General features: G+C 42.5%; 18 protein-coding genes, 66 non-coding genes and 1 pseudogene across 85 annotated transcripts; 46 read left to right on the forward strand and 39 right to left on the reverse strand.

The window, feature by feature from the left end:
* Window positions 1–906: 906 nt before the first annotated feature.
* Window positions 907–978, reverse strand: TRNAW-CCA (transfer RNA tryptophan (anticodon CCA)). Its single transcript has one exon. It is a non-coding gene; the product is annotated as a tRNA-Trp (tRNA).
* Window positions 979–30,316: 29,338 nt separating this feature from the next.
* Window positions 30,317–53,776, forward strand: LOC128055519 (butyrophilin subfamily 3 member A3-like; annotated as a pseudogene).
* Window positions 53,777–56,963: 3,187 nt separating this feature from the next.
* Window positions 56,964–65,834, forward strand: LOC128055521 (butyrophilin subfamily 2 member A2-like). Its single transcript, XM_052648114.1, has 7 exons — window positions 56,964–57,048; window positions 57,851–58,198; window positions 61,173–61,454; window positions 62,731–62,952; window positions 63,353–63,373; window positions 63,473–63,499; window positions 65,218–65,834. The coding sequence occupies exons 1-7, from the start codon at window positions 56,964–56,966 to the stop codon at window positions 65,832–65,834; spliced, it is 1,602 nt and encodes a 533-aa protein (XP_052504074.1).
* A 13,969-nt stretch (window positions 65,835–79,803) lies between these two features.
* Window positions 79,804–85,146, forward strand: LOC128055165 (butyrophilin subfamily 1 member A1). Its single transcript, XM_052647577.1, has 7 exons — window positions 79,804–79,882; window positions 80,262–80,609; window positions 81,945–82,226; window positions 83,056–83,205; window positions 83,689–83,709; window positions 83,817–83,843; window positions 84,473–85,146. Exons 1-7 carry the CDS (start codon window positions 79,804–79,806, stop codon window positions 85,144–85,146), a joined length of 1,581 nt encoding a protein of 526 aa, XP_052503537.1.
* Window positions 85,147–88,670: 3,524 nt separating this feature from the next.
* Window positions 88,671–88,753, forward strand: TRNAL-CAG (transfer RNA leucine (anticodon CAG)). The gene has a single exon. It is a non-coding gene; the product is annotated as a tRNA-Leu (tRNA).
* A 4,848-nt stretch (window positions 88,754–93,601) lies between these two features.
* TRNAT-AGU (transfer RNA threonine (anticodon AGU)) lies at window positions 93,602–93,675 on the reverse strand. Its single transcript has one exon. It is a non-coding gene; the product is annotated as a tRNA-Thr (tRNA).
* A 3,595-nt stretch (window positions 93,676–97,270) lies between these two features.
* On the forward strand, window positions 97,271–97,343 carry TRNAR-ACG (transfer RNA arginine (anticodon ACG)). Its single transcript has one exon. It is a non-coding gene; the product is annotated as a tRNA-Arg (tRNA).
* Window positions 97,344–98,016: 673 nt separating this feature from the next.
* TRNAV-CAC (transfer RNA valine (anticodon CAC)) lies at window positions 98,017–98,089 on the forward strand. Its single transcript has one exon. It is a non-coding gene; the product is annotated as a tRNA-Val (tRNA).
* A 270-nt stretch (window positions 98,090–98,359) lies between these two features.
* HMGN4 (high mobility group nucleosomal binding domain 4) lies at window positions 98,360–105,770 on the forward strand. The gene is made up of 2 exons (XM_052647625.1): window positions 98,360–98,475; window positions 104,114–105,770. The coding sequence occupies exon 2, from the start codon at window positions 104,179–104,181 to the stop codon at window positions 104,449–104,451; it is 273 nt and encodes a 90-aa protein (XP_052503585.1). The 5' UTR covers window positions 98,360–98,475; window positions 104,114–104,178; the 3' UTR covers window positions 104,452–105,770.
* Window positions 105,771–111,287: 5,517 nt separating this feature from the next.
* On the reverse strand, window positions 111,288–111,360 carry TRNAK-UUU (transfer RNA lysine (anticodon UUU)). The gene has a single exon. It is a non-coding gene; the product is annotated as a tRNA-Lys (tRNA).
* An 806-nt stretch (window positions 111,361–112,166) lies between these two features.
* On the forward strand, window positions 112,167–112,238 carry TRNAA-CGC (transfer RNA alanine (anticodon CGC)). Its single transcript has one exon. It is a non-coding gene; the product is annotated as a tRNA-Ala (tRNA).
* A 456-nt stretch (window positions 112,239–112,694) lies between these two features.
* TRNAI-AAU (transfer RNA isoleucine (anticodon AAU)) lies at window positions 112,695–112,768 on the forward strand. Its single transcript has one exon. It is a non-coding gene; the product is annotated as a tRNA-Ile (tRNA).
* A 1,130-nt stretch (window positions 112,769–113,898) lies between these two features.
* Window positions 113,899–113,970, forward strand: TRNAP-AGG (transfer RNA proline (anticodon AGG)). The gene has a single exon. It is a non-coding gene; the product is annotated as a tRNA-Pro (tRNA).
* Window positions 113,971–115,200: 1,230 nt separating this feature from the next.
* Window positions 115,201–115,273, forward strand: TRNAK-CUU (transfer RNA lysine (anticodon CUU)). The gene has a single exon. It is a non-coding gene; the product is annotated as a tRNA-Lys (tRNA).
* Window positions 115,274–129,269: 13,996 nt separating this feature from the next.
* TRNAY-GUA (transfer RNA tyrosine (anticodon GUA)) lies at window positions 129,270–129,359 on the forward strand. The gene is given in 2 exon segments: window positions 129,270–129,306; window positions 129,324–129,359. It is a non-coding gene; the product is annotated as a tRNA-Tyr (tRNA).
* A 2,292-nt stretch (window positions 129,360–131,651) lies between these two features.
* TRNAA-AGC (transfer RNA alanine (anticodon AGC)) lies at window positions 131,652–131,724 on the reverse strand. Its single transcript has one exon. It is a non-coding gene; the product is annotated as a tRNA-Ala (tRNA).
* A 3,376-nt stretch (window positions 131,725–135,100) lies between these two features.
* Window positions 135,101–135,190, forward strand: TRNAY-GUA (transfer RNA tyrosine (anticodon GUA)). Its single transcript is given in 2 exon segments — window positions 135,101–135,137; window positions 135,155–135,190. It is a non-coding gene; the product is annotated as a tRNA-Tyr (tRNA).
* A 380-nt stretch (window positions 135,191–135,570) lies between these two features.
* On the forward strand, window positions 135,571–135,660 carry TRNAY-GUA (transfer RNA tyrosine (anticodon GUA)). Its single transcript is given in 2 exon segments — window positions 135,571–135,607; window positions 135,625–135,660. It is a non-coding gene; the product is annotated as a tRNA-Tyr (tRNA).
* An 11,512-nt stretch (window positions 135,661–147,172) lies between these two features.
* On the forward strand, window positions 147,173–150,098 carry ABT1 (activator of basal transcription 1). Its single transcript, XM_052647591.1, has 3 exons — window positions 147,173–147,429; window positions 148,080–148,285; window positions 148,441–150,098. The coding sequence occupies exons 1-3, from the start codon at window positions 147,189–147,191 to the stop codon at window positions 148,819–148,821; spliced, it is 828 nt and encodes a 275-aa protein (XP_052503551.1). The 5' UTR covers window positions 147,173–147,188; the 3' UTR covers window positions 148,822–150,098.
* An 18,111-nt stretch (window positions 150,099–168,209) lies between these two features.
* On the reverse strand, window positions 168,210–169,136 carry LOC128055177 (olfactory receptor 2M3-like). The gene has a single exon (XM_052647590.1). It carries the CDS (start codon window positions 169,134–169,136, stop codon window positions 168,210–168,212), a length of 927 nt encoding a protein of 308 aa, XP_052503550.1.
* Window positions 169,137–187,172: 18,036 nt separating this feature from the next.
* LOC128055174 (olfactory receptor 2M3-like) lies at window positions 187,173–188,120 on the reverse strand. Its single transcript, XM_052647587.1, has one exon. It carries the CDS (start codon window positions 188,118–188,120, stop codon window positions 187,173–187,175), a length of 948 nt encoding a protein of 315 aa, XP_052503547.1.
* Window positions 188,121–201,562: 13,442 nt separating this feature from the next.
* Window positions 201,563–215,924, reverse strand: ZNF322 (zinc finger protein 322). 2 transcript variants are annotated; one of them, XM_052647582.1, is made up of 3 exons: window positions 215,817–215,924; window positions 214,806–214,894; window positions 201,563–204,022 (listed from the first exon to the last, which is right to left on the reverse strand). In XM_052647582.1, the coding sequence occupies exon 3, from the start codon at window positions 203,838–203,840 to the stop codon at window positions 202,632–202,634; it is 1,209 nt and encodes a 402-aa protein (XP_052503542.1). In that variant the 5' UTR covers window positions 203,841–204,022; window positions 214,806–214,894; window positions 215,817–215,924; the 3' UTR covers window positions 201,563–202,631. The 2 variants fall into 2 exon arrangements, with proteins under 2 accessions (XP_052503542.1, XP_052503541.1); XM_052647581.1 differs by lacking the exon at window positions 215,817–215,924 and adding an exon at window positions 215,673–215,779.
* Window positions 215,925–222,644: 6,720 nt separating this feature from the next.
* On the forward strand, window positions 222,645–222,717 carry TRNAA-AGC (transfer RNA alanine (anticodon AGC)). Its single transcript has one exon. It is a non-coding gene; the product is annotated as a tRNA-Ala (tRNA).
* Window positions 222,718–228,983: 6,266 nt separating this feature from the next.
* TRNAM-CAU (transfer RNA methionine (anticodon CAU)) lies at window positions 228,984–229,056 on the forward strand. Its single transcript has one exon. It is a non-coding gene; the product is annotated as a tRNA-Met (tRNA).
* A 1,222-nt stretch (window positions 229,057–230,278) lies between these two features.
* Window positions 230,279–230,351, reverse strand: TRNAA-AGC (transfer RNA alanine (anticodon AGC)). The gene has a single exon. It is a non-coding gene; the product is annotated as a tRNA-Ala (tRNA).
* Window positions 230,352–230,804: 453 nt separating this feature from the next.
* TRNAV-AAC (transfer RNA valine (anticodon AAC)) lies at window positions 230,805–230,877 on the reverse strand. The gene has a single exon. It is a non-coding gene; the product is annotated as a tRNA-Val (tRNA).
* Window positions 230,878–232,357: 1,480 nt separating this feature from the next.
* Window positions 232,358–232,430, forward strand: TRNAM-CAU (transfer RNA methionine (anticodon CAU)). The gene has a single exon. It is a non-coding gene; the product is annotated as a tRNA-Met (tRNA).
* A 988-nt stretch (window positions 232,431–233,418) lies between these two features.
* TRNAM-CAU (transfer RNA methionine (anticodon CAU)) lies at window positions 233,419–233,491 on the reverse strand. Its single transcript has one exon. It is a non-coding gene; the product is annotated as a tRNA-Met (tRNA).
* Window positions 233,492–237,820: 4,329 nt separating this feature from the next.
* Window positions 237,821–237,893, reverse strand: TRNAM-CAU (transfer RNA methionine (anticodon CAU)). Its single transcript has one exon. It is a non-coding gene; the product is annotated as a tRNA-Met (tRNA).
* Window positions 237,894–243,256: 5,363 nt separating this feature from the next.
* Window positions 243,257–243,329, reverse strand: TRNAM-CAU (transfer RNA methionine (anticodon CAU)). Its single transcript has one exon. It is a non-coding gene; the product is annotated as a tRNA-Met (tRNA).
* Window positions 243,330–244,809: 1,480 nt separating this feature from the next.
* TRNAA-AGC (transfer RNA alanine (anticodon AGC)) lies at window positions 244,810–244,882 on the reverse strand. Its single transcript has one exon. It is a non-coding gene; the product is annotated as a tRNA-Ala (tRNA).
* Window positions 244,883–247,410: 2,528 nt separating this feature from the next.
* On the reverse strand, window positions 247,411–247,483 carry TRNAM-CAU (transfer RNA methionine (anticodon CAU)). Its single transcript has one exon. It is a non-coding gene; the product is annotated as a tRNA-Met (tRNA).
* Window positions 247,484–251,408: 3,925 nt separating this feature from the next.
* Window positions 251,409–251,481, reverse strand: TRNAR-ACG (transfer RNA arginine (anticodon ACG)). The gene has a single exon. It is a non-coding gene; the product is annotated as a tRNA-Arg (tRNA).
* An 11,088-nt stretch (window positions 251,482–262,569) lies between these two features.
* On the forward strand, window positions 262,570–262,663 carry TRNAI-UAU (transfer RNA isoleucine (anticodon UAU)). The gene is made up of 2 exons: window positions 262,570–262,607; window positions 262,628–262,663. It is a non-coding gene; the product is annotated as a tRNA-Ile (tRNA).
* Window positions 262,664–268,130: 5,467 nt separating this feature from the next.
* On the forward strand, window positions 268,131–268,212 carry TRNAS-GCU (transfer RNA serine (anticodon GCU)). The gene has a single exon. It is a non-coding gene; the product is annotated as a tRNA-Ser (tRNA).
* An 8,048-nt stretch (window positions 268,213–276,260) lies between these two features.
* On the forward strand, window positions 276,261–276,332 carry TRNAP-CGG (transfer RNA proline (anticodon CGG)). Its single transcript has one exon. It is a non-coding gene; the product is annotated as a tRNA-Pro (tRNA).
* Window positions 276,333–283,322: 6,990 nt separating this feature from the next.
* TRNAS-GCU (transfer RNA serine (anticodon GCU)) lies at window positions 283,323–283,404 on the forward strand. The gene has a single exon. It is a non-coding gene; the product is annotated as a tRNA-Ser (tRNA).
* Window positions 283,405–293,753: 10,349 nt separating this feature from the next.
* Window positions 293,754–294,134, reverse strand: LOC128055207 (histone H2B type 1-J). Its single transcript, XM_052647620.1, has one exon. It carries the CDS (start codon window positions 294,132–294,134, stop codon window positions 293,754–293,756), a length of 381 nt encoding a protein of 126 aa, XP_052503580.1.
* A 319-nt stretch (window positions 294,135–294,453) lies between these two features.
* Window positions 294,454–294,846, forward strand: LOC128055195 (histone H2A type 1). The gene has a single exon (XM_052647606.1). The coding sequence runs from the start codon at window positions 294,454–294,456 to the stop codon at window positions 294,844–294,846; it is 393 nt and encodes a 130-aa protein (XP_052503566.1).
* A 4,883-nt stretch (window positions 294,847–299,729) lies between these two features.
* On the forward strand, window positions 299,730–303,279 carry LOC128055537 (histone H4-like). Its single transcript, XM_052648144.1, has 2 exons — window positions 299,730–299,746; window positions 302,907–303,279. The coding sequence occupies exons 1-2, from the start codon at window positions 299,730–299,732 to the stop codon at window positions 303,277–303,279; spliced, it is 390 nt and encodes a 129-aa protein (XP_052504104.1).
* A 243-nt stretch (window positions 303,280–303,522) lies between these two features.
* LOC128055202 (histone H2B type 1-K-like) lies at window positions 303,523–309,966 on the reverse strand. Its single transcript, XM_052647614.1, has 3 exons — window positions 309,949–309,966; window positions 307,294–307,306; window positions 303,523–303,914 (listed from the first exon to the last, which is right to left on the reverse strand). Exons 1-3 carry the CDS (start codon window positions 309,964–309,966, stop codon window positions 303,523–303,525), a joined length of 423 nt encoding a protein of 140 aa, XP_052503574.1.
* On the forward strand, window positions 304,235–304,621 carry LOC128055201 (histone H2A type 1-H). Its single transcript, XM_052647613.1, has one exon. The coding sequence runs from the start codon at window positions 304,235–304,237 to the stop codon at window positions 304,619–304,621; it is 387 nt and encodes a 128-aa protein (XP_052503573.1).
* Window positions 309,967–310,198: 232 nt separating the features above from the next.
* Window positions 310,199–310,270, forward strand: TRNAH-GUG (transfer RNA histidin (anticodon GUG)). The gene has a single exon. It is a non-coding gene; the product is annotated as a tRNA-His (tRNA).
* Window positions 310,271–310,709: 439 nt separating this feature from the next.
* Window positions 310,710–310,782, reverse strand: TRNAV-UAC (transfer RNA valine (anticodon UAC)). The gene has a single exon. It is a non-coding gene; the product is annotated as a tRNA-Val (tRNA).
* Window positions 310,783–314,267: 3,485 nt separating this feature from the next.
* TRNAT-AGU (transfer RNA threonine (anticodon AGU)) lies at window positions 314,268–314,341 on the forward strand. Its single transcript has one exon. It is a non-coding gene; the product is annotated as a tRNA-Thr (tRNA).
* A 4,270-nt stretch (window positions 314,342–318,611) lies between these two features.
* TRNAI-AAU (transfer RNA isoleucine (anticodon AAU)) lies at window positions 318,612–318,685 on the reverse strand. Its single transcript has one exon. It is a non-coding gene; the product is annotated as a tRNA-Ile (tRNA).
* A 4,956-nt stretch (window positions 318,686–323,641) lies between these two features.
* On the forward strand, window positions 323,642–323,714 carry TRNAV-CAC (transfer RNA valine (anticodon CAC)). Its single transcript has one exon. It is a non-coding gene; the product is annotated as a tRNA-Val (tRNA).
* A 4,690-nt stretch (window positions 323,715–328,404) lies between these two features.
* Window positions 328,405–328,486, forward strand: TRNAS-CGA (transfer RNA serine (anticodon CGA)). The gene has a single exon. It is a non-coding gene; the product is annotated as a tRNA-Ser (tRNA).
* A 1,176-nt stretch (window positions 328,487–329,662) lies between these two features.
* Window positions 329,663–329,735, forward strand: TRNAR-ACG (transfer RNA arginine (anticodon ACG)). Its single transcript has one exon. It is a non-coding gene; the product is annotated as a tRNA-Arg (tRNA).
* A 6,001-nt stretch (window positions 329,736–335,736) lies between these two features.
* On the reverse strand, window positions 335,737–335,819 carry TRNAL-UAA (transfer RNA leucine (anticodon UAA)). The gene has a single exon. It is a non-coding gene; the product is annotated as a tRNA-Leu (tRNA).
* Window positions 335,820–340,896: 5,077 nt separating this feature from the next.
* Window positions 340,897–347,220, forward strand: PRSS16 (serine protease 16). The gene is made up of 12 exons (XM_052647579.1): window positions 340,897–340,966; window positions 341,049–341,209; window positions 342,054–342,153; window positions 342,295–342,424; window positions 343,973–344,096; window positions 344,347–344,424; window positions 344,538–344,585; window positions 345,026–345,328; window positions 346,170–346,311; window positions 346,630–346,809; window positions 346,889–347,034; window positions 347,152–347,220. The coding sequence occupies exons 1-12, from the start codon at window positions 340,897–340,899 to the stop codon at window positions 347,218–347,220; spliced, it is 1,551 nt and encodes a 516-aa protein (XP_052503539.1).
* A 2,185-nt stretch (window positions 347,221–349,405) lies between these two features.
* On the forward strand, window positions 349,406–349,479 carry TRNAI-AAU (transfer RNA isoleucine (anticodon AAU)). Its single transcript has one exon. It is a non-coding gene; the product is annotated as a tRNA-Ile (tRNA).
* A 3,098-nt stretch (window positions 349,480–352,577) lies between these two features.
* TRNAT-AGU (transfer RNA threonine (anticodon AGU)) lies at window positions 352,578–352,651 on the forward strand. The gene has a single exon. It is a non-coding gene; the product is annotated as a tRNA-Thr (tRNA).
* A 2,251-nt stretch (window positions 352,652–354,902) lies between these two features.
* TRNAV-UAC (transfer RNA valine (anticodon UAC)) lies at window positions 354,903–354,975 on the forward strand. The gene has a single exon. It is a non-coding gene; the product is annotated as a tRNA-Val (tRNA).
* Window positions 354,976–361,644: 6,669 nt separating this feature from the next.
* On the forward strand, window positions 361,645–361,717 carry TRNAR-ACG (transfer RNA arginine (anticodon ACG)). The gene has a single exon. It is a non-coding gene; the product is annotated as a tRNA-Arg (tRNA).
* Window positions 361,718–362,385: 668 nt separating this feature from the next.
* Window positions 362,386–362,459, reverse strand: TRNAI-AAU (transfer RNA isoleucine (anticodon AAU)). The gene has a single exon. It is a non-coding gene; the product is annotated as a tRNA-Ile (tRNA).
* A 1,054-nt stretch (window positions 362,460–363,513) lies between these two features.
* Window positions 363,514–363,586, forward strand: TRNAV-CAC (transfer RNA valine (anticodon CAC)). The gene has a single exon. It is a non-coding gene; the product is annotated as a tRNA-Val (tRNA).
* A 530-nt stretch (window positions 363,587–364,116) lies between these two features.
* On the forward strand, window positions 364,117–364,190 carry TRNAI-AAU (transfer RNA isoleucine (anticodon AAU)). The gene has a single exon. It is a non-coding gene; the product is annotated as a tRNA-Ile (tRNA).
* Window positions 364,191–367,545: 3,355 nt separating this feature from the next.
* On the forward strand, window positions 367,546–367,617 carry TRNAM-CAU (transfer RNA methionine (anticodon CAU)). The gene has a single exon. It is a non-coding gene; the product is annotated as a tRNA-Met (tRNA).
* A 547-nt stretch (window positions 367,618–368,164) lies between these two features.
* Window positions 368,165–368,246, forward strand: TRNAS-GCU (transfer RNA serine (anticodon GCU)). Its single transcript has one exon. It is a non-coding gene; the product is annotated as a tRNA-Ser (tRNA).
* Window positions 368,247–368,790: 544 nt separating this feature from the next.
* TRNAS-GCU (transfer RNA serine (anticodon GCU)) lies at window positions 368,791–368,872 on the forward strand. The gene has a single exon. It is a non-coding gene; the product is annotated as a tRNA-Ser (tRNA).
* Window positions 368,873–371,057: 2,185 nt separating this feature from the next.
* Window positions 371,058–371,139, reverse strand: TRNAS-GCU (transfer RNA serine (anticodon GCU)). Its single transcript has one exon. It is a non-coding gene; the product is annotated as a tRNA-Ser (tRNA).
* Window positions 371,140–371,683: 544 nt separating this feature from the next.
* On the reverse strand, window positions 371,684–371,765 carry TRNAS-GCU (transfer RNA serine (anticodon GCU)). Its single transcript has one exon. It is a non-coding gene; the product is annotated as a tRNA-Ser (tRNA).
* Window positions 371,766–372,312: 547 nt separating this feature from the next.
* TRNAM-CAU (transfer RNA methionine (anticodon CAU)) lies at window positions 372,313–372,384 on the reverse strand. The gene has a single exon. It is a non-coding gene; the product is annotated as a tRNA-Met (tRNA).
* A 3,355-nt stretch (window positions 372,385–375,739) lies between these two features.
* On the reverse strand, window positions 375,740–375,813 carry TRNAI-AAU (transfer RNA isoleucine (anticodon AAU)). The gene has a single exon. It is a non-coding gene; the product is annotated as a tRNA-Ile (tRNA).
* Window positions 375,814–376,343: 530 nt separating this feature from the next.
* TRNAV-CAC (transfer RNA valine (anticodon CAC)) lies at window positions 376,344–376,416 on the reverse strand. The gene has a single exon. It is a non-coding gene; the product is annotated as a tRNA-Val (tRNA).
* Window positions 376,417–377,470: 1,054 nt separating this feature from the next.
* Window positions 377,471–377,544, forward strand: TRNAI-AAU (transfer RNA isoleucine (anticodon AAU)). The gene has a single exon. It is a non-coding gene; the product is annotated as a tRNA-Ile (tRNA).
* Window positions 377,545–378,212: 668 nt separating this feature from the next.
* On the reverse strand, window positions 378,213–378,285 carry TRNAR-ACG (transfer RNA arginine (anticodon ACG)). Its single transcript has one exon. It is a non-coding gene; the product is annotated as a tRNA-Arg (tRNA).
* A 6,669-nt stretch (window positions 378,286–384,954) lies between these two features.
* Window positions 384,955–385,027, reverse strand: TRNAV-UAC (transfer RNA valine (anticodon UAC)). The gene has a single exon. It is a non-coding gene; the product is annotated as a tRNA-Val (tRNA).
* Window positions 385,028–387,277: 2,250 nt separating this feature from the next.
* Window positions 387,278–387,351, reverse strand: TRNAT-AGU (transfer RNA threonine (anticodon AGU)). The gene has a single exon. It is a non-coding gene; the product is annotated as a tRNA-Thr (tRNA).
* A 3,098-nt stretch (window positions 387,352–390,449) lies between these two features.
* On the reverse strand, window positions 390,450–390,523 carry TRNAI-AAU (transfer RNA isoleucine (anticodon AAU)). Its single transcript has one exon. It is a non-coding gene; the product is annotated as a tRNA-Ile (tRNA).
* Window positions 390,524–392,708: 2,185 nt separating this feature from the next.
* On the reverse strand, window positions 392,709–399,032 carry LOC128055166 (thymus-specific serine protease-like). Its single transcript, XM_052647578.1, has 12 exons — window positions 398,963–399,032; window positions 398,720–398,880; window positions 397,776–397,875; window positions 397,505–397,634; window positions 395,833–395,956; window positions 395,505–395,582; window positions 395,344–395,391; window positions 394,601–394,903; window positions 393,618–393,759; window positions 393,120–393,299; window positions 392,895–393,040; window positions 392,709–392,777 (listed from the first exon to the last, which is right to left on the reverse strand). The coding sequence occupies exons 1-12, from the start codon at window positions 399,030–399,032 to the stop codon at window positions 392,709–392,711; spliced, it is 1,551 nt and encodes a 516-aa protein (XP_052503538.1).
* Window positions 399,033–404,107: 5,075 nt separating this feature from the next.
* TRNAL-UAA (transfer RNA leucine (anticodon UAA)) lies at window positions 404,108–404,190 on the forward strand. The gene has a single exon. It is a non-coding gene; the product is annotated as a tRNA-Leu (tRNA).
* A 3,788-nt stretch (window positions 404,191–407,978) lies between these two features.
* Window positions 407,979–408,052, reverse strand: TRNAI-AAU (transfer RNA isoleucine (anticodon AAU)). Its single transcript has one exon. It is a non-coding gene; the product is annotated as a tRNA-Ile (tRNA).
* Window positions 408,053–410,248: 2,196 nt separating this feature from the next.
* LOC128055168 (thymus-specific serine protease-like) lies at window positions 410,249–416,572 on the reverse strand. Its single transcript, XM_052647580.1, has 12 exons — window positions 416,503–416,572; window positions 416,260–416,420; window positions 415,316–415,415; window positions 415,045–415,174; window positions 413,373–413,496; window positions 413,045–413,122; window positions 412,883–412,930; window positions 412,140–412,442; window positions 411,158–411,299; window positions 410,660–410,839; window positions 410,435–410,580; window positions 410,249–410,317 (listed from the first exon to the last, which is right to left on the reverse strand). The coding sequence occupies exons 1-12, from the start codon at window positions 416,570–416,572 to the stop codon at window positions 410,249–410,251; spliced, it is 1,551 nt and encodes a 516-aa protein (XP_052503540.1).
* Window positions 416,573–421,647: 5,075 nt separating this feature from the next.
* Window positions 421,648–421,730, forward strand: TRNAL-UAA (transfer RNA leucine (anticodon UAA)). Its single transcript has one exon. It is a non-coding gene; the product is annotated as a tRNA-Leu (tRNA).
* A 3,788-nt stretch (window positions 421,731–425,518) lies between these two features.
* TRNAI-AAU (transfer RNA isoleucine (anticodon AAU)) lies at window positions 425,519–425,592 on the reverse strand. Its single transcript has one exon. It is a non-coding gene; the product is annotated as a tRNA-Ile (tRNA).
* Window positions 425,593–429,797: 4,205 nt separating this feature from the next.
* On the forward strand, window positions 429,798–429,880 carry TRNAL-UAA (transfer RNA leucine (anticodon UAA)). Its single transcript has one exon. It is a non-coding gene; the product is annotated as a tRNA-Leu (tRNA).
* A 7,635-nt stretch (window positions 429,881–437,515) lies between these two features.
* TRNAI-AAU (transfer RNA isoleucine (anticodon AAU)) lies at window positions 437,516–437,589 on the reverse strand. The gene has a single exon. It is a non-coding gene; the product is annotated as a tRNA-Ile (tRNA).
* Window positions 437,590–439,793: 2,204 nt separating this feature from the next.
* On the reverse strand, window positions 439,794–442,886 carry POM121L2 (POM121 transmembrane nucleoporin like 2). Its single transcript, XM_052647576.1, has one exon. The coding sequence runs from the start codon at window positions 442,884–442,886 to the stop codon at window positions 439,794–439,796; it is 3,093 nt and encodes a 1,030-aa protein (XP_052503536.1).
* A 1,892-nt stretch (window positions 442,887–444,778) lies between these two features.
* Window positions 444,779–444,850, reverse strand: TRNAM-CAU (transfer RNA methionine (anticodon CAU)). Its single transcript has one exon. It is a non-coding gene; the product is annotated as a tRNA-Met (tRNA).
* A 4,155-nt stretch (window positions 444,851–449,005) lies between these two features.
* On the reverse strand, window positions 449,006–449,078 carry TRNAK-UUU (transfer RNA lysine (anticodon UUU)). The gene has a single exon. It is a non-coding gene; the product is annotated as a tRNA-Lys (tRNA).
* A 27,667-nt stretch (window positions 449,079–476,745) lies between these two features.
* Window positions 476,746–477,822, forward strand: ZNF391 (zinc finger protein 391). Its single transcript, XM_052647583.1, has one exon. It carries the CDS (start codon window positions 476,746–476,748, stop codon window positions 477,820–477,822), a length of 1,077 nt encoding a protein of 358 aa, XP_052503543.1.
* Window positions 477,823–489,982: 12,160 nt separating this feature from the next.
* ZNF184 (zinc finger protein 184) lies at window positions 489,983–499,802 on the reverse strand. Its single transcript, XM_052648161.1, has 5 exons — window positions 499,718–499,802; window positions 499,435–499,502; window positions 495,974–496,100; window positions 495,309–495,404; window positions 489,983–491,943 (listed from the first exon to the last, which is right to left on the reverse strand). Exons 1-5 carry the CDS (start codon window positions 499,800–499,802, stop codon window positions 489,983–489,985), a joined length of 2,337 nt encoding a protein of 778 aa, XP_052504121.1.
* Window positions 499,803–517,228: 17,426 nt separating this feature from the next.
* Window positions 517,229–517,310, forward strand: TRNAS-AGA (transfer RNA serine (anticodon AGA)). Its single transcript has one exon. It is a non-coding gene; the product is annotated as a tRNA-Ser (tRNA).
* The last annotated feature ends 5,850 nt before the right edge of the window (window positions 517,311–523,160 follow it).

Consider the following 523,160-nt stretch of genomic DNA (forward strand, 5'->3'; position numbering starts at 1 on the left):
AAGGGCCTAAACTAACTGCTAAGAAAAGTGTTAATAAGAAATAGAGAACGACTCTTTTGGATGCTCTTTCTCCATGCACAAAGGCAGGCTTAGATGCAATGTCTGTTCCCATGTGCTATGTGAACATGTACATTACATCTATAACAAAATATCTGCTGATATTCCATATGTCATGTTTTAAAGCCATTCTAAGTTATACAAAGTAACAGGTTCTGATGAAATAAGTGTGCTTTCCTTTTCTTCTGCACTGTAATGTAATGGTTCATAATCTGTTGGAGGGTGCTCGAGTCCCAGGTAAGAAAAAAAATACACAGTTCTGCACATTTTTAAAACAAGAGAGTTTTAAGGAGTTCTTAGAACTTCTAGCCCAGAGGACTACTTTTTCTGATGTAATGGTTCATTTCCTCTAGTCTCAATTTGGCAAACCAAACAAAAACTTATGTTCAGGTTTTCTGCATCTGGAAATGAACTGAATTCTTGCTTTGTTGGAGTAGGGGAATTGCAGAGAGCCAAGATTCTGCTTGCAGTGTAACCTTTCTGGCAAGGAAAAGCTGATCCAGGTGTGAAGCAGGAAATGTCAGAAGATGTGGGAAGCTTCTGACCATTGGAGAGAGAGATGTGGATAAGGAAATGGGTCAGGGAGCACAGAAGTGAGTGTGGAGAGACTGCTGGGAGTTGGCAAAGACTGAAATTCAGGACGTTTGCAGTAAAAGAAAAAATGTCTTTTGCAGAAAAGAATAAAAATGTCTTTATGGACCCAGAAATAAACCCCCCAAGCACAGTTATAGTGTACACCTGCCTATTTACCTACTTTGTAAAGGGCAGCGTTAAGGGCAGCTAGCATTGGAGAAAACATCTTTTTCCCCTCCAAGTTTCAGACCAGTGCATCCCAGACAGTAAAACAACTGACCCCGACGTGATTTGAACACGCAACCTTCTGATCTGGAGTCAGACGCGCTACCGTTGCGCCACGAGGTCCTGCGGGGGCCCCTGCCTCCTTTACTTGTCAACCTGATCTATGAAATTAGTTATCGGTATTCAGTGAAGACCATGCAGCTGGATACAAAATAATGCCTGGTGGTCTCCTGGATTAAAACAGCATTCCATTCAATCACTTACTGATTCTCTGCCTCCGAAAATGCTTCTATTTCCAATGCTTCCTATTCTATTTCCTTCCTATTCTATTTCCTTCCTTTTCTTACCTAATTTTCTCCATATACATCAAAAATAGACGTTCGGGGTTGTTTTGTTTTCGTTTCTGTCTTTTTAGAAATAATAGACATTCGGTTTAAAGTCGGGCGTTCTGAGTTTGAGTAAGAGTAACAAAGAGTGCCCTCCCTTCATCCCTTAGCCCTCCCCCTAATCAGGGACGCTGATCAGGGTTTTGGATTTGTTACCAAAGTTGATGGTAGTTGCTAACCACATACTAGTGTTTCGAGGAAACGAATTTCGGGGCCGGCCGGTTTAACTGTGCAGCTCCTATCTGCGAATTAATATCGTCTTCTTAAACCCATTCTTGTGCTTCGTTGAAATGATCAATTTCACATTGCAAGAGTTCTTCCGAATCTAAACACTGTATCTGAAACTGCCCCTAAGAAGGGCAAGAAACCTTGTGTTTTTTGTTTGTTTGTTTGTTTGTTTTGTCCGAGGAAACAAGTGGTTCTGGCACCGTGGTTAGGCTGGTTAAAGCACCTGTCTGAGAAACTGCAGTTGGGTGTCGAATCTCAATGAGATTATTTTCCAAGATCTAAATAGTAGAGAGGTCTCTTTGAACTCCTAGAAAAAGATATTCTGAAAAATGAATCTTGAGCTCTGGACTCATTTTTCAAGATTAAGAAAAGGAAACTTTAATTTTCAGTGTCCTTTTTATACTAGTGGGTCATTTTTCAGAATGTCCTGTCCAGGAGTCCCAAAATTGCATACCTCTGACTGTCTCTATCTCTTTTCCTTGTTTTTCCTAGGCTAGATGCTGCATACTATATATCAACATCTAGTATACCATATATTTTACTTATATATGTATTTACTACCTATTAAAATTAACTAGACTAAAAGCTAAGGTACAGCCTCTTCCGGGATCCGTCTGAGTGGTCAGCTTGCACTCCACTTAATATACCCCCTTTGGCTACCACATCCACCTCACCACCACCCCCCGGCTACTGCTACCCGCTAAGAACAAACACCAGAAAGTTTACCTGGGGGGTGGTATTGGCCTAAGAACTCAGGCTCTCAGAACTGATATATGTCCCTCCTTTTGGTTGTAGATCCTCTGTGATGCTGAATATAGGATAAATTATTGTAGCAGAGGCTGCTAGAGTAGTTACCAGTCTGTTTCTTTTTCTTATTGGGCATACAATTGTCTTTTTTCCTTTGGGATGCTATCACAAAAATATCATAGAGTAGGTTGCTTAAGCAAACAAAAAAAATTATTTTTCACGTTCTGGAGGGCTGCGAAGTCCAAGATCAAGGCATCAGCTGTTCAGTATGACTGTGTCTTTACATGGTGGAAGGAGCCAGGGAGTCTTCGGAGTTCTTTTTCATAAAGACACTAATCCCATTCATAAGGGCTCCAACTAATCACCTCCTAAGACCTCACCTCCAAATACCATCACATCGGGGATTAGGTTTCAACAGATGAATTTTAGGGGGACAGACACATTCAGTCTAAACTACATTTCCTAGCCTCCTTTGTGATTACTTTTGGCCCTGTGGCTGAGATCTGGACAATCAATGTAAAGAAAATTGTAATCAGCCAGTTTGCAACTTGGAAACAACCCAGGAAAACCTCTCATGGGAGGTTCCTCTTTTTTCTCTTTGCCTTTATATCTGTCAAATGCAGAGGACTCCATAGTCCTCGACTCCAAAGTCACTCAATAGTCTCTCAGCAACCATGTGAAGACCAACCAGAAAATCTGCATTAGACATTACCTGAGAGAAAAGCAAACATTTGTTGAGATGAAAAACTGAGATTTATGGGTTTTATATTTTTGTTTATGGCTTTTTATGGGTGTTATAAATCAATTAGTATCACTAATACAATAGAGTTTCACTGTCACTTGCTTATCAATGTCCCACATTTTAGTGCTTAACTCTAGATAGCATAATTATATCTACATTATATAATACACTAAGTGATAATGTAACGGAGAAGTCATTAGCACACAAATGCTACACATATGACATAAAATTCACAAATTTTTCCAAAATTCTAAAAATTGTTACCTCACTAACAATGTATAATTCTTTTGTAAACTAATTTATGATTCTTACTGCACTTCACTTCCTCACCTTATATCCTGTATCGAAGCTGGGCAGAAATATAAAGAAACGTCAACTAGAGAGCACATGCAGTGATGCATATTGGCCACCAGGGGACGGAAAAGCCTAAAGATTATCAACAGAAAAGGACTGAAAAGGGACTAGAGCCCAGGAGAGGAAGGAGGGAGGAGAGGGAGAAAGAAAGGGTCCGGCGAGCAGGGAGGAAGGGAAGGGAGGCTAAAGAGGCAGCAGAGGAGGGCTGGAAGGAGGAAAGAAAGGTAAAAAAAGCAGGAGAGACAAGTTATTGAAGGGAAGAAATTATTTTCTCAACAGCAGCTTTTGACATTTGTCAGGGACCTTTATATTTTATCAAGTGTTATAGATACTGTTACATTTTCTCCTCACACAACAATGCAGATAGATAATGATTCCTACCTACATTTTTAAAGATTCTTTTCAAGTACAGTTAATTTATGATGTTATATTAGTATCAAGAGTATAGAAAAATAATTCATAAATATATATACTTTTTCAGTTTCTTTTCTATTATATGTTATTACAAGATATCGAATATAGTTCCTTGAGCTACACAGTAAGTTTTTGTTGTTTATCTGTTTTTTATGGAGTAGTATGTATATGTTAATACCCATGTATTATTTTATTTCAACCTGAAATATTGAGAATCAAGAAAATAGAATGCATTATACATGACAAAATGAAGAGAAACATGCAGGAGTGGGGAATCAAAGAGTATTGAACTTTTACTATATTTTAGTTTTATTCATCTATTTCTGTACAGGTAATTCTGCAAAACCTGTCTCAGAAGAGTCCTCATGCCAAACCTCAGACACAGACAAAAGGGTAAGATAGCAGTACTCAAAACTCAACAAAAGTCTGCCCTCAGGGACTTGGCATGCTACAGAGAGGGAGAGAGAAAATAGGTAAGTAACATGCAATATGTCAGATAGTGATCTAAATATTATGGAGAAAAATTAATCACAGAAAAGAGAGAAAGAGAGACAGGGAGGAGGGAGTGGTCGGGTAAGGTTTTGAGCAGCCTCTTCATCTGTAAAATGGGGCCAGGAGCCCCCACCTCCCAAGGTTCAAGGAACAAATGTGTTATTATAGGCCTTAGCAAGTGCTGAGCAACTGTAAACAGTTTCCCTGCCCTCACTCTCTCTGTGCCTTGAATGACCTAGACGTTTACACCAGGCCCCCCTTCCATGTATAACCCATCTTTCTCATAAGCCCCAGGCCTGCCTCTCCATCTGAGGATGTTTCTGTCTAAATGACGCACAGGCACCTCTGACACAAGAGATACTGGGCTGCCATCGTCACCTGCTCAGCTCTTCCTTCTGGCTGTTCTGTCCCAGCAGGACTATTGCCCACTGCTGCTGCTGCTGTTGCTAAGTCACTTCAGTCGTGTCCAACTCTGTGCGACCCCATAAATGGCAGCCCACCAGGCTCCCCTGTCCCTGGGATTCTCCAGGCAAGAACACTGGAGTGGGTTGCCATTTCCTTCTCCAATGCAGGAAAGTGAAAAGTGAAAACAAAGTCGCTCAGTAGTGTCCGACTCTTAGCGACCCCATGGACTGCAGCCCACCAGGCTCCTCCGTCCATGGGGTTTTCCAGGCAAGAGTACTGGAGTGGGGTGTCATTGCCTTCTCTGACTATTGCCCACCCCAGTCACCAAACCATGACCTTGGAATAAGCCCAAAATTTCTCTCTACCCTACTTCCAGCAGATGCCATTTCTATACAGAGCTGAGCCTACAGACTTCGCAGGATATGATAAAAATGTGTGGTCCCTTTATTATTTATTAAAGTGGGGAAAGTGCTTTTAAAAATACTAAAATAGAAAGGTTTTCTCTTGAATCCTCCATAGCCTGTCTTTCCTTCTACTCATCATAGTGACTTTTATTTGCTAGTTGATACTTTGTAAGTAAAGAAAGATCAGACTTTTAATTCTTAACATGGATTTTACTGGACTCTACAATGTGCAATTTCAGTTTTAAACAAATATTAGCACATTTAACTCCCAAGTAAAATCACTAAAATTATGTTACAAGGAAGAACAAAATCTGACTACATGTTGGATTGGTTTCTTTTACTTTAACCTTTGCTTCTCATTGCTTTTGTTCACTAAAAGGATGATGTCTATACATCATCTGCCTGTCTCAGGGATCCCTGCCTCTATGCCTGGAAGTTAAAACAAAGTGCCTTTGTTCAGGAAAATATGCTGATCTTGTCCACCTGTAGATGGTTGCAAGAAAGAAAAAATGAAAACATCCCCTCCCTGAGGCTGGCCATTCATTCCAGGACATATTTGTGAGATTAATGGCCTTTTTAATTTACTTCCTCACCTCCTCACCCTCTCTATTCTGTTATAGAAACAGGCATCCAGATCCCAATAAGGTAGTTATTTTGAGACACTAGCCTGCTATCTGAGAAAATAGCCAGCTTTCCCAATACAGTTGCTGTTCCTTGTCTCAACATCTCATCTTTATTGGTATTGATTGGTTGATTGGTTTTGAGTGTTTATCAGTTTATTGGTGTTGCGTGGTGAGCAGAGAAAGCTTGGCATCAGAAACAATTACACCACTTAGACCCAGGAAGAGTTACACCATTTGTATCTCATAGCATGTACATACATTTCACTCTTACCAGAACAGTGGAGACTATGCAAAAAACTAACTCCATTGCCATTATTTCTCTTCTTCACTTATATACCTTCTATGACACATTCTGTGACTTAGTGGTAAATAAGGAAGAATGAGAGGAAAAGGAAGGATGTGTTGCCCTATCTTTTCCTGACTTTCTATGTCATCATTTTCAGCATAAGTGGCACTCAGTCGTGTCTGACTCTTTGTGACCCCACGGACTTCAGCCACCAGGCTCCTCTGTCCATGCAGTTCTCCAGGCAAGAATAATGGAGTGGGTTGCCATTTCCTTCTCCATTTTCAGCATAAGTGGTTGGCAAATACAAGGAAGTAACACATGAAGGGTACGATAGGACTGTGTTTCTTAGGACTTCATTAGCTTCTTTTCGCATGGGAAGCAAAGTTTGGTTCAAAAAGGAGGCATGGCCCCTAGGGCCTGTCAGCATCTCATTTTCTCAGTTGTATGTGCAACTTGCTGACCTCATACTCACTCTCAGTCTCGCTGAACTCCCCCACATTGTGGCCTCCCCGGAATTTTGTGCTCATAGGGCATCATAAATAACTCGAATGGAGCTGCCAAAACAGTGGTCACACTTACTGTTCACATACCCCTCCTCATGACCTTGCTCAGGTGGCCCATTGGACTTCACTTAAACTATATAAAGATAAAATTATTAAAAACTTCAAGATGGCAACAGCAGAGTCTTAAACCAAGAGTGGCGCCCTACTGAGTATGGATTCCGTGCCCCTGCACAGGTGACTCACCTCTGAAGTCACCCTGTTGGGACTACTATGGGAAGGGCAAGAGGAACTCCATCTTGAGGCCTGTCAGCCATCTTAAGGCAGGATGTGAACTGGGCCTGAACTTTGCCCAAGAATGAGGAAACCACTGTTAAAGAAAACCCAGGTCTCCTTGGAGACCTCCCTCCCCACAGATGGCAAACATGTCAAAAAACAAGATTGGAGTTAAGGTCAGGCTGCCCCAGTTAGACTAACAATGAAGATATCCCCCTTGAGACTTTCCTCACCCATCTCCACCAGTGGAAGAGGCTCCCTTCCCTCCTACTGCACCACTGAGTATGGTGGGAGCAACTGCACCAGCATTATACCCACTCCTCCCTGGTGTAGCAGAGGGGGAAAGGGAGAGCCAACTGTTCAGAGGCGGCTGATGTCTACAAAGGAGCCACGAGAGAGACATTTTGCAGGTGCCTCTCAGGGAGGTCCAAGCGGCACCGTAGATGGGGCTGGTGGAGCACATCCAACCTGGCCCCACTACCGTTTTCTACAGACCGTCTCCAGCGCAGATCTCTTGAACTGGCAAAGGCACACCCCTCCCTATTCTGAGAAGCCGCAAGGCACAATTCACCTAATAGAGACTATTTTAGGACCCACCATCTGGTGTGGGATGACATAGCCCAGCTTCTCCTCACCCCCTTCAGTATTTACCTGCTTGGACTTGAAAGATGGTTTCTTTTGTATAAGAGTGGCTCCAATTAGCCCAAAGATTTCTGCTTTCGAATGGGAGAACCCTGGGATGGGTCAAAAGACCCAGATGACTTGGACTCAGCTGCCACAAGGATCCAAACATTCTCCTACAATATTTGGGGAAGTCCTGACAACAGAGCTCCTCTCCTTCCCATCAGATGCTAAGTGCCAGACCCTGCAATATGTGGATGACCTACTTCTGATGGCAGAGACTCGTACTCAATGCTGGGAAGGAACTAAGACTCTCCTGGGCCTGCTATAACAGGCCGGATATAAGGTGTCATGGAAAAAGGCCTAAATCTGCCAGACTGAGGTAAAGTACCTGGGATTTGTTATAAAGGAGGGGAGGCAAGCCTTGAGCTTAGAACAGAAACAAGTGATCAATCAGATACGCCAGCCTATTATCAAAAGGCAAGTGAGAGAATTTTGGGGAGCCGTAGGGTTCTGCTAGACTTGGATACCTGGCTTTTCACAGATAGCTAAACCCTGGTATGCCGCCACTAAAGACCCGAGGAATGACTCTCTAATTTGGGGTCCAGAACAAAATCACGCTTTTGAACTATTAAAGAGAGCCGTAAAGGCCCCCACACTAGGCCTCCCTGATTTAACCAAACCTTCACTTTGTACATCCATGAGAAAGACCAAGTAGCACGGGAGTGCTGACACAAGCGATAGGTAGCAACCTGTGGCTTATTTATCCAAAAGGTTGGATCCTGTAGCCTCTGGGTGGCCCCCATGTCTGAAAGCAGTGGCAGCCGCCACCATTTTAATGAGAGAGGCTGACAAACTATGGGACAGGCTATTATAATAAGAGCGCCACACGCCACGGTCACTCTCCTGATGGGGCCTGGGGCAAGGTGGCGTTCCACCTCTCAGATGCTGCATTCCCAAGGACTTTTATACGAAAATCCCCACCTTAAGGGTGGAACCCTGTCAGGCTTTAAACCCAGCAACTTAGTTACTCATGAGCCAAGACACTCCCAGCCATAGCTGTGAGGAGATGCTAGAGGAAGTCTCTTCTAGCCAACCAGACCTCAGAGACATCCCCTTAAGTCAACCAGACTTACTACACAGACAGGACCGCCTACTTGGAACAAGGACACAAGAAAACTGGATACGCGGTAACAACAGACGCAGTAGTCGAAGAAGGCCGACTCCCCCTCATACTGGTCGGCTCAACGAGCAGAGCTCTGGGCGCTCATACGGGGCCCTGAAATTGGCTAAAGGTAAGAAGGTAAATATATACACTGACTCACGGTATGCCTTTGCTACCATACGTGTACACGGGGCCATATATAAAGAAAGGGGGCTATTGACTGCAACTGGCAAAGAGATAAAAAATAAAGAGGAAATTGTGTTACTGGTGGAAGCAGTGTGGAAACCTGCTGAAGTGGCAATAATGCACGGTAAGGGCCACCAGAGGGCAGACACACCACGGGCGAAAGGGAACTAACTGTTCGGCTGACCGAGGAGCAAAACAAGCAGCTGCCCAGGACAATATAGCAACCAAACTTACAGTGACGCCTGTGGTGTCTAGCCTACTAACTGCCCAAGCGGCCCCAGTCTATGACAAAGAAGAAACTACCTGGGTGCAAACTGAACAAGGAACAGTGCTGGAGGACAGATGATGGGAGCTCCCGGATGGGACATTCTTCGTCCCCTCTAGGCTGGCATTTCAACTAGTTACGGACTTCCATCAGTCCACCCATTTAGAAAAGACAAAAACTTGTGAAATTTTAGCCCGCTATGTTGTCATACCATGTCTAACAGCCTTGCCGATGCAAGCTGATGATGGATAACCTGTGCCAGGAATAACCCGGCTCCAAGGAGATAGCCCCTCCCGAAATACAATTAAAGGGGACCACACCATTTGAACACCTGGACTTCACTGAGGTAAAGCCATGCTGAGGATACAAATATTTACTGGTGATGGTATGTACCTTTATATCCCACCCGGACTGAGAAAGCAAAGGAAGTGGCCCGAGCCATGCTGAGAGACATTATTGCTAGGTTTGGGTTCCCTCTGAGTATAGGATCACATAATAGGCCCCCATTTGTGGCTGTTACTTCAATTGGTTTGCAAAGCAATGACTATCAAATGGAAACTACATGCAGCATATAGACCACAAAGTTCAGGAATGGTTGAGAAAATAAACCAGACCATCAAAGTAACTTTGGCAAAATGGATGCAAGAGACTGGGGCCCCCTAGATGGATATGCTGCCACTAGGGTTAATGAAGATCAGAATGACACCCCCTCCCCCAACCTGGGGTATTCCCCCTATAAGACAATGTTCAAGAGGCCTCCCCCTCTTATTCAGGAAGTAAAAGGCAATCTATTACAGAAAGGAGGGATGGAGGTGTCGCGGCAACGGAACAATTGGGAAAGGTGATCCATGACCTCACCCCTTATGTTCAAAATAGAATTCCATTTTCTCTAGACACTGCTGTACACCCACACTCACCGGGAGATTTAGTATGAGTAAAGGATTGGAAGCAACAGACTCTGTCCCCCACCTGGAAAGGGCCATACACAATTGTACTAACCACTTCCTCTGCAGTTAAAGTTTGCAGATATTACTCCCTAGATTCACCACACCCGGCTCAAGACAGCAGCAGAGGAAAAGCGACATTGGACCACCCATTCCAACCCAGAGGAGCCACTGAAGACCAGACTTGTCTTCCATTGGCGACCACAGATTCAGGATGGAGCTGCTGAGAATAATTCTGCTGTTCCTGATTGGCATGATGACCGTACCGGGATTGCAAACAGGATACTGTGTTCCTGTCCTGGGCCCGCTCATATGCAAACTTCCATAATACTTCTAACTGCTAGGTTTGTGGAGCCATGCCTTTGTCAGTGATGGATGGACTTCCTTGCTGGGTGTCTCCCGTATGCAGAGGGGACTTTTTAGCTCCCTCTGCTCATATTTGAGACAGCATTGAGAGGCATTTGCTTCTTTGGTAACTCACAACCTGCCACTTCTTACTTGGCATAACCTGGACTTTAACCAAATTGATCACGGCCATGGAGTAACATTTGAGGTAAATGCAAGCCTTACAAAAGTGGCCAAAGCCTATACTTTTTACTTAAAAAATAAAAAGAATGAGAATTCAATGGCCAGTAAGAAGGGCCAATCCATCAGGTAATTTGAACAATTTTACCAGATATGGGAAGAATATTTTTGGGTGACCCCATAAAAAAATCAACTGATTGTCCCTGCCCCTATCTGTTGGGAACAAAGGGAACAAAAAGCTGGATTTGCTGACCATTCCATGGATCAAAAAAATTGAAATATGTGGGATATTTGTCCTCTGAGAAATGTGAACAATATTAGAGGTCACTTATCACCCGGATTTACCAGCCCACTGGCCTGGCTCAGACTGGAAGTACAACCCTGGGATTAGATGGCACCCCTAACGGCACCCACAAAGGCATCCACCTTTGTGGATCAGACCTATGGCCATGGCTTCCAGTCAGTTGGGTAGGCCGCCTTACATTACGGTTTGCCTTTGCTCATGGACGTGTTAAGCCACACTTGCGACAAGCCCCAGTAAATTTGCCTTACTTACATGCGCGTTGGGTAAGGTCTGTGTTTCAATGCTATATCATCTATCAGTTCAATTCAGTCGCTCATTCATGTCCATCTCTTTGTGACCCCATGGACTGCAGCACGCCAGGCCTCCCTGTCCATCACCAACTCTCAGAGCTTACTCAAACTCATGTCCATCAAGTAGGTGATTCCATCCAACCATCTTATCCTCTGTCGTCCCCTGCTCCCTCCTTCAATCTTTCCCAGCAACAAGGTCTTTTCAAATGAGTCAGTTCTTCGTATCAGGTGGCCAAAGTATTGTAGTTTCAGCTTCAGCATTAGTCCTTCCAATGAATTTTCAGGACTGATTTCCTTTAGGATGGACTGGTTGGATCTCCTTGCTGTCCAACAGACTCTCAAGAGTCTTCTCCAACACCACAGTTCAAAAGCATCAATTCTTCAATGCTCAGCTTTCTTTATAGTCCAACTCTCACATCCATACATGACTACTGGAAAAAAACAAAGCTTTGACTAGATGGACCTTTCTTGGCAAAGTAGTTACTCTGCTTTTTAATATGCTGTCTAGGTTGGTCATATCTTTTCTTCCAAGGAGCAAGCATCTTTTATTTTCATGGCTGCAGTCACCATCTGCTGTGATTTTGGAGCCCCCCAAAATAAAAGTCTTTCACTGTTTTCATTGTTTCCCCATCTATTTGCCATGAAGTGATGGGACCAGATGTCATGATCTTAGTTTTCTGAATGTTGAGTTTTAAGCCAACTTTTTTCACTCTCCTCTTTCACTTTCATCAAGAGACTCTTAAGTTCTCTTTTGCTTTCTATCATGGGGGGGAGGGGTGTCATCTGCATATCTGAGGTTATTGATATTTCTCCCAGAAATCTTGACCCCAACTTGTGCTTCATTCAGTCCAGCATTTCTCATGATGTACTCTGCATATGTTAAATAAGCTGGGTGACAATATACAGCCTTGATGTACTCCTTTCCTGATTTGGAACCAGTCTATTGTTCATGTCCAATTCTAACTGTTGCTTCTTGACATGGCAAACAGATTTCTCAGGAGGCAGGTCAGGTGGTCTCGTATTCCCATCTCTTTAGGAATTTTCCAGAGTTTGTTGTGATCCACACAGTCAAAGGCTTTAGCATAATCAATAAAGCAGAAATAGATGTTTTTCTGGAACTCTGTTGCTTTTTCAATGATCCAGTGGATGTTGGCATTTGATCTCTGGTTCCTCTGCCTTTTCTAAATCCAGCTTGAACATCAGGAGGTACACTGTTCACATACTGTTGAAGCCTGGCTTGGAGAATTTTGAGCATTACTTTGTGTGAGATGAGTGCAATTGTGCGCTAGTTTGAACATTCTTTGGCCTTGCCTTTCTTTGGAATTGGAATGAAAACTGACCTTTTCCAGTCCTGTGGCCACTGCTGAGTTTTCCAAATTTGCTGGCATATTGAGTAGCACTTTAACAGCATCATCTCTTAGGATTTGAAATAGCTCAACTGGAATTCCATCACCTCCACTAGCTTTGTTCATAGTGATGCTTCCTGAGGCCCACTTGATTTCACACTTCAGGATATCTATCTCAGGTGAGTGATCACACCATCATGATTATCTGAGTCATGAAGATCTTTTTTGTACAGTTCTGTGTATTCTTGCCACCTCTTCTTAATATCTTCTGCTTCTGTTAGATCCATACCATTTCTGTCCTTTATTGAGCCCATCTTTGCATGAAATGTTCCATTGGTATCTCTAGTTTTCTTGAAGAGATCTCTAGTCTTTCCCATTCTATTGTTTTCCTCTATTTCTTTGCATTGATCACTGAGGAAGGCTTTTTTATCTCTTCTTGCTACTCTTTGGAACTCTGCATTCAAATGAGCATATTTTTCCTTTTCTCCTTTGCCTTTTACTTCTCTTGGAGTAGAAAAAAAATTCCTTTCATGTTATTCTTTAATAAACTTTGTCTGGGCAAGAAAAGGACCCACTGGGCTTGAGCCAAGGAACTATGCATTTGTGTGACACTTCTCAGCTGGGTGGAGCTTACTTTCCTGCTCTCATTGCCTGACTCACCAGCCTGCACAAAAGCCAACTGGCCCCCTAATCAGTCAGCCTGAGCTGAGGTCAGGGTCAGGGTCAGCACATGCAGCCTCTGCAACAGGGCAGGCCTGCTGCACAGCTAAACCGGTTCAGAAGTCAGGCTTTGCAGTAGACAGAGCAGGGTTCACTCTGGCATTGCTGCTTGCTGGCTGAGTGACTTTGCTCCATTATTCAACTTCTCTCATCCTCAATTGTTTCAGAAAATTGAGGTTTGGTGCAAGGACAGAGGAGCCTGACATGCTGCTGTCCATGGGGTCACAAAGAGTCGGACATGACTTAGCAACTGAACAACAAAGCAGAGATAGGAGGAAAGGATGGAGAAGAGAGAGACTTGAGATGGAAGCATTTTGAAAGGAGACTTTTAATGATGGGATGTAAAGGGTGCTGCCCACAGCAAGAAGTCACATCAGAAGTGAGCCAGCAACCCTGCCCTCCACCTTCTCCACCACTTCCTTTTCTCTCCAGGCCCTGCCTCTCTAGTCTATTCCAGTACATTTCTTTCCTGTACCTCGGTGTCACCTGCCTTTGTACCACCAGGAGCTGCTTTCATTTTCTATTTGTGTAATGATCCCTTCAGTGGAAGATCTTTTAGCCAGATGCAAAAGCAACATTACCAATTCCTGTCTCCAAATACCTGGGACCCAGGCTCTCTTCCCCGCTAGAAGTCCTCCAGATCAGATTCCCAGAATAAAACAGGAGTAGCATGGGGCCAGGGAAAGATCACTGGGCTAAAAATATGAAACCCAGTTATGTTATGACTTTGGATACATCCATTAAAGCATCTTAGCCAAGACTGTCTGCTGCAAAAGGATAAGGAGAAAGGGAGGGGAACTAAATGAGATTTGTGACATTATGAATTCTGAGAAAGCCTAGGCTCTAAAACGGTTGCATTGATAAGGGTAATGAAGTGCCAGAACCTCTCTCCTGACTTATAAAATGTTTTGAAAGTTCTTAGGAAGGAAATTTAGGAGGGAGATGCTATAAGGATCAAAGACTTTCATGGGTGAGGTGACATTTGAAGACACAAACAAATGACCCTGGTGTGCTGCAGTCCGTGGGATCACAAAGAGTCAGACACGTCTTAGCGACTGAACAACAACAAAGTCCCAAACCAGTCACAGTCCTGGCACAGTCCAGAATGGCAATTGAAGAGAGCTTAATGGGACCATTTGCAAAGGTCAGGGAAGAGACACCAGCAAGGAAGGGTGACATACTCTGAGGCCAGTGCAGCAACATCACTAGTGGGTCTGAAGGAGCAAAGGGAGAGTATTTTCCAAGGAGTATTTGTAGCCGCAGTAGTCTCCCAGCAGAGCTGTGACTCTAGAGCAGGGAGACAGCCACTGTCACCTGCTGCCCAGTTGGGACTGAGACCCTGGAGTCTCTGTTATCCCCTTTGGATTTTGCTGTCGTCCCCTCTGGGCAGGTCCCCTCCAGAAACCAGACTGCAAAGACTGCTGAATCTGCCCTCAGAGCTCAGCAGACTGGGAAAAAGTAAGGAGTAGATTGGGGTTGGGGGAGAGTGAGAGAAGTTCAAATAGAGATTAACCACCCAGACAGCTCTTCAAGGATTTGCCATCTAGAAGGATAGCTCAATGTTAATCGATGACCGCAGTGTTGAGTTGATTGGAGTGAGAGCTAATAGAGCCATAGCTAATATTTACCGAGACTTCTGTGCCAGGCACTGCACCAAGGCTTCACACACACGCCCGAGTTCCATCTTCACAGCCTTCCTACAAAGCCATCACTACAGTTCAACGTGTTTTGTAGAGGAAGCTAGAGAAATAAATAACACACCCAGGTTCACACAGCCAGCAAAACAAGTGGATTCAAACATGAATCCAGATGGCATAACCCTAGAAATACTTGCCCTTTTAGCCAAAATGCTGTGCTCCTAGGTCAAGAACACATTTACTACCCACATCTGGGTATAATCTGGGTTTGTGGGCCTTAAAAGCTGACTCAGCCAGAGAGAGGCTCAGATTTGGAAAGGACTTTTGCAGAGCATTTATCCCACTGAAGTTTACTGAGGGTATTAATACTGGGTGTCTCATTTGATCTGTGTCTTTCCCAGGTTCTAACTGCTCTAGAACATCATTTTTGTAATTTTACCCACTTTGCCTGCACGCCCTGAAAGTTGTCTCCTGATTTTAATAAGAAAATCACACATTCTCTGACTCCACCCCTACCTGACCTTTCTTCCTAGCACTAGCTCCTGTCCCTGTTGTCCTTTCATCATCTTACAAATCCCTATAGGACTAAAGAAGTGAAAAATGTTTATCAGATACATACTGCGTTGAGCTTTCTTTTTCGTTCTGTTTTAACATAAAATTATTTGCCTCCAGCTTGTTCTTCATTCCCAGGTGCCCCAGCCATGTCACTGCCCTATATCCAGTGACCCATGAAATATGGTCAACAAGCCGGCTGAGCTCAAAGGCCTCATGGCAGGTGATATGCGTTCCCAGTAGGCAGTGCTGTGGCGAAACGGACCAACTCGGGTGTGTGCAGGCTGATCTCTAGACTTCGCTTCTCTCCCTGAAAACATCGATATCTTACATCATAAATGTAGAGGAAAGGGGTTCACAGTCCAGAGTTCATCTCCATCATAGACAGTGTCACCATCGGGGCAGGGGCGCTGTGACCAGACACATCTACCTGGAGTACTCGGGGTACCCTGCCAAGGGCAGATCCAGCCTGTGAGTACTCCCCAGCCTCTGCCTGAGCTCCCGCCTGAGAGACCAGGCAGTGGACAATCTTGCCTGGAGCCTGGGTCCAGCCTAGTGTCTGAATCGCAAAGTGATTCAAAGACTGAGTCACCCCGAGGAGCAGAGAAATGTGAGTGCATGAGAATTGGCGGTGGGGAGACAGCCAGCAGGTGTGAGCCGCAGGATTCTGGGAGGCTCAGGCTCTCTGACTCCTCTCTCTACTCCTCTGCTCCTGCCTCCATGCTCAGCACAGGTCTGGCCCACAGCAAACAGTGCTCTCTGTTTAGAAACTCAAGCCAGCTTCCTTGCCTCCCAGGCCAGCTCCCTTCTGCCTGCTGCCTTGCTTGGATTCTCTGTTTCTCCCATTAAACCTCCAGGTAGAAAACTATATTCATTCATTCTGCAAAATGGTTGCTGAGAGTCTCCTGTGTTTAAAGTTCCCTGATTTAGCAAACTGTAATACAAGGTATTTTACCTAGTGATCCTACCAATATAGAGAGATGAAAACATTTTAAGAGTTATGGACAAAAATAAAGCAGGGACTCAGATGTATCTGTTCTCCCAGACTCCTGAGGGAGAGGTGTGACCCATCTTAAGCCTGGTCCAGTGTCCTTCCTTCATTCCTACCTGTCTCTTCCTCTTCTCGCTCTTACTGGTTGGGAAGCAGCTCATTTGGCAGGGCGCAACCCTTGGGGTGACTGACTTTGCAGCTGAGGTATGAAGGACAGTGAACTTCCTGGTTCCCTCTCCCCGCAAGTAAGGCAGGAGCCCATGGACATCCAACAGCAACAGAAGCAGTCCTCTCGGGTCATGAGCTTGGACAAGGATGGGACCCATCTGCACTGCAAAGGGCAGGCCTGTAGCTCTACCACTGGGAGATGCCAAGTCAGAGTCCCTGAGCACTCACCATTTGCCCAAGGCTGGGACTTCCGTGAAGCCACCGCTGCTGGGCAGAAGGATGCAGGTGAGGATGGTTTTTAAAGGGACAGAGGGCGGTACATGTGTGTAGTTCTCTTTCTTTTAGCCCCTTTGCAAATGGTCTGAATCATTTCTGGAAGCCCTCTTGGTCTGTTTTTTTTTTTTTTTTTTTTCCTTTTTTTTTTTTGCTCTTGGTTTTTTTAAAAGCACTACTTTGCATTATTTCTTAGGAAATTATTTGTTTAACAAATATTTGCTGCCTCTGCGTAAACCATCCCTGACTGCTTTGTGCTCAACACAAGGGGAAAGAAAGAATGGCCAAGAAAATTTGTGAAAGACTTTCACTGGTTAAAAAAGATGACTGTGTGTCTCTTCTAAGGAATACTAACCCTGTCTGGTAGTTCTCACATTAGGGATCTCTGATTCCATAGGACTAAGCCATTGCTTATTTTTCTAGATCATTTACAACTTTGTAGAGACAGATCATAATTTATAGAACACTGAGAGTAATACAAATTGTTCCTGTCCTTAGTGATGCAAATGACTTCTCTCTGATAGAGAATATAAGATTTTGCGAATCAAATCCTCATTTAAACCACTTTTGACATTTTTACTGGTTTTCTTATTAAATAATAAGTTAAATAAATTATTTGCACAGTCTTTTTTTATGTTTACCTTTTAAAAAATTATCCTTTATTAGGACATACAGAGTATTCATTGTAAAGCCATTACCAGTACAAAATAGCTAGGAAATGATACAAAACAGTCTACAATCTAGGGTTAAATTTTATGGAGAAAGGACAAATATATACAAATAAGGAAGTAGGTTTCTGTGAGAAGTAATGAGTAATCAGACAAAACACCATGACGCTTTAGTCTCAGGAAAAATTGCCAGAATCTATTTTGTCAATAAAAATTCTACGATATCAGGAAGGCTAACAACAACTGATTGTTCATTGTTTCTTTAACCCTCACAACAATGACATTCATCAGATACTGGGAGGAAATTTGCTTATGGTATTGGCCTTAGGCTGTTATATTTATGTCCAGTTATGACTATGTTCCGGCTTGTATGGGTGGTTTTTATTTTATTAATTTAACTTTTCCTGCACATAAAACGTGTCACTGAATTTGCAAAACCTCTTTGGAAAGGCTCTCTAGTTACAGGGACTCCTTTTGCTGATAGAGAAATAAAAGGTTTACACTCTCTCTCTTTTTTTTTTTTGACTCAGTGGTATTTATTGGGCTTCCTGGTGACTCAGTGGTAAAGAACCTACCTGCCAATGCAGGAGATGCAGGTGCCATCCATGGATGGGGAAGAGCCCCTGGAGGAGGAAATGACAGCCCACTCCAGTATTTTTGCCTAGGCAATCCCATGGACAGAGGAGCCTGGTGGGCTACAGCCCATCGGGTCTCAAAAGAGTCAGACATGACTTAGCGACTAGACAACAACTAAATGAATAGCGTGGCCTGGGTGCTAAGGGATATTTAAAAGAAACACATGCATAAAAGTTCACATAGATAGCCAAGTTCTCTTCTCGCAGCTTGCTTGTTGATCTGATGGTACTGACAGCACAAGTAATATTATTGAACTCTCCCCATTATAGTGGAGACATAGGGACACAGATGCTTGGCTGAAATTACAAGTAGAGTCTGCAGTGGAGGTGGGACTAGTACTCAGGGCTTCTAATTCCCAGCATCATCCACTTCCCTACCAAAATTATACTTCTATTAACAACTGCAAGTAAAGTCAGGGGCTCCCACATTCCTCCCACATTCAGGGTGATTTTTACTGGAAGGCATCTATTCTCACGATCTGAGGAAAAGGGGACAATTTCCATCCCTTCCTCCAGACCCCAGTTTTAGTTCCGTATTTCAGGAGTGATTTGAACCTCCTTGATTTAACACTTAAAGAATCTGCCTGAGGTGCAGGAGACCTGGGTTCGATCTCTGGGTTGGGAAGATCCCCTGGAAAAGGGAACTACCCACTACAGTATTCTTGCCTGGAGAATTCCATGGTAAGAGGAGCCTGGCGAGCTATAGTCCGTGGAGTTGCAAAGACACAGACATGACTGAGCAACTAACACACACACAAACACACACACCCAGAGCCTTTACACTTACTTGTTGTCGTTCCATGCTGACTCTTAAAGTATCTGGGTTTCCCGGCCATCCTGTGGGAGAGAATGGGGCAGAGCTGGAGTCACTCATTCTCCCAGCCAGGCCCCTCTGCTGCTGGTCTGGCCCAGGCATCTCAGGGAGTCCTGCAGCATCTTCTGTGTGCCCCAGCAACCCCAGGCCTTGGCCCTTTCCTGCTTTTTGCTGCAGGAATAATGCCCAGCACTTCCAGTTCAGCCACTGTCTTCCTGAAGGATTTTCCTTGGGTAACAGCTCAGACCTCGCTCCTGCTTCTTCTGGGACTTCTGCTGACTGCTCTTGGTTTCATCTGGAAACTTCGCCGAGAGAAAGATCGAGAATGCTGGATCAAAGGTAAAGGAATCAGAAGACTGAGGCAGTGAGGTCCAAAGAAGACTACGGAAAAGGGATTGGACAGAGGGGAAAGGGGAGGACCAGGACTAAGAGGGCCAAGGGGATTTGAAGTTGAGGTTTTTATATTAAGTCTTTCCTCCTTCAATACCAGAACTCCCACCTCTTTAATCCCCCGATCCTGGGACCCTGACTGTGCCTTGGCTTTTCTAGTTGGGGGACAGCTCACTGGACTCACTGCACACATAATGCAGGAAAGGGCCTCCCGCAGACCCTTTCCATGTAAACCTGGCCCTTCTCCTATGAACGGTACTGATTCATTTCTTGTCCTTTTGCAGAGCAACTCCAAAGAGAGCTCCGTAAGTTCCGTACTTCCTCCTCCTACGTGTACGATTTGAGACCCTCTCACGTATCATTGATCTCATGAAGTTTCTTTCTTCTACTTCAGGCTGGAGAAAAGCCCAGAAAGTGGATGGTGAGTAAATTGGAATTTTTGTTTTTCATCTAAGGCTTTATCTGTTTCATTTAATAAGTGCCTTTCTCCTTATTCTTTCCTCTGAAGCCTTGCTCATTCTTGCACCATCTGGACTTAAGCCTATAACCCCAATAGCTCTGTTGATATGTCATGGATGCCCCAAAGGTTTTTCAAACCTGTGGCCAACACTGAACTCCATTCTCTTTGCTGTCAATGTGCCCTTCCTCCTCCCCTCCCCTCACCATCCAATGCTACCACCACCCACCCAAGGGGGCTCCTTTCTCTCCTTCCCTCAGGGCAAGTCCTTTTACTGCTTAGCCCAGGACCCCTTCTCAGGCATAGAATACCTCCCTCAATCTTCCTTTCTTCTTTTGTCACAGATCCCTGGGAGTAGATTATCAAGACCCTTCTCTCAACAGCAAGCTGCTCTGTTCCCTCAAGAGCTACTGCTGCCCTTTTCCTTTTAAGACTTTTAATTTAAATAAATATTAGGAAACAGACAAAAAATCTTAAAAAACAACCAGCATAAACAAGACCTTGCCTGTGAAAAGTTTTCCATAGTTTAGAGTTTCAAAGTAAACTTGCTAAGATAGAAATCTGATTACATTCCTCTTAAGCCCCAAACCATCTGTGGTTCCCCATTGCCTTCTGCCATCTTACTGGGGTGGATATTTGTAAATTCTAAAAGGATTTTCAAATTCCTAAGGAAAATTGTCTTAATGTCAATTTTTGTCAAAACTAACACAACCTAAGCAGATTCTACATCACCTGCTTAATATCCTTTTTTTTCCTGTTAATCAATTATTGTGTGAATGGTTCTAGCTTCCAAGCTAACTGCTGTGTTCATAATTGCATTAGTGACAAAGGAACTGTCTAAAGACAGATTTTAACTTTCATTGCTACATTTTTTTAATTGGCTCCCTCAGGACTTTGAAGATTTATTTTCAGAGGAAATTAATTTGTGTCTAATCAAGGTTTTTACATAACTCAATTGAAGAAACACTACATTAAAAGGTAAAGTCCAATCTACAGTTTCTATCCCCGCAATGCAGTCAGCCTTAATGGTCCACTCCAGTTTCTGTTCCATCCCTGGACACTCCCTGACATGCGCCACCCCACACTGGACTGACCACACCACCAGCAGTGCCCCACATGTATCATTCATTTTCCCACTTCTGTGCCCAGTTCCTCTGTCTGCTCATCACATCTGTTGACCCTGTTTGTTCTACTCATTCAGACAAACTGGGATAGGCTCCTTAACCTCTTTGAAGTTCTACTTTTCCCACCTAGAAATTGATTTAATTGCAACTACTACTTTGAGCAGATGTTAGGAAATGAGATAAAAGTGAGGACACCCAAGTACATTTGTAGCATGTAGCTAAGTTCAGTGAACATTAGCTTTGACCCTTCATCACTACATCCTTTTCCCACACCTCTAAAGGTGATGCAACCCCACATCTCAGAGAAAAAAGAGAAGGGAGGGGGGCAAACTTCCTGCCCCGCCATGTGCACCTGCCCTTTCTGATCTCTAGGCTCCGACTTCAACAGAGCAGGCATCTTTTTCCCTTTCTGAGGCTATTCATTCTTGTCCTGAATCACTCACTCTCCAGGTTCCCTCATGGATTCTCTATTCATTTCATTCATTCATTCATCAGCTCAACAAAGATCCACAACTGTTAACTATGTTACTAGTAACTAATAACTAAGTTACTCTTCTAAGTGCCCTAGGTACAGAAATGAACACAACAGAAATATCCCATTCACAAAGAATCTAACTTCTAGTGGAAGAAGATAGAAAAAAAAATGAAATAGTATAATATACAGTTTGGCATATGATAATTAGCACTCAGGAGATAACAGAATATTGCATTGGAAGGTGCAGTTTAAAATAAGGTGGTGAATTGTACACCTGTAACAAAATATTGTACATCAACTATACTTCAATTTAAAAAATTATAAAATAGGGTGATGGTGAAGTAGAGGAGTAAGCCACAGGAATAGCTGAGGGAAAAGCATTCTAAGTAGAGAGAACCACAGTGCCAAAGCCCAGAGTCAGAAACACACTAGTTTGCTTGAAGAGTAGCAAAGGGGCCAGTGTTGCTAGAAGGCAGGGAGTGATCAGGAGAATCGGAGTGGGTAGAATCAGAGGTGTTTGGAGGGCCAGATCACACAGCCTTGAAAGTCATCCATGCCGGCTTTGGCTTTGCTTCTGAGAAAGGAGCCACGATGGGTTTTGAGCAGAAGGGGAGCTGAACCTGACTTATGTTTTGAGAAGTTACTTTAGATGCTACACTGAGACTGACTTGGTGGCACTAGAGGTAGAGAACGCCAATACAGGAGACATAAGAGACGCAGGTTCAATCCCTGGGTCAGGAAGATCCCTGGAGGAGGACATGGCAACCCACACCAGAATTTTGGCTTGGAGAATCCCATGGACAGAGAAGCCTGTCAGGCTATGGTCCATAGAATTGCAGAGAGCTGGACACGACTGGACCAGCTGGGAGCTACCGCAGACATCAAGGGGAGAGATGAGGATGGTTTTTACCAAGGGGGAGTGCTGGAAATGGTGAGAGGGGCCTCAGTGCTGGATTTATTTTTAAAACAGAGTAAAAATACCCTTGTTGATAGTGTACTGCAAAAGTAAAGGAGTGGATCAAGGATGACTCCACGGTTTTTAGGCCTCCATTCAGTTCAGTTCAGTCGCTCAGTCGTGTCTGACTCTTTGTGACCCCATGAATCGCAGCACGCCAGGCCTCCCTGTCCATCACCAACTCCCAGATTTCACTCAGACTCATGTCCATTGAGTCAGTGATGCCACCCAGCCATCTCATCCTCTGTCGTCCCCTTCTCCTCCTGCCCCCAATGCCTCCCAGCATCAGAGTCTTTTCCAATGAGTCAACTCTTCGCATGAGGTGGCCAAAGTACTGGAGTTTCAGCTTCAGCATCATTCCCTCCAAAGAAATCCCAGGGCTGATCTCCTTCAAGAAACTATAAAAATGGAATTGCCATTTTTCTGCAACGGGGAAGCCAAAAGAAAACCAGGTAGTCAGGGCAAGGGAGGGGGTAGCACAGAGTCAGAATGTTGAAGAGGGTGTTCGTGATCCAAGTGAAGATGCAGAGCATGCAGCTGGATAATCAGGTGTGCAGTCCATACAGGAGGTCAGGGCTAGAACTGGAAGCTATCCTTTCTTCTCCTCTGTATCTTTTTCTTTCTTCTTCTTCTTCTTTTTTTTTTTTTTTTTTTTTTTTTGGTGACCTTTCATAACTTAAAATGCCTTTTTTAGATTAAAAAATGTTATTAATTGGAGTGTAATATAGTTACAATTAGACTTCCCTGGTGGCTCAGATGGTAAAGCGTGTGCTTACAATGCGGGAGACCTGGGTTCAATCCCTGGGTTGGGAAGATCTCCTGGAGAGGGAAATGGCAACCCATTCCAGTATTCTTGCCTGGAAAATCCCATGGATGGTGGAACCTGGTAGGCTACAGTCAGACACGACTGAGCAACTTCACTTCACTCAAACTATGGTGGAAGTAATGAAGTTAATTGTGACCTCCCTCATAGTTATAATATTGTGTTAGTTTCAGGTGTTCAGCATGGTGATTCAGCATTTTTGCAGGTGTTAGTCTGTGTCCTCCCCCAGATAAATTAAGTAGCAAGTGTTAGTCTGATCGCCATCCTACAGATGTAGAAATGGAGACTGAATAGTTAATTAAACTGGCTTTGGGTTTCATGGTTAATGAGTTGTGGCCGATAACACATTGGGATCAAGGCAAGAGCTGTGAGCTAATAGTGGATACAGCACCCAGAGCACATGGGCAGCTCCCCCAGGTAAGGGTACAAAAATAAATAAATAAATAAGTGTGTGGGACTCCCTAATCACAGCAAAAGGTAGCATATTAACCATGAAAAAGACATGTTTCCTGTGGAGACTAGCTAAATAAGAGACAGATTTCCAGGCAGCAGCAGGAGCAGCAGCCGCAGCCACAGCCATCCTTACTCCATGCAGGGCAGTGTATGGAGGTCATGGAAAAGATGCAGGAGATGGGGTCAGGTGCCTGTTTGTGCAAATGACTAACACATGATCACAGTGAAGGAAGGAGTGAATCCCTCAGAGTTCTGTCCTTTGTCCAGGACCATGTCCCCTGTGATGGCAGCCTTCTCTTATTTGCATAAGCTGGTGCCTTTCAGCTACTGAAACACAAAGCCGTCCAGTATGGGGAATGCAGAGACATGAGTAAAGAGCTCCCGGTGGAGTTGTAATCCATGCTTAGGAACCAAGAAGGGGAAACAGAAGAGTACATTTTGTCTGGCCTCTTTGCTCCTAGACATTTTCTCTTAGGAATATGAGAGAAGGAGCCTAGACAAGCTCTGGAGATGAGTGATGAGGGTGCCAAGGAGGGAAGGAATAGCAACCAGAGCAGAGAAAGGGCCAAGAAATGTATGGCTCTTGCCAGGGAGCACTCACCTCTCTTTTTTCTATTGCAGATTGGAAAAAAGCTCGGTCCTATGCTGGTGAGTGACTGTCTAATTCTTACTGTCTCAGGCCCAGGACTCCATAGAAGAAGATCTTAGTGGTCTTTCTCCATCTTCCAGCTCCAAATAGTGGCCTGGCTGGGCAGGCAATGAATGGAGACTCAGGGAAGATACAAGTAACATCAAGATCAAATACTACCAAGTTTCATTTCAGCATCTGTATCTTTTTCCTTTCCAGAAGTTTATACTATTTTTTTTCTTTTCCTTCTTAAAGGGCTCCTCATCTACTTTCTCTCTTGAGTTTCTCTACTACTCATGGCAACCCACTCCAGTAATCTTGCCTGGAGAAGTCCATGGACAGAGGAGTCTGGCAGGCTACAGTCCATGGAGTTGCAAAGAGTCAGGCATGACTGAGCAACTATCACTCAATATCTTCAGCATCATGGACCTCAGGATACAACTAGAAAGGTTTCATTCAAATGACATTCAGTCTCTAGTGGGTTCTGTGCATCTTAGAGGAGATGTGGCAACTCTGTCCACCTAGCTTCTCTCCCCTCGGGGCATCTCATTAGGTAAACACAGCAACAGCGTATTACTCCATCTCTTCAGTGTTCAGGACAAATCAAATGGGGATGTGGGAGCTTTGCTAGATTTTGACCTAGGGCCTCACTCTACTCTACATTGAGCCAGCAAATGGCAGAAAAAGGAATGCAAATATTGTGTAAAGGTTTTCTTATTGGTGAGGCCTGGAAGCAGCCGACTCTTCTGCTGGATACCTAAGAGGGACTGGAAAATGTCATCTCGCTATGTACCCAGGAGGAAAAGGAACCAATGTTTGATGAACCCATAAAAGTTTCTCCCATATGACTCTTCTAACCTGTGAGATTCAGGGACAGTCTATTAAAGATGGGTATTCATTTGCTCAGATGTTTTACACAGTTGGCCAAAAATCTCTGGCCAGATAATTCTCCATGAAATGTCCTGGGGTTTCAGGTTGGTAGAGAGGTGTGGCCAGAGGCTGTCCAAGGACCTTCCCCAGCCCTTTATTCTGCCAACATTATCGAGCACCAATTGCGAGGCAGAGTCTGACAATGCTAGACAGTAAGAACACAAAGATGAACAAATATAGCCTTTACTTTTGGGGGTCCTGGTCTTGTAGAGGAGAGAAATATGAAATAAACAGTAATAGTGCAGTGACATGAGAGGGGGTTGTACAAAATGCTGTGGGGGATGAGAGGATGGGCGGGTGGTGGTTGTGATTAGCCACCCCTGCTCCCAGGGACTCAGAACCTCTGGATTATCTCCTCCTTGTAAGTCTCTGAACTCTCCTAATAGCTCTTTGAAATATGATTTTAAGGACATCCAGGGGAGATGCTTATCACTCCAGCTCTTTTGTGGAGGAAGGAAGGCAACTTCACGGATTAGGAATGGCTTCTTTTCTCCCCACTTCCCAGTCACTGAGGGCCCTGGGATACCGGAGTTGACAGGACATCTGTTCTCTCTCACTCTTTCCACAGCTCATGTGACTCTGGATCCAAATACTGCCTTCTTTGAACTCTTTCTGTCTGAAGATCACCGAAGTGTGAAGCGGAGAAACCTATGGCAGAATCTTCCTGAAAAACCTGAGAGGTTTTCTTTTGACCCTTGTGTGCTGGGCCACGGGTCCTTCTCTTCGGGGAGACATTACTGGGAGGTGGAAGTGGGCGACAGGACTTACTGGGAGCTGGGGGTTTGTGAGGAAAACGTGGATAGGGCTTGGGGGATTGCAGAGTCACCTCAGAATGGATTCTGGGCTGTGGAACTCTACGCTAATAAGTACCAGGCCCTCACCTCCCCTCGGACTGCTCTCCCACTGAGTGAGCCCCCCAGCCGGGTGGGGGTCTTCTTGGACTATGAAGCTGGGCATGTCTCCTTCTATAGTGTGGCTGATGGGTCCCACATCTACACTTTCCCCCAGGCCTCCTTCTCTGGGCCTCTTCGGCCTTTCTTCTGCCTCTGGTTCTACCATCCAACCCCTCTGACCATCTGCCACTGAACCCATCTGTTCCCATCCTTTCTCTCAGTTGAACATACAAGGATGAACCCATCATTGGGACTGAGAAGTCACATTTATGGGGACAATGCCCCCAAGGCTCCAGCTGAGCCAGCAGTAAAGGCTGAGCCCCTCTGACCTTTTCTGCAGATAAAGACTGGAGACAGTTTATAATTCTCCAGAGCTGAGTGGTACAGAGGCCAAAAAGGACAATGTAACCCCATAGAATGTTGTCAAGAAAGTCTGGTGTTGCCATCCTAGCTGGAAACTGAAAAAAGAACCCCTAGAGAAACCAGAGACAAGATACCGATGGAAAGACTACCTGGGTGGAGTGTGATCTCTGGTCTTGAACTCCTTGTCTTTAATGTCTGCCTAATAGAACAGCTGGAAGCTGAATCTGGATGGTGCTTGGCTGTTTTCACCCTCTTTTTATACAAAGACTTTATTTCATTTTGACCCATGTACAACCTGGGGAGAGACTAAATAAAGTTCACAGAGAAAAGTCACTTCTCCAGATCACTCTGTTGGTCTGGGACTTGATGGCACCTTCAACATTCTTACATCTAATGCCAATCATAGTGCCTCTAAGAGGCACTTGGAAATCATTCCTTATAAAGCAATTGCAATGACCCGTTCAATGACACTTTTCACCCCAGATCCAAGATTTACTTTTCCAGTTTGTGAATTTGTTTACTGCTCCTTTCCCTAATTATCTTCCTACCTTTAGACTATTTTACATCATCAACAGTTAAGTACATACTAATTTTTCTTCTATGCTTGTATAAACACACACACAGAGTTTTTCTAGTGAAAATTGGGCCTTGTTATATAATTGTCCCATGACATGCTTCTCTTACTTAATGCCAAGTCTTGGTGGCTCAGATGGTAAAGCATCTGCCTGCCATGCAGGAGATCTGGGGTTCAATTTCCGGGTTGGGAAGATCCCTTGGAGAATGGAATAGCAATCCACTCCAGTATTCTTGCCTGGAGAATCCCCATGGACAGAGGAGCCTGGCAGGCTACAGTCCATGGGGTCGCAAAGAGTCAGACAGGACTGAGTGACTAACACAAATCTTAAATACTAATCTTTCATTATTTGTAATCAAGATAGTTTTGTTTTTTCGCTATTACAAATAATGCTACTATAAATATCTTTGTATGTAAATCAGTAAAAGTATTCTCAATAAAAGTGTGTTAAATCAATGAATTCTTTCTTGCTCCATTTCATATGTTATTTCTCTCTCAAGACTTTATGTAAAGGTCTGGATAGCAAGTAGATCTGGAGCCTATTTCTCTAGACACTGTAAAGTTAAGAGGACAAAATGCTGTGCTTAGAAACCCCTTCTCTGAGGTTCAGCATCTATGCTGAAACTCAAGGCTGCTTCTCTGTGTCAGAGTAGTTTGGACCCCCCCAAACTAGAGGCCACTATTTCATTCTTACTGATATGATTTCCAGCAGGAAAGCTTTTTGATATATGATGAATTTTAAAAATGAAATTTCCCAGTGAGTCAGGAAGCAGGAAGCACTCTGAGAAAGTGGTTGATATGCCCCTTTGCAGTTGTTTTATGACCTTGGGAGAAACACTACTTCTTATTAACTGTCTGTTTTCCTAGCCTGATGACTTGGAGGGCAGATTTTTAAGTCCCTTGGACTCTCTTATCTATAAGAATGGACTCATTGTACTACTCCCCCAAACTGAGTTTGAATACTAAGAAGCAGGGACATTTTGCCTCATTGCAAATAAGAAAGCAAGAAGGGTCACCACAAGATCTACTGGAACCATCTGAGAAAATTTGTCGAAAGCTGTCTTGTTGTATCTGCTCAAACCCACACAGTCTGATCCAGAAATATTGCCTCAGTATGTCCCTCTAGTGTTCTATCAGGATGCAAGGTACGTAGGCTTCATTAAGCTGGACTCTGTGAATTTCCTTGAATGGGTCATCTAAGACATCATACCTTGTTGTAGCCACGTGTTCTGGGAAACAAACTCACTCAGAAGGACAATGCAGATAGTGGAGTGCAGTTTAATTACACTATTACACTGGCGGGCCCAAGGCAGAGTCTTCTCTTAGCCAAGGACCCTGACCAGCTTTTCTGAAAACCTTATATACCCTAAGTGTACATGCCAAACCCACCTCCCCAAATTCCCTGAAACTAGTCTGAACAAAGGAAAAGAAAGATACAACCAAAGTTAACCCATGATTCATATGACTTAAGCCTAGGTAGTTAACAGGGGACAATTATCAATAGGCCTGTGGTCATACCCCAATAAGTATAATTGAATTTATGATTCTATTCAGTTACACAAATAATTAGGGTAGTCTTTTAGGCAGCAGAGAGTCTGGGTACATGCCCTGAGGCTCTTCTGTCCAGGGGGCCTGGTTTTCCAGTTGGTAAGTCGTTTCCATAGATATTGGGCGTATAGCTCAAAGTCCACAGTCCGGCCCAAGATAGAGTCCTGCTTCCAAGATGGAGCCTGTTCTGTCTGTTTCCTCCTTCATTCCCCACTCTTGATGCTCTTAACTCATAGTATGAGCATCATTCATAGGGATATATTGCACCCTGACTCTCCGACCTCTAATTTGGGAGAATGATACCAACCTTTGGGTTACAGAGTTCATAATACATTGTAAAATAAAGGGTCCACAAAGCAGAACTATCAAGGCAACTATAACAATGGTAAATATAGTTTTTCACCCATCACCCTTCACGCAAGATAGGACTGAAGTCCAAAAAGGAAGATTATCATCAGATATAACTGACCTTTCATGTCATCTAGGGAAGCTGATATATAGCCAGATAAATCAGGAATATATACACAGCATTCAACTTTAATTATAGGACAAGTCCCTCTTTGTACTGAAACTATGGGTAGTCTCAAGATGACACCAGCAAGTCCTTGTAGCAGCAGTTGATTATAGAGCTTCATCTCTTTTTCTTCTTTAAGATGATCTTGGTTTCACAGGGATCAGTGGGGTCCTTTTGTATAGTGCACTCAGCGTCCTCCGGGTCTGCGTGGTATGCTCTCCTCACCCTCACGTGGTGGATCCAGGGAGTGACACCTCCAACTTTAACTGCAGTAGGGCTGGTTATAACAACAGTATATGGACCCTTCTAATGTGGGGCCAAGGAGTCGTGTTTGCAGTCTTTGACCGCACCTGATCCCTGGGTACAAATTCGTGAATCTGTTCCCCAAGGGGGAATGGCACCCTTTCTTGTACAAACTTAGTTACCTGATTTATTACCTTACCCAGTTGTTCCATCTGTTGTGAAATCTCATCTCCCCTTATCTGAGGCAAATTTGTTGACACCTGTTTTACTATGGGAGGGGGCCTCCCATGCACAATTTTGTACAGAGAAGAGCCATGGGACTGTGGGGTCATCCTGAGTCTGAGCAGAGCCATCGGAAACAAGTCCACCCAGGAACAGTCAGTCTCTAAGATCCACTTGGAGAGTGTCTCTTAAGTGTCCGGTTGGTTCCTTTCATGATCTTAGAACTCTGGGGCCTATACGTTGTATGTAATTTCCACTTGATGTTTAAAATTTTGCTTACTTGTTATACTAACTCAGCTACGAAAGCCGGGCCATTGTCCAATCCAATGTCGGTCAGTTTGGTTTAGTTCAGTCACTCAGTCATGTCCAACTCTTTGCAACCCCATGAATCATAGCACACCAGGGCCTTCCTGTCCATCACCAATTCCCAGAGTTCACTCAGACTCATGTCCGTCAAGTCGATGATGCCATCCAGCCATCTCATCCTCTGTCATCCCCTTCTCCTCCTGCCCCCAGTCCCTCCCAGCATCAAGGTCTTTTCTTTTCTTTTTTTTTTTTTCAAGGTCTTTTCCAATGAATCAACACTTTGCATGAGTTGCCCAAAGTATTGGAGTTTCAGCTTCAGCATCAGTCCTTCCAATGAACACCCAGTACTGATCTCCTTTACGATGGATTGGTTGGATCTCCCTGCAGTCCAAGGGACTCTCAAGAGTCTTCTCCAACACCACAGTTCAAAAGCATCATGTCTTCAGTGCTCAGCTTTCTTCACAGTCCAACTCTCACATCCTTACAAAAATCATAGCCTTGACTAGACGGAACTTTGTTGGCAAAGTAATATCTCTGCTTTTCAATATGCTGTCTAGGTTGGTCATAACTTTTCTTCCAAGGAGTAAGCGTCTTTTAATTTCATGGCTGCAATCACCATCTGCCTGAGGTCAGAGGTGGTGGCCCAGACGAGCTACCACATGCTCGAGGTCAAGGCGGCGGCCGAGAGTGCCAGGTTACGATGGCACAGGAGCGGCTGAGAGGACCTACCCCACACCCGAGGTCAGGGCGGCGGCCAAGAGGAGCTACCTCACATCCAAGGAGTGGCGGCTGCATGGGCGCAGGAGGGCCGAGAGGAGCTACTCCACGTTCCAGGTCAGGAGGGGTGGCTGTGAGGAGATACGCCTCGTCCAAGGTAAGGAGCAGTGGCTGCACTTTGCTCGGGCAGCTGTGAAGAGATACCCCACGTCCAAGGTAAGAGAAACCCAAGTAAGATGCTAGGTGCTGCAAGAGGGCATCAGAGGGCAGACACACTGAAACCAAAACTACAGAAAACTAGCCAGTCTGATCAAATGGACCACAACCTTGTCTAACTCAATGAAACTAAGCCATGCCCTGTGGGGCCATCCAAGATGGACAGGACATGATGAAGAGGTCTGACAGAATGTGGTCGACTGGAGAAGGGAATGGCAAACCACTTCAGTATTCTTGCCTTGAGAATCCCATGAACAGTATGAAAAGGCAAAATGATCGGATAGTGAAAGGGGAACTCCCTGGGTCAGCAGGTGCCCAATATGCTACTGGAGATCAGTGAAGAATAACTCCAGAAGGAATGAAGGGATGGAGCCAAAGCAAAAACAATACCCAGTTGTGGATGCGACTGGTGATAGAAGCAAGGTCCGACGCTGTAAAGAGCAATATTGCATAGGTACGTGGAATGTTAGTTCCATGAATCAAGGCAGATTGGAAGTGGTCAAACAAGAGATGGCAAGAGTGAACGTCGACATTCTAGGAATCAGCGAACTAAAATGGACTGGAATGGGTGAATTTAACTCAGATGACCATTATATCTACTACTGCGGGCAGGAATCCCTCGGAAGAAATGGAGTAGCCGTCATGGTCAACAAAAGAGTCCGAAATGCAGCACTTGGATGCAATCTCAAAAACGACAGAATGATCTCTGTTCGTCTCCAAGGCAAACCATTCAATATCACGGTAATCCAAGTCTGTGCCCCAACCAGTAATGCTGAAGAAGCTGAAGTTGAACGGTTTTATGAAGACCTACAAGACCTTTTAGAACTACCACCCAAAAAAGATGTCCTTTTCATTATAGGAGACTGGAATGCAAAAGTAGGAAGTCGAGAAACACCTGGAGTAACAGGCAAATTTGGCCTTGGAATACGGAATGAAGCAGGGCAAAGACTAATAGAGTTTTGCCAAGAAAATGCACTGGTCATAGCAAACACCCTCTTCCAACAACACAAGAGAAGACTCCACACATGGACATCACCAGATGGTCAACACCAAAATCAGATTGATTATATTCTTTGCAGCCAAAGATGGAGAAGCTCTATGCAGTCAACAAAAACAAGACCAGGAGCTGACTGTGGCTCAGATCATGAACTCCTTATTACCAAATTCAGGCTGAAACTGAAGAAAGTAGGGAAAACCGCTAGACCATTCAGGTATGACCTAAATCAAATCCCTTATGATTATACAGTGGAAGTGAGAAATAGATTTAAGGGACTAGATCTGATAGATAGACTGCCTGATGAACTATGGAATGAGATTCGTGACATTGTACAGAAGACAGGGATCAAGACCATCCCCATGGAAAAGAAATGCAAAAAAGCAAAATGGCTGTCTGAGGAGGCCTTACAAATAGCTGTGAAAAGAAATGAAGCAAAAAGCAAAGGAGAAAAAGAAAGATATAAGCATCTGAATGCAGAGTTCCAAAGAATAGCAAGAAGAGATAAGAAAGCCTTCTTCAGTGATCAATGCAAAGAAATAGAGGAAAACAAGAGAATGGGAAAGACTAGAGATCTCTTCAAGAAAATTAGAGATACCACGGGAACATTTCATGCAAAGATGGGCTCAATAAAGGACAGAAATGGTATGGACCTAACAGAAGCAGAAGATATTAAGAAGAAGTGGCAAGAATACACAGAACTGTACAAAAAAGATCTTCACCACCCAGATAATCACGATGGTGCGATCACTAATCTAGAGCCAGACAACCTGGAATGTGAAGTCAAGTGGGCCTTAGAAAGCATCACTATGAACAAAGCTAGCAGAGGTGATGGAATTCCTATTGAGCTATTTCAAATCCTGAAAGATGATGCTGTGAAAGTGCTGCACTCAATGTGCCAGCAAATTTGGAAAACTCAGCAGTGGCCACAGGACCGGAAAAGGTCTGTTTTCATTCCAATCCCAAAGAAAGCCAATGCCAAAGAATGCTCAAACTACTGCACAATTGCACTCATCTTACACACTAGTAAAGTAATGCTCAAAATTCTCCACGCCAGGCTTCAGCAATACATGAACTGTGAATTTCCTGATGTTCAGGCTGGTTTTAGAAAAGGCAGAAGAACCAGAGATCAAATTGCCAACATCTGCTGGATCATGGAAAAAGCAAGAGAGTTCCAGAAAAATGTCTATTTCTGCTTTATTGACTATGCCAAAGCCTTTGACTGTGTGGATCACGATAAGCTGTGGAAAATTCTGAGAGAGATGGGAATACCAGACCACCTGACCTGCCTCTTGAGAAATCTGTATGCAGGTCAGGAAGCAACAGTTAGAACTGGACATGGAACAACAGACTGGTTCCAAATAGGAAAAGGAGTACGTCAAGGCTGTATATTGTCACCCTGCTTCTTTAACTTCTATGCAGAGTACATCACGAGAAACGCTGGACTGGAAGAAACACAAGCTGGAATCAAGATTGCTGGGAGAAATATCAATAACCTCAGATATGCAGATGACACCACCCTTATGGCAGAAAGTGAAGAGGAACTAAAAAGCCTCTTGATGAAAGTGAAAGAGGAAAGTGAAAAAGTTGGCTTAAAGCTCAACATTCAGAAAATGAAGATCATGGCATCCGGTCCCATCACTTCATGGGAAATAGATGGGGAAACAGTGGAAACAGTGTCAGACTTCATTTTTTTGGGCTCCAAAATCACTGCAGATGGTGACTGCAGCCATGAAATTAAAAGACACTTACTCCTTGGAAGAAAAGTTATGACCAACCTAGATAGCATATTCAAAACAGAGACATTCCTTTGCCAACTAAGATCCATCTAGTCAAGGCTATGGTTTTTCCAGTAGTCGTGTATGGATGTGAGAGTTGGACTGTGAAGAAGGCTGAGTGCCGAAGAACTGATGCTTTTGAACTGTGGTGTTGAAGAATACTCTTGAGAGTCCCTTGGACTGCAAGGAGATCCAACCAGTCCATTCTAAAGAGATCAACCCTGGGATTTCTTTGGAAGGAATGATGCTAAAGCTGAAACTCCAGTACTTTGGCCACCTCATGTGAAGAGTTGACTCATTGGAAAAGGCTTTGATGCTGGGAGGTATTGGGGGCAGGAAGAGAAGGCTCCTGAGATAAGATGGCTAGATGGCATCACTGACTCGATGGACGTGAATCTGAGTGAATTCCGGGAGTTGGTGATGAACAGGGAGGCCTGGCGTGCTGCGATCCATTGGGTCGCAAAGAGTTGGACACGACTGAGCGACTGAACTGAACTGAGTGGAAATATCAGAAGTATATAGGGTACTGAGAACTTCGTAGACAGAACGAAAAGGAAAAGTAGAACAAAGTCCGAGAAGGTAAGCAAGATGTGAGGAAGTCAATCTAAGACAACTGTATTGGAGTGCATGATTAAAAATTTTAAGAAGGGATTAGGAGGAGACTATGGGGTGAAGATGAAGCCTAACCACCTTCACATACTCTTTGAGGTCGAATGGCCCCCTATGGGAGTAGGATGGCCACCAGAGAACACCATGAACTTAAAAATACTGGAACCAGTCTATACAGTAGGAGAACCGAGACACCTGGATCAATATCCATATATTGACTCATGGCTAGGGTTAGCTCAAGACCCTGCTACTTGGACAAGGTTCTGTATCCAGAAGGGAAAGGGAAAAATATTAATGGCACAAAAATTGACTGATGATAAAAAAGGAAATTCTACAGGATTTGGACGGGTCGACGTGACCCCTCCCCCATACTGGATAATGACGCTTCTGCCTCATGCTCCACCAGGATCAGAGGCCGCCTTAATGCCCAATCCAGGGCCAGGTGAAGTCCTGCAGCAGCCGCTGCTCCTCTGCCAGCTCTTCCCAAGGTCGTAGAGCCGCCACCTCAGCAGGCTCCGATCCCAGTGACAGAAGCCTCTGGCCAGCACTTCCAGGATCCAACTCTCCAGCCAAACTGCCCAAGCTATACCCCCCACCTCTCCCGGTGAGTACTGACAAGAAGGGGAGGGAGATGATGGAATTAAGCAGAGACTGCGCTCTGCCAGAGAGCCGGAGGGAATGATGTGCAATGCTAGCTGCTGCTCTGGGAAAGTCTATCTCGGGCCCTCCGGAAAACCTCCTCTGCCCCAGGGACAGGACAGTCCTTCATCTGATGCCCACAGAGGCCCTGGGCCCCGTTACAGCCAAACCAGTATGCCCAGTGCCGAGCTTTTGCACTGGAAGAATGAATGCCCTAAGGCAAGGAAGGAAGAGGAAGCTCTAGAAGTTGTGGGGCTTGCTGACTTGGAAATTAAATAGGGCTGCCGGGGCTCAGAGATATCAGGTCCCTGAGAGCCCGTGGTAACCTTAAAAGTGGGCGACCAAAACAGTGACTTCCTGGTGGATACAGGAGAAGAACTGTCGGTAGTAACAAAACCTGTGGCACCACTGTCCAAAAAGACTACCGCTGTACCTGGGGTATCGGGAGAAGAGATGATTAAATCATTTTGCCAGCCCAGAAAATGTCAGATGAGGGGGCACCAAGTGATTCATGAATTCCTCTACATTCCTGAGTGCCCAGTACCCCTGTTGGGAAGAGACTTGCTCTCCAAACTAGGAGCACAAATGACTTTCTCCCCTAAGGAGAGGCCCACCTTCCAGATGGACACTATGACTTATTTGCTCTCTCTTTCAATACCACCCCAAGATGAGTGGAGGTTGCATGAGCCTCCGAAGGAAGAATCAGGTGGGCCGGAAGAGCATGAGAGAGAGCTAACTCAATTATTCCCTGAGGTCTGGGCGAAAGACAAACCCCCTTCCCTCCAAGCTGGCTAGACATCAAGCCCCAGTGATAATAGAACTCAAACCAGGCACCATCCTGGTTAGAAAGCGCAAGTACCCACTACCCATAGAGGCCTGGGCCGGCATACTGCCCCACATGAATAGATTGAAACAAGCGGGCATTCTAGTAGAGTGCCAGTCGGCTTGGAATACACTGATCCTGCCAGTCAAAAAGGAAGAAGGACAGGACAATAGGCCTGTACAGGATCTCAGGCTAGTCAACCAGGCTACTGTGACTTTGTACCCCACTGTTCCAAACCCCTATATCTTACTTAGCCTCCTCCCGCCGAGGACTAAAGTTTATACTCGCCTAGATCTCAAGGATGTCTTCTTCTGCATATGCCTCGCCCCAGCGTCACAGCCCATCTTTGTCTTTGAATGGGAAGATCCAGTCGGGGGCACCAAGCAACAGCTCATCTGGACTCCCCCACAGGGTTTAAGAACTCCCCAGCCATCTTTGGGGAAGCCTTGGCTTCTGACCTGAACTCATTCCATCTGGAAGAGTATGGATGTTGGCTCCTACAATATGGGAATGACCTGCTGCTGGCCCCCGAGACCAAGGAAAAATGCTGGGAAGGGACAAAAGCGCTGCTCTAGCTGCTGATGGAAGCAGGTTACTGGGTGTCAAAGAAAAAGGCACAGATCTGCAAGGAGGAGGTAAGGTCTCTGGGGTTTGTTTTAAAGAAGGACACAAGGTTCCAGACTCTAGCTGGGTCCTATATACTGATGGCACTAGCCTGATAAAACAAGGACAATGGCTGTCAGGTTAGCCAAAGCGGAAGGGGCCATCAAGACTGAAAAGGGATGGTGGGAATTGCCAAGGGGCAAATTATAGGTACCAGAAGAGCTGGCACACAATCTGGTAAACCAAACACACCAAGCGACCCACCTAGGCCATGCTGCCTGCTCACAGGTTAATGCTCCCTCTCAGGTATTCAGACAAAAACCTCTGGGTATTTAGCGGAAAGGCACGCTGCCCTTTGAACACCTGGGAGTGGACTTCACTGAAATGAAACCTCACCGACACTACCGTTACCTGCTGATCCTGGTATGTACGTTCTCGGGATGGGTAGAAGCTTTTCCTACCTGGACTGAAAGTGCATCAGAAGTAGCCCGGAGCCTGCTTAGGAAAATAGTTCCCAGATTTGACTTCCTACCAGCATTGGTTCAGACAATGACCCGGCTTTTGTAGCTGATTTAGTATAACAAGTAAGCAAAACTTAAAACATCAAATGGAAACTGCACACTGCATATAGGTCCAGAGTTCTAAGATGGTGGAATGAACCAATCGGACATTAAAGAGACTCTCCAAGTGGATCATAGAGACTGACTGCTCCTGGGTGGACTTGCTTCCGACGGCTCTGCTCAGACTCAGGATGACCCCACAGTCCCAAGGCTATTCTCCATACAAAATTGTGAATGGGAGGCCCCCTCCCATTATAAAACAGGTGTCAACAAATTTGCCTCAGGTAAGAGAGAATAGGATTTCACAGCAGATGGAACTGAGTAAGGTAATAAATCGGGTAACTAAGTTCGTACAAGAAAAGTGTGCCGTTCCCGCTTGGGGAACAGATTCATGAGTTTACGCTTGGTGATCAAGTATGGGTCAAAGATTGGACACATGATTTGTGAAAGGGCCTTTATGTTATTCTAACTATCCATACTGCAGTTAAAGTTTCAGGTATTGTCCCTTGGATCCATCATCATTCAAGGGTGAAGAGAACATACCACGCAGACCCAAAAAACGCTGAGTGGGCTGCGCAGAGGAACCCTGCTGACCCTCGAGAGACTAAGACCATCCTTAAGAAGAAGGAAAAGAAGATCCTGGACGAGCCCCTTCAGAATGAAGCTGCACAATCAATTCCTGCTGCTTGGCCTCATCAACGTGATTTTGAATTTAACTTCCCTTTCAACTCAGGACAATGTTTTTATCTCATGGGGACATTCCTATGCAAACTTCCACAACACTCCCAGCTGCTGGGTATGTAGGGTTATGCCTCTGTCAGTGATGGAGGGACTTCCTTGGTGGGTGTTACCATTCTGCCAAGGAGATTTTAAACCACTCTGCTCTTTTCTGGGATGACAAAAAGAGACTTTCCTCTCTCTTGCCAATCATAACCTCTCCTTGCTCTCTTGGTGTAAGACCTACAGTCAATAGACTCGGGTCATGAAGTTACATTTGATATAAATGCCAGTGTAACAAAAGCCTAAACTACTTGTTGTAAATCTACCCCAGTAGCCCTGGTAAATCTACCTTATATACATGCTAGGTGGACAAGATCATGTTTCGATGGTATGAGTATATTGCTGCCTTATTCGTACCCTCTATAGGGACAACAGATATCATGATTAAAGCAGAGGCCTTGACTAATTTCACAAAACAGGCCCTCCTAGATAGAACAAAAGCCATCCAAGCCTTAAATGAAGAGCAAATCCAAATGGGAAAAGCAGTAATTCATAATAGAATGGCTTTGGACATACAGCTGCTCAAGGAGGGACCTGTGCTATAATTAAGGTTGAATGTTGTGCATACATTCCTGACTTGTCTGGCAATGTATCGACTGCTTTAGATGACATGAAAAATCAGGTAAAAGCAATGTGAAATGAAAACCTTCCTTTCTGGACTTTGGTTCTATCTTGGGTGAAGGGCGATTGGTAGAAAACTATATGTACCACTGTTGTAGTTGTCTTGATAGTTCTGCTTTGTGGAGGCTGAATTTTACAATGTATTATGAACTTTGTAACCCAAAGGTTGATGTCATTCTCCCAAACTGGCAGTCGGAGAGCCAGGGTGCAATATATCCCTATGAATGATGCTCATAATATGAGTTAAGAGCATCAAGAGGGGGAAATGAAGAAGGAATTCACAGGGCCTGGACTCCATCTTAGGCCTGTTCATGCTGATCATGCTCGGCCACCTTTCCAATGGACTCTGAACTCGGTGTTTAGTGCCTATGAAAACAACAACAGACGGATAAGACCCCCTCCAAACAGGGGAACCTTGAAGATCGTATCTAGGTTACTCATCGCCTGAGAGAAAACATACACTAATCACCCCTTCCTTCAGACAGGCCATAAATTTTTCTGTATCAATTGGAGTGTAACCTCAGGTTTATTGATTATGGGCTAATTGTTTGACTGTTTGAGCACATGAGCACATAGCACATGAATGATAGGGTTATTGGGACTGTATTTTCCTTGGTTTATGTAAGTCTCAAGGAATTTGGAGTGGTGGGTTCAGACACATACACATGGGGTATAGAAGATTTTCACAAATGCTGGTCGGGGTCCTTGGCTAAAAGAAGACTCTGCCTTGGGCCCACTGGTGTAATAAACTGCACTCCACTATCTGCATTGTCCTTCTGAGTGAGTTTGTTTCCTAGAACGCGTGGCTACAACACACAAATTTCCTTTCTAAGCCCTAACACACACGTTAACCTGTGTACCAAGCAATCGTTGCCACCTGCCTGTTCCAGGCTCCTGTGGGTCTGTGCCCCTTCTAATGCCTGCCAGGGGGGTGATCAGGCCCCCTCTTCCACCCTACCCGGTGTGTTCCTCCTCACCTGAGCGCTCAGTTCCCCTGCTGCCGTCCACTACCTGCTAACATGAAAGGTCCGGGCATTGAGAAGCAGAATTCTTCCAGAAGGGCGAGGTGCCTTCCCCCCAGGAAGATTCGAGCCGCAAGACACCGGAGTAGTCCCAAATGGGACTTGTCTCCTCAAAGTGAGGAGTTTCCCAGTCCATGCACCAAATGTTGTAGCCACGTGTTCTGGGAAACAAACTCACTCAGAAGGACAATGCAGATAGTGGAGTGCAGTTTGTTATACTATTACACCGGCGGGCCCAAGGCAGAGTCTCCTCTTAGCCAAGTACCCTGATCAGTTTTTCTGAAAACCTTATATACCCTAAGTGTACATGCCAAACCCACCTCCCCAAATTCCCTGAAACTAGTCTGAACAAAGGAAAAGAAAGATACAATCAAATTTGTATCTTTGATACAACAAAGGGGACAATAGGCCTGTGGTCATACCCCAGTAAGCATAATAGAATTTATGATTCTATTCGGTTACACAGATAATTAGGGTATTCTTTTAGGCAGCAGAGAGTCTAGGTACGAGCCCTGGGGCTCTTCCTTCCAGGGGGCCTGATTTTCCAGTTGGTATGTTGTTTCCATAGATATTGGGCACATAGCTCAAAGTCCACAGTCCGGTCCAAGATGGAGTCCTGCTTTCAAGATGGAGCCTGTTCTGGCTCTTTCCTCCTTCAGCCTTACCGCAGAAGGAATGCTAACTCTTTGTAAGTTTAAGAAAGAGAAAAAAGACAGAAAATGAAACTTGCACAAGCATCCAGCTATCTCTACCACAGAGCCTGAATTCAAACTTTTGTAATATTATTAAATTCCAAGAATTTCCTGGTGATCCAGTGATTGAGACTCATGCTTTCACTAATGTGGGCCCAGGTTAGATCCCTGCTTGGGGAAAGAAAAAAAAATAGATAGATAGATAGGCTTTCCTGTATAAAATATATTATATATATAGGCTTCCCTGGTTGCTTAGTGGTAAAGAGCCAATGCAGGAGATGCAAGAGATGAGGGTTCAATACCTGGGTTGGGAAGATCCCCTGGAGTAGGAAATAGCAACCCACTCCAGTATTCTAGCCTGGGAAATCCTTTGGACAGCAGAGACTGGTGGGCTACAGTCCATAATGTCACAAGGAGTCCGACAAGGCTGGACACACACACACGTATATATTATTGTTGTTGGTTGTTTAGTAACCAAGTTCTATCTGACTCTTTGTGACCCCATGGACTGTAGCCCACCAGTATCCTCTGTCCAGAGGATTTCCCAGGCAAGAATACTGGAATGGATTGCCATTTCCTTCTCCAGGGGATCCATCTTCCCAACCCAGGGACTGAACCGTGTCTCCTGCATTGACAGGCAGATTCTTTACTGCTGAGCCACCAGGGAAGCCCATATATGTGTATGTACACATATGTATGTGTGTATATATATATATACATAATTAAATTCCATCAGCAAAGCCATACTGAGGTCCCTTGAGCTTTAATCATTGTCCCAAGAGGCAAACAAATTGTCTTGGGAGGCTCTAGGCCACAGATAGGACCACTTTGTCCCAAAGACCGCTAACAGAAACAGTATCCACAGACCAGCCAGACTCTAACCTCGGGGAATAAGAATCCTGCTGGCAGAGGAGAAAGAAATACATATGAAATTAGCACAAATAAGGCTCAAAGAGTTCATGAGCCTTCTCAGCAACACCCCAAATAAGAATTTTTCTGAAAAAATGTAAAATATGCCAATCAGTCACCAGAACACTGCTCTGGAAAATGTGAAAATTATATTACTTGATAATGAATCTGAGACTTGAATTTCAGAGGTGCTAAAAAAGGTGGAGAGGGTCTGGTTTTCTGTTCATTTGCCTCTGTTGTAAAATATATTCCCTGCCACGTGTGCTATACATGCAAACAGACGTTAGTCAAAAACCGCAGAAATGTTTTAATTAATGCATGTCTTCCTCTCTTCACAAGTTCAAACCTTTTCTCTACTCAGTAAATCTTTTATGAGAAAAAAATAAGTCTATTATTATATATAAGACATAAAGCAGATATATATAATAAATACTGATTTATACATACATACATATGCATAAATGATTCAATTAGGGAAACACAGAGTGATACAAAGTGAGAATTAGGCTGGGATTTCTTTTTCACAATACAATATACTTTCAGTTTTCAAACCTCACTGGTTTCTGCCCAGCAACTGATGAGAACCTCCCCTCTGAGCCAATCCAAAACTAATTCTTCACAGACCGATTCTTACTCTTTCTCAGAGTAAGCATGCATCTCTCTTTTTCCTTTCTTCCAGAGAAAAGAGACTCTTATTTATAATGAGGAACTATTGATTATCTTTACTCTGTGGGCTGTAATTTTCAGATGGGATTGCCAAGAGGTAAGTGTGGGAAAATAGGTAAAATCCAGGGTGAGGAGCCTTGGAAGGAGGGAGGCTGAAGAGCTGAGAGAGGGCCTTGCCCAAAGAAAGTGATTGGGGCTCAGGTGTGCTGTAATAAGGGGATGAGGGGGTGGAGACAGCAGGGCAATGCAAAGGCTAAAGACCTGAATTTGAGCATTTGTGGGAGAGTTACAATGTGAATGAAAAAAGCGTGCTGATTGCATGTTCTTAGGAGATTACTGTGATCAGAAAGGAGCAAAGGACTCTTATCTCTCCTAGTCATCTCTGGGAATGTGTTCTAAGAGATTCTGAAAAAAAGATATGCCTTAAAGATTTGCATGTAAAGATGTTCATTACAGAATTATTTGTAATTTAAAAAATCTGAATCAGCATATGCAACAGTTGGAGAACGGATACAAACACATTGTCCAATCATGAAAGGGATTTTGGAATCATGTTTTTAATAAAGAGTTTTTATTTCTAATTGTAACAAAGCTGGATTTAATTTGGAGATTTAAATTGTATCTACATTTTGCTATTGAATCTTATTTATGATAAACAGCTTTAAACTTGAATGTTTGTGTTAATACAAAACATTAGGGATGAGGATGAGATGACTTTTTTTTTCTTTAAGAGTAGTTTCTACAAGTGGAATTTCTGGGTCAAATGATAATTTTGACAATTTTCAGGCATTTAGTATATATCTATGGTCAAAATACTTCCAGAAATCCTTATAGTCCCATGAAGCAAAGTATATGATTACTATCACAGATTATTTAAATTTTATTCCTTTATATTTTTCTCTGTTTTGATGTCGTCTTATTGTAGCCACGCGTTCTGGGAAACAAACTCACTCAGAAGGACAATGCAGATAGTGGAGTGCAGTTTATTACACCGGCGGGCCCAAGGCAGAGTCTCCTCTTAGCCAAGGACCCCGACCAGCATTTGTGAAAATCTTTTATACCCCATGTGTATGTGTCTGAACCCACCACTCCAAATTCCTTGAGACTTACATAAACCAAGGAAAATACAGTCCCAATAACCCCATCATTCACGTGCTATGTGCTCATGTGTTCAAACAGTCAAACAATTAGCCAATAATCAATAAACCCGAGGTTACACTCCGATAGACACAGAAAAATTTATGTCCTGTCTGGAGGAAGGGGTGATTAGTGTATGTTTTCTCTTAGGCGATGAGTAACCTAGATACGATCTTCAAGGTTCCCCTGTCTGGAGGGGATCTTATCCTTCTGTTATTGTTTTCATAAGCACTGAGAAACAGTGGAAACAGTGTCAGACTTTACTTTGGGGGGCTCCAAAATCACTGCAGATGGTGATTGCAGCCATGAAATTAAAAGACGCTTACTCCTTGGAAGAAAAGTTATGACTAACCTAGATAGCATATTCAAAAGCAGAGACATTACTTTGCCAACTAAGGTCCGTCTAGTCAAGGCTATGGTTTTTCCTGTGGTCATGTATAGATGTGAGAGTTGGACTGTGAAAAAGGCTGAGCGCTGAAGAATTGATGCTTTTGAACTGTGGTGTTGGAGAAGACTCTTGAGAGTCCCTTGGACTGCAAGGAGATCCAACCAGTCCATTCTGAAGGAGATCAGCCCTGGGGTTTCTTTGGAAGGAATGATGCTAAAGCTGAAACTCCAGTACTTTGCCCACCTCATGTGAAGAGTTGACTCATTGGAAAAGACTCTGATGCTGGGAGGGATTGGGGGCAGGAGGAGAAGGGGACGACTGAGGATGAGATGGCTGGATGGCATCACTGACTCGATGGACATGAGTCTGAGTGAACTCCGGGAGATGGTGATGCACAGGGAGGCGTGGTGTGCTGCGATTCATGGGGTCGCAAAGAGTCGGATGTGACTGAGCGACTGAACTGAACTGAACTGAAACACAGAGTTCAGAGTCCATTGGAAAGGTGGCCGAGCATGATCAGCATGAACAGGCCTAAGATGGAGTCCAGGCCCTATGAATTCCTTCTTCAGTCTATAATCAGGAATAAAAAAATAATAATAATATCCTCCCCAAATTAGTGAAAATATATTCCTCACTCTGAGGACAGCATTGAAATTGTTACCTATATAATGATGATGATAATAATAATAATAATATCCTCTCTCTAGCATCTTAGGTAGCAGTTTTGAAGAGCAGAAGATATGGTGAAAGGCAATCTTTTGTCTGAGGGTATGTCTGAGTTTCATGCAGGCTCCCCAGAAATCCCAGCTAGACAAATTTCTGCTTCCAGCTCCTCCTCAACCCACTCACCTCCCTCTGCTGGCCTCTTCTCAAAGGCAGTTCTTGGAACAGTTTTAAGAGTAGCAGGTACTGTGAATGCAGGGCTTATACTGGTTTGTTTACGGCGAATTAGTGTGAGGAGACTTTATTTATTTATTGACATGCAGTTGATTTACAGGAGTTGGTATTTTCTGAACAACTAATATGTTGCAGTCAGAGTAATTATTTGTAAAAAATTTTAATTGCTGAGTAAAACATGAAAACTTTTAAAACTGAAAACATCCAAATAATTTTCAAAGGTAGGAGGCAAAGCACAAAAGTGTCTCTCATTCAACCTTCAATTTTCAGTTTAGTATGATCTCTTTTAAGGTGATTTGGACAGTAGGCTCCTCCACCCATGCAGATTCTCCAGGTAAGATTACTGGAGTGGGTTGTCATGCCCTTATCCAGGGGATCTTACCAACCCAGGGATCAAACCCAGTCTCCTGCATTGCAGACAGATTTTTTACCATCTGAGCCACCAGAGAAATCCAAGGTATAAACATGTACATACAAATTAATAACTTAGGTTTTGGTTTTTTTAATATAATCATTAATTTTCTCTGCAGTGTGCTTTTTATTTATTTACTATATCTTGATTTTCTGGTTTAGTGACTATAAATTACTCTTAACTGCCACACTGAGTTCCCTCATACAGATCAGCCTTTATTTAACCAACCAGTCTTCTGTTAGTGGTTAGAGTGGCTGGTTAGCTTGTTTACCCTTTTTTTTTTTTTCACTTTTAAAAATAATGTTTCAGTGTCAGCCTTACACACAGTTCTCTCTGCACCCATGCAAGTGTTTTGCTAGACCAGATATCTGGAAGTGACGTTGCTAAGTCAATTGTGTACATTCTAAACTTCCTGTTTCATAATGTGTCATGAGTAACTGAAGTTCAAACAGATTTTTGAAATCACAGAGCTGCTGAATTGTAGTGCCATGACTTACCTCCCACACCCTTTTCATTTCCAACATCTAACATGTAGTGGGCCTGGCACACAGTGAGTGCTCGATAAACATTTGTTGAAGGAATGAAAATGCCTAGTTGAGACCTGGCCTTATTCTTAACTCTCCAATTCACTCGCCTTGGGGTTAAGAAGTGGTAGGTTCATGGGACTTCCCTGGAGGTCCAGTGGTTAGGATTAGGCACTTTCACTGGTAGTGGTCCAGATCCTGCAAGCCTCAAAGCTTGGCCAAAACTTTAAAAGAAAAAAAAGAAAAAAAAGTGGTAGTTTCAGCCTCTGATTGACCCAGGGAATCTGCCAGGATCTTGGACCAAAGTCTGATGGGAAAGTGATGTGAACTTTGTAACGGCCATGGGTTGGGCCTAGAGGAGACAGATGGGCACACCCTGAGTCATTTGTCAGCACACCATATCATGTGACATTTTCAGGAAAGAAAGAATACATGATGGGAGAAGGGAGAGGGCTCCATCTGGAGTTCTTAGTCTTGTCTTGGAATAATCGACTCTCAGGCTGTCCACTATATAGGGAGGAAGACAACTCTGGTATGGTTGGAGTGGAAGCCAAGTTAGAACTCCAGCTATAATCAAGCCTAGCTAACTGGCAAGGGCCCCACACTTCTCTTATCACACAAGGTGGAGGTGCTTTAATGGACCAAGATACATTTGGAAACACTGGGCTGGAACTGGGGTGTTGCAGAGGCCCTGCCTCTGAGCTGGAAGAACCCCAGCACTTCATATAGGCGTGAGCCTCGCTGGTCTGCTGTGCGTTTCGAAGTTGACTTGTTTGCCCTTCCGTGCAAGTGCCAACAATTACATCTCCACCCCTAAAAGGCACTTCCCTAGCAGTGCAAAGACCAAGATAGGTAAATTATCCATTGCTGGTGAGCCCAGAGGCAGGCCATCTGCCAAGGACCATTGATAAACACAGGAGGAAAGGGAAAAAAGAAAGTGAACCATTTCCTTTCCAGAGATGTTTCTCCCACTAAAGAACAAATGTTTCCCCCCAAAGAACTTTTTTTTTTTGGTCATGCATGAGATTAGTTCCTCAACCAGGGATCAAAGCTGGCAGTGAAAATGCAGAGTCCTAACCACTGGACCACCAGGGAATTCCCAGAACAGTTATGAAAAGGTTCGCTAAAGACTTACCAAGTTGCAACACTTGCATGTCCAGGATAGGCTTGCTCTTTGAAACCACTTTATTGAAAAATAAGAATAAATGCTTTAATACAACTAAGTCCCCAGTGGAAGCACAGGAGGCCAGGCTCTGCTCTCTAAGCCAGGCCAAAAGAGCATTATTATTATGCAGAAAAATGCTTATCTCCATAAACTCTCCACCTCCCCTCCTCTCATTCGTTGGATGACACCCAACTATTCTGATCATCTAAACTGAACTAAAATACTAGTGAGTATTGATGGTTTAATATGTAAGCCCTCATCCATTCACTAACTCAACAAATATTCACTGAGGGTTTCATGTGAACCACCACCGCAGGTATCTTACACATTAGGAAACAAAATAGACCAATATCATTGTTTTGTGGAACTTACATTCTAGCAGCTGGAGACAGACGATAAATGTATGATATGTTCACTGGAGAAAATGCAATGGGAAAAAGAGAGACGTTGAGGGGGATGGGAACAGTTTGCCACAATTCTGTGATCAGAGAGGGTCTCATAGAGGAACTGACTTTAAAGGATAGACTTGAAGGAGGTGAGAGAGTGAGCTTGTGGATGTATGGGGAAGAGGGTTCCAGGCAGAGAGAAGAGTCAAGGTCAAGGTCTTCTGTCGTGTTTTGTCCAAGGAACAGTAGGAAGGACAGTGTGCCTGGAGATGAAGTGAGGCATGCAGCTCCAGGAGGGCCAGGCCAGCCATTGGAAGGACTTCAGCATCTACTCAGAATGAAATAGGAGCCTGCAGAAGGTGCTGAGCAGAGGAGTGACAGGAAGTGACTCAAGGAATGTTCTGGATGTTGTATTGAGACTGTAGGGAACACAAGCAGAATCGGAGGACCCAGAGAGGAGAGTCCTATATTAATCAGGGTGTGATGGTGGAGGCTTGGACCTGACATAGCTGAGGAAGTGTGGGTGAGTATAGAGATTCTGAACATACTCAGTAGAGCCAAGGATTTCTTGATGGGCTAGGGTTACTGTCTGTACACTTAACATATATATTTTTATGGGAGATATTCCATGTAGGAACTCAAACGTGAAGAGACTCCCAAGCAGACATTTTGGCAGAGGAAGATTATGGGTCCTCACACTACTTATCCTGTGTTTCTCCCTGAGTCGGCCCTGGGGAGGCCGAGGTTCCCACACAGAATTCTCCATCTTCTTCCAGGTGGTATTTCTGTCTGACTCTTTCTGGCATCTCTCTGATTGCAGCACTGATGAAAATGGCTTTGTCCCTAGACTTTCTTCCATTTCACCTCCTTATCTGCTTCATCTCCGACCAGCTGCTCACTCCTTGCCCCGAATACACAACGTTAGAGCCTCTGACAGTGGAAACTAACTGTGTTATTTCCAAGATGGCAACTTCTATGAGAAAGCCTATTGGAGCTGAAGGTTTCAGGTGAGCCTTCAGGTTCGGTTCTGAGTGTGTTCCTCCTGGGACCTAGGAGCAGATGCAGAGTTTCTGCTCCAAATCCACCTCTCAGAGCTCTTGGCTGATCATTGGGAACTGCCTCCTCTGTCTTCTGACTTCGTTTCTCTGAGACCCTCAGGAAAGAAGCAGGTCTTCCTCCAGGAAGACCCCTTCCTGTACGCTCTCTTGTCAAGTAAAGAGCTCCCTCCTGCCAACTGCCAGGGTCTAAGCTGGGAATTGGAAGGTCAGGATGGGAAGGATAGGAAAACATCTCCTTGGAGATGGTGCATGGTTGTCTGGGTTCAGGTGGCTTCTGGGGGCCCCTCCAGGTACTCGCCTCCATGAGCCCTGGGAGGCTGACCTGTAAGGGCAGCATCTGTACTGTCACTTCTCCAAACCACACCCCCTAAGAGCACACTTGCAATTGAACCAGTTGACTTCAGTCCTTGTTGCAGGAGAAGCAGTGCATGCCCTGTGGGAGCATGGGGGTCTCAGGAAGAGGGTGATAGAGGAGACTAGGTATAGACTCTGGGCTTCTGGTAGGAGATTAAGGGCAAGCTTTATGGAAATGGGCTTTGCTCTGGATGGGATGCTGTCAGAGGAGAGGAGGTATATTTCTGTGGGTGGATAACTTCATAAACTTCATAAGACTAGAGTGAGGCTAATCTGGGACTGGTAAAGGAGTGGCGTCACTCAGTCAGGACAGGGGAATGTTTGGTCAAGGTTATGTTTGGGACAATGCTTGTATTATTCTCTGTCTTCAAACATGATTGTTGTTGGTCTTTTGTCTTCACCTGTCGTAGTGACAAAGGGCCTTTGATGCTGATATTCCATGAAATTGCTTGTGTTCCACAGGAGAACATCAAGACTAGACTCATATTCCATGTCAAGCGTTGCATATCTCTTTCTCAGGGCATATCTCTTTATCTTGCCATGTAGCTTCTGGCTGGGTTTGGTCCATGGGGAGCCATAGCAGAAGGTAGAAGGAGGAAGAGAGAAGGGTCAGGGTACTTATGCCCCTGTCTTATTCACTGCAGGACCACCTCTAGCTGGCTACATGCCCTTCCAGAAGATCACAGCTCCTCTTATGAAAGCTCTCTCTACATGACTCTCCCACTTTAGGTCTTCAAAACAGCTCCCTCTTCACTCCCCTTTGGGTTTAGGGGTGGGTGGCAACACTCCATTGTTCCTGGCCCTGGAGTACTGCTCTGTTCCACATAGTTTTCTCCTCATTATGACCATCCTTTTGCAAATAGCTTCTTAGAAAACTCGAGTTTAATTATCTGAGTGTGCCATCCAGTTCCTGTTGAGACCCTCACCGATACAGGATGCTCCCAAGAACAGAGGCTCATTCATCCTTTCTACAGCACTGGACTCTGACCTTCACATTCAAGTGATGGGCCATGAGAATGGGGGATCCACTGGGGATGCGAGTCCACCAGCTGGTATCCCCAGCCCCAGATTCAGTGGAGAGACGCTGAGGCCCAGAGCATGCCAGCTGTGACAGCACCTCTGGCTGCAGATGGAGCATGCCTGTATGCAGTCACATCATCTCTAATCATGAAAGGCGGCTCTGGAGAAGGGGTATCTTTTATCATCAGAAATCCCCTCCTCAACCAGGAAAAGACAGCCCGGATTTCCATCGCAGGTGAGTACCCTGCTTAGTTGCAGGTATTCTGTGAGGAGCCATGGCTGTTGGAAGAAAAAGGATGTGAACACCTGGAACTATTATAATATAAGTAAGTCAATTATACCCCAGATTTTAAAAATTCCTTAAAAGAGACATATGTAAAATTTAATCTATAGAAAATTAGACAAAATGACAATTTAAACATTAACCAATTAAACTCTAGTATAGCCATATTAAAAAAAGAAAAGTATAAAAACAAAAAAATTTTTAATAAATTAAAAAAAAACAGAAAAGAAATGAAAGGGGGATGTGTGCTTCTCTGTGGTATACAGTGAAAGTGAGTCATTGAGCTGAGTTCCAGAGACTTTAATGGAACTAGGTGTTTTTTTTTTTTTTTGGTTTTCCCCTGTTTATGTCACAAGGATTTACTGAGCATTTCCTGTGTGCCAAGAACGGTGACAGGCAATGGGAACTGGAGAGAAGTGATGAAGATCGGATCCCTAAGTAAAGACGAACGACAAAGTTGGGGGTGGGTGGGTCCGTGTACAACTTAAAATTTAGAGGAAAAGCTAATCCCATTAAAATATAGTACAAAACAGTAGAAAAAAGAGCAAAGCATGAATTATTAGTTCACAGAAAAGGAATAACACATGAAAGAGTGTCCAACCTCACTCACTAGAAAAATGTGTATTAAAACTTGTGTGAGTGGACAGGAGACTCGGATAATGTTTTATGTGCTTTTATTTGATAGTGGAACCATGTGGATGTAACCTATTATAAATTCTAAGTAGAAAAAAACTTGATTATGATGCTTAAGTAACAGATTTACATGTGAGAGACAGACATTTCAAGACAAGTTCTGACATTATGTTATTACTGTATCTATAAAACCTTAGCAGGGCTTGCCGAAGTCTTACCTAAAGGTCTCTGAGAACTTAGGAAGAGAAAGATTTTAATGTCAGGAGATGAATTCCATGAACCCTGTCCTGAGGATGAGAAGCTAAGACTGGATCCCATTGCAGACCCTTTCTTCAGGAGGGCCCAGCGCTGGATCATTGCCTTTGCAGGGACCCTGACGGTCTGTCTGCTGCTTCTCACTGGAGCTAGTTACTTCCTGTGGCTACAGAGGAAGGAAAAAGAGGCTCTATTCACAGAGAAAGAAATAGAAAAAAGGGAAAAAGAAACAGCTTGGGCAGAAAAGGAGCAAGAACAAAGAATAAAAGGTATCTGACCTGGAGAGGGAGTCTAAGGCCCATGCTTTGCAGGAGGGAGCTGGATCACCTCACCCCATCCCCACCTCTCGCACCCAACTCAGCACTTGGTCAACTTTAAGATTTATTTTCTAGAGGTCCTCCTCCTTCCACCCCGATAACAGTACTTTTTTTTTTTTTTTTTTTTTTTCTGCTTCTTTTCCAGAGATGCTTCAGTATGAGCTCAGTATGTTCTGATTCCCCCAGGGACCTATGCTCATCTTCTTATGACTTACCGCTTAATGACTCACCACTTTTCTTCCTTTGCAGAGTGGAGAAAGGTCCAGTACATGATTCATAAGTGGCTCTGACATCTTCTCTGAATTCACATAGAAGACTGTCTCTGCCCATATATTTTCCAGCTGGGTTCCTCAGCCCCCAACTCTGCCCTGGGAAGAAGGAATGTTCTGGATCCTTTTTCCCAGGAGAAGAAATATGGGTGACTGGAGAGGGGGAAGTAGTTTGTAGGGAGAATAGAGAGTGTTTCCTTTTTAATAGAGAAAGGGGCCTTCAATATCCTTCCCTAAAGAAGAGAGGGGAGATGAGAGTTGAACAGGCAGAGGCAGAAGGTAAGAAGGGTGGAGTGGTCAAAAAGAAGGCGAGATGAGGCAAAAGTAAAAAGAAAGGACTCAGAAATGACAGAGTTCAGATGATGTCTGTACCTTTCTTCCATTGTAGGTGGGGAGAAGTCTCAAACCTATCCAGATGAGTGACCTGGATGTTCTCTGAGTTTCCTGGCACAGGTAGATAAACATTTAAACCTTTTCCCTGCTGCGCGACCCACTGGCATTTGCAGTAGGAATACTCAGATCTAACCCCGAGGCTCATTTTCTGTGGGGAGTACCACCCCTGCTTTTCTACAGCCTCAGAGAGGACCTTCAGATATAGTGTCTGGGCAGTTTAACCACTTCCTGCCCTGCCGACATACATACCCACACACACACACACCCACACACACACACAGCCTAGTATAGCCTGGCCATGTCACCTGCAGCCCCAGCACAATAGAGTGAAGAAAATCCACCATTTTTGAGAGGTTTTATGCCTGATTTACCCAAGCTATAGATGAAAAAAGGGACACAGAAAAGGCTGAGTGAGGAGAATGGGTGAGGGAAAGATCAGAATTCATGAGCATTCCTTTTTGTGTCTCCTTTCTTTCAGAGTGGAAGAAGGTCCTCTTCCAAGCTGGTGAGTGAATCACTGTACATCCCCTAGGACGAAAACCCGAGGGACCATATTCCCGTTTTCTTTTCCACGTCTTGAGATGCTGGGACAGCAAGCTCCTGTGACCGGGGGAGTTCTGATTGGAGATCTCAGTCTCCAGCAGCCTTCCACTGCATGCCCAGAGAACTGGTGAGAATTGCTCTCCTGGGCTTCCACAGATCTTTATGGGAAGGAAGAGGCATCAATGGTGGAGGTGAGGGGAAGGACAGGCAGGGTGAACTAATATTGCAGCGAGAGTGCGGAAGCAACGTGACCAAGGAGAGAAAGCAATGCTCAAAGGTCATGTCCTTTCCCAAGGTCTATATGCCAGCTCTTGCCACTGTGTGTCCTCAAGTTATTTGATATTTTGAGCTTCAGTCTCCTCACTTGTAGACAATGATTGTAGTTCCTATTTATGTGAGAGTTGAGGTAAAGACTAAATGAGTTAATGAATGTGTACTTGGTCAAAAAGCCAGCAAAAAAGAGACATTTTATTCAAAATGGGTGGTTGAAGAGGGCTTCAAGAATCAACTATTTACAAAGGGGAGAAAGAGAGCAAAGGGAAATCGACAAAGAACTATTCAGTCCCCAAGGGTTCACAACACTTGGGTGCTGTCACCATGCTGAGCCTGAAGAGATGGGGAGGAGAGTGTTTGGCCCACAGGAAGCTGTAGCTCACAGAGAGGGCATCCTGAGATGAGTCATCCCCTTGGTCAAGCATCACTCCCTGAAGCTGGCAGAGAAGAAGTGGAGGAGGAAATAAATGTCTTGCCTCTGTTCTTGCTCCTTCCAATCTTCAGCTAGTGCCTCCCACTGACCAAACCCAACAGGTGACCAGAGGCAAGGGAGCCCAGTGTCACTGTCCAAAGAGGACAGATTCCAGGGTCCAGAAAAGGGTAGCAGAACATGGAGAGTGGGCCTGGGAGCACAGGAAGCCCTCAACATAATGCCCCTTAGCCCAGAAAAAGACTGGCAGCTATTAAAACATCAGGGACTTCCTCCATGCCTGGCCCTTAACCAAATACACAATGTGTGTTATCTTCTACCCTAAAGATTAGTATTTTTTAAGCCCCATTTTTCAGATAAGAAAATTGAGGCTTAAAATATTATACAGCTTGGGCCAATGGAAAAAAGAGAAAAGACATTCACTTCATGAGTGGTAGCACAAGGATTGAAATTTAAACCCGTATGCCTATGGAGCACGAGCTTCCCAGGTGGCACTAGTAGTAAAGAATCCACCTGCTAATACAGGAGATGTAAGAGAGGTGGGTTTGATCCCTGAGTCAGGAAGATTCCCAGCAAGAGGGTACGACAAACCACTCCAGTATTCTTACCTGGAGAATCCCATGGGGTACAGTCCACTGGGTCACAAAGAGTTGGACACTACTGAAGCAACTTAGCAAGCATCTATGCCTATGAAGTACAGGTGGGCAGAGTCACTTCAGGGAGAGAAACAGGAAAAATGTAGCTGGAAGGAGCCAGCTCTAGATGTTGGTTAAGCAGACTCTGACACTCATTACTTTCCCCTTTCCTACTGAACACAAGCCCCTTAGGGCTTTCCTCTGGTGTTGCTGAGAGGGTCACATTCAGGGCAGGCTGTGGGCACCCAGCCCTGGACTTGGGCTTCCTCAATCAGACCCAGGGCTTGAGGGCTAAGGCTCTGAGATCTAGGAACAATGGTTCACCCACCATTCAGCCCCCCAAAATTTCTGCAGAGGATGTGCTTTTGGATCCCAACACAGTGAACCCCATCCTGCTCGTGTCTGATGACCAGAGGAGCCTGCAGCGGGCAGAGGAATGCTGAAATCTGCCAGACAGCCCCAAGTGATGTGATTGGCACTACTGTGTGCTTGGCTGCAAGAGCTTCACGTCAGGGAGACGTTACTGGGAGGAGGAGATTGGGGACAGGAAACAGTGGCGTGTGGGGGTGTGCAAGGAGGACATGGAGAGAAAACGCTGGATTAAAATGAGCCCGGAGAATGACTTCTGAACTATAGGGCTGTCTGAGGAGAATGACTACCGGGCTCTCACTGAGCCCCGGACCAAACTGACAGTTGCCAGCCCTCCTGAAAAAGTGGGGGTTTTCCTGGACTATGAGACTGGTGAAGTCTCCTTCTACAACACTGTGGCTGGATCTCATATCTACACCTTCCCACACACCTCCTTCTCCAGGCCTCTGTGGCCCGTTTTCAGGATTTTGACCTTGGAGCCCACTGCCTTGACCATTTGCCCAGTGTCAACAGGAGGAGGGAGTCCTGGTGTTCCTGACCTAGTGCCTGACCTTTCTCTGGAAACCCCAGTGGTCCTGACCTCAGCTGAAGAGAATGGAGAGCCTCAGGCTGAAGTCATGTCCTTACTTCTCCCTGCCCAGCCTGCAGCTGAGGGTCTCTTCTCTAACAGCAGCGACAAATCGCAACCATAAAATGCTAAAGGCACATACAGTGTGAAGCACTCTACTAATATTAATACAGTTATTTATTTCATATGGACAGTTGAGTTTGATACTGCTTTATTGTCTCTCTTCCTAGAGGTCACTCAGCTAGTAAATGATGGCTGGGCATTGAATAATAAAACATTTACAGATGATTTACAATATACTGGGTGTTGTGCTAAAAGCTTTAAATGTTTCACTCCTCATAGCAACCCTATGTCACAGCCTCATTTCAGGAGTGTGGAAACTGAGGCAGGGCCAAGTTAAGCAAGTTATATAATTCATAATTCATCAAATAGTCAGTGCTGTTGGGGCTCCTCTCCCCTACCTACCCACCCTCTACCCCTAGCCTTTTTCCCAGCCCAATTGCCCCTGTGAGGGAGGGACCACGTGCAGCCCTGAGCATTCCTTTCCAGGGCACCCCAGGTTAAAGATCACTGTAAGTGCCTATGGAAGCCACACCCCACTTGGTTCCTTCAGGATCGATTGTCACAGCTATAGGTCCAGCACTTCATTGGGTTGGCTCGGCAGGGTGACTTGATCCAGAGAATGAATATACAGAAGTGCAAAAGGACTAAAGGCTAAAGTCTTAACTACTAAAGGGCATGTGTGCCCTGCTTCTCTCCTCCCCCTATCGATGTGATGTGCAATCCTGGAGCCAGAACCAATCCTCCTATGCTCAAGATGTCTAGAAAGCCTAACTTAATACTTAAAGATTGTCTGTAGAACAAGAATTTGGGAGGAATGAAACCAGATGAACTGTAGTGGTATTTTTAATCACACAATAGAGTCCATTTCTAGCAAAGGGATATTTCCACACCTGATCAGTTATTGATGTTAATGGATGTTCCTTTCAGCTGACAGGTACCAGGCAGAAGTTACTCTTCATCACCATCACTATTTTGTTCACCAATGTATCCCCTCTATCTGACATGTGGTTGTCAAGTTACATTTGTTAAATAAACGTGTTAATAATCCTCACTCTTTAACTGAATCTTTTCTAGGTTTTAAGCCCCTATAGTTAACTTACCACAAGTTTTACAATTCATCTCATAATATTTTCACAAAATCCTCCTTGTATTAGTTTTCTATTGTTGCCGTAATAAATTGCCACAAATTTTGTGACCTAAAACAAAAATAAATTTATTATCTCATATTTTTGTAGGCCAGAAGACCAGCATGGGTCTCATTGGGCTAAAATCAAGGTGGCTGCAGACTGTATGCCTTTCTGGAGGTGCTAGCAAAGAATCTGTTTCCTTGCTCATTCAAATTGTTGGCAGAATTTAGTTTCTTGCAGTTGTGGGACTGAGGTGGTCATTTCTTGCTGGCTGTCAGCCTAGGGCTCTTTCCTGCTTCTGGAGGATCCCACATTCGCTACCTCCTGGTCCTCTTCCTCCATCTTCAAAGTAGTAATGGCAGATTGAATCCCTCTCCATCTTGGAATCCACCCTGGATCTTCTTCCACTGAATCTCTTTGACTCTCCTGCTTCTTCCCACTTTTAAAGAATTTATGTAATTAAATTGTGTCCATCCAGATAATCCAAGATAATCTTCCTATGTATCCAGGATAATCTCTCTACTTTAAGAGGCATAACCTTAATTCCAACCTGTAAAGTCTCTTTTTGCCATGTAATGTGTCATAATCAGAGGCTATAAAGATTATGGTGTGAACTCTTCAGCCTAGCACACATAGCCATGGCCTTGCTCGCTCTTAAGGAGGCCTCTGTTCTGTATATGCTAAGGGCCTCCATGATTGGAGATTCATTCCTGTGACTCTCAACAGGAGTGACTCTTTTTGGAAATTTAATCTGTAGTTCTTCATTCAGTTACTAGACTCAGGTATGTATGTAAGTATCCCTTTGCAGAAAAGGTGATTTTCCCTGTTGATGATGTCTGGTGAAATTTCTACTGATCTCATCTCTTAGATCAGGTTCCCCCAAAGCTGACTCTGAGCCCAGAACTTTGCATCAGGTTGTCTGTTTGAGATGTAATCCCAGGAAATTGCAAGTTTGAAAATAAATAAGAAGAGAAAGCCAACTAAAAGAAAAATGACATAAAGGGTACATTAATCAGTTGGTTGTCATGTGGCAACAGGGCTCCATCCCATCTATCCAGCACTAAGAAGTATGTGAAATTGAGATGTGCTTTGCTGACATCATCACCTGCCCACACCCCAACCACTAAACACACACACACACATACACACACAAATGGGGAGGCCTCTTCTGGTGATTACAAGCAGTGCCAAAATCCTTGGGGAAATCTCAAGGCTTCAAAAGAAAAAGAAAAGTATCACGCTTCTGTACAAAAAGAAAAAGAAATTATTAAAAGGCTCTGCACAGCTGTAAGGTTTCAATTCCTGTACTGTTTCTGTGTGTTCTGCCCAGTAACTAGTGAGAAAGCAAGCTCAAGGATGCCATTGGCTGGCTGACCCACAGCCGGCTCTGAATAATTCATTGAAAATATTGTGACTTTGTGAACACCAGGTGGACCGGGACCCCGGGGCCCGCAAGCCCCACCCCGCCACTAACGGGAGGTGAAGAAATGTTTTTTTCTCCGCTTTCCGAAGGGTGGTGAATATGCCCCTGGACGGGTTTAGAGGGAAGAGGGACAGCCAGAAAATCATTATTTGAGCGGAGGGAGGAGAAAAGAAAACGCAGAAGTTCATTCTAGAAGGTAAAAAGGAGAGGGGATGCACGACCGCTCGGGGTGGGGCCGAGGGTGGGAGGCGGTAGATGGGAGGAACAAAACCCAGTAAGGGGAAAGGGGGGGACCCCGGGAAGGGAGGCTTCCGGGGGCGAGGGTGGACTTATCTTGGCCTCTAGCCTGAATCTCTGGAAGAAAACGGAGGGAGGGTTTGGAAGAGTATCAAGTGACATCTGAAGAAACTCAACTCTGGCTGGAAAAGTGAGCCGAGGAGAGGGGAAAACTGCCTTCCAGATCGCTGTATTGTTGACATTCCATGCAGTGTTTAAAGGATCAATCTATAGGGAAATACCTAAACCGGGAGTCGGAGGGGGCGGCCCAAGAGAGAAACTGGGGCGCTGATGATACCAACATGGGTTACAGGAAAGTATAACCTAGATCAGAACTATGGTGCCAAGTCTCCTTGGCTGATTCTCCATGTGTTTCTAGGTCTCCCGTCGCTGCCTCTCCGGGTGACTCTTCTTGGATGCTTATGGAGCCAGTTGCTTCTCTGTATTTTTCCCTGCCAGGCTTCCTTCTCTTCTCCCACCTGCTCAGCTCCTTTGCACCGGTCTCAGGTAGGGGTGTACGCCACTAACTCCTATCAACTCCTCAGAAAGGAAAATCAACACTTAAGTCTGCAAAGGGCTTGAAGAAGTCTGTAAAGAAGGGCTGCAGTTGCGCTCACTCACCCTTTCATTCTGCGCACAGTCATCAAATGGATCACAGTCATCAGATGGATCCCAGGCACACTCTAGTAGCAATCCAGTGAGAGCCAGAAAGCCACGCTGTATATATAACTTAAAAATCCTTAGTAGCTACATGTTAAAAAGGAAAAGGAAACCAACCGATGAAACAAACTTTCATGAAACATTTTAACTCCAAATAACCAAAGTATTATTATTTAAAATTTTAATTAATGTAAAATATGAACAATGAGATGTTTAACTTTCTTATTCAAAATTTTCAAAATTGTGTGTCTTTTACATTATAGCACATGCCAATTGGGACTAGCTAGTGGCGATCACACTGGATAGCTAGAGTTTATAACCTATACCGCAGGCACTGCACTGGTTTGGGAAACAGAAGAAAACCTCTGTGAGCTCAGGGTTCATGAGGGGTGATCAGCGTAGGCTTCTCAATGTGTTGTTCATGAAGCATTAGTACCACCTGCTAGACACTCCTACTAGGTGTTTTTTGTTTTGTTTTGTTTTGTTTACTACCGACCAGGCACATCCCTTGGCCCCCAAAATCCTCAGCCCAGGAAGTCCCTGTGCCCTTAGAGAGAACATGTCTGTCCCCTGGAACACCCAGTTCCTTTGCTGTCTCAGACAGTTGACGGCTGGTGCCCTTGTCTGATTCTACCGCTTTGTGTAACAGTCCAGTTTAATGTCCTGGGACCAGCTTATCCAGTCCTGGCTGTGGTGGGAGAAAACGTCATGTTACGCTGCCACCTGTCACCTGAGAAAAACGCTGAGGATATGGAGGTGCGGTGGTTCCGGGCGCAGTTTTCCCCTGCGGTGTTCGTGTACAAGGGCAGGCGGGAGAGAACAGACGAGCAGATGGAGCAATACCGGGGAAGAACAACTTTTGTGAGTGAAGCCATCAGCGAGGGGAGTGTGGGGCTGATCATACACAACGTCACCGCCCACGAAAACGGCTTCTACTGCTGTTATTTTCAAGAAGGCAGATCTTACGATGAGGCCATCGTGCACCTGATAGTGATAAGTGCGTGCTTTCATTTTGTGAGATTGCTTTTTCACAGCCTGACTCTTTGGGAAAGTTTTTCTCCTCACTCCAGGCCCCCTGCAGATCAGTGGAGTTTGCACCTAGAATTCCCTGTAAACAGGGAGGGTGGCTTTTCCCTCCTCAAGGACTCACTGAATGGGTTTGCTCTGCTACTGTGGGTATCGGCTCTTGAGACACACACAACTGTAATCTTGAGCAGGGGCGAATGCTTAGTCCCTACAGATTATCCTTATGCCTACTTCCGAGAAATCTCTAAGCATATTTCTCAGTAACATGTTTTAGAACTAGACATTTTTATTGTTAAATAGAATTTGTTGTTGTTTAGTCCCTGTGTTGTGTCCAACTCCCTGTGACCCCATGAACTGTAGTCCACCGGGTTTCTCTGTCCATGGGATTTCCAAGGCAAGAATACTGGAGTGGGTTGCCATTTCCTTCCCCAGGTTCCTTTCCCAACCCAGGGATCAAACCTGCGTCTCCTGAATTGCAGATAGATTCTTTATCACTGAACCACCTGGGAAGGCCCATTAAATAGAGTACTCGTGCAGAAAAACTTGTAGAACATTAATGTACAGATTACTGAATTATTATGAGCTACAACCACTCCTCATATCAATAGATAGGATGCTGCCTTCTACTGACAGTGTCAGTTTGCTAGGGCTGCCATGACAAAATGCCACGGACTGTGTGGCTTAAATAACAGAAATGTGTTTTCTCACAGTTCTGGAGGTTGTTAAGTCCAAGATCAAGCTGTCAGCAGGTTTGGTTTCTCCTGCAGCCTCTCTCCTTGGCCTGCAGGTGGCTACCTTCTTGCTGGGTCCTCACCTGGTCTTCTGTCTGGGTCCTAATGTGGCCTTTGCTCTATGGGTGTACATTTCTTGTATTTCTGAGTGTCCTAATCTTTTTATAAGGACTCTAGCAGATTGGATCAGGGCCCACCCTAACAGCCTCACATTGACTTAATTACTTCTTTAAAAGCCCTGTCCCCAAATACAGGCATGTTCTAAGGGACTGGAAATTAGGGATTCAGCATAAAAATTTTGCAGGGACACAGTTCAATCCATAACATGCCGTTTCTCAAAATCCCCAGCTGAGACAGGTTCCTAGGAGTAAAAGTGCTGTATAATGAGAAATATTTATCTTCATCATTAATAGATACTACACATTTGTTTTGCAAAGTGTTTGTAAGTCTTCCCAATATACACTCTCACAATCATATAGGATGCTCCACACCTTTTTCATTAAGTCCAAAGAGAAGTTTTTTACATGTGACTTCAATCTATTTTTTCCTTTCTAGTAAGTTATTTTCCATGACTGTGAGGATCAAACACCATTCTTGATGTTTTTCATTTCCTCTCCCTTCCCTGCTTTTTTTCTTGGGACATCTCACCATCTTACAGAATATGCATTTTACTTAATTATCCAAATTATTGTGTCTCTTCCACTAAAATGTAGTTTTCATAAAGGGTTGTTTTCTCTTTTGTTTTTGCTGTATCCACATCTTTAGAACTGAACCTGGAGCATAACAGATGCTCAGTAAATATTATTGATGGAATAAATGAATCTGCTCCATAAAGCTGTAAGTGGTCATCACATCATACCTGAGCTATCTCTATTCTAAGCCTGAGATCTATTTTATTTTTCACCTTTCCCCATGAGCCTCTTACCAGTCCATGCTTTTAATCATCTTTGACATATGCTTTAGTCAGGATTGTTGAGCTTATGCTCTTGTCTAAGCAGCCCTCAAATCTTAGTAGGTTAAATCAACAAAAAAATCTATTTCTGACACATGAAGTATATCCTTCATGAGTCTGGGGGGCTCTACTTCATACAGACCTGCTTGGAACTTTATGGTTCACCTTGGCAGAGGGAAAGAGAGCTTGGCAAATTATGGTGAACATGACCCTGGCCTGGGCTATCCCACTCTGAATTGAGTCATTGTACAATTTTTTTGTTGGCTTTACTGTTTTTTGGTTTGGTTAATTGGCTGGCTGGTTTTGTCCTTAGATCTGTTGTCTCATACTTGCCTTTACTGAACCCCCCTGAAACGTTTTGTAGGATTTCTTCCCAAGTTGTTGAGTTCTTTTAAATCTTATCCTGCTTCAGAGTTTCCGTGCCAGGCTTTCAATCTGCAACTAGTTGTTTTTATTTTCCATCTTGAAAAGATCAAATTGAGGAAGAATCAGTAAGACTTAAGTGAGGTTTAATTTTGTCTTTGGTATAATTTGTGGAAGGTAAATATCTCTGAATTGGGGCGTAAGGCCTGGCTTTGCATGCTAGCTCTGTCAATTCTCCTAAAAACCAACACCTCTTTTAGATTATCAGATAGCTGTGGTGATGTGAAGCCCTAAACCAGGAGAAGGGAGACAGTGTCTTGAAGTCAAAAAGCTTCTTAGAATTCTGCCAGCCTGGCAGGTTTCTGTCCTTATTATATTGAGCTTAAAACTTCAAGAAGCCAGAGCTGCTGAGAAGTCCTCTCAGGGCAGAAAGTGAAAGCCTAGACCTTTTTGTTTCTGATCAGAGTGGACACACCCACCCAGAAGGGAGAAAATTAAAATCTCTAGCTGAATGAATCAGTCAACAAACATTTATTAGGAGGCAGATAGATGCTTGCTCCTGTGATGGAGTCCGTAGGGAGAGCCCGAAGAAGAGTGCAATGTAAGCATTTCCCCTCAGAGATCTCACATTTTTTTTTGCACATGTTGGCCTCCTGGTATTCTCCAAAACCGAGGTTTTCTTCCTTCCTTTTCTCCTTACTGTCTTCTTCCTTCCTTCTTCCATCCCTCCCTGTTTCTCCCTTCACAGAAGAGAGTGCGTGGAATGTGCCTAATCGTATTTTCTGGACACCAGCCTCTTGCTCTCTTGCCTCTTCATCACTAAGAGCTGCTTTCCTAAGACACTTTGGCTAAGACACCATTCATTACCTCTGTCACTGAGCCCTGGTCTCTCTCCCCAGGCCTGGGCTCTAAACCCGTTATTGAAATGAAGGGCCTCGAGGATGGAGGCATCCGGCTGGAGTGTATATCTGCAGGGTGGTACCCAAAGCCCCAAGCTGTGTGGAGGGACCCTCATGGTGAGACCATGCCCCCCCTGGAAGAGTCTTACACTGTGAGTGCAGATGGGCTCTTTCTGGTCACCACGGCTGTGATCATCAGGGACCATTTGGTGAGGAACATGTCCTGCTCTGTCAGCAACACCCTGCTCAACCAGGAGAAGGAAACTGTGATTTTCATTCCAGGTTAGTTCCCTACTCTCTGAAGGCTCATTTCTTTCTTTCTTTCTTTTTTTTTCCAGAGGCTCAGTTCATGGAGGCAGGATGCTCAGCAGACAGATTGGGGCCCAGCAGGGGGATGAGGAGGTAGGGCCATGGGGTAGAAGGATCCTGAGCCCTGAAGATCTGGAAGCTACAGCTGAGCTGAGGCCTCTCCTTGTCATAAGAGGAAAATCAAATTGTCTCAAAACACAGGGGTAGGAAGCCTCTTTAAGGGTAAATCTGGTAGTTGTTTGATCATGGTCCTTATCCTGCAGCAATTTTCAAATATTTAGAACAGTCCTAAAACAATGGACGGTGGTGTGTATGGGTGGTGTCTGCTGAAGCCCTCCCTTCCTCCCCATGAGATTTCCCAAGGGACAGTGCTGAAGAAAGTCTGTCTATAGACATTCATGAATGCATTAAAGAAGTACTAAACAAGTATCTCATATGTTCAAGGTACTGTTCTCGAAATCGAAGATAAATCAGTGAACAAAATACAAGAAGATGCCTGCCCTTGTGGGTCTCACATTCTAGAACAGCAGAGGACAATAAGTGAAATCATTAATTAAAACAAGGAGTGAAGTAATTAAACTGTGGACTGTATGAGACAGTGATAAGTATTGTAGAAAAATATTATATTTAAACTCCTGAGGCGGGAGTTTATCTGGCAGTTTTCAAAGACCCCCTAAGACACAGATAAGATTGGAATGAATTGAGGCCAGGAAGAGTTGGAGGAGACGAATCCAGAGAGGCCATGGGTCTGGATCGTATGGGCCAGTGTAGGCCACAAATGAACTTTGGCTTTTAGTCTCAATAAGATAGGAAACATTGCAAGGTTTTGAACAAAGAAATAACATGATCTCACTTAGGCTGCTGTGCTGAGGACAGACAGCAGAAGGGCAGAAGGTATGGACAGAAGCAGGGAGGAGGGTATTGTAATGTTCCAGGCAAGAAGGGATGGTGGCTTATATCACACAGTGGCTGTGCTGATTCTGTATGGCTGGTTAGCTTTTAGTCAGCCTTGTCCCACTCATGGTGACTCAAGGTGTTACTTGCTTTTTTGTCTGCTGAGACCCCAATCCTGGCAATCACTGTGGGGTGAGCCCGTGCAAAGTCGAAGTTTCTTTCCCTAGCTGGGGTTTCTCAAAGAGAAGCTGGTAGAGCAGGGACCTGAGAGAGCTCTTTAGATCTGTGCCCTGAGGGGCTCTGATTCTGGAGCTTCTTTTTCTCACTAAATAGGATTTTGGCGCTCCCTTTTCAGAATCCTTTATTCCCAGAACATCTCCCTGGATGGTGGCCCTGGCAGTCATCCTGCCCACTCTGCCTCTCCTCATTGCTGGGAGCATCTATCTCATCAAGAAACTCCAGCTGGGAAAAAAGATTCTGTCCATGCAAAAAGAAGCTGATAATGAAGAGAAAGAAATTACACGTAAGGAACTGGGGAAAGAACGTGTGGAAAAAGAGAAAGAATGCCAAACAAAAGGTAAAAGAGTAGGAGGACAGTTCACTGTCACACAACTCGGCCAGCTAAAAGTCTGGGAAGCAGAGTGGGCATAAATAAGAGCAGCAGCAAGGGCTTGGAACTCTCACATCCTAGTAATGAATCCCTCAGACCTGACTTTCTTCCACTCTGCAAATGCTGCATCCATTCACCTGGCTACGTGTAACCCTATGTTGTTGGACAAAAGCAAATCTAAATAAGTACTGATAGTATCTAGCCACCTGATCATATATCATTTCTGGTATCTTGTCAGTTTCCTAGGCAGTGAGGGAGGAGGGTGGTGGTATTCACAGAAAAGATCAACTTTTCATTATTTAAGACAAACTCAGATTTTCTTAGTTCTTCTCTTAAAGACATTCATTTGTTTCTTTTTCCTTTTCAGAGCAACTTCAAGAAGAATTGCGTAAGTTTAGCATTTCCTGAACTACTCCCTGCATGATTTGTATTCTTCACTGTTAGCCATTATTTCATGAAGCTCATCTCTCTGCCTGTCCCATTGCAGGATGGAGAAGAAGCCTCTTACATGCGGGTGAGCGCCTCTAACATTCCCTGAGATCCTGAGCTTTCTCCCCACCAGGCAGCCAACACGACACATTAGAGGAGCAAGGGGGCCCAAAGCTGGCTGGGGAAGCAGGAGCCTGGGTTAGTGCACTAGCAGGATCCCACCCAGTGCTGGATTCTACCTCTGCTGTCAGAGACACTCCACAGGGCTTAACCAATTCTATAGTTTACTCCTGACCATCCTTTCTTTTTTAGAATAATTTAATCCATGATCCGGAGAAGGCAGTGGCACTCCACTCCAGTACCCTTGCCTGGAAAATCCCACGGACAGAGGAGTCTGGTGGCCTACAGTCCATGGGGTCGCTACAAGTCGGACACGACAGAGTGACTTCACTTTCACTTTTCACTTTCATGCACTGGAGAAGGAAATGGCAACCCACTCCAGTATTCTTGCTTGGAGAATTCCAGGGACAGAGGAGCCTAGTGGGCTGCCGTCTATGGGGTTGCACAGAGTCGAACACGACTGAAGCGACTTAGCAGCAGCAGCAGCAGCATCCACGATCACCAAAGGTCTACCATACATAGTGAGTGAGGGAAGTCACTCACTGGTATATAGACTACACAGTGGAAGAGCCATGTGTGGGAAAGGCAATGAAGTTCCCAGGCCTGGCTCAGGGGTGTGTAGAGGCCAGAAATACCTTCCTGCTCCAAGAGAGCACTGATATTCTGTGTATAGGGGAGGGGATGTGGGCAGGAGGGAAAGTACAGGGTCCAGTGACCTGGTCCTAGTAAGCACTTTTGAGTTTTATAATTTGTCACCTTCTGCTCAAGAGCATCAAAGAATTCAGCCTTTGCTGGATCCCACAGCACTCAGACGTTTCCTCTTTCAAATTTCAAAATCATCACCATCAGGCATATCAATTTGGAGAAAGAAGAAAATCATTTTAACACAGTTGTTTTGTATTAGATGTAGACTGACTAATAGTAATTGCCAAAAAGTAACTGCAGAGATGGCTGCAGAATGTTAGGGGTCTGAAACATTTCTTATATCCAGACAGGTCGTAACTGTAGTCAACACACCTATGTTATTAAAGCAAAATGGATGGATATAGTTTCCCCTACCTTTTGCCATACTTACTTCTCAGGCAGCAGGATGACTTTGGGGGAACTTATGTTCCTTTTTTAGCTTCTGAAGGGGGCTCGTTAGTCATTTAAATCAGTTGTCAGCGGGTTAAACCAGTAGGACACAGAGGACTGTGTAGGGACCCTTTATCACCCTTATCTGTATAGGGAAAAATCGGCCTTACTTGCTTAATTGGGGGAGGGGAAGAGGATGGATTCTCTTTGCTAGTTTAAGCCAACTGGGGAACTTTATTCTAACTTGAGCCCCAGAGATCATATATCTTGAATAGAAAAAGCTGACAGATCTGAGAACTTTGAGAGAAAGTGGGAGCCATTCATTTCAGCTCATTGGCTGAACTTTCTGTATTTCTTAGAGCCCCAGTCCTCCTCTACCTGAGGCAGCACTCCTGCCACTCAAGAGAGAGAAGTGCAGACTCAGTAATTTAATTCTATCTGTGAGCTACCTGGGATCTGGGGTCAGGGGGCTTTCATGGAAAAGGCTGTTACCCAAGGGATCCTCCCCATGCTTTCTGAGATCTCTCAGGGGACCCGGAGTCAGGTCCTGGTCTCAGGATCTCACAATCTTGTGAGATCTCAGGCCTAAACCTGAGATTTCCTCTGCAGCTGATGTGGTCCTGGACCCAGACACTGCTCATCCTGAGCTCTTCCTGTCAGAGGACCAGAGAAGTGTGAGAAGGGGCCCTTCCAGGCAGAGCGTGCCTGACAACCCGGAGAGATTCGACTGTTGGCCTTGTGTCCTGGGCCTGGAGAGCTACTCCTTAGGGAGACATTTCTGGGAGGTGGATGTCGAAAACGTGATGGTGTGGGCTGTGGGGGTTTGTAGAGACAATGTTGAGAGAAAAGGGGAGGCCCTCCTGGTTCCTCAGAATGGCTTCTGGACCCTGGAGATGTTTGAGAACCAATACCGTGCCCTCTCCTCCCCAGAGAAGATTCTCCCCCTGAAAGAGCGTCTTCACCGGGTGGGCGTCTTCCTGGACTGTGAAGCTGGAGATGTGTCCTTCTATAACATGAAGGACAGGTCACACATCTACACATGTCCCCGTTCACCCTTCTCTGGGCCCCTGAGGCCCTTCTTCAGGCTGGGATCCGATGACAGCCCCCTCTATATCTGTCCATCGTTTAGAGGGGCCCAGGGGGTCACAGTGCCTGAGGGGGGCCTGGTCCTTTACAGGGCAGAGACCCACCACACCCACCAATTCCCTGGTCTCAGAGCCAGGTAGGGAAACCCAGGCCCAGGCCACCTCTACTACAGCACCGCCTGGAGGAATACTATCCTCCTTCCTTCTGGTCACAGGAGAATCTCCCCCGGGGTTCCCCCGGACATGTCTTCACGCCCTGGAGCATGTGTCTCCCTCATTAGACTATTGCTTTAGTAACTTGCTGCATGTAACCATGGGGCAGGGGCCAGTCTCAGGAATACTAAGTGCTGCCACATGGCTCCCAACCAACAAGTAAGTGTGAGAAAGTGACAGGCAGAGAACCAGCTGCTTTAACATCGGATGACAAATTCAGCCCAAGACTGGAATTGACATCAGATACTGTGGATCTGGGGATTCCCTAATAGCTCAGTTGGTAAAGAATCCACCTGCAATCTGCTGGAGAAGGGATAGGCTACCCACTCCAGTATTCTTGGGCTTCCCTTGTAGCTCAGCTGGTAAAGAATCCACCCGCAATGTGGGAGACCTGGGTTTGATCCTGGGGTTGGGAAAATCCCCTGGAGAAGGGAAAGGCTCCCCACTCCAGTATTCTGGCCTGGAGAATTCTGTGGACTGTAAAGTCCATGGGGTCACAAAGAATCGAACACGACTGAGTGACTTGCACTTGCACTTTCACTGTGGATCTGGGGCAAGGACAACGGGGCATAATGAGAGGTAAGAGGGGCAGGGAGCCAGAAATGGAGGTCAGAGATGGAGGAAGTAAGACAGAAGGTCCGTTTCTAACCCACCCCCAGGATTTCCAGAGCATGCAGTAAAGCTCCACAGGCCTAGATTCAGGATGATCTAGGATGAAGGAGGATGAAGGACAAGGATGCATCTGGGCCTGGCCTGGCCTGGCTCAGGTGTCCCTACAATAAACAAGGCGTCAGTACTTTGTTATTGGGTGTGGCCTAAGGTTTAAGGTCCCAGAGGAGCAGATAAGCATTGGACCAAGTGGATCTCAAAGTTCAGGTTCAGTGAGGAGAGCAGTGCTTTCCAGCTTTTTGGACTTAGGATGCATTTAGACACATAATAATCATTGAGGACAGAAAAGTGCTTTTGCTTATCTGGGTTATATCTATCAATATGTGTGGCATTAGAGATTAAACTGAGAACTTTTTTTAAAGTATTTATTAACATATTTAAAAAGGAACAAGTCAATTATAGGTTAATATGAAAAACATGTTTCAGGAATGATCACTATCTGTTGTTTCCAATGTAAAATAAAGTTTATTGAGAAGTGTGGTATTTTTTCATGTTTTTGCAAATCTAATGTCTGGCTCCTAGAAGGTAGGTAGATCCTCACCATCTGCCTCTGTATTCAATGCTGGAATCACAGATCATGGAGGCTCTAGAAAGCATTATCTACACTACTGAGAGAATGAGAGGAAAAATGACAAATAATATCTTATTATGAAACAATATTAACTTTGTAGACTCAAAATGTAACAGAGATTGCCCCCCCAAAATCTGTAAAACATCCTTTGAGAACCAGGATAAAGGATCCTGGAACTGAGTCAGGCATTTAAAATTATGACATAAATGGTAGTATTTTGGACTTTATGTAATTCGGCCATCCAATTGTAAAACTTGGCTGAAAAATTTAAATGATACTTAAAAAGTTCAAAATTGTATTACTGCAGTTCCTACAGTAAACAAGGTGTCACGATGGACACGTTCTAGAAAAAATCTGAAACATTGAACTTGGTGATTTGCTGAGATGGAAAACTGGTTTATTAATGTGCATGTGTTTTATTTTTGGTGCTGTTGACATGATAACATTTGAGCAGTTTTAGCTAAAAGCACCAGACTGCGAGTCAGGAAACAAGTGCTACTAATACCTGCCTGTATTAATCTTAGAAAAATTACAGCTTTTCAGTGTTTTGGTATTCCAAAAAATAAGACTTTGAGTGGGTTTGCATATCTTTTATTATAGTTTGTAAAACACTTTTATTTATTCAGTATCCTTGCTTTCTCATAAGAAATATACTAATCCCCATTTCACAGTGAAATAGTGTGGTCTAGCAAGTTAAAGTGATTCTTGTTGTTGTTTAAGAAAAATAGAGTTTTCATTTATACTTTTTTAAAAAATTGTCTCATCTTTAAGGCAGCTTCTAAACATAAAATTTAGATGTTTTAAGTATTTATTGAAACTAAGTATGAACCCAATGCTCTGCTAATCACTATATAGAATAGCATAGAACTCAGCTCCCAGCTTCCTTTACTCAATCTTTCATTCATATATTTACTTATTCATTCATTCTCAAGAAATTTATCACCTTTAATGTGTTGATCATGTGCAGTCTGTTGTGCCATGAAGGAAATAAACAGGATGATATTATAGAGAGGAATGGGTGGGAGCTGAGGTGGGCTACTTTAGATAGAAAATTAGATGGTAAAGTTAAGGAAGGCTTCCTGAAGGAAGTGATGGGTCTTCTGAGACTCGAGGACTAAGAAAGATTCCCAAGCGGCAGGAATCTTGTGCCTACAAGCCCCAAAGCAGAAATAAACTAACTAGTTAAAGGACATAACCCCCTACTGTCAAAGCAAAGACTGAGAATGGGACAAACAAGTAGAAAGAAGACAGGCTATCTGGGGCCTCCATAGCAAAGTGCTGAGAATCAAACTGAAGCAGAATCTTACAGAAAACCAAAGCTCAAGTGAACAGAAAATGTCTGGAGTCACCCGAGGATTATTATTTCCTCTTCCTAAAAGGATTACTTTTTTTTTTTTTTTTTTTTTGGCCACACCGCACAGGTTGCAAAGCACAGAATCCTAACCACTGGACTACCAGGGAGGTCCCAGATTACTCATTCTTAACAGGATGGGGAATTAAATTTTCCAGAATTTCCTTCTTCTTGGATTTGGGGCCTGGGAGGGAGGTAGAGTACAGTATGGAGAAAAGGGGAATGGCCCCCAGGGACTTTCCCCCTTTGTTGAGTCGAGCCCAGTATAATGATTCTAGCACCCTCAGTGGCTGAGAGCCACAGTGTCTGTGACTCCCATTTGCCCTCTGGTCTCTGACTGTGACTTGGATTCAACCCAAAAATGTTGGGTGATTCCAGACATTTTCTGTTCAACTTCAAAGAATTCTGAATCAAGACCTTCTAGTGGAAGTTTTTCAGATTTTTGGTATCTTGGTTTAATTAAAGAGAGACTTTGAAAAAAATTAATATTGGAGTAATAGTTGATTAACATGTGATAGTTTCAGGTGTACAGCAAAGTGACTCAGTTATACATATCAAAGAGGGACTTTAATCTTTTACCTCAGATGGACTGGGAGTTATCATCAGTGATTATTGGGCAATAGTTTCTTCAGTGGTTAATCTTGTCCCCTTTGATCCCCATGTAGGGGAGAGTGGGCTAGGCCAAGGAGGGAGGTGAGGTGGGGAGATTGGAAGTTAGGTCTTCTTGGCACATCCTACCATTATTAGAAGTCTTCTCAGCTTAAGGGAAAGTGAAACTTACATATCTCTGGACTCATGGAGAGCTTTCCTTAATCACATAACTGTTTACACAGGCTTGATGGGAAACAGCCAGGCACATTGCTGCCAGGCTGGTTCACAGGATCATTCATTTTTCTCCCCAGTCTCCCTGATGCTTGGCTCTAAATCAACCCTTTCATACCATAAAACACAAGGTATGTATATAATTATCCAAGACCTTTTAATTACAATTACTATCAATGATCAAGCTTAGAGGACTTTGATATTAGAGACATAAGTAATCTGACACAGATAAGGTATATGTACAATTATCAGTAAATAAACTAACATTTATAATCCAAGCAGTCTCTTGGGATTATGAATCAGCACACATGCAGCTTATTCTTACATCCATCTAACAACCATTAACTGTTGGCCATGAGCCAACCACTGTCTAGGCTTTGATGAAAAATAACAGTAATTAAGACAGGTGTCATGCATGGAGTATTGTCAACCAGGGAGCACACCCAAGTTTCAATGGCCATACTTTCTACTGAGCTTTCATTATGTAGCCTTGACTGATTGTGGACCACATAGTGATTGAACTCCTTCTCCAGCCCCTCTCTCTTCCTGAGTCAAGCTGACCACAAAAAGCTCAAATCCTCAATCCCCTTGGCACATGATTGGACTTTCTGTTTTGCTGACTCACCATCTCATTAGAATAAACTATCAGGTTCAGTCCAGTGAGCTCACCAGGAATAATACAACACTCTTAATACTCAGGAAATTTCAAGGGTTTAGGTTATTTCCCAGGAGACTAGACAAAGGCCAGACATCTCACTACACAGTTTGAAAAACAATATCAAGGGGAAAGGACTAGGGTGCAGTTGGATTTGGGCTACTACCAGAATAGAAAGATCAGAGCAGCCGAAGGATGGTAGGGAAAAGTTTGGACAGGCCAGAGAAAGGGAGCGCAAATGCAGTGTGGACTCTTGAGGTAGCAAAAGGAGTTTGTGTTTTCTTCTAACTATAATTGGAAACTATTATTGTAAACAAGGAAGTAACAGAACAATTTCTGGTAATTCCCTGGTGATTCAGTGGTTAGGTTTCTGCATTTTCACTGCTGAGGATGAGTTCAATTCGAGGTGGGCAAAATAAGATCACTGCAGGGTGAGCCAAAAAGAAAGAAAGAAAGAAAGAAAGAAAGAAAGAATTTCCTTTTAAAAGAGAAAAATAGAAAACTTTGAAGATGTTATACTAGTGAACTTGATGTTAGAGAAATGGGTAGCCTCCAGAAGCTGGTACTGGGCACACTATTCCAAAACATAGCACCTTGGCATATGGAATATCTTAAGATGAAGGAGTCTAAGAAAATTGCAGGAGAAAGGCACCTGCCTGTCACTGATTTTTCCCTGAAAGCAGAAATATAAATTCCATATATGAAAGGTAACTTCCCTGTACCAGGTAACAAGAAGATATCTTTATCACCAAGGGGAAGGCTATATAAACAAATCTGTTATTTCTTCACAATTTACTTCACAATTCACCCTTACCCTGAGCCCCTTTGTCTCATCAATTCCTCACAAATTTGTTTCTTTGCCTAAAATGGATTGAAACTTCCTGCTCTGACCACTTCTTCAGGTCTTCAATCTCTTGTGAGGTCTCTCAAGTAACACATGTAAAAAATCAACAAATTTGTATGCTTTTCTCCTGTTAATTTGTCTTTGTCAGTTTAATTTTCACAGCCAGGGATCCTCAGAGAGTTGATTTTTATTTTTTATTAAAAATTTTTTAAATTGATGTGTATTTGCTGTACAATATTATATAAGTTATAGGTATACAATGTTACACCTAATAGTATTCCCCTACCCCTGTATTGCCCCTCCTTGAAGGCTGTTTTTTAATATGATACCACTGCACTTCTAAGAACAAGTTTCTACGTTGGGTACTTATTGCTAAGTAATGAATCACCCTAAAAGTTACTGGCTTAAAATAACACTCAGTTGTTATTATTCATATGTCGAGGTGTCAGCTGAGCGTGGCTAATCTAGTCCTCAACTCAGCTGGGCTTTTCTGCTTCAAGCTGCATTGGCTAAGCAGCTCAGCTTCTCATGATAAGTTGGCTGGGGCAACTATTCCACTTGTCTCCTATCCTAAGACTGAATGGCTGATCAAAGCAGTTTCTTCTTATGACGGTCAGTTCCTTATGGTATTCAGGAGTGAATGGTGGGGACTTCCCTGGAGGTCCAGTGGTTAAGACTCTGCACTGTCAATGCAGTTCAATCCTTGGTTGGGGAACTAAGATTACACATGCTGTGGCCAAAAAATAACAGGAAAAGAAAAGGTGAATGGAAACAGGTAAGGCATCTCAAGAGGTCTTGGAATAGAAATATTGTCAATTTCTACATGCCACTGGTTAAAGCAAATCATGTGGCCAAATGCAAAGTTAAGAGGTGGGGAAATATACTTTGCCATGATGAGACCATACCAAAGATGAGGATTCTGGGAGGATTGAAGGACTGGGGTTAGTAATTCAATGTTTCACACCATTGTACAAGATCCACCAAATTTCTATGTCTTCCTCAAAACCTTCTAGTAGTATTTCCATCCCTAGCACTCCTCCTATCTCTAGACATGTGCTGAGATTTCATACCCTTTTTGATAACTTCCTCTCAAAAGTCATCCTAGTCTAGAAATTTAGGAATATAATTCTAGATTTTTCAAAGTTGGAAGGGACTCTAAAGGTTATAATGCCCCAAATATGTTTAGATCTAAAGGAAAATGCAGACTCCAATTAAGGAAGAAAGAAAGAAACAAGCCTAGCAGCGGCTATAGTGTTCTTCACTTAAACATCTCACAGACGCAAACATCAGACAAGACCATTCTGTGCTTGTGATGGAGAGAGACAAAAACAAATCCACTCTATGATCTTGTCAGCACAGGCAAAAACAAAATAAGAACACGAAGCAAGCCACAAAATTGACCGTACACCTCCCTCTCTTGGCTAACTGCAGTAATTGCTACATCTTTACCAATTGCAATTTATTTATTTAATTTTGGCCCCACTGCCAGGCTTGTGGGATCCTGGTTCACTAACCAGGGATGAAACCTGGGTGCCTGCGATGGCAGCTCAGAGTCCTAATCACTAGACTACCAGGAAATTCCCACCAAGTGCAATTTTAGCCCACTCTGTTCCTTTACTTTCTAATAAAAATTATTGGAATATTCACTCCTACAACAGCCCACTGCTTTCTGACAGTATTCATCCAGAACAAGCCCTTCTATCTTTGAACCTCCCCCAAATCACTCAACACAGTCCTACATCCTGTAATATCCAGCGCACCTGCTGTCACTGGTGCACTCCTCACCTCCCAGCCCCATGTGGTGTGTGGAATCCACAATACTGTAACAAGTACCAACAAATCCAATTTCATTCAACTACAGGTGGGCTTTGGCTGGTGGCCTTCAACATGGTCACAGGCAAGCCAGACCCCACTATCAGCCTCCAGCGCTCACTCCCATCCACATCAAATTTGGCCCCAGACTTTCAGTTCCTCAGATACAGCAAAATCTCTCAGTATCTAAAGCCAAGAGGAACTTCCCACAGATTTCTCAGAACAAAAATTGAAACAAAAAGTATTCTTTGTTCATGATGTATCTATAATTTTTCAGTAATCAAGTATTCACAGAAGGGAACAGTCACTCCATTGTGCATTTCATGCTCACATTCCGTCCTCCTTCCTACATCTTTAACTCAAATCTTAATGAGTAATTTTCCAAAGAAACTCATACAAGAACTTGGAGAATTCTAGTGTTCCCTCCATTGTTCTATAAACAAGGTTTTGTATTTCTCCCCCTCCCTCCACCACCTCTCTTTTCATAAGAGAGTAGCATGGAAGGCCTTGTATTTCTTATAAAACCTCTCTGTGAAAACCTCAAAGTAAAATCAGACCAATAATGAATTCATGATTGTTGGTTGGTTGCTTAGTCACTAAGTCGTGTCCAACTCTTTACAACTCTATGGACTGTAACCCACCAGGCTTCTCTGTCCATGGATTTCCCAAGCAAGAATACTGAAGTGAGCTGCCATTTCCTTCTCCAGGGGATATTCCCAAACCAGCGATTGAACCCATGTCTCCTGTATCGGCAGGTGGATTCTTTGCTGCTGAGCCACCAGGAAAGCCCTGATGAATTCATAGCCTGCTTCTAACATTCTTTCATGTTTTCTATAGCCTGTCCTCCAGAGGGTGAATGGAGCCCTTCTTTGGAGGACTTTATCCCACCAAGTAACAGAAAGAGAGGGTCAGTAGGGGGGATTCTGGGAACTACTCAGAATGGCTCATGTAACCCCAACTCCTTCCTTATATCCTCTTATTTATCCCTTGCACAATCCAACCTCACTTTATTGGCTCCCATACATTTGCTTCCTGAGTCTCTTTGTTCTAGGAACTTTCTGATTCAAAAGTATTTCCAGGAATATGACTCAGAGATGTCACCCCTCAACCAGTCCTCAGACTCTTGCTGCAGGGGGACACATTTAACCTTACTCCACCCCCAGGAATGCTGCCCTTCTACACAAAAATACATCACATCTTCCTTGGGCTTCTTCAGTTCCTTTCTACTCACCCTTTACATACGCAAATCTGTTGTGCTATAATGCACATAATTTTTTTCTTCTAGTTTTATTGAGATCTAATTCACACAGAGTACTGTAAAACACCTATGTTTTAGGTGTACAGCATAATGATTTGACTTAAATACATCAGGAAATGATCACCAAGATAAATTTAGTGAACATCCATCCTCTCATACAAATACAAAATAAAAGAAAAAGGGGAAAAGGTTTCTTTCCTTGTGATGAAAACTGTTAAGACTGACTTTATTTACAACTTTCATATGCAGCATACAGCAGTATTAATTATATTTATCATGTTGTACATTATATCCCTAGTGCTTATTTATCTTAAAACTGGAAGTTTGTACCTTTTGATCACCTTCATTCAATCCCCCCTTCGCCCTACCCCTCCACTTCTGGTAACCACAAATCTATCTCTTTCTATGAGTTGGTTCATTTGTTTGTTCTGAAGCATAACTGACCTACAACCTAACAAGCATGTTAGTCCATGCTGCATAGCATAGTGATTCGATATTTCTGTACATTACAAAGTGATCACTGCACAATGCACACGAACTTAATACAGGCTTAATAAATGAGGGAAATGTGTCAGCATTATAATGTCAGTGTATCATTAGATCACATCTAATTATTACCAGCATGCCAATAGTGTGTGCCCTGAGAAAAAGCAGCTGGCCACAAAGTTCATGACAAGCCACAGGATATGGTGCTATGCATCATGTGCCTGTGTCTCCCAGCCCTTTGTCTTAGCTCAGTTTAGCCACACGCAAAAGACATAAGCCCAAGACCCTGAGCCAGAACCATCACCCAGGGCATCTCCACTATTCATGCAGAGCCAGCAGCTGCCTCTTTACCTGTAGCGTCCATGTAAAGAACAGGATACAGCGCCTGTGGACCAGCAGCAGCCAGCATGGAGAAACCTGGTCCCAGGCCAGATCTAAATCAGAATCTGTTTTTAATAAGACCCTCCAGTGAAGCATATGCTCACTTAAGTTAGAGAAGTGCTGCTTTGGGAGGGATGGGAATGGGGAGGGGTTGTAATAGCATTAATAAATCATCTGAGATGTTTGACTATGAAAACTGTACTTAGAGGCTATTAAAGGAGTGGGGAGAATCTGTGATGGGAACACAGAAAATCAAAGAAAAGAAATAAGATCAATCATTTAACTCCTTCCCTTCTCCATCTCCCCCCAAACACACACACAAAAGTTGTACAGGAAAATAAAAGTAATTACACACAAAACTTGGTTTCATAAAAATATAGTCACATAACCCTGATATAGGAAACATTGAACAAAAATGGCATACTTCTATTGGTGATATAAAAGAATGGTGTTAGTCAGGGTTCTCCAGAGAAACAGGACCAATAGGATATATATATTTAAGAAAGTTTATTAAGAAGGATAGGCTCATGTAATTATAAAGGCAAAGAAGTCCCACAATCTGCCCTTTGTAACCTGGAGGTCCAGAAAAACTGGTGGTGTAGTTCTGGTCCAAACATGCAGACCTGAGTGTAGTTTGGACCTGGTGTAGTTCTGGTCCAAACATGCAGGGGAGACAGTGCTGTAAGGCCAGGCAGAGTCCAAATGCCAGAGAACCAGAAGTGCCAACATCTGAGGGCAGGACTTGGAAGTTTCAGATCAGACAAAGAACAAATTCGCCCTTTCTGCATCTTTTTGTTCTATTCAGGCCCTCAAAGGACTGGATGATACCCACCTGCATTAGTGAGAGCAATTTCCTCACTTACTAATGCAAAGGCTTATCTCTTCTGGCAACATCCTCACAAACACAGCCAGAAATAACACTTTACCAGTTACCTGGTAGTCCTTAGTCCAATCAAGCTGACACATGGAATCAACCATCACAAGAACTAAATCATCACTGACCATACTAGAGCATCAAAAAGTAATATCTAAAAATTAATTCATCAAGAAATAGCAACATAAATTGTTCCTGTTGAGAATACTTAGATAAATACCAGATAAAGCAACAACGCATTTGAAGAGGCTATTTCTAGGGAATGAGGACACATAGGGTGAGACTGGTGCTATTCTTATAAGCTCTTTATACTTTTTTTTTTTTTAAAGCTTTGTATGGATGACCTTGACAGGATAGAAACTGACTGGGTGTTTTTTTTTGTTTTTGTTTTTTTTTAATGCTAGTGGTTACCTCAGTAAAATGCAGTTGGAGGTCAAGTAAGACAAGGGTGAGAGTAATCATTGGCTCTGACTAGTTTATAATATCGGGAAATTTGAATGGCATGTGACAAAAGTGGAGTGGGGTGGGGAGAAGCCCTTATATTTTTGCATTCAATTTGCTCTTATACAGAGCACATCACATTCTTCAGCCCAAATTGTTTCATGTCTAAGAGAAAGAGTTTATGCGTCTAGTCTCCAGAACAGCAGGAAATTGCTCCTAGCAGCCCCACATCGCAAAAGCACCCACAAACAATGGAAGTCATGACAGGTGGGGGCATCTAGAATCTTTGTTCAATGATGGAGCCTGGAAAATTCAGAGATCCTGACCAGTGCTGTTGGTTTCTGTCGAAATGACTCAGATATTATCCAACCAGAGCCTTGGCTGCCACATAATAGCTTGAGTTCTATGTATGTACCATTTGCTGTCTATTTCCTGGCTCCTTTCCTTCAGTCTAGTTCTCTTAGGTGAAAATAAAAGTTCTTCCCCCTCCCCATTTCCCAAATTATCATTAGATATTTTGACAATGCAGAGCAAGGGAGAGAAGTCTAATCAGGATGAATTAAGGAGAGGGAAACATTATCAGTGATATTTGTGACAGTTAAGCACAAACGAAAGCTGAAAATGAGGCAGGTACATCTCAAACTAGGAAAGCCAAGGACTGGTTGGTGTGATTTAAGCTGCAAATTCTACTTCTGTCTATGTGCTGATAAGAGGTCAGAGAGTATGAACCCAAAGAGCTCAGTTTAGGAGGGGAATAGAGACTTTGAAACAAAAGACAAAAATAAATGCATGTGCGTCTCAGAGTAGGCTTCAGGTCACGTTCCTGACAGCAAAGAAGGACCAGGAAGTTGTCCATGTCATAGGATAAATCTGGCACATCTTCCTGGAGAGTCTATTTCAGTTGGAAGGGGTAAAATCTAGTCAGAGTCACATTTCTTTTGAAATTTCACAGTTAATGCAGTAAATGTTTTAATTTGCCTTAAATGTTATAGATAAGACTGAAGACTTTAGAAGTGTTTCTCATGTGAGCTAGCCAGTGCTGGGAGACTAGGGAGAAAAGGCAAAGAGAAAGGAAGCAGGAAGGCCACTAGATCTTACAGCATTTTCTTGACCACATTAAGGTGCTTGAACTGGATGCTGGGGTCACTAAGCAGTCATGTAGACATTTTTAAGCAAAAAGTGACAAGATTGGATTTGTACTTGAGAAAATTCATTCTCCTGGCACTCAGGCATATCCACTGAAGCAAATATCTTTTTTTTTCTTTTCTCTTTTTTGAGCAGTTCTCTTTTGCTGGTCTTGATCACAGTCTCAATTAAAAGGCAAAGAACAAATGAGTGGTGAAGGGTTTTTGCCACAAATATAATACAGAGCTGATGTTTTCAACTTTTTAAAAAATTCACACATATTGATTAAAAAAAAAAGCACCAGACTCTGTCAAAAAAGGCAACTACTTGAAAAGTTTACTTCCAGAATATATTAAAATATATAAATATGAAAGATGACCAACATAACTATCATAGAAATGCATAATAAAGTAATAATTTGGTCAGTGTCATCTAGCCCATTAGTGATGATGAGGAAGAATAGACCTCAGTGCTGGTGAGAAGGACATTTCCACTGATGATGTGATTGGACTGACATTTCAGGAAGAAGCTTTGACAATATGTTCATACCCTTTGGCCTAAAGACGGTATTTCTGGGAATTCAGCAGAAAGTGTATCAGTAAGTTAACAAAGATGTGGGCAAAGACTTGTGTATAAACTGCACTATTTGTAACAGGCAAAAAACCCAAGATGTGCTATGATCTCAGGAACCTTCAATATGATGTAATATAGCTATTAACAATGTTTCAAATTACATAAAAGCCTTAGTCGCTCAGTCATGTCTGACTCTTTGTGACCCAATGGACTGTAGCCTGCTAGGCTCCCCTGTCCATATGATTCTCCAAGCAAGAATACTGGAGTGGGTAGCCATTCCCTTTTCCAAGGGATCTTCCCAACCCAGGGAATGAACCCTGATCTCTTGCATTGCAAGCAAATTCTTTGTGGTCTGTGCCGCCAGGAAGCCCAAATTATATACAAATTATATAAATCATCAGTTCTATTACTGGAGACTATCATTACTTGCTGACTACCTTAAAAAATACATATCTTTAAAATGTTTTCTGTAACAATAAGGGGTTTAACCCAAAACAGGGAGTTGTGGGCCTCATAAATTGCTTTTAGGGAGGTAGCTTTGCAAAGAGGCAACTCTGGGCCCTGAAAACTGAATCATACCCATGCATTCTTAGCCTATCTTTAGTTTTTAGCTCATATAAATAATAATAGAATAACAACTTCCCCTCTTCTAAATTCCTATTATATGCTAAGCACTGCTGCTGCTACTGCTGCTAAGTCGCTTCAGTCGTGTCCAACTCTGTGCGACCCCATAGACGGCAGCCCACCAGGCTCCTCTATCCCTGGGACTCTCCAGGCAAGAACACTGGAGTGGGTTGCCATTTCCTTCTCCAATGCATGAAAGTGAAGAGTGAAAGTGAAGTTGCTCAGTTGTGTCCGATTCTTAGCGACCCCATGGACTACAGCCTATCAGGCTCCTCCACCCATGGGATTTTCCAGGCAAAAATACTGGAGTGGGTAGCCATTGCCTTCTTAATCTCATTTAATCCTTGCACCACTACTCCAAAGAAGGTATTATTAACAATATTTCCATTTTAGAGATTAAAAAAGTGAGGCTTGGAGATGGCCCAAGGCTTTGCATCTTATTTTAGTGTTTTCTTAAATCCTCTTTCTTTTTCCCTCTGTCCCCTTCTGTAAACAGGTTATCAATGCATAGCCTAATTTCTAAGCTGAAGACCACAAATCCACAGACCCTTCTCCTCTCTGGAACTTTTTTTCCCCCAAAGTAAATACATCAGGGATGAGGAGGGAGTGTGTTGGAGTGGAAGGGTGGGAGGAGGCAGGCTTTCCTGAGAGTACTTCCCCCTTCCTTCTCCTTTAACTTTTGCCAATGGGGCCACAACCAGCTTTCTCATTTGGTAGCAGAAGCTTGTTGGTGCCTTCTCTTCCAACATCAGAGGTCAGTATCTGGGACTGTTCTCACCCCTGAGAGAGCCAGCAGCCAGAGTCATTTTCTCTTTCCCGGGCTCCTTCCTCCCTAGTCCCAGGCCCTCTACTCTTCAAGCCCTTTAGCTCTCTTCAGCTCCCCTTTCTTGTTCTGTCTCCTCCAGCCATTCTTCTTTCCTGTTCCTGCTTATTTCCCTCATCTCCATCTCTTCCTCCATCACTGTATCTTTATTATCATTGCTAAAAGCAGATGTCAAATTATTGTATTTGAAAGAAGAGATTTTTTTGGCACAGTAGTTCCAAGACTTGTCTATTTATAATACATGAAACCCGTTAATGGGTACTATGCATCACAATTGCCTTCTCTTAAGACTCTCTTGGGGGTTTAGGGCCCAATTTGCTGTTTTGTACAGACAAGATTGACTAACCTTAGGGTGTTAGGTGGATGTGTGCTGACGGCAGCCGGGACTGAAAGTCTACCCTTGGCAGAAGGCAAGGAGGAAGCTTAAGGTGCAAATGATGCTTTCCAAGCTGAAAAGAACTGCTGGGAGGGCACAGGGGCACGGTGTCTCAACAACTCCTAGTTATTGCCTATTCTTTCATCTCTCCTAGGCTGAAGATCCTGACAAACTCGAGCCCACCAGCATCTTGCTGCCCAGAAAGGATGGAGATGGCAGTCTTTCCGAACTCCTGCCTCCTGGGGTGTCTGCTCATTTTCATTGCCCTCCAGCTGCCCAAGCTGGATTCTGGTAGGTACAGAAACCATCAGACTTGTTCCCCAAAACCCTTTTAGGCTGGAAGGGGTTGGCAGGCCTAGACTAGGAAATAAGTAGGAAAAGGGTTTCAGCTGAGTAGAGAAGGAGCCACGAATTATCTTTCTGGGTGGAACTTTGTTTCAATGATGTCCTGCCTTTTTCTCTCAATTATAGAATAATTTCTAGCCTACAAGCTTGAAATTTCTCAGTAATTTTAAGCAATCCCATTTGGTTGTCCTTAGTGACTTTCCCAAGGGCCCAGATGGATTCCCTGGAGCTGTAGTGGGAGAGTGCCCTTCAGTGGGATCCTCGTCTTTATCAGTCCTTAACTCCCGCCTCCACATTCCGTCCGACCCTCTTGGTGTTTTGATAGCTCCCTTTGACGTGATCGGACCCCCGGAGCCCATCCTGGCGATGTTGGGTGAAGATGCAGAGCTGCCCTGTCGCCTCTCCCCCAACGTGAGCGCCGAGGGCATGGAGCTGCGCTGGTTCCGGGAGAAGGTCTCGCCTGCAGTGTTTGTGAGCCGAGAAGGCCGAGAGCAGGAGGGAGAGGAGATGGCTGAATACCGGGGAAGAGTGTCGCTGGTGGAGGACCACATCGCCGAGGGCAGCGTCGCTGTGAGGATACAGGAGGTCAAAACCTCTGATGATGGGGAGTACCGATGCTTTTTCAGGCAGGACGAAAACTACGAAGAGGCCATCGTGCATCTGAAGGTGGCTGGTGAGTAGACGGGTTTTGACTTTCTCCGGTGACTCCATGCGAGATATTTTCCTGGGGCTCTGTTTGGAAACCGTCACACTTGTTTCCCAAATCCCTTTTAGGCTGGAAGGGATTGGCAGGCCTAGAGTTAGGAGATAAGTAGGAAGAGGGTTTGAACTGAGTAGACAGGGAGCAGCGAATAATCTTTCTCAGAACTTTGTTTCCACGATGTCCTGCTTTTTTCTCTCAATTATAGGATAATCATTTCCCCATGTTAATAATTTAATAAGTGTAAGATGTAATGACTGTATAACATTCTCTTTTATTAGTGCATCATAATTTGCTTGGTCAAAGCCCAGAACTGAGCATTTAAGTTGTGTCTGTTTTTCACCATTTATAGTAAGGCTGTAGTGAGCAGTCCCAATGCTTACTTGGTGGATTAGTACCCAAAGACTGATTTTGTGAGATTGTAGAGCATGATGTCTTGTTAAGGGTCTTGACCTACCTAGAAAATTTTTGGTTTTGTTTCTGTTTTTGCTTCAAGCCAGAATTCAGAGTGAACTATAAGGAAATGGTACACACTGAGGAACGAAGTATACTTTGAGGTCTGCCTTTCCATCTGGCACCAAGCAAATTTCTTTTTGAGCTACATTTCCTACTGTAAAACCTGCCGAACAAGATTTTGCAAGAATAAGATTTTTAAAAAAAAAATCAATATAGGAATTCCCTGGTGGTTTGGCGCTTCCAATGCAGGGGGCATTGATCAAGGAACTAAGATCCCTCATGTTTGGAATATGAGAAACTGCTTTGTCAATTCTAAAAGCATTTTATACTTGTAAAATATTGCTGTGCAATATATATTGCTTTTTATGCATATATTCAAGTAAAGATGAAGTTTGAAAAATACATGGGTGAAATGTGGGTCCCTGTTTCATAACAGGGTGTCCCACATGGTAGTATCATATATAACTCATCTTTCCTTTTTAAGGAAGTGTCTTAAAGATTGGTTATAAAGCCCTACAGATTTGAGAGCATAAAGCTGTCGTTGTTACCTTTTATGAATGATAGACACCTTTGAGAATCTACTGAAAATGGTGGCCCTTTTCATGAAACGAATACACATTCTCATATATATACACAATTTGGAATATGACTTTAAGTCAATAGTTGTTTCATCTCTGATAAGATGTCTTCTTTTATGGATACCTCAGTTCCTTTGTGTAGTAAAACATGGAGATGGGTCCTTCTCATTCCCAGTTCCTCTGGGCTTCTCTTTCTCAAACTATATAGCCCTATGATTATAAGGCTCCCAGAAGAGTGTCCACTAAAGGAGTAAGGTACCTTCTTTCTCCATAGCTCTGGGCTCTGATCCTCACATCAGTATGAAAGTTCAAGAGAGTGGAGAGATCCTGCTGGAGTGTGCCTCAGTGGGATGGCACCCAGAGCCCCAAGTACAGTGGCGAACTCACAAGGGAGAAGAGTTTCCATCCATGTCAGAGTCCAGGACTCCTGATGAAGAAGGTTTGTTTACTGTGAGAGCTTCAGTGATCATCAGGGACACCTCTATGAAGAATGTGTCCTGCTGTATCCGGAACCTCCTTCTTGGCCAGGAGAAAGAAGTAGAGATTTCCATACCAGGTCAGTAAAACAGGTACTAGGTTCCTTTTTGACACAGGTTCAGGGCAACATCACATGGGACATCTGCCCAGGTACAACCTCCTGGCAGACTTGTCTATTTTTCTCACCTTAAACTTTCCCCACCTAAATTCCTGCCCGCTGAGCCCCACCAACTTCACTAGAGATTCTGAAGGCATAAGTTTTATACCTAGATCTCACAGACATTCCAGATTTTCCATCTTAGATACGGAAGTCTTCCAGATTTTATTAGGAGATATATCTTGGAAAAGCTTTGTCTCTGAAGGGTGTGGTCTTCCTGATTCAGAGCCTTCTGGATCTAGCTAAATTAGTTCTCCTCTTTCCACCCTTACCTCCCCCTCCTCCCTATCCCATGCTAGAGTTCCAAGTTTCCAGAGACTTCACACTCTACCTCTGGTTCAGCAAGGAACTTTTCCTTATTCTTGGGTCGTTGAGTCCCCCTCTGTTGCACACAGAAGTGATATTTCCCCTTCCTTATTTACTTCCCTCATCCCCTTGGCTCCCATCCTGCATTGATGGCTACGGAGAAATTTCCATGATAACATGAATCGGTCCATTATACTCTTTATTCCACAGGTCCTGTCCCCAAATGACTCTTCTTCATCTTCATTCCTCTCTTTCTCTGCCCTCTCTTACCTAAGACCAAAATTTATCTGAAAACCTCAGAGTGGTATTGGAGGGACTCTTTTGCCATGGGAGGAATGTGAGAGGTCCAGGTCATCCTCTCTTCCAGCCCCCTTTGGAATCAGGAGAGGAGCTAGATTTGCTCTGAGTTTCTCAACAAATATCCTTCTTGGGGATTTTGTTCTAGCATCCTTCTTCCCAAGGCTGACTCCCTGGATGGTGGCTGTGGCTGTCATCTTGGTGGTCCTAGGACTCCTCACAATTGGGTCCATATTTTTCACTTGGAGACTATACAAGGAAAGATCCAGACAGAGGAGGAATGAATTCAGTTCTAAAGGTAAGTCATAGAATCCCAGTCTACTTGTCAAGAGTGCTTCCATGTGAGGCTGAACCCAAGTCCTTTACGATGACTGCCAATGGGAAGATAATTGATTCCAGAATTCTAAAAATCAGAGGGAATTATAAAGCTCCTGAATTCAGTGGCACCCAATATGAAGAATAACAGAGGTTTGGGTATAAGATGAGTCAAAAGCAATTCTAACTGAGATAATAGACCTGATGTTTATTCATTATTAACCTTCAGACTCTATCCTTACTTTTAACTCAGTAATGATTAAAGATCTGATACCAAGTGAGTAGGAACTTCCTGCATATTTCTTAGAAAACAAAACAAAATCCTTGTTCTTCATTTGTTGATAATGCCTCAATAATCAGGTAGTCATGAATTAAATAGTTTCTCCTTTATATGTTTCTTACACCTGTTTTGTTCCCTCCCTCACACCCAGGCTAGGTCATTAAGGTATTTCTGTTTGTTTTCCAGAGAAACTCCTGGAAGAGCTCAGTAAGTTCTATGTTCTTTGTCTTTTTACATCCACAAAGTTGTCTCTCTCTTATTATAAAACATGTCAATAACACTCTTTCCCCCTCCCCCACCCTCTCTCACTACAGAATGGAAAAAGGCTACATTGCATGCAGGTCAGTGACTCTGAATATCTTAAGGGCTCTGAGGTGCTACCCTGGAGGTATTCAAAGTCCTCCAATACTTGGAAATAAAAACCACTAATATATAAAGGGGAAGTGAAAGTGAAGTTGCTCAGTTGTGTCTGACTCTTTGTGACCCCATGAACTGTCGGCCTACTAGGCTCCCCTGTCCATAGGATTTTCCAGGCAAGGGTACTGGAGTGGGTTGCCATTTCCTTCTCCAGGGGATTTTCCCAACCCAGGGATCGAACCCAGGTCTACCCGCATTGTGGGCAGATGCTTTACCGTCTGAGCCATTAGGGAAACCTGTACAGAGGGGAAAGATGATGGCAAATGGCCTCAACATTATCCTTGAGGCACATAAAGGGCCCTTGGAAGATGGCTAGAAGGCAAGTCCCCTCTGACAGGGTCCCATGGGGTACTGGGGACAGTCAGTTGATACATCAGCCTATGGCTGTGGCTGGAAGAGGGGAAAAGAGACAGCTGAGCAGGCCAAGCAGTTCCCCTCCTGAGGAGACCTGTCAACTGCTAGAGCAGGTCTCCGCTTCTTCAGAGAAGAAAGGATGGTTCTTTCAATCTGTGACATTCACTGATAATCAGACTCACTTTCTCTCTGTCTCTAGTGGATGTGACTCTGGATCCAGACACCGCCCATCCCCACCTCTTTCTGTATGAAGATTCAAAATCTGTCCGACTGGAAGATTCACGTCAGAAACTTCCTGAGAAACCAGAAAGATTTGACTCCTGGCCCTGTGTGATGGGTCGTGAGGCCTTCACCTCGGGGAGACATTACTGGGAGGTGGAGGTGGGAGACAGGACGGACTGGGCAATTGGGGTGTGTAGGGAGAATGTGATGAAGAAAGGATTTGACCCTATGACTCCCGAGAATGGGTTCTGGGCTGTGGAGCTGTATGGAAATGGGTACTGGGCTCTCACCCCACTGCGGACCCCTCTCCCACTGGCTGGACCCCCCCGCCGGGTTGGGGTCTTCCTTGACTATGAATCAGGAGACATCTTCTTCTACAACATGACTGATGGATCCCACATCTATACTTTCTCCAAGGCCTCTTTTTCTGGCCCCCTCCGGCCCTTCTTCTGCTTGTGGTCCTGTGGTAAAAAGCCCCTGACTATCTGCCCAATCACTGATGGGCTTGAGGGAGTCATGGTAGTTGCTGATGCCAAGGACATTTCAAAGGAGATCCCACTGTCCCCCATGGGGGAGGACTCTGCCTCCGGGGATATAGAAACCCTCCATTCTAAACTAATCCCTCTCCAGCCCAGCCAAGGGGTACCTTAAGAAATACTCCAGCTCAGCCCTTTCCCTCTACTCTAACCCCCTCTTCCACCACTCCCAGGGCTTCATCTGCCAGATTTACTCAGCCCCTGTTTCTTCCTGTTGGCTAGGGATTAATTAATCTTGAGAAGGTTGTGTTGCTGCTGATAAGAGTGTGAGGAATAGGCCCTTCCTAATCTGTTTCTGTAACAATAGTCAAGGGGCAGGGAAGTGACCTCAGATTGCTTCTTGTGGTCTCCCATCCCAGAGGCCAAATTCTCTAGGGAGGGAATTGCAGTTCGGGGATCAAGATGGAGTTAGGTTGGCATAGGGTTATGACAGAAACATCTTGGTGTCCAGGATAGGGGAATATAGAGGAACAGGTTTTAAGTAAGTAGGAAACCCAAAGGGTTCTGGGAAGGGAAAACCGGTGGCTGAGATCCCATAAAGGAACTTGGAGGGCACATCATGATAGAGGAAAATGAGGTGAACTCAGGCAGTGATAAACATCTGACTTGTCCCTAGAGCTTTAGGACCCGTATCTCAGATTTTCTAAGTCATTCCTACAGGGTGGATCTGAGCAGTTGGCAAGGGGAGTAAAGAAGGTGAGGAGGTCAGATAGAATGAAAGAGGAGAGAATTTTAAACAAAATGCAAAGGACTCTTTCCAACCTCACTTTGTTGATTCCACAAGTTGCTGGTTCTCTTCTTCCTTTTGATCTAGAATCTCTCCACTTTAGAGGTATTTTCAGGCATCATCTTTCAGTGATATCACCACTTTATTGGCTGTTGTCTCATGGCCAATGGCCACGTCTCACCAACATATAGTTTAAAACTGCTCAACCACACCTTTAATTAGCTTTAACCACCATCCACTTCCATACTGAGCCACAGATCACTCTCTCCCCACCCAGCTTTCCTACGTGCTGCTTCTCCTCAGGGTCCCCTGAAAGCTGCGTCATTGTACTCAGCACAGCTAGATTGATTGCACTTATTTGTATTTGCATTTTCCTGTATATGTTTGTCTTGTCCAGGCTCCCACCTTCCATTTCCATTGGGTTTTCCAGGATCAATGTCGTCCATGGTCTTAACCTAATAAATAAGTCTGTCTGATTGTTGAAAACAGCTTCTGCACCTCCCTTTCTTTATCCAACAAATGGAACTGACACAAAACAGAGAGAAGAAACCTGCATGGAAATGCATTGGGTCAAAGCACTGTGGTTCTGTTTATCCAAGACTCATCCCCAGACTTGCTGGCAGTAGGCTCACCAGGGCAAGCAGCACAGGGCTTCCTGTCCCAGGAAGGGCCAGCTACTTACAAAAAGGCCACAGTGCCAGTAGCTACCCACCCTTAGCCTCTGGAGGAAATATTTGGTGATGCCTCATAACTGGAAAAACAAACAAACTTGGGTGATCCTCCTTTCCTTGCCCCTTCCTCAAGCTGTATTCACCCTACCCTACACTGGACTCCTGAGAGAAGACCACCATGTACCTCTGCTTTCAAAGTATTCATTTATGTTCAAATTGTACTTTTAGAAAGTAAAAGATTTTTTTAAAAGTCCAAACTTCTTTAAAAAATACTTGAGAATCTTAAGTAGTTGTTTTGCCAGTTTAACGTACTATGCGCATCCTGAAATGTATATATGAAGTCTTACCCTAAATAAATGGGGCTGCCACAGGAACCCCTCTCTGCGAGTAGAAAGAGAAACAGTCAGAGGTTTCAATTAGCTCTGTGACTGCCCTCACCTTCCTATTTCTTCATGATCTTCAAGGAAAATGGTTACCAAACACAGCATTGAGCTGGCAGTAGATTCTGAACTTATGTGATAAGCCTTGCAGCTCCCTTTCCATCGTAGCTCCCTTTCCATCTGGCACCAGATACCAGTGCCTGAAGGAGGAAATTAAGAGTCTTGGTAGCTCTGGCTTTATTTTCAAATCTTCCGAAAGAGAAAAAAGGTGGCCTTGCTGATGCTTCGTCAAAGCCTGGCTTAATGACCTGAAGCAGAATCAGTGATACTATGGTTTCAGAAGGTCCAGAAAGGCCTCTTCCACCAGTGCAAATAATTAACTGCAGTATTTCCAAGGCCTGACTTCCTTTTTAAACCAGAAACTAAAACCTTTCACCCCACAGCTAAAGACCAGCCTTAAAAATGCAAATGTTCCTGAAATAAAGAACTTCATTTCACACACCAAAAGCCAGCTCTGGTCATCACATGTTTGAAAGGGTCTGCTCGGACAAAACTGAGCAACTTCACTTTCACTTTTCACTTTCATGCATTGGAGAAGGAAATGGCAACCAACTCCAGTGTTCTTGCCTGGAGAATCCCAGGGACCGGGTAGTCTGGTGGGCTTCCGTCTATGGGGTCGCACAGAGTCGGACACGACTGAAGTGACTTAGCAGCAGCAGCAGCCTCTGTTTAAAAGAGACCCAGACATTCACATTAAGAGAAAAATAACTGTGCAACTCCTATCATCACTAATCAACAACAGCTCTTCCGCGCCATCTCTCTGCTTATCCCTATTCATCTGCTCCTTCTGCCTCCAAACAACACTCAGGTCTCCTCAAATCGCCCTCTGGAAAACTCCGAGTCGACTCTCAACTATACGCGCCTTTATTCTTGCCACTCACTTTAAAATTTAAAATGGAAATAGTCTTCTTCCTTGAATACATATGAAAGTTAATTTTAAAAAGTAACAATGATCCCAAGTCTCACTCAAATACAAACAATATTTGGGTTCATCCTCTTCTTTAAAAAATAAAAAAGAATCTGTGTTGTTTAGTTCAAAGGACTTAAACTAAATACTTTTTGAGGAGTGTTTCAAACTAGTTGGAAAGTCTTTGAGGTACAGCTTTGCTGGACATAAACAGAGATGTACGAAAACCTTACGAATTAAGGTAAGATAGAGTGACACATTTGTAGCAAGAGAAAGGCAGAACTGGTTTTAGTTTGATGCCTCCTTTTTGAGAGCAGCATAACATCCATTCAGAAAAGTCCACCCATCCTCAGGGTACAGCTAGAAAATTCAGATCAAGAAGCAAGACACTGGGACCCCCTTACATAGGTCTCGAGGGTCCAGCGGACCGAAAGGAGAGGAGGGAGGAGTTAATGAACACCCGAGGGCTGGGCCCCAGCAAGCACCAAACTGAATAGCGTAAGACTTCCCAGGAGCAGGTGTCAGTTTAAGTAAGGCAATTTCGGCAATATGGGTGCCATTATATAAAGAAGAATTCTGTCGAGAGTGGAAAGAAATTTCCCTTACTTTTGACTACCCAGCCGAGCGCCGCCCCGCCGGCTGCAGCCTGGAATCGAATCCGCGTTCATTCAGAAGACGCTGCCCGGCGGCCGCCGCAACCCGGCGCTTGACTCCGCGTTTCCACTCGGGGTCGGCGTCCGGGGTCGTACGTAAACTGGTGGTTGCTTTTTTTAATTGAAAATTTTCCGCATCCTCAGAAAAAGAGAAAAAGAAAAAAAAAGGCGGGGCGGGGGCGGGAAACCATCATTCACGTAGACATTGAAATGAAATTTGAGGGCGACAAAGCTACCACAGGTCAGGATGGCCGAGCGGTCTAAGGCGCTGCGTTCAGGTCGCAGTCTCCCCTGGAGGCGTGGGTTCGAATCCCACTCCTGACATCGCTTACGTTTTTGAATCAGTCGAACGGTTGTGTATATCACCAGCTTTTCCCCACGTTTCCCCTGTGGATTAATCTGTTTTCCCTTTTTTCCTAAATAAATTATCCAAAATTAAAAAAATTTTAAATATTAAAGAAAAGAAATTAGCCAAGTTCTAAAATGAAAGCACTCTGTGCCCAGAACACAAGTTAAGATCTAGTCATTTTAATCTCCTTTCCCTGTCTCTAGCTGTCTGTCCCTCTCTTTCCTTTACATTCAAGGAGTTGAATAAAAGTTACTCCTTTCACTGATGTCTACAGGGCCATTCTTTTGTTTTATTTATTTATAGATTACCTTTTAATAGCCTTTCTTCAATTTTATTTCTCATCTCCCACTCCCCCTTAAGAAATCATTAGAAAGGTCATCCTTTTTTTGTGTGCTGTGTGTTTTTGTAGAACACATTTTTGGTTTCACTATATACATTTTTAATTTACATAAATGCCGCTGTGTCATATATCTCATTCTATTTTTACTTTGTCCCTTTTGGCTACAGCTTTTTAGCCGATGTTGTGCATACACCTAGACCTTATCTAGAACAATTACTTTCAATTACTGTGGGAGACCAGGGTTTGATCCTTGTGTCGGAAGGATCCGACCCCATAGAGAACCTCAGCAGCCCAGCTAGAGGGCCTACTCAATCCATAACTTTTAAATTCAGGTTCCACCCATACTGCTTTGGTAACTTATGATCTTTTAAAAAGAAAGTATGAAACATTTGAGCTGCATCAGCTATCAAATCAAGTCCACCTGTGGTTTTCATGATGCCATAAATACTGAGGATGCCTCCATGCCTACCTGCCTATGGTCATCTCTAGACAAAGAAGAATTTCAAGATCTGCACACTCTATTCTCTCACTGCTTCCACTTACCCAAACTGAGCATCCTCGTCCTCACCACACACTGTCCCGTTTGCCTGGAGCACCTCTTCTACTTCTCTGTTTGAGAAGGTAACAGGCAGGAAGGCCAGGGGTCTCCAAAAGAAGGAAATAGGCTGCGTCAATTTTTTTTTCTCTTAAAATTCTGTGCTGCCATGACGACACTGGTTCCATCTGAACTTAACTTTTCTCAAACCTTGAGTTAACCAATGCGTTTTTTTAATGGAAATATTTTCTTAAGCTATGTTAATGAAACTATGTATTTGCTTTGGAATTAACCTTTCTTTAAAATGGTTCCACCTAAGACTGTTTTTTCTTTTCCTAACCCTTGGGCTGATAATAGTTCAACAAACCAGTATTCATATCAATTGTTTTATGGCTGGGGGATGACACACCTGTGCCATCCTATCTCAAAAATGCATGTTGTGGGAGAGGGGCCTGGTGAAACTCGGTCAGCCCTGAGGTGCTCTCTTATCTGATTAATAGCTTTCTAACAGACCTAAAACATGCGGCTATAGACTAGCAGGGCACTCTTTCTGCCCCTTCTGATGTCTGTGTCAGAAGCTTTCTCTATCTTTTTTATTTTAATAAAACTTTATTACACAAAAGCTCTGAGCAATCAAGCCTCGTCACTGGCCCCAGATTGAATTCCCCTCCTCTGGAGGCCAAGAATCCCAGCGTCTTTCATGGCTCAACAACAACCTTTCACCTCCAGCCCACTTTCTTGTCTGGATCTCGCCTACATCTCCTCCATGCTCGGTTTGGCTATCACTCCTTCCAGGAAGTCTTCCCCCACCTCCTATCTCCACTCAGTCTGAGCTGAGTATCACAGTGTGGTCTACTGTACCCTCCACTCCAATGGGGTTATATCTCACGATACTGTAATTGCCAATGAACTGTTTGATTCACCCTTCCGTCAGCAGGTTTTGTCCATCAGCGGACAAAACTCATGACCGAAGTGAGATTAGCATGGTGCCTGCCACATGATAAGCACTGGGTAGATAAACAAGTATTTAACTGTAAACCATTTTCACTTGTATATGTAAATCACTTTCACGATGGATACATGGAGAGTTAGGAAGATTTTTAGACTTTAGGAGAGATGGCTAAATTCTTCACCTGGAATATTCCATAGCTTCCATAGCCAGTAACACTATCTCAATGGTGCAGATCAGGCAATCTATTGAGGGCCACTTGGCTGGAAGCATCATCATAAAGGTATTCCTGGAGGCTGATGGAGCAGAAGGGTGAAGGTTAAGGTAGAGTTGGTAACAGAATTAAGGAGTGATCTAGTGTTGACATCTCTACCATGACCCAGCTGGCCTTACCATTTGAGATCTGTAACCTGGGCCTGGGAAAAAGGCTTTGTTGTGCAGAATATAGAAGCATATGAAAAAGACGGTCTGTCTCCTGAAATAAAATTTGTATATTAAAGTGGGGCAGAAAATTAAACATAAAATTCTCTTTGTGTGTTTGTTTGAACCTCCTCCCTCCTTAATGTGCAGTGTGCACATTAACCAGAGCACCTCAAAGGTGGAAGTGACTGCTCCACCATAAAGATCATTTTTTCCCTCTTTCCTTTTCTTAAAAGAATAGCATTCTTTACCAATTTTGTAGGGAGTATGATAACTGTATGCTTGCTTTGTATGTGCTTCTATGGACTAGGTATAACCTTGGTGAACTTCACATAAAATGTCAGCATGTCATGTTGATGTACTATCCTTTGTCTCGAAAATGCATATGACTGTTCGTTCCTTCAACTTCTAACAAGTAGAACAGTTGTCAGAGTTTTCTGAGGATCTGTCTCCTGGTTATAATCCTCAGTTTAGCTCAAATAAAATTCCCTTTTTTTTCTTCTTAAGTTGATTATTTATTGAATTTTCATTGACACTTCCATTGCTCTGCGATGTCTATAAGGAAAAGTGGGGAATTAAGCTGAAGAGTGAGTGGAGAAAGTCTCCATAAAAGTAGAATTGTTTTCTGAACTATTCTTCAAAGTGTTGGGACATTTTGTTTCTGCAGATAGAACAGAAGATCATATTTCAACTGTTGACCATCTACACAAAATCATGTTCTCTGAAGGTAAAAGTCAGGTTGGTGAGACTTTCTGGGCCAGGTGGTAGAGGGGTTGGTCTTGGGAGATGAGCAAATGGGTAACAGTTACAATGAACTTCATTTCCCTGATCTTGAGTTTCTATATAAAGGGGCCAAATTATGATCCACTTTCTCATATTTCCTTCCTTTCTCTTAAGGCACCCTAGACTCTCCTGGACTGCTTCTTGAAGTCAGCCTGGGTGCTGACTGAACAGCTTCAGGTCAGTCAGTTCTAGTGGGATATCCACCCTGTGGGTATACAATGAAAAGGATGCTTCCCCTGATAACTTCTTTCTGAAATCACTGTGACGAGTATTTTCCTCTTTGATTTTCCTTTCCAAAAAAACTCTGAGCACAAGACCACCTTTTAAAATAGCCATTTACAACTCATGTTATATGGTTGGATTTTAGTGGTTGGGACGAACTGAGATGCTGAAGCATTCTCTAAGGTTAAGGAAAAATAAGATCATGGCATCTGGTCTCATCAATTCATGGCAAATAGAAGGGAGGGAAAGTGGAAGCAGTGACAGATTTTCTTTTCTTGGGCTCCAAAATCACTGCAGATGGTGACTGCAGTCATGAAATTAAAAGACACTTGCTCCTTGGAAGGAAGGCTACGACAAACCTGCTGCTGCTACTGCTGCTAAGTCACTTCAGTCGTGTCCGACTCTGTGCGACCCCATAGACGGCAGCCCACTAGGCTCCCCCGTCCCTGGGATTCTCCAGGCAAGAACACTGGAGTGGGTTGCCGTTTCCTTCTCCAATGCATGAAAGTGAAAAGCGAAAGTGAAGTTGCTCAGTCATCCCCGACTCTTAGCGACCCCATGGACTGCAGCCTACCAGGCTCCTCCGTCCCTGGGATTTTCCAGGCAAGAGTACTGGAGTGGGGTGCCATTGCCTTCTCCATGACAAACCTAGACAGTGTATTAAAAAGCAGAGACATCACTTCACTGACAATGGTTCATATAGTCAAAGCTATAATTTTTCCAGTAACAAGTACAGACTTGAGAGTTGGACCATGAAGAAGGCTGACCACAAAAGAATTGATTCTTTTGAAAGGTGGTGTTGGAGAAGACTCTTGAGAGTCCCTTGGACAGCAAAGAGATCAAACCAGTCAGTCCTAAAGGAAATCAACCATGAATATTCATTGGAAGTACTGCTGCTGAAGCTAAAGCTTCAATACTTTGGCAACCTGATGCTAAGAGCCAACTTACTGGAAAAGACCCTGATGCTGGGAAAGATTGAAGGCAAAAGGAGGGGGCGGCAGAGGATGAGATGGTTACATAGCATCACTAACCCAATGGACATGAATTTGAGCAAATTTGAGATAGTGAAAGACAGAAAAGCCTGGTGGGCGACAGCCCATCGACTCGAGTCCAGTCAGACATGACTTAAAGACTGAGCAACAACAAGCCTTTTCAGCAACACGTTTATCAATCATTCCAGAGACTGATCTTGATTAAAAATATTGCCTGTAGATTATGAAAGTAGATTATGAAAACCCAATTGTTTGGGATTTCACCAGGGAAAAGAATAGAATGACTGGAGATTATTATGCCGCTTGTAGTTTAAATCTGGTTCCTTTGCCTTGTGCTTTCCCTGGATCCTTTGGTACTTGCTGAAAAAAATATTACATGAAACCTTAAGAAAGGTAGAAATTCTTCTGAAAGAAAAATTTATCTTGGTCTCTTCTTTTTCTTTTTTTATAAACAACAAAACCGTCCCCACTCTCAGAGCCACATAAAGCACTTTCGTGAAACACCATAGGGAAAATTTACACTTTAAGTTGATTAGGATTTTGATCTCTTTGTATTCTTTTTGAGGGCAGGAAAACCATAAAAGGCCCCGCTGGGATTCGAACCCAGGATCTCCTGTTTACTAGACAGGCGCTTTAACCAGCTAAGCCACGGAGCCAACTCGCTTGCCAGCTTCCAAATCAACATAGAAAAGGAATAATCTCAGCTTTCCCCCGTTCTCGCCCCCTGCATGCATTTCCTTGTATTGACGCTCCGGCGAGCTCTCCAGATGATCTCCCAAATCCTAAAGATGAACCCCTGCTTCTCCCCCGAAGACCTAAAAGACCGCGCGGCCATAGGAAAACTGAGACCCTCCGTGCAGGAGTGAGGTAAGGAAAACTCGGGAGCGAGCCTGAAGCCCTGGGCGGCGCCAGAGGCGTCTCCGGAAACCGCCAGGAAGGGCAAGAGTTCAGCAGCTCAGGCTTCCTTGGGTGAAGTATGACCTGGGACCCCTGGAGGAAAGGAAATTAGCCACATTTACACGAGAACACCCCTCCGAGTCGTGTAACACATTTGCACCAGAACACTTTCTGCACCAGGAACTAGTCCCTGAAGAAAGAACGCCCTGTGTTCTTTATTTCATGGATTTTAATTAAAATTCGAGCTCTTCCTTACCCCATTTGTTTCCGTAAAATAGACTCCCACCTGCCTGCTTCTTGCTTGACTAAGTCGCATCTTTAAAAAATTCAAAATTTCATTATTAAAACCTAGTCTTGGAAAGAGGTAAAGGAGTAATCTCCTCTCTTCTGCAGCTAGTGGAAGAGAAGCTTTCTTGTTCGATAACTTATCCAAAGGATCTACTTGATAAAACTGTTAAATTTAGAGCATCCACAAGAAGTACTATATTTTCATAGGTGCTTGTGTATTTGTAACTGTTCCAGATTCATTCTATTCTATGAAATAGATATGTCCTTAGACAAAGGACTTTAATGGAACTGGCAAAGAGTTTTACAAATTGTTGCCATAGCTGTGAAAGTAACTTCCCAATTGAAACTTGTAATTATAATAGGCTGCTTACTTGAAATCTGTGACTATTCTGAAAATGCTGAAATTAACATGCCAGTATTTTTAAACTGTGTCAATATTAAAGGATATCTTTGTCTCACTCTAAACCAGCCATTGGCATTAATCTCTGCCTGCAAACATGATGTAAGGGAGAGGTTAAAAAGCCCTGACTCTGCTAGATTTCTTTTTCATAAAACGATTGAGTCTATGAACTTGACGCACAGTCTGATTGACTCCATAAAATAAGTAAGCACCGATTTCTTTAATAATATAAGATTAACCATCGTTTTATTAATGTGCTTGGAGCCAGAAAGAAAGTGAAGTTGCTCAGTCGTGTCTGACTCTGCGACCCCATGGACTGTAGCCTACCAGGCTCCTCAGTCCATGGAATTTCCCAAGATAATCAATCATAAACAGCATAGTCACACCTAACATGACTTTGTCCAGGCTGGAGTGGACATTTAGAAAGACAGCAGAGCCAGTAATATTTGGTTTGGGTTTCTCCTTTGACTGGCACGTGTTCAAAATTTGCACAGAAATTCTGAGACATCAGAGTTTTTAACAAGCTAGAGACAAGTCTTGGGAGAAAAAGTGAGACCAAGAGCAATCATTTTCAGAAATCTGGATGTGATCTGCAAAGACCATGGACAGGCCCCTGACATTGGCTCTGTTCCACACAACTGAAATTGGAGAAGGTATAGATCTCTGTGTCATAAACTGCTGAGAGTGGAAATAACTGGCAGTGCTACTATTTCCCAAATACTTGGGAGAGAACTGGAAGAAGAGAACTGTGACCCAGGGAGGAGGAGACTCCACCACAGGGATGATTGATTTTTACATGTCAACTTGGCTAGTCTACAGAGCCCAGTTATTCAATTCAACAGTAATATACATGTTGCAGTTATTTAAACAGTAATGTACATCATGTATGGATGTGAGCATTGGGAAGGGAAGCCTGGCATGCTGCAATCCATGGGATTGCAAAGAGTTGGACATGACTGAGCAAATGAACTGTACTGTACATGTTGCTGTGAAGGTATTTTATACATGTGGTTAACATCTACAATTAGTTGACTATAATAAGTAAAAGAGATTATCCTTAGTAATGTGCATGGCCCTTATCTAACAAGTTGAAAGACTTAAGAGCAAAATGAAGGTTTTCCTAAGGAAGAAGAAACTATCTCAAGACTATAGCATCAGCTCCTGGCTGAGATTTTTCTAGACTGCCATCCAGCAATACAGATTTCAGACTTGTCAGTCACCACAATCACATAAGCCAATTTCTAGAAATGCATGTATATTTTCCTACTGGTTATTTTTCTGGACTCTGTTTCTCTTTTTCTAGCTGGGACAAACCCTGAAGAAAAGACTGGAAACTGGAACCCTCAGAAAAGACCCAGGAGAAGATCTCTAAAATCAAAATGAAAGCAACCTCAGCTCATGTCAGAACACCAGAGAAATCTGAGAAAGCCAAAAAAAAGAGAAAAAAAAAACAAACAAAAAACTTACAAAACCTTCAAAATGAAGGGAGATCTTTGCAGATATTATGTGGAGCAGAGGGATCCTGGGCATGGAGGGAGGCCTTTTTGTCCTCCATTTCTTGTAGGTAAGACTCCAGCCTCCATGACCCTTTCTGAGTTCCAAAGAGCAGATTCGAACAGTGTTAATCAAAGGAGGGGCAGCCGGGAGACCACCTGAAGCAATATTAAAGGGACCAGAGAGGCTCATCAGAATTAAGGAACCGGATCACCTGAGACTGGCACACACCCTAATCTTGTCAGCAACCCCACCCTTTTGAAACTTGGCAGAAGAAGAATGCTAGACTGTTACTGCCTTGATCTTATCATATACCTCTGCCTGACTGTATAACTTCTCCCTATTCACCACCGAAGGAGGGGCGGGGCACAGTTCTTGAGGCCCTAGCCTATTGTGTTCCCCCTTTGCCTGGCAAAGAAGTGAAGCCACTCTTTTCTTCTCCTCCATGACTCCCTCCGTATTTCTGTTCAGCATGGGTGCACAGAGAGCCAAGATTTTGGCATCACAAAAGCTTCCAGTTTCCTAGGGAGTTACAGCCAAAGTCCAGACAAGGGCGTACAAGGCCCGAGGTTATCTCCCCGAGGTCTCCTACCCATCTCTGCCCAGCACTGGCCTCCTAGACATTGCTGAAACGTCTCAAGTACGCTCCCACCTCCAGGATTTTGCCCTGGAGAGTTACACAGTTCCAGATGGCTCTTTTCCTAGATACCCATATTTATCGTTCATCCCTTTCCCTGATGGACTTTTAAATTCTCTTTCCGTTTCTCTTTTTACCTCTAAGTGCTTATCACGGTTATTTCATTTATTGAGTGTTTTAATACCGTCTTAGCTACGTCCATGCAGTCTTCTTGAAGTCAAAGATCACAACTTGTTTTCTTCAGTCGTCTTTCCAGTGCCTTGAATGGTAATATTGGTTGAATGAATGAATGAATGGATGGAGAGGTGATTTGGGGACAGAGAGGGTGCAAGGTTCGGTACAGACATCCTGAGAAAGGAGCACAGACTCTGGGGCACCTGCAGACGAAGTGGCCGCCAGAGAGTTCACCCTCTGCAGTCTGAACTAGTCAAGAAAACGCGGCTTTCAGGCCCAGGAGCAGACTCCAAAAAGTGGAAATGTGTCGCCGCCTAGTTTCTGATGAAGGCAGGTCCGCCTCCTTACCACCCACGTGCGGGGGCCAGTGGCGCAATGGATAACGCGTCTGACTACGGATCAGAAGATTCCAGGTTCGACTCCTGGCTGGCTCGTAGTGCGCATCCTCACTTTTCCTTCTTTACCTCTGCTGAGCATTGAGGAACTGAGTGGAGTTAGAAATTCCACTGCAAAAAAAAAAAAAGAAAAGAAAATCCACTGCAAGGTGAAGTTTCAAGTTCCACTACCTGTAAGTCTCAGGAACAAGAAGGACCCGCTTTTGACCACAAGTGGGGGTCAAAACTCCTTTGCAGAGCAAATTCCGCATCCGACCATGCGGTGGCGATAGCCAAAGCCGAACAGAGAACTGTGCCTGGGCTCGGTGACACGCCCAGCCCCGCCAGTCCATTTTGACTGAAAGATGGGTTTGAGGTAACCTAGTAAGGCAAGAGAAAGAAATTAAAATCCAAAAGTTCAGATTGAAAAGTAATAGTGAGGGCTGGGGGAAGAGAAATAAGAGTGAAGGGGTTGAAGTCTCTTTTTCTCCCCCATCCGGTCATTTCCAGAATAAGAATGTATTAAGAATTTGGGTTCAGATCTGTATGCTGCAGGGGCTTGGTTTGCGCATCTAATTGGCCTCTCTAATTTGGGAGAGTAGTAGAAGAACCACTCGCGTATTAACAATGCTCAATTGCAAGGATGACGATGAGAAATCGGAAGAGGAGGAGGAAATAGGAGGAGTCTGTTTTTAGCAGAAAGAATCCGCTGAGGAAGTCGTTCTTCCGAGATGTTTCCGTAGTGTAGTGGTTATCACGTTCGCCTCACACGCGAAAGGTCCCCGTTTCGAAACCGGGCGGAAACAACCGTTTTCCTTAGCGACCCTGGCTCGCCTTTATAATTTAAGACAGTTAAAAATCTTCACACCTCCTTTTCTTATTTCTCTCGCCCCAGGCCGTGGTGCTGAGGCCACGCTGCTCAGGGTGGGTCGGGAGCCCGCGGCGCCGGAAGCGGACACTCGCTCCGAGCGGGGGAGAGCCGGCGGGTCCCCTGCTCTGCGAGGCTACCCGAAGCCTGCAGCCCCGGAAGCGCATCCTTGCCCTGACTTGCCTTCCTGTTCCCGGCAGCGCCCAGCTCCGGGCGTCTCTTCGCCAGCCTGCGGTCCGCGACGGCCTTGCCTTAGCCCCGGGCACCGGCGCTGCAGGCCGGCAGCTGGGAGTCCCGCGCCCCTCGGACGGCCGCGAGACTCGGGTGAGTACCCGGGGAGCCTGAGCCTGCGTCTCCGGAAAACCGGGGTAATCCCGCTGCCCTCCGTAGATTGGCGACCCTTCTGCAATCTGGCCCTTGTGATAGGGTGACCTCGGGCCCCCGACAGCCCCACCTTGCCTTCCACTCTCTAGAACAGCTGCCGTGGCTCTCCTGGTCTTCGAGTGTTAATTTTTGGGAAAAGCGGAATCCGGGAGGTGAAGGTTAGAGAGATCTCAGGTCCTTCAGGGATGAGAGGTCTCCTCACGGAGACGCTAGGGCAGAAAAAAAGGGAGGCGAGGAGGGGATTTGAAAACCTTGGGCCAGCAGGGCTGTGGGCTAGGCTGCCCTGGCCTGGCCTCTTTCTCAGCGCCCTTCCCCAGCTTACGAGGCCTCACCACTGAGAACCCCCTCCTAAAGGAGACGCGGAAAGACTGAGTCTGCCTCCACTTTGTCCTTTCCCTGTCAACAAGAAAAAAGACCCCAAAGTTAAGAAATGGGCCAGCTGTGGATACTCCGTATTGCTTTGAAGCTTGAGAAGTCACTGGCAGCACTTGTTTAAAACCAGGATTTGTGCCCTGGGGTCTGGCTTCTTAACTCTGTTTGTGACATGACCTGCTTCCATGTTAAGTGAATCAATCAAACGCTTTTCTGGGAAAGAAGTCTTGCTATAATACCAAACAGCCTTGGGTATACCCTCAGGGTCTTCTTCTTAGATGAATTAATATCATTATTGTTACTATTTCTAACAGTTAGCCAAGCCTAGTCTCTCAGATCACATTGTTCCAGGTTCCCTCAAATGACTAATATGAATGTGATGTTTTTATGGCCTTGAGACAAGAAAGGACAATCCTTACCTAATGAACTGTTGTGAACTGTTGTTTTTTTTTTTTCTTCCTTACGTTTTTTAACAGGCAATGTGTATAGGCATCCCTTTCCCATCCCTATTACTCCTCCATTTTCATACCTTCTCTGGAAGACCCATGCTTTTATCATCTTGTAATAGTTTCTCTTGTTAGCAAGACAGTAAGTTTGGCAGGTGCTCAGTGCAAACTTATCTAAGACATTTTCACTTAAAATCCCCTCTACACTACTCAGAAATACAGGTGAGTTAATGTGGTGCCTTGTGAGGAACAAGGGCTTCAGGGGCCCAGAAGGTGATGAGGATTCATCCTCTCCATCTTTCCCTGATGCTGAGGAGCAGGAGTCCTTTAGCAGGGAAGCTGAGTGTACCCCAAGCCAGCGTGCTGCGGATGGGTCACAGTTTGTCTGGAAGCTTATGGCTCTCTCCTTCTCTTCAAATCAGGTGTGTTCTGACAAGATCCAGCCGTAGCCCTACCCTTTTAAACACTCTGCCCTTTCTTACCTTCACCTACTAACCCTCCCTTCCTCCCCCAGTCTCTCTCACTTAACCTCATATGGAAGTTCAGTCTGCCCACCTTGGAATGTGGAGAACAAATAGGCCTTGGAGAGTGACACTGTGTGACCTCTTGCTCCTGTAGTGTACCGCACCTTGAATAGGATCGTTTATTTATTTATACTATATTCTTTATTGTCTCCTTCCTAAGCTTGGTGTTGTAACCATTTTCCAGGTCTTCCCTCCAACCCCAAGGCACTATCTTGCCATAAGTAAGAGGCAGAGAGAAGAGAGTGGCCTTCTGACTTTGGATTGAAACCAGAACCCAAGTTAGAACAAACTTCCTAGAACCCAGGTCAGGAACAAGCAAAGAAGCAAAAGGCTGCTGCTAAAATGTGCCTTTGCTGGGGATGGTGTGGGGTGCATATGGGATGAGGTGGGAGTTGGTCCTCAGATAGTAGAGACAGGCTCATGATGAAAGAGAAAAAAAAAAGCATGGAAAAAAGATTTTGAGAGCTGGGAAAAACATCAGAATTAATCTAATACAAGATATGTCATAAGTCACTGAGGCCTTTACACTCTTTTCCTCCTGTACTTGTTTGTTAGGACTGCCATAACAAAACATCACAGACTGAATATCTTGAACCACATTTATTTTCTCACAGTCCTGGAAGCTGGGAGTCCAAGATCAAGGTGGCAGCAGGTTCAGCTTCTTCTGAGACCTCTCTCTTTGACTTGCAGATGGCATCTTCTTGCTATATCCTCACGTGGTCCTCTCTGTTTGTATTATCTGTGTCCAAATATCCAATATGACAGTCATTGGATTAAGACCCACCCATATAAATTCATTTTACTTATTCATCTCTTTAAAGGCCCCATCTCCCAATACAGTCACAGCCTGAGGTATTGAGGGTTAAGACTTCAACCTGTGAATTCGGTTGGAGGGGTGGACAAATTCAGCCCATTTCTGGGGACAGAGATTGATGTATTTTATATGTTATTGACACAGTTTGGGGAATTCCCAGAAGTTAACTATGCGGAAGATTTTAATACACCTGCATCTCATCTTACTAACCATTTGTATATTTTTATTGCAGAAGAAAAACATCATTTGCTTTTTATTTCTCTATTAGTCTTTTTTAAAAGCTGTTTCTGTCAGTATATTTAAACATCATAGGTCTTTTTCTAATATATTAAAAAAAAACACAAATCTTCATAGCTAAGAAAAGGATTTTAAAAAAAGGATATTCCCTACCCCCCGCCTTAAGGCTACTGAGATACCTTTCCACATCATAAAACAAGCAGTTTGGTTAAATGAAGGGTTAAATTGAGATTTTCTCAAGAATTTCAGTCCAGTTCTTTACAATATGAATTCCAATGATTCAGAACTTTCACAAACTTGTTCTGTTGTCTGTTAATAAAATTTTGCCATGAGAAGTGTTATTTTAACAAAAGGGAATTGTTAGATTCCTAAAACTTTTTAAATTGTTGCCATGTCTTGGGAAAACAACCTCAGAATCTGTCTTGATAATTTCTTGCCTCGTTAATACCATTGAAAGTCCTATCTCTGTATTCCCAAAAGTTATATTACTTTAAAAATTTATCTGCCACACTTGAAGCTAAAATCATATTGTACATCAACTATATTTCAGTTAAAAATTTTTTAAGTAAAAACAAAAACTTAGAAAAGATTTATCTGCCAATTTTTCTTTTTATTCACATGCATGATGGAATATTTATAGTCCTATGACTTGTATATTTTACCACCTAGCAAATTCTTTCTTTCTTTTTTAATTCTTAAAATGTTTTTGTTTAACTTTAACTGGTAGACTTTATTTCTTTAGAAAAGTTTTAGGTTTAGCAGAAAGAGAGTCCCCATATATTTTCTCTCTCTCTACCTCCATTATTAACAGCTTGCGTTGGTGTGGTATGTTTGTTACAATGGATGAGCCAATATTTATACATTATATTAACTAATTATTATAATTATTGTTTATATTAAGGTTCATGCTTTGTATGTAGTTCTGTGGGTTTTCTCTGATGTGTAATGTCATTATCCAACATTACAGTTAGTAGCATGCAGAATAGTTTCATTGCCCTAAAAAATTCCCTGTACTCTACCTCAAGTAATTTATTTTAAATTAATACGTGCGGTGAGAGCCTTTGCCTCCTGACCTCCTTGGCCTTCATGAAAATGACATAACGTTTATCCTGCCAGTTTTTTCATTATTTGTGCATTTATCTCCTATATTTGTAAGGTCAGTCATTGGTTCTCCTGATAAACTTCCTAAGTGTGAGTTTCAATGATGTAATCCATATTCATATACTCAGATCCAGAATCCAGCTTGTGGCCTGTTTTTCTTGAATTTATCTTTGTCGTCACTTGCTGTGTTTGGGCCTTTGACATGTGGTGATCCTGGTTCCTCTGCTTGGGATGGATTTCAAGGGATCTAACATGAAGACTGAGCCTAGGAAACAGACTGTGAGCATTCCCAGGACAGGACATGGGCTAAGAAACAAACTGGAGTGAGATGGAAGGAGAATGACTTGCCATACCTCATGGACCATATCCTGCCAGGCTCCTCTGTCCTGGGATTTCCCAGGCAATGATACTGGAGTGGGTTGCCATTTCCTTCTCCAGGGGATCTTCCCGACCCAGGGATCAAACTGGCGTCTCCTTCATTGTAAGCAGATCTTTACCACTAAGCCTTTTTATTTTAACTGATTTCTCTCTCTGTTCTACAAGAAGGAAGGAAAAGGACAAAATTTCCAGAAATTCTAGTCATAGTGAAAAAATAGTAATTTGATGTTTTAGCACCATTTACAGGTGGTCATTTGCCTTTGTTAGCCCGGAAATATAAAAATCAAATCTAAGTTTGCTCAAAAAAATCTAAGTTTACTCAAGGACCATGTTTGCCCACTCTATCTAGATGGTGAGATCCAGCAAAAGTACCATACAAAACTCTGGAGCAATTTACATAAAACATAATTTTTTTCTTAAAATATTAAGGAGTAAGGCAGGGCATAGGGTTACAGAATTCCCCAGGTAACATTTTCAAGGATGGGACACAAGGATGAGTAGCTAATCTTGGCCTAAAGCTTTAAAAAATTTCCAAAGTGTTTGAATACCAGCCATGGGCCCAAGTCCTAATTATTGAGACTCAAAATAAATCATTTCTATTCTGTGTGACCTTGAATCTGTGCTCTGGGCTACCCACCTTTTTTAAGTGGCTTTTATTCTTGAGCAAACACATAAAATTACTCTGTAAAATATAGAGAATAATGGTGTATTACTCATGTTTCATTCCCCACCCTCTTCTAGTTTAAGGGAAAGAACTCCCCCGGTCTCCCCTGCCCGCCCCCCCCCCCCCCCCCCCCCCGCCACCCTTATTTCTGGATGAACACCATCCTTTTCTCAGCTGCCTTTGAGGTGACTACTGTTTTTATTTTTATATTTATCCCTTGCTCTTTTTAGTTTTACTGCATAGAAAAAGTCATTTAGTTTTACACTTAGAAATGGATCTATACTGTAGATCCATTTTGCAACTCTGTTTTTTTGCCCAACATTGTGTTCTTGAGATTCATCTGTGTTTTTGCATGTAGCGGTAGTCTATTCATTTCTACTGCTGAATAGTATTCCCTTGTGCAGATATTACCAAAATGTATTTATTCTATTGAAGGACACTGAGTGCTTTTAGATTCTTTAAATTAGTGTTGCTATGAACATTCTTGTAGGGGTCTTATATGCACACCTTCAAGAATTCCTCCAAGTAAACACCTAGAGGTGAAATTGCTTTAAGTAATGCCACACACTAATTTACACACATATGAACACACACCCTAGAAGTGTATGCATTTTAATTGTTCTTCATCTGCTGAGCCCTTAATATTGTCAGACAGTTTACCAATTTGATGGATATGAAATGTTATATCCTTTGATTTTTGTATTCATTCCCATATTACTAATGAAGCTGAGGTTTTTATTTGCTTATTCACCATTCATGCTTTTTCTAAGAAGTACTTATTAATACCTTTGCCCATTGTTTTTAAATTTTCCTTTCATCCTTTTCTCATGGATCTGTAGAAATTCTTTACATAGTCTGGACTCTAATCCTTTGTCAGTTATATGTATTATGAAGATATTTCCCCAGCTTGTAACTTAACTTTTTTATACATCTTTTTGCTATATAAATTACAAATTGTAATATAGTTAAAATGTGAATTTTAATGTAGTTAAATTTGTCAGTCTTTTTCTTTATGACTTACACTTTTTGTGTCTTGTCAAAGAAATCTTTCTAGGAACAGTGAGAAAGACAGAAGAACCCCTTGGGCTGCCAAGCGCTGCTGCCACCATGCCCAAGAGAAAGGCAAAAGGAGATGCTAAAGGTGACAAAGGGAAGGTGAAGGATGAGCCACAGAGGAGATCAGCACGGTTGTCTGCTAAACCTGCCCTTCCAAAACCAGAGCCCAGGCCAAAAAAGGCCCCTGCAAAGAAGGGAGAGAAGCTGGCCAAAGGGAGAAAGGGGAAAGCAGAAGTCGGCAAGGATGGGAACAACCCTGCGAAAAACCGAGATGCCTCTACAGTCCAGTCACAGAAAGCAGAAGGCACGGGGGATGCTAAATGAAGTGTACCTTTTTGATAGCTCTGTACTTCTAGTGACTCTACTGTTTGAAATACTATTTTTAAATCAAATTTTATAAAAATGTAGGTTGTTTTTTTTTTTAAGTTATGTTCTTAGCACACGAGATACTTCGTTGTTGTCTTTTTGTGGAAAGGGCAAATAACCACTAGTAGAATGTTTCAGAAGCTGGATTGAAATGGGGGGAAATAGAAGTATCTGTCCTCGTATTTGAAGATTATTCTTGGTTCCCAGGAGAGATTCTCTGACATTCACGCATGTCAGCCACTATGGCTCAGAAGCCTTACTGTGTGGAGAAAAAGTACTTCATGTCCTCTTTTCTTGATGTCATCAGCACATTCTTGACTTCCTGAAACCAGGAGTCATGATACAGCCTTGACACTCCTAGAATCAGCTGCATCAGGTAACAATTCTCAGGCTTTCTGGTGATGACATCAAGATGGTGTTGCTCAGAAGAACCAGGATTCCTGTTTGTAGTTTGTGGATCATCTCATTAATAATCCTGGAATTTTTAGTTCCTTTCCTCCATGTCAGAGTTGACCTGTGAAAATTTCTTAAATGACTCATGTGAAATAATCACCCTTTTTGAAAATTTTTCCTGTTTATTGTAGCAACAGACTTTGTTGACTTTGGAGAGGTGAGTTTGAAAGTTGTAAGATGTTATGGAATGTCACCCATGTCCTGCTGGAAATAACTATTTTTGAAAAGTCTCTTATAAAGCTGGATACAAGTTAGCTCTGTGGTAAGGGAGTGATCATTTCCTACTCAAAAGTCATAAAGCTACTCTTTACTGCCTTTAAAAAGTTTTATAGTTTGCCTTTTACATTTGTCTTTAGTCCTCTCTGAACTGATTTTTACAAAAACATGAGATAGTAATTCAGTATGTTTTTTTCCATATGGTAAGTGGTTGTTCCAACACCATTTTCTGAAAAGTTCATCCTTTCCCCAATGGTCTATAACACTGCCTCTTTTCATAAATCAAGTTTCTTTGTGTGGAGGGGTGGGGGAGTCTGTTGATGGTTTCTGTTCTGACTCACTGGTCAATTTGTCTAACCTTGTGGCAGTACTATACAATCCTGAGTATTACCACTTTAGAAAAAGGTCTTGATCTCTCAGGACAATTCCACCTCCACCTTCAACATCAACAAACTTTCCTTCCTTGAATTATCTTGGCTATTCTAAGCCAATTACTTTTCTATACAACTTCTAGAATTAGATTGACAAGTTCCAAATCAAACAGATGAAAAGTTGAAATTTTTATTGGATTTGTATTGAATGTATAGATTAATTATAATATTGAGTCTTCCAATTCATGAACATGGTATAATTCTCCATTTATTTTGACTTTTAAAATATCTTTCAATAAAGGTTTATAATTTTCTCCATTAAATGTTTTATTTTGTTAATATTTCTTAGGGACAGTACCCTGTTGGATGCTACCTTTATATAGTATATTTTTAGTTACTACATTTTCTGCTTTCAGCTGAAGTTGATTTATCAGCCTTTCTAAACTCATATCTGTATATTCTTTTGGGCTTTCTACATAGATAACCATACATTCTTCTTGTTTTGTTTTGTTTCTTTACAGTCGTTAAGTCTTTCCTTTTTCTAGTTTTAGGCATTGTTCAAGTGCTGGGAGTACAGCAGTGAACAAAACAAAGTCTGCTTTCACCAAGCTGATATTCTAGTGGGGGAGGGTGTAGAAAATACACAAATTTATGTGATGGAGTGCTTTAAATAAACAAGTATAAGTGGGTGCTATTTAGATAGGGTGGTTGGAGAAGTCCTCTCTGATGAGATGACATTTGAGCAGAGCTTCTAATGAAGTAAAGGAATAAGAGATGTGTCTCTGAGGGGAAAGCATTCCAGCAGAGGGAAAATCAAATGCAGAGATGAGATGAAAATGTGTTTGGTGTGCCGAGGAAGAACAAAGAGGCAGAAGTGACCGAATTGGGAGTGAGGGTGGGTAAGAGTGATAGTTGACAGGATTGCAGAGATAGTGAGAGGCCAGAAAATGGAAGACTCTCCACATTGTCATTTTTCTCTGAAAATGATGGAATGCGATTAAATTTCTGAATAGGGAATCTACACAATCTAAGTTATCTGTGTGTATGTGTGTGACTGATGCATGGGCAGTAGGGTGTAAGGAGTTGAAGGAGGAAACCAGTTAGATGGCTGTCCCAACTGAATTACTGGAAATTCTACTCTATCATGCTGTATTACTATCCTGTCTCTGTTCAACTATTCCCACCCCGTTTTATTTGGTATATTACAAATATGTGTGTTTTCTCTTTGCCAAACCACAGAACAGTATCAAAGATCAATATTCCCTGTTGTCAAGAATCCAAAATCAAATTCAAGAAAGTCATCACTGTGTGTTTGTTGTGATAATCCCACAGAAGGAAGGCCCTGACCCTTGTTGCCAGAGCATGAAAGGGTACACTTTGAGGCATTTTGACACCTAAACAGCGAAATGAAAACAGAAGTTAGTCAACAGTAATAAGATATTTCTCATTAAGTGCTTATTGTTTTCCAGACACGTCTGCTCAGTGATTTACATGTATAATTTTATTTCCATGACTGTATGACTTGAATCATATTACTATCCCCATTTTAGCATTTAGTGAGACTGAGGCAAACAAATTAAATAATTTGCCCTGAGGTCATACAGTGAGTAAAATCCAGATTAAGACCCAGGTGTATAACTCCAGGATCTAGAAGGCTCCTCGTTAAAAAGATCACTGGTAACCCAACCTCAAAGGTAATCCATCCAAAAGAATACTTTGGTGTTTCTGATTAGGGAATTTCCCCAGATACCATTAGGAAAAAAATGTAAGTAACAATATTCTACAAGCTAAACAGCTGTAATTTCCAATGAAGACTAGTAATGCAAGGACAATTTGAAAGGGGGAAAGTAGCCATAGGAATTCAGAATTTTAGTGTATCTCTAGCAACATAAAGCTAGAAAGGATACTATTTCTGTACAAGGAGGAGAATTTTTTAGACAAATATTTCTGAAGTGGAGAAGAACAAATTAGGAATTACAAGGTAGCCTTTAAACCTCTCTTGCCCACGCTCCTGATCCACTTAGCATTCTTATCTGTAAATTCATAAATTAACATCCTGGTTTATTAATACTTCGAGAATTTGGGTGTCTGACGCGAAACAGACTGAGGAATCCAGCGTTTTCAGTAATAAAATTTCTGACCATCAAAAATGAGGCATTAGTCCTGGAAGAGTTGCAGAGAAGAGGGAGGAAAACTTACTTTCCGGGTCTGCTCTTGTTCTCTCAACACAGTCGTAGTGCTCCTTGGAATATGGAGGTCATTCCTCTCCAGGCCCCGCCGCGCCTTCCACCCAGGGTCGTACAAACATGGTACTTTAACTGCCCCAAGACGAGAACGTGAACCCTGACGTCCTCGCCTCTTCACCTCTTCTTGAGGCCGCAAAGCCGGGACACACCTCTGAGCAAACCCAGGCCCCACGGAGGTCCCCGCTGCTCGGTCGCCTCGCTCAGACCCCGCTGGAGTGCATCCTCAAACCAGGAAGTTTTTTTCCCTGGATTGCTCCTCACACTCTCCGCAGACCTTCGGCCTTCCGGTCCCGAGCTCCAACCTCGAGTTCCCTTCAGTGAAGTGTGGGCCAAAGGCATTGCCAGCACTAGGAGGTCGCCGCTGGTGCGGGGCTTCAAAGGTGCCTGGGAGCCCTCAGGCCTCCTGCTGAAACCAACGAAGCCCTTCTCAAATTACATTTTAAAAAGCATTAAAATAGGATAACAAAGAAAAGCAGTTATACTACAGAAAAAGCTATCAAACAAAATCATTTGCGGTATATCAATGTGTACTTTTTCAGTTCAGTTCAGTTCAGTCGCTCAATCGTGTCCAACTCTTTGCGACCCCATGGACTGCAGCACGCCAGGCTTCCCTGTCCATCACCAACTCTCAGAGCTTGCTCAAACTCATGTCCATCAAGTCGGGGATGCCATCCAACCATCTCATCCTCTGTCATGCCGTTCTCCTCCTGCCTTCAATCATTCCCAGCATCAGGGTCTTTTCTAAATAGTCAGTTCTTCGCATCAGGTGGCCAAAGTATTGGAGCTTCAGCTTCAGTCCTTCCAATGAATATTCAGACTGATTTCCTTTAGGATGGACTTGCAGTTGAAGGGACTCTCAAGAGTCTTCTCCAACACCATAGTTCAAAAGCATCAGTTCTTCGGCCCTCAGCTTTCTTTATAGTCCAACTCTCACATCCATACAAGACTACTGGAAAAACCATAGATTTGACTAGACAGATCTTTGTTAGCAAAGTAATGTTTCTGCTTTTTAATACGCTGTCAGGTTGGTCATAGCTTTTCTTCCAAGGAGAAGAAATTAATTTCATGGCTGCGGTCATCATCTGGAGTGACTTTGGAGCCCAAAAAGCCTGTCACTGTTTCCACTCTTTCCCCATCTATTTGTCGTGACTTGATGGGACCAGATGCCATGATCTTTGTTTTTTGAATGTTGAGTTTTAAGCAGCTTTTTCACTCTCCTTTTTCACTTTCATTAAGAGGCTTTTCAATTGCTCTTTGCTTTCTGCCATAAGGGTGGTGTCATCTGCATATCTGAGGTTGCTGATATTTCTCCCAGCAATCTGGATTCCACCTATTAAATATTAATCGCCAAGACCCATCTTATGACTACTGTAACTTTGAAAGAGTTAAGTATGAGATATCTGTAACATACTTTGTATCTCAAGTATGGGATATGGAAATGTAACAGTTCTTCTGCTCTATAGTTCTTCTGACTGTAATTTGTTGCCTACATTCATCCATGAAGGATATGCAAGATTTCAGTTAGAGGTTATGGATTTAAAAGTTGTAATTTTTCTTTCCTATCCAAGTTTACCAGTCCCCAAGTTAAGAAACCCAGCAAAAATGCTTAACACAGTACCTGGCACACTGAAAGTCCCATCACACATGTAGATATTAGTACTTTTATTATTACTTTGTCACATCTGTTCAAATTTCTTTTAGGTAACCATGATGAAGTTAACCACATGAAATCTTGAAAGAACACAAAGATAAATGTTCAAGCCACTAATTTAGTCATTAAAAAAAGTATTGAGGTATAACAGACATACAGTATTGTATTTGTTTCAGATGTACAACATTATGATTCACTATTTGTATACATTGTGAAATGATCACTACAATAAGCCTGGTTAGCATCCACTACCTAACAGTTACAATTTTTTTTTCTTATGACACTTTTGAGATTTACTTTCTCAGCAACTTTCAAATATATAAGGAAGTGTTATTAACTAAATTGATTTTATTTAATAACATATTCCCTTTTCCAGGAGATCTTCCCAACCCAGGCATGGAACCCATGTCTTCCACATTGCAGGTGGATTCTTTACTGCTGAGCAACTGGGAAAACCAATAACTAAATATATATAACATATTTAGCTATATATTCATTTAGATATGAGTGCTAAAAAGTGCTGTCTGCACACTCTAACCAAGTGTGGTATAAAGGAAAGGAAAACTTGAATTTGGTGCTTGTAGGAAGTGTAGGGTTGGCAAAGTGAAAAAGAGAGAAGACGATATGCTTTTAAAGATTAAATTTCTTGATTTATCCAGCAATATTTTTAGAGCTTTGATTATGTGCCAAGGCTAAAAGACAGGCCCAAGGGCCTTGCCTTCACCAGAGAATGATGGTATTCAGTTTCCAGAGACATAGAAAAAGCTCGCGCATCTGAAAAGAAGAGTAGAAAAAAGCAAAAGTGAAAAGTTCCGAAGTCTGACTCCTTAGTTTCTAAACCATTCATCCTTGCAAGGAAAAACTCAAAGGCTGCTTTGCACAAAGGATTTAGCTCTAAGCATGACCTTTGATGAAAAGACCTAGAGAGTGCCCATGTCTTTCCACAACCCTGTAGCCACAAGTTGAGATTAGATGAAGCATAAGAGTAAAGAAACAGGTTGGAGAGAAATGTCTCTAAGAAAGTGCATTTGGAGAAGGAAATGGCAACCCACTCCAGTGTTCTTGCCTGGAGAATCCCAGGGACGGGGGAGCCTAGTGGGCTGCTATCTATGGGGTCACACAGAGTCCGACACGACTGAAGCGACTTAGCAGCAGCAGCAGCCTGGTCTCGGTAACAAGCGCAGTACCTATTATTCTGTACTGTATGTTACATTTCATTTTTTTTTTTTTAAATCACCCTACAGCCCAGTGATTCCAAATGAGGGTGATACAAAATGAATTTAAGGATGGGTATCACCCAGCATTTTTGAGACTAACATAGAATCCAAAATAGAATGCAATACATGTGGTAAGTGGTAATTCAGGCAAATTTTTGTTCCTGTTACACGTGTGTGTAGGGGTCCAGATGTAAACTAAAGTACAAATTGATCATGGCCAAAGAAGTTTGGAAAGCTCTGTCCCTGGGCCATGAGTTCTGAGTATGGTACCACTTCCTCTGTACAGTTTACCTGGGCATCCTCAAAGTGAGCGCTGAGCAGAGCTCGTCAGTGTAGGGGAGAGCAGTTCCGCACATTGGTTGCTTTTCAAGAAAGAGTTTGGCCTTTGATAAATTGTGACCAGTGAAATTTTTAATTGTGTTCCAGAATCTAGGTGAAATGTTCTGTGCTCTGACTTCTGGCTAAAAGGCCCTTCTACAGTCTGAAAATATCCTGGGTTATGATAACTATGCCATGCTCATAATCCCTTCCTGGTTTTTTTTTTTTTTAGGGAAATCAGTCTATGATTTGAGCTTACTTTTCTTTCCGTTACTGTTTTGGCGGATAAACGTGTAAGAAGAGGGAAGAAAAAAAGCAAAGCCGCCCGAACAGGGACTTGAACCCTGGACCCTCAGATTAAAAGTCTGATGCTCTACCGACTGAGCTATCCGGGCTCACGCAGATTAAAACTCATACATTAACTATAGTGAATTTATGTATGCATTCAGATAACCCATTTAAGACATTTCGACTGTGATTCCGGTTCAGAGATGGCTCTTCGGAAACTGCTTGACATAGAAACTCAGCCACAGTCTTCTTTTAGGCCGAGATATAACCATATTACATTAATTATAATGTCTCCCCAGTTCTTTCTCACTCTCTAGTATAGATAAACGCTGTATGTATAAATAAGCACTATATCACTATGTTGCATATAGAGATATATACGATAGGAATATACAGAATTCAGCGCAGTCAAAAACTGCAGAATGTTGGCCTTTAGTTCCTAAGTTTCCCAGAGAAATAAGTCAAATATTCTATATCTGGGCCCAAAGTACTTTCAAAAGGAAGTCAATCCAAAGCTGATAATTTTAAGGGGTAATTAAATCATCTTTCGGTCGCACTTTGGACACCTGAATGTCGGTCGAGGGACTGAGGGAGCGATATGATTTCGTAATGGGTCTCAGCGATCTTTGAAGAAGAAAAAAAAAGAAGCAGCAGCAGCAGCAGCTTTAAAAGGACAGTCCCATTCTTTTTTCCTCGTCAGATATCCTTCGGTCTCTACGTTAAGTGCTTGACAGGGGTGCAGTCACTGTAAAGCTTTCTCCACTCGGGATGCAGATGAATGTTGCACCATTAACCATTTCAAGATTCCACTGAAAACGCAAAGAAGAATTTAACTTAAGCATTCAGAAAATCTACAGAGGAAAAATCCAATTCAAAGTATTGGGAAGAACTACAAACAGTTATTTTAGGGGTCGGGGATGTAGCTCAGTGGTAGAGCGCATGCTTCGCATGTATGAGGCCCCGGGTTCGATCCCCGGCATCTCCAGGTCCTTTTATGTAAGTGACCAGAAATCCTACCTTAAAAACATCTATGAATACGTTGTATCTAAGCCTAATTTTCTATGACTCCCTTTTAGCCACGAAGTATAGAACTGTATGTGTAGAGAGGGAAGCAGGATAACCTTGAGGTATTTTAGGATATTTTTATCTCAAATTGAAAACGCAGCAAAACACACCCAGCGTACATATGGCCGAAGAGGAACAACCTGGAAACTTGGAACGGTTGCTGGTCCGAAAACACTGAAAGGGGAGGAGAGGCTATTGTTGCTGAGTTATGGTACTGAAAAAGTAGGACAAATGGGAAAAGAACGAAGTCTTCTTTGGTGTAGGTAAATCCAGTGGCTCAGATACATCATTCTATTCATAATAGCAAAACAAACAAAAATAGCAAGAATCGAAACAGTTTCTTATTAAAGCTTGGAAGAACCCCCTGGCACCAAGTGGCCGGTTAGCTCAGTTGGTTAGAGCGTGGTGCTAATAACGCCAAGGTCGCGGGTTCGATCCCCGTACGGGCCACAGTTAACTTTTAACTCTGCAGTGTAGTCTTGACTACTTTCCAATTCAGGGACTGACCCACGAGACAACCTGCTGTATGATTTTGCCACAAGACCAAACCATCCGAGGGAGTCCGGGCCACCTGTCTTTTCGGTAAGTCAGAGTGCTCGAAGTTTTGCCCTGGAGAAACAGAAAAGCAGCAGGACACCGTGTGTGTGCAGGACACCGTGTGTGTGTGTGCGTGTGCGTGTGTGTGTGTGTGTGTGTGTGTGTAAAATTCCATGGACAGAAGAGCAGGCACTTTAGGAATTACTAAATTCATTAGAAGGAAAAACTGTCACTAGAAAACACTGTCCTCAAAATAGTCTGAAAACATATTGAGATGCAGGGCAAGTGTGAATGCTTGACTAGATCATCCCTCATCTGAAGGGAGGATTCTCACCTTGAGAACAGTTTTCTTCCTACTTTGAATTTTGTCGCTTTTGTTTGTTTGTTTTTTAAGTAAGAAACGACTAAGCCCTTTTCCAGAATCTGCCTTGCCGTCTGTCACCAACCATTCAGTCCAGGTTGATCGACATCAGTTGCCCCTCTGTTCGATCCACTCCTTGATGTTAACACCTCCTCAATCAGTCTCGTTTTCCAATAAAATCGACTTTCAGGACCCTAATTACGTATCCTCTCGTTCCTTGAACAACGAATTTTCTTTCTTTATTCACCACCTCAGAGCTTTATATCCCGGGGAGTGAATTTCCACTATTTTCCTCGAAAATACTAAGATATGTCAATCTCGTCCAAAATGCAGCTTATTGGGCCTCACCCCGCAGGGACTTTGACTCAGTAGATTTGAAGAAGACTACAAGTTTCTGCATTTTAAGTAAACGTCACGGTTGTTTCTTACAAAGGATGGATCAGCGACTTTTGAGAAATAGGCTTTATACAAACCAAGCTTCGAAGAACTGGGCTGCGAAATCCAGGGAAGTTCTGAGCTAAGTCGATTTGTTTTTGAAACTAGGAAGAGAGGGTAGAAGACAAAGAGAAACAGTGGGGTAAATGTAGTTTATAGTTATGTACATCTACAAATGAAACTGAACACAGATGAAAAGCGAGAAGCTAAATATTTAATCCGTTTAAAAAAGGTTACTTCGGCGGGTGGCTCGTTGGTCTAGGGGTATGATTCTCGCTTAGGGTGCGAGAGGTCCCGGGTTCAAATCCCGGACGAGCCCAGGTTTTGTCTACCCACGCTGTTGAATTTTTAAGTCAAACTCACCCACAAGAAACGCGTACATTTGCTGTTAAACTGTTGTATTTTCATGTAGAAGTATGTAGGCTGTGTATGCACCTGATTCCAATAAACAACTTGATAATTAAGAGAGGCAAGTACTTTTAAGTTTTGGGTCTTATTCAATTTTCCAACAGCTATAAACTAACTCTTGCAAAGCCAAATATTTCTGGTTATTCTAGAAGTTCCAACTCCACGGTTGTGGCCATATGGAATGTATAGGAAGACGATGGTCACATCTCAATTCAATGTCATCCATCATTCATTCATCACATCAAAGAAATGGGTTCAAATGGAATAATCAAATATTTACCTATAGAGTTGTGAGGCTGGAAAATTTTGTACAAGTTTTTTTCGGCTTTCCTTGTTGCGTTTTCCTGCATTATTTAGGAATAGGGGCTCTGCTTGTTTATGGAGAAGGGGCACTTTTTCCGTACTGCTGGAACGTACTGTTGGTATACTCTTTAAACAGATATTTGTTTAGCATATTACAATCAAAGAACTTTTGCAGTCTGTGCTAAACAAAATACACAAAAATCATTGGATTCTATATTACAGTGGTTGTCAAACATTTTATGTCAAAACACAGTTGCAACACCCCTTCCCACCTCCCTTTTCTATGGGTATAAACTTTGATTATGGAGAAGGACAACAAATGAACGAGCATAAGGGGCCTGAAAAGGAAGGAGAAAACCGCAGGGAATTCCTTCAGGACCGCAGCTACACAGCGTGGCAAGAGGGGCCAGGGTTGACAGGTGACAGAAACAGGAGAGGAACCTCTTAGCGGGTTACTGGAGAAGGCCTTGTGCAGTTCTGGGTTCGAGGACCTGAGCCCTTTGGGCTTGTAACCAACCACTTTGTCAACCAGGCCTGAAGCTCTAGGTGAACCAGAGTTGGGGATCACTCTTAGGACGTTCAGATTACTACTCTTGGATTCCAGAAACAGTTTGTGGTCTATCAGTACAGGTTGGTAAGAATGAAAGGGAGACGGAAGAAGTGATTGGAGTGCGCGCCAATAACATCTAATAATCCTTACATTCTGAGCCGTTTCATATCATCTAGCTTATATAACAAAAGCAGTCAAATAAAATCTAGAATCCTATAATCACCGTCGGTCCAGGAAGTCTATTCGACCTAGTCTCTTAATTCATTAAAGCAACTTTAATAGTCAACCGCCCGGCTAGCTCAGTCGGTAGAGCATGAGACTCTTAATCTCAGGGTCGTGGGTTCGAGCCCCACGTTGGGCGAGTGGTACCTTTTTCTCAATCTTTTCTCTCCGCTAGATTTCCGCACCTTCCCAATCTCGGAAACGAAGTTCCCCACCGTTGCCACACATGAGAAACTAGATTCCAAAACTGTCCGATACTGAATTATGGAATCCTGGTGACCTGCTACGGTTTACTGGCTGTTGAACTATTCGGGCCAGCTTTCTGGCTCCGCGAAGTTAAGCCTCATCGCCCCCTGGCGGCAACACTTTTTTTCCTGGCTTTATTAGAGCTTTTATTTTGATAAGAGATACGAAGTCTCTGGTAGGGCATTGGCTTTGTAGATATAAATTTCTGGGATGGTTCCCCATCAAAAACGATTTAGGATGCAAGGATGTTGGGAAAGGTCAAGTGTGAGGGTGGAGAAGACAATCCAAACAACAGAAACCGTTTTGGGGGCAGAGGCAGTGATGTTAATGGAATTTTGTGAATGGTGATTCTAACTTTCTGGCTCAAGCAAGTGCCATTATGTAGCAAAGAGAGAGTTTCTATTACCACTATCGCATATACCCTTTCAGCTCCTGATCACCCACACATAACAGCACAATGGACCTCCTTATAGATGATAATGGGGGCTTCCCTGGTGGCTCATGGTAAAGAAACCTCCTGCCAATGCAGATGTGGAGTTGATCGCTGGGTTGGTCAACCCCTGGAGAAGGAACTGGCGGGATCCAGTCCAAGGGGTCAAAAGAGTCGGACACGACTTAGCCACTAAACAACAACACAACATAGATGAAAATCCAACCCACAACAGGTTGAAACTGCCTAGAAAGTAAAATCTAAAGATTTAAGCCTGGTTTTTAAAGTCCAAATTGCATTTCTGCCATTCTCTCTTGAATGGAAGTGTGGATAGTCGAGTTGGCTACCCTGGGTCTTGGCTACTGTGCCCGGGCTTTCTCTTTGTGGAGAGCAGGGGCTGCTCTCTCGATGCCGTGCGCGGGCTCCTCTCTTTGCGGAGCACAGGTTCCAGGGCTCGTGGGCTTCGTAATTGCAACCCTTGGGCTTTAGAGTGCAGGCTAGGTAGCTGTGGCGCTGGGCTCTGCGGAAAGTGGAATCTTCCCAGATCAGGGATCGAAACCCTGTTCCTGCTTTGGAAGGCAGATTCTTATCCATTTCAGTTCAGTCGCTCAGTCGTGTCCGACTCTTTGCGACCCCATGAATCGCAGCACGCCAGGCCTCCCTGTCCATCACCATCTCCCGGAGTTCACTCAGACTCATGTCCACTGAGTCAGTGATGCTATCCAGCCATCTCATCCTCAGTCGTCCCCTTCTCCTCCTGCCCCCAATCCCTCCCAGCATCAAAGTCTTTTCCAATGAGTCAACTCTTCTCATGAGGTGGCCAAAGTACTGGAGTTTCAGCTTTAGTATCATTCCTTCCAAAGAAATCCCAGGGTTGATCTCCTTCAGAATGGACTGGTTGGATCTGCTTGCAGTCCAAGGGACTCTTAAGAGTCTTCTCCAACACCACAGTTCAAAAGCATCAATTCTTCAGCGCTCAGCCTTCTTCACAGTCCAACTCTCACATCCATACATGACCACAGGAAAAACCATAGCTTTGACGAGACGGACCTTAGTTGGCAAAGTAATGTCTCTGCTTTTGAATATGCTATCTAAGTTGGTCATAACTTTTCTTCCAAGGAGTAAGCGTCTTTTAATTTCATGGCTGCAGTCACCATCTGCAGTGATTCTGGAGCCCAAAAAAATGAAGTCTAACACTGTTTCCACTGTTTCCCCATCTATTTCCCATGAAGTGATGGGACCAGATGCCATGATCTTCGTTTTCTGAATGTTGAGCTTTAGGCCAACTTTTTCGCTCTCCTCTTTCACTTTCATCAAGAGGCTTTTTAGCTCCTCTTCACTCTCTGCCATAAGGGTGGTGTCATCTGCATATCTGAGGTTATTGATATTTCTCCCGGCAATCTTGATTCCAGCTTGTGTTTCTTCCAGTCCAGCGTTTCTCATGATGTACTCTGCATATAAGTTAAATAAGCAGGGTGACAATATACAGCCTTGATGTACTCCTTTTCCTATGTGGAACCAGTCTGTTGTTCCATGTCCAGTTCTAACTGTTGCTTCCTGACCTGCATACAGATTTCTCAAGAGGCAGGTCAGGTGGTCTGGTATTCCCATCTCTTTCAGAATTTTCCACAGTTTATTGTGATCCACACAGTGAAAGGCTTTGGCATAGTCAATAAAGCAGAAATAGTTGTTTTTCTGGAACTCTCTTGCTTTTTCCATGATCCAGCAGATGTTGGCAATTTGATCTCTGGTTCCTCTGCCTTTTCTAAAACCTGCTTGAACATCAGGGAGTTCATGGTTCACGTATTGCTGAAGCCTGGCTTGGAGAATTTTGAGCATTACTTTACTAGCATGTGAGATGAGTGGAATTGTGCGGTAGTTTGAGCATTCTTTGGCATTGCCTTTCTTTGGAATTGGAATGAAAACTGACCTTTTCCAGTCCTGTGGCCACTGCTGAGTTTTCCAAATTTGCTAACATATTGAGTGCAGCACTTTCACAGCATCATCTTTCAGGATTTGAAACAGCTCAATAAGAATTCCATCACCTCCACTAGCTTTGTTTGTAGTGATGCTTTCTAAGGCCCACTTGACTTCACATTCCAAGATGTCTGGCTCTAGATTAGTGATCACATCATCATGACTATCTGGGTCTTGAAGATCTTTTTTGGACAGTTCTTCCGTGTATTCTTGCCACCTCTTCTTAATATCTTCTGCTTCTCTTAGGTCCATAGCATTTCTGTCCTTTATTGAGCCCATCTTTGCATGAAATGTTCCCTTGGTATCTCTAATTTTCTTGATGAGATCTCTAGTCTTTCCCATTCTGTTGTGTTCCTCTATTTCTTTGCATTGATCGCTGAAGAAGGCTTTCTTATCTCGCTATTCTTTGGAACCCTGCATTTATATGCCTATATCTTTCCTTTTCTCCTTTGCTTTTTGCCTCTCTTCTCTTCACAGCTATTTGTAAGGCCTCCCCAGGTAGCCATTTTGCTTTTTTGCATTTCTTTTCCATGGGGATGGTCTTGATCCCTGTCTCCTGCACAATGTCACGAACTTCATTCCATAGTTCATCAGGCACTCTGTCTATCAGATCTAGGCCCTTAAATCTATTTCTTACATCCACTGTATAATCATAAGGGATTTGATTTAGGTCATACCTGAATAGTCTAGCGGTTTTCCCTACTTTCTTCAATTTCAGTCTAAATTTGGCAATAAGGAGTTCATGATCTGAGCCACAGTCAGCTCCTGGTCTTGTTTTTGTTGACTGTATAGAGCTTCTCCATCTTTGGCTGCAAAGAATATAATCAATCTGATTTTGGTGTTGACCATCTGGTGATGTCCATGTGTCGAGTCTTCTCTTGTGTTGTTGGAAGAGGGTGTTTGCTATGACCATTTCACCACCTGGGAAACTTCCCTAGTGTGTTTTTAATTGCTTTCAAATTTCGGAAGGCAAAATTCATGCAAAGTTCCCCTAGTGTATATTAGAGCAAAAGGAGTTAGATGTTAACATTATATATGTCGCTTTGAAAACCTGATAATTTTAACTGTACCTACCTATTGAGATCAATGGAGAAGGAAACGGCAACCCACTCCAGTGTTCTTGCCTGGAGAATCCTAGGGACAGGGGAGCATGGTGGGCTGCCATCTATGGGGTCGCACAGAGTCGGACACGATTGAAGTGACTTAGCAGTAGCATTGAGATCAAAAGGCCCAGAACTTTTGATTATTGTATTGAAAGAGTGCCCACTTCTGAGCACACTGGAGACATGACTGTTTACTACTCTCCAACCTTCCCCATCCAAATCTTGCTTTTCTCTTTACTCAGGAACCTGAATATTGCTATTAAGATACCCAATGTTTAAAGTTTGTATTTCACCTATTTAAATCAATAGCACCTATGGTTAGGCATATGGAATCACGTTTTAAAATAAGTTGACACCCTACAATTTGAAAGTATTGTCGATATAAACACAGTGAAACTGAGAATCATTGAAAATGGATGGACAAGCAGCAGTTTTCCTAGAAAGCAACTGTTTTCCAGTCTCCTTTAAAGACAGGAAGTCTTTCAAATCAACTGATGAACATATTTTTATTAAGCATCTTTTCCAAGTTGGATACCTATTACAAAATTAAGGTGGTTGGAGTGACTTTTAAAAAATAGGCGACAGCGACAGAAATAGAGTTAAAAAATTACCAGTATTTATCCGCTAAAATCAAGGGAACTGAGATCCTGTTTCTGATTCATATGAACATTTTATTTACTGGAGAGAACACTCATTGAACATTTAGAGACCACATGTTGTGGATATCAAACCCTAAGTCTTATTGTAAAGCCTGATTTCCCTTTGTTCACTCAGCAGCCTCTGCTTAATGTTTTGGTTTCCTGGTATGATAAAAACTATAAACGGATGTCCTACACAGAGGAAAAAATATTACTGGTGTTAATAAGTCATATGTCCTGTTGTCAATTACCTTAATGGATTTCTGGTATATAAACAGTTTTTTGTGTTTCTTAGAACAGATTGCCTTTTCCCAGTCTTATGGCCATTGGGCTATCTTGTTAAAATTGAGTTAACCTACTTAAAAAGTGAATTTCTGAATCCAAGTACCATGCAAACATCTCCAAGGCCAAGACTATCCCTGAGCTTGGTCCAGAACATAAGCTAACCTAACTCCTTACACCTAACAATTCAACTGCAAAGGAAGGTGGTTAAAAAGAGCATAGGTTCCTGCTGGTTTCTTACTCTATGTGGGCTGCCAAAACAAAATACCATAGACTGGGTAGCTTGAATTTAAAAAATTTAATTTTCTTGCGGTTCTGGAGGCTGAGAAGTATAAGATTAAGGCACTAGCTGATTCAATCACTGGTGGGCACTCTCTTCTGGGCTTATAAACGGCTGTCTTCTTGCTGTGTTGTCAAAGGCAGAAACAGGGAATGAGCTTCCTGGATGTCTCTTCTTTCAAGAACACCAATCCGACTTTAATTACTTCTTTATTCCAAATACAGCGACATTATATTTCTCAAAAGAGAAAAAACACATTATGACATCTTGGAATTCAGGAATTTTATACATAGTAAGCTCTCACATATTTGTTGAAGAATGATTTAGTTGCATCGCCTTTAGAATACTTAACACAATCTTTTATACATATAACATTGTTTAATAAACCCCACCTATCAAAATAACTTAAAAAAAAAAAAAAACTTAAGTGGCTTTTTGTTAGGACAGATAATCTGAAAGCAGAGTCCAGACTTTCTGTTCATGACTACAGTTTAACTGATCCTGGATTGAGCCAGATATCAAAGAACAGCCAGAGGTAGGTAATTTAAGAAGCTGCCTACAAGAACATGTTAGCCTACAGTTAGATCTGACCTTGGGAGGACAGTCTCTGGAAGAAAAGTAAAGTCAGACACAATCACAATTTTGTGAATAATACATAGGTCTACAATTTTGTTCTTCTCCAGAGACTCCCATGAGCAGGATGAATCGAGATGTTTTTTGGTGCCACCTTGGTGTTTTCTACAGAGTATGTTGCACCTGCATATATCAAAAGTCTTATCAACTCATTCGCTAGTCAATTTTGCTCAGGGTTCCTGTGGGGAAATTAGAAGTGGGCCTCAAGTCCAGTGGAGCCCCTGGTCCTCTTCATTCATTAATATTCCTCTCTTTCAACCATCTGAGTGGCTCCTATCTTTTATTAGTTTCCTTATTTTTTAGCCTAGAGCAATCTTTTTTCCAATTCCTTTTCTCCTTATAGTAAGAGCATCGTTCCTCTCTCATTTGTGGCTTACCTCTCTTCTAGTTACTTTCCTTCCAGGAATCCAGGGCCCGTGCCAGCTGTTTTGCATCTTTTTTTCTCTGTCGTTGTTCCCTGTTATTGAAAACTTTAAAAGCCACATCTGCTAACTGAGAAGGGTTAATTCCAAATGCAGCATCTAACTTTTGTAACATTCTTCTTATATCTGATGCACTTTGCCCAATGAAGGTCTTGTTTACCATCATATTCTCAGGGACCTTAGGGTCTCTATCAGTGTAGTGCCCATAAGCTTGATAAATTCTTTCTAGAAACTCTAATGGGATCCTCACTGAGCTTTTTGGTATCTCCAGAATTTTGTTTAAGCTCTTTTGCTTAGCTACCTGCTAAGATGCACTTTCTGTAATGCTCTAGATGCAGCGTGTCTCTGTTTTTAGGATCCCAGTGAGGCTCACTGGTAGGAACTGCCTGATTTGCTTCTGGAGTTCCATCTAGGTCCACTAGATGAAGCTGGCACGCTTCCTCTCTAGCTATGTCAATGACCATCCTCCTTTTAATCTCAGTCACCATCAAATTCATAAGGGTGTGAATGTCCACCTGAGAGTGACGCTGAATGGCAAAGACAGAAGTGAAAAGTTGTCAGGCGGTGTGGGTCCTCTCAGGAAAGGGGGTTACAGTTTTTCCAGTTAAATCTGAAGTTGAGAATGGATTGTGCATCCATAAACATCCGGTTGGCCTTTTGCCTTAAAGCCTCCTATGGAATATCCGCTCAAGAGACTTTCACCCCATTTTGAAAGTGGCTCCCGGTTCAAACTGAGTGCCCTGTAGGACCTTAGGTGGTTAAATCTGAAGTTGAGAATGGATTGTGCATCTATAGACATCCGGTTGGCCTTTTGCTTTGAAGCCTCCTATGGAATATCCGCTCAAAAGACATTGCCCCATTTTAAAAGTGGCTCCCGGTTCAAACTGAGTGCCCTGTAGGGCCTTAGATGGTGATACGAAACTAAGTGCCTGTGCCCCAGGGATTAACATAGAAACTTCTAATCATTTCCCATAAGTAGGGAAAAGATGAAGATGCGAAAGGAGTGAGGAGGTCCGTGGCATGGGAGCAATCTGAACAGTTACCTGGTCAGGAAGGGGAGCCATATTGGCCAGAGTGGGATTTAAGGTGTGACATAACATGCCCTCACTCTCATTTTCTCCTGCTCCCTTTCATACAACAGATTTTCTCTTGGGTTTCCTTTCAGACTGCTGCACTGTAGGCTGGCAGTCATCTGACTTCTTTTCCTCTTGATGTAATAGCATAAATGCTGTGCATAGGGAGTATCACCCTTTCCCCTTGCCCTTGCACAAAACAATTCCAATTGCAAGACTGTATAGTAACTGAGTGAGCCCTTCAGGTGTCATCGCTTTTCTGATCCTAATATATGTTGGAGCCACACATTGTCATAATAGAATATCTTCTCTTTCTTAGTCATAGGCTCACAGCTATATTTTGCCCACTTGTTTAAGATAACCCCCCAAAAGGCTTTCCTTAGGGATAGATGGAGCATTTCCCATATTTAAAAGTTCAAGAACAACAAAGCACCAAAAGCACAAACAAATCCCAACACTAAAAGCACACATTCGAACAAGAATGAACAGAGTAGAAGGAAACAAACCGGTTTCAAGTCGGGTAGAGTCCAACAAGTGCCCTCTCCAACAGGGTATCTCAAAGGCAAAACAAACTGGCTGGCCTGGTGGAGGAAAACCCCAAATGTGTGGGGGAGGGTGTTCCCTGTTGTCCACCGAGGGCGACTCACGCTGCTGGATGGTCAAGTTCTTCAGTTCCTAGAAGTCTGTGGATTCCTTGCTGCAAGCGTTTGGTGCCGCTTCAGGGAATTTTGAAGGGGAAGATTCTCAGAACAAGTGGTGCCTGCAGCTGCGAGGGCCTTACCCTAAAATTATGCAACCTGCCTGCTGGCCTCTAGCAGCAAGGCCCTGACTGGTGTCGCTAAAGTTTGTGATCAAGTCCAAACTCCTACTTCCCGTCCCACACAGGTCAATCCATACAGAGATGACGTGCTGGGGAAAGGAATAGCGACTTTATCCACAAAGCCAACCAACTGCCGAAGACGGTGGTCAAATGGCCTCAAGAACCCTGTGGTCTGGCTTGGATGCTAGTGTCTTTTATGGAACAAAGAGGGGAAGGTGAAGCAATAAAGTTAAAACAAACAAACCAACAAAACCAGTAAGTTGTTGCAAATATTTCCTTGTTCTCACCAGACTTGGGAGGGGATATGATAATCTCTTCTGTCCAGCATCCATTCACAGTGGGGCTGGGTCAGGGTGTTTCTCTGGAAGCTAAACAGAGGTATTTTTTCACCTTAAGCCCTCAGGCCTGGGAGGCACGGTTCCTGGAGAAAGGCTTTTATGTATATTTTAATCCTTAGACAACATCCCTTTAGTGCTAAATTTACAATGAAGCTGAGTGAGTGAAGTCCGACTCTCTGCGACCCCGTGGACTGTAGCCTACCGGGCTCCTCTGTCCGTGGGATTCTAATAGAATGCAAAGGTTAAAGTGTTTAGTCACTAAGTCTTGTCTGAGTCTTTTGTGATCTCTTGGAATGTAATGCTCCAGGCTTTTCTGTCCTTGGGATTTCCTAGGTAAGAATACTGGAATGGGTTACCATTTTCTTCTCCAGGGCATCCTCGCCATCCAGGGATTTAACCCGCGGTCTCCTGGTTTGGCTGGTGGATTCTTTACCACTGAGGAATGTTGGTTCAAAGGTTAAAGTAAAGGAAATATGTTTAAAACGGTGTCAGATTTCTTCTTTCCTGTTATGGTAAGATTCAAAATTTGTCTCTCACCTGCATCTAAGAATACTTATGAAGGTGAAAAAAAAAGGAACTCCAAAACTTTCCTGCTTCTTAACACTTTCACATTGTTATACTTTATTGTGTAAATATATGGAAAAGAAGGCTAGGTTTGTTGCAGGGAAGAGCCAGTTCTGACTCTTTTTGGAACTGTTTCTTTGACTTGATTTGTGTTGCTTTTGTTATTATAATCATACATAATGGTCTGCCTCAGAGAACCCTGCCCCTGTGCCTGACTGTCAAACTCAGGTGCCTTTGTTCAACTCACAGAGAAATAATCTGATGCTGCCTACTTGTGAGTGGCTGCAAGAAAGAAGAAATCAACACATCCCTTCCACAAGGTGGCCATTCCTAGAGATGTTTTGCAAGACTGATGGCCCTTTTTACTTTACTTCCTCAACAACCCCCATCTCTGTTCTAGAAAAGAATGTGGCATCCAGACCCAGATAAGATGGTTCTTTTGAAGTATTAATCTGCCACCTTCTCCGTCAGCTAACTTTCAGAATAAAATCCTATTCTTTGCCTCAACACATTGTCTCTCGGTTAATTGGTCTGTTGTGCAGGGAGTAGAGCGAGTTCGAACTCAGTAACGTATGTCTCAATTACAAATTGGCACTTGCCATGGGTGCTTGCCATCTAACTCTACAAGGATTAAATCATGTGCTGCTGCAGCTGCTGACCTTCAACATCCCCTGAAAGGAGTTCAGGGTGGAGTGCAGAAATGAGGCAGTCTGTGCTCCAGGAAAACTGGTAGGACAGGTCTTCCAACAGTTAGATATTATTAGGAGGTGATTTTATGAACCCAATTCTAGTATCTCCTCAAATCTCGAACAGCACTAAAATCCTTCACGGTGATGACTGCTCTTCATGACTAACAGAAGTTTCACGAGACTAAGAAACTTTCCGTAAAAAAAGAATCTGAACTTGATTGCATGTACTTCCCCATTACCAAAATCATATATATACTGACAGTCTCCCCCAACTCTTTGGAGCAGTTTCTCAGAGCTATCTCAGGCTGCAGTCCTCATTTTGTGTCAAATAAAACAACTTGCAACTCTCATGTGCATTTTTTCTAAGTGAACATATGGAAGAACCAGATGTGATTCTTGACCTACAAAAATTCAAGTTATTCACATACGTACACACACTCCTCAGAATCCCTCAAATCTACTACTTCTTGTTTCCTGAAAGCTCCTTAAGGCCTGTCTTAACTGCCTGAATCTTCTGTATTGTAATGTGGAGTGGTAGAAAAGGAAGGAAGGAATGGATACTTTTTGTATATACTTTTACAAAATAGATAGTACTAAGTATATCTATAAAATAGGATAGCTTATTCAGTCAGTTGGGGCTGGGGAGGAGATAAAATTTCATATTTAAACCATTCAGAATACCCCTCTCAAAACAGATGTTTCAGTTTTATGAAGACTTGAGGGAGTAAATGACCAGATTAAGTGATTCAGTTCAGTTCAGTTCAGTCACTCAGTTGTGTCCGACTCTTTCCGACCCATGAATCGCAGCACGCCAGGCCTCCCTGTCCATCACCATCTCCCGGAGTTCACTCAGACTCACGTCCACCCAGTCAGTGATGCCATCCAGCCATCTCAGCCTCAGTCGTCCCCTTTTCCTCCTGCCCCAATGAGTCAACTCTTTGCATGAGGTGGCCAAAGTACTGGAGTTTCAGCTTTAGCATCATTCCTTCCAAAGAAATCCCAGGGTTGATCTCCTTCAGAATGGACTGGTTGGATCTGCTTGCAGTCCAAGGGACTCTTAAGAGTCTTCTCCAACACCACAGTTCAAAAGCATCAATTCTTCAGCGCTCAGCCTTCTTCACAGTCCAACTCTCACATCCATACATGACCACAGGAAAAACCATAGCCTTGACTAGACGGACCTTAGTCGGCAAAGTAATGTCTCTGCTTTTGAATATGCTATCTAGGTTGGTCATAACTTTTCTTCCAAGGAGTAAGCGTCTTTTAATTTCATGGCTGCAGTCACCATCTGCAGTGATTTTGGAGCCCCCCAAAATGAAGTCTGACACTGTTTCCACTGTTTCCCCATCTATTTCCCATGAAGTGATGAGACCGGATGCCATGATCTTCATTTTCTGAATGTTGAGCTTTAGGCCAACTTTTTCGCTCTCCTCTTTCACTTTCATCAAGAGGCTTTTTAGCTCCTCTTCACTCTCTGCCATAAGGGTGGTGTCATCTGCATATCTGAGGTTATTGATATTTCCCCCAGCAATCTTGATTCCAGATTGTGTTTCTTCCAGTCCAGCGTTAGCAACTTGCTTTTAAATGTTTTGTGGAAAGTTTTACTTTCGCTTTAGGTTAGAAGGATTCGTTAACAAAACAAACCATTTGTTACACACAAATAAACAATTTGAATTTATAACAAAGATCATTTGACTTAATTCTTAAAAGAAATAGAAACAATAGAGAGAAGTAACAGCATATATATCATCAAAAGGGGACGTCCTACATCCACACTTGGATAGCACTGGGAAGTCCCAAATGATAGCAATCTGGAGTCCAGTTGGGAAAGGGTCCCAGGCGATGCATCCGTCTCACCCGTGAGACTTCAAATAGCAGCTTTGGAGGCTCCCACTTGCCAACAAAGGTTCATGGTTTTTCCAGTAGTCATGTATGGATGTGAGAGCTGGACTATAAAGAAAGCTGAGCACAGAAGAATTGATGCTTTTGAGCTATGATGTTGGAGAAGACTCTTGAGAGTCCCTTGGACTGCAAGGAGATACAACCAGTCCATCTTAAAGGAAATCAATCCTGAATCTTCACTGGAAGGACTGATGCTGAAGTTGAAGCTCCAATACTTTGGCCACCTGATGCGAAGAACTGACTCATGTGTCAGGGTAGTGTGTAATTTCCTTGGTTCTATCTCAAAGGCAACCAAGATTTGACAGGGTGGACCAGTGTTTCAGCTCAGTTACAACTAAGTTTTATTTCGGGAGCAAATTACAATACACTCTTGAGGCGTGACAGCGGGCCTACCCCAAAGGAGAGATCTTAATGCGTCTTGGCTTCCTCTTTTTATAAGTTTTGTCTCCTTCCCCCTGAGCCTGCCCTGTGTAAATTGGGCTAGCCAAGAGGGCTGTTTGTTTCACCAGAGGTTCTCACTTCAGTCCACAGATTTTGTTTCATTTTTGCAGGCTTTTTCCTTTGTCTTCTAGCCACCACCATTTTGGACTCCTTTTTCCTATTCTAACTACCTAACATTTGGAGAAAACCTTGATGCTGGGAAAGATATAAGGCGGGAGGAGAAGGGGACAACAGAAGATGAGATGGTTGGATGGCATCACCTATTCGATGGACAGGAGTTTGAGCAAGCTCTGGGAGTTGGTGATGGACAGGGAAGCCTGGTGTCTTTGGCTTCCAGGGTCTTCCAGTGTCTCCTGGGCTGCAGTCCATGGGGTCATAGAGTCGGACATGACTGAGCGACAGAACTGAACTGAACTTATAATCCCAGGCTGCAAAAAAGCAGCTCTGGTTTTACTTTTACATTATTACAGTGCTTTTTGTTTTATCTTGCCAGTCATAGGTTAAACCCCAGGCACGGTTGACCAGACCTCCAGGGGCTTGAGGATTTCAAGACCTGCTCCCTTTCTTATCTACAGTGTTCCCTGACTTGCTGTGCTTGCAGGCAGGCTCGGAGTCCTGGCAAAGTCCAGGCAGGTTAGAAACTATTCAGAGGCCTGCTATCCTGCTTCTGAAACTTGAGTAAGACTGCCTCTATTTAAATTTCCCGAACACCTATTCAGACAAAACTTATAAAAAGAGGAAGACAAGACGCATTGAGGTCTCTCCTTTGGGGTAGGCCCGCTGTCACGCCTCAAGAGTGTATTGTTATTTGCTCCCCAAATAAAACTTAGTTGTAACTGAGCTGAAGGAAATGGCAACCCACTACAGTATTCTTGCCTGGAAAATTCCATGGACAGAGAAGCCTGGTAGTCTACAGTCCATGGGGTCGCAAAGAGTCGGACATGACTGAGCAACTCACTTCACTTCAACACCTATTCAGAAACAGACAAACAAAAAGCAAATATTTGTGCCATGGAAGAGTGAACGCTAGTCTCAGTGTTCTACTTGCACAAGGGGTTCGTTTATCCAACGTGTATGGCTCCACCTTATTGTTGCAGGAAGGGGGATCCCTTCCAGGGCCCAAAATTGGGCTGTTAGTTTGTTGCAGGAAGGGGGACTCCTTCCAGGGCCCGAAATTGAGCTCTTGTCTAACAGTTGGAAATGAATTGTCCGAGGAGACACATGTGCTGACAAAGCAAGAGATTTTATTGGGAAAGGGTGCCTGGGCGCAGAGCAAGAGGTTAAGGGAAACCAAGAGAACTGCTCTGTCACATGGCTTGCAGTGTCGGGTTTTATGGTGATGGGATTAGTTTCTGGGTTGTCTCAGAGTCCTTCCGAGTGGTGCACGCATTGTTCAGCATGCCAGAGAGGTGGGTTCCAGGAGGTGGTCGGATATGTGGTGTCTCCTTTTGACCTTTCCCAAACTCTTCGGTTGGTGGAGGCTTATTAGTTGTGTTCTTTATCAGAACCTCCTGTCATAAAACAACTCATGCAAATGGTTACTATGGTGCCTGGCCAGGGTGGGTGGTTTTAATTAGTGCGCTTTCCCTAACAGTATGACAATGTAAAGATCTTTAGAGGAACATAGAGATCAAAGCAGATTCCTCATGTTGGTTGCCACCTCAAGTGGATTTCATTTAGGAGAGAGTAATAGCCATTTTGAGGTTCAGACTGCCACAGAAAATTAGACTAGACTCATACTTTGCAAAATTAATTAGTATTTGAATGACAGTACTTTTTACTTTAAGTTAGCTCTAAAATATTATTTTAGCTCCGCATGGACAGATTGTTTTTTGAGTTTAGAATTAGTATGATAGTCTGGTTTATCTACAGAGACTAATGTCAATTAAAGAAGTCTTAGTGTGGTTTGAAGAGTTTAACCCGGTACTTGTTTTCTTCCTCCTCCTCCTTCTATTAATCATCTGTTAAAATTGCAGATTAAAGTACTTCAAATTCTAAGACTGATTATTTAAATTCATTCATCACAGTAAAAGACAATCGTTGCTAAATTTTTGTTAGCTCCTCATGCATCGTTGTTTTATTTTCTTTTTGCAAACCAGTGGATGCTACCGTTTTCACCTTGGCCCAGGGTAGTCGCCCTGTGAAGGAGTGCTAGATTATTTTTAAAAAGAAAGAAAACGTAGAGGCGACCAGAGCGTATTTATCAACGGCATGGGTGAACAAAACAACAAGCGCCAATGGTCTCCTAACCTTACACAGCGATGGCATCCTCTGCGGGTTAGCGACGGAACGTAATTCCTTCGATAGCTCAGTTGGTAGAGCGGAGGACTGTAGTGTGGAAGACCATAGGCATCCTTAGGTCGCTGGTTCGAATCCGGCTCGAAGGAGTTCACATTTTGTGTGGTTTTAAATTAAATCCCCCACCTTAAGGCCTTTGTCAGTTATATAAATACTTGCTGTGCATGTGTTGAAGACTCAACTGTGCGCAGGGAATATGTTTCTTTAAACTATTGTTCTCCGTAACAATTTCTAACACGCACGATCACACTTCAGCACCATAGTTCATTAAGGGCCGGTGCCGCAGAGAAGTCCGGAACTCCGACCAGGGGATCAGAGTTGGGCCCGTTTTCAGCAAAGGTGGTAGTGGTCTAGTGGCTAAGTCACGTCCTACTCTTTTGCGACCCCAGGGACTGTGGACCGCCAGGCTCCTCTGTCCACGGGATTTCCTAGACAAGAATGCTGGAGTGGGTTGCCATTTCCTTCTCCAGGGGGTCTTCCCGACCCAGGAATCAAGGAATCCGCGGACAAGTCTTCGCCACACTCCTGGGGATCCGAAGACCCGGGCGGGAAGGATCCGGGGGGAAGGGCGGCCTGCTGGAACAACGCTCACCAATGGTTAGTAACTGATGGAGCACGAGCGCCCCCTGGTGTTACTAGAGTCCTCGGTTCAATCGCTCTGAGACCCCTTGGACTGCGGCAAGCCAGGCTTCCCTGTCCATCACCAACTTCCGGGACTTGTTCTTTTTCTTCCCCGATCGATGCTCTACTACTACTGGCAGCCACCTACAAACCCTGGAGGAGGAGGGATAAAATTCTACCTCCCCTTCTAGGTTTAGTTATGCAAAGAAAGGTGATTCTCATTACTGGCTGGGAAACGTGGGTGGATGACGGAATCACCTGGGAATATTTTACAAAGTGCCCATACTTGTGCCACTTTGGCGGTGGGACCTAGACATTGGTAGTTTTAAAAGCTCCCAGATAATTTGAACGTGTTGCAAGATTTGAGAACCACTGCAGAATAGAAGTTTTTAGAAAATTAATAGACAAGGGGAAAATTGATAGAATTTTTACTCAATTTGAGCATGAGCTCGAGGTTGAGCTCTCTTAACAATAGAAAACAATTGTTAATTTTATGCCAATTTCATTAAAATATGTTAACCACACTTCTACCCCGTCTGAAAAATGTGATTCCGAATACCTACGGAAGAGTTCCCAACTATAAAAAATATTAAGTAAGGAAGAGTTGTCTGAGAATATGTGCCTGACACTTTTGCATGTTCCTTCCCATGCTTCAGAACTTTTATTCTGTAAGTAAGCAATTCGCAAACTTTGGTGAGTGAACCACCTAGAGAATTAATGTAGGACACAGAAGTCCAGGCTTAATGAACTAGATTTGAGAGACATTGCCTATAACACATTGGCAACTACCAGTATTAACGGCTAGAACTGGTAGTATCCTTGCTCTTTGAAAGCGAATTGAGGGCAAAAGAGTAGACAAGAAAAATGGTCCAATTTTCTTTTCAAAAATAACATGGGCCTTGGATGCACAGTTTATTAGATTGTCCTGGATTTTCTCACCAAGGCACCAGAGCTTCCAATTCAAACAAGTTCTCCACTGCGATTTCTCTCCCGTGCTGTGCTGGCCTCCTTACTCGCTTCAGTCATGTCCGACTCTTTGCAACGCTATGGACTGTAGCTCTCTAGGATCTTCTGTCCAGGGGATTCTCCAGGCAAGAATAAGGGAGTGGGTTGCGTGCTCTCCTCAAGGGGATCTTCCCAACCCAGGGATCGAACAGGCATCTCTTAGTCTCCTGCACTGGCAGGTAGGTTTTTTACCACTACCGCCACCTGGAAGTCCTTCCCTCCTATAATTAGGCCATATTCTGCAAGATTCCAGTATTAGTGCCAGCAGCAGCCCCACCAACTCCGTAGAAACAGCCAGATGACTTCAGAAGAGGAAGAGTGAATGTAAAAAACAAAAAGCCCAAACCTCAAACATACCTACATATTCTTTAGCTCGTCACAATCGTATTAAAAAGTACATAAAGCTATTACCTCCCAAGTTTTCAAAAAAGGTTCTGGAAATCATTTGTTTCAGTTGTAAGAATCTGAGGTTACCTTCAAAAGGTCAGACATGTGGGAAATTGCTTCTGAGAATAAAAATGTAACATTAACGTATAAATAACTGGAATGTAGATGTGTAAGTTCACCTGGTAGAGACAATCTTCAAAAACGGAGAGAAAACCCAAAGAATCCCACCTTGCCTACCCTATCACTGAAGACAAAGGTGAGATCATCAATATTACTGAATTGCATCTTTAAGTGGTAATGCTTAAGCAGGTGTATATTATTTACAGAAGCATGGGAATAAAGCCCAAAGCATAGGTGGAACATAAAGCTGGAGAATGCGGGCATCGATCCCGCTACCTCTCGCATGCTAAGCGAGCGCTCTACCATTTGAGCTAATTCCCCATCCAGATGGGAAAACTTGTCTTCCTTTCTCGCTTTAATATCTGAAAGTAATTCAGAACTCGTGGCCACTGCCATTTGTACCTGTGTTCGATATTGCACAAGAGTTTCACACTGGAATTATATCTACGGAAACTGGGGACAGGGAGGAAATTGCAGGTGCATCCAGAAGGGCAATTCAAGTTTCTCAACCAATGAGACTCGGCTTTTGGCCATCCCAACAGTTCCTTCCAATTCCCTCACTCCTAAGTTTTCCACCGGTTGACTCTGCTAGCTCCAGAAACAGATTCTCCAGAGTTCGTACAAATGTCCCCTAAGATCTGCTTTCCATCTGGCTTAAAAAAAAAATCTCCATAGGTGAACACAAAGTCACGAGGGGATGTGCGTCCCAGTAAATTCCTCCCTTCATTCTGACTTCGTAGTCCCAATTTCGATCAAGGGTGTACAAGTTATTTTTCTAAGGTAAATATTAATAAGAGAAGAGAATATAATCATGGTTACATGCTTAGATCTGGATTCTCTGCAAAACAAAAACAAAAGTAGTAGATGCCACTTTTTATTCTGGGCCTGTGGAGTACCAGGTACCAAGTACTGTATTAGGTGCTAGGTACTGTACAGAGTTAGTTCTGAAGAGAGAACTCTTGGGCATTTCAAGGACCATCACTTGCAGTAAAGTCATTTGAAGGTCCTCCTCCAACATCTAAACATCAACTACTTCTTTGTCTGAAATTCCATCATTAGAAACTTTTTGTTCTTGTTGTTTAATATTATTTTCTAGTCTCAATGAAATTGGGTCAAGGTGATAAAATTGAAATGGAGAAGATGGAGCATTTTACTCAAGAAAGTGACTCTATGTTCCTATGTTGTGTAGGCATGCTGTGCAGGCCTTTCCAGAACACTCTTAATCCTTTTAAATGCTTGTGCTTCTCTTTTCGTTTTTACTGCAATCAGGGCTGACAAAAAAAAAAAAAGTGAATAACTTTCTGTGGGATAAAAGTCCTCCACCTTCCTGTACCCACTCCATTTGAGACAAAAGAGTTCAAAACTCAGATATTCCAAGTTTATGTAGAAAGCCACCGTTTATCTCAAAACTCGGCTCAAGGTCAGCCTTGCCTTGTCTCCATCTACTTGTTCTCACTTTACTCTTCCTTGGATAGAATTTACCCAGGTACAAAAGTCAGTTTGGCCTCCACTCATTTTTTTTTTTTAACATTTATTTTCCATGATTATATTAGGGGTGCAAATGTGGAACTGGTGTGAAAAAAAGAAAAAAGTGGCCTAATTCCACAATTCAGATCCACGGATTGAGCTTCGGGATGACTGATTATGAACTGGGACCAACTTGGGGATTTCAACCATGAGCTAGGAGTTCTAGTTTCTAATATCATGGGATCAGGTATTAAAATTTGAGCCTCTTAGCTTCTGTTAGAAGCAAAATGAAGATCAAGAATACTGTCTTAAAATTCACAATGACATTTTACCAGTTGTTGAACTATTGACTGAACTCTAAGCTCACTGCTCTGGACTGAACTGTGTTCTTCCCACATCCAAGTGTGACTGTATTTGGAATTAGAAAGTGATTATGGTTAATGTAGTAGTTAGGGTGGGGCCCTGATCCTGTGGGATTACTATCCTCATAATGGGAGACATCAGAGTTCTCTCTGTCAAATCAGGAAAAGAGCTCTCACCTGGAACTGAATGGTTGTCATCTTGATCTCAGACATCCCAGCCTCCAGAACTGTGAGAAAATTAATTTCTGTTATTTAAACCACCCAGTCTATGGTATTTTGTCATAGCAACTGGTGCAGACTAAGACACTCATCCTTTAATCTGCCTTGTGATAAAGGATGTAGGACTCTATAAACTATACTGCTGACTTACTACTAGGCTCTATATTCAGTTCAGTCACTCAGTCATGTCTGACTCTGCGACCCCAAGGACTGCAGCACACCAAGGTTCCCTGTCCATCACCTGAGCTTACTCAAACTCATGTCCATCCAGCTGGTGATGCCATCCAACCATCTCATCCTCTGTAGTCCCCTTCCTTTGTCAAAAAGGAAACTAGAGGGAGAATGCCAGGCTGGAGGAGAAAGAGGCAAGGTGGACTTGTCTTCTCAGTTTTCTTCCTGGGAGCTTCCTGTGCCTCTAAGTATCACCCCAGTAAGACTTCTGGATCCCAAGACACAACAGTTCTGAAGCAGCAATTGAATTCAGCACCATGCTGAATTTTTCACACTTGGCATATTTGCTATTTTCCACCTTGTATCTGAAGCATGGATAGGACACTGGACAATGAATGAGAAACTTCACTTTCCAGGATCTCACCTCTCCAGCTGGTAATTCTCTGTTAGGTCAGGAACACTGAAAGTTGCTAGATATTTTCTTAATTTTTCATGGAAAGGGATTTAATTACTGAGTTCAATATTGACTACATCTCTCAATATTTCTAAATAGAGGGCATTGGTAATTGCCATTTACAGAAAATTTGGGAATATTTTTCAATAATATCATTTTGTAGAAATAATACAGTTTTGCATAAATTTGTATAAAAGCACAGACATTTATAAAATATATTTTCCTTAAGTATATTTCCAAAGAAAGCCTTTTCTCTCCAGATAATTTAGTGTATTCCCCATTTATGTCTATTTCTGCTTTAGGCACAAGTCTAAGGCAATCTCTGTTGAGCCTCAATGTTTGACCATTTTCTCTGGAAAAAACATTTATTTATATTTGCATTTAAATTTTATAGGTGTTTTGGTTTCACTTTAATTGCACCACAGTAATCATTCAATATAATATGAACCACCCAAATTATTTATCCAACTAAAAAAATTGACACTCGTTATATTTCATGATTAGAGCTATGAACACACACAATTTCCCATTAGATTTTCAGAAAGAGAATCACAATGATACGAAAATGCACCAGATATTTCTTTGCTCACAACTTAGGGATCCTCTTCAACCTAATTGTTTGTGTTTTCAGTAATTATATCATTTATTGAGCAAAGCTAGACACTTTTTTCTAGGGAAAAAGGAAATGGTAATTAGAGGGGAACAGCAGGAAATCGGACGTAATGCAAGAAATTCACCCTAGGTATATAATACTTAGGGAGGAGGACATGGGATACCGGTAGAATTTTTGTTTAAGTTATACATAGAACAATATCCTAACGTCCTAGATGTACAACCCAATGGATTTTAGATATTTATTAAATCCGTGAAACCAACTACCCAGATCATGACATAGGACCTATTCAGCCTTTAAAAAGACTGCTTAAAATTAATTATACTTTTAAAAATGAATGCATATTATCATAGCAGAAATCATCTAGATAGACATTAGAAAAGGGAGTCTAAAAGAGGGCTTAGACGTGATCCTTTGATAGCTCAGTTGGTAGAGTGGAGGACTGTAGGTACTTGGTTCATAGTCATCCTTAGGTCGCTGGTTTGAATCCGGCTCGAAGGAGGAGAGTTTTTGAAAATTACAGGCCGAACCAGGTCAATAGACAAAGATCTTTACCTTCTCAAATGAATGAATTGGATAGTAACTCCGCTTCAAGAAAACAAGTCCCTCTTCTACCCATTTAGGAAAACCTTATCACTCATGGCTCACTTTTGATTGAGAGAGAAGGAGCTAAAGCAGATAGAACAGGAGTAACAAAGCACAACTCTTTAATGTTCAAGGGAATTAATTTTTTAAATACACTTCTATAATTACTACCCATATTAATTTTAGAATATTTCTAGCACCTTTCATGTTTACCTCTATTTTTGAAATAAACAGTCAAAATTACAATACTCAGATAAATGAATATTTAAAGTATTCTAACAGAGCTCCTCACAGCTCCTTCGATAGCTCAGTTGGTAGAGCGGAGGACTGTAGGAACTTAGTTCGTGGTCATCCTTAGGTCGCTGGTTCGAATCCGGCTCGAAGGAGATCTCATTTTAGCAAAAAACCACTGCAAGCCTAAGAGAGAAAGCAATGGCGCCCCACTCCAGTAACCTTGCCTGGAAAATCCCATGGACGGAGGAGCCTGGTAGGCTGCAGTCCATGGGGTCGCTGAGTGTCGGACACGACTGAGCGACTTCACTTTTACTTTTCACTTTCATGCATTGGAGAAAGAAATGGCAACCCACTCCAGTGTTCTTGCCTGGAGAATCCCAGGGCTGGGGGAGCCTGGTGGGCCGCTGTCTATGGGGTCGCACAGAGTCGGACACGACTGAAGTGACTTAGCAGCACTGCAACCCTAAACACGATGACCTTGTAGGAATATATAGATAAATAAACAAGTGAACCTGAGGTAGGCACAGGAAGCTGTCAAAAAAGATTTTTTTTTTCATCTGGGTCGCTAAAGAATCTCCAGTAACTGATTTTTCAAGGAATTGAGAAGGGGTTATGGCAAAGGGGTAGGTCACCCTATCACAATGTCTTCATTTTTCCTAAAGGTTCAAAGGCCCTTTAGAGCTCTCTGCTGAGACTTATGTGAATAAACATTCTATCAATGACAATTTCAAATACACCCAAGGTAAAGAACACAGCATAATTTACCATTGTGGCCATCACAGTAGCAACTGACATCATCTACTCCTGCACAAGACCCACCTCCCTGATTCTTTTAGTCAATCCCCAAAAGTTTTCTCATTTCACTCTTTGTGGCTCAGTATTTTGAAGACTTCGGTGTTAAGAGCTAAAAGCGAAACCTACTTTGTTTCTCTCCCCATTCCAAAAAAGTAGGAGGCAACTGGCAGAAAGTTCTCGTCCATAAATGAATGAAACAGGCATATGAGAACTAGAGAAATACAGTTTATTAGTCTTTAGAACCACTCCATCAAAGAGCACGTGGCGAGTTAACTTTAGAAAATATACTTGGAGTTCTGTTCAGCAACGACTGTCATCTCGGATTATGACTGTAGGTAGATTTACTACTGCTTCCATCCTCTGGCTTTCTTGGCTCCCTGGTTCCACCGGGATGGGAAATCTTGAGCCACAAACTCGTCCACAGCCCCTTCCAGGAAGCCGGCCCGAGTATTTGTACGCATTCCAGAGCTCGGCGCCTTGCAGTCGACCCCAAGGCAGATGTGGGTCGGCGGAACCTTGGCGCCTTAAGGACACGGGTAGGGTAGCGCGCACGAACGGAAAAGTCCTCCGGCCTCAAAAGGAGGGGAGCGAGCCCGGAAAGCGGCCTCGAGTCTGATGAAGGGACCGCTTTCAAGGCCTCGCCATAGTTGGGAACTGCCAGGGCCGAGTCCGTTCTAGCGGTTGTTCAGCTCATGGAGGTGAAAAAGCAAAGAAGAAGGTTGCTCTGACTGGACTGACTCCATTTTTAAAAGAAAAGGAACTCCATGTTACACTTTCGGCGAACTTTTGGACTGTATATCTGGGAGGCCATGGAGATAATATACCAGCACACGAACAGGCCTCCCGGGCGGACAAAAACCCAGACCAGGCAGACGTCGTACCTAGACCTCCCCGAGCCAGAAGGAATGCAATGTCCACTATCTAATCAATCACTATCTGTAATCTTAATAATATTTATTGATGTGGGCTAAACTGTATGTCCAGATAGCTTTACAATGTGAATTTATGGCTAAAACCTGATTGTATCTCTTACTAAGGTTGTCCAGAGCCGGTTTTAAAGAGTTTGGGTATGTGGGCTTGGGCCCGTACGCTTTGGGCACAATAGGTTGTCACAAAAATCGGTCGGGGTCCCTGGCTAAAGAGGAAACTCTGCCTCGGACTCGCGGGTGTAATAAACTGCAATCCACTCTTCACGCTATCCTTCTGAGTGAGTTTGTTTCCCAGAGCGTTTGGCTACATTTCGTGCGTTGGCCGGCAACTCCTCACTGTGAGAGACAAGTCCCATTTGGGGCTACTCCGAGGCTTTGCGGCTCTGATCTTCTAGACGCGGGTAAGGCGCCTCGCCCTTCTGTAAAGATTGCACTTCCCCACGCCGGGATCTTTCACGTTAGTGGGTAGTGGACTGGGGCAGGGGGGTTAAGCGCTCACGTAAGGAGATTCCCACCCTGCGGGGTGGAAGAGGGGGGCTGATCAACCCCCTGGGAGGGAATAGGGGACACATTGCTGCTGCTGCTGCTGCTGCTAAGTCGCGTCAGTCGTGTCGGACTCTGTGCGACCCCATAGACGGAAGCCCACCAGGCTCCTCTGTCCCTGGGATTCTTCAGGCAAGAACACTGGAGTAGATTGCCATTTTCTTCTCCAATGCATGAAAGTGAGAAGTGAAAGTGAAGTCGTTTAGTCGTGTACGACTCTTAGCGACCCCATGGAGGGGACACACTGACCGTCAAAGTCATAAAGGAGGTGGTGTCCGCGTCGTCTTGGGATAAATTATTACCAGGCGATTGCGAGAGGGCTTTGGGAAGAAGAAACTTGGTCTTTGTGTGCTTATATTCTGCCCTCCCCGAGGAGGTGTCCCATCTGCTGTGGAATTCATCCCCTCAGGGTTGTCAGGCTTAAAGGAGGAAGATACACGAGTGAAAACAAATTGACCTTTCCCGAGACGGTCTGGGACGTGGGATATTTAATCCATCTATGTTTTCATCCGCACCCAATCAAGCCCACCAAAGCAGAACGGACTTTCAAAGTGAGAGGAGAAAATAATCTTGGACCACTTGGTGTTCTCGTTCGGCGCTGCGGACCTGCAGGTGAAGACTCGCCGATCCCCCTTCTAGCAGGAAGGCTCTCCTCACCCCAATTAAGAAGGAGGCGGAATGGCAATATAAGTGTTTCACTGAGTAGAAATATCAAGAAGTACTTAGGATACCGAGAACTTCGTGGACAGAACGAAAAGGGAAGGAAGAAGAAGGTCCGAGAATGTAAGCTAGATGGGAGGAAGTGAATCTAAGGCAACTGTATTGGAGTGCATGATTAAGAATTTTAAGAAGGAATTTGAAGAAGACTATGGGGTGAACATGACGCCTAACCGATTCCGCATATTCTGTGAGGTGGAACGGCCCTCTATGGGAGTAGGATGGCCACCAGAGGGCACCACGGACTTAAAAACAATAAAAGCAGTCTGCAGTAGTCACCGGAACGCCGGGGCAGCCGGATCAATACCCATATATTGATTCATGGCTGTGGTTGGCTCGAGATCCTCCCCCTTGGGCAAGACTCTGCATTCAAAAAGAGAGAGGGAAAACATTAATGGCACAAAAATCGACTGATGACAAAAAAGAAATTCTGCAGGATCCGGACGGGAGCGATTTGCCCTCTCTCCCATACTGGATGACACGCCGGCCACCTAATGCTCACCAGGACCGGAGGCCGCCTTAATGACCACCGATCCAGGGCCTGCTGGGGCTTCACCAGCTGCTCCCGGGCCAACTCCCCCGGAGATCGTAGAGCCGCCATTTCGGCAGGCTCCGATCCCGGCGGTAGGAACCTCTAGTCAAGGTCCACAGGACTCAGCCTCAGCCGAACCTCCTAAAAAGTATCAGCCTCTCCCGGTGAGTACTGACGGAAAGGGGGAAGGAGACACAGGAATTCGACAGAGGCTGCGCTCCGCCAAGGAGCCGGGGTAAACAAATGCCTCACAGAGAGCTACAACAGGGTGCAACAGCTCCGGTTCAGGGAACAGACAGACACTACCACCAGCCTCCTCGAGCCTACTATTACCAACCATTTTCCTCTGTGGACCTACTAAACTGGCAGAAACCCAAGGCATGATCAGGCTGATGGAGACTATTTTTCGAACCTACCATCTTGCGTGGGAGGACATAATCCAGCTGCTAGTTTCCCTCTTCAGCACTGAAAAAAGACACAGGATCCATACTGAGGCTAGAAAATGGCTACAAGAAGTGGCCCCCGAGTGTACCGTAAACCCACAGCGGTGGGCAGAACTAGCCAACCCTGATGAAAGGCCCGATTGGGACTATAACACAGAGGCAGGAAAGGGCCACCTTGAGAGATATAGGGCGGCTATTTTACAAGGTCTCAAGAGGGCTGCCGTAAGTCTATAAATATGGCAAAACCAACCGAAGTAGTCCAAAAGGAAACTGAAACACCTACTGAGTTTTATGAAAGACTATGCAAGACCTATAGACTTTATACACCAATAGATCCAGAGGCAGCTTGGTCTCAAATTGTGATAAATACAGCCTTTGTATCTCAAGCCTACCCTGATATCAGACGCAAGCTCCAAAAGGTAGGCAGAGTATTAGCCATGACCAGCACACAAATAATTGAGATTGCTAATAAGGTGTTCAAAAACAGAGACGTGGAGACAAAAAAGAAGGCTGAGAAAAAGTGGAGAAAAGAAAACAAGAGAGCAGATCAGAGGATGGTGTTACTGGCTGAGGCCTTGGGAAGGCCCCTCCTTGGGCCTTCTGCAATACCTCCACCCCCTCTAAATCAGCCTTGGTCTCCTGGCAAGCCTCCTACAAGGAAGCCCAGGATCGCCCTGCAACCAAATCAATGTGCCCATGCCGGGGCTTCAGCCACTGGAAAAATGAATGCCCCCAGAATAGCAGGGAAAAATAACTGGCATTGACTGTTTTAGGGCTGGCTGAACTGGAGGCTGAATAGGGGTGCCGGGGCTCAAAGACGCAAGGTCCCCAAGAGCCCATGGTAAAACTAAAAGTGGAGAACCAAATTATTGACTTTATGGTGAATACTGGAGCAGAAATGTCAGTGGTGACCAAACCGGTGGCCCCCCAGAGAAGGCCATTGCTGCAGGAGTAACCAGGGAAAAGCCGATTAGACTATTCTGTCTACCTCCAAAATGCCAGATTGGGGTGGGGGGCATCAAGTGACTTATGAATTCCTGTATATTCCTTAATGCCCAGTACCTCTGTTGTGGAGACTTGTCATCTAAATTGGGTGCACAAGTGACCTTTCTCCCCAAGAAAGACCCACTCTCGACCACCTGTTTACTCTCCCTTTTGGTAACCCCTCAAGATGAATGGAGGTTGCATGATCCTTTGGAAGGGAAGCCAGATGGGTTAAACAATCCAGAGAGAGAGCTGATCCAACAATTCCCTGAGGTTTGGGCGAAAGATACACCCCCACCCCGCCCCTGCCTGGGCTCGCCAAACATCAAGCTCCCGTGGTAAGAGAACTCAAACCTGGTGCCATACCAGTCAGGAAATGTCAGTACCCGCTAGCACTGGAGGCCCGAGTTGGTATCCTGCCACATATAAATAGGCTACAGCAGGCGGGCATCATGATTGAATGCCAGTCAGCCTGGAACACACCAGTCCTGCCAGTTAAGAAGGAAAGGGGACAGGACTACAGGCCTGTACAGTACCTCAGACTGGTCAACCAAGCAGCGGTAACTCTACACTCCACTGTTGCTAACCTATATACCTTACTCAGCCTCCTCCCACCGAGTGCTAAGATCTATACTTGCCTGTATCTAAAAGACACATGCTTTTGTATCCATATTGCTCCGGTATCTGAACCCATTTTTGTCTTTGAATGGGAAGATCCCGCAGGGAGCACCAAACAACAGCTCACTTGGACTTGCCGCCTGCAAGGATTTAAGAATTCCCCGATCATTTTCGGGGAAGCCTTGGCTTCCGATCTGGACTCATTCCAGCCAGGAAGATTTAGATACTGGCTGCTACAATACGTGGATGACCTGCTGTTGGCTGCAGAGAATAAAGAACACTGCTGGGAAGGAACTAAGGCTTTGCTAGAACTGTTGATGGAGGTGGGCTACCGAGTTTTGAGGAAAAAGGCACAGATCTACAAGATGGAGGTAAGATATTTGGGGTTTGTCCTGAGAGGGGGCAAAAGACTGTTGAACCAATCCAGGAATGCAGTAATCCTGAGACTCCCACGACCAAAAACCTGCATAGGTCCCAGAATTTTGGGGAGCCACTGGGTTTTGTAGAATTTTGATCCCAGGATACTCTCAGATGGCCCAGCCCTTGTATGAACTCCTAACAGGGCCAGAAGGGAATTTACTAAATTGGACTGAGAGGCAGCAACAGGCCTTTGAAAAGTTAAAATTGGCAATTACATTGGCACCTGCACTGGGTCTGCCAGAACTTACTAAACCATTCACTCTTTATGTGACTGAAAAAGACAAAGTGGCTATGAGGGTATTAACCCAGGCCATGGGGACATGGGATAGACCAATGGCCTATCTCTCAAAACAGCTGGACAACATTGCCATCGGATGGCCCGGGTGCTTTCGGGCGATTGCCATGGTTGCCTTACTGGTCCGAAAAGCAAACAAGCTAACTGGGCCAAAACTTAATTGTAAAGGTTCTCCTTAATTGTAAAGGAGGTCAGTGTTCTCCTATGAGGGGATCCCCACAAATGGTTGTCAACGTAGCAGATTACCCAATGTCAGGGACTTTTATGTGAGAACCCTCATGTTACTATTGAGCTCTGTCAGGCCTTAAATGCGGCTACACTCCGTCCTATGGGGGAAGGCGGACCCTCACATAATTGTGAATAAATCCTGGAAGAAGTTTATGCTAGCAGATCTGACCTGAGAGACTAGCCAATCCCGGACCCACATTGGGTCCTGTACACTGATGGCACCAGCCTAGTGAAACAAGGACAATGGGAGTCAGGGTATGCAGTAGTCACAGAAAAGAGCATCGTCGAGGCTGGTTCTCTGCCATCTCACTGGTCTGCTCAACGGACTGAATTATGGGCTCTCATTCGGGCCTTCCAGTTTTCAAAAGGTAAGAAGACCAACGTTTACACTGACTCCAGGTATGCTTTTGCTACTTTGCAATGTATGTGGGGCCCTATACGAGGAGAGGACTCTTAACAGCTAACGGAAAAGACTTTAAAAACAAGGAAGAAATCTTGACCCTACTAGATGCTGTATGGGAATCTGAAAAAGTAGCAGTAATATATTGCTGGGCTCACCAAAAAGAGGGCACCCTGCAGGCACAGGGAAACCCACAGGCAGATGGAGCCACAAAATAAGCCACTGAAGAATTTGGAGGCACTGGGGTGGGATTGTTAAGGCTTTTGTGCTCTTGAGAATGCCCGAGTTAACTTCAACTCTTCCACAGTAAACCCCGGCACAAGACCAGCTGGCTGAAACAGAAAGGGCCACCAAGAATGAAAAGGGCTGGTGGGGACTGCTGGATGGCAGGTTGCTAGTTCCTGAGATATTGGCCTCTTCATCAGGGTCTTAGGTAGCCCAGGCTACCCACTTGGGATGTGACAAATGGAAGAATTAATTCGGAAATATTTTTTAATACTACGGCTTTCTTCCTTGTGTGAAATGGAATCCAAGAACTGTTCTGCTTGCTCACAGGTCAATGCTGCCCCCAGACATAAGCAGAAATCTCCGGGAATACAATTAAAGGGTACTCTGCCCTTTGAACATTTAGAAGTGGACTTTACTGAAATGAAACCCTACTGGTATTATCATTATTTACGAATCATGGTATGTATCTTTTCAGGTTAGGTGGAGGCATTCCCCACCTGAACTGAAAAAGCAAATGAAGTGCCTCATTGTCTGAGTCGAGAAATAATCCCCAGATTCTGGTTCCCAACCAGTATAGGATCAGACAATGGCCCTGCTTTTGTAGCCGATTTAATTCAACAACTATGTAAACCTCTTTTTTATGTAAACCTCTAAATGTCAAATGGAAATTACATACAGCATATAGGCCCCAGAGTTCCAGAATGGTGGAAAGAACTAACCAAACCCTAAAAGATACACTTTCAAAATGGATCATAAAGACTGACTGTTCATGGATGGACTTACTTCCGGTGGCCTTGCTCAAATTAAGAATGACCCTGTGTTTCCATGGTTATTCTCCTTATGAAATTGTCTATGGAAGACCCCCCTCCCATAGTAAGACAGGTGTTGGCAAATTTGCCATGTAAGAGGGGAATGGGATTTCACAGAGGATGGAAAAATTAGGTAAAGTGATAAACCAGGTAACTAAGTTTGTCCAAGAATGGGTGTCATTCCCCCTTGGGGAGCAGATTCATGAATTTGTGCCCAGTGATCAAGTGTGGGTCAAGGATTGGAAGCATGACTCCTTGGCCCCACACTGGAACGGTCCATATACTGCTGTACTAACTATACCTATGGCAGTTAAAGTTGCAGGTGTCACTCCCTGGATCCATCACACGAGGGTGAAGAGGACATACCACACAGACCTGGAGGACGCCGGGTGGACTATACAAAAGGACCTCGCTGATCTCCGTGAAACCAAGATCATCTTAAAAAGAAAAAACAAAGCTCCGCAATCAACTCCTACTACATAGACTTTCTGGTATCCTGGGACTAACCCTAATTTCAGCACAAGACAACATTTCCATCTCATGGGCACATTCCTACGCGGACTTCCATAATAGATCTAACTGCTGGGTAAGCGGAGCTATGCCCATGTCTGTCATGGATGGACTCCCATGGTGAGTGTCACCTCTATGAAGGGGTGACATGCCTAGTTTATGTGACTATTTTCTTCAGATGAAACAACAAAAGTCGAGTGTGGAAACTGTCATTACAGCAGCCACTACCCATTGGTTCAATAAAAAGGCTGATGATCTGACAAAAGGCCATGGGATACATTTTAATTGTATTCTTAGCTCAGAAAATGCTTATCAATATTATGTGACAGCTAATAAGTCCAGTCAAAAAAAAAAATAGGTATTTTGACCAATTTTACCAGATATGAAATGAATGTATGTGGATTACTCCAGGAAAGGGACAACTTGTTGTGTTAACTAACATTTGCTGGGAACAGGATGTACACACTACTGGATATAATAACCAGACAATAGACAAAAAAGGACTTGAAGCCAATGGGTTTTCTACAGACAGAACAGTGCTATAAGACCTATAAAGTTACTTATGATCCCAATCAATCCACCCAATGGCCTGGGACAGACTAGGGAGTCAACCCTGGAATCAGGTGGATTGCCCCAAACAGTACTCATTGGTTATGCAGGACCAATCTGTGGCCATGGCTAGCCCCAGGGTAGGTAGGAAGATGTACTTTAAGTCTGGCTTTGCCCATGGGAACATTAGGGCAACAATACAGGAGCCCTTAAATGTACCCTCCCTACGGGCCAGATGGTCACAATCAGTTTTCCATTGGTATGATTATTTGACTGCTACATTTGTTCCTTCGTTGGGCACTACAGATATAATGATTAGAGTTGAAGCCATAACTAATTTCACCCAAAGGGCCCTAAATGACAGCCTGAGGACAATTCAAGCATTAAATAATGAACAAATACAAATGAGAAAGGCAGTAACTTGAAATAGAATGGCTTTGGACATCTTGACCGCTGCTCAAGGAGAGACTTGTGCCATAATAAAGGTTGAGTGGTGTGTGTATATCCCAGTCTCGTCTGGAAACGTTACTGAGGCTCTTAGAGATACACAAGCTCATGTAAAACAAATGTCAGATGACTCAGTACCTGTTTGGACTTCTGTGTTGTCATGGATAAAGGGCAATTGGTAGAAGACTGTCAATTGTTGTTACAGTTGCTCTGTTAAGTTTGTTATGTGGACCTTGTATTCTCCAGTGTATTGTCCAACTTGTGTCGCTGAGACTGACTACATTTACCCAAGTACATGCCAAAAGACCTAATGTGCAATATGTCCCTGAGTGATACTCACATTAGAAGCTGAGAGGATCAAGATGGGGTAATGAAAGAGGAAAGGAGCAGGTTGCCTTGACTGGACTGACTTCATTTTTAAAAGAAAAGGAACTCCATCTTACACTCTCAGCAAACTTTTGGACTGTATATCTGGGAGGCCATGGAGATAAAATACCAGCTGCTGAACAGGTCTCAGGGATGGATAAAAACCAGACCAGGCAGACCCCGTACCTAGACCTCCTGGAGCCAGAAGGAATGCAACGCCCACTATGTAATCAATCACTATCTTCTGTAATCTTAATAATACCTACTGGTGTGGGCAAAACTGTATGTCCAAATGGCTTTAGAATGTGAATTTATGGCTAAAACCTGATTGTATCTCTTACTAATATTGTCCAGAGTGGGTTTTAAAGAATTTGGGGATGTGGGCTTGGGCATGTACACTTTGGGCATAAAAGGTTGTCACAAAAATTGGTCGGGAACCTGGCTAAAGAGGAAACTCTGCCTCGGACCCACCGGTATAATAAACTGCACTCCACTCCTTCATGCTGTCCTTCTGAGTGAGTTTCTTTCTGGAGTGTCTGGCTATAACAGAGGGAAAATTAGTTTGTGATCTAACAGCAAATCTCCTCTTGAGTACCTGTGGTTGCAAGATGTTAACAGGAGAAAAAGAAAGAAATTTTAATTCATGAGCATGGAGGTCCCATAGAAATGGGACCTAAGTGGCCAAATCAGGCAGCTTTTACACTTTTTAGACAAAGAAACGTACGTTCTGGGTGCCCAGCTAGTGAAGAATCTAAATAGAGTTTAGGCTTGAGGTAGTAAATTAAAGGTTTGTTTCTATAACCTTAACCCAGAATATCTTTGGTGCTAATGGTGTCTTTCCACCAAATGCATGGAGTACACCTTTCTACAAGAGAGATTTCTTGCTTTTAGGGAGACAGAAGAGTCTAAGAGTAGTTCTTGTAGTAGCACCAGATTCTTCAGTAACTTTAATTCAACATAGTCAGTATGCCACTGAGGCACATTTTGGGTAACCTGGACCCCAACACTGTGAAAACACAAATCCCAGGGAGAATAAAGCTCCCTGTCCTAGCGGTGGCTTAAATCAAGACTAAGTATACCTTTGCCAGTAGATGTTTGTAACAGAAGTATAAATACAAATCATGCATTAACACAAATGTAAAACAGGCGCCAAATTTTAAAATAAAAGAAATAATTGTGGCAAGTTAACTTTTAGACGATTTAGTCACAAAATCAAATTTTAAATTAATATTTTAAAGTAAAAAAGATGTTAACTAAGTGAAAAGGTCACAAGTGAAAATTTCAAAAATTAAGTCTGACTAAATTTCTAAAACTTATATTTGCAAAGGTAAATTACATTCTCAAAACTTAAATTTTAAAAACCCAAATCTCTAAATTAAATTTGGAAAATTAGTTAACACTCAAACTTAACTAATTAAAAAACTGAAATTTCAGTAAACTTCAAAAGTTGAGCCATCCCCCAACTGGAGTCTCACCCGAGTCCTTCGGGTAAAATGTTACTTTGACTGCCAGAATACACAGAAACCTCCCCTCACTTCCAAAATAGTTCTCCAAAATTTCCGGAAGAGCATGCCTCATCCCCCTCCTTTTGCATTTCACCACGGAATTCTCTAGGGTAAATTATACTTGAGGGTCTACCTCGCCTTTGTCTCTTCAGCTGGGAAGTCAAAGGCTCTCAGGCTTTGTATCTCGGGGCTGACCCAGGGCCAACTTCCGCCCTCTCTGCCAGTTCCTGCACTTTCGGGCACAATCCTCTTTTCGTTTGACGTCACTCGAGCCGGCCCCGCCCACCCAAAGCAGGCTGTCGCACACGAGTGCGTCAGAGGCGCGGCGCTTTACGGCTGCCCTGTCTTACGTATCGGTGAGCATGGAGGTAGAGGGTTTGGAGCCGGGCGCCGCAGAGCTGGGGCCTCTGGAAGGGAGTGACCAGAAACTGGAGGCAGAGGAGGAACAGGAGGAATCTGAAGAGGCGGCTGGTGGCAGCAAGAAACGGGTAGTGCCGGGCATTGTGTACCTGGGCCACATCCCGCCCCGCTTTAGGCCTTTACACGTACGGAACCTTCTCAGCGCCTACGGGGAGGTCGGGCGTGTTTTTTTCCAGGCTGAGGGTAAGTGCTCAGGCCTTGATGGTGAGGGAAGAGGGGTGGTACTCGTTGGCACTGAATACACAGTGCGTGTTTTGTTGCCTCAGCTGAGCTTGGAGGCGCTGACGGAGCCGGGGACCTGCGTCTGTTTTCTTTGCTAAGTAGGTGACGCGCACGTTTCTTAGAAGGCTGAAACGGAGTGTGGGTAGCTTTGTATACCTAGCTGAGCCTAAATTCTTCGCTAATTTTTGGATTCTAATCTCGGCTCCTCCCACCCTACTTTCTTGAGGCGAATTTACAAGTTTGTTAAATGAGTACTGCCTGAATTAGAATCTCAGTGACTTTTCCACAAAACTGAACGTATCTCTGTCATGTCGAGGCCCAGGTCGAGAGACAGTATATAATAGGCCCCGCCCAACTCCCATTCAGTCAGTCACTAATTGGGGTTGGGGGCCTGTGCAGGTTTTGAATAGAACGATTAGGGCAGATGTAATGATAAAAGAATTAACATTTGAGGAAAAGGTTGAGTTTAGTTGAGGGGTAAAGTGTGGACTATGCAGTTAGCCGCCTCTGGGTAAAGACAAGGTGGGATCCTGGCCTGCAGGGAGGTCTGGAGAATTGGTGAGTGGGAGGTGCTGTGGCCTCTTTGACCACTACTTTGTCTTGAACTCCAGACGGGTTCGTGAGGCGCAAGAAGAAGGCAGCAGCTGCCTCCACCGCCGGAGGGAAAAAGCTGTCCAAGTACAGCAAGGACTACACGGAGGGCTGGGTGGAGTTCCGGGACAAGCGAGTAGCCAAGCGTGTGGCGGCCAGTCTTCACAACACGCCCATGGGCTCTCGCAGGCGCAGCCCCTTCCGTTATGACCTGTGGAACCTCAAGGTGAGGAGATTGGCTTGTCTGCCGCACCACTCACCCTCTCGCCTTCGCGGCCACAGCCCAGGCACCCCTGTCATCTTTTTGGCGCCCATCCCTTCCATCAACTCCCCATCTCTGATCTGCCCTACTCAGATCTTTTCTTGTTTTCCTGTCCACAGTACCTGCACCGTTTTACCTGGTCCCACCTCAGCGAGCATCTTGCTTTTGAGCGCCAGGTGCGCAGGCAGCGTCTGAGGGCTGAGGTTGCCCAGGCCAAGCGTGAGACTGACTTCTATCTTCGAAGTGTGGAGCGCGGACAGCGTTTTCTTGCGGCTGATGGGGACTCTACCCGCCCGAATGGTTCCTGGGCCTTTGCCCAGCGTCCTACTGAGCAGGAGCTAAGGGCCCGGAAGGCAGCTCGGCCAGGGGGACGTGAACGAGCTCGCCTGGCTAACGCTCAGGACCAGGCCCGCTCCAACCGAGGGCTTCTTGCCAAGATCTTTGGAGCCCCTACACCCTCAGAGAGCAGGGGGGACTCCTCACCCGTCAGGAACTCTTGAGGGTCAGAGAGGCCCCTTCCACCTCCTAGCCCAGCCCAGCGTCCCGTCTACCTTATAATGACTACCCAGGTGGACATTCTGTTGTGTTTCTCAAACCAGGAGTCTGGTGAGTTCCTCAAAAGTTTTGTAGGCCTCTCGTCTACCTCCTCCCAGCTCCTGTACATGCCTGGCTGAGGCACTTAGTTCTTACTAGCATGATTATGCTAGTCTACTCATGTCTGTTTTACCTTGTTCAATTCTTGGCTTCCTGCCTTCTGCCCCCTGGGACCCTTTAAAAGTCCTTCTTTCTGGCCCCAGGAACGGCCTTTACCTTGAATTAGAGTGATAATGGCTAGTCCAGACAGCTGTTTACCAACCACATTATTGGGCAGCAGCAACATCCTTTTTATTTAGAAAAGATTAATAGGGACAGGGGTTAATGGGCTAGAGTGGCTTGGGAGTCACCTTCAAAATATATTTATAGAATAGAAAAAGATATATGTAAATATATATTTTTAAACATGCCTTTGTAGTTTATTGCGTGGGGGGTGGAGATGGTCATTGGATAAGTTCCAACTTCTGTGTGTTAGACAGAATTCACCCACCTTTGATCCATCTCCTGGACACAGGATACCTCCCTCCGTTTTAACCTGGATAGTTTTCCATCTAATCAGTTTCTTAGGCCATGCTGTTAACACTTACCGAATTCAACATTTACCTATCTAATCAATTTCTTATCAATTTCTTAGGCCTTGTTGTTAACACTTATTTAATTCAACATTTACTAAGTCACTATATGAGGACACATGGCCCTTGGTGTAAGTCTTATAGACTGCTAAAAAAGACAGATGTTTAAGAAATAAATGTATAGAAGTACTATAGGCATCATGCCAGATGTATATAAGAGGTAGAGTGAGGCCATGGGAAGGCCTGATTGATTCTATCTGGGAAAGTAAGCAACATCCTAAGAAGTGAACCAAAGTCTGAAAGAGCCTGATATACTCCTGTAATTGCAAACAAAACTCCATAGATGACGTGTTGGGTTCAGACCGTTGTAAAGGTGGGCAAAGCTTAGGAGGTAGTTGTGCACACATGATATCCTTCTGGTGCATTTATACATTTTATCTACGCTTAGACAAGGGAAGGTTCGCAAACAACATACAAAGCAGCTCTGGAGGTGATAGAATGCATGTAAGCCACTGAGGGGAACTGAAAACTGAGATGTCAACAAAAAACTGAAAAATACCTACACACAGCCTCATAATAGAGTAAAACTCTGGCTTTTAAACTTACAGGAAGTGTTAGAGCAATAATAGTAAGTCATTTGAGTTTTGCTTGCACCATTTTCTTAAGTTCTTTTTGTTCTTTCTGCTTAACTGTCATCAATATAATTATCATTGTGTTGTTGGGGTCAAGTGGATTCACCTACTTTGGCTCTAAATAATCAAGTTTTGTTAAGATCTCAATTTGATAAGTGAAGTTTATTTGGGAGGAGAGAAATGAATTATGGTCTGTTAGGTGTAACATTTTTCACAGTCCTCAAAACTCAGCACACGAAAACATCTGTGTTCATTTCATGTGGGCCTATTCCATGTGGACTCTTCATGATGTCTTCCACGTGAATCAGGAAGATCCAGTTTCAGACTCTGACAAGCTGTCATATTCATTTATTCAAATTTCTGAGTATCTGTTGTCACTTCTCATACATAGAGAATACCAAAATGAAGAAACTTAAGTTACTAACAGTAAAACACACGTAGGGCTTAATTTTTTTAATAATTAACTTGTGTTTCCAGATTGATGTTATATATAAGGATATTCAAAGTCAGCATTTCAGTCTCAAGTTTAAACAGTTCTGCATGTAGAGCTCACACCTATGGGTGGGTAAGTCACAAGTGGAGTGAAAAAATGAAAATAAGAATGGGTGGAAGGAAATGAATTTCCCAGTAACTATAATTGTGATTCCCTCACTTCTAAGCCCTTTGAAAGGAAAATACCTTTTTTATACTTCCAGTTCTGTCTCCATTTGACCAATGCTTAAGTTTTTTATATGAGTTAACTTGTTTAATACACAAGCATACAAAATCATATCATCTCCACATTTCCATCATTAAAATTAGGCTCATATGACACAAGTTGCTCCTTAATGTTTTTTATTACCAGCATCTTCCCCAGTTGCTTTGCCTAGGTGTATGTGGTAAATGTTTATTGCATGTACATCATGTGACATATAGTGAAGAGTTACTGCAAATATGAATGGATTAATACCAAGTGTTGCAAACTGGGTGATTTAGCGCTCAACCATCCTCTATATGATTAGACTATTAGACTAAGTTATGAACCTATTGTTGCAATGAATTCTTTGAATCAACTTAGTTACACACCATCCAAGAAGCTAGGACCCTGCATTTGCAGAAAATGATAAATTGGTAAAATGAGGAATGGGATCCTGCTTAAGAGAGTAGGAGGGCTCTAGATAGGTGTGTCCAGGCATGTGAAATTTCTGAAAATGTCCAAAAGTCACAAAGCACTCTTCCTCAGTTTACTTTTCCATTGTTCTTCATATCTCTGGAAGTAGTCTTGTAACATAATATTGTAGAGTTGAAGAGGGGAAAACCCTTTGTCTAAGCCTCAGGAATGTGCTGTTTCCCTAAGAGAGTTACTGTTTCAGTGGATTGCTTGTGGTCCCTGACTTAAAATGGTTCAGTGGTTAATTTTTCAACTTAAGTGCAAAGGTGGTGCACATTCAGTAGAAACTACTTCCAGTTTTGAATTTTGATCTTTTCCATGGCTAGTGCTAGTGATAAGTGGTGTGATACTTTCCTGGAGCTGAGCAGCCATTCAATCATAAGGGTAAATGATTACTTTTCACTCTCAGTACACTATTCAATAAATAATATGAGATAATCAACACAGTTATGAAATAGGCTTTAGGTTAGATATTGCTCAACTAATGAAAGTGTTGTGAGCACATTTAGGGTAGAGTTGGTAAATCATCTGCCTGCAATTCAGGAGACCCGGGTTCGATTCCTGGGTCAGGAAGATCCCCTGGAAAAGGAAATGGCAACTCACTCCAGTATTCTTGACTGGAGAATCCCATGGACAAAGGAGCCTAGTCTGATAGACTTGGCAACTACACCACCACCACCAGGCTACGTTATGCTGTTCAGTAGATTAGGTATATTAAATGCATTTTTGAATTCCAGATGCTTTCAACTTAGATGGGTTTATTTGATGTGACCCTATCCTCAGCAGAGGGAGCCTGTGTTACTTAGATTTCCCAACTTTTAAGAGGGAGTCCCACCTCCAATTCCAAACAGAAGCGGTAATTTTCTTCCTTTTTGGTAAATGTGTCCACCATTCTCACACCCATACAAAGCTGCTGCTGCTGCTAAGTCACTTCAGTCGTGTCCAACTCTGTGCGATCCCATAGACGGCAGCCCACCAGGCTCCTCTGTCCTGGCATTCTCCAGGTGAGAATACTGGAGTGGGTTGCCATTTCCTTCTTCACACACAAAGTGATCTGAGTAATAAACTCAGCCAGGGAGAATGAAATGGAAAGAAACCGGTTAAAGTGTTTGCTTTTCTAGGCTCTATTTTTTTAAATATGTTAAAATGCGGAATACCCCTGAGACTTGAACTAAGCTTCCGTGAACAGCAATGTAAAGTGTTTTGGCTTTCCCTTTCCTCAGCTTCCCCTCTCAGGCATGAAATCAACTCAGGAGGATGCAGAAGAACTTACAAAGGAGCCTGGCGCAGGCACAAACACCAGTTGTGTCCCAGAATACTGCAGGATAGGGGAGGGCGTGGTTGGAATTACCCTGGAAACCACAGGGGAAGGATAAAAGGGGAGGGAAGGAAAAGAAAATGTGTTTGAGAAGCACATCTGGTATAGAAGGGCTTCAGTGGGTGAGGGCTTCAATGGGTGGTGGCTTCCAGGGCAAAGACCAGGCAGTGACCCAGAACGTCTTAAGGGACCTGAGGATAACTGGGACTCTTGTCAGTTCCTGCCCACTCATCCCACCCATGAGCTACTGTGTGTGATTGAGTTAAGGGTCTATATTTAAAATATACTTTTATATATTTATATACTATATAGTGTGTGTGTATATATATATAGAGAGAGAGAGAGAGAGAGAGAAAATGACAACCTAATGAAAAATGCTGTTCACTTTTAGGTACATTTTATTGATACTCTGGCACCCATTTGAACATTCAGGACAGAAATTCATAAGGAATCACTAGTTAATATGAAATAATAAGACAATGGAGACCAGAGTTATGGCTTTCACTTAACTAAATGTGAAAATGCCCAAACTACTCACCTAAAGGAAGCCCTCGCCTGAGTTCTTTTCAAGGAACAACTTGCTAGGGTTGGCTTTCGTGATGGTCATTTGTTTCCCCTCAACTTTTCCAACTTTCTATTGGAAAACTTAACAACAGATTTTCTTCTAAATTGTTTACCCATCCTCATTGCTCTTACTGGTGTCTTTCCCATTTAATGTATCTTCGTGTCTATGGAATCCTTTGAGGGGCTTCCATCAATTGAATTATTAGGGAAAACTCTCTCACTGAAATAAGAATAAGTTCTGTCTGGATGTCTTTCCTTAGATTAAGCTCATGTTTAGGTAAACAACAGTTCTGCATCCCAGTGCCCACTTAACTGACACTCCGCTTTTTCTCTACTAAGAATATCTATATTACCCAGCAAAAGATACATTTCTAAAATGTTATATACAGTTTAAACTGAAAAAATAACATCCTTGGAAAAGAAACTCCACAGTGTCTGGCTCTGTGGTGCAATCAGTTAGCGCCTTTGGCCCTTAACTGAAAGGTTGGGGGTTCAAGCCCACCCAGGGCTGGCTTTGACGGATGTGATGAGATCTGTTAGGAACCTTCTCTGTGGGTTTATTTACTTTCTTGATTCTGATTCCCTATCAGATTCTGAAAATCTTTACTTATTAAGTGAAATCTTACCAAATGTTTCCTAGAGTTGTCTTTGGGAAAGGTTCACTGAATATTACAGGGCTTTTGTGATAACTGAGGGATAGAGTGAAGGTGTCTGCTGGTGCATGAGAGACCAATCTGGAGAGACACAAATATTTTCATGCCCCTCTGCTCTATACAGGGACCGGTGTATGACTTATGGGGACTTCAGTGAGGGAATCTAGAGATACAGAGAGAGACGAAAGGGCACAGTACAAATCAGTACAAATGACAGACATGGAGAGAGAGGGAGGCAGAGAAACAGATGAAAACTATATTGAAATCAAGATCACATGTGACTTTAGAAGAGGATCCACAGGCGCCTTTTCTAAAGGAGGCACTTCAGAAAGGCCTGCTGTGACACAGATCTTCTGAAATATGAGATCATCAAGGAAGGATGAAGTTTAACTTGGATTGGCCGAGGAATCCAGAGCCCAAAGCTGCCCTGTGAGAACCTGAAGAATCCTAGGATCAGAAGCAAATGATCCTCAAAGGATGATTCCTGATCCAGATCTTTGAAAAAGGTTCCTGACTGGCAGACTTTCTGAATCTTCAGGAAGCTTCAGGAGTTTTTAATACAGCTTAAATTGATAAAGTACATGGTCCATCATCTTTAGAAATAGAGCCCAATAGAAATGGCATGAAGATGTTCTCAATTTAGGAGCATCTCTCCCACCTGAAAGCAGAGCTGGCTTGAACATAGTTCTACTATTTCACAACCAGAGTGCTAAACATTCTCAAGAATCACAGGGACATTTCATGGTCCAAAGACTTCCATTTGCTACCCCTTCTTTGGAAAACATACACTGATACTCTCCAAAAGTTTGTTCCCTCAGGTGATTTCCTGGACCCAACACATTCTCCGTTTATGATTACGAATTATTGTCCCTTGACCAGTGGATTTCTGCATGTATTTGAAAACTTTGAAAATAAAAGTGATCCATCCTTAGGGTTAGTTGAACCTTAAAATAAAAAATTCATTCCAAAGGTCTGGAAACAGCCAGGAGTCTTTGTTCCCTTACATAAAGTAATTCTCAATTACTTCCCTTAGTTAAGTGTTTAAAATACTGTTAAGTGGTTATAAAATTAGATCAAATGGAAGCTTGATTGAATTTTAAATCTTAGTGTTTTGGCATGTCTAAATATTAATCCCATGTTATATTATGTCCATTACATCCCCATAGAGATAGTATAAATGTAGAATTTATTGTTAACTAGTCTTCTATAAAGCAACTTTAAGTGGGAGTCTGATATGAACAGTCCAGTTCATTGGAGAAATTTAGAAGTGCAAGGGTCATGTTTCTAGGTCATAAATATTATTTACTATAATTCATCGACAGATGTGAGAGTAGCTTGATGTTCACCTAATATATTTTAGTTGGTTTTAAAAGTCGTCAAAAATGGTATGATAAATTAGGGTGTAGAAGAAACCCTGAGAATCATGGTGTAAAGGGATAAGCAGAAAATCCCTAAGTTCTCAGTAATTAAGACAGGTCTAGATGCTCAGATCTGAAGCCCAAGGGAATAAAAGAATAGTTAGAAGACATGAAATAATTCTATTCAATTTACTTCACAGAAAATATATAAAGACATAATGTTACCCATGTAATAAAGTTTGGAAATAAAAATCTTTTCAGTAGGGTAACCTAGAATAGGAAAACTCATACAATAGGAAAACTCATATAATAGGAAAACTCATATGTGAGTTTAGCATAAAAATATGTGATACGAATCTCATAGGTCCCAACTGTGTGTTGCACTTTGGGGATGCTTGGGCTGTGATTCTGCAAAACACATTTCCCCATTGCTGGCTGGTTTTCTGTTAGATTCTGTCACTAGAGGGACTGTTCTCTGGTATGTTCTGTATTCTAGGGCAACAGCTCTCCACTCTGCATTGACAAAACATTTGTTCCATTTTCCAGATTTTATGAAACACCTGTAGATCCAGGTTTATTGTATCCTCAGAGATCAGACATCACCTGGAGGATGATGGAGGATGAGGAAATGGATCAGAAATTGAGGACAGTCACAGGACATGGTGGTGGATTTTTGGTCGAATTGGCACATTCTCAAGCGAGTGCACAGATGGGCCTAAGAGAAGGTTCAGGAGGGTGACCAAAGTCATCAAGCAGAGAAAATTTGACACATCAGGACTCATAGGGCATCCAGCTACTTTCCCAACAGCTTGCTAGACATTTGTCAAATTTACTAGTATTTCTAGAGGAACATTTTTTATTTTGTTCATTTTCCCTATTTTGCTATTATATTTTTATTATTTTTCACTCTCTTAGTGTTACTCTTTCCTTTCTTCTACTGTTTTGGTTTGAATTTTTTCTTTTTTCTATCTGATTAATGTGGAAACAGATCCCTGACTTTTAAATTTCTCATTTCAGGACATCCCTGATGGTCCAGTGGCTAAGACTCCACTGGACTCCAGTGGTCCAGTCTCTCACTGCAGCGGACCTGGGTTTGATCTCTGGTCAGGGAACTAGAACCCACATGCCACAAGTAAGAGTTTGCATGCTGTGACTAAGAACTGGCACAGCCAAATAAATTTAAAAAATAAATAAATAAATTTTTCTCAGAGCTCTGTGTTTTCCTTCATACAATTTTATATGTGTATTTTCTTTTGTGGATTTTATTATGTTATCCTTCTATTATCTTATAGTTTAAATATTTTCATTCTCACTTGACTTATTCCTTGACTCATGGGTTATTTTTTATTTCCAAATATCTGTAAATTTTGGTATGTTTGTTGTTGATTTCTAATTTGATATTTTGTGAAATTTCAATTTTAAATTTACAGATACTCATTTGATGGCTCAGCACATGGTCTATTTTGGTGACTATTTTATTTGCATTTGACAAGAATGTATTTCAAAGAGCCATTCTTGTGCTTTGTTAATTATCTCCCACTGTATGTTTGTTTTCTCTGTGCATCCCTTTTTGTTTTGCTTGTGTTTCCTTTGAGTTTGAGTTCCTCTTCTTTTGCTCAGTTTTTTTTGAGATGGAAGATTAGTCTACATATTTTCAGGCATTCTTATGTTCTGAAGTGCATTCACATCTATAAAATTTCCTTTTCCTTTTGCAGCATCCACAAATTTTAATATGTGCCTATATAATTGAGTAAAAATATTTATTTTTTTATTGTGGTTTCTCTCTTGACACATGTTATTTAGAAGTATGTTCCATAATTTCCAAGCAGGTATAGATGATCTGATTACCTTTTTATTATTGATTTCTAGTATAATGCACTGTAACCAATAGCAAAGTGAATGATTCTGGTCCTTTGAAGCGAGGCTGCAATTATGACCCAACATACTGTCCATTTTAGTATATTTTCAGTGTAACCGCTTTAAAAAAAAAAAAAACATGTTGTACATTACCTCCTCAGGACTTACTTTATTTTTGACCATCTTTACCTATGTCAGCAAATTTGGAAAACTTAGCAGTGGCCACAGGACTGGAAAAGGTCAGTTTTCATTCCAGTCCCAAAGAAGGGCAAAGCCAAAGACTACTGCACAACTGTGCTCATTTCATGTGCTAGTAAGGTTATGCTCAAAATCCTTCAAGCTAGGTTTCAGGAGTACATGAACCGAGAACATCCAGATGTATAAGCTGGATTTAGCAAAGGTAGAGTAACCAGAGCTCAAATTGCCAACATTCACTGGATCATAGAGAAAGCAAAGGAATTCCAGGAAAACATTTGCTTCATTGATCACGCTAAAATAAAGCCCTTCTCTGTGTGGATCACAACAAACAGTGAAAAATTCTTCAAGAGACGGGAATACCAGACCACCTTCCCTGCCTCCTGAGAAACCTGTGTGCAGGTCAAGAAGCATAGAAACAGACATGGAACAATGGACTGGTTCAAAATTAGGCAAGGGGTAAATCAATGCTCTGTATTGTCACCCTGCTTATTTAACTTATATCCAGAGTACGTTGTGCAAAATGCTGGGCTGGATGAATCACAAGCTGGAAGATTGCCAGGAGATTGCCTGGAGAAATCAATAATCTTGGATATGCAGATGACACCACCCTGATGGTAGAAAGTGAAGAGGAACTAAAGAGCATGTTGATGAGGGTGAAAGAGGAGAATGAAAAAGTTGGCTTGAAACTCAACATTCAAGAAACTCAGATCATGGCATCTGGTCCTATCACTTCATGGCAAGTAGATGGGGAAACAATGGAAACAGTTAGAGACTTTATTTTTTGGTACTCCAAAATCATTGAGGACAGTGACTTCAGACATGAAATTAAAAGATGCTTGCTCCTTGAAAGAAAAGCTATGACAAACCTAGACAGAGTATTAAAAAGCAGAGACATCACTTTGCCAAAAAAACTCTGTATAGTCAAAGCTATGGTTTTACCAGTACTCATGTATGGATATGAGTGTTGGAGCGTAAAGAAAGCTGAGTGCTGAAGAACTGATGCTTTCGAACTGTGGTGCTAGAGAAGACTCTTGAGAGTTTCTTGAACAGAAAGGAGATCAAACAAGTCAATCCTGAAGGAAGTCAATCCTGAATATTCATTGAAAGGACTGAAGCTGAAGCTCTAATACTTTGGCCATCTGATGTGAAGAACTGACTCATTTGAAAAGACCCTGATGCTGGGCAAGATTGAAGGCAGGAGGAGAAGAGGACAACAGAGGATGAGATGGCTGGATGGCATCACCGACTCAATGGACATGAGTTTGAGCAAACTCCAGGGGATAGTGAAGGATTGGGAAGCCTATTGTGCTATAGTCCATGGGATTGCAAAGAGTCAGACATGAATGACTGAATGAACAACTCTTTGAAAAGTCCTTAAAAGATTAAGTGAGAGGCCACCTTCCTAGTGGGTGGGAAAATATGAGGCTTATATTTGAAAAATTGAGTGACCTCCAAATTTTAAATATTCTCAAAATCACACTTGTAATTTCTTAGTAGGTTACTACCAATGCTACTAACCTGCTGCTACCTAGTAGGTTACTACCTAGCAGGTTACTACTAATTCTCCTCTTAAAACTATTTTTTATATTTATGTTTTAAATTTAGTTTTACATATTTCTCAATGGAAAACTGGTACAGGCTTGTTCTTAAATTAGGCCTTGGACCACCAGTTTGAAATACCTAAGTTGCTGCCTTGACTTTCACATTTTTACAAATGGTTCATTTAAAATGAAAATTGTTTTAACCACATGTAGCCCATTCACAAGGTTCTTTTTTGCAGTTTTCAAATAACCCTAAAGCAACAACAAAATTAGCAATGTTTAATTATTTAGAAATGCTGAATTCTCATGGAATGTAGAACAATATATTCTAAACAGTGTTATTTTAACCAATGGATTAGAACATTAAGGAAAGCTCACTGGACTATATCAGTTCAGTTCAGTCGCTCAGTCGTGTCCGACTTTTTGTGACCCCATGAATCGGAGCACGCCAGGCCTCCCTGTCCATCACCAACTCCCAGAGTTCACTCAGACTCATGTCCATCGAGTCTGTGATGCCATCCAGCCATCTCATTCTCTGTCGTCCCCTTCTCCTCCTGCCCCTAATCCCTCCCAGCATCAGAGTCTTTTCCAATGAGTCAACTCTTTGCATGAGGTGGCCAAAGTATTGGAGTTTCAGCTTTAGCATCATTCCTTCCAAGGAAATCCCAGGGCTGATCTCCTTCAGAATGGACTGGTTGGATCTGCTTGCAGTCCAAGGGACTCTCAAGAGTCTTCTCCAACACCACAGTTCAAAAGCATCAATTCTTCGGGACTCAGCTTTCTTTATAGTCCAACTCTCACATCCATACAAGACTACTGGAAAACCTATAGCCTTGACTAGAAAGACCTTTGTTGGCAAAGTAATCTCTCTGCTTTTCAATACACTACCTAGGTTGGTCATAACTTTTCTTCCAAGGAGTAAGCATCTTTAAATTTCATGGCTACAGTCACCATCTGCAGTGATTTTGGAGCCCAGAAAAATAAAGTCTGACACTGTTTTTCACTGTTACCCCATCTATTTGCCATGAAGTGATGGGACCAGATGCCATGATCTTCGTTTTCTGAATGTTGAGCTTTAAGCCAACTTTTTCGCTCTCCTCTTTCACTTTCATCAAGAGGCTCTTAAGTTCTTCTTCACTTTCTGCCATAAGGGAGGTATCTTCTGCATATCTGAGGTTATTGATATTTCTCCCAGCAATCTTGATTCCAGCTTCTGCTTCATCCAATTCAGCATTTCTCATGATTTACTCTGCATGTAAATTGAATAAACAGGGTGACAATATACAGCCTTGATGTACTCCTTTTGCCATTTGGAACCAGTCTGTTATTCCATGTCCAGTTCTAACTGTTGCTTCTTGACCTGCATACAGATTTCTCAGGAGGCAGGTTAGGTGGTCTGGTATTCCCATCTCTTTCAGAATTGTCCACAGTTTATCGTGATCCACACAGTCAAAGGCTTTGGCATAGTCAATAAAGCAGAAATAGATGGTTTTCCTGGAACTCTCTTGCTTTTCCGATGATCCAGTGGATGTTGGCAATTTGATCTCTGGTTCCTCTGCCTTTTCTAAAACCAGCTTGAACATCTGGAAGTTCACGGTTCATGTATTGCTGAAGCCTGGCTTGGAGAATTTTGAGCATTATTTTACTAGCGTGTGAGATGAGTGCAATTGTGCGGTAGTTTGAGCATTCTTTGGCATTGCCTTTCTTTGGGATTGGAATGAAAACTGACCTCTTCCAGTCCTGTGGCCACTGCTGAGTTTTCCAAATTTGCTGGCATATTGCATGTAGCACTTTCACAACATCAACTTTTAGGATTTGAAATAGCTCAATTGGAATTTCATCACCTCCACTAGCTTTGTTTGTAGTGATGCTTTCTAAGGCACTTGACTTCACATTCCAGGATGTCTGGCTCTAGATTAGTGATCACATCATCATGATTATCTGGGTCATGAAGATCTTTTTTGTACAGTTCTTCTGTGTATTCTTGCCACCTCTTCATAATATCTTCTGCTTCTGTTAGGTCCATACCATTTCTGTCCTTTATTGAGCCCATCTTTTCATGAAATTTTCCTTTGGTATCTCTAATTTTCTTGAAGAGATCTCTAGTCTTTCCCATTCTGTTGTTTTCCTCTATTTCTTTGCACTGATTGCTGAAGAAGGCTTTCTTATCTCTTCTTGCTATTCTTTGGAACTCTGCTTTCAAATGGATATATCTTTGCTTTTCTCCTTTGCCTTTGTAATGTCTCTGCTTTTTAATATGCTGTCTAGGTTGGTCATAGCTTTTCTTCCAAGGAGCAAGTGTTTTTTAATTTCATGGCTGCAGTCACCATCTGCAGTAATTTTGGAGCCCAAGAAAATATAGTCTGTCACTGTTTCCATTGTTTCCCCATCTATATGCTACTGTTCTCTATTTCATGTCAAAACTTGTTCAATAAGTTTTTTTTAGTTACTCATACTTTTTTTTGTTAGTTGACACTTTGAGGTTAAGATACTAATAAGCCCAAAATATGCTTGTTCTTCATTAAATAGCTTTCACATGATGCATAGGCTTGCTGCCAGAGATATTTTGCTTTACTATGGCTAAGAAAAGGAGCAGAATTATTTGCTAACTCATAAGCATGGAACCTGAGAAAATTAATAAGATAATGAAGGGTTTTCCTGTTTGTACCACTTTATTACTATTATTTTGGGGGAAGTATTTCAAACATTCAAGTGAAAGAATTAGTCGCTCAGTCATGTCCAACTCTTTGTGTCCACATGGACTGTAGCCTGCAGGCTCCTCTGTCCATGGAATTCTCCAGGCGAGAATACTAGGGTGGGTAGCCATTCCCTTCTCCAGAGTATCTTCCTGACCCAGGGATCAAACCTACATTTCCTGCATTACAGGCAGATTCTTTACCATTTGAGCCACCAGGGAAACCCCCAAATGGCCACACATTGTCTTAAAATAGACATCACTAGTCACTATTGATTTATCTTTCTTTATGCAGTAGTGATTCAAACATTCAGTTTCACTCTACAATCATTAAGTTCTTATTTGTCTCTCTGGTCCACTTCCCCTAAAATTTCCTGCCTGACCCTAGTCTTTGAAACTCAGATTCAAATGCCTGATACCATCAATTGAACAGTTTGGGGAGATGTGTTAATTACTCCAATCACCAGGAAATGTGAAATCATATATTATTTCCTTGAGAAGGATCCATGGGAGGAGTCGTCCAGTAAATACTCAGAAGCTCCAATAACACTATAAATAAGAATAGTTGGACAGTTCCTCCCTATAAGTGATAAATGAGAGGTAGGTGGAGGCTTACTAAAATTCTTCCTATTCATTTCATCTCAGTCCCTAAGTACATTAAGCTCCTTTGTAGCTGATTCAGAATATTGAACAAGTTGCTTTGTAACTGGGCTTTGTGATACCAGATCCAATGGTGCATAAAGGATCTATGTTGATGCTCTGTGGATCCTCTGTCAATTCTATGGAAAGAATACTTGAGAAGCTCCTCATGCTTTGCTAGGCTTTGTAGAGATTTAATGCTACACAGTGGAACACAAAAAATGGTCATGTGATCTAAGCTTCTCTTATTGGGTATTATCTGACCCACTATCCATAAAATCATCTGCTCAGTAGAGTCCTTTGTCCATGGAAATATCTCCCACTGTTATTTCTAATCTTCAGAGAATGGATACCAGAGAGCCTTTGAATTCATTGCAATTGTTATTTGTAATGATGTAGAATGTATATCAACCCAAATATTCATCAATAGGAGCATGAAGAAATAAGTTGATGTTATATTTATCCAGTGGGATATTGTACAAGTGTTTAAAAATTCACACAAATGAACTTGATTCAACATGCAAGTTGAAGAATTATGTGTGGAGTATAACAACTAATGTATAAAGTATAAATATCTTCTGAATCACATTGTATAATTTTTATGAGTGCATTCAGCAAAATATAATATCATTGTTGGAAATATTTAACCACAAATTCAAGTCTGTGATTATGGCAGGGAAGGTAAGAAGTGAATGGTAAGATTGTGGGGAATTACACACAGGGCATCGACTCTAGCTGAAATCTAGTGTCATTAAAAATAGGAAAAGAAATAGTCATCAGGTTAAGATAAAATATCTTCTGTGTGGGATATTTGCATATTTATTTTATCATTCCCTTTTTACCATGTATCATTAAAATATTTTAAAATGTAAAAGATTTTTCAAAATAATAAATTAATGCTAGGAGTACTCAGCGAACCCATGGACTGCAGCCTACCAGGCTCCTCTGTCCATGGGATTTTCCAGGCAAGAGTACTGGAGTGGGTTATCATTGCCTTCTCCAATATTTCAGTATTTCTACTTGCTAATTTAGTTATTTAGTGCCTTTGAAGCTTGATTAGATGTTTCATGAGAATTATATAGTGTTGCTTTCTCATCTTTTTCTTTTAGACATTATTATTTATTTATTTTGGCTGTGCTGGGTCTTCATTGTTTTGCACAGGCTCAGTCGTTGTGGCACAAGGGCTTAGTAGCTCCACAGTATGTGGGATACCAGTTCCCAGACCAGGGATCTAACCCATGTCTTCTGCATTAACAGGCAGGTTCTTAACCACTGGATGACCAGGGAAGTCCCTATTGATTGGTTTTTTTAAAAGAGAAACATCCTAGTCTGACTCAACGTATTCAATGATGTCTAATGTAAAATCAGTTGATGGAATAAATGATCTCTTATGGTCTAACTGTGCAGATGATTATTAGATTATTTTTTATGTGAAATCTAGATTCATCAGAAAAAATATTTTTAATTCCAAATGCACATATATTTGTAGTGATATGATTTTAAATCTACACAGTTAGATTAGGCTCATATGAGGCAACATTTGTGTCACAACAGCCCTAGCACATGCCCTGCTATTGTATTAATTAGCATGAAATGCTTATGTGTTAACTGGTTTTCCAAGCATATTTATTATCCCTAGACTTATTTCTCTGTCAGAAGTCACCAAAGTAATCAAACAACTTTGTCCTTTTAAGTTTGCTAATCATGATAATTTCTACCTTTCATCAGTTGGTACTTTGCCCCTTGGTCCCAAGAAACCATGTAAAGTTTTGTACCTTGCCAATTAGGTAGTTACTTAACTAGACTGCCTGGCTCTTCAACTTTGCCACGCTCATTAAAACTTTTCAGTCCCCACAAGACACTACATTTAATGAGTCTCTGAACACTTTTTTTCTCTAAAGTAATATTACCTCTCTCCTGAGCTTGAAGCAGAGACCAAAGTTGCCTGTGATCACCTGTCTGAAATAGTGGTTGCCCCATATGTTGTCACAGAACATCAGAGAACTCAGAATTAATTTTGGATTATAACCAGGCATCATGAAACTTACAAGACTTATAATATATACAAAGTATAGATTGATGATACTGTATTAGCTGCCAAAACTCTGGAATATAAGTGGTTCCACTATAAGAATTATTCAGATGTACAAATGCTCAGTGTATCAGGGAAGTCAAACACAAGGAAAAAGCCTTATCTGTCAAAATAAGTAATATTTATTATAGGACAATGGGTGTTTTTTTTTTTTTTGGGTAAATGAACAAATATCTGTGCCTCTCTGGTTAGCCTATATTTTGAAAGCGCTAATAACAAAATGAAATAGGCAAGTGTGGTAGCTAACTCAGTGCATAAGTCATTATAGAAGCATGTCAATAAGATTTTGGATTTTGAAAACAAGGAAAATCATTTAGGACAATTTTGTTTATTATTTATAAACAGTATAATAGAGGAGCTATCCCACGTTCTAGAGGAGCTATCCCACGTTGAAGGTCAGGAACGGTGGTGGTAAGGAGATACCCCTTGTCCAAGGTAAGGAGCAGCGGCTGTGCTTTGCTGGAGCAGCCATGAAGAGATACCCCATGCCCAAGGTAAGAGAAACCCAAGTAAGATGGTAGGTGTTGCAAGAGGGCATCAGAGGGCAGACACACTGAAACCATACTCCCAGAAAACTAGTCAATCCAATCACACTAGGACCACAGCCTTGTCTAACTCAATGAAACTAAGCCATGCCTGCGGGGCAACCCAAGATGGGCGGGTCATGGTGGAGAGGTCTGACAGAATGTGGTTCTGGAGAAGGGAATGGCAAACCACTTCAGTATTCTTGCCTTGAGAACCCCATGAACAGTATGAAAAGGCAAAATGATAGGATACCAAAAGAGGAGCTCCTCAGGTCATTAGGTGCCCAATATGCTACTGGAGATCAGTGAAGGGATGGAGCCAAAGCAAAAACAATACCCAGTTGTGGATGTGACTGGTGATAGAAGCAATATCCAATGCTGTAAAGAGCAATCTTGCATAGGAACCTGGAATGTCAGGTCCATGAATCAAAGCAAATTGGAAGTGGTCAAACAAGAGATGGTAAGGGTGAACATCGACATTCTAGGAATCAGCGAACTAAAATGGACTGGAATGGGTGAATTTAACTCAGATGACCATTATATCTACTACTACGGGCAGGAATCCCTCAGAAGAAATGGAGTAGCCATCATGATCAACAAAAGAGTCCAAAATGAAGTACATGGATGCAATCTCAAAAATGACAGAATGATCTCTGTTCTTCTCCAAGGCAAACCATTCAATATCACGGTAATCCAAGTCTATGCCCCAACCAGTAACGCTGAAGAAACTGAAGTTGAACGGTTTTATGAAGACCTACAAGCCCTTTTAGAACTACCACCCAAAAAAGATGTCCTTTTCATTATAGGAGACGAATGCAAAAGTAGGAAGTCAAGAAACACCTGGAGTAACAGGCAAATTTGGCCTTGGAATGCGGAATGAAGCAGGGCAAAGACTAATAGAGTTTTGCCAAGAAAATGCACTGGTCATAGCAAACACCCTCTTCCAACAACACAAGAGAAGACTCGACACATGGACATCACTAGATGGTCAACACCGAAATCAGATTGATTATATTCTTTGCAGCCAAAGATGGAGAAGCTCTATACAGTCAACAAAAACAAGACCAGGAGCTGACTGTGGCTCAGATCATGAACTCCTTATTACCAAATTCAGACTCAAGTTGAAGAAAGTAGGGAAAACCGCTAGACCATTCAGGTATGACCTAAATCAAATCCCTTATGATTATGCAGTGGAAGTGAGAAATAGATTTAAGGGCCTAGATCTGATAGATAGAGTGCCTGATGAACTATGGAATGAGGTTTGTGACATTGTACAGGAGACAGGGATCAAGACCATCCCCATGGAAAAGAAATGCAAAAAAGCAAAATGGCTGCCTGGGGAGGCCTTACAAATAGCTGAGAAAAGAAGAGAAGCGAAAAGCCAAGGAGAAAAGGAAAGATATAAGCATCTGAATGCAGAGTTCCAAAGAATAGCAAGAAGAGATAAGAAAGCCTTCTTCAGCAATCAATGCAAAGAAATAGAGGAAAACAACAGAATGGGAAAGACTAGAGATCTCTTCAAGAAAATTAGAGATACCAAGGGAACATTTCATGAAAAGATGGACTTGATAAAGGACAGAAATGGTATGACCTAACAGAAGAAGTAGATATTAAGAACAGGTGGCAAGAATACACGGAAGAACTGTACAAAAAAGATCTTCATGACCCAAATAATCACGATGGTGTGATCACTAATCTAGAGCCAGACATCTTGGAATGTGAAGTCAAGTGAGCCTTAGAAAGCATCACTATGAACAAAGCTAGGGCAGGTGATGAAATTCCCGTTGAGCTATTTCAAATCCTGAAAGATGATGCTGTGAAAGTGCTGCACTCAATATGCCAGCAAATTTGGAAAACTCGGCAGTGGCCACAGGACTGGAAAAGGTCAGTTTTCATTGCAATCCCAAAGGAAGGCAATGCCAAAGAATGCTCAAACTACCGCACAATTGCACTCATCTCACACGCTAGGAAAGTAATGCTCAAAATTCTCCAAGCCAGGCTTCAGCAATACATGAACCGTGAACTTCCAGATGTTCAAGCTGGTTTTAGAAAAGGCAGAGGAACCAGAGATCAAATTGCCAACATCTGCTGGATCATGGAAAAAGCAAGAGAGTTCCAGAAAACCATCTATTTCTGCTTTATTGACTATGCCAAAGCCTTTGACTGTGTGGATCACAATAAACTGTGGACAATTCTGAAAGAGATGGGAATACCAGACCACCTAATCTGCCTCCTGAGAAATCTGTATGCAGGTCAGGAAGCAACAGTTAGAACTGGACATGGAACAACAAACTGGTTCCAAATAGGAAAAGGAGTAGGTCAAGGCTGTATATTGTCACCCTGCTTATTTAACTTATATGCAGAGTACATCATGAGAAACGCTGGACTGGAAGAAACACAAGCTGGAATCAAGATTGCTGGGAGAAATATCAATAACCTCAGATATGCAGATGGTACCTCCCTTATGGCAGAAAGTGAAGAAGAACTTAAGAGCCTCTTGATGAAAGTGAAAGAGGAGAGCGAAAAAGTTGGCTTAAAGCTCAACATTCAGAAAACGAAGATCATGGCATCTGGTCCCATCACTTCATGGGCAATAGATGGGGAAACAGTGGAAACAGTGTCAGACTTTATTTTTGGGGGCTCCAAAATCACTGCAGATGGTGACTGCAACCATGAAATTAAAAGACTCTTACTCCTTGGAAGAAAAGTTATGACCAACCTAGATAGCATATTCAAAAGCAGAGACATTACTTTGCTGACTAAGGTCCATCTAGTCAAAGCTATGGTTTTTCCTGTGGTCATGCATGGATGTGAGAGTTGGACTGTGAGGAAGGCTGAGAGCCAAAGAACTGATGCTTTTGAACTGTGGTGTTGGAGAAGACTCTTGAGAGTCCCTTGGGCTGCAAGCAGATCCAACCAGTCCATTCTGAAGGAGATCAGCCCTGGGATTTCTTTGAAAGGAATGATGCTAAAGCTGAAACTCCAGTACTTTGGCCACCTCATGAGAAGAGGTGACTCATTGGAAAAGACTCTGATGCTGGGAGGGACTGGGGGCAGGAGGAGAAGGGGATGACCGAGGATGAGATGGCTGGATGGCATCACCGACTCGATGGACGTGAGTCTGAGTGAACTCCAGGAGTTGGTGATGGACAGGGAGGCCTGGCATGCTGGGATTCATGGGTCAGAAAGAGTCAGACACGACTGAGCGACTGAACTGTTTATTATTTAGTTTTAGAAAGGGGAGTGAAACTTTATTAACTTAATTACTCACTTCTCAAGAATTTCATTGAGTACGCTTAAAACCAAAATGAATATACAATGAATGCAAAATAGATCAATTAACTGAATGTATACCCAGAGTCTATCAAGTGTGATGCCTAATTTAGGAAAATAGTTTATACACTTTTTGCTGAATTTTCTTTTTAATAAATGAATTTAAAGAGAGAAGAGTTAAGACAGAAAAAAATTTCCGTAAACCACTAATCCATTTTATTCTCTAGATTACCTCTTCCCTAGTACCTTACTGAATGCTTTGGCCACATCTTTGTTCCGGAGACTGTATATAAGGGGATTCAGCGTGGGAGTGAGAATGGTGTAGAAGGCTGACACCGTCTTGTCCTGAGTGGCGGATCTATTAGAAGTGGGTCTCATATATATGAACATAGCTGCTCCATAATACATCCCCACAACAATAAGATGTGAAGTACAGGTGGTGAAAGCCTTGTGCCGACCCTCCCCAGAACTCATGCGAATAACAGTTATAACTACACGTGTGTAGGAGATGATGATGAGTGACAGAGGGAGGAGGAGCATTACTACACAACAGATGAAAATAAGTGTTTCAAATGTGGAAGTATCCATGCAGGAGAGATGTAGGAGTGCTGGGACATCACAGAAGAACTGAGCTATTTTTCGGGATCCGCAATAGGAGAAAGATATAGTTGCAGCTACATCAACAATCCCATCAAAGGCACCAAGAATCCATGTAGAGGCAGCCATGAGTCCGCAAAGTTTCCAGTTCATGAGCCTGGGGTACTGAAGAGGATAGCAAATGGCAACATAGCGGTCATAGGCCATGACAGCCAACAAGAAGCACTCAGCACCAAGGAGAGACACATAGAAAAAGACCTGGGCTTCACATCCTGCTACAGAAATGGACTTCCTGCCAGACAGGTAGCTGTGAGCCATCTTGGGTACAGTGGTGCAGATGAGCATGAGGTCCATGAGGGAGAGCTGGCTGAGGAGGAAGTACATGGGGGTGTGGAGCCGCGGGTCCAGGTAGATGAGGAGAACCATGAGAGTGTTTGCCAAGAGCGCCATTGTGAAGATGCCCAGGACCAGAGAGAAGAGAAAGATGTGAGTGGGCATGTAACTAAAAATTCCCATCAAGATGAACTCAGGGTTGAATGTCTGATTGTCCCGTTCCATGATGAATATTTTCTGTATCTAGAACCACAAGAAGTTATAAACATTACATATCTGGATAATTTATACACTGTCCACTGTATGTGTGGTACTCTGGTAAACCAACATACATGGTATGTCAGGACTGGGAAAGAATGAACCGAGGCTTTGCAGTGAGGTGGAGTTAACCACACTCAACCTCCACCAACTTGCTCTGACAGGTAATTTGTATATGTTCTCATTTTTCCTTTACATAGTATAAGTAGATTTTTAACAATATATATTTTTAAATTATTGATGACTTATGGCTGCCCTGGGTCTTTGTTGCTGCACCACAGCTTACTCTAATTGTGGTGAGCCAGAGGTACACTTTGTTGCAGTGAATGGCCTTCTTATTGCAATGGTTTCTCTTGTTGCAGAGCAGGGGTTCTAGGGTACACAGGCTTTAGTAGTTGCAGTGCATGGGCTCAGTAGTTGGGGCTCATGGTCTTTGTTCCCCTGTGGTATATGGAATCTTCCTGGATCAGGGATAGAACCCATGTCTCCTGCAATGGGAATGTGGATTCTTAACCACTGACCTCCAGGGAAGTCCCAGGAAGAGAGCATTTTTAATGCCATTGCTTATATAGTAAAGTAAGATAACTACAACTAATAACCTGTTATTAGTTGTAGAGATATTACATTTGCATTTATGTAATTTTATTTGTGCACCAAACTTAGAGCACAAATAGGACTACTAGTTATACAATTATACAAAAAATGACCTTCCAATGCAGAATAATTGGTTAATAATTTCAAGGAATCTATGCATTATGAATAGGCAACTTATTTGCAGATGAGGAAATGAAAAATCAAAATCATCAGTTATGAAGAAAGCGAGATGGATGGAAGGCAGAGGTAAAACAAGCATTTATGTCTCAGTTTGAGACAGGTAGTATCTTAAGACTAGTTTTCACATTCACCAAAATGAAGAAAATTTAAGAAGATATATAAGAAGGTTCCGAAATTATATAACCTGTGAGTCTGCAGAATTCTTAAATCAGTATCTAATGGGACAAAAGAAACAAACAAATGTCTTATATTTCTATCAGTATGAGAGTGAGCCAAGACCAGTCTGTTGTGTTTAGGGAAAAGAGGAATTGTTTTACAAGAGATGAGACAAAAGCAAAGTAAACAGAGACAGCTTTTTATGTTGTTGAAACATCAAGGAAGAGGAATCCTTCCACACCAATCTCATGACGTAATTATTTTGTCACTAAAGGAAAGGTCTTCTCTCATGCTGCCCACTGCTGCCTCAACCCAAAGTGTTTAAAGATTGGACGGGTTTCATGCTTTTACTCGCAAACGCTGTTGAAGCCAGTTTTCAGTGGTCCTGGTCTAAATGTCTCTGGCTTCTCTAGTTCATCCCAAAAAATTTTTCAGGCAAAGAAGTAACACATTTTTAAACCTCGTCATTCTCATATCTCTTTTGTGTATTTTCATCCTTACCAAGAAGAGGATTTAACTGACGCTTAAGTCCAACACAAGGACCTAGCAGTTCTTTATTCAACGTTGTGTATCCTTTTTCTCTTAAGGCACTCAGTGTTTTAGATATTTCATATCCAGCCAGAACTGGCCTGCCTTTGCTCTCATCCCTTCATTGGTGAAAGGCCTGTGCAATTCTTTCATTCAGAGACTGCTTTTCTTGTTTATCTCTTTAAGTTGTAAAATATTAAAATTCTATTTCTCTTTTTATTGGATTCATAAGAAATATGAGCATCTACTGTCTCTCATTGTGTTACTTCACCATCATTTCCATAGAAACATTGTCCCTGTTGATAACATTTATTAGAATATATTTTCAAAAGATTGTACTGGTTGTCTATCAATTTAAATACTATAACCCCAGTACAACTTTTGTAATTTTAAGTCTATGTAAATCTTAGGAGCACAAATTACTGTCTTTTTATAGACATAGGACTGATTTTCTACAGACCTCTCTGCTGAAGGGGTAGCCGAATTGTGAAAGCTGGTTACTTAAGTGGAGCCTGCAAATGAAAAAATTAGATGTGGACATTGTAAGTGGAGAGTTAACCATTAAGATGGACTTGCTGTATATCTAATTAAGGAGAGCTTTACGTAGGGGTGCCAACACCTGAGGAGAAGCCTTAATCTTCTGAGTCAATTTGATTGTTGTCCTAGAGAGAAGTACCAGTTTCACTTGTTTGGCTTCCAGGTATGCTGTTTGCTGCCAACTGCTCTGCATGATGAGTGAGGGTGAGGGAGAACGGTGGTGGGGTGATTGGAACAGCATTCTTTAAACAGATCTTCAGTTAATGTCTTTTCGCAGGGGAATCTTTGTGTGTGATTCAGGACTGCCTCAGTTTCTGGTTTATTTTGTTCATCAGATTTCCATGTGTTTTGATCCTTCCGTGTATCTCTTGTAATATTTAGCTTGCTGACCATCTCTTCCCTCTTAATTATTGTCCTTGTTTATTGCTACATATACTCCTCAGTATTCTTGAGTTTGAGACCTCCTTCCATTTTCTAAACATACCTCTATACCAGCACTTATCAAATTGTATTGTTATCATTATTATATATGTACTTTTGGATACAAAGGTATATGCAATACATGTTCTCACCTCTATGAGATATAAATACATTATTACCAGCCCTTGCCCATTTCTTTATTCTGTCTTCTGAAAATATTTATAACCATAGTTTTCCTTAATTCTTTCATTGTCCATCTCAGTAATCATAAAACACAATTCTGGATTCTTCACTCTTTTTCATTCCCAAAGTCTAGTAGCACAGTCATACAACTTTGTCATAAAAACTTACACTGTCATTCATACAAAAGCATCAGATCTTACACCCATAACCCAAATCCTAATTATCATATGTTGATTGTTACTATACAAGATAATTACCTTTTATTTCTGAAGATTCTTTTATTTCCAGCATATCCTGCACATATATATTACTGGCCATAATTGTATTTCACAAACTCTAGAAACTTCAACTCAGAGTGTTCAAGGATGTACTTGCTTTACTAAATAAATTTTAATTTTCCATAGGAAGCTTGTACTTCACTCAAGCCAGCATATTTACTGTTTGTTATATTGAAACAGTATTGAAAACATTGAAATAAGCCAAAAAAGCAGTTGGCATTGCTTTTCATTGTCATACAAAGGCATTATTTAGCTGACTCTCTCAAGAATTACTTAATTCAGGGACTGTACCTGTGTCTGTGTAGATGTTTGTGTACGTATCAGTACATAATGGAAATATGTAGTGTTTCTTCATCTCTTACAAATGTAAGAATTTGTGATCAAAAACTAATCTTTAAAATTTGCTAGGGAGCTTTAAGAAATAACTGATTAAAACATCTCTGCATGGTCACACCTGCAAAACTAATCTTGCAGTAATATTAGTGGCCAAAGAAATTGTGGTTCAATAATTTTCAAGAACATCGTAGGCTGTCTTTAGTTATACGAATAGTAACACATATTAATATATAAAACCTAATACACTCAAAATTTTAAATTGTCTTAGTTCAGTCTTTTGTAAATTATTTTGCTTTCTTCCTCACAAAAGAAAATTCCCATCCACATGCTCACAAAATGCTTCCTTCTATGTAATCCTGAATTAAGGGCCCACGTGTCAATGATCATCACCAACACTATCATTAAACACTACATGACTATGCATAATTACTTCATTAGAGTACAGAATTGACTGAACTTACCTATATTCCTACTTATAAGAGGAGAATGCTTTCAAAAATAAATTAAATACATATATATATAAAAGGAAGGAACAGAGAAGAGGAACAGAGAAAAACCTCTGTTGAGGAAGATGCCTGGATTAGTTTAAATTCTGAGCAAAAATCAACACTTGTGAGGAAGAAGAACAGAGACGAGGCCACATGGAGAGCACAGATAAAAATTTAGACACAATTACGGCATACCAAGTATGAACAGATCAATTCTTCTGTGGATGCCAGACTAACTTGTATTTTCCCTTAGTTATAACCCAGGAACACCATCCTCCAGTAGAGTATAGTAATAAGCCTGCTACAGGACAGGTGGATTTTCATGGTTCATAAGCATAATGTAAAGATAGTTAGAAAGTACTCATTTAACACAGTGAATCTCACAGTGTGATCCCCTGACCAAGTACTAGCATCACTATCACCTGGGAACTTGTGGGAAATTCACATTCCCAGGTACCACTCCAGACCTACTGAATCAGAAATATGTCTCAATAAGCCTCCAGGTGATCTGGATGCTGGCTAATGTTTGAGAATCACTGCTGTAGTCTATCTTCCTGCTTCAACGATGATCTTTGTATGGTATTCAATATACAGAAAAGCTAGTACATGGTTGGAAGACAAACTTCTATGTCTGAAAATTTTCTCTGCCTCTCCCAGTATCATTAAATTTCCAATAAAATAAATCCTTCATTTTCTATCCTGTGGATACAATATCCCTGATTTTTCTAGTACCGTTATGTCACGCTTCTCATCAGAGACTTCCACAGGTTCCAAACTATGAAAAAATCCAGTGATAACTATTTATTTTGGGGTTCAGGATACTGCAAAAGAGGTTTCCTCTCGTTGTTTTTTAATCCCTGAGAATTCTACTCTTTCATCCTCAGACATTTCAAATGTGAGATCTTGGCTAAAGTTACTTCCCTCAAGAAGAATAAGCTTTGTTCTCCAAGGCGTTTCCAACTTTTAAAATTTATTCCTTGATTCCAACTCTAGAACAACCACATCATCCTCATTAAGTCTGCTTCATTTTAATAAATAATCTGCTCCCCACTCGCTGAACTCAGTCGTATGGTCTCTTCTACTGCTTTTAGAGCAGAGAGCTGAACTGGGACTCAGATCAGACAGAATCTTTGCTCTACTGCCAATAGGGATATTATCAGGAATCTTCTATTTTTTTTTTAAAACAAAATTCTGTAGTAACTAATGTCATTTCTCAGGATTGTTGCAAAGATAATAAAAGATAACATAATGCTTAATTAAAATATATGCGCTCAGAAAATATAATATTTTAATCATTCAAATATCTTAATCATTGCCATTGTTATACTTTTGGTATTTAATCTCTGTATTAGTCTGTTAGACTGCCATAACAAGGTGCCAAAAACTAGGAGGACTAAACAATCAAAACTTACTGTCTCACAGTTCTGAAAACTAGAAGGGTCAGATCAAAGAGTCTGCAAATCTGGTTCTTCTGAAGGTTGCAAGGAAGAATCAGTTCAACGCTTCTCATCCAACTTCTGGTGGTCGATGGCAATCTTCGGTATTCCCTGACTTATAGAAAATAACTCTGATGTGTCCTTCATCCTCACATGGCAATCTCACTGTGTCTGTGTCTGTGTCCTCTTTTTATAAGGACATAAATTATTTGAATTAATACTTCCCCTAGTGAACTCCTGTTAACTTGGTTACCTCTGTAAGGACCATATCTTCAAATAAGGTCACATTGTGAAGTACAGAGAGTTCAAAATATAAATTTTGAGGCACATGATTCAACCCCTAAAATATATATTAATTTCCATGTTTTATTTTATCCTATCATTTTGTATAATGATTTATTCTCTAACCTGGAGTATAGGCCACCAAAATGTATTGTCTTACATTTAAAAAATACTATTTTAATAAAACAGAATTGTGCTTTATACAGAGTTGAATATGTGCTTCTTAGAGGGGAAAAAAAGTGCTGCTTTAGTGAAATAGATACATGAAAGGATTATCTGAATGAGTTTTAACCTAGTATACATGATAGAACAGTCAAATTATAATAATGCCTTGTGTTCACCTGCTGCTGCTGCTGCTGTTAAGTCGTGTCAGTCGTGTCCAACTCTGTGCGACCCCATAGATGGCAGCCCACCGAGCTCCTCCGTCCCTGGGATTCTCCAGGCAAGAACACTGGAGTGGGTTGCCATTTCCTTCTCCAATGCATGAAAATGAAAAGTGAAAGTGAAGTCGCTCAGTCGTGCCCAACCCTTCGCGACCCCATGGGCTGCAGCCTACCAGGCTCCTCCGTCCATGTGATTCCCCAGGCAAGAGTACTGGAGTGGGTTGCCATTGCCTTCTCCTGTGTTCACCTGCTGCTGCTGCTAAGTCACTTTAGTCGTGTCTGACTCTGTGCGACCCCATAGACGGCAGCCCACCAGGCTTTCCCTTCCCTGGGATTCTCCAGGCAAGAACACTGGAGTGGGTTGCCATTTCCTTCTCCAATGCAGGAAAGTGAAAGGGAAGTCGCTCAGTTGTGTCCGACCCTTAGCAACAACCCCATGGACTGCAGCCAACCAGGCTTCTCCGTCCATGGGATTCTCCAGGCACACCCTTTAAAAAGAACCCAAGACATAGTCAAAACTAATATTACTCAAGTTTTAATACAGAATGAATTAAGGTAAGATGGAAATTTATCTATTGCTTTGGAAGTATCTAACAGTATAGATTTTCATCCATTTCTGCTTCATTGAAACCCAGAAAGTGCTAGATATTTTGTGATTTAAACTTCTTTTTTCCAACCTACCTTCTGGTTTTTCCCAGGAAAATACAAGAACACTGACTGAGTAAATAAAAAGGCTTAAATCCTAGGTTTTTTTTTTTTTTTCCAAGTTAAATTTCTTTGTCCGCAGGGACTTAGTCCCTTGTCTTTAATTACATTGATGATGTTATCTTCAATTTTTCCCAAGGTTCTCAATGTAAATTTTCTTGTTTCCAAGATAGCTTTGTTTCTTTTTATACCAGGTAGCAGGGGGTGCCCTGTTTCTTTCATCATTTTTAATGTAGATTGCTTGAAATATTCACCTGTCTAATGTCCAGTTTTAAAAATCTTAACAATTTCTCATGCCTCTATCCCAGTGGTTCTCAAATTTAGATACTTATTAGAATCTTTTGAAGAGATTTGAAAATGTTATCTAGACCAGACTTTTCTAAACTCATTAAATTAGAATCTCTTTGGAAGAAGCCAGGCATTGTTATTTTCTGTATGTCCCCAGTTGATTCTATTGTGCAGGCTCTACCCTTTGCAAAGTTAACAATGCCATCTTGGTTCTTGGATTTCACTGTTCTCTATTCTATTGCAAAACTTGTTCAATAAACTTTTTTAGTCCCTCATATTTTTTTGGTCAGTTGACACTTTCAGATTAAACTACTAATAAGCCCAAAACATGCTTGTTCTTCTTTAAACAGTTTCCATATAATGCATAGGCTTGCTGCCAGAGATATTTTACTTTATTATGGCTAAGAAAAGGAGCAGAATTATTTCTTAACTCATCAGCATAGAGCTTGAAATAATTTATGAAATAATGAAGGATTTTCCCTTTTTGTACCACTCTATCATTATTTTTGAGGGAATATTTCAAATGATCAAGAATGACCACTAATTGTTTTAAAACAGACATCACTAGTCACTATTGATCTCCTTTTGGTTTTGACAGTAGTTCTTATTTCTCTCTCTTTATGACTCTTCCTAAAATTTCCTGCTTGACACTAGTCTTTAAAAGCTCAAATGCCTGATACTTATCATCAATTGGACAGTTTGGGAAAATGTGTTAGTTCTTCCAGTCACTAGGAAATGTGGAGTTGTCTCATTTCTTTGAGAAGGACCCATAGAGGGAGCAGTCCAATAAACACTCAGAAGCCCGAGTAACACTATGAGTAAGGATAGTTGGAGAGCCTCTCCCTACAAGTGACAAATGAAGGATAGATGGAGGCTTACCAAAATTCCACTGACCTGATTGTATTTCCCTCCCCTCCCCAACCTGATTAAGCTACTTCATAGCTGATTCAGAGTACTGACCAAGTTGCTCTGTAATTGGGCTTTGTTACAAAGCCAATGGTGCATACAGGGTCTGTGTTAAATGGAGATGCTCTATTGAGCTTCTCTCCATTTCCAGGGAAAGAATACTTGAAAAGAAGCTCCTTACTCTTTAGTGGATTTGTAGAGACTTAATGTTGCACAATGGAATACAAAAAACACCCCTGTGACCTGAGCTACCCTTTAAGTACTGGGTATCATCTGTCCCACTATCCATAAAATCATACCTGCTCAGTAGATTCATTTGTCCATGGAACTAACTCCTACTGTTATTTCTAGTTTTCTGAGAATGGACACCAGAGAGTCTTTGAATTCATTGCAATTATTATTTATAATGACATAGAATATATAGCAACCCAAATATCCATCAATAGGAGTATGCATGAATAAATTGATGGTATATTTATTCAGTGGGATATTGTATAAGTATTTAAATATTCATATGAATAGACTAGACATGATCAAAGTAAGTTAATTTTAGAAAACATAATGTGTGAAACATGCAAGTTGAAGAATTATGTGTAGAGTATAATATCTATTGTATCATATTATGTAATTTTTATGAAGACATACACACTCCACAAAATATAGTAACATTGCTGGTACATTTCATCAAAAATTCAAGTCTTTGATTATGGCAGGAAATGTAAGAGGTTCATGGTATGATGGTGAGGAGTTACACAAAGACCATCAACTCTAGCTGGAATCTCATTTCATTAAAAACAGGAAAAGGAGTAAATTCATCAGGTTAAGATAAACTCTCATATGGGAATGTGCCCATACTTCTTATATCATTCATTTTGTACTATGCATCATTAAAATATTTTAAAATAATAAAGCACTTTTTAAAAATAATAAATTAATGCCCCAAATAACAATATATTTCAGTTTTATTGATATTTTCTAATTTGTTATTTAGAGAGTTAGGAAGCTTGATTAGATGATTCAGCTGGTAACTGAGAACTATATAGTTTTGCTATTATTGGCTTTTAAAAAGAGAAATATTCTAGTCTGACTCAGTGCATCCAAAGAAGTCTAGTGTAAAATAAGTTGATGAAATAAATAATCTCTTATGGTCTAGTTATTAAAATGATTATTAGATTATTTTCTATGTAAAATATTCTAGATTCACACGGAAAAAAAGCACTTTTAATTAAAAATGTACATAAATTTGTAGTGATACGATTTTAACTTTAAACAGTGACACAGTACAGTTCAGTTCAGTCGCTCAGTCGTGTCCGACTCTGTGCGACCCCGTGAATCACAGCATGCCAGGCCTCCCTGTCCATCACCATCTCCCGGAGTTCACTCAGACTCGCTTCCATCGAGTCAGTGATGCCATCCAGCCATCTCATCCTCGGTCGTCCCCTTCTCCTCCTGCCCCCAATCCCTCCCAGCATCAGAGTCTCTTCCAATGAGTCAACTCTTCTCATGAGGTGGCCAAAGTACTGGAGTTTCAGCTTTAGCATTATTCCTTCCAAAGAAATCCCAGGGTTGATCTTCAGAATGGACTGGTTGGATCTCCTTGCAGTCCAAGGGACTCTCAAGAGTCTTCTCCAACACCACAGTTCAAAAGCATCAATTCTTCAGCGCTCAGCCTTCTTCACAGTCCAACTCTCACATCCATACATGACCACTGGAAAAACCATAGCCTTGACTAGACGGACCTTAGTCGGCAAAGTAATGTCTCTGCTTTTGAATATGTTATCTATGTTGGTCACAACTTTTCTTCCAAGGAGTAAGCGTCTTTTAATTTCATGGCTGCAGTCACCATCTGCAGTGATTTTGGAGCCCAGAAAAATAAAGTCTGACACTGTTTCCACTGTTTCCCCATCTATTTCCCATGAAGTGATGGGACTGGATGCCATGATCTTCGTTTTCTGAATGTTGAGCTTTAAGCCAACTTTTTCGCTCTCCTCTTTCACTTTCATCAAGAGACTTTTTAGTTCCTCTTCACTTTCTGCCATAAGGGTGGTGTCATCTGCATATCTGAGGTTATTGATATTTCTCCCGGCAATCTTGATTCCAGCTTGTGTTTCTTCCAGTCCAGCGTTTCTCATGATGTACTCTGCATAGAAGTTAAATAAGCAGGGTGACAATATACAGCCTTGACGTCCTCCTTGTCCTATTTGGAACCAGTCTGTTGTTCCATGTCTAGTGCTAACTGTTGCTTCCTGGCCTGCATACAGGTTTCTCAAGAGGCAGGTTAGGTGGTCTGGTATTCCCATCTCTTTCAGAATTTTCCACAGTTTATTGTGATCCACACAGTCAAAGGCTTTGGCATAGTCAATAAAGCAGAAATAGATGGTTTTCTGGAACTCTCTTGCTTTTTCCATGATTCAGCGGATGTTGGCAGTTTGATCTCTAGTTCCTCTGCCTTTTCTAAAACCTGCTTGAACATCAGGAAGTTCACAGTTCACGTATTGCTGAAGCCTGGCTTGGAGAATTTTGAGCATTACTTTCCTAGCGTGTGAGATGAGTGCAATTGTGCGGTAGTTTGAGCATTCTTTGGCATTGCCTTTCTTTGGGATTGCAATGAAAACTGACCTTTTCCAGTCCTGTGGCCACTGCTGAGTTTTCCAAATTTGCTGGCATATTGAGTGCAGCACTTTCACAGCATCATCTTTCAGGATTTGAAATAGCTCTACTGGAATGCCATCAACTCCACTAGCTTTGTTTGTAGTGATGCTTTCTAAGGCTCACTTGACTTCACATTCCAAGATGTCTGGCTCTAGATTAGTGATCACACCATCGTGGTTATCAGGGTTGTGAAGGTCTTTTTTGTACAGTTCTTCTGTGTATTCTTGCCACCTTTTCTTAATATCTTCTGCTTCTGTTAGGTCCATACCATTTCTGTCCTTTATTGAGCCCATCTTTACATGAAATGTTCCCTTGGTATCTCTAATTTTCTTGAAGAGATCTCTAGTCTTTCCCATTCTGTTGTTTCCCTCTATATCTTTGCACTGATTGCTGAAGAAGGCTTTCTTATCTCTTCTTGCTATTCTTTGGAACTCTGCATTCAGATGCTTATATCTTTCCTTTTCTCCTTGGCTTTTCGCTTCTCTTCTTTTCTCAGCTATTTGTAAGGCCTCCCCAGGCAGCCATTTTGCTTTTTTGCATTTCTTTTCCATGGGGATGGTCTTGATCCCTGTCTCCTGTACAATGTCACAAACCTCATTCCATAGTTCATCAGGCACTCTATCTATCAGATCTAGGCCCTTAAATCTATTTCTCACTTCCACTGCATAATCATAAGGGATTTGATTTAGGTCATACCTGAATAGTCTAGCGGTTTTCCCTACTTTCTTTAATTTGAGTCTAAATTTGGTAATAAGGAGTTCCTGATCTGAGCCACACTCAGCTCCTGGTCTTGTTTTTGTTGACTGTATAGAGCTTCTCCATCTTTGGCTGCAAAGAATATAATCAATCTGACTTCGGTGTTGACCATCTGGTGATGTCCATGTGTAGAGTCTTCTCTTATGTTGTTGGAAGAGAGTGTTTGCTATGACCAGTGCATTTTCTTGGCAAAACTCTATTAGTCTTTGCCCTGCTTCATTCCGCATTCCAAGGCCAAATTTGCCTATTACTCCAGGTGTTTCTCAACTTCCTACTTTTTTTTTTTTTACCTGAGAAACAGATAATCTTTAATTTCTGTAAACTAGGTTCATAAAAAATACCTTATTAAGAACAAACCACCATAGGGAAGATTTATTTTTAAACAAACTATCACGGAATTTGTTCATGGATAGCATGTGTATGTACATGAATGGTCTTATGTTTTTAAATTTAAACGTCTTGTGATACATAAATCTATGCAATACTATAGTTTAAAACTGACATCTCCTGGTTGTTTAAGTTTTTAGTTTAAAGATAAGACCAAAATAGAAAACCTGAAAGAATCAAAGAATATACCTATAATTCTAATGTAGCATCAACAAACCAAGTATTATTCTTTCGAGTATTAATGGACTATATTGAAACAAGGTAAAATCTAATAGTCTTGTTCTGTCCTTACTTTGAAATGTTGCCACTGAAATCAATTATAGATGTGTATTCTGAAAGATGCAACTATAAAGGTTGCAAGCTCAAAACTACTCAAAATTAAATTTATGGAATAACTAGAAAATAGGCTGATTTGGAATCTGTGCATAGTTTTATAATACTAATTAGTAACATTTCTTTAAAGACCTAGAAAGCTGTTGCTTTCATATAAATAAGAAGTTTTAAAACCAACTGTCTTGAGTGCTTTCAATTATCACATAAAGCCATGACCCAAATAATTTCAAATGATCACAGATGTTTAGGCAACACTTCTCATGTGTTAGTACTTTTAATGTTGTGCACATCAAATTATAGGAAAAAGACAACTATAAACAAGATGCAGCCCCTCCACTTCCATGAACAGCACACGGCATTACAGTAAGCCAAGTTTATATTCAACCATCAAATGCGGTTCTCCCATTAGTTCACTTTGTGATGGGTCATTAAGAATATCTTCAAATCCAATAGTCTCATCATTACCCCTCAAAATATCCAGTGAAAGGTTTGAGCTTGGAAGAAATGGAAGACGCTGAACCTGCTGCACTGCCTTGAATTCCATCTGCAGTTTTAGTGGTGCAAAAAGACCCTGGATGTTTCTCAATATGGAGAAGTTCATCTTATCTTGGTTGAGCTGGAAATTTTTTTCTGATAATTGAAGAGGATGACTGGGTAGAAGTTCATTTTTCACACAAGAGAAACCTTTTCAAAGAAGATCATGACTTTCAAAAGGACCACTTGCCGACAGCTCAGTAACTGGAATACTGTCCTTTAGCTGAGATCCAAGTCCTCTGGCATTCATCTTCGACTCGCTCGGCCTACAGACGCTCTCCCCTTGATGGTCAACCGGCCCCGCCCTCGACTTCCTACTTTTGCATTCCAGTCCCCTATAATGAAAAGGACATCTCTCTTGGGTGGTAGTTCTAAAAGGTCTTGTAGGTCTTCATAGAACCGTTCAACTTCAGCTTCTTCAGCGTTACTGGTTGGGGCATAGACGTGGATTACCGTGATATTGAATGGTTTGCCTTGGAAATGAACAGAGATCATTCTGTCGTTTTTGAGATTGCATCCAAGTACTGCATTTCGGACTCTTCTGTTGACCATGATGGTTACTCCATTTCTTCTGAGGGATTCACAAGGTAACATTTATATCACAACTGTAAGGTAAGGGAGTTAGAGAAGGCAAGGTTCAGAAAAAGAAGGAGACCGGCAGTTTACAGGAACAGATCACCTTTAAAAATGAGGCGAGAAGCGGCAGCAGTCAGATTAGCGAGCTGCTGCACTTATGGCAACCCACTCCAGTGTTCTTGCCTGGAGAATCCCAGGGACAGGGGAGCCTGGTGGGCTGCCGTCTATGGGGTCGCACAGAGTCGGACATGACTGAAGCGACTTAGCAGCAGCAGCAGCAGCCCTTATCCAAGAGTAAGTATGTATAGGCATGTATGTGGAAAGTTACTGTTTTAAGGGGGCCTGTTCTCCAAGGTTGTTTGGAGTAGTTATCTCTTAAACGGCTGGGGCAAAGAATTTTGGAGCTCTACCAGAGGCTGGACCGGCTGGGAGCTGGGCGTAATCAACCTTAATGTCCATTTTTTTTTCTTTGGGTGAGAGAGTTCTTTGTTTTACATAGAAAGGTGGGGAAGACCTAGAGGGGAATTTTAATTCCAGGCTATTTTGGGCCCTGTAACTTTCCTTCAACAACAGCCCTAGCACATGCTCTACTATTATATTAATTAGCATGCAATGTTTATATGCTAACTGGTTTCCCAAGTGTATTTATTACCCTTAGATTTATTTCTCTGTCAAATATCACCAAAGTAACCAAACAATTCTGTCCTTTTTGAGTTTGCTAATCAGGACAGCTTCTACCTTTCACTAGTTGTCACTTTGCTCTTCAGTCCAAGAAACCATATAAAGCTTTATACTTTTCCAATTAGGTAGCTATTTAATTGGGGTCTTCAACTTTGCATGCTCATTAAAATTTTTCAGCCCCCACAAGACACCTCATTTAGCGAGTCCCTGAATAATTTCTAAGAATAGTACCTCTCTCTTGAACTTGAAGCAGAGAACTGAAGTTGCTAGTGATCACCTGTCTGAAATGGTGTTCCACTCCAAATGATATCGGAGAACATCAGAAAACTCAGAATAAATTTTAGATTATATGGAAACATCTTGAAACCTATAAGATTTGTCATATATGTTACAAATCTGATTATGAAAGATATAGCTGGAAATGACTCTATACAACCTCATTCAATAGACAGGTAAATTTACAAGTTCAAATACGATTCTTTAAGCAATATTATATTGGATCAGAAAAAAAGTGACCCCTATAGAAACAACCATGTTTAATTATGTTAGACTGTGTTGACATCCTCTCTAACTTTGAATACTGGTATGGTAAGTTTCCTAAATTTTCAAGCTATCTTTGATGTTTCCTAAATTTTCAAGCTATCATCATAAATCTGTGACTTTGATAAAAACCACTTCATATCTCTGGATCTCAACAACTACACCTGATTAGTGATGGGATATAGAGGTCTTTTTCAGCTTTACTATGTCATAGTGAGGAAATAGTCACTTTAAAGTTAGCTTAATGGATTCTGAAAATTCTAAAGCTTGCATATTTGTTTAACCTCAGTGAGGAGATGACAGTATTTATGCCAACCCTCAAGATCACAGGTGAACTGTACAGGGCCTACCACCGCCCACCCTCAGATCAGAGTAGCCTGGAAGAAATTATTTCAGAAGCCACTGTCAAATAAATACACATTATGACTTCCATAATATGAGCCCCCTCCATTATCTCAATTTAATTGTCATGGAGTTGGATTAAAGTGCATGCTAGGGAAAAAAACTGTCATATAACATAATAGCTGGCCAAGGTGTCTCTCTCCCCTTTCCTGATTATGTTCATGGATAACTTCAGCCCTGTACACTTACCTCTCCTGGTGAGGAACCCCTATAAGCCAGAAGGGGAGGAGAGAGAAAGCATTCCCTGAAAATTTAGAGGCACACTTGGTCTAAACCGTCCACCTAACATCCTCTCTAGAAAGAACTGTTTACTGGCAGAATCTATTGTCCCTCACTAAAAATACTGAAAAGGAGATATTTAACCCTTTCCCCATTCACACTAGGGTTCTCTGTAGTCTCACCATAGCCCAATACATGTCCTTATTAGTAACCTACTAGTACCAGCACTCCTGCCCAGGGAGTGGAACAGACAGAAGCAGGTAAGTAGGGATTGAGCTACTCTGGGGCAAATATTCTCCCATGTTTATTCCTTTTTCTTGGAAACCTGGATATATTTCCTATCTGGGTCTGTAACTATCCGGATACTTGACTCCACATAGGTTTTCAGTGGAACAGTGGTGGCCCTCAGCTTATTCATTATGGGTTCCACTGACTACACCCAGCAGAGTATCCATACCTTTTGGTACAAATAAATGTTCATTTAAAATCTGCCACGTAGGAGACATGGGTTGGATCCCTAGGCCTGGAAGATCCCCTGGAGGGATCACAAAGAGAATGTCCAAGCATGGCAACCTGCTCCAGTATACTTGATGGGAAATTCTCACGGACAGAGGAGCTTGGTGGTTATGGTCCAAGGGGTTGCAAAGAGTCAGATATAACTGAAGTGACTCAGCATGATTCATGATTAGAATCTGTAAGGTCAGCCAGAGTTTCTCTTTGATGACGATGATGAAGTGGTATGTCCTGAAACTGAGTATTGGACCAGAAACGCACTTAATGAAGTCTTTCTTGGGGTCTATTGCCTTTTTTCATCGTGAAGGTGGTCAGAGAGTTTGTACAACTCAGCTCATCACTCATCATTTTAATACGTACCAGATAGAGTTTCACCCAATAATGTTAGCTACCATTATGTGAAATTAGATATGAAATAAATAGTGCCACCACCCTCTTCTCCATTTATTCTTCTTAAGATATGGATTCCAATAACTCTTGCAGAGTACTGAGTGCCTTTAGTATATGCAGCCAAGCCAACTTCCATTTGAATATACATAGCTGATTTAGCATCTCATTGATACATAATTTAAACCTTTGTTTACATGTATACAAGGTCCAAATATTTCTGTGGTTTTCAGAAATTAAGAGTATGATAACACTGTGCTCACATGAACAAAATTTACAGGTTGTAGTAGCCACTTCACATATAAGCAGAAATTAATTATTATGATACTTTTTCTAAGGCAAAACAAACCTCCATGAAGTCAATATAAAAAAATTAAAACTATAGTATGTTTTTCATTAATAGTATATGATATCTCAGAAAGGTATATATAAAAAAAGAGAAACAGCTGAAAGAAAGAAGAAAGTTTAAAAGACTTATTTTGATCATGTGACCTTATAGCTTCAATCAGGAAAGATCTCATGTCAAGAATTCTATTTTTGCATTGTCCTTCTTTGTATCTTGGGGAAAAATTCTACAATTCCTTAAATATTAAGGAAAGAACTGTGAAATATTTCTATCTTTCAAAATTAAAAAATATTTAAAGATATTTCATGTAGGTGTCATCATTTCTGTGATACTCAATGATACTCATCACATTCTTGGAAAACTCAACAGTCCCCTTTTCCATTTATTTGTCAGTTTCAGTGTGGCACCCCACTCCAGTACTCTTGCCAGGAAAATCCCATGGACGGAGGAGCCTGGAAGGCTGCAGTCCATGGGGTCGCTGAGGGTCAGGCATGACTGAGCGACTTCACTTTCACTTTCAACTTTCATGCGTTGGAGAAGGAAATGGCAACCCACTCCAGTGTTCTTGCCTGGAGAATCCCAGGGACGGGGGAGCCTGGTGGGCTGCCGTCTCTGGGGTCACACAGAGTTGGACACGACTGAAGTGACTTAGCAGTTCAATGTTTTAAAGTGGTCAATTAAGGGCTGTAATAAAAGTACATATCTAATCATAAGACTCATAACTCCACCCTCATGTAAATGAACCCATGACTTTTTCCCCCCTACTTTTTAAGTAAATTAATACCAGTGTCTTATTTTTAGATATATCTTTTTATAGCAACTCCAAATAACAGGTTTAGATTAAAGAACTGTATGCAAGTTCCATGAATGAAATCCCAATCTTTATAAGGTTTATCCAATTTCCCAGGTAGATCCAATGTCATAGAAATCTGGTCTTCTTTGGGTACAAGAGTGTTTTACTTTGAGTGCTGTTACCTGTCCCAAGATGAGATTCTACTGGATTTGAGTATATTCCTTTGGGAAGACCATGTACATTGTGCCAGAATGGGGGATGGGGTTTCCACCAAGGCTATCAGAGACCAGCCAACATTTTCATTCAGTTACCATCCATGTTCATCAGGAAAACAAAGAAAAAAGTAGGCAGCTTCTGTGACAATAATATTATTACACCTTCACTGCAATAACTACTAAATTCGTGGAAACTTTTCTACACACATTCAAAGGGTAATGTTCTGATATGAAGAATAACAATATTCCCATCATGGTTCAGTACATAAATATGATATAGATCATAAGTTCTGGGTAGGACTCACAGCTCTGGGATTTCATTATACCATAGTGGATTTTTAGGATACAAAAAAAACCCTATAAAATATAGGTTGATGATACTACATCATCCTTCAAAACTCTGGAAATAAGTGGTTCCGCTATAAGACATCTTCAGATATACAAATGCTCAGCGTATTAGAGAAGTCAAACAAAAGAAAAAAGTCTTTTTGGCCAAAATAAGTAGTATCTATTATAAAATAAGATTTTGGTAAATGAGCAAATATCCATGACTCTCTGGTTGGGCCATATTTTGAAAGAACTAATGACAAAATGAAATAGACGAGTGTGGTATTTAACTCAGTACATAAATTATTGAATAAGAATTTCAATAAGAATCTGGTTTGTGAAAATAAGAGAAAGCATTTAAAACAGTTTTATTTATTTTTAGTTCTATAAATAGGAGTATATCTGTTTATTGACTTAATTATTCACTTCTCAGGAACTTCACTGAGTATATTTAAAACCAAAATGAATATTCAATGAATGCAAAATATATCAATAAACTAAATGTGTACCGAGTTTATTAACTGTGATGACTATTTTAGAAAAAGTGTACATTTGTACATTTGTTGCTAAATCTTACTTTTAAATAAATGAACTTGCCAGAGACAGACAGGAGTTATGGAAGAAAAAATATCCCTGCAACCATTATCCAATTTGTTCTCTAAATTTCCCCTTCCCTAGTACCTTACTGAATGCTTTGGCCACATCTTTGTTTCGGAGGCTGTATATAAAGGGATTCAGCATGGGAGTGAGAATGGTGTAGAAGGTCGATACCATTTTATCCTGGGTTGGGGATCGATTAGAATTGGGTCTCATATATATGAACATTGCTGCTCCATAATACATCCCCACAACAATAAGATGTGAAGTACAGGTGGTGAAAGCCTTGTGCCGACCCTCCCCAGAACTCATGCGAATAACAGTTATAATTACACGTGTGTAGGAGATGATGATGAGTGACAGAGGGAGGAGGAGCATTACTACACAACAGATGAAAATAAGTGTTTCAAATGTGGAAGTATCCGTGCAGGAGAGATGTAGGAGTGCTGGGACATCACAGAAGAACTGAGCTATTTTTCGGGATCCACAATAGGAGAAAGACAAAGTAGCAGCTAACTCAACAATCCCATCAAAGGCACCAAGAATCCATGTAGAGGCAGCCATGAGTCCGCAAAGTTTCCAGTTCATGAGCCTGGGGTACTGAAGAGGATAGCAAATGGCAACATAGCGGTCATAGGCCATGACAGCCAACAAGAAGCACTCAGCACCAAGGAGAGACACATAGAGGAATATTTGGGCTTCACATCCTGCTACAGAAATGGACTTCCTGCCAGACAGGTAGCTGTGGGCCATCTTGGGTACAGTGGTGCAGATGAGCATGAGGTCCATGAGGGAGAGCTGGCTGAGGAGGAAGTACATGGGGGTGTGGAGCCGCGGGTCCAGGTAGATGAGGAGAACCATGAGAGTGTTTGCCAAGAGCGCCATTGTGAAGATGCCCAGGACCAGAGAGAAGAGAAAGATGTGAGTGGGTGTGTAACTAAAAATTCCCATCAAGATGAACTCAGGGTTGAATGTCTGATTCCCCCACTCCATAAAAAATGTCTTCTTTATCTAGAAGCACAAGAAGTCACAAACGTTAACTATCCAGGTTATTATTTATTCGTCATCCACTCTACGTGTGGTACGCTGGTAAACCAACATACATGATATGGTCAGGCCTGAAAAAGAAAGAGCAGAGGCTTTGCAGTCAGGTGGCATTAATCACACTCAAGCTCCACCACTGCCAACCTACATGTCCTCTGACGAGTTACTTCTCCATGCTTTATTTTACTTCCTTTAAAAGGCAGAAATAACTTTTTAATTGAGTTGCTGGAATTATTAAATAAGATATCAGTACAAACCACAGCATCCAGACAGAGTGTATGACTCCTCAAGAAACATATAACCGATTATTAAATAGGACCATATACATAAATTTAACATGTGTCAGGATATATAAATTCTGTAACAGAGGAAAAGAGCATTTTGAAGGTCATTGCCTATATAGTAAGATAACTGCTACTAATAATCTGTTACTCCTAAGAGATATGAACATTTGCATTTATGTAAGTTTATTTGTGCACCAGACTTAAAGATCAAACAGGACTAGTAGTTAAACAATTATAAAGAAGATGAACCTCCAGTGTAGAATAATTGATAAATCATTTGAAGTAACTGATGCATCATGATTAGGTGACTTGGTTGTAAATGAAGAAGTAAAAAAATCAAAATTATCATTTAGGAAAAACAATAATATAGGTAGAGAGAGGGGGGAAAATTTATCATTTATGTCTCAATTTGAGAAAGGTAGCATGTTGAGATTTCCTTTCACATTCACCAAAATGAGGAAGCTTTAAGAAGGTGTATGAACATACCCAAATTCCATAACTTGCAGTTATGCTAAATTTCATTAATTAGTATCTAAAGACACAAAAGGAAGAAAGAAATGTCTTGATATATGTCTATCAGTGTGAGAGTGAGCCAAGACCAGCTTGTTGTGTTAGAGGAAAATGGAACTATTTTACATAGGATTAAACAAGGGCAAAGCAAACAGAGACAGCTTTTTATGTTGTTGAACCATCAAGGAAGAGGAGTCCAGGCAACCTTGTGACATGATTTATTTCGTCATTAAAGGAAAGGTGTTCTCTCAGGCTGTCCACCAATGACTCAACCCAACCATGTTTAAAGACTGGACGGGTTTTGTGCTTTTACTCCCAAATGTTGTTGAAGCCAAGTTTCACTGGTCCTAGTCTAAATGTCTCTGGCTTCTCTAGTGCATCTCCATCCCAAGAACTGTTTCAAGCAAAGAAGCAGGACATTTTTAAAGCCCTTTATTCTCACTGCACTTTGTTTCTTCATCCCTATCTAGAGGAGGATTTAACTGAAGCTTAGGTCCAGTTCAAGGATCTAGCCACTCTTTATTCATCACTGTGTATCCTTTTTTTCTTAAAGCAGGCCACTCAACATTTTAGATATTTCAAGTCCAGCCAGAAATATGAGTATCTATTATGTCTCACTGTGTTACTTCACCATCCCTTCCATTGGGCAAGTATTGTCCCTGCTGCAACATTTACTGGAATATCTTTTCGAAAGATTGTACTGATTGTCTATGAATTTAAATATTATAACGCCAATATAACTTTTGTAATTTTAAGTCTATACACTACTACTCTCTTTTTGTAGAGATAGGACTGATTTCCTACAATCTTTACCCTGAAGCGGTAGCAGAATTGTGAAAGCTGGTTAGTTAAGTGGAGCCTACAAATGAGAAAACTGGATGTGGGCATTGTTAGTGGAGAGTTAACCATTAAGATGGACTTGCTGTAAATGAGGAATGCTTTATGTAGGGGTGCCAACACCCGAGGAGAAGCCTTAATCTTCTGAGTCAATTTGATTGTTGTCTTAGGGAGAAGTACCAGTTTAATTTTTGGCTTCCAGGTATGCCCTTGACTGCCAATTGCTCTGCATGATGAGTGGAGGTGGGAGAGAATGGTGGTGGGGTTGATTAGAATGGCATTCTTTAAACAGATCTTCAGTTAATGTCATTTCACAGGGGATCTTTGTGTATGATTCAGGACTGCCTCAATTTCTGGTTTATTTTATTCATCAGATATCCATGTGTTTTGATCTTTCCGTGTATCCCTTGTAATATTTAGCTTGCTGACCATTTCTTCCTCCTTAATCATTGTCCTCACTTAATTTCTCTTTTCTTTTTAATTAGTTTTTATTGGAGTATAGTTGCTTTACAATGTGGTGTTCATTTCTGCCTTACAAGAAAATGAATCAGCCTTACATGACATATATGCCCTGCTTTTTGGACTTCCTACCGATTCAGTTCACCATAGTGCAGTTAAGCAGTGTATGTTCTTATTAGTTATCAATTTTATACATAGGACTGATAGTGTATATGTGTCAACCCTAATCTCCCAGTTCCTCTCACCCTACTTTTCCCTTTGTATCCATACATTTGTTCTCTGTAGCTGTCTTTTTATTTTTTTGCTTTGCAAATAGGATCATCTATACCATTTTTCTAGATGTTTATTGCTACATACACTCCTCAGTATTCTGAGCTGGAAAACTCCTAGCACTTTCTAAACACAGTTATACAATATCATTTATCAAATTGCATTGTTATAATTATTATATATGTACCTTTGGATACAAAGGTATGTGCACATGTAAGTTCTCATCTGTGGGAGACATAAATACATTCTTGCCAGGGTCCTTATCCATTTCCTTATTCTATTTTCTGAAAATATTTGTAACCACAGTCTTCTTTCATTCTTTAACTATATACCTAATCATAAAAATGACTTTAGATTTTTCTCTCCTTTTGATTCCCAAAGAATCAGTCACATAGTCATACAAATTTGTTATTAAACTAACTCTCTCAGTGACTTCCCTATTGGGTCAGTGATTAAGACTCCCTGCTCACAACGCAGGGGCTATGAATTCTGTCCCTTGGTCCAGGAACTAAGATCCCATCTGTCTCTGGTTGATCTGGCTACTGAATCTATGCACTCTGGAGTCCAAGGGCCACAACTAGAGAGAAGCCCGGGCATTGCAATGAAAGATCCAGAATACCACAACTAAGACCCAGTGCAGCCAAAACAGTAATTAATTAACAACAAGAAAAAAGCAGCTCTCTCATTCATACAAAAGCATCTGTTCTTATATTCATAATCCAAATCCTAATTATCACATGTTAATAGCTATTATACAAGCTAATTAACCTTTATTCCTGAAGATTCTTGAGTTTCCAGCTCATCCTGCACATAGATATTAGTGGCCATTATTGTACTTCACAAACGCCAGAAACTTCAACTTAACATTCAGAATGTTTAAGGATGTACTCTACTAATTAAATAAAATTTAAATTCTCATAGAAAACTTGTACTTAGTTCAAGCCAGCATATTACTGGTAATTATATATTTTAAATAACAGTATTGAAAACATGAAATGTGGCAAAAAGGTAGTTGGCATTGTTTTTCAATATTATACCAAGGCATTGTTTAAGAGACTCTCCCAAGAATTTAATTCAGAGAATGAACCTGTGTTTGTGTTAATTCAGAGAATGAACCATACCACTATTCCTAGGAACATACAGTGCTTCTTCATCCTTTACAAATAAAATAATTTGTGATCAAAAACTAATCTTTAAAATTTGTTGGGAGCTTTAAAAAAGCAGATTAAAACATACTCTTTATGGTCACACCTGCAAAACTACATCTTGCAGTGATATTAGTGACCAAAAAAACTGTTGTTCAGTAATTTTCAAGAACATATACTAGACTGTCTTTAGTTATACAAATAGTATTACAAAGTGTTTTCTATGGTGTGTGTTAACCACCATAGAAAACACCCTGTGTTAACCACCCTGTGTTAACCCCCAGGGTCATAGTCCCTGTGACCCCAGGGACTGCAGCCTGCCAGGCTTTTCTGTCCATGGGATTTCCCAGGCAAGAACACTGGAGTGGGTTGCCATTTCCTTCTCCAGGGATCGTCCCAACCCAGGGTAGTGCACTCAATAATCTTAAATTATGTTAGTTCAACGTTTTGAAAGTATTTTTCTTTCTTTCTCACAAAATAAAATCCACTTTCAGATGTTCACAAAATGCTTTCTGCTATGTAATTCTGAATTAAGGGCCCAAGTGTCATTGATCATTACAAACACTGTATCATTAAACACTACATCAGTTCAGTTCAGTTCAGTTCAGTCGCTCAGTCGTGTCCGACTCTTTGCAACCCCATGAATCGCAGCATGCCAGGCCTCCTTGTCCATCACCAACTCCCGGAGTTCATTCAGACTCATGTCCATTGAGTCAGTGATGCCATCCAGCCATCTCATCCTCGGTCGTCCCCTCCTCCTCCTGCCCCCAATCCCTCCCAGCATCAGAGTCTTTTCCAATGAGTCAACTCTTCTCATGAGGTGGCCAAAGTACTGGAGTTTTCAGCTTTAGCATCATTCCTTCCAAAGAAATCCCAGGGCTGATCTCCTTCAGAATGGACTGGTTGGATCTCCTTGCAGTCCAAGGGACTCGCAAGAGTCTTCTCCAACACCACAGTTCAAAAGCATCAATTCTTCGGTGCTCAGCCTTCTTCACAGTCCAACTCTCACATCCATGCATGACTACTGGAAAAACCATAGCCTTGACTAGATGGATCTTAGTCAGCAAAGTAATGTCTCTGCTTTTTAATATGCTATCTAGGTTGGTCATAACTTTTCTTCCAAGGAGTAAGAGTCTTTTAATTTCATGGCTGCAGTCACCATCTGCAGTGATTTTGGAGCCCCCAAAAATAAAGTCTGACACTGTTTCCCCATCTATTTCCCACTACATGGCTATACCTAATTACTTCATTAGAGTACAGAATTAGACTGAGCTTACCTATATTCTTACTTAAAAGAGGAGGATGCTTCCAAATATAAATTAAACACATATATATGTAAAAGGAAAACTGGAGGAGGAAGAGTGAAAAACCTCTGCTGAGGAAGATGACTAAAGTAGTTTAAATTTTGAGCAAATATGGATACTTGTGAAGAATAAGAAACAGAGGAGAGACCACATGGATAGCACAGATAAAAACTGGACATGATCAGGGCATACATAGCAAGTAAGAAGTGGTTGATTGCCCTTGGGTGCCAAGAGTAAGTTTTATTTTCCCTTAGTTATAACCCAGCAACACTATCTGGCAGAACACATAAAAAAACCTGTCCCAGGACAGGTGGATTTTCACGGCATGTAAGCATGACTTAAGATGGTTAAAAAGTACTCACTGAGTGCAGTGATTCTCACAACTTGATCCCCCAACCAACTACTAATATCAACATCACCTAGGAACTTGCAGGAAATTTACATTTCAAGGCACCACCCCAGACCTACTGAACCAGAAATATGTTTTAATAAGCCTCCAGGTGATTTGGATGCTGGTTAATCCCTAGTTGCTCAGTCGGTAAAGAATCCGGCTGCAATGTGGGAGACCTGGGTTCGATTACCTGGGTTGGGAAGATCCCCTGGAGAAGGACATGGCAACCCACTCCAGTATTCTTGCCTGGAGAATCCCCATGGACAGAGGAGCCTGGCAGGCTATCTACAGTCCATAGGGCTGCAAAGAGTCAGACATGACTGAGCACATAATGTTTGAGAATCACTGCTGTAGTCCATTTTCCTGCCTTCAAAGATGAGCTTCTCATGGTATTTCACATAGAGAAAAGATAGTACGTGTTGGAAGACAGACTGCTATATCTGGAAATTTCCTCTCCCAGTAGCAACATTAAATTTCCAAGAAAGTGAATCCTTTCATTCCCATGCTCAGTCGTGTCCAACTCTCAGTGACCTCATGGATGGTAGCCTGCCAGGGTCCTCTGTCCATGGGATTCTCCAGGCAAGAATACTGGGAGTGGGTTGCTGTGCCCTCCTCTAGGAGATCTTCCTGACCCAGGGGTCAAACCCAAGTCTCCTGGGTCTCCTGCATTGCAGGCAGATTCTTTACCCACTGAGCCATCTAGGAAGCCCACCTTTTTCAGTACCATTGAGTTATATCACTGTCCTCATCAGAGACCTCCACAGGTTCCAAACTGACAGAAAATCTAATGACAACTATTTGTTTTGGGGTTCAGGATACTGTGGAAGAGATTACTTTCACCATCTCAAGAAGTTTTTTCTCATTGTTTTTTTTTTTTTTTAAAAAAAACAGTCCCTGAGAATTCTACTCTTTCATCCCCAAATATTTCCAATGTAAGATTTGGGCTCAGGTTACTATGCTCATGAAGAATAAGCTTTGTTCTCCAAGTTGCCCCTAAGTTTTCAGTTCATTCCTTCATTCCAGAGTCTAAAACAACTACATCATCCTCATGAAATCTATTTCATTAATAGACAATATGCTCCCCACTCACTAAACTCAGTCATATGGTCTCTTCAACTGCTCTTAGAGCAGAGTGCTGAACTGGGACTTTAAGATTCGACAGACCTGTGGTTGAATCACTGCTCTACTGCCGACAGCACCGTTATCAGGAATCGTCTCTAAAAACAATTCTATCGTGAGACTAATATCATCTCTCAGGATGGTTGCAAAAACAATAAAAGATTATAGCTCAACATAAAGCTTAATCTAAAATATATGAACTCAGAAAATACAAGATTCGACCATCTTAATCATTACCATTATTACACTTATGCTATTTAATCATATTGTATTTGCTTGCTACACATCCATAACAAAGTACCAAAAACCAGGAGGATTAAACAATCAAAACTTACTGTCTCACAGCTCTGAAGGCTAGAAATGTCAGATCCAGATGTCAGCAAAACTGATTTTTCTGAAGGCTGCAAGAAAGAGTCAGTTTCATGGCATTCACCTCGCTCCTGGTGGTTGCTGACAATCTCTGCTCTTCCCTGGCTTGTAGCAAATAACCCTGATGTATTCCTTCATCTTCACATGGCAGTCTCACTGTGTTTGTGTCTTTTTCCTAATTTCCTCTTTTTATAAGGATGCTAGTCATTTCCATTAACACTCATTCTAGTGACCTTATTTTAATTAACTACATTACCTTTGTTAGGACCATATTTCCAAATAAGGTCACATTCTGAGGGACTGGGACTTCAATATATAAATTTTGAGGAACACAATTCAATCATTGTGTTAATTATTTGATGTTAACACAAATTAATTTGTGTTAATCATAATGAAATTAAAATATATGAATTTCCATCTTTATTTTTATCCTATTATTTTGTATAATGACATTTTCTAAACTAGTTATAGGCCACCAAAATGTCTTAAGTTTTTAAAATACTATTTTAAAATTATTTTTAAATAATATTTTAATCAAACAGAACTGTGCTTTACACAGGGTTTAATATGTCCTTTCCTAGGGGAAAATGTCTTGAATTAATTAAATAGTTCCATGAAGAGATTCTCTGAATGTTTTAAAATAGTGCTCATTCGATAGCAAATAACAAGAATACCTATATACATCTATCCTTTAAAAAGAACCCAAGACCTAGCCAAGACTAATATTATTTAAAACTTAAATGTGGGGTGAACTAAGGTAGGCCAAGTTAAGAAGAAAATATGTCTATTGATTTGAAAGCATCTAACATAGTATAGGTTTCAATCCATTTTTACATCACTGAAATAAAAAAGGTGTTAGAAAATTTGTAATCTAAACTTTTTCCAATCTTACCTTCTGGTGATCCCCAAAAAGATACAATAGCTTTGACTGAATAAATAAAAAAGCTTAAATTCCTTCCCACCGCCCCCCCCCCCCCCCCGCCCCCAGTTAAATTTCTTAGTCCACAGGGATTTTGTCCCTTGCCTTTAATTACATTGATGAAGTTATCTACATTTTTTTCCAAGGTCATCAAGGTAATTATTCCTGTTTCCAGCATAAGCATTGTTTTTTACACCAGGTAGTGGAGAATGATCTCTTTCTTTCATCAGTAACAATATAAACTGTTTGAAATATTCACCTAATGTCTGACTTTAAAAATCCTAACAATTTCTCATGCCTGTATGTCAGTGGTTCTCAACCTTAGATACTTATTACAATCTTTTGAGGAGATTCAAGAAAATATTTTCTAGGATCAGACCCTTCTGGATTCATTGAATAAGCATCTCTTTGGAAGAAGTCAGGCCTTGTTATTTACAAAATCTTCCCTGTTGATTCTCCTGTGAATGCTCCATTCTTCCCATTTAATAATGCCATCTTGGTCTTCTGATTCTATTGTTCTCTATTCCACAACAAAACCTGTTTAATAAGCTTTTTTCAAATATCATATTTCCTTTGTCAGTTGACACTTCTAGATTAAGCTACTAAAAACTCCCAAACATGCTCATTTTTCATTAAACAGCTTTCATATAATGCATAGGCTTGCTGCCAGAGATAATTTACTTTACTATGGCTGAGAAAAAGAGCAGAATTATTTGCTAACTCATCACCATAGAGCTTGAAATGATTTCTGAGATGATGAGGGATTTTCCTTTTTGTACCTCTTTTTAAATTATTATTTCTTGGGGAATATTTTGAATGTTCAAGAAGGCCACACATTGTCTTAAAATAGACATCATCAATCACTGTTTGTCTCTTTTCCCTTAATAGCAGTGATTCAGATATTAGGCCCTCACTCAACAGTCATTACATTCTTAGTTCTTTCTTTGTATGTCTCCCCCTAAAATTTCCTATCTGACCCTAATGGAAATCTTTAAAAGTTCTGATTCAAATGCCTAATATTCATCCTCAATTGTGCAGTTTGGGGAGATGTGTTAGTTCCTCTGATCACCAGGAAACATGGAGTCATATCATTTCCCTGAGAAGGACCCCAGGACCTCAGTAAGCACTCAGAACCCCAGAAACACAATGTGTAAGAATAGTTGAAGATCTCTTCCCTGCCAGTGACAAATGAGGGATACATGGAGGCTTACTAAGATTCTACCTACTTCATTTCATCTAAGTCCATGAAGTTACTTTGTAGCTGATTTAGATTATTGACCAAGTTGCTCTGAAACTGGGCTTTGTGATACCAGATTCAATGGCGCATAAAGTATCCATGTTCAGTTAAAGATGCTCTATTGAGACTCTATCGATTCTCAGGGAAAGAATATTGAGAAAAACCTCCTCACTCTTAACTGGTCTGTATAAAGACTTAATGCTGCACAATGGAACACAAAGAATGGCCATTTGAAAACCGCGCTTCCCTTTAAATATTGGTTATTATTTGGCCCACATTCCATAAAATTGTGCCTGCCCAGTAGAGTGCTTCATCCATGGATATTGTTCAGTCACTTCTGATCATCAGAGAATAGATACTAGGGAGGCTAGTGATAGCAAATGAATACTTAGAAACAGAGGCAGTATAGATTTTAAGCTGGTGAATTCTGGAATGGGGAAAAAAGAAGAGAAAAACTAGCAACCTAAACTTAAATAAAAGACAGGGAATGAAAGGACATCTATAGTTTTTCAAAGATGTGAGGGAAAAATCTTACTGAAAGAAATAAGTGAAAAATCCATAGAGAGATAAACAAGGAAGGTTCCAGAGGTTGTTGGAGAGAATGAGCTTGATGTTAAATGAGCCAGGATATTTATTGCTTCAGGAGAAGAAAGGCAGGATAGAGAGATTTGAAGTGGTCAGGAGGGCTCTGACAATTGGAGGTTTTTCTCAGTGTAGTTGATGATCTTATGTGGATGATGGTGGTGGCTGAATAGGGATGGAGAATGAGGCCTGAGAGCATGGGCTTATGACATTGACAGAGGAGCCAGGTCACAGCAGCAGTGACAGTTCCATACAACTCCCTTATCAGTCCCCTGCCCAGTCAACAACTGATCTGGTTTAAACAGCCTGTTGGCAAACCACGATATGGCCCTACTGCCCCAAACAAACTGCCCTCAAGTGTTCCAAAGCAGCACCAACTTCTCCACCTGGGAGACAGACTCCTTATTTAGAAGAGGTGTGGGAATCGATAGTGAGGAGATCCACTTGGAATTCTGTATAAAAGACTTCTCTTTCTCAGATGTATTAATGCAACTTTTTGAGCCAGGAAATTAAGACCAAGATTCCTGGGTACAAGAGTGTTGCAGAGAGTTTGAAAGTGAGTATAAAAGATAAACACCAGGAGCTACTCCACGAGTCTTTTCTTCACTGCTGCTGCTGCTAAGTCGCTTCAGTCGTGTCCCACTCTGTGTGACCCCATAGACGGCAGCCCACCAGACTCCCCCATCCCTGGGATTCTCCAGGCAAGAACACTGGAGTAGGTTGCCATTTCCTTCTCCAGTGCATGAAAGTGAAAAGTGAAAGTGAAGTCGCTCAGTCGTGTCCGACTGTTGGCGACCCCATGGGCTGCAGCCTACCAGGCTCCTCCGCCCATGGGATTTTCCAGCCAAGAGTACTGGAGTGGGGTGCCATTGCTGACTTTTCTTCACTAATTACCAGTTATTTGATGTTATCAGTCACTACTGACAGTAGGATCCCTGTATCTCTATTTTTAAAGTGTCCTCTGCCGGGTGGAAAAAGGGATTCTTTCTGCAAGGGTTAACAGCCTTCAGGTTCGCTCACTTTCAAGTTCAAGTCTCCACTTGGGTAGAGTAATGACACAACCTAACGTTTGGGGCGTGAAACAAGAAAGCTTCAGTTGCATTACAAATCCGCCCCACACCCGTCATCCCAGAAGCAATGTCAACTATTTCAACTCCGGTGGCATGTGTGTGTCCTGGGAAGCACCTTTCCCTTCTACCCTGGAAACAGTGGGCACCATCCCTCCTCTACTTACTTGTGAGGGATGTGACTCGAGTTTTTTCCAGAAATATTTTTCACCATAGCCCAGCATCACTTTAAGGGGGGTTGGGTGGGGGGCGGCAGATAAGCATGAAAGCCACAGGCCTTGAAATTGTACCATTGCCCCTTCCCCTTTTCACCAATCCAAATTTCAGACAACACAAACTGTCTTAACTCTTATTCTTTTCCCACAGTGAGAGCCCCTTAAAACGCTGGGACCTATTCTGTGACAGAGCAAATAGATGTAAACTGGAGCAAACTTTATAATGGGAGGTACACCAATGCCATCATTTTTACCATCTCCAACGAATGATAAGACAAGGTGAGAGAAAGGTAGAACTGGAGTCCTATGTGGATTCTTCTTACTGGGAATTGAAAGTTCAAAAATTGTCCTTTGAGGGTGTAGCTTACTCAGAGTTTTGCTGTCTTCTGAGTTTTAGCCCCACGTATGGTTAGTTTAAGCTATTACCCCTCCCCACACTTGGTATGTAATGCAGTGGGGAGGCTCCAATAGGATCCAGTCTACAGCAAAGACAGTAATCCCTTCCAGGTTTCCATTCACCCTCTTTAACATCAAAAATTCCCAGGATCCTATTTTTTAAAAATTCCTGGAATTCAAGCGATGGTCCAATGGCTAGTGTTAGCAGCAGGCCTAAGGGTCACATGAATATCTACTTTATTCTTTTCCCCTAGCTTTACTGAGGTGTAACTGACAAATAAAATGTAAGGTATTTAAAGTATACATAATGATGGCTTAATATATGTACACACTGTAAGGACTCCTGAACATCTGCCTTATTGTAACACAAATGTAAGGGAAATGCTTTTTCTTAGTACAAGGGAGGCAAAGATGGAGTTTTCAGAACAATGTTTTTATTTAAGAATTAAGGGAAAACAAAAACATTAAAGCATAGGAATACACTGACTGAATACAAGTGTCTTGTTTGGTCTGAAATCTTGATAAAGTTCCTCTAACTACTTACCTGAGGTAGATTTAGGTTGGCACTCTCTCAAGAGAACCTCCCTCCATTCCAGAAGTTACCTTCTAGTTTTGGTTACAGGCTCCCAAGTGGTCCTCTCCAACCTCAGGTTATTCTATATGAGTAATACCAACACCCTTTTCCCCCCATGGTTAAAAACCATCAGACCTATTTCATACCCTCAAAGTTTTGGTTGAGGGATGGTCCATCCTTAATTTACTTAAAGACTAGAGACAATTACCAGTAAGATTAGTTGAAAGGGGCAGGTCAGTGCCCCACCAAAGTTACAACGGTGTCCTTCTCCAAGTTCTAGTGACCAACAAGCAGCCATAAGGACTAATTTTCATCACCACCAAGCCATACATCCAATACTATTTTAAGAATTACAACTGTCAAACATGTACTAGTGACAGGCATGATTTTCATCAAAAAGAAACAAATACATCTTGTGTGTTTTATCACACTGAGCAAGTCTTCATGGTGTAAGAGCTAATGAAAATTACTAAAACACATCAGATCAAATAAACTTCCAGGATCTGTTTTCTCAAAGAAAGAAAAAACAGCCTAGAATCAAATTCCTTATCACTATGAGTTATATCCTCTGACCCTAAGATTATCAAGGTCATCAACCTGTCATTAGGATCAAAGCTTGGAGCCATACACAAGGTGGCAGTGTAGCAGCTGGCCACCCCCATGAGTCCAAACACCAATGCTGCCTAGAGTTCAGGATCTGCTAAGATAAATCAGAGGACTGCAAATATTTATTCACCAGTCTACAGTCCCAAATACTGTAGGACTCTGAAGTATTTCTATTAAAGGTCTTTTAATCTGAGGGAAGGGGGAAAAAACCTCACAAGCATGCATTTATAGATCCCTGGATTAGTGTTTCTGGAGAATGTTAAAGGTAATCATAATTCTACTAAATTGGAGATAAGTGCTTATCCTGAAACCTCTGATGAATGCCAACTTCTTTTCCCTTCTAGCATTTAGAATCCTACTTTACAAGCCAAATGTACACCTTATATTGTGGTGACTTTTCCCCAGAAATAAAAGAGTATTCTCTTTCTTTGGCAGACCAAAATAAATGAAAGGTATATCATCATGAGGCTTGGATTTGCTATAAACAGGATGATGGAGTGGGGGAAAAAAAAACACTACCAGCTTTTCAGTCAGGATTCTTAAAAATCAGTCATTTCTCCATTAATAACGTATCAGTATGCGTTTTACTCTGTGCTGACTCTGACTTGAGTCTTTATGTCAGCCTTCCCTTAAACACTTTGCAGGGAGTTGACTGAGTATATCTTACCATTGAAAGAAACATGATAAATGAAGTTACAAAAATATGGCAACTAGCAAAATCATAATGATCATCCTGGAATTTGCACTTCTGGGTTGGTAACAAACAAATCTCTAAAGCTGAAATTGGGAATACCAGTAATAATCCAAAAGACATTTTAGGGCGAGGACTGAAGGTATGCCGCAATTCACATCAAGTAAAATGCTGAGCATTCTGCCTTCTTAGGAGGCTGGTCCTCCAAAGGGGAAATTCTGGGGAGTGTTTTGATCTAGGATAACTATTCCCTAGTCGTTTAGTTCTTTTCACAACCAGCAGAAGGTTCCCATGCTGGTATCAACACACTAGTCCCCATTCTACCCGAGAATTAGAAAATCAACAGAGGCAAAGTCAATGTACTTCTTTCCCCAACAGTAACACATGCCACACTTTCTATCTCAATTACAGTCCTTTCTTTTATTAGAGTTCCAAATTTTAAAAACTGAAAGTAAAGCAATCATTCAGTGGTTCAGATAAAAGAAAAGCATCTTTACCTGAGTTACCCATCAGGCCTACTCTGACCTGCCCTAGCTCTTCCCAGAACAAGTTTCTGGGTATCTAAACAAAATGGTTTGCATGTCGACTCCATTAAAATTCACCTCTACTACAGGGGTCAACTAACTATGAGAACAGTTCTCATACCTATTAAATGTACACAGTCCACAGTGAGACCTCTATAGAGGTCTACAAAATGCTCTCCAGAGTAGTTTCTTTGGGGCCCAATAAGGTAGAGATTTCCTGCAAGGATTTTTTTCCCCCAGACTTACGGTTATTTATAGGGTCTTTCACTTATACAAGTTCCCTGGTGTACAAGAACTGATCATTGACAGAAGTTTTTCTCATTCAGAGAATTCATAAGGTCCTTCATCAGATTTTTTTTGGGGGGGAGGGGTTTGCAAACCCAAGAAGGCTCTCCACTTAACGCTTTTGCCACATTCAAGGCAAATACACAAATTTTCACCTGTATGGCTTCTCTTATGATAGGTAATAGTCACAGTTACGTTAAGAGGCTTTTTTCACTACTGTTGGGGTCTTTCCAATGGGGCTTTCTGACATCCAATGAGGCGTGCATACTGTCTGAAGCACTGTTTCACAGGGCATTAAAAAAATATCATCCTCTGATCTGAATTATCTTGGAATGAGGAGAGGTGAGCACTGCTAGAGAGCTTTCTCACATTCACCGGACTTATAAGTTTCCCACCTATATAAATCCTCTTGTGGATGATCAGACATGAGCTTGGACTGAGGTTTTCCAAAAACTCAGGGCATCTGTAAGGTTTCTCACTGGAGTGATTGATACGGTTCTGTAAAGACAGCCCTCTGGTCAAACCAATTCTCAAGTTCCTACAACTACAGATTTTCTGGTCCCCAATAAAGTCTGAGCTCTGAGGAAAGTCTGAGATTTGCTTTGAGTTCTCCATCTTAAGTGAGTTCTCTTACATTGTAAATACACCCTTTTTAATGGAATAACTTCTTGTCTGGTCAAGACATCTGTGAGGCTTCTGATACATGGGGAGGGCTGAGCTCAAGACCTTTCTCAGCCACATTACAGATATATGGTTTTTCACCGATGTGGATTGTCTGATGTTGAAGAAGGGCTGAGCTCTGATGAAAGCTTTTATCACAGACACTGTATTTATAATGCAGCTCCTCTGTCTGAGTTCTCATTTTCTGTTGGGCAACGAAGTCCATGCCTAAGAGGAAGCCACTCTCACATGCAGACCACTGATGTGGTTTCTCTTCCATGTGAATTCTTTGATGCACAATAAGGTCTGAACTACAGCTGAAGCTCTTCTCATATTCAAGGCATTTAAAAGTGTGAGTGTGAGTTGCCTGGTGCCTGATGAGGTTGGCACTCCGGGTAAAACTTCTCATACATTCCAAGCATTTATACGGCTTCTCACCTGTGTGGACTCTCTGGTGTACGATAAGGTCGGATTTCTGGCCAAAGCATTTCTCACAGGCACCACACTTATAGGGCTTCTCCCCAGTATGTACTCTTTTATGAACAATGAAGGCTGATCGGTGTCGGTAACTTTTCTCACACTTATTACATTTGTAGGGTCTTTCACCAGTGTGAGTTCTCTGGTGGCTAATAAGATCAGATTTCCCACTAAAAGCTTTTTCACACTCCAGACACTTAAACGGTTTCTCACCTGTGTGAGTTCTTCGGTGCCTTATGAGGTTTGTACTTCGGCTGAAGCACTTATCACACTCACTACACAGATACGGTTTCTCGCCTGTATGGCTTCGCTGGTGGACAAGCAGATCAGAGCTCTGACCAAAATTCTTGCCACAGATATCACATGTATAGAATTTTTTACCTGCATGCGTTCTCTGGTGTCCTGAAAGGGCTAAGTGGTGCCAAAAGCTCTTCTCACATTTGCTACATTTATAAGGTTTCTCATAACTGTGGATCCTCTGATGTGAAATAAGATCTGAGCTTTGGATGAAGGTTTTCTCACACATATCACATCTATAAGGTTTCTCCCCAGTATGGGTTCTCTCACACATAATAAGAGCTAAGTTTTCACAAAAGGTTTGTTCACATTCAAGGCACTGGTATATCTGATCATCTATTTGAGTAATCTCATGCACATGAATAAAAATCTTTTTACCCTTCTGAGGGCATACATGATATATTTTCCTTTTTTGAGTTCTCTGATTATATCTCTCTTCTGAAGTGTACATTTTCTATGGCTCTCTCCTAGGGAGTTTTCCACTGGTCTTCCTGACCCATCATTTTCTTCATAGTCATTTTCTCGATAAGAACTTGAAAGATACATCTGTCTTAGGCCTTTCAGTCATGAGCAGTTTCTCTTTACAAGTTTCCAGCATCACATGCACTCGTTCTTTATGTGGTATTTACAACCCTGTGAGACAAAGAAGAAATATTATTTATATTTCCGTAACTAAAATGCTCAAAATTAAAATTGCTGTAGAAAAGACAGAATTTCTGCATCAAATTCCACAAGTGCGCTACGTTTTACAGGGGTTGACAGCAGCAGCAGTAAGGTTTTCTCTAACTAAAATAAATCAGCAACACATATATGGAAAGTACCAGGAAGAACTGTTTCTTTAATCAACTCAAGTGATCTCAAAACCAGGATTCCGCCTCTCCCCTTGGTTCATCTAAGTAATCAAGACACCTAATAATTAATATGCCTGCTCTTGAGGAAAACAACCCAAAAGGGACTATGACTACCTGTGCAGTCCTTTCTGTAGAACGTTTGGAAGAAAATGGTTAATGATTATTAGAATTCTCAGTGTAAAGAGAGAGAAAAGTTTTTCTTACTATCATCCTAGCTATGTGATGTTTGGCAAGTTTCTTAATCACTCTGTAGCTAGTTTTTTCATTTATAAAATGGATGAATGATGGGAGTTACCTCACATCATTGAGTTGAATAATAAGTTAATCAGTATTTCATGGTAAGCATTCTGTGTTAGCTCTTATAATAACTATTATGATAAAGAGATCTAAGATTCTGCTTTGATACGATCATAAGAGCACAAACCTTGCTCAAAAATAAAAATGACTGTAGCTAAAGGCCTGGGCTTCAAACCTGTCTTTAATGCCAGGCTTTTCTTTGTACAGTGAAGGGATATGGAACAGGTTTTCTTGTTTTTAGAGGGATGCACATGTATTGAAATACCCAAAGATTGAGCATCTTAAAGAAGTCCTTATACACAGAAAGATCACAATTATATAATTCTCCTTTATAACATTATTGAAAAGGGCCCTGTGCTCAGAGTCTAACCACTCTGCTCTTCCTCCCCAGTAAGACAGACAACACATCTTCAAATGACTGGGAGATTAAAAAGGAGAGACAGACACAAGAGAGACATTGAGGTCTTTCTGTTGTTGTCGTTTAGTCGCTAAGTTGTGTCCAACTCTATTGCAACCCCATGGACTGTAGCCTACCAGGCTCCTCTGTCCATGCAATTTCTCAGGCAAGAATACTGGAGTGGGTTGCTAATTACTTCTCCAGGGGATCTTCCTGACCCAGGGACTGAACCCTTGTTTCCTGCATTGGCAGGCGGATTCTTTATCACTGAGCTGCCTGAGGTCTTTCTACTCAGGCCCTATCTTCTGTAGCGCTACACCACTAGATAAGTTAAAGATTCAAGCCCAATAGGAAATACAGGAATACAGAGTAACAATAAGGAAAACAATGGGCTGATTCAAGGGAGAAAAAGATAAATGTAATAAGCTATTGTATTTATCAACTACCAATGATATACTAAAGAAGAAACAAGAGAAACAGAGGGGGAAGAAACACCATTTTCCATATCCTTCACACTTACTCTTTTCAATGATCATTTCATGTTTGACCTCATATATTCAAACCCCCTCCTCTGTCACCTAAGGAATAAAAACTGATGAGTGTGCTTTCTATTTTACTGAGAATATCTAAGGATGGTAAAAAACAAAAACATAAAAAATACTTGCACATGCTCCCACCACAACAACCAACCTCTTGCAAGTGTGGTCATGCACTCCATCTTTCCTTGTTACCATGGATGACAAACTGCCCCTGCTCAACCTAAGGACAATCTGTCGGTCGGGGTACTGGATTCCACCCCCTTTTCACCACAAGGACATCACTCCTGCAATTCTATCCTCTCTCTTCTGCAATACCAATTTGTTCTTTTCTATTAAATCATACTAATCAGCAAACTAGCTGTTACCTCTCCTAAAACAAAAGCACCAACAGGAAACTTCTCTCAACCACTTCATCCTTGAGCTACTTTCACTTCTTTGTTTCTCTTTACAGCAAAACTCCTCAAAAGAAATCAATCTGTTCATTGTCTTTAATTCTTATCTTAAATCTTATCAAGGTTTCTGGAACATACTGCAAATACTCGCTTTCAGTGCTCCAACAAAACTGCTCCTATTAGAACCTACAAGCTCTTAAGAAATATGACTCCCAGCTACCCCTGACACACTTCCCTGCACTTCTCATTTGTATTGCATGCCAGTCATCCTGCTCTTGCTTTTGTTCAAACAATCCAAGTTCACTTCCATTTCAAGGTCTTTATGCTTATAAGTCTCTCCCTGCTAAAGTGCTCATCCTCAAGATCTTCAAGGCTTCCTTTCTCATCTCACTCTAATCTTTGATAAATTGTCATATTCTCAATAAGGCCATAACTGACCATCCTATTTTAAATTATCACACATCTCCATCCCAGATGACGCACACATGCAACACCCCTCCTCTCGTTTCATGTCTTATTTTTCTCCATAGAACATAAGCCCCCTAAAAGACAAGGATTTTAGTTCATTTCATTTGTTGCTGTTTCTCTAGCACCTGTGACACTGTCTGGCACAGAGCAAGTATGTTCACATATAATGAGGTACTCTGTAGCTGTGAAACAGGATGAAGGTAACTTTTCTGAACTGATGTGGAGCAGTTTTCAAGATAAATTGTAAATTTTAGAAAGCCCTGGTGTAAAAAAGTATGCTATATTTTCTGTAAGAATGAAGTAGAGCTTAAAATAACTACACATGGATCTATTCATTTGGTCAAAAAGAAATTCAGAAAAGATAGAACTAGTAAGTTTGGTTATTACAAGGCAGATGGAAATGGGATCAAAAGGACAGGAAAGTGAAACTGGTACCAAACGGTGAAGGAAAGAGAGTCATACGCTTCTTTAGTATATATTTTTGTAAAAACACACATTTTAACTTTTTTAACTGTTATATTTCACACATTCAATAAATGAACAGAAAAGCTAGGGGAGAAAATAATTAAAATAGAATTCAAATAAAAACAAAGAAGTCTGTATTTCAAATTAATAGTAAAATCACCCAGGAGGAAAATAACTCAAAAAATTCTGTAATAGAGTATTAGAATTAGATAAACTCAAACTAAAGATAAAAAGAACTATAAACAATTACTGAACTGTAATTAGCAGGAGTTTTCCCCCATGTTGGTAAAGGTTCACTACTTAATGCACAGACTAGGAATGACAAAATAAGTAAATATAAAGGCAACCAGATGTCTCACTGTCAGATAAGGGAGTCAGAAACATAGAAAAGAGAAAGGCTAGAATGAACTCTGTATCTACAGTGTTTAACTGGAATTAGAAGTATCAGTAGGAAGTCAAGGTTTGAAGTATACACAGAAAAAATAGAAATGTTATTATTTTTTTTAAGACTCCTAATGTCTGCTGAGAGATCACAGAAACAATGAAATCCCAGTAGTAATGAGCATACCAAGCACTCAGATTTTGGTTTCTAAACACCATTTCCCACGGAAAGGAACCAGGGCTCACTGGAGAAATGGCTAATTTCAGGGTTTAGAAAGTACACAATCAACCCGAAACATCTTGTTGTTCCAGAAAACAAGGAAGTGCTCAAAAAGTGGTGATAATATGCTAAGAGGACCAGAAGCCTCACTGAAGGGGCTGCCACTACACAAATCTGGAACAAACAACATCAAAATAAATACAGACAGTAATAAATTAGTAATACAGTAAGAATCGATGAATCCATATTCATTTAAAAAGTGAATAAATAGTAAAGGAGAAAGGAAAGTTTTCTCCTTTATTAAAAAAGAAGCCAACAATTAAATGTAGATGAAATGATGGAATTAAAAACATCACGTCTCATCAAAAGAAGAGCAATAATTGTTTCAGGCAAAAATACAGTGGATGAAAAGTTTTATGAGAATCAGGATATTTACACAATCAGAATATATCTCCCCACTGCTGCTGCTGCGAAGTTGCTTTAGTCATGTCCGACTCTGTGCGACCCCATAGACGGCAGACCACCAGGCTCTGCTGTCCCTGGGATTCTCCAGGCAAGAATACTGGAGTGGGTTGCCATTTCCTTCTCCAATGCATGAAAGTGAAAAGTGAAAGAGAAGTCGCTCAGTCATGTCTGACTAGACATTTAATAATTACAAAGACAAAAAAAAGTAATTTCACAGAAACCTGGAAGATGCTATCTTAACTAATGATCAATTAACATCATCAATAACAAGATATAAAATTGTCTCCTAATATGACACAAAGAGAGGAACAGAACATTAAACATTGTAACCTGAATCTCATCAGGAGGAAACTCTAGACAAAGCCAAATTGAAGGAAATTCTGCCAAAGAAATGGCTTAAACTTTAAAAAAAAAAAAGTCAAAGTTATGGAAGGCAAAATCTGAGGATATGTTCCACAATAAAGACATGACAAATGAAATGGGTGATGGTGGATTAGATCTTGGACAACAAAAATAACTTGTTTTTCTTTTCCTAAAATGACATTAGTGGAACAACTGGCTAAACTCTAATAAGGTTTCAAGATCAGATAATAGTATTATATGAAAGTTAATTTCCTTACTTTGATAACTGTAATGATAATAAAAGAGAATAGACTTGTTTTTAGGAAATAAAAAATTAAGTATTTAGGACAGGCTTTTTCAACTAGCATTCTGGGAAAGAATGAAGACCTATGGAAAATGATTTGAGTAACTACTTTTTTAAATTCTCCCAAAGATGCATATAGCTAGTAGCACTACATGGGAGAGAAGTTAATTCATTAAATACCTATGACTTTAGGACTTAATTCTCTCATCATTTGAGATGAGGCATTATGTCTGTAACTTACTCTCAAAATGTTCAGGAAAAAAAAGGTACACAAAGGTACATGTACGTACAGAGAAGTAAGTAGACAGACTCATAAAACAAATACAGTAAATGTTAATATTTAGGGACTATGGGTGAAGGGTGTATGAGCATTCTTATATTATTTTACAACTTTTTGTAAATATGAAATTATTTCGAAATTTAAATGTATCTTATCTTGTGTTTTAAAAACATGGGAGCTGAGAGTTGGTATACTACGCCAGCTGAATTTGAATGTTCAAACCCTGGAATCAGATTTTGGTTCGAATTCCCACTATGTTCTTTTGTAGCTATGAGAACTTGGGTAAGTTACTTCCTTTACCTTTTATTTCCCTTTTGATAAAATGAGGAGGATACTATTACATGTCTTAAGGAGTTGCCATGAGAACTAGGATACTGTCAATAAAGGACCTGGCTCAGGATCTGGGTACTCAATTAACAGATGCTCAGTAAATGGCAGGTTCTATTATTTTCTTAATTCCATCTTCAGGGTCACAAAAACCCTAACATTTCTTGAGGTCATCCCCTGCGCCTGTCTCTTATGCACAGTCTTGTTTAAAATGCATTAAGATAATTAACTAAATAATAAAAAATGAAATAATCTGCTGCTGCTGCTGCTGCTAAGTCGCTTCAGTCGTGTCCGACTCTGTGCGACCCCACAGACAGCAGCCCACCAGGCTCTGCCGTCCCTGGGATTCTCCAGGCAAGAACACTGGAGTGGGCTGCCATTTTCTTCTCCACGCATGAAAGTGAAAAGTGAAAGTGAAGTCACTGAGTCGTATCCAACTCTCAGCGACCCCATGGACTACAGCACACCAGGCTCCTCCGTCCATGGGATTTTCCAGGCAAGAGTACTGGAGTGGGGTGCCATTGCCTTCTCCTATAACTCAACCAGTTAATGATTAATGTGAGGATTATGCAAAAACTAGAAAAAAAATGTTTACGGAGAAATGTTAGAAGGAAAAGGAAGACTTCAGAATCACAGCTAAGTAAAACTCTGGAGTCATACAAACAGCTACTATAAGACACTGGTTTTCCAGGAGTTTTCCAAAATGTGTACTACTGTTAAGGTCAATAGGAGAGTTAAAAAGCATAAACATACAATTCTGAGCATGGTCACAGCCTGGTAAATGAATTATAATATTTCCTAATTTTATTAGTTCAGGGTGTCATATTTGCCCTAAATAGCCAATAATTTGTAGGGCACTAAGGAAAAAAATTAAAAATAAGGAAACCATTTTCTTATTCATATTTGAGTCTTTCAGATGGATGTCAGCATCTAGAAAATAATATACAGTCTGGCTGTCAAAATTTAAAGTAAATCATGATACTTCCCTAGTGAAAAATACTGTTTCTACCACAGTAACAATAAAACCTAAGGTTCTCACCGCACCACCTAATGTAGTTTTTCTGCCTCCCATAACACCTTAGAATCTTTACACTTGCTCCATCTACCTAGAATGCTTTTCACCCAAGGAGTTTGCTCCTTTAGTTGACTCAAGTCTCTGACTGAAAATCATTTCCTCAAAGAGAGGCACATCTTGGCAACTTTAACTAAAACAGCTATGTCCCCTTAGCATGTATTATTTCTCTCCATAGCACTTATCATCCAACTTTGTGGTATTTTATATCTGTTCATTTATTTCTCTCTCCTATTAGAATATAACTTTCATTATGGTTAGGACTTAAGTCTTTTGTTTACTGCAATATTCCTAGTGTCTAGAATATGTCTGTTGAATGAATGAAAAATATGAATGAATATCAGAACCAAAAGAGTCATCATCCTCCTCTAAGCCTCAGCAGCAATCTAGGCTAGGCTAACAGCCCTACCCATCTCAAATGGCAAACCAGAATATATCCTTCAAGTCTCAGCTTCAGAGTACGCTATGCTAAGAGGTTTTTCTTATCTCATCCTAGGAAAAGACTGGTTCTCACTTCATGGTTATGGCTAGGATTGGAGTACACAGAACAGCCAGGCTGGCAATAAAAGTCCAAGCAGAAAGGCTGAGTGTAGAAGACCAAGGCCATCCTTACAGTTAAAGGATGTATGCAACAAGCAGATTAAAGTCAATAAAGCACTAACTGTCCAAGGCCAGGGGTGGCGGCCAAGAGGAACTACCCTGCGTCCCAGGTTAGAGGTGGCCAGAAGGAGCCACCCCACACCCGAGGCCAGGGGTAGTGGCCGGGAGGAGCAACCCCACGTCCAAGGAGCGGAGCTATCCCACGTTGAAGGTCAGGAAGGGCGGCGGTGAGGAGATACCCCTCATCCAAGGTAAGGAGCAGTGGCTGCACTTTGCTGGAGCAGTTGTAAAGAGATACCCCATGCCCAAGGTAAGAGAAACCCAAGTAAGATGGTAGGTGTTGCAAGAGGGCATCAGAGGGCAGACACACTGAAACCACACTCACAGAAAACTAGTCAATCTAATCACACTAGGACCACAGCCTTGTCTGACTCAATGAAACTAAGCCATGCCCGTGGGGTTACCCAAGATGGGCGGGTCATGGTGGAGAGGTCTGACAGAATGTGGTCCACTGGAGAAGGAAATGGCAAACCACTTCAGTATTCTTGCCTTGAGAACCCTATGAACAGTATGAAAAGGCAAAATGATAAGAGTAACTCCCCAGGTCATTAGGTGCCCAATATGCTACTGGAGATCAGTGGAGAAATAACTCCAGAAAGAATGAAGGGATGGAGCCAAAGCAAAAACAATACCCAGCTGTGGATGTGACTGGTGATAGAAACAAGGTCCGATGCTGTAAAGAGCAATATTGCATAGGAACCTGGAATGTCAGGTCCATGAATCAAGGCAAATTGGAAGTGGTCAAACAAGAGATGGCAAGAGTGAACGTCGACATTCTAGGAATCAGCAAACTAAAATGGACTGGAATGGGTGAACTTAACTCAGATGACCATTATATCTACTACTGCGGGCAGGAATCCCTCAGAAGAAATGGAGTAGCCATCATGGTCAACAAAAGAGTCCGATTTGCAGTACTTGGATGCAATCTCAAAAACGACAGAATGATCTCTGTTCGTTTCCAAGGCAAACCATTCAATATCGCAGTAATCCAAGTCTATGCCCCAACCAGTAACGCTGAAGAAGCTGAAGTTGAACAGTTCTATGAAGACCTACAAGACCTTTTAGAACTAACACCCAAAAAAGATGTCCTTTTCATTATAGGGGACTGGAATGCAAAAGTAGGAAGTCGAGAAACACCTGGAGTAACAGGCAAAATTGGCCTTGGAATGCGGAATGAAGCAGGGCAAAGACTAAGAGTTTTGCCAGGAAAATGCACTGGTCATAGCAAACACCCTCTTCCAACACAATAGAAGACTCTACACATGGACATCACCAGATGGTCAACACCGAAATCAGATTGATTATATTCTTTGCAGCCAAAGATGGAGAGGTCTATACAGTCAACAGATCAGATGACTGCGGCTCAGATCATAAACTGCTTATTACCAAATTCAGACTTAAATTGAAGAAAGTAGAGAAAACTGCTAGACCATTCAGGTATGACCTAAATCAAATCCCTTATGATTATACAGTAGAAGTGAAAATAGATTTAAGGGCCTAGATCTGATAGAGTGCCTGATGAACCATGGAATGAGGTTCATGACATTGTACAGGAGACAGGGATCAAGACCATCCCCATGGAAAAGAAATGCAAAAAAGCAAAATGGCTGTCTGGGGAGGCCTTACAAATAGCTGTGAAAAGAAGCGAAGCGAAAAGCAAAGGAGAAAAGGAAAGATATAAGCATCTGAATGCAGAGTTCCAAAGAACAGCAAGAAGAGATAAGAAAGCCTTCTTCAGCGATCAATGCAAAGAAATAGAGGAAAACAACAGAATGGGAAAGACTAGAGATCTCTTCAAGAAAATTAGAGATATCAAGGGAACATTTCATGCAAAGATGGGCTCAATAAAGGACAGAAATGCTATGGACCTAACAGAAGCAGAAGATATTAAGAAGAGATGGCAAGAATACACAGAAGAACTGTACAAAAAAGACCTTCACAACCCTGATAATCACGATGGTGTGATCCCTCATCTAGAGCCAGACATCTTGGAATGTGAAGTCAAGTGGGCCTTAGGAAGCATTACTACGAACAAAGCTAGTAGAGGTGATAGAATTCCAGTTGAGCTATTTCAAATGCTGAAAGATGATGTGAAAGTGCTGCACTCAATATGCCAGCAAATTTGGAAAACTCAGCAGTGGCCACAGGACTGGAAAAGGTCCGTTTTCATTGCAATCCCAAAGAAAGGCAATGCCAAAGAATGCTCAAACTACCGCACAATTGCACTCATCTCACATGCTAGTAAAGTAATGCTCAAAATTCTCCAAGCCAGGCTTCAGCAATACGTGAACTGTGAACTTCCTGATGTTCAAGCTGGTTTTAGAAAAGGCAGAGGAACCAGAGATCAAATTGCCAACATCTGCTGGATCATGGAAAAAGCAAGAGAGTTCCAGAAAAACAACTATTTCTGCTTTATTGACTATGCCAAAGCCTTTGACTGTGTGGATCACAATAAACTGTGGAAAATTCTGAAAGAGATGGGAAGACCAGATCACCGGACCTGCCTCTTGAGAAATCTGTATGCAGGTCAGGAAGCAACAGTTAAAACTGGACATGGAACAACAGACTGGTTCCAAATAGGAAAAGGAGTACGTCAAGGCTGTATATTGTCACCCTGCTTATTTAACTTCTATGCAGAGTACATCATGAGAAACGCTGGACTGGAAGAAACTCAAGCTAGAATCAAGATTGCTGGGAGAAATATCAATAACCTCAGATATGCAGATGACACCACCCTTATGGCAGAAAGTGAAGAGGAACTAAAAAGCCTCTTGATGAAAGTGAAAGAGGAGAGTGAAAAAGTTGGCTTAAAGCTCAACATTCAGAAAACGAAGATCATGGCATCCAGTCCCATCACTTCATGGGCAATAGATGGGGAAACAGTGGAAACAGTGTCAGACTTTATTTTTGGGGGCTCCAAAATCACTGCAGATGGTGACTGCAGCCATGAAATTAAAAGACACTTACTCCTTGGAAGAAAAGTTATGACCAACCTAGATAGCATATTCAAAAGCAGAGACAGTACTTTGCTGACTAAGGTCCATCTAGTCAAAGCTATGGTTTTTCCTGTGGTCATGTATGGATGTGAGAGTTGAACTATGAGGAAGGCTGAGCGCTGAAGAATTGATGCTTTTGAACTGTGGTATTGGAGAAGACTCTTGAGAGTCCCTTGGACTGCAGAGATCCAAGGAGATTAGCCCTGGGATTTCTTTGGAAGGAATGATGCTAAAGCTGAAACTCCAGTACTTTGGCCACCTCATGCGAAGAGTTCACTCATTGGAAAAGACTGATGCTGGGAGGGATTGCAGGCAGGAGGAGAAGGGGACGACAGAGGATGAGATGGCTGGATGGACGTGAGTCTGAGTGAACTCCAGGAGTTGGTGATGGACAGGGAAGCCTGGCGTGCTGCGATTCATGGGGTCGCAAAGAGTTGGACACGACTGAGCGACTGAACTAAAGCACTATCTATTAATGCTTACTCTATCAGGTCCCAGGCTAGGGATTATCTCATTTATTTGTCAATGATTACATGGATTATCTCATTTCATCTTTCCAAGATTGTAAAATAGGTATTATGAGCAATGTTTGTACCTTACAGATAGAAAAATGATGCTCAGGGCAGTTAAATAACTGAAAACTCACAGCTAGTAAATAGCAGAGCCAGGATGTAAATATCTATTTTCTGACTCCAGGGCTTGCATTGAGTATACTGTCTTTTGTGGGCTGCAAATCAATCATGAAAGAATAATTAGAAGCCTATGGTGAATAAGCATCTTGGAAAGAAGTAGAAAATACACTCACATTGGTAGGCAGGGTTACCTCAGGAGTTAAGAAAGGGTCATGTATCTTCTTTCCAAGTGTCTTCTCCCATTCCTTCTTGTTCTCCTCCAGTTCCCCTCACATGTCCCCTAAAACTCCACCATGTATATAGAAACACAGTTTGCTACGCTACTTACCATAACAAGAAAGACTCAAGACTGTCTTCCTTTTGGCTCCAAAAGGTCTCCAGTCCATAGTTACTAACGATACTCAATTCTTCCCTCTCCTGGAGGAAAAGTCAAAAATGTAGAAATTTAAAATTTTTGTGAAATTTAAAATTTTTCTGGCGCTGGACATCTAAAAATTGGTTCCCTTTACTTCCCAGTCTGGTCAATATCTTTCAATCATAACTTACCTCTTCCCACCTCTCCTCACATTGTTTTCTCCCAGAGAGCTCTAGACAAAATATTGAGAGTCCTGGGTAATGACTAACTTCATAATAAAGCCCTGAATCCTGTTCTACTTGTTTCAATTTTTCACCTCTGCTAAGTGTATTATCTCAAATTCTGAGGTCAATGACCCATTCTTCTACCACTATAAACCTCCAGATACAGTTGATAAGTGCAAATGACAAACTTGTATATAATGCCGGTTTCCAATAATAACTATGGGATGATTAAACCAGATTCCTCTGCATACAGACTGGATGAAACATGACCGATCTCTGCCTTAAAGATGGGGATGGGCGGTGGGTGGAAAACTCCATTCAACGTCCTTGTTTTTTTCCCCCAGAGTGAAAGATACAGATCGCTTAGAAAAGTGCCCAGCAGTGTTTACTATTATTATCTCCAGGAACCATAGTACTATGCTTATCATCTTTCAACTTCTCATTGACTGCCTTTCAGTCTGCCCTCAGGGGGGTTTCCAGACCCTGCACCGTCACGAGGAACAGAGGCCGCTCCTATCAGGCAGAGGCCGAGGGGTCTCCAGTCCCGCCGAACCCCTCCACACATCCTTGGGCCTCGCAGGCCATGCCCCTCCCAAGCCCCGCGGCCCGCGCTTACCCCGGCTGCAGCCGGCGCCGCCCCTCTGCCTGGGAGGGCACTTCCGGTTACTCTCCGGACACTCGGGGTTCGGCTTTCCCTGCGGCCGCAGGCTTCGGACGGTGAACCTAAGGGCCCACCTTCGGGAAAAGAAGGAAAGCAAACCTGGGAGGCCGACGAGAGCCAGGAGCATCCTTCTTTGCGCGGCTGGGCGAGGGTAGCTGGGGCCAGGGCATCCAGTGTGCGATTTAAGGGCCAACAAGGCCAGCTAGCTTCCCGAGCCCTTTCAGCCTGGCTGGGAAGCGGCCGGCGCAGCCCCGCCCCCGAGAATCACATGATCTCCCTGGTTCCGAGACCAGGGCGCTCCCTCCCCGGCCTCTGGGCCAATAGGGACCGAGCCTTTGAAATGGGGGGCGGGGCCGTGGGGCGCCTGCGCTCCAGGGACTGTGGTGTTTGGGGCGGAGCTGAAGAGGACTCTGCTTAAGGGTCTGACTCTTTGGAGGTATGCGGGGTGACTAGAGGAGCCCACTGCCAGCTTGTCTAAGAAGAAGCAACCCTGTTTATATTACAGTTTCCGACTTCTGTTCTCTTTCTTCAAGGCTGTTGAAAGAGAACTGTAGGCCAGAGTAGCGTCACAAGAGATGGATGCCTGCGACCCTGGGGAAAACACCCGGGAAGGATCTGAAAGAAATTGAGGCTCCCAAAGCACAGTGGAAGCGTACGTCATCTAAGATGTGGCCAGAGAGATGGATGAAATGCTTTACAGAGCGGGTAGTGTTGGCTTTGTGTGGGTACAGGAAACTGCAGAGGAGGATAGAACTGCTGTGATTGTAGGAGGTTTCCCAGTCCTTTATGATTGTGCTCCAGGACTGGAATCAACTTCAGTAATCACATGTTTGGGTTGGAGCAGAAATGAGTTTTCTTTCAGATTGAAGTAAATGTATCTATATCTACATCTCCCCCTGCTCAGTTGTTCAATGAAAAAAAGTTTCCTGAAAGCCCTCAGACATCAAAGGGGAAGGATGAGTACTGGGAATATAGAGAACAAAAGCCTGGATAATGTGACCAAAGACTTGAATTAGGAGCACAATACTGAGATTAGGGAGTGGTGAGAGCATCATCAGGGTCTTAACACTCTTCAGTTCAGTTCAGTCGCTCAGTTGTGTCCCACTCTTTGCAACCCCATGGACTGCAGCACGCCAGGCTTCTCTGTCCAGCACCAACTCCCGGAGTTTACTCAAACTCATATCCACTGAGTCGGTGATGCCATCCAACCATCTCATCCTCTGTCGTCCCCTTCTCCTCCCGTCTTCAATCTTTCCCAGCATCAGGGTCTTTTCCAATGAGTCAGTTCTTCACATCAAGTGGCCAAAGTATGGAGCTTCAGCTTCACCATCAGTTCTTCCAAGGAATATTCAGGACTGATTTCCTTTAGGATGGACTGGTTGGACCTCCTTGCAGTCCAAGGGACGCTCAAGAGTCTTATCCAACACCACAGTTCAAAAGCATCAATTCTTTGGTGCTCAGCTTTCTTGATAGTCCAGCTTTCATGGCCATATATGACTACTGGAAAAACCATAGTTTTGACTAGACCGACCTTTGTCAGCAAAGTAATGTCTCTGCTTTTTAATATGCTGTCTCGGTCTAAGAAGCAAGCATCTTTTAATTTCATGGCTGCAGTCACCATCTGCAGTGCTTTTGGAGCCCCCCAAAGTAAAGCCCCCCCCCACATGAACACTGTTTTCACTGATTTCCCATCTATTTACCATGAAATGATGGGACCAGATGGCATGATCTTAGTTTTCTGAATGTTGACTTTTAAGCCAACTTTTTCACTCTCCTCTCTCACTTTCATCAAGAGGCTTTTTAGTTCTTCACTTTCTGCCATAAGGGTGGTGTTATCTGCATATCTGAGGTTATTGATATTTCTCCTGGCAATCTTGATTCCAGCTTGTGCTTCATTCAGTCCAGCATTTCTCAGGATGTACTCTGCATATAAGTTAAATAGGCAGGGTGACAATATACAGCCTTGAGGTATTCCTTTTCTTATTTGGAACCAGTCCGTTGTTCCATGTCCAGTTCTCACTGTTGCTTCCTGACCTGCATACAGATTTCTCCGGAGGCGGGTCAGGTGGTCTGGCATTTCCATCTCTTTAAGGATTTTCCACAGGTTGTTGTGATCCACACAGTCAAAGGCTTTGGCATAGTCAATAAAGCAGAAGTAGATGTTTTTCTGGAACTCGCTTTTTCGATGATCCAATGGATGTTGGCCATTTGTTGCTAGAGCGACTTTGAGGAGGCCAAGGGCAAATGAGAAGCCACAGCAAGACACTAGGAGGGGCGAAATCGTCTTTAGAATCAAACCCCGTACCCTCCAGAGACACTGAAAGGGCTCAAACATACCTTAACACTCTTACATTTAAGATAAACTAATTATGTTCCTAATTCTGGAATTCTGCCCCAGAGGAGCTGCAGCTTAGTTTTATGTTTGTTTTTAATGAAAATTTCTAAGTAAGGCCCAAATATTCTATATAGAGCCTTTTTAATAGTTGAAATCACTTTTAATAACTTCAGAGTATGTGATATATTCCAGACGTTGTTCTCATTTTACAGGTATTATCTCATTATTGTGTTGAGTCACTAAATCACATCTAACTCTTTTGCTATCCGCATGGACTTTAGCCTGCCAGGCTCCTCTGTCCATGGAATTCCCCAGGCAAGAATAGTGGAGTGGGTTGCCATTTACTTCTCCAGGGGATCTTGCTGCACCCAGGGATGGAACCCATGTTTCTTGCATTGTAGGCAGATTCTTTACCACTGAGCCACCGGTACCTCCTATTATCTCTTTAACTTGTAACACAAATTCTATAAGATGTTTGTTATTATTTTTATCTTAGGAGGAAACTGGTGCAGGAAGAGATTGAGTAACTTGTCCAGGATTACACACTTAGTAACTAGTGAAGCTGAAATATGAATAGCCATGCCAGAGCCTGTGCTTGCCAGGATTGTATTATATGGCTACATCAATAGTAGTGATTGTGTTGTAGTAAAATATTGAATTCTGATCTCTGCATTGTGTATGGGAAGGTCTCAGTAAGTGTTTAATTGAACCCTGTAGCTTTTTCTTTAAAGATACATTGACCCAAGCAAAGTGCTCATTTTATTCATTGTTTCATTTACTCAACGGATGCTGATTGAACACTTCCAATTCACCAGACAGCAGGCTGAAGGTTAGGAATTTTAAGGTAGGAAAGACTCAGTTCCATTTCTCTGAGGCTTCACAGCACCAGGTGTCACGTGGTGTGATAAAGGTAGAAGTTACATAAAGTAGTCTGGGGACAGGGAGAAGGTGCACTTATTTGAGAAAGGGCCAGGAATGACTCTGTGCAACGTGGGACTTGAGGTGAAGCTTGAAGATTAGAAGGAAGGAGTTGAAGATGGGGCTGGAATGGAGGATGGGAAATAGGTTAGAGATTTTCTAATGTGATTTCAATTCATGAATTTTATCTTGTAGGAAATGGGAACCCATTCATAGAATAGTTCAGTTATCCCCAAACTTAAAAATTTTTAAAGTATGATTATGTTTTAGTTTTAAATACAGAGAGTGGCAAAACAGGAAGCCTGGAAACCAAGATAAAGAATAAGAAGGAGCAGGCAGCAAACTGAACAAAAATAGGTCATGACAATCAAGGGAGAATTTCAATTAAAAGTTTGTTGAGAACAATGTCAAATATTCTGAAAGATCCTGGATAACACCAAAGATTATTGGATAAGGTTTACATGATAATTACTATCTTCTAGGTGCTGTTTTAAGCACTTTTATAGTATTAGCTCACTTAATCATCCAACAACCCTATGTGTTTTAGTCCTTACAATAAGCCCCTGTTATAAACGAGGGAGATGAGGTACAAAACTTGGGCAAAATCATGCAGTTGATAAGAAGCAGAATGGGGATTTAAATTCTGAGGGATCTGGCTTCTAAGTCTGTGCTTGTTACCACTACTCTATTCTGTCCCTCTAAAGCGGCTCTGTGGAGTTTAGGAAAAAAGGTTTTCGTCTTTAGTAAGGGCAGCTTCTGTGGAGTGTGGTGGAAAGGGAAATAGAGAATACAAGCAGTATCATCATATTCTGAAACATCTTTTAGAAGCTTCGTTATGAAGATGAACAAAGACCATCTCTAGCATAGAATACAGGACTTAAATATTGGGCAGGGCCTGAGGCTTCAGGGTGCAGGAGATTTTAATATGTTGTTAAAGGAAAACAGTCAGTAGAGAGGTTGAGGATTCAGGAAAATGGTATTTGATGTAGAGAGGCCACGTACGAGACAGGAAAGGCTGGCGACTGCAGTACAAAGAGGAATTAGCCTTGAACAGAAGGTATCAGAGATCAAAGCAGAGAAATGTATCTGTATTGCTTTGGTCTTGTTCAGAAATGATTAAATCCACATTAAAAACCAGTAACCTGACCTGCCTCATAAGAAATCTGTATGCACGTCAAGAAGCAACAGTGAGAACTGGACATGGAACAACGGACTGGTTCCAAATAAGAAAAGGAATACCTCAAGGCTGTATATTGTCACCCTGCTTATTTAACTTATATGCAGAGTACATCATGAGAAATGCTGGACAGAATGAAGCACAAACTGGAATCAAGATTGCCAGGAGAAATATCAATAACCTCAGATATGCAGATGACACCACCCTTATGGCAGAAAGTGAAGAGGAACTAAAAAGCCTCTTGATGAAAGTGAGAGAGGAGAGTGAAAAAGTTGGCTTAAAGCTCAACATTCAGAAAACGAAGATCATGGCATCTGGTCCCATCACTTCATGGGAAATAGATGGGGAAACAGTGGAAATAGTGACAGACTTTATTTTTGGGGCTCCAAAAATCACTGCAGATGGTGACTGCAGCCATGAAATTAAAAGATGCTTGCTCCCTGGAAGAAAAGTTATGACAAACCTAGACAGCATATTAAAAAGCAGAGACATTACTTTGCCAACAAAGGTCTGTCTAGTGAAAAATATTGTTTTTCCAGTAGTCATGTATGGATGTGAGAGTTGGACTATAAAGAAAGCTGAGTGCTGAAGAATTGATGCTTTTGTACTGTGGTGTTGGAGAAGACTCTTGAGAGTCCCATGGACAGCAAGGAGGTCCAACCCACCCATCCTAAAGGAAATCAGTCCTGAATATTCCTTGGAAAGACTGATGCTGAAGCTGAAGCTCCATACTTTGACTACCTGATGTGAAGAACTGACTCATTGGAAAAGACCCTGATTCTGGGAAAGAATGAAGGCGGGAGGAGAAGGGGACAACAAAGGATGAGATGGTTGGATGGCATCACTGTGATGCACATGAGTCTGAGCAAGCTCCAGGAGTTGGTGATGGACAGGGAAGCCCGATGTGCTGCAGTCCATGGGGTCGCAAAGAGCTGGACACGACCGAGCAACTGCACTGACTGACTGACTGAACTAATGTATTTTTAGAAAATAAATCACCATGTTTATGCTTCAACAATGTCAATAGGATAGCATTGCTGTTTTTCACCTCCTTATTTCCTAGGGTATCTCAGATTTTTCCACTGAAGTAAAACCAGACAAGAGGAGAATGAACAAATGCCTCAAAATGGCTTCTCACAGTTGTAAAATTCATTTGGGTGTCTCATTTATCATTAAAATTTATGCAGTTTGCAGCCTACCCTACGATCTATATGGGCACTGGAAATAGGAAATTTAAAAAAAATTGGTTCCTATCATTAATAAATCATAGTTGAAAATGAAATAGATATTTGCTTAGTTCATGAAAAATCTGTGAGACAAATTACTAATTTCCTCCCCCACATTCATGGTACTAACACCAATCAGTGGTGACTTTTCTTTTCCACTTTACAAAACTTAAGGTCAGGTATCTTATAATACCCGCTGTCTGTCAGTCAATCAAGATGGATTTTGCTTTGCTGTCCCTGTGCATGAGACAGTCAGTTCAGTCACTCAGTCATGTCTGACTCTTTGCAACCTAATGGACTGCAGCACACCAGGCTTCTCTATCCATTACCAATTCCTGGAGCTTGCTCAAACTCATGTCCATTGAGTCAGTGATGCCATCCAACCATCTCAGCCTCTGTCATCCCCTTCTCCTCCCACCTTCAATCTTTCCCAGAATCAGGGTCTTTTCCAACGAGTCAGTTCCTCACATTAGGTGGCCAAAAAAGTATTGGAGTTTCAGCTTCACCATCAGTCCTTCCAGTGAATATTCAGGACTGATTTCCTTTAGGACTGACTGGTTTGGTCTCTTTAAGGATCTTGAAATTTTCTGAAGTTCAGGCTGCTCAGAAGAGTAAATAAAGTGGGGATGGTACTCTGAAAAGCTAGAGGAAAAAACACAAGGATGAAGGTGGGGAATTAGCTCAAGTGGTAGAGCGCTCGCTTAGCATGTGAGAGGTAGTGGGATCGACGCCCACATTCTCCAGTTTTGGCTCCTTCAACTAAGGAGCTCCAGCTGATGACCGCAAATCTTGCAACCTATACAAAGAAATTAGAAAAGTAGACACACACTGTACTCTCCTCGGGGCAAGGATAAGACTGGTGCAGTCAGCCAGTTGTGTCCAACTCTTTGTTACCCCATAGAATGCAGCACACCAGGCTTCCCCGTCCATCACCAACTCCCGGAGCTTGCTCAAACTCATGTCCATTGAGTCAGTGATGCCATCCAACCATCTCGGCCTCTGTCATCCCCTTCTCCTCCCACCTTCAATCTTTCCCAGAATCAGGGTCTTTTCCAACGAGTCAGTTCCTCACATTAGGTGGCCAAAGTATTGGAGTTTCAACTTCACCATCAGTCCTTCCAGTGAATATTCAGGACTGATTTCCTTTAGGACTGACTGGTTTGGTCTCTTTAAGGATCTTGAAATTTTCTGAAGTTCAGGCTGCTCAGAAGAGTAAATAAAGTGGGGATGGTACTCTGAAAAGCTAGAGGAAAAAACACAAGGATGAAGGTGGGGAATTAGCTCAAGTGGTAGAGCGCTCGCTTAGCATGTGAGAGGTAGTGGGATCGATGCCCACATTCTCCAGTTTTGGCTCCTTCAACTAAGGAGCTCCAGCTGACAACCACAAATCTTGCAACCTATACAAAGAAATGAGAAAAGCAGACACACACTGCACTCTCCTCTGGGCAAGGACAAGACTGGTTCTACTGCCCCTTTGGTATGTGTATCTACTCAATTTAGTTGCTTAGTTGTGTCTGACTCTTTGTGATCCCGTGGACTGCAGCACGTCAGGCTTCCCTGTCCATCCCCAACTCCTGGAGCTTGCTCAAACTCATGTCCATTGAGTCGGTGATGCTGTCCAACCTACTCATCCTCTGTCATCCCCTTCTCCTGCCTTCAATCTTTCCCAGCATCAGGGTCTTTTCTAATGCATCAGCTCTCCGCATCAGATGTCCAAAGTATTGGAGCTTCAGCTTCACCATCAGTCCTTCCAATGAATATTCAGGACTGATTTCCTTTCGGACTGATGACAAATTTAACTCAATAGGATATGAACTAGAAAAAATATCTGTACAAAGTTCCATAAGAATGTTGAAGGAAGTGGGTTATTCTGTCTAAAGGGATCAGAAGAGACTTAACAAAAAGAGATAGCAGTCTATGGCTGTTAGGATCGCTTTGTTCCACAAAATATTCAGAAAGCCAAGTTTCTTCCAGTTCACTGTCCACTATTCTTTCTGCAGGCTGAGGAATAACATCTTTAGGTTGATAAAAAGCTTTTGTGCTCTTGTTGATGTTTGTTGATGTGTTTGAGACAAGAGAAGCCTTCAAAATAAATATAGAAGAAACTTTGGAAGTGGGGATAAGAGAAAAAAAAAGAAAAATCAAGTAAAACATAGTCCAGAAGTATTAATAACTTGTGGCTCAATAGAGTGTTTTGTAAATTAATACATCACTCTTCTTTTGGAGGACAATTACATATTAGTTCAACATTAGCCTACTCAATAATCTAGGTACACAAATGAGATACAGTCTCAATTTACTCATTCAGTTAGTCATAAATATGAGCGTACATGTGGGCTAAGTCACTTCAGTTGTGTTTAACTCTTTGCGACGCTATGGACTGTGTCCCGCCAGGCTCCTCTCTCCATGGGATTCTCCAGGCAAGAATATTGGCATGGGTAATCATTCCCTTCTCCAGGGAATCTTCCACACCCAGGGATCAAAGCCACGTCTCCTGCATTGGTAGGTGGATTATTTACCATGGAGCCACCTGGGAAGCCCCTCAGTTAATATATATCAGACACTAACTGAGAGGCTATATGTGTAAGGGACATCATACCCCGAAGTTGCTTTGAATGAAAGAAATGGCACTTCTCAAGACAGATATGACTGCAGACTCCTTTGTATTCCCTGAAAGAGGTGTGAATCAGCTTTTTATGGTCGCTGTAACAAAGCCACTGGGCTTCTCTGGTGGCTCAGTGGTGAATTCACCTGCCAATGCAGGAGACAGGGGTTTGATCCCTGGGTGTGGAAGATCCCCTGGAGAAGGAAATGGCAACCCACTCCAGTATTCTTGCCTGGAAAATCTCATAGACAGAGGAGCCTGGTGGGCTACAGTCCACGGGGTCACAAAAGAACTAGACATGACTTAGTGTCTAAATGACAACAATAAACAAATTACCACATACTTTGCCAACAAAGGTCCATCTAGTCAAGGCTATGGTTTTTCCAGTGGTCATGTATGGATGTGAGAGTTGGACTATAAAGAAAGCCAAGGGCCGGCCGAAGAATTGATGCTTTTGAACTGTGGTGTTGGAGAAGACTCTTGAGAGTCCCTTGGAGTGCAAGGAGGTCCAGTCCATCCTAAAGGAAATCAGTCTTGAATATTCATTGGAAGGACTGATGCTGAAGTTGAAACTTCAATACTTTGGCCACCTAATTGTGGAACTGACTCATTGGAAAAGACCCCGATTCTGGGAAAGATTGAAGGCAAGAGGAGAAGGGGATGACTGAAGATGAGATGGTTGGATGGCATTACTGACGCAATGGACATGAGTTTGAGTAAGCTCCGGGAGTTGGTGATGGACAGGGAAGCCTGGCATGCTGCAATCGATGGAGTCGCAGAGTCGGACACAAGTGAGCGACTGAACTGAACTGAACTAGTGAATTAAACAATACAAATTTATCGTTTTTCAGTTCTGTAGTTCAGAAGTCTAAATCAGGGCACACTCGGTTAAAATCAAAATGTTGGCACTGCTGTGTTCCTTTCTAAAGAATTTGCTTCCTCACTCTTTTCAGCTTCTAGGCTTCCTGCAGCTTTTGGCTCAGAGACTTCTTCCTCCATCTCCAAAGCCTGCAATGAAGGACCATTTTCTTCTCATGTCACATCTCTCCAAGCTTTATGTCACTGCATAACTAAGACTATAGCTGGAAACTTTCTCTACTCTTAAGGACTCATGGGATAATATTGGGCTCACCAGTGTATTTCCTCATCTCAAGGTTGTAACCTTGATCACATCCACAAAGTCCTTTTTGCCATCAAGGTAATAAATTCACAGGTTCTCCCTGTACTGATTGCTGATGTCAGGGGAGGACTCTGACTGCTTGGAGGGAAACAAAGATCATCATTATTGCCAATCACCAGAAATAGAAGTCCAGTCTGGGACTGCACCTTGGTATCAGAGTCACCAAGGAAAACACAACAACACAGTCAAGCACAGGATAGAACAAAACTTTACTTCCATGGGGAAGAGACAGAGCAAGGTCAGCTTTAGTATGTCTGTTAGCTCCCCATGTCTAGCAGGTCCCCACAGCAGCTATGCACACCCCTCTCATGCCACAGTAGGACCACAACCCCTGCCCTGTGGAGTCTGAAATGCTGGAAGCTGTGAGCAGGCCTGAGGGTCACTGATGAACGTGTAAGCTTAACAAAAGAATACACTTTAACTATGAAACAGGGAAATAGATTCTCACATGGGGCTATAAGCCTGACATAGGCTATGTGGGCTCTTTATCTCAGGTCAGGATGTGTTTCAGGCAGAAGGCCCATTCTTATCTGACCAAGTAGGGATTAAAACACTGTACAGGAGACAGCCTTTCTCATCACCACCCCCCCCCCCCCCATTCTACTGAAACAACAGATAAAGCATGTCCAATCTGGTACGACCCTTGTTGCTGTTGTTTAGACGCGAAGTGCTGTCCAACTCCTTTGTGACCCCATGGACTATAGCCCACCAGGCTCCTATGTCCATGGGATTTCCCAGGCAAGAATACCGCAGTGAGTAGCCATTTCCTTATACAGAAGATCTTCTCAACCCAGAGACTGAATCTGCATCTCCTGCATTGGCAGGCAGGTTCTTTGCTTGAGCCACTACGGAAGCCAGGTAGGAACCTAGTCTACCTCAAGTTTGGAAGGTAGTCTACCTCATAAGTTATGACCAACCTAGATAGCATATTCAAAAGCAGAGACATTACTTTGCTGACTAAGGTCTGTCTAGTCAATGCTATGGTTTTTCCTGGTCATGTACGGATGTGAGAGTTGGACTGTGAAGAAGGCTGAGCACCGAAAAATTGATGCTTTTGAACTGTGGTGTTGGAGAAGTCCCTTGGACTGCAAGGAGATCCAACCAGTCCATTCTGAAGGGGATCAGCCCTGGGATTTCTTTGGAAGGAATGATGCTAAAGCTGAAACTCCAGTACTTTGGCCACCTCATGCGAAGAGTTGACTCATTGGAAAAGACTCTGATGCTGGGAGGGATTGGGGGCAGGAGGAGAAGGAGACGACAGAGGATGAGATGGCTGGATGGCATCACTGACTGGGTGGACGTGAGTCTGAGTGAACTCCAGGAGTTGGTGATGGACAGGGAGGCCTGGCGTGCTGCAATTCATGGGGTTGCAAAGAGTCGGACATGACTGAGTGACTGAACTGAACTACCCCATAAGTTGGGTCTAGTGGGTTCCCTGAACAATCTGGCAGTTCACTGGCAGAGACTTTCTGTCGTTTTGAGAGAGCACATTACCAGGATCACCAAGAGAAATAGACCCAGGATTATGGCCAATCCTTGCTGGAGCCTGTTTCTCAACTATGAACCCCAACTGCCAGGGCTGAGGCAGCTAAAGAGGCCAAAGAATGCCATGGCCTTTAGGTATGACATCTAAAGCTCAAGCCAAAACAGCAAAAGTAAACTGTACAGAATTCGAACCTGCCACTTCACACAACCATAATAATATTCCATGAGATAAATGTCTACATGTGGGGAAAAAAGCTAGGACAAGGTTGAAGATAAGGTTCATTTCCTATGTGAGGCCACTCCTTGAAGATTGGGAAAGCTCTGTTTTATCTAGTACATAGAAAAAACACAGAGGAATAAAATGGGGAAACGGGGAATATGTTCTAAAGGAGAAAACAAGATAAAACCTCTGGGGGTGGAGGATTGTAATAGTAAAATAGAGATAAGTAATTTACTTGACAGAGAGTCGTAAAAATGGTCACCAAACTTGGGAGAATGGATGAGCACAATGAAAACCTCAACAAAGAGACAGAAAATATAAGAAAGTACCAAACAGAAGTCACAGAGCTGAAGAAAACAAATTTGAAGTGAAAAACGCACTAGAGGCTTCCATAGCGATTTCTTTTCCCGGAGCGGATAGTCTCTTGCTCCCTCTTGTGTTTATCGATGGTATTGCAGGTTCTGTGGTGCGGCCTCAAGCTGTCAAACTCTCCTTTGTTCTCAGGGGCCCCCAGGCATCCAAAGTATGAGAATTTGGTATGAGCGCTTCTAGTCAAGTGAGAAAGAAACCAGTCCCTTGGGCAGACTCCCCCCAACCCTTGAAAACTCAGAATCTTTGGCATATGTTCCATTCTTCCCTTGCTGTCCGAAGAGAAAGGCAATAATTTGGTCATTTTCTCCTGATCTCGCTGAGTTTTGTCAACTTGGAGGAAAATCTGTAGTGGGTGGAATGCCATAGTTTTATTTATCCATTTCAATGCAGCTGTTTCTGGCTCTGCACAATTTGGGGGTACTGCGACGTCCTAACTGGTTTCTGGAGAGCTCATAAAAGCTTTTTGGACCATATACTCATGTTAAATTGGTGTCTCTGTCAGGGAACAAGGTCCGTGGCTTTCTATTTTGCTATCTTGCTGATGGTCATCCCTTCTTAGCAGTATAATTTAAAGCTCTAGAATTTATACATATTCATTTTAGGAGGCTGCCTCTGATGGTAATAAAATATAGCGAGGTTTTGTTACTATCTTCTATATGGATTTAATTTTAAGCAATAAGTTAATGCTGTATTTAATATTCAAACATTTCCAACATTTGGCTATGCCTCCATCAATTTCTTTCTACTGATTATCAGGGATGGTCATCTGACTGAACACTGGCTTGTTTAGTGACAATTGTGATAATTTCTATCTACAGGAGAGGAGGTTGGGTAGGGGACCCATGATTTAAAAAATGAATGCATAAATACATGAGAATTTTTTACCTATAAATTCAAGATTTATAGAAAAGATTCAGGAAGTCCAATTCACCAAAAGCTGAAAAGAAATCCATAGCCAGTTACATCACAGTGAAACTGTAAAAGAAGAGGAGAAAAAGGAGAGGAAGAAGAGGGGCAAGAGTACCAGAATGACGTTAAAGACTAACAACAATTCTCAAAAATAGAAGAGAGATTGCCAGCAAAGGTGACACTGTAAGCTAGAAAATAGCTCAGGGTAATTTTCAAATTGAAGAAATAAAATAACTCAACTAAAATTACACTTAGTGACTCTATTTTTGAAGAATGACAGTGATATAAAGATAGCATGAGATAAAAGAACATTTGAGAGTTTATCCCACAGAGACCCTCAGTAAAGGAAATCTCAAGAATATACTATAAAAGGAAGGAAATTTTCATAGATATTCCTCGGTAAATATTTTCAAAGACACTGCTCTAGACTTTTTGAACAAATTAATAGACAAAAAAGATGAAGAATTTGCATGCTATTAGACTTACAGTGCAAATCATGATGAGAAAATGTATAGACAAAAACATGGGTAAATCCAAACACATATTAACTTTTTGAAAAATAATCCCAAATCGTACTTTGGAAAATATGGTAGAACTAAAATATTGGGCAAAAAAAATTACATACATGTTTCAAGGTATGAAAATTTTCTATACATTCATCCAACTGCTATTCGGTGAGAGTACTATTTCAGAGAGAAGACTCTGGATGGTGAAAACGTGACTGTTAACTCTGAGGGACCGATGATCCAGATGGACAGAAAACAAGAACAGCACCAGCCAGAGGACAAGCACTGGCTTAGATAATTTCTTTATAGCCCAGCCAACAACTTAGTTTCAGCGCCTTCTTAGCGCAGTGGGCAGCGCGTCAGTCTCATAATCTGAAGGTCCTGAGTTCGAGCCTCAGAGAGGGCATAGTTTTTTTTCCTTTAGTTTGCTTTTCCTTAGGCGCGTTTATTTTCCTTGAGTTTGTTTTTGCATTTATTTACCTCTGGAACGCAGTTTGCTCTGCTGTGAAGTATCAAGACGTGATACTGTGTCAGAGTTTTCTCACGATAACCGTTCCGGGTCTCCATTTAGACGAGCACTCCAGCAATGGCTGTTTCTCCGAAAGTTCTAGAGATGCTCCGCCTTGACAGCAGTGACACTTGAGTCTTCAGATTAGTCCCGAAAAACCAAGAAGGGCATAAAACTTCTAATGCTGAAATAACCACGAGTTCAAAATATTCTGTCGCGGCGAACTGTACTTCGCTGACTGGTGCCTGCAGGGTCTATGCCCGCATTCTCCGCCTGCGCATCTCCTTGAGCTCTTGGTCGGGAACCGCAACTTCCCAGTTGACTACAGCTCAATACAGATGTAGAAAACATTGACTTTTGGGGGAGGGGGCAGGGAGAGTCTTTAATTTTTTTTTTTTTTTTTTTTTTTATGAGCCAGAAGAAGACAGAGGAATATTGGACATTGAAATACTGGACATGTGATACATCGGATCTTTCTGATTCCTGCCCACCCCCCCCCCCCCCCCCCCCGCCCTTGTATGGTTTCACACATGTCAGAGCTGGAGATGTCTTTCTTAACTCACAAGCCAACTTTGTAGCCAGTGGAGGAAAACAGTGGAAGGGAGATGAGGGGTCTTGAGCAGGCCAAGATACTCAAAAAGGAAGAAAATCTGTGCGAGGCTGAGCTCGTCATTTCCCATCTTAGCAATTCGATGTTGGTTGTTGTTCACGATCAGAGCCACTTATTCACAGCTCGCGGGTGCATCCAGTAGCTAACTAATAACTTCACGTATATGCTTCCCATAGGGTCTTTCTCCATATTTTTTGGTTACTTGGGGCACTCGGTTTCAGCCCTTGACAAGAAAGTTGGGGCTTTATTGACCCTGCCCTGCCCTGCGCTTCTCAGGATTGGGCCGCCTTGCGGCCAAATGCATAAAGAAACGGAGGGGGAAAAAAGGAATTGGGCATATCCCTTGAGATGACCCAGCTATTCTGCAGCAGAACCCAAGTCATACGTTGGTAGTAGATGTACTAACCACTAGCCCTCGCTATCCTGTTTTGTCCTTTCCCTAAGAAGAGTCTAAAGTGTCTAATTTCTTTCTAGAGATTGGAAGATTGAAGCGCCTCAGGTGAGTAAAACTGGAGGATGTGGGCATCGATCCCACTACCTCTCGCATGCTAAGCGAGCGCTCTACCATTTGAGCTAATCCCCCACCGGGAATTATCACATTTCGCTTCTCCCCCCACCCTCCAGTTTATCAACATACCGTCTCCATTATTCCTTCTTTTGGGTGGTCCAAACTTCAGAAAATGTCAAGCCCGTTAATAGGAATCAGAATTTGGACTAAGGGCACATCATCTCAGAGATGCCCCGAGGGAAGAGCGCAATTGGTACCTACTTCTCTGCCAGGAAAGGAGAAAATAGCTATAGGAAAAGTTTGACACTCCAAAGGTTCTCGATTCAGATTTTCTGGGACAGAAGAGAACACGTCCCAGTTGGGAGGAGTCATCCAGAACAGTCAGCTAATGCGACGAGACTATCTCAGGGTGATTATATGTTTCTTAAAAAGAGGATCCCCCCCAAAAAAGTGGGTTGATGACTCGTTCCTTTTAGGGCAGGCGGTGAGCTGATTTTTCCCCGGATGACAAGGTAAAAAAGCAGCTATTGTTTCCGCTCGGTTTCGAACCGAGGACCTCTCGCGTGTTAGGCAAGCGTGATGACCACTACACTACGGAAACTCACATCGCATTCCAGTTTTGAGATACTCAGTTCTTGCTGAGGTGGATCATGAAAGGTTTCACATCTACATCATATAAGAGAATAACCAAAACAAACAAACAAAAAACCCTGTTACAAATAAGACCTATCGAAAATACGTAGTGAGATCCTATGAAATAGAGAAAAAAAATACGGACATTGAGGTGTGAGAATAAAGAATCAACAGGATGGAAGGAACAGTAAAGATGGTAGGAACTCCTGTGTTCAGAAATACCTGTGTAGTAGGAGTGGAGTGTGCGAGTGTGCGAGTGTGCGAGTGTGTGTGTGTGTAAAATAGACATGGAGAGAAACAGTGATTGAAAAAAGCCAGGACACGTGAAGATACATTGGGGAAAAATGTGGGAAGACTTAAAAACCCTTGAAAAACATGCAGACACATGGCTTTAAAAAGAAAATATTTTATGAAACTTTTTTATTTTGAATGCCAAATAAGTAGGAAATGGAGAAAATAGAATTAGAGAGAAAGAAAAAGAAGTTGTAAGACCTTAAAGGATTAAGGCTTATTCTTTAAGCCCTGAGATTAATAATAGCATGAGTCTTTCTGTATCTGCGGCCCAGTACACTAGCTGGCTTGGAATACATTCTTCATAAACACAGAATGGACAAAGGCATAGGTGCATGAGAAGAAAGAGAAAGATTCTGGAGAGCTGTGTGGAAAGGAGCTACAGTATTTAAGCACATTTCAAGATACTGGGTGTAGAGATTTGAAGGTGATGAAAGAGTCAAAGACATGTAGAATACTTGAATCTGGGTGGTAAACACAAATGATTGTGAATTAATACCTGATGCATGGAAGATTAAATCCTCTCATTTATATTAATAGTGAATTAATGAATGAATTGGGTTGGAGGTAAAGACTAAGTGCAGGGTTAAAGGAAAAGGCTACATTTTAATACAGGAAAAGAAAAAAATCAGCTTTGCGCTTCTGGTTTTGCTCCGTAGAGCCACGAGAACTGAAAAAAGAGATGGTTCAACTATTCTAAGCTTCAAATTTTCTCTGTAAAATGGGAATTATATTTGAATGAACTGCAAAGCTAAATCAAACAATCTGCATAAGATTAATAAACATGTAGTATCATTTTTAGCACCCAGTGCTGAAAAAGGATTTTTTTCATTTCTTTTCATTCTTTTGTATTCTGCTTTCTGCAGGCTGAAGGTGCCTCCCTTCCTTGAACCCTTAAAGGGAAGCAACAGCAAGGTCAAATCTGCAGGAAGAAAGCTATGGACAAGCTAACCTTCAGAAATCCATCTCTGAGTATCCTTTTGGTAACGTGTATAAGAAGTAAAACAGAGTATCATTTCTCTTTCACATTTTAAAGGAAAATCAACTGGGCAAAGTTGGAATCCCACAATCCATAATCACATATGTCATAATGCTGCACCCGGCGGATTCTACGCTCTGAAATGATGGTGTCCACACCTTTCAGGTACACCTTGTCTGCCTTCTTAGCGCAGTAGGCAGCGCGTCAGTCTCATAATCTGAAGGTCCTGAGTTCGAGCCTCAGAGAAGGCAGCTTGTTTCTTTTCCCTCCACAGTCAAACTCGCCTAACGTTACTTTGCTAAAAAGAAAACGTATTCAGGCTACACCAAAACCAAATCGAAAGGAACAAACAAAAAGTCAACATAAAATAACTCTGGGAGTTAGTGAAGGACAGGGAAGCCTGGGGTGCTGCAGTCCATGGCGTGGCAAAGAGTCAGACATGATAGAGGGACTTAACAACGAAGTAAAATGACCGAATGCTGCCAGAGAAGCATTTGATAAAGGATCCATTATTTGCTCCGGAGTGTAATACTAGATTTCAAGTCTGTCGCACTTCCCAGTAACTTCAGTAAAATCATAGATGAGGTAATGTAGACCACATCACAAAAATACCATATTTTTGTGTCTTCTCCATCTGATAGAAGACTTCTCTTTCACATTGGTGCTCTAAAGGACTCCCAATGGCAATTAAGGAATGGAAGATGTAAAATCATTTATTCTTTTTATCATGAAACAAATAATTGTTGTTTACACAACTATTTGGGTGCAGTGAATTAAGAGTGAATAAGATCTCCAAATTTCCTTTCTTGTGGAGCTACATTCCTCCATCTTTCGCTTCTTTTAGAGTGGCAGGATGCAGGGAGCTTGAAGATTTGACTAACGTGGTTTGTGAGGGTTCTTACACTTTATCTCTGACATTCTGTGAGCTTGGAGGCTGGAGGGAGAAAGCGGAGACAGAGGTCACTTCTGGCATGCTGACAGTGTAGACAGTGTAGTAGCCTTTTCAGGATAATTGAATATCTTGAAACCAATTTATTCTTTGGGGGCCAGATATATGTCCTTCCCTGTCCTTCACTAACTCCCAGAGTTATTTTATGTTGACTTTTTGTTTGTTCCTTTCGGTTTGGTTTTGGTGTAGCCTGTATACGTTTTCTTTTTAGCAGAGTAACATTAATATTTGACTTTCTTTTTAGCAGAGTAACATTAGGCTAGTTCGACTGTGGAGGGAAAAAAACAAGCTGCCTTCTCTGAGGCTCGAACTCAGGACCTTCAGATTATGAGACTGACGCGCTGCCTACTGCGCTAAGAAGGCAGACAAAGTAAGACTTTCACATTCTAATTAAAATATGAAATAATATTTTTCAGGCACATCTATCAGTTTCCAGGTTTTAAAAAAATGTAACCAGTGCTCCTTGAAAACCTTGCATATAAGACAATGCTGCACCCGGCGGATTCTACACTCTGAAATGATGGTGTCCACATCTTTAAGGTATACATCCACCAGTTGGATACTCTGGCCAGCAAGACCAGAACAATCCTGTCTTTTGCGGCTCTTTTCCTCTCTGATGTTCCAATGATTGGCCTCTTCTCTCTCTCAGAGATCTCAGTCTTGCTGCTTCTGCTGCTGCTAAGTCGCTTCAGTCGTGTCCGACTCTGTGTGACCCCAGAGACGGCAGCCCACCAGGTTCCCCAGTCTCTGGTATTCTCCAGGCAAGAACACTGGAGCGGGTCTCACTCTTGCACTTTCTTTATATTCAAAAGAAACTTAGGAGATACCCAGTTAATATTAACTCACTAACTGAGTGGATGAATACCCCTCAAATGTGTCTACACTCCATATGTCGTCTCACTTTACATCTCCACTTGCATGAACGCGACAGGAGGTATTCTCTCTACAAAAAACACAGACTGGAAAACAACAACAACAACAACAACAAAAATACAGAGAGAAGTTAACAGAAAAACCTCTCTGTTTTTCTTCAGTCTATTGGGCTATTAATTAGACTAAGAGATTTATGAAGATTATTTCATATATTACAATTGAATTTTGACAACTAGGTGTCATAATTTGCATTTTCCACATATGCTGGCAACTCAGAGAAGTGATATGTCTGCTAAGCTGTAAAGTCTGAATTGAGAAGCAGAGTATCTAATTCCAAATTATGTTATTTTTTTCTGCTGCAGCTGATAGTCTCACTGTATAGTCTTCTCTACAATAGCTCACTCATATACACTCTAATTCCCAGTCTCCTCTCTGCTGGCCTTTCGGGCTTAGACTTTCAAGTCAAACTTTGGCTCATTCTCTTCCTTCAAAATCCACTTTCACTGAATAATATTGGCAAATCTGAACACTATTTTGTGAAGCTCTCTTGAATCTATCACTTCCTTTCCATTCAGTCAGCTCATATTCATTGGGGAGCTGCTCTGTGCCTGGCACTGTGGTAGCTTCAGGTGATTCAGAAGGAATAGGGTCACCCAGACTTCTGTTAGAAGGATATATATGCACAAGGGACAATCCTCTTAGTCTTCCTGGCATTTACAGCTAAATAATGGCTAAAAATATGTGTTCATGATGTCCTTCTGCTTCACTCTGACCATTCTTGATTTTTTAGTTTTGATGCGATCTTGCTTTTCTCTCAACTCTTTGGCTCTTCTTTCCACCTTTCTATATTGCGATTTTGCTCTGTTCGGTCAATTAGATCCATTGGTGAATGGTGTTGTTTAGTTAACTACTAGATCTGTCATTAATGAGAGAGAAGTTTTGACACCTATAATGATAACTGTGGGTTTCTCTATTTTTCCTTTCAAGTTTATCAGCTTCAGTTCATGAGTTTTGAAGCTCAGTGGTCAGGGACGTAGAGCCAGTCTTGTCCTTGCCCCGAGGAGAGTGCAGTGTGTGTCTGCTTTTCTCATTTCTTTGTATAGGTTGCAAGATTTGTGGTTGTCAGCTGGAGCTCCCTAGTTGAAGGAGCCAAAACTGGAGAATGTGGGCATCGATCCCACTACCTCTCACATGCTAAGCGAGCACTCTACCACTTGAGCTAATTCCCCACCTTCATCCTTGTGTTTTTTCCTTTAGCTTTTCAGAGTACTATCTCCACTTTATTTACTCTTCTGAGCAGCCCGAACTTCAGAAAATTTCAAGGTCCTTAAAATGAAACCAGGACTGGACTAAGGGCATATCTTCTCAAAGATGCCTAAGGCAATATTGTGACTGGTATCTATTCCTTTGCTGAAGAAAGGAGGAGAAAGTCACCATGGGAAAAAGAAGAGACAAAGGGAACATTTGGGGGTTTCACTGTTGACTGAAGAGAAACGAGATATTAAGAACCCATGTAGAAAAAAATGGTTGAAAGAAAATACATGCAAAAGGGAATAGGTTTTTAATTTGTTCTGGCTTTCACTCAACTTTAAACTATTATCATGGAGAAGGGAATGGCCACCCATTCCGATATTCTGCGTAGTGAATCCCATGGACAGAGAAGCCTGGTAGGCTACAGTTCATGGGGTCACAAAGAGTCGGACATGACTGAGTGACTAACACTAAATTGCTATCTGTTGTGAGTTTTGTAATAGGAGTCCTAAACATCTGTGTTCCCTTACATCTTTTTTTGTTATTCACTAATTAGAAAGCAGAAAATTCTGTCTGGGAAATTTTAAGTCATATAAACTGCCATTCATCAATAAAATTTAAAACATCAAGTAAGGCATAAAGAAAGAGCAAAATAAATCAGCAGACCAGGAGAGTAACATTTTGGAAGTCAATAAAATAATTTATTAAATTATTCACTTATATTTGATCTACCTATTCCCTATCCTTAACTAATACTTCCGTTTCAAGGCAGAAGCCATATTTATGCCTTAACTCCAGGCACTGAGGACACAATGATTTGAGCCTCAACATCCTTATATTCTAGAGGAGAGACAGGAACTTTAAAAGAAAATTCATAAGACAATTTCTAAAACACAGTGCTTGTGAGGAAGGTGGCATAAGTTGATGGACAGATTAAAATCACGGTAAGAGGCATTAGCTAGGGAGGGGGGTCTCAGTAGCAAAGTAACATTTGACTTAGGGACTGAGTGCCAAGAAGTAGGCATATTACTAAGTCTGATTCAGAATGAGAAGTTATATTAGTCAGAATCTGAGAGGTGAAGAAAAGTCCTCTGTGTGCATTTGGGAAACCCAGACAGAGCCCAGTTACCAAAGACCCACAGAAAAGTCAAAATGTAAGAAAATTTCCAGCTCATTTCAAGACTGTGGTGCCAAAGGCCTAACCAAATGGTGGGCTTGCTGAAGGAGCCTCCAAGGGCATCATCCATAGGATTCTTCGTGTCTGAAGAAGCTTAAGATCTAGTTAAAGGAGAGGGAAGTCTTTTAGTGAAAAGCAAAGTGCAAGGGCTGTTCATAGTTCTGCATGGTAGAATTATGACCTTCTTTAATGTTCCTTCCTGTTTTTGGACTTCATCAGGATCTGATCACTAATGCTGTTAAATATATTTCCTGTATTACCTGCTGGAATCCCTCCAGCCTCATTTGAAATATTTTAGCTGCCTATGCAAAGAGGAAAAATTCTATTTGGGATTCTATATGTGGAAGTCAAATATCACCAGATTGTTTCAATTCTTGGAGATATTTCTGAAGGTGTTAATTTAGACTGTCATTACAGGTACTGTGATGGTTGGGCTGGAATGGATGGGTAAGAAACTTCCATAAGGAAGAACCACCCAAAGATCCTACTCCTATTCTTGTTTATGAGTTTACTCTAAGAATTCCCCTGATTTCACATCTTCTTTTTTATTTTGCTTTTGACAATCTGGGTCTTTCTGGTTCCCTCTCAGACCCAGGCAACTCAGTCCTCAGACTCACAGGTTCTGTCATCCATCTTGTCTCTTTAAATGTCCCTCAACAGACTTCTCTCTTTCCCAAGGTCAATGGGTCCCATAAATGTCCATTACAAAATAGCCTTCTTTTCACCAGATTCTCTCTGTTTACAAGGATGGGAGGTCCACTCTCCCACAAGCCAAAAGTCATGAGTGTTGAGAAGGAAAGGCCATCATACTCCAGTACAGATCATGCTCACTCCGTTCACCGCATGTTTTTTGTCCTTATTGTAGTATAATGACAAAGTGGGTGCATGTGTGCTCAATCACTCAGCTGAGTCCACCTGTTTGTGACAGACAGTATTGGTCAAAGACCAAGTCTGTGCTCTCTTCTGGATGAAATAAGAAAAGAACCAGAAATTTATAAATCTTCATTTAAAAAAGAAATCCAATATTTCCCGAAGTTCAGGAAAGGTTCTCTGAGGACTCAGGTCTTGTGGAGAAGAAATGATAGAGAAAAATTGGTGGAAACAAGTATCTTTCCCACTAGCTTTGAGTGCAAAGAAGGGTTTGTAACATTGAACCTAATTCCCATGTCCTAACTCTCTTTTTGATCTGAAATCTTTCTGGTGAATCTAAACTTCTTCACCAATGATTTTACTGAAGTTACTGGGAGTTGCAACAAACTTGAAATCTAATTTCAACCTTCTAAGCAAATATTCAGTCATTTTTCAAATGTTTTGCTGGTGCCCACCTTAATTTTACTTGCTGTTGGGTTTTTCCTGCAACATAACTTTAGCCAGGCCAAAAAAGTGTCATCTGCCCTCTCTGAGGCTCGAACTCAGGACCTTCAGATTATGAGACTGATGCGCTGCCTACTGCGCTAAGAGGGCAGACAGTGTAAGTAATATGTATTGAAAGTAGAGAGGAAATAGTATTTTCCGACCGCCCACACTTTATCAGTTCCTAGTTTTTAATAACTACTTGAAAATCATTCCAATAAACCAATGACAAACCCAGTGGATTCCACATTAGGAATGATGCAGTCCATGCCTTTCCAGTATTCACCCCAAAATAAGATCATCTTGGCTGCATGGCTAGGGACAATTAATGTGCTGTCTTCTTAGTCTTGTATTCCAAAGATGTGCTTTTTCCTGCCCTTGGAGATCTCAGCTGATCTTACATTTTCTATGATCTCCTTGTTGAAAGAAACATAGGAGTTGCCTAGTTAATATTAGTTCACTGAGTGAATCAATAGTCCTCAAGTCTGGACTTCTCTGTCCTACTCCACATCTCCATTCGTACCTACATGGCTGAAGACATTTTTCCTACAAAAACCGCAAACTGACAAAAAGCCACCTTGTTTTTTCAGCCTTACATACTAATTCATGCTAAGAGATTTATGGAGATTATTTCATATAGTCCACTTCAATTTAGGTAATAAACCTATGTACCATATTTTGTACTTTCCAGACAAAAGGCTGAGAGAAGTTAAGTAATATTTCTGTTAAACAGCAAAGTATGAATTGAGAGAAATTATTAGATTCCAAATTGTGAGTTCTCTCTCTACGCCAGTTCACACCCACTATCTAATTCCCAACGTCTGTGCTGGACTTTAGGGTTTTGACTTCCAAGTCCTTCAAAACCCATATCAAATGATCTGCCAAATACTAAACACTATTCTTGTGCAGCTTTTTTGAATCTATCACTTCTTTTCCATTCATTCAGCGCATTATTGTTGTGGAGCTGCTCTGTGCCAGGCACTGTTGCAGGCTCAGGGGACTGTGAGGGAATCTGATTACCCCGAGGCCTCAGGAGTAGGAAGGATAAATATGAACAAGGAATGATCCACTTCCAGTTTCACCACTTTCAGTCTCCCTGGCATTTACAGCTAAATAACTCTTTCTAAAATACCACTTTTCTGCTTCACACTGACACTTTTTGGTTTCCTTGTTTTGATATAATTTTGCTTTTCTCTCAACTCTTTGATCTTTCTTTCTACTGACACTGCGATTTTACTTAATAAGGTCATTTAGATTCAGCGGTGGATAGTGTTTATTCCCACACTGTATTTTCCAATTTGTTATCTACTAGATCTATCAATTAAAGAGAGAGGATTGTTGACATCTTCAACAATAATTGAGGACTTTTCTATGTTTCTTTTCAGTTTCATTAGCTATTGCTTTTGGGTTTTGAAGCTCTGTGGTCAGAGGCATGCAAATTTAGGATAGTTATTTTATTAGTGAGTTGACATCTTATAAATGTATAGCTTCTCAAATTAATACCTGGAATTTTTCTCTGCTTTGAAATCCACTCAGTCTTATAGTAATATATCTACTTTATTTTTTTTTATTAATGCTTGCATGAGGTCTGTTTTCCTATTCTTTGCTTTCAATCTCCTATATAACTTTTAATCTTGAGTACAGCTTTTCATCTCACAACTAACTGTATTTGAAGTGGATTTATTCTAATCAGTATATATATTTTTAATATATTGTGACAAACTGATTTTATTTGATATATCCAGATTGTTAGAATGCATTAAAAATAAATTGCTGACTATAATGACTCAAATAATATTATTATTATTAATAATTTTGCTTTTAGATTTACTAAATAATTTATTAAAAGCTTGTTTCCTCTGTTTCTTATTTTCCTCTGCTCCTCTTCCTCCCTACCCTTACTTGACTTATTTAAACATTGTTAGTATGTGATGTATTGATTACCATATATATCCTTAATATTTCACAGTGTACTTAGAATCAATAAATTACCTTTCAAGTTGTGTATAGACCTCACTACCATTTAGTCCCTTTACCACAACCACTTCATATAGTACAAATAGATACAATGAAAATTCCATCAGACAATGTAATGATTTTCAGTTTCAAGCATCAAACATACTTTAAAGAATTAAAGAGGAACATAAAAGTCTATTATGCTTTCCCAGTTATTTCCTTCTCTTCTATGGTTCCAATGACAAATTGAAGTCATAAGGGAGTAATCACAGTTCAGGCATACAAAAATGGGGAGGACAGCTATTAAGGATCTGGCCTTAGACCAGTCCCTATATCACTGTACCAAACCCAGGGCCACCAACAGCCATAGTTGGAACAACATCCACCAGCTGCAAACTTGTAGTCTCAAGGTTTCCCCTTGTAACTAAGTAACCATTGCAGACCCTAACCAATTCTGGCTTCATAAGCTGTCTTTCTTCTTGCTAGCATCAATTACAATGCTAGACAAACAGCTTATGTCACTGTGTGGCCTTGCAGTTTTTCCCTTTAATAAGCTTCCTTCATTTTGTAGTCCAATGGAACACAACTCTTGTGCTTCTTAAATCTGTGTTTCCCAGGCTGCAGTCCTAGTAAACCTCCAATATAGGCTATTTCAAATGAGTTTCTGTTTCTGAAATTTTGGTTAACTTTCTCCATTTATACTATCCAATATATTTCCCTCTAGTATCATTTTTCTTGTCTCACAGCATTACTCTTTTCTAGAACTTCCATTAGCAATGGAGTCATTCAGTTTACCTTCAAATGAGCAGGTAAACTTTATGTCTGTCTGAAGGGTATTTTTGCCATATTTAGCTATTAGATTGACAGGTCTTTTCTTTCAAAATAACATAAAAATCATGTTATTTTGTTATGGTTCTTACAGTTTCTGATGAGAAATTAACAATCATTCAGATTGCTGTTTTCCTTTCATTTTCTTCTGGTACTTTAGAGCATTCCCCCCCCCCCCCCCCTTTCTAGTTTCAAGCAGTATAATTGTCATCTGTTTGCCTGTAGGTTTATTTGATTTTATCCTGCTTTAGGGTTGCTGAATGTTTATATCTTTTGCCAAATTTGGGTAACCAATTCCCCCCCACCAATGTTTCCCTTCTTCCTCTATTGAGTCTCCAATGATGTGAATGTAAGAATATTGCTATTTTCCTGTTTGTCCCTGGGGTTCTGTCCATTTTTTAAAATACACTTGCCTCTCTGTCATTTGGATTGAATATTACTATTGTTCTATCTACACATTCTTTTTTCAGGTCTGAAGTTGCAATTTGGATGTATATTTTTTTGCCAGTGCTTCTTAAAAGCTGGAGAATGTGGGTATCAATCCCACTACCTCTCTCATGCTAAGCAAGCGCTCTTCCACTTGAGTTAATTTCCCACCTTTATCGAGCTCTTTCCCCCAGTGTGTTAGAGTACTATCTCCATTATTCGCTTGAAATCAGGACTACTAAGGGCATGTCTTCCCAAAGGTGACCTGAAGCAAAAGTGAGATTTGTACCTATTTCTCCTCTAAGGAAAAGGGGTGAGAAATAGCCATGGGAAACACTTGGTGCTCCAAATTTCACGTTTCAGACATTCTGAGATAGAAATGAAAATGTCCCAGTTGGGAGGACTCACCCAGAACAGCCAGCTAATAACAGGACCTTAGGATGATTATCTGTTTCTTTAAAATGAGATGAAAATGACACACCAACAGGAGTGCAATGATCATTGATTCCTTTTAGGGGAGAAGGCAAACTGATTTTCCCTGGATGGTGGAAGGCAAAAACAGCTGTTTCTCCTCGGTTTCCATCCAAGGACCTCTCGCATGTTAGGCTAGCGAGGGAAACTACACCGCACTAGGGAAACTACACTACACTAGGGAAACTCACGCTTTGTTCTATTTTAAGATATTTTTCCATTGTTTCTGAGGCAGGTCATGAGAAATTATATATCTGCACCATATGATACAACAATTAAAAAGCACAAAATATTACTGATAAGAGCCATCAGAAATAAGACACAAGAGCATGTTACAGTGAAGGAAAAAATATGGACATTGAGCGGTACAGATGAAGAGTGATGATGATGCTGTTAAAAGATGATGCTGTTAAAGTGCTGCACTCAGTATGCCAGCAGATTTGGAAAACTCAGCAGTGGCCACAGGACTGGAAAAAGTCAGTTTTCATTCCAATCGCAAAGAAAGGCAATGAGTGTTTAAACTACCACAGACTGTATTCATTTCACATGCTAGCAAGGTATACTCAAAATCCTCCAAGCTAACCTTCAGCAGTACCTGAACCAAGAACTTCCAGATGTACAAGCTGAATTTAGAAAAGGCAAAGGAACCAAAGATCAAGTTACCAACATCCTTGGATCATAGAAAAAGCAAGAGAATTCCAGAAAAACATTTACTTCTGCTTCATTGACTACGCCTTTAACTGTGTGGATCACAACAAACTGTGGAAAATTCTTAAAGAGATGGGAATACCTTACCTACCTACCGAGAAACCTGTATGCAGGTGAAGGAGCAATGGTTAGAACCGGACATGGAACAACAGACTGGTTCCAAATTGGGAAAGGAATACATCAAGGCTTTGTATTGTCACCTTGCTTATTTAACTTATATGCAGAGTACATCATGCGAAATGCCAGGCTGGATGAAGCTTGAGCTTGAGTCAAGATTGCTGGGAGAAATATCAATAATCTCAGATATGCAGATGAAACCACCCTTATGGCAGAAAGCGAAGAGGAACTAAAGAGCCTCTTGATGAGGGTGAAAGAGGAGAGTGAAAAAGCTGGTTTAAAACTCAAGATTAAAAAAATGAAGATCATGGCATCTGGTTCCATCACTTCATGGAAAACTAGACGGAGAAACAATGGAAACAGTGAGAGACTTCATTTTCTTGGGCTCCAAAATCACAGATGGTGACTGCAGCCACGAAATTAAAAGATGCTTTCTCCACAGAAGAAAAACTGTGACAAACCTAGACAGAATATTAAAAAGCAGAGACATTGCTTTGCTGACAAAGGTCTGTCCAGTCAAAGGTATTGTTTTTCCAGTAGTCATGTATGGAAGTGAGAGTTGGACCATAAAGAAAGCTGAGTGCCAAAAAATTGATGCTTTTGAACTGTGGTGTTGGAGAAGACTCTTGAGAGTCACTTGGGCTGTAAGGAGCTCAAACTAGTCAATTCTAAAGGAAATCAGTCCTGAATATTCACTGGAAGGACTGATGCTGAAGCTGGAACTCTAATACTTTGGCCACCTGATGTGAAGTACTGACTCATTGGAAAAGACCCTGATGCTGGGAAAAGATTGAAAGCAGGAGGAGAAGGGAACAATAGAGGATGAGATGGTTGGATGGCATCACCAACTTGATAGACATGAGTTTGAGCAAGCTCCAGGAGATGGTGAAAGACAGGGAAGCCTGAAGTGCCACAGTCCATGGGGTCACAAAGGGTCAGACAAGACTGAGCAACAAATATAAAACACCTGCCCTCTCTGAGGCTCGAACTCAGGACCTTCAGATTATGAGACTGACACGCTGCCTACTGCGCTAAGAGGGCAGATGCTCATAGCTTCTGGCATTGAAAGTAAAATATAAAATAGTACTTTCCAGGCATGTCCATCAGTTTCCAACTTTTAAAGAATGTGACCATGCTACTTGTAAATCATTCCATTTAAACCAGTGCTGCACCTGAAGGTTTCTGCATCCAGGAATGATGGAGTCCACACCTTTCCAGCCTATACGCAACAACTGGACCCTCTGGCCTGCAGTTCCACTTGTACTGGTCCAGTAACAATTGTACTGGTCTTTTGCTGCTCTTTTTCCCTCTTGTGGTCTAATGATCTGCCTGTTGCCTCCTTCAGAGACCTCAGTCACTCTTACACTTTCCTTGATACCTTATATTCAAAAGAAACTTAAGAAGTACCCAGTTAATACTATTAATAGTTCACTGACTGACTAAGTGAATTAGTACTCCTCAAATCTTTCTGAACTCCATACTTCTTGGTCTCACTCTATGTCTCCAGTTACATCTACATGCCCGGAGATATTCTCCTTACAAAAAAAAACACAAACTGAACTTAATTCAAAACCTTCTCATTTGTTTCAGCCTTATAATTATACTAAGGGATTTATGGAGATGATTTCATTCATTCAAATTGAATTTCAGCAACAGAAGTATGCATCATAATTTACATTTTTCAGGTATAATGGAGACTCAGAAAAGTTAAGGTCCCAGAGCTGCTAAGTAGCAAAGCATGAATTGAGAAACAGACTTGAAATGCCAAATTGTGATTTTATTTTTCTGCTGCAGCTGAGGGTCTCACTGTCTGTTCTCCAAAATAATTTATTCATCTAAACTTTAATTCCTAGCCTCTTCGATGCTGGTGTTCTGGACTTAAACTTCCAAGTCAATTTTGGTTCATTCTCCAGCTTCAAAATCCACATTCACTGTCCTGGCAAATACTATTATTCTTGTGAAACTCTCTTAAATCAAGTCCTTTCCATTCATTCAGGGCATATTCATTGGGGAGCTGCTCTGTGCTTGGCACTGCAGTAGGCCCAGTTGATTCAGAAGAAATCTGACCACCCAAACCTCTGGAGCTAGTATGTATACTGACAAGAGACAGTCTTTTTCTGGTTTCACTACTTTCAGTCTTCCCTGGCACTTACAACTAAATAATACTTTAAAAAATGTTTGTTTCCACAATGTCCCTTAGCTTCAATCTGACCATTCTTGATTTTTTATTTTTGATATGATCTTGCTTTTCCCTCAACTCTTTGGTAGAACTTCATTGTGATTTTGCTATCTGGATCAGTTTGATCCATTGATATATGGTGGTGTTTATTTTTTCAACGTGTTTGTTGACTTTCCTTATCTACTAGATTTATCATTAATGAGAGATGTACATACTGAAGGCCAATAGAGCCAGGCTTGTCCTGTTTTGCCCTTGCTCAGGGAAGGGTCCAAAGTGTCTAATTTTTTCCTTTCTTTCTACAATTTGGAAGATTTGCAGTCCCTCAGCTGAAAGAGTAAAAACTGGAGAATGTGGGCATCGATCCCACTACCTCTCACATGCTAAGCGAGCGCTCTACCACTTGAGCTAATTCCCCACATCCAGCATGCATCTATTCCTTCCATTTTTCAGTGGACTGTGTCCACGTCATTATTCATTCTTCCAGGCTGCCAGAACTTCAGGAAATGTCACGGTCTTTAAGCTGGACTAAGGGTCCATCTTCTCAAGGATCCTCCAAGGCAAGCGAGCAGTTGGTACCTATTCCTCTGCCAAGGAAAAAAGAAAGTCACTGCGACAAAATCTGGCCAAAAAACTATATGCGTTTCAGATTTTCCTGACAGAAGGGACCACATCCCATTTGGGAGGACTCACCCAGAAGAGTGGGCTAATGCAGTCGGACTATCTCAGATTGATAACCTGTTTCTTAAACATGAAACTAAAACAGCAAAACAACAGAAATGAGATGATCACTGGTTCCCTTTAGGGGAGGCAGAGGGCTGAGTTTTCCTAGATGACAGAAGGTACAAGGGAGCAATTTTTTCTGCTCAGTTTTGAACCAAGGGCCTCCAGCGTGTTAGGCAAGCGTGATAACCACTACACTACAGAAACTTACCCATTGTTTTATTTCTGGAATATTTATGGGATTCTTGCTGAGGCAGGTCTTGAGAAGTTACGTATTTACACTATATGCAAGAACATACTATTACATGCAAAAGCCATCAGAAATTAGAGGTGAGACATAGAGAAAAGGAAAAATGCATGGACGTTGTAGGATGTAGATGTAAAGCGAACATAGGATGGAAGGAAAAGGCACAGATGTAGGGATTCCTGTGTTCAGAAATATACCTGTTCAATTGGAGTGGGTGTATGTGTGTTTGTGTGTATAAAATAGACATGAAGGGAAACAGTGGTTGAAAAGCCTGGACACATGAAGATACACTGGAGAGAAAACTGGAGGCTTAAGAACACTTGAAAAAATTCCATGCAGACAGCTTACATAATCAAGGTAATATTTCATGATAAATTTTTAATTTTGACTGCCATATAGGTAAGAAATGGGGAAACTGGAATTAAGGAGAATGAAAAAGAAGTTATGTTAAGGGATTGAGGTTTACTCTTTTAGCTTCTGAGATTAGCAGTAGCATCAGTGTTTCTGCATCTCCAATCCAAGACACTGTCTGGCGCAGAATACTTTCTCCATAAACATAGACTAGATCCAGGCATAGATGCATGAGAAGAAAGAGAAAGATTCTGGAGAGTTATGTAGGAAGGATCTACAATATCTAAGTATGTGTCAAGACGCTGGATGTAGAGATTTGAGGGAGAAGAAGTAGTCAAGGACACTTAGAAGTCTGGAACCTGGGTGGCAGACACAGAAGTCATTTTGATTTAGCGTCTGATGAGTGGAAAAATAAGTACACTCATTTAAAAATTTGTTCTATGAATGTATGAAGGGAGGAACTGGCATTATAGATTTATGAGACTATACCTTAAATTAAAAGACAAGCTCACATCTTTTCATATAGAAAACAAACAACCAACTAGCTTTTAATGTCTGGTTTTGCTCCTTAGAGCTAACAGACTTGAGAAAAATGATTCAACTCCCCTGAAATTCAATTCCATCTTTCAAATGGTAGTGATGATATTTGCGTTATTTGCAAAGTTAATCAAACGACTTGCATAAAATCAATAAACTTTCAGGACACTTTCTAGAATGTGGTGCAGATTAGATCTACAGAAACTACCCCAGATCTACAGGTTAGATCTACAAAAGCTAACCCACTGTCTCCTCCTATGCTGCTGCTAAGTCACTTCAGTCGTGTCTGACTCTGTGCGACCCCATAGATGGCAGCCCACCAGGCTTCCCCGTCCCTGGGATTCTCCAGGCAAGAACACTGGAGTAGGTTGCCATTTCCTTCTCCAATGCATGAAAGTGAAAAGTCAAAGTGAAGCCGCTCAGTCGTGTCCGATCCTGCCTTATTTCCAAAATCTTGTAACAATCACAGTTGTTTTTACAGAGACATACACAATGAGTGGGAGAGCCCCAAATTCTCAACTGCACCCAGAACAGTGCATTAACAATATATATTTGTTACATGATTTAAAAAATAAATGATTTTACCCTTCCCCATATCTTAACTGTGGTTGGACAATCTTTAGAGCATGAATTTGGAAGAGAAAACTTCCGTTGCTTCTCCCACCAGGAGGAGAGGAAGATCAAAAATATACTATAGCTTTTATTTTCTGGTGTAATCTAAATTTCTTGTCCATTTCACTCAAACTGCTGGGAGGTGCAACAAACTAGAAAATTGATTCCATTTTCTTGAATGAATATTGAATACTGGAACATCCACCCGGTGCTTTGGAGAAGGAAATGGCAACCCACTCCAATATTCTTGCCTAGAGAATCCCGTGGACAGAGGAGCCTGGTGGGCTGCCATCTATGGTGTTGCACAGAGTCTGACACAACTGAAGTGACTTAGCAGCAGCAGCAGCATCCAATGCTTATCAGGCAGCATTTGCTAATTTTCTTTTGTATTGATTTCTTTAAGCGCATATTACACACATTTTCTTTTCTTTCAACTTGGCTTTTCAACAGGCCGACTGTGAAAAAAAGTGAGGGCCTGCCCTCTCTGAGGTTTGAACTCAGGACCTTCAGATTATGAGACTGACGCGCTGCCAGCTGCGCTAAGAGGGCAGACAAGTTAATATCTGTACATTGAAGTTAAAATATGAAACAGCATTTTCCAAGCATGTCTACTTCACCTGTTTTCAGCTTTTAAAGAATCTACTCTATGTTATTTGAAAATCACGATGTTTAAGTCAATGCCGCATGGGTAGGATTCCATATTTATGAAAGGTAGAATCCATGTCTTTCCAGTATTCAACCTAAGACAGGACCATATATACTTCAGTACTAAAGACAATTCATTGTGTCTGTCTTTTGCTGGTCTTGTGTTTGAAAGACATCGTGTTTCCTGCTCTCAACCAAGCTTACATCTTTCATGATCTTTGTTGAAGAAACGTAGAAGGTGCTCAGTTAATATTTCTTCTCTGACTGACTGAATCAGTATCCCTCAAATTTGTCTATAGTCCATACTTCTCTATCTTTACTTCTCTGCTTGCATCTATGTGACTGGAGACATTCTTCCCTACAAAAACATAAACTGAACTTAATTTTAAAAAATTTTCCTTTTTTTCAACTTTATATGCTATTAATTATGCTAAGAGATTTATGGAGATTATGTCATGTAGTCTAATTGAGTTTTGGCAACAAAACTATTTATTGTAGTTTACTAAACCAAACTTTGGGCTGCTAGCCCCAGAGCAGCAAAGCCAGTCTGCTGCCATCAGGTTGTGATGAAGGAAGGTGAAGGATTTATTGCAGGGTGCCAAGCAAGGAGAACTAGCTCAAAAGATTCAGATACCCAAAGTCTTTCAAGGCAGCGTTTTTAAAGACAATGTGAGGGTGACTGTCTCAGGGTGTATAATCAAGGGCTTCCCAGGTGGCTCAGTGGTAAAGAATCCACCTGCCAATGCAGGAGATGTAAGAGACTCAAGTTTGATCCCTGGGTAGGGAAGATCCTCTAGAGTAGGAAATGGCAACCCACTCCAGTATTCTTGCCTGGGAAATCCCATGGACAGAGGAGCCTTGCGAGCTACCATCCATGGGGTCCTGAAAAGTCAGATGCGACTGAGCCCAGGACCGTGCGACAGTGTGATAGTGTGAGGGAGACTGTCTCAGGGTGCATTAAGAGCCAACGTGCAACTCTTTGATTGGCTGATGATGAGGTAACAAGGTAATATTTTGGGTAACAATTGTCAGTTTTTGCCTCCAACGAGTCTGAGATCTCCAAACTATTGGTTAGCATGCAGTCAACTTTTTCATCTGGTAGGAGTTTTAGTATCTGCAAAATAATTCAAGGATATGGCTCATAATATTAACCATATCCCTTGAGGAGAAACTAAAGGCTCAGGGCTCTATTTTATGGCTAAACTATTGTCTTGTTTGACCGCTTTCCTTTGTTTCTGCATTTTCTCACTTCTCTGATTAAATTTGCTCTTTGAAGTTGAGAGAAGATCTCAGATACTAATTTTTTTTTTTTTCACGAACAAGAGTTAGGGGGGACACGGGGTGAGGCTGGTGTCTGTCTCTGGAGGAGGAATTTGGTGTTAATTTTGAAGTTGAATGCAACAACCTCATCCAGCTGGGTGATCAGTGAATCTTTCCTTTCCCATTCTGAAGATACTAATGTGGGGGTTCACTGTGAATTTATGTTTCTGTGTACAGAATGTCAATTGAATCAACTTGTTTTGAGAAGAAAGGGAATCCGAATCAACAGAAATTTTAAAATAACCTCTGCTTCCTTTCGGAGAAGCAATGGCACCCCACTCCAGTACTTTTGCCTGGAAAATCCCATGGGCGGAGGAGGCTTGTAGGCTGCAGTCTATGGAGTTGCTAAGAGACACGACTGAGCGACTTCATTTTCACTTTTCACTTTTATGCATTGGAGAAGGAAATGGCAACCCACTCCAGTGTTCTTGCCTGGAGAATCCCAGGGACGGGGGAGCCTGGTGGGCTGCCGTCTATGGGGTCGCACAGAGTTGGACACGACTGAAGTGACTCAGCAGCAGCAGGCTAATAATAAAGAGATGATAAAGTCTTCCTAATGAATTTGAAGGAGGGGAAAATACTGGAGCGTGATTTATTATTCAGCTTTCTGGAAAACACTTGAGAAATCTGATTAGGGTGTTAGTTTTCTCACAGTTAGGTTGGTTACAACCTGCTGTTAACTCCATTACCTTGAAGGAGGAAAGGAACAGGTTGCGCTGGCTGGACTGACTCCATTTTTAAAAGGAAAAGAATTCCATCTTGCCCTCTCAATGAACTTTGGACTTCTTATCCGGTAACCATGGAGACAACACACCAAATGGCCGGGCAGCTCCCTCACTCCCCGCACCGTTTCCCCCACCCCCAAGGGACAAACACCCGACCAGGCAGAGCTCACACCTAGACTCCCTGGAGCCAGGAAGAGTGTAATAAACCAGTATATAATCAATCATCTCTGTGATCTTTGTAATGCCCATTGATGTGGGCTACTCTGCATGACTAGGTGACCTTCATATTGTGAATTATGGATGTAACCTGATTGTATCTCTAACATTTTCCAGAGCAGCTTAAGAAATTTGGGTATGTGGGCTTGGGCACGTACACTTTAGGTATAAAAGGTTGTTACAAAAATCGGTCGGGGTCCCTGGCTAAAGAGGAAACTCTGCCTTGGACCCGCAGGTGTAATAAACTGCATCCCACTATTCACGCTGTCCTTCTAAGTGGGTTTCCTTCCGGAAGCGTTTGGCTACGAGTTGGTTAGTAATCTGGATAATCGAGATAGCCATTACCTTGTTAGAAGTCCCCTGAACAGAGTGAAGCATAGCTACAACGGGTGGCTCGGTAGAGGGAGGGGTCGGTCCTGATGAGTATGAAAGCAGGAAGGGAATAAGAATGCAAATTCATCAAGACTTTCCTCCTGCCCAGCAGACTTTGGCTCAGCAACTTGGGTGGGCAGTGGTATTGGTGATATCTGTCTTTTGACTCTAGAAATGTACCTCCTATTCCAGGCTTTAAAAGAAAATGTTTGATCTACAGTATCCTAAAAGGCCACAACGCAGCCAGGATGAAAGGAACCATTCTTCCCACTCTCTTTCTCTTCTTTGTTTTCGTTTCTCTTCTTGTCTGTCCTCGAATTCCTTCAGCCGCCTCCAGGGCTCTTTCAGCATGGATCTCAGTAGACAAGGATAGAAAAATTCGTCCATTTACTGCCCTTCTGTTAGCTGACCCGGCTGCTTGAGCGTCCTCGACCCTCACGAGGAGTCACTTCTCGAGGGCAGCGACCGCAGGGACTTCTCAACTTTGAGTCGCCGACCCCAGACTGCGCTTGATGCGCTTAAAGCGCGGTATTGGGTTGACGTTCTGCAGACATCTGCGGGGCAGGGAAATATGCTGGCAGCTCCTCCCAGCAGATCCCATTCGCATCCCCCAATCCTTGACAAATACAAGATCCAAATTGTCCTTGCTTGCTGTGTGAAGATCTGAACGCTTACGAACTGCTTTTCCTCACTCGAGGTTCTTCTAAGACCTGACCGCTGATTCCCACGCGTTCTGCCCTCCCTGGGGTCGCAAAGAGTCGGACACAACTGAGCGACTGAACCGAACTGAACTGCCCTGCCTACTTACGGTTCTCTCCTTTGTTGTTTATGACATCGCTTTTGCTTATTTCGGTGTAGACTTTGACAGCTGAACGTTGGAGACATTTTTGCAGAATTCGTCGAGGATTCTATTCTCTAGAGAGCACTATATTCTCAAGAGGCAAGCGTTCTCAAAAGGGAGAGATTTCCATGTAACAGGCTATAGTACAAAAGATACTAGTTGATGTGCAAGATTCCTGTCTTATTCTTTTGTGTATCTTTTCTAGCCCCGCCCAGGTCATCTTCCCTCCATTTTTGTGGTGATCGAACAAGTCACAATAAAGGTTTTAAGAGGACTCCCTCATACTAAGAGAGTCTCAGGTGGGTTGTAAAAACATACCACCCTACCACCCCCCTAAAGAGGGGGGAGGGAACTTCGAGCCAGCCAGGAGTCGAACCTGGAATCTTCTGATCCGTAGTCAGACGCGTTATCCATTGCGCCACTGGCCCTATCGGTATAGGTGCTTTTAAAACCATCATTAATTAGCCTTTAAGAGGTTTTTGCACTTTCATATCATGGAATTTCTGGATGTAGCCGATGTACATTCGCTCTTCTTTTGATTTCTCTGCCCTCTACTTTCCCAGATGGGACGATATAAGGAATTATGGTCTACTTTGAAGCCTCATTATAGGAATAACCTTCCAGCCTAAAGTCCTTGACCTCCTGGTGAAGGGGCTGGAAGGAGCGAATGATGGAGTTCTTAGGACTTTGCTAATGAGAACGGAAGGAAATCGGAAAACAGGGACCAGAGTAAACAAATAAAATAACAGAAATATTCGCAAACCTAATCGAGTCCTTAATTCCAGCCCCCCCCCCCCCACACCCCCCCGCCCCCGCCCCGTTTGGATCTTGCTCTTTCCTTGTACGCCTAGGGTGCAGAGCACACCCCTCATTTCGGCATTTATCACATTGTTGTGAACAGCTGTTTGCTCAGTGGTGCTCCCCACTCAATTGTATATTTCTTAAGGCCAGCATGCTCCGTATCTACAATGACTAATTTTACATTAAAAGTCTGCATGCATGAACGAAGAGTTGAGAAAAATGCCTGTAAGCATCAGGAAAACAGTTTATGGTACAGGTAGGCATCACGAGTCTGTGATTCAATGCTGTCTCAACCCAGATGTTTAAATGGAAGAGCAAAGGCATGCTATGTACAGCGGCAGAATTCTAGTTTCCTGAATATACTTTGAGGCTCATGGTGGCTGTTTATGTACTCAGGGGTGGAGGCTGGGCATGTGTCCATTAAGTCTGAAGCCAGTGACAATCAGACAGTAGGACTGGGCTGGAGCTACTGGCTGAGAAGTAGGCCTTCTAAGTGAAGAGAATGCAGAGTCTGCTGACAGCAATGAAAAAACTTAGTGAACCAAGGGCGCACCAGACCAATATTTTTAATATCATTTATGTAGCTTGTTTTGAGTTTTTCATAATGCCAATGATCAGGAGGACTTAGAATGCAATTCTTACAGAACTATAAGACATCTAGCCTGAAGATTCCTCCCCAATAAAGGACACTTTTGGTAATAGCTCTACAATTATTTGAATGACAGCATTCAACTGACTTACAATGGATTTACTATCATACATGACAAGTCAAAAAGGTAGGGAGGCTATGAGCCTCATTAATTCAGTAACTCTATGATGTTATTCAGAACCAAGATTATTTGAATGACCGAGTCTTTGCATTATGTCATTCTCACTATATGGATCTTATACACCAGCTGGTTTCCTTGTAGTACTTCTGACTCTCACAATATCAAGATAAACTCCAGGAAAATAAGCAGACTTCTTTATTGTATCTCTTGTTAAGAACAACTTCTCTTATACATTCCTTAGTGGATTTCCCCCTCACATTGGCTAGCTTTGTATCACACATTCTTACCTAATCCAAGTACTGCCAAGAATGTGACCACTGTGATCAGTTAGATCAATCATAACTCTGCCTCTGCAGCTGAGATAGGGTCCACCTCCTGCAAAGCCAAGGCAGTATAGAAAAGGTTATGTGAATGAAGTCATGTTTCTGTTCCAGAGGAGGAATAGGATCTCTGCTGTTGTTAACTGGCGGTGGAACAAACAAGCAATATTAGTTGCTATACCCTACACCATTCCCATATTTGAAATAAAATGAAGTAGTTATTTTTTAGTTGTTCAGGACTTTCATTCCTTACCTTGTTAGCTCACATTGAGGTAGGAGACAGTGGGCCTCTGGTCCAGACACTTGGTGTTTGTCAAGTGGAATAAAATGGAGCCTTTGTTCTCACCCAGACACTCCAAGAACAAAGCTAAAAGTTGAGCTCTGCTAAAGAGATAAGCTGCCCGCTCCTAAGATCAAGGAAGACTTCCTTATCTATACACATGCAGGAAGGGCTTCTTGCGGGTCGAAAAGGGAGTGGGCCCCATTTCATAATAAGTGTGGACACACTTATTAGGCCTCTGCGGTGGGATCCATCTTAGAAAAATGTTGCGCACACATCTTGGAGAGGATCCATGGACCAGTCAGATGTGAAGAAAGGAGCAAGAAAATTGGCCAAAGGTAACAAAGACCCAGAAGGACTGTCCTATATAAATGGTTTACATCACCTCCGTTCTGAGCTCCACCACCCTCAGGTTGCCTGCACTCCTCTCCGGGTGTGTATCTCTGCCTCGCTTCTGAGTGAGATAGAAGCTAGTTTTCCATCTAAGTTAGTTAGTCTTCTATCTAAGCTAGTTAGGAATAAGCTGTTTTCCTGTGTGCTCTCCTATACATTGTGCTGTGTCTCTAATAATAAACTTTGGGCCTGTTTTTACAGTTTTTGCCTCCTTGAAACACTCATGCTTTCAAACAGGAGCAAGAGCCAGGGCCACTTTGCTTCTAACTTCTAGCCCCCAGTGGTCTAGTGGCTAGAACTTTCAGTTTTCATCCAGGTTCCCCAGGTTTATTTTCTGGGCAGGAAACTAAGATCTCTTTTCAGGACTGCTCACTGCTCTCCCTCTGAGATCATTTGGTACCAAAACCCAGGAGTTCAAGGCAAACTGCCGGTCCTGTCCAAACCGCTGACTGGAGACTCCTTCCTTTCACTCTCTCTCCCACACTTCTGTGATTTGCCTTCATACCTTACTTGCACAGCAAGGTTTCTTTTTTTTTTTTTACCTAATACTTTAACACCCTCTTGGGGAAGGACTAACTGAACCCTTGTTGCTGCCAAGCCCACTGTTGTCAGCGTCAACATTAGACGTAAATTTCCAGAGCTAACCATTACAAAAAGCATCTGATATACAGCTTATATTCAGTATTTGTATTTAGAACAAGTACATTAGTTGTACATGATTACATGTTGTTGTTCAGTTACTAAGTCGTGTCTGACTCTGTGATCCCCATGGGACTGCAGCAGGCCAGGCTTCCCTGTCCTTCATTATCACCTGGAGTTTGTTCAAGATCATGTCCTTTGAGTCACTGATGCTATCTAAACATCTTACCCTTCACCATCCCACTCTTCTCCTTTTTCCTTCAATCTTTCCCAGCATAAAGGTCTTTTCCAATGAGTTGGCTCTTTGTATCAAATGGCCAAAGTATTGGAGTATCAGCTTCAGCATCAATCCTTCCAATGAATATTCAGGGGTTATTTCCTTTAGGATTGACTGGTTTGATCTCTTTATAGTCCAAGGGACTCTCAAGAGTCTCTCATGATGACATATTAACTTATAAATCAGAATTGTATAAGAGTGGTTATTAATAATGCCATACATCACAGATCTTACCATGACTGCATAGTAAAATGACACTACAGTTTCTGAATTTAAAGTGTCAGAGGCTAACAAGTGTATAACAGTGTAGAGATCTGAAGTTCAACCTTAAACAGCTCTAGAGCAGGGCAGGAGTCTTAAATTCCTAACTCTGGAAATCAGTAATTTATGCTACCTAAATTTGTCTACAAAAGATATAATGTTCACTGATCCCCAGGTTTATTTTTGCAGCTTCTTTATCAGCTGACATTTTAAATTTATTTCTCCATCACAATCTGTTCCTTTCCAGCATAAACATAGTTGAACACTTTCTGTCTTAAAATTTACTGTTTTTTTGTATATTTAAAGATTTTTCTTTTTAATATTTATTGGAATATCATTGATTTACAATGTTGTGTTTGTTTTGGGAGTACAGCAAAATGAATGTTATATATGTTTAAAAATCTTTTTTTTTTTAAAAGATGCTTTTCCCCTATAGTCCATTACAGAGTACTGAGTAGAATTCCCTGTGCTACAGAGCAGGTGCTTATTTCACTCCAGGCAAGCACACTGGAGTGGGTTGCCATTTCCTCAAGGGGATCTTCCCAATTCAGGGCTGGAAACTGGGTCTCCTGTATCACAGGCAGTTTCTTTACTGAGCCGCCAGGGACTTCCCAGCAGAATGGAAGTACAGCAATTAACTCTGGAGGGGAAGTCAGGAGAAGTTTTTCTTGCCATCACATTTGACTTTAATCTTGAAGGAGAAACAAATTTGACCTTGTAAAGAAGGAGGAAATAAAAAGCCAGAGTATTCAGTACTTGTACGAGGAGAAGTTACAAAAGGTCTGTTTGAGGAAAGCAGTTTCTTGAGGTAGAACTACAGTTTTAATTGGCATAGAGAAGAGGAGCTGGAGGAGCAGGAAAAGTAGCTGTAAAGACAGCTTGTTGGGGCACACTAGAGGCTTATAATATACCAGCAATATTAGTTTTTTCTAGATATGGTGGTTAATTTCTTATCCTTCCAACTGTACATATTTTGATAATTTTTGCTTATGTGACATGTATGAGATGCATCACAATAAAAAAAATTAAAACGTTTCAAAAGATAGGTTGGTGCCAATTTGTAAATACCTTTATTTGTCAAGATAATCAAGATAAAAAATTTATCCTGAAGACAGAAGAAGGCAAAATAGGTCTTCAAGGAGAACATTCTCAGCTCTGGGTTTGAGGAAGATCAAATTGGGCAGTATTCGTAGAGGTAGATCAAAGTGCAGGGAGAGGCCACGTGTAGAGACACCATGGTCTGAGCAGGAATGACAAAGGCCTGGTCCAGATAACTAGGTGTGAGGAGGGCTCAGAGAGGGGAACAGAGGTTTGGTTGAGGTGGAAGTGACAGGCTTTGATGATTCATTGAAAGTGACGAACAAATGGAATTTAGGGTAGTGGATCTGTGGACTTTAGTATTTATGGATCAGGAAATTCCATTAACCTTTAATAAATAGTGGGGGGAAAGTATCTTGAAGGAAATGAGTTCCAATTCCAGTCCCCAACATCTCTCATGCAACCCTACTTATATCAGAACTTTCTGTGAGTCTATGAGTCACCTCTGCATCTTTTCCAATATATTCATTTTATGTTGTTGTTGAGGTAGTTTGGATAAGGTTTTGTTACATGCAACAACATATTAGTCTGAAGAATACAAAAGGCCTGAACAATACAGTAGTTAAAAGCTTCCACTCATAAAATTCCTCAGGGAAATTTTTTAATCAAAACTAAGTCTTCACAAGAGAAAGTTTTGTTACTGTTTCAAAAAAAAAAAAAAAAATCTATTTCCAGAAGACCAGGAATACCAGTGAGAGGGTTGGGAGGTCTTCAAGGTGAGGCAAAGTTTTTTCGCTTCAAGTCCCCAGAGCCAAACACACTCAGCCATCCCCACATCCCAACTGTGTCTTCTCTCTAATGAAAGATCTGAGTTCCTGGAATCCTAATCCATATCTGAATAATGATTAGTAACAAGTCAATTCTTTCTAGTCTTAGTAATTAAACAACAGTGTGTGCATAGCTGTGAAGTCTTGAATTACAGGGTAGACATGATTTTTCTTCAGAAATTAGCCTTCTCACCATCACTGACGTTGGGCTAGCCATCTCTACCCGGTATCCTTTCTGTGACTGAGTTCCCATTGTCCACTGAGAGTTGCATGGGTTTCACTTGGATTGGTTGTACTAAGACACACTGAAGCCAACAATGATGGGTGCTGCACAAGCAGAGAATTCCTGAGGAAAGGGTGATTATGTTGAAGATGAAAATGACTATAACTTGATATTTACTATGCAATTTAGTTTCTAAACAGGATTAACAAACGACAGTATGGTCTAGGACCTAAAGTACCAATCTGTCAATACCAATCTTCACCCCACTCACCCTTTACTCTACTACAATCTTTCTTATAATTTCTCTCTCAATCTCCAAGACATGATTCTTACAGTATGTACAGGAGAATGGATTCTATGTCTTCTATAAAGGCAACATTCTAACACTGTAGAGTAGGAGGAGCTGCAATGAGCAAATGAGATATCATTGCACCAAATCCATGTCTGAAATTTAGCAGTACTCAAGTGAAATACTTGAGACTTGAGACACCATAAATATAATTGTTCTGAATTCAGTACCTACCCCCACAAACTCCCTAAGCCCTAAGAACACTCACCAGATAAGAAAAACAGTATGGTGCTGAATATGAGGAGGAAAGAGGGGTAGAGAAAGGTGATTTTCATGTTCTTATAAATGTTAGTTGTTTTCAAAATATACAGATAATGCAGTAGTAGTGCAAGGAACACACAGATACCTGTTTTGCAGAAAAAAAAAGGAGGGGGGTGGACAAAAACCCATCTGGTTAGTTTAATCTGTGACCATAGGGCTAATTTCCAAGACTTAAGTTGTTGCTTTAACTCCCCATACTCTATATTTCTTTCCTTTTGTTGTCATTCCATTTGTTGTCATTGTATTACCTTTGCCCTTAACAGTCCCTCAACAGGTTCTAAGAGGTTATGCCAATGGACTACCACCCCAGCCCAGAACCAGAATGACTGAAGGGATCCTCTTCGTTTCATCCCTTACCTGTGATGAAGAAGGTGGTTGTGAAGATGAAGTACTGTTTCTGGGTATCAGGAAGGGAATGCGGGAAGGCCAGGAGTATAAAGCTCAGGAAGAAGGAGAGAAGAAGGGCGCTGATCATGAAAGTTTGACCAAATATGTAGTAGTCTGAATTAGGGAGGGAGAGGGGAGAAAGGCCAGGAGCTCCCTCTAGGGCCCCCTTCCTTCTGGGTCTGAATCCCCAGAATACTAAAAAAGCAGTGGTAGGAATCAATGGCAACTGGTGGGAAGCTTAGGGATGGAAGGAGAAGTAAGCTGCCAAAAGATCTAAAATAGTGATTCTAGCTGGGCTGGTATCCCTTGAGAGGCCTGGTCCCCTGGCTCATTCTGAAATGAGCCACTGTTACTGGTGGGCTTATAATTGCTTCCTTCAGGTATGCTGGGGCAGAAAAAGAGGTTGAAACTTCTGGGAAGGGACAGGGTTGAAGCAGGGCTCTCCCTTTCAAGGCCAGAACTTACTTGATTTTGATGGTGGAACCCAACATTTGATCTCATCACTGCATATTGCAAAGAGAGCACTGAATAAGGATTGGTTTGAGTTTTCTATCTTCACCCAGGTTGAGAGGTTGAAGGCCCACCACAGAAGGGCAGAACCAGTGAAACTGCAGATGAGGATAAGAACTCGGTATGGTTTAACTATCCCACATTTCACACAAAAGGGTGCTGACTGAAAAAAGGGAAAGGGGAGGCAAATGAGTTAGATGCCCTCAGTTACTTTGGGATTTCTCTCCATTCTGAAACACCCATACAAGCCCATATAAGTCCAACCTCCTTGCCTTTCATAACCAGGCTTGCAGAACTCCCTTTCTCATCTCTTAACCAAATCCTCCCCAGGTCACAGACTGACCCTATGTCCCTCACCAACAAGAACTGATATGTTTCTCCTTTTTTTCTGTATATCGTGTCTAAACCACTTGGACACAACCATCCACAACTCTGTTTTGTTACTATGCTTTTCCTGGGTGGCTGGGTATTGTGTCTCACCGCCCACACTAGAAGTCCCTGGAGAACAATAGCATTGAATTCTTAATTTTCCACTACGTTTAGCATAGTGCTTTACATGTAGCAAGATCTCAGTGAATATTTGTTAACAGAAAGGAAAAAAAAATGTGCACACCAAATACATTCCCTAGTAATGTCAAGAGAAGTAAAAATTTTCCTATGCTCTGCAGTCTCAACATTGCCCTCCATCATCACTCCCCTCAAATCATAGCCCCTTTCCCCTCTTTTTTCACTGTCAAAGATCCAAGATTACCTTTTCTCTTATTTCTTCTTTTAATATTTCTGTTTCAGTTTTCATCTTATGATTACATTTTGTTTTCTATAGTACTTTTTAACACTGAGGCCCATCCTAGCCTTCTCTTCAAGAGTAGAACCTTGTGGTCCCTTCCTATCTCCTCATTGGCAGAAATGTTTAGTGACATCATAAGTATGTGAACTCTACATGCCAACAGAAATGTGAGATCCTATCCTGCTGGCCCTGTTTTTTAAAAAAAATATGTCATTTCCCACCCTTCCACCCAGCAATGCCTTTGTTTTCTTTGGTACACGCGTGCCTCAGAAGTTATGGCTTGTGCCCTTAGTTCTGACTTCTAATATGGAATAGGCAGGAATACTATATCTCTGCACAAGATTAAAGAATCCTTGATAGAGAGAAAACAGGATAATCAGGGAAATAATTGAAAGATTTAAGTGGAAACCAGTTTTGTGTTAACAGTACAGTGGTTCACACTACACTCTTCAATTCCTTCACCCAAATGATGAAGACATGAAATACTTTCTAATCTCAACCTTGTTGTCTAACATACCACTTGGCAATGATGGACACTCTGTGTGTTTTTTGATAAATGAATTAACAAATAAATGGATAAATGAAAGTGAGACAAAACAGAGGGCTCCTAAGAACCTCTGTTTAAAAATTTCTTAAATGTAAGCTCTGGAAAGGCAGAGATTTTGTCTATTCTATTCACTTATGGATTCTGGCACAAGGCAGGTGTTAAGTAAATCTTTGTTCAATGAATGACTAATCTAGGAGCAAAAGGATCATCTTTAGGACAGAGGGTTGATATATCTGTTAGTTTCTCTTAGTTGAATTTTTGTTGTATGTGCACTATATATTTCTAGAATAAACTAGGCTATTAGAGTGTGCAACAGTCATATATTTCCAGCTTAGAATTATAGGTTTATGTGTCAATCAGTAGAACTATTAAAAGAAGATAGCATGATAATGCTATTTGTTGAAAAAAGGATTATTCATGAAATCAGAGGAAGCAAAGTGAAGATTGCTTTAGACAATCCAGCCCTGAGACCTAGGAAAAGTAGTTATTGCAAGACGATATCTTTAAGACTCAATGTTGGCTGAAGGCCCCATTGAGAAGAGTGCCATATTTTATCCTGAGCTTTGAACTGACCCCAGAAAACAAAGTACATGGGTAAACAGATTTCTGTTAATGTCAGAAAAGGAATAAAGGGAAACTATAAATATATTTAGCAAGCAAATTGTTTACTTTAAACAGTTGTCATTTACTCTCTCCCTTATAGACAACCTCTCGGTCTAAATATTTAAAAAAATTGTTAGTTATTCCACATTCACTTGAAGCCACATACTCCCTTAAATAAGACAACTCTTTGTTTAAAATGGCTTGGAAAAGAAATCAAGTATGAGAAGCTAGAGCCAGAGAAAAGTATAATCGCTTAGTCGTATAGAGCTCTTCCTGACACCATGGACTATAGTCTACCAGGCTTTTCTATCCATGGAATTCCCCAGCAAGAATACTGGAGTGGGTAACACAGGGTCAAACCCAGGTCTCCCACATTACAGGCAGATTCTTTACCATCTTAGTCACCAGGGAAGCCCCAAGGGCAGAGAACCTGGATTCAAATCTTAGTTTTGCCACTTACTTTTTGGCCAAGTCACTTCTTTTAGTAAGAGATTACTGCCAAATTTGCTGAATGTGATAAAGATATTGCATGTACATTAAAAAAAGGAAAAGTGGAATAAAATTAAAAAAATTCTTATCTCTAAGGCATACAGACTGAAGAAGTTAGGGTGAGATGATATAGGTTTTACCTTAAAATACTTCCACTCCCACCTTTCATCACCTACCCCTGACCACCCAACAAAAATAGTAGTGAAAAGATAGAGGGAATAAGATTAGTAAAATGTTGGTGATTGTAAAATCAATTACATGTGAGTTCATTACCTAATTATGTCAACTTCATTATGTTTGAAAATTTCCATAAGTTTACAAATAGAAATTTGACATCTCAATCACCTAAAGGGCTAGAAGCTAATTTCTTTTCCTTTAGTAAACAATCTGCTCACATGAGTGAAAATGCTGTCTGCTCTCTATTATATTCAAATGTGTTCACTAATACATTTTTAAAATTGTATGACTTTTCTGGGTTTCTTACATATAAACTCCACAAGAGATTGATTGTTTTTTTCATTTATACTTATTCTTTTTTTAATCACAGAAAGTGATTAGAGACTATCATTTATATATTAGTTCAATAAAAAAAACTACCTCTGTAGGATTGCTATATAACTAGATTGAGAAAGTAAATGTAAAAGTACTTTTAAAAAAAGAAGTCCTATATAAACTCTACTTCAAATCATCATCATAGTTACTATTGGAAATTGAATCCTTTGCTCCTTGTTTAAACATCATACTAAAATTTGATATTAAGTATTGCTCCATGGAGATCCCTATTAGCTTATTAAGAAAACTAACTTAAAAAAGTAAAATAAGACAGTTTTAAAGAATCTTGCTAAGTTGCTTCAGTCGTGTCCGACTCTGTGAGACCCCATAGATGGCAGCCCACCAGGCTCCCCTGTCCCTGGGATTCTCCAGGCAAGAACACTGGAGTGGGTTGCCATTTCCTTCTCCAATGCAGGACAGTATAAATATTTACATACCAAGTGGTTTGTATTCTTGCCAAAATTTAAAACCTAGCAGCACACAGGCTAGAATGAGTTATCATTGCTTGAAACTATATACTTGGATTCAAAACATTTAAAAGTCAACTGGGTCACAGCTGGCTGATGGTACAAATACGTTTTAGAGTCAAATACTGTATTCTTAAGTTATCCAAATATTGCATTTTAAAAGAGTCAGAGACTTTCAACAAGACGTATGTATACCTTGGGGATAAACTGTCTTCCAAATCGTGAAAGAAGATTGCCACCTAACTGAAGAGAACTAAGTAAACGTGCCCTGGAAGCCACAGGAATTCTGGATGCTCGCACACTTTGAGATAACCTGCAAACGGCTTCGTGGTTCTCCCACCTTCACCCCCTCCCCAGGCTCAGACAGGAAACCTTCTTCTGACGCTCCAAGGAAAAGCATCCCGGAGAGAGGCAAAAGGAAGGACTCCGGGATCCACGCAGCAGCAGAAGTTAGCCAGCCCAGTCAGCCCGCCAAATGTCTTCCTCGGAATGCTCGAGGCAGTCAGAGTCTCCCGAGTGTCTGCACTTTTCGCAGTTGTGTTCAAAGTATCCACCCTCGTTTCCGCTAGCAGAGCACCCTCTGCCCTTCAGGATTGGTGGCTGGGTGGGGTCTGCAGCTGAACTTCAGTCTTTGTGCTCAGGGTGCAGCTGCAGGACTCAGAGGCGGTGGTGGCGGAGATGCAGGGACTGGGGTGCATAGGCCGTGTAATGAGTGACCGGAAGCAAGACACAAGTGCTCCAGTGGCGCAATCGGTTAGCGCGCGGTACTTATACAGCAGTATGTGTGCGAGTGATGCCGAGGTTGTGAGTTCGATCCTCACCTGGAGCATCGTTTTGACAACATCTCTGAGATGCCTTTCTGCTCTCCTTTCCTATTACATCATCTTTGATGTGTTTGAATTTGTCCTATACAGTTTATTCTTACCTGTTCCTTAGTACTGTTAGAACCAAGCAAAGACTTTGTTGTGCTGCAGTGGGCTAGCTTCTGTAATTCTTTATCCCCCACCTTGTCTTATAAAGTGAAAGTCACTCAGTCGTGTCCATCTCTTTGCGACACCAAGAACTGTAGTCCATGGAATTCTCTAGGCCAGGGAGTGTTTCCCTTCTCCAGGGGGTCTTTCCAACCCAGGGATCCAACCCAGGTCTCCCTCATTGCAGGCGGATTGCCACAAGGAAAGCCCCCTTGTATTGTAAGCTGATTTCTAATAAAGAACATCCACCCCCATCTTTGGTCTTGTAACCCTCGTTCTTCAGGTATCCTCTGGCGGGTACTTGAAAATCGCTAACTAATTTGTGATCACTAACCTAGAGCCAGACAGCCTGGAATGTGAAGTCAAGTGAGCATTAGGAAGCATCAATACTGCATAAAGTTAGTAGACGTCATGAAATTCCAGTTGAGCTATTTCAAATCCTAAAAGATGATGCTGTGAAAGTGCTGCATTCAATATGCCATCAAATTTGGAAATCTCAGCAGTGGCCACAGAACTGTAAAAGGTCAGTTTTCATTCCAATCCCCCCAAAAAGGCAATGCCAAAGAATGCTCAAATTATCCCACAGTTACACTCATCTCACATGTTAGCAAAGTGATGCTCAAAATTTTCCAAGCCAGGCTTCAACAGGACGAGAACCGACAACTTCCAGATATTCAAGCTGGATTTAGAAAAGGCAGAGGAACCAGAGATCAATTTGTCAACATCCGTTGGGTCAGCAAAAGAGTTCCAGAAAAGCATCTACTTGTGCCTTACTGACTACACCAAAGCCTGTGTGGATCACAACAAACTGTGGAAAATTCTTAAAGAGATAGGAATACCAGACCACCTCACCTGCCTCTTGAGAAATCTGTATGCAGGTCAGGAAGCAACAGTTAGAACTGGACATGGAACAACAGGCTGGTTCCAAATTGGGAAAGGAGTACGTCAAGGCTGTATATTGCCACCCTGCTTATTTAACTTATATGCAGAGTACATCATGTGAAATGCCGGGCTGGATGAAGCACAAGCTGGAATCAAGATTGCTGGGAGAAATATCAATAACCTCAGGTATACAAATAACACCACCCTTATGGGAGAAAACAAAGAAGAACTAAAGAACCTCTTGATGAAAGTGAAAAAGGGGAGTGAAAAAGTTGACTTAAAGCTCAACACTCAGAAAACTATGATCATGGCATCCGTTCCCACCACTTCATGGCAAATAGATGGGGAAACAATGGAAACAGTGACAGACTATATTTTCTTGGGCTCCAAAATTAGTGCAGATGGTAACTACAGCCATGAAATTAAAAGATGCTTGCTCCTTGGAAGAAAAGTTATGAACAACCTAGACAGCTTATTTAAAAGCAGAGACATTACTTTGCCAACAAAGATCCGTCTAGTCAAAGCTGTAGTTTTTCCAGTAGTCATGTATGGATGTGAGAGTTGGACTATAAAGAAAGCTGAGTGCTGAAGAATTGATGCTTTTGTACTGTGGTGTTGGAGAAGACTCTTGAGAGCCCCTTGGACAGCAAGGAGATCAAGCCAGTTCATCCTAAAGGAAATCAGTCCTGAATATTCATTGGAAGGACTGATGCTGAAGCTGAAACTCCAATAAACTTTGGCCACCTGATTCGAAGAACTGACTCATTGGAAAAGACCCTGATGCTGGGAAAGACTGAAGGTGGGAGAAGGGGATGACAGAGGATGAGATGATTGGATGGCATCACCTACTCACTGGACATGAGTTTGAGAAAGCTCCGGGAGTTGGTGATGGATAGCGAAGCCTGGCGTGCTGCAGTCCATGGGGTCACAAAGAGTCGGACATGACAGAGCAACTGAACTGAATTGAACTGAAAATAATTTCCCAGAGGTGAATTAGCAAAATGAATCAGTTGTATTCTGGGTTGTTTTTTTTAATGAAGACATTGCCCTCATTAGCTAATCATCTCCCAAAGCCCCTGCCTCCTAATACCATCGCCCTGATCATTGCATTTTCAACATATGAATTTTAAAGGGACACAAATATTCAGACCATAGCACATAGAAAACAGTAAATCTACTAACATATATTTTCAAATGCATTTTTTGAATAAAAAGAAAAATGTAGTCAGAGCATAATGTAGTCAGAAAATAATGAAAAGGAATTATCAGCTTAAAGTTTATATGATTCTATCAAGACTCAACTTAGGTTTCAGTTCTAATCCTTAAAAGGTTTTATGATTACAGAGAATAAAATAAATTCCACAAGGAATTTTTTCCCACTGCCTTCTTGTTTTCCTCATTAAATGTTATCACTTGCTCTGGATTTGTTCCCCCACCACTGTGCCCCTGTCTTGGGTGCTGTAGAATGGTAAGCAATCTAACAGAAAAGAAAAAAATGAACATTTTAACTACCTCCCTTAAGATACCCAGTTATTCCTGGCTTTGAATCTGCCTCATAAGTGGTTTACCCAAAACTGGAGAAGGCAGGCATTGATCCCACTACCCCTCTCTCTGGCAAAGCTAGTGTTCTGCCATTTGAGCCAATTCTGTCTTCAGCCAATGACAGCAGTTGTCAATTTCATCTCTATATCCAAATTTTTTTCAGACCCTTCAGGATCCATTGGTGACTATATGCTCATCAAAGCCAAATTGTATGGAATGGAATTGAGACAGTTCATAAGCAGCCTTGGACAGGCATCCTGAACCACCGAGCAAAGGAAAGTGAAAAACAGCTAGACCTGGAAGTTACTCTAGAAAAGGTCTAGCTTTGTGGTACTTTAATTTCCTGGACCTCTCCGCAGAGGAAGAAGAGGCCCTGTGCAGGACAACTGGGTTCATTATTTAGGTCTCTCCGATTGCTCTGTGGTTCTCTTTTGTAATGAGAGCCAGGCCATCACTGAATAGAACAGTTTAGAAACTTCTGGAGATAGAAAGAAAAGCAATGCTCAAGCACAGCCTCACAGTCCAGGCTTTTCCACATGTGGCTTGTGAAAAAATAAGAACTACTCTCACATATTTTCCCCAAAGAAGATACTTGGATTTTCCTCAAATACATTGCTACCAAATAGAGAATGCAGCCAAAGTGTGACTGGCAGAGGGCAGAGGAGGCTGGTGAGAGAGGGCAGAGGTCTGTCACCAGGGGGTAGGTGGTTGATAGTTGTTAAAGACTTTTAAGCAGGCTTTATAGTATGCTCAGGATCTGGGTTTACAGTCCTTGATGTCTGGATAGACAGAGGGCTGGAACAAGCATGCTGGTTACTTAAGCAGAAGACCTCTAACATCCAGGGGCATGGCCAGAGAGTGAGATAACTCAGTTCGAGGTATCTGAGAGCGAAATCACCATGCGAAGCCTAGAATTGGATACCTAAAGAGGGAAGAAGTGAAAGCGATGAGGAGCAATTATAGACTGAATCTTGATGTTTAAATGCTGGAGAAGAGCAGACTATTAGGAAGGTAGTAGTCTTGAACTCGCAAGCTTATGCTACTCAAGACTTGCACTTTCGTAGAAATTCACTAAGAATAATTTTGCTTCTTGTTTTAAGCACCAACCATCTCATTTCAAACAGCTAAATCTAGAATCATTCCTACTTTGTAGAGTTTTAATGACAAGAGCAAATAAATAGAAACATAGGTAATAGCATTATAAACAAACAAAAACTGTTGTCCTCTCCTCACTGTTGTTCCTGAAAACAGTGGCAGAATTGGCTGATTGAAAATGATTTATTCAACAAATTATACTCTAGAAGTTTTGAAATGAACACTAGTAAATATTCTAGTAAGTATTCTTATTGAACAAATGAAAGGATATACAAAATAATACACTGCCTGAGATTAACATTGCAATAATATGGAAAACCAATTTGACAACATGTTGATAATTGTTAAAGCATGTATCAGGCATACTTGAGACACTTAACTCTTTCCTATTCTCTTAATAATTTCTTTTGGGACTTTAATTAGATATACAGTAGAACTTCTCTCCTAACCTTAATTTTTCTTATCCCTCTTCCCTAATTTCCAACTATTTGTATCAGTGGATAGTATTTTACATAGTTCCCTCAAATCTTACTTTCAGTTTCCTAATTCTCTCTTCTGCTCTATCTAATAAATCTGTTTATGTATATGTTTTCAGTGTTTTGAGTTTCAAATTCCTCTTTAATAATTTCAAATACGTGAGTTAGTGTACCACTACTTCCTGAGAAAGGACTATGTATTTTTGACATTTTTTTGTTGTTGTTGATTATACTGTCCTTCCTTGTGAAAAGAATATAACTCCTTTATCCTTTGCTATTAGAATTGACAACAGGATGAGTCATATGGTTACTTTGCACGCCTCCTTGCCTTTGCTCAGGCCCTTTCGTCTCAGCCTGAGACAACCGCATTCTTCGGGCCCACTAGAAAACTTGCTGGTCAAGACTCGCCTTTAATATTACCTTCTTTTCGCAGGCACTTATGATCGATCTGAGTAGTCAGAATTACTTCCTATTCTTATTCGTTCATCTGTCTGTTGTGTTTATTCTTATGAAACAAGGAAGTGGATGGAGCTGAACACTACCCACCTCCCCCACCCCCCGCCCCGCCTTTCTTTCTTCGAATTATTTCTCGCTAGTGGTGTTTCTTGCTGTTTTCAGTACCAGAACGCCTGGAAAATCTAGTGAAAGTTGGACAAACTCTCCTTAGAAAACACTCAGGTAGCGAGTGAGGAGGATCAGAATTCGTGGTTCCTCTGATGAGGATGACCGGGGAGAAGAGCACCGCGAAGCTAATGATTCTTCTCTATGCAATGTCACCCTGAACTTTTGAAAAAGCTTCAGTAGCACTGAACAGAAATTGAGCCCTACTCAGATCCATCGTCTAATTATCCAGACTGTTTTATTAACCACAAATTAGGAGTCCAAATTCGCCAGCTTCGCTAAGGTCGACTCCAGTGGACCCGGCTCTGGGAATCTTTGCCCGGGTGGACTTCCGGCAGCGCGCTCGAACCCGGGACCAGGCTCCCCTGACAGCAAACTGTGGTTCAGTCCAGGTTCAGTCCCTGCCGGGACTTGGCGCTGAGGCGCCTCCTGCCGGGGACGAGAGAACCCCAGAAAGGGAGTGAAAGCCCAGGCAACTGTGTTTCTACCACGTCCCCACCACTTTTACTAAGACTCCTGTGAAAGCTAAGCCTGTTTTTTTTCCCCCTCGTCGCAGCTTTTGCAATCCGGTGCTTTGTCCATTCGCGTGGAAGCTACGTCTCCCAGACATCTCCAAACCATCTCCTTCCTAAACATCATTCCGTCTAGGGTAGACGGTTCCCAAGTGTAAACTCTGAAATAAAGCACACCAAGAAACAAGAAGCACGACGACGAGGTGGCCGAGTGGTTAAGGCGATGGACTGCTAATCCGTTGTGCTTTGCACGCGTGGGTTCGAATCCCATCTTCGTCGGGGGTGTACTTTTGATAGGAGCAATGGGGTGTGTTTTCGAAAGCTTCCTTGCATTTCCAGTTGGGTCACGCTGTCTTAAAGTATTTGTTCAGTATTCTGAGTTTGGCCTGATAAAGGCTACCTCCCTCTCCATTTTCTATTAACTCTGTCATATTTCACTCCCCTCTAAAACTGTGAAAGTTCCTACATTTAGGGCGCTGACTGCCTAGAACAGGTTTTGAAGATTATTCCTCAGCTTTAACCAATCCAACATATTGTTCTCTTGACATTTAGCAGACTCCTTGAAGGAGCTTTTGTTTTCAACCAGTTCATAATTAGGAGAATTAATTGGCTAAGGGTTTTGAACTCTATATAGGCTCAGACAGTAAAGAATCCAGGTTTGATCCTGGGGCCGGAAGATCCCCTGGAGAAGGGAACGACAACCCACTCCAGTATTCTTGCCTTGGAAATCCCATGGATGGAGGAGTCACGCGGGCTGTGGGGTCTCAAAGAGTCGGACAAAACTGAGTGACTAACACTTTGAACTCTATGTATCTTTTTAACCAGTAACCAATTTTGTTTCCAAATTTGTTGTTTATTATTTTCTTCCAATGCTGCCATTCATACTTGAGTAAGCCAGGTTCTTCCTTACAAAGGACAATCTAGTTTCACAATGATTTTAGAATATTTATACAACATTAGAGTACAGGGTTCAGTTCACTTCAGTTCAGTCACTCAGTTGTGTCTGACTCTTTGCAACCCCATGGACTGCAGCATGCTAGGCTTTCTTGTCCATCACCAACTCCCGGAGCTTGGTCAAACTCGTATTCATCGAGTTGGTGATGCCATCTAACCATCTCATGCTCTGTCGTCTCCTTCTCCTCCTGCCTTCAATCTTGCCAGCATCAGGGTCTTTTCCAATGAGTCAGTTCTTCGCATTAGGTGGCCAAATTATTGGAGCATCAACTTCAGCATCAGTCCTTCCAATGACTATTCAGAATTGATTTTCTTTAGGATTGACTGGTTTGATCTCCTTGCTGTCCAAGGGACTCTCAAAGGTCTTCTCCAACACCATAGTTGAAAAGCATCAGTTCTTCAGCGCTCAGCTTTCTTTACAGTCCAACTCTCACATCCATACATGACTACTGGAAAAACCATAGCTTTGAATAGACAGACTTTTGTTGGTAAGGTAATGTCTCTGCTTTTTAATATGCTGTCTAGGTTGGTCATAGCTTCTCTTTAGGAAACAAGCATCTTTTAATTTCATGGCCACAGTCGCCATCTGCAGTGATTTTGGCACCCAAGAAGTATAGGGTATGTCTGCATAAATGTTTCAAGTCTATTCAATTAGGAGAACGATTGGAGGTTTTTTCCCTCTTCAAATTTCAAATAGTTTTTTCCTATTACATTATCTTCTCTTTTCAAATTATTATCTTTAACATTTAGTAAAAATATTTTTTCTAAACTCTTCCTTTTTGGAAAAAAAAAAGTAAAGGTAAAAGCATTTTATTGTGGCAATTTTAAAACACATTGAAAATTAGACATAATATTTTAAAATATCTGCAAACTCAACTCATCTCAGATCTTCAAATAACCCCCTCTACTGCCTGACCTGGCCTATAGGTCTCCTGGTTTGCTTTTCCCAATTCCTCTCTTTGGGAAATTAAAAAATCATCAGGAAACTGAAACTTGGTAGCAACTTCTTCATATCCCCTCCAACCCCCTCCCCCCCAAGCCTGCGGTACCTCCCCCACCCCGGCACTCCCAGTGATTACCATCTTCAAACTTCATTAAGCTTGATTGAAAACTTTAACATTTAGAGTCTTTGGCTATTTATGAAGAAGAGAAAAAAACAACTGCATTAACGGAAATGGAATTTATGGATCTTTTAAACCAGCACCAGTGATCTCTTTTGCTATCTTCTAGACACTGTCTTGGAGAAGGAAATGGCAACCCACTCCAGTTTTCTTGCCTGGGGAATCCCAGGGACAGAGGAGCCTGCGGTCTATGGGGTTGCGCAGAGTTGGACACGACTGAAGCGACTTAGCAGCAGCAGCAGCAGACACTGTCTATCCTGGGTATCCAGTATCCTTCTTCCAGCACTGAATGATTTTTCATTATCAATGAATATGGTAGTTTTAAATTATTATTAAGATGGCCACTTTAGGTTCTCAGATGTTTCTTCCAAATTGTTCCTGACGTTTGGTGTGAATGGAAGGTGTGGCAGGAGTCTGCATGAGTGCTAAGACTCTTCAGTTGTATCTGACTTTGTGCCACCCTATGGACCATAGCCAGCCAGGCTCCTCTGTCCATGGACTTCTCTAAGCAAAAATACTGGAGTGGGTTGCCATTTCCTTCTCCAGTAATCAAAATAGGAAACCTGAATCTCTTGGGGAGCTGTGCTGTGGCAACTGCTCATCCTCACAGTGCCTCCTATTCATTATTAACCATTTACTATAATTGACTTTGGAATGTTTCCGGGCTCAGCAACTTATGATGCATTAGGGAGAGGAGAGAGATGTTCTCTAGGGCTAAGGAGCCCTTTGTGTGTGTGAGTGTTAGTTGCTTAGTCATGTCCAACTGTTTGCGACTCCATGGACTGTAGCCTACCAGGCTCCCTCATCCATGGAATTTTCCAGGCAAGAGAACTGGAGTGGGTTGCCATTTCCTTCTTCAAGAAGCCCTTTACCCATGTTGAAGTCAAAGCTTAGGATGTTGACATCTTGACAACAGTGAGAGTTAGGCTCTGAATACTGGGGCTTGGGAAAATATAAACAGGGCCTGGCTGGTGCTGTTCTGCCAAAACACCACCTAATGCTGCACAGAGCTACCAAGGTGAGTATACCTAACAACTATGGATGAGACTGCCTTTGTCTTTGGAAGGGAGGCTATTTGGGGTAAGGCTGGTGAGGAACAGGCTGTAAGAGAGGAGTCTGAGCTCTTTTGTCACTTACGGGAGAGGAAGGTGCCAGACTCAGGGAAAGAACAGCTGATCATTTCCTAGCTGCCATCCAGAAACATCTGCTTTTTTCTGGTCCATGAAGGAGTTGACCCGCTAGATTTTTCAGGGCAGTATCTGATTTTAACCCGTTTTGAAAGTCTCAAACCAGAAAAATGCTTACTAGTGACACATATAGATATAGATATACAGGTGCATACGTGCTCAGTTGCTTCAATTGTGTCCAGCCCTGTGCAACCCTATGGACTATAGCCAGCCAGGCTCCTCTGTCCATGGCACTCTCCAGGCAAGAATACTGGAGTGAGTTGCCAGGGGATCTTTCCGACCCAGTAATTGAACCCAGGTCTCTTGTATCTCTTGCATTGGCAGCTCTCTTCTTGATGTTGAACCCATGTTCCTTAATTACAGACTTGAAAAATAATCTCACTAGTGAAGACTTAAACATCACTAGGCTGCCTGGACAGATATCTCACTGAACTTTGGGGTTATGCTGGTTCTCATACAGCAAGGCTGTGCCAAAAAACTTCAGGAGGAGTAAATCATGTTCCCAGATTGCCTTTAGTTGATCCTTAAATGCCAGCTGTAAAAGCCTTGCAAAGGTTTTTGTTTGTTCTTTTAAGAAATATATGTAACTTCTCATCTCTCCCAGCAACCAGAGTAGACATAAAAGTATCACCTGCCCAGTCCATCTTGTAAATAGCAAAGAAAAAAATCCTCATTCCGAAAACTGCTATGGATGTCTCAAAGTGGGGTGCCTGTCAAGTAGCTACTTAATCAGAAACAGAGAAAGAGGAAATGTAAATTTTTCAGAGTTTATTGTGTCTCTTGAAAGATGACACCTGTTTCTTATTGGAGCTGATAACATTAATGGGAATCTTGAATTTCAAATCAACCCATTTATTTGAGGAGATACTGAGGTCCCTAATAAAAATATCATTCAACATGGGTTGACTTGAGTTCTCAGGTCATCAGCTTTTTAAATTCATAGAGAAGAAGAATCTCCTCAAGTGTCCCTCCTAATTGTCCCCTAACTTCTTCTGCATCATTAACACACACTTTCACAATGATAATTCCATGCTTCATATGATTATTTACTTATAAACTGTTTATTTAATATTATTTTATAGGCACAAAGCCTGGTGATTTAGATAATAGGCAGTGAGTGAAATACCAATAACCTCAGATATGCAGATGACACCACTCTTATGGCAGAAAGTGAAGAACTAAAGAGCCTCTTGATGAAAGTGAAAGAGGAGAGTGAAAAAGTTGGCTTAAAGCTCAACGTTCAGAAAACTAAGATCATGGCATCCAGTCCCATCACTTCATGGCAAATAGATGGGGAAACAGTGGAAACAGTGGCTGACTTTATTTTTCTGGGCTCCAAAATCACTGCAGATGGTGACTGCAGCCATGAAATGAAAAGATGCTTACTCCTTGGAAGGAAAGTTATGACCAACCTAGACAGCATATTAGAAAGCAGAAATATTACTTTGGCAACAAAGGTCTGTCTAGTCAAGACTATGGTTTTTCCACTGGTCATGTATGGATGTGAGAGTTGGACTATAAAGAAAGCTGAGTGCCGAAGAATTGATGCTTTTGAACTGTGGTGTTGGAGAAGACTCTTGAGAGTCCCTTTGACTGCAAGGAGATCCAACCAGTCCATCCTAGGGGAGATCGGTCCTGGGTGTTCATTGGAAGGACTGATGTTGAAGCTGAAACTCCAGTACTTTGGCCACCTGATGCGAAGAGCTGACTCATTGGAAAAGACCCTGATGCTGGGAAAGATTGAGGGCATGAGGAGAAGGGGATGACAGAGGATGAGATGGTTGGATGGCATCATCGACTCAATGGACATGGGTTTGGGTGTACTCCGGGAGTTGGTGATGGACAGGGAGGCCTGGTGCGTTATGGTTCATGGGGTCACAAAGAGTTGGACACGACTGAGCAACTGAACTGAACTGAACTGAGTAAGTTACCCATGTAGTTTATATATCCAGGCCTCACACTTAAGTGGAGGGTGAAAAACAAGAAGCAACGGCATCACAGTTCAATGAGTTCAGTGAGAGCTTATTACGCAAGGGAAGTCTAAGCTAGTGTCTTAATCTGTTCAGGCAGCTATAAAAGAACATCATAGACTGGGTAGTTTAAATCACGTGTATGTGGTTGTGTGAAACATTCAGAAGGTAATGGTCATAGAATCAGGTATATTGTGTAGTGTGGGAGAGAAATAATGTGCTGGACATGTAGATATTGGAGTCATCACCTTCTATAAATCAACTGAGAGAGCAGAAAAATAAAGTGACAAACAGAAAGGGCACGAATTGAAAAGAATGCATAAACAGAACCATGTACTTTTACTCTTCACTGTTCCAGCTGTTCTTTTCCTTTTTAGTAAACCAGAAAGAAGCCACAGACATGAGATACATCATCCTTATATATTTGTTTTTTCCAAAAGGTTTCTCCTGGGACTGTCCATGAAATTAGAAGATGATTTGGAGTGATCTCATCCAGGGAATAGTTTTCCTATTACTATATCTGGCATTGGAGGGAACTTCTTTTTGTTTGTGGCCATGTATATGTGTCTGTCACAAGAAGAGAGAAAAAAACCTGTAGACCTTATTCTTATTCACCTGCCTTTTGCTAACACAATGACATTTTGTACCAAAGGAATCTCAGATATAATATCAGCTTTTCATTTCAGTAACTCTCCATGTGGTGGCGGTTGTAAAGCTGTGCTGTATCTGGTGAGAGTGGCTCGTGGTCTTTCAATCTGTACCGTCTGTCTCCTCAGCGTGGTTCAAGTCATCACCAGTAGTCCTAGGACTACTTTATGGAGAAAGCTCAAACCACTGACTGCATGGCAAGTTCTTCCCTATCTCCTCTTCTGGATCCTTAATTTCCTGATAAGCTCTAACTTGCTCCACTACATCACAACAGTCAATAGTATGAACAAATCTGGAAATAAACCATATGCTGAGTATTGCTGTATGCTATTGTCTAGGTAAATAATTAAGTGGCTTTTCCTTACTATCATGTCTCTGCAGGACATCTTCCAGGTTCTCATGGGCTGGAGCAGTGGGTACACGGCTTTTCATCTGTATAAGCAGTATAAATATGGCCTCTAATTTCAGAGCTCCAGATTTCCAAAACACTCCACCCCAGAAATCAGAGCTACTCAAAGTGTCCTCATTCTCATGATCTGTTTCTTTTTCTTTTATTGGACAGATTCCATTTTTTCCTCCTATTTAGGTTTGTTCTTGATTAAATAATAACATATTATCAAATATTAAAATATTTCTAACATTTGGCTATGCTAGTCTCAGCCTCTTCGTGTTGATCAGCAGGAATGTCTACCTAGCTAACTGCTAGCACACTGGAAAACTGGGAAAACTGCTTTTTATATGGATTCCTCTAATAACTAAAGTAAGATTATTTAGTCACTTTTATTTTGCCCAGAAAAAATTCTGTCCAGAATAAATTAGAGGCTAAGACTTGTAATAAAGATAAAGGACACAGTTTTGTGATGTTAGGTTCGTTAACAGGATGACTCAATCCATTATTTTAAAGTATTTAAGTTCTGAAAAAGCCTTAAAATATGCATCTGGGAGGTTTGAATTTTTCTTTTTTTCCCTCTCACTTTCTATCACTCAATTTTGAAGCTGTTACCTAACACAGTAGGCTGGGGAGAAGAGAAAATTGGGTGCATTTCTCAAAGGATAATCAAAATAAAAATCAAGAAATACAGAATGAGAGTGAGGGTGGAAAGTAAACCACTTCCTTGTAATTTCATCCTGTTGTAGTCACTGCCTGTCCCACGGAATTCATGGAACCTTCAATGGTGGAAAAAAAATTCAGAGTTGTAATCTATGTGCCTACTATGCGGACTAGGACTCGAATTCTATATCCTCAGTTTAAAATGTTGATGTAATCTTGACCGAACTACAGAAACTGTAAAGTATCTTAGAATTAAAAGATAAAAGAATCTGTAACTGCCGTGTGAGTTATTTCATGTCCTTTTGAGGATTAATTCAGGCACTCTCTGATTACACACAAAACACCAGCCTTTAATGTGCACTTTGTATAAAATTTCAATTTTTATGCCTTTCAAATATATATTCCATCTTTGCTGATCAAAAGTTTCCGCATACATGGTATTATGGGTAAAGTAGAAAAACATTGGTAAGAAACTTTATTAAAAAGTTAATTGAATTGATGAACCAGCTTTCAAAGGAGCTGGCACTTCAAATTCCTTTCTCTGAATCCTTACTGAAATGCCAAAACTTTCTTCTAAAGCTAAAGATACATACAAGAGGCAGCCAAACTAAGCATTCATCTGCCAGCATTGCCTTTTTTCCAGCGAAGTCTTATGAGAAACTCAGAAAGCAGGGATGCCAATCTATAAAGAATTTGAAGACAGCTGCTTGCACCAAAGAGATCTTTGGGAATCTTTTTCTCTGTTAGATCTTTGAAGGATTTTGTTCTTAGTTCTGGCAGAATATAGAGATTTCAAAGTCATAAAACAGATGCAAAAACAATGACCTGTACTTGGGGTACAATACTGTTTTAGGGGACCACATATGAAAATAATATCTTGACAAAAATGCTTACTTATGACTAAGCAAGTTTTCAGGGGACTTGTCAAAGAAAATGTCAATTTCCTCTATGAAAGTAAAGTATAGAAAACTAATATGAATGTTACTCAAATTGTTTGTCACATCACGAAGTACATATTGAAATTTGGAATATATACTTAGACAAATTACGAATAAAATCTGAAACTAACAATATTGTGGGTCAGTTATATTTCAATTTAAAAAATATGGTTCAAAAACAGAGTACTTTCCTAATGTGACCTTTATGATGTAATCTTGTCAGTTAAGTCATAGATTAGTATACAGGTGGAACTCACTTTGTAGTGGTTACTGTATAACTGACAGGAGGAAGGATGAAAACTTTAGTAACTTGGGCCTAAATTAAAAGGTCATCATAAGACCCCCAAATGTATATTAGTTGTTATTTAAATATAGGGGGCTCATACTTGATTCCGTGTGGGGGCAAAAAAATTGATTCTGGTCCTTATATTAAACATGGGAATATGGGCCACATAAGTGGCTCGTTGGTCTAGGGGTATGATTCTCGCTTCGGGTGCGAGAGGTCCCGGGTTCAAATCCCGGACGAGCCCGTTTCCTTTTCGAACAATTCCAATAAATAATGAGGAAAAGTATTTTCTCTAATATTCTTGCCAAAATGATGGGATTTCATTGCATTGACAATGGGATTGTCTTCTGAGCAGCTGGGTACTTAGTTTCAGATCCCCTTGATTGGGAGGTATCTGGAGTGTTGATTCTAGTTTGAAGACACCCCCTCCCCTCCTCCCCGCCGCCCGCCCCTCCAGCCCCCCACCCTCGCGCCCACCCAGTTCCTGTTCTCCTGTGGATCTCTTCCCAAAAGTCAAGAACGAAGGCCTTGGGCACCTAGTTTGTGCCTACGTGTGTTTGTGCCTACGTACGTACGTGTGCGTACTTGACTGGGTGGGGCGGAGCGGGGGAGTGTGAATTACGGTCAACCAGTACCTGACTCGGAGAAGGCAATGGCAGTCCACTCCAGTACTCTTGCCTGGAAAATCCCATGGAAAAAGGAGCCGGGTAGGCTGCAGTCCATGGGGTCGCCAACAGTCGGACACGACTGAGCGACTTCACTTTCACTTTTCACTGTCATGCATTGGAGAAGGAAATGGCAACCCACTCCAGTGTTCTTGCCAGGAGAATCCCAGGGATGGGGGAGCCTGGTGGGCTGCCGTTCCTGGGGTCACACAGAGTCGGACACGACTGAAGCGACTTTGCAGCAGCAGCAGCAGCAGCAGCAGCAGCAGCAGCAGCAGTACCTCACTTCCTCTGGTAGAGATGTGGATTTGCGTTTCCACTGCTCTCTCCGACTTGAGTGATCATTCTCCCACTGGCAGCAGTTACAGGTACCTCACTGACTAAAGTAAAAGGCACTCCTAGTTGCTGCCGCCGCCTCTCCCACTATAATCAACGGTTAGGATGTAAACCTCTTTCTTTTCCTGCCTTGCACCTTGGAGCTGCACTCCCTGGTCAGAGTTTATTTACCTATTCATTGAACGAATGAATATTCAGTGAATACTACGTGTCAGCCTCTGATGGATTCCAGGGATGCGATGAGGGACCAGGAATTTTAAAAAATTTTAAAAAAAACAACAAAACAGTTTTTGTTTCTATGGGATTTAATATCGCAAGTAACTAAATTTTGCAATTACCTCGCGTCCTAAGAGGAAGTGTAGAATTCCCACAGCACAAATACCCAGAGCCCACCTCTAGATTTCCGGGGAATATTGCCGGCCACAGTTTGTCCACCAGGAGAGAAAAACCAAGAAGAGAAATCACTAACACTTGGAAGTTCGAGGGCTTCTCTACCCCAAACCTGGAAACTTGCCATACCTTCTCCTTGACCCCAGGAAAACCTCTCAATTTGAAACTGTTGAAAACGTTCAGGTGAATTGATTAATGAAATTTGAAAGATGAAGAAGATGGAGAGGGAAGGTATTAATCCAGCTACTTTGCTCATGCTAGCTAAATTAAGATAAATCCTCAGGATAACCATCTTATGTGGTCGAAACTTAGAGTGAACACAGACACAAATCACCACAGTTTCTTCCTTGCTTCTTGATAACTTAAGAGACTCACCTGCCCTGCTCATCTTGATATTCAGAAATATTATCTCTCTTTTTTTTTTTTTACCTCTCCTTGTTATTTTTTGTCTTTCCTTGATCAATTTTGGGAACCCAATAAGTATGAAGGTACATGTTTGGAGAAGGGTTTCCTCCAACCTCTGTCCTTTAAGAATTTTCTCAGAATTCAAGAAGTCAGTTTTACATCATCTAAGCAGATTAAATTATCCTTTTTCAAGGGATTTTACTATCCCAAGAAGGATGAGTTAAAGATATTGCCTGATAGTAAATTATCACTTGTAAAGTGATCTTTATAAGTGAAGCCCACAGTCAATAAACTAGACTCATAATCTCATTTTCAGTCATTTTTAGGGCCTAATTTTATCTGCAGACCAGCAATCAAAGATCACTAGAAATCTAAAGTGAATATCTAATATGAAAGACAGAGATGAACGTGAACTAAAAAAATAGAGGAAAATATCATGCAGAGAGGAGAAAAAAAATCTAAGGCATGTTATTACATCTATTCTTGTTTTAAAAGAGGCTGCTGTTCAACAAGGTAGCTCTTAGGTACAGAAATCTCAAAGTTGAAATTGTGGGAGTAGACATGAAAAGCTTAATAGAATAGTTGAAATAAAATGTAAAGGACATTTTCCAGAATGTGGAGTAATAATATAAGGGCACTCCTTCATATTTATCCAAATGAGCTGAAAATCTACATCCACAAAAAAAACCTGCACATGAATTTTTAAAGCAACTTTATTCATAATTGTCAATACTTGAAAGCAACCAAAATGCCCTTCAATAAATTAAGGAATAAACAAACCATGGTACATCCATACAATGGAATATTACTAATAAGAAGAAATAAGGTATCAGGTCACAAAAAGACATGCAGGAAACTTAAAAAACATATTACTAAGTGAAAGAAGCCAATTTGAAAAGGCTGCATACTGTGTGATTCCAACTATATGACTTTCTGGGAGAAGTAAAGATATAGAAACAATAAAAATATCAGTAGTTCTAGAGGAGGTATGGATGAAGATGTGGAACACAGGGCAATATAACTATTCTGTGCAATACTGTAATGATGGATACATGTCATTATACATTTGTCAAACCCAAAGAATGTCTAAAGTGAAGGGTAAACCCCTTAGCATGAAGAATGTTAATATGGGGTCGCAAAGAGTCGGACTCAACTGAGCGGCTGAACTGAACTGAACTGATTGGTTCATCAGTTGTAACAAATGTACCAAATAATATACAATGTAAATCATAGGAGAAGCTGTGGGGGACAATAGGAGGTATGTGTGGACTCTGTACTTTTGTATTAATTTTTCTGTACACCTAGAACTGCCTAAAAAATAGTCTATTAAAAATATAAACAGATTGTAACTAGGAGAGAATAATACTTTTGAAAAGTAGAAAAAACATATCGGAGGTTTAAAATCCAAGTATAAAAAATTCTAGGGAAAAAAAGGTAAAGCAAGAGAATACAGAACACGTAAGTGAGAAAACTAACAAAAAAGTAAAGTTAATTTCTCAAACTGAAATAGATGATTTTTCCAAATTTAATGATGTAATAGAGCTCCCAGAACAGTGAATGAAAATAGACACACACACAGGCATATCTTTCAGACATTTTAGTACAGTGAAGACAAAGAAATCATCTTGAAAGAAAGAAAAAGTAATTACAAATGAAACACAGTAATTAGAATGACTTTGTAATTCTCAAAAGCAATACTGAAATCTAGAAGAAAATGGAGAACTCTTTCAAAATCCTGAAAGAAAATATTCCCTAGAATTCCATACACAACCAAACATTTAAGCACGTATACAAGAAATATAAAAGATATTCTCCAACACCAAAATATGAAAAAATCTTATCTCCAATGAAATCTTTCTCAGGAAGACATCAGGATGAAAACTGTGTAGCTATAAACTGTATAGCTAGTACAGAAAACACCCAATTTCTTTTTTTGTCAAAGCTTTTATAGTTATTTGTGGTAATTTGAGAAAAAACTGTAATGTTCAGGAAACAAAAATATCATGAGAGACCAGTGAATGGTATTTTCCAATCATAATATATGAACAGTGATACTAATTCAATAAATATTATGATATAAGTAAATTCAGAAGAAAAATCAGTAGTAAGGGTGTCTGTATATGGTGATATTTAAGGCAAGGAAAGAGAAATGAATCTTTTTTTATTTAAGAAATAATAGAAAATACTAAACTGAAAAAAAATTTTTTAAGTAGAAATAAAAGCATCTGTATTAATTAAAACACAATTTGGTCTCTGTGACAAAGACCCCAATGAACTGTACATTAAAGGAAACAGAAAAAAAAGAAAAATAGCGTTGTCATGTCCGACTCTTGCAATCCCATGAACTGTCAGTCCCCTCTGTCCATGGGATTCTCCAAGCAAGAATACTGAAGTGGGTTGCCATTTCCTTCTCCAGGGGGTCCTCCTGACCCAGGAATTGAATCCAGGTCTCCCACATTGCTTTATCCAACTGAGCTACACAGGAAGCCCTCATGATCTCTCATGTAACAGTCTGAAGGTATAATCAATCCCAGAGTGATATTTTAGCTCTAGGGTATTGGTTCTAATCTTCTATCTCATGGTTCCCTCCTTCCTATGGGTTACTGTTTCCAATCTCTTTATATTTCATGACACCTTCATTCCTATAATGCTGCCTTTTCCAGTAAGCAGATACAGTCAAAAGAGAGAAATGAATGGTATTTATTTCCTCTTCTGAACATAACTTGAAAGCTTTACATCCGCTTTATCTCTAATGCCCTGGTTTAGAAATTGGCCCCATGACCACGCATCAGGGAAAGTGGTGCACTGTAATTTTTTCATGGATGGCTATGAACGCTACCAAATTTCCATTTCTTGGAAGTAAAGAACAAATACTGATGGTAACTAGCCATCTCTGCCATAGCATGATATTTGGAAACATGCTGGTAAAACAAAAACAACACAAACAAAAAGCCAAATGACTGAAAATCTTTGCCTCCACCAAAGGGGGAAGAGAACCACTTTCTAACACACACATATTTCTGAAGTACTTGAGATTTTGAAACGTGTGGTTAACTTTAATTTAAACATTTTAACTTAAAAAAAAAATAAGCTTCAAGCTGAGAACCAAGGGTGGATGAAAAAATTTATCCAGGTTCAAATGAAAAAGGGCAAGAGGACTCTATGAGGGAAGATGTCTTGTTGGGAGAAAGGGGAAATAAAATTTTTCTTGATACAAAATAGTGAATTGGACTGAGCATGAAAAATAAGGTGGAGGGATATGGGTTAAATTGAGGTGAAGATCCAGGCAGAACAATGCAGCCTACATTAAAATATAAGGAGTTTTCAAAAAATGTTTTAAATTTATTTATTTCTACTCGAAGGATAGTTGTTTTACAATACTGTGTTGGTTTCTGCCATAATCTATATGAGTCAGCCATAGGTATGTCCCCTACCTCTTGTCCCTTCCTCCCAGCCCCACCCCCCAATTTTATTTTTTTTCTAAAGGACTTTTCCAAGCAAGAAGAGAGATTGGTTCTCTGGGACAAGTTAAGGATGGTTTTCGCTGAAGAAAATGTTAGAGCAACCTAAGGTAGTGTCCTCATGAAATGGAGTAGGACCATACGATGGTTGCCCCACACACCCCTCTCCATGTCTTCTGCCTGCCTTTTGCCAGTGAAAACTTAGTCAAAGGATAATAAGTTTAATCAGAGAAGTGACAAATGCTGAAACAAAGGAGACTAAATAATAACAATGCAGTCATTAAGCATAGTTAAGGACCTTTCCTCAAAGGCTATAGATAATATTCTGAGCCATGTCCCGTGAGCTGTCTTATAGATACCAAAACACCAGGTGGAGAAGTTAACTACGTGATGGCCAGACTGTACCCAGGATATGAGCTGCCACAATTCTGAGAGCTGACCGCAAAGAAATGGGAACAAGTGCACCCTGGAACTGAAGAGTAACTGTACCTAAAACAACCAGGATGATGCTGGTCAGACCACTGATGACGAATTTCAAGGTAACTGTTAGAGATGACTGTGCTGTTTCTGCATGTAGCTCCTCCACCAAGGACTCTGTCTATAAAAGCTTTCATCCCCTGCTTGTGGTGGGGGAAGAGCGGGGAGTCGGCCTGTGGACACATGTCCGCCACCTCTACGCTCAGTTACCAGCGTCTGAAATAAAACAAACTTTCCTTTCCACCAACCTGGCCTGTTTACTAGCTTTTGAGCAGTAAGCTGCTGGACCGCACCCCGCTCCCCCATGCACCTTTAGGTAACACACTATGAGTGTGAAAATGAAGCAGGAATCTCTTCCTACAGGATTTCTTCCATGTTTGCTGTTGTTCATCCTGTGATTGATTTACTTAATCTTCACAAGAAAAATCTTCATGACCAACTTACATTCTCAGATTTATTGATGTTTCCTGACCAGCCTCTCATGTGCTTCAGCACACCAGCCACAGTGATTTCCAACAGTTTTCTTGATATTCCTCACCTTTGAACATACCCCTTCCTCAGTCTGGGACATCCTCATTTTTCTCACCTCTAGAAAATTTCTCACCACAAGGCTCACCTTCAGTATTACCATCTTTTCTCAGGCATTTATGATTCATTATAATTAGTCTGTACTCATGTTCATTCATGTGTATGTTACTCATTCCATGAAACAACCAAACCAATCAAAACTCCCCAAAACAGCTAAAAGAGGTTTTTTCACTCTTTCCCAGAAACATTTTTTCAACTCATTTTAAAAAATGAGTCACTTAACATTTTTAGCACTGCACCCCTTGTAAGAGCAAATGAAAACTGGGAAACATTTCCTCTAGAAAACCATTCAAGAAACACACGGGTATTTGGAAGGAAAACAGAGTTAATGGTTCCTCTGATGCGGATGATCTGAGAGGAGAACCCCAAGAATTAAGGATTCTTTTCTACACAATTCACCCTAAAGTACTGCAAAAGGGACAATAACATTGAATAGAAATTGAGCCCTAGTCAGAGTTCATCGTTTAATTTTCCAAATTACTTTATTAACCCCGCGTTAGGAGTCCACATTCGCCAGCTTCCCTGACAACGACTCCAGGGGAACTGGTTTTGGGAACCTCTGCTCCCTGCGGTCTTTTCGGCTGCGCTCTGGGGGTGCTGGACCAGGCTCCCCGGACGCGAGACAGTGACAGCAAGCTCGGACTTGATGCTGAGGTGCCCCTGCCCGCAGCGGGAGAAAACGAATGAAGGTCCACGCAAATGTGTTTCTACCAAGTCTCCTGTGAGCGCTAAGCTTGGGTTTTGTTTTTTTTTCCCCCGTCGCAGTTTTTCCAATCCAGTTCTTTGTCCATTCGTGTGAAAACGGGCCACCTCCACGTCTCCCAGCCATCTCCTAACCGTCTTTCTCTCTGAAATAGTGAGTTCCCGAGTATGAACTCTGAAATAAACCTTGCCAAATACCTGAAGTGTGAAGACGAGGTGGCCGAGTGGTTAAGGCGATGGACTGCTAATCCATTGTGCTCTGCACGCGTGGGTTCGAATCCCACCTTCGTCGACTTGGCATTTTTAGTAAGGAGAAAGGAAGATCACCTACCCAGATCCAAAGTTTGAATTTACTTACGAGAAAGCTGCTCTTACTTCCCTACTCACAACTGTTACAGTGATACGTGCGGATTTTCCTAGTTTCCTTCAGGGAAATGGAGGAAGAGATAAGTAAAAGACAAAGCTGGTAGAAACTGGAATCTGGTCTCTCCAGTCCCTCATTTTAAAAGTTATTACTCCAATGAGCAATAAAATAAGTTTATCAACAGATATAGTCAGCAGAACAAGCAGACCAAGGCAGAATTTGAATTAGATTCTCAAGAACAAATCTACTGACCAAAATTGAAGAAATGTATAGCACGGAAGCAGAGACATTACTTTGCTGACTAAGGTCCGTCTAGTCAAGGCTATGGTTTTTCCAGTGGTCATGTATGGATGTGAGAGTTGGATGGTGAAGAAGGCTGAGCGCCGAAGAATTGATGCTTTTGAACTGTGATGTTGGAGAAGACTCTTGAGAGTCCCTTGGACTGCAAGGAGATCCAACCAGTCCATTCTGAAGGAGATCAGCCCTGGGATTTCTTTGGAAGGAATGATGGTGAAGCTGAAACTCCAGTACTTTGGCCACCTCATGTGAAGAGTTGACTCATTGGAAAAGACTCTGATGCTGGGAGGGATTGGGGGCAGGAGGAGAAGGGGACGACTGAGGCTGAGATGGCTGGATGGCATCACTGACTGGGTGGACGTGAGTCTGAGTGAACTCCGGGAGATGGTGATGGACAGGGAGGCCTGGTGTGCTGCGATTTATGGGGTCGCAAAGAGTCGGACAAGACTGAGCGACTGAACCGAACTGAACTGATAGCACTGAAGAGATGAGAACATGAGTTAAAAGATAAAGGAATTTGGAGGTAACTTACTGTCAGATGACAACCACACAAACCACTTTCTAAGAGGCCACATTCAGTATGCTGCTTGAGGGTGGAACCAAGAATCGGTTGCTGAAGAGTGACTGGATTGGATATTTCCAAATTGTGCCCCTGAGAACTTGAAAATGAAGACACCCTGTGTAAAGGCCACATGAAAAGAAGCATCATTTAGAGACTGTCAGAATCCCAGGATTTGGTAGGGGAAATGGTTGGGAAAGTCTGGGTAGAGTGACTTGCAGGACTCCATCTGAGACTTTCAATGAATTGAAGGTTGTATCATAAAGCAACAATAAAGTCATATTTTACCCCATTGGGAGATTAAAATTTGTTCTTTGTGGTAATAGACATGACACACGTGTTTTTCACTCTACCACGTTGCAGCTAAAGTACCCCAAACTGAAAGAAAGGGTGTCCTCTTTCCCTGACGTACTCATTTAATCTTCTTGGCCTGCTAAGTGATATCCTTGACTATACGTAAGGTGAGACTCTCATAAGCCACAGAATAGATATCAGACAAGTTTTCCTGGGTGTACTTCCCAGGCTCTAATTCATTTCCACTGGTGAGTTAGAGTTCTTGTTCCTTACTTGTAGGCTTTTCATAACTAACTTTAAAAAGATATATTGCAGTTTTGCTTTTTCCTATTATATTTTGACCCAAGAAATGAATTTTTACTTTTATTTTTAAAATAGCTTTATTAAAGTATAACTGGTATATGATGAACTGCATATATTTACAGGGTACATTTTAATGAATTTTGACATATATATACACATACCATGACCCCAATCAAGACAGTGAACTTATCTGTTGTCCCTGAAATCTCACTGTCCCTTTTAGTACTTCTTTTCTTCTCTCCCCTGTGCTGAGTTTTGAATCACATTTCTTTAGCTGTGTCAGAAAGATTGCAAGGTGGTGTAACTAGAGGTGCAGAAATCAGAAGTTATTCAAACATGGAAGGGCCCCAGATGCCAGACTATGTACCTTCTATCAGCCTCTAAAGTCAGAGGTGGCCTATATATGACACAGCATTTCCTCTACAGTACTATTTGCCACGAATGGATGAAGAAATAAGTGAAAAGGAAAAGAATGTGCAGGAATAATCTACAAGATTTGGCAAGTCCTTGGAGTTTGGATATGTATTTAACTGGTGAAGAAATCCTCAAATCTGTAAATATATATATGAGAACTGGCAAGCACATGTGAAGAAGGAATGTGGAGAGAACATGAGGTGGATGAAAGAACACGCATTTTAGAGTAAAAATAAAAGTCTGCTTTCCACTAGTGGCTTTGCCAGTTAGCCATGTGACTTGAAGAAGCTATTTCCCCTGAGCCTCAGCTTCACATCTTAAATGAGGATAATGATATGTGTTCATGAAAAGTTAAACTGGACTCAATAAAACAATGTGAGTGATTCACTTTTTATCTTTCCCTGATCTAGTCCTGAATCAGTTCAGTTCAGTTCAGTCACTCAGTCATGTCCAACTCTTTGCGAGCACGCCAAGCCTCCCTATCCATCACCAACTCCCGGAGTTTACCCAGACTCATGTACATAGAGTCGGTGATGCCATCCAGCCATCTCATCCTCTGTCGTCCCCTTCTCCTCCTGCCCCCAACCCCTCCCAGCATCAGGGTCTTTTCCAATGAATCAACTCTTCACATGAGGTGGCCAAAGTATTAGAGTTTCAGCTTCAGCATCAGTCCTTCCAATGAACAGATAGTGGCAATTATTGCTCAGGTCCTTTTGGTCGTATTTCAAAAAGTATCTCACGTCATTTGTTTACAAGTGCAGATTTAAAGTAAGAAGGAGTTTAGGCTGGAGACAAATTCAAAGTAATTCATTCCTTCATTGGTTGGACTACATGGAATACTCCATCTAATATGGCCAGGGAGGAGACTATGGGTAGTGAAAAAAGGATGACTGAAATTTCAGAAGGTAAGAAACTTGGAGAAAATGAGAGCTGGTGAAGGAAAAAAAAAAAAAAACAACAACTAGCCAAAGACAAACACAACTGTCCTCAGTCAAAAGTCCACCAGGTTCTACTGCTAGATGAGCATGGGATGTCATCTACAGCACCACCCTCTAACGTTGGGTTCCTCCAACTGTAGGGGTAAAATGGAAGTCTTGTTGACCCATGTGGAGAATTCCTTAGACACTGGTGGTGTTTCTCTTCTGAGAGAAACATTAATCCAGTAAACAGTACTCTGAAAAGAGGTGGATTTGTCATTTCCTGTTAACCGAAACCCTGAAGCCAGCAAGGGTGCATGTCTTTCCTGACAGAATGGAGATTCAGAGAAGACAGAATATCTTGAAGTAACTCAATATGACATTTCCCTTTTTTTTGGCATATAAAAATAAAATAATGTATGTAATAGCAATCATTAATAAGCAAAATTCATGAAGAAGGAGAAACCTGAATTTTTAACAAAACCTAAGGTGTTTTTTTTTTTTTTTGAAGGGGAAGAAAACTGGAAGTTCAACCAGAAGAAGCGCTCGGAGAGTGGCAGGAAGTGGAGACAATTTGTTTTGTTTTTCCGCTGAATCATCCACCCAAGAAAGTAAAGTCTTTGAGGTCTCCCATAACAACAGGGGAGAATATTACTCCATCCATTTATTTAGAGATATACTGTGTGCCAGGCACTGTTCTAGAAGCTGGGGGATACAATCATGATCAAAGTAGACTAAAACAGAGAAATTCAGCTCTCAGTTGACTTACATTCTGGTGAAGAGGATGGTATGGTGAGGATAAGTCAAGTATACAGCATGTCAGATCTTGATACATATTATGAAGAACAGTAAGTAGGAATTGGAAATTTGCTTGGGGTGGCTCAGATAGAAAGATGACATTCAAAGAATGCCTCACCAACAGGACAAATACCTGTGTTAGGACTTCAATGTCCCTTCCTTACCAAGCACAGTGGTCCCATTCCAGGAAGGGAACACGAATTCAGCCACCCCACAACTCTCCTGACCAGGTTCAGCTCCTGAGCAGCTTGTCAAGAGACCCATGCTTCCTCTCAAATGAGCATCAGGCTTATTTTCAGGGAAGATGCAGCCAGTGTAATAACAGCTTTGGCCTCTGATTACCCTCCTCAGGTCACTGGTTCAAGTGCACCTGCTGAGAAGTCTTAGCTACTCTACTTACTAATAGGAAAGAATTCCAGGCTAGATAATGAGAAAATCAGGGGCAGAACTTGAGAGGAATATAGCCATTGGCCATTTGAGTTAAAGGGGACATAGAGAATCCACATTTATATATTTGCGTTTGTATAAAGAAATTCCAGACAGGAACATAAGAAACTAATAACGTGGTTCTTTGTTATTGATGAGAGGACTTGGTCAGATGAGAACTGTGTTTGAAGTAGTATTGTTCCTTGTATTTTTACATACACAGTTATTAAAGTCTAGCAATGGACTGCCTAACAGAAACCACAGAATAAAATATTAACTGTATTATCTTAAAGGGCCATAAGATGGCGAGAGCGTTTCTTGATTGTCGAGCCTGTGCGCGGGAAGAAGAGGACCACTGCTGCTATGAACTCCCCTGTGCAAACCGCCTCTCTCCTGGTTTCCTTAGTTCAGTCTCCAGAATTTCTCTTCACCAACAGTTGATTCCTCTCATTATCACTCCTTATTGACTGGAAGAGAATTATGTTCGTTAGTTGGGCCAGCTTTTTAAAGAAACATTTTTTGGGGAAAGGGGAAGGGAGGCAGGGAAGAGACGCATTGATATATACACAGAAGTTGACAGACTGAGAACAAGGTACTTCCAAGTGCCCATCAGGCAAAGCTTCAACAATTAACCAACACCCCTTGTGTTGTTTCTTTATCCACCCACCGGGTACACTGTGGGGGAGGGTTACAGTGTATAGGAATCATAAACATGTTTCAATCATGAATATTTCAAACATCCCAACAGATACAGAATTAAACAAAATACAAGATTTTCTCTCCAATGAAAAATTTTAAATGATTTGTAACATCATCCAATAACTAGTACTAGAAAAAAAATCTTCAATTGCCTCAAATATTTTATTTTTTTACAATGATTTTTCTGATTTGCATTCCATTAGATGCTGGATGGAGTAAAGAGATAAGATGATCACTCCGGAGGTTAGGGAGACCTCCCTGCACATAAACACGCCTTGTGGGTGGGGGTGGGGTCAAAAGGGAGGGAGTGCCATCCCATAACAGCTGATGCCAAACTTTCCACAGGCCTCAGTGGTGGAATCCATCTTGAAGAAAAGATGTAAGCTCATGCTGAGGCGTGTCCTAGAACAGGTCAGATGTGTGATTAGAATCAAGGTAATTGGCCAAAGGTAAACAAAGACCTGAAAGAACTGCCCTATATAAATTAACTGCCTCTTTACTACACTCCTCATTAGGGAGGATACCCACACCCTTTCTCTCTGGGTGGGTGTTTCTATCTTGTTTTTGTCTTTAAAAAAAAAGACCAACTGTTTCTCAGTGTGCTCTCCCACTTATGCTGTGTCTCTAAATAATAAATTTAATAAATAGTAAATAATAATAAACTGTTTTTAAAGTTTTTGCCTCTTAGAGAAATAAATTTTTTAAATAGGGCAAGAGCCAGAGGAACTTTGCTTCTAGCCTCTAGCCCCTGGTGGATTTCTGGTTTTCATCCAAGCTACCCAGGTCTGGATTAAAGATTTACTGAGCATGGCCGCACCCATCAGAACAAGACCCAGTTTCCCCCACAGTCAGTCTCTCCCATCAGGAAGCTTCTATAAGCCTCTTATCCTTATCCCTCAGAGGGCAGACAGAATGAAAACCACAATCACAAAAAACTAATCAAACTGATCACATGGACCACAGCCTTGTCTAACTCAGTGAAACTATCAACCATGTCATGTAGGGTGACCCAAGACAGACAGGTCATGGTGGAGAGTTCTGACAAAACGTGGCCCACTGGAGAAGGGAATGGCAAACCACTTCAGTATTCTTCCCTTGAGACCTCAATAACAGTATGAAAAGGCAAAAAGATATGACACTGAAAGATGAATTCCCCAGGTTGGTAGATGCCCAATATGCTACTGGAGAAGAGTGGAGAACTAACTCCAGAAAGAATGAAGAGATGGAGCCAAAGCAAAAACAGTGCCCAGTTGTGGGTGTGACTGGTGATGGAAGTAAAGCCTGATGCTGTAAAGAGCAATATTGCATAGGAACCTGGAAGGTTAGGTCCATGAATCAAGATAAGTTTGAAGTGTTCAAACAAGAGATGGCGAGTGAACATCAACATTTTAGGAATCAATAAAATGGACTGAAATGAGCAAATTTAACTCAGATGACCCTTGTATCGACTACTATGGGCAAGTATCCCTTAGAAGAAATGGAGTAGCCCTCATAGTCAACAAGAATCTGTAATGCAGTTCTTGGGTGCAATCTCAAAAATGACAGAATGATCTCTGTTCATTTCCAAGGCAAACCATTCAATATCACAGTAATCCAGTCTATGCCCCAACCACTAATGCTGAAGAAGCTGAAGTTGAACAGTTCTATGAAGACCTACAAGACCTTCTAGAACTAACTCCCCCCAAAAGATATCCTTTTTATCATAGTGGACTGGAATGCAAAAGTAGGAAGTCAAGAGATACCTGGGGTAACAGGCAAATTTGGCCTTGGAGTACAAAATGAAGCAGGGCAAAGTCTAACAGTTTTGCCAAAAGAATGCCCTGATTTTAGCAAACACCCTCTTCCAACAACACAAGAGATGACTCTACACATGGACATCACCAGATGGTCAATACCAAAATCAGATTGATTATATTACTTGCAGCCAAAGATGGAGATGCTCCATGCAGTCAGCAAAAACAAGATTGGGAGCTGACTATGGCTCATATCATGAACTCCTTGTTGCACAATTCCTACTTAAATTGAAGAAAGTAGGGAAAACCACTAGACCATTCAGGTATGACCTAAATCAAATCCCTTACGATTATACAGTGAAACTGACAAATAGATTCAAGGGATTAGATCTAATAGACAGAGTGCTTGAAGAATTATGGACAAAGGTTTGTGACACTGGACAGGAGGCAGTGATCAAGGTCATCCCCAAGAAAAATAAATGGTTGTCTGAGGAGGCCTTACAAATAGCTGAGAAAAGAAGAGAAGTGAAAGGCAAAGGAGAAAAGGAAAGATATAAGCATCTGAATGCAGAGTTCCAAAGAATAGCAAGGAGAGATAAGAAAGCCTTCTTCAGCGATCAATGCAAAGAAATAGAGGGAAACAACAGAATGGGAAAGACTAGAGATCTCTTCAAGAAAATTAGAGATACCAAGGGAACATTTCATGCAAAGATGGGCACGATAAAGGACAGAAATGATATGGTCCTAACAGAAGCAGAAGATACTAAGATGAGGTGGCAAGAATACACAGAAGAACTATACAAAAAAGATCTTCATGACCTAGATAACCATGATGGTGTGATCACTGGACTAGAGCCAGACATCCTAGAATGCAAAGTCAAGTGAGCATTAGGAAGCATCACTATGAACAAAGCTAGTGGAGGTGATAGAATTCCAGTGGAGCTATTTCAAATCCTGAAAGATGATGCTGTGAAAGTGCTGCACTCAATATGCCAGCAAATTTGGAAATCTCAGCAGTGGCCACATACTGGAAAAGGTCAGTTTTCATTCCAATCCCAAAGAAAGGCAATTTCAAAGAATGTTCAAACTACCACACAATTGCACTCATCTCATATGCTAGTAAAGGAATGCTCAAAATTCTCCAAGCCAGGCTTCAACTGTAGGTGAACTGAGAACTTCTAGGTGTTCAAGCTGGATTTAGAAAAAGCAAAGGAACCAGAGATCAAATTGCCAACATCTGTTGGATCAGCAAGAGAGTTCCAGAAAAACATCCACTTCTGATTTATTGACTACACCAAAGCCTTTAACTGAGTGGATCATAACAAGCTGCGGAAAATTCTTAAAGAGATAGTAATACCAGACCACCTTACCTGCCCTCTGAGAAATCTGTATGCAGGTCAAGAAGCAACAGTTAGATCTGGACATGGAACAACAGACTGGTTCCAAATTGGGAAAGGAGTACATCAAGGCTGTATATTGTCACCCTGCTTATTTAACTAATATGCAGAGTGAATCATGCGAAATGCCAGGCTGAATAAAGCACAAGCTGGAATCAAGGTTGCTGGGACAAATGTCAATAATCTCAAATATGCAGATATGCATATTTGCAAATATACACCACTCTTATGGCAGAAAGCGAAGAGAAACTAAAAAGCCTCTTGATGAAGGTGAAAGAGGAAAGTGAAAAATCTGGCTTAAATCTCAACATTCAAAAAACTAAGATCATGGTATCCGGTCCTATCACTTGACGGTAAGTAGATGGGTAAACAATGGAAACAGGAGAGACTTTATTGGGATAGACTTTAAACAGGAGAGACTTTATTTTTGAGCTCCAAAATCACTGCAGATGGTGACTGCCGCCATGAAATTAAAAGATGCTTGCTTCTTGGAAGAAAAGCTGTGACCAATCTAGACAGCATATTAAAAAGCAGAGACATTACTTTGCCAACAAAGGTCAGTCTAGTCAAGGCTATGGTTTTTCCAGTGGTCATGTATGGACATGAGAGTTGGACCATAAAGAAAGCTGAGTGCCAAAGAATTGATGCTTTTGAATTGTGGTGTTGGAGAAGACTCTCGAGAGTCCCTTGGACTGCAAGGAGATCCAAACGGTCTATCCTAAAGGAAATCAGTCCTGAATATTCATTGGAAGGACTGATACTGAAGCTGTAACTCCAATACTTCGGCCACCTGATGTGAAGAACTGACTCCTTAGAAGAGACCCTGATGCTGGGTGAGATGGAAGGCAGGAGGAGAAGGGGATGACAGAGGATAAGATGGTTGGATGGCATCACTGATTCGATGGACCTGAGTTTGAGCAAGGCCTGGGAGTTGCTGATGGACAGGGAAGTCTGGCATCCATTTGGTTGCAGAGTCAGACACAACTGAGCAACTGAACTGAACTGAACACAGGTCTGATTCCTGGGCAGGGAACTAAGATGTCTCTTTAAGGCTGCTCACTTCTGTCTCTCAGAAATCAATATATGAGACATTATGGAGGCAGTTTCCAAATGCTGGATAAGCTGTTAGAAAAAGCTCAAAAATGGGAGGAAATTTTGGACAGGCAAAACTCAAAACTGCAGGTTGAAACATGGGTATGGTTTTGGGTCAACAAAGGGGAAGAGTACCTCTGATAGTGGATTTAACAAAACATTAATTGCTTTTAGGCATTATTACTATGCTAACTTTAGACCCATTTTAGATAAATTAGGTAATTTCATTGAAAATTACCACCTAAACCAAAAAACAAAAAACCAAACAACAAAATAAACAGCCATGGTGGACTTGTCCAAATGATTTATAAATCATGGCTTTTTACCCCAAAGGGACACATAATTTTGAACAATAATTTAGAGAAGCATTGTGAGTGCCTGGTTCTCTTTTGTGACAACCTGAATAACGCTGGTCCTCTTCACTGGTTCTAGGCAAAGTCAAAATAGGATTTAAAATACCAACCAAAGGAGTGTTACAATAGAAACTGATCTTTGTTTTAGAGGAAAGTCTGAGACAAACGGCCTCAAGTTTCTCTGCGTTCATTGAACCGCAAAAGTCGTGTTTCGTCTCTTGCTGTTTCCTATTTTATGAATATAGGGCAAAAGGAAAGCAGTATCCTAATTAGAAACAAAGCGATAGTATTTATCAGTCTGAAAATATCCATCAGGTTCCTTACTCTCCAACGAACATTTCGAGAGGAAGTGATACATCTTATTCTCGAAAGGGACTAAGCGCTAAGAAAGACGGAAAAATGAAAAGCAGGATGAACTAGCCGAAAATGTTTATTCAAGGAGCTTGTGAGTGCCTGGGCTGGGCGGCAGTTAGTCGGTTTGTCCCGCGCTCGGAAACCAGTGGTTCCTTCCCCGATGCCGGCAACAAATCAGGACCTGGGAGGAAGGGCTGGCGCTCACCCGCCAAATTTAAACTTCCCGCCTAACCTCTGCACCCAGGCAGGACTCAAAACTCCTTGTCCCAGACCGGCGACTAGGAAGTATTTGTGTCATGAACTAAAGTTCTCTCTTACTTAACCCTAATGGCTATCAGAACGAGTAGCAAAGCTCTTCTCACATGCAGGAAATTCCTGAGTAACAAACAGTAAAGATCAAAGCCAAGGTTACACAAGGAACTTCAGAGCTTTGCCAGGGTCAGGCAACGTTATATTACTGGATCGCGAGCTTACTGTGACAAAAACTCCTAAGACTGCTCAGGAACTGTTCTACCTCCCAGATCACATACTGTAAAGAATCACAAAGACCCAGGGCAGAAGGAGAATAAGCATCAGCTCTTTCTCTGAGAACATGGGTGGCTCTTAAAAGAGCCGTTAGAATTGTTTGCAACCGACTCAGTTTACTTGGCACTAGTGTACTTGGTGACAGCCTTGGTGCCCTCGGACACCGCATGCTTGGCCAGCTCCCCAGGCAGCAGCAGGCGCACGGCCGTCTGGATCTCCCTGGATGTGATGGTCGAGCGCTTGTTGTAATGCGCCAGGCGCGATGCCTCGCCCGCGATGCGCTCGAAAATGTCGTTTACAAAGGAGTTCATGATACCCATGGCCTTGGACGAAATGCCGGTGTCCGGGTGAACTTGCTTCAGCACCTTGTACACGTAGATAGAGTAGCTCTCCTTACGGCTGCGCTTGCGCTTCTTGCCGTCCTTTTTCTGAGCCTTGGTCACCGCCTTCTTGGAGCCCTTCTTCGGGGCCGGAGCAGATTTAGCCGGTTCAGGCATGACGAATAACAGGTCAAACAAGTTCAAGCGAAGAACACACAGAAGATACGATGACTCCTTTTTATATACAAGCTCTTATGCAAATAAGGCGATACGTTAACCTCTCAGTCTTACTGATGGCTGTTCCAGAAGACGTCATAAATTAGTTATGCCCAATTAGAACGCAAGAATACCAATTCGCATTCCCATTGGCTAAAATGAAGCCACAATCCTAGCCAATGACATGCCTTCTTTTCGCGCCTAATGAGGGTTATAAAAGAAATGCTACCCTTGTAATTTCACTCTTTTGGTAGCCGTTTGGGGTGAAGTTCGGGTTATAATGTCTGGGCGAGGTAAACAAGGCGGCAAGGCTCGTGCCAAAGCCAAGACACGCTCCTCGCGAGCTGGGCTCCAGTTCCCTGTGGGCCGTGTTCACCGGCTGCTCCGCAAGGGTAACTATGCCGAGCGGGTCGGGGCCGGCGCGCCAGTGTACCTGGCGGCGGTGCTGGAGTACCTGACGGCCGAGATTCTGGAGCTGGCGGGCAACGCGGCCCGAGACAACAAGAAGACCCGTATCATCCCGCGTCATCTGCAGCTGGCCATCCGCAACGACGAGGAGCTGAACAAGCTGCTGGGCAAAGTCACCATCGCTCAGGGCGGCGTCCTGCCCAACATCCAGGCGGTGCTGCTGCCCAAGAAGACCGAGAGCCACCACAAGGCCAAGGGCAAGTAGTTGCCTGGATTATAGTAACTCCAATGAGTCCAAACCAAAGGCTCTTTTCAGGGCCACCCATAGTTTCAGTAAAAGAGCTTGACATTTGTTAATAATGTTGGATGACAGAAAAATACAAAACTTAGTAGGAAAACTTTTGGCTTCATATAGTGGCATATATGGATTACAGGTCAAAAACCCTTAGTGTAAAATTTGGTCAGTTTAGCTCATTCTTTTTCAACTTATTTTTTTCACTAAAATTGCTTCTTCCTACGTCGAATTTTTTAGCACTTGGTCTACTAATACCTCACTCATCCTATTATTGTATGTTTAACATTCTGGTATTAACATGAAGTAGAGTGAGGTGAAGTCGCTCAGTCGTGTCCGACTCTGCGACCCCATGGCCTGTAGCCTACCAGGCTTCTCGGTCCATGGGATTTTCCAGGCAAGAATACTGGAATGGGTTACCATTTCCTTCTCCAGGAGATCTTCCCGACCCAAGGATTGAAGCCGGGTCTCCTGCATTGTAGGCAGACGCTTTACTCTCTGAGCCAGGAGACCCTTAACGTATTAACATAAGTAAGACTTATTGGAATAAATGTTGACAATATCTAGCAATCCTAGACACCGATACGGCTTATCAAAAAAGTAAAATGTTTGACTTTTAACAGGTTGTTCAGGAGCTATGTAACCCAAGTGATTTCATTCATTATTCAATTGTGTTTAATTGTGTTTATGTCTTCCAATTGTAGGGGGGAGGGGAGTTACTTTTCCGCACCCTTGTGAGTTTTTGACAGAGAGCCTGTAAGCAGATGGGTTAGGGGTTCCCCCAGAAAGAACCAGCAATGGCTTTCTCCCTCTCTCCCTCTTTTTTTGGTGTCGCCCTGCAGTTTGTGGGATCTTAATTCCTCGATCAGGAATTGAACTCTGGCCCTCGACAGTGAAAGAGTGGAATCCTAACCACTGGATCACTAGAATTTCCCAGGAATGGTTTTGTGACATGAGCCATTTTAGCCAAAATCATTTTTTATATAAGCCTAGTGGCAATGGTTGTCGTTTAACAGTGTCAGTAATTGATCTGAAGAGAAGTAAGAGAATGCAGGAATAAAGGAAAAGCAGTAAAGAGATACTGCTACTGCTAAGTCACTGCAGTCGTGTCCGACTCTGTGTGACCCCATAGACGGCAGCCTACCAGGCTCCGCCGTCCCTGGGATTCTCTAGGCAAGAACACTGGAGTGGGTTGCCATTTCCTTCTCCAATGCATGAAAGTGAAAAGTAAAAGTGAAGTCGCTCAGTCGTGTCCAACTCTTTGCGTCCCCATGGACTGCAGCCAACCAGGCTTCTCCATCCATGGGATTTTCCAGGCAAGAGTATTGGAGTGGAGTGCCATTGCCTTCTCGGAGTAAAGAGATAACAGTTCAGCAATAAAACAAAGTTCTAGTTCCTCAAGGCATATAGATAATCTGATAGTCTTTGAGTTCTGCAGGAAGGACCCCACCTAGGTGGAGGATAGAATGATAATTTTGCCCCTGGTGACTTGAATCAACCTTTGCCCCAGTTCTATGCTGATTTCTCCTCTGCTCCAGACCCTTTATGAATACGCATGTTCCCTTGGCTTAAAACTCCCAATTTTGCTGTTCAGGGGGAAACTGCTTTGGGAATATCCCTGGTATTCTCTTTAGTTGCTTTTTGTAATAATAAATCCTTTCTTCCTTCTGATCTTTGGCTTGGTTGTACCTTTTGGTTCGATACCCACCAAGGGGCAAAACCCAGTTTTCAAATAACAAGTCTTATAATAAAAGACAAATTCTAAAGAGAAAAACAAGTTTCTTAACATGTGTACCTCATGTAAACATGGAAGAAATCCAGGGAAAAATGAATACCTCCCAAGGTGCCTTAGAAGGCCAGGAGTTCTCTGGAGGCTTTCACTGCTGATAACGCAAATTCAGTCCCTTATTGGGGAATTAAGATCCCTCAAACTTATGAGGTATGGACAAAAAAAAAAAAAAGAACTCCACCATAAATACTATTTGCTGTTGAAGATGTGAGGAGGTTAGTTATGAGGAGGTTACCAGGGAAACAAGAGTAGATTCTCTTAGGCATATTTAAATTGATACCTTCTCTATTCTCTATTGGGATTAAAATTGTCCTTCCTGGTAGAGAGGAGGGACATCTCTGTCAATTTGTGTCTTTTAGGAAGATCAAAGGAAGGCAAGAAGACTTTCTTGGATCTGCTTCATCTCAAATACTTCAGTTGGGCAAATCAATCTTTGTGCTAAATGGAGTATCTTGGGGTGGCCTATTCTATCCTTCAACACCAACTACTGATATTTTGTTGATTTATACTGTTGTCTGTATTAACAAAAAATCTGAACTCAACCTTATATTTATAAATGATGCACAGAGAATATTTGTAAACAAAAGTTTTAAAGTAAATTAAAGCTCTTTCATTACAATACAGGCTGCCCCAATGGCTCAGGTGCAAAGAACCCACCTGCAGTGTAAGATGCAGGAGACTCAGGTTCGATCCCTGAGTGGGTCAGGAAGATCCCCTGAAGAAGGAAATGTCAACCCACTCCAGTATGCTTGCCTGGGAAATACCCTGAAGAGGAGCCTGGAGGACCACAGTCGATGAGGACCTCCGCCATTGCAACAACTTTTAAGTTTTGTGTGTGTGTGTGTGTTTTCATTTAAAATCCAAAGTTCTGGGTTGATAATGTAGTTAAACATTTTTTTCCTTATATTTGGAAGTATTTATGCGGTGGCTCAGATGGTAACGCGTCTGTCTACAATGTGGGAGCCCTGGGTTTGATCCCTGGGTCAGGAAGTTTCCTGGAGAAGGAAATGGCAACCCACTCCAGTACTCTTGCCTAGAAAACCCCATGGACGGAGGAGCCGTGGTGTCCATGGGGTTGCAAAGAGTCGGACACGACTGAGCAACTTCACTTTCTTTCTTTCTTTCTTTATGCTCCATTACAGACAGTTTGGCCATCTATTCATTTTGAGATGAGAAGATAAAGATCAACTTTAAGATCAAGAATATTTAAGGAAGATCAAGAGCAGAGAAAACAAGGGTAGAAAGGGAGTTCACAGAGACAGGAAGAGACCAGATCATGTAGGGCTTTATGATCATGTAGGTTTTATATGCTATGTTATGTTTTTACAAATCATTCTAAGGGTTTTGAATGAACGAATGGCATAACCTAATTTATATTTCTTTGAAAGTTCACTAAGGCAATTATATGGTGAATACAAAGTTTAGAAGTAATAATATAAATTAGGAAGGCTATTGCAATGGTCTTTTTGAGAGATAATGGTGGTTTGGCCTAAACTGGGGGCAATAGATGGTTTGGTATAGATATATTTCACAAATGTGACTGATAGTTTGCTGCTGGATTTGATTCATACTGTGTAGGAGAGGGGAGAAAATATTTTTCCCTTTGAATTCTTGGCTGAGACTTCCTATAAGACAAGTTCAAAATCACCAAATTTTTATTAACATGTATACCTCATATGTGTATGAAAGACACTTAGGAAAAATGAGTAAGCACCGCAAGATGACCCAAGCCACCACCTTATATATGATCTTTGTTGTTCAACTGCTAAGTCAGATCTGAATCTTAGCCACCCAATGGACTGCAGCACACCAGGCTCCTCTGACCTCTGCTATCTCCTTCAGTTTGTCTCAAATTCATATCCGTTGAGACTGTCTAACCATCTCATCCTTGGGCTCCTCCTTCTCCTTTTGCCTTCAGTCTTTCCCAGCATCAGGATTTTTTCCAGTGAGTCGGCTGTTCACATCAGGTGGCCAAAGTATTGGAGCTTCAGCATCAGCCTTCCAATGAATATTCAGGGTTGATTTCCTTTAGGATTGACTGATTTGATCTCCTTGCAGTCCAAGGGACTCTCAAGGATCTTTTAAAATGACGGTTTTAAAAGCATCAATTCTTTGGTGCTCAGCATTCTTTATGGTCCAACTCTCATATCCATACTTGACTACTGGAAAAACCATAGCTTGACTATGCAGTCTTTTGTTGGCAAAGTGATGTCTCTGCTTTTTAATATGCTATCTAGGTTTGTCATAGCTTTTTTCCCCCCAAGGAATAAACGCCTTTTAATTTCATGGCTCCAGTCACCATCCTCAGTGATTTTGGAGCCCAAGAGAATAAAATCTGTCAATGATGGTACCAGATGCCATGATCTTAGTTTTTTGAATATTGAGTTTTAAGCCATCTTTTTCACTATACTCTTTCACCCTCTTCAGGAGGTTCTTTAGTTCTTCACTTTCTGTTAGAGTGGTATAATCTTCACATCTGAGGCTGTTGATATTTCTCCTGGCAATCTTGATTCCAGTTTGCGATCTGTCCAGCCTGGCATTTCACGTGATGTACTCTGCATAGAAGTTAAATAAGGAATATACAGCCTTGTCATATTTCTTTCCCAGTTTTGAACCAGTCCATTGTTCTGTGTTCAGTTTTAACTATTGCTTCTTGACTTGCATACAGGTTTCTCAGAGACAGCTAAGGTGGTCTTGTTTTCCCCTCACCTGAAGAATTCTCCACAGTTTGTTGTGATCCACACAGTCAAAGTCTTTAGTATAGTCAATGAAACAAAAGTAGATGTTTTTCTGGAACTCTCTCACTTTCTCCATGATCCAACAAATGTTTGCAATTTGATTTCTGGTTCCTCTGCCTCTTTGAAAGCCAGCGTGTACATCTGGAAGTTCTTGGTTTATGTACTGTTGAAGCCTAGCTTGAAGGATTTTGAGCATAACCTTGCTAACATGAAATGAGCTCAATTGTACAGTAGATTGAACACCTTTGGGGACTGAAATGAAAGACAAAACAAAGTTGTATGAGGGCAGGGGTTTGGGGCACGGTTACCATTAGAAGTTTTCCCAAAAAATGCATAGTAAACAAAGGTAAGGGACTTCCCCATTGGCTCACAGGTAAAGAATCCACTTGCAATGCAGGAGATGCAGGTTTGATGCCTGGGTCTGGAGGATCCCCTGGAGAAGGGCATAGCAACCCACTCCAGTATTCTTGTGGGGAAACTCTCATGGACAGAGGCTGGTGGGCTACAGTCCATGGGGTCGCAAAGAGTCAGGCATGACTGAAGCCACTGAACACAATGCAGATTAAAGTGGGTGCTTTGTCCCAGAATTCTTTTTTTTTTTTTTGCAATTTAGAGTCATCCTTCTCTGCTTAGTATGGAGAGGGGGACGTAAATGGAGCTTTCCTCTATAAGTGTCTCTTACAAAAGTATAATTTTTGTTTTCAGAAATTCTCCTGTCTATGCTGTTTCTCAAAAATAATTAGTTCAAAATAATCCTTATGACAAGAGGGGTGGCATAGTTTGGGGTGGCATGTTCAGCTACACTTCAACTGTGAAAGAACATAAAGAAATAAAGAAAACACTTGATTTAAACTAAAGTTTATCTTGACCTATTAAGTCAGTTACTATGTATTTTTTGAACATAGTATTGTATAAAATACTATATAATAGGAACAGCACTGTATTTTTATAATACATTGTATCTTTATAAAATAATAAACCTTTGTCTCTCAATTTCAGAAGTTATAAAAGAATCTGACAAACTTTTCACATATACATTCATTACTAGTCTTACAATCACTAGCTGTTATGCAAAAACTCATGAAACCAGATAGGGAGAGAGGCTAGTAGTTGGTGGGAATTTTACTGATTTATTTTAAAGTAGAGAAGGGTTTGTAAAATATATTCCAGTTAACTAATGTTGGGAAAATAGAATTTAAAACAAAAGAGAAAATTTATTATAGACTAAGCTTCATGCTTATTAAAAACATTGTGCTCAACACAGGCAATGTTTTATTAAAGAGATTTCAAAAGAGGGGGAAAAAACCTGTTATATAGGTAAGAGGGTACATCCATTACATTAGTAGGCTTTGCAATCTGGAGTCGGAAAACTGGGAAACAGAGCACTTTCCCTTGTTGATTACATTTCAAAAAGAGGACTCCAAGGTCCTTGAGGAAACATATTTGAGATAGGAGGCTAGCCAAAGGGTGTTTTTAGCCATTAAGAAAATTTACATACCTTTGAAAAGGACAGAGAATTTTTGAAAGAGAAAAAGGAAAAAGAAGGGACGGATAATTAAGCCTCTTGTCTTCAATTTGTATTTGCCCTTAAATTAACTTGAATTCCCTGGAGAAGGAAATGGCAACTCACTCCAGTACTCTGCCTAGAAAATTCCATGGATGGAAGGAACCTGGTGGGCTACAGTCCATGGGGTCGCAAAGAGTCGTACACGACTGAGCAACTTCGCTTAACTTGAATTAACCTATACTAGCTATCTACCCCCTCTATAAAATATACTGAATTTTGTTCCTGTTGTTTGAATCAGTTTTGTTGTTTCAAAAGTTATTAATTCCATAAAATTGATAGTTTATAGGAGTCCTTTGAAAATTCTATAATGCAAGCTTCTAAAAGTAACTCACTGAAATAAAGGAAAGTAAGAAAATCATTGAATAACAATGGGATTACATGCTAATGCTGAAAGACGAGATTAAAATTTCTCAGAATTTAAGCAATAGTTAAATTATAAATATATTTTAAATTAAGCATGTATAAACAGGAATGTTTAAAATACATAATCTTTTTTTATAAAGACTTTCTTAGAAAGACAAAGGTAGACTTTCTTTTCTCTATTTGAATTTTGTACTATTCACTAATGAAAAATTAACTGCTCTTCTAAGTAATGAAAGTAAATTTTTAAAAAATTATGTTACCTAGAAAAACATCTACAAGACATTTAAAGGCTCGGATTCAGTATTTTTCCTTAGGAGGACAAACTATTTCAAAAATAACAAATATACCCTAATAAATGTATAAATTTATTACAGTTAAGAGTACTAAAAGAATTTCATTCTTGCACCTCAGTTCAGTTCAGTCGCTCAGTCGTGTCCGACTCTTTGCGACCCCATGAATCGCAGAACGCCAGGCCTCCCTGTCCATCACCATCTCCCGGAGTTCACTCAGACTCGCGTCCATCGAGTCCGTGATGCCATCCAGCCATCTCATCCTCGGTCGTCCCCTTCTCCTCCTGCCCCCAATCCCTCCCAGCATCAGAGTCTATGAGTCAGCTCTTCGCATGAGGTGGCCAAAGTACTGGAGCTTCAGCTTTAGCATCATTCCTTCCAAAGAAATCCCAGGGCTGATCTCCTTCAGAATGGACTGGTTGGATCTCCTTGCAGTCCAAGGAACTCTCAAGAGTCTTCTCCAACACCACAGTTCAAACGCATCAATTCTTCGGCACTCAGCCTTCTTCACAGTCCAGAATAGTATAATGGTAAAAATTAACTTGAAATAAACAATTGTGAAGTATGAGTTCACTGGCAAATACTTATATTTCAACATTACAAAGAATTAAAACCCTAGAGCACTATCATAGACTGATCAGAATAAAAACTCTAGAAATAATTTTAAGTGAAATAATAAACGATCAATTAAGTTCCTCCAATCAGTGGATAAAGCATTTATTACGTTATACTTATTAGCGGGCTGGTTAATTAAAAAAAAATTTTTTTTAAATTATCTACACAGAGACCAAATCTAGATCATTATAGAGTTCTCTTTTTTTAAACGGTTCTACACATTATCAGCAAAATAATAGGAACTTATTAAAAATGAAAATTGACACTGAATAGAAGAGAATTTAGCAATACATCTGGAAGGTTTCAAAATTCTCTATTTTATCAGAACATCTTGTTCTATTTCTGGAAGTTAGTATGTTTCCTTCATATATTAAAAAAAAAAACAAGATATAACATTATGCAAATACTATTAGAGAAAATAAAGATAAAAGAATATTTTATTCTGTGGTTTTATGTATCATCTACAAGGTAAAGGTTTTGTAATTTAACGAGGATGAGGAGAGAAACACATTAGAGAAAAGGGTAAATATACAGCCTAGGCCTTGAAGCTGGTGAAAAGAATTCACTGAAAGAACAGAAAAGGAGTAATGGCTGGCTTGTTTCTTTAAGAACCCTCCCCAACCCAGAGAGCTTCCCGCCAAAGCACTTTGGGTTTTCATTCTGGTCCGCAGACTCTACGCATTAAAGGGGCTGCAACAAACTGAAGGTACTTTACTGTTCTCGGGTCTCGAAATATCTGGACGTGGTAAGGGTGGAAAGGGTTTGGGTAAGGGGGGCGCCAAGCGTCACCATAAAGTTTTGCGAGACAACATTCAGGGCGTCACTAAGCCCGCTATTCGCCGCCTGGCTCGGCGTGGGGGAGTCAAGCGCATCTCCGGCCTCATCTACGAGGAGACCCGCGGGGTGCTGAAGGTGTTCCTAGAGAATGTGATCCGGGATGCAGTTACCTACACAAAGCACGCCAAGCGCAAGACTGTCAGCGCCATGGACGTGGTCTACGCGCTCAAGCGCCAAGGACGCACCCTCTATGGCTTCGGCGGCTGAAAGAAAAAGTTTCACCTTATTTGTTTATTCAAAGGCCTTTTTTAGGGCCCGGAAGTTTTCACTGAAAGGGCTAAAATAACACCACAGAACACAACATTTAGCGATAACGGCCAGTGTTTACCAAAAACGCTGTAGTGTTTTTATAAAAAAAGTTCAGTACGTGTTTACAGTTCTTTACATTGAAAACTTAGTGGCTCTTAAAAGAGCCTTTGTGGTTGATTTAAGAACGGTCACAGGACAACTTTACTTGGCGCTGGTATACTTGGTGACGGCTTTGGTGCCCTCAGACACCGCGTGCTTGGCCAGCTCCCCAGGGAGCAGCAGGCGCACGGCCGTCTGGATCTCCCTGGATGTGATGGTCGAGCGCTTGTTGTAGTGCGCCAGACGCGATGCCTCGCCCGCGATGCGCTCGAAGATATCGTTCACGAAGGAGTTCATGATGCCCATGGCCTTCGACGAGATGCCGGTGTCCGGATGGACTTGCTTCAGCACCTTGTACACGTACACGGAGTAACTCTCCTTGCGGCTACGCTTGCGCTTTTTGCCGTCTTTCTTCTGCGCCTTGGTCACGGCCTTCTTGGAACCCTTCTTCGGGGCCGGAGCGGACTTCGCTGGTTCCGGCATGGTTGTAAAAACTAACGCCGAAGTCTAAAACGCAAACCAGAAAAAAGTGATACCGAACGCAAAATGCCTCTTTTATATAGAACCTCCTATGCAAATAAGGTCATAGGTTAAAGTCTTAGTCGATTGGTGGTGGTTGAAAAAGACGTCATAAATTAGTTATGCCCAATCAGAACGGAAGAATCCCAATCTCTCATTCCCATTGGTTAAAATGAACCCACTAACGTAACCAATGACGCATGTTCTTTTTCGCGCCCAATTAGGCTTATAAAAGACTCTGCACCTGGTGCTTTACAATAGTAAGTTTATTTGTGTTGCAGCTGTAGTGTCCGAAATGTCTGGACGTGGCAAGCAAGGTGGTAAGGCTCGTGCCAAAGCTAAGACCCGTTCTTCGCGGGCTGGCCTTCAGTTCCCCGTAGGCCGCGTACACCGCTTGCTCCGCAAAGGCAACTATGCCGAGCGGGTAGGTGCTGGGGCCCCGGTGTACTTGGCGGCGGTGCTGGAGTATCTGACGGCCGAGATCCTAGAGCTGGCGGGCAATGCGGCCCGGGACAACAAGAAAACGCGAATCATCCCGCGTCACTTGCAGCTGGCTATCCGCAACGATGAAGAACTCAACAAGCTGCTGGGTAAGGTCACCATTGCTCAGGGTGGTGTCTTGCCTAACATCCAGGCCGTGCTACTGCCTAAGAAAACTGAGAGCCACCACAAGGCCAAATAAAGAGGTTAGGAAAGGTGAAGAAAACAACGGCTCTTTTCAGAGCCAACCTACATTGTCAAAGAAAAAGCTGTGATTACTGTGTATTTTGAGTGATAAGGCTGTAAGATGCTTACACTGAGGCTGTGAAGCAATTCTGACGGCGTTTTAAAATATGGTCTGAATTGACGTTCACGTGGACTAGTATGTTCACGAGGGGCTTACTTAGAAGCTGGGGGGTGAATCAACAGGTAGTTTCTTGAAACCAGATAACCCTAGTGTTGTCTAGTAGTGTTCTTACGTAGTTAATATGGGGGGCACTGGTTACCTTTAGGAAACATTTAGCAGTATTGAGTATAGTAGAAAAATCCTTTGAGAACATTTTGAATAAGTGACATAACTAAAGGATAGTTTTTATCATGTGAAATTCTTGAGTTCTGCTTACTTTCATTTTCTTGAGGATTTATCCTAATGGGAAATTAGCTTGATTAAAATCATACAGTATTTTCTTAATCTCATGTAAATCCTTGAACCTATTTCTTTGGGATACATACATTTGTCTAATGCACTCCTGTGTAGACAGTCAAATGCGGCTTAAAATCTGCCTCCCTGGAAGTTATCTTAGTTTTGTTCGTGCGTGCTGTCGCTTCAGTCTACGACTGCGACCCCATTAACTTAGCCTGCAAGTCTCAGTCCATGAGATTATCCAGGCAAGAATACTGGAGTGGGTTGCCATGCCGTCCTCCAGGGCATCTTTCCCACCCAGTGATCTTTCTTAGGTCCCCTGCTTTGGCAGGTAAGTTCTTTACCACTGGTCCACCACTAGGTGAGGGAGCCCCAAGCAAACACGTAAATATGTAAGACAGTATTGCTGCGAAGAACATAGGGAGGAGACAGGTCATAAAGCATAATGGGGACTCATTTTAGATAATGGCTAAGTGGAGACAACCTCTTTTAAAGGAGTTACCTGATCAGAGACCTACATAAATCGAAAAAGAAACAAGACAGAGAAAGAGAATTTCAAGTAGAAGTAACAAAGTGCAAAAGCCATAAGACAGAAAATATGTTTTTCTTGGGAATAACCAGAAGGCCCATGAGGTTATGAACTTGAAGGGGGAGGGCCACTATAATATAGGACTTTGGCTGTGCAACTTAATGTGTATAAGTAGTCAAAAACAACAGCAACCCTGATCTCTTGAGATAATAAATTTGATAATACAAATTAGCTAAATAGAAAAAGTATGAAATCCAACCCACTTAAAAAAAAAAAGAAGACACCATAGAAATAGTATTGACCTCACCTTATTATGTGGTTCAAAACCTGAAAGATTTTGGAGAACATTATAATTCAGTACAGGATTTATTTGCTACTCTTAGTCTTTGTTTGCAGAAGCGTTTTTGAATGAAATGATAGTAAAATGCAAAAGGCCAAGGAAAAAAACTATGATCATATAGTGGTGCAGGTTGGGTTCTCCAGAATCAGATGCTTCAGACAGTTTGGGGTGCAAGATGTTTATCAGGGACCAACATTGGTAGAGGAAGGAACTAGGATTGGACAGAGGATGTCAAACTGTAATACAGGCCAGACAAATATGGGGAGCAATGGAGCCTGTATTACCTTTCAGAGTTGCCCCACGTTGGGTGAAAACGTCCCCGGATCAGGTTTTACTTCCCCACCTTGCTTTGCCACTGATATGGACTGCACTAGAAAAGGGCATGCCTTGAGTTGGGTGGAACTCTGAAACTCTAGGAACACTGAAGGAGGCAAGAACTGCTATCTACTAAGTGCACTCTGCAATTGGGCAGCAAGTCTTTCCTTGGTGGGGATCAAGCTACTGCATTTGCTTGTCTATGACATATATTAACATGAATATAAATATCAATGTTGAGTCATGTCTATGATAGTATTTGTAAAACTGACTTAAGCATGCATAGCTAGTATTGCTTCTTTGTTTTCACTGAGGGAATTTAAAAGAGATGTGTTTTCTTTTGAGAAAAATGAGAAAACCTTCTATAAATTTTTACTAATTCCATGTACTCCAATACGATTTTAGATGCTTCAGTCATTGCAAATGGAAGGTGATATAGAGCGAGTATAAGGAATATGAGAGGGTCATTGGAAAAGATCCTGATGCTGGGAAAGATTGAAGGCAAAAGAGCGGCTGAACTGAACTGATGAGAGTTCCACTGGGCTTCTCTCCCTTCTCCAGATCCTCCTTGGAAGGAAGAGGGTCGGGCACAGCCTTTAAAAGAATGACATAGCCATAAAACATGACAAAGACTGGTTAGAACCAACGGGATCCAAAGATGGCAGAAGATTCAACTTCCAGTAGACTTTGAGCCTCATATGCTCATTGTAATATTCTAACAGTTAAATGACACACCCACTAGCACCATGACAGTTCTGAAGTGAAAGTCACTCAGTCAGGTCCGACTCTTTGTGACCCTATGGACTACCCAGTCCATGAAATTCTCCAGGCCAGAATATTGGAGTAGGTAACCTTTCCCTTCCCCAGGGGATCTTCCCAACCCAGGGATTGAACCAGGGTCTCCTGCACTACAGGTAGATTCTTTGCCAGCTGAGCCACAAGGACAGTTCTGAGGCTAACTGTAAAAGGTCAAAAAGTGGGCCGTGGCCCAATACCTGGAAATCTCTGCCCTTTTCCCCAAAGAATTGGAATAATCCACTCATTAGCTTATGAAATTACCCTGCCCATAAACTAACCATGCTATATTTACAGGCTCACTGTCCCTCTCTCCTCTCCCCTCAAGGCCTCGCATCTCTTAGTTGGAGGTATAAGTTGCAGTACACAGCCATCCAGTTCTACTAGTGCCAAAATGCTCTACACAGTCAATCAAAACAGGCCGAAGATTGTTAACCTTTTGTTAACCGGTCATAGAGAGTTTACCAAGAGGTTATAAAAAAGAATTGGTTGAAGGACAGGCAGCAACACAGTTTTCTCACTGAGTTACACAAGGCTATGATCCATGTGATCATTTTGGTTAGTTTTCTCTCATTGTGGTTTTCACTCTATCTGCCCTCTGATGGGTGAGGATAAGAAGTTCATTCAAGCTTCCTGATGGGAGAGACTGGCTCTGGGGAAAACTGGGTCTTGCTCTGGTGTGCAGGGCCATACTCAGTAAATCTTCAATCCAATTTATCCATGATGGCTGGGACTCTGCTGCCTCCCTGTAGTTTGGCCTGAGGCGGCCCAGTCCTAGACTTTGCAGTCACTATAGTAGACTACACGCTCTATGGTACAGGTAATGGCAACTGCCTCCCAGGACTGCTGCTACCAGTGCCCCTGACCCCACAACAGGCCACTGTCAACCCACACCTCTGCCAGAGACTCCCAAACACTCACAGGCAAGTCTGGCTCAGTCTCTTGGGGGGTCACTGCTCCTTTCTCCCGGGTCCTGGTGTGCACAGGGTTTTGCTTGTGCCCTCCAAGAGTCTCTGTTTCCCAGTCCTGTGGAAGTTCTGTAATCAAATTCCACTCAAAATCCTTCAAGCTAGGCTTCAACAGTACAAGAACTAACTTCCAGATGTACAAACAATCTAGATTTAGAAAGGGCAGAGGAACCTAACTACTGGATCATCAGAAAACGCCACCTACAGAGATTTTTTTCTTTTTAAATAATATAGGAAAGGGAGATGGTAGGCTAAGAGAGAAAGTTTTAAGTTTACTTTTTTATAGAAAACTTATGAAAATCAGAAGTAGAAAAGTCCATGGTATTGATAAGCATAGAGCTAGGAAGTTCATAGGCCACCCTCTTTATCCTACTCAGAATCACTGTAGTAAACGTGTCAGACAGAACCCTCAGAAAGGCTTTCAGAAATAAAAAGCACAAGAAAAGAGGCCATTTTCTAGGCTTTGTGCCCCACCACAAACTAGCAACAGGATTAGCTTTTCTCTCTCTGTATAGGGAACCACATGCAAATCAATCCCATTGCTAAAAACACCAGAGCAGAAAATACGGAAAAGCACTTGTGTCCATAAATAGGGTGCTTTCTAAATACGGTGAGAGAAAGTCCCTGAGGGAAAGAAAGGAAGGAGAGGCCCAACTCACACAAGCCTGAGACAGAAGCGGCCTGCATTCTCTGTTGAGCAGCATTTTCTTTCCTTCAACTTAACTGAGCTCATTTCCTTGAGACTGAGAAAATCCCTAGCCTCTTCCCAGGTCAAATTAATACTGGAAATTCTTCAGCAAACCTGCCAGTAATTAGGATGGCTTTGTGTGATCCAGAAGGAAGGAGGCAGAAAATCTCAGAAAATTAAGGACATCGTTTTGGCTCTGCTGAGAAGCTTTTTATGGACAGCTCCTGTTATATGAACGCTTTGCTTTCATTTTCTATCGATTCTTTCCTCCCCACAGCCCTACCTGATAATGTGCTGCACACACAATAAAGTCATGTGCTTGGCCACATACTGTTGGGAGATTGCTTTCATAAAGCATTGGTTTGGAATCTCTGCATATTAATTCATTCATTGTGGGGCCAAACAATATTCATAAAGAACTTAACATGGAACCTGGTGATAAACTATTGAACAAGACAGTTATCTCCTCTTGGAACACAGTGAGGGCGGGGAGGGAAGAAGGGAGGAGACTGACATTAATTTAGAATAACTCCAGTAACTAATTAATCATAAGAAACTGATATAAGGACATTGATGGAAAAGCAAAAAAAAAAAAAAAGATCATGGAACAGAGAAAATAAAATTTGACTTAGACTGAGAGGAATATGTTGTATGGAGACAGGAAATCAGGAAAAGCTTCCCCAATGAATTCCGTGGAAAGCTGAATGAAGCAGGAATGAAATTTAACCAGGTATAGAGAAGAAGGGAAATCATTTCCTACCAAGGAAGGAGCACTCCAGGACTCTGACTCTAGGATCAGTGTTCACAGAGCCGTCTGTGAGGGGCTGGGGGTGGGCCATAGAGCTTCCAGGCCACACAAGAAGCACTTCCGCCTCTGGCAACCCAAACCTAAGTAAATGGAGAAAGTAGTTTCAATGAGATGTGAGCACCCTAGACACCACATTTTCTGACAGTTTCAATTGGGCGGGATGAGTCCTGGTGGGGCTGAATTCACAGATGTATGGGCAGAATCAACCCATATTTGTTGCCTTGAACTGACTTCTGGCACCTGGTATGAGGCCAGATTATATGCCAAGCACCCAAAGATTCTGACCAGTTTGGCCAAAAATGGGAATCAGTAAGATTCACTTCGAAGCAACCACCCTCCCTGTTTTATAGCTGGAGGTCTGAGGACCACGCTTTGTAAAACTAAGCAAGAAACGTGCATGGATTAGAAGTGGAAGTGAGAGCTGTGATTCCACAAGTGTTAGCAACCCAGAGAGGAACCATCATGTTTGAAAAATTGCACGGAGTGAAACAATTTTTGTTCCTTTTGGTTTGTTGGTCAGGAGCAAGATGTTGGAAAATGGAGGAGAGAATAAGGCAATTAACTGAGAAGGCATTTCTAAATAAGGATGGGAAACAAAGTGCCTGTTTCTATGGATGACAGGAATGGATGTTCCTGAGAAAAGAGCAGAGGTACAGCCCAGAAGCTGTACCCAGAGGTGTTCCTTCATGGCTTGCCGTGATCGTATAGTGGTTAGTACTCTGCGTTGTGGCCGCAGCAACCTTGGTTCGAATCCAAGTCACGGCAGGAGCTGCATTGCTCATAAGCACCTCACTGTTTTTACAACATTGCCATGGAGACAGCCTCGGAAATGCCTTTGCGAGATAGAAGACAAATGTTCTGCATCGTGCCCGCACTGGCCAGTAATGGGTCTCTTTTACACTCATACTTTATGGATTCTTAGGTTTCATATAGGATTCTATGGTGGATTTCATTTTCTTCCAGATTTATCTCTAGTCATGATAAAAGTCAAGGAGAAATAGGTGACAACCTGATGCTTCACATTGCCTCACAGAGCTACACAGTATATGAAAGTGGATCTCTCAAAGAGAAGTCAGGGGAAAATTATATATTCTGTTTCATAAATAGCTATTAGAAGCCTAACCTACAAAACTCTGAAACCTCACTCTGTTTGCCTTGGAGCTGTAGAAGGAAAAAAAAAAAGAAAGATACAGATCTTCTCAGCTGGTTCCACTGGGGATCGAACCCAGGACCTTCTGCGTGTAAAGCAGATGTGCTAACCACTACACTATGGAACCGTGAGTTAGCAGGCCTCCCGTCCCCAGATAGAAAAGTTTCTGGCAAACTATATCAGCAAACATAATTATTGATTCAAAGATAGGTAGCTTTGAACGCGGAAACTTTTGGTGCTTAATTACATTTCTACTGCATTTCACTCTCACACAAGCTTAAAATATCTTCAAGTTACATCATTTGTGAACACACTATTCTTGATTTGTGCCCCTTTGAACACTTCTAGACTAATCTATCTGTGAACACATGATTCTTGATTTGTGCCCCTTTGAACACTTCTAGACTAACCTATATTTATCCATTCACTCAAAGAGTATGTATGTTGAACACGTGGGCCAAGCACTTGTCAAAGTGCTGAGGATAGAGCAGTGCAACAATCAAAACCCCTGTGTATACACACCTCATCACCTTATCTTACCATGCTATAGTTCCTAGCAAATAACAGGTGCTGAATAAATGTATCTATTTCAAAAAAATTATAAACAAAATTAGCAACACTTTCATGACCTTTCTTTTTCGCAGCTGAGTTACAGCTAGACAATAGGGGGACTGCTCACTAAGTTAAACTTAGGATATCTGTGCATTAATGCAGATGGAAGGCAAAAAATAAAAATAAAATGTTTTCAATTATAGGGGTTCAGAGCATGCCATTTCAAAATATTCTCCTCTGATACGTTGATTTTTCTAAAAGTTAACCACACTAGAAAAACAGCAAATGCGAAAAAGGGCACTTACCTTCCTTTTGATTCTGAAAGCAGGAGATGAAATACAATATGCCCTCCCTGTACCAGGAAGAAGGAAGCATTCTTATTACCAGAGACTGAGGAGTCCAAGCAGAGAAAAATCTTTCCAAAAGAGAAAAACCTCCTTAAACTAACCCTTATCTTCTAAGTCTCTTTTCCACAGTTAACTGCCGTAGCCCAAACCCTTTCGTCTTGTCACATTTTCACGTTTGTCCAACCTAATACATAAGTGTTGGACTCTAATTACTTCTTTAAGTCTTCATTTTTCTTGTGAGTGCTCCCATGTACAACTTGCTTAATAAAATTTGTATGGGTTTCTCCTATCAATCTGTTTTATGCTAGTTTAATTCTTAGGCCCAATCAGAAACCCTAAGCGTAGAGAAATTTTACCTCTCCTACACAATCTCTGTCTCCTCTCCCTCCTTCCTTGTAATATATTAGTGGTCTAACAAATCTTCAAATTCTGGGCCCTGATTTCCAGAGCCTTAGTGAAGAGTTGGGAGCCTTTTAGAAGTCAAGTCACTGGTGAGAAGGTTGTTTGAGGATCACATAATCCTAGTTGTTCAAGGTCTTAGAATTATAGGAGAGCAAAAAATAACCAAAAAGCCTGAGCACAAGATAGAAACTTATAGAGTTCTGGACCAAACATAAGGAGTTACCAGTTCTTAATGAAAAGGATCAATTAAAAAAACAAGCTCATGCACCAGAGCAAGGATTGAACCCAAGTAGACACACAACTTACAAACTAATTTCAAAACCTTCCCACTCATCAATGACAGCAATAGGATTTTGTTCTCATATCTTTTCTGATAAGAAACCAAAAAGTATTTGTTTACAGTTTGGAAAGTCTAGGATTGATTTCATAGGCTCATGAGACATTGACCCAAGCTTACAAGAATATAAACAAAAAACAAATCTTTGGAAGGCTCTTTGATGGGAAAATCATAAAACATAATTCAAACAATTATTTTCATAAAATTTACTATTTATGTGCTATGACTTTTGATGGGTTGTTAGAACTCTCCCTGACCTTGCAGATATATATTATAACAAGAAAAACACATAATTTTACTAAATACCTAATTTCATGAAAATACAAGGAGGCTAAGTTAAAGGAAGTATAGGATGCTACATGACCACCAACACATTCTGAAGACTCTTACTAAACCAAAACTTTAAGCACTAGAAGACACACCTCCAACAGACTGTCATATAAAAAACCAGTAGACTTCCCTATATGGCTAGACAGATCGTGTCTCAAATTTAAAAGAAGAAAATATGTACTTCTTAAAGAGAGAATATTTTTTAACCTAGTAGTGAGAAAAATCCTTTAAGCATAACCTCAAAAGTACAAACCATTAGGGTGAAAAAGGACAAAAGATAAGAAATATGATACCTATTATGGAATTTTACACAGAAACTAGAGGCAATGATTTAAGTGTACACAGGGTAATTTTGATGGATCTTAAAGTCAAAATGCTTTATAAAGGCATAAGTATATAATATTCATATAAATTTTGGTATATATGTGTATGTATATATGATCAAAATAATACATAATGAACAAATTAGAAAACTTGTTTATGTAAGGAGAGGCATGGCAGCAGGACATAAGGACAAAGGAAATGAATAAATCTTGTTGTAAGAAAGGGTGAATCGTTTAGGTACAGGCTGCACTGCCAGAGAAGAGCTGGTGGGTGCCCAGAGGAAATTAGATCGATTTGTCACTGGATCTCAGTGATTTCTCTGTTCTCCAGGGTCTTTCCAGAAGAGCTGGTGGGTGCTCAGTGAATGCATAAGCTGTCAGTGCTTCTCCATAAAGCACAAAACTCAAGGAAGTTATGTAAACATTTCCAAAAGTTGGCCTCATCTGTTCCTTCCCCACCTTAAGCTGTATTTGGCCAACATGCCACAGACCCTTCTGCAATCATCAACCTGACACGGAAACTGGGAAGAGAGGTCATGTGACTCTGCTAAGACACCCTGAACCTTGCCTCCTGCCTCCTGCATCCTGTGGGAGGTATTTACCACATTGCACCCTAATTTTCATTACTTCTCTGAATCCTTCACTCACTTTTACAGTCAATGAAGACAGAGATCAAGTCAGTTTTAACTCACTGGTGCAATGAGCAGAATCTTCTCTGCATTAGTGTGTCCTTATCTTTGCTTGCTTTCTTGTGCCAGGTCAGATAAAATCGAAGGAAGCATGGTAGTCTTGCTCTTGTGCAGTGAATTAGCTCAGAAATTGGCATCTTGGAGTCTGTAAGCCGGAGATTGGGGAACTGGTGCTTATGTCTCTCGTTTGTTTGGGGAGGGAAGTTTTTAAAATTCACTTTATTTGTTTCTAGAATATAAATCTTAAAGATGAAGAAGTTTTTGTTTGTTTTGTTCACTGTTCTATCTTCAGTACCCAGTAAATTTCATGAGGTACAATAGTGACCACATTTGTGAACAAAATGAATTAATGGATAAAATTTTTTAATGTGTGGCAATATCCAATATTTCCTCTAGAGGGCGAAAGTCACCATGAAATAGGAATTTCACGCCAATGTAAAATAATTTTTAAAACCTCGCACTGAAGAATGCATTATTTTTTATATGTTGAAGTTTCTGCTTTTGTATAGAAATATGGTTTGGAAATATATATTCGTTCTCTTTGTCACGAAATCATGTACATTTCTGTCAAAATGCTGCATTTCACAGAAAATATTACAAATACGATATAACTGAATCTCAGTTAGAAAAGCGGCCCTGTGGCTTAGCTGGTCAAAGCGCCTGTCTAGTAAACAGGAGATCCTGGGTTCGAATCCCAGCGGGGCCTTCCTCGTTCGGTTTTTATATTTCAACATAGTTGTTGCCACCAAACATCTTGGAGATGCATTGAACAATTTATATTACTGATAAGTCCTGTATTAAATTCTTATTCCAATGTGGAGAGTCTTTTTCCAGCATCACAATATGAAGAGCTGTGGTGAAGGGAAAAGTGAGTAAGTTTCCTGTAAAGGATAGAAAGTGATGGATTTGCTAATGATTCGTGTGTGGATTGAGCACAAATTATCTTACAGTACCTGATAGCAAAACTTCAAATTCTGTCTTGGAAGTTCACTTTCAGCTCTCATAATCTGTGACATCCAACATTTTCAGCTAAACAGTGGAGTTTGGTTATCAGCATCAGGTAAAGAATTAGTAAGACATTTTTAGAATCAGACTCATTTTTATTTCAGAGAACAAGTAAGAGAAGAATGTCAAATTTAGAGCCTCATCATTTTGGTTTTGTACAGCCCTCAAAACTGTATTTGTTTGTGCGTTAGTAGAACCTTCTGGGAGTGGAAATTGGGAGCTTAATGATATTTTGGGGAAATAAATCATAAATAGGTTATCGATTTCTTGAATGTTAAATGATATCAGAGTTTATTAGCTAAAATGTCACTGCATAGCACTGGCCTACACATTGGGTTTTTCCCTTTTATTAAAAAAAATATTTCAAACATTATAATTGGAGTTTTACCAGAGTCATTGTCTTTTCACTTTCATAGAAGTAGTTCTGCATTATGCCTGAAACCCTGTTTATACTTCATTGGAAACCTGGTGTCATTTTCATTAGTTTATCCATAGCAGTTCTTACCCATGTACATCCCAAGGAATGTGAGCAAAAATGGTAGTCAAGAGGAGTAGCGGATTATGCCATTCCAGTAAGTCTGCAGTAGGTCCTACACATTTATATATTCATAAGACTTCATAAGTAAGTAATGTAAATCCTCAGTTGAAAGCCAATCGCCTAGATGTTAGATTCAAAGTGCAACCAAGTTAACATTTTGAAAAGTGCCGGGGTCCAGCCCTGGTGGATCCAGGGTAATTCGAAGGGGAGATGGAGTAGGCATCCTAGGAAAAAAACTTGTTTAATTACAGATATATAGAGAGATTAGAAATGGATAGTGTAGTAGGAAGATTAGTGGAGAAAAAGAGGCTGAATAACTTGGTTTACGTGGAATACCAATCACCACCTACGTAGGCCACAGGCGTCTTTCCGTTCTCCTGAAGGAGAGGAGGCACTGAGGCCTTCCCGGTCTGATCTTAGAAGCCCAGGCAAAATTAGCAGGCTTGGTGAGTACCCACATTCCAGATGGGAATTCAGCCAGAAGGGGAAAGAAAGAATGACCTGGGGGAATCAATCTTTCCAGAAACTGATCCCATTTCTTTATTTTTCAGTTTCGCTTATATACTTTTTGTTATACATAGGGATGAATACAGAGTCACGCGGGGGTCAGCAGACCTGACCTTTGTCACAATCAGGTGCTTCATATAAAATTACATAAAGGTCTTAGGGGTTTTACATCATCTTCTGGCCATGAGGCCTGCTGATATTTTATGATCCTTTCTGATAACGGTCAGTCAACCAGAAAACTTATTTTTTCCAGGGGTGATTTTTTCTTAAACCAGGCTCCACCCTCCAAATAAAGTTGCATTCCTATAGGGTGAGGGTGTAGTGGGTTACAATCAAGAAAGGAATTTACTTAGTCTAAGGTTTAACATGGTTAATCTTAAAGGTTAATACTTATTTCTCCTATATGCTAGTTATATTCATTATAAGGGCAAGGAATATGGAGATTTAGCAGCAAATATTGGCTCAACAAATGAAAACCCTTCACCAGTATTCCCCTTAAGATCTATTTAGTCTTAAGATAGTGATAAAGTTACATTTTTACATAGCAAGGACACAGTGATTTATAACAAAGTACAGTGATCTATAGTAAAAGAGAAAATTCATTAACCCAAAAAGTCTAGTATTGCTAACATCAAAAACTACTATATTTCCTTTTCTATATTCCAAATACATTGATTAATATATTCCCAGATGCCTAAGGATATGGAGGCCTGGCGGTAATCATTGACTCAGCAATGAGAAAAGCCCTATGCTAATTAAGACTTTCAAAATACTCCAAACTCTCTGTGCTGTTTATGGTTGAGAGGTAGTGAACAATCATGTGTCTGGCAGGAGTATGGATAATCCTGTCACACAAGATAGTTTGCCAGCAGAGAGGTTTGACCTGAGACACCCTTGTCACACCTAGGGCAGGGAATTAGCAGTAATTATTGGCACAATAAATGAAAAACCCTTCACCAATATAATTCCTAATCAACCCACTATACTATACTAATAGTTTTCTAACTTTTCAAAAGAGTCTGCATATAGAAAGTTTAAAGCATCTCGTGCCTCTCACGGTTGGGAGGCTGTAAACAATCACATGCGGCCCGACGAACCCGCTCAGGCAGGCTAGAGAACCTTCAGAGGAGTTTGTAAGTTGAAACACTCTTGTCATGCCCAGGGATTTTTATTAACTGGAGCTGTAAGTTAACTCCTTCTCCGAGAGAAATGGTGATGGGGGAGAGCCCCCCGTAAAGTCAGAGGTGTAGGTGAGAGCATAAAACAGACTCTGGTTTTGGGGGTAGCTGCTCGGGAACAGGGGGTTTCCTGAGGCTCGATCCTGCCTTTGCATATGCCGAGCCTCCTTCAGCCCTTTGCCAAGGGCGGAGTTCCTCACGCTGGCTCCCCGCAGAAAAGTAACTGAAATTATGTCTCAGTGTACTCTGCTGCTGCTGCTACTAAGTCGCTTCAGTTGTGTCCGACTCTGTGCGACCCCATAGACGGCAGCCCACCGGGCTCCCCCATCCCTGGGATTCTCCAGGCAAGAACACTGGAGTGGGTCGCCATTTCCTTCTCCAATGCATGAAAGTGAAAAGTGAAAGTGAAGTCGCTCAGTCGTGTCCGACTCTTAGAGACCCCATGGACTGCAGCCCACCAGGCTCCTCCATCCATGGGATTTTCCAGGCAAGAGTACTGGAGTGGGGTGCCATTGCCTAATATCAGGCAAAACGATACCAGAACTCCAAACATATTATGAACAGTGGGCACTGATAAATTTGTAGGAATTTTTCATTCCTTGAAGGCTGTCAGCTAACATTCTGTTCCTAGTGAATGTCCACATTTCATGGCCTGTGGCCTCCTTCATCTCCAAAGATAGCAATGACCTGTTGAGTCCTTCTTGTACTTCAAATCTATAAGTATATTATTTAATATGCAATAGAGTAATAGATATCCTTTATTAATTAAAAAAAAAAAGTTTTTCAGGTGCTGGCTTTGATACCAAGGACGCAGAGCTGACTGAAACAGAGGAAGGCCTTGCCATCTTGGGCTTGTTAAGCACCCACTATGTCCCTGGAACTGTGCTTGAGACATTACTTAGGTCATTACTTAATATCATACATGCTTTCATAGTAACCCCGTACTTTTAAACAAGAGAAAAAGTAAAAATATGTTGGGAGTCTGAGGGACAGTGCAAGGGTCGAGGGGAGAAAAAGGAGGAGGCTCGTGCTGGGCACACAGAGAGCCAGGAGCCATACTTCAAGAAAAAGGACCGACAGGGAGAGTAAGGAGCTTCGACTGAGAGCGGCCCCCAGGGCCTCTTGACCTCCTCCTGCACACCCCGTTTTCGTCATTCACATCTGAAGTCCAGAGATTTTATGATAAACGTTCAAAACAAAAAATTTTAGACGAGTTTTAAATGACTTGGTAAGTGGCAGCACGGAAGTAACGGTCAGATGCAACCCAAATTGCACCATTTTACCACGGAGCATTCGCGGTTGCTGGTCTGAGGCTACCGGAACAAGCCTGAGATATTCCCACATTGAGAAATTGCCCGAAGGGATCGAATCAGCGACCTTAACACTATAAAAACAATACCCTAAGCAACTGAGCAGCTTACCATGCAGAGGAATGATGTTTTTACATTTCAGAAATATAAACTATATCAAAACATTATTGCCTTAAGTTTTTTCCAGGATGATGCAAGAAATTCTCTAACTCTCCCTATCTCCTCTTTCGTAAATACAGCCACCTTACCTCGTTCAAGCTTCTTTGAAAGCTTTTCTTCCTGACTCTGGTACGTTATTTTTTATAAAGAAAAAATACAGACACACAAATCTTTCAGTGCTGGTGATATTAGGACTATCTGTAACTGGAGACATGGCAGCACTTTCCATCTGAGATGTGGTCTATGGATAAAAAAGAGGGGGAAAAACAACTCCCAGCGTGGCCCGTACGGGGATCGAACCCGCGACCTTGGCGTTATTAGCACCACGCTCTAACCAACTGAGCTAACCGGCCACGGCTGCATAAAAGCTTTACTTACCTTCTTTAAAGGGTGATCTAATTAAAGCAGGCCGTCTTTACGAAAGGTTTAAAAATGCTTCTTTTTCCTACCATAAAAGGAAAAGATAGATCCCAGCTGCCGGCACAGATGACCCTTGCTTCTCGCCAGGAAAACATTATTTCTCAAATCGACCAAGGCAGACGCAGATCGATGCCCGGAAACAACTACTTCCTTACAATTATTCCCAGAAGGCCTAGGGTAAACGCAAAGCTCCTGCACTCCTGAGATGGCGGCGGGAGGATCACAGAACTCATCACAGAACCCCAGCAGTGCAGGGCTCAGAGGATCCGGCTTTCGCCCGCGGGGTACGGATTCTCTGCTCCGGGAGACAATTCCGGGCGGGTCCCCTCTTCCTAGAGGGCTCTAGCCGTTTGGCCTCAGGGTGGGTTGCCTGGTTGCTCTAAAGCTAAGTCTGTAGCTCGCTGTTCGTCCCGAGCGGGACCGTGACCTGACGCTGCAGTACCGACCATCGGACACTTGGTGACGACAGAGAACGGGGTTGAGGTCTCCGGAGGCAAAAGGACTGACTTCTCCATCCTAAAACCTCCAAGTCTTTGACGAGACAAGTGGAGACCAGGGTGAGTCCGAGTCAGGGCCCGTGATCCGGACCAGGGAGAAACAACGGAATCTGAAAGGGGCAAGGGAACTAAAGCCAACCAAGATCAGGCAACGCACAGTAAGGAGTTAGGAAATCTTTGCCCTTTTGAGCCTGGCCTGATCCACCTGCAAGCCGTGTCAACTCTGGCAGGGACCAGCGGTGCAACAAATTTCTACTTGCTTGCTTTTCTCTGTTGGACCCTAAAACCCTCTCTCTCTCTCTCTTTTTTTCCCCCGTACTTTTTTTGCATCTGAAGTTAATTGACTCATTTTATGTATGTATACAGTATATCGAGTAAGATCTGAAAGATTATTCTAAAAAGAGCTACTTCTTTTAATGAGACAAGTTAACTACTCATTTACTTATATTATGCAATTTATAAATTTTCTTTTTAATTGTTTAGAAAGCTGTAAGATGGTATTTCTTATCTTTAGTATTGATACACTGATAAAGAAATATATATCTTTAACTTTGTATCAGCATCTACCCTATGAACTAGTAGCTATCTTCATTTTCTTTGCACTCTAGTAATAATTTGGTGGAAAGTGAGTGGGGAAAACCAATTTTTTAATTTTAATTGTATGTGTTTATGTATTTTCATTAAAAAATTTTACTACAGTTCTTGATCTGTAGTCTTTTCTCCTCTCTTTGAGCTTTACTGCTACTGTCCCAGATTGCCAAACCCTGAGAAACCTCCCTCTGCTTAAAGGCCAGAATGTCAGCTGTTTGGGTGACTGGGCAATCTCTTGCTTTCCTTCCCTCTCCCAGGCTGTTTTTCTCTGGGAGCTCTCTCCACTCATTAAGTCCTGGAGAGGCTTCTCTCAGCTCTCTAGTCTTGGCTGTTGGCTGCTAAAATACAAAGTACCTCGTACTGGTTGCTGTTTGTTTTTCTGCCCTGCTCCCCAACTTCAGAAGGTTTTGAACTAGAGAGTGCCGCAGTGGGTATTTCCACTTTCTGGTCTTTTCCCTCACCCCCTTTTGACCTACTCACCCCTAGCAGAAATAACCAGAACTGGTTTGGCTACTTGTAATTCTGTTTGGGTCAAGCAAGCCCACAGCATACCTTTAAAGTTTCTTAGTTTCTTCTGCTTTCTCTTAATCTGGTCTTCACAGGCTTTTTCTCCTTTGTGGCTGCCCATCTGCCAGAGAAAAAGACAGCCAGAGACTTCTTTTATTCAATGAGGGCCTCTTTCTAGAATTCAGTTTACTTTGATTCTTTTGTATCCTCAACTCCTGATGGGTTCAGAAAATCTACTCCTCTAAAGCTTATAGTTAGTTATTAGGTTGAGAGGACAACCTAGTTAGTAGGTTGAGAGGACAACACTCTTGCAACCTCCTACAACTTAACCAAAAATGGAACTCAGTCCTTTATATTTTTAAAATATTTCCAGATTTCTGTGCCAAAACTGCTTGTATCATTCCTTGAAACTATTTCCTTTAGAATATATGGAACAGATTGGCCTCTCTCAGTAAGGAAATTAACCGTTCAAGGGCCTAATGTTGCCAAGTGCTTTGCATATTGTTTCAGGTTATCCTTATATCACATATCATTTATTCAACTGGTATTTTAAAATAGCTAGCTTTGTTCTTTTACTAAATTAGAAGTGAGATATAATATCCACATGACACCATGAAAACTTCAAGAAGGAAAATGGCTGACCCGTGAAGGTGTGTTGCCAGATTTTGCTTTGACTTCCAAGTGAGACTGCTGGGCGTTTACATGGCAAAAGAATGTCACATGAAATTTGGATACATTTCAGAAAGTTACCTCTAATATTGTCCCCTGATTTGATAAATGTTTATTAATAATCTACCATGATCAAGTCTAGTTTTCATTACTAACATGATGGTCCCAAAGTCACACATGGTCCTCCCCACACCCTTCTAGAGCTTAAAATCCAATACCACCATGACTTCTGACTGTCAAACAACAGAGATGGTTTTCTCCACATAGGCAATATTTTCATTTTACCTTTAAAAAGATCTTTTCTTCAGTTTTTTGTGTCTGATACTGGTATATTTTCTACACAAATGATCAGGACAGATGAGCAACATTATCCAATGAAAGCACTTACACTATGTGCCATGGAAAAGTTCTGTATATGGATACATAGCTTCCATTATCTTGGCATATCTACTTAAACATAATATCCGTTTGTAATCCTTATCTCTTGCTTTTTGCAATTTTGGGGAATAATATCACCAACAATTTTTAGAAGTAAATAGTGAAGGAAATTGTGAACCTTGTTGTCACCTAGGAGATGAAAATTTTGAGGTCAGGAGATGACAGTGTGCTATTTTGTATAGAAATGCTGAGGTGGAAGACTTCATTTATACAAAAGACTGCATGAAAAATCACTCCCAATGGGGCCTCAAAAGAGTAACTTAAATTCTGTCTTGGAAACTGTACCATGCAGAATTCTCATTCCATAACACCAGTAAATTATGGAGAGCAGTGGAGTCTGAATCCAAGCACCAGAGCTTAAAAAAAAAAAAAAAACACAGACAACAACAAAACTAATATCCTTCAGTTCAGTTCAGTCACTCAGTCTGGCTCTTTGCAATCCCATGGACTGCAGCATACCAGGCTTCCCTGTCCATCACCAACTCCTGGAGCTTATTCAAACTCATGTCCATCGAGTCAGTGATGCTATCCAACCATCTCATCTTCTGTTGTCCCCTTCTCCTCCTGCCTTCAATCTTGACCAGCAGCAGGGTCTTTTCCAAGGAGTCAGTTCTTAGCATCAGGTGGCCAAAGTATTGCAGTTTCAGCTTCAGCATCAGTCCTTCCAAGGAATATTCAGGACTGATTTCCTTTAGGAATGACTGGTTGGATCCCCTTGCAGTCCAAGGGACTCTCAAGAGTCTTCTCCAACACCACAGTTCAAAAGCATCAATTCTTCCACACCCAGCTTTCTTTATAGTCCAACTCTCACATCTATACATGACTACTGGAAAAACCATAGCTTTGACTAGATGGACTTTTGTTGGCAAAGTAATGTCTCTGCTTTCTAATATGCTGTCTTGGTTGGTCATAGCTTTTCTTCCAAGGAGCAAGCATCTTTTAATTTCATGGCTGCAGTCACCAACCCATCTGCAGTGATTTTGGGGCCCAAAATCTGTCACTGTTTCCACTGTTTCCCCATCTACTTGCCATGAAGTGATTGGACCAGATGCCATGATCTTCGTTTTTTGAATGTTGAGTTTTAAGCCAACTTTTTCACTCTCCTCTTTCACTTTCGTCAAGAGTCTTTTTAGTTCTTCACTTTCTGCCATAAAGGTGGTGTCATCTGCATGTCTGAGGTTATTGATATTTCTTTGGGCAGTCTTGATTGCAGCTTGTGCTTCATCCAGCCCAGCATTTCAAATGATGTACTCTGCATAGAAGTTAAATAAGCAGGGTGACACTATGCAGCCTTGACTACTCTTTTCCCGATTTGGAACCAGTCTGTTGTTCCATATCCAGTTCTAACTGTTGCCTCTTGACCTGCATACAGATTTCTCAAAAGGCAAGTCAGCCTTTTGGTCTGGTATTTTGGTATTTTGGACTGGTATTCCCATCTCTTGAAGAATTTTCCACAGTTTTTTGTGATCCACACAGTCAAAGGCTTTGGCGAAGTCTATAAAGCAGAAGTATATGTTCTTCTGGAACTCTCTTGCTTTCTCAATGATCCAGCGGATGTTGGTAATTTGATCTCTGGTTCCTCTGCCTTTTCTAAATCCAGCTTGAACATCTGGAAATTCTTGGTTCACCTACTGTGGAAGCCTGGCTTAGAGAATTTTGAGCATTACTTTGCTAGAGTGTGAAGTGAAGAAGTGAAGTGAAGTCGCTCAGTCGTTTCCAACTCTTTGTGACCCCATGGACTGTAGCTTACCAGGCTCCTTCATCCATGGAGTTTTCCAGGCAAGAGTACTGGAGTGGGTTGCCATTTCCTTCTCCAGGGGATCTTCCTGACCCAGGGATAGAGCCTGGGTGTCCCGCATTCCTTGCAGAAACTTATCATCTGAGCCACCAGGGAAGACCAATGAGTGCCATTGTGCGGTAGTTTGAACGGATATCCTTAATACACAAAAAAAGAAAAAAAAAAAAATCTCCAGGATGTTGCCTTAGCTTTCCACTCCTGGAATTTATTTAAGAACTGGGGTTATGAAAGGAGTTGGGTTTTGTTTGTTTGATTGTTTTCATAAACAGAGAAAAAAAGGAGGGAAATGCCCTGCAACCGTAAACATAACTTCACAGACATGAACAAACCTGGGCTCTACAGGCAGCCTATTCAGTTATGTAAGGGCTGGAGAAGCGCTTAGGTCAGTTGTTTCCGTAGTGTAGTGGTTATCACGTTCGCCTCACACGCGAAAGGTCCCCGGTTCGAAACCGGGCGGAAACATGTTTTCCTAAACTGTTAGACACCGCTACTTGATTTACGAGATTTCAACTTCCTTATATGTAAAAACTAACACAGCCCACAAGTCTTTGCACTTGCTGTTTGTTTGAAAGAAATTATCCCGAGAGTCCCGCCGTGATGCCTGGTTTCGCTGTGCACACGCTGTAGCGTTCCCCCTTCTCTCTTTGGCTGGATTCCCACCCGGCCTGCGAGCTCGCGTCTCTGAGACAAAATCAGAGGACGGAGATGAGCCCGCGCCACGGAAACAGTTGCTCTCTTTGGAATTGGGATTTCTACGAAAAGAGGCTTCACCAGGAACTGACTCTGAAGGCTCCTTGATCTTAGCAGGAAAGTCTCCCAACTTAAACCAGTTCTAACTGCAGAGAAATCTTATTCTTCACCCCAGCTTTTCCTAAAGGGATCTGTGCTCGTGCACCAAAGCGATTGTGCATTAGGGAAAGGGAAATAGACTGTTCAGGGGTTACTAGACAATGGCTCTGAACTGGCATCAACTGCTAGAGATACAAGATATCACTGCTGTCCATCGGGCAAAGTACATATTCATGAAGATCAGACAACCTATGAAGGTTGTTTTTTGTTTTGTTTTGTTTTGTTTTTTTGCCTCCGATCCATTTCACTGTGAGAATAGTGGGTCTCTGAGTCCACCCTGTGATTACTTTCCCAACTCCAGACAGAATCTCTATGTCATTTCCATGACTGGTGGAGTGAAGGTTATTATGGAATAAAAGGCCAATTAGACGCCACCAGAATTTTGTCTATGAAAACAATTAAACCAAGCACAAAACTGATATTCCTGGAGGGATAGCTGAGATTAGTGCCAACATCAACAGCTTGAAATGTACAGGGTCACAGATTCACCAAATTTCTATTCAATTCATTTACTCAAGTATAGAGGATAAATCTGTTATAGAGAATGACAGTTATTGTAAATCTGGTTAAGTGATTATGTCAGTTGCATCTGTTAGCCCGATGTCTTTTCACTAGTGGAGAAAATGTACACACATCCTGGCACCTGGTATGCAGCTACTGATTGCCATTTTCTCTGTATTCGGTCAGAAAGAGCATCAGAAGCAACTGAGCTTTCAGCTGGCTGAATTAACTGTATAGCTTACCTACCCTACCTATCAACTCTTCAATCATATGTTATAAATTAGTCTACAGAGACCGTCACCACCTTACCATGTGTTCTAAAGTTGAAAGCTGATTATTGTTGTTTTACGTGAATATTTTAGGCAAATTTATATTGTGCAAACTGATCACAAATGAATGGGTTTACCTTTCCAGAACTGGCTCAGTCTTGTGAGCCTCACTTGTGTCTTTATCCCAGTTTTAGTGCATATGGATTATGTAACAAAAATACCATAGACCGAGTGGCTTAAAAGACAAGCATTTATTTCTCACAGTTATGGAGGCCAGTGTTGATTCTCACTCTGGTGAAATTTTGCTTCCTGGCTGCCTGTCTCACAGACAGCTGTCTTCTCACTATATCCTCAGATGCAGGAAAGGGTGAAGAAGTTCTCTACCATCTCTTTTAGAAGGACCTAATTCTACTCATGAATGACTTAATGACCTAAAGCACCTGCCTCCCAAAACCATCACACTGGGGATTAGGTTTCAACATATTGGGGGCAGTGGGGGGAAGCATATTCAGTCTATAGCAATCCCCAAAACATCCATTTCCTTTTCTACCCTCAACTATGTTTAGTCACGGATAATATTGACCATCTGTGTGACGAGGCCAGTGGTCAATAGGTGATGCTGAGATCAGTTGTTAAGACATTTTGAATGAAAATTATCCTGAACTGATTTTTCACATCTGGAACTGCTGCCCCATCATACAGTCCTGTCAGTAGAGTCTGAGTCTTCAGAGCCATCAAAGGAGTCATTTTCTAAGATTTTTTACCTCCCACTTCTTCCTAAAATTGAGAAAGTTGACTGAGAAAGAAGATTGGACATATTTTAAAATCAAAGAAGCTTTAAAACATGATAATAAGTTACCAGCATTTTCCCCACCAACTTTTTTCTCCCACTGGATAGTATCCATACACATTCACTTGACCTTTTACAGCTCCAAACCCACAGGTGTCCATCCAGGAGGAAAGAAAAAGAACATCTCCTAGGGGGAATGTTGATGTGTGGAAGAGTATGGAAGCCTCACAGTGGCACAGAGAGTCTGAGAAACCATTTAGAATCCTGATGAAAGTTAAACTCCCAAGGAGGAGACAGGGAGGGAGGGGTGAACAGTGACTGCTTTCGTTGTTGTTCAGTCACTAAGTTGTGTCCGATTCTTTGTGAGCCCATGGACTGCAGCATGCCAGGCTTGCCTCCTTCCCTATCTCCCAGAGTTTGCTCAAACTTATGTCCATTGAATCAGTGATTCCATGCAACCATCTCATCCTCTGAATGTTGGAACCCACCAAAAAAAGTTACTCCACATCCAAGGGCAAAGGAGAAGCCGCAGCAAGATGGTAGGAGGGGTGCTGCTAAGTCACTTCAGTCGTGTCCGACCCTGTGCGACCCCATAGATGGCAGCCTACCAGGCTCCCCCGTCCCTGGCATCCTCCAGGCAATAACACTGGAGTGGGTTGCCATTTCCTTCTCCAGTGCATAAAAGTGAAAAATGAAAGGGAAGTCCCTCAGTCGTGTCGACCCTTAGCATGGACTGCAGCCTACCAAGCTCCTCCATCCATGGGATTTTCCAGGCAAGAGTACTGGAGTGGGGTGACACTGGGTGCAGTCATGTTTAAAATTAAACCCCATACCCGCAAGAGACGCACAAGCAAAACCTTGTGTACACCAGGACCCAGGAAAAGGAGCAGTGACCCCCCCCCCCCGCCCCAAAGAAACTGAGCCAGACCTACCTGTGTGACTGCTTTGGGATGGGGTTATTTTAAACAGCTTCCTTTTCCTGTTTTCCCTCCCTCTTTGGGTCTCCCAAATTCGTTAGTAGAGTAGAAGTACTAGGAAGAAGATCAAAATCTAGGTGAGGAAAAAAAAAAAAAGCACATTTCAAAAGAACTTCTTAACTTATGAGTGTATTTTACATCTTCATCCCAAGGTTATTCAATTCTCCAAAGCACTCTGTTGGAAGTTCTGTGAAACCGCCAGAACTGTGAACTGGCTAAGCGGCAAAACTGGGGACAGGAAACTGGAAAAGATTTCTCATGAAAACAATTTCTGGGAAACTGTCCACTGTAAACAGAACTACACTCTGGCCAAGACAGATAATAAAAGAAAGATACGCTACTTTCTCTGCAAAAACAAAGCAACAAAACACATACCAAGACAACTGCTAAAAATTGTATTCCTAGACCCAAAGGAGGAAGTTTTAGCTATTTACATTCTGCAATTTTGGACAAAAAAAGCCACCGAGATTACACTGTGAAGAGAACATCCTAGAGCAAATCAAGGACCTTGAAGTCAGGGTGAGTCTGACCTACTGAGCTGGTCCTGGTTGCTCACAAATAGGAGATTCAATTCAGTGTCTGAAGAACATTCCAGAACTATCTGATCTTGGATCACATGATTCTCCCAGAGACCCCCATGTCTCCTGTGGCCTGTGTGTCTAGGTCTAAGCTTGGACAACATTCTAAAACCTTTTTGCCTTTCTGCCTCAGGCTTCCTGAGTGACTTCAGATCTCATCTGTGTGGTTTGCTTCTTCTGAGGCTCCAAGTGAGGCCTCCTTCAGAATGCTGACTATTGCTGAGTTCCAGAAAGGAAGCTCTATTTCAGAGAATTCTGGTTAGAAAAATTTTCTCCCCTACTTCCTCATTTATAATGCTTTCTTGAACTTTTATTTGATTTTTTTAATAGATAACATCTAAAGTCTAAAGGGGCATGCAGTGAATTTCTCCCCCCTGCTTTCAGAGAGTTCCACCTCCTTAGTCTCCAGTCCCTCAACTGGGAACTTTTGCCATGAGTTTACTGATTATCCTTGAGAGGTTTTTATTTTTTTATTTTTTTGTAAAATATGTATTCAACCTAACATGAATATACCTCCAACAGTAGAATTCTACAGAGATTGCTCTGAACCTTTCTTTTATTTTATATGTATGTATATAGTAGTCTTTATCATTCTGTCTTAAATATGCATTGCATTCCACTGTGTAGTTGTGCCATTATTTATCTAACTAAATAATTCTAAGTTTTTTTCAATCCTACTATTTCAATGAATGCTTCAGAGAATAAGTTTGAACACAATATAATGTGTTCAAGTCTATCTCTTACATTTGTGGAAATGCTATGGCAAAGAGTATATGCATTTGAAATATTGGTAGATCCTGCCCAATTGTCCTTGTAACCTCAAAAGCATAGTGTATTTGTCTGTGGAAAACAGAAATGAATAGGATCGTAGGCACCCTTAATACGACTTACTTCATTTCGTGCCAAGTATGAAGCACAAACAGGCAATCCATGAAAACTGTAGAAACTTTTAGAAAATCAAGGATTCTTGTGATGCTGGAATATTGACTTCTCTCAGAGGTGAGACTTCGCAGCATGGAGCCTGGAAGGATGGGGACAAGCTGGATGACGCTGAGCAGACAGATCTGATGAATACTTAAAGTAAACATACCAAATAAGCAAGAGCAGCCAAAATTGGTAGGCAGGATTGTAAGTCAGGGCCCTATAACGATGTGTTTTTTTAACGTCCAAATGAACGGTGGAAGCAGAGCTGTGATGGCCGAGTGGTTAAGGCGTTGGACTCGAAATCCAATGGGGTCTCCCCGCGCAGGTTCAAATCCTGCTCACAGCGCTACTCAGCAGCTTCCTGTTCAACTCTCGAGACGATTTGTTTTTCGCTGTGAATCTCTGCTTCAGATTTAGTTTTTAAAAACCTGTAATAAGATTCCACGCTCTGATAAGAGAAATGCAGGTAGCTTCCCTAAAGAGTTCTCTGGTATTTAAAAGCAACCAGCCAACCACGCAACGGGCTAGCAAGAACTATAAAGATCTAAGGTCATAAATATCCTTGCGGGGTGTGTGTGTGTGCGCGCGCGCTCTTTAAAACTATAGAAATGAGGAAGCTGAGGCAAAGAGAAGATACACAGTTGGGCCAAGGCAATAAATCTAACCAAGGAAGAGTACGGATAGAAGTTGTGGGCACCGTGGCTGCACTCAGACCCAAATTATTGCACTTTTCTCTCAAAGGACTGCCCTCGCTTATAAACACTTCTGTATTTCCACATGCCTGTTTCGCCTACTTTGAGCCCTTTAAACATTGCTAGCCAGTTTATGTAATGATGACTGGTATTTTTAAATTTTATAATTATATTAACTTTGAACGTCTAAGTTGCTATGTGAACTTAGTTCTTAAAGAGTTTACCTTTATTGAATTATTACTTTCATTTCGCCTAATTTGAGAAGGTGGGTATTTCAGAATGTCTTCTCTGATACAGTGTCTGAAATTATTTCCTCTGGAAAGAGTTTTGGCTATTTGGGGAGTGAGATTGAAAACATATGATTAATACCTCAAGAATGTGTTTATTCCACTTTCACTATATCACAATTGAAAATTCAACGAGTCGTTAAGAATTGATCCATACACAGCATCAGTATCTAAATGCTAAATAAAAATGAAATGGTTTGAGGAGTGAATAGATGAACGACTGCAGAAATTAATGAAGCGTTCACAAGTAGAAACAATAGAAACAAGCATGTACGTAAATGGGGTTGGGGTGGGGGGTGGGGCAGCAGGCGCTAACCACTGTCGTTCAGTCACATACATGATGCTCCAAGGCAGAAAATTCTTTCATAATTATAAATATTTTAAGTGAATGTACCATGCAAAATGACCCTGAATATAACCTATCAGCTTTACCAGAATCCACAGCTCCTTCCTGTCTAACTGATTTCCGTCTTCATCGTCCAACAACTATTTTCTCAACCATTCCAGTGAACAAAGACTGATAGAAAACCTCGAATTAAAGCGGGGCCAGTGGCGCAATGGATAACGCGTCTGACTACGGATCAGAAGATTCTAGGTTCGACTCCTGGCTGGCTCGACGCCTGTTTGTTTTTACGAGGAAGAAAAAAAACTTTGTACATTTTACAAATTGATAAAAACAAAAAATTATTTGTAAGTTGTTAAAATTCTTCAAAGTAAATCATGTGATCTGGTTTTTAACCATCCGTGCTACCTGCCGCACAGAGCAATTTCGGCTGTTAAGTCTGAATGGATGCTTAAAGTCTGGGTGGATGCTTACAGTATCTGTCTTCTAAAATGTCCCCTTTATCTCGTTTCTTTCCATGATACTGAGAAGGCGAGTTGACAGAAAGGTCTTTGGAAAGATAACTTCAAAAGTTAAATATGGAATATTATTTGACCATAAAACAAAATAATTTCTGATACATGCTACACATGAAGGAACCTTGAAGATGCATGCTAAGCGAAAGAAGCCAGACACAAAAGCCATATGTTGTATGATTCCATTTATATGAGATGTCCAGAATAGACAAATCCAGAGACAGTAGTTGCCAAGAACTGGGGAAAGGGTACAGAGTTGATTTTTGTGTGATGGAAATGTTTTGAAACACGATAATGATGAAGGTTGCACAACTCTGGGAATATATTCAAGAACACTGAATTGTGCACTTTTGTGTGAATCTTACAGTATATAAAGTATATCTTAATTTTTAAAAATCAAAGAAGCAAGAAAGAAAAGAAAAATATGACCAACATTTTCTTCATTAATTGTCGCCCATTGGGAGGGTTCCCCCTCTTTAAGCTCTTCCCTGCACAATTTCTGTCTCGGAGCATCGGTCTTAGAGGGAAAATAAAGGACATAGACCGGAAAAGTTGAATCTGGAAAGAAGCTTCTGTGGACAGATGAAACCATAGCGTCCCCCTCAATTTAACGATCTTGGCAAAGATCCGCCCTGACACCTGAGAAAGCTATTCAGACTCTCATCTCCCCGCCCAGCCCCGGATCTCAACCAGAAGAGCGCCGCAGCCTCACCACCAAACTAAGAAGACTATTCAGAGTTGTACGAAGTCCGAGGCAGAAATTAAACCGTCAGGAAGAGGGCAAGGATGTCGAACCAGTCAAGGAAAGTAGCAGTTTGGGGATGGTGTCTCTTTCAACAGCTTGATCCCCTTTCCAGGTGTTCCTGCGCGTGACTTCAGACGCTTGGGGCAAAGTGGAGGCGTCTGAGAAGGAAATCAAGGTGAAGATAGAAAGGAACAAAAACATGCAAAGACTTTCATTTGGTAGTACTTATGTATTGTGGCTCAGACGGTAAAGAATCTGCCTGCAATGTGAGAGATCCACGTTCAATCCCTGGGTCAAGAAGATTCCTTGGATGAAGGGAAAGGCTACCCACTCCAGTACTCTTGCCTGGGAAATCCCATGGGCAGAGACGCCTGGCTGGATACAGTCCATGGGGTCGCAAAGGATCGGATACAACTGAGCGACTAACACTTTTCTTCACATCTTACGGAAGTTGATTGGCTCCGTACGATGTGCGTTCTAAGCGGTGCTGGCAATTAAAAGAATGAACCTGCACGTGTCTAGTCCTCGTTTGATATATTATCTGTTGGGCTGTTACCCAATTAAAGGCTGGAGTGGGGGCAGAATGGGGAGGATAGAATGGCCCAACGAATCCGGAACTTACTGATGCAAACGCTTCTCAAAGCTTGGAGCGGAGGAGAATCGCTAGGAAGGATTATTAAGCCCAGTTTTCTAGATTTCAACCCTCGGAGATTCTATAGTGATTCTAGGATGCAGCTCATGAATTTTCAGCAAACTGATGTTGTATTTTATTATCCTCTTTTTCCAACTAGTAACGACAGGGAACTTCCACGGTAGAAAGGAAAAATAGAGCGTCTATATGGAGAAGGGAAAAATAAAGCGTCTGTATTAAAATAGAGTGTTTAATATTATTCCACGAGGCTTTAACCAACCAAGGTAACCAACTTTTCTTTTCCCAAGATTTTGGGACTGCTTTTTTTTTTTCTTTTTTTTTGGTTGTGGTGGAGGCTTGTTGTAAAAGGAAGTCCGTTTCAACTTCCCTTTCAAATAAACAAAACACATTTGATATATTCATCAGATCACTCTTGGACCTAAAGGAGATAACAGGTTCTTTTCAAAAATTGCGGGGAAGTTCTTCCCCTCCTTAAAAAAAAAAAAGCTACAGAGATAATACTGTGAAGTGAGTATTATTTCCTTTTCCCCAGAATGTTGGGTTAGGGTTAAGATGCCCAGTCCAAAACAATAAACATTAACACATGCTTCTAAATTCAGTTTATTTTTAAAAGAAACATCGTGTAATATCTCATTATTTTTATTGATTGCATGTCAAAATGATAATATTTGGAGTTAAAACATTAAAATTAATTCCACTTGTTTATTTCTACTTCTTAAAATATGACTACTAGAAAAATTAAACTTACTTGTTATGTGATTTTTTTTGTTACCTCTCACATCATCCTATGGTTATTGATGTAGTAACATCAGTAAAATATGATCAATTTGCCAGGGAAGTGGTTCTTTTGAGCAGGCTCCACAGCAGTGTCCTATTCCAAAGAATTTCCAGTTGATTTTCACTTCAAAAAATGTGTATTATTCTCTAGAGGCAATTCCTAGTGTGTGAAAATGAAAACTTTCTCACAATAATTTATCTGTTTTTCTTTTTCTCTATCGAAGAGGGCCAGTTAAAGAGCTAGTTTCATAAGTAAAAGATCCTGAAATGAATTTTAGCAGAGCTCTCTTCATAGGCTTTATCCTTCTGAAAAGTGTTAGCCTTCGTTTTGTTGAACACAGTCTGGGGAATTAACCTTGATCAAGCCCATGTTGTCCAATTGCTGAATGATGTGGGAAACGAAGAGTCTAATGTTTACTTCATCGATGTGGTTTCTGAAGATGGCAGGCACTGGAACTTTTATAAGAAGAGAAGTAAAGACTGAGTGAACTATGTAAAAAGTTGCATGAAAAATCATTTCACACGAGGTATGACTGAAGCACTATAAATTACTATTTGAACACCAAACAATTCAGATTCTCATTGGATGACAATGCCCCTCTCATATGTGCGAGATTATCAGTGATTTACTTTGCAATCTTCAGATATTTTGGCTTTCATCTATGAGGTTTCATCTATCCATGTGAGAGTTTACAATGAGAGCTCCAGCAGTTACTAGAAACCACTGCCTTTTCTTTTCCTTTTTTGTATATAATCCCCACAACCAGTCTTAATTCTTTCTGATATCCTAGGATATTTACCGCACATGATGGTCAATAAATATTTGTGAATGGATTAGTGAATACCTAATTTCTTTTCTGTACAACTGTGGAAGTCAGTAGAATGGAGCTGTACACTGAAGATACTGATGGCTGCAGGAACTCTTAGAACCAAGAAAGCTAAACTCTTTCCTCTTATTGTGTCTCTCCTGCACCCTCTACTGACAAAATTTCAGTGCCACCTGGCACAAGAAAATAGAAGTTTAAAAGGCCCAGATCCCTCTGCAAAAATAAATAAATAAGCTAAAATGGTGAATTTGGAGCTGACAAGAGCATTAGAGGAAAAAAAAAAACCAACACTGTTTTTCCTCCTGTGTGTCTTCTTCAGTACTCACACAGAACACTTTACTTCAGACACTTCTGGCCAGTAAATATGTGGAAGTTCCTCCCCAGCCAAGCAATTTTGCAACACCAAGTGTCCTACAGTTTAACTCAATGCTGACATTATTTTTCTTGAAATAGCCTCAGATCCCAAAGCTTACGATGAGATTAGTCCCTCGAGACCACTCCCATTTCAGATGCCAAAGGAACATAGTAGGTACCCACATTATCCCAACACATAAACAGGTGGCAAATTTCAGTAGATTTTTGGAAACTAAGAGTCAAATAAATATGCTAAATTCAAACATACACACACACAGAGACTAAGAGACATAGGATGTCTTTGATAGACTAACTAGTAGACTCTATAGGGATGAGAAAAGAAATGATCAACCTGAAGGCCTAGAAACTATCCAAGCTAAAACATCATGGGGAAAAAAATAAAAAGAAGTAGCAATTAAGAGTTACTGATTAATACATTTGTAAAGAGAATCCCAGAAGGTGAGAAGAGAGGAAAGAGCAGAAAAAATATTGGGAGAGTTAATGATTGAATATTTCTTCCCAAGATAAGGAAATACAGGTATCTCTCACTTTTCAAAAGTTCACTTTGCTGCCACTTCATTTTTAGGAAAGACCCGCTTTAGTACTTGTTTTACTAGACAGCTTATTAAAAAACAGAGACACTACTTTGCCCACAAAAGTCCTTATAGTCAAAGCTATGGTTTTGCCAGTAGTCATGTATGGATGTGAGAGTTGGACCATAAAGAAAGCTGAATGCAGAAGAATTGATGTTTTTGAACTGTGGTGTTGGAGAAGAATCTTGAGAGTCCCTTGGACTGCAAGGAGATCCAACCAGTCCCTCCTAAAGGAAATCAGTCCAGAATATTCATTGGAAGGACTGATGCTGAAGCTGAAGCTCCAATACCTTGGCCATTTGATGAGAAGAGCTGATTCATTAGAAAAGACCCTGATGCTGGGAAAAATTGAAGGCGGGAGAAGAAGGGGACGACAGAGGATGTGATGGTTGCATGGCCTCATCGACTCAATAGACATGAGTTTGAGCAAGCAGCTGGAGATGGTCAAGGACAGGGAAGCCTAGCGTGCTGCAGTCCATGGGGTCGCAAAGAGTCGGACACGACTGAGCGACTGAACAGCAGCAAGTTTTGCAGGGAGCCTTTGTAGAGGCTGAGCACATCAGAAGCGGCAAGGGTGGGGCCGCCAAGCTCCTCCCCCAGGAACTATACTCTGCATCTCAGCTTCAGGCTGCCACAGATTTGAACTGTGTCTCTGAGCATCTGTGCTTTATCTCCACTAACTTTGTACATTCATATGTAAGAAGTGTCCTAAGATAATTGTTTCTTCACTTCACGCCAATTCAGCTTGTGAAATGTTTTATAGGAGTGCTCTGCTTTCTGATAGTGGAGGAAACCTGTACGTCAAACCTCAGCTCCAAGGTCAGAGAATTCCAAGCTATCTAATTCTCTATCTATCTGAAACGGAAGACTTTTCATCAGAAATTAGGTATGCCAGAAGACAATGGAACAGCATTTGAAAGTGATGGGAGGCTACTTTTTTAAAAAAAATCTGTAAACCCAGAATTCTCTACCAAGGAAAAAATATTTCCCAAAGCTGAATAGGAAATAAAAGTCCTTCCTGACAAACAAAAACTGAAGTGCATTACTATCAGACCTGCAAAACAGGAAATGTTATAAGGTGATCTCAGGAAGAGAGAATACAAAGCAATGAATATACACAGTAATGAATACAACAGAGGTACATATAAGGAAGGTTTTCCCCAATTTTAATCACTCTAAAAGTGACTGACTGCATTAAGCAAAAATAGTAGTGGCATATTGTACAATAATAGCATACGTGAAAGCAAAATCTGTGGCAGCAATGACACACAATATAGGAGGAAGTATATTATTACAAGCTTCTTACATTGTAAAGGAAGCAGCATAGTACAGTTTGAAGGTAGATTTTGAATGATTGTAGCTATATATAGAAAACCCTAGGGAAAACACCAATTATGTTTTTTAAGATTTTCACATATTTCAAAGACATGAAGAAAGAGATAAAAGAAAGGAGAACACAGAAAGCAACTAATAAGACGGTGGATTTTTTTAAAATACAAGTATATCATTTGCATTATATCTAAATTCCCTAAATCCACCAATTATAGACAGAACCTGTCAGATTGGATAAAAAGAGTTCAGAGTCAACTATATGCTGGACTATTATCCACTTTGCACAAGAAACTATCATTTCCAGATAAGATACTTGCTAAAGTAACTGGATCCCTAAGCAGGAAGATCCCCTACAGAAGGAATGGCTACTCACGCCAGAACTCTCCACTGCGAGAATCCCAGACAGAGGAGCCTGCCAGGCAACAGTCCCCAGAGTCGCAAAAGAATTGGACATGACTAGGCATCAACAAAACGAATTCTACCAGGAGTGGGGTTCGAACCCACGCAGACAGATGTCTATTGGATCTTAAGTCCAACGCCTTAACCACTCGGCCATCCTGGTGGTGAGCAGTAGTACCTACAAGTCAAATATTACTGGGTTAAAATTCATTAGGCTTTCTAAATTCCATATATATGTGTTAATATACTGTATTGGTATTTTTCTTTCTGACTTACTTCACACTCTGTATAATAGGCTCCATCCAGTTTCATCCACATCATTAGAACTGATTCAAGTGCATTCGTTTTAATAACTGAGTAATATTCTATTGTGTATATGTACCACAGCTTTCTTATCCATTCGTCTGCCGATGGACATCTGGGTTGCTTCCATATCCTAGCTACTGTAAACAGTGCTGCAATGAACATTGGGGTACATGTGTCTCTTTCAGTTCTGGTTTCCTCGGTGTGTATGCCCAGCAGTGTATATGGAATTTAGAAAGACGGTAACGATGAGCCTATATGTGAGACAGCAAAAGAGACACAGATAAAAAGAACAGACTTTTGGACTCTGTGGGAGAAGGCGAGGGTGGGATGATATGAGAGAATAGCCTTGAAGCATGTATATTACCATATGTGAAGTAGATCATCAGTCCAAGTTCGAAGTATGAAACAGGGCACTGGGACAACCCTGAGGGATGGGATGGGGAAGGAAGTGGGAGGGGAGTTCAGGATGGGGGACACATGTATACCCATGGCTGATTCATGTCAATGAATGGCAAAAACCACTACCATACTGTGCAGTAATTAGCCTCCAACTAAATAAAATTTTTAAATTGATTAGGCTTCCCTGGTGGCTCAGATGGTAAAGAATCCTCCTGCAATGTAGGAGACCTGGAAATTAATTAGACTTTCTAGTCCCTGGAACATTATGAATAATTTTATACCCTTGGGATTGGAGACCAAGCTTTAAAGAGAAAAAGCAAATCCCTATAATGCTTCTTGGAAAAACTAATGAAACGCAGTAAGTCTAGTTAACATCCGTCTTATATACATCTTATATATATTTTTTCTTGTGATGAAAACTTTTAGGGTCTACTCTCTTAATGACTTCCAAATTTCAATACAGTATTAGTATTAATAACTATACTACCATGGTGTACCTTACATCTCCATAACATTTCTTTTATAACTGGAAATTTGTACCTTCTGACCCCTTTCATTCCTTTAACCCGTCCTCCACTCCCCTCTCAATCACCAACCTGTTCTCTGTGTCTAAAAACTCGATTTTGATTTATTTTGTTTTTTGGATTCCAAATGTAAGTAAAACATACAGGATTTGTCTTTCCCTGTCTCACTTATTTCACTTAGTATAATTCTCTCAAGGCCTAAATCAATGAAAGGTCATCAATAATAAAATCAGTATTTTTGTTATACATTGACATTGAAGTCGCTCAGTTGTGTCCGACTGTTTGCAATCCCATGGACTGTAGCCTACCAGGCCTCTCCGTCCATGGAATTTTCCAGGCAAGAGTACTGGAGTGGGTTGCCATTTCCTTCTCCAGAGCTCTTCCCGACCCAGGGATCGAACCTGGGTCTCCCGCATTGTAGACACACGCTTTACCGTCTGAGCCACCAGAAAGCCCACTATTTTTCATTACGTGGATAGTTAAACAAACAAATAATGTTTGCTTTATGCCAAAACAAAATGTTGAGAAGACATACTAATCACAAACTTAGGAAAAGACTGTTCTATAGCAGTGGTAACAAGCAGCCACTAGACCCGAATTTAAACCAGTTGATCTATCCATGATAATCGTTTTGTGAACATTTGCACAACCAATCACTATCAACCCCTGCTTTCTGAAATGAGCCAGCCAGGATGCACTCACTTCAGTAAACATCCCTTTGAGTGCCAACCAAACAACAAGAGTCTCTCCAGAAGAACCATGCTTCCACAGAATATGTCAATCCACTGACCCTCTGAAAGTCTACCCTAAACCCCCTCTCATAAAATATCAGTCATCAGCTCTTTCAAAGGGATGGTGCCTTACCAGCACTGCTCCCTCCTTAAATGAACATAGGCTTTGGATTTCAAGCAGTGAGTGGTGAAAATGCCCTTTTGCCAAATCTGAAATGCTGAAATTTCATTTTTTTTTGCTGGGACTGTGTTTGCTGGGGGCAGGGGTGGAGGGGAAGGAAGGTAGTGTCACTGCTGAAGAACCAATGAGGTCAACATTCATTCCCAAGTTGATGTCTGTGAGGTTATCTCCAATTTGTTAGATGACTGCAGCAAAATTATTCAGTGAGTACGTAACAAAAGGCTTGCACTGGCCCAGATGGGGACTGAACCCACATCCTTGGTGTTATTACCACCATGTTCTAACCAACTAAGCTGCTTAGTCAGCTGGCAAAGAAAGCTTTTCATACAAAAGTAATACAAAGATTCAGATTCTGGTACCTGCTTAAAAATAATACATCAACAAATTGGACAAGATAGAAAGAAATAAATCCCCAGAAACATACAATCTACTGGGACTGAATACTGATGAAACAGAAAATCTGAACAGCCCTATTACTAGCAAGAAGTTGAATCGATAATCAAAAACCTGCCAACAAACAAATGTCTAGGACCAGTAGCTTCACTAAGACATCCTACCAAACATTCAAAAAATTAAGACCAATCCTTCTCAGACTCATCCAAAAAATCACAGAGGGGGAAACTCTTCCAAACACATTTTACAAGACAAGCATTGCCCTGATACCTAACAAGGAAAAGGATGTCATCTCACATACTGAGGAACGGTATGCTGACTTACACACGACTTTGCGTGAACTTTATGTTAACTAGAACAGCCTGTCTTGTGGCCGATCAAAAATATCTGGTATACTTCGCTTTAATCATTAAAGAAGAGTGCATTGTCCAGAAGTAAAATATGTCTGCTTTGAAAATAGAGGTAAAGCTAAGCGATTTCTGTGATAGTCCAAATCAAAAATGCTAGTGGCTAGAAGAAGATGATAGCGCTGGAGGTGGAAAGAAGTTGTCGGATTGTAGATAAACTTTTAGAGTAGAATCCCATCAACACTGGTTGATGGATTTTTCATTCACTTAACATTTATTGATTGCCCATTGTGTACACTCTTGTAAGAACCAGGCACGGAGCAATGGGCAAAGGAGATGAAAAATCCGTGGCCCTGTGGAGCTTACTATTCTCATCCGGGAGACAGATGATGAACTATATAAATAAAGTATTTATACTTCTGATAATGATACGTTGCTATGAAGAAGAGTAAAGAATAGAGGAGATTTAGTGGTTTGACCTCCCCCCTCCCCCCAATTTGGACCATTTTATTAATACCTTCTTAACATTTTAAAATATTCCAACTCATGAACACAAGATAACTTTCCATTTACTTAGATCTTCTTTAATTTCAATGTTCTGTTCTCTTCAGGGTACATGTCCTAAACGTCCTTGGTTAATTTATTCTTGAGTATTTTTTTCTTTTCCATGCTCTTGTAAATGGAAGTGTTTTCTTCATTTCAGCTTTGGATTAGGGCAGTGTTTTGAACCAAAGACATGAGTAGGAAGAGGCAGAGAATGGCGGTTGACACCATGTAGAAACAGCCTTTAAAAGGTGACAAAACCTCCTCACGGTCACTGAACTAGAAAGCGGCAAGTCCAGGATGCTTCCGCAAGGGCCTTCTGCTGACTTCGGAGCTCGGAGCTCGAAGCTGTCCCGCCTCCCTGCTCTGGCCTCTGTGGATGTAGATGCTTCAACCAAGCGCCTCCCACATCTTTGTTTTTCTGTCTCTTATTGGTCAAGATGCTCGGAGAGGATTTTTTAACCTGCTTCGTCGTTATTGCCAAAGATGGCTGTTTCATCCTCACCTCTATTTTCTTATGGGGACTCTACTGTTACCCTGGGCTCCCTGCCCGATTCCTGGTCCTGGTTGCCAGAAAATTACTACAAGCAAACTTGGTAGGCACGCAGCGTCCTCCGCTCCAGCCAGGCGCACTGGATCAGAATCTCTGGAGTAGGGCCAGGAATCTGCATGTGTAACAGGCTCCCTAGGTAACTGTGATGTTCCTTGGGGCTGGCGAGCTCAGGTTTGACAATTTTTAAAGAGATGCCCACGGAAGACCTTTTCTGGACTCTGAATAGCGATCTGACTGAGGTGGGGGAGGAAGTCATGAAGATTTATGGAGAAATAGGAATCCACAGCGGAGAAGGCAATGGCGCCCCACTCCAGTCCTCTTGCCTGGAAAATCCCATGGACAGAGGAGCCTGGCAGGCTGCGGTCCATGGGGTCGCAAACAGTCGGACATGACTGAGTGACTTCACCTTCACCTTTCATTTTCATGCACTGGAGAAGAAAATGGCAACCCACTCCAGTGTTCTTGCCTAGAGAATCCCAGGAACAGGGGAGCCTGGTGGGCTACCATCTACGGGGTCGCAGAGTCGGACACGACTTAAGCGACTTAGCAGCAGCAGCAGCAGCAGGAATCCACAGAGTGAGAGGAGCAGGGGCAAGCATTCTGAGGCAGGAGTAATATTCTGCTGCTGCAGAAATATTCAAAGTGCCATAAGGGATCTAAGGAAAGTGGTGAGATTGTGGGTCGGAGGGTGGGGGTGAGATTGATGGGGAGCAGGAAAAAAAGGGGAGACTGGAAAATAGACATGCCGAGACTGAAAGAGAGAGAGAGAGACGAAAGAGAGAGACTGAAGTAGAGCGGAGATGGAAAGAGAATTGAGGAACAAAGAGACGAACAGATTGAGTATTGAGGCAAATGAGGGGGACTGAAAGTATGCTGGAGGGTGGGGGTGGGGGGAAAGAGGGGCTCCTGAGGTAGAGAGTGATGGCTCCTGAGGGAGAGGGGAGAGTGAGGCACAGGCATGGAGACTGAGGGCCAGAGGGAAGGAAGATCAAGGGACAAGAAAGGAGAAAATCAAGAGCAGAGAGAGAATTGGATATCCAGGGGCCACAGCCACAGGGCTCTATATACAGACTCTGGCGTCCCTGCCTTGCTTGAATGGTTCCAACAGAAGCTTGACTGCTCCAAGACAAGAGTCTGCAAACATACCTGAGCTACGGATCAAAGACTATAAACTGAAAGGCCAGCGCTTGGGACAATAGAGGAAGTCTTGAGGGAGTGGAGGGAACATAGCCCCTGGAGCCCTCCCACAAAGAACTGGACAGCATGGACATCGGGCCTGTGCCATGGCTGGGCCCTCTGCTCCTGGTTTCCCTCTGGGTGTCCTCAGCTCCAGGTAGGAGGATCCTGAGAGTCAGGCCGGAGCCCCCTTGGGGAGCCCCGCTCCGGCCTGACTCTTTCCCCTCCACGTCCCACAGCTTCCCTCCTTCGGCGCCTTGGTGAGCACATCCTGAGGTTTCAGGAGAGCTCAGCCTTGGGCCTGGGGCTGGGCCCAGATTCTGTGACCCTCCCAAAAGAGGGGTGGTTGGAGCAGCCACTGGACCCCTTCAATGCCTCTGACAGACGCTCCTTCCTGCAGGTAAGGCCAGGAGAGAGGAGGCCCACTGCCCACCCTACTCCCTTCTCAGTCCCCCTACTCCGCCCCTCAGTCTCTGCTTTCTATTCCTATCTCTACACCTCTGTCACCTCGTCCTCTCCCCAATCAGCCTTACCTGATATCTGCTGTCAGTATCCCTATGGCCCTTTAGTCTAGCCCCTCTGTTTCTTAGATTTGCCCTCTATCCCCTAGCCTCCCCTTCCTTTCTTTAGCCTCCCACCTTTTTTGTTCCTCAGGTCCTATCCTTCAGTGTTTCCTTTTCCCTGTCTTTCACTCTCACTCCCTCATTGCCCCTCAACTACCACCCCCCTTCTCCCTGTCCTTCAGATTAATCACCAAATGCACCACCAAGTCTCAATATGCAGCAAAAATCTGGATCAGCTTTGGAACCAGACCTGGCTCACAATAGGCACTTGAAGATATGTATTTAATGAATGAACAGATTTACCACTTTTATACCTACTCTTTTACACTTGCTCTCCCCACAGTCTCCAAAGGTCATCTCACACAGGCCTTATTTCTAAATCCACCTGCATTTATTAATTATTCTACAATAATTATCTCAATATCGAGCAAGTGCCTACCACTTCCTAGCCACTATTCTTGACCCTGGGTTATCAGAGTGAAAGAGCTGACAAAAATATCTCCCCTTGTAGATATTACATTCCAGATGAGGAGACAAACAGGAGAGAAATGAACATGTAAATAAACAAGTCAACGTCAGATAAAAAAGATCCATCAGGGAAAGAGACCAGAATGAACAGGAAATAAAGAGTAGGTCAGAACTCTCACGATTCCATTTCTTCCTCCCCGTCCCACCTCTTAGCGGTACTGGGTAAATGACCAACATTGGACCAGCCAGGATGGACCTGTGTTCCTGCATCTGGGAGGTGAAGGCAGCCTTGGACCTGGTTCAGTGATGAGAGGTAAGAAGCAAGCGTGAGGAAAGACAGGGGGAAGCTGGCAGAGGCGAGGAAGGGGAGTTGTATACTGCGAAGGGCTGTGAAGCCTGAGGTTTGCAAGAGTTGACACCCACCTCACACATATCCCCTTTGGACTCTCCACAGGGCACCCTGCAAATCTGGCCCCAATCTGGGGGGCCCTGGTGATAAGTCTGGAGCATCGATTTTATGGCCTGAGTATACCTGCCGAGGGGCTGGACATGGCCCAGCTCCGCTTCTTGTCCAGCCGCCATGCGTGAGTGGGGGTAGGGGATGTTTGGGGTCATGGGACTGAAGGTGGCTGTATTTTGGCTTCTCTGAATCTTTGTCTCTTCTTCCATTGCCCAAAGTTGACCTCTGAGTCCCTGGTCCCATGTTTTCTTCTCTGTCTTTCAGTGTTTTATTCTTTTTCTGTCTTTCCGTCTCTCTCCCTCCCTATCCTTTATTTCTCCACCTCTTCCACTGTATTCTTATCTTTTGCTATTGCACTATGACCTGCTGGTCCAGACTACCAGAATCCCTTAGACGGATGACACAGCTTCCTCACTGGTCTCCTTGTTTCTGTCCTTGATCCCGTCAGTCTATTCTCCAGATGAAGAGCCAGAGTGATCATTAGACCACACTCCAGATCATCTCTCTCCTGGCTCAAATCCCTCACGTCTCTCATCGCACTCAGAGCAAAGACAAAACCTTTGCAACATCTCCTCCACCAGCCTCTGGATCTGCTGTGGAAGCTCCTATGCTGGCTTTGGAGGCTCCCCAGTTAGCTCTCTGGCCTCTCTCTCCCTCTTACTGGGCTCCAGGTACACTGAAGTTCTTGCTGTTCTCCAGACTTGCAGGCACATCACTTCCTTGAGCCTTTGAACTCTGCCTTCTTCAGAGTGGGCTTCCCCCAGATATTTGTCTAGCTCCCTCTCTCGCGTCCTTCAGTGCACCCTACCGCTATACCAAATCCCTTCTCTTTCTTTCCCCCCTCGCCTACTTTATTGTTCCCCCGGACTTATCTCTCCCTTTTCTGCTTTCCATCTCTGTATCTGTCTGTAATCATTCTGACTTTCTCTGCCTCACTCTTGTCTCCATCTTGGTGTGTCCCCATCTGTATCACATTGCCTGTATATTCCTCTCTATCTCTTAAACTTTTCACAAGCTAAACTAGTTTCCAACTGCAGTAGGATGACACTAACTGCAAACTGTTTCAGAAAGGTTACGGAGGGGAGAAAGCATTTGGGATTAAAAAAAAAGAAAAGAAAAGATGTTAGGGTATCCCCTGGTGATTAGGTGATTAGGGCCTCACGGTTCCACTGAAGGGGTCATGGGTTCGATCACTGCTAATTGGGGAACTAAAATCCCAGAAGCCTTGTGGTACTGCCAAAGGGAAAGAAAAAAAGGAAGGGTGTTAGATATATTCCAATATCTCTGTCTCTTTTTCTAATCGTGTCTCCCTCTTGGCCAATACCTCCTAACCTATCCAGCCTAGGCCCCCTCCTCTTCCTGAGTAGCTGTCTTTGACAGTCTCCAATCCCTCCTATAATTTAGATTTTCACCCAAACTGTCTTGAAGATTTTTCTTCTCCCACCTAGTCTGGAAGTGAAGAGTGGAAGCTTTCCAAATGAGTCTCCCCTGATCTAGGCACTTGTGCGGAAATGTGTAGGTATGGGGAATCCTCAGAAATACCTCATGAGAAAAAACCCTAGCTTCTGGCCAGGCTCTCTCCATTCTTGTCTCTGGATTCCTGCCTGTAAATTGCGGAATCTTCAGGGATTCCTACCCATGGGAACCGACTCAGCCTCTTCTCTGACCCTAGGCTGGCGGATGCGGCCTCTGCTCGCCTCACACTCTCCCGCCTCTTCAACGTCTCCTCCACCAGCCCCTGGATCTGCTTCGGAGGTTCCTATGCTGGCTCCCTGGCTGCCTGGGCCCGGCTGAAGGTCCTGGGACCCCTCTGGGTGGACTGGGGGAAAGGAACTTGGACTGCGAGGTCCATAACTCAGATAATGGGAAAACCTCCTTCCACACCCTCCTCCCCCCAACCGCCCATCCCAATCTGCCTTCAGAAGAGTTCAGTGTGTAGAAGGTAGGGACTTGCCTGAGATGACACAACGAGTGAGTGACACAGGGGCGGGCAGATATGGGATCCCAGTCCTTCAGCCCCCAGGCTGATAACTTGTTCTCCCTCAGTTTCCCCATCTATTTTTTGCTTCCATCGCCTCTTCCGCTCCGGTGCGGGCCACACTGGATTTCTCCAAGTATAACGACGTAAGGATGGCGGGCGGTGGGCCGGGGGCGGGGGGGTGGGGGTGGGGGTGGGGGCGGGGAGGAAGACCTCGGTGGTGCGGTTCACCTGATATTTTTACGCGACCCGACTTTAGGTGGTGTCTAGAAGCCTAATGAACACTGCGATTGGCGGATCCCTGGAGGTATGAGTTGGGGTTCAGTCGGAGGGGGATAGGGAAAGAGAAAAGGCCTTGAGGATGGGGGCCAGAGAAAACGGCTGAAGCTTGCAAGGTGTTGGGGTCTCAGAGACTTGGGAGCCCCGAGAGGTGGGTGAATTTGGGAAGAACGCGAGAGCTGAAGATGGGTCTGGGTACTGAGAAGGGAGGACCCTACGAGGGCGGGGCCTGAGGACGGACCACCCTATCAGGAGGCTGTATTCGTGTGGGCGGGGCCTGGGGGTGGGACGGCCCGGAGGAGGAGCCGGGAAGAGGGCAGGGCCTCGAGCAAAAGCGACTTTCGACTGCCCGGTGTATGAATCTGAATGTGGAAAAGTGGGGAGCCCAGGGAGGATGAGGGTCACGGAAAGGGAAAGGCGGAACCCCTGGCCCAAGTCTTCACCAACGCCGCCTCTCGCTCTCCGCAGTGCCGGGCGGCGGCGTCCGCAGCCTTTGCGGAGGTGGAGCGGCGGCTGCGCGCGAGCCGTGGGGCTCGGGCAGCGCTGAGCGTGGAGCTTGGAGCGTGCGGGTCCCTGGAGCGCGCTGAGGACCAGGCAGAGCTTCTGGGGGCGCTGCAGGCACTCGTGGGAGGTGCGGTGCAGTACGATGGGCAAGCTGGAGCGCCGCTGAGTGTGCGACAGCTCTGCAGATTCCTGCTCGGGGATCGGGGCAACTGCGGGGGCAACTGCAGCGGCCCTGCACCCTACCGCGGGCTTCGTCGGGCAGTGCAGGTGAGAACCCCGAGCACCGCCAAGAGTGAGCAGAGCGAGGATTCCTGCTTCACCTCCTCTGTGTGAACTTGGGCAAGCGTAAACCCTTCTGCACCTTAGTTTCCTCATCTGTAAAATGGGTATTACATCTCAAAAGGACCTCGGAGGTGGAATGAGGTAGGAGCAGTATGGCCTAGGGAACAGGGAGCCCGGAGCACAGTAGGCAGGTGATAGCGACTGTGCTTACTATTTTGCCTACATTGTTCTGTCCTCTTTCTGGGGCCTGCAAGAGTGTCTGGCACACAGCAAACTCTCAAATAGTATTTGTAGAATGAAGGAAAAACATTAGTCCGGGGGACACAGTTGTCCTCGGGACACAGTCCTCCTAGAGACCGGGGCTCCTAGCCTCGGACTCCCTCGGACTCCCAACCTCTACAATCCAGCTATCACTTTTCCTTCGATGTCTGCACCAAATGCTGTGCGGTGCGCTTCACATATATTATCTCATTGAATTCTTGCAATAGTTCTACGAAGTAAACACTACTATTGTCCCCAGACACAACTGAGGAAACTGAGGTCTAAGATATTCTCACTTGCCCAAGATCAGCTTTACAGGTGAGAAGTTCCTAGTCATCTAGCACCTTAATTTCTAACCCACAGGGACCTAGGTCCCCAGCAACTCTGAGCAGTGACCCCAGGAAAACTCAGAAACTCACTCTTCTGACTTCTGACCTTTGACCTGTAGGGACCAATGGCTCCAGGCCCCGCCCTGGCTTGATGGCCAGGGTGGGGGCGGGGGGCAGCGGGGGGGGGGGGGGCAAGGAACGTATGTCTGCATATATGTATGTGTATTGTCCTTTAGGTTGTCACACACGACCTGGGTCAGAGGTGTTTAAGCATTTCTCGGGCAGAGACAGTGGCACAGCTGAGGGTCACAGAACTCCAAGTGTCCAGCGTGGGTGACCGGCAGTGGTTGTACCAAACTTGTACCGAGTTCGGCTACTGTGAGTGACTGGCCCAACTCTCACCTCCAAAACATATGGTCTCTGCTGTGCCTAGACAAGCCATCTCAAGGTCGTCCAGGCTCACTATGCTCCTTCTGAGACACCCCCAACCTCACTCCAGACATTATTCTATCACAGCCCTGATCATTCTAGGCCATCAGTGTCTTGGGCTGAGTGCGTCTCTGAGAGGACCGTGAACTCACTGAAGGGAGGGTCTGGAACTGTCTCAGTCATCACTGGGGAGAGCTCTGTACACGATTATTAAAGAGGTAGGGGGCTGGCTATATACTCCACATTGGTGAATCCCTCTCTCCACAGACGTCACCTGTGAGGTCCCCGGGTGCCCTTTCTCCCAGCTCCCAGCTCTGCCCTCCGAGCTTGAGCTATGTGAACAGGTGTTTGGGCTTTCAACCTCATCTGTAGCCCAGGCTGTGGCCCAGACCAACTCCTATTATGGTGGCCAGACCCCAGGGGCCACCCAAGTGCTGTTTGTTAATGGTGAGTGTGCCGTCAGAACTTGACTCCTTAGTGTCTATCTGGCTGTGGCTCAACACACCGTCCTCTCCTTTCTTTCCAGGGGATACAGATCCCTGGCATGTGCTAAGTGTAACACAGCCTTTGGGACCCTCCGAGCCAGCCCTTCTCATCCCTAGTGCCTCTCATTGCTTGGACATGGCACCTGAGAGACCCTCAGATTCCCCTGGCCTCCGCCTTGCGCGACAGGTAAGAGAGAAAAATCTCTCAGTGATTTGCGTTATTATTTGCATGCTAATTTGCATGTTCCTGCTCTCTACTAGTGCTGGAGTCTGAACTTTCCAAATTCTCCCCACCTCTCTACAGAAAATCTCCCAGCAGCTGCAGACCTGGCTTGGGCTGGCAAAGGAGAGCCAGGTTAGGGGTGCTGTCTGAATCCTACACCCTCACCAACTACAGAAGCGCCACCTCAGTCCTGGCTGTATCCATTTATTGGACAAGAAAAGGCAGCTTGTTGGGAAACAGGAAATTCCCAGGAATTCACATTTAGGAACTGTCCTGCATAAAACCATCTTGTGTCTGCATACATCCTCACTCCTGACTAAAAGTGCTTTGTTACAAAGAGTTCTATAAATTAAGTGATTATTCTCAATGTTCTGTCATTTTTGTTCAGTCACAAAGTCGTGTCCGACTCTTTGGGACCCCATGGACTGTAGCCTGCTAGGCTCCTCTGTCCATGGAATTCTCCAGACAAGAACCCTGGAGAGGGTAGCCGCTCCCTTCTCCACAACTCAATGAGAATATCATTATTTTAAACGTCAAATGTCAAATGAACATGGCTCTATACCCTCGTCTCCTCCCCCTGCAAATCAGCTTCAGGCTCAAATTTTGTTCAAGTACTGGGCGGGGTGCCTTGCTGCCTGTATGTCTCTGGACTTCAGACCCTGACCTGTCTCTGCTTCTCACTGCTCCTCTCACTGGACCCTCGCCCTCAGTCTCCTCCTGCCTGAACTCTCTCTGTCTCTAATTGTCTCTCAGTCTGCTCCTGTTTCTCTGAATACCTTCATTTCTGTTGCTCTCTGTGTCTTAGTCTGGTTCTCTTTCTTTCTCTTCGTCTCTGTCTCGGCCCTTGTCTCTCATTCAGTATCTTTCTGCTTCCCTCCCCTCTTGCTTGCTCTGTCCTTCCCTTGCTCTATTTCTGTCTCTCACTTTTGGTCTCTGCGTCCCGTGAGTCACTTTCTTTCTCACTCTCTCTCTCTGCCCCTATTCCTCCCTCTTCAGACTTTCCCTGTCCTTTGTGATCTTCTCAATCGTGCTTTCTCCGTGAGGCTCAGTTTCTGTCTCTTAGGCTCTTCCTCATTGTCTCTACTGCTCTTCTTGTCACTTCATCCTTGTCTTTCTCTGTCTGTCTTTTAGTTTTCCTTCTTTTTCACTCACCAATCTTTTCCCGTAATCAAATGTCACTCTTGGGCAAGTCCAGCTTCCAATCCAAGGGGTTTAGGGTTCTGATCAAGCCTTCCTGCTGAGGACACCTCCAAGCTCTGAGAGACTGGACCCAGTCTCACGGGGGCCCACTTAGCCTGCCTTAGCACTGCCAACAGTACATGTTCACCGGTTGGTTCAACCCTCACCAGGACCAGGAGTCAGCCAGTCAAGTGGCCTGAGTGTCTCTGGGAAGCTGGGAAGTGGAGGGAAAGTAAAGAGGAGTGGGGTGAGGGGAGGGATGGGCAGGAGTGTGGAAACAGAGGCATAAAGCCCATTCTGTGAGGGGTCATTCCCTGCCTTTCTTGACTCCAAACCCTGAGGAGTAACACTGTTGCCTCTTCTGAGGATCAGTCCTAGTGCAGGTCACAGGTGCTGCTGCTGCTGCTGCTGCTACGTCGCTTCAGTCGTGTCCGACTCTGTGCGACGCCACGGACGGCAGGCCACCAGGCTCCCCCGTCCCTGGGATTCTCCAGGCAAGAACACTGGAATGGGTTGCCATTTCCTTCTCCAATGCATGAAAGTGAAAAGTGAAAGTGAAGTCGCTCAGTCGTGTCCGACTCACAGGTGCTATCCTGTAACAAACGCTGCTCTTGAACCACAGCCACTCATGTTGAGGTCTAGCCTCAGTGATTCCCATCATCATTTAACGTGTGCACCATGGTCTGACAGTCATGGGTGCTCGATTCCTGTCGAGAGATGAAAGAATGAGGTGTACCCTCCAATCTTCACTCCCTCTTGATTTTCCTCCTACTTTGCTGGATACTTATTTGCAAGCTTCTCCATTTATTATTTAATGGCTTTGGGGTTGGTCCCGGGCTACCTCGTCTCCTCAAGTGTTCTCAGAGCCTCCCTATCAATGTGGCTGTGGTGCTAGGCCTAGCTCTCAGGCAGGTATTCCACAATTTTGATTACCTCAGTCCTCAGGAAATAGAGTTCATTCACGCCAAATACTAAGAATTCCTCTTTGTTTCCCCCTAATTCCACGATGGGGGAGAGGAAGAATGTGCTTTCTTCTTTCTTTGAATATTAGTTTGTAGTCATTTGGGTTCACTGTGTTCCTTATCCAGCTCCCGGAAAAGCCGTATTGATTCCTTTTCTTTTAATAGCATAAACACGAGCACAAACCGCCGTGTCTGGCCGGTTAGCTCAGTTGGTTAGAGCGTGGTGCTAATAACGCCAAGGTCGCGGGTTCGATCCCTGTACGGGCCAGGCTTGAGGTGACGGTTCATCCCTTTTAGGCTCACCGCCATATCCCAGTTCATGTCTGGGACACGAAGCTCTCGCTGAGAACTTTAACTGGAGTCAATCGTACATCTTTCCTCATGTTTGACTCGCATCTGCAGAATGAAAGGATAGCAGTCAGTGACCCAGCAAGACCTAGAGCGTCGCTTTGGCACATTGTGATCCACAGGATAACTGATTCCAGCGAAGAAACTGACCTTCCTGGAGTATTTCCCTCCTAAAATAGACTATGAAACCATCTACACTTTCTGCATTTCCACACTTGAGTCTTAACTAGATCAGCAAAAGATGGAACAAGGTTTTTCAAAGGCTATGTGAAAAAACTCTATTGATACAAACACAGCAGGAGAGAAACAGTTTTGTCAGCTGTCTCCTTATGAGCTGGAAAGAGCCGTCAATGGCCAAACCTGAAACACTGGGAACAACAGATAATATAGTTTGAGATAATGATGCAAACTAAGTATAAAATGTGTATTCATGGGTCCATACTGTTACAAATCAGTGATTAAAGAAGTCAACCAATGAATACAGGAGAAGGGATGTATTTTTCTTACTGATGCATTCCAGCTAAGGTAAGAAGCTACTCCCCACCCGCTCACCAGGAGATGGAGCTTTAACCTCTCCCTTCTGGAATATGGGCCATCCTGACCGACTAGCTTCTGAATATCCAGGAAGAAGTAGGAAAACATAGGAAGAAACTTCACCAGGGAGAAAAATGGCAAACACTACCTTAAAAGTGATCGAGGTTGGCATCACTAATGGTAAGCTATCCTCCTATCAAGTCACATCTGAAAGGAAGTGACGGGACAAGTACTCTGTGGTCTCGTCCAGAAACCTGTAGCCCCAGGCCTTCGTGTGAAAACTATCAGACAAACCTAGACTGGAAGACAGTCATACAAATACCGGATAGAAAGAATTCATCCGCACCAAGAAACAATCACAGACCAGAGGAGGCTGAACGCAATGTGGGATGCCGTGGGTTGGGGGGAGGGGAGACATTAGTGTAAGAACAGATGTGACACACACAAGTACATGCGTTTAGTTATTATTAAAATATCAGTGTTGGTTTCTTGGCTTTAATAAAGGTTCCATGGTAACCTAAGAAGCTAATGAAAGGAAACTCTGAAATGGGTACAAAGAAACTCTGTTGTTTTTGCAACTTTTCTAAATATGCTCCAAAATAAAAATTTATGTTTCAGTATTCGCATAGGAAATGTGTCTGCTTCCCACCACTCAAATCAGAGTTGAGACAAATGCCTGGTGGGCAGTAGGTCCATGACAGGCAGTTCCTAAAAGCCGAAGGAACGTGATTGATGTCTTCTTTGGTGCAGGACATGCAGAGATATTTACATGGTGATCTGTGCAAGCTGGTACATGCTGCAGATGATTCTCCCAGAGTCCCATTCCCACACTGAAATGCAAACCAGACCAATGACATTCGTCTTCAGCCTGTACAAGACATCTGAAATGGAGCTGTATGGTGTATGTTGAACTTGAAGTTTGGTGAGTTTCTCTCACAAAGTTTCAAATAACACCTGAAATGTTTTCTTTCCCAGCTTGGCCCTAAAATATTTTCATTTGTGTCAATAAACATCTTAACCACTGCTCTTTGTGACATCTTGCCCATTACAAAGGGCAAGACCATCTTGCCCTGTGTTCCCATGACACAATCCAAGACTGTCAGACCGAACAATGGCCAGTTCACTGTTCTTTCGTGGGGTTGTCCCAGAGATCGTACTTTGCCCAGGCAGTATTACTCACCCCTTCTTTTTTGAACTGGGAGATCAAAGGTTACTGTAATGTTGGGTGGGTTTGTTTTCTTTCCTTTTTGTTTTTAGTTCTTATTTGTGTGTGTGTGCACTCAAGTGCCTTTGATGTGCTTAACAGTGGGTGGTTCCTAACTTAGTTTTCCCATTAATTCACAAAACACTTGATAAAGTACAATAGGAGAGGTGAATCATATTGGGCAGAAAAATTTTAATCCTATAGCAGTATGTGATTGCAATGAAGGAGTTCTTCAAATAGAAATAAATGGAAAACGTGACCTACCTTTACAGAAGTACTCGAGAAGCTACAGTTGTTGGGAAAAAAAAAAACCCACAAAACAAAAGTCTGTTATTGCAAGAGATACTGGCAGCTTCCTGACGCTATTCACTAGCACCTGTGGAAGCAATATTGTTTATGCGGCCTAGATACAGAACACTCGTAGCAGTCTTATAGATGGAGGCTAGAAATAATCTACACTACCTGCCAGCGCTCTTCAAAGAATTTGAGTAAATAAAAATCATAAATAGAGGTTTTACATTTTCTCAAAGTCACGAGTATAATGACAGATTTGGAACAAAGAATCAGTGGGGTCTGACATCAGAGTTTGAGCTCTAAAGCATCATTGCATACTGCCTCATGCTCAGAGGAGAGGACTATTCTCTGATATTTATGCACCAAGTGTCTATTTCAGGAACTCAGACAAGTCAAGAACTTTAGAACATTTTTCATGTAAGACATGTCTACCAAAGTTTGAATTGTCTGTATTTCTGTGTCAAACATCATTCTTGCATGTCTACATTTGCTGAATTCTTACCTTCCTTTTCCCTTTTGCATGCCTTTACCGTCCACATCGCTCTAAAATAAATAAGAACAGGCACACTCCTCTCTTGTAAGATACTGCTCTTTGACAGTGAGCGTAGCAAAAGATGTGGTGAAGTCCTTTCCAGCGCTCCATTTCATGTTATGTTTCTAGACTGATAAGCGCCACCGTTTTCCTTTTATAGATTCGAAAGGGAGAAGTATTAGTATCTCCCATAGGAAGGTGCAAAGGTCAAACGATTTGGCTATGGATTTCAAGGGTTCAGAGGTTCAGAAGGTTTTTCTCATCTTGACTCAGCATGTAAACTTCTGTGCATATTTCAGACAAGAGAGGGTAAATGACTTGATAGAAATTTTGAGAAATAGGAAATAGTCCTGAGATTGTAGTGTTGATCTAAAGTTCTTGAGAAATGCATTGGTGAGCCAGGAAAGCGAAAACTCCTTCAAATCATGTTAGGGACCGACAGCCTACCGCAGCTGGCTCCGTGGCTTAGTTGGTGAAAGCGCCTGTCTAGTAAACAGGAGATCCTGGGTTCAAATCCCAGCGGGGCCTGGGGCAACACTGTGTTTTAAATAGAGCAAAACAAGTTAAAAAATGCAATTTGTTTACCTCCCATCAAGCCCCGGAGTACTAGGAATGCTCGCCCGATAGCCATAAGGCGACGGTGGTTCTCAGACATCTTGAGATGAGAATTAGAACTGCCTCTTGGTCTTTCCTTCGCATTTTAGATCAGGTCTCAGACGTTGCCAGTTTGGTTTTGTGGGATCTCTTCAATTGTGTTTGCCTCCTAGAACTTTTACCACGATGGAGACATTTGCTTTTCTTCATGGAATCATTGAATTGTCATGTTCCCCCTTCAGAGCCACCCCCCTCCCTCGCCAACTCCCACCACCCCGATTTGGCACCAACTTTAGGAGTGCCTTACGGTCACGCTTCTCAAAATTTTATGAGCATATGAATGACCTGGTGTGGTCCATTATAATGAGGGTTTTGAATGACTGCATCTGCACCAAGGGCCTGAAAGTCAGCATTTCTACCATCTCAGACTCTACACTACTGTTCCATGGACGATACTTCATGAACCAAGGCTAGAGACTTACTGGTCTAGTTCAAGTGTGTTTTCAAGCTCTGCACTTTCATATGTTGCAGCTGTCTTCCTGAATCACTAGGTAATCCAGCATTGTTTTTACTCATTTGTCCTTAGTGGATGAAATGAAATCAAAAGAAATAAAAGAAGAGGAAAGACATTCTAATATAAATTACGGTAGTGTAAATAATCAAGTTGTGTTGTAACTGTTTCCTCTTTTCGATGTGAAATGGACTCTTGATGATACGGGAAATTTTGGAAGGAGAAGAACTGAGGTTATATCTAAAAGAGGATAAAAAGCAGTCAATGAAAAAAATACACAAAATTATATTCTTTTTTTTTTTTTTTAAGGTGCGAGCAAACTGACTTTTTAAAACATTCTTTGCTTCTGAACTTCAACTGTTTAAAAAGTACATTTTTTGATCTGAAAAGCCTTTGTGTGTTCACGAGTCACATAAGTCAAAGGGCCCTTTGCAACCAGTTGCTTGCATAATTTTTCAGGACATCTGGTAGGGTCAGGATTGGGTACATTGTGGGGCTACTCCTTACTGGCTTAAAAATAAACTTCTAATCAAATTATGGGAAACTAAATCCCAAACTTGCTGATTGGGAAAGATTGTCTCTCTACTCTGTTTCCTGCAACGTTGTGGCCAATCCTAGTTTTAGTTTTGCTGAGAGCAGGAGCTTTCAGCGCTGCTGTTTGTGAAAGATGCCAACGCAGAGCTGATGCAGAGAAATCAGGAATTTCTCACATGGAATTTAATGAAAGACTACAGTTTTGCTGCTGAGCACCTTCCTGGGGCACGAGGGAAGTGAGGGGAAGAGGGAAAATACAATGAGGAAGGTCAGGTGAAATGAAGAGAAAAACAAAGGAGAGGCAAGGTGGGCATCTGTTGAACAGATTCAGATCGCTCAAAGCCCAGTCGTTCCAGGGCAGTGTGAGTGACGCTGGATAATAAGTTGACTGGTGATTCCCACCTCGACTTATTCCGGCGCAAAGTCCAGTCGCATGAATTCCCAAACACTACTCCGTTCGGCACTCCTTTCGGCACTCCTTTCTGAGAGTCAAGAGGGCATAGGCCATCCCAGCCCCGCTCCGCAGTCTCCTCCAGACGAGCTTGGCCCTCTCGGAAGTTCGGTGGTCTTCAGGATTCTGTGCGTTGTGTTCTGGCTCCAACGATGAGGAAGAGAGGTGGAAATCAAAGGCACAGGACAGTATCGGGTTGTCGCTCGTAATCAAATGCCCTTGGAACCTGAGGACACCCTGCCTGATGTTTGGGAAGGTGTTTGGTCTCTGCTCCCTCCTAGCTCAGGCGGTAAAGAATCTGCCTGCAATGCGGGAGACCCGGCCTTGATCCCTGGGTCGGGAACATCCCCACTCCAGTAAGTTGTTTCCAGATGTCCAGCCTGGAGAATCCCATGCACAGAGGAGCCTGACAGGCTACAGTCCATGGGGTGGCAAGAGTCGGACACGACTTAGCGACTAAACCACCCCCACTACTGAGTTAGGTTTGGTTATGAGCCATAGAGTTTCGATGTTATTCTTTTAGCAAAAGTTTTTGAAACGGTGGAAAGCGAGTGAAAACATTCTGCAAGAGAAATATTCAAAATTACTAGATCGGGGGCGTGGCGGGGGGGGGGGGGCGGTAGTGGGGAGCAACCAGGGAACCGAGTATGCCGTTTTATGGGACTTGTAATGCCCCCCCTGGGCGTGACGTTTCCGTGGTGCAGTGGTTAGCACGTTCGCCTTACACGCGAAAGGTCCCCGGTTCGAAACCGGGCGGAAACAGCCCGATCAGCCGGCTTTTGCCGTCTTACAGACAGGTGCGAAGATTTCCTTCGGATTTTGCTGCCCTGTCCAAGGTTCCCGATTCCAACGTATCCTCAGAGCACCCGTGCTCTCATCTACGGCCTTTTAAAATACTTACTCTATTTTAACATTTCTTGACGTTCCTCGGACTCCAGCAGCTTTACAATGTGTCAGTTATAATGTTCTCTCCTAGTGCAATTTTGAGGAAAAAGGGGTCGGTTTTTGTGAGGTACGGGGGTAGCTGAATGCTTATGATGTCCTGGACGCTCAGTGCTCCTTCTGTCCTGTCTAACATATAGCCGCTCATCTCAAATGCATGGAAGTATTTCGCTACATCTTCTTCACCAAGCTTTATTGTTTTCGCTTTCACCGTTAGCCTATGGGCAAATGATTTGAAATGCAACCGACTGGCCGGAAGCAACTGAGGTAGGCCTACAGCAGTACAAGTGAATCAACGAAAGAATGCAATCAGTCAAACAAGAAGCTAAAAACAACAGACGAAAAAAAGGGGGAGGTTTCCAGATGTCTTCCATCTCTGGCAGGTTTTTTTTCCCCTTACCAGAAATATTTTCGAAAACCTTCGACATAAAATCTGTGTGTGCAGAAGGTGGAAAGGAATGGCGGAGGGGATGGAAGCAATGAATCAGAAGTTTCCTGTCCCCAGAAACGACACGGAGATCTTGTACCGGGTGGAGACCGTTGCTTAATCTCACTGTCCTTTCCTTTGTCTCCTAATTCCCCGGGTCCGCGTGCGGATCCCCACCAGTACCCTCAGGGAATTATTCCGTAGTCCGCCTGGACCCGAAGCTCTGCTCAAATGTTTCCACCACGCGGTCGACGCCGACTCGCCCCTTTTCTGGGAGCCCAGGCAGCACGCGGTCATCTGCAGCCAGACCCAATTACCCACCCACCTAGGCTCGCCTGGGCGGACTGGTCACATTCTGCCACGGGCTGTCCTTCAATCGCACAGACCCGTCGCTTCCCCGGGTTCAAAAGACAGTTCCATTTAGGCACAGAACAGTCCCGGCTGAGATCGGAATGGAGTGGAGGTGCGTTTGTCTGCGTGTGTGTTTCGAGACAAGGCTGTGGGACGGGCATACACGGAACGGGGCCTGGGGACCCTCGCAGGCAGGGTATCTAGGCCAGCAGCGGCTCTTCTCGGACGGTTCGGGGACTCTGCATCCAGATCAACAGGAAGCGCGCGACGGGCAGGCGGAGAAGGTCCGCGTCGCCCCCGGGAAACCAGAACTGTTCACGGAGTCAGGACCATGAACAGCGCACTCTGGATTTGCCGGGCCGGTGAGAGGGATTTCTCAAAAGTGAGAAAGGATAGGGGGAAATGTTTTAATGGTACATCGAGTCGGTGGCGCGTGTGTTTTAGGCACAGACTTAAAAAAAAAAAAAAGTTAAAAAACACATAAAATACCGTACACGGTATTTCCGTTGTTGCTGCTGTTCAGTCGCTAAGTCGTATCCCACTCTTTGGGACCCCACGGATTGCAGCACGCCAGGTTTCCCCGTCCTTCACTATCTCCCAGAGTTTGCTCAAATTCATGTCCGCTGTGTCGATGATGCCCTCCAACCAGATCATCTTCTGTCCCCTTTCTCCTCCTACCCTCAATCTTTCCCAACGTCAGGGTCTTTCTTGTCCAGTGAGTCGGCTCTTCACATCAGGTGGCCCAAACATATGAGCTTCAGCTGCAGCATCAGTCCTTCCAATGAATATTCAAGGTTGACTTCCTTTATGATGGATTGGTTTGATCTCCTTGCAGTCCAAGGGACCCTCAAGAGGCTTCTCCAGCACCACGGTTCCAAAGCATCGACAGGTCCACGCTCAGCCTCTTTACGGTCCACTCTCTCGTCCCTAAAAGACTGCTGGAAAAACCATAGCTTTGACCAGAGAGAGGGATCATCATTGGCAAAATGCTGTCTCTGCCTTTTAATCCGCTGTCTAGGTATCTCATAGCTTTTCTTCCAAGGAGCAAGCGTCTTTTATTTTTGTGGCTGCAGTCATCATCCACAGTGATTTTGGAGCCCAAGAAAATAAAATCTCTATTTCTGCTTGATGGTTCTGAGAGAAATGGTCATAGGTTAAGGTATGGGAAAGTCATTCTGGCTTACATATGTTTGTGCCTAATGAAAGGTTAAAAAAAAAAAAAAGTCTGTTTTAAAGGTAAAGCTTAAATGCCTTTTTCCCTGAGAGGTGAATACTAGTAGTATTTCCCAGGTGCCTGGGCTAGACTGATGTGATGTGTACTGGCTGGTCTGCTCTTTTTTTTTTTTTTTTTTTTTTTGAAAACTTTAAGGAATGTGCCATTTCACTTTTGATGTTTTTTGTTCTGACAAGGAATCAGTTCAGCTCACTTGCTCAGTCGAGTCCAACTCTTTGCCACCCCATGAACTGCAGCACGCCAGGCTTCGCTGTCCATCACCAACTCCTGGAGCTTGCCCAAAGTCATGTCCATCGAGTCGGCGACCTCATCCTCTGTCATCCACTTCGCCTCCTGCCTTCAGTCTTACCCAGCATCAGGTTCCTTTCCAGTGAGTCAGTTCTTCACATCAGTTCAGTTCAGTCCAGTTCAGTCGCTCAGTCGTGTCCGACTCTTTGCGACCCCGTGAATCGCAGCACACCAGGCCTCCCTGTCCATCACCAACTCCGGGAGTTCACTCAAACTCACATCCATCGAGTCGGTGATGCCATCCAGCCATCTCATCCTCTGTCGTCCCCTTTTCCTCCTGACCCCAATCCCTCCCAGCATCAAAGTCTTTTCCAATGAGTCAACTCTTCGCATGAGGTGGCCAAAATATTGGAGCTTCAGCTTTAGCATCAGTCCTTCCAATGAATGTTCAGGACTGATTTCCTTTAGGATAGACTGGTTGGAACTTCTTGCAGTCCAAGGGACTCTCTCTCTTTCAAGAATCTTCTCCAACACCACAGTTCCAAAGCATCAGTTCTTTTGTGCCCAGCTTTCATTATAGTCCACCTCTCACATTCATACATGACTACTGGAAAAACCATAGCTTTGACTAGACGGACCTTTGTCAGCAAAGTAACATCTCTGCTTTTAAATATGCTGTCTACGCTGCTCATAGCTTTTCTTCCAAGGAGCAAGCATCTTTCAATTCCATGGCTGCAGTCAGCAACCCATCTGCAGTGATTTTGGAGCCCCTCAAAACAGTGAGAGTGAGCCCCCTCTCACCGTTTCCATTGTTTCCCATCTATTTCCCAGGAAGTGATGGGACCGGATGCCGTGACCTTAGTTTTTGGAATGTTGAGCTTTAAGCCAACTTTTTCACTCTCCTCTTTCACTGTCATCAAGAGGCTCTTTGGTTCTTTGCTTTCTGCCATAAGGGTGGTATCATCTGCATATTTGAGGTTATTGATATTTCCCCTGGCAATCTTGATTCCAGCTTGTGCTTCATCCAGCCCAGCATTTTGCCTGATGTACTCTGCGTAGACCTTAAACACGCAGGGTGACAATATACAGCCTTGACATACTCTTTTCCCGATTTGGAACCACTCTGTTGTTCCATGTCCGGTTCTAACTGTTGCTTCTTGACCTGCATACAGTTTCTCAGGAGGCGGGTCAGGTGGTCTGGTATTCCCATCTCTTGAAGAATTTCCCACAGTTTCTTGTGCTCCACACAGTCCAAGGCATTGGCGTAGTCAGTAAAGCAGAAGTAGATGTTTTTTCTAGAATTCTCCTGCTTTTTTCGATGATCCAACAGATGTTGACAATTTGATCTCTGGTTCCTCTGCCTTTTCTAAATCCAGCTTCAACATCTGGAAGTTCACAGTTCGCGTCCTGTTGAAGCCTGGCTTGGAGAATTTTGAGCATTACATTGAGTGCAATTGTGTGGTAGTTTGAATATTCTTTGGCACTGCCTTTCTTTGGGACTGGAATGAAAACTGACCTTTTCCAGTCCTGGGGCCTCTGCTGAGATTTCCACATTTGCTGGCCTATTGGGTGCAACACTTTCGCAGCATCATCTTTTAGGATTCGAAATAGCTCAACTGGAATTCCATCACCTCCACTGGCTTTGTTCATAGTGGTGCTTCCTAAGCCCCACTTGACTTCCCATTCCAGAATGTCTGGTTCTAGGTGAGTGATCACACCATTGTGGTTATCTGGCTCATGAAGACCATTTTTTGTATAGTTCTTCTGTGTATTTTTGCCACCTCTTCTTAATCTCTTCTGCTTCTGTTAGGTCCATACCTAACACTTCTGTCTTTTATTGTGCCCATCTCTGCATGAAATGCTCCCTTGGTATCTCTAACTTTCTTGAAGCGATCTCTAGTCTTTCCCATTCTATTGTTTTCCTCTATTTCTTTGCATTGATCACTGAGGAAGGCTTTCTTACCTCTCCTAAGTATTCTTAGGAGCTGTGCATTCAAATGGGTATATCTTTCTTTTTCTCCTTTGCCTTTCACTTCTCTTCTTTTCTCAGCTACTGGTAAGGCCTCCTCGGACAACCATGCTGCCTTTTCGCATTTTTTCCCCCCTTGGGGATGGTCTCGATCACTGCCTCCTGTCCAAGTTCTTCAGGCACTCTATCAGATTCTAATCCCTTGAATCTACTTGTCACTTCCATTGTATAATCGTAAGGGATTTGATTTAGGTCACACCTGAATGGCCTAGTGATGTTCCCTGCTTTCTTCAACTTAAGTCTGAAAATTGCAATAAGGAGTTCACAATCTGAGCCACAGTCAGCTCCCGATCTCGTTTTCGCTGACTGTATAGAGCTTCTCCATCTTTGGCTGCAAAGACTATAGTCAACCTATATAAATATGTATAACCAATCTATATAAATAGACAAGGTATAAAATCGCTGAAAACCATGTTTCTCTGGAGCCGTTCTTCAGAATTAGTGAGAGACACTCACATGGGGCTATCGTCCTTAGTTTGGCTTGATTCACACTTTTTCTTCTGTCCCGGGTACAGACTGCTTGTTATTTCCCTTGACACCTGAGTACAGACTGCAAAACGGGGGCTCCCGCATTCAGGGAAGTGATACCTCGGTGTCTGGGCTCCCATTGCCTCTGCGCTGGTGGAGCTCAGCACCCGGGGGTGGCAGATCCCTGAAACTGCAATTGAGGGAGTCGGGCGGGTTGGCCGGGCTGTCTACGGGGACCACCGCTGTTACCGGCCGTGGTCTAAAGGGGGCTGCATGGTTTGAATGCCTGGGAGTTTTCTCCAATATTTGGGGCAATTTTAGCTGACTTTTACTCAGATTAGATCAGACTAGATCTCGGATTCTGTGAACTTTGAGAGGACAAATGGATGAAAGGCAGGAAGCGGTGTTTCTGAAAGGGTCGCCTGCCACCTGAACATCTGAGACCTATTTTATGACATGACCCTTAAGCTTATGGCCTCAAATCTTCTCCATGGCCTCTCCTATGTCTCCAGCTTCATTTCACACTTCACTGCCCCCCTCTCTCCCCACCACCCTGTCCTCTTACGTCCCAGAGATTTGTGAATATATTATCTGTTCCACCTCTGTTCCTAGTTACTATCTTCTCAACCTCGAAACTTGCCCTCCATCATCACTCCTTCAGATAAAACTTCCCCAAAGCTTTCTGCCTAAATCTTCACATTCCTGTCAGCTTCTGCACACTGGGTCTTTTATTGCAAAGGCCAGTTAGGCAACAGATGGCAATGCTGGGGTCAGAAAGCGTTGCATTCTGGATTCCAAGTTTGTGCCATCAAGGACATTACTATGCCCTGTCTCTCTCAACATCCAAAATCCTTCTCTCAAGGCAGTTGTATATTTTGAGGTGTTCCTTACGCCCACCTTGAAAACCAGAAGAAACATATAACCACAGTGTCTAAAGAGAGCATGTCTGTCTGTTTAAAATTTTATGTGGTATTAAGTCATTTCCTGAATTCCAGCAGTCTCTGCCTAATGTGATTTCTGCACCTTTGAGTATACCTTTCCTGCCTTCTTGCCTCTTTTTGCCTTTACCATTGACTTCTGCATGCTTTTATCCGATGCATGATTTATCATAGAATTTGGCCATGATTCTCCCTCTCAGGGAGTATTAACTACTCTTAACAGTAAGAGGAGAAGAATGTGATTCTTAGGGCCAAATGCACTTCCAAACCAAATAAGTGTATTTTATTTTATAACACTTAGTTAAAGAGCACACAGGGCAGTCAGTAACCATCCGCAGACACATCATCAGGGCCCCAAAGAAGAATAGAATAGATGAAGGAGGTGGAAGCACGCCAGATTAACAGAGAGCAGAAATTAACCAAGAGCACTCACAGCAGAAAACTTGCTTTCAAGGAGTGACTTCTTTCTATCATGTATGGAAAGTCCTAAGGGTTAGATTTGCTTGCAATCCAAAATGTAGACATGGAAAACGACGTTGTGGTACGTACACTAACCCTAAATGAAGTGAATCGGTGGGAGTCGTCAGTTTCGGGGTTATTTCTATCTTCCTAGCAGAACCACGGAGAAAGAAATGGCAATCCACTCTAGTGTTCTTGCCTGGAGAATCCCAGGGACGGGGGAGCCTGGTGGGCTACCGTCCATGGGGTCGCACAGAGTCGGACACGACTGAAGCGACGCAGCAGCAGCAGCAGCAGAACCAGCGGCTTCGGAGGCCTCATTGAAATAGACATGCTTAAGTCCTCTCGTCGCAGGGGGCCAGTGGCGCAATGGATAACGCGTCTGACTACGGATCAGAAGATTCTAGGTTCGACTCCTGGCTGGCTCGAAACCTTTTTGACGACTGATCTTCCTGCACTTGAACCGCACCCAAACTCTCCAAGCTTTGGCGCCTCACAAGCGCTCCGAAAAGCTCCCTCAACCTTACGTCTTGTTACCCCGTGGGGCCATCCTACCTCTTGTCGCAGTCCGAAGGACCCTTCAAAGGCGATCACTGGAACATCCACAATCAAGCATTTTCTGGTTTCGATCTGCCACAGCGAATACGGAGAAAGGACCACATAGGGACAGCTGAACTGAGTTTCACATCAAAGAGGCTTTAAGAAAACAGGAGGACGAGGAACAAGAAAGAGAGAGAAAGTAGGAAGGAAAAAGGCTCGGCAAGTGTCTTCACCACTTATTCCCAGTGGGTTCCCCTTCACTTATTCCCACTGGGTTCCCCTTCACCACCCGCTTCCCCCTTCCTAATAGAAAGACGAGTGGCTTTGACTGAGGAAATGTTAAATCCAAGAAAGCCCAGGGTGTTTCGCACCAGATATCGGAGAGGGCCCTGCACCCGGACTTCCGAAAGAGCGCTGGTAGGACAGTTCCATGAGGGAGGAGTAACACGCTGATTTTTTTTTTTTTTTTTTTTTTTTTTTGTAAGCAACTCAAGTTACATACAAGTCCAGGGTTCAAACGGTTAACACCTTGAGTGGTAAGGCGCAAAAGGCTCCTTGGCCCGTACGGGGATCGAACCCGCGACCTTGGCGTTATTAGCACCACGCTCTAACCAACTGAGCTAACCGGCCCTGACACGTCTTGCTCTACCACTTAAGGTCTCTACTTGCCGCGGTTACGCTTCTTTTTCGTGGTCCTCAGAGAGCTGTTCCACGTGTAACCCAACAAACATCTGCTTGTGACCTCTGCACACAAAGCCAAACTCGGACAGCAGCCCTTTGGACCAAAGGGCGCCAAGCGAGGGAGCAGGAGACGAGCCTCACGTCCACTCACTCCCTCTTGGTCTTTCAGTTGGCGGTGTTTTGTTGTTGTTGTTGTCTGTCTGTCTGTCTTGTCTGTTTGTTTGTTTTAAGCGGAAGACCAAAGAATCTGGGACTGGTCACCGACTCTTGACATTTCAGGATTCAGGATGTTTCCGGTTTACCATTCGCTGCCCTGGTAGTCCATCGCTCGGAGATTCGTTAGCTCAGCTTGCCCCGGAGAAACAAACTGACTTTGGATGTTACTGATGATATCTACAACAGCAGTGTTAGTGCCTTGAGGATGTTACCGACCACAGCAATTCTAGTCTGACTCTGGTTGATTTGTGCTCAACTGGCACAGAGGGGACGAGTAAGGAAGGACTGCCTGGCAGATCCGTGGGCATTTGCCCCTCTCCGCCCCTCGGTTTCTATCAGCCAAACACTGCCCGTCACAGGATGGGCAGCTGCTAGAGTTCAAGGGCACAGAATCGCGCTTACTTTTCAACCAGGATCATTGAATCATCTTCAGTCATTGCAGTCCTTTTCTGGCACTCAAGAGATGGTGATCCCAGAACTTCCTAAGGTCACACAAACCCACACAAGACAAAATCGAGCCGTTTTCCGACATCTACTGTACCCGGACGCTGCCTAACACGTCTGCTCTGCCTTTGGCAAGGAATTCTGCGCTTAGAGGCAGTATTTGCTTAGTGTGACTCGTTGACTGTAGCATTGTTGGTCGTGATAGGAGGGCGCACTAACGTCGACCATTTCCTGAAAGAGAAAACCGATTCGGTGTGGCCAGCTTGGGCTAGCCGGGAGTCTCCTTTTTCGCTCGGACACCATCAGGGGGTGAAAAAACATGACCAAGGAGCGGAGAAAGCAAGTTTCCGTAGTGTAGTGGTTATCACGTTCGCCTCACACGCGAAAGGTCCCCGGTTCGAAACCGGGCGGAAACAGCGTTTCTCTTCGGAGTTTGCATTTTGAACCGTTCTCCGGAACCTCTCAGGAAACTTCCGAGAAACTCGGTAGATGAGGAGGCTTCTGAACTCCCACCGAGTCTCACCCGTAAACCTGGGGGAACTACCGACGATCCGACCTATCGGCATAGTCTCCGGGCACCGTATTCCATCTCGTACGGCAGAGCCTGCACTCTGCCCAGTTTAAGGCGCTTTCTGCGAGCCTTTTACACAAACAGCAAATTCTTCCATGGATTCCCCGGGCCGTAGGCCGCAGCTTCCTCCGAAAAACTTCGGTTTCCTCGTTCACGTCGAGGAATACGACCGAAACCCAATTGTGCCTTCTTTTCCTTTGGTTTTCTTCTCCGAGAAAGCGTCTCATTCTTTTGACTAAGGATGGAAGGCAACGACAATGACGAAACTCTCTTAAGAGAAGCAACAGTAAGAGTCAGTTGGAACTTGACATTTTGGAGGGGGAGGCGGGGGCCGTAAGAGGAAAGGAAGAGGAGAAGAGGGCTTGCGCAGTCAGGGGCCGGTTAGCTCAGTTGGTTAGAGCGTGGTGCTAATAACGCCAAGGTCGCGGGTTCGATCCCCGTACGGGCCACTGTTCTCTTTGGTCAGCGCCTCCAGGAGGCTGCCAGCTGTTTTCCGAGGAAACTTGCCTCTTAACCTGCGTAGAGTCCCCTTGGGCGGTTGTGCCTGTTCCGTCGGGACGCCAGGCTGTCTCCTGCAGGGTGCTGTCTAACCACGTCGTCCTCTGCCGAGGCCTTCTCCTTTTGCCTTCCATCTTTCCCAGGATCAGGGTCTTTTCCAGTGAGCTGGCTCTTCGCATGGGGTGGCCAAAGTGTTGGAGCTCCAGCTTCAGCGACCGTCCTTCCAATGAATACTCGGGGTGGGTTTCCTTTAGGATTGACTGCTTTGATCTCCTTGCAGTCCAAGGGACTCTCGAGAGTCTTCTCCAGCGCCACACTTCGAAAGCATGAGTTCTTTCGCGCTCAGCCTTCTTTATGGTCCAGCTCTCACATTCGTACATGACTACTGGAAAAACCATAGCTTTGGCTGTACGGACCTTTGTCGGCAAAGTTACGTCTCCGCTTTTTAATACGCCGTCTAGGTTGGTCATAGCTTTTCTTCCAAGGAGCAAGCGTCTTTTAATCTCGTGGCTGCAGTCACCGTCCGCATTGATTTTGGAGTTTTCTCCTTCTGTTTGCCATGAAGTGATGGGACCGGATGCCATGATCTTGGTTTTCTGAATGTTGAGGCTTAAGCCAGCTTTTTCACTCTCCGCTTTCACCCTCATCAAGAGGCTCTTCAGTTCCTCTTCGCCTTCTGCCATCGGAGTGGTATCATCTGCGCATCTGAGGTTGTTGATAGTTCTCCTGGCAATCTTGATTCCAGCTCGTGATTCATCCAGCCGGGCCTTTCACATGATGTACCCTGCATAGAAATCTAATAAGCAGGGTGCCGATATACATACAGCTTTGTCCTATGCCTTTCCCAGTTTTGAACCAGTCCGTTGTTCCACGTCCGGTTCTAACTGTTGCTTCTTGACCCGTATACGGGTTTCCCAGGAGACAGGTAAGGAGACAGTTAGAGTCCTCTAACGTGTTCCAAACCCACCACCCTCACATACCTTTTATCCACTCGTTATCCAGTTTAGCTCTCCACTTACCACAAGCCCAACATTTTTCCAGGCAGGCAGGGTTCTCTTTCCTCCGGGACCAATGGATGAGGACAGAGAGCTGGGCAGGGTCAGAGGGTGGCCTAACAGGAAAAATTTGGTGGGAGGTGGAGGCCGGGGCAGGGGAAAAGATTCCTGGCAACCTTTTGTCAAAAGTGTATTCGATTTTAAATTGTCTTTCCAAAGTAGTGGCTCAATCAACGCCCTTTCTCAAATCCTCAAGAGATACAAAGTAAGGAGGCATTCTTAAAAGGTGGTTCTTTCCATGTCTCTGAAGACCCTTTAAGATGAACTGACAGCCAAGACTGCCTTGTCAGGAGAGACCGCGCAAGGTGGTGGACTGATTCGGGATACTTCCTCTCCCTACGTGTCTGCAGCACTTTGACCACCTTGAACAAGAAACACAAGAGCACAAGACTGACTTTTTTTTTTTTTTTTTTTTTAGGCCAGGAATGAAATCTGGACTCTTGTCATCAGTTGACAGCCGTGCATTACCCATGACTGCTTCTGACTTCCAAGGACAATTCAGTATCATGGTCACTTCTCTGATCACTGCGGGGATTCCTTCCCCAGCCTTGTATAGTTTCCCTACCTGTGTGCGCTGACCAGTGTTAAGGTCCATGTGGAGAGCTTCCTGGAGTTTCCTCTTCTCCCGGCTCTCTCCTTTCCGGTGCTCTGTCCTGCCGTCTCCAGCTGTCTTGGTCTCCTGGACTTAATCCACCCCGACACTTCAACTCAGAGAGTTCACCAGCCTCTGCCTGCGCTGGGGCCTGGAAACTCTCTCAAAGCAGTAAAAACTCGGGTGCAATCCTAGATCTCACATCAGTTCCCAGCAAAATCGCTCACTCATTTCTTTTCTGTCAAAGATTACCATCCTTCTTTGCCTGATGTTTGGTGTCTGGAAAAGTGTTTCGGATCTGTTTTGGTTCTTTCAGGCAGGAGGGTGCGTCTGATTCTTGTGATTTTGTCTTGGCTAGAAACAGGCCTTTTCACTCTTTGGAGGAGGAAGAAGGGGAAGCTGAGGCCTCTTCGGTTTGTGGGTTTCTGCTCTGGGGTTGCAGGCTGCGGGGGAGCAGAGACGGGCAGGTTGGTTAGTGCAGCAGCCTGTCCTAGGGGCAGTTGGCATCGCCTTTCCGGGAAACATGGGGCCTCCTGCTGCTTGTGGCAAGCAGTGTGTGCAGATATTGGGCCCCGGCTCCAGGTTCCAGCTGGGGTCAACCTATCTGGAGGGTTCAGGCTACAGGCCCCAGCGCCAGTCACATGGTCTTCTCCGTTGTACCAGTGTGAGTGTGTCAGTGTGTGTGTGTGCCAGGGCTGGTTGTGGGAGAGGAGGGCTCTGGTGGGAGAGCAGGGCCTGAGTCCAGGAGTGCCGAGAGGCTGACGTCACCAACACGGGCATTCGGATCTCTGGCCGGCCGGCAGGCTGAAGGTGGGCGCTTTCTGATGAGCGGGCGGGAGCCTTGGAAGATGGGCGATCTGCACACGCTTTCCTCACCGCCGCCTGGCTGTCACCCGCGGGACATCGGAACACCTACCTGCTGCACCAGTGCCTCCCCGCTGGGTCAATTCCGGCCGTCCTCCTTGGTGGCCGGGTGATGATTGCCACTTGGCAGAGCTTCAGAGGCTGGGACTGGATGAACCAGTGGGACCCGCCCAGCACCTGAGTCCACCCGAGCCACCCCTCTCAGTCCCTTGATACCTCTAGTCCCCTTTCTTTCTCTCTCTCTCTCTTCCTCGTTCTCCTTTCCTTTAGGTTATTACATCTTCGTGGGACCCTTTCCCCAACACTTTATTAAAGGATATTTTAAAATGTAAAGAGCTTACGTGTAAATTGAGCTGGATGAACTTAACCGAGGTATACTACTCCCACGTGACCACCGCCCAGCTCGAGGTTCAGGACATGCCAGTTAGTCCAGAAAATCGCCTTATGCCCCCTTGCCAGTCAATATTGCCTCCTGCAAGCTCATCGCCGTCTGATTTCTAGCGCCGGGTAATGTGCCTGCTCTTGAATTTCGTAGAAGTGGAGTCATATAGCATATCCTATGGTAAGACTTCTTTTCTTTCTTTCTTTCTTTTTTTTTTTTTCTTGCCTAGGGCAATAGTTCTGAAAGTGATTTGAGTCTTTACACATACAATAAGTCGTAGAAGTTTGATCTTATTGCTGGGAGGTTTATTCTTCCGATTTTATAAACCAACCAAACTTTATCTGTACAAGGAAATGGGACGTTGCTCATGATACTCATAGTAGGGAAAAAGCAGCCTAGTCAGGCCATCTGTCAGCAGAGTGGCGCAGCGGGAGCGTGCTGGGCCCATAACCCAGAGGTCGATGGATCGAAACCATCCTCTGCTAGGCTTTCTTTTCGTGACACCCATCCGGTTCCTTTCTCGAGCATCACAGGCACAACACAGCTCGTCAGCTTACAGATGCACCGTCTCCTTTCACCACTCCTAGAACCGTTGCCACCGCCTTCCTAATCTTTATAAAACAACAAGCGTTTTCCTTTCCCGTCCTTTTCCTTTCTTTCTTTCTCCCTCCCCCCCTCCCCCCCTCCCCCACCCTTTTGTCCTAGTCGAGGGCCCTGGGACCGGGCTGGGGGGAGGGGGGGAGGGTGTAATAGCAACATCGGCCCTCCTCACTCATTTCCAAAGAGAGGCAAGTTCTTCTTACTTCGGAATAGTTGACAAGTTTACCGTCCGTTTCCAATGGATCAGCACTACTTCTTCCAGGGCATAAAATACACACTTGACGCCAGTTAGGGTTTTATATCTTCTTTACACTCGAAAGAAAAAACTTTTCTTGTCTGTTTGTTTGTTTTTCTTGATTTCTGCCCGCGGACTGGTCCGCGAGTCTCCTACTGTCTGCCCCTTGTCTTTTCACGACTATTCCCGTGTTGTGCGACGAGGTGGCCGAGTGGTTAAGGCGATGGACTGCTAATCCATTGTGCTCTGCACGCGTGGGTTCGAATCCCATCCTCGTCGTCTGGTTGAGTTTATGGCCTTCTGCTGTGGCTCAGCTGGTGAAGAAACCACCATCCTCACTGCGGGAGACTTGGGTTCAATCCCTGTGTGGGGAAGATGTCTACGCCTCTCTTTTCACTCCTATAGGTCAAGTAAACGGGACTTTTTTTTTTTTTTTTTTTAATCCTTCTCGAAGGCAATACACGTTGCTATTACTTATGAAGGCTCCAATCGCATGCACTTTGTGGGAAAAACAGAAGGAAAAGGGTTAAGTTCGAAACGCAGGAGAATCAGATTACAGAAAATAGAGAAAACTTCGCTCTGTGACTGTGAGGCAATGTGAGTACTGAAGAAGAATGAGAATTAAAGCTGGAGACACAGCAGGTTAAAAGACTATCAAAGTGTGAAAGGTTCCCCAAGGAAGGAGTAAAGAATCAGTTCTTTGTGCAAATTCTCTGAAAAAGACTGCAGTTTGAAGAATGGTACTGGGCACAGACATGGAACTATAAGGCTTTCCAAACAGTAATATTTTTAAAAAGTTTTCAGAAGTTGCAATTCCCTGTGAGACGAGGTGGCCGAGTGGTTAAGGCGATGGACTGCTAATCCATTGTGCTCTGCACGCGTGGGTTCGAATCCCACCCTCGTCGTCTGGTTGAGTTTATGGCCTTCTGCTGTGGCTCAGCTGGTGAAGAAACCACCACCCTCACTGTGGGAGCCTTGGGTTCAATCCATGTGTGGGCAAGGTGTCCACTCCAGTGTTTTGGCCCTGAGAATTCCATGGACTACAGTCCACCTGTTCACAAAGAGTGGGACAGGACTGAGTGACTTTCACTTCTACATGAGTTACTAAATTTAGATCAAGTTAGCTTGAATGTTTTGTAAATCCTCCTTGAAATCAATGCATGTTGCTATTACTTATAAAGACACCAGTCTCATGCACTTTATGGGAAGAATGAGCAAAGGAATTAAGTTTGAAAGGCAGGAAATAAATGAGATGAATATAGTAAAATAAACAGGTTTCTGCATCACAATTCAACTGGCAAATTCAAGGAGGAAACACACACAGAAATCTTAGGAAAGCTTTCATATTTTTGCACAGTACTGTTTACTGAGTCCTTAAACTATGACAAGAAAATAAAAATTCCTTGAAACAGCAAGTGGCATAAATAATGAGAAAATTTTTAAAAATAAAATGGAAAAATAAAATCTGATGATGTTGGGACTGGGAGGATGGTGGGGGGTGTGGGGGGAGTGGAAGGGTGAGGTGAGGTGTGGAGGGACCTGCTCTCCTTTACTTATTGCTTTGAAGATGTTCTTATTTGGAAGCCCACTAAACGAACATACTTCAACTTGTTTTTTCAGGTTACCTTATGTGGATCACAACAAACAGTGGAAAACTCTTCAAGAGGTGGGAATACCAGACCCCCTACCTGCCTTCTGAGAAATCTGTATGCAGGTCAAAAAGCAAAAGTTAGAACTGGACAAGGAACAAGAGAATGGTTCCAAATCGGGAAAGGAGTACGTCAAGGCTGTATATTGTCACCCTGCTTATTTAACTTATATGCAGAGTACATCATGAGAAATGCTGGGCTGCATAAAGCACAAGCTGTAATCAAGATTGCTGGCAGAAATATCAGTAACCTCAGATATGCAGATGACACCATCTTAATGGCAGAAAGTGAAGAAGAACTAAAGAGCCTCTTGATGAAAGTGAAAGAGGAGAGTGAAAAAGTTGGCTTAAAGCTCAACATTCAGAAAACTAAGATCATGGCATCCAATCCCATCACTTCACGGCAAATAGATGTGGAAACAGTGAGACTTTTTTGGGGGGGAGGAGCTCCAAAATCACTGCAGATGGTGACTGCAGCCATGAAATTAAAAGATGCTTGCTCCTTGGAAGAAAGTTATGACCAACCTAGACAGCATATTAAAAAGCAGAGACATTACTTTGCCAGCAAATGTCCGTCTAGTCAAAGCTATGGTTTTTCCAGTGGTCATGTATGGATGAGAGAGTTGGACTATAAAGCAAGCTGTGTGTCAAAGAATTAATACTTTTGAACTGTGGTGTTAGAGAAGACTCTTGAGAGTCCCTTGGATTGCAAGGGGGTCCAACCAGTCCATCTAAAGGAAACCAGTCCTCTATATTCATTCGAAGGACTTATGCTGAAGCTGAAACTCCAATACTTTGGCCACTTGATGTGAATAACTGACTCCTTGGAAAAGACCCTGATGCTGGGAAAGATTGAAGGCGGGAGGAGAAGGGGAGGACAGAGGATGAGGTGGTTCAATGGCATCACTGACTCAATGGACATCACTGACTCAGGGAGTTGGTGATGGACACAGAGGATTGGCATCCTGCAGTCCATGGGGTCGCAAACAGTCAGACATGACTGAGCGACTCAACTGTACTGAACTGACCCTCTAAATTGTTCAGAGGAGGGAATAGCTGGGTTCTGACCAAAACTTTGGATCTCTTGACTCTGCAATTTGCACCACAACATGATAGATATAAGCCGTATATCATGCCCTAAGAGAGAGCAATAGAGCACTCAGTCAGGTACGGAACAGCACTGAACTAAGATCTAAAGTGCGTGGAGAATGAAAAGATGTGAAAGGAAGGCAGAAGTTGAGAACTAGAGTGTCACCAATGAGGAACGAGGTTATAGAAAAAAGAGAAAATCGCCACAGTGTGAATACGAGAGTATCCAGGATGGAAATGAAACTGCAAGAACAAAGAAAGTGAGAGGTAGAATGAGGTGAAACAGAAAATTGTATACAGTTCTTTTGTCAAGATCAAGAGCAAAATTCACATTTGCCCTCTACCAGAAGTTCCGACGAGGGTGGGATTCGAACCCACGCGTGCAGAGCACAATGGATTAGCAGTCCATCGCCTTAACCACTCGGCCACCTCGTCTCACAGGGAATTGCAACTTCTGAAAACTTTTTAAAAATATTACTGTTTGGAAAGCCTTATAGTTCCATGTCTGTGCCCAGTACCATTCTTCAAACTGCAGTCTTTTTCAGAGAATTTGCACAAAGAACTGATTCTTTACTCCTTCCTTGGGGAACCTTTCACACTTTGATAGTCTTTTAACCTGCTGTGTCTCCAGCTTTAATTCTCATTCTTCTTCAGTACTCACATTGCCTCACAGTCACAGAGCGAAGTTTTCTCTATTTTCTGTAATCTGATTCTCCTGCGTTTCGAACTTAACCCTTTTCCTTCTGTTTTTCCCACAAAGTGCATGCGATTGGAGCCTTCATAAGTAATAGCAACGTGTATTGCCTTCGAGAAGGATTAAAAAAAAAAAAAAAAAAAGTCCCGTTTACTTGACCTATAGGAGTGAAAAGAGAGGCGTAGACATCTTCCCCACACAGGGATTGAACCCAAGTCTCCCGCAGTGAGGATGGTGGTTTCTTCACCAGCTGAGCCACAGCAGAAGGCCATAAACTCAACCAGACGACGAGGATGGGATTCGAACCCACGCGTGCAGAGCACAATGGATTAGCAGTCCATCGCCTTAACCACTCGGCCACCTCGTCGCACAACACGGGAATAGTCGTGAAAAGACAAGGGGCAGACAGTAGGAGACTCGCGGACCAGTCCGCGGGCAGAAATCAAGAAAAACAAACAAACAGACAAGAAAAGTTTTTTCTTTCGAGTGTAAAGAAGATATAAAACCCTAACTGGCGTCAAGTGTGTATTTTATGCCCTGGAAGAAGTAGTGCTGATCCATTGGAAACGGACGGTAAACTTGTCAACTATTCCGAAGTAAGAAGAACTTGCCTCTCTTTGGAAATGAGTGAGGAGGGCCGATGTTGCTATTACACCCTCCCCCCCTCCCCCCAGCCCGGTCCCAGGGCCCTCGACTAGGACAAAAGGGTGGGGGAGGGGGGGAGGGGGGGAGGGAGAAAGAAAGAAAGGAAAAGGACGGGAAAGGAAAACGCTTGTTGTTTTATAAAGATTAGGAAGGCGGTGGCAACGGTTCTAGGAGTGGTGAAAGGAGACGGTGCATCTGTAAGCTGACGAGCTGTGTTGTGCCTGTGATGCTCGAGAAAGGAACCGGATGGGTGTCACGAAAAGAAAGCCTAGCAGAGGATGGTTTCGATCCATCGACCTCTGGGTTATGGGCCCAGCACGCTCCCGCTGCGCCACTCTGCTGACAGATGGCCTGACTAGGCTGCTTTTTCCCTACTATGAGTATCATGAGCAACGTCCCATTTCCTTGTACAGATAAAGTTTGGTTGGTTTATAAAATCGGAAGAATAAACCTCCCAGCAATAAGATCAAACTTCTACGACTTATTGTATGTGTAAAGACTCAAATCACTTTCAGAACTATTGCCCTAGGCAAGAAAAAAAAAAAAAGAAAGAAAGAAAGAAAAGAAGTCTTACCATAGGATATGCTATATGACTCCACTTCTACGAAATTCAAGAGCAGGCACATTACCCGGCGCTAGAAATCAGACGGCGATGAGCTTGCAGGAGGCAATATTGACTGGCAAGGGGGCATAAGGCGATTTTCTGGACTAACTGGCATGTCCTGAACCTCGAGCTGGGCGGTGGTCACGTGGGAGTAGTATACCTCGGTTAAGTTCATCCAGCTCAATTTACACGTAAGCTCTTTACATTTTAAAATATCCTTTAATAAAGTGTTGGGGAAAGGGTCCCACGAAGATGTAATAACCTAAAGGAAAGGAGAACGAGGAAGAGAGAGAGAGAGAAAGAAAGGGGACTAGAGGTATCAAGGGACTGAGAGGGGTGGCTCGGGTGGACTCAGGTGCTGGGCGGGTCCCACTGGTTCATCCAGTCCCAGCCTCTGAAGCTCTGCCAAGTGGCAATCATCACCCGGCCACCAAGGAGGACGGCCGGAATTGACCCAGCGGGGAGGCACTGGTGCAGCAGGTAGGTGTTCCGATGTCCCGCGGGTGACAGCCAGGCGGCGGTGAGGAAAGCGTGTGCAGATCGCCCATCTTCCAAGGCTCCCGCCCGCTCATCAGAAAGCGCCCACCTTCAGCCTGCCGGCCGGCCAGAGATCCGAATGCCCGTGTTGGTGACGTCAGCCTCTCGGCACTCCTGGACTCAGGCCCTGCTCTCCCACCAGAGCCCTCCTCTCCCACAACCAGCCCTGGCACACACACACACTGACACACTCACACTGGTACAACGGAGAAGACCATGTGACTGGCGCTGGGGCCTGTAGCCTGAACCCTCCAGATAGGTTGACCCCAGCTGGAACCTGGAGCCGGGGCCCAATATCTGCACACACTGCTTGCCACAAGCAGCAGGAGGCCCCATGTTTCCCGGAAAGGCGATGCCAACTGCCCCTAGGACAGGCTGCTGCACTAACCAACCTGCCCGTCTCTGCTCCCCCGCAGCCTGCAACCCCAGAGCAGAAACCCACAAACCGAAGAGGCCTCAGCTTCCCCTTCTTCCTCCTCCAAAGAGTGAAAAGGCCTGTTTCTAGCCAAGACAAAATCACAAGAATCAGACGCACCCTCCTGCCTGAAAGAACCAAAACAGATCCGAAACACTTTTCCAGACACCAAACATCAGGCAAAGAAGGATGGTAATCTTTGACAGAAAAGAAATGAGTGAGCGATTTTGCTGGGAACTGATGTGAGATCTAGGATTGCACCCGAGTTTTTACTGCTTTGAGAGAGTTTCCAGGCCCCAGCGCAGGCAGAGGCTGGTGAACTCTCTGAGTTGAAGTGTCGGGGTGGATTAAGTCCAGGAGACCAAGACAGCTGGAGACGGCAGGACAGAGCACCGGAAAGGAGAGAGCCGGGAGAAGAGGAAACTCCAGGAAGCTCTCCACATGGACCTTAACACTGGTCAGCGCACACAGGTAGGGAAACTATACAAGGCTGGGGAAGGAATCCCCGCAGTGATCAGAGAAGTGACCATGATACTGAATTGTCCTTGGAAGTCAGAAGCAGTCATGGGTAATGCACGGCTGTCAACTGATGACAAGAGTCCAGATTTCATTCCTGGCCTAAAAAAAAAAAAAAAAAAAAAGTCAGTCTTGTGCTCTTGTGTTTCTTGTTCAAGGTGGTCAAAGTGCTGCAGACACGTAGGGAGAGGAAGTATCCCGAATCAGTCCACCACCTTGCGCGGTCTCTCCTGACAAGGCAGTCTTGGCTGTCAGTTCATCTTAAAGGGTCTTCAGAGACATGGAAAGAACCACCTTTTAAGAATGCCTCCTTACTTTGTATCTCTTGAGGATTTGAGAAAGGGCGTTGATTGAGCCACTACTTTGGAAAGACAATTTAAAATCGAATACACTTTTGACAAAAGGTTGCCAGGAATCTTTTCCCCTGCCCCGGCCTCCACCTCCCACCAAATTTTTCCTGTTAGGCCACCCTCTGACCCTGCCCAGCTCTCTGTCCTCATCCATTGGTCCCGGAGGAAAGAGAACCCTGCCTGCCTGGAAAAATGTTGGGCTTGTGGTAAGTGGAGAGCTAAACTGGATAACGAGTGGATAAAAGGTATGTGAGGGTGGTGGGTTTGGAACACGTTAGAGGACTCTAACTGTCTCCTTACCTGTCTCCTGGGAAACCCGTATACGGGTCAAGAAGCAACAGTTAGAACCGGACGTGGAACAACGGACTGGTTCAAAACTGGGAAAGGCATAGGACAAAGCTGTATGTATATCGGCACCCTGCTTATTAGATTTCTATGCAGGGTACATCATGTGAAAGGCCCGGCTGGATGAATCACGAGCTGGAATCAAGATTGCCAGGAGAACTATCAACAACCTCAGATGCGCAGATGATACCACTCCGATGGCAGAAGGCGAAGAGGAACTGAAGAGCCTCTTGATGAGGGTGAAAGCGGAGAGTGAAAAAGCTGGCTTAAGCCTCAACATTCAGAAAACCAAGATCATGGCATCCGGTCCCATCACTTCATGGCAAACAGAAGGAGAAAACTCCAAAATCAATGCGGACGGTGACTGCAGCCACGAGATTAAAAGACGCTTGCTCCTTGGAAGAAAAGCTATGACCAACCTAGACGGCGTATTAAAAAGCGGAGACGTAACTTTGCCGACAAAGGTCCGTACAGCCAAAGCTATGGTTTTTCCAGTAGTCATGTACGAATGTGAGAGCTGGACCATAAAGAAGGCTGAGCGCGAAAGAACTCATGCTTTCGAAGTGTGGCGCTGGAGAAGACTCTCGAGAGTCCCTTGGACTGCAAGGAGATCAAAGCAGTCAATCCTAAAGGAAACCCACCCCGAGTATTCATTGGAAGGACGGTCGCTGAAGCTGGAGCTCCAACACTTTGGCCACCCCATGCGAAGAGCCAGCTCACTGGAAAAGACCCTGATCCTGGGAAAGATGGAAGGCAAAAGGAGAAGGCCTCGGCAGAGGACGACGTGGTTAGACAGCACCCTGCAGGAGACAGCCTGGCGTCCCGACGGAACAGGCACAACCGCCCAAGGGGACTCTACGCAGGTTAAGAGGCAAGTTTCCTCGGAAAACAGCTGGCAGCCTCCTGGAGGCGCTGACCAAAGAGAACAGTGGCCCGTACGGGGATCGAACCCGCGACCTTGGCGTTATTAGCACCACGCTCTAACCAACTGAGCTAACCGGCCCCTGACTGCGCAAGCCCTCTTCTCCTCTTCCTTTCCTCTTACGGCCCCCGCCTCCCCCTCCAAAATGTCAAGTTCCAACTGACTCTTACTGTTGCTTCTCTTAAGAGAGTTTCGTCATTGTCGTTGCCTTCCATCCTTAGTCAAAAGAATGAGACGCTTTCTCGGAGAAGAAAACCAAAGGAAAAGAAGGCACAATTGGGTTTCGGTCGTATTCCTCGACGTGAACGAGGAAACCGAAGTTTTTCGGAGGAAGCTGCGGCCTACGGCCCGGGGAATCCATGGAAGAATTTGCTGTTTGTGTAAAAGGCTCGCAGAAAGCGCCTTAAACTGGGCAGAGTGCAGGCTCTGCCGTACGAGATGGAATACGGTGCCCGGAGACTATGCCGATAGGTCGGATCGTCGGTAGTTCCCCCAGGTTTACGGGTGAGACTCGGTGGGAGTTCAGAAGCCTCCTCATCTACCGAGTTTCTCGGAAGTTTCCTGAGAGGTTCCGGAGAACGGTTCAAAATGCAAACTCCGAAGAGAAACGCTGTTTCCGCCCGGTTTCGAACCGGGGACCTTTCGCGTGTGAGGCGAACGTGATAACCACTACACTACGGAAACTTGCTTTCTCCGCTCCTTGGTCATGTTTTTTCACCCCCTGATGGTGTCCGAGCGAAAAAGGAGACTCCCGGCTAGCCCAAGCTGGCCACACCGAATCGGTTTTCTCTTTCAGGAAATGGTCGACGTTAGTGCGCCCTCCTATCACGACCAACAATGCTACAGTCAACGAGTCACACTAAGCAAATACTGCCTCTAAGCGCAGAATTCCTTGCCAAAGGCAGAGCAGACGTGTTAGGCAGCGTCCGGGTACAGTAGATGTCGGAAAACGGCTCGATTTTGTCTTGTGTGGGTTTGTGTGACCTTAGGAAGTTCTGGGATCACCATCTCTTGAGTGCCAGAAAAGGACTGCAATGACTGAAGATGATTCAATGATCCTGGTTGAAAAGTAAGCGCGATTCTGTGCCCTTGAACTCTAGCAGCTGCCCATCCTGTGACGGGCAGTGTTTGGCTGATAGAAACCGAGGGGCGGAGAGGGGCAAATGCCCACGGATCTGCCAGGCAGTCCTTCCTTACTCGTCCCCTCTGTGCCAGTTGAGCACAAATCAACCAGAGTCAGACTAGAATTGCTGTGGTCGGTAACATCCTCAAGGCACTAACACTGCTGTTGTAGATATCATCAGTAACATCCAAAGTCAGTTTGTTTCTCCGGGGCAAGCTGAGCTAACGAATCTCCGAGCGATGGACTACCAGGGCAGCGAATGGTAAACCGGAAACATCCTGAATCCTGAAATGTCAAGAGTCGGTGACCAGTCCCAGATTCTTTGGTCTTCCGCTTAAAACAAACAAACAGACAAGACAGACAGACAGACAACAACAACAACAAAACACCGCCAACTGAAAGACCAAGAGGGAGTGAGTGGACGTGAGGCTCGTCTCCTGCTCCCTCGCTTGGCGCCCTTTGGTCCAAAGGGCTGCTGTCCGAGTTTGGCTTTGTGTGCAGAGGTCACAAGCAGATGTTTGTTGGGTTACACGTGGAACAGCTCTCTGAGGACCACGAAAAAGAAGCGTAACCGCGGCAAGTAGAGACCTTAAGTGGTAGAGCAAGACGTGTCAGGGCCGGTTAGCTCAGTTGGTTAGAGCGTGGTGCTAATAACGCCAAGGTCGCGGGTTCGATCCCCGTACGGGCCAAGGAGCCTTTTGCGCCTTACCACTCAAGGTGTTAACCGTTTGAACCCTGGACTTGTATGTAACTTGAGTTGCTTACAAAAAAAAAAAAAAAAAAAAAAAAAAATCAGCGTGTTACTCCTCCCTCATGGAACTGTCCTACCAGCGCTCTTTCGGAAGTCCGGGTGCAGGGCCCTCTCCGATATCTGGTGCGAAACACCCTGGGCTTTCTTGGATTTAACATTTCCTCAGTCAAAGCCACTCGTCTTTCTATTAGGAAGGGGGAAGCGGGTGGTGAAGGGGAACCCAGTGGGAATAAGTGAAGGGGAACCCACTGGGAATAAGTGGTGAAGACACTTGCCGAGCCTTTTTCCTTCCTACTTTCTCTCTCTTTCTTGTTCCTCGTCCTCCTGTTTTCTTAAAGCCTCTTTGATGTGAAACTCAGTTCAGCTGTCCCTATGTGGTCCTTTCTCCGTATTCGCTGTGGCAGATCGAAACCAGAAAATGCTTGATTGTGGATGTTCCAGTGATCGCCTTTGAAGGGTCCTTCGGACTGCGACAAGAGGTAGGATGGCCCCACGGGGTAACAAGACGTAAGGTTGAGGGAGCTTTTCGGAGCGCTTGTGAGGCGCCAAAGCTTGGAGAGTTTGGGTGCGGTTCAAGTGCAGGAAGATCAGTCGTCAAAAAGGTTTCGAGCCAGCCAGGAGTCGAACCTAGAATCTTCTGATCCGTAGTCAGACGCGTTATCCATTGCGCCACTGGCCCCCTGCGACGAGAGGACTTAAGCATGTCTATTTCAATGAGGCCTCCGAAGCCGCTGGTTCTGCTGCTGCTGCTGCTGCGTCGCTTCAGTCGTGTCCGACTCTGTGCGACCCCATGGACGGTAGCCCACCAGGCTCCCCCGTCCCTGGGATTCTCCAGGCAAGAACACTAGAGTGGATTGCCATTTCTTTCTCCGTGGTTCTGCTAGGAAGATAGAAATAACCCCGAAACTGACGACTCCCACCGATTCACTTCATTTAGGGTTAGTGTACGTACCACAACGTCGTTTTCCATGTCTACATTTTGGATTGCAAGCAAATCTAACCCTTAGGACTTTCCATACATGATAGAAAGAAGTCACTCCTTGAAAGCAAGTTTTCTGCTGTGAGTGCTCTTGGTTAATTTCTGCTATCTGTTAATCTGGCGTGCTTCCACCTCCTTCATCTATTCTATTCTTCTTTGGGGCCCTGATGATGTGTCTGCGGATGGTTACTGACTGCCCTGTGTGCTCTTTAACTAAGTGTTATAAAATAAAATACACTTATTTGGTTTGGAAGTGCATTTGGCCCTAAGAATCACATTCTTCTCCTCTTACTGTTAAGAGTAGTTAATACTCCCTGAGAGGGAGAATCATGGCCAAATTCTATGATAAATCATGCATCGGATAAAAGCATGCAGAAGTCAATGGTAAAGGCAAAAAGAGGCAAGAAGGCAGGAAAGGTATACTCAAAGGTGCAGAAATCACATTAGGCAGAGACTGCTGGAATTCAGGAAATGACTTAATACCACATAAAATTTTAAACAGACAGACATGCTCTCTTTAGACACTGTGGTTATATGTTTCTTCTGGTTTTCAAGGTGGGCGTAAGGAACACCTCAAAATATACAACTGCCTTGAGAGAAGGATTTTGGATGTTGAGAGAGACAGGGCATAGTAATGTCCTTGATGGCACAAACTTGGAATCCAGAATGCAACGCTTTCTGACCCCAGCATTGCCATCTGTTGCCTAACTGGCCTTTGCAATAAAAGACCCAGTGTGCAGAAGCTGACAGGAATGTGAAGATTTAGGCAGAAAGCTTTGGGGAAGTTTTATCTGAAGGAGTGATGATGGAGGGCAAGTTTCGAGGTTGAGAAGATAGTAACTAGGAACAGAGGTGGAACAGATAATATATTCACAAATCTCTGGGACGTAAGAGGACAGGGTGGTGGGGAGAGAGGGGGGCAGTGAAGTGTGAAATGAAGCTGGAGACATAGGAGAGGCCATGGAGAAGATTTGAGGCCATAAGCTTAAGGGTCATGTCATAAAATAGGTCTCAGATGTTCAGGTGGCAGGCGACCCTTTCAGAAACACCGCTTCCTGCCTTTCATCCATTTGTCCTCTCAAAGTTCACAGAATCCGAGATCTAGTCTGATCTAATCTGAGTAAAAGTCAGCTAAAATTGCCCCAAATATTGGAGAAAACTCCCAGGCATTCAAACCATGCAGCCCCCTTTAGACCACGGCCGGTAACAGCGGTGGTCCCCGTAGACAGCCCGGCCAACCCGCCCGACTCCCTCAATTGCAGTTTCAGGGATCTGCCACCCCCGGGTGCTGAGCTCCACCAGCGCAGAGGCAATGGGAGCCCAGACACCGAGGTATCACTTCCCTGAATGCGGGAGCCCCCGTTTTGCAGTCTGTACTCAGGTGTCAAGGGAAATAACAAGCAGTCTGTACCCGGGACAGAAGAAAAAGTGTGAATCAAGCCAAACTAAGGACGATAGCCCCATGTGAGTGTCTCTCACTAATTCTGAAGAACGGCTCCAGAGAAACATGGTTTTCAGCGATTTTATACCTTGTCTATTTATATAGATTGGTTATACATATTTATATAGGTTGACTATAGTCTTTGCAGCCAAAGATGGAGAAGCTCTATACAGTCAGCGAAAACGAGATCGGGAGCTGACTGTGGCTCAGATTGTGAACTCCTTATTGCAATTTTCAGACTTAAGTTGAAGAAAGCAGGGAACATCACTAGGCCATTCAGGTGTGACCTAAATCAAATCCCTTACGATTATACAATGGAAGTGACAAGTAGATTCAAGGGATTAGAATCTGATAGAGTGCCTGAAGAACTTGGACAGGAGGCAGTGATCGAGACCATCCCCAAGGGGGGAAAAAATGCGAAAAGGCAGCATGGTTGTCCGAGGAGGCCTTACCAGTAGCTGAGAAAAGAAGAGAAGTGAAAGGCAAAGGAGAAAAAGAAAGATATACCCATTTGAATGCACAGCTCCTAAGAATACTTAGGAGAGGTAAGAAAGCCTTCCTCAGTGATCAATGCAAAGAAATAGAGGAAAACAATAGAATGGGAAAGACTAGAGATCGCTTCAAGAAAGTTAGAGATACCAAGGGAGCATTTCATGCAGAGATGGGCACAATAAAAGACAGAAGTGTTAGGTATGGACCTAACAGAAGCAGAAGAGATTAAGAAGAGGTGGCAAAAATACACAGAAGAACTATACAAAAAATGGTCTTCATGAGCCAGATAACCACAATGGTGTGATCACTCACCTAGAACCAGACATTCTGGAATGGGAAGTCAAGTGGGGCTTAGGAAGCACCACTATGAACAAAGCCAGTGGAGGTGATGGAATTCCAGTTGAGCTATTTCGAATCCTAAAAGATGATGCTGCGAAAGTGTTGCACCCAATAGGCCAGCAAATGTGGAAATCTCAGCAGAGGCCCCAGGACTGGAAAAGGTCAGTTTTCATTCCAGTCCCAAAGAAAGGCAGTGCCAAAGAATATTCAAACTACCACACAATTGCACTCAATGTAATGCTCAAAATTCTCCAAGCCAGGCTTCAACAGGACGCGAACTGTGAACTTCCAGATGTTGAAGCTGGATTTAGAAAAGGCAGAGGAACCAGAGATCAAATTGTCAACATCTGTTGGATCATCGAAAAAAGCAGGAGAATTCTAGAAAAAACATCTACTTCTGCTTTACTGACTACGCCAATGCCTTGGACTGTGTGGAGCACAAGAAACTGTGGGAAATTCTTCAAGAGATGGGAATACCAGACCACCTGACCCGCCTCCTGAGAAACTGTATGCAGGTCAAGAAGCAACAGTTAGAACCGGACATGGAACAACAGAGTGGTTCCAAATCGGGAAAAGAGTATGTCAAGGCTGTATATTGTCACCCTGCGTGTTTAAGGTCTACGCAGAGTACATCAGGCAAAATGCTGGGCTGGATGAAGCACAAGCTGGAATCAAGATTGCCAGGGGAAATATCAATAACCTCAAATATGCAGATGATACCACCCTTATGGCAGAAAGCAAAGAACCAAAGAGCCTCTTGATGACAGTGAAAGAGGAGAGTGAAAAAGTTGGCTTAAAGCTCAACATTCCAAAAACTAAGGTCACGGCATCCGGTCCCATCACTTCCTGGGAAATAGATGGGAAACAATGGAAACGGTGAGAGGGGGCTCACTCTCACTGTTTTGAGGGGCTCCAAAATCACTGCAGATGGGTTGCTGACTGCAGCCATGGAATTGAAAGATGCTTGCTCCTTGGAAGAAAAGCTATGAGCAGCGTAGACAGCATATTTAAAAGCAGAGATGTTACTTTGCTGACAAAGGTCCGTCTAGTCAAAGCTATGGTTTTTCCAGTAGTCATGTATGAATGTGAGAGGTGGACTATAATGAAAGCTGGGCACAAAAGAACTGATGCTTTGGAACTGTGGTGTTGGAGAAGATTCTTGAAAGAGAGAGAGTCCCTTGGACTGCAAGAAGTTCCAACCAGTCTATCCTAAAGGAAATCAGTCCTGAACATTCATTGGAAGGACTGATGCTAAAGCTGAAGCTCCAATATTTTGGCCACCTCATGCGAAGAGTTGACTCATTGGAAAAGACTTTGATGCTGGGAGGGATTGGGGTCAGGAGGAAAAGGGGACGACAGAGGATGAGATGGCTGGATGGCATCACCGACTCGATGGATGTGAGTTTGAGTGAACTCCCGGAGTTGGTGATGGACAGGGAGGCCTGGTGTGCTGCGATTCACGGGGTCGCAAAGAGTCGGACACGACTGAGCGACTGAACTGGACTGAACTGAACTGATGTGAAGAACTGACTCACTGGAAAGGAACCTGATGCTGGGTAAGACTGAAGGCAGGAGGCGAAGTGGATGACAGAGGATGAGGTCGCCGACTCGATGGACATGACTTTGGGCAAGCTCCAGGAGTTGGTGATGGACAGCGAAGCCTGGCGTGCTGCAGTTCATGGGGTGGCAAAGAGTTGGACTCGACTGAGCAAGTGAGCTGAACTGATTCCTTGTCAGAACAAAAAACATCAAAAGTGAAATGGCACATTCCTTAAAGTTTTCAAAAAAAAAAAAAAAAAAAAAAAGAGCAGACCAGCCAGTACACATCACATCAGTCTAGCCCAGGCACCTGGGAAATACTACTAGTATTCACCTCTCAGGGAAAAAGGCATTTAAGCTTTACCTTTAAAACAGACTTTTTTTTTTTTTTAACCTTTCATTAGGCACAAACATATGTAAGCCAGAATGACTTTCCCATACCTTAACCTATGACCATTTCTCTCAGAACCATCAAGCAGAAATAGAGATTTTATTTTCTTGGGCTCCAAAATCACTGTGGATGATGACTGCAGCCACAAAAATAAAAGACGCTTGCTCCTTGGAAGAAAAGCTATGAGATACCTAGACAGCGGATTAAAAGGCAGAGACAGCATTTTGCCAATGATGATCCCTCTCTCTGGTCAAAGCTATGGTTTTTCCAGCAGTCTTTTAGGGACGAGAGAGTGGACCGTAAAGAGGCTGAGCGTGGACCTGTCGATGCTTTGGAACCGTGGTGCTGGAGAAGCCTCTTGAGGGTCCCTTGGACTGCAAGGAGATCAAACCAATCCATCATAAAGGAAGTCAACCTTGAATATTCATTGGAAGGACTGATGCTGCAGCTGAAGCTCATATGTTTGGGCCACCTGATGTGAAGAGCCGACTCACTGGACAAGAAAGACCCTGACGTTGGGAAAGATTGAGGGTAGGAGGAGAAAGGGGACAGAAGATGATCTGGTTGGAGGGCATCATCGACACAGCGGACATGAATTTGAGCAAACTCTGGGAGATAGTGAAGGACGGGGAAACCTGGCGTGCTGCAATCCGTGGGGTCCCAAAGAGTGGGATACGACTTAGCGACTGAACAGCAGCAACAACGGAAATACCGTGTACGGTATTTTATGTGTTTTTTAACTTTTTTTTTTTTTTAAGTCTGTGCCTAAAACACACGCGCCACCGACTCGATGTACCATTAAAACATTTCCCCCTATCCTTTCTCACTTTTGAGAAATCCCTCTCACCGGCCCGGCAAATCCAGAGTGCGCTGTTCATGGTCCTGACTCCGTGAACAGTTCTGGTTTCCCGGGGGCGACGCGGACCTTCTCCGCCTGCCCGTCGCGCGCTTCCTGTTGATCTGGATGCAGAGTCCCCGAACCGTCCGAGAAGAGCCGCTGCTGGCCTAGATACCCTGCCTGCGAGGGTCCCCAGGCCCCGTTCCGTGTATGCCCGTCCCACAGCCTTGTCTCGAAACACACACGCAGACAAACGCACCTCCACTCCATTCCGATCTCAGCCGGGACTGTTCTGTGCCTAAATGGAACTGTCTTTTGAACCCGGGGAAGCGACGGGTCTGTGCGATTGAAGGACAGCCCGTGGCAGAATGTGACCAGTCCGCCCAGGCGAGCCTAGGTGGGTGGGTAATTGGGTCTGGCTGCAGATGACCGCGTGCTGCCTGGGCTCCCAGAAAAGGGGCGAGTCGGCGTCGACCGCGTGGTGGAAACATTTGAGCAGAGCTTCGGGTCCAGGCGGACTACGGAATAATTCCCTGAGGGTACTGGTGGGGATCCGCACGCGGACCCGGGGAATTAGGAGACAAAGGAAAGGACAGTGAGATTAAGCAACGGTCTCCACCCGGTACAAGATCTCCGTGTCGTTTCTGGGGACAGGAAACTTCTGATTCATTGCTTCCATCCCCTCCGCCATTCCTTTCCACCTTCTGCACACACAGATTTTATGTCGAAGGTTTTCGAAAATATTTCTGGTAAGGGGAAAAAAAACCTGCCAGAGATGGAAGACATCTGGAAACCTCCCCCTTTTTTTCGTCTGTTGTTTTTAGCTTCTTGTTTGACTGATTGCATTCTTTCGTTGATTCACTTGTACTGCTGTAGGCCTACCTCAGTTGCTTCCGGCCAGTCGGTTGCATTTCAAATCATTTGCCCATAGGCTAACGGTGAAAGCGAAAACAATAAAGCTTGGTGAAGAAGATGTAGCGAAATACTTCCATGCATTTGAGATGAGCGGCTATATGTTAGACAGGACAGAAGGAGCACTGAGCGTCCAGGACATCATAAGCATTCAGCTACCCCCGTACCTCACAAAAACCGACCCCTTTTTCCTCAAAATTGCACTAGGAGAGAACATTATAACTGACACATTGTAAAGCTGCTGGAGTCCGAGGAACGTCAAGAAATGTTAAAATAGAGTAAGTATTTTAAAAGGCCGTAGATGAGAGCACGGGTGCTCTGAGGATACGTTGGAATCGGGAACCTTGGACAGGGCAGCAAAATCCGAAGGAAATCTTCGCACCTGTCTGTAAGACGGCAAAAGCCGGCTGATCGGGCTGTTTCCGCCCGGTTTCGAACCGGGGACCTTTCGCGTGTAAGGCGAACGTGCTAACCACTGCACCACGGAAACGTCACGCCCAGGGGGGGCATTACAAGTCCCATAAAACGGCATACTCGGTTCCCTGGTTGCTCCCCACTACCGCCCCCCCCCCCCGCCACGCCCCCGATCTAGTAATTTTGAATATTTCTCTTGCAGAATGTTTTCACTCGCTTTCCACCGTTTCAAAAACTTTTGCTAAAAGAATAACATCGAAACTCTATGGCTCATAACCAAACCTAACTCAGTAGTGGGGGTGGTTTAGTCGCTAAGTCGTGTCCGACTCTTGCCACCCCATGGACTGTAGCCTGTCAGGCTCCTCTGTGCATGGGATTCTCCAGGCTGGACATCTGGAAACAACTTACTGGAGTGGGGATGTTCCCGACCCAGGGATCAAGGCCGGGTCTCCCGCATTGCAGGCAGATTCTTTACCGCCTGAGCTAGGAGGGAGCAGAGACCAAACACCTTCCCAAACATCAGGCAGGGTGTCCTCAGGTTCCAAGGGCATTTGATTACGAGCGACAACCCGATACTGTCCTGTGCCTTTGATTTCCACCTCTCTTCCTCATCGTTGGAGCCAGAACACAACGCACAGAATCCTGAAGACCACCGAACTTCCGAGAGGGCCAAGCTCGTCTGGAGGAGACTGCGGAGCGGGGCTGGGATGGCCTATGCCCTCTTGACTCTCAGAAAGGAGTGCCGAAAGGAGTGCCGAACGGAGTAGTGTTTGGGAATTCATGCGACTGGACTTTGCGCCGGAATAAGTCGAGGTGGGAATCACCAGTCAACTTATTATCCAGCGTCACTCACACTGCCCTGGAACGACTGGGCTTTGAGCGATCTGAATCTGTTCAACAGATGCCCACCTTGCCTCTCCTTTGTTTTTCTCTTCATTTCACCTGACCTTCCTCATTGTATTTTCCCTCTTCCCCTCACTTCCCTCGTGCCCCAGGAAGGTGCTCAGCAGCAAAACTGTAGTCTTTCATTAAATTCCATGTGAGAAATTCCTGATTTCTCTGCATCAGCTCTGCGTTGGCATCTTTCACAAACAGCAGCGCTGAAAGCTCCTGCTCTCAGCAAAACTAAAACTAGGATTGGCCACAACGTTGCAGGAAACAGAGTAGAGAGACAATCTTTCCCAATCAGCAAGTTTGGGATTTAGTTTCCCATAATTTGATTAGAAGTTTATTTTTAAGCCAGTAAGGAGTAGCCCCACAATGTACCCAATCCTGACCCTACCAGATGTCCTGAAAAATTATGCAAGCAACTGGTTGCAAAGGGCCCTTTGACTTATGTGACTCGTGAACACACAAAGGCTTTTCAGATCAAAAAATGTACTTTTTAAACAGTTGAAGTTCAGAAGCAAAGAATGTTTTAAAAAGTCAGTTTGCTCGCACCTTAAAAAAAAAAAAAAAGAATATAATTTTGTGTATTTTTTTCATTGACTGCTTTTTATCCTCTTTTAGATATAACCTCAGTTCTTCTCCTTCCAAAATTTCCCGTATCATCAAGAGTCCATTTCACATCGAAAAGAGGAAACAGTTACAACACAACTTGATTATTTACACTACCGTAATTTATATTAGAATGTCTTTCCTCTTCTTTTATTTCTTTTGATTTCATTTCATCCACTAAGGACAAATGAGTAAAAACAATGCTGGATTACCTAGTGATTCAGGAAGACAGCTGCAACATATGAAAGTGCAGAGCTTGAAAACACACTTGAACTAGACCAGTAAGTCTCTAGCCTTGGTTCATGAAGTATCGTCCATGGAACAGTAGTGTAGAGTCTGAGATGGTAGAAATGCTGACTTTCAGGCCCTTGGTGCAGATGCAGTCATTCAAAACCCTCATTATAATGGACCACACCAGGTCATTCATATGCTCATAAAATTTTGAGAAGCGTGACCGTAAGGCACTCCTAAAGTTGGTGCCAAATCGGGGTGGTGGGAGTTGGCGAGGGAGGGGGGTGGCTCTGAAGGGGGAACATGACAATTCAATGATTCCATGAAGAAAAGCAAATGTCTCCATCGTGGTAAAAGTTCTAGGAGGCAAACACAATTGAAGAGATCCCACAAAACCAAACTGGCAACGTCTGAGACCTGATCTAAAATGTGAAGGAAAGACCAAGAGGCAGTTCTAATTCTCATCTCAAGATGTCTGAGAACCACCGTCGCCTTATGGCTATCGGGCGAGCATTCCTAGTACTCCGGGGCTTGATGGGAGGTAAACAAATTGCATTTTTTAACTTGTTTTGCTCTATTTAAAACACAGTGTTGCCCCAGGCCCCGCTGGGATTTGAACCCAGGATCTCCTGTTTACTAGACAGGCGCTTTCACCAACTAAGCCACGGAGCCAGCTGCGGTAGGCTGTCGGTCCCTAACATGATTTGAAGGAGTTTTCGCTTTCCTGGCTCACCAATGCATTTCTCAAGAACTTTAGATCAACACTACAATCTCAGGACTATTTCCTATTTCTCAAAATTTCTATCAAGTCATTTACCCTCTCTTGTCTGAAATATGCACAGAAGTTTACATGCTGAGTCAAGATGAGAAAAACCTTCTGAACCTCTGAACCCTTGAAATCCATAGCCAAATCGTTTGACCTTTGCACCTTCCTATGGGAGATACTAATACTTCTCCCTTTCGAATCTATAAAAGGAAAACGGTGGCGCTTATCAGTCTAGAAACATAACATGAAATGGAGCGCTGGAAAGGACTTCACCACATCTTTTGCTACGCTCACTGTCAAAGAGCAGTATCTTACAAGAGAGGAGTGTGCCTGTTCTTATTTATTTTAGAGCGATGTGGACGGTAAAGGCATGCAAAAGGGAAAAGGAAGGTAAGAATTCAGCAAATGTAGACATGCAAGAATGATGTTTGACACAGAAATACAGACAATTCAAACTTTGGTAGACATGTCTTACATGAAAAATGTTCTAAAGTTCTTGACTTGTCTGAGTTCCTGAAATAGACACTTGGTGCATAAATATCAGAGAATAGTCCTCTCCTCTGAGCATGAGGCAGTATGCAATGATGCTTTAGAGCTCAAACTCTGATGTCAGACCCCACTGATTCTTTGTTCCAAATCTGTCATTATACTCGTGACTTTGAGAAAATGTAAAACCTCTATTTATGATTTTTATTTACTCAAATTCTTTGAAGAGCGCTGGCAGGTAGTGTAGATTATTTCTAGCCTCCATCTATAAGACTGCTACGAGTGTTCTGTATCTAGGCCGCATAAACAATATTGCTTCCACAGGTGCTAGTGAATAGCGTCAGGAAGCTGCCAGTATCTCTTGCAATAACAGACTTTTGTTTTGTGGGTTTTTTTTTTTCCCAACAACTGTAGCTTCTCGAGTACTTCTGTAAAGGTAGGTCACGTTTTCCATTTATTTCTATTTGAAGAACTCCTTCATTGCAATCACATACTGCTATAGGATTAAAATTTTTCTGCCCAATATGATTCACCTCTCCTATTGTACTTTATCAAGTGTTTTGTGAATTAATGGGAAAACTAAGTTAGGAACCACCCACTGTTAAGCACATCAAAGGCACTTGAGTGCACACACACACAAATAAGAACTAAAAACAAAAAGGAAAGAAAACAAACCCACCCAACATTACAGTAACCTTTGATCTCCCAGTTCAAAAAAGAAGGGGTGAGTAATACTGCCTGGGCAAAGTACGATCTCTGGGACAACCCCACGAAAGAACAGTGAACTGGCCATTGTTCGGTCTGACAGTCTTGGATTGTGTCATGGGAACACAGGGCAAGATGGTCTTGCCCTTTGTAATGGGCAAGATGTCACAAAGAGCAGTGGTTAAGATGTTTATTGACACAAATGAAAATATTTTAGGGCCAAGCTGGGAAAGAAAACATTTCAGGTGTTATTTGAAACTTTGTGAGAGAAACTCACCAAACTTCAAGTTCAACATACACCATACAGCTCCATTTCAGATGTCTTGTACAGGCTGAAGACGAATGTCATTGGTCTGGTTTGCATTTCAGTGTGGGAATGGGACTCTGGGAGAATCATCTGCAGCATGTACCAGCTTGCACAGATCACCATGTAAATATCTCTGCATGTCCTGCACCAAAGAAGACATCAATCACGTTCCTTCGGCTTTTAGGAACTGCCTGTCATGGACCTACTGCCCACCAGGCATTTGTCTCAACTCTGATTTGAGTGGTGGGAAGCAGACACATTTCCTATGCGAATACTGAAACATAAATTTTTATTTTGGAGCATATTTAGAAAAGTTGCAAAAACAACAGAGTTTCTTTGTACCCATTTCAGAGTTTCCTTTCATTAGCTTCTTAGGTTACCATGGAACCTTTATTAAAGCCAAGAAACCAACACTGATATTTTAATAATAACTAAACGCATGTACTTGTGTGTGTCACATCTGTTCTTACACTAATGTCTCCCCTCCCCCCAACCCACGGCATCCCACATTGCGTTCAGCCTCCTCTGGTCTGTGATTGTTTCTTGGTGCGGATGAATTCTTTCTATCCGGTATTTGTATGACTGTCTTCCAGTCTAGGTTTGTCTGATAGTTTTCACACGAAGGCCTGGGGCTACAGGTTTCTGGACGAGACCACAGAGTACTTGTCCCGTCACTTCCTTTCAGATGTGACTTGATAGGAGGATAGCTTACCATTAGTGATGCCAACCTCGATCACTTTTAAGGTAGTGTTTGCCATTTTTCTCCCTGGTGAAGTTTCTTCCTATGTTTTCCTACTTCTTCCTGGATATTCAGAAGCTAGTCGGTCAGGATGGCCCATATTCCAGAAGGGAGAGGTTAAAGCTCCATCTCCTGGTGAGCGGGTGGGGAGTAGCTTCTTACCTTAGCTGGAATGCATCAGTAAGAAAAATACATCCCTTCTCCTGTATTCATTGGTTGACTTCTTTAATCACTGATTTGTAACAGTATGGACCCATGAATACACATTTTATACTTAGTTTGCATCATTATCTCAAACTATATTATCTGTTGTTCCCAGTGTTTCAGGTTTGGCCATTGACGGCTCTTTCCAGCTCATAAGGAGACAGCTGACAAAACTGTTTCTCTCCTGCTGTGTTTGTATCAATAGAGTTTTTTCACATAGCCTTTGAAAAACCTTGTTCCATCTTTTGCTGATCTAGTTAAGACTCAAGTGTGGAAATGCAGAAAGTGTAGATGGTTTCATAGTCTATTTTAGGAGGGAAATACTCCAGGAAGGTCAGTTTCTTCGCTGGAATCAGTTATCCTGTGGATCACAATGTGCCAAAGCGACGCTCTAGGTCTTGCTGGGTCACTGACTGCTATCCTTTCATTCTGCAGATGCGAGTCAAACATGAGGAAAGATGTACGATTGACTCCAGTTAAAGTTCTCAGCGAGAGCTTCGTGTCCCAGACATGAACTGGGATATGGCGGTGAGCCTAAAAGGGATGAACCGTCACCTCAAGCCTGGCCCGTACAGGGATCGAACCCGCGACCTTGGCGTTATTAGCACCACGCTCTAACCAACTGAGCTAACCGGCCAGACACGGCGGTTTGTGCTCGTGTTTATGCTATTAAAAGAAAAGGAATCAATACGGCTTTTCCGGGAGCTGGATAAGGAACACAGTGAACCCAAATGACTACAAACTAATATTCAAAGAAAGAAGAAAGCACATTCTTCCTCTCCCCCATCGTGGAATTAGGGGGAAACAAAGAGGAATTCTTAGTATTTGGCGTGAATGAACTCTATTTCCTGAGGACTGAGGTAATCAAAATTGTGGAATACCTGCCTGAGAGCTAGGCCTAGCACCACAGCCACATTGATAGGGAGGCTCTGAGAACACTTGAGGAGACGAGGTAGCCCGGGACCAACCCCAAAGCCATTAAATAATAAATGGAGAAGCTTGCAAATAAGTATCCAGCAAAGTAGGAGGAAAATCAAGAGGGAGTGAAGATTGGAGGGTACACCTCATTCTTTCATCTCTCGACAGGAATCGAGCACCCATGACTGTCAGACCATGGTGCACACGTTAAATGATGATGGGAATCACTGAGGCTAGACCTCAACATGAGTGGCTGTGGTTCAAGAGCAGCGTTTGTTACAGGATAGCACCTGTGAGTCGGACACGACTGAGCGACTTCACTTTCACTTTTCACTTTCATGCATTGGAGAAGGAAATGGCAACCCATTCCAGTGTTCTTGCCTGGAGAATCCCAGGGACGGGGGAGCCTGGTGGCCTGCCGTCCGTGGCGTCGCACAGAGTCGGACACGACTGAAGCGACGTAGCAGCAGCAGCAGCAGCAGCACCTGTGACCTGCACTAGGACTGATCCTCAGAAGAGGCAACAGTGTTACTCCTCAGGGTTTGGAGTCAAGAAAGGCAGGGAATGACCCCTCACAGAATGGGCTTTATGCCTCTGTTTCCACACTCCTGCCCATCCCTCCCCTCACCCCACTCCTCTTTACTTTCCCTCCACTTCCCAGCTTCCCAGAGACACTCAGGCCACTTGACTGGCTGACTCCTGGTCCTGGTGAGGGTTGAACCAACCGGTGAACATGTACTGTTGGCAGTGCTAAGGCAGGCTAAGTGGGCCCCCGTGAGACTGGGTCCAGTCTCTCAGAGCTTGGAGGTGTCCTCAGCAGGAAGGCTTGATCAGAACCCTAAACCCCTTGGATTGGAAGCTGGACTTGCCCAAGAGTGACATTTGATTACGGGAAAAGATTGGTGAGTGAAAAAGAAGGAAAACTAAAAGACAGACAGAGAAAGACAAGGATGAAGTGACAAGAAGAGCAGTAGAGACAATGAGGAAGAGCCTAAGAGACAGAAACTGAGCCTCACGGAGAAAGCACGATTGAGAAGATCACAAAGGACAGGGAAAGTCTGAAGAGGGAGGAATAGGGGCAGAGAGAGAGAGTGAGAAAGAAAGTGACTCACGGGACGCAGAGACCAAAAGTGAGAGACAGAAATAGAGCAAGGGAAGGACAGAGCAAGCAAGAGGGGAGGGAAGCAGAAAGATACTGAATGAGAGACAAGGGCCGAGACAGAGACGAAGAGAAAGAAAGAGAACCAGACTAAGACACAGAGAGCAACAGAAATGAAGGTATTCAGAGAAACAGGAGCAGACTGAGAGACAATTAGAGACAGAGAGAGTTCAGGCAGGAGGAGACTGAGGGCGAGGGTCCAGTGAGAGGAGCAGTGAGAAGCAGAGACAGGTCAGGGTCTGAAGTCCAGAGACATACAGGCAGCAAGGCACCCCGCCCAGTACTTGAACAAAATTTGAGCCTGAAGCTGATTTGCAGGGGGAGGAGACGAGGGTATAGAGCCATGTTCATTTGACATTTGACGTTTAAAATAATGATATTCTCATTGAGTTGTGGAGAAGGGAGCGGCTACCCTCTCCAGGGTTCTTGTCTGGAGAATTCCATGGACAGAGGAGCCTAGCAGGCTACAGTCCATGGGGTCCCAAAGAGTCGGACACGACTTTGTGACTGAACAAAAATGACAGAACATTGAGAATAATCACTTAATTTATAGAACTCTTTGTAACAAAGCACTTTTAGTCAGGAGTGAGGATGTATGCAGACACAAGATGGTTTTATGCAGGACAGTTCCTAAATGTGAATTCCTGGGAATTTCCTGTTTCCCAACAAGCTGCCTTTTCTTGTCCAATAAATGGATACAGCCAGGACTGAGGTGGCGCTTCTGTAGTTGGTGAGGGTGTAGGATTCAGACAGCACCCCTAACCTGGCTCTCCTTTGCCAGCCCAAGCCAGGTCTGCAGCTGCTGGGAGATTTTCTGTAGAGAGGTGGGGAGAATTTGGAAAGTTCAGACTCCAGCACTAGTAGAGAGCAGGAACATGCAAATTAGCATGCAAATAATAACGCAAATCACTGAGAGATTTTTCTCTCTTACCTGTCGCGCAAGGCGGAGGCCAGGGGAATCTGAGGGTCTCTCAGGTGCCATGTCCAAGCAATGAGAGGCACTAGGGATGAGAAGGGCTGGCTCGGAGGGTCCCAAAGGCTGTGTTACACTTAGCACATGCCAGGGATCTGTATCCCCTGGAAAGAAAGGAGAGGACGGTGTGTTGAGCCACAGCCAGATAGACACTAAGGAGTCAAGTTCTGACGGCACACTCACCATTAACAAACAGCACTTGGGTGGCCCCTGGGGTCTGGCCACCATAATAGGAGTTGGTCTGGGCCACAGCCTGGGCTACAGATGAGGTTGAAAGCCCAAACACCTGTTCACATAGCTCAAGCTCGGAGGGCAGAGCTGGGAGCTGGGAGAAAGGGCACCCGGGGACCTCACAGGTGACGTCTGTGGAGAGAGGGATTCACCAATGTGGAGTATATAGCCAGCCCCCTACCTCTTTAATAATCGTGTACAGAGCTCTCCCCAGTGATGACTGAGACAGTTCCAGACCCTCCCTTCAGTGAGTTCACGGTCCTCTCAGAGACGCACTCAGCCCAAGACACTGATGGCCTAGAATGATCAGGGCTGTGATAGAATAATGTCTGGAGTGAGGTTGGGGGTGTCTCAGAAGGAGCATAGTGAGCCTGGACGACCTTGAGATGGCTTGTCTAGGCACAGCAGAGACCATATGTTTTGGAGGTGAGAGTTGGGCCAGTCACTCACAGTAGCCGAACTCGGTACAAGTTTGGTACAACCACTGCCGGTCACCCACGCTGGACACTTGGAGTTCTGTGACCCTCAGCTGTGCCACTGTCTCTGCCCGAGAAATGCTTAAACACCTCTGACCCAGGTCGTGTGTGACAACCTAAAGGACAATACACATACATATATGCAGACATACGTTCCTTGCCCCCCCCCCCCCCGCTGCCCCCCGCCCCCACCCTGGCCATCAAGCCAGGGCGGGGCCTGGAGCCATTGGTCCCTACAGGTCAAAGGTCAGAAGTCAGAAGAGTGAGTTTCTGAGTTTTCCTGGGGTCACTGCTCAGAGTTGCTGGGGACCTAGGTCCCTGTGGGTTAGAAATTAAGGTGCTAGATGACTAGGAACTTCTCACCTGTAAAGCTGATCTTGGGCAAGTGAGAATATCTTAGACCTCAGTTTCCTCAGTTGTGTCTGGGGACAATAGTAGTGTTTACTTCGTAGAACTATTGCAAGAATTCAATGAGATAATATATGTGAAGCGCACCGCACAGCATTTGGTGCAGACATCGAAGGAAAAGTGATAGCTGGATTGTAGAGGTTGGGAGTCCGAGGGAGTCCGAGGCTAGGAGCCCCGGTCTCTAGGAGGACTGTGTCCCGAGGACAACTGTGTCCCCCGGACTAATGTTTTTCCTTCATTCTACAAATACTATTTGAGAGTTTGCTGTGTGCCAGACACTCTTGCAGGCCCCAGAAAGAGGACAGAACAATGTAGGCAAAATAGTAAGCACAGTCGCTATCACCTGCCTACTGTGCTCCGGGCTCCCTGTTCCCTAGGCCATACTGCTCCTACCTCATTCCACCTCCGAGGTCCTTTTGAGATGTAATACCCATTTTACAGATGAGGAAACTAAGGTGCAGAAGGGTTTACGCTTGCCCAAGTTCACACAGAGGAGGTGAAGCAGGAATCCTCGCTCTGCTCACTCTTGGCGGTGCTCGGGGTTCTCACCTGCACTGCCCGACGAAGCCCGCGGTAGGGTGCAGGGCCGCTGCAGTTGCCCCCGCAGTTGCCCCGATCCCCGAGCAGGAATCTGCAGAGCTGTCGCACACTCAGCGGCGCTCCAGCTTGCCCATCGTACTGCACCGCACCTCCCACGAGTGCCTGCAGCGCCCCCAGAAGCTCTGCCTGGTCCTCAGCGCGCTCCAGGGACCCGCACGCTCCAAGCTCCACGCTCAGCGCTGCCCGAGCCCCACGGCTCGCGCGCAGCCGCCGCTCCACCTCCGCAAAGGCTGCGGACGCCGCCGCCCGGCACTGCGGAGAGCGAGAGGCGGCGTTGGTGAAGACTTGGGCCAGGGGTTCCGCCTTTCCCTTTCCGTGACCCTCATCCTCCCTGGGCTCCCCACTTTTCCACATTCAGATTCATACACCGGGCAGTCGAAAGTCGCTTTTGCTCGAGGCCCTGCCCTCTTCCCGGCTCCTCCTCCGGGCCGTCCCACCCCCAGGCCCCGCCCACACGAATACAGCCTCCTGATAGGGTGGTCCGTCCTCAGGCCCCGCCCTCGTAGGGTCCTCCCTTCTCAGTACCCAGACCCATCTTCAGCTCTCGCGTTCTTCCCAAATTCACCCACCTCTCGGGGCTCCCAAGTCTCTGAGACCCCAACACCTTGCAAGCTTCAGCCGTTTTCTCTGGCCCCCATCCTCAAGGCCTTTTCTCTTTCCCTATCCCCCTCCGACTGAACCCCAACTCATACCTCCAGGGATCCGCCAATCGCAGTGTTCATTAGGCTTCTAGACACCACCTAAAGTCGGGTCGCGTAAAAATATCAGGTGAACCGCACCACCGAGGTCTTCCTCCCCGCCCCCACCCCCACCCCCACCCCCCCGCCCCCGGCCCACCGCCCGCCATCCTTACGTCGTTATACTTGGAGAAATCCAGTGTGGCCCGCACCGGAGCGGAAGAGGCGATGGAAGCAAAAAATAGATGGGGAAACTGAGGGAGAACAAGTTATCAGCCTGGGGGCTGAAGGACTGGGATCCCATATCTGCCCGCCCCTGTGTCACTCACTCGTTGTGTCATCTCAGGCAAGTCCCTACCTTCTACACACTGAACTCTTCTGAAGGCAGATTGGGATGGGCGGTTGGGGGGAGGAGGGTGTGGAAGGAGGTTTTCCCATTATCTGAGTTATGGACCTCGCAGTCCAAGTTCCTTTCCCCCAGTCCACCCAGAGGGGTCCCAGGACCTTCAGCCGGGCCCAGGCAGCCAGGGAGCCAGCATAGGAACCTCCGAAGCAGATCCAGGGGCTGGTGGAGGAGACGTTGAAGAGGCGGGAGAGTGTGAGGCGAGCAGAGGCCGCATCCGCCAGCCTAGGGTCAGAGAAGAGGCTGAGTCGGTTCCCATGGGTAGGAATCCCTGAAGATTCCGCAATTTACAGGCAGGAATCCAGAGACAAGAATGGAGAGAGCCTGGCCAGAAGCTAGGGTTTTTTCTCATGAGGTATTTCTGAGGATTCCCCATACCTACACATTTCCGCACAAGTGCCTAGATCAGGGGAGACTCATTTGGAAAGCTTCCACTCTTCACTTCCAGACTAGGTGGGAGAAGAAAAATCTTCAAGACAGTTTGGGTGAAAATCTAAATTATAGGAGGGATTGGAGACTGTCAAAGACAGCTACTCAGGAAGAGGAGGGGGCCTAGGCTGGATAGGTTAGGAGGTATTGGCCAAGAGGGAGACACGATTAGAAAAAGAGACAGAGATATTGGAATATATCTAACACCCTTCCTTTTTTTCTTTCCCTTTGGCAGTACCACAAGGCTTCTGGGATTTTAGTTCCCCAATTAGCAGTGATCGAACCCATGACCCCTTCAGTGGAACCGTGAGGCCCTAATCACCTAATCACCAGGGGATACCCTAACATCTTTTCTTTTCTTTTTTTTTAATCCCAAATGCTTTCTCCCCTCCGTAACCTTTCTGAAACAGTTTGCAGTTAGTGTCATCCTACTGCAGTTGGAAACTAGTTTAGCTTGTGAAAAGTTTAAGAGATAGAGAGGAATATACAGGCAATGTGATACAGATGGGGACACACCAAGATGGAGACAAGAGTGAGGCAGAGAAAGTCAGAATGATTACAGACAGATACAGAGATGGAAAGCAGAAAAGGGAGAGATAAGTCCGGGGGAACAATAAAGTAGGCGAGGGGGGAAAGAAAGAGAAGGGATTTGGTATAGCGGTAGGGTGCACTGAAGGACGCGAGAGAGGGAGCTAGACAAATATCTGGGGGAAGCCCACTCTGAAGAAGGCAGAGTTCAAAGGCTCAAGGAAGTGATGTGCCTGCAAGTCTGGAGAACAGCAAGAACTTCAGTGTACCTGGAGCCCAGTAAGAGGGAGAGAGAGGCCAGAGAGCTAACTGGGGAGCCTCCAAAGCCAGCATAGGAGCTTCCACAGCAGATCCAGAGGCTGGTGGAGGAGATGTTGCAAAGGTTTTGTCTTTGCTCTGAGTGCGATGAGAGACGTGAGGGATTTGAGCCAGGAGAGAGATGATCTGGAGTGTGGTCTAATGATCACTCTGGCTCTTCATCTGGAGAATAGACTGACGGGATCAAGGACAGAAACAAGGAGACCAGTGAGGAAGCTGTGTCATCCGTCTAAGGGATTCTGGTAGTCTGGACCAGCAGGTCATAGTGCAATAGCAAAAGATAAGAATACAGTGGAAGAGGTGGAGAAATAAAGGATAGGGAGGGAGAGAGACGGAAAGACAGAAAAAGAATAAAACACTGAAAGACAGAGAAGAAAACATGGGACCAGGGACTCAGAGGTCAACTTTGGGCAATGGAAGAAGAGACAAAGATTCAGAGAAGCCAAAATACAGCCACCTTCAGTCCCATGACCCCAAACATCCCCTACCCCCACTCACGCATGGCGGCTGGACAAGAAGCGGAGCTGGGCCATGTCCAGCCCCTCGGCAGGTATACTCAGGCCATAAAATCGATGCTCCAGACTTATCACCAGGGCCCCCCAGATTGGGGCCAGATTTGCAGGGTGCCCTGTGGAGAGTCCAAAGGGGATATGTGTGAGGTGGGTGTCAACTCTTGCAAACCTCAGGCTTCACAGCCCTTCGCAGTATACAACTCCCCTTCCTCGCCTCTGCCAGCTTCCCCCTGTCTTTCCTCACGCTTGCTTCTTACCTCTCATCACTGAACCAGGTCCAAGGCTGCCTTCACCTCCCAGATGCAGGAACACAGGTCCATCCTGGCTGGTCCAATGTTGGTCATTTACCCAGTACCGCTAAGAGGTGGGACGGGGAGGAAGAAATGGAATCGTGAGAGTTCTGACCTACTCTTTATTTCCTGTTCATTCTGGTCTCTTTCCCTGATGGATCTTTTTTATCTGACGTTGACTTGTTTATTTACATGTTCATTTCTCTCCTGTTTGTCTCCTCATCTGGAATGTAATATCTACAAGGGGAGATATTTTTGTCAGCTCTTTCACTCTGATAACCCAGGGTCAAGAATAGTGGCTAGGAAGTGGTAGGCACTTGCTCGATATTGAGATAATTATTGTAGAATAATTAATAAATGCAGGTGGATTTAGAAATAAGGCCTGTGTGAGATGACCTTTGGAGACTGTGGGGAGAGCAAGTGTAAAAGAGTAGGTATAAAAGTGGTAAATCTGTTCATTCATTAAATACATATCTTCAAGTGCCTATTGTGAGCCAGGTCTGGTTCCAAAGCTGATCCAGATTTTTGCTGCATATTGAGACTTGGTGGTGCATTTGGTGATTAATCTGAAGGACAGGGAGAAGGGGGGTGGTAGTTGAGGGGCAATGAGGGAGTGAGAGTGAAAGACAGGGAAAAGGAAACACTGAAGGATAGGACCTGAGGAACAAAAAAGGTGGGAGGCTAAAGAAAGGAAGGGGAGGCTAGGGGATAGAGGGCAAATCTAAGAAACAGAGGGGCTAGACTAAAGGGCCATAGGGATACTGACAGCAGATATCAGGTAAGGCTGATTGGGGAGAGGACGAGGTGACAGAGGTGTAGAGATAGGAATAGAAAGCAGAGACTGAGGGGCGGAGTAGGGGGACTGAGAAGGGAGTAGGGTGGGCAGTGGGCCTCCTCTCTCCTGGCCTTACCTGCAGGAAGGAGCGTCTGTCAGAGGCATTGAAGGGGTCCAGTGGCTGCTCCAACCACCCCTCTTTTGGGAGGGTCACAGAATCTGGGCCCAGCCCCAGGCCCAAGGCTGAGCTCTCCTGAAACCTCAGGATGTGCTCACCAAGGCGCCGAAGGAGGGAAGCTGTGGGACGTGGAGGGGAAAGAGTCAGGCCGGAGCGGGGCTCCCCAAGGGGGCTCCGGCCTGACTCTCAGGATCCTCCTACCTGGAGCTGAGGACACCCAGAGGGAAACCAGGAGCAGAGGGCCCAGCCATGGCACAGGCCCGATGTCCATGCTGTCCAGTTCTTTGTGGGAGGGCTCCAGGGGCTATGTTCCCTCCACTCCCTCAAGACTTCCTCTATTGTCCCAAGCGCTGGCCTTTCAGTTTATAGTCTTTGATCCGTAGCTCAGGTATGTTTGCAGACTCTTGTCTTGGAGCAGTCAAGCTTCTGTTGGAACCATTCAAGCAAGGCAGGGACGCCAGAGTCTGTATATAGAGCCCTGTGGCTGTGGCCCCTGGATATCCAATTCTCTCTCTGCTCTTGATTTTCTCCTTTCTTGTCCCTTGATCTTCCTTCCCTCTGGCCCTCAGTCTCCATGCCTGTGCCTCACTCTCCCCTCTCCCTCAGGAGCCATCACTCTCTACCTCAGGAGCCCCTCTTTCCCCCCACCCCCACCCTCCAGCATACTTTCAGTCCCCCTCATTTGCCTCAATACTCAATCTGTTCGTCTCTTTGTTCCTCAATTCTCTTTCCATCTCCGCTCTACTTCAGTCTCTCTCTTTCGTCTCTCTCTCTCTCTTTCAGTCTCGGCATGTCTATTTTCCAGTCTCCCCTTTTTTTCCTGCTCCCCATCAATCTCACCCCCACCCTCCGACCCACAATCTCACCACTTTCCTTAGATCCCTTATGGCACTTTGAATATTTCTGCAGCAGCAGAATATTACTCCTGCCTCAGAATGCTTGCCCCTGCTCCTCTCACTCTGTGGATTCCTGCTGCTGCTGCTGCTGCTAAGTCGCTTAAGTCGTGTCCGACTCTGCGACCCCGTAGATGGTAGCCCACCAGGCTCCCCTGTTCCTGGGATTCTCTAGGCAAGAACACTGGAGTGGGTTGCCATTTTCTTCTCCAGTGCATGAAAATGAAAGGTGAAGGTGAAGTCACTCAGTCATGTCCGACTGTTTGCGACCCCATGGACCGCAGCCTGCCAGGCTCCTCTGTCCATGGGATTTTCCAGGCAAGAGGACTGGAGTGGGGCGCCATTGCCTTCTCCGCTGTGGATTCCTATTTCTCCATAAATCTTCATGACTTCCTCCCCCACCTCAGTCAGATCGCTATTCAGAGTCCAGAAAAGGTCTTCCGTGGGCATCTCTTTAAAAATTGTCAAACCTGAGCTCGCCAGCCCCAAGGAACATCACAGTTACCTAGGGAGCCTGTTACACATGCAGATTCCTGGCCCTACTCCAGAGATTCTGATCCAGTGCGCCTGGCTGGAGCGGAGGACGCTGCGTGCCTACCAAGTTTGCTTGTAGTAATTTTCTGGCAACCAGGACCAGGAATCGGGCAGGGAGCCCAGGGTAACAGTAGAGTCCCCATAAGAAAATAGAGGTGAGGATGAAACAGCCATCTTTGGCAATAACGACGAAGCAGGTTAAAAAATCCTCTCCGAGCATCTTGACCAATAAGAGACAGAAAAACAAAGATGTGGGAGGCGCTTGGTTGAAGCATCTACATCCACAGAGGCCAGAGCAGGGAGGCGGGACAGCTTCGAGCTCCGAGCTCCGAAGTCAGCAGAAGGCCCTTGCGGAAGCATCCTGGACTTGCCGCTTTCTAGTTCAGTGACCGTGAGGAGGTTTTGTCACCTTTTAAAGGCTGTTTCTACATGGTGTCAACCGCCATTCTCTGCCTCTTCCTACTCATGTCTTTGGTTCAAAACACTGCCCTAATCCAAAGCTGAAATGAAGAAAACACTTCCATTTACAAGAGCATGGAAAAGAAAAAAATACTCAAGAATAAATTAACCAAGGACGTTTAGGACATGTACCCTGAAGAGAACAGAACATTGAAATTAAAGAAGATCTAAGTAAATGGAAAGTTATCTTGTGTTCATGAGTTGGAATATTTTAAAATGTTAAGAAGGTATTAATAAAATGGTCCAAATTGGGGGGAGGGGGGAGGTCAAACCACTAAATCTCCTCTATTCTTTACTCTTCTTCATAGCAACGTATCATTATCAGAAGTATAAATACTTTATTTATATAGTTCATCATCTGTCTCCCGGATGAGAATAGTAAGCTCCACAGGGCCACGGATTTTTCATCTCCTTTGCCCATTGCTCCGTGCCTGGTTCTTACAAGAGTGTACACAATGGGCAATCAATAAATGTTAAGTGAATGAAAAATCCATCAACCAGTGTTGATGGGATTCTACTCTAAAAGTTTATCTACAATCCGACAACTTCTTTCCACCTCCAGCGCTATCATCTTCTTCTAGCCACTAGCATTTTTGATTTGGACTATCACAGAAATCGCTTAGCTTTACCTCTATTTTCAAAGCAGACATATTTTACTTCTGGACAATGCACTCTTCTTTAATGATTAAAGCGAAGTATACCAGATATTTTTGATCGGCCACAAGACAGGCTGTTCTAGTTAACATAAAGTTCACGCAAAGTCGTGTGTAAGTCAGCATACCGTTCCTCAGTATGTGAGATGACATCCTTTTCCTTGTTAGGTATCAGGGCAATGCTTGTCTTGTAAAATGTGTTTGGAAGAGTTTCCCCCTCTGTGATTTTTTGGATGAGTCTGAGAAGGATTGGTCTTAATTTTTTGAATGTTTGGTAGGATGTCTTAGTGAAGCTACTGGTCCTAGACATTTGTTTGTTGGCAGGTTTTTGATTATCGATTCAACTTCTTGCTAGTAATAGGGCTGTTCAGATTTTCTGTTTCATCAGTATTCAGTCCCAGTAGATTGTATGTTTCTGGGGATTTATTTCTTTCTATCTTGTCCAATTTGTTGATGTATTATTTTTAAGCAGGTACCAGAATCTGAATCTTTGTATTACTTTTGTATGAAAAGCTTTCTTTGCCAGCTGACTAAGCAGCTTAGTTGGTTAGAACATGGTGGTAATAACACCAAGGATGTGGGTTCAGTCCCCATCTGGGCCAGTGCAAGCCTTTTGTTACGTACTCACTGAATAATTTTGCTGCAGTCATCTAACAAATTGGAGATAACCTCACAGACATCAACTTGGGAATGAATGTTGACCTCATTGGTTCTTCAGCAGTGACACTACCTTCCTTCCCCTCCACCCCTGCCCCCAGCAAACACAGTCCCAGCAAAAAAAAAATGAAATTTCAGCATTTCAGATTTGGCAAAAGGGCATTTTCACCACTCACTGCTTGAAATCCAAAGCCTATGTTCATTTAAGGAGGGAGCAGTGCTGGTAAGGCACCATCCCTTTGAAAGAGCTGATGACTGATATTTTATGAGAGGGGGTTTAGGGTAGACTTTCAGAGGGTCAGTGGATTGACATATTCTGTGGAAGCATGGTTCTTCTGGAGAGACTCTTGTTGTTTGGTTGGCACTCAAAGGGATGTTTACTGAAGTGAGTGCATCCTGGCTGGCTCATTTCAGAAAGCAGGGGTTGATAGTGATTGGTTGTGCAAATGTTCACAAAACGATTATCATGGATAGATCAACTGGTTTAAATTCGGGTCTAGTGGCTGCTTGTTACCACTGCTATAGAACAGTCTTTTCCTAAGTTTGTGATTAGTATGTCTTCTCAACATTTTGTTTTGGCATAAAGCAAACATTATTTGTTTGTTTAACTATCCACGTAATGAAAAATAGTGGGCTTTCTGGTGGCTCAGACGGTAAAGCGTGTGTCTACAATGCGGGAGACCCAGGTTCGATCCCTGGGTCGGGAAGAGCTCTGGAGAAGGAAATGGCAACCCACTCCAGTACTCTTGCCTGGAAAATTCCATGGACGGAGAGGCCTGGTAGGCTACAGTCCATGGGATTGCAAACAGTCGGACACAACTGAGCGACTTCAATGTCAATGTATAACAAAAATACTGATTTTATTATTGATGACCTTTCATTGATTTAGGCCTTGAGAGAATTATACTAAGTGAAATAAGTGAGACAGGAAAAGACAAATCCTGTATGTTTTACTTACATTTGGAATCCAAAAAACAAAATAAATCAAAATCGAGTTTTTAGACACAGAGAACAGGTTGGTGATTGAGAGGGGAGTGGAGGACGGGTTAAAGGAATGAAAGGGGTCAGAAGGTACAAATTTCCAGTTATAAAAGAAATGTTATGGAGATGTAAGGTACACCATGGTAGTATAGTTATTAATAATAATACTGTATTGAAATTTGGAAGTCATTAAGAGAGTAGACCCTAAAAGTTTTCATCACAAGAAAAATATATATAAGATGTATATAAGACGGATGTTAACTAGACTTACTGCGTTTCATTAGTTTTTCCAAGAAGCATTATAGGGATTTGCTTTTTCTCTTTAAAGCTTGGTCTCCAATCCCAAGGGTATAAAATTATTCATAATGTTCCAGGGACTAGAAAGTCTAATTAATTTCCAGGTCTCCTACATTGCAGGAGGATTCTTTACCATCTGAGCCACCAGGGAAGCCTAATCAATTTAAAAATTTTATTTAGTTGGAGGCTAATTACTGCACAGTATGGTAGTGGTTTTTGCCATTCATTGACATGAATCAGCCATGGGTGTACATGTGTCCCCCATCCTGAACTCCCCTCCCACTTCCTTCCCCATCCCATCCCTCAGGGTTGTCCCAGTGCCCTGTTTCATACTTCGAACTTGGACTGATGATCTACTTCACATATGGTAATATACATGCTTCAAGGCTATTCTCTCAAATCATCCCACCCTCGCCTTCTCCCACAGAGTCCAAAAGTCTGTTCTTTTTATCTGTGTCTCTTTTGCTGTCTCACATATAGGCTCATCGTTACCGTCTTTCTAAATTCCATATACACTGCTGGGCATACACACCGAGGAAACCAGAACTGAAAGAGACACATGTACCCCAATGTTCATTGCAGCACTGTTTACAGTAGCTAGGATATGGACGCAACCTAGATGTCCATCGGCAGACGAATGGATAAGAAAGCTGTGGTACATATACACAATAGAATATTACTCAGTTATTAAAACGAATGCGCTTGAATCAGTTCTAATGATGTGGATGAAACTGGATGGAGCCTATTATACAGAGTGAAGTAAATCAGAAAGAAAAATACCAATACAGTATATTAACACATATATATGGAATTTAGAAAGCCTAATGAATTTTAACCCAGTAATATTTGACTTGTAGGTACTACTGCTCACCACCAGGATGGCCGAGTGGTTAAGGCGTTGGACTTAAGATCCAATAGACATCTGTCTGCGTGGGTTCGAACCCCACTCCTGGTAGAATTCGTTTTGTTGATGCCTAGTCATGTCCAATTCTTTTGCGACTCTGGGGACTGTTGCCTGGCAGGCTCCTCTGTCTGGGATTCTCCCAGTGGAGAGTTCTGGCGTGAGTAGCCATTCCTTCTGTAGGGGATCTTCCTGCTTAGGGATCCAGTTACTTTAGCAAGTATCTTATCTGGAAATGATAGTTTCTTGTGCAAAGTGGATAATAGTCCAGCATATAGCTGACTCTGAACTCTTTTTATCCAATCTGACAGGTTCTGTCTATAATTGGTGGATTTAGGGAATTTAGATATAATGCAAATGATATACTTGTATTTAAAAAAAAATCCACCGTCTTATTAGTTGCTTTCTGTGTTCTCCTTTCTTTTATCTCTTTCTTCATGTCTTTGAAATATGTGAAAATCTTAAAAAACATAATTAGTGTTTTCCCTAGGGTTTTCTATATATAGCTACAATCATTCAAAATCTACCTTCAAACTGTACTATGCTGCTTCCTTTACAATGTAAGAAGCTTGTAATAATATACTTCCTCCTATATTGTGTGTCATTGCTGCCACAGATTTTGCTTTCACGTATGCTATTATTGTACAATATGCCACTACTATTTTTGCTTAATGCAGTCAGTCACTTTTAGAGTGATTAAAATTGGGGAAAACCTTCCTTATATGTACCTCTGTTGTATTCATTACTGTGTATATTCATTGCTTTGTATTCTCTCTTCCTGAGATCACCTTATAACATTTCCTGTTTTGCAGGTCTGATAGTAATGCACTTCAGTTTTTGTTTGTCAGGAAGGACTTCTATTTCCTATTCAGCTTTGGGAAATATTTTTTCCTTGGTAGAGAATTCTGGGTTTACAGATTTTTTTAAAAAAAGTAGCCTCCCATCACTTTCAAATGCTGTTCCATTGTCTTCTGGCATACCTAATTTCTGATGAGAAGTCTGCCGCTTCAGACAGATAGAGATTTAGATAGCTTGGAATTCTCTGACCTTGGAGCTGAGGTTTGACGTACAGGTTTCCTCCACTATCAGAAAGCAGAGCACTCCTATAAAACATTTCACAAGCTGAATTGGCGTGAAGTGAAGAAACAATTATCTTAGGACACTTCTTACATATGAATGTACAAAGTTAGTGGAGATAAAGCACAGATGCTCAGAGACACAGTTCAAATCTGTGGCAGCCTGAAGCTGAGATGCAGAGTATAGTTCCTGGGGGAGGAGCTTGGCGGCCCCACCCTTGCCGCTTCTGATGTGCTCAGCCTCTACAAAGGCTCCCTGCAAAACTTGCTGCTGTTCAGTCGCTCAGTCGTGTCCGACTCTTTGCGACCCCATGGACTGCAGCACGCTAGGCTTCCCTGTCCTTGACCATCTCCAGCTGCTTGCTCAAACTCATGTCTATTGAGTCGATGAGGCCATGCAACCATCACATCCTCTGTCGTCCCCTTCTTCTCCCGCCTTCAATTTTTCCCAGCATCAGGGTCTTTTCTAATGAATCAGCTCTTCTCATCAAATGGCCAAGGTATTGGAGCTTCAGCTTCAGCATCAGTCCTTCCAATGAATATTCTGGACTGATTTCCTTTAGGAGGGACTGGTTGGATCTCCTTGCAGTCCAAGGGACTCTCAAGATTCTTCTCCAACACCACAGATCAAAAGCATCAATTCTTCTGCATCAGTTTTATTTATGGTCCAACTCTCACATCCATACATGACTACTGGCATTTTTCTGCCCAATATGATTCACCTCTCCTATTGTACTTTATCAAGTGTTTTGTGAATTAATGGGAAAACTAAGTTAGGAACCACCCACTGTTAAGCACATCAAAGGCACTTGAGTGCACACACACAAATAAGAATTAAAAACAAAAACAAGAAAACAAACCCACCCAACATTACAGTAACCTTTGATCTCCCAGTTCAAAAAAGAAGGGGTGAGTAATACTGCCTGGGTAAAGTACGATCTCTGGGACAACCCCACGAAAGAACAGTGAACTGGCCATTGTTCGGTCTGACAGTCTTGGATTGTGTCATGGGAACACAGGGCAAGATGGTCTTGCCCTTTGTAATGGGCAAGATGTCACAAAGAGCAGTGGTTAAGATGTTTATTGACACAAATGAAAATATTTTAGGGCCAAGCTGGGAAAGAAAACATTTCAGGTGTTATTTGAAACTTTGTGAGAGAAACTCACCAAACTTCAAGTTCAACATACACCATACAGCTCCATTTCAGATGTCTTGTACAGGCTGAAGACGAATGTCATTGGTCTGGTTTGCATTTCAGTGTGGGAATGGGACTCTGGGAGAATCATCTGCAGCATGTACCAGCTTGCACAGATCACCATGTAAATATCTCTGCATGTCCTGCACCAAAGAAGACATCAATCACGTTCCTTCGGCTTTTAGGAACTGCCTGTCATGGACCTACTGCCCACCAGGCATTTGTCTCAACTCTGATTTGAGTGGTGGGAAGCAGACACATTTCCTATGCGAATACTGAAACATAAATTTTTATTTTGGAGCATATTTAGAAAAGTTGCAAAAACAACAGAGTTTCTTTGTACCCATTTCAGAGTTTCCTTTCATTAGCTTCTTAGGTTACCATGGAACCTTTATTAAAGCCAAGAAACCAACACTGATATTTTAATAATAACTAACCGCATGTACTTGTGTGTGTCACATCTGTTCTTACACTAATGTCTCCCCTCCCCCCAACCCACGGCATCCCACATTGCGTTCAGCCTCCTCTGGTCTGTGATTGTTTCTTGGTGCGGATGAATTCTTTCTATCCGGTATTTGTATGACTGTCTTCCAGTCTAGGTTTGTCTGATAGTCTTCACATGAAGGCCTGGGGCTACAGGTTTCTGGACGAGACCACAGAGTACTTGTCCCATCACTTCCTTTCAGATGTGACTTGATAGGAGGATAGCTTACCATTAGTGATGCCAACCTCGATCACTTTTAAGGTAGTGTTTGCCATTTTTCTCCCTGGTGAAGTTTCTTCCTATGTTTTCCTACTTCTTCCTGGATATTTAGAAGCTAGTCGGTCAGGATGGCCCATATTCCAGAAGGGAGAGGTTAAAGCTCCATCTCCTGGTGAGCGGGTGGGGAGTAGTTTCTTACCTTAGCTGGAATGCATCAGTAAGAAAAATACATCCCTTCTCCTGTATTCATTGGTTGACTTCTTTAATCACTGATTTGTAACAGTATGGACCCATGAATACACATTTTATACTTAGTTTGCATCATTATCTCAAACTATATTATCTGTTGTTCCCAGTGTTTCAGGTTTGGCCATTGACGGCTCTTTCCAGCTCATAAGGAGACAGCTGACAAAACTGTTTCTCTCCTGCTGTGTTTGTATCAATAGAGTTTTTTCACATAGCCTTTGAAAAACCTTGTTCCATCTTTTGCTGATCTAGTTAAGACTCAAGTGTGGAAATGCAGAAAGTGTAGATGGTTTCATAGTCTATTTTAGGAGGGAAATACTCCAGGAAGGTCAGTTTCTTCGCTGGAATCAGTTATCCTGTGGATCACAATGTGCCAAAGCGACGCTCTAGGTCTTGCTGGGTCACTGACTGCTATCCTTTCATTCTGCAGATGCGAGTCAAACATGAGGAAAGATGTACGATTGACTCCAGTTAAAGTTCTCAGCGAGAGCTTCGTGTCCCAGACATGAACTGGGATATGGCGATTGACTCCAGTTAAAGTTCTCAGCGAGAGCTTCGTGTCCCAGACATGAACTGGGATATGGCGGTGAGCCTAAAAGGGACGAACCGTCACCTCAAGCCTGGCCCGTACGGGGATCGAACCCGCGACCTTGGCGTTATTAGCACCACGCTCTAACCAACTGAGCTAACCGGCCAGACACGGCGGTTTGTGCTCGTGTTTATGCTATTAAAAGAAAAGGAATCAATACGGCTTTTCCGGGAGCTGGATAAGGAACACAGTGAACCCAAATGACTACAAACTAATATTCAAAGAAAGAAGAAAGCACATTCTTCCTCTCCCCCATCGTGGAATTAGGGGGAAACAAAGAGGAATTCTTAGTATTTGGCGTGAATGAACTCTATTTCCTGAGGACTGAGGTAATCAAAATTGTGGAATACCTGCCTGAGAGCTAGGCCTAGCACCACAGCCACATTGATAGGGAGGCTCTGAGAACACTTGAGGAGACGAGGTAGCCCGGGACCAACCCCAAAGCCATTAAATAATAAATGGAGAAGCTTGCAAATAAGTATCCAGCAAAGTAGGAGGAAAATCAAGAGGGAGTGAAGATTGGAGGGTACACCTCATTCTTTCATCTCTCGACAGGAATCGAGCACCCATGACTGTCAGACCATGGTGCACACGTTAAATGATGATGGGAATCACTGAGGCTAGACCTCAACATGAGTGGCTGTGGTTCAAGAGCAGCGTTTGTTACAGGATAGCACCTGTGAGTCGGACACGACTGAGCGACTTCACTTTCACTTTTCACTTTCATGCATTGGAGAAGGAAATGGCAACCCACTCCAGTGTTCTTGCCTGGAGAATCCCAGGGACGGGGGAGCCTGGTGGCCTGCCGTCCGTGGCGTCGCACAGAGTCGGACACGACTGAAGCGACGTAGCAGCAGCAGCAGCAGCAGCAGCACCTGTGACCTGCACTAGGACTGATCCTCAGAAGAGGCAACAGTGTTACTCCTCAGGGTTTGGAGTCAAGAAAGGCAGGGAATGACCCCTCACAGAATGGGCTTTATGCCTCTGTTTCCACACTCCTGCCCATCCCTCCCCTCACCCCACTCCTCTTTACTTTCCCTCCACTTCCCAGCTTCCCAGAGACACTCAGGCCACTTGACTGGCTGACTCCTGGTCCTGGTGAGGGTTGAACCAACCGGTGAACATGTACTGTTGGCAGTGCTAAGGCAGGCTAAGTGGGCCCCCGTGAGACTGGGTCCAGTCTCTCAGAGCTTGGAGGTGTCCTCAGCAGGAAGGCTTGATCAGAACCCTAAACCCCTTGGATTGGAAGCTGGACTTGCCCAAGAGTGACATTTGATTACGGGAAAAGATTGGTGAGTGAAAAAGAAGGAAAACTAAAAGACAGACAGAGAAAGACAAGGATGAAGTGACAGGAAGAGCAGTAGAGACAATGAGGAAGAGCCTAAGAGACAGAAACTGAGCCTCATGGAGAAAGCACGATTGAGAAGATCGCAAAGGACAGGGAAAGTCTGAAGAGAGAGGAATAGGGGCAGAGAGAGAGAGTGAGAAAGAAAGTGACTCACGGGACGCAGAGACCAAAAGTGAGAGACAGAAATAGAGCAAGGGAGATAAGTAAGGACAGAGCAAGCAAGAGGGGAGGGAAGCAGAAAGATACTGAATGAGAGACAAGGGCCGAGACAGAGACGAAGAGAAAGAAAGAGAACCAGACTAAGACACAGAGAGCAACAGGAATGAAGGTATTCAGAGAAACAGGAGCAGACTGAGAGACAATTAGAGACAGAGAGAGTTCAGGCAGGAGGAGACTGAGGGCGAGGGTCCAGTGAGAGGAGCAGTGAGAAGCAGAGAGAGGTCAGGGTCTGAAGTCCAGAGACATACAGGCAGCAAGGCACCCCGCCCAGTACTTGAACAAAATTTGAGCCTGAAGCTGATTTGCAGGGGGAGGAGACGAGGGTATAGAGCCATGTTCATTTGACATTTGACGTTTAAAATAATGATATTCTCATTGGGTTGTGGAGAAGGGAGCGGCTACCCTCTCCAGGGTTCTTGTCTGGAGAATTCCATGGACAGAGGAGCCTAGCAGGCTACAGTCCATGGGGTCCCAAAGAGTCGGACACGACTTTGTGACTGAACAAAAATGACAGAACATTGAGAATAATCACTTAATTTATAGAACTCTTTGTAACAAAGCACTTTTAGTCAGGAGTGAGGATGTATGCAGACACAAGATGGTTTTATGCAGGACAGTTCCTAAATGTGAATTCCTGGGAATTTCCTGTTTCCCAACAAGCTGCCTTTTCTTGTCCAATAAATGGATACAGCCAGGACTGAGGTGGCGCTTCTGTAGTTGGTGAGGGTGTAGGATTCAGACAGCAGCCCTAACCTGGCTCTCCTTTGCCAGCCCAAGCCAGGTCTGCAGCTGCTGGGAGATTTTCTGTAGAGAGGTGGGGAGAATTTGGAAAGTTCAGACTCCAGCACTAGTAGAGAGCAGGAACATGCAAATTAGCATGCAAATAATAACGCAAATCACTGAGAGATTTTTCTCTCTTACCTGTCGCGCAAGGCGGAGGCCAGGGGAATCTGAGGGTCTCTCAGGTGCCATGTCCAAGCAATGAGAGGCACTAGGGATGAGAAGGGCTGGCTCGGAGGGTCCCAAAGGCTGTGTTACACTTAGCACATGCCAGGGATCTGTATCCCCTGGAAAGAAAGGAGAGGACGGTGTGTTGAGCCACAGCCAGATAGACACTAAGGAGTCAAGTTCTGACGGCACACTCACCATTAACAAACAGCACTTGGGTGGCCCCTGGGGTCTGGCCACCATAATAGGAGTTGGTCTGGGCCACAGCCTGGGCTACAGATGAGGTTGAAAGCCCAAACACCTGTTCACATAGCTCAAGCTCGGAGGGCAGAGCTGGGAGCTGGGAGAAAGGGCACCCGGGGACCTCACAGGTGACGTCTGTGGAGAGAGGGATTCACCAATGTGGAGTATATAGCCAGCCCCCTACCTCTTTAATAATCGTGTACAGAGCTCTCCCCAGTGATGACTGAGACAGTTCCAGACCCTCCCTTCAGTGAGTTCACGGTCCTCTCAGAGACGCACTCAGCCCAAGACACTGATGGCCTAGAATGATCAGGGCTGTGATAGAATAATGTCTGGAGTGAGGTTGGGGGTGTCTCAGAAGGAGCATAGTGAGCCTGGACGACCTTGAGATGGCTTGTCTAGGCACAGCAGAGACCATATGTTTTGGAGGTGAGAGTTGGGCCAGTCACTCACAGTAGCCGAACTCGGTACAAGTTTGGTACAACCACTGCCGGTCACCCACGCTGGACACTTGGAGTTCTGTGACCCTCAGCTGTGCCACTGTCTCTGCCCGAGAAATGCTTAAACACCTCTGACCCAGGTCGTGGGTGACAACCTAAAGGACAATACACATACATATATGCAGACATACGTTCCTTGCCCCCCCCTCCCCGCTGCCCCCCGCCCCCACCCTGGCCATCAAGCCAGGGCGGGGCCTGGAGCCATTGGTCCCTACAGGTCAAAGGTCAGAAGTCAGAAGAGTGAGTTTCTGAGTTTTCCTGGGGTCACTGCTCAGAGTTGCTGGGGACCTAGGTCCCTGTGGGTTAGAAATTAAGGTGCTAGATGACTAGGAACTTCTCACCTGTAAAGCTGATCTTGGGCAAGTGAGAATATCTTAGATCTCAGTTTCCTCAGTTGTGTCTGGGGACAATAGTAGTGTTTACTTCGTAGAACTATTGCAAGAATTCAATGAGATAATATATGTGAAGCGCACCGCACAGCATTTGGTGCAGACATCGAAGGAAAAGTGATAGCTGGATTGTAGAGGTTGGGAGTCCGAGGGAGTCCGAGGCTAGGAGCCCCGGTCTCTAGGAGGACTGTGTCCCGAGGACAACTGTGTCCCCCGGACTAATGTTTTTCCTTCATTCTACAAATACTATTTGAGAGTTTGCTGTGTGCCAGACACTCTTGCAGGCCCCAGAAAGAGGACAGAACAATGTAGGCAAAATAGTAAGCACAGTCGCTATCACCTGCCTACTGTGCTCCGGGCTCCCTGTTCCCTAGGCCATACTGCTCCTACCTCATTCCACCTCCGAGGTCCTTTTGAGATGTAATACCCATTTTACAGATGAGGAAACTAAGGTGCAGAAGGGTTTACGCTTGCCCAAGTTCACACAGAGGAGGTGAAGCAGGAATCCTCGCTCTGCTCACTCTTGGCGGTGCTCGGGGTTCTCACCTGCACTGCCCGACGAAGCCCGCGGTAGGGTGCAGGGCCGCTGCAGTTGCCCCCGCAGTTGCCCCGATCCCCGAGCAGGAATCTGCAGAGCTGTCGCACACTCAGCGGCGCTCCAGCTTGCCCATCGTACTGCACCGCACCTCCCACGAGTGCCTGCAGCGCCCCCAGAAGCTCTGCCTGGTCCTCAGCGCGCTCCAGGGACCCGCACGCTCCAAGCTCCACGCTCAGCGCTGCCCGAGCCCCACGGCTCGCGCGCAGCCGCCGCTCCACCTCCGCAAAGGCTGCGGACGCCGCCGCCCGGCACTGCAGAGAGCGAGAGGCGGCGTTGGTGAAGACTTGGGCCAGGGGTTCCGCCTTTCCCTTTCCGTGACCCTCATCCTCCCTGGGCTCCCCACTTTTCCACATTCAGATTCATACACCGGGCAGTTGAAAGTCGCTTTTGCTCGAGGCCCTGCCCTCTTCCCGGCTCCTCCTCCGGGCCGTCCCACCCCCAGGCCCCGCCCACACGAATACAGCCTCCTGATAGGGTGGTCCGTCCTCAGGCCCCGCCCTCGTAGGGTCCTCCCTTCTCAGTACCCAGACCCATCTTCAGCTCTCGCGTTCTTCCCAAATTCACCCACCTCTCGGGGCTCCCAAGTCTCTGAGACCCCAACACCTTGCAAGCTTCAGCCGTTTTCTCTGGCCCCCATCCTCAAGGCCTTTTCTCTTTCCCTATCCCCCTCCGACTGAACCCCAACTCATACCTCCAGGGATCCGCCAATCGCAGTGTTCATTAGGCTTCTAGACACCACCTAAAGTCGGGTCGCGTAAAAATATCAGGTGAACCGCACCACCGAGGTCTTCCTCCCCGCCCCCACCCCCACCCCCACCCCCCCCGCCCCCGGCCCACCGCCCGCCATCCTTACGTCGTTATACTTGGAGAAATCCAGTGTGGCCCGCACCGGAGCGGAAGAGGCGATGGAAGCAAAAAATAGATGGGGAAACTGAGGGAGAACAAGTTATCAGCCTGGGGGCTGAAGGACTGGGATCCCATATCTGCCCGCCCCTGTGTCACTCACTCGTTGTGTCATCTCAGGCAAGTCCCTACCTTCTACACACTGAACTCTTCTGAGGGCAGATTGGGATGGGCGGTTGGGGGGAGGAGGGTGTGGAAGGAGGTTTTCCCATTATCTGAGTTATGGACCTCGCAGTCCAAGTTCCTTTCCCCCAGTCCACCCAGAGGGGTCCCAGGACCTTCAGCCGGGCCCAGGCAGCCAGGGAGCCAGCATAGGAACCTCCGAAGCAGATCCAGGGGCTGGTGGAGGAGACGTTGAAGAGGCGGGAGAGTGTGAGGCGAGCAGAGGCCGCATCCGCCAGCCTAGGGTCAGAGAAGAGGCTGAGTCGGTTCCCATGGGTAGGAATCCCTGAAGATTCCCCAATTTACAGGCAGGAATCCAGAGACAAGAATGGAGAGAGCCTGGCCAGAAGCTAGGGTTTTTTCTCATGAGGTATTTCTGAGGATTCCCCATACCTACACATTTCCGCACAAGTGCCTAGATCAGGGGAGACTCATTTGGAAAGCTTCCACTCTTCACTTCCAGACTAGGTGGGAGAAGAAAAATCTTCAAGACAGTTTAGGTGAAAATCTAAATTATAGGAGGGATTGGAGACTGTCAAAGACAGCTACTCAGGAAGAGGAGGGGGCCTAGGCTGGATAGGTTAGGAGGTATTGGCCAAGAGGGAGACACGATTAGAAAAAGAGACAGAGATATTGGAATATATCTAACACCCTTCCTTTTTTTCTTTCCCTTTGGCAGTACCACAAGGCTTCTGGGATTTTAGTTCCCCAATTAGCAGTGATCGAACCCATGACCCCTTCAGTGGAACCGTGAGGCCCTAATCACCTAATCACCAGGGGATACCCTAACATCTTTTCTTTTCTTTTTTTTTAATCCCAAATGCTTTCTCCCCTCCGTAACCTTTCTGAAACAGTTTGCAGTTAGTGTCATCCTACTGCAGTTGGAAACTAGTTTAGCTTGTGAAAAGTTTAAGAGATAGAGAGGAATATACAGGCAATGTGATACAGATGGGGACACACCAAGATGGAGACAAGAGTGAGGCAGAGAAAGTCAGAATGATTACAGACAGATACAGAGATGGAAAGCAGAAAAGGGAGAGATAAGTCCGGGGGAACAATAAAGTAGGCGAGGGGGGAAAGAAAGAGAAGGGATTTGGTATAGCGGTAGGGTGCACTGAAGGACGCGAGAGAGGGAGCTAGACAAATATCTGGGGGAAGCCCACTCTGAAGAAGGCAGAGTTCAAAGGCTCAAGGAAGTGATGTGCCTGCAAGTCTGGAGAACAGCAAGAACTTCAGTGTACCTGGAGCCCAGTAAGAGGGAGAGAGAGGCCAGAGAGCTAACTGGGGAGCCTCCAAAGCCAGCATAGGAGCTTCCACAGCAGATCCAGAGGCTGGTGGAGGAGATGTTGCAAAGGTTTTGTCTTTGCTCTGAGTGCGATGAGAGACGTGAGGGATTTGAGCCAGGAGAGAGATGATCTGGAGTGTGGTCTAATGATCACTCTGGCTCTTCATCTGGAGAATAGACTGACGGGATCAAGGACAGAAACAAGGAGACCAGTGAGGAAGCTGTGTCATCCGTCTAAGGGATTCTGGTAGTCTGGACCAGCAGGTCATAGTGCAATAGCAAAAGATAAGAATACAGTGGAAGAGGTGGAGAAATAAAGGATAGGGAGGGAGAGAGACGGAAAGACAGAAAAAGAATAAAACACTGAAAGACAGAGAAGAAAACATGGGACCAGGGACTCAGAGGTCAACTTTGGGCAATGGAAGAAGAGACAAAGATTCAGAGAAGCCAAAATACAGCCACCTTCAGTCCCATGACCCCAAACATCCCCTACCCCCACTCACGCATGGCGGCTGGACAAGAAGCGGAGCTGGGCCATGTCCAGCCCCTCGGCAGGTATACTCAGGCCATAAAATCGATGCTCCAGACTTATCACCAGGGCCCCCCAGATTGGGGCCAGATTTGCAGGGTGCCCTGTGGAGAGTCCAAAGGGGATATGTGTGAGGTGGGTGTCAACTCTTGCAAACCTCAGGCTTCACAGCCCTTCGCAGTATACAACTCCCCTTCCTCGCCTCTGCCAGCTTCCCCCTGTCTTTCCTCACGCTTGCTTCTTACCTCTCATCACTGAACCAGGTCCAAGGCTGCCTTCACCTCCCAGATGCAGGAACACAGGTCCATCCTGGCTGGTCCAATGTTGGTCATTTACCCAGTACCGCTAAGAGGTGGGACGGGGAGGAAGAAATGGAATCGTGAGAGTTCTGACCTACTCTTTATTTCCTGTTCATTCTGGTCTCTTTCCCTGATGGATCTTTTTTATCTGACGTTGACTTGTTTATTTACATGTTCATTTCTCTCCTGTTTGTCTCCTCATCTGGAATGTAATATCTACAAGGGGAGATATTTTTGTCAGCTCTTTCACTCTGATAACCCAGGGTCAAGAATAGTGGCTAGGAAGTGGTAGGCACTTGCTCGATATTGAGATAATTATTGTAGAATAATTAATAAATGCAGGTGGATTTAGAAATAAGGCCTGTGTGAGATGACCTTTGGAGACTGTGGGGAGAGCAAGTGTAAAAGAGTAGGTATAAAAGTGGTAAATCTGTTCATTCATTAAATACATATCTTCAAGTGCCTATTGTGAGCCAGGTCTGGTTCCAAAGCTGATCCAGATTTTTGCTGCATATTGAGACTTGGTGGTGCATTTGGTGATTAATCTGAAGGACAGGGAGAAGGGGGGTGGTAGTTGAGGGGCAATGAGGGAGTGAGAGTGAATGACAGGGAAAAGGAAACACTGAAGGATAGGACCTGAGGAACAAAAAAGGTGGGAGGCTAAAGAAAGGAAGGGGAGGCTAGGGGATAGAGGGCAAATCTAAGAAACAGAGGGGCTAGACTAAAGGGCCATAGGGATACTGACAGCAGATATCAGGTAAGGCTGATTGGGGAGAGGACGAGGTGACAGAGGTGTAGAGATAGGAATAGAAAGCAGAGACTGAGGGGCGGAGTAGGGGGACTGAGAAGGGAGTAGGGTGGGCAGTGGGCCTCCTCTCTCCTGGCCTTACCTGCAGGAAGGAGCGTCTGTCAGAGGCATTGAAGGGGTCCAGTGGCTGCTCCAACCACCCCTCTTTTGGGAGGGTCACAGAATCTGGGCCCAGCCCCAGGCCCAAGGCTGAGCTCTCCTGAAACCTCAGGATGTGCTCACCAAGGCGCCGAAGGAGGGAAGCTGTGGGACGTGGAGGGGAAAGAGTCAGGCCGGAGCGGGGCTCCCCAAGGGGGCTCCGGCCTGACTCTCAGGATCCTCCTACCTGGAGCTGAGGACACCCAGAGGGAAACCAGGAGCAGAGGGCCCAGCCATGGCACAGGCCCGATGTCCATGCTGTCCAGTTCTTTGTGGGAGGGCTCCAGGGGCTATGTTCCCTCCACTCCCTCAAGACTTCCTCTATTGTCCCAAGCGCTGGCCTTTCAGTTTATAGTCTTTGATCCGTAGCTCAGGTATGTTTGCAGACTCTTGTCTTGGAGCAGTCAAGCTTCTGTTGGAACCATTCAAGCAAGGCAGGGACGCCAGAGTCTGTATATAGAGCCCTGTGGCTGTGGCCCCTGGATATCCAATTCTCTCTCTGCTCTTGATTTTCTCCTTTCTTGTCCCTTGATCTTCCTTCCCTCTGGCCCTCAGTCTCCATGCCTGTGCCTCACTCTCCCCTCTCCCTCAGGAGCCATCACTCTCTACCTCAGGAGCCCCTCTTGCCCCCCACCCCCACCCTCCAGCATACTTTCAGTCCCCCTCATTTGCCTCAATACTCAATCTGTTCGTCTCTTTGTTCCTCAATTCTCTTTCCATCTCCGCTCTACTTCAGTCTCTCTCTTTCGTCTCTCTCTCTCTCTTTCAGTCTCGGCATGTCTATTTTCCAGTCTCCCCTTTTTTTCCTGCTCCCCATCAATCTCACCCCCACCCTCCGACCCACAATCTCACCACTTTCCTTAGATCCCTTATGGCACTTTGAATATTTCTGCAGCAGCAGAATATTACTCCTGCCTCAGAATGCTTGCCCCTGCTCCTCTCACTCTGTGGATTCCTGCTGCTGCTGCTGCTGCTAAGTCGCTTAAGTCGTGTCCGACTCTGCGACCCCGTAGATGGTAGCCCACCAGGCTCCCCTGTTCCTGGGATTCTCTAGGCAAGAACACTGGAGTGGGTTGCCATTTTCTTCTCCAGTGCATGAAAATGAAAGGTGAAAGTGAAGTCACTCAGTCATGTCCGACTGTTTGCGACCCCATGGACCGCAGCCTGCCAGGCTCCTCTGTCCATGGGATTTTCCAGGCAAGAGGACTGGAGTGGGGCGCCATTGCCTTCTCCGCTGTGGATTCCTATTTCTCCATAAATCTTCATGACTTCCTCCCCCACCTCAGTCAGATCGCTATTCAGAGTCCAGAAAAGGTCTTCCGTGGGCATCTCTTTAAAAATTGTCAAACCTGAGCTCGCCAGCCCCAAGGAACATCACAGTTACCTAGGGAGCCTGTTACACATGCAGATTCCTGGCCCTACTCCAGAGATTCTGATCCAGTGCGCCTGGCTGGAGCGGAGGACGCTGCGTGCCTACCAAGTTTGCTTGTAGTAATTTTCTGGCAACCAGGACCAGGAATCGGGCAGGGAGCCCAGGGTAACAGTAGAGTCCCCATAAGAAAATAGAGGTGAGGATGAAACAGCCATCTTTGGCAATAACGACGAAGCAGGTTAAAAAATCCTCTCCGAGCATCTTGACCAATAAGAGACAGAAAAACAAAGATGTGGGAGGCGCTTGGTTGAAGCATCTACATCCACAGAGGCCAGAGCAGGGAGGCGGGACAGCTTCGAGCTCCGAGCTCCGAAGTCAGCAGAAGGCCCTTGCGGAAGCATCCTGGACTTGCCGCTTTCTAGTTCAGTGACCGTGAGGAGGTTTTGTCACCTTTTAAAGGCTGTTTCTACATGGTGTCAACCGCCATTCTCTGCCTCTTCCTACTCATGTCTTTGGTTCAAAACACTGCCCTAATCCAAAGCTGAAATGAAGAAAACACTTCCATTTACAAGAGCATGGAAAAGAAAAAAATACTCAAGAATAAATTAACCAAGGACGTTTAGGACATGTACCCTGAAGAGAACAGAACATTGAAATTAAAGAAGATCTAAGTAAATGGAAAGTTATCTTGTGTTCATGAGTTGGAATATTTTAAAATGTTAAGAAGGTATTAATAAAATGGTCCAAATTGGGGGGAGGGGGGAGGTCAAACCACTAAATCTCCTCTATTCTTTACTCTTCTTCATAGCAACGTATCATTATCAGAAGTATAAATACTTTATTTATATAGTTCATCATCTGTCTCCCGGATGAGAATAGTAAGCTCCACAGGGCCACGGATTTTTCATCTCCTTTGCCCATTGCTCCGTGCCTGGTTCTTACAAGAGTGTACACAATGGGCAATCAATAAATGTTAAGTGAATGAAAAATCCATCAACCAGTGTTGATGGGATTCTACTCTAAAAGTTTATCTACAATCCGACAACTTCTTTCCACCTCCAGCGCTATCATCTTCTTCTAGCCACTAGCATTTTTGATTTGGACTATCACAGAAATCGCTTAGCTTTACCTCTATTTTCAAAGCAGACATATTTTACTTCTGGACAATGCACTCTTCTTTAATGATTAAAGCGAAGTATACCAGATATTTTTGATCGGCCACAAGACAGGCTGTTCTAGTTAACATAAAGTTCACGCAAAGTCGTGTGTAAGTCAGCATACCGTTCCTCAGTATGTGAGATGACATCCTTTTCCTTGTTAGGTATCAGGGCAATGCTTGTCTTGTAAAATGTGTTTGGAAGAGTTTCCCCCTCTGTGATTTTTTGGATGAGTCTGAGAAGGATTGGTCTTAATTTTTTGAATGTTTGGTAGGATGTCTTAGTGAAGCTACTGGTCCTAGACATTTGTTTGTTGGCAGGTTTTTGATTATCGATTCAACTTCTTGCTAGTAATAGGGCTGTTCAGATTTTCTGTTTCATCAGTATTCAGTCCCAGTAGATTGTATGTTTCTGGGGATTTATTTCTTTCTATCTTGTCCAATTTGTTGATGTATTATTTTTAAGCAGGTACCAGAATCTGAATCTTTGTATTACTTTTGTATGAAAAGCTTTCTTTGCCAGCTGACTAAGCAGCTTAGTTGGTTAGAACATGGTGGTAATAACACCAAGGATGTGGGTTCAGTCCCCATCTGGGCCAGTGCAAGCCTTTTGTTACGTACTCACTGAATAATTTTGCTGCAGTCATCTAACAAATTGGAGATAACCTCACAGACATCAACTTGGGAATGAATGTTGACCTCATTGGTTCTTCAGCAGTGACACTACCTTCCTTCCCCTCCACCCCTGCCCCCAGCAAACACAGTCCCAGCAAAAAAAAAATGAAATTTCAGCATTTCAGATTTGGCAAAAGGGCATTTTCACCACTCACTGCTTGAAATCCAAAGCCTATGTTCATTTAAGGAGGGAGCAGTGCTGGTAAGGCACCATCCCTTTGAAAGAGCTGATGACTGATATTTTATGAGAGGGGGTTTAGGGTAGACTTTCAGAGGGTCAGTGGATTGACATATTCTGTGGAAGCATGGTTCTTCTGGAGAGACTCTTGTTGTTTGGTTGGCACTCAAAGGGATGTTTACTGAAGTGAGTGCATCCTGGCTGGCTCATTTCAGAAAGCAGGGGTTGATAGTGATTGGTTGTGCAAATGTTCACAAAACGATTATCATGGATAGATCAACTGGTTTAAATTCGGGTCTAGTGGCTGCTTGTTACCACTGCTATAGAACAGTCTTTTCCTAAGTTTGTGATTAGTATGTCTTCTCAACATTTTGTTTTGGCATAAAGCAAACATTATTTGTTTGTTTAACTATCCACGTAATGAAAAATAGTGGGCTTTCTGGTGGCTCAGACGGTAAAGCGTGTGTCTACAATGCGGGAGACCCAGGTTCGATCCCTGGGTCGGGAAGAGCTCTGGAGAAGGAAATGGCAACCCACTCCAGTACTCTTGCCTGGAAAATTCCATGGACGGAGAGGCCTGGTAGGCTACAGTCCATGGGATTGCAAACAGTCGGACACAACTGAGCGACTTCAATGTCAATGTATAACAAAAATACTGATTTTATTATTGATGACCTTTCATTGATTTAGGCCTTGAGAGAATTATACTAAGTGAAATAAGTGAGACAGGAAAAGACAAATCCTGTATGTTTTACTTACATTTGGAATCCAAAAAACAAAATAAATCAAAATCGAGTTTTTAGACACAGAGAACAGGTTGGTGATTGAGAGGGGAGTGGAGGACGGGTTAAAGGAATGAAAGGGGTCAGAAGGTACAAATTTCCAGTTATAAAAGAAATGTTATGGAGATGTAAGGTACACCATGGTAGTATAGTTATTAATAATAATACTGTATTGAAATTTGGAAGTCATTAAGAGAGTAGACCCTAAAAGTTTTCATCACAAGAAAAATATATATAAGATGTATATAAGACGGATGTTAACTAGACTTACTGCGTTTCATTAGTTTTTCCAGGAAGCATTATAGGGATTTGCTTTTTCTCTTTAAAGCTTGGTCTCCAATCCCAAGGGTATAAAATTATTCATAATGTTCCAGGGACTAGAAAGTCTAATTAATTTCCAGGTCTCCTACATTGCAGGAGGATTCTTTACCATCTGAGCCACCAGGGAAGCCTAATCAATTTAAAAATTTTATTTAGTTGGAGGCTAATTACTGCACAGTATGGTAGTGGTTTTTGCCATTCATTGACATGAATCAGCCATGGGTGTACATGTGTCCCCCATCCTGAACTCCCCTCCCACTTCCTTCCCCATCCCATCCCTCAGGGTTGTCCCAGTGCCCTGTTTCATACTTCGAACTTGGACTGATGATCTACTTCACATATGGTAATATACATGCTTCAAGGCTATTCTCTCAAATCATCCCACCCTCGCCTTCTCCCACAGAGTCCAAAAGTCTGTTCTTTTTATCTGTGTCTCTTTTGCTGTCTCACATATAGGCTCATCGTTACCGTCTTTCTAAATTCCATATACACTGCTGGGCATACACACCGAGGAAACCAGAACTGAAAGAGACACATGTACCCCAATGTTCATTGCAGCACTGTTTACAGTAGCTAGGATATGGACGCAACCTAGATGTCCATCGGCAGACGAATGGATAAGAAAGCTGTGGTACATATACACAATAGAATATTACTCAGTTATTAAAACGAATGCGCTTGAATCAGTTCTAATGATGTGGATGAAACTGGATGGAGCCTATTATACAGAGTGAAGTAAATCAGAAAGAAAAATACCAATACAGTATATTAACACATATATATGGAATTTAGAAAGCCTAATGAATTTTAACCCAGTAATATTTGACTTGTAGGTACTACTGCTCACCACCAGGATGGCCGAGTGGTTAAGGCGTTGGACTTAAGATCCAATAGACATCTGTCTGCGTGGGTTCGAACCCCACTCCTGGTAGAATTCGTTTTGTTGATGCCTAGTCATGTCCAATTCTTTTGCGACTCTGGGGACTGTTGCCTGGCAGGCTCCTCTGTCTGGGATTCTCCCAGTGGAGAGTTCTGGCGTGAGTAGCCATTCCTTCTGTAGGGGATCTTCCTGCTTAGGGATCCAGTTACTTTAGCAAGTATCTTATCTGGAAATGATAGTTTCTTGTGCAAAGTGGATAATAGTCCAGCATATAGCTGACTCTGAACTCTTTTTATCCAATCTGACAGGTTCTGTCTATAATTGGTGGATTTAGGGAATTTAGATATAATGCAAATGATATACTTGTATTTAAAAAAAAATCCACCGTCTTATTAGTTGCTTTCTGTGTTCTCCTTTCTTTTATCTCTTTCTTCATGTCTTTGAAATATGTGAAAATCTTAAAAAACATAATTAGTGTTTTCCCTAGGGTTTTCTATATATAGCTACAATCATTCAAAATCTACCTTCAAACTGTACTATGCTGCTTCCTTTACAATGTAAGAAGCTTGTAATAATATACTTCCTCCTATATTGTGTGTCATTGCTGCCACAGATTTTGCTTTCACGTATGCTATTATTGTACAATATGCCACTACTATTTTTGCTTAATGCAGTCAGTCACTTTTAGAGTGATTAAAATTGGGGAAAACCTTCCTTATATGTACCTCTGTTGTATTCATTACTGTGTATATTCATTGCTTTGTATTCTCTCTTCCTGAGATCACCTTATAACATTTCCTGTTTTGCAGGTCTGATAGTAATGCACTTCAGTTTTTGTTTGTCAGGAAGGACTTCTATTTCCTATTCAGCTTTGGGAAATATTTTTTCCTTGGTAGAGAATTCTGGGTTTACAGATTTTTTTAAAAAAAGTAGCCTCCCATCACTTTCAAATGCTGTTCCATTGTCTTCTGGCATACCTAATTTCTGATGAGAAGTCTGCCGCTTCAGACAGATAGAGATTTAGATAGCTTGGAATTCTCTGACCTTGGAGCTGAGGTTTGACGTACAGGTTTCCTCCACTATCAGAAAGCAGAGCACTCCTATAAAACATTTCACAAGCTGAATTGGCGTGAAGTGAAGAAACAATTATCTTAGGACACTTCTTACATATGAATGTACAAAGTTAGTGGAGATAAAGCACAGATGCTCAGAGACACAGTTCAAATCTGTGGCAGCCTGAAGCTGAGATGCAGAGTATAGTTCCTGGGGGAGGAGCTTGGCGGCCCCACCCTTGCCGCTTCTGATGTGCTCAGCCTCTACAAAGGCTCCCTGCAAAACTTGCTGCTGTTCAGTCGCTCAGTCGTGTCCGACTCTTTGCGACCCCATGGACTGCAGCACGCTAGGCTTCCCTGTCCTTGACCATCTCCAGCTGCTTGCTCAAACTCATGTCTATTGAGTCGATGAGGCCATGCAACCATCACATCCTCTGTCGTCCCCTTCTTCTCCCGCCTTCAATTTTTCCCAGCATCAGGGTCTTTTCTAATGAATCAGCTCTTCTCATCAAATGGCCAAGGTATTGGAGCTTCAGCTTCAGCATCAGTCCTTCCAATGAATATTCTGGACTGATTTCCTTTAGGAGGGACTGGTTGGATCTCCTTGCAGTCCAAGGGACTCTCAAGATTCTTCTCCAACACCACAGATCAAAAGCATCAATTCTTCTGCATCAGTTTTATTTATGGTCCAACTCTCACATCCATACATGACTACTGGCATTTTTCTGCCCAATATGATTCACCTCTCCTATTGTACTTTATCAAGTGTTTTGTGAATTAATGGGAAAACTAAGTTAGGAACCACCCACTGTTAAGCACATCAAAGGCACTTGAGTGCACACACACAAATAAGAATTAAAAACAAAAACAAGAAAACAAACCCACCCAACATTACAGTAACCTTTGATCTCCCAGTTCAAAAAAGAAGGGGTGAGTAATACTGCCTGGGTAAAGTACGATCTCTGGGACAACCCCACGAAAGAACAGTGAACTGGCCATTGTTCGGTCTGACAGTCTTGGATTGTGTCATGGGAACACAGGGCAAGATGGTCTTGCCCTTTGTAATGGGCAAGATGTCACAAAGAGCAGTGGTTAAGATGTTTATTGACACAAATGAAAATATTTTAGGGCCAAGCTGGGAAAGAAAACATTTCAGGTGTTATTTGAAACTTTGTGAGAGAAACTCACCAAACTTCAAGTTCAACATACACCATACAGCTCCATTTCAGATGTCTTGTACAGGCTGAAGACGAATGTCATTGGTCTGGTTTGCATTTCAGTGTGGGAATGGGACTCTGGGAGAATCATCTGCAGCATGTACCAGCTTGCACAGATCACCATGTAAATATCTCTGCATGTCCTGCACCAAAGAAGACATCAATCACGTTCCTTCGGCTTTTAGGAACTGCCTGTCATGGACCTACTGCCCACCAGGCATTTGTCTCAACTCTGATTTGAGTGGTGGGAAGCAGACACATTTCCTATGCGAATACTGAAACATAAATTTTTATTTTGGAGCATATTTAGAAAAGTTGCAAAAACAACAGAGTTTCTTTGTACCCATTTCAGAGTTTCCTTTCATTAGCTTCTTAGGTTACCATGGAACCTTTATTAAAGCCAAGAAACCAACACTGATATTTTAATAATAACTAACCGCATGTACTTGTGTGTGTCACATCTGTTCTTACACTAATGTCTCCCCTCCCCCCAACCCACGGCATCCCACATTGCGTTCAGCCTCCTCTGGTCTGTGATTGTTTCTTGGTGCGGATGAATTCTTTCTATCCGGTATTTGTATGACTGTCTTCCAGTCTAGGTTTGTCTGATAGTCTTCACATGAAGGCCTGGGGCTACAGGTTTCTGGACGAGACCACAGAGTACTTGTCCCATCACTTCCTTTCAGATGTGACTTGATAGGAGGATAGCTTACCATTAGTGATGCCAACCTCGATCACTTTTAAGGTAGTGTTTGCCATTTTTCTCCCTGGTGAAGTTTCTTCCTATGTTTTCCTACTTCTTCCTGGATATTTAGAAGCTAGTCGGTCAGGATGGCCCATATTCCAGAAGGGAGAGGTTAAAGCTCCATCTCCTGGTGAGCGGGTGGGGAGTAGTTTCTTACCTTAGCTGGAATGCATCAGTAAGAAAAATACATCCCTTCTCCTGTATTCATTGGTTGACTTCTTTAATCACTGATTTGTAACAGTATGGACCCATGAATACACATTTTATACTTAGTTTGCATCATTATCTCAAACTATATTATCTGTTGTTCCCAGTGTTTCAGGTTTGGCCATTGACGGCTCTTTCCAGCTCATAAGGAGACAGCTGACAAAACTGTTTCTCTCCTGCTGTGTTTGTATCAATAGAGTTTTTTCACATAGCCTTTGAAAAACCTTGTTCCATCTTTTGCTGATCTAGTTAAGACTCAAGTGTGGAAATGCAGAAAGTGTAGATGGTTTCATAGTCTATTTTAGGAGGGAAATACTCCAGGAAGGTCAGTTTCTTCGCTGGAATCAGTTATCCTGTGGATCACAATGTGCCAAAGCGACGCTCTAGGTCTTGCTGGGTCACTGACTGCTATCCTTTCATTCTGCAGATGCGAGTCAAACATGAGGAAAGATGTACGATTGACTCCAGTTAAAGTTCTCAGCGAGAGCTTCGTGTCCCAGACATGAACTGGGATATGGCGATTGACTCCAGTTAAAGTTCTCAGCGAGAGCTTCGTGTCCCAGACATGAACTGGGATATGGCGGTGAGCCTAAAAGGGACGAACCGTCACCTCAAGCCTGGCCCGTACGGGGATCGAACCCGCGACCTTGGCGTTATTAGCACCACGCTCTAACCAACTGAGCTAACCGGCCAGACACGGCGGTTTGTGCTCGTGTTTATGCTATTAAAAGAAAAGGAATCAATACGGCTTTTCCGGGAGCTGGATAAGGAACACAGTGAACCCAAATGACTACAAACTAATATTCAAAGAAAGAAGAAAGCACATTCTTCCTCTCCCCCATCGTGGAATTAGGGGGAAACAAAGAGGAATTCTTAGTATTTGGCGTGAATGAACTCTATTTCCTGAGGACTGAGGTAATCAAAATTGTGGAATACCTGCCTGAGAGCTAGGCCTAGCACCACAGCCACATTGATAGGGAGGCTCTGAGAACACTTGAGGAGACGAGGTAGCCCGGGACCAACCCCAAAGCCATTAAATAATAAATGGAGAAGCTTGCAAATAAGTATCCAGCAAAGTAGGAGGAAAATCAAGAGGGAGTGAAGATTGGAGGGTACACCTCATTCTTTCATCTCTCGACAGGAATCGAGCACCCATGACTGTCAGACCATGGTGCACACGTTAAATGATGATGGGAATCACTGAGGCTAGACCTCAACATGAGTGGCTGTGGTTCAAGAGCAGCGTTTGTTACAGGATAGCACCTGTGAGTCGGACACGACTGAGCGACTTCACTTTCACTTTTCACTTTCATGCATTGGAGAAGGAAATGGCAACCCACTCCAGTGTTCTTGCCTGGAGAATCCCAGGGACGGGGGAGCCTGGTGGCCTGCCGTCCGTGGCGTCGCACAGAGTCGGACACGACTGAAGCGACGTAGCAGCAGCAGCAGCAGCAGCAGCACCTGTGACCTGCACTAGGACTGATCCTCAGAAGAGGCAACAGTGTTACTCCTCAGGGTTTGGAGTCAAGAAAGGCAGGGAATGACCCCTCACAGAATGGGCTTTATGCCTCTGTTTCCACACTCCTGCCCATCCCTCCCCTCACCCCACTCCTCTTTACTTTCCCTCCACTTCCCAGCTTCCCAGAGACACTCAGGCCACTTGACTGGCTGACTCCTGGTCCTGGTGAGGGTTGAACCAACCGGTGAACATGTACTGTTGGCAGTGCTAAGGCAGGCTAAGTGGGCCCCCGTGAGACTGGGTCCAGTCTCTCAGAGCTTGGAGGTGTCCTCAGCAGGAAGGCTTGATCAGAACCCTAAACCCCTTGGATTGGAAGCTGGACTTGCCCAAGAGTGACATTTGATTACGGGAAAAGATTGGTGAGTGAAAAAGAAGGAAAACTAAAAGACAGACAGAGAAAGACAAGGATGAAGTGACAGGAAGAGCAGTAGAGACAATGAGGAAGAGCCTAAGAGACAGAAACTGAGCCTCACGGAGAAAGCACGATTGAGAAGATCGCAAAGGACAGGGAAAGTCTGAAGAGAGAGGAATAGGGGCAGAGAGAGAGAGTGAGAAAGAAAGTGACTCACGGGACGCAGAGACCAAAAGTGAGAGACAGAAATAGAGCAAGGGAGATAAGTAAGGACAGAGCAAGCAAGAGGGGAGGGAAGCAGAAAGATACTGAATGAGAGACAAGGGCCGAGACAGAGACGAAGAGAAAGAAAGAGAACAGACCAAGACACAGAGAGCAACAGAAATGAAGGTATTCAGAGAAACAGGAGCAGATTGAGAGATAATTAGAGACATTAGCAGCAGCAGCAGCAGCAGCAGCAGCAGCAGCACCTGTGATCTGTGCTAGGACTGATCCTCGGAAGAGATAATACAGTGTTACTCCTCAGGGTTCAGGCAGGAGGAGACTGAGGGGGGAGGGTCCAGTGAGAGGAGCAGTGAGAAGCAGAGAGAGACAGGTCAGGGTCTAAAGTCCAGAGACAGGCAGCAAGGCACCCAGCCCAGTACTTGAACAAAATTTGAGCCTGAGGCTGCTTTGCAGGGGGAGGAGATTAGCGTAAAGACCCATGTTCATTTGACATTTAACGTTTAAAATAATGATATTCTCATTGAGTTGTGGAGAAGGGAACAGCTACCCTCTCCAGGGTTCTTGTCTGGAGAATTCCATGGAGAGAGGAGCCTCTCAGGCTACAGTCCATGGGGTCCCAAAAAGTCGGACATGACTTTGTGACTGAACAACAATAGCACATTGAGAGCAGTTACTCGTATTTAGATAACTCTTCGTCTGTAAGAAAGCACTTTTAGTCAGGAATGAGGATATTTGCAGACACAGATGGTTTTACGCAGGACAGTTGCTAAATGTGAATTCCTGGGCATTTCCTCTTGCAAAACAAGCTACTTTCTCTTGTCCAATAAATGGAAACATGCTGGTCATACAGGAGATGGTGAGGGCGTGGCACCATCTAACCTGGCTCCCTTTTGCCAGCCCAAGCCAGATCTGCAGGTGCTGGGAGATTTTCTGTGAGGAAGTGGGGAGAATTTGGCAAGTTCAAACTCCAGGACTAGCAGATAGGAGGGGTATGCAAATTAGTATGCAAATGATAAGGCAAATCACTCAGAACTTTTTGTTTCTTACCGAATTCTCTATATCCCTCAATATGTGAGGTGACATCATTTTCTTTGTTTTGGATCAGGACAGTGCTTGCCTGGCAAACTGTGTTTGGAAGAATTCTCCCTCTCTGACTTTTTGGATGAGTCTGAGAAGGATGGGTCTTAATTCTTCTTTAAATGTTTGGTGGAATTCACTAGTGGAGCCATCTGGTCCTACACATTTGTTAGTTGAGAGGTTTCTGATTACTGATCAACCTCCTTCATAGTGATAGGGCTTTTCAGATTTTCTCTTTCATCATGAGTCAGTCCTGGTAGACTGTATGTTTCTGAGAATCTATTTTCTCTGTTGTCTAATTCGTTGATGTATTATTTAGTTTTAAGCAGGTACAGCAATCTGAATCTTTGTATTACCTTTGTGTGAAAAGGTTTCTTTGCCAGTTGGCTAGTCAGCTCAGTTGGTTGAAGCATGGTGGTAATGACACCAAGGATGTGGGTTCAGTCCCCATCTGGGCCAGTGCAAGCCTTTTGTTACATACTCACTGAATAATTTTGTTGCAGTCATCTAACAAATTGGAGATAACCTCACAGACATCAACTTGGGAATGAATGTTGACCTCATTTGTTCTTCAGCAGTGACACTACCTTCCTTCCCCTCCACCCCTGCCCCCAGCAAACACAGTCCCAGCAAAAAATGAAATTTCAGCTTTTCAGATTTGATAGAGGGGCATTGTCACCACTCACTGCTTGAAATCCAAAGCCTATGTTCATTTAAGGAGGGAGCAGTGCTGGTAAGGCACCATCCCTTTGAAAGAGCTGATGACTGATATTTTCTGGGAAGGGGCTTAGGGTAGAATTTCAGAGGGTCAGTGGATTGACATATTCTGTGGAAGCATGGTTCTTCTGGAGAGACTCTTGTTGTTTGGTTGGCACTCAAAGGGGTGTTTACTGAAGCGACTACATTCCTGGCTGGCTCATTTCAGAAAACAGGGGGTGACAGTGATTGGTTGTGCAAATGTTCACAAAATGATTATCATGGATAATCAACTGGTTTAAATTCAGGTCTGGTGGCTACTTGCTACCACTGCTATAGAACAGTCTTTTCCTAAGTTTGTGATTAGTATGTGTTTCAACATTTTACTTTGGCATAAAGCACACATTATTTGTTTGTTTAAATATATAAGTAACGTATAATAAAAATGTTTGCCAGAGTTAGGAAACAGATAATAGTGAAAGTTGCTCAGTCGTATCTGACCCTTTGTGATTTTATGAAATTATCCAGACCAGAATACTGGAGTGGGTAGCCTTTACCTTCTCCAGGGGATCTTCCCAACCAGGGGTCAAACCCATGTCTCCCACATTACGGGCAGATTCCTCACCAACTGAGCTATCAGGGAAGCTACAGGTATTAAAGAAATGAAAGGGGTCAAAAGGTACACATTTCCAGTAATTAAAAAAAAAAATAAGTTATGGAGATCTAAGGTACACTGTGGTAGTATCATTATTAATAACAATATTGTATTGAATATTTGGAAGTCCTTAAAAGAATAGATCCTAAAAGTTTTCATCACCAGAAAAAAATTTGTAACATATGCGGTGATGGATATTAACTAGACTTACTGTGTTTCATTGGTTTTTTTTTTCCAAGAAACATTAAAAGGATTTTTCTTTTTTAAACTTGGTCTCTAATCTCCTGTAAAATTATTCATAGTCTTCCAGGGACTAGCAAGTCTAATTAATTATAAGCCTGTAATATTGGATAGGTAGACCCTGGGGCCCACCACCGGGATGGCCGAGTGGTTAAGGCGTTGGACTTAAGATCCAATGGACATGTGTCCGCGTGGGTTCAAACCCCACTCCCGGTAGAGCTGCTTTTGTTGCTAAGTCATGTCCCACACTTTTGCGACCACATGGACTGTAGCCCGCCAGGCTCGTCTGGCCATTGGACTTTCACAGGCAAGAATTCTAGAGTGGGTTGCCATTTCCTTTTCCAGGGTATCTTTCTCACCCAGGGATCAAGTTACTTTAGCATGTATCTTACCTGAAAATGACAGTTTTTGTGCCAAATTGGACAATAGTCCAGCATGTAGTTGACTCTGAACTCTTTTTATCCAACCTGACAGGCTCTTTCTATAATGGGTGAATTTAGCTAATTTAGATATGATGTAAATGAAATACTTGTATTTTAAAAATCCACTCTCTTATTAATTGTTTTCTATGTGTTTTTTCCCTTTGTTCCTTTCTTTTATCTCTTTCTTCCCATCTAGAGCATTGCCTTATCATTTGTATGTCTTAACAAATCATTAGTGGTTTCCCTAGGGTTTTCTATATACAGCTACAACTAATCAAAATCTACCTTCAAATTATATCATGCTACTTACTGTACCATGTAAGAAGCTTGCAATAATATACTTCCTCCTATATTGTGTGTCATTGCTGCCACAGATTTTGCTTTCATGTATGCTATACCTGTACAGTATGTCACTACTACTTTTGCTTAATCCGGTCAGTCATTTTTAGAGTGATTAAAATTGGAAAAAATATTCCTTATATGTACCTCTATTTTATCCATTTCTGTGGATATTCATTACTTTGTATTTCCTCTCCCTGAGCCAAGTTTATAACATTTCCTATTTTGCAGGTCTGATAGAAACGCACTCCAGTTTTTGTTTGTCAGGAAAGACTTTAATTTCTTATTCAGTTCTGGAAGATAGTTTTTGCTTGGTAGAGAATTCTGGGTTTACAGATTTTACAAAATTAGCCTCTCATCACTTTCATATGTTATCCCATTATCTTCTGGCATACCTAATCTGATGAAAATTCTACTGTTTTGGATACAGAGCTAGCTAGCTAGGTATAGCTTGGAATTCTCTGACCTCGGAGCTGAGGTTTGATGTAGAGGTTTCCTCCACTATCAGAAAGTAGTTCAGTTCAGTTCAGCTGTTCAGTCGTGTCCAACTCTTTGTGTCTCCATCGACTGCAGCACGCCAGGCTTTCCTGTCCTTCACCAACTCTCGGAAGTTGCTCAGACTCATGTCCATCGAGTTGGTGATGCCATCCAAAAACAGAGTGGAAATGTTCCTGTGAAACATTTCACAAGTTGAATTGGCATGAAGAAGCGATTCCCTTAGCACCCTTCTTGCATACAGATGCACAAAATAAGTGGAAATGAAACACAGATGCTTATAGACATAGACATAGTTTAAAGCTATGGTGAGATGGCACCCCACTCCAATACTCTTGCCTGGAGAATCCCATGAACGGAGGAGCCTGGTAGGCTGCAGTCCATGGGATCTCGAAGAGTTAGACTCGACTGAGCGACTTCCCTTTCACTTCTCACTTTCATGCATTGGAGAAGGAAATGGCAACCCACTCCAGTGTTCTTGCCTGGAGAATCCCAGGGACGGGGGAGACTGGTGGGCTGCAGTCCATGGGATCTCGAAGAGTTAGACTCGACTGAGTGACTTCCCTTTCACTTTTCACTTTCATGCATTGGAGAAGGAAATGGCAACCCACTCCAGTGTTCTTGCCTGGAGAATCCCAGGGATGGGGGAGACTGGTGGGCTGCTGTTCCTGGGGTCATACAGAGTCGGACATGACTAAAGTGACTTAGCAGCAGCAGCCTTGACACTGAGATGCTGGGTTATAGTTCCTGGGGGAGGAACTTGGCAGTTCCACCCTGGCTGCTCCTGGTGAGCTCAGACTCTACAATAGGTAGTGAAGTCACTCCATTGTGTCCGACTCTTTGCCACTCCATGGACTGTAGTCCACCAGGCTCCTCAGTCCATGGGATTTTCCAGGCAGGAATATGGAGTGGGTTGCCATTTCCTCCTCCAGGGGATCTTCCCAAACCAGGGATCGAACCCGGGTCTCCTGCATTGCAAACAGACACTTTACCGTCTGAGCTACCAGGGAAGCAAAGCAAAAACAATGTAGGTCTTTCCAAAAAATGAAGTGGCAGCAAAGTGAACTTTTGAGAAGTGAGGAATATCTGTATTTCATTATCTTGGGAAAATACTTAGTCATTAACTCTCCCAATATCTTCTCTGCTCTTTTCTCTCTTTTCACCTTCTGAGATTCTGATTACAAATACGTTAATCAATAATTCTGAAGTGCTCTTTCTTTTCCCTTGATGTTTCAACTTGGGTAGTTTCTAGGCCTTCCTTCAAGTTTATCATTTATTTTTTCAGTTTCTATAGAGTCTACTAATTAGTCTATTGAAGACATCCTATGTCTCTTACTGTGTGTCTGTGTTTGAATTTAGGATATTTATTTGACTTTTAGTTTCCAACAATCTATTGAAATGTACCATCTGTTTATGCGTTGGGATAACAAAAGGACCTACTATGTTCCACTGGCATCTGAAATGGGAGTAGTCTAAAGGGACTAATCTTGTAACGTGTGGGATGTGATGCTATCTCCAGAAAAATAATGTCAGCATTGAGTTAAACTGTAGGACACTCAGCTAGTGTTGCAGAATTACTCGGTGGTGGTGGTGGTGGAGTACTCCCACATATTTACTGGCCAGACTTCTCTGAAGTAAAGTGTTCTTGTGAGTAGTGAAGAAGAAACACAGGAGGAAAAACAGTTTTGTTTTTTTCTAATGCACTTCTCAGCTCCAAATTCAGCCTTTTAGACTGCTTTTTGAAAAGGGGCCTGGGTTTTTTAAATATTTATTTTCTTGTCGGCAGAGGGTGCAGGAGAGACACAGTAGGAATAAGTTTTGCTTTCTGGTTCTAGGAGTTCCTGCAGCCATCAGCATCTTTGGTATCCAACTCTATTCTTTTGACTTTCACAATAGTAGAAAAAAGAAATTGAGTGTTCATTGATCCATTCAATTTATTGACCATTATGTGTGGTAAATATTCCAGGATGCAAAAAAGAATTAAGACTGGTTGTAGGGATTATACAAATAACAGTGGTTTCCAGTAACTGTTGGAGCACTCATTGAAAACTCTTAAACGGTAACATCATAGATTAAGGCCAAAATATCCAAAGATTGCAAAGCAGAGAGACTTTGATCCAGGCAGACTGCAGAATAATTCCCTGAGAGTACTGGTGGGGGTACAAACTCTGACAAGGGGAACTAGGAGAAAAAGGAAAGGACTGTGAGGTTAAACAATGATCTCCACCAGACACAAGATCTCCATGCAGTTTCTGGGAACGGGAAACTTCTGATTCATTGCTTCCATCTCCTCCTCTATTCTTTTCCACCTTCTCCACACACAAAATTTTTATTGAAGGTTTTTGAGAATATTTCTGGGTAGGAAAAGAAATGCCAGAGATGGAAGGCATCTGGAAACATCCCCTTTTACTTTTCATTTGTTGGTTTTAGCTTCTTGTTTGATTGCATTCATTCAATAATTCATTTGTAATTGTGGTCAGTTCAGTTCAGTTCAGTTCAGTTGCTCAGTCATGTCCGACTCTTTGCAACCTCATGAATTACAGCATGCCAGGCCTCCCTGTCCATTACCAACTCCCAGAGTTCACTCAGACTCACGTCCGTCAAGTCAGTGATGCCATCCAGCCATCTCATCCTCTGTCGTCCCTTCTCCTCCTGCCCCCAATCCCTCCCAACATCAGAGTCTTTTCCAGTGAGTCAGCTCTTCGCATGTAATTGTGGTAGGCATACCTCAATTGTTCACAGGCCAGTTGCTTGCATTTCAAGTCATTGCCAATAGGTCAAGAGTGAAAGTGAAAACAATAAAGCCTTTTGAAGAAAATGTAGCAAAATACTTCCATGCCTTTGAGATTAGCAAGTATATGTTAGACAGGACTAAGCTACACTGTGCCTTACAAAAACTGAACTCCTTTTTCCTCAGAAGTCCACTAAGAGAGAAAAACATTAGCCACAGACTGGAAGGAGATACTCCAGATAAAATTCACACATGTGAATTTGTTGGAGTTGGAGTCAGAGCAAGGTAAAGAAATGTTAAAATGCAGTAAGTACTTTAAAAGGCTGTAGTTGTGAGCATACACTGGAAAATCTTTGTTTTGAAGTTGTGAACCTTCATGAGGGCTGCTGCTGCTACTGCTTTTAAGTCGCTTCAGTCGTGTCCGACTCTGTGCGACCCCATAGACAGCAGCCCACCAGGCTCCCCCATCCCTGGGATTCTCCAGGCAAGAGCACTGGAGTGGGTTGCCATTTCCTTCTCCAATGCATGAAAGTGAAAAGTGAAAGAGAAGTCGCTCAGTCGTGTCCGACTCTTCGAGATCCCATGGACTGCAGCCTACCAGGCTCCTCCGTTCATGGGATTTTCCAGGCAAAAGTACTGGAGTGGGGTGCCATTGCCTTCTCCGTTCATGAGGGCAGTAGACTACAAAGGAAAGTTTTGTACTTCAGTAAGGTGACAAAAACCAGAAGAGTGAGCTGTTCCCGCCTAGTTTTTAACTGGGGACCTTTATGTATATAAAGCAAAGGTGCTGACCACTGCATCACAGAAACATCACCCCCAGCTTAGGTGTTCAAGTCTAATAAAATGGCTTTCTAGTTTCTTTGGTTGCAACCCCCCACCCCAGTCTAATAATTTTGAATATTTCTCTTGTAGAATGTTTTCACTCACAGTGCTTTGCTTTCCATCCTTTTAAAAACTTTGTTAAAATAGTAAAAATAAAAGGGAAAAACCCACCCAGCATTAACGTAATCTGAATTATTCAAGTTCAAAAAAGGAGTGATTAATATTGCCTGAAAAAAGTATGAGCGCTGTGAAGGCTCCACAAGAAAACATTGCATTGGCCATTGTTCTGTCTGAAAAACTTGGATTTTATAAAGGGACCACTGTGTGATAGATAACCTCAGTTTTGCCAGGCAAGATGTAACAAAGAGAAGTGGTTAAGATGTTTATTGACACAAATGGAAATATCTTAGGGTCAAGCCAGGAAAGAAAACATTTCAGGTGTGGTTTGAAACTTTGTGAGAGAAGCCCACTGAGCTTCAAGTTCAACCTAAACCATATAGCTCCATTTCAGATGTCTTTCATAGGTTGAAGATGAATGTTATTGGTCTGGTTTGCATTTCAGTATGGGAATGGGACTCTAGGAGAATATTCTGCAGGACAAGAATACACCATCTTGCACATATCACCACGTGAACATCTCTGCATGTCCCTCACCAAAAGAAGACATCAATCACATTCCTTCAGCTTTTAACAACTACCTATCATAGACCTACTCTCAATCAGGCATTTGTGTTGATGCTGACTTAAGTGGTGGCAAAAAAGACCTGCTTTCTATGAGAATTTTGAAAATTAAATTTTCATTTTGAAGTGATTTTCAAAAAGTTGCAAAGACAATAGAATTTCCTTATACCCATTACCCAGTTTTCTTTAATATTAGCTTCTTACATTACCATGGTACCTTTGTTAAAACTAAAAAACCAATGTTGATATTTTACTAATAACTAAACTCTTAACTTTGTCTATATCACACCTGTTCTTACATAATGTCCTTTCTCCTCCACCCCCTACTCCCCCACGCCCCCTCCACGACACCGCCCGACACCGCCAAGATCCCACGTTGTATTCAGCCTCCCCTGGTCTGTGATTGTTTCTTGGTGTGGATGAAGTATTTTTATAGAATACTTGACTATCTTCCAGTCTAGGTTTGTTTGATATTTTTCATGTGACAGCTTGAGGTTATAGGTTTTGGGGAGAGAACAAAGAGATAAAGCACTTGTCCCATCACTTTACATCAGATGTTACATGATAGGAGCATGGCTTACCATTGGTGATGGCAACTTTGATCATTTTTAAGGTAGTATTTGCCATTTTTCTCCCTTTTGAAGTTCTTATGTTTTCCTACTTCGTACTGGACTATTGGAGAAGGAAATGGCAACCCACTCCAGTATTTTTGCCTGGAGAATCTTTTGGACAGAGGAGCCTGGCAGGCTACAGTCCATGGGGTCGCAAACAGTCAAACACAACTGAGCAACTAACACTAACACTGGACTATTTAGAAGCTAGTCACTGAGTATGGCCCATATTCCAGAAGGGAGGGAAGTAAGCTCCATGGATGGGTCTTGGGTGTGTCGGGGGGATTATTTACTTACTTAGGTTGGAATTCTTTCTTAAAGGAAAAGTATCCTTTCTGCTGTATTCACTGACTTATTTTTCAATCATTTATTTATATCAGTATGGATTTATGAATACGTATTTTACACTGCAGTTTGGATTATAATCCCAAACCATATTGTTTGTAGTTCTAAGTGTTCCAGGTTTGGCCATTGACAGCTGTTTCTCTCTTATAAAAAGACAATTCAGTTCAGTTCAGTTCAGTCACTCAGTCGTGTCCAACTCTTTGTGACCCCATCAACTGCAGCACTCCAGGCTTCCCTGTCCTTCATCAACTCCTAGAGCTTGCTCAAACTCATGTCCATTGAGTCGGTGATGCCATCCAACCATTTCATCCTCTCGTCCACTTCTCCTGCCTTCAATCTTTCCCAGCATCAAGGTCAGTTCCAGTGAGTCAGTTCTTCACATCAGGTGGCCAAAGTATTGGAGTTTCACCTTCAGCATCAGTCCTTCCAATGAATATTCAGGGTTGATTTCTTTTAGGATGGACTGGTTGGATCTCCTTGCAGTCCAAGGGACTCTCAAGAGTCTTCTCCAACACCACAGTTCAAAAGCATCAGTTCTTTTGTGCTCAGCTTTCTTTGTAGTACAACTCTCACACTCAAACATGACTACTGGAAAAACCATAGCTTTGACTAGACAGACCTTTGACTCTTTGCTAAAGAGACGATTAAAGAAGCTGTTTTTAGCTGGTGGTTCAGATGGTAAAGATCTGACTGCAATGCAATGTGGGAAGCCACGGTTCCATCTCTGGGTGGGGATGATACCCTGGATAAGGGAATGGCTTCCCACTCTACCTGAATAATTCGATAGAGAGAGGAGCCTGGCGGGCTACTGTCCAACTTTCACTTTTCTTTTCTTTACTGCTGTGCTGATATTAATACTTTTTTCCACCTGTCATTTAAAAAACCTTGTTTCATCCTTTGCTGAACTAGTTAAAACCTAAGTGTGGAAGTGTAGAAAGCGACGATGGTTTCACAGTTTATTTATAGATGAATATAGTACAAGAAGTTCAGTTTCTTTGCAGAATCAGTTATCCAGTGGAAAAACATGCCCAGAGCCACTCTACTTTCCTTGCTAGTCACTCACTGCTATGCTTTCGCCCTGCAGATGGGGTTCAATGTGTTGCGCTTGGTCCCTCAATCATGTCTGACTCTTCACGACTCATGGACTGTAGCCCGCCAGGCTTCTTTGTCCTTGGGACTGTCCAGGAAAAAACACTGGAGTGGGTTGCCATTCCCTTCTCCAGGCAGGGATGGAACCTGGGTCTTCTGCATTTCAGGCGGATTCTTTACAGGACTTCTACCTTCGGGGAAATCAAGGATTTCAACCAGCTTTATCTCTCAGACAGTAATTGTGACACCCCAGTGGATATGAGACCAGAATTCTCATCTGTGTGTAAATGTAACAAAAATATCACCTCATGCCAGTTAGTCCATACGGGGATCAAACCCGCGACCTTGGCGTTATTAGCACCACGCTCTAACCAACTGAGCTAACCGGCCACCTGAAGCTTGTCCTGTTCCTCTTCACCCAATTAAATAAAAATGAAACGAAATGGTTTCTTCAAATTCTTGGGGGCAGGAGGCTGGGAATGCCGGGAGAGAAACGAACACAAAAACCCGAAACAACCAAAAACTACAATTAATTTTTACAATCTTCACATTGTTCCTATTTCAGTCTTCCCCTATCTTGGAGTTAGGAAAGAAAAAGAGAAAAAAACATTTGGCCTCCGTGAACTGTAGTTCTTTGGGGCCTGGCTCAAACTATTCTGATTGTGATTGTTAATCAGGCAATTACCTCTGTCTGCTTGTTGGTGTCTCCACAGTCTACCACACATTTCCAGCCTCCAGTCTGTCTCCGTTTGATTCCTTCCTCACAGGGCAACTAGAGCAATGTAAACCCAAACTTGTGTTTTTCCTAACTTAAAATCTTTCCAGGATTCTCCATTGTATTTGGAACCCTATCCACACCGCTGGACGTGGTTTATAGCATATCTATGATCTGCCCCTGCTTCTCCCAAAGCTTGTCAGACTCCTTGAACAGTTATCCCAACAGATCTGCTCTGTTTTCTGGATGATCCTCTGAAGGTGTTTTATCTTTGGTCTGTGATACCCTTCCCCAGTTTATTCCCAGAATACACACCTTAAAACAGAAATCAAGTTCAAAGACTTCTTTGGTAAGATGAACTTCTGTCTTCTGCTTACATTCCCCCAGCCTTTGTCATTTATTTTGAAATCACTGGCTACTGACCAATCAACAAGCTAAACTATTATCTCCAAAGCAGGAGTTTCCATCTCCTCTGAATGTCTGGTGCAAAGAACAATACAGGGCATATAGCCATCACTATATAAATGCTAAATTATCATGTAAAGAGTAGTAGAAAGGGTCTCATACTTTTTCTCTTATCCCGCCCCACTCTATAAGACAGCAATCCTGGATTGTGGAATGTCTTTAAAAGGTGAAATAGCATGAATATTTAGAGTCATATATACCTGGGTTAGAGTTCTAACTTTGGTGATTTGCTGTAGGGAGGGATAAGTGAGCACAGAATTTGGAGCCAAGAGGATTTAAGTCCCAAATTTAACCTTTACTAACTGGTTGAGATTGGGCAAGTTTCTCAGTATCTCTCTGCCTCAGAATAGACGTGAGTTGGATAGTAATTCCTATACCATAAACTCATGTCAACAATTTACTTTTATTGTATCAACCAATTTGAGATGGTTTATTTTTCCAATTATGTCTCTTTCAAGGTATCCATAAAGCAGGAGATAGATGTATTCATGGAGTCATTCTTGCCTTTTTTTTTCATTAGGATGATAAGTGCTAAGGAATATGTTGAGGCATACTCATAGACCTCACATTGGTTATGTACTTTTTCTCTTTTATTCCTCAGGTCCAAGAGTTTTACTGCACTACCTACCCCAGCTAGGAGAGATGTGAATGTAAAGGGTGACTATATAAGGTATTATACAAATTAAAAGAAAAAAATGAAATGTAAGCTTTGGTTCCCTAACTGAGCATTTCTGGCTCATACTGGAGGAATTATGACCTATGGTGTAAAGAGCAGAAGCAAGATTGCACCACTGTGTCTTTTTCTCCCCAACCCTCCTGCGGGTACTCTCATGGGTTAACCACTGATCCTCAAGGAAAAGTTGGATTCAAGGTCAAACTGCATTAAAAGCTTCTCCAAAAATATATAAAAGTTAAAAAAATAAAAGCGTCTCTGAAAACCAATTGAGGAACAAAGGTGAGAGAAATGAGGACTTGGTTGCCCTAGGGAATCAGATAAAGGAACCACTTCTTTGAGCCAAATTAAAGAAGGCTGAGATTTAGAAAGAATCTATTCCACCTTCCAGAGTTGCAAGAGGGCTGTATTTGTTGCCTCCCTGTCATGTCTGTTCCCAGAAAAAAAGCAGGAGGCAGAGTCCTGATTGAGCTCATCCTTGACACAGAAAGAAATGGGCAGGGAGGGGAAGGCAAGGCTCTGTTCAGTCCCAAAGATTTAGTTCCACTCAGTTCCATTCTGCTATTATCACTGATACTTTAGTCTTTCATCGTCTTCTAGAATGTAGATTAGGACCACAAGGCGAATGTGCAAAGCTCCCACCTTAGATCTCAGGTATTTTTGCTATAGAGACTTAGAAGATGCTGAGGGAATTCACTACACTGAGGTCCACATCACAGTATGAATGGCAAGGAACACAGGTTATTTCTTATGGGAATGATGCCTTCGAGAATGCCCTTGCTCCCTGTTCCTTGAGGTTTTTGATTTTGTGCCAATGGGAAATGATGAGGCTGGCGATCTGAAAGATCCTTTTCCAACAGAGCCCTGGGGAGGTGAAGAATGCATCCCAAAGCCAAAACTGCTGCCTGCCTTGACTGGTCCAAGGACAGGAGTGCTCTGAGCAAAAGGATCCATGGAAGGGCCCCTAAACATAGTTTTTCTTGCAGAAATGTTGGCCCTCCCCAAGGCAAAAGGTGTGCCCTGGCTGGTCAGGCCCTGGTTTTTTGGGCCCCAGCCTTTACCCAAGGGTGTGATGGTGCTAGTTGTCCCACTTGGCACTGCTCCAGTGCTGAATGCTCTGGAGTTGGAACTCATGTCTGGAGTAGTCACACTGACCCCAGTCTCACCACAGTCCATAGGGGTTACTAATCCCCCAAAGTCAAAAGGTCTCGGGGCTGTGCTACCAAACACCGAGCCACAAGCCCCAGTCCGGTGGGTTGGGGTAACAACTCCAAAACCATTTGTATTAGCCTGACCAAAGGGAAAAACTATTGGAGTGTTGTTAACATCTGGCCGGAGGTTGGTAGGGATGCAAAAGGTGGAGGCTGATGGTGCCAAACCTCCAAAGGTTGACTGAGTGGGACTGTTGAAGGATGGTTGAATCAGAGTTTGTGCTGGGATTGAGGATGCCACTGTTGAGTTTCCAAAAATGAGAGAGCTACTGAAGCTTGGGCCAAGGGGTGGTTGGGGGGCTCCTTGCTTCTGCCCATATGTAATCCCAAATGTAGGCTGGGGAGTTGCTCCCAGGGATAGTGGAAAAGGTGGCCTTGGGCCTGACCCCAAGGGAATTGTGAATGCTGAGGTTGAACTGGAGATCCTGGATGACAATGCAGGCTGGTTGGTGTTTCCTAGGGCTGAGGTGGACAGAGAGCTAGCCCTAAAATTGGCAGTGCTCCTGGTAGGGGATATTTGGACAGCGCTGGGAAGAACCTGGCTAAAGATAGTGACTGTGTGTACAGTAGGGATGGTAGGACGTTGGCATGGTGGCAAAATGAAGCCTGCAGCTGGGGAGAAACTGGCCTTGAAGGCACAGGCAGCCCCAAGAAGGAAAGTGTGGCAAGTGGAAGGGATGGAGTAAGTGTTGCCCATGGTACTGGTAACATTCACTACACCAAAATCCAAAGGTGGTTTAAAAGAGTCTTTGGATGTGCTAGCTGGTGTGGTGGACATGACTACAGAGGTAGCCTTGACCAGGCCATGGAAGAGATGGGTAGAAGCAGGGGTAGGTGGAGGAGAGGCCTGCTTGAAAGAGAAAGGAGCTATCATGGGCATAGTTTTAAGTGGCCTTACACTGCCAAAGATAGGCCTGAAAGTGGGAGTTAAGGTACCCGGAGCTGAAGATGGAGCAGCTGTGACTGAAATTCTAGAGTATAAGGAGGTCCCAGTCTCACTATTGGGTGGGAGCCCCAAAATGGGTTTTGACATGTGGTCAGCAGAAGCTGCAACAGGAGGCACAGATGCAGGAGGATGGGGAGCTGGGTTGCTCATCAGTCTAGGTGAAGTACTTTGCATAGTGGGGGCTGTAGAGATAACAGCAGATGAGTCCAGGTGCGCGGCAGCCTGAGAAGTCAAAGGTAGCCGTGTGGTGCCAGTGACTGGTGATGTGGGAGAAACAGGGGTCAGATGGATGAAAGTAGCTGGGAGTTTTGAGTCCGAAGAGATGCCTGAAAGGGGGTCTGACTGTGAGCACCCAAATGGGGCTGGCAGGCTTGTTGTTGTCAAAGGTGAATGGGCTGCACTGATTACCTCTCCAGTGGGTTGTGGGAAGGCTGGTGGACCTGGAGACTTCTGTAACTTATTTAAATTTTCCAACTGAGGATCAGTGCCCTGGGCTGGAGCTGTGCCTGCAGAAGGCAGGGTGAGAGATAGGGAAGACTGAATAGCAGACCTAGACTCAGAGGCAGAGTCTGTGGTGATCTCAGTTGTATTCTCTCTGGCTTTGTTGTTTGATTGGAGTCCAGCTTTCTTCCCTAACGCCAGGTCTTCAGGGACTGGATGACCAAGCTGGGGAGGTGGAGTGAGAGACAGCAGGTTTTCAGGGCTAGATGGAAGCAGTGGAATCTGATTTTGCTGTCCAGAGCTTCCAGATGTTTCTGGGGACTCGTCTGATACCAGTGGGACTGGAGGGTGAGACTGATGACCTTTTTCTTCCTTTTTTACTGGCCACTCTGGTATCTGGAGTGATGCACTGGGAATACTTTTCTTCCAAGGTTCCGAGAAACCTCGAGAAGAGCTGAAAGAGCTTGTGATAGCATTTCTTTTGGAGTTAAGGGAGTCGCCTGTGTGTGTGCTGGTCAAGGAGTCCATGGAGGAACAACTGGGCCTTTTATTCAAGCTGTGATCTGAGCTCCAAGGGTTGAGGCTTCTCTTCAGAGGCCCAGGCCTGGGCACAAAAGAAGTGAGGACTCCCTCTTTCACCAGAGGTTTAAATGCAGATGGTCTGGTCTCTGGAATACTTCTCTTACAGTCAAAGCTCTCATGAAACAGTGGTTCTTCGAACCTCACTTTCCCCTTCTTGCACTCTTTGAGGGCCCTCAGCACCGTTTCCTTTGCACAGGGGTCTGGGAGCCTCTCAGAGGGCGAAGACCCTGCAGAGTTGATTACCTCTTCTGGGGAAGCGGAGGGGGGCACTGTCCGCTCAGGAGGAACGATCTTGATGGTCACTGGGCTCCATATTGCCCTGGGGTGCCGCAGAGACCAGACACTTCGCTTGAAGTAACCTTCCCACCAGTCTGAGGGAAGAGGCCCCATGATAGAATTCTGGCATCTCTTCATGGGAAAGCGCCTCCAAGCCTCACTGACCATCCACGCGGTGGGGTTGGTAGGAACCCAGTCCGGCGGCCTCCTCGCAGGTCTGTGTCGAGGGGCAGGGTGGGCACGATGGACATGCTGAATCCGGTAGACTTGATGAAGGGACTGAGTTGGCCGGCGGTTCACTGGCCTCTCCGACAAGTCTGTGCGCCCTTCTGCTGGGGATGATGGCGAAAGTCCCAGCTTGCTCAGGTAACTGCCCATGCGGATCAATGAAGCGGAGTCGGTGACTTGGATTTAGGGTTTCCGCTCCCGAGGTTTCCCGACGACCCAGCCGCGGTCGAAGTGCGCAGTGTTCGGATGACAGTTGGCATCGCGGCACGAGGAAAGAGCAAGGGTCTCGGGGCGCTCCACATCCTCCAGGTCCGGTATCCGAAAGTCAGCAGCCGGTTAAAACAGAGGACACACGGCACGTCGGCGGTTGGGGTGGCCTGCTCGGCTATTTTGAGGCAGAAGCTGGACGCTCGGGCCTCTGTTCTCTCCTCTCCAGGTTGCAGCGCGCGGCAGGCGGAGAGGGATTGGAGAGGAAGCGCGCGGCCGGAGTTCACCCAGGCACGCAGAGCTAGAGCTGGGCAGGCGCGGAGTCTCCAGATTACCGCAGCGGCCGGCAGGAAGGGGCCAGGCTGCGGGAGGCTGGCCTGATCCATGCGCCCTCCTGTTCCCTGGAGTCGGAATAATGAGTGCAGTCCGAGCCCCGCAGGGTGAGTCGGGGTGGGGGAGCTCGCGGGAGCGCAAGACTGGAGGCTCGGACGCGAGGATCTGTGCAGCCCAGACTGCATTCTTGGCGCCAGCAGCCGGGAGCAACTCAAGCGGGAGTTGCTAGGTGGGGATTCCCGCACTTCTTTCCTTTGCCTTTTTGTTCCTGCAGCCAGTAGGGGTCAGTCATTGACTCGTGGATGATAAACGCCGGACGCAGCCCCACCATCCAGGGTCGCCCCCCGGAGACTGAATCCGGCCCTCCAATTGTTCGTACTGCTTCTACAGGCGCTGCAGCAGTCTGGAGGGGTCTCGAGACTTCGGACTGAGCCAAAGGGATTACCTGTCTGCGAGCCGCGAACCTGAGCGCCTCCGCAGGCACCCGGCTTAGTCGCTAGCTCAGCCACCCAGACTCTCTCTTCATTTGCGATCTTCACCTAACCCAGTGCGGTCGAAGCTTTCGGAGGGGAGCAAAAGAGTGGGAGATTTAATTTGAGGCTGAATATTCAGACTAAGCCAGGGTGAACTAGGGGACTAACATTCTGAGAAATTAAGAAACAACGTTTTAAGATTCTAGACCAACTCCTAATAATAAAATTGGCATGGATTGAAGACAACTCTTTAAAGAAAGATCATTTCAAGGTTAAGTTAAGGAACTCGGAGAGAGGGTTCCCTTCAAAACCCACACGGTCCAAAAATGGGTCCAGACATTTCGCACTTCATCGATCTCTTTCTCCTTGAACTTGCATTTCTATAGAATCCTATGCCAATATAATGTATGTTTATGCTTAAAGTCTTTATTCGATCATCCTACTATACTAGTCTGTACCAAACAAGTATAAAGATTGAAATCTGAAATTTTAATATTTAGTGATACCACAAATCTGTTATAAGCAAATTTGGGGTTTAATTTATATTTGCATTTACTAATAGAATACAATCAATCAAAACATCTTGAGTAGGTAATAAGTTGAAAAACCTCTTTACTGGAAGATGTAACAGAAGCAAATATGGAATTTATCACTTCTTGCTCCATGAGGTAGCATACAATGTACAAGACCACCTGGACAGAAAGAATATTTCCAATCGCTCTTCTTCTGGACACCAGGGATGGAAGGAATTTTACAATTCGGAGTAGTGTGCCACTTCAGATAGAAGAGTTTGGAATTGCCTAGTAGGAGAATCGTGGGATTTTAAAGTAAGGTGGGAAACAACCCAAATTAGAGGATTACCAAACTCGTGAATTTTTATTGATTAAACATGGAAGATGTAGAAATTGACTTGGTTTCTGTTCTTGTATCCTGGAATAAAGTTGGAATAAAGTTTAGCGTAAATCAGTCAGTTCAGTCGCTCAGTCGTGTCCGACTCCTGGCGAGAATAAACAGGTGTAAAAACCTCCCTAGCAGAGGATGGTTTCGATCCATCGACCTCTGGGTTATGGGCCCAGCACGCTTCCGCTGCGCCACTCTGCTGGTCTCTTAAGCGGTCTCACTGTTTTTCCTTTCAATGATTATATCACCGTTTGTGCTACATATATTTCCTTTCATTCTGATGGTTTCCGCCTCACCTCTCCTCTCCCTTACACATAGAAGATCCGCTCTTCCATAATCAGATGACCTCGGATCATCACCTCCAGATCTGCAATTTTCCAATCTGCCAAAGAGTGACCAAGCTTATCAATGTACCCCTCCCCAGCACCTTTCCCCCTCCCTGAAGCCGCTATGTATGTATGCACGCACGAGAGCTCAGTCGTGTCCAACTCTTTGCGACCCCACGGACTGTAGCCCACCTGGTTCCTCTGCTCATGGGATTTCCCAGGCAAGAATACTGGAGTGGGTTGCCATTTCCTTCTCCAGGAGAATCTTTCCGACCTAGGGATCAAGCCCACATCTCTTGAATCTTCTGCGTCGGTAGGCGGGTTCTTTACCTGGAGCCGCTAGCCGCTCAGAAAAAGCAGAGGAAGCGCCCGCGGAGCAAAACTCAGGATGGACACTTCTCGGGGAGAATCTCGAAAGTCGTGTAGCCAACTCTGGTGCCATCAGACAGGAATTGTGTTAACCATCTCCTGTGTTGTTTGTCGAAAGTCTCATAGACAATCGTTTGAATAAAAGATGCTTTATTCACTTGCAAGGGGGCAAGATTTTCACAAGGACGGTGCGCCTGCAATAAAGTTAACTCAATTTATTGTTCAAATTATTACACGGGGGTCACAATTTCGATTGCATCTCGTTTGGGGTCATTTCGACTTAAAAAAAATGATTTTTTCTTTCTTTCTTTCTTTTTTTTTTTTTTTAAAGATAGACCCATCTTTTTCCCGTGTTAGAGAGCAGAACCTTTGGAAAGTTCCTGAACATAGCTCTTGTTTGCAGCTGCCTTTGTGACGTCTCTAGAGAGGGCCCATCTGGAAGGTAAAAAGCCTTTTATCTTTCTTTAGTACTGTGAGCTGAAGCCTTCTCTGATATATTAGACTGGACATTTCCACTAGCATTTCATTAGTCTAGCTAAGCCACATGGCCAAGTCCATGAGGAAGACAAAGTATGTATGTTATACCATAAATACATTATTCCAATGAAATAATAATTATAAATTCACATGAAATTATAAATACTTATAAATTCACATGAAGTTGCAAAGATAATGTATTGAGGTTTCATGTATCAATAGTTCATTCTTTTTTTTTTTAACTGTTGAATAATGTTCCATAGTATAGATATAGCAGTTTTTAACCTATTCACCTATTAAGGAACATTTTGGTTGTTTTCAGGTTTTGAGCTATTATGAATAAAGCTTCTATAAATAATAATGTACACAGTTTTGTATGGATATAAGTTTTCATTGTTCCGAGATAAATGCTTAGGAGTGAAATTGCTGAGTTGTATGGTGTGTGTTTAGTTCTTTAAGAAACTGACAAACTGTTTTTCAGAGTGGTTTTACCATTCTACATTCCCATAAGCAATGTATGACAAATCCAGTTTCTCTGCATTCTTGCCAACCTTTAGCAGGTGTTAAACTGGTAATTTATTATTTTATCTCTTATAATAGATGTGTAGTGATATCTCATCATGGTCTTTATTTATATTTCCTAAATGACTAGTGATATTGAACATCTTTTCATGTGCTTATTTCCCATTTGTATATCCTCTTTGGTAAAATGTCCCTTCATGTTTTTTGCCCATTTTCTAATTGGATTGATTGTTGTTTTAAAAAGGAGTTTTGAGAGGTCTCTGTCAGATATGTTATCTGCAAATATATTCTCCCAGTCTACAACTCTTTTTAAATTTTCTCAGCAGAGTCTATTGCAGAGTGAAAGTTTTTCATTTTGATGAAATCCAGTTAGTCAAGTTTGTCTTTTATGGACTGTGTGTTTGGTGTTATGCCTATTATCTCTCTATCAAGCACCAAGTCCCCCAAATATTCTCTAATTTTTTCCCCAAAAGTTTTAAAGTTTTATGTTTTATTTTAAATCTATAAAGCATTTTCAGTTAATTTTTAAATAAAATATGAGATGTAAGCTGAGGTTTACTTCTTTTGACTATAGATATCCAATTCTTGTTCAGTCACTCATTCATATCCAACTCTTTGTGACCCCATGGATGGCAATTCACCAGGCTTCCCTGTCCTTCACTGTCTCTGGGAGTTTGCTCAAACTCATGTCCATTGAGTTGATGATGCCAACCAATCATCTCATCCTCTGTCACTTCCTTCACCTCATGTCCTCAATCTTTCCCAACATCAGGGTCTTTCCAGCGAGTCGGCTCTTCACATCAGGTGGCCAAAGTATTGGAGCTTCAGCTTCAGCATCTGTCCTTCCAATGAATATTCAATGATTTCCTTTAGGATTGGTTGGTTTGATCTTCTTGCTGTTCACAGGACTCTCAAGAGTCTTCTCCAGCACCACAGTTCGAAAGCATCAGTTCTTTGGCATTTAGTCTTCTTTGTGGTCCAGCTCTCACATCCATACATGACTGCTAGAAAAACCATAGCTTTGACAAGACAGATCTTTGGTGGCAAAGTTACATCTCTGCTTTTTAATATGCCATCTAGGTTTATCATAGTTTTTCTTCCAAGGAGCAAGCATCTTAATTTGTATAAAATGAGTATCCAATTACTCTCCCACAATCATGAGAAAAAAGTAAGACTTTTCTTCCTCTACTGAATTGCTTTTGCATTGTTGTAAAAAGTTATTTAGATGTGGTTGTATGTGGTGCTTTCTGTATTCTCTGTACTGTTTCATTGACATATATCTATCCCTCTTCCAATTAATGTACGCTCTTTATTACACTCTGTAGCTATACAATAAGTCTTGAAGTCCTAAGAATGATTTCTTCCACTTTATTCCTGTTTTTCAGAATCATTCTAGTTATTCTAACTCATTTGATTTTCCACATAAATTTTAGAACAGTCATGTCTATAGCTACAAAAAATCTTTCCTGGATTGTGAGAGGAATTATGTTAAATTATGTTAAACTTGTACATCATTTTCAAGAGAGTTGACATCTTTGCTATGTTGCATTTTATGATCAATGAATACATAATCTCTCTCCATTTATTTAAGGCTTTTTTTTTTCATCAGAATTTTGTAGTTTTGCTGTTTCCAGCAGGCACATGTTCACATGTTTGAGTAGATTTTTATCTAAGTGCTTCTTTACTTAAAAAACAAACAAACAAACACACACTGTATTTTAATTTTGGTGTCCATTTTTTTATTGCTAGTATATAGAAATACAATTGATTTTTCTATTTTGATCTTGTATTCTGTGACTTTGCTAAACATACTTAATAGTACTAGGAGGATTTTTGTTTGCTTTTACCTCCTTAAGATTTTCTATGTAAACCATCATATAATCTTCAAATGGGAAGTACAATCCTTCCACAGAGATGGAGGGAGGAAATGTATATTTCTAAAGAAAAATACAATCCACTGAGTAAGAAATTGTATCAACACACAACTGGACAAAATTGCAGAAATGGATTGTAAAATATGCCAATATTTTTGGGTAGGGTGAGTATTTCACCTAAAGATTATACTGCAGTATTTGTGAAATAACTTCCTACCATTTATGTTTATCATTAGAATGTAACATTACCATGGCTTAGTGCAGGGCTTTCCCATCTATTAAGTAGTTCAGTTGTGAGAGAGAATAACTGAAAATCTAGAAGTCCTGACCCAGTGAATACTTTACTCGACAAATATACTTTCCAGTTCCTTTTCGAATACACTCAGGTCTAAAGGGATAGCTTTCTTATATTTCATGGGCTGTAAGCATTTTATTGGAGAAGGAAATGGCAACCCACTCCAGTACTCCTGCCTGGAGAATCCCATGGACAGAGGAATCTGGAAGGTTACAGTCCATGGGGTTGCAAAGAGTCAGACACGACTGAGCGACTTCACTTCACTTAAGCATTTTATACTATGTTCCTCAGGAAGACTCCATTATTAAGAGCTGCTAAGATCTCCTTCTGCTTAAAACACAATATCAAATCTCAGCTACTGGTTAAGATTGAAGGTAACTGATTTCTTGGTGTTTCCTCACTCTACACAGGTGAAAGTGGTCAAAGTTTGAGCCAAATTTTCCTTGAGATAAAAAGCCAGGATCCTCTAACACAAGAAAGCATTTAAATCTCCCGCCTGGACAGGGACTTGAACCCTGGACCCTCAGATTAAAAGTCTGATGCTCTACCGACTGAGCTACCCAGGCTCCAAGAACACATGGGTTACTTTGTTTCCCTTGTACACTTCAATGACTTTGGGGGCATTTTTAGTCCCCTAAGGTAAGGAATGGAGAAGGCAATGGCACCCCACTCCAGTACTCTTGCCTGGAAAATCCCATGGGTGGAGGAGCCTGGTGGGCTGCAGTCCATGGGGTCGCTAGGAGTCAGACACGACTGAGCGACTTCACTTTCACTTTCATGCCTTGGAGAAGGAAATGGCAACCCACTCCAGTGTTCTTGCCTGGAGAATCCCAGGGATGACGGAGCCTGGTGGGCTGCCGTCTGTGGGGTCGCACAGAGTCGGACACGACTGAAGCGACGCAGCAGCAGCAGCAGCAGCAGCAGCAAGGTAAGGAAAAGTAAGAAACCCATTCCAATATTCTTGGAGGCAACCCATTCCAATATTCTCAAAAACCTGGAGGGCTACAGTACACGGTGTCGCAAAGAGTTGGGCATGACCGAACTCACACACACACACACACACACACACACACAAGATAATTTTGACAAATTTGACATTCCCTCTCACATTTTTTCCAGTGGACATTTAACATTTTTCTTCATAAATTTCTATTTTTGCTGAAGGATATAATTTCCTTGTATCAAAGGAATTTTAAAACTATAATAACTTAACACCTACCAACATCTATTGGCACTAGTGGTAAAGAACACGCCTGCCTATGCAGGATATGTAAAGAGACATGGGTTTGATCCCTGGGTAGAGAAGATCTCCTGGAGAAGGGCCTGGCAACTGACTCCAGTATTCTTGTTTGGAAAATCACAAGGACAGAGGAGCCTGGCAGGCTACAGTCCATAGGATCACAAAGAGTCGGACAGAACTTAAGTGACAGCACATGTACGACATCTATTGAGAGAGAAAAGAAATCTCCTATTTCCTTCAATTTATTTTTTCTATTCCGTGTCTTTCCCAGAACTTTATCCTAATACAACAACATTTTGCATTTAGTCTTTTCTTGATCTTCCTACCATGCTTCTCTGTACCAAATACAGATATAAATATTAAAATTTGATATTATTTCCTTTGAATATTAAAAATACTTCCTGTGGATTGTGCTAATCTGCATCTACTTGCACATAACCAAGGCATGATAAACAGATAATAATTTGAAAAACCCTTTAATGGAGGAGGTAATAGAAGTAAATGTGGAATTTGTCATTCTCCCTCCTCCATGAAGTTGTATACAAAATCATCCTGGAAGTTCTCTTGAGGTCCAGTGATTAAAACTTTGCCTTCCAATGCAGGAGACACAGATTCCAGGAGCTAAGATTCCATATGCCTCACGGCCAAAAAACCAAAACAAAATGGAAGCAATATTGTAGCAAATTCAACAGACTTTAAAAACGGGCCACATTGAAAAAAAAAAAAAAAAAGTCAACAACAACAGCTTGAAGGATTCAGTTTTTCCAGTTGTTTCCATGATGGGAATCAGAGAGGAGAGCACCCCGGGGCAGTGTGTCACAGTCAAATGTCTTAATTTATCAGAATTGTCTTAATTTATCAAGCGGAAGGCTGAAAATTTTCCATGGAAGGTGAGAACGTGGGACTTGACTGCCACACTTCTATGGTAGACTGTTTCTCGAGAGATGAATTTTAGAAAAGTAAATACCTTAGGAAAGGTAAAATAAGTAAGATCTAGAAGTAGATTTAGTTCAATTGTTTGAATATAGTTAAACAATGGAGTTGCTAGAAAACTTGCAGCTAAGGTTAGTTCGAATACACTGATCGCTGGCTTATCCAACAAGCTTCAGTGGCTCCACTCTGCTTATAAATGGATGTGCCCTCATTGATATTCAATTTGTTGTTATTGTTCAGTCGCTAAGTCATGTCAGACACTTGTGACACCATGGACTGCAGCATACCACGCTCCTCTCTGATTCACTGTTTCCTGGAGCTTGCTCAAATTCCTGTCAGTCGAGTTGCTGATGCTGTCTCATTCTTTGCCACCCCCTTCTTTTGCTTCCAGTCTTGCCCAGCATCAGGGTCTTTTCCAATAAATCAGCTCTTCACATCATGTGGCCAAAGTATTGAAGCTTCAGCTTCAGCAACAGTCTTTCAATTAATATTCAGGGTTGATTTTCTTTAGGACTGACTGATTTAATCTCTTTGAAGTTTAAGGGACTCTCAAGAATCTTCTTTAGTACCACAATTCGAAAGCATCAGTTCTTCGGCACTCAGCCTTCTTTATGGTCCACAGCTCTCACATCCACACATGACTACTGGAAAAACCACAGCTTTGATAACAAGTGATAATCCTATATATGTTAGGAAAATAGGCCACTGATTAAAAAAAAAAACATAGCTTTGACTGTACAGACCTTTGTTGACAAAGTGATATTCAACTGCATTACCACAAATGGTTTTTCAAACATAGGAATGATTTATTTTTTTCCCACGTCTTTTTCCTTCCTTCCCCTAGCTCACTCTTCCCTTTTCTTGGACTCTCCTCTGTCCTCTTGAGAACCAGATGGTTCCACCAAGTCTGCTTTTTCCCATTCTGCCAAATATTCAATCTCTGACCTGCTTCTTCATAAGTTTGTCTGGGCTCACAGGAGGAACTGCAGAGGGAACCAAGGAGGGGCCAATGGAGCAAAGCCATAAGGAAACTCTCACTTGAGAAGAACCTATCAAAAATCTCAAGAGATTTTTCTTTGTCTGCAAAGGAGCAAGGTTTTTTGGAATTCCATTTCTGATTGGATAATGTTTGGCTCTGTTTTGACGGGGACCAGGAGTTCCTATGTTTGAAAACAGGATATTTGTTTCTGAAGCTGACCTCAGGGAATGGGGCTTTTGGAAGTCCCTGCACACCAAGGCTCCTGTTATTTGAGGCTGCCTCTGAGTGGTACCTTCCAGAAATTGCAGTGCTAGATGCTAAAAAAAGAACTTCACACAGAAGTAACTAGAAGCCACAAAAATATTGCCCACTGAATTCAAATGCCAAATTTCTCCAATTTAACTTCCCTCCAATGTCTGTAGTCCCTCCTCTGACAGAAGAGTAACTGTGACAGAGGAGTTGAAGTGGAAGGAGGCAGGGGAATTCTTGTTTCGTGTCCTCTTGGTTTTGGATGAAGAAGTTGCATTTCCTCTGGAATTCCTTCTCCCTTTCCCATTTGCCATTCCCTACTTGTCCTTTGGATCTCAGTTCAGACACTACCTTCTGGAACTTTTTGCTGACTCAAGACTGGTTTAGAAACTCCTGAAATATACCTAGAATTCCCGAGATTATTTCAGTCTCATCAATAGTGTTTATTACATGTTTCATTATAACTGTCTCTTGTACGAGTCTTCCATTAGCATGCCCAGGGTTTAGTCTTCAAATATCGCATATATGCAAAAGTCTTTCCATCTTGGACTGCTCCTTCAAACTCCAAATTCACATATCCAGCTGCCTTCTTGACAAGTAGGCAAGTGGTCACTAGTTATTCCGGTTTCCAAATCTTCAACTGTCCAGGAATAAAGCCTGACTCCTGAGCCACTGGAGCAAAGGATGAATGAAAATAACACGTGAGGCTCCAAGGGAATGGGAACCTCTTCTAAAGAAGGTACACTTTCCTATAAGGCTTCTGAATAATGCTTTTAAGAAATTGTATTTATTTGGTTGTTTTGCATTTTGAAAAGATAATACACTCATAGAGTTCAGATGAAGTATAAATAGTTTACAGTTAAAAGATTCCTTCCCATCCCTGTTACTCACCTACCTGGTTCCTACTTTTTCTCTACCTTTCACAGGTTTCTAGTATTTGTTATTTAACTTTCTGGAGTTTCTTTATTCACTTATATGTGAATATATAGATTCATATGTTTGGGGTTTGCTTTTGATGCCCCACAACATATTTTGGGAATCTTTACACATTGATAACATAAAAGCTTCTTTGTTTGTCTTTGCTTAGTTTTACATTTTGTTGCAAAATAAAACATACAGAGAAGTAAGTAGAATCTTATTTCTGCCTGCATTGAGATGATTGTATGTGTTTCTTTCATTTTTAAAATAATATTAATATTCTTTTTTTTGGCTGCACAGCTTGTGGGAGTCTAGTTCCCTGACCAGGGATCAAACCTAGGCCCCCTGCAATGCAAGGATGGTGTCCTAACCACTGGACTGTCAGAGAATTCCTTCCTTAATAGGATTAATTAGTGTGGATTGAATTTATATTCTTCAGCCAACTTTCATTCTTTGGATAAATCCAACCTGGTAGTCCTGTATTATCTTTCACACTTATGTGGCTACATAGTGGGTCAATATTTTATTGAAGAGTTTTGTATCTATGATCATGAATGAGCCTGGCTTCAATTTTCTTTTTAAATATTGTCCTTGTCAGATTTTTGTATCAAGGCTATACTAGACACAGAAAGAGTTGAAAGAGTATATTCTTTTTTACACTCTAGAAGAATGGAACAGTTCTTTCTTTACTGTTTGACCAAATCCTCTAGTAAATCCATCAGTGCCTAGAGCATTTGTTTTGAGAAAAGTTTAAATTATTGATTTAAGTATATTCCAATAAAACTGACTTCAAAAAATGTCCTCTGGCAAGTTACATTTCCAGTCGATTTTGGATTCAGGGCCACTAGTATTATCATCATCATTTGATAGAAAGGATATCTTGTACTCCTTCTGAGCCTACCATTTTTTTTTACTGATTCAATAATTTATGCTTTATATCATCAAGTTCACAGCATAATAGTTCACATGTTAGTGTATAATCTGTATAATATACTGTAATAGCATACTACAATAACTATTATAGTATATTGTTGTATGTTATATACTATACTATATATTATTGTAGAAGTTATTATAACATGTAATTAATATTATATATAATAATGCTATATAATAACAATAGTAAATTTCCCACAAAGTGTCTGCCACCTTTTATATATCATCTCATTTAATCCCTAAAGTAACTCTTGACAGGTAACCTGTCATTATTTCACAGATGGAGGAACTAACCCTAAGAGGTTAGAGTATTTACTGACCAAAGTTTATATGACTTATCTGTTGAGAATTTGATGCCCTTAATTTTCCATATCAGTTCCCTCAAATGAGCATCCAATTTCTCAAGGGTATGTGTAGACTATTTATATATTTTTGGTTTTCCTGTTTCTCATTAAATTCATTCCTAAATATTTTATATTTCTATTGCTATTGTGAATAAAGTCTCTTATTCTTTACACTTTCAAATTACTGTTAGCACAGTGTATATGTGTTTTTAGTACTATTAACTTTATTTTGTAACTGCTCACAAAATGTCATGCATCTGTTCTGGTGAGAAAGTTTATGACTTTTATAAAAGGATACATAAATTCAGAAAAGCTTATACATTGCTGCCTGAAGTCCAGGTTTTCTCAAAGCTTGTAGCAAGTCCATTGTCATTTATCCTTACATGTGAACAGACTGCTTAGACACTGAAACAAACACCAGACTTTGTAACTTTGGACCCTTCAAAACCATATACTGGAGAAGTTCCATAACTGAATTTTTTTTCTTTCCCTAGGTAGTGAATTCAAAATCATAGGCTTTTGAGATAAATCTTCATATTTTTAGGCCACTGTCTGTATAACCACAGGAAGAAGTCAGACAACAGGCCAACCAACTTTTCTAGATGTTATGAATCTCAAAATTTATTCTCATTCATATGAGAATATGAATATGCACACCTTTACATATTTAGGTGTGCAATAACATGCACTTCCTAATTTCATCTTTTCTTGATAATTTTCCCAAGACATGTTTCTACTTCCTTTTTATCTAGGACATGATGGCAACAATATTCAATATAGTAGAAAATGTTGAGAAAGTTACATTGCAAGATTAAGTTTGGGTGAATTCTAAGAAAGCAAGCTTTATATACCAACAGTTTGATTTGTTCTTTGCTGGGATTTTATCCAGCAATATATTCTTAAGTTAAAGATCCCAATCTTCCTACTGCAATAATTCATGGAATCTATACTATTTTATCTCAATATTCTTCAATATTCACAATGTTGAATTTTTTTTTAATTTTTATTTTTACTTTATTTTTCTTTACAATACTGTATTGGTTTTGCCATACATTGACATGAATCCACCACGGGTGTACATGCGTTCCCAAACATGAACCCCCTCCCACCTCCTTCCCCATAACATCTCTCTGGGTCATCCCCGTGCACCAGCCCCAAGCATGCTGTATCCTGCTTTGGACATAGACTGGCGATTCGATTCTTACATGATAGTATACATGTTTCAATGCCATTCTCCCAAATTATCCCACCCTCTCCCTCTCCCTCTGAGTCCAAAAGTCCGCTATACACATCTGTGTCTTTTTTGCTGTCTTGCATATAGGGTCATCATTGCCATCTTTCTAAATTCCATATATATGTGTTAGTATACTGTATTGGTGTTTTTCTTTCTGGCTTACTTCACTCTGTATAATCGGCTCCAGTTTCATCCATCTCATCAGAACTGATTCAAATGTATTCTTTTTAATGGCTGAGTAATACTCCATTGTGTATATGTACCACAGCTTTCTTATCCATTCATCTGCTGATGGACATCTAGGTTGTTTCCATGTCCTGGCTATTATAAACAGTGCTGCGATGAACATTGGGGTACATGTGTCTCTTTCAATTCTGGTTTCCTCGGTGTGTATGCCCAGCAGTAGGATTGCTGGGTCATAAGGCAGTTCTATTTGCAATTTTTTAAGGAATCTCCACACTGTTCTCCATAGTGGCTGTACTAGTTTGCATTCCCACCAACAGTGTAGGAGGGTTCCCTTTTCTCCACACCCTCTCCAGCATTTATTGCTTGCAGACTTTTGGATCGCAGCCATTCTGACTGGTGTGAAGTGGTACCTCATTGTGGTTTTGATTTGCATTTCTCTAATAATGAGTGATGCTGAGCATCTTTTCATGTGTTTGTTAGCCATCCGTATGTCTTCTTTGGAGAAATGTCCATTTAGTTCTTTGGCCCATTTTTTGATTGGGTCGTTTATGTTTCTGTAATTGAGCTGCATAAGTTGCTTGTATATTTTTGAGATTAGTTGTTTGTCAGTTGCTTCATTTGCTATTATTTTCTCCCATTCAGAAGGCTGTCTTTTCACCTTGCTTATATTTTCCTTTGTTGTGCAGAAGATTTTAATTTTAATTAGATCCCACTTGTTTATTTTTGCTTTTATTTCCAGAATTCTGGGAGGTGGGTCATAGAGGATCCTGCTGTGATTTATGTTGGAGAGTGTTTTGCCTATGTTCTCCTCTAGGAGTTTTATAGTTTCTGGTCTTACATTTAGATCTTTAATCCATTTTGAGTTTATTTTTGTGTGCAGTGTTAGAAAGTGATCTAGTTTCATTCTTTTACAAGTGGTTGACCAGTTTTCCCAGCACCACTTGTTAAAGAGATTGTCTTTACTCCATTGTATATTCTTGCCTCCTTTGTCAAAGATAAGGTGTCCATATGTGTGTGGACTTATCTCTGGGCTTTCTATTTTGTTCCATTGATCTATATCACAATGTTGAATTTTGAAGAACCAATACAAGGGTAATAAATAGTATATGTGGCATGTGGCCTATATTTTCATTGCATCACACTTGATGTAAATAAGTCACAATTTAAGAACCACATCTACAGAAGCCTGCATTTGTAATAAAAACAATAAATGTGGATATTAAATATCAATTAATCAGCCCTTCTGGTTTTTCAGGTGAGTAAATGAACGTCAGAAGAGGTCAAGCAAAATAACTTGTTACCCGCAAATAACTAATAGACCTAGTTAGTAATAGAACTGAATTAGAAACCAGGACTTGCCAAACCCAGACATGTGCTCTTTCCACTAAACTATATGGTCATTCTAGGAAGTTGATAGATTTACAGTCCTCCTGTTTCCTTGGGAAAGGTCTCCATGGTAGCCAGTCAAGGCATTCAGAGCTTTTCTGTACATGAAGCTTTTCAGGTTGAACAAAAAAGGATTTTGTCTAACAGATTTCCTATACTCAGTATGTATATTTGCCTTCTCTCCACTATGAATTTTCTGATGTTCTGTAAGCTATGTGTTCTTGCTAAACACTTTTCCACATTCATTACATTTGTTGAGTTTTTCTTAAATATGACTTTTCTGATGTTTTTTAAGGTCTATCCTTCAGTTGAAGGCTTTGATGCATTTATTGTATTCATAAGGTTTCTCTCCAGTATGAAAGATCTGATATTGAATAAGGCCTGAGCAGTAACTAAAGGCTTTTCCACATTCATTACATTTATAAGATTTTTCACTGGTATGAATTTTCTGGTGATTTGTGAGGTTTGTATTCTGACTGAGGGCTTTTCCACATACATTTATAGGGTGTCTCTCCAGTGTGAGTTATCTGATGTTGAATATGCCCTGAACAGTCACTAAAAGCTTTCCCACATTCAGGTTTCTCTCCAGTATGAACTCTCATGTGTAAGGGATGAACTTTCATGTGTAAGGGATGAACTCTGGGCAAACGTTTTCCCATATTCATTACATTTATATGGTTTCTCTCTTCTATAACTTTTCTGATGTTGAATAAGGTATGTACTTCTGCTGAAATCTTACCCACATTCCCTTACATTCATAGAGCTTCTCTCCAGTATGAGTTCTTTGATGTCGAATAAGAGCTGAGTAGTTACCACAGCCTTTCCAACATTCACTACACTCATAGGGCTTCTCTCCAGTGTGAGTTCTTTGATGTTGAATAGACAGAACAATCACTAAAGGCACGCCCATATTCATTGCATTTGTATGGTTTCTCTCTAGTGTGTATTCCCTGATGTTGAATGAGGCCTGAGAGTAACTGAAAAATTTTCCTCAGTCATTACATTTAAAAGGTTTCTCTACAGTATGGGCAATATGATGTTGAATAAGACCTAAGTGATCACTGAAGGTTTTCCCACATTTGCTACATTCATAGAACTTTTATCTCATATGAATTCTTTGCTGTTGAGTAAGGTATGTACTGTGACTGAATATCATGCTGTATTCAGTACACTCAAAATGTCTTTCCCCTCTATGAATTCTCTGATGTTGAATAAGGACTGAGCAGTAACTGCAAACCTTCCCACATTCATTGCATTTATAGGGCTTTTCTTCAGCATGATTCTCTTGTGATTTGTTAAATGGGAACTCTGGTTAAATCTCTTTCCACATTCATCACCTTTATAAGGTTGTTCTCCAGTATGATGTGTATGATGTTTAATGAAAATATGAATGAATTAAATCTCTCTGAAGGTTTTCCCACTACATTTATGTTTTCTTTAAATCGCATTTACTTTGTATAATTAAATTTGAGTTTTATTTGAACATATTTCCACGGGTACCACATTCATGGCAATGCTCTTCAATAGTATCACTCTGCTCTGAAACAAGTATTGATGTTTCATTGAAATTTTCCCCAAGTTCATTACATTCTGTATCACTTTCTTTGGCAGAAATTTTCATGAAGGTGGCTAATATTTTCCCAGATATTTCCCTTTGTTTAGGTGCTAGTTCTTAAATTGGCCTCCAGGTGTCTCCCAATATAATCTTTTTCTTTGCAATTTCTTCCATTTTTATTCCTTCAGAGGAATTTTCTTTGAAAATGTCCTGCTGCTCTAGTGTTGATTTCTTGACTCTAGGTCTAGGCTTCCCATCTATTAGACATAAAAATACAAATTCACTATGAATCCAGTGCTAGGAGGGAAAAAAGCTACTATATTGGAAACAAGATAATGAAACTGAAAATACTCAGAGTATTTCATATGGGGAACATAAATATGGTATATTAATCTAAGGAAGGAAGAGATGGAAAGGCTACTTGTGTGAAAAGGCATCATTCAAGAATAATGTAATCAAAGATAATGAAGTAATCAGCCTGTTAGATGGGATGATTAGAGAAAAGACTAAACTATAGAACTTAGAGGAGAAACATATGCAAATGAGCACAGATTAAGAAAAGAAAAACTCTTATCAAAGAGAGATCGTCTTTTAGGAAATCTTCTGTGAGAAAACTATTTAAGCAACATTTACACTATTGTCTCAAAGGCTACTAGGAGGTATTTAATGTATTTCAAATAAACTTTCCCATTGGATATGGAATTTTGAATTGCACAAAGCAAGAGTTTTACCTAATCTCTCTTTATGAATGACTGCTAATGTTATTGCTTTACCTTTGATGTAACAAGAGCAGAAACTAGGTCTAAAAGGAAGAAGACTACAAAAGGGGGAAGTTTATTCCTTTGACTTGGAAAATAATTCTTAGGGTTTTCCAGTGACAAACCTGCATTGTTGTTGTTGCTTTTAATTCTCAGTCAAGGATAGAAAAGCAAGAAACATTAATCTCAGAGAACAAAAGAAGGATATATATCAGCATATCTTGTAGTCCTTCACTATAGGTTCATACTTAGGAATGAGTACTAATATGTTGATTGAAAGCTAAGTGGTTTTGTGTAAAGACATGATGAATATTAGGTTTCACTGCAGGATTACTGGGCAGGGACCTGGCTGTTTTATTATGAAGTGAAAGTTGCTCAGTTGTGTCAAACTCTTTGCGAACCCCTGGACTCTGTAGTCCATGGAATTCTTCAGGTCAGAATACTGGACTGAGTAGCTGTTCCCTTAGAGGATCCCCTAAATGTTGGCACCTATAGTCTTTTATTTTGGACTGATCAGTTTCCCCGTAATGAAATACTTCAAACTTCTACTTGGAAAAGGTGTTATCAACCAAACTTGAATCTACTAGCCTGTGCTCAGTAAAGCCAAGTTACTGACATCGGGCTATAGTGAAGGAAAAGTGCAGCATTTCTTGAAGGGTGTCAAGCAAGGAATTCAGGTAGCTAGTGCTCCAAAGGTCTGGATTTCCAGATGACTTGGCTTTCAGGGAAACTTTTTAAAGACAAGGAGAGGGAGGAGAGTTGTGGGGTGTGTGATCAGCTTGGACACTCTTCTGATTGGTTGGTGGCAAGTAATTGGGAGTTTAACATCATCAACCTTCTGGTTCCAAATGCTCTGGGGTCTATGTGCTTGTGGGCAGCATACAGTTAACTTCTTCCACCTGGGGAATTTCAGTTTCTACAAAACAGCTCAAAGGACACATCTCAGAATATCTACAGCACTTGAGGAGGAACTAAAGATCCTTGACTCTTTTTTAATGGCTAAACTATTATTATTTTGTCTTGCTTGACTGTTTTCCTTTCTTTCTACTTATTCATTTTGATGAAATTTACTTTCTAGAACTTGGAGAAGCTAGGAAAATAAAGTTTTTCTACAAACAAGAGTCAGGCAAAAGATATGAAGTGGGAAGGGTCTGTTTGGGGAAGACCCCATAGGATCCTGTTAGGTTATAAGGGGGTGGGATGTAGAAGTCTGATGGCCCATGTTCTGAATCAAGTGAAAGGAAGAATTTGTGGAGTGAGGGTCTCCCTATTCAGTATGTAGATTTTCACTTAAGTGTCTATTTTTGATGTGACCCCTAGATCCAGGAATGTAAAAATCAAGCATTAAACATGAGAAATTAATGATTTTATTAACTGTATTCCTAATATTCAACATAAATTCTTCATTGTAACTAGTTTATTGTTGCTCCTTCTGTCCAAAAAGCCCTTCTTTCTTTGTTTTACCTAATTCTTGATCATACTTTAGAGTTTCACTCAAATTACACTAGTCTCATGACATTCCTAACTCCCTAGTTTTCCTAATCTCCCACAGTATTTACTGTACTGTTTTAACTTCTAATTTTAGCACTGAAAAGCAGTGCCTTATATTTATCTATTAAAAAATTCTATTGGAGTATAGTTGCTTTACAAAGTTGTGCTATTTTCTACTGTACATAAAAATGAACCAGCTATACATATACATATACATGTACATATACATATATCCCCTCTTTTTTGGAGAGACTGTCATGCAGAGTGAAGTAAATCAGAAAGAGAAAAATAAATATCACATATTAACACATATAAATGGAATTTAGAAAAATGATATAGATGACAGATAAGCCTAGTATTTGTCTATTATCTCATTTTTGCATATGCTGTCTCGAGTTATTGTTTCATGTTTTGGAAGAAAGGAAACTCATTACTTTTTTGGTTTTATAGCTAATATTCACTGAGTTTATGCCAAGCTGATTCACAATATAACACAGTTAATTCTCCTAAAGAGCCTATGAAGTGAATGATAGGATCTCTACTTTAAGGGAGATTCAGAGTACTGAGTCATTTGCTTAAAGTCACACATTAAGCCAGAACTCCGGAGTCCAAGCTCTTTATCTCTACTGCCCTAAGAAGAAGTATGATGTAATATAAAAGATAAAGGCTAAAGTTTTGACCAACCTAGACAGCATATTAAAAAGCAGAGACATTACTTTGCCAACAAAGGTCCGTCTAGTCAAGGCTATGGTTTTTCCAGTGGTCATGTATGGATGTGAGAGTTGGACTATAAAGAAAGCTGAGCGCCAAAGAATTGATGCTTTTGAACTGAGGGGTTGTACAAGACTCTTGAGAGTCCCTTGGACTGCAAGGAGATCCAACCAGTCCATTCTAAAGGAGATCAATCCTGGGTGTTCATTGGAAGGACTGATGTTGAAGCTGAAACTCCAATACTTTGGCCACCTGATGTGAAGAGCTGACTCATTAGAAAAGACTCTGATGCTGGGAAAGATTGAGGGCAGGAGAGGAAGGGGGCGACAGAGGATGAGATGGCTGGATGGCATCACCGACTCAATGGACATGGGTTTGTGTGGACTCCGGGAGTTGGTGATGGACAGGGAGGCCTGGCGTGCTGCGGTTCATGGGGGTCGCAAAGAGTTGGATACAACTGAGCAACTGAACTGAACTGAAAGACTTAGTTTTAATCCCAGCTTTCTACAGACTACTTGTGTGATATCAGGTAAGCCCTTCTCATCTGTCCCCTTTCTAATCCTTAATTCCACGGATACTGTGACCTTTCAAATACAAAAAATTCTGAACACTTAAATTTCTCCCATACTTTTGAGATAAAAGTCCTTAAGGATTTGACCCACCTACAAATCCAGCATCATTATTTGTCACTTTCATATGCCTTATATTCTAACCATATTGTTTTTACTTCCTAGAGTTCATCATATTTTTCATGTTTCCCTCCTCATGCTGATCTTTAATTTAGAACTTCTCTCCCACTACCTACTGTTTGCTAAACTAATTGCTAATCCTGTTCATTCTTCAGGATTCAATTCCAACATTACCGTTCTCTGCTCCTTATCTATATTCTCATATCCTCTATAATAATAAAATAATTATTCTTAAAAATGATAATAGCTAACATTTAATGAGTGCTTATAATGCTATAGTCCATGGGGTCACAAGAGTTGGACACAACTTAGTGACTGAACCACCACCAGCTGCCTCAGAGAGCAAAGAATCTGCCTGCTAATGCAGAAGACCCAGGTTCAATCCTTGGGTTGGAAAGATCTCCTGGGAAAGGGAATGGCAACTCACGCTGGTATTCTTCCCTGGGGAATTCCATGGACAGAGGAGCCTGGTGGGTCCCAGTCCATGGGGTCACAGAGTCTGACACAACTGAGCAACTAACACTTTATCAAGCTTAAAACTGTTGTAGGAATGGGGACCGGTTCCAAGGCCCAAGAGTGGGCTCTTGTCTAACACTCAGAAATGAATTGTCCAAGGAGACACATATGCTGACTGACAAAGCAAGAGACTTCCTTGGGAAAGGACACCTGGGAAGGGAACCCAGGAAAACTGCTCTGTCATGTGGCTCACAGCTTCAGGTTTTATGGTGATGGAATTAGTCTCTGAGTTGTCTTTGGGCAATCATTCTGACTCAGAGTTCTTCCTGGTGGCACACGCATTGCTCAGCCAAGATGGATGCCAGCGAGAAGGATTCTGGGAGACGACCAGACATGTGGTGTCACTTTTTAACTTTTCCCAAACTCTTCAGGTTGGTGGTGACTTATTAGTCCTGTATTCCTTAGTAGAACTTTCTGTTGTAAAATAACTCATGCAAATGATTATTATGGTGCCTGGTAAGGATAGGCAGTTTCAGTCACTGTGCTTCCCCAAAAGGATCTACATACGGATATGGAAAGATTCCCTGAGATATAGTGAAAAAAGCAAGAGGCTAACCAGTGTACGTAATTTTATTTTTTAAAGGAGAGATAAGAATCTGTATTTGTTATAAACTCTGGTCAGATAAGTATAGGGGTTATGTAAAGAGAGTGGGGAGCAGGAACTGGGCAGATGTAGAAAAAAATCTAAGGTAAGTCTTTCACTGCATATCTTTTTTACTTATTTTTGAATCATACGAATGCATCAGATATTCAAAAAAGTAAACTTGAACAATTATAATCCTAAAAAATAATTTTTTCTTACTTTCTTTGATCATAATGTCTTTTATTGCACGGTTGGCTTTTGGAATCTTAGGTCCCCAACCAGGGATTGAACCTGGGTCAACACAATGGAGCAGAGATAGCACTCTCAACAAATAGCCACAAGCAAAAAAACAAGACCAAAAAACCTAACCTAGACAGACCTTATATCCTTCACAAAAACTACTCTGGCAGAAACCAGTTATCTTGAGCGCGTCTCAAATGATCTTTTGAACAGGGAGCAACACAAATTTCACAATGGGGAAACATAGGAGAATGGAAAAGACAGACAAGTGCTTGATGTACCCCGCCCCCCTCCCCCGCCTGGAATCATCCCCTACATTGGCGACAGGACCTGAAACTTCACTTGGAGGCGAGGCGGTTACCAGGATACCTAGAGACCTGTCGAGACACTCCCACGACTCCATCCGGAGCGTTGCTGTGTTGCAGTCTCGCAACTGATAGTGCGGCATCTCCATAGAAGGCTTTTTGAAACAGCAAAGCGTACTGTCAACCAGTAACCTATCAAACACTATTCAGACTGCCACTAGACACTCTCCCCAAAAACGCGGGCTTGGGCTACGAGCCAAGGGCTGGCGACGGGAAATGACGCAACAGAGGTGCTGAGAATCCTGGGCAACTCACCTCTCTCGCTGTCTCCATGACAATGGCCAGATTGGTCCCAGCACTCCAGGCAGCAACTTTTGATCTGGACCTAGGAACCAACGCCGAAGAATGAATGTTTTTGAACAGTGGTGTTGGAGAAGACTCTTGAAAGTCCCTTGGACTGCAAGGAGATCCAGCCAGTCCACCCTAAAGGAAATCAGTCCTGAATATTCATTGGAAGAACTGATGCTGAAGCTGAAACTCCAATAATTTGGCCACCTGATGTGAAGAACTGACTCATTGGAAAAGACTCTGATCCTGGGAAAGATTGAAGGTGGGAGGAGAAGGGGACCGACAGAAGATGAGGTAGTTGGATGGCATCACCGACTCAATGGACCTGAATTTGAGTAAACTCTGGGAGTTCGTGATGGACAACGAGGCCAGGTGTGCTGCAGTTGATGAGGTCGCAAAGAGTTGGACACAGCTGAGCGACTAAACTGAACTGAACTGAGGAATCAAAGGTCAAGTTTGGTGCTCTGCATCCACCTGTTTTTCTGTCATGGATCAGGTCTTGTTTATCCTCCCACACCTTCAACTTCTCCGCAGAGAATAATGCCGGGTATAAGACCGAAGAGTCTCAGGTTCCATTTATGTTGCCTAAGAACATAACCTTCATACCCTCACAAAGGCAAGTTTAACACCCAGAGAGGATACTTTTTTTAAAAATTCTTTCCACTGTACAAGAGGCTTTTTCCCCCTTAAAGAACATAAGGTTTCATTCTAATCTTGTTTCTGTGGCATTCAATCTTCCTTCCATCCTTTGTAAAAGGAAATGATAGCTATGTCATGAAACAGGGATGAATAGGAATACCCAGGAATCATCCATCCATAGAAACAACCACTGAGCTCTCATGACCCTGTGAAACAACTCTTTTGGAATTCTGGAGTCTAGTCAAACACTTACAAAGTCTCGAGGAGAAACTGATGAAAAGAGTTAAATTTTGACAACTATCACTGTTTCATGTAGCAGCTACCATCCCGCATCTCCTAGCAATATGGCAGGCAGCCAGTGGGAACTATTGGCCTTGTGCCTGGTGCAGGTTGCTGGTGCAGTGGTGGGCAATAAAGATGTTGCTCTCTGAAACTTGAGATTTTATGTTTTGATTGCTGATCACTGCTTTTGATTGCTGAGAAGCCAGCACAGAAGTCAGCCACAGTTTTAACTCCAAAGGGCTGAAATGGCTTATCAACCCCTAGGGTATCTGAAAAAACAGTACATCACTCCATAAGTTTTGTGTTTTGCTTTCATTCTTCTAAAGTTATTTTCTAATCTCCTTTGTGATTTCTTTAATGATCCATTGGTTGTTTAAGACTATGTTAATTTCCATTTTTGTTCTTGTTGTTCAGTTGCTAAGTCATGTCCAACTCTTTGCAACCCCCTGGACTGCAGTATGCCAGGCTTCTCCGTCCTCCACTGTTTCCCAGAATTTACCCAAATTCATGTCCATTGAGTTGGTGATGCCATCCAACCAGCTGATCCTCTACTGCCTCTTTCTCATTTTGCCTTCAGTCTTTCCCAGCCTCAGGGTCTATTCCAATGAGTCTGCTCTTTGCATCAGGTGGCCAAAGCATCGGAGCTTCAGCTTCAGCATCAGTTCTTACAATGAATATTTAGGGTTTATTTCCTTAGGATTGACTGGCTTGATCTCCTTGCTGTCCACAGGGCTCACAAGAGTCTTCTCCAGCACCATAATTCAAAAGCATCAATTCTTCAGCAGGCAGCCATCTGTATGATCCAACTGTAACATCCATACATGACTACTGGAAAAACCATAGTTTTTACTATAGAGATTTTTGTTGGCAGAGTGATGTCTCTGCTTGTTAATATGCTGTCTAGGTTTGCCATAGCTTTCTTTCTGAGGAGCAATTTCATGGCTGTGGCCACCATCCACGGTGATTTTTCAGCTCATGAAAATAAAGTTTGCCACTGCTTCCACTTTTCCTCATTCTATTTACTTTCCATATAGTTGTGAATTTTTCAGCTTTCCTTCTGCTTTTGATTTTAGTTTTATTATATTTTGATCAGAAAAGATACTGTGTATGATATTAATCTTTTAAAAATTATTAACATTTTAATTGTGGTCTAACATATGCTCCATCCTAGAGAATGTTGCATGTTAACTTCAGAAAAAATGTGTATTCTGCTGTTGTTGAATGAAATGTTCTATACATATTTTGTTAGGTCTAATTGGTTCATATTGCTCAAATACTCCATTTTTAAAGGACTAATCTGATTCCTTTATTCATTAAAGAATTTGATTTGCAATAGCATCAAAAATAATAAAATACCTAAGAATCAATTTAGCCAAGGAAGCAAAAGATTTATACATCAAATACTACAAAATATTGCTGAAGAAAATGAAAGATCTAAGTAAATGAAAAGACATACCAGGTTCATGGATTAGAAGACAATGTTAAAAAGCAGAAACATTACTTTGCCAACAAAGGTCCATCTAGTCAAGGCTATGATTTTTCCAGTAGTCATGTATGGATGTGAGAGTTGGACTATAAAGAAATCTGAGCACTGAAGAATTGATGCTTTTGAACTGTGGTGGTGGAGAAGACTCTTGAGAGTCCCTTGGACTGCAAGGAGATCCAACCAGTCCATTCTAAAGGAGATCAGTCCTGAATATTCATTGGAAGGACTGAAGCTTAAGCTGAAACTCCAATGCTCTGGCCACCTGATGCGAGGAACTGACTCATTGGAAAAGACCCTGATGCTGGGAGAGATCAAAGGATAGAGGAGAAGGGGACGACAGAGGATGAGATGGTTGGATGGTATCACCGACTCAGTGGACATGAGTTTGAATCAACTCTGGGAGTTGGTGATGGACAGGGAGGCCTGGAGTCCTGCAGTCCATGGGGTCGCAGAGTTGGACATGACTGAGCGACAGAACTGAACTGATTGTTCAGTTGGCAACACTATTCAAAGCAAGTTCAATGTAGTCCCTGTCAAAATACCAAAAATGTTTTTCTACAGAAATAGAGTGTTCAGTTCAGTTCAGTTAAGTAACTCAGTCATATCTGACTCTTTGTGACCCCATGAATCGCAGCACGCCAGGCTTCCCTGTCCATCACCAACTCCTGGAGTGCACTCAAATTCATGTCCATCGAGTCGGTGATGCCATCCAACCATCTCATACTCTGTCATTCCCTTCTCCTCCTGCCCCCAATCCCTCCCAGCATCAGAGTCTTTTCCAATGAGTCAACTCTTCCCATGAGGTGGCCAAAGTATTGGAGTTTCAGCTTCAACATCAGTCCTTCAAATAAACACCCAGGACTGATCTCCTTTAGGATGGACCGGTTGGATCTCCTTGCAGTCCAAGGGACTCTCAAGAGTCTTCTCCAACACCACAGTTCAAAGGCATCAATTCTTCGGCACTCAGCTTTCTTCACAGTCCAACTCTCACATCCATACATGACCACTGGGAAAACCATAGCCTTGACTAGACGGACCTTTGTTGGCAAAATAATGTCTCTGCTTTTGAATATGCTATCTAGGTTGGTCATAACTTTTCTTCCAAGGAGTAAGCGTCTTTTAATTTCATGGCTGCAGTCACCATCTGCAGTGATTTTGGAGCCCAGAAAAATAAAGTCTCTCACTGTTTCCACTGTTTCCCCATCTATTTCCCATGAAGTGATGGGACCAGATGCCATGATCTAGTTTTCTGAATGTTGAGGTTTAAGCCAACTTTTTCACTCTCCTCTTTCACTTTCACCAAGAGGCTCTTCAGTTCTTCTTCACGTTCTTCCATAAGGGTGGTGTCATCTGTATATCTGAGGTTATTGATATTTCTCCCAGCAATCTTGATTCCAACTTGTGCTTCCTCCAGCCCAGCATTTCTCATGATGTACTCAGCATATAAGTTAAATAAGCAGGGTGACAATATACAGCCTTGACACACTCCTTTCTGGATTTGGAACCAGTCTGTTGTTCCATGTCCAGTTCTAACTGTTGCTTCCTGGCCTGCATACAGGCTTCTCAAGAGGCAGGTCAGGTAGTTGGTATTCCCATCTCTTTCAGAATTTTCCACAGTTTATTGTGATCCACACAGTCAAAGGCTTTGGCATAGTCAATAAAGCAGAAATAGATGTTTTTCTGGAACTCTCTTGCTTTTTCCATGATCCAGCAGATGATGGCAATTTGATCTCTGGTTCCTCTGCCTTTTCTAAAACCAGCTTGAACATCTGGAAGTTCACAGTTCACGTACTGCTGAAGCCTGGCTTGGAGAATTTTAAGCATTACTTTACTAGCGTGTGAGATGAGTGCAATTGTGCGGTAGTTTGAGCATTCTTTGGCATTGCCTTTCTTTAGGATTGGAATAAAAACTGACCTTTTCTCGTCCTATGGCCACTGCTGAGTTTTCCAAATTTGCTGGCATATTGAGTGCAGCACTTTCACAGCATCATCTTTCAAGATTTGAAGTAGCTCAACTGGAATTCCATCACCTGCACTAGCTTTGTTCGTAGTGATGCTTTCTAAGGCCCACTTGACTTCACATTCCAGGATGTCTGGCTCTAGGTGAGTGATCACACCATCGTGATTATCTGGGTCATGAAGATCTCTTTTGTACCCTTCTTCTGTGTATTATTGCCACCTCTTCTTATTATCTTCTGCTTCTGTTAGGTCCATACCATTTCTGTCCTTTATCGAGCCCATCTTTGCATGAAATGTTCCCTTGGTATCTCTAAATTTTCCTGAAGAGATCTCCAGTCTTTCCCATTCTGTTGTTTTCCTCTATTTCTTTGCATTGTTTGCTAAGGAAGGCTTTCTTTATCCTCCTTGCTATTTTTTGGAATTCTGCATTCAAATGGGTATACCTTTCCTTTTCTCCGTTGGTTTTCGCTTCCCTTCTTTTCACAGCTATTTGTAAGGCCTCCTCAGACAGCCATTTTGCTTTTTTGCATTTCTTTTTCTTGGGGATGGTCTTGATTCCTGTCTCCTGTACAAAGTTATGAACCTTCATCCATAGTTCATCAGGCACTCTATCAGATCTAGTCCCTTAAATCTAAAATATAAAAAATAATTTAACATGCTTTAAAGATCTAACTTTATGAGAAAAACTATAAAACTCTTAGGATAAAACACAGGTAAAAAAATACTCATGACCAGAGTGGCTTCCTAATTTTTTTAACCTTTACATCTCTTGGTGGAATTTTGGGGACCTGTCCTGCGTTTAGTTGCATTTAAGCATCCAAAATGTGTGTGTGTTGGGAGGGGGGGAGCGGGGTGGGGGTGCTATTTCTCACAGAGACAGGCCGAGCATCACCTGTATCAGAATTATCTGGGATGACTGCTGAACATGCAGTGTTTCTCAGACTTTCCTCAAGCCAACGAGTAGTGAAGCATGTGAATCTGTATTTTAATCAGTTCTGCAGGTATGTTTTTTAAAAATATAAACCAGGTTATACTTTGTAGAATGTATTAAGACCTTCAGGATCTTTCGAAGACCCGCTTTCCGGGCCTTTAGTGTCAAGTTCTCAGTCTCAGTGTCACACCAGGGAAGGTGCTCTGGAACAGTCTCCAAGAACGTCTGAGCATAGCTTGGCGGTTCAGGACCTTGCGGCGCAGGCGCGGAGCCACGGCCGTTGGTATGCTTCCTATTCTCCTTAGCGTCTCTGTCCTCTAACAGGTCATCTGCTCCAGGAGAACTAGGGCTGGGCGGTTAATCAGGCAATGACTGGCTCTCCGTACTAAGCAGCACACGAGTCTGCGTGGAAGAGTGTCAGTGACCTCGGGAAACTTGGTGAGACCCGGCGTTCGACTCAAGGGTTTCTCATTAATCCTTCCGGCTTCCTCTAGCTCCGCGCACTCAGGTTCCGTCCAAGCCAGGGTCCGGGCCAGGGTGTGTCCCGGCGCTCGGCCAGAGACGGCCGGTGAGTAGGGCACGCCGAGTCCTGGGTCCTGGACGGGTGGGCCTGGAGATTCTGTGCAGTGGTCGTGCCGAAACAGGTCTCGCGGGGAATACCAGCGAGTGGCCTGGGGGTGGCCTATCCGCAGATCCGGCCGAGAGGTGCCTCCGCTGTTGGGACTCGGCACGGTATCTCGCCTCCCGGGTCGGCAGAGCCTAGTCCTTCGGCTGCAGTGACAGATGTTCTCCGGGTGAGCCCCTGGGAGATGGAAATGATCAGAGTTGCCTTCTGCTCCGTTCTAGCTGGGCGAGGAAGTGCTTCTGTATTGCGGGTGTTTCCCAGATGTTTAGCGGGTGCTAGGCGCTAAGAGTTTTTAGCAGAATTAACTCATTTAATCCTCGGTTTAACCCCATGAGATGTACTATATCATCCTCATTTACAGATAAGAAAATCGAGGCACATAGAGACTAAGTACTTTACTTGAAATTACCGAACTTGAGAGCAGTAGTATTTTTCAATGATTCTGATGATAAGGGTTGATGCTTGAACATAGCGGGTGTTATGTTAGAGGTACTGACAAATTCTGTATATCAAATTCTGTGAATCTGTTGTGACTTTGAGCCAATCTTTAAGGACACTGTCGTTTGAAGAGCATCTTGTCATAGGCCTGGAGACTTGACCATCTCTGTTCTAGAGTTGAATGGAGGCTGCTGAGGCTAACTCCGGTGCATTGGGAAAGGCTCCAGGAAGTAGTCAGTCCCTTACCAGAAAGCAAAGCACCAGAAGAGCTATTCAATTTTTTTTTTAATGTAGAAATTTTCCTCATGGTTTCTATGTGTCTGTCGTAGGTGTCACATACACAAACAATATATAATAACAGTTACACATGTCATGAGCTTATTTGAAATGCCGAAACGACTGGATTGGGGGAAGGGTGGGGAGGCTCTTGTACTGCACACTATATACACATTAGTTAAATTAGAGATAATCTTATATCAAAGATATAAGACTGGCATATTTTACCAGTCATCAAGTATTAATAAGCATCAAAGTAAACCCTCAAAATTGGCTCTCTCCTTTCAACTCTGTTCTAGTTCTTTCTCTGTTCGGGAGATTCTGCCTATTTTTAGATAGTCTACGTTTTTAGAGTTCCAGTGAGTCAGTTTATAACTGTCTTCAAATTTCAGATCTTCCTGGTTTCCCTTTGTCTCCAAAACCCTGAACATTTTATCAAAAATAACCCTTCTCCAAGGTGGACTGTAACATGTAAAAATATAATAATATCCCACTATATACAAAATCCCCATTGTACCTATGTCACCCTTATTGAGTGTGAATGTTCTCAGATCTTCAGACTTCTATTGGACATGAGGACTTTGCTTTAGAGGATTTAGACGCTTTGCATTTTACCGCCTGAGAGATTCACTATTTATCAATTGTGTAACTGTTAATACTTTAGTTCCATTGCACTGGAGAAGTAATTCTCTACCTTTAAGACCTACCGTCCCTTGTACTATCTTGAAATAAAATTCATAGGTAATATTAACTACCTACAGATATAATATCACTATATTACCTTAATTGTAATAAAAAGGAGAAAAAAAGGAAAGTAATTTTAAATAATATGTATTTCAGCACGTAAATGATTGGATAAAACAGACTATTGTACGTATACATACAATCACTATGAATGCAACAGCTTTGAATGCAGGCTGATATGTGAATGTTGTAGTTAGGAATCTAATACCATAAGTGGTTTGATTTTCCTAAAATGGTGAACAATTCCTAGTATCATTCAGAGAGAAAGAAGTATTTCCTTGATTTTGCACTACATAGAAAATTTCTACAAAATACTTTGTATTTACATAAAAAGTAGTGGTGCATTCCAGCCTCACGTAACAATTAAAAAAAATTTTTTTAAAGTCTGTCAGGATAAGGAACATTCTTTGTTTTTGCAGAAATAGCCATCATCATTCAGTTCAATTCAGTTCAGTTGCTCCGTCGTGACCGACTCTTTGGGACCCCATGAACTGCAGCACGCCAGGCCTCCCTGTCCATCACCAAATCCCGAAGTTCACTCAGATTCATGTCCATCGAGTCATAATGCCATCCAGCCATCTCATCCTCTGTCGTCTCCTTCTCCTCCTGCCCCCAATCCCTCCCAGCATCAGAGTCTTTTCCAATGAGTCAACTCTTCCCATGAGGTGGCCAAAGTATTGGAGTTTCAGCTTTAGCATCAGTCCTTCAAATAAACACCCAGACTGATCTCCTTTAGAATGGACTGGTGGGATCTCCTTGCAGTCCAAGGGACTCTCAAGAGTCTTCTCCAACACCACAGTTCAAAGGCATCAATTCTTCGGCACTCAGCTTTCTTCACAGTCCAACTCTCACATCCATACATGACCACTGGGAAAACCATAGCCTTGACTAGACGGACCTTTGTTGGCAAAATAATGTCTCTGCTTTTGAATATGCTATCTAGGTTGGTCATAACTTTCCTTCCAAGGAGTAAGCGTCTTTTAATTTCATGGCTGCAGTCACCATCTGCAGTGATTTTGGAGCCCAGAAAAATAAAGTCTCTCACTGTTTCCACTGTTTCCCCATCTATTTCCCATGAAGTGATGGGACCAGATGCCATGATCTTAGTTTTCTGAATGTTGAGGTTTAAGCCAACTTTTTCACTCTCCTCTTTCACTTTCACCAAGAGGCTCTTCAGTTCTTCTTCACGTTCTTCCATAAGGGTGGTGTCATCTGTATATCTGAGGTTATTGATATTTCTCCCGGCAATCTTGATTCCAACTTGTGCTTCCTCCAGCCCAGCATTTCTCATGATGTACTCAGCATATAAGTTAAATAAGCAGGGTGACAATATACAGCCTTGACACACTCCTTTCTGGATTTGGAACCAGTCTGTTGTTCCATGTCCAGTTCTAACTGTTGCTTCCTGGCCTGCATACAGGCTTCTCAAGAGGCAGGTCAGGTAGTTGGTATTCCCATCTCTTTCAGAATTTTCCACAGTTTATTGTGATCCACACAGTCAAAGGCTTTGGGATAGTCAATAAAGCAGAAATAGATGTTTTTCTGGAACTCTCTTGCTTTTTCCATGATCCAGCAGATATTGGCAATTTGATCTCTGGCTCCTCTGCCTTTTCTAAAACCAGCTTGAACATCTGGAATTTCATGGTTCATGTATTGCTGAAGCCTGGCTTGGAGAATTTTAAGCATTACTTTACTAGCATGTGAGATGAGTACAATTGTGCGGTAGTTTGAGCATTCTTTGGCATTGCCTTTCTTTGGGATTGGAATGAAAACTGACCTTTTCTATTCCTGTGGCCACTGCTGAGTTTTCCAAATTTGCTGGCATATTGAGTGCAGCACTTTCACAGCAGCATCTTTCAGGATTTGAAGTAGCTCAACTGGAATTCCATCACCTGCACTAGCTTTGTTCGTAGTGATGCTTTCTAAGGCCCACTTGACTTCACATTCCAGGATGTCTGGCTCTAGGTGAGTAGTCACACCTTCGTGATTATCTGGGTCATGAAGATCTTTTTTGTACAGTTCTTCTGTGTATTATTGCCACCTCTTCTTAATATCTTCTGCTTCTGTTGGGTCGATACCATTTCTGTCCTTTATTGAGCCCATCTTTGCATGAAATGTTCCCTTGGTATCTCTAATTTTCTTGAAGAGATCTCTAGTCTTTCCCATTCTGTTGTTTTCCTCTATTTCTTTGCATTGATTGCTGAGGAAGGCTTTCTTTATCTCTCCTTGCTATTCTTTGAAACTCTGCATTCAGATGCTTATATCTTTCCTTTTCTCCTTTGCTTTTCACTTCCCTTCTTTTCACAGCTATTTGTAAGGCCTCCTCAGACAGCCATTTTGCTTTTTTGCATTTCTTTTCCACGGGGATGGTCTTGATTCCTGTCTCCTGTACAATGTCATGAACCTCCGTGCATAGTTCATCAGGCACGCTGTCTATCAGATCTAGTCCCTTAAATCTATTTCTCACTTCCAATGTATAATCATAAGGGATTTGGTTTAGGTCATATCCGAATGGTCTAGTGGTTTTCCCTACTTTCTTCAATTTCAGTCTGAATTTTGCAATAAGGAGTTCATGATCTGAAGCACAGTCAGCTCCCAGTCTTGTTTTTGCTGACTGTATAAAGATTCTCCATATTTGGCTGCAAAGAATATAATCAATCTGATTTCGGTGTTGACCATCTGGTGATGTCCACGTGTAGAGTCTTCTCTTATGTTGTTGGAAGAGGGTGTTTGCTATGACCAGTGCGTTCTCTTGGCAAGACTCTATTAGCCTTTGCCCTGCTTCATTCCATATTCCAAGGCCAAATTTGCCTGTTACTCCAGGGGTTTCTTGACTTCCTACTTTTGCATTCGAGTCCCCTATAATGAAAAGGACATCTTTTTTGGGTGTTAGTTCTAAAAGGTCTTGTAGGTCTTAATAGAACCATTCAGCTTCAGCTTCTTCAGCATTACTGGTTGGGGCATAGACTTGAATTACTGTGATATTGAATGGTTTGCCTTGGAAATGAAGAGAGATCATTCTGATTCTAATAACACCATGAAATCAACGTTCCAACCAAAACAAACCAAAAAACCTCACAAATTCTCAAAACTGCCAACAGAATAATGGCAGAGTAGCTTAAGGATCTGGGCTGCGAGAATGTAAGCCAGCCAACCTAAGCAGTTAGGTAAATTCCTACTAAGAAATATTAGCACCATAAAGTATGCAACTGGATTTTATTCCAAGGTTCTAAATAAATTAGAATTCTGACTTATCAATCAACTCAGTGGTAGGGTCTTGCATTCCCTGTTTTCAGCTGAAAGGAATGTTCTTGGCAAAGCTGGACACAGACAGCAGCATCATCATGTTGCTCTTGAGGTTCTCCATGGATGGCTTCTTGATGAACATCTTCCAAGGTTCACCTCGACATCTGGAAGGTTCCCAGTCTCTGAGAAAGGCAAGACTTGTGAAACCAGATATGCTCCTAACCTAGTGGATCTCAAATTTTACAGTTTGTTGCCTACTGTCATACCCAAGGGCTCTGGATAAATTTACAAGAGAATGGGTTAGGGAAAAAGCTTCAGTGGGGAAACTCAAGAGTTCAGAGAAGGGCTTTCAGAAGAATAGGCACAGATTCCCATATCTTCCCCATTTTACTGCTAGAACCAGGATGCTCTGCTAGATATTCAGTGTGGGTCAGTAATCTCGGTGAAGGCGTTGCTGTTCTTCCTTTTTATAAGGAAAATGTAAGAACAACCTTGGGAGTAGGAAGATAAAGAGACTGCTTGGTACAGTCTGAATGTGGGGTGCCAGCTTTTTAAAGGTGTCATCTGAGAATGCAGTTACCTAATACTTGGAAACAAGATCCTTGACATGTGTTGGACCTTCCAGCAGGAGAAAGAAACCACCTGTCTTTTGGGAGACTGAGTTTATGTTTTAGATCCTCTTGCTCTGAGAAGAATGTTTGTAGGAAGGCTGGTCCCAGTGAGCACATTTTTCAGGCAACTTAGAGTGTTTCTTCTAAGGTTCATGTTGGACAGTACAACTTGTCAAGCCATGTGAACTTACTACATATTCCCTAGGTCTGAGGTAATGCCCAGTATCTAGAGTAACAAGTTTCGTAAGTGATTCTGATGGGTATGTGTATAGCCTTTCTTTTGGAACCAATTTTAGCCCAGAATTTTCAGATACCCATTTTCTCCAGTGCTTCCTGCCACAGACTTGTGAAATTTCACACTGTCTTTTCTATAGATCAAAGCATTAATGTTGAGCTCTCAATAGCCCTGTGTTTCCAGCACCAATAGCCTTGTGTTAAATCACTTCTCATCAGCAGAATCCCAGCATATGAACTGGACATGATCACCCAGTTGGAGGAAGAACAACTATACATACTGGATCTTCAGGGAACTGAAGAGGGGACTGACCAAAAATATCTGTTAGGTGAGTAGTATTATGAAAAGACCACCAATTTGAAATTTAGGAGACGAGTTCTAGTGTAAGCTCATAATTTGCTGGGTGACTTAAGTTACTCAATGTTTCCTGTCCAATGTGCAAGTTGGCCTCAATGAACTCTAAGATCTGTTAAGATGAGATCCTTGGCAAGTGTTGTTAAACCTCTGAAATCTAGGGTCGTAGACTTGTTTAGAAGAGTACCTAAACTAGTTGGAAGAAGGGTTGGTGGATTCAGTGGGGATAGCGGTGTAGTCATTAGCGTTTCTGAAATTCTGTTCTCTTTCATTGCCAAGAAAATGGTTGCATCCAACCTTGACAGAGTCTTCTCACTTTTTGCTTTTAGGAGGGTGGTTATCCTTCTACGTTTGAGTCTTTACTCTTCTAATCCCTTTCCTTTCTCTCATTTACCATAAGTAACTGGCTAAATAGGTAACAGCTCATTTTACTTTCTAATCCCTTATTCTCTACTCATCAATTGATATGTCTGCTCATTTTCATTTTGGGGGGCTTAACATGTTACCCAGTCCACTACTTGTATTTCTTGATGTCTCTTTGCATCTACTATGAGAACTCTGTTATCTCTTCTGGCCTCATTCACTTCTCTTTCATTGTCTGTTTTAACTTTCTCCCCATATTAAGTTGCTAGTGTGCATGAATTAGTTGTCTTTTATTTCTGGTGCTTTATTTTCCTTGTTCTCCACACTAGAGACAGGTGACATTTGCACTTTAAATGTCTTTCAGATAGGGAAGATTTTAACTGAACCGAAGCATCACCACCAATCAGGCTGTTTTGGAAGAACTAGAGTTTTCTGGGTCAGCAATGGAAAGTCTTCGAGGGAATACTGCCCAGCATCCTATGGATGAAGAAGCCTGTAAAAGTGAGGGCCAATTATCAAGGCAGACAAAATGTCCTGTAGAGAAGAAATTTCCTTTTGAGAAAAGGGCAATCAGAAAAGTGTCAGTGTCTCTCAAGGAGATTTTTGCTAAGGAGAGAGGCCCTGAATCCAGTAAATTTAATCTAAGCTCAAAATTTAATACACGGCAGAGAATTCCAAAGGGAGCTAGGTCCCCCAAATCTAGGAAAAACTCCAAAGATAATTCAGACTTAATTAAACACCAAAAACTCTTTCTGCAAAGGAAGCCTTGTAAATGCAATGAATGTGGTAAAGCCTTTAGCTATGAATCAGACCTCATTGTCCACAGGAGAATTCATGGCAGAGAAAAGCCTTTTGAATGCAATGAATGTGGGAAAACTTTTAGCCGAAGTACACACCTTATTGAACATCAAAGAACTCACACTGGAGAGAAACCTTACGAATGCCCTGAATGTGGAAAAGCTTTTAGCCGGAGTACACACCTTAGTCTACATCAGAGGATCCATACTGGAGAAAAACCATATGAATGTAGTGAATGTGGAAAAGCCTTTAGCCGAAGCACTAACCTTAGTCAACATCAGCGAACTCATACTCAAGAAAAACCTTACAAGTGTAATGAATGTGGGAAAGCCTTCAGTGACCGTTCAACTATAATTCAGCATCAACGAATACACACTGGAGAGAATCCCTATGAATGCAGTGAATGCGGAAAAGCTTACAGTTGGATCTCATCTCTTATTGAACATCAGAGAACACACACTGGAGAGAACCCCTATGAATGCAATGACTGTGGAAAAGTATTCAGTCGAAGCTCATCCCTTGCTGAACATCAGAGAATCCACACTGGAGAAAAGCCTCATGAGTGTAGAATGTGTGGCAAGGGCTTTAGTCGGAACTCCACCCTTATTATTCACCAGAGAACTCATACCGGAGAGAAGCCTTTTAAGTGTAATAGCTGTGAGAAAGCCTTCAGTCAGAGTTCAACTCTTATTAGACATCAGCAACTTCACACTAAAAAGTAATATCTGAGCTTTCACTAATCTTGGCATAAGAGCACATAGCATAACTTCCTATATAGCTGAAGAGAAACATATACTTGTTTGAATTTTCCTTTCCCACTAGCTATAAGCCAGTTTCAAGCTAGCCTTCCTTCCTTTATGGAAACTAAGTGGTCAGGTGAGTGACCATTTCAACAAGGCGGGGATGAACTTTAAAAACCTTAAGATATCCAATCTAATATTTTGGAGGGCTCCAGTCTTAGAATATACCTTACTACCTTACACCTTTTAGTCCTTCACCTTTATCTCTTCCATGGAGCTTTGGTCCCTGAACAACCAGTGAACCCTTTTCTTTCCCAACCACATCAGCCCCTTTACTTGAGGAAATCCTGTGTGTGGATGTTTTTAGGCTTGCTGGCTCTAGTAGCACAAGAGAAGCTGGCTTCAGAACAAAAATCTACCCATTAGTTTGGGGATGACAATAATAAGGCAAATTCAGTCTCTGGACTTAAAGGACAGTTTTTCTATTCCTTCCTCCCTTACCTTTTTGGCTACACCATATTTCCCTCAAAGTATAACCCATATTTCTACTAATGTGCCTAATTAATCCTAGTATTATTATCTTATCCTGACCAAAAATGTCCTAAAAATCTTATTTTTAGTTCCTACATTATCTTTTTTTAAAAAAAATGCTGCCCTATATTAAAAACATCTTTTGTTTACAGACTTCATGAAATGTATACCCTCTGGTTCTGACTCTCACCAATCATGTAAAGCTGATCTATCAAGAACAAACACAGCGCCTACCTCTCAGTCCTTTTCCTACTTTACATTTGCAGAATTGGCACTTTTGGCTACTCTTATGCCTTAAAATTTGAGCCTCTGGGATCCATGATTCTGCGCTGATCCACGAATTTTTCTACCTCCCAGCACTTCTCTGATTAACAGTGATTAGCTCTGTGACTTTGGGGCAAGAGTTGAACCAGAATAATTTCATTTTATTGGCTTATAGTACTTATGATTATTCAATTAGATTGTAAGCTTCTTAAAGATGAAAATCTTATTTTAGATCCCTACAAAACACCCCACAGTGCTGAGTGGTCACTAAATGCCCCATAATTATTGCTTACCGATTCCTCTCTATCATGGGTAATCAGCCTGCTAGGGTTTATTTAAAATGGCCTAATAGTTGATTTCTTTCTCTGTGTTCCTACTGCTGCTGCTAACTCCTTGGTAATTTAGACCTAGATACCAGAGTGAACACACTGTTGCTGCTCTTATCTCTGTGTCTTTATCTAGCTGTCTTACTAAACTATCACTTAGCTCAAAAAGAATCTAGTTTCCCATTGTCCCCAGGAAAAGGTTCAAACTGCTTTAACTCGAAGACTTTCCACAGTTGGATCTATTTATTTATTTTCCATTACTCCCCAGTACAGCTGGGCAGCCCTACCCTTTGTCTCTGCCACAGCCTTTCTCTTCACACTTGGCTTCCTTTCGGATTATTCCATGGCATTCTTTTACATGTCCTACTTTCTTCCTTGTATTAACATCTCCAGAAATCTTTTATAAAAGCCCTGCTCACATCCTGCCTTCACTGTGATACTTTCAATTGCCCACCTTCTTAGAAGTCTTTTACAGTGATGGTTTGCATCGTTCTGCTGTATTACATTGGAGAAGGCAATGGCACCCCACTCCAGTACTCTTGCCTGGAAAACCCCATGGACGGAGGAGCCTGGTGGGCTGCAGTCCATGGGGTCACGAAGAGTCAGACATGACTGAGCGACTTCACTTTCACTTTTCACTTTCATGCATTGGAGAAGGAAATGGAAACCCACTCCATGTTCTTGCCTGAAGAATCCCAGGGACTGGGGAGCCTGGTGGGCTGCTATCTATGGGGTCGCACAGAGTCAGACATGACTGAAGCAACTTAGCAGCAGCAGCAGCAGCAGTGTATTACATACTTTCTTATTCTGTTCTCTGGTTCTGTCAAGTGCTTTTAATCCATGAACTTTTTTGAAGTTAGAAATTGTCTTAAATCTCTTGAAGCCCCATCTACCCAACTAATGGATTCTAGTTTTGACTTAAATTGAGAGGGTTTAATTTTTAATGGTGCATTTGCTTTAATCTTTTGAATGGTGAGGTAACCTCATGAATCTTTTGGTCATTTTTGTTTGATCTTTAATTATGTACATTGAGCCTTGGGACTGGCTCTCCTTCAGAGCTCCTAGGATGTTGGCCTCTTAGCTTTCCACTTCATGAGACTGTTTTAAGGAGTAGGTGGGTTTATTCATATAAAGTGATGAAAACAGTGCCTGACATAATAAGTGCTCAATAAATGCTAATAGTTATCGTTCTGTTTCTTCATATCTGCCTGTAGTCTTTCATTTCAATCCTGAAGGACCTGTAACTCCACAGAAATGGAAAACTAGGATTACAATAAAAAATAAGAAGATATTTCTTCTGACTGACATCCTGGACAATAGTCATCTACTTTATTTTAACTCTATTGTGTATCAAAAATGACTCAAGGCAGCTTACAAGATATGATAAAACAGAAAACTGAAAACAATACAAATCAGCATTAGAGAGAGGAGAAGGTGCCTAGAAGATCAAGATCATGACAAATTGTCATATCATGTGGTTATTCAGGTAGAGATGCTAAGTGACCATTTAGGTGAAGTGAGGTGCTCATTTGCTTACACTGTATTTGGATGGGGAGAAAATGTCCATTCTTCAAGGAAAGCCTGATAGATTTAAGATTAATTTCTCCATTGGCCTTCATGTAATTATACAGTGCACTTTTGATAACAAAAACTAAGTTATGTGTTCTCCACAACACCTGGCAAACAGTGTATTTCCCAGTGAATAAATATTGAGTTCTTAGTGGAAGTCTCAGAAAGGCAAATATGAAGATTCTTCTTCATGTAGGGTGGGGTTAGAATCAGCAGAGGACAGAGTATACTGCATAATCAAGTAATTACTGGGTGCCAGAACAGCTCTTTTCACACATTTGAGTCATTTTACTTAACATATTATGGGATGAAGAAACTGAAATTTGCAAATGTTAAACAGCTTACCCAAAGATCAGGGTTTGACTACTGGACCTCTTGGGCTTTCCAGGTGGCTCAGGGGTAAAGATTCCACCTGCAACACAAGAGACACAGGTTTCATTCCTGGGCTGGGAAGACCCCCTGGAGAAGGAAATGGCGACCCACTCCAGTATTCTTGCTTGGGGAATCCCATGGACAGAAGGAACCTGGCAGGCTACGGTCCATGGGCTTGCAAAAATTCAGATACAACTTTAGCGACTAAACAACAAGTGGACTTAAAGGAACAATCCTATGAAATTGGTGACTAGATATGGGGAGGAAGAAGAGGGACCAGTAATTCCTTAATTGCTATTAACTTTCATGTAAGCTATGTAGGGCGTGAAGCAGAGGAACTAACTAAATTAGTTAGTTAGAGGCTAACTCAGCAGTTAGCCATGCATACAAAACATTAAAAAGCTGAAAACCTGATATGATTAATTTGCAACTCTAAAGTCAATGTGGAATCCAAAACTTTTGGAATTTCTGGTGGGGAAGTCGGGTCAAAAGAGTAATCTGGAGTGGGGAGTCTTATTCTAAGGAAAAATGGAGGGTCTTCCAGTGCAGCCAAAATCACCGTGACTCGGCTCACACTGAAGCATGTCTTCAGAATAATCTCTGTCCTTGCACGGAGCCCCTATCCAGACTCAGCGTGGGCCGTTTCTGGAAACGCCGTAGGTGGATGGGGAGAAAGGCTTTCGCGAAGGCAAGCTGCTTTCCTTGTCGTCATTCGACCAGAAGGAGGCGCTTGAGTGCGAAGACCACCACGAGGATAAAGGCCTCTTGAGCCCCGCGCTTTCGCTGTGTTCCTGGACTTTCATGGTGACCTTTGTGTGTCCAGATTTCCCCTAACAAAGCTGAGACGGCTACTCCTAGAAGCCACTGGATGGGGGCCAGCGACCGTCTCAACCGCCCCAAGCCATCTTTCAGCTTCCTGGGGGGCGCTCTGAAGCTAGATCAGCCAAAGAGCTCGTCCTACATCTGAGAACTACACTTCCCAGAAAGCTCAGAGACTCGCAGTCGACACAGCGCTAAGACTTTATTTCCCAGAAATCTTAGAGCCAATTCCCACCCTCATTGAAAAACCTTTCGTGTCTCTCCTGCTGAAGATTCTAAAGGCTGTTGTGGGCGATGCAATGCAACGTGCTGTGGCGATACCAATGAGCCTCATTTTGGGAAGGTATCCTAGCCTGAATCTCTGTCACTTCTTTTTCCAGAAAATTGATAAATCAGAGTGAAATTTTCACCCTTTTCCGTTAGATTTTGTTCATTTAACTGGTGTGTCAGGTGTCTACTGTGTTAAATCTACTTTCCTGATATGTGAACTGAGATTGAAGATGAGTCGCTTTCTTAGCTATTCATTCAGCTTCATTAAAGAGGCCACGTTCTCCCTGCCGCCCACCCCGCACCCCCCATCCTAACATGCACAAACACACTCTGAAAAGCATAAATAAAAACAAACAAAAACAAACACTGATCGCATTACTTGGATCATCCCTGAACGTAGTAAATGTTCTTTCAGCCTTTTTTTCTTCTGATATCTATATATCTACATATGCTAGGTATGGAGATGGATTTTGTGTATACATAACAAAAAAAGCTTTAGTTTTATATAACAAAAGATTTACTATATACATTTATCTTGAACTTTCCCCATGTTAGTTAGTATTCTCCAGTATAATGTTTAATGGTACCATCAAAGAACTAATCCTGTCCCTGTATCAAGCATTTCTTTTCCAGCTTCCTAAATACCAGTGTTTTTATTTGGAAACCGTAGCAAATGCTTCAATCTGCTGTCAAAACAACTTTATAAAGTTACTGTTAATTTTATTACTTGTGATAATGACATTATGTTTATGTTTAAAAGGAAGAAAAAGACTCTATTGGTTAAAAGATACATGGGTTCAGTGGTGGTGGTGTTTAGTCACTAAGTCGTGTCTGACTCTTTGCAACTCCATGGACTGTAGCCCTCTGTCCATGGGATTTCCCATGCCAGAATACTGGAGTGGGTTGCCATTTCCTCCTCCAGGGGATCTTCCCCATCCAGGGATTGAACCTGTGTCTCCTGCATTGGCAGGCCAGATCTGTACCCCCAAACCACCAGGGAAGCCCCAAAAGATACATGCAACAAGATACATACAAAAGATACATACAACAAGACAAATGATGTCTGGGTCTTACTTTAAAATATTCCAGGAAAAAATAAAAAATTTAAAATAAAAAGTCAGGGAGGGATTGCTAAACAAGATTGGCAAATATTCATTATTGTTTAGTCTGGGTGAGGGATTCATCGGAGTTCTTTTCTGTTTTGTGTTTATTTGAAATTTTCTGTAATAATTTTTTAAAATGTATACTAGCATTCTTTTTGGAACAATGTTTCCAGGTAATACCTTCCAACCTCATGTTCAAGTCATCCTTTGACCTCTGCTCAAATGAATTTTCAGCTCCACTGTTATATCTGTAATGCTGACTGATTCCTTTTCCTGGGATCCATCTTCTTACTAGCTTTTTTTTCACTGTACCTCTGAAACTAAAGTAAATCTCAGTTCCTTAGAGAACACACGTTTTACGTTCATGCTCTCCCACATTGCAGTCTTCTCCTGATCTCTCCTATGTACGTGACTATGGCATCTATCTGGCTTTTAGACTTCTGCTCTATTTCATGTCTCATTTTATGCTAAGTGGCACCAATGTGCCTGACAGCGTAGTTGCTCAGTAAATATGTGTTGAATCAGTATCCATGTGGGTGAATCATCCAGCGAACATTCTGCCTTTTATCTGGAAACTTGGGGTCTTGGCAGGCAGGAATCCCAACGCTTGTGGGTAATGCAGCAGCTGCTGTGTGTGCTTCTCCTCTCCCACTAGTGGATCTTATCCTTCCCTTTTTAATTCTTGTTCCAAAAGTCCTCCTCCTCCTCTGCCTTTTAAAGGTGCCTGCCATCTGCTCCCCACCCACAAGCTTCTGTCCTTCACGCGTTCCACACCCACTATCCATCCCAACATTGTCAGAGATACCATTTCTTTCTGCCTCCTTGAGGACTTTGCTCTCACATTCCTTCCACTTTTCAGACTCTCCTTTTCTGGTGACTCATTATCACTGTAAACAAGTCTAATTGCTGTTGTTCAGTTGCCCAGTTGTGTCCAACGCTTTGCAACTCTATGGGCTGCAGCACACCAGGTCTCCCTGTCCTTCACCATCTCCCGGAATTTGCCCAAGTTCATGTTCATTGCATGAACATTGCAAACAGACGACTCATTGGAAAAATCCCTGATGCTGGGAAAGATTGAGGGCAGAAGGAGAAGAGGGTGTCAGACGATGAGATGGCTGGACAGCATCGATGAAAACAAGTCTAATAGGTCTCTCTTATTTAAAAATGTAGTCAAAGCTGTCATGTATGGATGTGAGAGTTGAACCATAAAGAAAGCTGAGCGCTGAAGAATTGATGCTTTTAAACTGGTGTTGGAGAAGATTCTTGAGAATTCCTTGGACTGCAAGAAGATCAAATCAGTCAATTCTAAAGGAAATCAGTCTGAAATATTCATTGGAAGGACTGATGCTGAAGCTGAAGCTCCAATACTTTGGCCACCTGATGTGAAGAACTGACTCATTGGAAAAGACTGTGATCCTGGGAAAGATTGAAGGCAGGAGGAGAGGGGGATGACAGAGGATGAGATGGTTGGATGGCATCATCAACTCGATTGACATGAGTTTGAGCAGGCTCCAGCAGTTGGTGATGGACAGGGAAGCCTGGCGTGGTGCAGTCCATGGCATCTCAGAGAGTCAGATACGACTGAGTGACTGACTGAGCTGAACTGATTTTAAAACATTCTACTTAAATTCACATGCTGCTTTACCCACCCAGTTAATTCTCCCCTTAGAGCTTCCAGGAAGGAGTGTGGCTCAGCCAACAACTCAATTTTGGCCCAGTGAAACTTATTTCAGACTTCTGGACTACAAGTCTTTGAAAATAGATCTGTTGTTTTAACGCACCTATTTGTTACAGCAGCCATGGAAAATGAATACATTTTTCTTTTGCTCTTGCTCTTCCAGGCTCCAGGTGGTAGTTTTCCTGCAATTGTTAGATGCTAGTGTTCCACTCTCCTTTGCTGGTTTCCTCTCTTGTTTAAATTTTCTTCAGTTAAACTAAGTATGGCCATTAGTTTCTGCCTGGGACACTGCCTAGAGGTGGAGTTAAAAGGGACCAAATAAGAAGTGGCCCCTGAAAATACCTTCCTTCATCAATAGAAGCACTCCTTGTTTCCTGGTCTTCTTGGGCAGTGTCATAACTGTGGCTCCAGATTTCTCTTGGCCCCAAAGTAATCTGCTCAGAACTACATTGCCCAGAGGCCTCAGTAAGGATAAACTCTCTTGGACCTGGATCTTAAGCCTTTATGCTTTTTCACTAGTCCAAGGAGATGAATGCCCTCACTCCTTTTCAAGGGTGAGTTCATCCATGGCCCAGGCACCCATCTGAGCCCATCTGAGACAAAGGTGTCCAAGACAGGGTCTAGAATACAGGTTCCATCACATTGTGAGGTCATTCATATCATCTCCCCCCTCCCCCAAAACCATCTTCCCAAGGGCAAATCCAGAGAAAGAGAAACTGCTCTGACTTTGGTCTTGTCATAGATTTTCCCTGGGAACCACTCTCTACCATTAGCTGGATAGATATACCACCACTAAATCTTAATAATTATGGTTTATAGAATAAAAAGGTAATTTTTAAAAATGTCTTGCTATATCTCTTAAACCTTGAACTATAAGCACTCTCCAGCACTGATAGGCCACACAGAGAGCAAAGTAATTATATGTGATTTAACATTATATCTTGTTTCAATGCAGCAAGTAGACGTGATTTTTTTTTTTTTTTTTTTGGTCACACTGCGTGGCATACGGACCAACCGGGGAATAGAACCCACGCCCCTGCATTGGAAGTGCAGAGTCTTTAAACACTGGACATCCAGGGAAGTCCCACGTATACATGATTTTAATTTTGCAGGGTGTTTTTGTAGTTGAACCAGAATTTCTTCAGGGAAACAGCTTGATTCCTAACACCTTTATGTGTTGAAACCTGAGCTTTTAGTTCATGCAAAGAGTGTCTGGGGTGGAGGTGCTATGGTCACCCCCACATAGGCAGGTAGATCTTCCCCACTGAAAATTTGGTTCAGATGTCAAGTCTGATGACTCCCCACATGCCCCAATAGGGTATGAAAAGGTTTACTGTCCATAAATAAAACCTTTCTGGGGAGAGCACATCAGGCTCCCGAACTGGCCCGATAATAGCCCAAGAGAGAGCAGGGAGGGATTTCCATATCAGGTTTATGGTGGATGGGGTTGGACTGGGATTGGGGTTCATGCATGTGAGCCAGGGATTGTGTGGTTTGAACACCCTCTACTCAAACACCAAAGGAGGAAGCACCCAGGCTTGCTTATTTAGCTTGCCCAGACAGGAAGCACAAGGGGAAAGAAGGGGTCTTGAAATCTGTCAGCAGTCAGTCATCAAAATACAAACAGACTCAATTGCAGGTGGTGTTTTGCATGATGGGTCAAGAAACTTATGGAAAATAATTCATCCTAAGGGAAATGAAGGTGGATATGTTCCAGGTATAAAAGGCAGAATGCCAATAGCTCAGGTCAAGGATGATTTTGAGTACCACATGCTGTCTCATGTTGTACAATCGTCTTTCTTAGCTGCTTGAACTGCAGAAATCAAGTAAAATTTTTCAAAGTGCTCTTTCCTCAGCAATCTCTATTAGCCCTGAAAGGCAAACAGGGAGGCATTTCGACTTTTTAACATAGCTCTTTAAGCCCCCCTGAACTCATATCACAGTATTCACAGGCCCTGTGTCCCTCTATTATCTCAGTTCCTTCCTAGTTTCATTTCCTTATCTCTCCAGCCTGGATGCTATAATTTACCTGGAGACTTAGGCCATGATTATGATCATGCTGAAGCATTGACCTCTCCCCCCCATCCTTTTAATGTACTTTCCCTTCTTAACCTTCAACCAGTTAATCAATTATAAATACTTCAGTTCAGTTCAGTTCAGTTCAGTTGCTCAGTCGTGTCTGACTCTTTGCGACCCCATGAATCGTAGCACACCAGGCCTCCCTGTTCATCACCAACTCCCAGAGTTCATTCAGACTCACGTCCATCGAGTCAGTGATGCCATTCAGCCATCTCATCCTCTGTCGGCCCCTTCTTAGTGCCCAGTATTTAAGGTAATAAGCCTAGGGGGTCATGCCTCCTTCCACTGTCTTTCTTCTTCCTCTTTACTGTAAAATTAGGAGTCCTGGGTTCTGTGGTTACTATTTATTCTTGATTCAAAATGTTCCCAAATTATCAAATCCACTAGAAGATTTAGCTTTGTTCTCTCCTGTTTTAACAGTCATACCATTTATACTGTTTCAAGGTCAACCTTTCCATTTGTATACTGAAGCTCATTGCATCTAGTCTCTGAAGGCTCAACCTAGGACGCTGAGACATCCAAAGATACATATGGAAGTTAGTATTAGATTTTTTGGGTAAATAATAGGGAATCCTTTGCTTCATAAAAAACTATCTGGCTTTTTTAGTTATTTCAGAGATCCTTTTATTTTTGAACAGCTTCAGTGGCTGTGAAGCCTCTAAGATAAGCTGAATCCCTCTGCTCCTTTTTTGGACTAATTATAACTTCAAGGAAGAAATTATGATTTCTAACTTCAAAATCTCCCCTTTAGATTTTAATTTTGCTATAATTAAACATTATAATGTTTAATGATGTTAAGGAAGTAATGTTAGTGTTATAGTTGGTGTTTATGGCATATAAATGACAAAATTAAGAAAAAAGTTTGAAACTTAAAATTACTCACTCTGCTCTTAAAATAGGAGTAAGGAGGGAAGGTTAAGCAGATGGCTAAGGGACAGATCAGGTGACAAAGGACCAAACCTTAGTTTACCACAGTGTAGAAGTAGATTAGTATCTCTGAGAAACAGCAGCAATTGCCAATTCACCCACTTTGGGAAAACTGGGATAGCTAGCAGAGTTGTGAGATCGTGTTAAGTTCTGGAACCACACTGCCTATCCCTCCTCCAGGCCTGTATTATCTGGGAGTGGTTAGCACACATCCAGTCTGAGAATATAAAGGCATGAAAGATCAGATTTGTTTTTAATAAAAGAAGAATTAAGTTAGGCAGTGATCACACATTCCCAGTGCTCTGGGTTTGACCTGACCGTTATCTATGAAGAGATCAAATTAATGGAACAAATTAAGATCTTCCAAGGTTAGTGAGAAATTCCCAAATAAATTGTTCCCTCATATGGGAATCAGTGTGGCAAAAGAACAAGAGTCTTCTTGTTCATTCCAGACAAACTCTGGTATTTTCTATTTTGGGATCTCCTTTGAAACAGGAGGACCCTTCACCTGGATATAGAAACTTCATTTCCTCATGCTGTGGGAGTAGCTCAGGTTCCAACCAAAGTGTATCCTATAACCTGAGATCCATTCCTCTCTGCCAGTGTCTACCTCTCTGCTGCAGGATAAGCAAAATTCCTATATAAGGGAAGCCTTGAGAAATTAAGAAATACCAAGATGACGTTTCTTCAAGGATGTTTCAAAACAACAACAGAAAAAAGTCCCGAGATTTAAATGGCTACTTTATTTCCTGATTTCTGTTCTTCACTGCCTGGCATCTTCATTTAAGGAGGTGACAAAAATCTGATGCAGGTCCCTGGCATTATATAAGCAAAAATAACTGGATTTTTTTCACTTGAAGTGCGCTATAGCACTCACTCCCCCAAACCTCCTTTGTGGGAAGAGTCTGGAACCCCTTTATATAAATAACGATCAATTTCAGTGCTACCTTTTGTTCTCAGAGCTCCCCATTCTCAAGGCCAGCCTAGGAAATTGTCAATTGCTCCTAAAAGAGCTGACCACATAATCAGACTGTATCTGGAGAAAATATGAGGGCCAATCTCTTTATGGCTAAACTCATATTTATTTCTAGCTCAAATGTTATTTTGACCAGGGTTGTCACAAATGGCCATGCAGCCTATGGGCCACGCATCTTCAGGGGTGTCATTCACTGTCATCTGCTTATATCAGGTGGCCAAGGAAAAGCAAATAAAATGACTATTATTTTATACAGCCATTTAATTTCTGCACTTTGGTAAGGAAACAAATTGACCTTACCTCTCAAAGTTTGAGAAATCAATTTACAAAACAAACTTAACAGTCAAAATTACATTATGTGTATGCAATAGCTACCTGTGAGCTTCTAGGAGTAGCTACAAGGAGGTACTAAGGGAGTGAGTACTGAAATCTAATCCAGTTTTTTCTTTTTTTCCAGGGTACATATTAGGAGTTTAAAAAAGATACTGAAGCCTGGACCCTACTCCCTGAGCCAATCAGTCACTGGGCGTGGGAGTCTTGGCAACAGAATTTTATAAAGTTACTGAAGTGATTTCACTATGTAACTAGGGTTAAATAGCACAGGTGTAAGCTGTAGTAGAGGGTCTATATAGTTGTGATAAACTTCTAGAATGTTAAAACATACTAGAAGAGAAGATAATAGGAAGGTTTAACACCTGTACTGACTTAAGTGAGCCATTATATGCTCCTGAATTGTTAATTTGAGGGTATTTTACAATTCTTTTTATTAGGAACCAGTTACTTAAAGAACTTGAATGTGTTAGAACAGGAGCATAACAGACCTCCAGTCTACTTGCTGAAACATAAACGCTTTCTATTAGCAAAACATGCATAAATACATATACTCTAGATGTAACACAGCAAAATGCTGATGTATAATAATCCTATTCAAGAATATATTGTGAACATACAAAACTGAATAAATGACCTACTCCAAATCCCTCGGTTCAGAGAGGAAACTGAAGCTTAAAATGGCTGAATTTGCCAATGTCACAAATTGCTTAACAACATAATCGGATTATTTCAGCCCAATGCATTTTCCATTCCACAGCACAACAGTGAAAAGTAAAAGTATTTTCGGCAGTTTCTCAATCCAGCCTGATTCTTCTGTGTTGAACAAAAGGACAAACCAGAGTAAATGTATCCCCGAATAAATGCATCCCCTATGTTTAAGATGATCCTAGAAGAGTCATATGCCAGGGTGCAGTCTCTGATGTTTGTTGAGAGCAGAACGGTATCTGAAGGCTTTTCCACAATCATTACATCCAAAAGGCTTCTCTGCTGAATGAATCCTCTGATGCTGAATGAGGTAAGTGCTCTGGCTGAAAGTCTTCCTGCATTCATTACAGTTGTAAGGTTTCTCTCCAGTATGAGTATTCTGATGTTCAGTCAGATGAGTGCTCCGGCTAAAGGTTTTGTCACATTCATTGCACTTATAGGGCTTCTCTCCAGTGTGAATTCGTTGATGCTGAGCCAGATGGGAGCTCTGGCTAAAGGCCTTTTCACACTTATTACAATGGTAGGGTTTTTCTTCTGTGTGTGTTTTTTGATGTTGAGCAAGAGATGAACAATGTCGAAAGGCTTTGCCACACTCGGCACACTCATAAGGCTTTGCTCCCGTGTGAATTCTCTTATGCTGTGTAAGGTGTATGTTCTGGTTGAAGGCTCGCCCACATTCATTACACTTGTAAGGTCTTTCTCCAGTATGTATTTTCCTATGCTGAATAAGGGACGAGCCATAACTGAAGGTTTTCCCACATTCATGACACTGATAGGGTTTCTCACCAGTATGAATCCTTTCATGTTTAGCAAGAGATGAACTTCGAATAAAGGCCTTCCCACATTCCTTACATTCATAAGCTTTCTCTTGGGTGTGAGTTTTCTGATGTTGATTAAGGTTTGAGAGATAACTGAAAGCCTTTCCACATTCACTGCATTCAAAAGGCTTTTCTCTGGTGTGAATTCTCCGATGTTGAGTAAGGGATGAGCAGTAACTGAAGGCCTTTCCACATTCATTGCATTTGTAAGGTTTTTCTCCAGTATGAATTTTGAGATGTTGAGCAAGGGAAGACCAGTAACTAAAGGATTTCCCACACTCAGCACAGTCATAAGGTTTCTCCCCAGTATGTGTTTTCTGATGCTGAGTGAGGTTTGAGTGCTGACTGAAGGCTTTACCACATTCATTGCACTCATATGGTTTTTCCCCAGTATGAATCATATGATGACGAATAAACGTTGAGGGTCCATTGAAAGCCTTCCCACATTCATTACATTTATAGGTTTTCTCTCCAGTATGGATTTTTTGATGTTGAGTAAGGTGTGTGCTCCTGGTAAATGTTTTATCACATTCGTCGCATTTAAAAGGTTTTTCTCCTGTATGGATTTTCTGATGTTCCATGAAGTGGCCTCTCTGGCTAAAGGCTTTTCCACACTCATTACAAGTATATGGTTTCTCACCAGTGTGTATTCTCTGATGCTGAACAAGGTGGGTTCTCTGACTAAAAGCTTTCCCACATTCATCACACTTATAGGGTTTTTCTCCAGTGTGAATTCTTTGATGTTGAGTAAGAGATGGACCCTCAATGAAGCCTTTCCCACACTGATCACATTTATATGGTTTATCTCCAGTATGAATTCTTTGATGGTTTATAAGGTTTTCGCTCCGGCTGAAGGCTTTTTCACATTCATTACATTTGTAGGGTTTTTCTCCAGTATGCGTTCTCTGATGGCGAATAAGAGCTGAACAATAAGTAAAAGCTTTCCCACATTCATTGCACTTACAAGACTTCTCTTTTTTAACTGGGTTTAAATTCTGTTTGACACTTGTTTTAGTAGAGGTCTGTTTTGGAGATATTTCTTTGTGTGTTAAAAGGTCTAAACTCACATTGATGCTTTTTTCAAAGTCATTATTTACATGTGCTCGCTCCAAAGTTGGTATGGTCTTTTCAGTTATTTTTATTTCCCTTGGCAGTGTCTGTTCGTTTGCCTGCTGCCTCTCTGGACTGCCTTTGGATTCACAAGTTTCTAAGAAGTTGGTGCTCCAAGGATCATCCCTTTTGTGCTTTTCTGCTACTGCCCCTGGAGATGGCTCTTCTCCAGAAATGTCCAGCTCTGAGGCTGTTATGCTATTTTCTGGTCTTGTCACCCAGTCTGAAAGAAAAAGAAAATGTCAGCATTCTCTGAATTGAGGGGAAAAAAAAAAAATACAACAGCAAAAGTGTTACTGTGGGGATGACCTAATGAAACTAAAAATAAAGCCCTCAGGGAATTCTGAGAACTTTCAAATACAGCCCTGTTATTTGGGGAGACATTTGGAAAGAGGTAAGGAGAATGATAAATAAAATATGAGAGCAGCAAGAGACTGTCTAATTTAATTTCACAGATAATCTCTACCAGGAAGGGAACTTCACTTAAGGTGACAGTAAATTTAGAAAGTGACCACAGACATAGCTAAGGAGACAAGATGGACTGGATCTAAAAAGGGCAGTCTGAACAGGGATTCCTTGCCAGTGAACAACAAAACAAAAATCTAAAACCATGATTTCAAGATAAGACAAACAGAAGATATGACTTGGGCTCCATGGTTTATAGCCTAGAAAACTGAAGGAGTAGCTGTATCACTGCTAGAAATGAGAAAGTTGTAAATAGTAAAGCAAATAATTTAGGTGGAGGAAGATGACAAGGTCAACCCTAGGCATTTTGAGAATTAGGAAGAGAAAAGGAGGACTAGACTATAATGGTGTTTGAGGGGATGGAAGATGCCAAAAGTAGCGGAATAACTACAATGTTCAAACATAGGATAGAAACTATCAGCTCAAAAGAGGAAGGAAAAGAATAAAGACGTAAGAATGTATGTGAAAAAAGATCAGCGATAAGGAAAGATTCTTGAGTGTGTTTAGTGTAATGGATGAATAAAATATACTAAAGAAAGAAAGCAGTTTTCGGCAAACAAGCAAAAGAATATAAGAAACCAGAAAAGTACATAATCAGGAAGTAGAGTTACACTATTCTGCTTTCTACTGTGGGACAGTTTGTCTTGTGCCAAGATAAGAAAGATGACAGGGTAGTCAATGTTGGCAGATTTAGTAAAGAAAAAAAGGCTGTATTTAAAACAGCATTTCTTTGGTTCCACTGGTAACAGGAAGGTATAGCAGACCCCCAGCAAACCCTGAATCACCTGTGCTGCCAGCCCAGTTGTGATCATCACCATTATCACTGCAAGCATGAGGAGCAGGGCAGGGAGCCAGAGTTGCCTACCATCCCCCCCATACCTGGAACCATGAGTAATGGTGTAGCACCTATCAGCATGCAGAAGGGCAGGCAGCCTCCTAACAGCAATATTTCTCTAGCAGGGACAGGAAGATTAATGCAAAACAAGTTTGGGGGGGAACAAATAATCAATATAAGAAGTGGATATGTTTTCCACAACAAAACTGACACTAAGGATATACTTGTATAGTGAGTGAAAGGCACTCAGTCATGTCTGACTCTTTGCAACCCCATGGACTAAACAGTCCATGGAATTCTCCTGGCCAGAATACTGAAGTGGGTAGCCTTTCCCTTCTCTGGGGGATCCTCCCAACCCAGGGATCAAACCCAGTTCTCCCACATTCTAGGTGGATTCTTTACGAGCTGAGCCACAAGGGAACTACTACTTGTACAGCAGAGAACCATAAAAAATATCTCCTGGAAGTACTTCACAGGGAAGGATATGGAGACCATGGAGTCATATGCTGTTAAAGGCAAAAAGAGTGTAGAAGTGGCTGATCTTGAGCCAGGTTGGAGTTCCAGATGAAAGCAATAAACACGCAACAGACTGACCAATATTATCCACATTGTCATACTATCCATGCACTAACCAAGAGAGCAACCAGAGTATCAGGAGTGGGTTTATGAATGAAAGATTGGAGAAAATTCCAGGAGGCCAGACTGAACAGTACCACTCCTACTGTAGGAAGCAATTTTCACTTTACTATACAGTATGCAAAGTCAATGGGCAATGCCCACAGTATATTCCGACACCCTGTGTGTGGAGAGATACTAGAGGGTGCTGACATTCAGGCTGCAAAAGAACAAGGTAGACTAGTGAGACAGAATATGTATATAGATAGATAGACAGATAGGTAAATAAATAAATATATATATATCTCATAATCCGGCAGGAGCCAAGTCACCAAGACAGCCTAGAGAAAATGGTAATAAAGAGGACAGGAAAATGATGCAGACAAGGGCTTGGGCCAGTGGCCACCTCATTGTAACTTTCCAAAAGTTAGCAAACTGTAAACACAAGTTAATAAAGCTCTTATTTTTTAAAAATTAGTTTTTCAAATTGTGTTCCATGAAACCATCTTTTAAAAGAAAGATTTTAAAGGGGCAGTATAAAAAAAACAAACAAACCAGAATCATGGTTAGGAGGATGGGGGAGAGAAATGTTACATTCTATGCAACTCTTAGAAATTCATAATTCTCAACTATGTAAAAAAAAAATCTCTGAGTGGTTCTCTAATAAGAAACCTGCTAAAGGACTTCCCTGGTGGCACAATGGATAAGAATCCACCTGCTAATACAGGGGACATGGGTTGGCTCCCTGGTCTGGGAAGATCCCACATGCCATGAACCAAGTAAGCCCATGTGACACAACTACTGAGCCCATGCTCCAGAGTCCACAAGCCAACACCACAATGGGAAACCTGTGGTCTGCAACAAAGACCCTGCACAGCCAAAAATAAAGAGAATGAAACCTGCTAAAATGTAGCTAATTCAGTACTTTCCAACTTTGAATACTGCATGCTTTTTTTCTCCCCATCCCTACCTCATTACTTCTGAATATATATTCCTTACCTAAAATGCCTTAGTTTCTATATTTTTTCAGGGTCAGATCTTTGAAGAGGTCTCTCTGTGCAATTTAAGAATCAAGGTTTAGAAGAAAATTATTCATAATGTCAAGGACAGGACAATACTATGTAGGATAAGAAGCTAAACAATGAGATTAAGGCAGGACTAGGTATGAAAAAAAATGATGTCTACAGGTATGGAACTCACTTTTGCAGAGTTTGGTTGGGAAAGCAAAAAGGCAGTCCGGATGGTGGCCAGATAGATTAACAGTGTTGAGTAAAAGTATCTGGAATTTAGGTACCTATTTCTGTTTGAAGGTTCTGGGGATGGAGCCTAGAGATCCAAAAAGAAAACTGTAAGGACTAAAAAGTACTAATTTATAAGAATTGGGTCCCAAGGAGGTTGGGAAAGGATAGAATCCAGATTCCATGTCAAGAAGTTGCTTTTAGAAAAGAGCAGGAAGGACAAGTCCTTTGAAAGGAGCATAAAAATGTCTATATATTCACATGTTGAGACATTTAGTGTTTTGACAACACATAAGAGAGTACAAATGCCTTCTCATTCTCCACAACAGACACTTTAAGGAGAAGCAAGTACATCTACATTTCAGATGCAAAATCCTCTCATCAGGCTGGTGGTCAGAGTTAATAACATTCATCTGCCAGGTAGCCACTACTTACCTCCAAGGGTCCCTACTGGGATGTTGGGCTCCACAATCCACGGCTCTGTCCCTTGCTCTAACTGGGAAATCACATCAGGTTTGGAAACTTGGAGTCCTATTCATTGGAATTAAAAAAAAAAAGTTACCTTTCTGCAGTGAGAGAAAAGTGCCTTCTCAGAGTTCATTCTCATCGCTTTGTCTTTAGAGGAAAGGAGAGGTGGACAAATCAGATGGAAGTAAAACATATATAAAGCTTTGATGTTATATGTTCCAAAATGTGGTATAACTTGGGAACTGATCTCGGTTTAGAAAAATTATTAGTTTGTCCTTCTACTTACTAGAGAGTGAAAGTGAAAGCCACTCAGTCGTGTCCGACTCTTTGTGACCCCATGGACTATACAATCAATTGAATTCTCCAGGCCAGAATACTGGAGTGGGTAGCCTTTCCCTTCTCCAGGGGATCTTCCCAACCCAGGGATCAAACCCAGGTGTCCCACGTTGTAGGCAGATTCGTTACCCACTGAGCTATGAAGGAAGCCTACTAGAGAGTAGAAACCTTTTCAAAACCTTTTGAATTTTAGAAGTCTTTGATTCCTTAAGTGAAAGGAAAAAACTCACCTAAGTACGTGAGTTCACTCCTCCTCCACACCTCCAGATATTAACTCAGAAAAGTCATCCCCTTACCTATAGAGACCAGATGTGTATAATTCTCCAATGTCACATCCCTGAATAAACCTCTCTGTATGGGATCCAGCTGTTTCCATTCTTCCTGGGTAAAGTCCACTATCACATCCTTGAAGGTCACTGATTCCTGTAAGACCAGACATATTTCTGCTTAGCCATAAAGCATTTACCTTGGAAAGGGGCAAATTTAGCTGTACTGATAGAAGTAAGGGAAGTTCTGGGCTATCTGAAAAATGATTTTGATAATTCCTCCTTTGCAAAATGAATATAAAAACAGAACCTGACTCATGGGATTACTGTAAGAATTAAATAAGAAATGTCTGCTATCAAATGCTTAATTTAGGGTCTATCAAGTGCTCAGTCAACGTTGACTGCTGTTGTATTGATCTTCATAATTATCATCATCATCATCTCTGTGTTTCAAGATTTCTCAAGTATTAAGAGTAAACCTTGATAACATCAATAATATGTTTTACTACTATAAGTGCAAGAACAGCCAAAAATGTGTTTGAAAGAATCTGGGGAGGAGACTTACTCTACCACATTTCAAAATATACTAAATAACATAGTAAAGTATACTAAAAGGTAAAACATACTGGTCTAGTATGGAATAAAACTCAATGGAAAACAGACAACCCAAAAATACAGCTTTGTTTATAAGAACTAAATGGGATTAAGCAACTTTCAAATTAGCTTTGAGAAGGTGGATTAGTCACTAAATGGTGTCATAACAAATAACTGTCTATTTGAGAAAAAGATAAAGTGAGTTCCCTACTTCATGGCATCACAAAAATATCTGCTGGATTGGACATTCAATTTTAAAGAAAAAGCAAAAATAAGATAATAGAATAAAAGACATAAAAATACTTTCATAAGCTTGAAATATGGAAGGCAAAAATTATGAGAGAGATTGACAGATAAAACTACATAAAATGTAAAGCTTCTGTAAAAAACCATAAACAAAATGCAACATTCCGAGCTCCTGCAAATAGCAAAATGGATGAAAGATGAACAACCTACGACAATAACAACAGCAACAAAAAAAGCCAACAACCCACACAGGCAATTCATCTATGGCATTAAAACCATGAAAATATGCTCCATTCCAAGAAAAACATAATAAAACAATGAGATATCATATTAGGGAACATGGCTAAAAGTGCTCATGTGTATTATGGTGGGAACAGAACCCTAATGCAATCTACAGAGGGGCAGTCTGCCAGGATCTATCAAGATTTTAAATGCATATATCATTCAAGCCAAGTTTGTAGCTTGTAGGAATTTATTCTCTAGAAACACCCTGGGATGCAAAAACATATGTAAAAATATCCTTGCAACATTGTTTGTGAGGAAAAAAGTAAACTTAGATGTCTGTTAATAGGACAGAGGTTAAAGAATACATGCTACGTCCATACCAAAGCAGTTCATGTAGACATTTTAAAAATAAGGTGTCTCTATATGCACTGACTAGGAAATGTATGTCACACTAAAAATGGCATACATGGTATTATGCCATTTTTATTTTTATGAATGGGAAAGTTTGTATGTTAATGCACAGAGAAAAAGCTAAAAGAATACACTACCCAATATTATCAGTGCAATTCTAGTGGGACTCAGAGGCAATGCAGGGGAACTTCCTGAGCAAAAGAGATAATTCTGTTTTAAAACAGATAAATTATTGGGACTTATAACCATGACAGAGCAACTGGACTAGCTTTCCCAGTATAAACAACTGTAAAACTCCACAATGTAACTGAAACAAGGGTTTTAATACTTTGAACAGCAGACAGAACAGAACGGTGATCCCTGAGAAAAGGGAGAAAATCACACGAGCTCCTCAGATCCTTCAGATTCCTGCCTGGAGGCATCTCCATACTGCAGGGCAAAGAGCAGAACCTGAGCAAGGCACAGTGGTCTTCCTGAACAAAAGAGACACAGATGGCAGCTCAGGATTACAAAGGCAGGGGATTTGCAGGATAGATACTAGAGACAAGGGAGATGCAGAGGAAGAGGTCCAAAAACCCGGTGTGAATACAATCTTCACAGGCAATAACAAGCTAACAACGTGACACAACTGAACCCAAGGTTCAGATGATATGAGCAATCAGCTCCCACAGTCCCAGCGCACCTGAGGAGCAGGACTAGTTTAGCCTGTGAGGCAAGAGTTAAAGCAGCAAGTCCAGTTTGCTCTATCTTTGCTAATTTCCAGGGACACTTGGATCCATATTTCTGAACCTTAAACAAGCTCTGAAAATGCATGTTTATATAGTCCAACAACTGACGAAGTTATCGTGTGCCTGGAATACTGGGGCAGGATGTACCAGACTGTCAGCATTGTTTAAAGTATATGTGAAGATTTATGATGCACATGTGGTGCCCAGTTTGAGGCCTGCACCACAACTAGTTAACAGCCACAAGAGAGCACACACTGATGTGATCAGCTCCCTTTTAAGAACTCTGGACTGAGAGACTCAAGCAGACTTCCTCGATAAGAGACATTTCTCATGTCTCTGTGGACAACAGCAAGAGAGAAAGTACAGCCAGATTTCTTTGGAGCCTTATAAGTATCTTTTTCCTTCTAGTCCTACTGTGTACCCTTGGTGGTCATGATCTCTATTCCTGAGTTATGCTGCTGGGGTGGATGAACCATCCTAGCAAATCACTGAAGTAAATGGTGGTCATAGGGACCCTGAAAACCCAGCCCAGTAGTAAGACTACACTAGATCAGCTCTAGCAAAGCTTACAGTACAAAGCCAAACCTCAAAAAGACCAAGCTGTGGCCCTGATGGGATTAACAGGATTGGATTTGCCCTCCTGCATTAAATAACCAAAAAATTCCAGACAAAAATGTATGAAACAAGTTTCCAAGGCACTGAATCTCAGATAACAAAGAACAGTGATCTCCATGAATCAGGAAACAAATGAAGTGAGCCCTACAACTGCTCCAGCTTACTGCTTTGAGAGTTTCCAGGCAGGGGTGCAGGGAAGGGGAATTCAAGAGCCACCCTGCAGATTCTCTGAACTGAAAAGATAATGCTGAGTTTGAGGAAGTCAAGGTGACTAGAGTTCACAAGACAGAGTACTATATGGAAGGGAGTTACACAAGAAAGAAGCAATGAGAACTGCACAAACTCTACTAAACCCTCTAGACTACATAGACTCCATTTTTCATGGTACTCATTTCATCTTTTTAATATTTATATTTTTATAGCAGTCATTTGGTCTGTTCAGGTAAAATATCAAGTTTTGCTCTCTCATCGCTGGCACATGGCACGATGTAAGCAAGAAGTAAGTGATGAATATATTAGTCAAGCTGGAGAGGCAGAGTTAGAAAGAAAGTGATTGGCAAATGGGAGCCCAGAATGAATTGCCAACATTGGTTCTTAGATAAACACACATCACACCAAAAGAATACACAATTCCTTTCTAAGGACTGAAATGTAAAGGAAATCTCAACTTACCTGAAAACTAGCTGATGGGAGTAAAGTATGTCCCCCTCGGAAAAGAGCAGACTCTGAAGCAGACGGATCTAGCGGAGGGAAAAGAAACTACAATGAATCCTGTCCAAGTTAGCTGTAAAATCCACTTATTTTTTCTACATGAAAACAGCAGGAATTATACCATTTCCTTCTAAAAACAAAAAACAAAAAACACAAGGTAACTGCTGACTAGGACCCTGGTGCTTTCATCAGTAGACTTAGGAAGTAAAGAATTACTTTAAGATTCAATTTTGCCTCTACATACTCACAGTCACTTTCATCATACAACTTAATCCATATTCTTCATTAAGTGAGGCAAAATATTTCTGCTGCCTTCTGACAATGTACATGTATAAAGGGAATTTCCCTTTAACATCCTTTTAACATGTATCCACTGTGGCAGGCTGGATGGGAGTTTGGTGAAGAATGGATACATTCCCCTTATAGATGCACATATTCTCTGCTACATATAAAATTAACAATCAGATTACTTTCCAAAAGTCTTCCCCCTCATCCTTTGAAACTTTGCTATTAATACAAATTAAATATCACAATGACATATACTTAGCTACATTACCTACCCACCAGAGTGTCTAAAATTCAATAGATATGGTCAGTACTAACTACTGGCAAGAATACAGAGATTATAACTTCTGTACATTGCTGTGGGCATAAATATTTACCAATCATAAGAAAAACTGTTTGGCAGTATATATGAAAGATACACATATACCTGCCCTATGACTCCACAATTCCACTCCTATGCATATACCCAGAGAAATGAGGGGTTATATCCACCAAAAGACTTCTACAAAATTGTTCATAGAAGGTTTATTTATAATATGCCCAAATCGGAAAGAATCCAAATGGCTTTCAGCAGAATGGATAAACTGTGGTATATTCATACAATAGAATAGTATTCCAAAATATAAAAGGATGCTTTACCTAACAACATGGATATATCTCATAAACAATATTGAGCAAAATAAGACAAACACAGAAGAATACATACTATATGAGTACATTTGCAGGCATACCCCACTTTATTGTGCTTCACTTTATTTGCACTTCTTAGACACTGGGTTTTTAAAATTTTTCTTTTTACAAATTGAAGGCCTGTGGCAATCCCATATTGAGCTAGTCTATCAGCACCATTTTTTCCCAACACATTTGCTCACTTCATGTCTGTGTGTCACATTTTGGTAATTTTCAACAATATTTCAAACTTTTTGTTATTACTGTATTATTTGTGGTGATCTGTGACCAGTAATTTTTCATGCTACTACTATAACTTCCTAAAGGTTCAGATGATGTTTAGCACTTTTTAGCAATTACCTATTTTTTTTAGATTAGGTATATACATTTTTTTACACATAGTGCTTTTTGTACACTTAGACAAAAATATAGTATAAACATAACTTTTTTATATGCTCTAGGAAACCAAGAAACTCATGGGATTCAGTTTATTTCAATACATGATTTATTACAGTGGCTGGAACTAAACCCATAATATCTCTGAGGTGTGCCTGTATATTAAATTAAAAAGCTTAGAACAGTGGTTACCTCTGGAGGGCTACTGACTGACAGGCACACAAGAGAGACTGCTGGGGCAATAGAAATATTCCATATCTTAGTGTGGGTGGTAGTTACACTGTATATAATATATAAAAATTAATCAAGTGGTATGCTGAAGATTCATGCACTTAATGTAGTAACTTAAACATCAATAAACAAAATGAAAACAAACTTTGCTCTTGGGACATCTATTCAGAGTAATGGCTGACATGAAAGTCCAATTCTCAAGAAGGAGAGGAAGCAATAAAAGCAACTGTTATTCCAGACTTCATTTTGACCAGTAATGGAAAAGAAATTTTATAAAAGAAATCTTGAGGGAAAAACAATGAAGATTTTTTTCATTGACGTTTTTAACAGTAAGAGGAAATGTACGCAGACAGATATGTAATTCCCCCCCCAAAAAAGTGAGATAACATCAAACTAAAAAGCAAAAGAGACAATTTGTAAAATAAAAGGGCAACCTATAGAAAGGTAGAAATTTTGCAAATCATGTATCTAATAAGTGGCCAGTATCCAGAATATATAAGGAACTCATACAAATCAACAGCCAAAAAAAATCAAATGATCCAATTTAAAAATGGGCAGAGAACCTTAAGAGTTATTTTTCCAAAGAAGATATACAAATGGCCAATGTATAGGAAAAGGTCCTTGATATCACTAATCATCAGGGAAATGCAAATCAAAACCACAATGAGGTATCACCTCGGAGATGTTAGAATGAATATTATCACAAAGAAAAGAGATAAATGTTGGTGAGCATGTGGAGAAAAAGGAACCTTTGTCCATTGTTGGTGGGAATGTACACTGGCATGGCTGCTATGGAAATATAAATATATACCATATTTTCTTTATCCATTTATCCACTGATGGGCGCTAAGGTTGCTTTCATGTCTTGACTAGTATAAATAATGCTGCAATGAATACAGGGTTGCAGATATCTCTTCGAGATAGTGATTTTATTTCCTCTGGATACATAGCCAGAAATGGGATTGCTGGATTATATGGTAGTTCTATTTTTAGTTTCTTAAGGAATCTCTGCCTGCCCTGGGGAGGCTAGGCTTGTGTGGAAACTATAAATTGGACACCACTTACCTCGGGAGCCTGCAAAGGGGCCATCCACCCTCCTGTCCAGAGGTCTTCGTGCCTCCAGTGAGGCTTCTTGGATTCAAGAAGGGATTGGTTCAAATTCCAGCCCTACCACCAACAACGGCTACCCCACATCTGAGGCCAGGGGTGGCGAGCGAGAGGAGCTACCCCACATCTGAGCCCATGGGCAGCAGCCGAGAGTGCCAGGCTGCAACGGCACAGGAGCGGCCTAGAGGAGCTACCCCACGTCTGAGGCCAGGGGCGGCGACAGAGAGGAGCTACCCCACGTCTGAGGTCAGGGGCGGCAGCCAGGAGGAGCTACCCAACACCCGAGTCAGGGGAGGCGGCAGAGAAAAGCAACCCCACGTCTAAGGAGCAGTGGCTGTGGGGGCGCAGGAGGTCTGAGAGGAGCTACTCCATGTTCAAGGTCAGCAGGAGCGGCAGTGAGGAGATACCCCTTGTCCAAGGTAAGGAGCAGTGGCTGCACTTTGCTGGAGCAGTTATGAAGAGATACCCCATGTCCAAGGTAAGAGAAACACAAGTAAGACGGTAGGTGTTGCGAGAGGGCATCAGAGGGCAGACATACTGAAATCATAATCACAGAAAACTAGTCAATCTAATCACACGGGCCAAAGCCTTGTCCAACTCAATGAAACTATGAGCCATACTGTGTGGGGCCACCCAAGACGGGCAGGTCATGGTAGAGAGGTCTGACAGAATGTGGTCCACTGGAGAAGGAAATGGCACACTACTTCAGTATGCTTGCCTTGAGAACCCCATGAACAGTATGAAAAGGCAAAATGATAGGATACTGAAAGAGGAACTCCCCAGGTCGGTAGGTGCCCAATATGCTACTGGAGATCAGTGGAGAAATAACTCCAGAAAGAATGAAGGGATGGAGCCAAAGCAAAAACAATACCCAGCTGTGGATGCGACTGGTGATAGAAGCAAGGTCCGATGCTGTAAAGAGCAATATTGCATAGGAACCTGGAATGTTAGGTCCATGAATCAAGGCAAATTGGAAATGGTCAAATAGGAGATGGCAAGAGTCAATGTTGACATTCTAAGAATCAGCGAACTAAGATGGACTGGAATGGGTGAATTTAACTCAGATGACCATTATATCTACTACTGTGGGCAGGAATCCCTTAGAAGAAACAGAGTAGCCATCATGGTCAACAAAAGAGTCTGAAATGCAGTACTTGGATGCAGTCTCAAAAATGACAGAATGATCTCTGTTCGTCTCTAAGGCAAACCATTCAATATCACAGTAATCCAAGTCTATGCCCCAACTAGTAACGCTGAAGAAGCTGAAGTTGAATGGTTCTGTGAAGACCTACAAGACCTTTTAGAACTAAAGCCCAAAAAGATGTCCTTTTCATTATAGGGGACTCAAATGCAAAAGTAGGAAGTCAAGAAACACCTGGGGTAACAAGCAAATTTGGCCTTGGAATATGGAATGAAGCAGGGCAAAGGCTAGTAAAAGTTTGCCAAGAGAAAGCACTGGTCATAGCAAACACCCTCTTCCAACAACACAAGAGAAGACTCTACACGTGGACATCACCAGATGGTCAACACCGAAATCAGATTGATTATATTCTTTGCAGCCAAATATGGAGAATCTTTATACAGTCAGCAAAAACAAGACTGGGAGCTGACTGTGCTTCAGATCATGAACTCCTTATTGCAAAATTCAGACTGAAATTGAAGAAAGTAGGGAAAACCACTAGACCATTCGGATATGACCTAAACCAAATCCCTTATGACTATACATTGGAAGTGAGAAATAGATTTAAGGGACTAGATCTGATAGACAGCGTGCCTGATGAACTATGCACGGAGGTTCATGACATTGTACAGGAGACAGGAATCAAGACCATCCCCATGGAAAAGAAATGCAAAAAAGCAAAATGGTTGTCTGGGGAGGCCATACAAATAGCTGTGAAAAGAAGAGAAGTGAAAAGCAAAGGAGAAAAGGAAAGATAAAAGCATCTGAATGCAGAGTTCCAAAGAACAGTCAGGAGAGATAAGAAAGCTTCCTCAGCGATCAATGCAAAGAAACAGAAGAAAGCAACAGAATGGGAAAGACTAGAGATCTCTTCAAGAAAATTAGAGATACCAAGGGAACATTTCATGCAAAGATAAGGACAGAAATGGTATGGACCTAATAGAAGCAGAAGATATTAAGGAGAGGTGGCAAGAATACACAGAAGAACTGTACAAAAAAGATCTTCACGACCCAGATAATCATGATGGTGTGATCACTGACCTAGAGCCAGACATCTGGAATGTGAAGTCAAGTGGGCCTTAGAAAGCATCACTATGAACAAAACTAGTGGAGGTGATGGAATTCTAGTTGAGCTACTTCAAATCCTGAAAGATGATGCTGTGAAAGTGCTGCACTCAATATGCCAGCAAATTTGGAAAACTCAGCAGTGGCCACAGGACTGGAAAAGGTCAATTTTCATTCCAATCCCAAAGAAAGGCAATGCCAAAGAATGCTCAAACTACCGCACAATTGCACTCATCTCACACGCTAGGAAAGTAATGCTCAAAATTCTCCAAGCCAGGCTTCAGCAGTACATGAACTGTGAACTTCCAGATGTTCAAGCTGGTTTTAGAAAAGGCAGAGGAACCAGAGATCAAATTGCCAACATCTGCTGGATCACTGAAAAAGCAAGAGAGTTCCAGAAAAACCATCTATTTCTGCTTTATTGACTATGCCAAAGCCTTTGACTGTGTGGATCACAATAAACTGTGGGAAATTGTGAAAGAGATGGGAATACCAGACCACCTGACCTGCCTCTTGAGAAATCTGTATGCAGGTCAGGAAGCAACAGTTAGAACTGGACATGGAACAACAGACTGGTTCCAAATAGGAAAAGGAGTACGTCAAAGCTGTGTACTATCACCCTGCTTATTTAACTTCTATGCAAAGTACATCATGAGAAACACTGGGCTGAAGAAGCACAAGCTGGAATCAAGACTGCCAAGAGAAATATCAATCACCTCAGATATGCAGATGACACCACGTTATGGCACAAAGTGAAGAGGAACTAAAAAGCCTCTTGATGAAAGTGAAAGAGGAGAGTGAAAAAGTTGGTTTAAAGCTCAACATTCAGAAAACAAAGATCATGGCATCTGGTCCCATCACTTCAAGGGAAATAGATGGGGAAACAGTGGCAGACTTTATTTTTGGGGGTTCCAAAATCATTGCAGATAGTGACTGCAGCCATGAAATTCAAAGACACTTACTCCTTGGACGGAAAGTTATGACCAACCTAGATAGCATATTCAAAAGGAGAGACATTACTTTGCCAACCAAGGTCCGTCTATTCAAGCCTATGGTTGTTCCAGTGGTCATGTATGGATGTGAGATTTGGCCTGTGAAGAAAGCTGAGCACCGAAGAATTGATGCATTTGAACTGTGGTGTTGGAGAAGACTCTTGAGAGTCCCTTGGACTGAAAGGAGATCCAACCAGTCCATTCCAAAGCAGATCAGTCCTAGGTGTTCTTTGGAAGGAATGATGTTGAAGCTGAAACTCCAATACTTTGGCCACCTCATGCGAAGAGTTGACTCATTGGAAAAGACTCTGATGCTGGGAGGGATTGGGGCCAGGAGGAGAAGGGGATGACAGAGGATGAGATGGCTGGATGGCATCACCTACTCGATGGACGTGAGTTTGAGTGAACTCTGGGAATTGGTGATGGACAAGGAGGCCTGGCGTACTGCAATTCATGGGGTCGCAAAGAGTCGGACATGACTGAGTGACTGAACTGAACTGAACTGATCTCTGTATGTTTTTTTACAGTGGGTACACTAATATACATTCCCACTAACAGTGGGAATATACACATATATAATGCAATACTATTCAGCCATAAAATGGAAGGAAATTCTGTCATTTGGGACAACATGGATGGAAGGCACTATGCTAAGTGAAATAAGAAAGAGGAAGACAAATATTGCATGATTGTATAAGTGGAATCTAAAAAGGCAGAACACAGAAAGAAATAGTAGAATGATGGTTTCCAGGGACTAAAGGGTGGGGCACCCTACTCCAGTACTCTTGCCTGGAAAATCCCATGGACGGAGGAGCCTGGTAGACTGCAGTCCATGGGGTCGCTAAGAGTCTGACACGACTGAGCGACTTCACTTTCACTTTTCACTTGCATGCATTGGAGAAGGAAATGGCAACCCACTCCAGTGTTCTTGCCTTGAGAATCCCAGGGACGGGGGAGCCTGGTGCGCTGCCATCTATGGGGTCGCACAGGGTCGGACATTACTGAAGCGACTTAAAAGCAGTAGCAGCAGCAGCAGAGGGTGGGGGATATAGGGAGATTTTGAATAAAGGGTATAAATGTTCAGTTACAAATAAGCTGTGATGATCTAATGTACATCATGGTAATTATAGTTAACAATACTGTATTATACACTTATAAGTTGCTAACAGAATAAAGCTTAAATATCCTCATCTCACACATACACACAGAGAAAGGCAAATATATGTGGTGATAGATGTGGTTAACTAACCTTATTGTGGTAATCATTTTGCAGTACATAGGTGGATCAAGTCATCCCACTGGATAACATAAACTTACACAATGTCAGGATCAATTATATCTCAATAAAGCTGGAAAAAAAATTTTCTCAGCAATGCTTTGCAGCTTTCAGTGTATAGATCTTGCATGTTTTTGTTGGTTTCTATTCTTATTTCATATTTTGGAAGCTATGGAATTCATGTTTTTATTACAATTTCCAATTGTTCATTGGGAATAGAATGAAGGACAACTGATTTTTCCATTAAACTTTTTGTTTTGAGATAACTGTAGATACACACACAGTTGTAAGAAATAAAACAGAGATTCTTTGTACCTTTAGAAAAAAAAGAGCTGAGGACAAATATAAGGTATAGCTCAAACCTAAGTAAATAATATAAATAATGTTAAGATTTTTAGTGATATTAAACAGATCCAAGAAAAAGGACTGGATGATAGTAGTTAGGTTAAACCAAATGACTGCATAGTCATACCTAAAGAATGTAAAGACAATGACAACATAGAAAGAAGTCTACAGTGACTTATCACAGGGCTCTGTCCTTACTCATAAAGGTGGAAAAAACAGTTAAAATACTGAAAAACCAACTTAATATTAATTACTGATTACTCTGACAAGCTAAAATACTTGGCCAAAAAAATTGAACAATCATAATAAATAAATATGAAGTCCTGACATTGAGAATAAAAAGCAATTCTATTATACAAGGAAGATGTAAATCTAGTTAACAGCAGTTTATGTAAAAAAAAAGATCTAGGACTAACAGCATAATAGCGCTGATTTTTAAAAAGCAAATACAATGATACTGAACAGCAGAAATAGCCAAATCAAAAGAAACAGTACATCACACTTTAACATGTTTTTCAAAGTACATCTAAATGACTATGTGTAGTCTTAAGCAATGCATTTTAAGAAGCATGCTGTCATGTGGTAGAGTTTTTAGAGAAGAGGTCTAGATAGAACTGAAGCAACCTAGCATGCACACTAGATATATCACATGGAGACCCATCAAAGGAACTGAGGCTATTTTACTTAGAAAAGAGAGAATTTGTGAGTAGGAGTTGGAAACAGCTGAATTCACATATCTGAAGGACAGCAGTGTTAAACAGAGAGCAGTCTCTTGCTTTGGAAGACTAAGAGAACTAAGATCAACACAGAAGTTACAAGGAAAGGCACTTCTGCCTAATATAAGGAACTAAAAAAAGAAAAAGCCAACAAGGGAATAGTCTGCACTCAAAATGGAGTTTAATACCTCCAAAGACTTAACAGATGTTAAGGCATAGACTTAACAGATGGCCAACACCCAGGGGTATTACAGAACTGATTCTTGCACTTGAAGGGATGACTACCAAGATTTTTTCTCACTGTAAGATTATCATTCTAATTTTTAATAAATCCAAGTCATGTGAGGATCGCAGACATTCTGAATCATTATTCCTTTTCATTCCCCAATCCCAAAGCCACGCAGGATTAACTTTTCCTCCAAGTCTCTCCCTATGATGTAATTGTTTCTTTTCTCCATCCTCATAAGGCTCCTTTCTTTCACCTCTTCCAGCTCTGTCAAGTATTTAATTCTCAGGTCAGGACGTTTCTTTTGCTATCATTATCCCACTCTCCCCCCGCCAAGTCATCTCTACTACCTTCCATCTCAGGCGCTCATCCCGTTCCTCTTGTAATCTGGACACCAGGGTTTCCCAAGCAGCGTATCTGGGTCCTCTTTCTGGAGCCCAGATGTCCAGCAGGAGTCTGAGCCCTTATACACGCTGAAGTTGGTTGCCCTAAAAGACACAAGATGGGGTCAGCGGCAACCGTTACAAAGACACACCTTAAAAGAGTTTTGCACAGTGGTCAAGAGATCCTTGGAAAAGAGAAATGCCCAGAGAGAGCATTAAAGAGGCTGGTGGCACTCCCGCCGCCGAACAAAAACAGAATGGAGATCGAGTACGCAGGTTTGGCCGCAGATTGAAAAAAAAAACAACCCTGGCGCCTACCCTAGAATCTGGCTAGAGGCGCCCATTTACTCGAACGGTTACCTCAGTGCACACTTGCGGGCTCACACCCCCGCAGGCTCAAGACACACCTGTTGCGGAGCAGAAAAGCTGGAAGGTGGACAAACAGGGCGGGGCCAGGCTCTAGGCCTTCCTCCTAGGCCTGAACAAAAGAACAAAGCCCTCCCAGAGATCCGGGCGGAACAGCCCCGACACTGAAGGAGGCGAGGGGCGCCCTCTTCGAGGACTCTCCCCAGCTCCCTCCCGCAGAGGCCGCTCCTAGCCTAGAGTGAGAGAGGTGACGTCACGCGGCCGGAGGGCTGCCGGTTGCCATAGTGATACCTGGGCTTCCCTCAAGAGCGATTCTCACATTCCGATCCCGGGTCCGGAAGCTCTGGGACAATCACCAAACCTAGGGAAGGGAGCCGAAGCAGCTGGACTTTTCCCTCGGCCAACCTCTTTTCATGCCTACAGCCGGCTTCAACGGCCACTTCCGGTCATGAGAAGAGAACCCCCACCCCCACTTACTAGTGGTAAACGGCGCTCCGAGGGCATGCAGGACTACGATTCCCAGAATGCTCCACGACGCTAAACTCCATTTCCCAGAGGCCTCAGCCAACGTGTGCGATCTCGTAGAGCGGGATCGAGCAATTCTACCCGCGAGTAGTTTGTTTCTAAATGTCTCAGGTGAAAACCTTCGTTAGAGCTGTGGCTCTCAAGGTTTTGTGACCGGACTGATAGTAAGAATACACTTTTATATACAACTATAACTCAGAAACGTAAATAAGCGTTTCATAATGCATTACTTGCCCGGCATTGTATTTAGTGTTCTGTTCTTTTGTTTAAAAAATTCTAGTCCTGACCCGTTATATTGTTTCCGTGACTCTAAAATAGGTTGTGACCCACGTTTTAAACCGTGAGGTAGTCTTACCGTGTTTTGCCCTACGGTAGTGCATTGTATTTGCCTACTTCAATCAGCATGTAGTTGCGAATGGAGCCCAACGCCAGTCGGTGTGTCCTTGGCAGAAAGAAAAGAATCTAACAGAAGTAGGTATGTTTCTATATTTTTAAACATGTGGCCCAAGCACTTTACTTCTGTGCGTCTCCGTATTTGTATAGTCGAGCTAAGGTCAAATCACTCAGTCTGTTAACTGATAAAACACTGAATTTTAAAATTCCAACATTGAGTATATGAAGAACAAAGTTATAGTCAAAGGAAGGGGAACAATATCTAGAAGCAGATTTCAGAAAAGACCTACTGTGAGAAATAGAAAATTTCAGTAAACAATTCTTAGTAGGTTGTAAGAAGACATGGCCTAAATGAAATGAATGAAAGCTGTGAGAAAACAAGTAGAAATAAAAACACTGGATGAAAGGGGTTTAAAACACATGCAAGCATGTTTAAAATGAAGGAAGATAATTAAAATCATACTGGAAAAGAACAGAATTGATACTGTGGTAAAGTGAATCAGTTGTATGCAGAATATTCTTTTAAAGCTGTGTGAATCATAATAAAAACATGAATGAAATAGAAGAAAGTGATAGATATATATAAAGGCCTGAGGATGAAAAGCCAACATGTGGATGATTCCCCATCAGAAAACAAAGAACACATGAAATCAGCTATCATTTAATAGTTTCTATGTGCCAGGCAGTGTTCTAACTGCTTTATGAAGGTGAAGTGAAGTCGCTCAGTCGTGTCCGACTCTGCGACCCCATGGACTGTAGCCTATCAGGCTCCTCCGTCCGTGGGATTTTCCAGGCAAGAGTGCTGGAGTGGATTGCCATTTCCTTCTCCAGGGGATCTTCCCAACCCAGAAATCGAACCCAGGTCTCCCGCATTGCAGGCAGATGCTTTACCGTCTGAGCCAGCAGGGCTTCCCTTGTGGTTCAGCTGGTAAAGAATCCACCTGTAATGTGGGAGACCTGGGTTCGATCCTTGGGTTGGGAAGATTCCCTGGAGAAGGGAAAGACTACCCACTCCAGTATTCTAGCTTGGAGAATTCCATGGACTGTATAGTCCATGAGGTCGCAAAGTCAGACACGACTGAGCAACTGCTTTATAGCTAACATTTAATTCTTAAAATGATCTTTATTAAGTTGTTTATTATTATTTCTTCTTTACTACAGAGGAAACTAAGGCACAGATAAGTTGAGTAGCCTGCCTGAGGTGACATAACCAATAAATGAGGAAGCTGAGACTTGAATTTAGTAATTTGGTCCCAAGCTCCCATTTTTAATCTCTAATAAACAATAGGCTCCCTAGTAAGAGATGAACAATTTCCTAAGTTTAAGAAGAATGTACCTCACTGCTAGTGAGAGTGCAAAATGGTGCAGCTACTTTGGAAGACAGTTTAGCAGTTTCTTTCAAAACTAAGCACACTGTTACAATATGATCCAGCAATTGTACTCCTTGGAATTTACCTAAATGAACTGAAAAGTTAGACACACACAAACACTTAATTGCCAAAACTTGGAAGCAACCAAGATGTTCTCCAATAGGTGAATGATTAAATAGACTGTGGTATATCCCTGCTGTGTAACATTATTCAGCAATGAAAGGAGTTGGCAAGCTCTGGGAGTTAGTGAAAGACAGGGAAGCCTGGTGTGCTGCAGTCCATGGGGTCGCAAACAATGAGTCAGACTGAGTGACTGAACTGAACTGAATGAAATGAGCAATCAAGCTACCAAAAAAACACAAACATTAAATGCAACTTGGTGAGTGAAAGAAGTTAAAGTGAAAAGGTTACATACTCTAGGAGTCCAACTATATAATATAATGGGAAAGTTAAAACTATGAAAACAGTAAACATCCATGGTTGCTAGCGGTTTGGAAAGGGAAGGAGAGAGGAATGGATGTAGCACAGGGGATTTTTAGGGCAGTGAAATTATTTTGTATGACATTGTGGTGGTAGATATATCATTGTACATTTGTCAAACTCTCCTAGAGAGTGTCAAACAATACAGAATGAACCCCTAATATAAACTGTGATCAATAATAATTTATCAATATTTGCTCATCAGTTGTAGCAAATGTATTGTACTAATGCAGGATGTTAATAGGGAAAATTGGGTAGTGGAGGGGGGCAGTGGTGAGCCCAGATGGGGTTTTTCTGTAAACCTAAAACTGTTTTTTTAAGTATATTAATTTAAAAAATATATAATTGTTAAAAGTGTTTCTGGTAAGGTCTCAGCAGGAAACGAGGGACATCTTATTAGAAATTAGAAATTGGATATCTAATTAGGAAACTGATTCCTGTAAAGTAACAGAACTTGGCTGAATTGTGTTCTTCAGTGGAATGAAAAACAATTTGTAAGCAATAAACTTGAATATTTAGCTGAGCAAATTTCGTAGATAAATGTGAATGTGCACCCTGGTTTCTCTGCGCTGTTTATGGTACAGAATGTAAGGAAAAAGACAAAAGAGGAAAGAACTGTTAAGCAGAATAAGCAAAAAGAAACCATTTTATGATGGTTTAGAAAAATTTCAACTACACCTTCTACAAACGAGGCTTCCAATACAAATTGAAAGACGCATGTATTGAAAAAATGTATATGTAAAGTTTCTGTCCTCAGTGACTTCTCTTCATAGTTTTAGCAACTGGGTGTACACATAAAAAAGTAAGCAACCATTGTAAGCAGCATATAGATATTCCCTGAGTATATAGGCAAAATATTGAGTACCAACCATATGCCAAGCACCCATAAGAAACACTATCTGCAAATAAAGTATAATTTAGTGAATAAAAGCCAAAGTTTATTGAGTCTACTTGGTTACTAGCTATAAATACTTTACTTGAACCAACTCATTTAATTGATTCAGGGTGCCAAACAGAGAAAAGAAAAGGATGGAAATTCACAGAAAATTCATAGGTTAATAAGAGTTCCAAAGAATAGCAAGGAGAGATAAGAAAGCCTTCCTCAGTGATCAATGCAAAGAAATAGAGGAAAACAATAGAATGGGAAAGACTAGAGATCTCTTCATGAAAATTAGGGATACAAAGGAAACATTTCATGCAAAGATGAACACAATAAAAGACAGAAATGGTATGGACCTATCCAAAGCAGAAGATATTAACAAGAAGTGTCAAGAATACACAGAAGAACTATACAAAAAAAGATCTTCATGACCCAGATAACCACGAAGGTGTGATTACTCACCTAGAGCCAGACATCCTGGAATGCGACGTCAAATGGGCATTAGGAAGCATCACTACAAACAAAGCTAGTGGAGGTAATGGAATTCCAGTCAAGCTATTTCAAATTCTAAAAGATGATGCCATGAAGGTGCCTCACTCAATATATCAGCAAATCTGGAAAACTCAGCAGTGGCCACAAGACTGGAAAAGGTCAGTTTTCATTCCAGTCCCAAAGAAAGGCAATGCCAAAGAATGTTCAAACTACCGCACAATTGCACTCATCTCACACACTAGCAAAATAAAGCTCAACATTCTCCAAGCCAGGCTTCAACAGTATGTGAACTGTGAACTTCCAGATGTTCAAGCTGGATTTAGAAAAGGCAGAGGAACCAGAGATCAAATTGCCAACATCTGCTGGATCATTGAAAAAGCAAGAGAGTTCCGGAAAACATCTACTTTTGCTTTATTGACCACGACAAAGCCTTTGACTGTGTGGATAACAACAAACTGTGGGAAATTCTTCAATAGACGGGAATACCAGACCACCTGACCCACCTTTTGAGAAATCTGTTAAGAAGCAACAATTAGAACTGAACATGGAACAATAGACTGGTTCCAAACAGGGAAAGGAGTATGTCAATGCTGTATATTGTCACCCTGCTTATTTAACTTATATGCAGAGTACATCATGTGAAATGCTGGGCTGGATGAAGCACAAGCTGGAATCAAGATTGCTGGGAGAAATATCAATAACCTTAGTTACACAGATGACACCACCCTTATGGCAGAAAGTGAAGAAGAACTAACGAGCCTCTTGATGCAAGTGAAAGAGGATAATGAAAAAGTTGGCTTAAAACTCAACATTCAGAAAACTAAGATCATGGCATCTGGTCCCATCACTTCATGGCAAATAGATGAGGGACCAATGGAAACAATGAGAGACCTTATTTTTTTGGCCTCCAAAATCACTGCAGGTGGTGGCTGCAGCCATGAAATTAAGACACTTGCTCCTTGGAAGAAAAGCTATGACAAACCTAGACAACATAATAGAAAGCAGAGACATGACTTTACCAACAAAGGTCCGTCTAGTCAAAGCTATGGTTTTTTCAGTAGTCATGAATGGATGTGAGAGTTGGACTATAAAGAAAGCTGAGTGCAGAAGAATTGATGCTTTTGAACTGTGGTGTTGGAGAAGACTCTTGAGAGTCCCTTGGACTGCAAGGAGATCCAACCAGTCCATCCTACAGGAAATCAGTCCTGAGTATTCATTGGAAGGACTGATGCTGAAGCTGAAATGCCAAATACTTTGGCCACCTGATGCGAAGAGCTGACTCATTTGAAAAGACCCTGGTGCTGGGAAAGATTGAAGGTGAGAGGAGAAGGAGATGACAGAGGATGAGATGGCTGGATGGTATCACCAACCTGATGGACATGAGTTTGAATAAGCTCTGGGAAATGCTGATGGACAGGAAAGCCTGGCATGCTGAAGTCCATGGGGTTGCAAAGAGTCAGACACAATTGAACTGAACTGAACTTGCACAGTGGCCAGAATTTTGGTAATAACCAAATTTTTTATTCAAGTAAATGCATAATGAAAATCTTAGTATGTCATAAATAATAAATATTCATGCATAATATACCTTTTAGTGGCAGCAAAAATATTACATCATAGTAGATGAATTATTTTTCAAAAGAAAGATATTTGCCAAAGCTTAATGGATGAATCCAAAAAACATATGATAGCAAATCACTCAATGCATTTACACACAGCATACAGACCCATGTACCCAACATCCAATATGAGAGTTAAAATCATTACTCTCCTTGTTAAACTCCTAGTTAAAACTCCTTGCAAGAGTAGTGGGACCTCCCAGTCATGTCCTCTCAAGGGTAATTATTACCCCCATCTCTGCTGTACACTATACATTAATTTCAGCTATTCTTGAACTTTCAAAAATTGGAATGCACTATAATATGTGTTCTTTTTTGTCTGACTTTTTCCACTCAATATTAGCTTGTGAAATTTTGTCCATATGGGGTTATGTGTACTTGTAATTCCTTCATTCTCCATGTGGTGTGATATTACAGTGAAAAAACCTCTCAATTTGCCTTTTCTATTGTAGATGGTATGGTCAGGAAGCAACAGTTAGAACTGGACATGGAACAACAGACTGGTTCCAAATAGGAAAAGGAGTACGTCAAGGCTGTGTACTGTCACCCTGCTTATTTAACTTCTGTGCAGAGTACATCATGAGAAACGCTGGACTGGAAGAAACACAAGCTGGAATCAAGATTGCTGGGAGAAATATGAATCAGCTCAGATATGCAGATGACACCACCCTTATGGCAGAAAGTGAAGAGGAACTAAAAAGCCTCTTGATGAAAGTGAAAGAAGAGAGTGAAAAAGTTGGCCTAAAGCTCAACATTCAGAAAACGAAGATCAAGGCATCTGGTCCCATCACTTCATTGGAAATAGATGGGGAAACAGTGGAAACAGTGGCTGACTTTATTTTTTGGGGGCTCCAAAATCACTGCAGATGGTGATTGCAGCCATGAAATTAAAAGACGCTTACTCCTTGGAAGAAAGCAGAGACATTACTTTGCCGACTAAGGTCCGTCTAGTCAAGGCTATGGTTTTCCCAGTGGTCATGTATGGATATGAGAGTTGGACTGTGAAGAAGGCTGAGCGCCGAAGAATTGATGCTTTTGAACTGTGGTGTTGGAGAAGACTCTTGAGAGTCCCTTGGACTGAAAGGAGATCCAGCCAGTCCATTCTGAAGATCAGCCCTGGGATTTCTTTGGAAGAAATGATGCTAAAGCTGAAACTCCAGTACTTTGGCCACCTCATGAGAAGAGTTGACTCATTGGAAAAGACTCTGATGCTGGGAGGGATTAGGGGCAGGAGGAGAAGGGGACGACAGAGGATGAGATGGCTGGATGGCATCACTGACTCGATGGACGTGAGTCTGAATGAACTCTGGGAGTTGGTGATGGACAGGGAGGCCTGGCGTGCTGCGATTCATGGGTTGCAAAGAGTCGGACATGACTGAGCGACTGAACTGAACTGTAGATGGACTTTGGGGTTGTTTCCAATTTCAGCTTAAAATAATAACTAGACTTTTTGTTTCTTACAACTCAACTCTGGCTCTTCCTTTGCTGAGATTCATTCTGACATGCTTATATATTTTTTTTTAAGTCCAGAAAAACAAAGTTGCAGCTGTGTCCAATCCTTGTTCCTTGTTATCCTAAATTAACCTGTTGATTAATAATTTTGGTTCAGATGCATCACTAATTACTTTCTATTTTGCATATATATATTTTTAAGCACAAAGGTTTTCTTTGATACCTAATTTCAATCGAAGCTAATGTTCCAAATGACTTCAGAGAATATATATACTTGATAAAAATATGTATACCAAATAACATGTTATGTGTAAACTATGGACAGCAATCTTTTTAGCATAATTTCTATCAAAACTGCTTCATGCCTGTCCCTTCAGAACAGGTTGTCTCCCATAAAACCACTGAACACCTTAGGTGTCTCTGCCTTTACCTCATTCTCTTCTCTTCCCCTCCTCCCTCTCCTTCCTGGTTCCTCCTCCTCACTTCTCTATTTAAGTGATGTGATTTCTCTGTTTGCGATTGTTTTCCTCTTTTCTTAAATTATTAGTGAAAAACACCAAGAAGTAGACAAAAGCCATTTACAGTAATGTTTGCACTGAGCTGGCCCAGGAAAACTCGGGACTGGCAGCTTTTGACTCAGATGGGAAAACGAGAAGGGGAAAGAAAACATACTTGCATTGGTTAAATTCGAGAAAATGAACTCCTATCTTGGTAAAAATCAAACTAAGATCTTTTTAGAAGGTAGCCAGGTTCTAGGGGCGACAGGAACTCACCAACCATCTATAAATTTTATTCTTATCGTGACAGAAGCATGGAAGCATATAGTGAAATACAAAGCACGGTACAAACACAATGGGATTGGTGTTCCCTTAGGATTGATGTAGGCTGAGGCACTTAGGGACACAGAACAAGTGGGATGCAAGGAGGCCTTTGTGAATCATTTCCCTCACTTTTTACTTAGCACATGTATCAGTGAACTGAGCCCCTCCCTGAAAGCCACTAGCGTTCTTCAAGGGGCCTCAGTGCCTGCAAGGAAGTTCCAAACAAAAGCTACACCTATCAGGGCTATTTAACTCCTGACAACTCGAAAAGCTACTGCTGATGCAGTGAGGACTCCCCTTCTAGTGCTCTCTGTTCCCACAGGTGCCCAGAGAATTTGATCTCCATGCCAAATTTGCACTTCACCTGTGGGGTTCTAATCAGTTTGCAAGAATACGTTTTCTTGCACCAAGGTCATTTTTGTTCTTTCCTGACATCGGCCAGGGAAATTTCTACTTAAGGATTTAAACAGAGAGGTTGCTGCGCAGGTAGTCGTGGCCGAGTGGTTAAGGCGATGGACTAGAAATCCATTGGGGTCTCCCCGCGCAGGTTCGAATCCTGCCGACTACGGTGTGTACTTATAACTTTGAAGGTTATTACGACAAGCTACGGTAGCACATACCTTTACAAGGCAGTGTTTTTACTTCGACTCTGCCTTGGAAACTTAGAAATCTCTCTGCAAACTTAGAAATCTCTCTGCAGTCAACAGATACCCTTTTAGCAACTACTTTCAGTGTTCTCCAAATTCAGGTCATGGCCTTGCGTGTATATAGGAATCAGTGCACCAAAAAGGCAGCTATCGAGACAGAGTACCTTTTATTTTTCCTTTTTGTCTTTTATCGTAAAGTTCTCACAGAGCACCATTGCTGGCCGTCCCACTGTGCTGCCAGTTCTGGGAAGTGAGGGAGGACCTGGCATGGACTCAAGGCTAGACATGGATATATTTGGCTCGGACATTGAATCGCACGATGTACAGTCGATAGCAGGAAGCGTAGCTTGCACGGTGAATTAATAAAGACAACGGTGAGCAATTGTATGGAGATTCCTCTAGAGTAGCATACTGGCTTTCCACAGTAGTGCTGTAGTGTGCGTCTCTACCTATCCTGATGGAGACCGAGGTTCGATTCTCCTGCACATTGGGCATTGTCTCTCTTCTATTAATAATTAACCATCAAGGACTGGAATTCAGTAAGTAATATGAAGAGAGGATGGCCTCGCCGCAGTTACCAAGTGATCCAGCCCATTTCGTGACAGGTGAAGATTACATTTTTATTTTAGGTAAATGTATAATATACAATATTATGAGTATATATGTACTTTAAGACATATATAGTTTTAAGAGTGTATGTTTTAAAAATATATATGTGTGTGTGTATACTTTTCTCCCTTGTATATGATACAGACAGAAAAGGAAAATACAGTAATACAAATGCTAACATTTGGGGACTGGAGTAGCCAGGAATTGTCTGCATTCTTGTAACTTTTCTGTCAATCTGAAATTATTTCAGAATTAAATTATTTTAAAATAAAAAGTTAAAAAAGTAATAAAACCATAACTGAAAAATACTTTCATTGACACTTAAAAGCATAGATACACAATTTGAACCATAGATATGAAAGAAATAAGAAGTAAATTAATGAATGAGAGTTTAGAACTGATGAAGGAATGTGATACAAACTGCTGTAGTGAGCAAGGACATTCATAACACATGAGAAAAGCTAAATAGAGAGAGCATACCTAAAACAACATTGTTTAATAATAACTACATTTTACGATTTGAAAATAAGATGATGCTATAATTCAAAACAGCAATAACCTGTGTGATGGGAAGGTATGGCCAAATCCAATTGTTCTATGTTCCCTTATAATGTTGAATAAGGTTAGAATTAAATGTACACTGAAAACATGATACATATTTGGACCATTGCTGAATACCAGACCACCTGACCTGCCTCTTGAGAAACCTGTATGCAGGTCAGGAAGCAACAGAACTGGACATGAAACAACAGACTGGTTCCAATTAAGAAAAGGAGTATGTCAAGGCTGTATATTGTCAGCCTGCTTATTTAACTTATATGCAGAGTATATCATGAGAAAGACACTGGGCTGAAGGAAGCACAAGCTGGAATCAAGATTGCCAGGAGAAATATCAATAACCTCAGATATGCAGATGACACCACACTAATGGCAGAAAGTGAAGAAGAACTAAAGAGCCTCTTGATGAAAGTGAAAGAGGAGAGTGAAAAAGTTGGCTTAAAGCTCACCGTTCAGAAAACTAAGATCATGGCATCTGGTCCCATCACTTCATGGCAAATAGATGGGGAAACAATGGAAACAGTGAGAAACTTTATTTTGGGGGGCTCCAAAATCACTGAAGATGGTGATTGCAGCCATGAAATTAAAAGATGCTTACTCCTTGGAAGGAAAGTTATGACCAATCTAGACAGCATATTAAAAAGCTTTGTCTAGTCAAAGCTATGGTTTTTCCAGTAGTCATGTATGGATGTGAGAGTTGGACTATAAAGAAAGCTGAGTGCCGAAGAATTGATGCTTTTGAACTGTGGTTTTGGAGAAGACTTTTGAGAGTCTCTTGGACTGCAAGGAGATCCAACCAGTCCATCCTAAAGGAGATCAGTCCTGGGTGTTCATTGGAAGGACTGATGTTGAAGCTGAAACTCCAATACTTTGGCCACCTGATGCAAAGAGCTAACTCATTTGAAAAGACTTGATGGTGGGAAAGATTGAGGGCAGGAGGAGAAGGAGACGACGAGAAGAACCATCTCAGAGGATGAGATGGTTGAATGGCATCACTGACTCAATGGACATGAATTGGGTAAACTCCAGGAGTTGGTGATGGACAGGGAGGCCTGGCATGCTGCGGTTCATGGGGTCACAAGGAGTCAGACACGACTGAGCAACTGAACTGAACTGAACTGAATGGGTGAGTGTTAAAATCAGTATTTCTGTGAGCCATGTTCAAAACCAAGCAGCGTTTGTTTTTTTAATGAAGAAATAGAAAGATATAAGAATAATTTTGAAATTTTAATTTGAAATTAATTTTTAACATTTTGTCATCAAATTTTGGTAGTCAGATTTAAAAGTTAATATTATTGTGCAGCACCGTCAGACACTAGATAATTTCTTCAGTAATTTTATTGCACAGTTGAGTGGTCAAATCCATTCCTTTTCCCTGTCATTGAATCTCATTTGTCCCTCATTTGTCTATTACTTCTTTTCATCATAGACAAAATATTCTTTATTTTTTACAGAGGAAAAAAGATTGATCATAGATAAGACCTATAAAGGCACTGATGAGCAATCAACACAGGCATGGCTTGAAGGGCCACATCCTTGAGAGAAGGGAAACACATGATGAGTTGTACAAGAGCTTGCCCTTGAGGGACACATTCTGTTTTGCAGCATTTTATCAATAGAATAGACTTCAGGTGGAAAAAGCAACTGCGCTGAACTGAAGAGACATTCATCAGTGTTTGGCTACCAAAATCCATAGGACCTGCAGGTCAAAATTCAGATGATGAGGGAACCACAGAGAAGGAACTCAAACTTCTACGTATAAATTCTCCTTACAGTATTGACTGATTCCTAAATTTCCAACGCACAAGAAAAGTTCCAAAACTCTGTAGGAGAGAGAAGCTGGAAGGCTAAAAATCTGTAGAGATTCAACAGCTGCTTAGTTTTTGAGAAACAGAGGTTAAAGTTCATGCCTCTCCCAGTTAATAAACTCTGTCATTTGAGACTTCAGAAGCATATCTTTTAAGCAGTAAGGGACAAACCCAGCTGTAAGGACCAAACAAAGAGTAAGGTCTGTGTCTTCAGAGTAAAAACAACCTAACATAGACCGACCATAACAATGGCTCAGTCTTTGTATATTCCAGAAAGACTACCAGAAAACTCTGAATGTTTAGAAAGAAAGCAATATAGGTCTATATAGCCCATTGAACAAAAAAGAAAACACAATAGAGATTTTAAAATACTTTGAGCTGAATGAAAATAAAAATATGATACATCATAATTTGTCTGATGTAGCTAAAGCTATTTTTATAGAGAAATTTTTATCTTTAATACCATGTATTAGAACAAGGGAAAGGTTGAAAATCAGTGATCTAACTCAAGAAGCTATAAAAAACTGGGAACTTAAATGCAAAAGGAAGAAGGAACTATTAAAATAAGTGCAGAAATCAATGAAAAGCAGATATACATCAGAAAAAATCAGCAAAGCAAAAGGTTGGTTCTTCAAAAAGACTGATAAAATAGATAAACCCAATGAGACTAACCAAAAAAAAAGTCTTTAATTAAGACATTAAGATCTTTAATGTGATCTTCTTTTTGAAGAAAAATTGAAATTTAATGGCCTAAGATTTCCTCTTGAGAACCTAGCTAGGTTTTAGAGTTAATTAAACTCTAAAAGTTAGAAGGAAAGAACTAATGAGAATAAAAGTTGTAATCACTGAAAAAGAAAGGAAAAATAGACAAAATCAACAAAGGAAAAATTCACTTTTCAGTTAGTAAGATTGCTACCCCAAATCAAGACTGATGTTTTTAAGAAAGAAAAAGTTAATAAACAGAGGACGACATTAACAATCTTACTAATATCAGGATTAGAGTCAGAGGATAAAATGAATAGTTTGGGGGGGAAATTTGTCAATAGAAGATAAAGGCTTCTATATAAACACAACTTATCAAAGCAAACACAAAAGGAAATGAAAAGTTTAGATAGTTTAAAGTTTGTTAAAGAAATTAAAATCATAATTACCTTTTGTATTATTTTACTATGGCTGCCATGACAAAATACCACAGATTGAGTGGCTTAAACAACAGAAATTCATTTTCTCGAAGTTCTGCTGGAAGTCCAAGATGGCAACAGGTTGGTTTCTCCTGAGGCCTCTTCCCTTGGCTTGCAGATAGTCATGTTCTCTCTGTGTCCTCACCGGGTCTTTCCTCTGTGCATGCTTATCTGTGGTATCTCTGTGTGCCCACATTTCCTCTTCTTATCAGGATACTGAGGTTAAATTAGTGTCCATTTTAACAGCCTCATTTTAAATTATTAGCTTAATTCTCAACTCTTTTTATGAGGCCAGCATCATCTTCATATTAAAATCTGACAAAGATGTTACTAGAGAAGGAGTTACATGTCAAACTTTGTGATAAACCTTCTAGATGCAAAACCACTAAACAAAATAATAGCAATCAGATCTAGTAATATATAAAGATAGGAATCAAAGTAAAAAGGTAATGCTTGTTTTTGTAATATGAAATCTGCTTAATATATAGAAAATCGATCACTTTAAGTATATTGCAAAATGTAAGAGAAAAAAATCATATTAGTAGATGCAAAAAATTTGAAAAAATTCAATGCCAATCATTAAATTTTTGAGCAGTTTAGGAATAGAAAGGAGATTTCCTAATCTCATAATGCATATATACAAAATCCTACATCTAACATCCTAATTGTGGTAAATTTTTTTAAAAACTGTGTCTTTTTCCCCCCCAGTGTTTATTTATTTGGCTTGCCAGGTCTTAGTTTCTGCATGAAGGATCTTCGATCTTTGTTGCTGCATGTAGGATCTTTAGTTCCAGTGTGTAGTTCCATGACCCTGGGCCCCCTGCATTGGGAACTGTTAGTCTTAGCCACTGGACCACCAGAGAAATCCCTCTGGTAAATATTTAACACTTTCTCCCGGTAAAGGGCCAGGACAAGCATAACCACTATTACCACTGTTATTCAACATTGCATTGGGCATTCTTAGGCCAGCCAGGCAACAAGACAAAGAATTAAAAGATATTTAGATTGAAAATGAAAATCTTGCATCAGTTCTATTCAAATAGGACTGTCATTATTTGCAGATTATATGAATAAGTGCTTGGAAAATCTTCTAAGATCTACAAATTAGTAGAATTAATAAGTAAAAATAGCAAAATTACCAGATACAAAATCCTATATTCAACTATATATTTTCATGTATACCAGCAACAATGGACAATTTTTGTCACATAATAGCAAGAAAACTATCAATATCCTAATAATAATTATAATAAATGTAATAAATATATGCAAGATTATACTAAAAGTTCCAAATCATTGTGCAGAGAATTTTAATAATATCTAAATAAATGAAAAGATATATTCATTGATTGAAAGTCTCAAATTCAATGGATTTGAAATAAAATGCTCGAAGAGGACTTCTGATAGAATTGAAAAACTGTTTCTAAAATATATGTACACATAGAAAGGACCTAGAATAGTCAAGGAAATCTTGCTAAGAAAGAACAAATCCAGAGGACTTTATACTACCACACACAAGTTTTATTCTGAAGCTATACTGATTAATAAAATATGCTATTGGTATAAAGATAAAGGGAACAAAATAGATATGCTGATACAAGACCATGTACATTTA

The sequence above is a fragment of the Budorcas taxicolor genome, chromosome 11 (assembly GCF_023091745.1).
Source record: "Budorcas taxicolor isolate Tak-1 chromosome 11, Takin1.1, whole genome shotgun sequence".
NCBI classification, from domain to species: Eukaryota; Metazoa; Chordata; class Mammalia; order Artiodactyla; family Bovidae; genus Budorcas; species Budorcas taxicolor.

Bases quoted from the DNA above. Each gene is read 5' to 3' on its own strand.
- HMGN4 (XM_052647625.1), top strand. From the start codon at position 104,179: ATGCCCAAGAGAAAGGCAAAAGGAGATGCTAAAGGTGACAAAGGGAAG.
- LOC128055174 (XM_052647587.1), bottom strand. From the start codon at position 188,120: ATGGAGTGGGGGAATCAGACATTCAACCCTGAGTTCATCTTGATGGGA.
- LOC128055168 (XM_052647580.1), bottom strand. From the start codon at position 416,572: ATGGACATCGGGCCTGTGCCATGGCTGGGCCCTCTGCTCCTGGTTTCC. The intron at 412,443-412,882 runs GTATGAGTTGGG...CGCTCTCTGCAG, and splicing joins CGATTGGCGGATCCCTGGAG to TGCCGGGCGGCGGCGTCCGC. The intron at 410,318-410,434 runs GTAAGAGAGAAA...ACCTCTCTACAG, and splicing joins GCCTCCGCCTTGCGCGACAG to AAAATCTCCCAGCAGCTGCA.
- LOC128055201 (XM_052647613.1), top strand. From the start codon at position 304,235: ATGTCTGGACGTGGCAAGCAAGGTGGTAAGGCTCGTGCCAAAGCTAAG.
- ZNF184 (XM_052648161.1), bottom strand. From the start codon at position 499,802: ATGTACATTGTCAGAAGGCAGCAGAAATATTTTGCCTCACTTAATGAA. The intron at 495,405-495,973 runs GTAAGGGGATGA...TCCAATGAATAG, and splicing joins TACACATCTGGTCTCTATAG to GACTCCAAGTTTCCAAACCT. The intron at 491,944-495,308 runs GTAAGTAGTGGC...TTTTTCTTTCAG, and splicing joins CCCAGTAGGGACCCTTGGAG to ACTGGGTGACAAGACCAGAA.
- PRSS16 (XM_052647579.1), top strand. From the start codon at position 340,897: ATGGACATCGGGCCTGTGCCATGGCTGGGCCCTCTGCTCCTGGTTTCC. The intron at 344,425-344,537 runs GTAAGGATGGCG...ACCCGACTTTAG, and splicing joins ATTTCTCCAAGTATAACGAC to GTGGTGTCTAGAAGCCTAAT. The intron at 346,312-346,629 runs GTGAGTGACTGG...CTCTCTCCACAG, and splicing joins TTGTACCGAGTTCGGCTACT to ACGTCACCTGTGAGGTCCCC.
- LOC128055165 (XM_052647577.1), top strand. From the start codon at position 79,804: ATGGCAGTCTTTCCGAACTCCTGCCTCCTGGGGTGTCTGCTCATTTTC. The intron at 82,227-83,055 runs GTCAGTAAAACA...ATTTTGTTCTAG, and splicing joins AGTAGAGATTTCCATACCAG to CATCCTTCTTCCCAAGGCTG. The intron at 83,206-83,688 runs GTAAGTCATAGA...TTTGTTTTCCAG, and splicing joins GAATGAATTCAGTTCTAAAG to AGAAACTCCTGGAAGAGCTC.
- ZNF322 (XM_052647582.1), bottom strand. From the start codon at position 203,840: ATGTACACTTCAGAAGAGAGATATAATCAGAGAACTCAAAAAAGGAAA.
- ABT1 (XM_052647591.1), top strand. From the start codon at position 147,189: ATGGAGGTAGAGGGTTTGGAGCCGGGCGCCGCAGAGCTGGGGCCTCTG. The intron at 147,430-148,079 runs GTAAGTGCTCAG...CTTGAACTCCAG, and splicing joins TGTTTTTTTCCAGGCTGAGG to ACGGGTTCGTGAGGCGCAAG. The intron at 148,286-148,440 runs GTGAGGAGATTG...TCCTGTCCACAG, and splicing joins ATGACCTGTGGAACCTCAAG to TACCTGCACCGTTTTACCTG.
- ZNF391 (XM_052647583.1), top strand. From the start codon at position 476,746: ATGGAAAGTCTTCGAGGGAATACTGCCCAGCATCCTATGGATGAAGAA.
- POM121L2 (XM_052647576.1), bottom strand. From the start codon at position 442,886: ATGGGCAGTTACCTGAGCAAGCTGGGACTTTCGCCATCATCCCCAGCA.
- LOC128055195 (XM_052647606.1), top strand. From the start codon at position 294,454: ATGTCTGGGCGAGGTAAACAAGGCGGCAAGGCTCGTGCCAAAGCCAAG.
- LOC128055177 (XM_052647590.1), bottom strand. From the start codon at position 169,136: ATGGAACGGGACAATCAGACATTCAACCCTGAGTTCATCTTGATGGGA.
- LOC128055166 (XM_052647578.1), bottom strand. From the start codon at position 399,032: ATGGACATCGGGCCTGTGCCATGGCTGGGCCCTCTGCTCCTGGTTTCC. The intron at 397,876-398,719 runs GTAAGGCCAGGA...CCCACCTCTTAG, and splicing joins ACAGACGCTCCTTCCTGCAG to CGGTACTGGGTAAATGACCA. The intron at 397,635-397,775 runs GTAAGAAGCAAG...GACTCTCCACAG, and splicing joins ACCTGGTTCAGTGATGAGAG to GGCACCCTGCAAATCTGGCC.
- LOC128055207 (XM_052647620.1), bottom strand. From the start codon at position 294,134: ATGCCTGAACCGGCTAAATCTGCTCCGGCCCCGAAGAAGGGCTCCAAG.
- LOC128055521 (XM_052648114.1), top strand. From the start codon at position 56,964: ATGGAGCCAGTTGCTTCTCTGTATTTTTCCCTGCCAGGCTTCCTTCTC. The intron at 61,455-62,730 runs GTTAGTTCCCTA...CTCCCTTTTCAG, and splicing joins AACTGTGATTTTCATTCCAG to AATCCTTTATTCCCAGAACA. The intron at 63,500-65,217 runs GTGAGCGCCTCT...TTTCCTCTGCAG, and splicing joins AAGAAGCCTCTTACATGCGG to CTGATGTGGTCCTGGACCCA.